Source organism: Emys orbicularis, chromosome 2 (assembly GCF_028017835.1).
Source record: "Emys orbicularis isolate rEmyOrb1 chromosome 2, rEmyOrb1.hap1, whole genome shotgun sequence".
Classification (NCBI taxonomy): Eukaryota; Metazoa; Chordata; order Testudines; family Emydidae; genus Emys; species Emys orbicularis.
The window spans coordinates 6507372-7084087 of NC_088684.1; the positions used below are offsets into that span (position 1 = coordinate 6507372).

The window sequence follows — 576716 nt, forward strand, 5'->3', positions numbered from 1 at the left end:
CTTTTCCTATCACGAGCTGTAGGACTCTGTCTTCCACCTTGTTTTGGATGTTGGACGTACGCGTCAGGTCATTTGAGGTAACTGACATCTCCCTCTTCGATCTACTGAGTTTAAGGGTTTTTCAACAACCCCTTGACAGGGCTTAACTCGGGAATCCACTTCCCCTTCTGCTGAAGAGAAGGTTGTCGCATCCACTCTCCCATCGTAGAAGTCATTCCAGTGCTCCAGGAATCCAGCAGGTGGTGCTGAATGTCACAGTCTCCTTTCTGCACTCTGGCAGGACAGACTTGTCAGGTTGTCAGCGCGGCTCGGTTGACAGCCTCCTGGCTCTTGCATGAGAAGTTCTGTTCGTTCCCTCTGAAGCATCTGGCTGCTGGCGGAAGACAGGATACTGGGCTAGATGGACCCACTGGTTTGACCTAGTACAGCCTTGATAGAAAGGGGCTAGCTCTCAGGTAAGACGCTTTCTGCCTGTCCAGCTGCGCCCACTTGACAGCAGCAGACTGCTCCCACTGCCCTACACCTGACATGGAGAGACCATGTCTAGGGGTGAGAGGAGAGAGTGCTCTCCATAGCCCTTTTATCCTTTGGCCTCTCTGCTAAGATGGCCCATGGGGTGCTGATGGTTTGCTAGCCGTCGCTCGGAGAAATGGACAGGGTGTCAGGCATAAGAAGTCAGTGCTTATTAACAAACCAGACTTTTCTCCCAGTCTCTGTGTGTTTACAGGGCCGGTGCAAGGATGTTTCACGTCCTAGGTGAAATTTCCACCTTGCACCCTCCCCCCTCCCCGAGCCCTGTGGCAGCTCCCCACCCTCCCCTCCGCCCTGAGGGGCCCCCCCACGGCAGCTCCCCACCCTCCCCTCCGCCCTGAGGCGCCCCCCCACCCCCGTGGCAGCTCCCATCCCCGCCCGGGGAGCCATGCGGCAGCTCCCCACCCCACCCCAGCTCACCTCTGCTCTGCCTCCTCCCCGAGCCCTGCGACAGCTCCCCACCCCTCCCTCTCCCTGAGGCACACCCCCCCCCCGCGGCAGCTCCCCACCCCACCCTCTGCCCTGAGGCGCCCTCCCCCCGTGGCAGCTCCCCACCCCCCCGCCCGGGGAGCCGTGCGGCAGCTCCCCACGCCAGCTCACCTCTTCTCCGCCCCCTCCCTGAGCACACCATCGCTGCTCCACTTCTCCCGCCTGGGAGGGAGAGAAGCAGAGCGGGGCGGCATGCCGCCCCCCCCCACTTGCTGCAGGCGGCCCTCCCCGCGCCCCCCTTCCCCAGCTCCCTTCGCCTAAATGCCGCCGACGACTGGGGCGGCCGAAGATCCGTCCGCCACAGTCGCCGCCGAAGAAAATGCCGCCCCCCCAAATGCTAGCACCCTAGGCGACCGCCTAGGTCCCCTAATAGGTTGCACCGGCCCTGTGTGTTTATGGCTCTGAGTCTAGAGCTCTGAGAGAAGGGTGGGTCAGAGCTCCCCTTTTCCCGCAGCGCCATGGGCAGTGGGTATCATGGGCTGGGGGAGGCTGAGCCTCCCCAAACAGCCAAGTATGGTCCTGCCCACACTCCACCCCCAGTTCCCCTCCTGCTTCCTGCTCTGCGGGTGGCTGGCTCGTCCCCTGTGCCATGCCATCATGGCCCCAGCTGGGACTGGTGCTGCACTGCCCTCCCTCCCAGTGCTCTGGGGCTGGGGCAGGGGGGACTGGGGCCATGCTGCCAGGCCTCCCGGCGCTCTGGGGCTGGGGGCACTTGCCTGGGGCAGGGCTTAGTGGCCACAGTGTGTGTGGGGAGGGGCTGGGGGGGCTGGGCAGTGGCCACAGTGTGGGGGGGGAACTGGGGGTGCTGGGCAGGGGCCAGTGACCACGGAAGGGACAGGGCCTTGGGCGGAAGGGGCGGGGCTGGGGGGCTAGCCTCCCCAGGTCAGCAGTTCACCCACCGCCCATGCCCAGCGCTAACCGGATGGGCTAGTCTCTCTTTTTCTGAGAGAGGAAAGACCAAAGAGAAGGGCCTAGGAAGTTATATCTCTACCTAAAGGACGTTCCATAGTAATGAAAGAGGGAGGAACCACGTGAGACTGTCTGAGCCCATCCAGCAACAAGGTGTGGGAAGGGACGGCCGCACAGGCATGCTCTCCTCTTTGCAGAGCGTGCTGGGAAAGGAGAGTCTGGGACCTCTATAATGCTGGTTCCTCTTGCTCTCAGGGGACTCAAAATGAAGGCAGCACTTAGCAGGAAAGTGTTGTCTACAGGACTGTGAATGACCCTTAGGAGGTGAAATCTATGGGTGTGGAGGGGCTCACCTATTTGGCTGAGTGTTTTGGACTTTAGTAACCATTATATTAAAGAAACACTTGGGATTTCTATCACTTTGAGCTTTGGGGATCTAGACTGGGTGTTAGTCTTTGTTATATCGTATGGCGTAACGAACACCATGGTCTCAAGAAATACCTCTCTGTCCTCGTTCATCTCATCCCTTCTGTGGAGCACGGGGACACTCTGTTGAAGGGGATGCTACATTGGCAAGGCTTCTGATTGCAGGTTTTAACTGATAAACACCAAGGAAACACTCTTGCTACCAAACAAATCAGTGTTTATCCAATAAACACCAAAAAACAATGGAAATGGTTACTCAGTTTACGTTGACTTCATCCCTTTCCCAATGCTTTGTTGATATAGGCGGTGGCCCTCCTCCCTGGCTTGTATCCAACGGCTTGTGTACATAGAGCAATAACGCGGACTATAAGGATGTGATTTCTAAAGCATGCTAACATGTTTCACATTAACTGGTCTCTGTAGACCCTACTAAAGGTTCCCTAGTGAGCTTTAATGTGTTTCAAACAGCACTACATTAAAGCACACTAGGGAACAAACACACTAAATGCTAAACCAGGGGTTCAACAACAAGGATGCAAAGCTTAAACTATCATGAGATTCATTTTTAATACAGATCATAAAAATTAAATTAGATTCTATTTAGACAAGAATTTTGGGGAGTACTCCTATAATCTTTACTTTATCAAAGAAAGATCACCCAACCCCTCCGATCTTGGACAGCTACATGGAACTCAAAAAACTGTAACAATAAACCTCCACAATGAAATTGATAACCAATGCATAGGGCTTCTGGGTTTTGGGGGTTTATGTAAGTCATGCCCGCCTGGTGTGGTGCTCTGTCGCCCTCTGGTGGTAGCTAGGCCACCTTAAGATCGATGAGCCTGCATCTAACTTGGCTAAGAGGGCTGTCTTTTAACTCAGGCAGCAGAAGCTCATGTATTAAGATCTAGAGGTCCTAGGGACAATCCATCCAGGGGGGTTGACCTAACAGTTATAGCAGAGTAACTGCTCTGAACACACCATCTCATTTCACTGAGAGCTCTCAGGTGTCAATTGTCAATTACTTCCAGTTAGGTGGGCTAGCTTTGAGCTGGTGACCAGGAAATGCATGACCCTGTAACTCATTAATGGCCTCCTAAGACATCCACTCCTGTATTATTGCAGCTTGTACCTGCATATACTGTACTGCTCACTGACCTCAAAGGCTCTACCAGCAATGCCAGTGAGGCAGGCTGGAGGTCAAGCCAGCCAGTATACAATACAGCAGTGTGGGGATATGAGCCAAGGACATTGTGCCAAAATCTCCCTCTTATAAGATGTGCCAGTGACCTTTTCTGCCCACCCTCAGCTGGGAGGACACCAGCTTTTTAAAGGTTTCTTTGGGATGATCCGGGCATGCCAAGCTGCCTGGAATTCTATTGATCTGCTGTAGAAGGAAGCATAGAAGGCTGTGATGAACGTGAAGGGCTTTAATTTGTGGTTCCTGGGGATCGAGGTATTACCCATTTGATACTGAGCTAGCCTCTGTGGCATTAAAAAGTGATCTACATGTTTCATGTGAATTTCAGTGAAAGATGTCTGTCCTAGCTGATTGCCTTGTATACGTCTCTTTTTGAATGGAGATCTCCCTCCTCTTTATCCAGATACACGCACAAAGGATTCTTCAATTACAAATGGTCAATCCAACAGGGAAGTCTGTAGACCCCCAAGATCCCCAGTCACCGGATCCTTTTTCCCAATCTCACAAGAGCTTTAAAGCCTGCGACTAGCGCAGATCCAATCTGCGGTGACATTTCAAACCCCCTTAAGAGCATTAGACAGCGTGCCAGCATTTATCCACTCAGTGATGACTCTTAACTCCTGTTACATTCAAATCCTCATCTTTCACTGGTGCTTGATTGCAATGGTGATTAATTTTCAAGTCAACATATTTATCCAAAATACAACATCATTAAAAAGACCAGGCATAAAATTGCATATTTACAAATATCTTAACTGGATGTGATTCAAACAAACAGCAGCCCTCTAATTGTACCTTATTTGAGAATATGCATATGAGCTAGACTCCTTTCCAGCTCTATATTTTCCCACCAGTAGATGGCTCTAGCAATTTTTCCATTTTTACCACAATACTATATTTCCATATGAGACCCCCTTCTGATTTTCAAATGGTTGAATTTCAGGATTTAGAGGGGTGATCCTACCCCCCCCCCTTCTCTCTCTAATATCACTCCAACAATTGCTTTCAGCTAGTAAATTTGTGCATTGTTCCTAAAGCCCCAGTGCCACTGGACTGACCTACTGCCATTGTGAAAGCAAAATGAATTTATGGTTTGCATTTCCATACCGATGGGAGAGCACATGACTTATGAGGAGAGACTGAGGGAACTGGAATTGTTTAGTCTCCAGAAGAGAAGAATGAGGGGGGATTCGATAGCTGCTTTCAACTACCTGAAAGGGGGGTTCCAAAGAGGATGGAGCTCGGCTGTTCTCAGTGGTGGCAGATGACAGAACAAGGAGCAATGGTCTCAAGTTGCAGTGGGGGAGGTCTAGGTTGGATATTAGGAAACACTATTTCACTAGGAGGGTGGTGAAGCACTGGAATGCTTTACCTAGGGAGGTGGTGGAATCTCCTTCCTTGGAGGTTTTTAAGGCCCGGCTTGACAAAGCCCTGGCTGGGATGATTTAGTTGGGAATTGGTCCTGCTTTGAGCAGGGGGTTGGACTAGATGACCTCCTTAGGTCCCTTCCAACCCTGATATTCTATGATTCTATGAGAGTTCACTATGAAAAGACCAATGGGTCCCAGTATTAGATGTTTTTAAATTATTTTAGCTGTTATTCTGTCCTCGGTATGGGAATACAAAAAACACACTCCTTTAATTACCATAATTATTATTTTTTTCACCTGCCAAACTGTCAGTCTGATCACATTAGCAGTAGGACTATAAAGTCTGAGGAAGTTTCTTGGTTGATTTTGGGTACCCAGGGACCTTGGGAATGGATTAACCTTCCTTGGGGTATCTCAATACCTGTTCTCCTTTTCTACACAGTCTCCTTCTGGTTCGAAGCACGTGCTAAAAAAGGAAGCCTGTCTCTTAACACAGAGTTGGGCCGGCTTCTCTTTGCATTTGTGAGGATGCCAGCCTCCACAATTAGAGCAAGAAGCTGGCTGATGGACGTTATCCCAAACAAGGTGCGACATGCCCCTACTCTGAGAATGACACATTCTAGGGCAAGTCACTTTGGCTTCTGTTTCTGAAGGGATTTAGAGGTTTAAACAGACAGATAGGCACCATGATATTTTCAAAGCCACAGCTCAGGTGCTGCCTAACCCAGTAGGTGCCCAACTGCCCCCGGCACCTATGTTTCTGCGGCTCAAAGTTCTCAAAGCCCCCTACACGCTGCCGCCACTAGATGGCTAACAAGCTGCTCACGGCCCTGACTCATCCTGAAGCCGGGACGTGGGATTCTCAAACCAGGCTGGAAGATGCCCAGCAGGGCCCAATCCTGTAGGAATGCTCTGAACATGCCGAACACCTGATACCTGTCACCCCCCATAGCAGGAGGGCTGGAAGTGGGGTGTGTGGTGGGGGTAGCACAGCCAGCAGACAAAACAGACCCGCAGGCATAGGGTGAGTATGAAAGAGGTATCCAGTGTGAGCAGGAGATATAAAGAGAGAAAGAGAGACATGATTTTTGCTACCCTAGCAGCAGACCTGGCTTAGATGGCTAACTCCTGAAGAGGGTTTATGGGCACGGGAGGCCAGCCAAGCACACCAGGTCAGCTGTTTAGGCGTCTAAGCCCCTCTCCTCTCCTCAGTATGTCACTCCCATCTAGCTTAGGCAGTTCCCTGCTCAACTGGCCAGCTTCTAACAATCCCTTTCTTCACCACAGAGCTGCCTAACTTGGGGCTTGGAAAATTCCACTAGGCGGAGGGCAACGCTTCAATCTTTCCATCTCTCTGTGACTCAGTTCCTCATGTGTAAAACAGAGAGAGCACTTCTCCACTGGGGGGCGGCATTGCGATGATAAACCCATGCGGCACACTCTGACGCTGGAGTGAAAGGGACCAGAGAGGTGTCTGGGAAGGTGATGGTTTCCTGTTCATTGTCTCCTTACTACTTACTTAAGAAGTAAGTAAGGGATAGCTTGGGGGAGGGATAGCTCAGTGGTTTGAGCATTGGCCTGCTAAACCCAGGGTTGTGAGTTCAATCCTTGAGGGGGCCACTTGGGGATCTGGGGCAAAATCAGTACTTGGTCCTGCTAGTGAAGGCAGGGGGCTGGACTTGATGACCTTTCAAGGTCCCTTCCAGTTCTAGGAGATGGGATATCTCCATTAATAATAATAATAAAGAAGACTCCGTAGCATGTGAGATCAGGTAAGGGCATTACCCTGGAAAAGCCTGGCACAGAACCAATGGATCAAATCAGAGGGGAAGCGATATTTTCTTGCTAATGAGTTGGCAGTGTCTTCTCCATCCATTAGATACAGCTTCAGGTAAACACCGGCAGCTTGCATCAACCACACAGCGGTGAGGGGGCCACTTGCCCCATTGTGAAAAGGGAGACCAGGTCACCTGTAACAAGTAATAATTGAAAACCACAGGAACAAATAAGTTCCAGAGTCTGTGGCAATGATTCAAAACACATCTCAGCATCGTCAGCACGGCTAATTCCAGCCACACAAACATGGCAGCTAATTGAGAGCCAGCTCCAACGGCAGCGTTTTGACTCTGGGGTTGCGTGCCTTTAACAATCCCGGCGTTTCCGCTTGCTAACACAGAGCTAATTAACACGCCGGTGAAAGCACCTGGGCTTTGACATGGGAACTGGCGGAAGGCACAGGAATTAAGCGGCTGCAATTAATTATGTCTGCCTCTCGTAGCCAAGCGCCAGTGCCCTGGGATTTCCTGGCTGTCTCCGTTCCCTTTGTTCATCTCCCTCCCTGGTGATCATGCAACACTTGTAGAAATTAATTTGGTGGCAATTGATTAAAGTTGGACATTTCTTGCTTGTGGAAGTAACTGGTTCCGAGGCCGCAGTGACAGAAAGGAAACCTACACGTACCCCCCTGCCCTCTCCTTCCCGAGCATGGGGTTTTGGGAGGCTGGTTAAAAAGGGAAACGTGGCACATAACCCGGAAGAAAGGAGGAAAACAGAAAGGAAGCAAGCCAAAGTCAAGAGGATGAAAAATGTGTTCCCCTGCAACACTGGCTAAACATAACCCGTTTTTCATGAGATTACCAGGCTGGTCTGACTGAGACTGAAGGCAGTTGAAAGACCCCAGCTGGGCCTTCTGGACCTGATCCAAAGCCAATTAAAGTCAACGGCAGTCTTCTCCATTGGGCTTTGGATCAGGCCCAATGTGAAACGCCTGAGCCATAATGGTGTAAAGGTAACATGCTGTGAGCACGTACATATAGATACTATGGCTGACAGCGGGGGCTGACCTATGACCTTCAGCACCCAAAGCACAAGCCACTCAAACATAAGGAAAGCTCCTGTAGGTGCGAGAGTAGGTGTAGTTGCTGGGGCTGACCACTAGAAGGAGACATGATCAGCCACACTGAGCCAGGGTCTAAACCAGAGGTATTCTGGGTGGGGTGTGAAAAGCTTTATGGGGGGGGGGGTTACTGTGCACATTTTACCCACAGCAATGAAAACCTAGCCAAGCTGATTCCTCCAGACCTAGCAGGTCCTCAGATGGTGCTGTGCATTTGACTCTAGATGGCGCTCTGCAGGTGGATGGATGTCTGTTAACTTGCATAACATTATACAAAGTCGTTGCCATCTGTACGTAAATCCATTTGCTACGATGTGATGCGCACATTTAATTGGAAGGATCGACCGCAATCACAGTTTTGCTTTTGCTCTTATTAAAGTGGATCGTTGGCTCTGTTTGAATCAATGCCTTACTGTTTTTAATATTTAGTGAGAGTCGCTTGTTGATTTTTTTTTATCGGTATATGTACTTGTACAGGGTGTGTGGGCGGGCATAGACTACTACAGACCATGGCCGGCTCCAGCTTTTTTGCAGCCCTAAGCGGCGAAGGAAAAAAACAAACAAAAAACGATTGAGTGGCCGCCGAAGAGGAAGAGGGAGTGAAGGACCCGCCACCAAAGTGCCGCCGCCGACCCGGACGTGCCGCCCCTTTCTATTGGCCGCCCCAGGCACCTGCTTCCTTCGCTGGTGCCTGGAGCCGGCCCTGCTACAGACACAAAGAAGGGGGGTGATCAAATAAGTTTGAGACCCACTGTTCTAAACACTCCCATGTTGATTTCTGGTGTTGCTCTTTCCCCCCTGGCCATTTCCGGTGTTTCAGCCATTTAGAAGAGACCTTAAACATTGAGATCTTGCCTGCTCATTGAAGGACGGAGTGTTAAGAGCTGGCCTCTCCTTTTGCTCCTGCAGTTTATGGGTAGACATAACTGCAGGCGCTCTGCTTTGGTCATCCCTAGGATTCAAATCCTGTTGAAGATGAGAGTGCCTAATTGCGCCTAAAAACCAGGGTCAGCCTTTGCAAAGCTTGGAGCCTATGGTTCGTCTTTTAAATCCATATTTAGACACCCAAGTGGCCTTGTTTCAAGAGGTGCCAGGTACCTGCTTCTTCCAGCAACGTCAGGTCCACCTGTAGGTGTGAGAAGGAAAATCCCCTTCCGTGGCTCGCTCGGTCCTATGTCTCTCCACCGAGACTCCTAACAAGGGTGCCTTTGAGTGTCGGTGGTGGCGGTGGACTTTGTAATGGGGATACATTTTCCATTGCAAACATGGATGAGACCATTGACTCACGTTGCACAGGGTTGAGAGCTCACCTCTATTTCCAGAAAGGACCAACGACCTGAAGCTCCTCTCCAGCCAAAGTAGCACCAGCCAGAGAACTTGGGAATACACTGACCATAGCGCTGGAGTTTAAAGGGGCATCGTTATCGAAATCCAGTAACTCAACACACATGAATAAAAGGAGGCAGTCGCGGCATCCGCAGGCTGAATGCAGCTGCCTGTTCCATGTTTGCAACTCCAGCCGAAATTAATCAGACTGCAGAGATGTAAACGAGAGCCGAATTTGGCTGTGTGTGTCTGAATGGGCCCAGCTACTGCAGTGATGGTGGCTTTATAAAGAGAGACAGATTAGAGTAGCTAAAAAGAGAGGCTTCATATCTGCTGGACCCCAAGGACCAAATCCCATGAAAGCACAAAATGAGTGAAGCTAATACCCCTGGATGCAATGGGAACTAGATTGGCCTGGGTTCTTCAAAACTCCATGCAGGTCCCAGCAGGAAGCTGGTTGAAGCTCCCTGATCTTGGACCTGGCATAACCTGAAACAGCTCTCGGTCATACCACTGGTATAAGAGGGACCTTACACCAGTGGAAGATCAGAGTAGTAGAGCTCTGCTTTTGCCACACCCCTTCCTTGTCATCAGCCCTGCCCAGGGCATGCCCCTCTCTCCTTTGACACGTCCCCTACTTTAAAGGAGACCTCCACTGTGCTTCGGGAATCATCCATCCAGTTTCTCTCCACTTTGTGCCACGTGAGCAGTACAAAATGGATGTAGCAGATTGACGGATCTCTCCTGCCAGTTACATCTGTAAGTAGTAATAATACTTTGTAGTTTTTATATAGTGCCTCTGATCTGCGAATCGCAAGGAGGCTTCACTCAGATGGGTACGTTTTCTCATCCCTGCTTTACAGATGACAGCTTGGGCTGGGTACAGTAAAACTGACAAATGCAGAAGACAATTTATGGAAGGGCACTGATGGGAGGAAACACGTGAAACATTAAAGGCTGAAATTACAGAAGGGAGCCAGTTCTGACTTCAAAGTTCCTTGTAGTCTAATAAAACATTGGAAATTTTTCATTGCAAGTGGTAGTTAAGATCTAAAATGAGAGAGAGCATATCAAAGAGCTGAACGGGGAGGACAGGGAGTGTGGTAGCTCCATGAGGAATTTCTCATCTCTCTTTAACATCATTATATCTCCCTATTCCTTAATATCGGTTCCTTTCATCCTGCAGGCTCACTAATCTAAAGTCTTTTTAGCACTTTCCCAGAGTGCCATCTGTTTGCATAGTAATTTCCTCTAAGTCCTTACAGGACTGCAATAATCCCTTCGTGTTAACATTGATTTCAAACATCCTCATCAACAAAGCAATGACTGTGGAGGGAAAAATATGTATTTTCAAACAGCAGCTACTGGCAATCATGGCAGGAAATAACCACTGAGAAAGGATGAGCATCAAGGATTTCATCAGGGCAGTGGTAGGTGTACTGGTACAATCCCACTAAGCACAGCAATATGGGTTTGATTCATAGCATAGACATACAGGAAAATAGTTTCTCCAACAAAGTTTCTCCAACAAATGTCACCCTGCAGATGAAAAATACAAACAGGAAGGGATTGGAAGCAGAGGCATGTGTGACTCTGAATACCTTGTGCTGGACCCTTGCTCTGAGGAAGAGGTCCTAGGACCCAAAAAGACACTGTTAATGCAAATGCATTTGTGTTGGGAATTTCTAATGCAAACAGCTGGTCATGGTGATGGTTAGAGCTGGGGGGAAATTTTCACATGAAACTTTTTTCAGTGAAAAATTAAGATTTGGCAACACCGAAATGCTTCGCGAATTTGTGTCCATTCCAATGGATGGTTCTGTTTGGGAAAAAAACATTAAAAAATTCTGAACAAAATTTGAAAGGTTTCATGTCAACATTTTTGACATGGAAAGGAGTGGTTACTTACCTGTACGGTAACTGGAGTCCTTCAAGATGTTATGCCCCTATGGGTGCTCCATGTTGTGTGTGGGTGAGCTCACGCACCTTTGATTGGAGATTTTTCTTCAGCAGCATCGGTGGGTCCATGCCTGGGCCCTACACACCTTTGTGCTCCAGGCTCAGGTTACACAAAGAGGGGTGGACCCACCACTGTTCCATTTCCTTCTCAACTCCAACAGCTGAAGGCAAGAACTCCAAAGCAGAGGGGAAAGGTAGCGGAGCAACCCATAGGGATGTAACATCTCTAATAACTCCAGTTACTGTACAGGTGAGTTCCTGCTCCTCCTTCTTTGAGTGTATGTCACTATGGGTGCTCCACATTGGGTGATTACCAAGCCATAACTCAACACGGAGGAAGGTGCTGAGGAGATGAGTCCATACCAGTGCAGAGGACGGCCTCACCAAAGGCTGCATTGGATGTGGAAGCGTAGAGGAGGGCATAGTGCTGAGTGAATATACGCACTGATGACCAGGTAGTGCCTTTGCAAATGTCAGCAGTGGGTGCATTCAGCTGTGGTCTAGGGGCTCTGTTATATTATGGATATGTGGCTGGACATGGCATTGAAGCTGTCCATGGATAGGTATTCCCTGCTGGCTAGAGGGTCCAGTGTGGCCCTGATGAAGTCTAAATGTACTATGTTGGACTTCTCTGTCTTGAAGCGAAGGCCCAGGGAGTGAAACAGAGCTAAGGCCTTGTTAGTGGATGACTTGACCTCAGAGAAGAAGCTGTCCTTGAGGTAGGGGAATACAATTATACCCATCTAATGGATACAGGCATTGACAACTGAGAGGACTTTTGTAAAGACTCCTGGGGCAGTTGAAAGGCTGAAGGGAAGGACCTGCTACTGGTAGTGTTATTCCCAACCCTGAATCGTGTGTGCAGGATGCATAGCTATGTGGACATCCTGAAGGGAGAGGAACACAAACCAGTCCCCTCAATCTAACAATGGTATGTTCCCTGTGAGGGGCACCATCTTGAATCTCTGTGTTGGGATGAAGGTATTCAGTGTCCTGAGGTCCAAGATTGGCCTCCATCCCCCTTTTTAATTTGGAACTAGGAAGTATCTGGAATAAAACTCCTTTCTGGCAAATTCGAAGAGACCTTAAGAGACCCTTTTGAGCACAGGCGCCAAATTTGTTGGCGCCGGTGGGAGCTCACGCCCCGCCCCTGGCCCCGACTCCGCCCCCAGCCCCACCCCTACTCTGCCCCCTCCCTGCCCCATTGGATCCCTCCCCAAATCCCTGCCCTGGCCCCGCCTCTTTCCCAAGCGCGCCGCATTCCTCCTCCTCCCCCCCTCCCTCCCAGGCTTGCGGAAAACAGCTGTTTTGCGGCGCAAGCGCTGGGAGGGAGGGGGGAGAAGCAGGACGCAGCAGCCCACTCAGGGGAAGAGGCGAAGGTAAGCTGGGGTGGGGGGGGCGGGTTGGGGAGTCGCACCCACCAATTTTTCCCCGTGGGTGCTCCAACCCCGGAGCACCCACGGAGTCGGCGCCTATGCTTGTGAGCAGGGTCCCTGAAGAGGGACTGGGTGGGCTGGGGCCAAGGAAACAAAAGGAATGGGGTAGCCTGATGAGACTATTTCCAGAATCCACCTGTCTGATGTGATGAGCTCCCAATAAGGTGTAAATCGGGAGAGGCGGCCCCCATGGAGTAGGTGGATGACATGGTGGTGAAGCGCATGACCCAGTGAGTGCAACAGTTCATGGCCATTGACTAAAAGCATCAAAATGGGTGCTTGGCTGAGGAGAAAAACTGAGTGGTGGCAATAGAGGAAGGTCCCTTCTTGTGAAACCTCGACATCTCTGTTGGTGGCGCCATCAGTTTCCACAAAGTGAAAATGTGACCTAGGAGGATCATTGGGCTGTCAGAGATTTACTAAATTCCTTCTTGGTTGCAAGAACATAAATATCCACAGAGCACAGGGTTGCCCTGGTGTCCTTGAGAGAGTTTAGGCACTTGTGTGTCGTGTTGCCGAAGACCTTAGGCCCTTTTGAGGAAAGGTGACAGGTGTCTGCCAGATGTTATGGCCTGATGACAATATTGCATCATTAATAGGCATGGCTGGCTTGCCTTGCAATTTAGAGTGCAGGATATCCCACAGGGAATGCTGGGATTCCTGCACGGCCCCCGGGGGATCTGAAAACTCTTGGCCACCCTCTTCTCTAAGTCCTGAAAAACTTTAAAGTCATCCATGTAGGATGGTGGTGGGCCCAGAACTGCTTCATCAGGAGGACACAAGAATTTGTTGGAAGGAGATGCTTCCTCCTCAGCTCTTAGCTGCTGTTCCACCTCAAAGTTATCCTGAGGATGAGAGGCTTCCTAGGGAAGAGGCTGTCTGGGGACTGGAGGCTGGTCTTGATGGGTTAGTTCATAGGAAGGCACCCTGTAAAATTGCTCACCACAGGGTCCAGAATGCCCAGTGTGGCAGGGAGTATGGAAAGGGAGTAGGACCTCAAGGGTATTCCTGCCAAAGTTGGTGGGGAGGATGATGTCCAGATCCTGGGGTCTCCTCCTCAGGTACTCTGCAGGGGACAGAGAACAGAAGGGAAAGATGGTGGAGTCCTGGACAGCAATGTCCAATTCAGAAGCTGTGTCATCCCCCGTGCCGTAAGAGTGTTGGTACTGGCAGCCACGTGGGAGCTGGCAGGTGATCCAGTACTGGCAGGCTGGTTTTCGTGGCGGGATACGGTGGCACCGATGGGCAGATCAGTGCTGGTGGGCACGTTGGTATGAGAAAGACACCCCCTCTGCAACTCTCAGTAGGGGGAATCTGCCTCCTCTGTCATGTGGACAGCGTCATGGAGAGGGATGAAGTCAGTGCCAGCGATCCAGGGCAATATTCCTCCAGCTGAGGCAGGTTAAGTGGCATTGGAGACAGTGCATATGGGCAGTCTGCTTGCTCCTTATGTCCATGGTTCACATGGTCCCTATGCCCATGGCCCTTAAAGAGTGCCAAAGTTGAGGCTGGTGGCTTCTTTGAGTCCCTGTGTCCAGAAGGCTCCGCAGATACCGAGGATGGTGTCAAACACAGCTGTTTGCCTAGAGACTTCTCTTCACATGAAATGGTGAAAGATCTCTTCGGTGGTACTGTACCCAGGGCCGACGGGGTGGGGGGGGAAGCTGGTACAAATTACCAGGGCCCGGCGGTCCGGAAGGGGTCCCCGGGCCCAGCTTCCCCGGCTTTCCCCCCCCCCCTTGTCGGCCCTGTTTAGCTGGTCCTCCCCTGGGGGGCCCGAAAAAAATTTTTCACCGGGGCCCGAACCTGCTCTCGGCGGCCCTGACTGTACCCTTGGTGCTGGAAAAAGCAGGAGTCTCAGTTATACCTGGAACAGGATGTGAGGTCTCCTTTGGGGACATCTGTCCTGATGCTTCATGTCCATCTCAGGGGGCTGGAGGTCTCTCTTTTTTGGAGTGTGTGGAGACCTCTGCAAATGTCCTCTTTTCTTTGCTTTCTGGAGTGGGAGCTAAATTCATAGTGGCCACTGGTACACTCTGTGAGACTGAGGCCACCGCACGGGAGGGGAAGGAGGATATCGGCCCCTGCAGGTCTCAGAGATTGCTCCATGAGAAGGAGCTTCAGACTATCTTCCCTCAGCTTGCGAGCTCCGCTTTTAAACCTCGTGCAGACCTTGCCCTCAGGATGTGGACTGTGAGAAGCCACGGAAGTGGTTGGAATGCCTGTTGCTAAGGTCCAAAGACCTGTGGCAAGTTTGATAGGATTTGAAGCCCAGGATTTGGGGGCATAACTCACCAAGGACATACCATGGCTGAGGAAGAAAGGCCAAGAGTTGGAGACCCAAGCCATGGCCAGCAAAGAGTGGGGGTGAGGGAAATGCTCCAAAGACACAAAAACTGAAAACTAGGGCCAAGATGGAAAAAAAAACGAAAATCAAAAGAAGTAAAATAAAGACCAAAGATGGGGGAGGGACAGCTCAGTGGTTTGAGCATTGGCCTGCTAAACCCAGGGTTGTGAATTCAATCCTTGAGGGGGCCACTTAGGGATCTGGGGCAAAATCAGTACTTGGTTCTGCTAGTGAAGGCAGGGGGCTGGACTCGATGACCTTTCAAGGTCCCTTCCAGTTCTAGGAGATAGGATACCTCCATTAATTTAATGGTACAGGTGTCGGGTAAGTAGATGACACCGCAATCTCCGTCTCTAGCTGCAGGAAGTTAAAAAGGAACTGGAGTGCAGTGGGTCCACCCTCCCCCACGGATACCCTTGGTCCAGAACACAAGGTTTGTAGGGTGCAGGCATGGACCCACAGACTCTGCTGAAGAAAAATCTCCTATCAAAGATGCATGGGCGTGTGACATTTTGGGGAGCCACCCAGACCAGTAAGTGGTTCTGTCACCACCTGCCTTGTAACTTGGGGTTCCTAAACACTGTGCTGCTATGGCTCAGTGTCCGGACACCCCTGGCCAGCCCACAAGCATAGAGGTCTCACCCTGGCTTCCACCAGCCCAGTTACTCTTTGCAAGGGGACCCCAACAGTCGTTCCAGTCCTGAGTCTCCCCAAATCCACCTGTCCTGAGTTCTTAACTACCAGACACTCTGACTTTTCCCCTCTGGTTCATCACTCCCGCAGGAGTGAAACCTGCCCCGTTAGTGCACACACGCCACACAGTTTGCACAACAGAGACCTGCTTGGGGTATAAATAAACAAAAAGTTTATTTAATAGAAAAATCACAGACTCAAAGACGAAATAGTGAGGAAAAGCAAACACCTACAAGGTACATAGAAAATAAACACAAAGATGCAACTTCAGACTTTGCACTTCTATACTAGATGAATTCCCTTTTCTAATATATGTCACCCATTGCCTCTGAACAGTGTCCCACCGTGCTTCCTCTCATAGAGCGGATCCAGCATTTCATTGACAGCTGCCTGCTTAGAGGCTGCCCCTCAGTTTATGGATATAGTAAAACCTGCCAAGAGTGACCACTCATGGGCATTAGCAAAAGTGGTTGCTTGTAAGAGGTGGTCTCTCCTCAAAGGTTTGCAAATGGGAGAGCAGCAGCAGCTGCTGGCTGGGCGCCCAGCTCTTAAGGCAGCACCGCGCCCATCAGCAGCAAAGAAGTAAGGGTGGCAATACCATACCAGGCCACCCTGACTTCTGAGCTGCTGTTAGTGGCAATGCTGCCTTCAGAGCAGGGCACCTGGCCAGCAGCCACTGCTTTCTGCTCTGCCTTTAAAGCCAGATGGATGAAGAGCGGCAGCTGTTGGCTGAGCATCCAACTCTGAAGGCAGCGCCGCCGCCAGCAGCAGCACAGAACTAAGGAAGCTTGGTTTCTCCTACAGGTTTGTTTTTATGGATGGGAGTAAGAAAATGTGGTTGCTGGCCGCAGATGACAGGCTGTCGCTCTTCAGTTTTGTCACAAATTATAGGAAAAACTTTTCATGACTTCTGCAAATAGTTGTTTATAACAGGGGGTCTCTCTCCAGAGGTGGTCGCTAAGGCAGGTTTTAGCGTACCTTTCACTTCAAGCCCCCTCCCCTTTTAACAGGTTTTCAGGGTTTTGTTTTATTTCTCTCAGACTATGATAATTCATGGCTATTCGACTTGGTAGCCAGGACATCTCAGTGTCTTCCCGTTAAATGGTCCGTCATTTGTCTTTTGCTGGATTGTACCACAGCTTGTTACTTATGTTGGGCTTTGTGTAAATACCTGGCTGTGAGGTGTGTGTTTGAAATTGTAGTACAGGTGATGAGCATAGTATTCTATATACATACATAGATAGATTCATAACCACAGTCTGTATTCAGATCTCCGAATGACCATCAAGTTCAGAACATTCCAGGCTTTCATAAAAGACCTTACTCAACATATTTTGATACCCAATATCACTGAATATAACTAGTTGATTCAGCTGCTTACTTTTTGGGGTTCAGACTCACTTGTTCTCCCCCTGGGGTGTCTGGATCCTGATTGTCACAGGGCGCACACACAAGGTGGAGCACTCAGAGGGACAGATATTCGAAGAAGAAATTTGTTGTTGTTTTTAATTAAAAAGACTTTTTGTTTCAAAGTTTCCTTTCCTTTTATTTTTAAAAAATCAAAAGTATTTTAAAATCGTCAACATTTAAACAAAATGTTTCGATTTTGTCAAAATAAAACTTTTTGTTCTACTTGCAAAATTTTTCTCTCTTTTTTACTTTTTGATTTGCCAAAAAGTTTCAAAACTTTTGTTGTTGTTGTTTTTGATTTTCTGGGATTGCTAGTGAGACAACAATCAGTTATTGAAACAGCCCTCATGCTGATGGCATACACTAGCACAGTGCCGGTGATTGTCTCCCCCTTGTGGCTGGCCCATGTGGAGGATCATTCTTGATATTACTGATTGTGTGCTAGGTGCTTTTTGAAAACTGAGATGACATCACAGCTGCTGTCTCCTAGAGCTCACAGTCCCAAGGCAGACAGAGACACGGTGGTGGGAAGGAGTACGACCTGTTAACAAAGTGGTGATTATTCTGGTTGGTCACATCCAAGTCAATGTTTGGTTATTTAGATAGGATAGAAATCATTCTTTATTACTCCTCAGACTTGCAAGAGTAAATCAGCTGGATTCCACACCTTCCCTTATAGGCATTATAACAGCAGTGGGTGTCCAGGTGGGATGAGCTCCGTGCAAAGGAGTGGCATGGAGGAAGATGGGGGAAAGTCCTTGCGAGGAGCTGCTGAAAGGGTGGATGAGGCCAATGTCCCTGATAGGGTGGAGGGAGCAGTGGAAAATGAGCCTGGCAGGACGATGTTGAGGCCCACAGGGTTTTGGAGGCAGTGACAAGAAGTTTGAATGTGATGTGTTGGAGGGAGGGGAGCCAATGGAAGGACTTGAAGAGGGAGAAGTTACCGTTAGTATGGCAGGTGAGGCAGGTGGTTCAGTGATCCCGATGGAGTTAACCCTTTAGATCAAGTGGTAAGGGGTTATGCTTTTGGTGCTGGAGACTTGGGTTCTATATCTGCTGACAACCATTGTGTCTGCATGACAGAGAGCATCGGGTCCCTATATGGTGCTTGCCAAGCTAGGCTCACAGGCTCAGCTCTTCAGAGGCCCACATTAATTTTGGCCATGTAGAATTTAGGGCTCCCAACCCCAGACAAAGGCACCTTTGAGCAACTAAACCCTACTGCTCCAAACAGAAAACAGACTAGAGCCTGACTGAAGTCCATGGGACTACTTTTGCAGCAACAGTATCAGATGGGCACCAAAAAATGAGTCACCCAAAGTTGGAGGCACTTCTGAAAATGTAGGCCACAATATTTAGACTTAGAACGAGTAGACTCCACTGTGTCTAGGTCAGGCAATCCCTACTCCTGATTGTGCAGATGGTTAAATGTTGTTACTTGTTCTAGAAACTAGGTAGTACAGTTACATGACCTGGGTTCTAGTTCTGGCTTTGCTAGTAGTTTGCTGCTTGACATTCAGAAACCTCTTCACCCCTTACCTCAGTTTCCCCATCGGTAGAAATGCAGACAGTGTGGCACACACGTGAAGTGTTTTGAGATCTGTGGGGAATAAGGACAAGGCATTGTTTTAGAAATCACTCTCATCATACAGTAGCAGCTGCAACAAAGAGTGTCCAATCTGTTCTGGTTTATTGAACTCTGCCATTCACAGCACTCGAGGATCTTTGTCTCCAGGTCCCAAAAGTTTTCTGCTAGCAGAACTTTTGGTGCTAGCCTTGCAACAATGGGAAAAGACTGCACATTGAGCATGGGTTTTTGGATTCCTTTCGGTCTGCACTGTAAACTGTCTCCCCCGTAGAAAGGTCAGAAACAAGGAACAGATCACCTTACCAAGAACGTGAGACAATGTCAGTAGCTGAGTATGTGTGCTAAGAGTTTAAGACCATATTATTTAGACCTAATTCAATTAAACTTTTGTGCACTTGTTGGCAGTTTTCCACTAAGGTCACTCAGCTGAGCACATATTTTAAAAATAGCTGCATAGAGCCTTAGTACTTAATATATGGGAGTGTGTCAACTGCCAGAATCCAAGGTGAGTCAAAGGAAATGGCTCCTCAGGTAGATAGGGTGGCATGCCAGCAGGCAGCTGTCCCTGAAATAGATTGCTGCACACGAACTCCTCCAAAGAGTCGGACGCCAGTTCTAAACAGTCATAAGAACATAAGAACATAAGAAAGGCCGTACTGGGTCAGACCAAAGGTCCATCTAGCCCAGTATCTGTCTACCGACAGTGGCCAATGCCAGGTGCCCCAGAGGGAGTGAACCTAACAGGCAATGATCAAGTGATCTCTCTCCTGCCATCCATCTCCATCCTCTGACGAACAGAGGCTAGGGACACCATTCTTACCCATCCTGGCTATTAGTCTTATTCCTACAAGTGTGTTGGCTGATTTATATCTTCCATCCACGGTGGCTGTGATGGCCCATGGAGGGGGAAGGTGGGTACAGTGAGGTGAGATAAATCACAAGAGCTTAGTAAGATTGAAAAAGAGATTGGCCGTTTATATGGAGAACAAGATTGTCCAGAGTTAGAAGAATTCGTGCTAAAAACGCTTTGGGGAAGAAGATAGAATTCATGTTTTAGGCTTTAAACCAGCCTCTAACTATGATGGTTTAGGACGAGACGATCGTTGGTACTAGGGATTAGCGATGCAGGCTCAACATCGATCGACTGTTTAGCCATCTATATTGCAGCCTTTTAGACAGGTTATCTGTGGAGATAGAACCCAGGACCTTGGTAACTAAAAGCACAAGTCTTGACTGTTTGTGCTAAATGCCTGCCTCTATTTGTTCAGAGCCAGTAGCACTCATAAGCCTCCATATATGGGATTGCCACAGGACCAAGAGAAAGAGCTACACTCCGTTAGCATGGGTTACAGACAGAACAGGTGCCAGGAAAAAAACCACAGCATTTGCTACTCCACAGTCGCATTTCTTCTGGGCGGCCCTATAACAGCAGGAGATTTCAATCATCTCCATCTCGCATTTTTTGACTCTTTATATGCTACTCATTATTCTTTCTGCCATTTATTGATATAAACAGTTTCATTCACCTGGGCAGGAAGCAGAAACAATACTGCGTGGCCAAGAGCTAATTGTGGATGTTAGCAACTCATGAACAATATGTAGGCTGAAACGGATTTGCAAAACGTATTCAGGGGATGAATCCTTACTAGCAACAAAGACATTACGTGGTCTCAAAGCCTTCCAGTGCATATATCTCAGACCATTACCGGCTAGCTTTGGAATTGGACTTAAGCCAATATGCTAATGGAAAGCTAGGCAAATGGTCAGAGAAGTTATGAAAAGTGATCAACACGAGTTCAGATTCTGCCGTTAGTACAAAGAGATGTATTGCTGTAGGAAACAATACACAGATTCCCTTTCAAGCTCCGTGCCACTGTTCGTCTTCATTTATGTACAGTATACAACTTGCAATGTACTTTGCATATGAACTATTGTCACCATCTGTGCATTATGCTTGTTTGGTATTATTCAAATGTGCTTTTTGGAAAACGAAATAATTCAGAACAGAGCCGGCTGTACAATCACTAAACTAGTCATTAAAAGGAGATTATGAAAAAAGTTGAGATTTATGGCAGAGTAGGATAATCTTTCCAGGAAAATGCTAAGAAACACAATAACTCATTAAAAGGAGATTGGGCGAAGCACTGAAGAATACACTCTACAGAGCAATGCTGGGCTAACCAGTCTGGGGATAAATAACTGAACTATGTGAAAAGAGTGGGAAAATGTTCTCGTGGCTATGATACTGCCCTGGAACATGAGATCTGCGTTCACTTACTGGCTTTCTGTTTGACCTTCAGCATGTTATTTGAACTCTGTCTTTTAACCCCATCTCAATAAAATGGAGATAGTTATCATTCCTTTCTCTATCTCTGTTTAGACTATAAGCTCTTTGGGACGGTTGGACTGTCTTTCACCATATGTTTGTGCAAAGCACAGTCTTGGTTGGGGTTTCTAGTTGTTACTGGCATCATATTTTTGTGGGGTGGGGGGAAATGCAGGACTGTCTGAAATCAGAGGTCTTATCTCCGCATTCTGTGATCAAGAAGCAGACAGAAGTCAAAGGGGATGACCTAGTGTAGCACAGCCACATCCCAATTTGTACTTGGGTGACGCCCCTTAACAGACGAAGGGAATAATTGGGAAATAGGACATTTCGTTTTACATTTCCAAGTTCACCTGTGATATGGTGTTAAACATAGATTGAAGAATTAGGTGCAATTACTTTGGAAGCAGGGGAGGAAAATGGGATGGCTGTACCTGTTTAGACTGTGAGCATGTCTACACTTACCATGGATTGACACTATAGCGATTGATTCACCTGGGGTTGATTTAGCGGGTCTAGTGAAGACCTGATAAATCGACCGCAGATCACTTTCCCATCCACTCCAGTACTCCACCAGAACAAGAAGCGTATGGTAAATCGACCGGAGAGTGTCTCCTGTCGACCCAGGGCAGTGTAGACACCGCAATAAGTGATTCACGTAGCTGGAGTTGTGTAACTTAGGTCAACTTAGCCCCGTAGTGTAGAACAGGCCTCAGAAAGTGGACAGCAGATAAAGACAGGAAGACGCTTAGTTTCCCTATGCTCATCTCAGTGATGAGGAACAAATCATAATAAGTCTAACGGCGGAATCTGCTTTTGTTGGCAGAGGTTACTTGAGGCTTTGCTGGAGAAATGCTATGAGGCAGTGTATTGTAGCCGCAACTGCTAGAATTGGGATGCTGCAGATTCAAATTTCACCAGGAGCTTCTTGAAATGTTGCTTTTTCACACCTCCATAAAGCACTTGGAGATCTCCGAGATGGAAAAACAGTAGGTATTATTAATGATACATTAAAAATTGATCTCCCCGGGCATGCTAACATTTCCCTGAAATTAACCAACATTCTTCTCCTTCTCTCAATGTCCCTGATGCTACATGGAGTGATGGAAAATTGCATGGCAGTGGGGGCTTGGTTGGGCCCTTAAAGGTAGAACTCACTCCAATGGTTGGAAGTTGAAGCTAGACAAATGCAGACCGGAAATAAGGCATAAATATTTAATGGTGAGAGAAATTAAGCATTGGAACAAGTTACCAAGGGTCACGATGGATTCTCCAAGACTTGCAATTTGTAGATCAAGATTGGACTTTTCTAAAAGATCTGCTCTAGGGGACGTTCTCTGACCTGTGTTACGCAGGAGGTCAGACTAGATCATCACAATGTTCCTTTCTGGCATTGGAATTTATGAATCTTTTAAAATTAGAAGATTTCTAACCATCAGAAGAATAAGGTTCTGGAACAGCCACCCAGTAGAGGTACTGGGGGACAAACAACCTATCTAGGCTTAAAATGGAGCCTGAGAAATTTCTGAATGGGATTATTGGATGGGGTAGCCGGTGGTAGCAGGGACGGGACTTGATGACCCAAGAGGCCCCTTCCAGTTCTCTGCGTATATTATGATAATAGGGCCGCCTGGAGCTTCGTAGTGCCATCTCATGGATTTTTATGGAAAAAAAGAGAGGGATTTAGTTTGATGCTTACCAAATAAAACAATGAGCTCTTGGCTGGCAGAATGAGGGCTCCGAGTGGAAGCCGGTGAAATTGCTGCTGAGAGACGCTGAGCTGTTCCTCACGTCGGTCAAGTCGTTTATATTAACTCTCAGGCTGTTATCACGTTTAGAGCCAGGGCTGCGGGTCTCACTTATTATTATTGCTCTGCAATAAAGTGAGAGCAAATGCTCATTTGTCAATAGTGGCTTTTGTTAGTGGAAAAACTTCCGACACCTACCACGTCACTTGCTTCCCACCCACCAGCCCGCGGTTCCATATAAACTCATAGATACAACAGCATGCACCAGAGCTGTCCACGTACAGCAAAAATAGTTCCACAAATATTTATTACAACATTGTTTTAAAAATTGGTTTAGGGCTGTGTTCTTGCTCACGAGAGTTTTCTTTCTGCATGCATTCCTGAGACTGAGTTTTAGTACCGCAAATGTTTCAGAAAGCACATTTTAAGCTCACATGCTCAAACACTTGCAGACAGCACATTTTAAATTCACTTTCCAAGAACATTCACATCAGATGCCTTATAACCAGAGTCACATTCATCCAACTAGAGCAGGGATCAGCAACCTTTGGCACGTGACCCACCAGGGAAAGCCGCTGGCGGGCCAGGCCGGGCCGGTTTGTTTACCTGCAGCATCCGCAGGTTCGGCCGATCGCAGCTCCCACTGGCCGTGGTTCATCATTCCAGGCTAATGGGGGCTGCGGGAAGCAGTGTGGGCCGAGGGATGTGCAGTCCACCCTTCCCGCAGCCCCCATTGGCCTGCAAGGGCGAACCACGGCCAGTGGAAGCTGCGATCAGCCGAACCTGCGGACACTGCAGGTAAACAAACCGGCCCAGCCCGCCAGCGGCTTTCCCTGGAAGGCTGCGTGCCAAAGGTTGCCGATCCCTGAACTAGAGATTAAGAAACAATGCAATGTCCTTCATGTGACCTATCACAGCTAAGCAAAACAGCTCAAATAGCAAGCCACAGAGAAAACAAAATTCACAGAAATTTCAGTAAATAATTTTGAACAACAAATGGATGAAAAAAAAATCAACATTTATTCCCAAGTCTCCCTTGAACAAATAGGGAGGCAGAGTGCATCTACAAAATCATTCATTGTTAATTACTTGTTCAGAGCTCGTTAACATTATTGACAGAGGTGTATTAGGTTTCATTTTCTAAACTGTGTCCAGAACACTGACACTCGTTTGATGCCAGAATGATGGACAAGTGAGAGTATCATATTTCTGTGAGAATCTTTTCTGATCTTTCTGAAGCCCCTGATAAATAAAGATGTCAACACATTTGGGGGGAAATCCTGGCCCCATTGAAGGCAGTGGGAGGTTTGCCACTGACTTCGATGGGACCAGGATTTCACTCATGTTGTGCATGTGAAGTTATGGACTTAGTGCTGCTCATTCTCCCAGTTGGGCATGCTCGCCTAGGACCTGCTTAAAAGGGAGCTCTGCGCATTGGCTGCAAGAAGGCAGCTAGACCGCAGCCCCTGAGGCAGAGCACTCTACAGGGGAAGGACCTGGACACTGTATATAGGACTTGGTCGGGATCCCCCTCCCGCCAAACTAAGGGGGGATAACTGGACTCTGAGGGTGAGATGGGAAGTGTCCTCACCACAGCAGAAGCCCTGAACTACTGAGTCTGTGTAAGCAGAAGGCTGGGGCCACCCCCTGAACTGAAGGGAAAACGGGGAAGGTAGGAAGCAGCCCAGGGGAGGTTGATCTGGAGTGGGGGCCAGAAGGGACTAAGCCACCCCTCGCCTTTCTCCTCTTGGGCTGGGACATGGTGGAGAGGGAGGGCCTGCGTCCCCCTGCCATCCCCCCTTTCCCCATCCTCCTGAGACGTCCTGGAGGGTCATGAACTCTGGCTTGGCTGCCGGGCCCTGGACTACTCAGGAGAGCCACCTCGAGGCTCAGAGAGACTGTTTGGCCATGGCCTGACCACTAGGCCTGCTGGACCCCAAACGAAGCCCACTACACAAACCAAAATGTTTCGAAAACATTAATGTTGGGAGTGTTTCAATGGAATCTAGCATACCTCGCCCCCCCCCCCCCAAATTACATGTCCCTTACAAAATTCTACAGGGCAGATTAAAGTCAGTGACCAGTGGGTGCCCAGTTACCCTTTGTGCCTCTGAAAATCATGCAATCATATAAATATAAGGCTGGAAGGGACTTAGGTAGGTCATCTAGTCCAGAGGTTCTCAACATTTTTCTTTCTGAGGCTCCCCCAACATGCTATAAAAACTCCACGGCCCACCTGTGCCACAATAACTGGTTTTCTGCATATAAAAGTCAGTGTCGGCATTAGGGGGTAGCAAGCAGGGCAATTGCCTGGGGCCCCACGCCACGGGGGCCCCCACAAAGCTACATTGCTCAGGCTTCAGTTTCAGCCGCGAGTGGCAAGGCTCAGGGACCTGGGCTTCATCCCCATGCGGTGGGGCTTCAGCTTTCTGCCCTGGGCCCCATGCTGGCCCTGGTTGGAGGCCCCCTTGAAACCTGCTCGAGGCCCCCTAGGGGGCCCCGGATCCCTGGTTGAGAACCACTGATCTAGTTGATCCCCCCATGATGAGGGACGATTAAGAATACCTAGACCGCCTCTGAAAGGGGTTTGTCCAACCTGTTCTTTAAAAACCCCAATGAAGGGGGTTCCACAACCTGTCTGGGGAGCCTATTTCAGTGGTTACCTGTCCTCATAGTTACAAAACTTTCCTAACAGCTAACCCAAATTTCCCTTGCTGCATACTAAGCCAATTACTTGTCCTATCCTGGGTGGACATGGAGAACATCTGGTCATTGTCCTCTGCGTAACAACCAGACTGTTATCAGGTCCCCATTCAGCCTTCTTTGAAACATGCCCAGGTTTTTCAACCTGTCCCCATAGGTTGTGTTTTCTAATGATCCCCTAAATCTCTTCCTCTATCATTTTAATAACTCAAACTTTAAGAAGTCTAAAAGTGACCAGTGAGGGGAGGGACCCAGCTGGTTCCCTGCTGCTATTTAGAGCCCAATTCAATCAGTGGTCAATGGGAGTGCTTTCATTGACCTCTGTTGGCACTGGATAAATCCAATAATCCCCCATCATTCGGTATTGCCCCAACAGTGCCCCCTCATTTTCCTCTGTAATGGTTTGTTCCCTATGCCAATGGGTGATTCCATGGCTTGTTTATTAAGTGTGTATTACAGACATAGAAGTTGGGATTCCCAGAGCAGTCTAGGAGATTTAGACAGATATCTTCCTCTAATTTAATGTTAATAAATCTCAGCCAAGCTTCATTAAGTCATGTCAGAATTTGATATATTTGCTCAGAGAATGACGCGTTGGTGGCATAGAAGAATATTTTTTAGGGACAGCACTGGAGGGACTGATCCATTTGGTGTCACTGAATGTATTCACTTTTTGGTGTCGCAGAGTGTAGACCTTGCCAGGTTGTATTTTTAATAGTACGATCTAAGAACTGATGCTGGGTTTTCTGTAGTGAGTAACCTTGTAATATTTTTAGTGTTACGGTACACTGTAAGTGGGCCCCTCTAATAGGAAGTGGGGTTTTACAATCTAGAAATCTGTTATTTAGACCAGGGGTTCTCAACCTTTTTTTTCTGAGCCCCTTCCCCTCCCCCCCAACATGCTATAAAACCTCCACGGCCCACCTGTGCCACAATAACTAGTTTTTTGCATATAAAAGCCAGAGCCAGCATTACAGGGTAGCAAGCAGGGCTACTGCCTGGGGCCCCATGCCACAGGGCCCCCCATGAAACTAGGTTGTTCAGGCTTCGCCTTCAGCCCCAGGTGGCGGGGTTTGGGGCCCCAGGCTTCAGCCCCATAAGGAGGGGCTTTGGCTTTCTGCCCTCAGCTCCAGTGAGTCTAACACTGGCCCTGCTTGGTGGACCCCCTAAAGCCTAAAACCTTCTCGCGGCCCCCCCTGGGGGCCCCGGACCCCTGGTTGAGAACCACTGATTTAGACCTTGGGATGTGTTTTAGGGGGCAAAGTTATGGGTAGGTTGTGGAGTGATACTTAGTGATGGAGAACTGCATGGTGGTGGGAGCTTGGCTGGGCCCTTCAGTTCATCATTCTCAAATATTGTATTCTATAGGTGTTTTTTCAATTGCCTTGTATTAGGTTTTACATTTTAATAATATTTCATGCTGGCATACAACACTTTCCATTTGGGGACCTTGGAATCATAGAATATCAGGGTTGGAAGAGACCTCAGGAGGTCATCTAGTCCACCCCCCTGCTCAAAGCAGGACCAATCCCCAGACAGATTTTTGCCCCGATCCCTAAATGGCCCCTTCAAGGATTGAACTCACAACCCTGGGCTTAGCAGGCCAATGCTCAAACATTGATGAACTAAGAAGCTTCCTTTGAGGTAGGTATCATTATCCTTGATGGGGAAACTGAAACACAAGAGGACTAAATGGCTTGTGCACCTGAGCATTGCACAGATCCAAGGACAGCGGGTGATCTTGCACATCACATATGCTACACACAATACTCAAGTACCACTCTGTGATGTGCACAGAGACACTGCCTCCTTACACAGGCTTTACACACTTCTAGTGGCAGCCCTGCTGCATATGATCTACCAGAGTATCCCCCTTGGCTGGCACTTATACACTGCCAGTCGTGCAGAGAGTCTTTTAATGGGTCGAGCCCACTCCAGTATGTATATGCCAGTCACCAGTCAGCAAGCTTTGTCATGACACCTGATTCCCCAGTGGGCGTGGATTTTAGTTCAGAGATTCATCGATTTTTAAGGCTGGAAAGAACCACGATGATCATCTCATCTGACCCCCTGCCTAGCACAGAATCCCAGCCAGTACCATGTGGCTGAAATATTTAACCAGCTACAGAGAGCTGAGCTTCCCAGAGCCATTCAATTTCTCAGCTGTCCTCGACGGGCTTGTTTTTTTTAAAATTCACTGCATGTTCCCGGTAAACAAAATGTTCTCGCTGTGAATTAATCATACCGGGCCCAACCTATATCAAAACAAACAACTGTAGTGTGGAAAACCAGAGTGTCTGGCATGCTTCAGCGGGTTAGCTGGGCTGTCACTAGGGAGACCAGACAGCAAGTGTGAAAAATCGGGATGGGGGTGGGGGGTAATAGGTGCATATATAAGAAAAAGCTCCAAATATCGGGACTGTCCCTATAAAATCGGGACATCTGGTCACCCTAGCTGTCACGCTGCAGTGTGCTCACTCGCCCTAAGATTTTTATTTCAGCAAGGGGAACGTCAAATAATTGACGTTATATAATTGGGTAAAAAGGGAGAACATAGTGTGGACTATTAAAGCAATTAAAAAGGTGCGTGCTGAGAGCCAGCCCAAAAATGTGGCATTACTTTGCCCAAGACCAAGAGAACATCAACAATTCCAGACCATTGGGGTTTTCTGCTTTGGATTAAACAGCCATTGATTCAACTACGAAAGAGTCTGTATAACCCATATCTCATGTATTCGATAACCACCATTGATGGTAATAGGGGTTTTCTGGGGGACCAAGAATCCCACTGGTTCAGTGTGTGTTAGGTGTCATTGATTCCAAGATATATATATATTTTAAGGGGCAGAGCCCTTTGTGGCCATCCAGTCTGACCTTTTTGCCAGAAGCTTGGACTAGGTGACAGGGGACGGATCACTCAATGATGGCCTGTTCTGTTCATACCATCTGGGGCACCTGGCACTGGCCCCTGTTGGAAGACAGGATACCAGGCTAGACGGACCACTGTTCTGTATGTCCAGTATGGCCGTTCTTATGATCTCTGTTGTGATACCTGGGTCTGCAAATTTACCCTGCTTGTGAACTCAACTGAGAAAAGTGAGTGAAAGTTCATTAAGTGTCACAACAACCTATAACACTAAATGTTGATGGGAAAAGGTGCCAAAGGGAGCCAGGCAGACTGAATTAATCCAACACAAAAAGGCCTATTGACATAACTCTGGGACTGCTTTAAGAATATGCCTGGTAAACAAGAGTAGTGTGGGACCAGCAATCATTAGTGGACTAAAATTGGTGTGTCAGAAATTAGGCCTAATTGGTGAACAAAATAATGAGAGGATGGGCTATTCCTCCCATCCCTCCCTTTTGGGATCTTCCAAATGAGACTTGGCGGGCGAGTATAGGGGGGAATTAAAGAATGCTGGCTAGCTAAAAAATGGGAGAACTGGAAGGAGAAAGCTTCAGCATCGTGGATGTAACCCCCACCATCTCCTGGGACCCCAGATCCATCATAACACAGTTGAGTCTCCATGGTCCTAATCCTGACATGTCCTGACCAGACCAGGCAAAACAGAGGGACCCAGACGACATCGCCACCGGCACTGACTCTGACTAATTTCTAACACCATTTGGGACGTGAGACTTTGTCATCACCTGCCCACCTGTGTTCTTTTCCTTCCCCATCTTCTTTCTCCTCTTTCCTATCCCTCTGCTTTTGCTTTCTGTTTAATAAGAGTCTCTCTTGGCCAGCCAAGACTGCTGTGAGCCTGTGACCAAAGAAGCAGATAAAAACAATGCCCTAAACAGGCCCAATGCTGGTACAAGTTTGCCAGGTCTCAGAGTGGCTGATCAGACCAGACCGTGCACTGGGTCTGTCGTTTTCCAGCAGCAGGGTTGCAAGTCAGAGTCAACGCCAGAGTTAGAAACTGCATTGTCTATCTTTGCTATTCTTCTTTCTCCCCTCTTGTGTGTGTTTGTCTGGTATTGTCGTCTAGGAAACGGGATCAGATTTTAACAGCACCAGCCAATTTCAATTAATGGTTTCTCTTTTCCCCAAAAAGGACAGTTATTACCATCTTTCATATGAATTAAAAGACTGTCAAGCCAGGGGATTTTCCTTCTAAAATCTCGCTCCAGCTAAAGGGAAAGGGAAAAAGAGACGTTCTTTAAATGGAAGCCTAATTTAATATGTTACATTTCAAATGTTTGAACTGTTTTTCCTTCTTTTCCAGTATCTTTTTTTGCTTTTTGACACCAACTCCAAAATAGGCTCCTTTCCATAACCAGTTTACTCACAAATCGTAATCTTTCTAGTAGAGAAAGAGGGAGGTTGGAATTTCCTTTCCTCAGTGGATCTGAACCTTAAGAAAGGTTGGTTCAGAGAAAAGGATAAGGTTCAAACTAGGTCTTATAAGCATGTTCCCCCATCCAGCCTCTTCCATAAACATACACTAAGTCAGGGGTATAAGTGATCTTGGTCCTGCTACAAAGATAGGTCATGGTGACTATGCAGTGATACTGGAGCACAGAGAAGCTACTAACAGTCTGGAGTAAAGAACCACCAAGTTCCACATTCTCCTGCCCAATGGAGGGATTAGGGATGGATTCACAGATCTGCTCTGATAGGGTCTTCCATGAGTTTCTGGGAATGGTGGTTCCGCACTGACCCAGCCCCCATACTCCCAAATTTCATTGCACTAATCTACCTTCCAAGGCCTGTTGTAATAATTGGGTCTTCACATTTCCCTAATTGACAGCTCAACCGTGAGAAGTGAGTGAAAGTTCATAAAATATCACAGTAACCTACAACAATTTTTTAAAAAGTGCAAAAGGGAGACAGACTGAATTAATCCAAACAAAAAAGGCCTCCTGATAGAACTCAAGATCATCCTGTGATGTTGCACCCCATAATGCTTTATAGAAATATGCTTATGAATGTAAATATGACATAACTGGAATATGGTTTATGGTACATATGCCATGTAACATATCTCTGCAAAGGTTATGATCTACTGAATATATTCATCCTATTTGTATGCATGTATCATTTTTGTGTTCGGAGTTATGAATATTGGCTATGTATTTGTTTAATTTTAAGTAGCCTCAGTGAAGCATTTGGTCAGCTTCTTGAGAAAAGACTGTTCTCAGTAAGTGCCCAGTCAAGAAACACTTAATATGACAATAGACTTTGATAGACTCCAATCCACATCTGAGCTTTCCTGGGACCATTCCTGTAGAGAACTAAGTCATGCATGGACATGTGACTTGCCCAGGTGACTCCAAAACTCCATCTTGTAGAGGGGATTCTACACGGGGGAGGGAGGCATTTCCACCCACAAGAGAGAAACTATATAAAGTCCTGGGAGACCCCTCCATTTTGTCTTCAGCTGGCTCAAGAGATAGCCTCTCCACCCCCATAGGATACCTGAAAGAAACTGGAACAAAGGACAGTAACCAGAGGGGTGTGAGTGATTGATGGACCCAGACTAGAAGGAGGCTAGTCTGTAAAAGAAGCTTATTGGAACATCTCTGAGGGTGAGATTTCATTTGTAATCACTTTCTTACTGTATCAGGCTAAGACGTGCGTGTTTTATTTTATTTTGCTTGGTAATTCACTGTGTTCTATCTGTTATTACTTGGAACCACTTAAATCCTACTTTTTGTATTTAATAAAATCACTTTTTACTTATTAATTATCCCAAAGTATGTATTAATACCGGGGGGGAGGCAAACAGCTGTGCATATCTCTCTATCAATGTTATAGAGGGCGAACAATTTATGAGTTTACCCTGTATAAGCTTTATACAGGGTAAAATGGATTTATTTGGGGTTTGGACCCCATTGGGAGTTGGGTACCTGAGTGTTGGAGACAGGAACACTTCTTAAGCTGTTTTCAGTTAAGCCTGCAGCTTGTGGGGGACGTGGTTCAGACCTGGGTCTGTGTTGGAGCAGACGGGCGTGTCTGGCACAACCAGGCAGGGTTCTGAAGTCCCAAGTTGTCAGGGAAAATGGGCTCAGAAGTAGTCTCAGCACATCAGTTGGCAGTCCCAAGGGGGTTTCTGTGATCCAACCCGTCACACATCCATTGTAAACAAGAGAAGTGCGGGCCTGGAAATCAATGGACCAAAACTGGTGTGTCGGAAATTAGGCCTAAATGTTGAGCAGAATAATGAGGGGATGGGCCCTTCCACCTACCACTCCCCTTTTGGGATCCTAAAAATAAATGACTTTGAGGAAAGAGATCCAGCTGTCTGGCAACGACCGCTGACTGAGAGACAGGAAAGAAGCAAGCTTGATCATCATGGCTGCAACCTCCACTGTCTCCTGGGACTCCAGGATCCTCCTTCGTTCTCCTACTTCCGAGAGGTGTCCTGGCCAGACGGGCCCCGATGACATCACCACCTCTACCAGCTAACGGCTGAATCAAGATGGGCTTTACCTGAAATCTGAGACTTTCGTACACGTTTGCCAGATCTCAGCATGGCTAATAAGACCGTGTGCCTTGCCTGTGTTTCTCCAGCAGTGAGTCTGCAATTCAGCACCAGAGACAGACGCTGCATTTCCTCTCCTCTCCTGTGTGTGTTTGCCTTGTTTTGTCTTATAGGAAATGGGATCGGACTTTAGCAAGAACAAACAGCTCCAACCCCACTCAACCACCTTCTTCTCTTTCCCTCCAAAAAGGACAGTTGTTAGCACCTTTAAAACCATCTAAGAGCCTGTCAGACAGGGGCGGTTTCCTTCTAAAGACGGTCTACAGATCAAGGGAATAAAGGATACTGTTAAAACAAAAGCCTGACTTAATACTTTACATTTCAAATGCTTTCACTCCCCCCACACACTTATTTTCTGTGTCTTTAATAAAAGGTTAAGAAGATTTTTAATGATGTGTTTGCCATGGGACTAAGCCGGCCCAGGGCTCTGTATTCAGAACCCCAATCCTTGTTTAAAACTGTTGATGCTGTACAGTGGCAGGGTCATGGTAACACCTTTAACTTTCTGGGCCAATTTATTCCATCAAAATTAATACAACAGGCCCCCAAATGCTTCCCGTGCATCCAGCACTGTCCTCTGTGGCTTTCATCACGGCCTTCTCCCCTCTGCCATGAAGCTGTTCCCTTGTTTGGAGCCAGTCCCTGTCACCCTTCCTCCATCAGTGCTCCTCTCTGCACCTCAGCTGGTGAGTCCCTCAGCTTTCTCTGTGGGGGTTCTGGCCCCCCTCCCCACCCTGTGATCGCCACACTGCCCTGTTCCCACGATGCATGCATTTCTCAAGGCTGTTGCATTGCCCTGTCTCCACAGATCATGTTCTGTCTGGACAGCAGAGAGCTCTAGGCTGTGTCATTCGCCAGGCAAGCTAAAACATGAACAGGATCAACTCAGCAGCACCCGTGTTTCTTCACTCTCCTCCGCCATCAGCCGTTTCCCTGGTGGCGACATGGATCCAATTTTATTAATGGGCTCAATTATTTGTCTTACATCTGTAAATCTCTCCCTCCCAGCATGCCCCTCTGAAAAGCACTGCTTTCAAGGCTTGTCAACGCTGCTCAGAGCAGCTATGTGCTACTGCCCTACAGCAGCTGGAGAACTCCAGTTCCGCCTCGTGCTGTCTGCACCCAACACATGGGGACCTGATTGGCGTTTTCTTTTAATTAGCGATATATTGCTGGGGCTAAACTAGCCGAGATGACTGCTGTATCAAGAGGAGTGTTGATGAGCGCAGGGTTCTTTATCTGCTAATTAGAATGCAAGCCTTAATTTTGGGTACGGTGTAAAACACTGCACAGATTCAAGTATCAGGGGGTAGCCGTGTTAGTCTGTATCTACAAAAACAACAAGGACTCTGGTTGCACCTTAAAGACTAACAGATTTATTTGGGCATAAGCTTTCGTGGGTAAAAACCTCACTTCTTCAGATGCATAGAGTGAAAGTTACAGATGCAGGCATTATATACTGACACATGGAGAGCAGGGAGTTACTTCGCAAGTGGAGAACCAGTGTTGACAGGGCCAATTCAATCAGGGTGGATGTAGTCCACTCCCAATAATAGATGAGGAGGTGTCAATTCCAGGAGAGGAAAACCTGCTTCTGTAATGAGCCAGCCACTCCCAGTCCCTATTCAAGCCCAGATTAATGGTGTTAAATTTGCAAATGAATTTTAGTTCTACTGTTTCTCTTTGAAGTCTGTTTCTGAAGTTTTTTTGTTCAATGATAGTGACTTTTAAATCTGTGATAGAATGACCAGGGAGATTGAAGTGTTCACTTACTGGCTTTTGTATGTTACTGTTCCTGATGTCCGATTTGTGTCCATTTATTCTTTTGCGGAGGGACTGTCCAGTTTGGCCAATGTACATGGCAGAGGGGCATTGCTGGCACATGATGGCATATATAACATTAGTAGATGTGCAGGTGAATGAGCCCTTGATGGTGTGGCTGATGTGGTTGGGTCCTCTGATGGTGTCGCCAGAGTAGATATGGGGACAGAGTAGGCAACGAGGTTTGCTACAGGGATTGGTTCCTGGGTTGGTGTTTCTGTGGTGTGGTGTGTAGTTGCTGGTGAGTATTTGCTTCAGGTTGGGGGGTTGTCTGTAAGCGAGGACTGGCCTGCCTCCCAAGGTGATGGCCAGTGGTGTTCTGTTATTGTCCTTGTTGGGCCTGTCTCTCCATGTGTCAGTATATAATGCCTGCATCTGTAACTTTCACTCTATGCATCTGAAGAAGTGGGTTTTTACCCACGAAAGCTTATGCCCAAATAAATCTGTTAGTCTTTAAGGTGCCACCAGACTCCTTGTTGTTACTGCACAGATTGGCACATTAGGAAACCACCGACAGATACGAGAAAGAGAGAGATGCGTACGGGTAGTAGATAGACCCAGATGTAACCCACTGGGAAGTGTGTGGTACAGGTCCCACGCTATGCCCGATCCACCGAAAATATGAGTCTTTTACAAGCTGTATCAGAGAGCCCTAGGCTTTCTGTCCAGTTTTTTGGCTCTGCAGATGCTCAGTTCAATCCCCAGTGCAATGGCCCAAGATGGCAGCCATCTCACATACATAGAGTCGACGCTGTATGGATCAACTGCCTGAGAACTACATTCATCTCATATATCATTCTTGGAATCGCCACTTCTATAGAGGGGGCAGCCCAGGGAAGTTCCCTATCAAGTCGTTGTTAGGTACATTTGCACAGATAATCACATCGTGTCCGTAAAGGTCGGGGTGTATAGATTAGAACGTATCTACCACTGCCCACACTGCCATGGCTACACGTCTATTTTTAGTGCACTAGGTCAACCAGAGCTACTGCGGGTATGTCTACCTGAGCGGTCAGTTCCGTCTCCAGCTTGAAGGGCAGACCTACCCTAAGCGGCTGCAATTTACCCTGCAAAGGAGGGAAGAAGGAGTAAGTTAAAGCAGACCTCACTCTAACACGCCACCGTCAGGCTTCTGAGACTCGCTTGCATGTGGGTAGGGCAGGCACAGGGGCAAATTTAGGTGCTGAGGCTAAACAAATTAAGACTGGGGATAAGATGCAATTGTTTAACAGTGAGGGTAATTAACCATTGGAACTGAACTAGGGCCAGGTGGATTCTCCATCACTGGGAATCTTTACATCCAGATTGGATGGTTTTCTGGGAGATGTGCTTTAGTTCAACCACAGCTATTGGACTTGAAGTAGGAATGAATCCAGGGAAGCCCTGTGGCCTGTGTCATGCAGGAGGTCAGACGAGATGATCACAAATGTCCTTTCTGGCCTTGGAGTCTATGAATGCATCTAGGTTAGCATCAGGGGGTTGCACTTACTTCATCATGTAGCGTCCTATTTCTAGGACGTCTCTCTGCTTGTAGAGGGTACAAGAACCCAACACAATATGCTCCTCTCTAGTCCTATATAATTCCGCCACATGTTTCTCATGCATGATTTCATTCCAAATTGAACCAGGACTTGGTGGGGAGGGATAGCTCAGTGGTTTGAGCATTGGCCTGCTAAACCCAGGGTTGAGTTCAATCCTTGAGGGGGCCATTTAGGGATCTGGGGAAGAAATTAAAAAAAATCTGTCAGGGACGGTACTTGGTCCTGCTGTGAAAGCAGGAGACTGGACTTGATGACCTTTCAAGGTCCCTTCTAGTTCTATGAGATAGGTATATCTCCATATATATACATGCTCAGGAATGAATTTTGTCTGACCATTGTGCCCCATATGGTTCAGGGAACCTTTTCTTTGCTTCTTGCAGATTTGTAGTCCCTGAGACTCACCGACAATGAAACCCCAAAGGTCAAAGTGAAGGGACATCAGCTCCAGTTGCCGGGTGCTTTGTGTTAGCGGGTGGGAAAAGGAGCCACGTGGCTGAGTTTTGCATGGCTTCCCAAGCAACATACCAAGAGGCAGAGTAGTTTTGTGGTGAAGGCTATGGGCAGGAATTCAAGATTTCTGGGTTCCATTCGCAGCTCTGCTACAGACGTCCTGTAAAATTATCTGTAGATTTTAAGGCCCGAAAGGCCCATAATGACAATCTAGTCTGACCTCCCAAATTGTACAGACCATAGAACCACACCCAGTGATTCTAGCATCCAGCCCAACAACTTTTTGTTGCCCTGGCGTCTATCTTTCAGTCTTCATTTAAAGAGTCTGAGTGATGGGTGGATTCAAAGTTAGGTTAATAATATTTTTCTTTCACTCTTTGTCTTGAATGTTTCCATTGTAAGTCCTTGGGGGAAGGGATATCTCTTACTAAGGTGTGTATGTACAGCACCTAGCACAATAGGACCTGGCCGTGGTTCTGGCATTACTGTAATTCAAATAATAAATGCTACTGCTATAGCTCTCTGCAGAAGCCAGAGAGAAATTAACATGCAGCTTAGTGCAAGATTGCTCAAAATTTGTCCCTGATTTCACCAAAGCTCAACCCAGCTTTTACTAAAAGGTTAGCAAATCTCCGTGGAATTTCCATTCAACTTAAGGAAAAGACACTCCCAAAACTCTTTGGATTTCATTATGAACATTTCCCACATCGCCTTTCTCAATATAGTTTCAGCTTGAAACATAAGCACAGCCATACTGGGTCAGACCAATGGCGCATCTAGCCCAGTATCCTGTCTTTCGACAGTGGCCAGTGCCAGATGCCTCAGAGGTAATGAACAGAACAGGCAGTCATTGAGTGATTCTGGTCATCCGCTCCCAGCTTCTGGTAAACAGAGTCTAGGGACACCCAAAGCATGGAGTTGTTTTCCTGACCACCTTGACTAATAGCCATTGATGGATCTATCCTCCATGAACTTATCTAATTCTTTTTTTAACCCTGTTATAGTTTTGGCTTTCACAACATCCCCCGGCAAGGAGTTCCACAGGTTGACTGTGTGTTGTGTGAAGAAATACTTCCTTTTGTTTGTTTTAAACTTGCTGCCTATTAATTTCACTGGGTGACCCCTGGTTCTTGTGTTATGTGAAGTAGTAAATAACACTTCCTTGTTCACTTTCTCCACACCAGTCAAGATTACATAGACCTCTATCTTATCCCCCCCCCCCTTAATCTTTTCCAAGCTGAAAAGTCTTTTTAATCTCACTTCATATGGATGCTGTTCCATATTCTTACTTTTTTTTTTTTGCCCTTCTCTGTACCTTTTTCAATTCTAATATATCATTATTTTTATTTGGGGCATCCAGATCCGCATGCAGTATTGAAAGTGTGGGTGTACCATGAGCTTATATAGTAACATTATGATCTTTTCTATCTTATGATCTATCCCTTTCCTAATAATTCCTAACATTCTGTTCGCTTTTTTGACTGCTGCTGCACATTGAGTGGACGTTTTCAGAGAACTATCCACAATGACTCCAAGATCTCTTTCCTTCCTCTGAAATGGATTCTGGTCCCTGCTGGAGGTAGGATCTGGAAAAAATGGACTTGTGCTTTAATTGAATACAATAAATCCTATATTCCTAAATAAAATCTCATGGTTTTTAGTGTCTCTGTGTCTCTGCAAACCACGTAGAATTTGGTCTAGAGAGCACATTGAAAACAGAAAGCCCTGGGGAAAGTATATATATATTCAACAGAAATGTTGCCACTAAACTACAACCTAGCAATTTTCATTTACAACTTCCCAGTAATTGACCCTTGTAGTTAGCGTCACATGTAACATTATTGCTTGGAATTCCACTGAATGGAAACAGCAAACCATGGGCTTGTTGCTCGGCAAATCAGACCCCAAATTGTGTCCTGGAGATGGATTACCTGAGGGGAAATAACTAATTCTCTTTTGAGATGAGTGTTCTTTAGTGTTGTTAAATTTTAGATGGATCATTATTACCAGGCAGAGGAATCCACAGCACTTGGGGGTTTCTTTCTCCCCACACCCCACATGTGTCCATCATTGTCCATGTTGGATATTTGTAGATAGCTGGAATAGCACATGAGACCTTTAGACTAGCTGACGATGAACGTTAAAAAAAAAAATCAGAAACAAAAACCCCACAAGTAACAACAATACCATTACACAAAGTAAAACTATTTCCCCATGCGTATTTCCCTCCCCCCCTGCCCCCACACACAGTTCTTCATATCTCCTTGTCAATTGCTGGAAATGGGCTATTTTCATTACCACTACAAACAGTTCTTTTTCTCTCCTGCTGATAAAAGCTCACCTTAACTGATCACTCTCCTTATAGTGTGTATAGTAACACCCATTGTTTCATGTTCTCTGTGTATATATATATATCTTCCTACTGTATTTTCCACTACATGCATCCGATGAAGTGGGCTGTAGCCCACAGAAGCTTATGCTCAAATACATTTGTTAGTCTCTAAGGTGCCACAAGTACTCCTGTTCTTTTTGCGGATACAGACTAACACGGCTGCTACTCTGAAACAATACCTGAGGAGAAGAAGAAAATAGCCTTTCAGGGAAAGAAGTTGGCAGTTCTCTTGCCTCTCTGTTCTCTTTCATTAGGATTAAAATACTACTCCATCATGGTGCGAGGAAGGCTATATGCTGTTGGACCTGCTAGCTTTCAGATGAGAACTTATTGCTATTATTTATTCATTATTTATATGCCTATGAGCTCTACTCACAGACCAGGACCCGATGGTGCTAGGCGCTGTACAAACACAGAACAGAAAGACGATCCCTGCCCCTGCAAACTTACCATTTAAATAGAAGATCATAGAATCATAGAATATCAGGGTTGGAAGGGACCTCAGGAGGTCATCTAGTCCAACCCCCTGCTCAAAGCAGGACCAATCCCCAACTAAATCATCCCAGCCAGGGCTTTGTCAAGCCAGGCCTTAAAAACCTCTAAGGATGGAGATTCCACCACCTCCCTAGGGAACCCATTCCAGTGTTTCACCACCCTCCTAGTGAAAAGGTTTTCCTAATATCCAACCTAAACCTCCCCCACTGCAACTTGAGACCATTACTCCTTGTTCTGTCATCTGATACCACTGAGAACAGTCTAGATACATCCTCTTTGGAACCCTCCTTCAGGTAGTTGAAAGCAGCTATCAAATCCCCCCTCATTCTTCTCTTTTGCAGACTAAACAATCCCAGTTCCCTCAGCCTCTCCTCATAAGTCATGTGCTCCAGACCCCTAATCATTTTTGTTGCCCTCCGCTGGACTCTTTCCAATTTTTCCACAGCCTTCTTGTAGTGTGGGGCCCAAAACTAGACACAGTACTCCAGATGAGGCCTCACCAATGTCGAATAGAGGGGAATGATCACGTCCCTCGATCTGCTGGCAATGCCCCTACTTATACAGCCCAAAATGCCGTTAGCCTTCTTGGCAACAAGGGCACACTGTTGACTCATATCCAGCCTCTCCTCCACTGTAACCCCTAGGTCCTTTTCTGCAGAACTGCTTCCTAGCCATTTGGTCCCTAGTCTGTAACAGTGAAGGGGATTCTTCTGTCCTAAGTGCAGGACTCTGCACTTGTCCTTGTTGAACCTCATCAGATTTCTTTTGGCCCAATCCTCTAATTTGTCTAGGTCCCTCTGTATCCTATCCCTACCCTCCAGCGTATCTACCACTCCTCCCAGTTTAGTGTCATCTGCAAACTTGCTGAGAGTGCAGTCCACGCCATCCTCCAGATCATTAATAAAGATATTGAAAAAAACCAGCCCCAGGACCGACCCTTGGGGCACTCCGCTTGAAACCGGCTGCCAACTAGACATGGAGCCATTGATCACCACCCATTGAGCCTGATGATCTAGCCAGCTTTCTATCCACCTTATAGTCCATTCATCCAGCCCATACTTCTTTAACTTGGCGGCAAGAAAACTGTGGGAGACCGTATCAAAAGCTTTGCTAAAGTCAAGGAATAACACATCCACTGCTTTCCCCTCATCCACAGAGCCAGTTATCTCCTCATAGAAGGCAATTAGGTTAGTCAGGCACGACTTGCCCTTGGTGAATCCATGCTGACTGTTCCTGATCACTTTCCTGTCCTCTAAGTGCTTCAGATGAGAAGCAACAGGTGGATACAGATAAACAGAGGGAGGGAACACAATGAGACAATACTGGTCGGCACGATAGGCAATGGTTTCAGCACACCAGCTGCCCAACTCTGTCAAGGTTTTTTTTTGTAGGCATCACTGCACGGAGTGGGATGTGAAAGAGGACAATGAGGTGGCTTTGCAGATGTTTATGGAGAGCTTGTCCCAAGTGTCAGGGGCAGCATGACGCAGCACGAAGGGGCTTGTTAGAAAACGTAACAAGTGGAACATTTAACAACAACTTCCAAATTGACGTCCTTTCTCATCATCCCCATCCCCATGCTCACCTCCTCCCTACGACTGGAAGTGGGGCCTAAGTGGTACATACGCCCTCTACACTGGATTGAATTTCTCCTTACCTGGATCCCAACCCACAGTTCTGTTTATCCTTGATGAACTTTGCCGTTCCCTTTAAGAATATTTTTCTTTTTCCCTTCACTGTAGAGAACCGTCTGCATTGGCCTCCTGGAGTCCTGCCAAGGGACATTATTTTTGCCATCCCGTTTTTTATATAATGCAGCAAAAATACACCCAACTCACCCTGGCTTTTAATTTCTGGCAGGCTTTAAATTCTACTAATGAGTTCCCTGGAAGCTGGGCTGCCCCAAATGAACAGTGTTTACACTCCGGCACCTGGAAAAATCAAGTTAATGAGCCCGAATGACATTTTGGTCGGCCAGGCAGATAGCGGTACCATCACTATCTATCTAGGCTCTTAAATGCACTTGAGCATTTCATGATCCTTCTCAATGGCCCTATGAAGTATGATCCTCATTTTATAGATGGGGAACTAAGACTTGCCCATGGCCACACAGGGCTTGTGGTAGAACCACGAACTGAGCCCCAGTTTCCTGGGTCACAGGTGTTAGGAGTATGTACTGTCCCTTTAAAAGCAGAGCAAATGTTACAGTGAACTGGATTGGGACTAGTGAGAACTAACTGGAGGCAGTCCAGAGTCAGCTCCCCCAGATACACGGCTAGGAGCACATGGCTCTCCTTTGTGTTATGTAACTGTGGTTTAGTTCTAATAAACCCTTACTTCTAAGAGTCCAGACTGGGCCTCCTTCTTATGAATCTACAGCATATGGTACCAGAGTGAGGTAGAAGACAGGATAGAGAAAAGAGGGCTGTGGTAAAGGAGTCATCTTGGAGATGGAGCAACTTAAAAGCCTCTCCAAGGCCTCTCCAAGGAAACTCTCAGGTAATGCATCAGACTTCTGGGAGAGATTCAAACAGATGCAAGCGGCTGGCTATGGGGAGAAAGAAGACCAGCAGAAAATAGCAATCTTCTTAAGCAGTGTAAGATTTGAGGCAGTGGATGTCTTTAATAGCATGCAACTAAGTCAGGCAGAGAGAGCAAGTTATGACATGATTTTGCAGAAATTTGAAGAGTGAAACATTTGAAAGGTAAGTTTCACCTTAGAAGACAAAAGGAAAGAGAGTTCTTTGAAGAATTCCTAACTGAACTGAAACTAATAAGCCAAACCTTCAATTATGGCTAGTGAACAGATTCAGTTACATGGGATCAAACTGTAATTGGAATCAGAGATCCAAATTTGCAAAAAAGACTACTGGAAGATATGACTCTCACTGTGGATAAAGCACTAAGACTGTGTAAGGCAGCAGAAATCCCTCTGAGCAGAATAAAAACAATGGAAAGGAAACAGCGGCATTTCGGCAGATGCTCGTCCGCCGGCCAGTACGTGGGCGCACTTAGATGCCCCGGCAGGCGCCATGGCGCCCGCGTGCACCGAGTTGGGGACCCCTGCTCTGGGTAGAGTGACATGAGAGAAAAAACACTGGCAAGCCATACGTCAGTATAGAACAAAAACCAGAGAAATGTGAAAAAAGCAAAGCACAAACATTTTCAAGGGACAGCTTCAAGGATTGCACAAGATGGGGCCACAAACACTGACCTCAACAATGCACAGCTTTTAGTAAGCGCTGCAATATTTGTAAGAAATACAGTCGTTGTGCCAAAGTCTGCAGCCGGGATCAGCAACTGCAGAAGAGGAAGCAAAGCAGGCATGCGGATGCAATAATCCAGGGGGATTCTTTTAAAAAAAAGTTATATCCATTCCACAGAAAATTTCATATATCAGCTTTTCATTCTGAGTTGGAATGAAAAATAATTTGGAAATGCAAAAAGTTCCCGCAGTTCCGATTACCGCTCAGATCTATAATCAACATTAAAGTGCTTTGATATTTTCAATGGTACGAGCATGCAAAGTGTTACTGCTTTTTAGACTAGTTTCCAATGCCCCCAGAATAGGTGTTAGCAGCACACCTACGTAGCCATTCAATGAAAAGCCACTTCCTTCTGTTCTCCAGCCTACAGAAAAAAATGGAAACGAGAAGGAATGAATCCAAAGGCAGATCAAATCATCCGCTCCACATGTCAGTCCCAATTTGGTTGGAATAATAAATTATAATGGTAATGACAGAGTGCCTTTCATCCCATTGCTCACATATTAAGGGAGAACACTTTGCTCCTACCACACAGGTGCTGCTAACACACAGGTGCTGAAGCCAGCCTTTCAGATGCAGTGGTTGTTTCAAAAAGACCTTTGCCTGAAGTGTCAAGATAATGCCAAATCCCATCAAAAAAAACCTTTTTATGCACAAGCGAGAGCTCATGAGCCGTCTGTGGAGATCAAATAGCTTTACAGTCATATCATGCTGTTGGGAATAGGGAGACCGGAGCAGGGAAGCTAGTGCTCAGATGTATTGTGTAGACGGAAGGATTGGGTTAAAGAGACATGGAGACCCTTTCTGCCCCTTTCTATATCATAGAATCATAGAATATCAGGGTTGGAAGAGACCTCAGGAGGTCATCTAGTCCAACCCCCTGCTCAAAGCAGGACCAATTCCCAACTAAATCATCCCAGCCAGGGCTTTGTCAAGCCTGACCTTAAAAACCTCTAAGGAAGGAGATTCCACTACCTCCCTAGGTAACCCATTCCAGTGTTTCACCACCTTCTTAGTGAAATAGTGTTTCCTAATATCCAACCTAAACCTCCCCTACTGCAGCTTGAGACCATTACTCCTTGTTCTGTCATCTGAGACTCCTTGTTCTGTCATCTGAGAACAGTCTAGATCCATCCTCTTTGGAACCCTCCTTCAGGTAGTTGGAGTCCAGCAGAGGGCAACAAAAATGATTAGGGGTCTGGAGCGCATGATTTATGAGGAGAGGCTGAAGGAACTGGGATTGTTTAGTCTGCAGAAGAGAAGAATGAGGGGGGATTTGATAGCTGCTTTCAACTACCTGAAAGGGGGTTCTAAAGAGGATGGATCTAGACTGTTCTCACTGGTACCTGATGACAGAACAAGGAGTAATGGTCTCAAGTTGCAGTGGGGGAGGTTTAGGTTGGATATTAGGAAAAACTTTTTCACTAGGAGGGTGGTGAAGCACTGGAATGGGTTACCTAGGGAGGTGGTGGAATCTCCTTCCTTAGAGCGTTTTTAAGGTCAGGCTTGACAAAGCCCTGGCAGGGATGATTTAGTTGGGAATTGGTCCTGCTTTGAGCAGGGGGTTGGACTAGATGACCTCCTGAGGTCCCTTCCAACCCTGATATTCTATGATTCTATGATTCTATGATTACTATAGTATCTGAGCACCTCACAATCCTTAATATATTTGTCCTCACAACACCCCTGTTATCTCCAATCTCTCTTCTCTGAAAGCACAGATGCCTAGCACTTGAGCTAAAGGAGAATCCCCATTAGCTGTTTATAGTATATGGCTTCTAGAGCAGGCACTGTGGCACAGATACACACTAGCCTGCTATTCAGTATCGTTTAATAAAGGACCTTACAGGTACCAGCATGTCTAGTTTAACAGAAATGTTGTCCAGGCAAGAAGAAACAGTTTATGCCTGGTGAGCCCAGCACCGATTTGAGTGAGCCAATTAGAGCTAAATGTCAGCTCGATAGCTGCCCTTTCCAGGGATAGGATTGTATGGAAGGGCGCAGGTGTTTGCTCATTTCCCAATCGTTTGGCATCTCTGTTTGTGAGTCAGCGACATGACCCTGTTTCGATCAGATGGGGAAGAATAGAAATATCCCTGTTTAGTGAGCAATGATTGATCAGAGAGAGGTGAGAATCATCAGCTGCTCTCCGAGTCCCTCAGTGGGGTTCATGATGGGACCATGTGATTCAGGTGGCCCGCCTAATGTATCCTGTCTTCCCGCTGAATTCTCTGCTAATTTACTCCCATGGGTGGAAATGCTGGAAATCAAGCAGTTTATGCAAATGCAGGGGCCACATATACCACAAGCCTATGGCAGGGCTGGGGCACATCCCTTCTGTAGCAGCTACTCCTGCCTATGGACTGAAATAATAATACCCACCTGCTATAAACCATGCATAGCTCACATGTGTGTTATGTAAGAGCTTTCACTAGTGAGTAGGAAGAGGAGGTGATTTTACCTCTGTCTGTGGCATTAGTGAGGCCGATACCGGATGCTGCACTCAGGTCTGCTGTCCACATTTTGAAAAGGACGTTGAAAAATTGGAAAGGCTTCAGAAAAGAGCTAGAAGAATAATTTGAGAACTGGGAAAACTGAGTGACAGAGAGAGACTTAAAAGAACCTCAGTCTGTTTCGCTTCCTAAAAAAATGATTGAGAGTTGACCTGATTACGGGATAAAAGTATCCCCAAGGAGAGAAAAGGCTGGGTTTTAAAGGGTGCTTTAACCTGGCAGAGAAAGGCATCCCAAGAACCAGTGGCTGGAAATTAAAACCAGACACACCCAAATTAGAAATAAGGCATTCAGTATCAGAGGGGTAGCCGTGTTAGTCTGGATCTGTAAAAAGTGACAAAGAGTCCTGTGGCAGCTTATAGACTAACAGACGTATTGGAGCATAAGCTTTCGTGGGTGAATACCCACTTCGTCAGATTGGGTATTCACCCATGAAAGCTTATGCTCCAATACGTCTGTTAGTCTATAAGGTGCCACAGGACTCTGTCGCTTTTTACAAATAAGGCATTGTTAAAGGTTTCACAATGAAGGTGATTAACCACTGAAAGTGGTGGATTCTCCATCTCTTGATGTCTTCAAATCAAGATTGGATGCCTTTCTGGAAAAAGAAAATAAAGACAGGGAAGTGTTAGTACAGTTATGCAAGGCACTGATGAGACCTCATCTGGAATAGTGTGTGCAGTTCTGGTCTCCTGTGTTTAAGAAAGATGAATTCAAACTGGAAGAGGTGCAGAGAAGGTCTAAGAGGATGATCAGAGGAATGGAAAACCTACTTTAAGAGAGGATACTCAAAGAGTTCAACTTGTTTAGCTTAACCAAACGAAGGTTGAGGGGAGATGTGACTGCTCTCTATAAGTACATCAGAGGGATAAATACCTGGGAGGGAGAGGAGTTATTTAGGTTAAGCACCAAAGTGGACACAAGAACAAATGGTATAAATTGGCCATCAACAAGTTTAGGTTTGAAATTGGACAAAGGTTTCTAACCATCAGAGGAGTGAAGTTCTGGAACAGCCTTCCAAGGAGAGCAATGGGGCTAAAAAACCTAACTGGCTTCAAGACTGAGCTGGATACGTTTATGGAGGGGATGGTCTGACAAGACTGCCTACAATGGCATGTAGCGGATCTGCGACTGCTAGCAGCAAATATCTCCAAAGGCCGGTGATGAGAAACTAGATGGGGGGGGGGCTCTGAGTTACTACAGAGAATTCTTTCCCAGGGGTCTGTCTAGTGGGTCTTGCCTACATGCTCAGGGTCTAACTGATCACCACATTTGGGGTAGGGAAGGAATTTTCTCCCAGGTCAGATTGGCAGAGACCCGGGGCGGGGGTGGGAGGGGTGTTTCTCATTCCTCTGCAGCATGGGGCACGAGTCACTTGCGGGTTTAAACTAGTGTAAATGGTGGGTTCTCTATAATGTGACGTCTTTAAATCAAGAGTGGAGGCTGTCGGTAACTCAGCCAGAGGTTAGGGGTCTATTCCAGGAGTGGGAGGGTGAGGTTCTGTTGCCTGCGATGTGCCAGAGACTAGATGATCATGACGGCCCCTCCTAGCCTTAACTCTATGAGTCTAAGATGAGCTTTAGCCAAACACACATTATTGGGCTCAATACAGGGTAACTGAGTGAAATTCTATGGCTGGTAATACACAGGAAGTCAAGTTAGATGACGCTTCTGGCCTTAAAATCCATGAGTCTATGAATGAATCTATGGAAATAGGGACACCGATACCTTCCTGCGTAAATCACTTTGCGATCTACTGGTGAAAATCACGGCATCAAAGCTTGGTATTATGTTTATTCTCTGTTACAATTTGTTATTTATTTGTATTGCCGTTGAACCTAGGGACCCAAGTCCCAGGCCAGGCCTCCATTGTTCCGGATGCTGTTCAAACCCAGTACACAAAGACGGTCCCCAAGCAGCTTACAGTTGAAGTATAAATCAAGAGACAACAGGTGGACACAGGCAGAGTGGGGGGAGTTCAAGAGAAGCAATGAGACAATATGGGCCAGCATGACAGGCAGTGGTCTCAGCACTCTCATTTATTCACTGCTAGGAGGTTTAAGTATTTCGAGGTCTCCAGGCAAGGTCACCTTCAAAGGCTCCCCCCTAAATCTATCTGACTCTTGTCCATTATGCCTAGACCACTTTGTATCCATGTGAATAATGACCAAAAAGTCCATGTTTCATTGGACACAGCACAATAATTGCAGAAGTGCAGTCACAAATCACAAACAGAGACAACAAATTCAGGAGCGATCATGCATGTTGTAAAAAGAGTTTAAAAAAACTCCCACTCCAACAACTTCTTTTATGCCCATACAATAAGGCAGCATAAACAATTTTTATCTTGCCAATTATCAGAAAAAAACGAATAAAAATTCCTCCACAACCAAATGAAAGACATAAAAAAGTGGAGGACAGAAAGACCATAAACCGATAAAAAGTAAGTATCCATCCATAAAAAAACAAACTTAGACCCATAAAAAGAAGAGAATGTAAATATAAAGCCCTTTCAATAAAACAATAGAAGCCAAACACCTCATCTAATTATGATCACATCCCTTTCTCGTTTCACGCAGCAGTTACTATCTATCCATCTATCCGTCCATCTATATGTCTATCTATCTAGTAGGCGCCTACATTTCTAGCAACCTCACGTTTCTAAAGAGTGCCACAAATTGGACAGGTGAGATGCCATTTTGAAAATGAATGGATATACAGCCCATGTTCCAACATTTTTTTAAGTTAAACTAAACTCTAACTGCCAGCCCACAAGGGTTAATATATTTATAAAGCTGCTATAGATAACTCACTGGAAAACTAGGCAACATATTGTTCACTCCACCAGACCACTCTCAAACAGTCTCACAGCTCCCTGCTAACTTCTGCTTTTCATTATCAATGACTTCTTCAAAAGCTGTCTGGAGCATTTGTATCCACATGGAATTTACTATGGATGGCTTATTAAACAGTTGTAAGTTGTCAACGCAGTGTTGTTGTAGCTGTATTGATCCCAGAATATTAGAGCGACAAGGTGGGAGAGGCAAAATCTTTTATTGGGCCAATTTCTGTTGGTGAGAGAGGCAAGTATTTGAGCTTAAGCTTGTCTCTCTCGCCAGCAGAAGTTAGTCCAATAAAAGATATTTCCTCCCACACCTTGTCTCACTAATAAGTTGTCAATGTCGGGTCCGTTTATGTCGTCTTCTTTTTTTCAAGTGTTGCTCATTTCATTAGGAGCCAGCAGTTTCTTATCTGGAAGCTGTTTATAATGAAAAGGGCAGCCCTGGGTGTAAGTGAATGCATTAGTGAAGAGTCCCAGATTCTATTACTGTTACAGGCCACAGCTGCATTGTAAATTATGTGTCAGGTATTTATACAACCTTGGCTAAAAGCAGGAAGGACGTCTTTAATGATGTTAAGTGACTGAGCTGGGGGGAAGAGAAGTTAAGAACATAAGAGCGGCCATACTGGGTCAGACCAATGGTCCATCTAGCCCAGTATCCTGTTTTCCGACAGTGGCCAGTGCCAGGTGCCCCAGACAGAATGAACAGAACAGGTAATCCTCAAATGCTCCATCCCCTGTCGCCCATTCCCAGCTTCTGGCAAATAGAGTGTAGGGAGAGCCAGAGCACGGGCTTGCGTCTCTGTCCATCTTGGCTAATAGCTACTGATGGACCTATCCTCCATGAGCTTATCTATTTTTTTTTTTAGCCCAGTTATACTTTTGGCTTCACAACATCCCCTGGCAAGGAGTTCCACAGGCTGACTGTGCATTGTGTGAAGTACTTCCTTTGGTTTGTTTTAAACTTGCTGCCTGGTTTTTTTTTAATGAAGTGACCCCTAGTTCTTGTGTTATGTGAATAGGTAAATAACACGTCCCTATTGACTTTCTCTACACCACTCATGATTTTAGAGACCTATATCAGACCCCTTCTTAGTCATCTCAGCCCCAGTCTTTTTAATCTCTCCTTATACGGAAGCTGCTCCATGCCCCTAATTATTTTTGTTGCCCTTCTCTTTTCCAATTCTAATAGATTGGTTGAGATGGGATGACCAGAACTGCACTTGGTATTCAAGGTGTGAGTGTACCATAGATTTATATAGTGGCATTATGATATTTTCTCTTTTATTATCTAATTCCTAATGGTTCCTAATGTTCTGTTCGCTTTTTTGACTGCCACTGAACATTGAGCAAAAGTTCCCATTGCTTCAGAATCATAGAATATCAGGGTTGGAAGGGACCTTAGGAGGTCATCTAGTCTAACCCCCTGCTCAGAGCAGGACCAATCCCCTGACAGATTTTTGCCCCAGATCCCTAAATGGCCCCCTCAAGGATTGAACTCACAACCCTGGGTTTAGCAGGCTAATGCTCAAACCACTGAGCTATCCCTCATGGTGAAGCTCTGAGTCAGAGATCCCAGGAGTGGCACATGAGGTGGGGAGGGAAATCCAGTACCTTACCCACCCATGAGTCCTCTCTAGAGTCAGTATTAGCAGGGAGCTTGTTGCTAGCACACAGCCGGATGATTCTTAGAAGAGCAAACCGAGGAGAGGAAAGCTCCCAACATTTGTAGGTCCAGCAGCTGGGAGGGCCACGTGGTAAGAGGTACTTTTCGTGCAGAATAAATGGTGACATGGGGTGAAGATAAAAGGGCCTGGCCAATTTGGGACGGGGCCTTGTCTGAAAGAGGCGAGGCGGGGGGTAGCCTCCTCAAAAGGGAAGCTTCACCCGCCACCCATGGGCCTTGGGTTTGGGTGTGGTACTCTCAGCACTATCTAAGCTAAGCGTGGGGCACGGGTCACTTGCAGGAAGATTCTCTGCACCTTGAAGTCTTTAAACCATGATTTGAGGAGTTCAAAGGCTCAGACATAGGTTTGATACAGGAGTGGGTGGGTGAGATTCTGTGGCCTGCGTTGTGCAGTAGGTCAGAACAGATGATCATAATGGTCCCTTCTGACCTTAAGGGCTATGAGTCTATGATTCTATCTAAATTGAACAGATCCTCGGCGGTCTCCAGCCAGAGCCTCTTAGGGGTTCGTCTTGTTAGTGCTAGTGCTTGCAAACTAAACAGCTTTGGGCTTGGCTGCTGCTTAGATTGGAGAAAAGCCAGGTGCCGATGCTTCCGTAGGTAGCTATTACCCGGTCGGTGAGTGTTGGGCTAGGTCTATAGAGGGCGCTGTGCTGCTGACCTAAAGCCATGGCTCTTAGCGATTACTGATGGATGTCAAACAGCCTTCCAACCTTTCACAAACACAGAGGTGTTAGCCTCATTCTGAGGTGGGTAGTAAGTGCAACCTGCTGTTCAGTGTGTGTTGCATACGTCGCCCCCCAGGGAAGTGTCCCCTAGAGTTCTCAATTATAGGTGCCCTTTAGATCCTACTGAGGAGGTGCATGTATTTAGCTCTTGAGATCTATGGTTCAATTCCTAGTCATGACCAAGTTGATAACTGTCACATAAGTACAATCTGCCTTCCCTAAACTTCCCCTGAGATTTCATTAGGAGGCAGCAATCTTCATACCGGGTCTGCAAAGCACCTGGGGAGGGCATCTGCTCTAGGAACAGGTACCTGTGGAATGAGCTGGGCTCCCTCTAGTCCGGTGTCCCGGCCAGCGCCAGCTGGTTCCGAGGAATGTACAAGTAGCCCCCTAGTGGGCAGTTCTAGAATAACCCACCCATAGGGGAAGTTTCCTCCTGACTTAGTTAGTGGGTTTAGCTTCTTGCTAAACAGCTCACGTATGTTTTATTGCCATCCTGATTGATTTGTGGCATCATCAGGAAGGGATCCTGGAACCTCTTCCCACCCTGCTATGATACATAGTTAACTGCCAGGAGGAGAGTTGTAATGCGAACCAAGGCAATCTGGATAAATGACACTCTTTATGGGAGCGCATCTAGTTACAAATACAAAGCGGACAGGGACTCCCGACAATGAGACCCTCACCTAAACATCCCCCAAGTGTCCTTATTAACAGATTTCTGCTGAATCCTAAATCCAGGCATCTTTCCAGGGGGAGAGAAGGGAGCAGAGAAAACTTTCTCCAGTAATGAGACCTGCTGGGAGAGGTTACTTCACTGTTTAAACACGGGTTGCCCATAACTGCTAGCCATCAAATTCATCGGCACCTGTGTCAGTCAGCAGAAAACCCAGCTGCTCACCCTCCTCCCATTGCTTTTATGTTTTTGTCCTCAAAGGGGCCAGAGAATTTCCCCATCCCTCAGAAGGAAAGGAAGCTCTAACCTGTCCAATTATTGCAGTTATAAAATTAGGTATTGGGGTGCAACATGCACTTGTCCCCAATAACAGGTAGTTTATTCAGGTGGCTACGTAGAGTTAATTAAGATGAAATTGGTAAAGCACACACAGAAACTTCGTGAGCCTTAGTTAATTCTGATGATTGAAATCATATACTTATGTAATTAAATTTTGTCTAAGACTAAGAGAAGAACAGTAAAGTGCTTTCCTGCATTGTTCATATTTATAATCTTACATTGTGCTTTCTTCCAACCTTATGGAAACCATTTTAATAAAAGTACAAGAAAAAGTAAGTGATCACCCCCAGAGGAAAAATCTGGGCCAGGCGTCCTACCCAGTTGTCCCATGTCATCGTTCCAGTGTCTCAATAACAGGTTGAATAACCCCATCCTTTATGCATCTTTTCCTATTCCACCCCGTATGTCTGGGACCAAGTTTTCAGCCTCTGCCTATAGGTATTCTGGCTAACCATATGGGGTATTCCAGGTAACCATACTTAAATTTTTGACCGTTAACACCTCACTTGCATCAATTAACGTCCCAATAGTTTCAAAACATCAATGCAATGCTCCATGGTTACCTCCTTGTAAAGGTACCCTAAGAGGCTACCATGTGTTCATTTTTTTAACCTATTTATCACACAATGCATTGCTAAACTATAACAAGGTACATATTGCTAAATTTTATAACCTTAGGCCAAGCAAATAATACACATGCTATCTTATGCCAGCTGCCAACTTCTACTGGGTCTCAACCTAAACTCTTAACACTCAATGATTAAAACTTACAGGCAAGCCTATTTTTAGTTTAATAGTTTTTCTATTTTCTGTTACAGCTTCATTAACTTCCATTATTATTTCTCTGTGGGTGCTTAGCAAATAGATTATATTTTACCCCAAACCATATACCATCCAGGATTGGATCAGGGATCAACAATGGTCAAAAAGGCGGTGGGACATAAATCTACACACTCTCTCTCTCTCTCTCTCTCTCTCTCTCTCTCTGCCTGGAGAGGCAAAGAGTGGTATATGCACCAGGCCAGCTTGAAAATGCTGAATCTGTACTTCCTGAAGGCTTCAAGTGAAACATGTATCTCTGCTGGGCTTCTTACCTTTTATTGCAATTCAGAACTAGATCTCAACCCTCCCAAATTTCAGAGTGGTCGGGATCCGGAGTTCTCTTTTATATCATGATAGTGATGGGGCTAGCCACAAAATTCTGGCCTATGTTTGGATTCTGGTTCCGCTGCCCACAAATTTAAAGGGTGACTGGATGAAGGGTTTTGATTTTGACTCCTATCTGATGTCTACCTCCCTGGGTAGAACCTAATTCACCCACTACTTGCAGTCATAGAATCACAGCTAGAGACTGGGGCCTGAGAAAGGAGGACCAAGGTTTTAAAAAAGTGACGATGTGATTTTTGGGTGCCCACCTTGAGACTCGGTGAAGAAGTCTGATGTCCATCCTGTGATCAGCTCCTTAATCATTAATCAGGAGTGACCACATCCCCATTCTCTGTGGTGTGGTCTCTCCCCAGGCTGCACTCAGTAATGTTGTTTCTGCCACGTCTTATGGTATTTACCCAAAGCCATTAGGCACCATCTGCGGAGTGTCCTGCTGGGAAGGGAAGACAGTTCCACACAGATTGGGAGCTGTAATAAGTTGTTCTCCGTGCAAAGCAAATGCTCAGTAACTGGCTAAAGATGAGAGTCTGACGATCTGTGTTCCAAACTGTCACTTAAGACAAACAGATGCATTTGTGATGGAGGGATCCTGTTGCTACACCGCCAGCCAATCCTCGTTAGCCGGGGCATTGTGCCCTGGGGGAGGCCAGCCTCAGCCGCGCACATCTGGGGTGACTTGCCCGTCCCCAGCCAACACAACACATGTTGCTTCCAGGGCTGTTGGAGAATGTGGAAAATTGTAATTTTTTTTCGTTCCATCTGGGATGGGAGGGTGAACAAAGTGTTAGGCTCCATCCGGAGAATGGGTGAAGCTAAGGCAGGGAGTATTGTTATAGAGTAGATTAAAACCTCGTGTAAACTAATAAGTGTAACAGCTGCCTTCATTCAGGTTTAATGTAAGAAACAATAGTTGTCTCCAAGACATAGGCATATTCAAGGCCACTCAGGAATTCTAGTGACTAGGGCTCAGAGATTTTCTCTGAGGGCATGGCTACACTTGCAGATGTAGAGCGCTGTGAGTTAAACCAGCCTTCAGAGAGCGCAGTAGGGAAAGTGCTGCAGTCTGTCCACACTGCCAGCTGCCAGCGCACTGGCGTGGTCACATTAGCAGCTCTTGCAAGGGCCACAGAGAGCAGTGCATTGTGGTAGCTATCCCAGTGTGCAAGTGGCTGCAATGTGCTTTTCAAATGGGGGGGGGGAGTGTGACAGGGAGTGTGTTGTGTGTACGTGAGGGGGGAGAGAGTGGGTTTTGGGGGGGCTGAGAGCATGTCAGTATGCTGTCTTGTAAATTCAGACAGCAGCAGACCTCCCCCTCCCCCTCCCCACCTCTCCCTCTCACACACACACACAGCATTCCACAGTAATGGTTGCTTTGTCTTGGAGCAGATAAGCAGCCGGCTGTCAGAAACAGAGCTTTCAAAGGGCATATCCAAAACAATGACAAGAGTGGCCACTTGACTTAAGGGGATTATGGGACGTTTCCGGACGCTGATCAGAGCGCAGTAATGCAACACCTCGTTCACACTGACGCTGGGGCGCTCCAGCGGGGGTGCAGCAAACGTTATTCCACTCGCCGAGATGGAGTACCAGGAGCGCTCTAGCCGCGGAGTCAGAGCGCTCTCCGTGCCTTGCCAGTGTGGACGGGGAATGAGCTAGTGCGCCCGGGGCTCCTTTAATGCGCTGTAACTCACAAGTGTAGCCAAGCCATGAGCATTGTTTTGGGGGTCAGAGTGTGGGAAGCAAAAGCAAAGAGACACAGGGACAGAGAGAGAAGGCCAAGCAAACACAGCCGAGAAGCACAGTAATGTGTCCCTGAGACAAAGCAAAGGGAAAAAGCTTTTTGGGCACCGAGGGCTGGGGGGAAGGGCAGGTTTGGAACAGTGAACCTGTTGTTGTTGTTTGATTCCTCCTGTGTTCAGAGAAACAGGCCTTTGTACATTCCTTGTAAATAAGCACGATTGTATCATCAGTTTCCACGCCCAGCTTGAAAACCCCCAGGGCCCTGAACTTTGAAAATCTACTCCCTACCTGTGAGCTGTTGAGAATTATAGGGCGCGGTTCTCCATTTCCCTGCACCATGTGAAGTCATTCAGATGGGTGCAAGGAGTGTCCAGATTAGATTGCATCAGTTTAAACCCACTTTGCACAGGTGGAAATGATGGTCCAAGGTGCAGGACAATAGAGACCCAGGCTCATACCACTGCCACTTAAGGCAAGGGCAAAACTCCCATTCTCTTAGACAGGATCAGAATTGGGCACATAAAGGGCTAGTCTTCACTGGCAAAGGGTGCACCCAACACACAGTTAGAATATTTAGCCAAACAATGTCTTGTAAGGCACTGTATATAAACGTGACATCTTGGTCATGAATATCATTGCCTGATGTATGGGGGTAGCTTGTGTTATATGTGTGCACCGGTAACATGGTGTGATGACGTAGAATTTTTCAGAATATTTTGTATGCATTTTGTGCATGCCTCAGTTTCCCCTATGTGACAGGTTTCAGAGGGGTAGCTGTGTTAGTCTAGATCAGCAAAAAGAACGAGAAGTACTTGTGGCACCTTAGAGACTAACACATTTATTTGGGCATAAGCTTTCATGGGCTAAAACCCACTTCATCGGATGCATGCAGTGGAAAATACAGTAGGAAGATATATATATACACAAACAACATGAAAAAATGGGTGTTGCCATACAAGCTATAACGAGACTAATCAATTAAGGTGGGGCTTAACTAGGGGAGGGGAAAATGCATTTTCTTTGCAGAAGAATTCAGAGATCCAGGTTGGGCCTGGGCCCAGACGATAGCCCGGCGATTTGTTTCCTAGCTACTGATAACCCTGGCCCTATTCAGGAAGCCAGCTGGTTTGACCAGCTGGAGAACAAAGAATGAGTCAGGAGGAGACCAGGTGACCCTGTTTGCCCAGGAAGAGGAAAACAAGACTGAGGAGTGGCCAGGTGGGGTGGCCATGTGTGGGCCGTGTGCTGCTGGACACGCACTGCTGGACTGGAGTCAGGATGGGTCAGGAGAAAGGGTCTCCGGGCTCAGGACTCAGGCAGATGGACTGTGCTGTAACTTCCTGCTTTCTGTGCTAAGAAAGAATTTTCCAGGCTGTGTTCCAGACAAATAATAAACCCTTTTGTTTTTTACAGCACTGGCTGAGAGTCACTGCTGACTGAGGAAGGTGGGGGTGCATTGCTCCCCTTTGGTGGGGGGTGCAAGGCTTCCCCAGGTGTCCTCTTCAGGTGGATTCACTGCAGGGAGCTCACGGCATGAAACAGGGGTCCTGGCTAGTCCCAGGAGGCACCGAAGCCAAGGAGGCTAACCCTATTGAGAGTGTGCCCTGAGGGGGTTGCCATACTGAAGTGGGTCCTGGCAGGGGCTGATTCAGAGCTGTTCAAGAGCACCAAGCCTGTAGACCCATGGCACATGGAGACAGCTGATAAACAAACCTGCCCTGGCCAGAGGATGTAGATTTACCTGTCGGCAGGGGTCCAGCCAACAGGCGGATGAGAAAACAGTGTGGCTTGATTACAGTCCGTTTGCGTGGAAGGTAAAGAAAGTGACCACGCCAATCAAGAAAGCAAGTTGACCTGAGGAGGAAGACGGGGCTTAGTGCCTGCACCCCAAAGAACAAGCAGCAGGGGAGAGGAACTTTGGTTTACTTTTCCAAGAATTCATGTCAATGGCTTTCTGGACTATAGAAGGGCCGGCAGGGGACTCCTTTGTTACCCATCACTCTGGGGACGAAGGGATCTGTGCCCTCGGAGCCTGTGAGCCCTGGGGGCTCCTGCCTGAGGGGCCGGACTTGCTGGTGGCTTGATATACTTGAGACAGCTGCTTACACAAAGACTGTAGCTCGCTACAGTTAAGTGTTAGACTCCAGCCAGTGGGCAGGTTTTGTGTTGTTTGTAGCCAGAACTCCTTTCTTTCTGTCGCTTAGTATCACTTAAATCCCTGTTCTTTAGTAATAAACTTACTCTGAGTTTTCCTATCAGCCATCTCGGGGCTGTATATTAAAATGCAAGTCCTCAGCTAAACGAACAGGCTGGTGTGTGCATTGTCTCTTTGGAGGCAATGGTCATTTCTGTGAGTGTCCAGTGATCGGGGCTGGATACTGCAGAGACACGTCTCTGGAGACCTTAGGAACTGGGGTTCAGTGCGGGTTACCAGGAAGGCAGCACGTTGAAGAGTTTGCTGGAGAGGCGGACAGACTGGTGTGGCAAGGAGCTGGCACACTGCCTCAGCAAGAGAGACCTTTGTCGAAGCTTAAACGAAGAGATGACACAGCAGCTAATGTTTCTGGGCAACCCAAGAGCGCATCAAATTCACCAGCAAATGAGGTAAGCTTAGGCCATGTCTACCCTACAAAATTATGTCGACCTAATTTACGGCAGCATACGGTCTCCGCGGTTATTAAATTGCTCGCGTGTGTGCACACTTGGCTCCTGATGTCGGCGATGCGCGTGCTCAAAGGAGCGCTTGTGGCTTTTGGACTGTCAGCGCAGGGCATTGTGCAGAGGCGACGCATCACTAGGGGGCACAATTGAAAGGTCGGGGGGCACATGACCGCCCCACGTGTCACCTCTGCTGGCGACCCGTCGGCCCTTTACATGCTCCTCGCCTTGCTTCCTCCTCCCTGAGATCCCCCTCTCGCTGTCCTCTCCCCACTTCGCCCCTTCACACTCCCTCCAGCCCCGCTGCTCCCGCACTGTGCACAGAACCAGCCTCTGGTGGAAGCGCCTTCACTTCTGGTGACCTGGGTTCAAATGGCAAGTGAAAATGTGTGTGATCACCTCCGAAAGTGCAATGAGGATCTTTTGCTCAATGACGAAACCTAGAGAGGTCTGGAAGTGGAACATCGAGGGAAGTTGCAGACCACGTTTGAGGCACAATTGCAGAGATCTAAGTGTGTGCCCGAGGAGCTCTGCCGGTCAGAAATAAGGTTCGCAGCAGGTGAAGTATGGAAGCCCAGAGTTGGACAAGCAAAGCGGGCTGATGGTCAGGAGTGAGATGCATCCCCAGAGCTTTATGGGGAGCTCAGAGCTAGTGGGTTCTGTAGGTGAGGAGACAGATGCATTGGGGCAGCATGTGAGAAGGGGGCATGATCACCAAGGAGTAGGAGTGTTGCAGGTCAGAAATGAGGTGCCTTTGCAGAGCTATTGAGTCTATTAATAATACTCTCACTTTCATCAGCACAAAACCTTTCGAAAGGTGTTGCATGAGCTAAAGATCTGGGGGAGGGTGTGGGATGTTGGGTGGGAAGGAATGATGAGATGATTGCCCTGCTCTAGGCATGCAGGCAAAGAGTAATTCTATAGGGTCAGAGGGAGAAATCAACAACCTCGTACCCATCTTTAAAAAGGGGAACAAGGAGGACCAGGGAATTATAGCCCACTCTGTCTGACTTCAATACCTGGAAAGATACTAGAACAAATTGTTAAATGATCAATGTGTAGGGGAAACGAGGGTTATTAGTAATAGCCAACATGGATTTGTCAAGAACAATTCATGCTAAACCAATTCATGCTAAAGTCATTTCCTTTTTTGGCAGGGTTACTGGCCTCGCGGATGGGAGGAAGCGATCAACATGATTTATCTTGATTTTAGTAAAGCTTTTGACACTAGTCCCACATGATATTCCAATAAACAAACTAGGAAAATGTGATCTCAAAGAAATTACCATAAGGTGACCATACTCAGAGAGTAGGTATCAATGGTTCGCTGTCAAACTGGAATGATGAATCTAGTGGGGCCCCACTGTCCTAGGTCTGGCACTAGGCAATATTTTCATTCATGATTTGGATAATGGAGTGGAGAGTGTGCTTATAGAATTTGCAGATGACACCAAACTGGGAAGGGTGGCAAGCACTTTGGAGAACAGGATTAAAATTCAAAATGAGCTTGACAAATTGGAGAATTGGTCTGAAAGCAACAAGATGAAATTCGATTAAGACAAGTGCAAAGGACTTAGGAAAGAAAAAAATGAAATACGCAACTAGCAAATGGGAAATAGCCAGATAGACAGTGGTCCTGCTGAAAAGAATTTGAGGATCATAGTGGATCATGAACTGAATATGAGCCAGTAATGCGATGCAGTTGCAAAAGAGGCTAATACTCTTCTGGGGTGTATTAATGGGATTACTGTCTGTAAGACATGGGAGGTAATTGTCCTACTCTGCTTGGTGCTGGTGAGACCTTAGCTGGAGGACTGTATCTAGTTTTGGGCACCACACTTTAAGATAGGTGTGAACAAATTAGAAAGAGTCCAGTGGAAAGCAACAAAAATGATCAAAACGTTAGAAACCTGACCTGTGAGGAAAGGTTACGAAAACTGGTTATCTTTAGTCTTGGGAAAAGAAGGGGGGGGGGACCAGAAAGCAGCCTTCAGACATGTACAAGATTGTTATAAAAAGAATGGTGCTCAATTGTTCTCCATGTCCACTAAAGCTAGTGACATTGGGTGGTTTTCACCTTCCTCTGCTGTGTGTGGGTGCGGGTCACTTGCCAGGATTATCTGGGTATAATTTATTTAACCATTTCTCTGCTACTGCGAGGATCTCAAGCACAGGTGCACCTCGGTCCCTCCTATTCTCTGCCTGTGGCACATAACAGTCTAGTCTCCTGTGGATCTCATTTCCTTTGGTCTAATTTTGGTGTTGGTGGCCTGTGATCTACAGGCGATCAGACTGGATGATCTATTGGTCCCTTCTGGCCTTAAACTCCATAACTCTTTGCCTAAGAAGTAATGGGCTAAATCGGCAGCAAGGGAGATTCAGGTTAGATGTTAGGAAAAACTTTCTAACTACAAGAGTAGCTAAACTCTGTAATCGGATACCAAGGGAGGCTGTGGAATCCCCGTCATTGGAGGTTTTAAAGAACAGGTTGGACAAACACCTGCCAAGGATGGTCTAGGTTTTCTTGGTCCTGTCTCTGCACAAGGGACTGGACTAGATTATTTCTCAAGGTTCCTTCCAGCCCTATTTTTCTATGACTCTATAACAAACCAACTCATCAGCAAGTACCCAGATGATGAGTCCTGCCTGGGGGCGGACAAGAAGAGCTACATAGAGGAGCCCAAATACAAAATCTATCTTTTAAGCATAACACCATGCATCAGGGAATGTGACCGATGTTGCAAGATGGGCAGTTCGGAAGTGATGTACAGAGGTACGCATGCGGCACGCCAGCAGCGTGGTATAAATGGACATGGCAAATGGACTGATGCAGCCAACTGGTTTGACAGCTTTCTCTCTTCTCTGCTGATTGGCTGTATGCTCCAACTCCCTCCCTCCATCTCCCTCCTGCTGATTGGCTGTATGCTCCAACTCCCTCCCTCCATCTCCCTGCTGCTGATTGGCTGTTTGCTCCAACTCCTTCCTGACCCCTCCTTCCATATTTTCAGCCTTATTCCGCCTGCCCTCCATCTTCCCCCTCTTATCTCCTCCTTTCAGGGCCCCCTCCCTTTGGCTCTCCATTTAGCTAATCCCATCCCAACATGCCCTCCACCACCACCATTTTTTCACAAAGAAACAAACACTTTGATAAGAAATACCGTGACCCTAACATAACACTTGCAAGCCATCGCATCATTCCCTCTCTAGCCACACCTCTTGTCTGTCTGGTCTAGTTAGATTGTAAGCTGTCTGGGGCAGGGACTGTGTCTTAGTCTATGTTTGTATAGAACTTAGCACAGTAGGGTCCTGATCTCACGTAGGCTCCCTAGGCGCTACTGTGAGACATGTAATAAATAACTGAGCATGCCTATCGGCTGGAAAGGGCTGCAGGAAAGACTGGGGCTGCTTAAATAGAAAGAAACACAATACCAAAGTGGTGTAGCAAGAAACATGTCCCGTGTTCTCTGAAGGAGCAGGAAGATTAGAGGGGAAAGGTAAGAGAAAATGACCTTGTGTCTCCTAGCTTTTATGCCAGGGCCTTTCCATAGATTCTGAGCAACTCCGCTATTGGAAGGCCAGACAGATGGAAGGCACTAATGCATCAGCTGTAGCATATTCTAGCAATCTCAGCTACCCCCCTGTGCAATCTGTTGAATACACAGAGACTCAGGAAACCACGGGGAGGGACTGAATGACCTTTATTTCCTGCTGGCCTTGGCTTTTATTCTTCTCAGACTAGGTCTCCTAGAGATCTGCCTCAACAGTGGCTCTAACACTACATCAGCTAGCAAAGCTGTGCTGAGGGTGTTCCCCCAGGGACCATCATGAGGGACTATGAAGGGGCTGGTTGAAGTAGATAGACGAAGCGCTATATTGCCACTGTTTGTGGTGAGGGGGTTCATGCCAAGTGGGCTGATGGTGGTTAGCAAAGATCCAGCTGAATTGTCTGGAAATTCACAAGATGGCGGAACAGAGTTAGGTGCCATGTCGAAGGGGCATGCATCTGTTTTCCAGAGATCTGTGCGTCGAATGGAAGACATCAGTGTAAAACTCACCATGAAGCCAGACACCCAGCCCACATGTTGCCAAGCAAGAATAACACTGTGAACCAGCAAACCGAAGTTCAAAGAGGATCCAGAGCGTTCAGTCAAGGCAGAAGTTGTCTCCTGGCACGCACGGCAAATATGCAAAGTCCATGATGTCAGTGTGGTTAAAAAACAATCCTAGTTCCATGAGTCGGTGTGGATTTACTGGCCCTTTGAGACACCAGTTCTATGTGCAGCATAACCACCACCTCCTCATATTAAAGATCTCTTTTCTTCCTCAGCCAAAGGTCAAAAGGTTAGAGACGTTAACTCCCCGGGATATGTTTCTTTATGTATCGGAGTTGTCTGCAGTGTTTAAGTTCCAGAGGTAACTGCCTCAGCAACCACATCGCTGCATTCCCCTCGATTGTCCCCACTTTCTCTTGCCACCTTGTTTGTGGGGAGTGGGCCTCGGAGATAAAGTAGGATGTGCAACACCATAGCATCCTGACTGTGTTATAGCAGGAGCTTCTCGGATACTTGGATACTAGGAGAAGAGGTTGCGAATCATGAATATTTCATAAGTACCAGGGCTATAGTTTAATCTAGGGTCTCTGAGCCATTTGAAGTTTGCAAAGTGTGAAGCATTGAAGCCCGTTTGCTTTATTTGGTCAATACACATGTTCTACCCATTTGAATACTTGGGTGACCAGTTCTGAAACTCTAATGCCAGATACAGAATGCTGGCGCTGGATACCCTGGCTGTTTGGGAGGTGCAAGTTTTTTGAAGCACCTCCCTCTTCCTGCCTTTCCTCAAGTTGGGCAACCCAGAATTGGACGACGTACTCCAGCTGAGGCCTCACCAGTGCCGAGCAGAGTGGGACAATTACCTCCCATGCCTTATACACGACACTTCTGTTAATGCATCCAATGGGCAATCCAATGCATCCAATGAGCCTTTTTCACAACTGCAGCCCAGACTGAACCTTGTTGGGAGGGGGGTGAGCCTCGAGGGACTCCACAAATGAAGAGGAATAGTTGCCTATGATGACCCTCTGGTTCGTTTTGAGACAGAGGCTCTTAGCCACATCAGGGCATTTCCATTCACTCCCGCAGCTGCTTGGAGGCTGGACAGGAGTATCTGGGGGTCACTGATAACAGATGTCACAGAGAGGCGCCCAGCAGAGAGAATATGGATAGAGTCCTGGTCTACGGACAAAAAGAGTTAGATCCAGCAAAGTAACAAGTGCTCTTTTAGTACCATGCCGAGGCCTGACTGAGAAAGACAGAGAATATTGGCACCAGAGACTGTTCTTTGTTCATTTCTTGATTAGCCTTCTTAGAAAAGAAGCGGCCTGATGTTCAGCAGTGTTGAGCAGCCAACAACTCCCCCTAAAGTCAGCGGGAGCTGCTGGGTGTGGAGCACTTTGGAAACCAGACAACTTTAGGTGTCTAAATATAGACTTAGGAGCCCAATTTTAGGCTCCAATTTTTGAGAATCTTGGCCTGAGTGATGGTTGCTTTGATACCGGTTCACGAATGATTCATGAAGCCCACATTTGCCGAACTTTGTATCTGGTGAGTATTATTTTGCCAGCTGTAGGTGTAACATGCTTTAGCTTTCCCTGTGTGGCATGACTTACTATGTTAAGTAACTCCTCTCGACTAGATTTTCTCTCTTTTAGGCTGCCCACCACCGTATCTGAGCATCTTCCACATAAAACCAGTAGCAACAGCGAAGTCCCTGGTGATTTCATGGAGTCTCTTGCACTGCTGCCTTCCTAGCACAAAAACTCTGATTTGGGGTAAGGGTTTTGGTTTTGATTTCATTTATATTTGGGGAGCAGGGGTTGGTTGGATAGAAGGGAGTGTCAGGGTTGGGAGTATCATTCTTCTGATAGAAAGGCCTTTTTCCAAGAGGAAGGTTTTTCCAGTGTTTCCTAAACACAGCCATAGTCTGGGTCTATCTGATCTCCTCTGGGAGTATGTTCCACATCTGGAACCCCTCAACAAAGAATGCACTCCAACACTTCTTTGTGATCTGCTTTGTCCCAGAGGAGCACCGCCGTTGTGGTGGTTCATGGGGCAAAACGTGGTCTATGATAGAGTTGGAGCTTGATCCACTAGGATTAGGGCATAGTTTCATAACATGTTTGTAAGCATGGTGCTAATATATGGTAAGAGATAATGCAGGCGGGGCCTTCTCCCTATTGAAATCACAAAACTGTTCTCTACCTCTCCTGCATGCCAAACACTCAGACATTTCTTCACTATTTAAAAGAACAGGAGTACTTGTGGCACCTTAGAGACTAACAAATTTATTAGAGCATAAGCTTTCGTGGGCTACAGCCCACTTCTTTTCTCTCAACAGGAGTTTCCTGGTTTTAGGAATTATGAGAATATAATTCCCTACCCAACTTGTATGAGTTGGGTTTTTTCTGGAATATGACTGTTCCCTTGCTCTATCTTAGACTGCAGATTAGCATTGGTCAAATGTATGGGTGTGTATATTCTGAGTGCTGCTTCCTTTCCCTCAACATCTCAGGTTCTGCTCAGTCGTGACCTTGGAACAGAATCACACTCTCCGGGTAGTGTTGATGTTTCTGTGCTAATTTGAGGAGTGTTTATCTCTGTGCCATATAACATGGACCCCTTAATGAAGTGATCTCTTTACCTGTAACTTCATGTATGCAGTCAATTAGCAGGCGGGTTCCCTTCCTGAGATCACTACCCATTAGCAGCTGCTCATTCGAATGATTTGGATCAGCTGGGTTAAAAGGATATTGAAAGCTTTCTCCTCTTGCCTTGTTTTTTGGCATCAGCAACGGTAACGGACGGGAGCCTGGACAGAAGCATATAAATACTAGGCGTAAGAAAAGCTGAGCTTTCTTCCATCAGACACTGCTCTTTTTAATTCCTCATTTCCCAGAGGATGATGTCTAATTGCTTCTTGAGTGACCCAGCTCCTCTCTGCATGACTGACTTGGCCCAGGAGGGCATTTCTGATGACATTTATTTTTCAGATTCTTTATGTCTCTTTGGAGAATCCCTCTTTTTTCATTTCCACTCTGGTGTTCTCATCCTGCATCAGCTCCACTGTGAGACCTGATGGATAGGACCGTGTCTGGCAATGTTTCAAAGCCCTCTTTGCAAACGCCTTCCACACTACAGTGGGAGATATTCAGGTGAATAATGTAATTGCCCCTCTGTTGGAAGCATCTCTGTAATGGGATGTGCTGCTCACCTGCCTGTATTCACAAGCAAAGCAGCTTTCTACTTTGATGGGAAAGTAGTTTGGGTTCAGAAGGTCTTCAGATTGGTGATTTAGTACCCCCCAGATTACTACAGAAATACTATTTTGCTGGACACAGTGTCTTTCCGAGGACATAAGTCCATAGTTTTGTGAGGTTTGGGGAGGGGGAAATAATCGAGGCGTAAGGCCACATTCTTTGTTGTTCACTATGGCATTATGCATTGCCTAATTATTCCAATGGGTCTGGTGCAGAGTTTAGCCTAGATGTAGTAGCCTATTGGATAAAGCACTGATCTATGACTCTGGAGATTTGGGTTTGATTCCCCATGTGACTTTGAGTGAGCCTCTGAACTGACTTTGTGGCTCAGTTCCCCCCTGGGGATAATTCCTTCCTACCTCACAGAGGTGTTGAGAGGATCAAATGCATATTAGATGCTCAGATACCCAGGAACCCATAGAATGGGAGGAGGCTATAAAGGGAGCAAAAGTACAAGTCAGTTAACTTAGAAAGCAGGTTGTAGGCGACCAAGGTATGGAAAAGGGTTTTGGCAGTGAGGACGAAGGAGATTTTACAGTGATAGAAACAACAAGATTTAGAAACAGCAAGAATGTGAGGGGTAAAGGGGACAAAGGAGTTGAGGATGACACCAACTGTGTGATATGTTTACTTCAGTGTGTAATTCAGCTACTAGATGTCTCCATGTGCTGTACAGAGTGCCAGGCAGACTGTGGTCCTTGGTGGTAAATAAATGAGACAGAGCTGGAACTGAAGCTGTGTGGAAACCTGTTTGTTTGTGTCCGTGGTAGGTATTTTCTTTAATAAAGTCCTCCTGTTTAAAGAGAGCTGCGATTCCATGTAGCACAACATGGTGTCAGAAGTAAACCCGCAAGAGCGAACGTTCTTGACTACAAGCAAAAAGCCCAATTTTGCTGCTACAGACAGGTTTGAAATTTCACAGATGTACAAAAGGGCTGGAGCAGGGATGAGCTTGGGAGACAGGGAGGATTCAGAGGAATCTGCCTGAAAGGAGGCTGTGGAGGTGCCATTTGTTCTTGCCTTGCAGATGCGGACTTAACCCTTGCTGTGGTGATATCTGAGTACAGTTGACCCCACCACAGTCCCAATGCTAATTCCTCCTATTTTATCAACTCTCCACAACAAATCCTCTGTAAATTGGCTGATCACAAATTAATGATGCCATAGAACTCAATGAGTCGCTAAGAGGCTCTAATGAATAAAGGAGGATTTTTAAAATAATACCCTCTTGTGTGTTTTTTGTTTTTAATAGCCACTTGTTTCACAATCACTGAAGCTCTCACGGACAGGCCAGTAAATGGGGTCGGTGTGTATGGAGTGTATTTGCTTATTAGTCATAATAATACTTTGCAATTCTATAGCACTGTTGATACCGAATGCTTTGCTAACACCCACTCTCAACCTCATTCCCCTCCCTCTACCCCCAGGAGGCAGGTAAGGGATGTTCAGTGGTCACTACCACCACCACTCGGGTGTGGTGGGGCAGGAAGTGAACCTTAAATCCAGAAAGGCTCCTAGTGTCCCATGATTTCAACTGGACTGGGATTTCAGTGGAGTTCATTGAGTTCAATGGACATACCTTTATGTATCTGGGCCTCAGAGAATCCCCTTCCCAACTGGAACTGCAGGAGGTTGTAGGGGGGTGCAATGGAATTTACTCAACATGGCATTTGTGATTTGTCCCCAACATCATACGAGAAAGCAGGCCGCAGAGCCAAGAACAGCCCCAGGGTGAAATCTCGGTCCCATTGAAGTTGATGTGAATTTTGCTATTTGACTTCAGTGGGACCAGGATTTCACCCCTAGAGTCCTGGCTTGTAGCCCAGTGTCTTAACCACCGTACTATCATTCTTCCTCCAAACAATTCCCCTCTCTTATCGCTTCCAAATCCTGCTTCCAGCGCTGCATCTGCAGCTACTGCTAGATCTGAGGGCAGCATTTGCCTCTTTGGGTTTGTAGACGGCTCATAAATATTGACCTTTTCCCTGCTCTCCGTGGACTCTTTTGTTCAGGGAGCCGGGCAGGCACCTGAGGATCAAGCAGCTGTGTTTCTGACATGGTGAGGCCTCATCTGGAGTACTGTGTCCAGTGTTGGGCCCCACACTACAAGAAGGCTGTGGAAAAATTGGAAAGAGTCCAGCGGAGGGCAACAAAAATGATTAGGGGGCTGGAGCACATGACTTATGAGGAGAGGCTGAGGGAACTGGGATTGTTTAGTCTCCAGAAGAGAAGAATGAGGGGGGATTTGATAGCTGCTTTCAACTACCTGAAAGGGGGTTCCAAAGAGGATGGATCTAGACTGTTCTCAGTGGTAGCAGATGACAGAACAAGGAGCAATGGTCTCAAGTTGCAGTGGGGGAGGTTTAGGTTGGATATTAGGAAAAACGTTTTCACTAGGAGGGTGGTGAAGCACTGAAATGGGTTACCAAGGGAGGTGGTGGAATCTCCTTCCTTAGAGCGTTTTTAAGGTCAGGCTTGACAAAGCCCTGGCTGGGATGATTTAGTTGGGGATTGGTCCTGCTTTGAGCAGGGGGTGGGACTAGATGACCTCCTGAGGTCCCTTCCAACCCTGATATTCTATGATTCTATGGAAGTTGCTGGATGTACGTCTACCCCTACAGGTTTCCCTTGGAATGTTGCCTACTAGTGAATGGACAGCCACGCTTTTCTGTTTCTTGGATCTAACGTTCGCAAAGAACGTACGGCGTTGGGTTAACATGAATCATGATCACTCTCCAGCTTTCCCCTGGGTAATAATTAACGCCACAGAACACTGAGTAATATCTAGAGTCCTCTGTGGAGCGAGAGGAAATCCCTTTGGCACCGACTCACATCTGCACATTTGAACTGCCAGTAGAATGCTGACAGTGCCAGCTGGACATCGGTGGAGGAGGCAGTGGGTGCTTGTTTCAGTCACTGACCCTGTAATGTGCGAACATCGGTATATAACAGGGTGACAGCAACTAGCCCTGGATACTGCACTCACCGGTTTAGACTGCAGCTGCCTCTTTCCTACTTTTCCACCTCTCCACCCACAGGGTTCTGCTCCTGTAGGATTACTCATAATACCTAGCACTTCCATAGCATCTTCTACCTGAGGTTCTTCAAGCATGTCACAAACATTAATGACTTGACTGGCTAAGTTTCAAAACACTCCTGGGAGGTAGGGAAATACTTTTAGCACCAGGTTCCAGACAGGGAAACTGAGGCACAAGGACCCAGATCCTCCAAAGTATTTAGGCACCTGACTTCCATTGCTTTGGGCCAAAGAGTGATTTCCCAGGGTCTGACCGTGAGTCGTTGTCAGACTGGGGATTAGACTCCATATCTTCTCACCCTGTGCAGTAAGCACAAGTCCACGTTGCCTCCCTCCATTATGCCTGCTTTCCCATCACCCCTCCAGGCTCTGCTGCCCCAGCACAGCCCTGCCATGCAGCATAACCCCCACTCCCCCATATCTCCCTCTGCTCCCCCAGCTCAGCCCTGCTCTGAGACGTTACACGTTCCTACAGATCATGTTCCTATAGGGAGTGCCCAGCAGCTGGGCTGGCTCTTCTTGGTCTGAAAGCACCTGTGGTGGATTCTCCATCACTTGAAATTGTTTAAATCCAGACAGATTTATTTTTTTTCTCAAAGAGATGCTCTCATTCAAGCACAGCTCTTGGACTGCAATTAATCCAGGGAAGTCCTGTGGCCCGCGCTCTGCAGGAAGTCAGACTAGGTGACCACAGTGTCCTCTCTGGCCGTAAACGCCTGTGAAGCTGTGAAGCGTGCGGGCACATTAAGGGAAAAGCAGCCCTCGCAAATCTGGCATGCGGAAGCGTGCAGGCGGAGAGCAGCATCTCTGATGTGTGCCCCTATCCACCACCGCTGTGCTTCCTTATATTGAAGAGAGCACATCCTCGCCTCTGCAGACCCAACTGCACAGCAGTCAGAGAGGTTTCATGAATGCTCCAGACACCTTCAATTTCCTCACAATCTGAAACTTAATTCTTCCCAATGGCAACCGGAGAACTCCAGTAGTACACAGTGGCGCGAACGCTGGTTATGGTTTTATGGTCTCATCATATTAAATCCATTTTAGTGCTCCATAAGAGAATCATTTAATCTCCCACACGCACAAACTTTAGCTATAATTGGGATTCAGCTTCTCAGTGGTTGGCTTATTATACAGCCTTCTGGGAGAAGCAGATGCCAAAATGTATGTTTCCTCTAGCCGGCACCCATTTAGCTGTCCCGTGTGGAAAGGAAACACATAGTAAAACATTTACTAGGACACCGAGAGATGGATGGAAAACATACCTGCTCTGAGTTATGCAGACCACAAAGTTGCCACTTTTTTACATCAAAATAGATTTTGATGTAAAAATTGATCTTTGCCAATATGATACATTGACATTTCAGATTTGAAATTTGATGGGATTTGCTTGAAGAAGGGAATATTTGTGTATAAATGAGTCTAAATTAATTTAAAATGTTCATCTCAAGAACATCCCTCATTATAACTCGCTTTAGTTTTCCCATGGGGAGAGAAATGAGAAGAGTTGGTTGAAACATTCTGAAATTTAATTTTTCATCAAAAATATTGAATTAAAACATTTTGGCTATTTTCTTCCCATTTTCAAGACAGCTAAGGCACAGGTCAACATGTTTTTAATTTTGAAATGTGGCTGAAAATGTGTTGAAATTTCAGCTAAAGACAGGGAAGGAAAAATTACAGTTTTGGAGAAACGTTTCCCGTTCATTCTTTGGCCACCTCTAGTTTTCCGATTCCATTGCAAGTGTATTGCCTAGCGTTGATAACACACCCCGAGTGCATAGGGAGGAAATATGTACCAAGGCAATAACTTAGCGCCTGTAGTACGACAGCAACGGTAGCACTCCAGAATGAAAGAGCAGTGAGGGAGATAGGAGGTGATCACTCTTCCTGTTATGAAAGGTTTGTTAAAAGTTGATAGATGGTTTTCACTCTGATGATCAGCTCAGAAGCCAGGGGATATTGCCTAGAATCCAAGAAATGAGCCTTAATCTCAAGAAAATCTAAAGCAATTTTTCACTCAGAGGGGGAGACAGCATGTGGACTAGGTGATTGGGGAAGCTGATTGAAGAAAGACTCTCACTGAGTACACAGGATATTTAAATTTCTTTCTGCCGAAGGAGCCATGCTGCGTTAATTTCAGTGGTCTAAATGAGCCCAGGCAGGGCTGGCTCCAGGCACCAGCCGACCAAGCACGTGCTTGGGGCAGCACCTTAGAAGGGGTGGCCAGTGTTGGGGTGGCGGGGGGGCGCTTGCGGTGTTTTTTTTTTTGTTCGGCGGGGCGGCGCTCGAGGGGTTTTTTGTTTTGTTTTGTTTTGTTTCAGCCGGGCAGTGCGGGGAGTGTTCCGGCGGCGCTCGGGGGGGGGGGCGGGGGATTTGGCGGCGCGGCGCAGCGCTCCGGGGGTTTGGCCGGCCTGGCGAGGCACGGCGCTTGGGGGTTTGGGTGGCGCGGCGCTCTGGGGGTTTGGCCGGCCCGGCGCGGCGCTGGGGGGGGGGGGTGTTACGGCGGGGCGGCGCTCTTCTTTTTTGCCTGGGGCGGCAAAAAAGTTAGAGCCGGCCCTGGGCCCAGAGAGTCCAACGTGTTAGCACAACCCTGTCCACTGCACAACACAAAACCGTTAAAACATGGTTCGGGTCTAGAGTACAGAGACCTTGGCCTGCTTAATCCCAGGGCAAAAACGCCATTCAAAATCTTTCAAATTAAAGATAGCTGGGGGCTGGAGGGGGGAAGGGGAGATGAGGAGGAAAAACAGTTCAACCATTTGAAACGGAAAGAAATATTAAGTCAGGTTTTCATTTGAATAATATTGCTTATTCCCCTTCCCTTTTGAGAACCCCTCTCCTGCCCACCTCGCAAGGTTTTAGTTGGTATTAAGGATGGCGATAACTGGCCTTTCTGGAGCAGAAGAGTGAGTTGAGATGGGCTGGAACTGGGGTTCCAAAATGCTGCTTCTGTCCCTGGTGCTGGCTTTGACTTGCAACCTCGCTGCTGGAGAAACACAGCCCCAGCACCTTCGGGTGGCGGAACCAGGCAGGGCGGGGGGACAGTGTGGGCTAGCACCCCCTGCAATGGAAATGTGGTGAGGGATGATCTATGTTTCCACCCCCACCTGTCATTTTCCTACACACTGGGGGAGAGGCGAGAACAGGACCTGGAGGGGCCGCTGCGGTGCCTAGGATTGGGTGGGGGAGCCAGTAGGATCTGCCGGGACCCTCCCCTTCTAGCCTGGAGCCAGCTGTCCCCCCATTCACTGAGTCTCAGGAGCTCTCCTCAGTTCCCATGCAGAGCACCCCCTCCCTAGCCCTCCACCTCCGCATTCAAAGTGAGCATCCCCCAATGCTGCAGCGTCCTGGTCTGATCAACCACTCTGAGCCTTGGCAAGCTCGTGCCAGGGTCTGGCTGTTTCAGGCATTGCTTTTAGCCGCCTGACTGGTCACAGCGGTGTTGCGAAAGAGACAGTCCTGGCTGGCTGGCTTTCAAACAGAAACAGAAACAGGAATGAGAAAAAAAAAATACGGTGGGGAAGGAAAATAACACACGAGGGAAGGAGGTGAGAGCAGGAACCAAGTTGCGCATCCCAGGTGGTGTCCGGGATGTAAACAGAGCCGGCGGAGGTGGCACTGTCATCTGGGTCCCTCTCTCTGGCCTGGTGTAGTTAGGACATTTCTCAGAATCATTATGACAAAGGCCCAACAGTGTCATGAGGAATCTCAGAGGCCTAGGACACAGTGGGGGTGGCAGCCAGGAAGGCAAAGCTCACTTCTTTCCGTCCCCCCATCTTCCCCCCAGCCAACCCTCTCCCCAAAGTCTGTATTTAAGGATCCCAAAAAGGCAGCAATGGGGGGAATATCCCATCCCCTTATTATTCTGCTCACCAATTAGACCTAATTGCTGACACACAAATCTTGGTCCATGGATTTCTAATCCCACACTTCTCTTATTTACCTGCCATGATCTCAACAGTCCTTGAGTTATATCAGGAGGCCTTTTTGTTTGGACTACACTAGTCTTCTGTCTTCCTTTTCTGCCTTTTCCCATTCGCTATAGGGATTAGAAGATTTTATAAACATTTGTCTGTTTTCCAGCACTTGAGCTCACATTTGCAATAGGCCTAACAGGCCCCAATTATTACCAGAGGCATTCTAGCCCCAACCACCTTGTCCTGTTCCCAAAATGTCTTATCTCTTTAGCCAGGTGCTCATGTTGATAAGCATGATATATTACACACACAGAACCAATGACAAACTGATTTACAGAGGGCGGGATGAAAACCTAACTTTATGATTGGACATGAGTCCCAAGGCAGCGCTAGTCTCTCTGCAAAGGCTAGGGAGCTGTAAATAATGGAAGAAGGGATGGAACAGACAAATGGTCACAGCGCCTGAGATGCATCTTAAGTTTTCCTCTAGGCACACATGCGGCTCAATTGCCTGTTGCTTCAAGATGTGTGTTATCCCTTTAGGCTACGTCTACATAATCAATAAGTTGTGTGTGTTTTTTTCAATCAAGTCACCTCAGTTGAATTACGCTAGTACTGTGAGCCACCCACTCCCTCTCTTTAGCACCCATCTACACACAGGTTAAGACCTCTCGGATACTTGAGCTGGTTGTGATGTATCGTACATAGGACACCTGTAGCTTGCTTGGGAGACTAGGCTACAAAAAGACCAGTACAAGCCACCTACGAGGTGTTAAGCTGTGTCCCAGTATAGTTTTTCATAGGCCCAGATGCTGCTGGCACTGGAAAAGTCCTTGCATCGTCTTACTTTGAGTCTTTGAGTCATCTCCTTCCCCACCTCTACTCCTCTTTAATAGGCCGTGTTCCAAAGCCCACCGAATTCAATGGATTTCACTGAGCTTTGGATGAGGTTCCTAGGGCAGGACTGACCTCTGGAATAAACATCCCAAGTTCTATAGCTAGTCTTCGTTCAGATGCCTCTCATGTCCTGTTTATTCAAAATAGCTACTCATGACATAACCCCAACATGTTCCACTCTGATAGCACTATGAGAGGAGCTCAAAGCATTTTCTCGGCCTTGACTCTCTGTCTCAAGATGAAATTTACTCTTAGCCCAGAAACTGCCCGAGAGCAGCTGAGGTCCCCCACTCACCTGAAATTCTCATTCCTGATAGCAACTCACTGCGTTACTTATAAGATGCTGCAATCAATCATAAATGACTGGTGGGATGGCCCAATCAATAATGCGGCAAACTAGTCAAGCTGGGACTGGGGGAAGACAAGCAATTTGGAAAGGAGGCAACCTAATCTCATTTGCCCCCATGTTCATTTAGCCAATGAAAGACCAGTTTAGCCTGTGCTTACAGGACAAATGTCTACATGAGTCTAGACAAGTGCATTAGAATTACTTGAGAGAGGGATTGAGATAAAGGCAACTTGCAGCTGATGGCTCAACTAGTCTCAAGTGAGCTGTGATATGATCTGGTGCCTATTTATTTGCTCAGAGTAGTCTCTAAAGATCCCACACAAGCATCAGAAGCATGTTGTCCTCGGCGTTGTAGTGACATATAGGCCAAGGCTTCCATGAATAGGAGCCGAAACTCTTCAGGGCAAAGCCCAGCTTTTGTTACATGTTTATATGGCACCTAGAACAGTGGGACCCTGACTGGGGTCCCTAGACGCTGCCACATTACAAATAATAAATATTAAGGCACCTACAGGGCAGGGACTGTCTTTTTGTTCTGGGTTTGTACAGGGCCTAGCACAATGGGGTCCTGTGCCATGACCATGGCGCCTAGACTCTACAGTGACAGAAATAATAAATAACAATATATAAGTGGCCTGATTTTCAAATGTATTGAGCATCAAATGTATTGAGCCTCCCACTGAGGGAGCCAAGTATTATGAAAGAAACAAGAAATTAGACTATTACAGAGCCAGTAGCATTAGGGATCAGAGTTCTGGGCCTCTAATCTTGTCTGAGCTACTGACAATCCTTAACCAACACTAGCAGCAATGTAACTACTACCTAACAGCTACAGTGCAACACCAATCACGTGCACCAAACCAGTCCTTTGGAGCGCCTGCTTACCCATCCACTAACTAGGCCCAACTTGTGCCTCAGTTAAACCAGTCAGGAAATCGGTTTAAAAAGGCACAAAACTCCTCAGTGCTGAATTTTCCTGAGGAAGTTAGTAAATTACCTAAGACAGAAACCTCAGGAGCAGACAGTAAAATCTAGGTAGTTCCACTTATATGACACCCATAAACAGTCTGCTATATTATACCGCAGCTCCAAGCCATATGGGGCCATTTTTAGTACTAGTTTTTATTTACACTTACATGACTATCCCTGTTGGTAAAACTTGGTTAGGATTTAAGACTACTTCTTGTAATGCCATTTCTTATTGCAGAGCTCTTTGCGAAGCAGAATAATCGTCTTCTCCAGCGTAACCCAGCAACAAAAGCTAGAAGTTGAGATAGTGAATCTTAGTAGATCCTGAAAGAAATGGCAAAATAATAAGACAAAAACTTTTAAAAGAAAACCAGAAAAAAGGGAGGGGGAGGGAAGGGTTGTGGGTTTATTTTTTTATGAAGGATATCTAAGCAGAAATTAGGGAAATGTGACACGTTTTGTGACTCTACCAAGCATGCTATCATTGTTTTTAGTAGACGGAGGAAAGGGTAATTCACAAACTGCAAAAGCAGCCTTAATAATGCTTTGCTAACCAGGCCACCTGACGTTGAACTCTGCTCTTGGGCTGGCATGCCAGCTGTAATGGAGTTCTGAGCACACGAGGGGCCAAATTCTGCTCTCACAATGGAATAAATCCAGTATAACCCCACTTGGTGTCTGTGTTGTTCCCGAGAATTCAGAATTAGCAATGCCTTAACACTGCATGATCTGTCCTTTTTAAAAACTGAAAAATTACTTTGGCTTCATGTTTAGCATTTAGATGGTCCTAGTGATGCGGGGAACAAAATGGCGGGGATAGATTTCCATCATGGTTGCTGTTTGACTTACCAGGGCATCAACACAGCTACTTATAGTGGGATGCCTGCCACGTAGAAATAAGGAAAGACACAGGGCTTGGTTCTTCACTACATTACAGGCTATGTCTATACAACAGGTTCTACAGCAGCACAACTACAGCACGGAAGGGTTTTTCCTGTAACTGTACTTAGAGGTGGTAGGTTGACGGATTCCAGGCACTGAATGCCATCTGAGGAGCAGACAGGAAGTGAGGGGAAGGAATGTGTCAATCTTCCAATGTGTCAATCCATCATCTTGACAATTCATAGGTCACTCACTGAAGGCAAAACTAGAAATCTGTGACGCTGCCCAGGGGTACCCAGGGTTGGGAGGCACCTCGCCACCACCTGCCTTTAGTGTGACACAGGCTTGGCTGTGCCTGCTATGAAACCAGCTGCCTCTGCCAACACAGGGACTGCCTTCCAGGCTCTCTCTGTATAGGCAGTGACAGACACATACTGACCACTAAATACTGGGAGTGTTCCCTGCAGTGTCCAGCCCCTTATCCACCAAACACTCAGAATTACCAGGCCTGCTGCTCCCAAAGGACTAGTACACATTCACTCAGCACCCTCACCTTGCTTAACACCACAGTGCAGAGTTACATTTCTAGTAAAAACCAGACTAAGTTTGTAATCAAAGCACAGAAATTCAGATGATAGTGAGTAAGAATGTTGGAAACGAATGGTTCCATGTAAAACACAATCATCCCACACTTTCTAGAGACTAAGCTAACAAGTAACTTTTTTTTTAATCTAGAGAAGTGTGTCTTACCCAAAGTTCCCTGCAGTATTTTTCAAGCATGCCTGGTTTTAGAGCCCTTTTTCATGAAGCAAAAGTGCTGTCCATTTTCTTCCTCAGTGAAGGGTGTCAGGGTGTCTTCTTTGCCTCCAAAATATAGAGGAGGAAACGTTTGATGTATATCTTTGGATAGGGTCCACCCTCCCCCAGGCTTTTTTAATTCCTGTTTAGTTTCTTTTTGAAATTCTTACAATCTTTCATCGCATTCAGTCCAGACTGGTGGTAGGGCAATCTTTCATCGCATTCAGTCCAGACTGGTGGTAGGGGACCCATTGTGAAACATACAGTACTTAATGTACACATACACAGCCGGATAGATTAACATTTCTTGGCTGAGAGACAACCTGTTTTTCAGCTTTGCTGGTGATTAGTTTCTAGATACACTATGCAGCATATTTTTGGTATATATACATGACTGTGTACATAGTAGATATACATACATTTGAGAATAATATTGACGGCCAGTGTAACACCAGCTTTCATGTGAGATCTCATGTGACAGTCTTTGGTGAACCAGAATGTACATATCAGCACCAGGAGATTCCTGTAGTCCCTCCGCACCCCTTCTCAGTTGGCATGAATTGATTCTTGAGTCACAATATCACAGTCCAACCAACCCATCGGCAAGGCCATGCTTACCCACTCCATTGGGATTCGTCAGTGTGAGTTAACTGGTGCCCGTCAAGCGTATGGGGACGTATAGAAGAGGAAGCTATTTCTGGTATTAGCGAAAGGAGCTCTTCAGAACCCAGCCAGTGTGTTTTCAAGGACACACTCATCACTGCCTGCTAGCCCCATGCCTGGCTGACAAAACCATGCATGGCCAGAAAGCACTGAACGCTTTATCAACATCAACCTCGGTCTCTTTGCCGCTTCTTGAGATTACAAGGGAATACTCCACAGTGGTAGCATTGAAAAGCCATTCAGTGCCACTGGAGAGTGCTCATTGATTAGCCACCATTGTATGCACACGTATGCTAAAGAATTGTTTAGGCACCTTTTACCAGAGGGGCTTCTAAACTTAATTGAGAGGGTCGCAGTTGGGAAGCTCCTGCGTGCTGCAATCCAGCCTTGGAGACTACAACTCCCAAGATGCCTTGGGGAAGAGAGAGACTTCCTTTCCCAGGGTATGCAGAGAGAGCACATGGTGGGCTCCAGTTTGGAGAGGAGCCGAGATTACATTTGTGGAGCTCTGTCCAAACCGGAAGCTGCTGCTGGGAAGCCAGAAGCTGCTGCGGCTTTGATCAAGCAGGGAACCTCAGAGGCTGGTGGTGGGTTTCACTGGGGCCGGGGCAGAGGCTGTTGCTGCGCCCACAGTTGACTGAGCTGGGCCTGCAGTGACGGCAGTGTGTGTAACCATCCCTCTGGTTTGGGAAAGTGCTTGCAAGGACACAGGGACAGCGAAGAGACTCTAAGGGGTTGTCTGAGGCAGAGCGGTCTTGTCATTGAACCAGAACCCAGGGCTGCTGGCATCTGGTTAAAGCAACGCCAATCGTCAGAGGGGTGTGCAGCTTGGGGGGATCCCAAATCAGAATGGTTCTGCCCCTTGTTGCCTTAGCCAGACCGACTCACTGGACCAACAGAGCGCCGTCCCCAGCGGCAAGCTCGTCAAGCGCGCCCCCGCAAGCAAGCGTTTAGAACTCTGAAATCCAGAGGCGTGTGCGCGCCGGGATGGGGTAAACGGTGGCAGTGTAAAGGCAAGTTAGACACGTTTCATTGACGGCTGTAACCTGTAGTTGTTAATTGATTTATCGAGCTGATTTAAATTAGTAGTGACATTCAGTCTCAGTCTGTTGTGCCACGTTTCCTTAACTTGTTAAGTAAAGGTGTGTGAGCTCCAAGCTAAGTGTCTATTGGGTGTGTATGGTTTATAAGGGGTATTTCTCAGAGACCCATTGCACAGATTAGTTTAGGTTTGTTCCTGGAGGCTCCCAAGGGACACCAGTGAGTGTGTACATGGCCCAGCCAGAGGGAGGCACCGCCAATTTTAATTTCCTTTACAAGATTGCAGCAGCGGGGTGGATAGAGGATTCCCACCTCTACAACATCACCACTGGGATACTCGAGATCTCCTTGACTGTCAACAACATCAAGCACACAGGTGAGTGTTGCCTGCTCCCAAGTAACCCAGGGAGGAAAGGGGGATACAATAGAAAAGGGTCTGTCTTAAAGGGGGCAAGTCAAATTCTTATGGTCCCCAAACTCTGCATGTATAATGGTATAAATAGGTGAGGACTGTGACAATCAGGGTTCAAACCGCCCTGTTTTCATGGGGTGTCTGGACCCTGATTGTTACACGCCCCTTGTGAGTTTGGTGCTGGTGTTTTGGCAACTGGCCATGACATAAGCTTCCCTTTTGCTCACTCTTGTTTGGGTAGGGCATTGGCTACTTGGTTTTCCAACCCCTCAATGTTTAATTACATCTGAAATGACCACCCCAACCCCCTAGATTAAGGGGCACCTTTCCCCCTCTTTTACATCCATACTTCCACCAGCAGTTGAGTCACACCCATGTGGGTCATCCAGACCAGTAAAGGGTTCTGTCACCCCCCAAAGCATGGAACCAGATCTCTTACTACCCTGAGTCTGCCCTGCTCCCAGTGGAGTTCTGGCCCACAACTCCTCTTCGTTGTGCCATTGTCTCACTACACCCAGTGGTTTTCCCCTGCTCCCAGCAGAGTCCTGGACCACAGCTGTTTCCTAGCTGTACCAATGATTCACTGTACCCAACAGTTTTCAGGCCGCAGTCACGCCCAGCTGTGCCTCAGTTTCCCTGATTTCCGTATCATGCTGGTCCACCATTTTCCTAGGTATGCCAGAGTCTCGCCACTCCCAGCAGTCTCCCTGGCTGTCAGTGACATACTGGCCCACAGCTATTTACCACCTGTGCCAGGGTCCCATCGCTCCTATCAGATCCTTGTCCACAACAGCTTTTAGCTGTGCCACGCTCCTGGTCAGCAAGCTTCTGGCACCAGCCTCCAGCTCCATCCATCTCTCCTCTGCCAGCAGCCATTTCCACTCCAGCCTCCCCAGCTCTGGACCCCATTGCCGGTGGCTCTGCTGAATCGTTTGGGGGACCCGTCTGCTTGGGCTCCTGCATGCCCTGTAGGAGACAAAGGGACACCCCCTGTCCCCTGGTTTGGAGCAGGTGCCCCAGCCTGCCTGCTGGCAGGTGAGTGCTGCATGACCACAAGTTCCGATTGCTTCCAATCCGCTGCTGACAGACCTGACAGGGCATGCCGCTCTGCTACCTGGTTCCTGGAGAGCTCAGCATCTGCTGCTTCGCTCCTCCTGCCTTTTCTGCTTTTCTCTCATCTTTCCACTTTCCTTCGTTTTATTTCCTTTACCTGCAATAAACAGAAAATAAAACCTGTCACTTTTTCCGACTGGTCCCAGCCTTCTCACTCGGAATCACTTGCAAGTCTAGTGTACCACTGCTTGAAGGGTGACCTGTAGCTAGCCAGCAAGCTGTGTGCAAACCCTGCCAACTATGCTACGGTGATGCTCTCCTCAGGGAGTCCAGGGCCATAAGCAGGGCCGGCGCTTCCACTAGGTGACCCTAGGCGGTCGCCTAGGGCGGCAGGATGTGGGGGGCGGCATTTCGCTGCTTTCTGCGGAATTTTGGCGGTGAGGGGTCCTTCCGCTCCGGGTCTTGGGCGGAAATTCGGCGGTGGGTCCCGGAGCGAGTGAAGGACCTGCCGCCGAATTTCCGCCGAAGACCCGCAGCAGAAGGACCCCTCGCCGCCGAGAACGCAGTTTCAGAGGAGGAGCTGCCGCCGATTACTGTGGAGGAGCCCTGCCGCCTAGGGCAGCAAAAACCCTGGCGCCGCTCCTGGCCGTAAGCCACTGTCTTACCTTTCTGCCTCAGCAAGAGCGGTCTTTGTTGGGGCTTAAAGTGCGTGTCAGCCCCCTGCCTCACCAGTCTGTCAGCCTCACCAGCAAATGCCTCGAAGCTCTGACAGTCTAAACCTTCCCTGGCAGGCAACATTGAGTTCCCCAGAGCCATCTCTTTGCAGTATCCTGCCCCTCACTGGACACTCACAGAAATTAACCATGTTCACTGTCTCCAAAGAGACAGAATAAACCCCAGCCTGTTGGGTCATCCGGGGATGCCCATCTTCCTTTAGTGTAACAGCATTCAGATGGTTTATAGTAAAATGAAGCATATGTTTATTAATAAAAAGCAGATTTTAAGTGATGTGAAATGTAAGGCCCCATGTGTCTAGGTCCCAGGCCTGTAGAGCTTCCATTCAGTTAACATCTCCATGCTGCTACCCAGCAGCAGCTGTAACCAATCCCCACTCCACTTCCTGTGATCCGCTGTGGATGTAGACCACGGGAAGTTCCGCCTCAAGGGTTTGACAGGCAGCAGCCCCATCGCTCCTGATTGGCTTCCAGCTCTATATAAACCCAAGGGGAATTCCAGGAAGTGTCCAGGCAACAATGTGGATCTTCTGTAGCTGCCACGACCATTCTGGTTCTATGCACCTGAACTTCAGGCTTGACCTTGGCTTGTTTTGGCCCTTGCCTCCTGACTCGGACCCTGAAATCTGACTTGGACTCTGACCCTTGGTATCAACCCTGGCCATGAATGGAATATGAACTCCTCAGATACTCCTAGCCTCAGGTTTGCCCCTGCTTTGACCCTTGGCCCCGACTGCCTTGGTTGGGATCCTGACACTAAGCGGAGACAATAGAACCTGAAAATGGTTACATACACAACAAAATCTAGCATGCTTTCCAGTGTCCAAGACTTAACTTTAGCAAGCTACAATCTCTGCCTAAATAGCTTTCTCACTTATATCATGCCACCAGCATCTCCAGCACTTCTGGCAGGAGCATCCAACGTTCACAGAGTCAGAGGGTGCTGTCCCCTTTGTTCCCTCAGTGATGGATAACTAATAGGTTCTCGCTCCTCTTTATAGTCCAGTAAGCCTTTGAGACATAAGGCCATGCAGCCTTATAGCCAGCAGGCAAAGGAGAATCAGTAGGCAAAGCTGAGGTTGTTACTATTGTTACTGGCTGCTTCTGTATCGTAGCCCTGCAGCAAGTCTGACCTATCTCAAGGAAGGAAGCTCAAGGCCTAGTGACTAAATCTCACGTATTGACCTTGGCATGATCTTAGTCAGGGGCATTTAGACCTTGCACCATATAAGTACAAACGCCTTGGATTACAGGCTGCAAACTCTGGGTTGACTGCAACCAAGACAAGATGTTTCTGTTCAAGGGGATGATCCTGAGTGGTGCCGAGCACTCTCAACTCCCATCAAGCCCCAAGGTCAAGAGGGCACCTGTACCAAGCAAGGTTCTCCAGCCAGTCCTGCATGTGCTCCGTATTCAGTGCTCTATTGGCCTGCCCAGAGACAGCATCCATTGCATCTTATAATTGCTATGAAAATGCCAGCCGATTTGCTCTGATATTTACAACTCAGTCAAATTTTAATACTCAGCGGTAACATTTCTGATTGTTTTCCTTTCACATCGGTATTTATGCTTCAGTTGATTTGGGCCAAGGAGATGTATTTCAGGATGAGTAATTATCCCGGGGACGATCTACATGGTGAAAAATTAATGAAAGGAGCTACCGGTTCATTTGTTTGATCTTCTCACATAGAGGGGAAAAAATCCCATCCATACTGATAAGGAAAATACTTGGTTTTTTAAATCTTTAATTAAAGTTGTAAGGGGAGAATCACAACTGGATGCAGTTGGATTATATGTGTTGCTTCGTACTGCTAATATTTTGTTTTCTCTAGCCGCTTCCACCTAGGCATCGCCAATAGATTTACAAACATTACCCAACAAAGCCTGACATCTTAGGTAGGGATTGCTCTCTCCATTTTATAAATGTGTAAATCAAGGCAAAAGAAAGGGGAAAGAGCGTGTTAAAAAAACAAAAATCCCACAGGAGGTCAGTAACAGAACACGAGCGCAGCGGCCCTTGCTCCAAACACTAGACTAAATTCCATCTTTAGTTCTGGGTTTTTAAAGAATTCTTTGTGTTTTAACCTTGGTTTTGTGGCTGATGTTTTCCTGCACCAGACTAAAGCCATAGTGTGCGAAGATGGCACACACGCTGCTGTCCTGTGTTTGATTTCGATCTGCTAGGTAAGAGACAGTCTGATTCATTCGTTTTTTTCAGCCTTGCCCTGGTTCGTGCAGCCGGTCAGCAGAAAAGCTGAGGACGCATACACAGATCTCCTGAACCTCACTCAGGCGTTCACCAGCCAGCCATGCTGTCTCTCATCGCCCACGGTGGGGTAGAACAAGGGGTATAATACAACCTGCCTTGGAGGAAAGTTTGAGAGGATGCTCTTTTTGTCCACCCACCTTCCTGATGGCCAGGGTAGCTACTCTCTGCTTCTGGCATTGCCCCAGATTTCCTGGGTGAACTTAAGTGAACCTACTGAGGCCTGATTTTAAGAGGTCCCATTCATCCTTTAACCTCAGCTCTTCCTGGGTCAGTATTTTGGAGACTCAAGCCTCCATCTTTTTGTGCTTTGGAAAGTGTTGTGAAGCAATATAGTACAATTCACTCCCCCCCTGCCCATCCCATTAATTTACCGCCTACCTCGCTTGGGCCTCTTCTCCGCAGAATCAATGGAAGCTAACAGGGAGACAGAGATGGACAGTTCTCCAAGTGGGAGAATAGGCCATGCAGAGTAGGTGTAACCCCAAAACTTGACATTACTGCAGTCAGCCATTTTTGTGCGTCCAGCCACTGCTAGCCGAAAACCAAATGCCACATAGCTAGAAATAACCTTATGCTCTGAGAGGCCAGGACAAACAGCCGCATGTTTGCAGTCCTGCTGATCAGAATGGGAGGATGGGACAGTTAATATACCATGAGAAGGAAAGGAATGTTTGGGCAGCCGTCCTTGGTTAAGTGCCCCTGACATGTAAGTTTTATTGTTGTTATGGTTAGAAGCACTAGAAATGTTTTGAGGCTAAGTGATAATGAGTTGGTTGCTGAAATTAGAAGAATGGGTGACCCCCTTGGGGTTACTAGCGTGACCCACTATGAGTTATGTGCTTTGTTTAAGTTAGCTATAAAAAATTAGGCAAACGGCTACACTTTGGAGCAGTCGGGGGAAGCTTTTCTAAGGCAAGGAGCTGGCACCTAAACTCTCCAGCAGCTGGACAGAAGGCAGATCCCCCGAAGGCTGGTTGTGGATTCCTCAAAACCATCTCAGACTTTGGATAAATAGAAACGTTTGTGATGCTCTGAACTTATTATTGCGATGGCATATCTGTGTGTGTGCGCTTGAGACCTAACAAAAAGTAGTGGTAGGTAACAGCACTCTCGTTTGTACCAATCATTTACCAGGTGGAGGAGCTGTGTCCCTGTGGATTTATTCCTGACACGGCCTGGAGAGAAACAGTTAAGCTACCACGGCTTTGGGTTCTGAAAACCCTGGGTAACATGGGTTACATCCCACTTGCCTCCTGGGGTGTGTTTGGGAGAGCAATGCAATTGACAGGTAGTTTCCTCACTGGACCATACAACCCAAGCTGTAATATTGGCCATCCTTTCCTAGCCCAGGTCTCTCTGGATTGACCTACAGGAGAAGACCGAATCGGGAGGCCCTGAAAAGAGCCCCTCCTTAGTGTTAGCAAGAGCCTGCAGTGAAAGGCTTTGTGCTTTCCACCAGACCCGACGCATGTTAGGAACGGTCACTGCGGGAGTGACGTGGGCTCCAAGCCAGGCTGGAGGCACTGGAGAAAGCTGCTAGCTCTTTGTCTTAGTAGTGAGTCTTGGTATATTAAATCAAGGCTTCCAGTACCACATCAGGTATCCAGCTGGTCCAAGAGCCCTTCTCCAGGCTGCCCTTTAGCTCTCTGCCCCCTGCACTAATGAAGGCGGCTCTGCTGCGGCAGATAACGGGGCATGCTGTGGGAACATTACACATTGAGCAAAAACCATTCCGTTGTGTGATAATGTAACGAGCAGGGCTGCGCTAGCTGAAGATCCCCAGGATGGGAATTATAGAAAGATGAGATCTTCCTACAGATAAATGAGGCCCCTTATTCACCCCTCTCGCTCCCACAAGCGTTAGCAAAAACCATTCGGCCCAATAATTGTGCCACCTTGTGTGATGGGTCCTCAGGGGCCTACTTAGCTTAGGCGGTCCTGACAGGCAGCTCTCTAATCTCAGCCCCCCGCCCCCGTGCAGCAAGTAGCTTCATAAATCTCCCCCCTGAAACGACCCACCGCGGCGGCTCCAGGCTTTCATCTCAAACGCCCTCAGGCAAAATCGTGTGAAGCGCATCAGCCTCCGACAGAATGGCTTCCATCCAATGCAACTCTGTGGGACGGCCGATGCTGGGAGCAACTCCGGTCTCTTTCCTTGGTTTCGATTCTGCTTCTCTTTCTGATTTTAATTAATTGCTTTATCCTCGCTCCTCGCGCCACCCTACAGCTCATGCCGAGTGGGCGTTCCACTTCTTGGTAACCTTTAACCCTCAGCCCAGGTAGCATGAAGTCACTGAGATGGTTGCAAGGGTGCGCCTGTGCTGTTTTGTATCTGTTAGCCTGCTCCCCACCCCCACCTTTCTTTCTCTGCTCTGAAAACAGCTGGTTTAGGGGCACGTCATCCCACACAACATGTTGCAGGGCCACGGTTTGTACACATGGCACCGTCGCTTTCCAAGGCTGATTCTGCTGACTGCATTAGAAGAATTTCAATTTTCCACTGCCCAGTGGAGAATAACTGGGAGAAAATGCACCCTCCATGCTTGCTGAGTTCTTGGCATGTATATAAGGAGGGTAGCTGCTTGTGGCAGGATCACTGCAACCATTCAATGCCCAGAAAGCTGGCGACTATCACATGAGTTTGTTTGCAAGTGCCCTTTGTTGGGATTTGGGGGGGGAAATAAGGACAGTGTGAACCCTTTACCCAGGCCAAATTCCCATTAACTTCAATCCAGCTCTCCCAAGGTCCAGTCCAGAGTCGCCCCCACAAGAAAAATCCCTCCTCTCTTAAGGCAGAGAGAGAGAGTTTTACCTAAATAAGGACTGAGCTTGTGAAATGTTCTCCCGCTCCCCTCCTGTGGGTGGCCCACAAAAGATGGGCAGGATCAGTACCACACAGCTAACAGAGTCCGTATTTTAGCTAAAGTCATAGAGGTCTGTGGCTTGGTAATGAAGGTCCCAGGTTCTGCCCTACTCATGATTCCTGTGGGTTATGTAATGACCCCAGGATTAGACTGATCGATGAATCAGCTGGGCATGTCCTCTAGTAGGGAATGGTGAAGACTCATGATAGCTTTCTATTTATATAGTGCTCTTCACCTTACGGCCTCTGAGAGCTCTCCAAACTCTTTACAGATTAGGGCCCAATTCTCTACTGCTATGCACCCAGGTCTGCAGCCTATGCGTAGACGGGGAAGGTTTGAGAGCCCATTTGGATATGTTTGCTTATAGAAGGTAAGGGTGTTAAACACATCATGGTCAGCAACAGACCTTCTAAGGGCCGGCTTCAAATGCAGAGGCTCCCACACAGGTTTGAGTAATAACACTCTCTGTGGAGACAGTTTTCTTCAGGATCGATACAAGATAGTGGAACAAACTCCCCCCCAGGAACCAAGGACCATGGATCCAAGAGGCAAGCTAGTGAAAGTGGTATGTGCAGAGAGAGGTGGTCTGAGTTGAGTCCGGCTCAGACTGCGTTCGTCAAATAGGCAAGGGATTTTACAGCCCGTTAGCCTATGTAACTACGACGCACAGCAGCCAGCAACACCATTTAAGTCAGGTGAGTTTAGTGTGACCAGACAGCAAGTGTGAAAAATCGGGATAGGGGGTGGAGGGTAACAGGAGCCTATATAAGAAAAAGTCCCAAATATCAGGACTGTCCCTATAAAATCGGGACATCTGGTCAACCTAGGCGAGTTATATAAATTCGCCATCTATCCTCAGTGCGTGCCACCTTGAGTCTTTAATTTCAGGCGCGGCAGAGCTCATGTAGTGCAAGTGACAGGTTTTAATCATGGAGGGACGGGGAGTGTCCCCCGAGAGAAATTGATGAGGACATAAAAACGAGAGAGACACCTGCTCCTCCGGTGGCAGCTCGTCGCAGGAGGGAGAGGTCATTCCCGACACAGAGGAGCTACTAGATCATCTTAGCTTCGGCGCTGGTTATAAATAAAGATCTCCCTCTCTGGCTTCTGCTGCCTTCTTGGGCCACAGTGATTCATTTCTCAGGCCCAGCCCATGCACGGAGTGTTTGTCAGGCAGGTACTTCCTCCCAAAGAAACACAGTTTCCCCTATGTCAGCTAGAGGTTCAGAGCACAAGGCAGCGCTGAACTGGGGGGGGGGGGAGGGGGAGAAGGGATATATCATAATCTGTGAGCAGCAGCTTTGATAAGAAAGTGCTTAAAGTGCCCCCCTCAGCAAGCCAGCTTGATTTATTTGTCAGGTCTGTGACCCCGGCAACATCCCCCACCCCTTTAAGTACTGGAAAGAGGCACCATCCCAGGGGAGTTGTGACCAGTAATTGATTCTGTTTTCAGGGGGAAAGGCCGTTGGCTTCCCAATGAAAGTTGGTGGAGGAGTGAAAAGCTGAGCGCCACAGGGAGGGAGTGCGTGCGTATGGTGGGGGAGGGGGTGGAATGGAACAGTTAAGGGGGGCAAGAGAAAAGGAGAGGGTGACTTCTCGGTGCTGGACAAGCAGGAGGACTTGGGGTGAGTAGAGCCAGTGCAGGACATTTGTACAAAGGGAAGGGACATGGGTGGAGAGTTGGCCAGAGCTAATAACCAACTTCCCCCCTTAAGTTCTGTACTGGGCTGGTATTTGTGTCCCGCTGTTGCTAGAGTCTCTGAGCACCTCCATCTTTCTTCCTCCCCACACCCCTGGGAGGCAGGGGCGCACGTTGATGGGGAAATGAAGCACAGAATGCGCAATTTGCAAGATCTATGAGGGACGCAGGGCACTGAACCAGGCTCTCCGGCCAGCCCCTAACCACTAGGCCATCCTCGTCACTTACCGCTGGCCTGTCTGGTCTATTTAGGACATCAGCTCTTTGGGACAGGGCCCATCCCTTAGAATGTGTCTCCACATCACCCAGTGTGATCCTGACCAGGGATTTGAGGTGCTGCCTTAATACAACTCTATAGTAAGAGGCAGAGAGAGAGGAATGGGGCAAGCAATAGGAACGCGAAAGCTAGAGCAAGGGAGGATCATAGAATCATAGACGATCAGGGTTGGAAGGGACCTCAGGAGGTCATCTAGTCCAACCCCCTGCTCAAAGCAGGACCAATCCCCAACTAAATCATCCCAGCCAGGGCTTTGTCAAGTCTGAACTTAAAAACCTCTAAGGAAGGAGATTCCACCACCTCCCTAGGTAACCCATTCTAGTGCTTAGGTGGAGAACAAGAACTTAGGAGGAGAACAAGAGAAGGGGACATGAGAAAGAGATAAAGGAGGAGGGGAAAGCGGGTAGGGATATAATAAAGAGCCAGAGACACCAGGGAGTACAGTAGGGATTTTGCTATTGCTAATTGCTGCTACATGGAAAGCGCCTAGGGAACTATGGTAAGCCATGGCAGGACAAGACAGTAGGCGAGAGGAAAGCGAAGGGGTTGTGAAAAGGAGGAATGAGAGACTGAGAATTTAAAGCAGGTGAGAGCTAGAAATAAGCAAAAATAAATACAGCTGAAAAAAAAAGACTTTCATTTTCACTCTCCAGCCTTCTAAGGCGAGCGGAGACTGTAATTTGCCTCCTTCCCATGGACTAACCCCTCCTGATTCATTCAGCGCCGCGAGTCTACCTGGCTCGCTAACCTATAGTATCAATTTATATGCTAATGGCCTTCGTTTGTAAATCAAGGCAGCCTTTGCCAATGCCTCCCCTCCACCCACCCTCGCCCCGACAAGATAGTCACTCGGCGCAAAAGGCAGTTCATTTCTGAATACAGGGCAGGGAATAGCAGATGCCGAAAAAGAAAAGAAAAAAAGCATCAAATCTGAAATAATTGGATCATTGATGGAGTTCATCCCTGCAGATTAGGCTGCTGTTTCAGCTCAGGCCTCACCTGCTTGGCGGGAGCCTTTTTAAAGAGTTTTATAATTAGGGGGAAAAAATATCCACCCCACAGGCCAGCTCTCCCTCACTTTCTTCTTTGCAACGCAGCGCTCTCCCGTGGCAGGGCAGGACGGCTGAGGGAACTGGGCTCAGGCACTGGTCCCATTTGTTTCTAGGTCACTGGCTCACTCCTGGGGCAGGGTGAGATGACAGAGAGTTATCATTCGGTGACTTCTGTAGAACGAGTTGGTTGGCATCAGTCCAGTTCCGGGTGAACAGATACCCGTGCTGCTGGGCATGGGGGCACCGAATGGGCATTCTATAGAGCAGTGGTTCTCAGGTACAAGAACATCCATCTATGAGAACACAGTAGCTAAACGCATTTGGCATTCGAAGCCATTATATGCTGTATACAGCAGGGGTCGGCAACCTTTCAGAAGTGGTGTGTCGAGTCTTCATTGATTCACTCTAATTTAAGGTTTCGCGTGCCAGTCATACATTTGAATGTTTTTAGAAGGTCTCTTTCTATAAGTCTATAATATAGAACTAAACTATTGCTGTATGTAAAGTAAATAAGGTTTTTAAAATGTTTAAGAAGTTTCATTTAAAATTAAATTAAAATGCAGAGCTCCCCTGGACTGGTGGCCAGGACCCGGGCAGTGTGAGTGCCACTGAAAATCAGCTCGCGTGCCGCTTTCGGCACGCGTGCCATAGGTTGCCTACCCCTGCAATACAGCCTCACCTGGATATCAGCGCCTACAGACTGCAAGGCCTCAAAGTCAAATCCCTTTTTATTAGCAACAAGGGAAAGAAAGACGAAGCAATCACACACCAAACATACCTCCAGACTGCCGTCTTCCACTGCTTGTAGGCTTTGCTTTCTCACTGCCCGCTCTCTCAGGTTATAGCTTTAAGAGCGTTCCCAGCCTGCCCTGCTTTTAAAGAGACAGCAGCATCCTAGCACCAAAGCTATGGGCCTGACCCACAGCCCAGTCAAGTCAACGGGAGTCTCCCCAGTGCCTCCAGTGGGTTTTGGAGTTGGTCCTACGTACTGTACGTACTCACTGTGGGCGCAGGGATGACGAGGTGAAATTCTGAATGAAGAATGGATGAAAATAACCTCAAGCAACGTGCTGCAGCCACCCCCTAGTAAAGCAAAGGGAGAGAAGAGCTGGGTGTATTCAGTCGCAGGGTGGAGCTACATTACTGCAGAACCCATCACACACACAGTGCGCTCAGCCTTGCATCTCCCTGACACTTCCACTTACAGGAGAGCATGTGCCTGAAACACTCACCTGAACTAGGCAGAGCTCCCCCGAGAAGGAGACTGGGGCAGTACAGGGTCACGTTGGAAGCTTAGGGCTTGTCTACACTACCCGCCGGATCGGCGGGCCGCGATCGATCCAGTGGGGGTTGATTTATCGTGTCTAGTCTAGACGCGATAAATCGACCAGTGAGTGCTCTCCCGTCGACTCCGGTACTCCACCAGAACGAGGAGCGCGAGTGGAGTCGACGGGAGAGCGCCAGCTGTCGACTTACTGCAGTGAAGACACCGCGGTGAGTAGATCTAAGTACGTCGACTTCAGCTACGCCATTCACGTAGCTGAAGTTGCGTATCGTAGATCGACCCCGCGCGGTAGTGTAGACAAGCCCTTAGCTGTATCGTCATGTTGGATGCACTCAAGTGTTGTAGGATGGGCCAGTCCATTTGGTGGGAACCTGTCACCCCCATCCTCCTCCTCCTCATTAGCAGAGTCACTATTGTTTTCCACTGATGGGATGATTTCGCTCTCTATTAAGTCCATGTGCCTGGGAGTTTGTCAGGTTTTTATGTCATGTATTTATCACACTCTAGGCTTCGCCAGGTGATGGGCTCAGGGTTGGAAGGTCAGTCACCAGGTAGGCCAACTGTAGCAGGCAACGTGGGCTCAACACAGCTCACACACAGGCCGGAGCATGTTGGATCTGCTCAGTCCCTCAGGCGAGTTGTCCCCCTCTGCTCATTGCAACTGGTTCTAGCTTCCACTTGGTCCGCCAGCGGGAGCTCGGTGTTCCACCACTCCGAACAGGGCCCCCCATACAGGACTACAGCCACCTAGTAAGAGAGTCCTTGCCCTAAAGAGTGAACAATGTCAATACACATGCCAGCCAATTGAAGGGTCAATAGCCCCCTTTTACCAATGGGGGAGCTGAGGATGTCAGTGAAGCGGTGCTGCTTTACACCAGCTCAGGATTTGGCCCCTAGGATGCAGCTGAGAAGACACTCATGAAACCGAGAGGAGCGAGCACTTTCCCTCACCAGTGACAGGGTCCCGGCGGGTGGCAGCAACTAGCGACTGCAGTAACAGGTGCATAGTCCATGCAGACAGCGCCGACTCGATAGCACAAAGCCAGTCCAGCTATGAGCTAACAGTCATTCCCACCTGACCACTAGTCAGCAGTGGACAGGCATCCCTCCGCATGCATGCTGCCTATGCAGTTGTCAGTGATTGTAGGGTGAAATACACCCAGTGCAGAGGGCAGGATCGAAAATGGGGCAGCACTTGGCTCCTGGGGGCTTGAGTGGAGCTTGAGAGACCCTTCCACACTACATAGAGATGGCTGGGCAGGGTGAGGAAAGCGTGTCAGAGGCGTCACCCCTGGAGGGGCCAGTAGTGATTGAACCCAGAACTTCTACAGGCCGCGTTAAAGGCCGTAGCTTGGTTAGGGCCATGGCTGTGGCAGACTCTTTATGGCTGTCTGTAGCCTCGCCACGACAAGGGGGACGGAGACGTACATGGTGTAAAGGGGGCCAGCACTTGCATCACCGTCGCCTTGGCTGTTCCCTGTTCTATGGACAGAGGACGTCTGTGTCTATCAGCCTTTCACCAACACCCAACTGGCCTTACATATGAGTAGCCCAAATAGCGGAGTCCTGAAGAGATGGGGAAGGTAGGCAAGAGCAGAGAGGCTATGGGGCTGAGAGGCAGCGTGGCTAGTGCAGTGTTTTGTGACAAGCGGTCCATGGATTGGCACCGGTCCCTGAGATCTCCCAGGAAGGCAGCAAGCTGGTCCCTTGTATCAAAAAGGTTGAGAAACACTGGGCTAGTGGATAGGGAACTAGCCAGGGAGTCAGGAGACCGGTGGGCTCTTCCCAGCTCTGATCTGGTGTGGGCCGGTCACGTCGCTTCTGTTCCCCCCTCCTCCCACCCGTCTTGTCAATGGTACGTCCACTGAGGATGGGTCTGCTTCATACGACGGGCACACACCACTCCGAGCATGAGGGGAGCCCTGACGTTGGCACGGGCCTCTAGGCCCTATTAACAACCAGTCATAACATCAGCAAATGGCAAGCAGCTGCCAATTACAGTGGCCAGCAATTGATCAAAGCCAGAGCCCTCGAATGAGCCCTTCGACACAGCTGCTTGGATTGCCCATCCCTAGGACGAAACCTCAGCCCACGCAGCCCCAGAGACGGCGATTTGCTTTTTAATTGCGTTAGTTCCACTGGCTGGGCGCTCCTCTGCATTCCTCTTTTCTACCTCCCTTCCTTCCTGTAGCCTCCTCCTCGCTCAGTTCCTCCCCCCGCCTGTACAGGCAAATCACTGCCTTCATTTGCATCGCTAGCGTGGTCCATTGTTCCCGCTCCGCAGCGCTGGCGTGTCACAAGGGCTCCGCACAGGGCTGTATTTTAATTTACAATTTCCATTGCTTTGAAGCTGACATTTTCCATTACAGAGAAAATGCCTCTGCCCTGATGCGTCTCACACAGAGACCTGAGTCCAGGCACTGAGTAAACAGCCCACTTTGTCTCTCTTTTCATTTGAGCTTCGGGCTGGGTGGGAGAATTCCAACGCAAACGTCCTGCATTACAGGGAGTGGTGGTTTGGAGTCTACTTCTAGGGCACAGCCCCCCTACCTGCCTGCTACAGCCATCTCATAGCCTCTGTGGACCTGAATGACAGTCACACGCCTCCTTAATTCCCAGATGCAGGATGCAGCACAAATTCCCATAGCACTTGTGGAGCTAGGACCGGCCTGAACAGGACACTCACCTGAACAATGTGGGTATGAGTTTAATGCGAGCTTTGCCTGGGTAAGGACTGCAGAATTTGAGAATAACAGTATCTAGAAAGCTTGGCCTGCATGGCAATATCTTCTCTTTCCTTTGTGCAGCGCCTAGCGCATCAGGGCCCTGTGCTTGGTTGGGCCCATAATTCATATAATAACTATTAATAATAATACACAAACACTTAGCAAGAACCGATCCTTGCCCTGATGATACACTCTCGACAGACCGGATGAATAAAAGGTGGAAGACCGAACGTATCAGTCCCAATTTACAGATGGGAGAACTGAGGCCCAGCAGGGTTAAGGGCAAGATCCACTAAGGGATTTAGGCACCTAACTGCCCTTTTTAGGTACCTAAGACCAAAATTTGGAGCCTCAGAACCCACTTCACTGCCTCCTACCCCTGCCTATCTTTCTGCAGATAAAGCCCCCTAATTTCTGCCCGTGGGCACATACACAGCTGCCTCCCTACGCCCAAGCACCTACACGCTGGCAGGATTCACAACCTTGGCATTCCCCAGCAGGGCCAGGGCCAGCCGAGCTCAGGGGCTGCCTTAGAGAACAGCAGCAGGATCAGCAGCTAGAGACCGAACAGCAAGGGACTCTCCCGCCTCAGAGGGCAGAGCTCTGATCCCCAGACTAGAGAGTCAGTCTTACTCTCTCTCTCGCCCAGTGACGATGTAAGTGCTTCATACACCGTGGGACCACTTCAACACAGGCATGCCAGAGAAACCCAACCCCCAGGTACCCCACTCTCCTAGGAAGTCTAGAGTCAGGCTGCTGCTCTGAATCGGGCAGACTGGAGAGTTGAACCTGGATCTCCCACACGCTGGGCAAGTGCGCTAGCCACTGGACTATGGACATGGCTACTGTCTTTTTTTTTTTTTTTTGCAAGAAAGGGCTGACCCAGCCAGTGGCAGGGGGGACAGAAAAGTGGCCCCCAGTGCAGGTTTTCAACTGCCTGAGTGGGTAGGAACACATGGTGTCCCAGCAGTGGCGCTAGCATGGGCTCTCTATCTCTCCCCCATCCCACAGCCCCCTACTGGGCTGGCCTGCTGGGGGCTCATTTCAGCACCGCCAGCCCCTGGATGCCGCTGCCGGTGGCTGGGACCAGCCTCTCCCAGCTGGCTACGGGCAGCCCAGGATAGGACCATGAGCAGCTTCCCTGCCCTACCTAAATGGCAGCCTGGGCCCCTGCCTCCTCCACCGCGTTCCTCACCCACCCCTGCTGGCTCGAGGGTCCCTGGCACCGAGACGAGTCACGACAGATTCCAGCAGGCGGAGCAGGACGTGGGTGCTGGCCATGCTCCCAGCCATGGAAAGTAGTTACTGCTGCGTGGGCGTACAGCGTAAAGGGAATATTGGTGCTGTGATCAGGCACATTTGGCCCAGCCACCGCTCTGTCTGGCATTAGGGAGGGGCAGCCAGGCCAAATTCCAGTGGCATTGTGACCCTGGGCAACAATCGCCGCTCCAGCCTGGATTTCAGGTCCTGGAGCACTGCTCTGGACCAGTCCAGCAGCACTATGCCCCCAGCCTTCTAAGTTGCGTGGGCCCCTGTGCACGAGCCGCTCCTCCATCAGTGGGCCTGGCTTAGGTGCCTGATTCCAGGAGGGAGTTACTGCTGTGAATCCCAAGCAAAGAGAAGCGTTTCCCTCTGGTCTGGAGTTAGGTACCTAACTACTTGAAGCTCCGGCATTTCCTATGGGCTAACTTCAGCAGCTCCCCACTCAGCATGCTGGCTTCTGTCAATCCCATTCTTGGGCACCCAATCATAGAATATCAGGGCTGGAAAGGACCTCAGGAGGTCATCTAGTCCAACCCCCTGCTCAAAGCAGGACCAATCCCCAACTATTTTTTCCCCCCAGATCCCTAAATGCCCCCCCCCCCCTCAAGGACTGAACTCACAACCCTGGGTTTAGCAGGCCAATGCTCAAACCACTGAGCTATCCCTCCCCCCCCCCCAAACTTTCCCCATGCTTTGTAGAGGGAGCCTGGCCACCTAATTCTACCAGGTGGCCTGGCTTCTTAAGGCAGGCATTGAAGCACTGAGCCTAAGTCCCCTTTGTGGAGCTAGCCCTAAGTGGCTGCCTGAGGTCACCCACAGCAGCACTACGGTAGAGCGAAGAACTGAATCCAGATCTCCTGGGTCCCTGCCCAGTGCCTGAGCCATGACATCATCCTTCCCCAAATGGCTCTGGTTTCACTGCAGTGCCTTTATCATGGTCAAATGAGAACCCAAGGTCTTGTTTGCTCTCTCTCTCTCTCTCTCTCTGTGAACGATCTCTGTAATTACAATGCTACTCACACTGTCTGTGTGCTCAGAGCAAGCTGCTGGGTGCTAACAGGTCCTTACACCTGCCCTGGAATGTAAAAGTCAATCTCGGCTGACGGGATAACCTCACACTCACTAATTACCTGATTTTCGGAGCCTCTCCAAAACCAAACCAAACCCCAAGTAGTCAGCCCCATCCGCGGCAGGCGACAACGCCATCAGCTAAGAAGCCCAACCGCCTTTTCTGTCTGTTTGGTTCTCTCAGACCATCCTGGTGCAACTCGAGTCATTCAGGGGGTGGGGGGTTGTCAGGAGCATTGATGCGCAGTGCCACATTGATCGGTTTGGGGTGAAAAATCCACATTCCCATGTCTTTCCTGCTCCGAAATAGAAAAACACTTTATAGTCGTGTGGCTCGAACAAAACCGGTAGTGCAAGCAATTGATTGCTGTGACCTAGTTTACATGAATGCGTCTTCGGCAGCAGAGTTGATTTCTGTTGGCTGTTACTATTACGATTCTATTCCGTAGAGGTTCGTAGTCACACTTAACACTGGGGTAGCTGAGCAGTTCCAGGCGGGCATTAAGCAACACGACTCCACATCTGCCACATGTTTCTTGGTTTGCCTGGGCTTTCTTTTCAAGTCAGTACTGGAGCCCGTTTGGAAAATGAACTTGTCATATTTAAACTTCCTAGGTGTTTCCACTGGGTTGAATGTATGTACTTGAGTATTACCTGATTTTTGGCTCTGATTCTTCATTGCCTTGCCTTGAAGCACCTGGCATTGGCCACTCTTGAAAGACAGGCTACTGGGCTAGATGGACCTTTGGTCTGACCCAGTATGTAGAGCCCTGTGCGGAAACAAATGTATACCCATGGATGTAGATATGTGCGGATATTATTCAGGGCTCTCTTGGAAACCGCAGCGGTGAAAGGAGCAGCACGTGGAGCTGCCGCTCCCAGGAGCCAGCGCCCCACACTGGCAGGTCTTCTGGTGAGGCTATACCGCCCCCAGCCCTGTCCACTGGAGTAGGCACGTGGCTCACTGGTAGCTGTCCGTGGTTGTGTTCTTGCATTCAAGCAGCGCGCACGCCCTCTGACGCTCTATACCTTGGGGGAACCCCCTGCACCCCCATGTTCATCCTTATAATATGATTGTGTGGTATCCAATGCAAACTTTGTCATGTCAGGTGTCTTCGGAAGGTTCATGATGTACTGAGCATAGTTGTTACACTAATGTTAGAGTAATGTTATAGGTTATAATTTCATGTATAAGGCTGAAAATGTATCCTCCACAGCTTAAAGCAAGCCCAGGGAAAAACTCTCCAGGAGCAGAGAGGCAGTTCACACCTCATCAAGGCATGTATGGGACAAACCCAGCCCAGCCTCACAGGAACAAAGGACACTGGCTGGGCAGCAAGAAAAGGATCTGTTGGACTCTGGAGTGAGTCACCCCCTTCCTTTGGACAGTTTGGAACTGCAATGAGGTAATTCTCACCTGACTCTAAGGGGCGGGGGGCAAAGCCAAGAGGAAATAAAGGACAAGATAAAAGGGAGAGACGTTTGCCATGCTCTCTGTCTTCCACCTCCATCTACAGACACCACCACCAAGTGACTGAAGCGCTGATCAAAGGGGAGAGCCTGTCTGAAGGGCAACCAGCCAGCCTGTGGTGAGAAGCATCTAAGTTTGTAAGGACATTGAAAGCGTTAAGATCAGCTTAGAATGCGTTTTGCTTTTATTTCATTTGACCAAATCTGACTTGTTGTGCATTGACTTATAATCACTTAAAATCTATCTTTGTAGTGAATAAATCTGTTTGTTTGTTCTACCTGAAGCAATATGTTTGGTTTGAAGTGTGTCAGAGACTCCCCTTGGGATAACAAGTCTGGTACATATCAATTTCTTTGTTAAATTGACGAACTCATATAAGCTTGCAGCGTCCAGTGGGCATAACTGGGCACTGCAAGATGGAGGTTGCTAGGGTTGTCTCTGGGACCGGAGATATTGACTAGTGTCAGTCGGTTGCACAATCCAAGGAGCAGCTTACATGCCAGACGCTGTGCGTGAACAGCCCAGGAGTGGGGGCTCTCACAGCAGAGCAAGGTAAGGCTGGCTCCCAGAGTTGAGGATTGGAGTGACCTAGCAGATCACCGGTCCAGATAACACCAGAGGGGAACGTCACCCCCCCCCCAGACAGGAGATGCAGACAGCTGTGTGTAAGGGACGGGGACAGGGCTGGGGGCGATACAGACAGGCTGTCTGATCTGGGGATGTAGGCATTCCAGACCTTTGAGGAACCAACCAACCATAGGTGAAAGGCTGAGATAGCAGCGAGGTGAACCCTTATGGAGGATGCTGCAAGGCCTTGCTGTTTCAGGTGCAGAAGGTACTCTAAGATGAGAGGTACAGGTGCCTGGAGAGGGGGTGTATGATGCTGGTCACACCAAGTAAATCTTTTCCACTTTGCCAGATATGTGGCTCTAGTGGAGGGCTTCCTGCTGCCGGGTAGGATCTCCCTTACTTGTTCTGAGCACAGAAACTCCATGGGGCTCATTCATAAAGCTTCCAAGCCATGAGGGTGTGAAGGAGACCATCACAAGTCGGGGTGATGGAGCCCACCGTGGTCCTGAGTGATCAGGTCGGGGGGAGAGGCAACGTCATGGGGCGTCCACTGACAGTTCCAGGGGTGTGGCAGTCTGAACAAAGCTATGGAAACGTGAAGAGCTTGCAAAGCAAGATGCCACAGTTCCAACGCCCGTCACTGGTGGTAAAAAGGAACTGAGAAGGCGCCGGGTTGTCAGGGTCATATATTGAGCGCCATGAAGGTGCCACTCCAGGGGGCTCCACAGCCAACCCAATGGGTGCTGCTAGGGGAGAAACTTTCTGACGACTATGCACGCAGTGCGCACACACCTAACTGGGATCGATATGGGCAATCACTCGAAGAAGAACCTAATTTCAAATCGCTTTGCATAGCTGTTAATAGTGACACAAGGTGCAAAGCAATAGATTTGGGCCCTATTTAGAGAAGTCCTGCGTCTACTGTACGTATGAGACTGTGAAGACTATACCTCTGTTTCGATTCTTCTACTATTTATGTATTTGGGACGTTTCAACAGACTTACAAATCCTTGCCATGCAAATAGCAGCAACAAAACAATGATCACTACAACCGTCAGCTTTTTATAGTAACACAGTGATCAACTCTCGCTATGTAACAAGGTGTTACCATATTACAGAGGGCGCAACCACACAACACCCATGTCATGTCTAGTGATTTTATTAAACGACGTGAAAGTAATCACATCTCAGGCTGTGAGCTTGTTACCCCTCTCCATTCTGAGAATTTACCATTTATTCCTACCCTTTGTTCTCTGTCTTTTAATTAGTTCTCAATTCATGAAAGGACCTTAGCCCACGACAACTTAATTTATGTAAGAGCCTTTGGTGAGGGACCTTGTCAAAGGCTTTCTGGAAATCTAAGTACACTATGTCCACTGGATCCCCTTTGTCCACATGTTTGTTGACCCCTTTCAAAGAACTCTAATAGATTAGTAAGACACGTTCTATAACTGAAAGGGTTGTTGCTTTTGGCTTGCTGCTTCTCTGGTCACATTGCATTTCACTCAAATTTTCCCTTTCTTCTCCAACAACGAGGTCAGGAGAAAAGGAGACAGAGCAAGAACTCCGCCTGGGAAAGTGGAAAGCCTTTAGCGCGCTCTGGTTCTGGATTTTCATACGTCTGAATACACAGAATGCTATGGTGTGCTTCCATTGCACTGGTCTTCTGGAGCGCTCATCCTGAAGCATGTTGTAAAGTAGGCAAGCTAACATTACCAGCCTTTAACAGCTGAGGAAACCAAAACTCAGCATGCAAAGTGACTTGCCCAAGGCTAAGCACAGTGGCAGAGACCGGGACAGCTCCAACTCTCCCAGCTGGAACTCTGGGTAGCAGGGACAGATGAAACCCTAGTCACATTTGAGTGAGAAGTCTGACTTCAATGAGCTGCACCCATTTACACCCCCTGGGGAATTGGCCCTATGACTACTGATGGCTTTGCCCCTACCGTAGATGATGTTGTCAGCACAAGGTAGCGCTCATCGAGTAGAAATCGCAGGGTAGCCGCGCTAACACTGGTAGCGGCAGTGGAGGCACGACTGTGCCATGCCATGTACATACCGATTGGTTTTACGTGGGATTGTCCTCAGTGTGGTTCAGCCACGCCTCCGCTGCTGCCACCAGTGCCACCATGGCTACGTTGCAATTTATACATGTGTGCACACACGCAGGGGAATCCCACCTGTGTAGACAGAACCTTAGTGCACGCTGTCATTGAAAAGCACTTACAGTGAGGAGTAAGGGGGCAAATCCCAACCTGCTGGGACATCACTCATTCCACTGGCCTTACACTAAAGCAGGGGTTTCTTTCAGTGGTGCAGTCGAGGGCTCCATCATTTCAGGTGTGGCTGGCCCAAATCTTTGCTGCTCTTCAGCTTTACTCTGGAATTAAAAAAAAACACCTGAGTTTTTGCTCCCCGGTGAATTTCTTCGTAGTTTGGGGGGACAGGAATCTGGTTCTGCTTCTTTCTGCAATGAAAGTTCTCTCCCAACAGCCACTGGCATTTTTTCTGAGCTGGGACTCTTGCTGTCTTTTATGCATTAATAACGTAATCCTTCTGCCAGGTGGTGTCAGCAGTCACAAGGGCCGGGTTCAGTATCTAGGGGTTCCTCTTCACCATACAAATCAGAACCGGCTCAAGCCCGCAGCCAGTAACTTGGGAAAACTACACACCACCCCTGGGAACCTCTCTGAGGCAATCCTTCCCCATTTGCAAGCAGGGAGTCTGGGTTTAACAAAAGACAACTTTTATTAACAGAGAAAGGGAATCCAGGCTTAATCTAGGAAAATACTACAACCACCACGATTCGAAAGCATATAACCATAAGCAAACACTCACCCCACACACCATCGGGCATTGTCCTTTGCCTCAGTTTCCCACCTTGTGGTGTGAAAGTCCGATGAAAGAATGTCCCTTAGGACACAGCATGCCCATTTCCCTCCACTGCACCCCACTCACACTTGGTTGTCCTTGGTTAGCAGAGACCCAGAGCTCAGAGGTGCCTTCATGTGGGTTGGCCTCACCCCGTCCGCAACTAGCTCACGGCTGCTGCCATCGTTATTATCTCCACCTCTGTGTGCCACTTGCTGCGGCTAGCTCGGCTGCCGCTCACGCCCACGTCTGCAATGCCACATTCGGATGTTCCCCCACTTAGCCCAGCGCTCGGTGATTTCAGCTCCCAGCAATTTTAAGGAACATCTGCACGACTGCCTCTTTGTTTTCTTTTACCACAACACTGCCCCCACACCAGACCTTAAGGCTTACCCTCTAGACTGCATCATCATCAGTGATTGTAGCTCTACCCATCACTGAAGGGAAACAAAGACTCACCGTTGAGTCCAACCAGCTCTTTAAACACTCGGGCAGGGAAGAATTCAATGGCTTCAATTACTCTTTAGGCAAAGGATATGTCTACACTGCCATCAAGCATCTGCGCTGGTCCGTGTCGGTTGATTTGGGCTGGTGGAGATCAGGCCGTAGGGCCAATAAAATTGCAGTGTAGAAGCTTGGGCTGGAGCCCACATGCTGGGCCCCTCACCACTCATGGGGTCCCCGAGCCTGGTTCTAGCCCGCTTCCAAACCTCAACACTGCAGTTTGATAGCCCTGCAGCCCGAGCCCCACAAGCCCGGGCCAGCCGACACCTGCCAGCTGCAGGTGTTTGTTGCAGTGTAGACGTATCCTTAGTGTTCCCCTAGACAAGCCCTAAGACTCCACGGACCACTTTTGGGCTTCACTATGGAGCCTCCTCCCACCCGCCACTGGCTTAACAGGTTTATAAAATCCGAACTGTAGCGATTTGTAACCCAACACTAGCCCAAACTGATCACTTTGGCAAAGCAGCTCTGTCGGCTGAACAACCAGGCAGAGAGGGTGTGTCTATGCAAATACAGTCTGCTCCTTGTGTCACTAGATGTCAGGGGCGAGCTCATTCAGACCCTGCTTATAATAACATTGCTGAATTTGGTGATAGTCAAAAATGCCAGGTTAATTGCCCTAGAGACTATAATCCTCTGTGTACCTACAGGGCAGATTTGCAGTGCAAGCATCCCAACGCCACCCTCTCTGCATTCTCCTCTGGGATTAGAGCAGGCAGTTCCGCCTCCCTGGTCCACTCAGTCCTCAGGCGCTGGGCTGGGGTTAGCACAAGGTGGTTAGGAAATGAGCCAAGCCAACCCAATTCATTGCCCATGGGCCACTGAAGGGCCATCAGATGTTAACAGCTACCCTCCTCGTGATACTTGCCATGCTAATGAGGAGGTTTGGCATTTATCTGCCAAACTGTACAGTCATAGACTGCTCAGTTTTTGTCCCTGAGCATTTTACCCTCGTAAGGATGTGTAGATTTTGAGGCTAAAATGAGTCATTATGATCATGTAGTCTGACCTCCCGTATAGCACGGGCCAGAGAATTACTCCTGAGTATCTTGTCTTTAAACATCACAGCTGTGGTATGAAAAGCTAGGTTAACACAGCAGTGCTTCAGCGTGAGGGAAGCTTGGACCCTTGTAATATGGAGATATACCTATCTCATAGAACTGGAAGGGACCTTGAAAGGTCATGGAGTCCAGTCCTCTGCCTTCACTAGCAGGACCAATTTTTGCCCCAGATCCCTAAATGGGCCCCTCAAGGATTATAAATAAATAAATTATAGGAGATATCCTATTTCCTAGAACTGGAAGGGACCTTGAAAGGTCATCGAGTCCAACCCCCTGCCTTCACTAGTAGGACCAAATACTGATTTTGCCCCAGATCCCTAAGTGGCCTCTTCAAGGATTGAACTCACAACCCTGGGTTTAGCGGGCCAATGCACAGACGTTCCCTGGAAGGCTCTGAACGAAAGCAGGTCTGAGCGCAGTCGGTACCTGGGCTGGAGCTCAGGGTGGAACTCTAAGACCCCTCTCCGGGCTATCTGTTGAGAACCACTTTGAAGGCTTTTCTATTTGTCTAGCCAAGCTGCAAGGTCGGCTTCCTGGGGGAGGGGCTGACTTCTTCCAGGGACGCTCAAAGGAGGGAAAATGAGCCAGGCCAGGATCGGGGCTCTCCTTTCTCCCTCCTCTGATTAGTACTTGCCACAGCCAGGTTCTCCGCAGCATATATTCAAGACTGGAAGCTAAATGCTCAGAAGTTAACGCCTCACTTGCTGAATCCAAAGAGAAATGACCTGGCCAGGAGAGTAAAATGAATGATTGTTAATGAACAGCCTCCCTTATCCACATGATTGAAATCGGTTGGCCCAGCTGCCCTGATTTAACCTTTTGCACCAGCAACCCAGTCTAAAAGGCACTATGGGAGATCCACGGGCCTTTCCCCTGCTTTGGGGCAGGAGTGAGCTGATAAAGTCTGAGGGATCTTGGCCTTGTCAATTTCACAGTGTTACTTACCAGCAAAATGCACAGGGCTAGGGTGACCAGATGTCCCGATTTTATAGGGACAGTCCCGATTTTGGGGTCTTTTTCTTATATAGGCTCCTATTACCCCTCACCCCCATCCCGATTTTTCACATTTGCTGTCTGGTCACCCTACACAGGGCTAACCTGGGCTTTGGCAGTGTCAATCTGGCAGCACTCCAGTGACTCGGGCGGAATTACTCCGGGTTCCCACCAGAGCAGACAAAGTCAGAATTTGGTCCATACCGCACGGTTCGGACTAATGTCGGCAGTTGAAGGGCCGGCCCAAATAGACGAAGCTCTTTACCCAGAGCAAGAACCAGCCCGAGTCGGTTAGCCAGAACCTCCACCTGAACCCAACTCTGATCCTTTGTTGTGGTTTTACAAGGCCAGAGCTTCAGCTGGGAAAAAGAGCAGGGTGCCCTCAAACACACTGATATACAGAGAGACACCCAATGACTTCAGAGAATACTGGCCCAGGCTCTGAGGCTACAGTTCAGATTTTAATTATAAACCTGTTAAGCCAGTGGCGGGTGGGAGGAGGCTCCATAGTGAAGCCCAAAAGTGGTCCATGGAGTCTTAGAGCTTGTCTAGGGGAACGCTAAGGATACGTCTACACTGCAATAAAACACCTGCAGCTGGCGGTGTCGGCTGGCCCGGGCTTGTGGGGCTCGGGCTGCAGGGCTATCAAACTGCAGTGCTGATGTTTAGAAGTGGGCTAGAACCAGGCTCTGGGATCCCATGAGTGGTGAGGGACCCAGAATGTGGGCTCCAGCCCAAACGTCTATACTGCAATTTATTGGCCCCATGGTCTGATCTCCACCAGCCCAAATCAACCGACACGGACCAGCAAGGGTGTTTGATGGCAGTGTAGACATATCCTGGGTTTGCAGCAATCTGGGGTGTAAATCTACGTCACCCTAGCCTGCCATGCACTGTGGACCCTGGTGCCGTTCACTAGAAGTCCCACCATGTGCTTTGAACTACCCCACTTGGAAACAGGAGCAAGGTCCACACAGAGTTAGTGTGTGGCAGGCTGGGGCGGGGTAGATTCACACCCCAGTTTGCAAGCCCTTAATTAAGCCTGCAGCCACCTATGCCTTGAAATGAACTGGAAGAAGAGAATGAAGCGGATCAGTTGCAGGTTTGGTTGCTAATGAACTCGATCAATTACTCACTCCAAATGTGCCTATCAAGAAAAATAGGATAAACAACCATTATACCTTGCAGCATGGTCCAGTGGCCTCCAGGACGCCTGGGTTCTATCTCCAGCTCTGTCACTCACCTGCTATTAGACATTAGGCAAATCCCTTCTCTGGGCCTTAATTTCCCCATCAGTAAAATGAGACTGATATAAAGTGCTCTGAACCCTATTGATGGAATACATTCTGTCATTAAGCATTAGTATGACTGAATACACAGAGTCTGGATCAAAAATACTATGCATATATGCATATTAAGTATGGCCACTGCGAAGTGGATCTCAGTCTCGCAAAGTTCAGGTGGGCCTGGGTTACACAGAGAAGAGTAAATCACATGCCTCTGTTCAACAATCGATCATTTATTTGGTATTGCTTTTTTCCATGACTCCTGCCCAGTTTAACCCAGCCCTGGATACCCCTGTCATGGTGATGCTGGGTTTAGCCCTTCTGCCTGTCGTTTGCCGTTTAAACGTACAACGTTTTCTTCTTATAGCATAACAAAGACATTATTCCAAATGGAGCCAATAGGTCTGCTCTCGTCCGGCGATGAGAGATTTCCCAGAGTTTCCTTTCCAACAGGATACTGTGCTGTTGACTGATCATTCATGTGGCCAGCCAATTATGAAAGCCAGTGCAAAGATGGTCTGTTTTAACTGGGCATTACCTGGACACTGCACCTCCCTTGGAGTTGATGTTCTTCTCAATTTTAGGAAGACACCTTCAAGTTTAAGGTGTTTTCTGGAGCCCGTGTTAGTCTAAAGTGTGTATGTTCACCCGCGCGCACATGAGTTCCTGGCCCCACATTTGAGTGCTTATTTCACAAGTGATTTGCTTTTTCTGTGTTTGACCAGAGAGCAATAGAAAACTCCCACCAATGGAACGTGCTCTTCCATCCCCTCCTCCTTTTGGGGACATGAGGGGCAGTGAGAAACACTCCCAGCCTCCTCCACTCAAAAATAACTGTGATCAGAACTCTCCCCACCTCCGCTATACAGCAAATTGCATAGGGGAGTTTGTAGAAGACAGAAAGAGATGGGCAGTAAAATCCCTGGCCCAAATGCACAAGTGAGTCTAAGCTGTGTAAATTACAGCTTCTTCTGGTCCCTTCAGTATGTACATTTCCCCCATCTCTTCCCCACTTAACCTGACACTCACGTACCAAGCTGCAGCATACACTCCTGCCCTTACATGTCTGGATCTCTAAGATAAAGGGGCTGAGGTAGAGAATTCCCTAGCATTTTGTTCCCATCGTGGTTAACCGTGCCATCAGCCTGGGGTTTAATCAAAGCTATTAAACTGACCTTCTTCTAATGATCCTTGTTTGGCCTCCATTCGCTAGTGGCTGGCCACTTCCAAGACTCAGGCCCTGCAGCGCTCTCTTCATACTTAGCTGTCACCCTCACCATAATCACTCCAGAAAGAGCACTTCTGCCTCTGAAGCATTGCACAGCTAAACAGACAAAAGCCGGAGCTTAGTCTTTACTACAACTCAGGCTGTGGTCCCCCTACCCATTTCCAGTGAGTAATGCTGACCACAAGATTTCGCAGGACCCGAAGAAGTGTTTCCGATTCCTCTTCAGAGTAAGAACCTGCAACAGATCTTCTGAAATTTCATGGCAGTATTTAGGATCATTTGGCCAGAGTCGCAGTGTATGTTCCCTCATTCATCTCCTTAGTGGGAGGCAGCATGTCCTAGTGGATAGGACACTAAATAAGGCCTCAGGAGATCTGCAATCTCTTCCAAGCTCTCCTCTGTACCTCAGGCAAGACTGCCTATGTTTCCCTTTCCCACCTTCTCTTTGTTTAGATTATACAATTGTTGGGGCAAGACCAGCCTCTTCTGATGGGTTTGTACAGCCCTAGCACAATAGGGCCCTCTGTTTAGTTGGGATTCCTATCAAGTGTGTCCCAGTAGCTATCAAGAAAGATGGCCTCTATCTAGAAAATCAATACAGCACAGCTGGCTTCAGTGGAAGGTTTCTTCATGGTGCTAATATGCCTCAACATTGTGCTGGAGGGCAACTGTAGGCACGAGAGACGGTTTTAGTCTCCATGGCCTATTCACCCTCTGTGATGAGAATCCCAGTGAATGGGATAATTAGTGTTAACGGAGAAGGGCTAGTGTCGGCATTGGTTTGTTTGTGGAGGGAGTTGAAGGTGGAAAGTGGTACTAAGAACTGGCCTGAGACTCCAGTTCATCCTGGGCAGGCCCCCAAACAGCCAGCCAACATTATTAGCATTTGTCATTAGCTATTAGCATTTGTCCCATAGGATACAGCGTCACACATCTCTAGGGCTTTGATTCAGACTCGTTCCAGCTTGGCTGCTCCCAATCGCCTGACTCGCCCGTCACCCGTCTCCAAACCTAAACCCTATCAGTTGCCTTCGGACCATGGAGTCAGAGGGGATAGAGCAAGTTTCCCCATTGGAAGAGAATCCCCCAAACTCAAGGAACTAAATCATAGAATCATAGAATATCAGGGTTGGAAGAGACCTCAGGAGGTCATCTAGTCCAATCCCCTGCTCGAAGCAGGACCAACACCAACTAAATCATCCCAGCCAAGACTTTGTCAAGCCGGGGCTTAATAAGCCTGTCCATTTTTGCCTCAGGTGGGTTGGTGTCTTTATCCCCTTCCCTAACTTAAGCCATCATAGTTGGGTCCCTGCATGGCAACTAGTCCCCTTCAAGTGGCGGACGGGACACTCTCCACATTTGTTCGGTGCTGCCCCTTCAGTGACTAGACAGACAGTGGTTCAGTGGTAGGGCTGTGGCAATAAGAAAGGAATCAGCACTAAGCCTTCCCATTGTAGCGCTGCAGTCTTTATACCTTTAAGCATGGACAGTCTCACACTTGAGCCACCTTGGGACCATCATCCTGGCACTCTTCCAACAATCTGCCAATAACGGTGCCATTGGAATACTGATGTTATCAATGGCCAGTACCATTGTGCCACATGCTAACTCCAGCTGGATTGATGTGACCTTAGTTCATAAAGACCCTTGAGGGGACCATACGCTCGGCGTGAAAAAATGGAAATTTCCAATGTCTTTGAAGATGGTAGGATGAGGCACAATGGCTGAAAGTTAAGGAAGGAAAAGTTCAAGCTAAACACTAGGATAATGCTCTTAATGGTAATAGCAACTGGGCAGTGGCTTTTATTCCTAGGAGACATGGTTGAGGCAACATATTGCAAGATATTTAGGAAGAAGCCATCAGTGGGAGAACATGGGACATTGTCCCACAGAGGGTAGGTGCTAGAGGTGGTTAAACTGGTTGAGCAAAGCAAACTCTTTGGCCCTTACTGTCTATAGGTGAAATTCCACAATCCTAAACTACATTGGGAACCCAGCGGGAGTTTTGTCTGTGAAAGAACAGCAGGATTTATCCTTGGGATGACCTCTGCTGGTCATCAGTACATGCCTAACCCTCATCTGCCAGATGCCCTTAGTACAAGATGTGGAAGCGGGCCTTTAAAAAGAAGACATGACTAGAGTTTACACGTTTTTTATTAGAAATAAGACACATTCATTTGTGCTCTGAAAACTGTACAGAAAAAACTGACGAACACAGAAATAAGGGAGGTGAAAATGGGAGGGGCAGAGAAGGGTGAGGAGAAAACAGTATTAACCAGAGAAACTCAGCAGAAAAAGTAGAATATCAACAGTTATTAAACAAACATTTATCTCTGTAATTACATAACACTGTTAATGTCCTGCAGCTTGGCTGGAATGAGAGGAGCAGGTGGGAAAGGTTTGGAAGAAGGAGGGAGGGGAGATTGGTTGGGTAGCGAAGGGGAAAAAAGAATTAAAACACAGTAGAAAGATATTTGTATGCTAAAATTCATTATGTGTAATTATAATAATTACAATATTCTACAACCCGGCATTTATGAGAGGCCTTTGTGCTTTCCTGTTTCATAGAATAATCTAAAATCTGACAATTACATCACAGTTTTTATAAGTAATTTTTTTTTTTTACTATTTGGATTTTCTAATTTTTTTTAAATTTTATTTTATTTTTAATATTATACAGCTAATGACAAGATAAATGCCATTATACTTTAAAAAAACTAAACCGTGTGGCCTGAAATTAAATTTAAAAAATGCTTGCATATCAAGCAACCGCTGTCGGCGGGGGGAGCACAATTTGATTTCATTGATTGTTTTAAATTTTGTTCCCGTCTTTAGCTTTTTCCTAAAAAAAGAAACACACACACACACACACATAAATCAAACCCTGATCTAGATTAGCTGCTGTTTTGGCTCAATGTGATGTTTCACAATTAGGTGCTTAGCGATAGCCATTTCTAGAGCTGGTGGAAATTGATCAAAAGTGAGATGAAAATTTTTGGTGAAACAAATGTTGTGGTGAAAAAGAATTGGTGAAAATTATGTTACGTGAGGACTTCTGATTAAAGTCTTTCATAATAAAACAACAACATTTGATCATGGAAAAATGCTGATGGAAATTATTTTGTTTCAAATGTTCAGATGAAAAAATTTGGACAACTTTCTGGGGGGACAAAAATGTTTTGTGCAAAAACCGTTTGACTTTTTTGTGTGTAAAAATGTTAATGAACTTTTTTCATGAAAAAATTGAGGAACATTTTTCATGAAAAATACATTGATGCACAATTTTTGATGAAAAAATGTCCCCGTTTTGTGTCCAGCTCTACCCATTTCCTTTCCTTCCACTAGCACCAGAAACCTGTTTCCCAGCTCTGTGAAGTAGTGAAGACAGGGTGGAGTGTAAGGAGAACAACCAGCCAGTGACTTGAATACAATAAAACAGAACATTCCAACCTACTGCACACAAGGGCCTAAGTGTTCCTCACCATCCCAATCTTTCCACAGGGGACTCCCACTCAACGTTTGGAAAGTGACATCCTTGCCCCGCATGTGCATGGAACCAAGCTACGGAAAGATATTTGAAATGACAAGAGCCAAAGAAAGGAAAGGTCTCGGGTTTCAAGTTCTGTTTTTATTGAAGAAAAGAAAAGAAGAAGAAAAAATAGATTTTTTTCCAAGTGTATGTTACTCATTTATCAGTTTGTCTCAATGTCCTACGGCAATATTCTCCGTATACTGAACGTCTCCAGGTACATAAGCAGGTCACTGTGGCTTCCAGGGGAGGTGGCTGGAAATAGGTCGAGTCTCAAAACAAAACAAAACAAAAAAAGGAAAAGACAATGAGGCCATGTGAACCTTTAAGCAAGGTTCGCGTTGAGTTTATCTCTTTGTTTTTAACAGTCAATGAAATGATCTACATTCTTTTTGTTGGTTTTTCAACGTCTCTATCTGGAGACGAGATGAATGGGTTTGTTGTTGACTTAAGAGAAGGTCTCTTCCCACTCTGCATGTCCCACTTTTCAGAGAGTTCAGGAAGTCCTCGGCAGAGGGACGTGGGGAAATACCCACCACGCCACTCTTGCTAGCCATATGCTGCAACCACTATATCTGGCCTCTCCCCAACAGCATCCTCTGAGCTGGCTTGTGTAGATTCATGGCTGAGAACCTAATTTTTCAGATTGGAGTGCGGTGGTCTTCTTGATCACAGGATGCAACAGCTTGGTAACTCCAGTTCCCTTTTTCTCCAAAAAGCTGGGCCAGGGGGGACAGAAGTGAGCAGGATATGTCTCTCTCACTCCCACCGCCATGCAATGGGACATCATAGACCAGCCAATGCTGAGCTTTCCCCTGGAGCCTTTGGCCAGCCAGCATCCTGGCTGGGTTCCCGCTGAATTAATCCCTGCTCCTTGTTCCCCCCAAGACAACCCCAATCCTCTTGGCCCTTCTGCCACCATATTTGCTCCCAGTGCCCTTTCGTTGCTCCCAGTTCCAGAGCAGGAAGACTCAACATACTGGCGATGGCTCCTCGTCATCCTCTCGCCACTAAAGTGTCGTGTTGACTTTGTTCCCCACCCTCCCCACCCATTCCCCCTTCTTTTACTTTTACAGGCTCATGTCCTCTTTGGGCCTACCCAGGGAAGATCGCGTTGTTCTGTACCTACTGCTACTAAGTTCTATAAAGTAATATTCCCCCTCTCTGCTGAGAACAATACAAAAGTTACTTCTTTTTACCAAAGGTTTCAAAAGAAACCAAACACTCTTCCTCACTCGCTTTCAATTGAATTTAATCAGCTTTTAAAATTTTGTTTTGTTTGTTTTTCCAGAAAAAAAAGTCCCTTTTTTCCTTTCTGCTCAGACCTCCGTCTGCAGGTCAATAATGTCTTGTCCCACCAGAGGGATGGTGGCACCTGTTTTCTCCCACTCTACAGTTTTTAGTTCTAAGGGAGATTGTGGTAAAGGTTCCATGTCCTTTTTAACCCATGATGGTGGCGAGTGGACCTTCCTGATTCCTTCCCAGGGTCTCTTGTTTGGTGTCTGCTGTTTTTCTTGCTACAAAGCAAAGGAAAGAAAGACAGAGAAAGGGGGAAAAAAAGAAAGTTACTGACAGTCCTGCAAACACTACCCATCACGCACTAGATTCCTTCTTCTGTCTTTTTTAAAGATAGGGTAAGGCGAAGATTTTCTATCACAATTCTTTCTTGAAAGAAAATTAGTTTTTTCAAATAAACAAGAGTTTGTTTTGTGCAAAATGGCTGCTTGCCATGGAAAATTTCAGTTTTTCCACAAAATACTGAACACCAAAATATTTCAGTTTTCAGATGAATATTTTCAGTATTTGAATTTCCACCAAAAAAAATCAAACATTTGCATGGAAAATTTAGAAGAAAATTATTTAGTTTTATTTTTCATAGAATTTTTTGCATAAAAATCATTTTTTCACCAGCTTTATTTAAAGGGCCACAGTCCATCTCTATATATCTAAAACTAAATCCACACCCAATAAACATCTCATAAATGTAATTGCTTCTTTTACTGATGATACCTGTGATGATTAAAGGCTCAATTCTGCAAAACTGAAATCAATAGTAGTTTTTCCACTGACTCGTCTTTTCTTTTTGTCCACATCTCTTCCAGACCAAACCCTTTTCTGTGGCAGGTGGTTTGCAGAGAACTTCATGCTGCTATTGTGTCTGGGAGAACCCATTTTATTCTAATGTTTGGGTGCTTTGTACGGCTCATAAAGCGTGAAAAGCATCCCTGTTAAAAAGGGAAAAGGGGGGAAAGCTTCATGGAACGCCAATTGAAAATATTATCTATGCATGTGTTTTCATTCACACATGAGATAAATGTCTATCAGGGATGGTCTAGACAGTATTTGGTCCTGCCATGAGGGCAGAGGACTGGACTCGATGACCTCTCGAGGTCCCTTCCAGTCCTAGAGTCTATGAATCTATGAGAATGAGAACACACCACAGATTATGAAACCCCTGGCAACCTCTGTAAAATATACTAGAGCATTCCACAATATGTTTGCAGAAACTTCAAAATGCCATTCATGGATTGATTGCAATGGTGTCACACTGGCATAAAGTTGCACTAACATAGTGGTGGAACAAGCCCCAAAAGCATCATTTGGAGTCAGTAGAAAAACTACTATTGATTTTAGTTTTGCAGAATTGAGCCTTTAATCATCACAGAAGAAGAAATCTGTTGTTACGCTTTCCTTGCACTAGTGTAACTGAGATCAGAACCTGGCCCTTAGTATGTAATTGTGCCATGCTCGAACTTATCTCCCATGCACTGCTTCAAACAGCACCTGAACTCAGTGGGAAAGAACTAGGTGAATGTGGCTCAGTGGTGAGCTGATAGGCACCGTGTCAGTGTATAACCAGCAGTCCAAAGACAAGATCTCACAATACATTGTAGTACCACAAGCCACTGATTTCAGTGCAAACCAAGTCCACATCTATGATACTTCACAGAAAGGGGCACAGGTGGTTGGATGGGTACACATCAATGTAGTAGGGAACTCCCCTCCCTTCTTGCAATGGAAAGACCTCCTTTGATTTGGTTATTCTTTAAGGCCACCTTCAGCAGCAGGACCCTGTTATTTTAAACTTGCCCTCCCACACAAGCTCAAGAGCTTTGCCAATGAACCTCAGTCTTGACCTTTAGCACCCCCCAGTACTCCAGGCCTGGCCCCCAACAACTCAGTTCTGCCAATATACTTTAAGCTTGACTTGTAACGGTCCCAGCCATTCCTGTGCTGGGTGTCTTCTGAGCACCGGAACCTGAACAAGCCAATCAGTGTGACGTGCTCTAGGGACATGAAGAACTGGGAACTACCCTGAGACCCAGCCAAGTCATCTGAACAGGTGACGCAAGCCAGCATTTAAAGTGTGGTTTTCAGAGGCCAGGGAGAGGAGCAGCCAGGGGAAGCCTGCCTTTCCTGTCCTGTTTGTGTGGCCAGACAGAGGTAGCCAGCCCGCATGCATGTCAACTCCCCCCAAATCGAAATTGTTTCGATTTCAATGAAAATTTGTTTGAAAGCAATTGAATCCTTTTGAATCAAAGCCTTTTCATTTTTCCTAAATTAATTTTCATTTCTAAATTTACTTTATTTCTTATAAAAATATAAAAAGGGTTGACATCAAAGCTGAATGTTTCAACTTTAGAGAAACAAAATAGGTCAATTGACCCAAAACAGTTTTTTTCCAGATTTTTTTTTTCATCAAACAATGTAAAACGTTGGGTGTTTTCCCCAATTTGGGCTGAAATATTTTTTAAATCTCAAAATGTTTCATGGGACGGAAAGTCCATTTCCCAGCCATCTCTACTGCTGCTTCCTCTTCAACTGCATGTAATATAACCTACCAGGCTCACTGCAGCCCAGATCCCAGGGCTGGGGAGACTGTGCACAACCAAAGAAAGGTAGGCAGCGTTGGTGCTCTTGGCCCATCGTTAAGGAAGGAAAGGGAGTCTAGAATACCAAGCAGCAAACCCTGATGTGCCAGCACTAAGAGGCACACCAGCAATAAGGAGCCAGGGCTCTGACGGAGCAATGGGAACCCTCTCCTCATCGTTTTGGTTAGTATTTCATCTACCTGCCTAGCTTGGTGATGCCGCACCTGTTCCCAGCAAGCTGTCTGGTTTTCACTATGTTGCACAGCTGTGTTTGACAGAAGCACTAACAGCGCAAGGCCCAAATTTTCTAGGGTGCCCTCCGATTTCGGGGGCTTCAGTTTCATGGGTGCCCAACCTCAGACACCCTGGGCCTGAGTTTAAGTGCTGAGAACTTGCAGGCCCCCCTTGACTTCAACTGAAAATATTTGGATCCAGTTTACATGCCCCAATGTTACACAGGAAGTCAATGGCTCAGCCAGAATTAGTACCCAGAATCCTCTGGGCTACTGCACCTTTGCTCCACCTACTTGATAACTCAGCTTCTTCTCTTTAAAAAGGCACCTGCTGTATGATAGGTTGGGGGAGAATAGGCAGGGGGTGCACCCCAAACTTCTGAAAACCATGTAAGGTGCATGATAAGGTCTGTTGTTGATGACAGTCCAGGGATGGTATATGGGTATCAGGGTAGCTGATGGAAGGTATACAGGATGGTGGGTAGCAGATGAGCTACGTGGGGTGCGGGGTTGCTGATGGATGGTATATGGGACATTGGACAGCTTAGAGATATTTTACGACTGAATTAATTAAGTTTCTCTGCAATTTTCATAACAGAATTTATTGTAGCAATTATTACACTTTATGTAGCGTTCCCTGTAAAAGACACTCTAATTTTCCTTTTAACCGTTGCTAATTATCGTTTCATCAAAGCCTTTAAAAAGTGCAGAGAGCATTACACATGTAATGCCGCAGGGACGTCCTGCCTGGGAGTGGGGGGCCCCTGCTGAGGGACTCACAGTGATTAGAACTGGGTTCCTAGGAGCAGAATCTCTATTTTCCAGATTCAACCCAGAGACTGGCCTTGTAGCCCTGAATGCTCAGCCCACAACCGCGCACTCTGTTCTGGCTGAATTTTCCCACCCTGAAGCAACATCTCCAGCTACCAAGCCAGCTAACAAAAAAAAAGGTAGCCAGCAAATGAGTGAATTAGCTCTGACATGCACTGGGATATGCCAGGCAGACACATGGCCTAGACTACTAATTACCTACAACAGTATGTTCTTTGGGAAGATCTGAAAAGCCTTTTGAAAGCTCAGGCTGGCAGTGGGGAGAAGGGAGAGAGGGGAGTTTCTCCAGAAGAGCCTTTGATGAGCCTCGGAACCATATGGTACATTTCTGATGGTGCAAACCTTCAGCTGAGAGCCACATTTCTAGCAGAGGATATAGAGACACAAAGCAGAGCTCCTCAACCTTGTCCATAACAGGATTCCCACATCCAGACCCTTGCCCCGTGCAGCCTGGAGGTGTGATTTACAATCATTTCTTCCTGCCACTCTGGGATATGTCAATGAAAGCACCAGTGAACAGTCTCCTGGTGATTGAGCAGGAGGAACTGGTTGCAAAGTGACTGGATCAAGCCATGTCTGGAGAAGACCACAAGAGGCCAGGGCATAGCCATCTCAGGAACAGCTGAAATTTTTCAGATGAATTATTCACTTGTCATAATACACAGATTCAGGTTAACCAAAACCGCTTGTGAATTTGGGTCAAATTCAGTGAATAGTTTTGGCCAAAAAGAGACAAAATTAACACAAAACATTCTGTTTCAACACTTTCTAAGCTACATAGTTCAACTTTTGGTTTCATAATGATGTTTCATTTCAAAATTTTGCTAGATTATTTGCAAAAGCAACTAAACAAAAAAGGATACCCCTCTCCCCACCCCCACCCAAAAATAAGCCAAATGAAAAATAAATACATAAAAACTCATTTCAGGTTTAACAAAACTTTTCATTCAATCGGAAACAAATTCTTTCCCCCTCCCCCAATTTTTCTGGTTTGGCCACTGAATCAAAAAAATCAATTTTTTACTCAGCTCTACTTAAGAACACCCTCTGTCAAGAACCATAGAAGATGAGGGTTGGAAGGGACCTGAGGAGGTCATCTAGTCCAACCCCCTGCTCAAAGCAGGACCAATCCCCAGACAGCTTTTTACCCCAGACCCCCTGCAGGATTGAACTCACAACCTGGGGTTTAGCAGACCAATGCTCAAACCACTGAGCTATCCCTCCCCCTCAGGGTCCTATTAGGGGTCAAGGCTAGAGCTGGGCAAAGCTTTTATGCCTGGTTTCAGAATTTGTTTCTGTGATGGGGTGCCTGCCCCACACTGGGCTCCAAGGGGTTCGTTCGTAGAGCCTTAGGGAGACTGCGCAAGAGGCATTCAATCAGAGAAGGGCTCAGAGGAACAGCCAATCAGGGCCTGGCAGGCCCATATAAAAAGAGCTGCAGGGCATAGCAGCTCCAGTTGCTTCCTGGAGCTCAAGGAGGGAGGACCAGTTGCCTTGCAGGAGGAGGAGGAAAGCTAGCCCCTTGGAAAGAGCAGTGCTGGGCAGGATCAGGGGAGGGAGCTCCTGGCTGACTGCTAAAACTGGCATGCTGAAGCCCTGAGATAAGGGCAGAGAAGGTGCTGGGTCTGCGGGGAAGCAGCCCAGGGAAAGGTATGGAGAGGTTGGAGAGGATGCAGCACATGGCTGCCATCTACAGGTTCCCTGGGCTGGGACCAGGAGTAGTGTGGGGGGGAGCAGGTCCCCCTCTCACCTCCACTCGCCACTGAGAAAGTGGCTGGAGCGTCGCACTGCGGTACATTCCCCCGGAAGGGGGGAGCACAGAGTGTGGCACAGCCGGAGGGCTGTGTCCTGAAGAGGATGCCGTGGTCCTTAGAACGACACGGGTCCAGGAGCAGAAGTGACGGTGGCGAGACATCACCAGAAGAGGGCGCACGGGCTAGCAGAGCCAATCCCCGGGACAGCCGCAGTGGTGAGTCACGCCCGTCACAGTTACAAACATAAAACTTGACCCAGGCTTGCAGAAAGTTCACAAGCAGTAGATATATGTCTCCGAGAGCCAGACCAGGCTTCAGAATGAGAGTAGGGCTGGGTTTTGAGTGAGCTTGGGGTTGGATATCGGGATAAGCGAAAGGCCAGAAATTGGGGCAAGAGGAGGCCAGGTTTTGGGATGAGCCTGGCGCTGAATTCTGGGCTGAGTCTGGGGCCTCTACATGTATATCTACACAGTGTTTTGAAGCCTGCAGAAGCGAGCCTCCCAGTCCAGGTGGACAGACTCAGCTTACTAGTGGAGCCTGAGCTAGCGTTCTAAAAAGAGCTATGTAGACAGTGCTTTGAAGTTTTGCTTGAGCTGGGCTAGGCTTCATAGCCTGAGCTCCAGTCCGAACTCCACTTCAAAGCACTGTCTATACAGCTATTTTTAGTGCACTAGAGCGAGTCCTGCTAGCTCAAGTCTGTCAACCCAGGCTCGGAGGCTCGCTTCTGCAGGCTCCAACACACCGTGTAGACATACCCTAAGTGACTGTCAGCCCATTTCTGGCTCAAAACATGTCCAGTTTAGACTTTATCATAGAATAGCAGGGTTGGAAGGGACCTGAGGAGATCATCTAGTCCAACCCGCTGCTCAAAGCGGGACCAATCCCCAGGACTTTTTTTTTTTTTTCTTTAACCCCAGTTCCCTAAATGGCCCCCTCAAGGATTGAACTCACAACCCTGGGTTTAGCAGGCCAATGCTCAAACCACTGAGCTATCCCTCCCCTCCATGGTAGACTGGCCCTTTGAACATTGGACTTTGTTCAAATCCAAAACTCCGACCAAGGCCCAGGGGGGCTCACACCCCTTGAGAGCGAAAATAAAAGGTGTGCAAGAACCCCCGGCACAAGGAATCCACGGAATTTTACACAGCTCCTTTTGGAATCGCATTTGCTGGTCTCGACAAAAGTAAAGAACGAGCTGCAAAACTAGACACTGAGAGAGAGGACTTTTGTGTGACTCAAACTCTCCCAATGGTGCCGGATCAAAGAACGCCCAGGGAGCGGAACTGCAGGAGAATCACTTTCATCGCTTTCAAAGCAGGCGCTGAGCAAGGAGACCCTTACCTTGAAACCTGTACAGGCTCATCTTTTATACTATGCTCTTGCAGAGTGCGTCGGCTTCCGACAACACCCAGTAAAAGCCTCACTTAGAACCTCTGACTAAGTTACTAGGAGGAGCAGCTTACAGAGTGGCTCTACATGGCTCTCTACCATCCCTGCTTTAACGTTCCCAGCTCTTGGCTGGAGAGAGACAGAGCTTGGGGGAGGGGTTGTCCTCTATCTGGCCCATAGTCTGTAATCATCAGGTACTGATTAGCATTTGAATAGAGAAATGCGTTAGCAACAAGGTTTCCAGCGGCTTAACTTGGGGTTTTTTTTAGCAGACAGGATCTGGGCAACAATTCGTATCAGCCAAAGAATGACCCAACGGGAGGGACACAGAGTGACGCTGGCTATTCAGTAGGTGGAACTCGATCTTCTGAGCCAGTAATAAACCAACCCCCCAGCATGGTACAGCCAGAGCAGCACAAAGTGATCTTAAATTGCCCTAGAGGGACACTGTAGGATCCCTTTGGCTGGGAGTGAGGGCAAGCTGGCTGAGTCTTCACCCAGATCGGAGGGGGAAGACTGACGCAATTGGGGGAAGGTGATATCAGCTGCCTCTGTCGAGGGAATGTGCCCATTTTTTGCAAGCCAAGGGCCGGTTGGATGCCCAGATGGCAGCAGTGGCCAAGAGTGCTTTTAATCGTTTGTGTTTGCTCGGGAGGCTGCCACCGCTTCCCTTTGCTCGCAGGGAGCGTGTTACACCTTCACTCTGTGACCTGCGCTCTCTTGGTTGCAACCTATGAATCCTTAAATGAGTTGGGTCCTGGTTACTTCAAAGAACACCCTTCCCCACTGCTAGCATGACAGGCAGCATCCTCTCAGGGCCCTGACCTAAAATTCTCCCCAGTTTACTCATGAAGGGATTGAAGGCAGATGCTTTTTGGAGATGAGATTAATAGATTTGAAGGCCAGAAGGGCCATTATGGTCATCTAGTCTGACCTCCTGGATAACACAGGCCAGAGAACCTCATCCAGGGATTCCTGCATCCAGCCCAATAACTTCTGGATCTCTTAGTGACATGTTCAATCTTGATTTGAAGACTCCAAGAGAGGGTGAATTTACCACATCCCTTGGCAAGCTGTTCCAAGAGTTAATTACTCTCTGTGTTAAAAATCTGGATCCTTACTTCAACTTGAACTTTGCTGACTCCAAATTCCAGCCACGACGTCTTGTTATGTCTTTGTCTGCTAGATTTAAGAGCCCTCTAGTAGTATACTTTATCATCTCTTTGGCAGTGAAATTTACATCCCTGACTGGTTCATCAGAGCCCAGACATGTAAGACCCATTTATTTTAGCCGCAGTACTTGGGCGGAAGTAATGGGAAATCCTTGCTTTAAATACAGATGGAGTTTGGAGAGCGTTGTCCTTATGTTTTGAAAATTAGTCCTATTGGGTGATGTAGTTTCTATCATAAACTGCTGGACATGTGCCCACTGCACTGGCTGGGCAGGTTTTCATAAACTGAAATAAACAGATGAAGAGGTACATAGATAATATACCGCAGGGGACGATCCCACCCTGGTCTTGAACTAGGCAATTTAATTGGTCTCTGAGACACAGGATTAATTTAGTATTAGCAATGCTCTGTGGGAGGCATAGAAATAATTGCGGTTAACGCTGCTACTACAAACTGGACTTTCCTATCCCGACTAGTCAGGGTTAGATTATCTATATAAATGCCTTTGGGTTTTGGCCCACATTTGAAGAAGCGCGACAGCTTGTCTCTCTCACCAACAGAAGTGGGTTCAATAAAAGATATTACCCCACCCACCGTGTCATCAGGTTTCAGATACATTCTCCATTTCATGAGCTATTCCTTTGCTCCTCCCCATCCCACAGCAGAGCCTCTGGCACCAAATCTCGTTAACTCCAATGTTCATTAGGAACCTGATCCACAGCCCTTTGAATACAATGGGAATACACTGATTTCAATGGTCTTCGACTCAGGCTCCAGGGCCCAAATTCAGCAAGGTTTTCAGATACATGCCCAGATGTAAGCACCCACTTAAGTACCCATGGGACAACTCACTGAAAGCACTTGGGCCCAGATCCCCACAGGCATCAGTGGAATCAATAGGAATTAGGAGCCTAAACACCTTTGAAGGCCTGGGCCTTTGTGCTCCAGGGCCTGCTGATGTGCTGAAAAGATTCAGTACCCTGCTGAAATCAGGGCTAAGGAGAGCACTTCCTCCTCCTCCTTCAAATTCCTCCTTAAAAGTCTGCTTTGCCATGACGCCTACAAAAAACCCGACTACGGTTAGGCTGCTGGTGTGTGGCTGGGCATAAGTAACTAGACATAAGTCAGACCTCATTTCTTAGTTGGCATGACTGGGAAGGTGCATGGAAGGTTAACAGTATGCTGGTGTCAGGGTATCTGTGCTAGCTACGATAAGTAGGAATGCCCTGGTGCTAGGAACGATGGAGAAGATAAAGCTGAACTGTACAGATCAGGTTCTACACATGAACAGCACATGGATAGAGCATGCTGTACAAGTTCCTGAAAATAACCAAGCCAATCATGAAGCACAATGCAATATAGAGTTAAAAATGCATGTACTAGTGTTACTACACAGGTACATAATTTAAAGTTTTGCTGTGTACCATGGATGTGTGGTACCCCCTATACCCACCGCCTCTAAGCTTGAGTTTGAGCTTTGCTGTGTGCCAAATAAAGGAACCTAAGTGACGAGACTGGAGTTGAACTGAGTCCTTGGGGAACTGAGTGGAAGAGGTCCCGGGGGAAACCCAACAGTGTTCTGAGACCACTGCTGATCATGCTGACCAATACTGTCACACGGTTTCCTTCTACACCCCCGTCAGTCTACCTGGATCCATCTGTTGTCTCTTGTCTTATTCTGAGATTGTAAGCAACTCGGGGCAGGGACTGTCTTTCTGGCCTGTGTTCTCCCAGCACCTCGCACAACGGGGGCCTGGTCCACGACTGCAATCAGAAAATAATTAATAATAACAATAAATAACACTAATTTCCCTCTCCGTCTCTTTACATCTGAATGTTAATAACCTTGTGAGCTCATGGAAAGTAGGGCATAAGAATGCTGACACTTTAGTAGATCATGATGGTGGCATGTGATTTATTGGACAATATCCTCAGCGAGTATAAATTGATTTATACCAACTGAGGATCTGGCCCTTTATTTGTAGCTGAGAAATTGTGTCTAACAGTCAGAAGAGGATACAAGCAGTCAGGACTCTCAAGTCCTATTCCAAGTCACCCCGAGCGACAGACTTCCTCATCTGTGAGAAGAGTGTAGCAATAATACTTATCTTCTCATAGGAACACCATACTGGGAGAGAGCTCCTAAGTCATCATGTCTAGTCCAATGCTATCATGGGCAACTCCGTCATAGAAACCCATTAATAAACTTATCAAGGATGTGTTGAAGGATTAAAGAGTACAAATTGCTTTAAGGGTACCTAGGGAAAAGTATCCCATGAAATGCAGAGGATTCCTGTTACTCAACTGTAGCTCTTTTCTGAAGGTATTTGGAGAAGAGTGTTTTAATACCAAATATGAACAACTTATAAACAGTAACCACTTGTGATGGCTGCATTCCCAGGACACCTTCCCAAGCCCCACCTGTGAGACCCAAAGCCAGTTCCTCCCAGCTCTTTCTGCAGAACGGATAGTGGTTGCAAAATGGTTCATTTGAGAGAATCCAGCCAGATGCGATGACGGACTAATCATTTTCAGACCGGTACGAAGTGGCTCAATGGAACACAAGGGGGACTGTCACTCGAATTCAAAACAACAGAGCAAGCACCAATTCTAGACTTCATCAAAGGCATTTTCTCTCAAGTAGATATTTGCCCTGAATTTCAGCTGCAAGTTTCTGATCTGAGGGAGGGGGAGTGCCGGGAGGAGTCGTGGAAGGATTAGGAGAAGCTTCATAACTAGGAGATGAAACCTGGCAATGAAACATGCTGCCTGGAGGGGTTGGAAAATTGCCATTGCTGGAGATAGTCAAGGCAAGACTAGACAGCCATCAATTGGAGGGGTGCTTAGGGAGAATGAAATCAAAACTTTAGCAATGCAGGTTGATGAGCAAGAAGACCCACTAGCTGTCCCTTCTCCTCCATGGTACTATGGAGGTTACGAGGCATTCCAGGATGCTCGTGATCTCGTTTGTGTCCAAAAGCTGAGGAGTTTTCTACCGGTGAGGGAATGTGTTTGGAGTCATGCGTCATGGCGGGGTTGGGACTTGTCTACAAAGCTCTCTGATGCAAAGCAGAAAGGCAGACTTACGCTAACGTTAGTTTTATCACTTCCACCAGAAGAAACACTCCACCGTTTTATAACCTAAACACACACAGAAAAGAAACGGGGGGGTTTAACAAAGGTATCCGTGGTATCTAAAGGTTGCCTTCTCTGATATGGGGTCCACCTTGTAGGGCAGATGGCAGCCAGTGCAAGGAATGACAGGAAAGGGGTGCAGGAGGGAAGTGATAGTTTTTCTTATTAGCTTAGGACTTTGCATAACCAAACCCCACTATTGACCACTGAATACCAATGCTTAGAAGGCTCCTTATTTAATGCACCTAAGGTAAGAAAGGTCATGGCCAGAAAGTGAATCAGGCTGCTCTGTGTGAATATTTAAATTATACATCTCCTCAGTCTAACTCCAGCACCTGCCTAAAGCTGTTACCATCCGAAAGCCCTTTGGTGCGGTATCTGGAACCAAGTCTCCTAACATTAGGCTACCAAATAAGCTCAGCTACTTCTCTGAAATATCTGAACAACCTGAGTTTGTAAAGCTGGCCTAGGAATGTTACATGGAGAGGCTTTCTTGCCATATTTAGGCTCTTCTGCTCCCAGTCCTGGGCCAAACCCGGGAAATACAGAGGAGCATAGCAAGTGAAGGGTAGTACTGACTGTCCATCTCAAGTAATGATCCATTTGGAGTCTGGGCAAATAATAGGGCTGGTTCTTGTATAAGCTGTTTGCCAGCCTGAGGGTCCTAGTCATTCTGAACAGCCAGTCCCCACAAGCAGACCCCTTGCAGTAAACCACAAGCACAGTAAAACCAGGGATTGCATGGAGAAAAACCCTGACTCCCAACACCATTGACTGCACGATCCCAGCCCAGATCCCAGTGTTACATCTGGGCCCTGTGTTTATAATGGAACCAACCAAAACCTCTCACCCTATCACACTCTGAACCATGGGGCTCTAACTAAATCCTAACAAAAGCCCCAGCAGTCACTCACTGGCTGGTCCTTTTGGCCATGCTACAGATGGCCATGAATGCCAACTCTGCCTTCTCTTGAAGATGGATGGGGGAAATTCCAACCAACAGAGAGAAATCCCACTTTGGGGCAATCCCTAAGAGTCTCACAGAGAACAGCCCTGAGCCAGGCTGCCCACCACTCTGCAGCTGCTACTTATTTTCCCTCTCTGCTGGACTAGATTAAATTCCTTGCCAACCATTTGGCACCAGCCCAGCAGGCATGGAGGGGCTCAGACACCAGAAAGATGGCCCTTTGGCCAGCCTGCTTTTCCTTACTGCTGCAGCAAAAGTTCTTTGCCACTATGGTTCTTTCATGCTGGACCCGATTTGGCCACAGTGCATGCCTCCCCATACTAGTGCAACATGTGCCTTCCCTGTGGTGGACTCACTCCTTGGAGGGGACGTCCCTACAGGGGCCACCTCACAGACTGGATGGCTTAGAACTTTACATCGATACATACGCTGGAGCTAACAGCCACAGTAAAATTCAGTGTCATGCACACAATTGCACAGGGCCAGAAGCAGCCTATGGGCCTTTCTTGTTTCCAGATCCTATTCTTTTCCCCTCCGTGGCGTTCCCCTGTATTCTTCCAACATCGCCTCCCTGCCACTGAAGGTCTCTCAGAAGGTCGCTCAGAAAAAGTTCCTAACTGTGAGAACAGTAGGACAGTGGAACAGATGCCTAATGTGGGCGTGGAAGCTCTTTCATTGGAGGTTTTCAAAAGGAGGCTGGCTAGCCATCTGTCTGGGATGGTTTAAACCAGGGATCAGCAACCTTTGGCACGCAGCCCATCAGGGAACTCTGCTGGGGGGCCGGGATGGTTTGTTTACCTGGAACCTCTGCAGGTTCGGCCGATCGCGGCTCCCACTGGCCGCAGTTCGCTGTTCCAGGCCAATGGGGGCTGCGGGAAGCAGTGTGGGCTGAGGGATGTGCTGGCTACCACTTCCCGCAGCCCCCATTGGCCTGGAACAGCAAACCGCGGCCAGTGAGAGCTGCGATCGGCCAAACCTTCGGACGCTGCAGGTAAACAACCCGTCCCGGCCCGCCAGCGGATTTCCCTGACTGGCCGCATGCCAAAGGTTGCCGATCCCTGGTTTAGACACAACAAATCCTGCATCTTGGCAGGGGGTTAGACTAGATGACCCTTGCGGTCCTTTCTAACCCTATGATTCTAAGCCACCACACAACAGGTCACTGCCACAAGTGCTTTTAATGGAACCCCTGTCCTGAGGTCTGACTCCTTCAGCAGCATCCTTCTCCTTTCCCAGACCATCTGAAGGCGCTGCTGCCTCCACAGCATAAATCCCACCTCCCTGACAGTCCAACCGTCACAACTTATGCTGTCCACTCCTGCCTTGGATTTGAGACCAGCTCCCATAGACAGTAACGGGATCTGACCCATCTCCACTGCACCCCCCTCTGCTCCCCAGTCCACACCGTAAAGGTGTTAAAGTTTCCATTTACTAGGTGTCGAGAAGATGGACACCACAGACACAAGCTGAACCGCACAGCCTCACAAGACACGAGGAATAGAGCTCAGAAGTGTATGTATCAGCACTACAAGCTGTTGCCATGTGAGCTAGAGGAGAGTGAACATGTCACTGGCTGTGCAGTAGCATTATGATTTTACACACACACACACACACACACACACACACACACACACACACACACACACACACACACACACAGATATTGAGAGTGGAGTGACACTGAAGTGCAGGGTTCTGGTAAGAGCCCCTATATTTTCCTCCATCCCCATGCTCATCATGGTTCTTGGAGCGGGAAGCCAGTAGCTCCAAAGGGTGAGTGACTGACCTTGCTCTCCGTTGTCGGAGACTCCTTCTCCTTCTCCGCATGCTGCAGCTTCCTGTTCAGGTCCTGGAACATGTCCTGGTGACGCTTTCTCGTGTGCATGATTTTCTGAAGCAAAGACGTGTGCGACAGGTCAGCAAACCTTTCTCCCCTTAAGATTCATGGCATTAGAGTCTACCCTGCCCTCACCAACTAGGAAACTGCCAAAGTGGGCACCTAGGTTCAAGTTAGGTGCCCAAATCCCTTTGAGGAGCTTGGCCCTAGATACTAGAAATCTAGATCTCGCTACAGGCAGGAAAATTCCAGCCTACACCAAACTAGCTGAGTCTTGGCTAGTTACAGGATTTGTGACAAACCTGAATCTCAGCCTGAAAGCTCTCCAAGGGTTGCAAAGCTTTTGAAGAAGTGTGAGGCCTGAGTTCGAATCTAGTTCAACATGTGAGTTTCAGAATTTGGAGCCACACAGTGTCCCTATTTCATACTGAGCCCAGGGTCCTAAATTTTGGAGCAAACCTAGGAGCCCAGGCTTCAAGCAAACTCCCTTCTTCCCCATGCAATCCCAGGAGTGATGGCTGATTTTGGAATGAAGCAGTAGCTTTGAAGAGGAAAGATGGTTTGATGCCTTCACCACCCAACCATCCTTCCCCTTCAAAGTGACGGCTTCATTGCACTGCAATAGGACTGAGGAGACCTGCGTTCAGTTCCCAGCTCTGCCAGAGATTTCCTGTGTGAAGCCTGGCTTCCTCTTTAAAGCACCTGCTTCCCCCTTCTGTGCCTCAGATCTCCCCATCTGGAAGACGTGGATACTTCCTCATCTCCGAGGGGCGTGGGGAGGCTCCTTAATCTTGTGAGGAGCTCCCATGCCAGGATGATGGGGACCATCTGAGCAGATTTCATGTTTGGGGGCAGTTCTACACATACAGTGCTGCACTGGTGAGCGTCTCCTGTTGGCGTAGTTACTCCACCTCCGCGAGAGCCAGGAAACTCTCCTGCCGACATAACACTGTCTACACCGGGGTGAGGTCGGTATAACTACGCCGCTCAGGGGGTGGATTTTTCACACCCCTCAGCGATGTAGCTATACCGATATAAGTCTGTAGTACAGACCTGGCCTAAGACTCAGGACCTCTGACCCTTCTCACACTGGCTGGAAAGTGGCCCAGACTCCTGATGCTGGTATATTGTAGTACAGCTTTCTATCGGCATCTCACTGACAGATGGAATTGTTTACAGGCCTTGTGCAAACTGACTTAAAATCCTCATTTACAAACATTTACTCAGCAGTTGCTGCTCAATAAATGAAGCCATACCAAATAAGTGTAAATCCCACGTTTGTTTAGATACACAGGAAAAATAACAGGAGTACTTGTGGCACCTTAGAGACTAACAAATTTATTAGAGCATAAGCTTTCGTGGGCTACAACCCACTTCTTCGGATGCATATAGAGTGAACCACTCTATATGCATCCGAAGAAGTGGGTTGTAGCCCACGAAAGCTTATGCTCTAATAAATTTGTTAGTCTCTAAGGTGCCACAAGTACTCCTGTTATTTTTGCGGATACAGACTAACACGGCTGCTACTCTGAAACCTGTCATAGATACACAGGGCGAACCTCCCTGTTCAGCCAGGCTGGCTGAAGCCGCCTGTCCGCTTCTAGCCCTTTCCCTGGTTCTTTGGTGAAGGCAGTAGGGGAGCGCCCGCTGGGAAAAGCAGAGCCTGGTCCTCTCCCCCACCTCACCCCTCCATAAAAGGACTTAAAGGAGGAACTGCTCACCTCAAAATCTAGCTCTGCATACCGGGATTTCCGTCTCTGCAGATTCAAAGGGAAAGAAAGATTGGTAAGTGATGATACGGGTTGATCACACTCCTGCATAGTGGCTAGAGACAGAGAGACAGCCCCTGCCTCCTTCCCCACCCTGCTCTGCCTGCACCATGCAGCTCTGGCTCTGATACAAAGGGTGATAGAAGCAACTTTGGTCACTGCCCCAGGGGAGAGAACCTGTGTGTGAGCTCTGGGAGCACCAGAGACCAAAGCCTGAAGGACGCATAGGAGAGGTTGAGAGACACATCCTATAACAGGGGACAAAGGAGACAGATGCCGCAAGACTGTTAGAACTGGGGCCAAGTATAAGAACCAAGAGGGACTAAACGTCTGCTAAGGCGGAACCCGGCTGGGTGGGAATTCTATACTTGGGAGAGTTGTTACAAGATGAAATGAGCTGCCAAAGGACAGCAGTCAGAAGAAGCAGCAGGAAAAAAAAAAAAGGAAATCCAGCACTCATGTATACCCTCTGCAATGCCACCGACATCAATAGGGTTGCAGGGGATGTCTGTGAGGGAGAATTGCACACATAGAGCTTAACTCTGCAATCACTGGAATTTTCCTGTAGCTTCCCGTACCTGTATTTACCTATCTCTTCCCAGAAGGGTTGAAAGCATCAAAGCCAACCAGAAAGTTTAGCCACATGCCTGCGATTAAAATGAATGGGAGTGGTCTGGCTAACACCTCATGAATAATCTTTGAATACTGTCAATACATCCAGTTTCCATAGGGCTGATGGGAGATAAAGAGAACCTTGCAGCCTGCATCTGCTGGATTTAAAAAAAAGGGGCTAAGAAACTCTTTGGCTCCTTCCCATCCTAAAATCTTTGATCAAAATACCCAGTGCTGGAACTAGGAGGGAGGGAAAGCTTCAAAAACAGATTGGACATTGATATGGAAAAGAGACGGCATCTGCATTGTAACTACCTAGGATGAAAACTATAAGGGTTCTTAATCCTCAAGATTCAAACTGTAACTTGATATCACTAGCGGAGGTCATGAGGAAATTTCCCCTCCCATTAAAGAGGTATTGAAACTGCACAGCTGGGTACATTCAAGGCAGGGTTCTACTCTTGGAACATCTGGCATAGGCCACTGTAGGAGAGAAGGCATCAACATAGAAGGAAAAGCGTGGCATGAACAATGTGACAACTGGGATGTTCTTATGGATGAAAGCGGCCGCAGGTTGCCTGCTTACCTCCAAGGAGCTCATGGAGAGGGTGGAGACTGTCTCGCTCTTGGGCACCATGCCCAAGTTCCCTGAGTCGCCCGGGTCGCACAGGCTGTTGGGGATCTGCGACTCGCTGCAGAGGTTCTGCTGCTGCTGCTGCAGCATGGGGGAGCCCTGCACCTCGGTGCATGTCATAGCCATGGGCTCCCTGGGCGGGCTCTTGACGATGAAGCCCGGGTCAGTTGCCATGCTGAGGTGGATGAGCCGGGTTTGGGGCATCTGGTCTATGTTGATGCTGTATTTGCCATCGTCCTTGGGTGGCTTGGCCCGCAGGGTGGAGGAACTGTTGCTGGGCAAGATGACGTAGCTGGTGTCCAGGGATTGCTCCTGCGCCCGGGAGAGCTCAGAGTCCAGCTTCTTGAAGATGTCCCCATCGCAGATGTAGATAGACTTGGGCGGCTGGTTCTTCTCCTTCTTCAGAGTGAGCGTGTGGTTGCTGAACTCATTCAGGTTGATGGCCCCCAGGTAGTGCGGGGAGCCCTGGAGGTGCATCTTAGAGACGTTGGCTGGAAGACTGTTAAAGTTCGAGGACCCCTTCTGGTGATGGAGCTTCAGCTTCTCCTCATCCTGCAGCGACGGGCGCTTCAGCGTGCCCGTGATGGCCGAGGTCCTGCACGTGGTGATGTCTTTATTCAGCACTGCGGGCGACAGAGAAGCATCCTCAGCACCTCAGACTCACCTCACCTGAGCTCCACACACAACGTCAACCATCTCACCACAGTCAAACCCCCTTGGCATGTTCCCTCCACTCTCTCAGACAGAGGTTAAATGGAGGATCAATGCTTCTGGCTCCTAGACCCCATGTCCGTGACATGCCCACGCTTGCGACTGGGCCAGTGCTTACATTGGGGGGTAATTATACCACAGGTTTTGAAGTTCTCACCCCCTGCCTCGAAGCCAAAGGGAGCTAAATGAGTGCTCATTATTCAAATAGGAAAGAACCTTAATCTGAGGGTGGGGCAATCATGCCAAGTCGGAGATATAAACAGGACACACACACAGAGAAACAAACACAGCTGTTCCTCGTCTCGTTCAAATCTTCTTTGCTGCTCAGCTGGTTCTAGGCTGCAACAGAAATGTTAATAAGCTCGTGACATCAGCCTGGATGTCCTCAGAGGATAACGTCACAGGGTTCTGGGGTGGGCGGGGCTGAATGCTACTTACCCAGCATTTCAGCATGGAAAAGGGGAAACAATTCCAGCCAAAACCAACCAAAAAACCAGGCTCTTTTTACACATTTTTTTTCCAATGCAGCAGACAGGAGAGGAGACAAAGCAGAGGCTTTGCTGTGACCTGGCACCATACAGCCATTCCCATCAAGGTACTATATGGCACAGGTGGATTTCTGGTGCTGCGGTTTCACTGCTCACTTGTGCCAGGCATGGTGAGTGCTAAATGAGCACTCCAATGGGTGCAGGGCAGGCAGGGCAAAATCAAAGGGAAGCCAGGAGAAACAAACCAACCATAAACCATCTTTGAAAGCCAGACCTGCTGCACGGTGACAGTCTCAGTCATTATGGCTTTGCCAGAGAACAACGCTAGGATATAACTTTGCTTTGGCCCCATTCATGGGCCAAATTCTGCCACTGACTCTAAGTGAAAATGCCACATGTTGGCACAGACCCAGCCCATCCTTGTTAAGGTATCAGGATCGGTGCTTTATTAACAACGCCCTTTCAGCAAAAGCCACAGCCAGTGGGTTGTTGCGTGTTTTTTTACACTGTGGCTTGTATTCAAGGAAGCACTTGGGACATGCTTTGTGCATGGGAGCTCGCTGCATGCTTTGGCTTCCCCAGGGGTGGTGTTTAGGTCCTGTCTCGAGGCTCTGGCGCACAACAAATTGGGATTATTTCATTTCTTGTCCGCTGGGGTTTGAAGACTTGTACAGCTGGCTGCTGGCAAAGAAAACCAGGCCAGGTTAGTGAGCAGAGGTGGAGATCAGGGGTCTTCTGTCCTGGAGTCACCTGACACCAAAAGGCTCCCTCCCATTGCTCGGGGAGACCCAATCCAGGAGCCAGAGACTCTACGGCAGCACAAGGAAATCTCCTGCACCGGAGGAGCCTGTCCAGGGCTCAGCACTGATTTTCAGGACCTGATTCACAAAAGCACACTATTGTGCACGCAAACTGGGCATGACCAGTGAGCACATGCCCAAATAGCGAGCTGTATGTGCAAATACCTGCCTTGTGTGCACATCTGAGGCCATCATGTGCGCACCTCGGGCACACTCTTGAGAGCATCAATTTTTGCACTTGCCTTTTTGAAAGTCAGGTCCTCAACATCAGAAAGGAAGGGGAGAGAGAGCAGGAGAGAGCACGCTAGAAATACGGTGTGAGAGAGAGGAGAAAGAGAGAGACCCTGAATAAGGTATAGACAGAAAGAGACTGTGGAATTAATATCATGAGGGTAAGGAGGATAGATAGATAGATAGATAGATAGATAGATAGATAGATAGATAGATAGATAGATAGATAGATAGATAGATAGAAGGGGTGGATGGGGATAGATAGATAGATAGATAGATAGATAGATAGATAGATAGATAGATAGATAGATAGATAGATAGAAGAGGGGTGTATGGGGATAGATAGATAGAAGAGGAGGTGTATGGGGATAGATAGATAGATAGATAGATAGATAGATAGATAGATAGATAGATAGATAGAAGAGGGGTGTATGGGGATAGATAGATAGAAGAGGAGGTGTATGGGGATAGATAGATAGATAGCTACATAGATAGAAGAGGGGGTGTATGGGGATAGATAGAGATGAGGGGGTGTATGGGGATAGATAGATAGATAGATAGATAGATAGATAGATAGATAGATAGATAGATAGATAGATAGATAGAAGAGGGGTGTATGGGGATAGATAGATAGAAGAGGGGTGTATGGGGATAGATAGATAGATAGATAGATAGATAGATAGATAGATAGATAAAAGAGGGGTGTGTGGAGATAGATAGATAGATAGATAGATAGATAGATAGATAGATAGATAGATAGATAGATAGAAGAGGGGGTGTATGGGGATCGATAGATAGATAGATAGATAGATAGATAGATAGATAGATAGATAGATAGATAGAAGGGGTGGATGGGGATAGATAGATAGATAGCGGGGGTGTATGGGGATAGATAGATAGATAGATAGATAGATAGATAGATAGATAGATAGAAGAGGGGTGTATGGAGATAGATAGATAGAAGAGGGGGTGTATGGGGATAGATAGATAGTTAAAAGAGGGGTGTATGGAGATAGATAGAAGAGGGGGTGTATGGGGATAGATAGATAGTTAAAAGAGGGGTGTATGGAGATAGATAGAAGAGGGGGTGTATGGGGATCAATAGATAGATAGATAGATAAAAGAGGGGTGTATGGGGATAGACAGATAGATAGATAGATGTGGTGTATGGGGATAGATAGATAGATAGATAGATAGATAGATAGATAGATAGATAGATAGATAGATAGATAGATAGATAGATAGATAGACTCTTCTGTGATGCCCCCTAAATGAGCACACAGGATGCAAAGTCCATGGCAGCTAGAGGGAGATCCTGGTTTGGAAGATGTGAATTATACACAAGGGCCAAGTGAGCTGGGAAAACTCTTGCTTGGGAAAGGGGAGGCATCTGGGCGAACCAATGAGAGTTGGAAATTCTGCAAAAGGTTTGATTAAAATCAGCCAGCTGGTCAGGCGTGCCAAGGGCAGGAGGGAACAGAACCTGCAAAAAGGAACAGGCAACACAGCAGACTCCGGACAGCACTTTCAGAGACAGCACAGTGGGCATGAGACAAACGGGAGCGACTGAGGAGGGGTTGTGGCAGCAGGGACTGCTGGCCCATGCAGATCTACAGAGCTGCAATGAATGGTTGTGTGTGGGAGGGGGTGGGCCATGTCCCCAAGCACAGTCTGATCTATGACTGCCCAAGTGGTTGCTGGTATGGATGGACCCAGAGGGCAATTGTCCATTCACGGATTTGGGGGAGGATGCTCCAGATTTACACCCATTTCTCAGGACACCTGAGGGGTATGAGGCCAGCCCCAGAGATGACTCTATGAGCAAAGACAAAATCAGGACCCAGTAGTGAGAGATGGAGAAGGTCATGGATCCCACCACCCCTGCCAGGCAGGGCATAGGCTCTGGATAAAAGGTGTTAAATCAAGGTGAGGCTTGACCTTAGCCAAGAGGCCAAGCAAGGCGTGGGTGAGGGAGGGGATAAGCAAAGCGAAGGGGCGGAGTTAGGAATATTCTTGAGGTGGGGGCGGGAGTGAGGACAGCCCATACACATACACACAAGCCACTGAGGGGACGTAGACACAACACAAATAGTAAGGAAAAAAAATGGCCAAGTTCAATCCCCAAACCAGGTCACTTGTTGATTTCTCACCTGTGATGTGCTCACCTGATCTACAAGCCATATCCACATCCTTCTCAAAATCGGTCTGAAAGACAGAGAAAGCAGAGGGCGTGGTCAACGGGGCGGGGGGGGGAGGGGAAGAGGAGAAGGGAAGGCAACCTGGAATCCAATGAACGTTTCTACTCATGGACCACACACAAAGCAATAAAAATCGAGACAGAATGGCGCGAACAAGGGCTCGGCTCAGCGCTTTGGAATCAGACTCTCTGCCTAATGGCCTTGAGATAGAAGACACAGCCCCTCCCAAACAGGAGCAGGGGATGCCTGAGCAGGGGATGCCAAAAGCAGCCACATGCAGCCCTCCTCTCCCCTAAACTAGGCCCTGCCTTGAATCACTTGGTTGCCATCATCCCAGAGAATGGGAGAAATGGAGTCACACCAGAACATGGGCATCCATGTAATCGTGTTAATAGCGATGTGGAAAAGACAGGTGTTGGATAAATATTTCCATTCTAGATGTGCTAAGCAGCAGGATGATGTGCTGGTACCACAGGAGGATGTTGTGGTACTTTCCAGTCCATTAGTAATTAAGGAGGATGTTAAACAGCACCTACCAGGGATAGACATTTTGAAATCAGGAGGCCCAGCTAACCTGCACAACTAAAAGAGTTGTCTGAGGAGATCTCTAACCTGCTGATGTTAATTATTAATAAATTTTGAAATGTTGGGGAAACACCAGAAGACTGGCAAGGTGCTAATGATATTGGCAAGAAGGATGACTTAGGTACCATAGGCTGGTTAGCCCGACATCAATCCCATGCAAAAGAATAGAAAAGCTGATGTGGGATTCGACTGATAACAAATTAAAGGCTAGGATTATAATTAATGCCAATCAACATGCTTTTATGGAAAATAGGTCTTGTCAAACAAACTTGATTTCATTCTTTGATGAGATGACAAGGTTGGTTGATAAAGGCAACCGCATAGATATAATATACACAGACTTCTGTAAGGCATTTGACTTAGTATCTCTCAATGTTCTGATTCAAAAATGACCACTATACAATATCAGTACAGCACACATTAAATGGATTAGGAACTGGCTAACTGACAGCTCTCTAAAATTAGCTGTCAATGGGGAATCATCGTTGAATGGGGGTGTTTCTAGTGGGATGCTGCAGGAATTGCTACTGGGGCCGATGCTATTCAATATTTTTATCAATGATCTGTAAGTAAATATAAAATCACTGCTGGTAAAATTTGCAGGTGATAGAAGATTGGTAGAGTGATAAATAATGACAAGGACACTACAGTCAGGCAGAGTGATCTGAATGGCTTGTGAAGCGGGGCCCCGTGAAACAAAATGTATTTTAATACAGTCAAATGCAAAGTTCTCCATCTAGGAACAAGGACTGCAGGTCATACCTACACAATGGGGGACCTGTATTCTGGAAAGCAAAGACGCTGAAAAGGATCTAGGGGTGAGAGCGGACAAGCAGCTCAGCAGAAGCTCTCAGTGGGATGCTGTCGCAAAGAGGGCTCATGCAATCCTTGGATGTCTAAATAGGGGAACAGTGACTAGGAGCAGGGAGGTGATTTCAGCTCTGTACACGACATTGGCAAGAGCAATACTGGAATACTGCAGCCAGTTCTCATGTCTGTATTTTAAAAAGGGCCCTGAAAAGTTGAAGAGAGCGCAGAAATGAACCACAAAAGTGATCGGAGGGCTGGCGAGGAGGGCTTATAATGAGAGACTTGACAAGCTCCATCTGTTCAACAGATCAAAAAGAAGGTAACTTGATGACAGCGTGCAAGTACCTTCACCAGGACAAAACACCGTGTCGCATGGAGCTCCTTCATCTAGCTGAGAAAGGCACCACAAGGACAAAAGGCTGGAAGCTGAAGCCAGAGAAATTCAAATTAGAAATAAGGCACAAATGTTTAACAGTGAGAGTGATTAACCACTGGGACAAACTACCAAGGGAAGTGGTAGATTCTCTCTCTTGATGTCTTCAACTCAGGACTGGATGCCTTTCTGGAAGATCAGCTTTAGTTATTGGGCTCAATATGGGGCAAGCTGGGTGAAATATTATGGCTTGTGCTATACAGGAGGTCAGACTAGATAATCTAATGGTCCCCTCTAGCCTTGAGCTCTATGAATCTATGAATATGTTGCATCTATGGGCCTGACTGGCTGGACACTCAGGCAGAAGGATAGAGGAAAGCCCCAACCGGCCTGTTTTGGAGCCTGGGAAAAATCTTGTAAACTGTGGGATTGACCTGCTTACCTAAAGGTTAGAAATCAGAGACAAGAAAGACCTCTTAGGTTAGGACATCCAGTCCATCGCGAAGGGGCCAATGCAGGATTGTTCCCTACAGCATCTTCTCCCAGGGCTTTATCTAGTCCAGTTTTAAAGGACTCACGTAACAGGATGACGTTTTCTATCTTTGCACAAAATGAGCTTAAAATGAGCACCCAGAAAGGAACGTTACTGAAATGGGGAAGAAAAGTACTTCGGAGAAAGAAAGTCTCCTCAGAAAGGATGTCTTGAAAATCATGACTACGATGTGACATGCTCTGAGCGAATAGGTATTAAACTGCTGTCTCCTACCACCATGCTGGACAGGACATGCAGCCTGTCAGAGGTAGAAAGGCCTGGGAAATTTCTTTTATGGGAAAGCAGGTGCATGTGGGGTTTGTCATCCTTAGACCGAAAGGATCTGGTTTATCTGAACAACAAAACAGCCCCGGTGCTTGCATAGGCCTGGGCGGGAGAGGGATGGGATCCTGATTGTTATGAAGGGAACTGGAGCTATAAATTGGTGAAACTGAGGCTCACCCAAGCTCCCGCATGATCCAATCATAGATTTAAAAGAAGGAGAGTGATGACAGCTAAGCTTAAGATGTTGAAACAGAGCCCTCTGTTCATTGGATCCAGGCTAAAAGCACCGAGTCCCTTGGCAAGCGAGCGGGTGGCACTTTATCCTACCATTAGCTGAGCATGTCCGTTCTGAAATGACCCTCCCGAGTCTCCGTTGCCCTCTTCTTGACGGTCCACTACTCGGCACTTCACTGCATCCTGGACCTGCCGGGGGAAACGGATTTGCACAAGACTGAGTCAGACAGAGGCACTGTTTAAAGCAAAGGAGCATCCAACCCTGCTGGGGATAGAATGTAATGCTCACATGGGTTTGTTTAGGGCTTACACAATGACTTCAGAGGGGCTGAGAGGACACATATCTGGCACACCAACACAACAACTCCAGGTTCCTACATGCTTACAGGGTTATTACATGGGATAGCTTCCAAAGTAGTTAGTTGCTGGATTTGCCTAGGCAGGAATAACCATGAATTTATTCTGTAACCCATGTTATTTACAAAGGACCCTGTTGCATAAATCATGACATAGGGATATATAATGTCAGATCAAGAGTCTATACTGTGTGCATATTGTGTGTCATCGAAAACTCACTGAAATCAATGGGAAAACTCCTAACGACCGCAATGAGAGGGCCTAAATGGATAATGAAATTAATGAAAAGACTCTGGGCTAGGCCAATCCCTGGTGTAATTCCACTGAATCTATCAGGCCCACTTAATTGAAAGGAATTATATCAAGGTAACATGCACATATATAAATAAAAAAGCTCCTTGTCAATGTTATTAATGACACCTCATTTTATTGCAATGGAAAGAACTTAAAAAAAAAGGAATGTAACTTTTCATCATTGATGGAGTTCACTGGTTTAAAGTAAAAAAAAGTTTCACTTTCTGCTCATAGTCAAGTTTAACTTATGGCTCCCATAAACTGGCACCATATATGCAGTGTTTGGGTTTCCAACATTGCTGGGGACTATTTCAATACAACCCCTAGAAAACAGACTTGTTTTTTGTTGATATTGTCTTTAAACATGGATGAAAACTTTTCTGCAAATCCTAGGTTTTGTAGAACCTTTTTTTTTAAAAAAAACAAAACCTAAATTTTGGACCAATGATAAACTAAACGAGGCTTGTCCCCACAACTCTGCTCCACTGTACGTTTTCAGCGTGACGTCCACCTATCCATCCATTTGTCCAGGCACTTCTGTCACACTCATCACTGTGACGTCTGTGTAGCTGAATGTCATGGCCCACAGCTCAAGGGATCGGTGGAATCCCCAGAGAGAGTGCAAGAAGGCTGCAATTCCCAATCTGGCCTCCGGTAGACGGGTCACCCGCAGCCCTCTGGGCTGCGCAGTAGGAATCACTGGCGGTGCCCACCTCTCGTCTCAGGATGCAATGTACCATCACAATGACAAAGCCCTCCAGGGAGTCAAAGACAGCGAAGAGGATCTGGAAGAGCGCCGACCGCCGATCCGTGATTGCCAGAACCGCAGACATCCAGGTCAGCGCCAGCAGAGGTAGGACCACGCAGGAGCTCCAAAGGGACGCCCTGTCAGGGAAGAGAAAGCAAAGCCGAGTTCAGCTTCATCCCCAGCCAGTTAAACATTGTGATCACGCGTGGGAGCCAATTCAGCCTCCTGATCCCAAAGGGCTGCTGAAGAATTTTCCTCAGTAACAGTGGACTCATTTTGGGTGATTTCTGAGCTCCCTCAGGGACGCAGGAGGCTGCTTTGCTCATCACATTCATGCTCTGAGAGCAGGCGGCAGACACTTCGAGGGGACTATGGCTCAGTGGTGCAAGCATGCACAGAAATTCGGGGTGGGAAGGAAGGAGGCAGGCATATCATGTCCCCCTCATGCCCCTCCCACTCCACACTGTTAATCACACCAGTGGTATTGTCCAAGGAGCGGAGAGAAGATGCGGCCACTGTATGTTGCAAGAGGGGAGTGGAACATCTACAGGAGAAGCCAGGTTGCCTTGATGGCCATCAACACTTAGCTAATGGCTACTGGTGCCTGGACTGTCATGGCACTCAGTAAATCAGTATCACATGGGGTTTTATTTGGAGGGTTCGGGTGGCTAAGCTGACAAGGACAGATTTGAGCCTGGACGGTAAGCTCCTGGAAGCACTTCTTGCCCTCCATCAAATGTTCCTCACATACAAATAGCCAGATAACTAAGGAGGCTGCTGGCACCTGAATCCTGTTATCTGTTAACAAGGGGCTACTGGGTACAGATGGGATCTTGCTAAATAAACACCCTGGAAAACTGGAACCAGTTCTATCTGATGAATCTTAAGCTATTCTTGCAAGTGAAAGTAGTACTGGCTTGATGGCTCGTAGGATTCAAGTCATCTGTTTAGTCGTGGCAGGGATACTGTACATCACAGTCATCTGGAAGGTGAGCATCCCTGCACTATCCCAACTAGGAGCTCCAGGTCTGAACTGGCCAGACCACCTCTAGAAATGAGAAGGCATTTCCGTCTCCATGGACCATGCTTGACCTCTTTGCCACCAAGGGAACCAAATCAGTGCAGACTGTGGCAATACATAGGAAATGGACTCAACTTTAATTCTAAACATTTGGGGACAGCGGTGCACAGAGGGAACCATGGGACTCTATCTACAATAGAAGCGTAGCAAGAGTACACACAGAGACGGAAATAACAAGTGGACCTCAAACTTTTCTGGGTAGAAAATCTTGACCTATACGTAAAGACACATAGATAGGTAACATGGCCTATTATAGGACACAGATATCATGACTCACACTTTGCAGCACTTACATGGGAATCACTGACCATTTAATGACACATGGCCAAGTAAGTTCTAACCCAATTTACACACACTCGTTATCCAGGCACAACGCCCAAGGACTTCCCACTGCAATGATGGTAGATTGCAGTGATGGGTTATTTCTGTAATTAATAATTATACATCAGCATTTCTGCACACCAGTCCAGGCTTGAGTTCATGAATTTAGGAGCTACTGGTGCAATTAACCAGCAACCTGAAAGAGCAGGTCAATTCCTGTGTAATTGCCCTTTCTCCACCAAGTAGAGGGTTTTGTGTTACCATGTAAGGAAAGAGCCGTAACATGATATGCATGCCCTATAACTGCACATAGGACATTGAGTGGAAAGTTTAGGACTGACTCTTGAATGCCCAATTTTTTGCAGACATACTGTAGTTTTTCAGCATAGTCATAAACCAGACAAGTGTTTTTATTCCCCCTCCTGCTTCACCCTCCCACCCACCCCCGCAATTGGCTGAGAGCATCTGATAACAGAAACCTCTCAGAATCACCATTTGCAACATGATGTTAATGAAGCTGACTGGAGAACAAGTGTGGGGAGAACAAAACTGAAGTGGCAGAAAAGCCAAATGGAAAAATGAGATTTGCCTGATGACAGGATTCCACAGGTGTATTCCATGCCAGGATCAGAATGTCCAACACACCAGCTGTCTGGCTGGGCAAAGCAGCTCATTCAAGTTGCTCACCATACTTCTGGTGACAAGAGAGAACAAGGGGAAAGAGAGGGCACTGGATTGGGTGATATCAGACTACTCTGCCCTCTGGAGTTCCCTGGCCTATCACACTCCCGACACATAGGAACGGCTACATTAAGGACATTAGCAGAAAAGCACACAACAGGCTCTGGCTACAGCAACAGGCCTGAACCATAGCTCAGATCTGAACCACAAATCTGGCTTTGGATGAGATTCGGCAGCTTGAAACTGTCTCTGTAACAGGCTGAGTCCAAACATTAAATGCAAAAAAGGTTTGGACTCAGATCCAGAGTTCAGAGTTGGGGCTAGATTAGGGCTTTGGCTCAGGCCTGTTTCTAATACCAGTACCACGGGCCTGGTTCTGATCACATGTACACTAGCATACCTCTCCTGCCTTCAGTGGAGTTGCTTCTGATTCACACTAGTGCCAACACCAGCTCCATAAACAACTCCCGTGATGTGCATGCGTAGACACAAACTGACTCAGCGAGGAGTCAGGGCTGAAGCTGTCCTCCCAAACTCAGACACAACGGCCCAAGACTGCAGTGGGATCGCCTTAAACAATCCCTCTTCTTCCCTGGAGTCTACATCCTTTCCACGTGCGACTGTTCTCCTGTCCCTCTTAGTCAAGACATTCTGTTGGACCTCTCTCCGATTCTCACCACAAACAATCTTTAGAGCTGTTACTACACAGCAGATACAGCCTGCTTCCCCGATCCCCCCATCCCCCCAGACATTAACCAGAAGAATCATGATTAAAATAACCATGGGCTAGATCCACAGCTGGTGTAAATCAGTATAGCTACATTGACTTCAATGGACCTATGCCGACACACCATCTGAGCATCTGGCCCAACTTTCTGATCTTTTTCTGCTTCATCTTCCGGGGGCCTTCTCAGCAATATTCATCCCTTACAAATATTATGGAAATGTTGCTTGACATATAATGCACAATTTTTCTCCCAGGTGGCAGATGGCAATGGGCTATAAATTACTCTGATTTCACTTTCATAGCTCTGCTTAGCTTTTGAAGTATTAAGTGCAAAAGGGTTGTGTTGGTTTTTTTTAAAACACACGTCAAGCCTGGGGCTTAAGGAAAAAAAAAAAAAAAAACAAGGGAAAGAAAAAAAGGAAAGAAAAACAGGCCTGAAAGGAGCGTGCCCTTAATTCCACCTCCTTTGCATTGGCTCTGTACTGCGATTAACACATACTATATCTTTAGGACTGTCCTGTTTCTTATTAGGTGCTTTGGCATCCATGAAGCCTTCAGGGGTCTTGATATAACTCTCAGGGCCTATGCAACATCATAATACTTAGGTGCTATGTCAGCACGTCATGACATTGGATTGCAACGTGACATGACGGTATTGCTAACTAATGGTGCTGTGGAGCAATATGGTTATATAACAGCCCTCTTTCATGGGTTTTCAGAGGGGATTAAACCGAAGACCTTTATGGCTTGAGATGAAGAAATAAGACTTTTGGCTGGCAGCTGAGGTAGGCTTTTATCCTCTTATGTATTCATCCCATGCACTAGAGGGGACAAAGACCCATATTCTCCTCGTGTGGATTGCAGTGACATTATAGCTTGGGTCCTGTGCCATTGGATCATTGAACTAGGATGCTGCTTTAACAAGGCATGATCATGGTCCAACACTGCTACATGACAGCCCAGAGACATTATGTCATGGCATCATGCTGCTGCAGCACCGTATGATCCAGAGCAATGGTATCATGTCAGGATGTGCGGATGCCACAACACAGCACAATGATGTAACCTTATGATGTCGTGTGACAGCACGTCTCTACAATACTGTGGCCCTCACGTTTCTTCAACAGGACATAGAATGAAAAGCTAGCAAAGCCTAGTAGGGCTGCACACGTGGGACCATATTCGGCCTTGTCAAAAGCAGGGACATGTCATGGTCTTTAATCAGAAGATGTTCACCAACACTACACCCCCAGTAGATGCCCTGTTTCATTCTCTATTATCAACAGCTCTAAGAACTCAATTTTTGCCATGGGACAAAGATAAACTAGGAAGAATTCAGAGGAGAGTGCCACAAATGACAAAAAAAGTTTGGGAAACAAAGATCTACAATGATGAAAGTTTAAGAGGACTGGGCCTAGAGAAAAGAAGACTAAGGCAAGAAGACACAATGACTGTCTTCAGGGATGTAACGGCATGTTACAAAGAGGACTGAGATCAATTATTCTCATTGCTTTAGGATGACAGAACAAGCATTAATGGGATAAAGCTGCAGCAGGAAATAAAGTTAATAACTCAAAGAGCAGCTCAGGCTATGGAAAAAGCTGCCAAGGGAGGTGGAACTGCCGAAGCTGGAGACAAGTAAGGCTGGGACCAGACACACATCCATCAGGGAAGATTTAGGGATAGTAATGTCTGTCTTGCCCTGATGCAGAGGGTAGAGATTAGCTGATCTTATGGAAGTCCATCCTAACCCAAATGCTTCTCTAGTTCTATGACTGTCCTGTTGTAGGAAAAGTGGTTCACAGACTACCAGCACCATGCTTCCTCCTGCTCAGCTCAAGTTGGGGACATAACCATTGCCCTAGGGGAATAAGTTGTTGTCTCCGTTTTAGGGACCCTCTTGAGAGAAGTCCATAAGCATCACAATCCCACTCCTCTTTCCAAGCCACCCTCCTGCAGGATGAGTCCCCCAAGAATGTCAGAAAAGAAGCTAACATTTGGGTTTGCAACCAACAAGTTCTAATGGAGCCATCAGGATATGACTGCCCATCTCCACACAATTGCTCCTGAGGGAACTGTACTTCCCTCAATAATTGGATTCTAAACCCTGTGAATGGAAGATCACAAGACCTAACATCTCAAGTACATAGAACAGTTTCTTTGGAGTCACTTGAGTAGATGATAAGTTAGCTGTGGGATGGCTACCATTCCGAGACAGTTTATTAGCGATGGCCATCTTGACAAATCTACCCGAAATCTACAAATCAAAAGATTGCACCACGAGGTCCTGCTAAGTGAGAAAGGACTTTGACACCTAAATATAGAAGCTGTTTTTTGCCAGTCTAAACAGGGGCCTGAAGTGGCAAAGAAGCATCTTCACATTGAGGGTCCAAGTCAGGACTCCGTACTTGTGTTGCATAGCATTTACCCAGGTGAGTAGTCCCATTGATGGTACTAACCAAGCATGGAAGAGGTACTCAGGGTTAGTAAGGGCCACAGAATCAGGCTCTGAAGGCACCTAGAATTTTGTGGAAGTGACCATGAGCCAAGAAAAGACTGAAAACGCTCTGAGATCAAGAAGCAGATAGCGGCATCTCTGGAGGATAGAGAAACACATCCTGATCAATGAAAAATAGAAACGGAATCCCCGGCACCGAGCACCGAGACACTCTTGAAAGGACAGACTCCAAGAAAGGCCTGACAGCTAGAACAAGCTGCCTTAGGGTCTCGGTGGAAGTAGTGGCCGCTAGTTAAATGAAGGAGAGAGGCTAGGAAAGCAGCAGCCATAAAGGACATGGCATGGCACAACTCATAGAATAAGTCATGCCCAAAGGTAACCTGAGACCTCACGATTCGACATCCTGTTCCTAGGGAAATCACATAAACAGGGCGATCTTCAAAGCGTGCAGACACGGAGGCCTGTTGGTTAGGACTGTTTTAATGTTTAGCTCCTCCATCCCTTTGATAGTCCAGCAAGAGCCATCCCGGAGACGGGTGTGTGCAGGGGGGAGCGGTAAGGGGTGGCAGCACTTTTTAATCCTAAACAGCCACTTGCATAATGGGGAAAACTTTCAACTATAGTAGGCTTCGGCTGCGGCTTTCAAATGTCAGTGCCTAGACTTTGGCAACTAAATAAGTAGCCTGATTCTAAGTTGGTAGTGGGAAGGAAGAGACTCTCCCTTGGCGGCAGGTTATCCCTTAATTGCCTACTGCGGGGTTTCTTGCACGTTTCTCTGGAGCAGCTGTGCAATGTTGGAGACAAGATACTGGACTAGATGGGCCATTGGTCTGATCTGCTCTGGCCATTCCGAACTTCTAGGCATCCCCAGCTCCCACTGAAATAAATAGAAGACGCAGGTATTCCTCCATAAGCAAACTGGGAAATAAGGAACTGATCCAAGGACCACTGAAATCCATGGACAGCCTCATGTCAGTGGACTTTGAAATCTCCTGTCAAAGTTTCCAGCACAACGTAAGAACAGCCTCTCCTAAATGAATCCCCCAAATAATCATGTATTTGTTTAACAAAAGTATCGTGAGTTTAAAAAGGCATTTAAATTCCAACTATCCTGAGGAGAAAACGTGCGGTAAAATTTGTTTCTCAATAGGGACACCGACCATGGGCTGGTAAACTACTCCCCCCGAACTGATGTCCCATGTTTCCTATTTGCCTGAGATTCACTGGGGGGGGGGGGGGCAAGGATCCTGGATGAAATCGATTCTGGAGCACCTGAAATCAATGGGAGTTTTGCCATTGACTTCCCTGGGGCCAGTATTTCAGCCCCTGTCTTTGAACATGTCATACAAAGTGGCATGTTTACGGACAGTAATTCTAGCTCAGGGGTTGGCAACCTTTCAGAAGTAGTGTGCCGAGTCTTCATTTATTCACTCTAATTTAAGGTTTCGTGTGCCAGTCATACATTTTAACGTTTTTAGAAGGTCTCTTCCTATAAGTCTATAATATATAACTAAACTATTGTATGTAAAGTAAATTAGGTTTTTAAAATGTTTAAGAAGCTTCATTTAAAATTAAATTAAATTAAAATGCAGAGCCCCCCGGCCGGTGGCCAGGACCCGGGCAGTGTGAGTGCCACTGAAAATCAGCTTGCGTGCCGCCTTCGGCACGCATGCCATAGGTTGCCTACCTCTGTTCTAGCTAGTTAGCTATCTAATCAAAACAACAGTAACTCCAATTTTCTGCAGTGCAGCCCCTTTTTCATAGAAAACATGCAAAGAATTGATATGGCTGAGAAGACCATATATAGCAGTCCCATTTTCAGATCAAACCTCTTCCCAAGGTGGCAAAGGCAAAAGATTTTAGGGTAGCGTTTGCCCAGGGATGAGGGAGCAGGCAGACCGGGCACAAATCAGCTAAAGAGAAGTCCCAGCATGGCGGTAGAGTCCACAACTGGAAGCCAACTTGGTAAAGGACACATCTGGCACGTTTGCCCTACACTTCATGGGTCAAAGAGGTCCAAAGTTTTCCACCTTCTCAACTGTTTCTGTGTTTCCCAAGAAAAGAAACCTGGCAATGTCCAGTACCCCTGACCTTTGCTCTGCTCTCACTTCCCACCTAGCCCTCCCTACCAGTGGTATGGTTTGATTCTACCCAGTCGGGGAACAACTGGTGCTAAATGCCTATTTTTCTGCCTCCTCTTCACTCTGATGCACAGGTGTTTTCATGACCCAGCTGTCAGAAAGTACTGTAACTCCCCAAAGTCAAGCAAATGGAGACCCTGCTGTGTATTTTCATGCACCATCATCCCAGATGCATTCTGCTCTCCAGGGAACCTTCTGGTCTGACAGGTGATGCCTGTGCCAGACAGAAACATGGAAATAACAAGGCACTGCTATTCCTTCTCTGCCTTTCTCCACCAACCACCACAGTCACTGCTATAGTCTGTGTCAGAGAGAAGCCAAGAATCCAGTCTAGATCTGCCCCATGCAATTTTCATCCAAAGGCCGCAATATCAAAGGGCAAAGCTGGCCCCAAACCTGACATTAAAGACTTGAATGCCCAGCATAATGAAATATTGATATCAACAAGAGGCATGGTCAGCTACTCCAGGACTTTGCCTCATTAACAACCTTGTTTGCAAGAGATTTGGAGTGGGCAAAATGATAATAATGAACCGCAGAACCAAGTGGAGGATGGGAGTGATGTCGGGGCCAACTATACAAATTCTTCTTCAGTTGCTCAGATATCCTTTATCAAAGGCAAGATCACAGCAAACAAAATCTTGCACTGAAATTTACTGATGTTGTTATTCTGTTGCCAGGAAAACAAGGCATATATACGTTCTTTTACTGATACTTATCAAATCAATTAAGTAAAACGAGCAGCTCTCAGGCTCAGTAGGAGATGGCGATTTCCAACTGCCCTGTAAAGCCATTTTTTTAAAATTTGAAAATGAATTAGATCATGTATTTGGTAAAGGAACAATGTCAAGTAGAATAGGACAATATATTCGAATTTGTTTAAAAAAAAGGAGTGTGGCTTACAAATCTTAATATGAATTATATTTTTATTCCATGAAATATATCATTTTTATTAATGATCATATTTTTGCTAGATTTAAACATTCCTCCTGAATGGTAGGAAACTGAAATGCCACGATGTGGTGCTAATTCACAGGAACTGGTATGTGAAACTCACTAGAAACACACAAGTGTCACACCCAGTACAGTTTCGCCATCCAAGCTGGTGAACAAAGTAACACAGGATCAACAATGAAAAGTAAATATGATTTTTTTTAATCCTTGCAATTTCAAAAAATCTAAACTGTCAATAGAGTTGATCGAAATTTTTTATTCAAATTATTTTGATGAAATGTGGTCATTTTTCAAAAATGAAAATTTTCAGAAACCCTTTTTGATTTCCTGAAATTTTTCAAAGTTTTTCAACAAAAACCACTTTTTGGGTTCGTTTTTTCCATTGCAAATTTTGCTTGGTTAGTTTAGTCAAATGATGGGGACTTTTTAAAATCAAAACCATTCATTTTTGAAAAAAAAAATCATTTCAAAATCGAAACATTTCATTTTGTCAATTACAATCAAAATGAAAAAAACCCAAAACAAAACCAATGCTGAAAATAGCATTCCACAGATACTTTCAAAAAACCAAACCCTGATCCATTAAAAAAACAGCAGAACAAAAACATCCCTGCGTTCATGCTTTTTTAAATTTTCAACCAGCTCAAAACCAGTTAGTATCAAAATTACGACATTTAACAATATTTTGTTTGGTCACTTGACAGTGTCCCTTGAACCAAAGGCGTCTAAATCCAGTTCAAACAGCTCCCTGCTTCCATAAGACTCTCTGTGCCAAAGAACATGTAGTGAACCAGGGGCTCTGTCCTTCGAGGTGATGAGCACTCTTGCATGATCCAGAAAAACACGTAGTCTTGATTCAACAAAGACTCCAGTACATGCTGAATTTTAAGCAGTCTGAAGTGAATGAGACTGAAGCACATGCTTAAGTGCTTTGCTAAACTGGGGGCTAAGGGCTTGAGCCTGGGAAGTCCTACAGCCTGTGTTAAGCAGCAGACCAGCCTACATGATCACAATGGCCCCTTCTGTCTTTAATTTGTGCATCGATGAGCTATTAAAGTCAATGGGAGTGTTGCCATCAAGAGTCAAGCCCCAAGTGCTATGCTGAATTTAGGGCCGTAGATATATGCTCAACTTTAAGCACATGAATAGTCCCATTGACTTCAGTGGGGTTAGTCACCTGCATTGCTTTAAGCACATATCAAAGTGTTTTGCTGGAGTGCTCAGCACCCAGTAGGGTCCAATCTTCCCTAGGACTTTAACTCTTGCAGGCCTTGTTCCAGGGACATTTCAGGAAGCCTACACTTCTAACTTCTTATGGCCCGAGGGGATGGGAAGGCAGGAGGGTGGGTGGGACATGGGGAGAGAAAACAAACAGGGAATAAAATGAAAGAGGGAAATCAAATAAAGAAAGCGAGAAAGAAAGAAAGAAAAGAAGTTGAAATTAGAGGAACTAACATGGCGTTACTGGTGGCTGTGGCCGAAACTTCAGCAGAAGAAACTACTCCACACTTGGAACATTTGAGCGTCATGCCGTAAAGAGGCACTGCCATCTGACTGCAATTAAAATCAAAAGACTGAAACAAAACAAAATACTTTGCTTGTGAACACAAACGAAGAAAGGAACAGAAAAGAAAAGGAAAAAAAGGAACCAACCAGCCACACCACACCCAGTTTGAGCAAAGAGATCAAAAGACAGGAAGGAAAAAAACTCTCGTCTGTGTCATTCCAGATGCATGAAGTCAAGTCAAGAGCTGCGCTGGTGCCACTGATGTGGGTGGACCCGTGTTGGGAAAGGTTCCGCCGGGCTCAAGGCGACCCTCTGGTGCCTCTATTGGTGGTAACCTTTTACTGCATGTTTTTGTTACCCTCCCAGGCCTGCTTGCATGTTTTTGATCTTGAGCATATTTTCTCTCCCCGTCTGTCCTTTCTCTGGGGTGCTTTTGCTTCTGGCCCGGCTGCAGCGTGTTGCACTTGAAAGGCAAGAAGTAGGACTGGTGGGACCAGCACCGTGTTGGCTAATTTTGTTTGGTGAAGCAGAGTGAGGTGTAGACGACATGCTTATTCCACTGTCCCTTCTGCGCTAGATCAGCCAGCAGGCAAAATACCTTCCTAGCAGCAGACGGTGACAGGAAAGAAACAAATCATCAGTGACTCAGGGCCAGATTTATAAAGGTATGTAGGGACCTAATAATGCCTGGTAGAATTTTCAAAAGCACCTAGGCACCCAATTCCCGTTGAAATCAATGGTGCCTAGGCACTTCTGAAAATTACTCTAGGCACCTATCTGCATTTTTAGATACCTTTAAAAATCTGGCCCTTAGTCCCTGATTCAGCAAAGCAAAGAAGGCCAAGTCACATGCTTAAATCCTATTGACTTCAACGGGTCTTAAGCATGTACTTCCCATGAAGCATGTGTTTAAATGCTTTGCTGAACAGAGATCGGATGACTGATGTGCGTAAGGTTAAGCATGCGTTTAAGAACTTTGCTGATTCAGGGCCTTAATCCGTCCATAAAGGGAGATGGAACTGCAGGTCCCACCAGGTTGTTTCCTTGTCTCCGGCAAGGATCCTCTTTTAGAAGTCAACAACGCTTAACTCCGGGCCTTGCTCACAAAGGATGTGTCTGCACAGAAGCCGGGGGGGTGTAATTCCCAGCAAGGGTAGAGCTCACATCGAGTTAGTGCCCTAAAAAAAAGGCTGTGGAGCCCTGGTGGCCTCGGTGGCACCTGAGTACATAACTAGGATCTCGGATGGGAGTGTACTTGGGCAGCTAACCTGAGACACCAGGCCATGCTGCAATGTTGAGTGTGCCAGCTCAGCGAGAGCTAGTGTGTGAACTTCTACCCAAGCTGGGCTTTAAACCTCCCAGCTGCTGTGCAGACATCCCATACAGTGGAGGCAATTATACATCCCCGCTGCTCTGTCCATGGATCCAGAGAGTGAGCACTCTGATTTCACGATGGCACTAGCCACGGACAGGTATTTGAGGGCGCACACACACGTTTTGGACCCAACGCTTGGCTTTAATCAAGCCAATAAAATAGCTTAACAGCAGAGAGGGCGTTGTCTCACTGGCAAGAGACAGCATGATATTCGCCCCCAGTGGGTGTGCATTGCACCATTGGTGAGAGGCAGTTAGTTAATACCAAATGCAAAGCATTTGCAAACCCACTTTGCCTTGAAGGTGGACTAGACGCATGTCTTTCCTTAGCTTTTATAACTATCTATTCAGTCTAAAATACAAGAAAGCACATCACTGTGAAAACCAGCTTAGTATTTATGGTGTGTCCAATGGTCACATGGGCTTATTACTTAAAGGGCTACTGGACAGTTTTTAATGAGCTGGTATTACATAAGCCATTACTTCCATCAGAAATAATGACTTGTAGCGAAGGTATCTCACAGCTATCATAGCCTTGAGACAGAGAGAAAATTAGCCACTGGCTCCATTGGATGTGGGTGTATAACTGTGGGTGTATAACGTCTTCTAGAAAGTGTGCTCCAAACTCATGGATAGTGTGAATCCAGTGAAATCAATGGAGTCACACCAGGCATAAATTTGGCACTGTGTGTGCCTTGCTGAGACACATCCACTGAATGACCCTTGAAAAGGTGCTTTCTCCCCAGATTTCCATTGTGGGCCACAAGGAACAGGGAACTGTAAGGAGCAAAAAATGCGATCTTACAAGACATTTGATGGGAACCTCTGCTAGGAAGGACATAAACATAAGTAACAGCACATCAGCTAGAGGTGGAAAGAAGTCTGCTGTCATGTGTGCACTCAAAGCTGGGGCAAGTAAAAACAGATATAGGTGGTTCATATTCTGGTGTGTATTTTGTCGGGGGGAGGGGCTGATTGTGTAGTCCACATGTGTCTATTTTTGGGGGAGGGGAGTATGTGCAGTACAGCAAAGGACATAATCATAGTGAATAGTGTATTCAGTGAATTTAGCTTCTTTTTCTGCTTGCTAAAAGACCACAAGCAGATCACAATCTCTACCAAAGTATTCATGAGGGCCTGGATTGTGATACATTTATTGACTAGCACCTGAAGCCGTGAGTAGCATGACTGATTTCAGTGCCACTACTTGTGGGGGAAGGTACTACACAGTGTACAGGGATTAGAATCTGACCCCATTTTAATTTATTTGACATCTTTACAATTGTTTTACTCGATACACTGACAGCAGGTATTCACAATTCAAGCTGTGTTGTGCCTGGACACAGGACCACGCATCAGTAAAACCCAAATGCTGAATGTCTGCAGCAAGTGAACGCAAAAGGGATAAGACTGGGCCATAGGGAACTGATTGACAATGTGGAGTGAGTATTCACTGAAAACGTGATATACTCTTTTCCCCACCTCTAGTGCACAGTGTGTTGATGTACATGTGCAGGTTAATTGTGCGTGTTGATCTAGCTATCTATATATCTGCACTCATCTATAAGGCCCTGATCCTCAAAGGTACACAGGTGCCTAACCCTCATTGAAATCACTGAAATCAGTGGGAGTTAGGTGCTTAAATATCTTTGCAGATCTTGGCTTAAGCGCCAACATGTACAGTATGCGTGTGAGGTCATTACCATTAGAAAGTCAACATTTGCCAAGAATATTGACACAATAATCACAGTTATTTCCTGTTCTAAGTATAGGGAAAAAACTGTTGTATCTCAGATATCACTGTATGGTGACTGTTGACTTGTTAATGAGAACTACTGTAGGTTAGGGATTGTTTTGTGCTTATTATAGTGTCACATAGCTTTCTCTCCTACAGCGAACCATACTTCTTGCCTTGGCTACAAGAGAAACAGAAGACACTGGTTATACCAGTTCCCCTCCAGTGCCTAAACCCAAAGATCTCCAGTGCAGTTATTGTCTTGATGGTCTCCAGAATTATCTTCCAACATGGCTCCCAAGCCCAGACTGTAAGCGGCTGGCTAGATGTGACACAGTTCCCTGAGCATTTCAGGGTTCTCAATGGGTGTGTTTCAAGAGGAGAATGAAATTGGCAAAATCTTTAAACACAGAGAACATTTAAAATCATTGCACGCACACACGCACACATGGAAACGAAAGAGGATAAAAGAAGAGAAGGGGGGGGAACAACAAAGAACATCAGAAAAAAAGGGGTTTCTTTCTTTGTCAGTTTTGTTTTCAAAGTATAACATTCAGTATGATCAATAACCAGCTGGCATCTTTTAAATAAGGACTTTGGGGTGTTTTTGCTCAGAGAGAGGGAGAGAGCACGCAAGACAATAACTCTCTCCTCTGCTAATCCAATCAATGACTTATCTGAACATTCACTTTCAAGTGTAATTATCTGGCCACAGACTCTTGTTCAGGGTTAAAGTATTTTCTCTAGTTCTCTCTTTGTAGAGGAGGCAATAAAGCCCCCTCTTTTAGCAGCAGCAGTGTGTGGCAGTGCACTGAAGGTTGCTCCCCGGGTCCCTCTTTTTCCCCCCAGCAATAAGGGATGGTGCACTTGCACTCTTTCCCTCTGTTATACAGGCGTAAAGCCACTGATGTCAACGATTTGCCCTGGTGCGAGAGAAGAATCAGGGGCCTGATCCTCAGCTGTTACATATCAGCCTAGCTCTGAATAACAATATTTTTAAATAAACACACTGACTCCCCACCCGGAGGAATTATCCTCCAGCAGACAGGGTGACTGGAGGTTTTAAAATCCCCGCTCTTTGCCTCTCTTCTCCGCCACCTCTCTTCCCAAAGTAAAGCCAGAAAAAAAGGTGCTTATGCAAATAATCAACAGGGCTGTCTAACTGGAAAGATTGTCCTTGCAGGCAGGTTGCCAGAGAACGTCTCACCTCGTTTCACCGATGACCTATTCCATTTGGGAGCCTCAATAGCTTGAATCAAAAAGTCAATTTTTTAAAAATCCTCTTATTTCTTAGTGAGGATTAGAAGCCCTCCATTGCACCCGTGTGAGTCAGGCGTAACGCCATTAGCCGCTGACTTCAGCGGAGTTACAGGAGTAGAATCTGTATTCTCGCTGTATTTTTCACACTGCAACGCCACTGGCATGTTAAGGCATCTTCGGGCCCAAGAATCCTGTAAAATCCTTTGATTTAGAAGGGAACTAACTGCACGGTGAATCGATGGTAAAGATCATGGAACTTGGCAGCAATTTCACTGAATTAGCACTTGGTGATCATGGCACCTGGTACCTGCTTACTGGTATAAAATGAATGTCAAGCTGATGGTTTGGAGAGAAAAGGTGGGTGAGGTAATATCTTTTATTGGCCAAACTTCTGTTGGAGAGAGAGGCAGAGCCGAAGAAGAGCTCTGTGTGGCCCGAAAGCTTGTCTCTCTCACTAACAGACATTGGTCCAATAAAAGATATTCCCTCGCTCACCTTGTCTCTCTAATATCCTGGGACTGACATGGCTACAGCAACACTGCTAAGCTGATGGTTTAACAGCCTTCGAGACTAACGTCCTTCCCTGGCAGAAGAAGGACAGCAGCACCTCTTTCCCAATATTGCTCTGTGTCTCTGAGTTCTGGGGAATGGGGGGCAGTGCGCCTGGCGAGATCACACTCCACGGCCCATGGAATTCTTGGCCTCTCTGGTCTTCTGTACTACAACCAGGAGAAAAAGTCAAGACCCTTGACTCTTACAATGGTGCCTAATCCACTAGATCCCAATGGATCCCAGGCAATGCCCATCATTTAGGAGCCCTGGTTTATCCCCCTCTACAATGGATATGTTAATATGGCATCTACTTAATTCCCCAGGGCTGCAGATATAGTCAATCTTGTACCTTTCCCACCCACCCCTTGTGAATCCAGTTGCCGCCTCTCTCAAGTATTTACAATTGGCTCATCGCTGTGGTATTTAGGCACCAACACTCTTGGCCCCCGGCAGCAAGCGACATTTTCAAAACTACAATGGCACTTTGGAAGGTAAATCAGAGACCATCAGCTGACAGCAGTGTACGAATGGGGGCAGGCGTTTGTGCTCCTCACTGGAAACACTGGAGTGATAGGGAGCAGACAGTCTGTACATGGAGTGGCAGAGGTAGGGCTGCAGGGTTTGATGTGTTTACGTGATCAGAGGTGCTGCGCTGCACTGCCTTACTTCTGACCTGGTTTTAAACAGACCCCTGGAGACTATGGGCCATTTTCTGGCCCCTTCCTTGAAGTCTGAGAGGTAGCACAGGCTGCAAGTCTGGCCCGGATGCTGCCTTGCATGTGTGAACTAACTCGTCACAAGGCAAAAAATGGCTCAACTGAAGCCAGTGGGAAAAATCCAATTGTCTTCATGGACGCAGGGCTTGGTTCTAAGCCAGCCAAGCGCTGGCACGGTATTTAGGGCTCTGTCTGGCCGCCCACAGCGATACCCCCTGAAATCAAGTGAGCAAGGGCTGTGGGATCTGGCTCACAAAGAAATCGAGATGCGTTTCAAAAGAAAACCAGGGGGAACTGCAATGTAAACAGACTCTGGGATACCAGAAAGGCCTGGAAGACGAGTCTCGCTCTATCATTCTCTCTGTCTCTCTCTCTCCATCATGGCATCTGCCCAGCCCTACACATATACGCACTCAGAAAGCCAGCAGGGCCCATTTCTGTGAGGCCCTGAGCACCCTCATTTTGGCAGGCAGTGAGGGTGCACCCTCTTTGCCTTTATTCTCTTGGCACCTCTCCCCAGCTTGCGCCACGCTCCACACACTCACGTCCTTCTCCTAGCCAGCTGTTGTCGCAGGGAGTTAGCACTAAGCGAGGCTTTTCCTAATCTTTGCTGGGATACGTTAGCTGGGGCTGATGCCATCTGAACGTCTGATCCCCGTGCATGCTAACACAATGCTGCGTCTCATCTTTTGTCTCCCCTGCACCCAGCGGCAGAGCAAAAAGATTATGCTTCTGTTGCTGTTGTTTTAAATCAGTCTTTTTCTGCATGGTTTTTTTTTTTCCATCTGTCTTTCCGCTCCCTGTCTGGTTATTGATCACGGCATTTTTTATTTTCATTCTTTGCTTAGATGTATTGATAAGGCATACCCTGCCCGTTCCTTCAGTTTCTTATCTGTTATCCCATCTTTGGATACAAGTTTGTTAAAAACCAGAATGCCAATAACCATGTTCACCTGTGGAAAGAAAAATAACAGACAGGTTTGTTTTTAGACGGCTCAGGATAGAATCAATAACACAAAAACGTTTGGTAAGGTTGGCACATGAACATCTACTCCAGCTGACCAGTAGTCATCCCCTCTCTTGCCACCCCACCGCAGCCCTGTTGAATGCAGGCCAGTGGGTTTAGCAACACCCAGGGTAGCTGCTAGCAGATCTGAGAGGTCATTGTGACTCAGGACAAGATTGCAAAGTGGTCAGATCATAGCACAAGCATTTGAAACCTGATGGGCTTTGGGTGATGAACGCTCGGCGTCTAGCAAGGAAAACACAGGCAGCACAACCAAATGATCAGGGCCTTTCTGGAGAATAAACAAAGAAAAAGGCAAATGGGAGAGGAGACAGGGGCTGGGTTTCAAACGCTTTTCAGCATCTCCGACATGAGCTAAAGGAGCTGCGGCAGTCACGGCAAGGTGAGACCAGGCAGTGCTGAAAGTCTGCCATTCTCACTGCCCCGTGGACAGCCACGGTTCTGCTCAGATGCACTCCGAGATGTGTCGAAAGCAGCCACATTCAGGGCAAGTGGGCATGTCAATGATATAGCCTTCTGCTGGCTTTGGGGGATGATGCAGTTGCCAAGGGTGGAGCCTGTGCTAGCCATCTGTTTCCAAGAGGTGTTAGAGCAGTGGTTCTCAACCTGCGGCCCAATCAGCACAGAGCTGCGGCTCATGTGACATCCTCAGGGCCATACAGGTAGTACTGGATGAGGCCCACAATGGTAAATAGGTTGAGAACCACTGTGTTAGAGGATGAGTCCTGCCTTGAGGGCAGGGAACTGGACTAGATGACCTATTGAGGTCTCTTCCAGTCCTACACGTCTATGAGGGGGAACCACATGGTCACTTGGCATGATTGGTCAGGCTCAGATCAGAACTCTGCTGACCATACTCATAGCTGTGTATATACAGCATGGGGATGCATGTGTTTCCACTTCTATAGAACCTTTTCTCTGGAGAGCTCAGACCACTTATAAAAGCATGAATTAATATGTGTGCTGATCAGATGTATGGGGAAACCATGACTGAAGCGACAAGGACCTCCTGGAATTCAGATCTCACAAGGTGAAGCCAACTCCCTTAGCGGTCCTGAATCATAGAATCCTAGAAGATCAGGGTTAGAAGGGACCTCAGGAGGTCATCTAGTCCCACCCCCGGCTCAAAGCAGGACCAATCCCCAACTCCCAATGCACAGCAGGATTCATTGCTGCAAGCTGCATTTCTGCAAACGCCACTGGGCTTTCAGCATGCGCTACGGAGATGTGAATGTGCCATTGCCACGCAGGTATCACTCAGGTCACAAGAAAATGCATTAAGGGGACAGGAAAGGAGGCCGCAACCGTGGTGGAAAAATGACACCATCGAGGTTTTGTTGCCATGATACTATTTGACTCAGGTTAGAAATCCCACATGTGGGGCTTTTCAGGAATGTAGGGCCAAATCCAGAAATGTGCAAGGGGGGCTAGTTGGAGAGCTACCTATCTCATAGAGCTGGAAGGCACCTTGAAAGGTCATCAAGTCCAGCCCGCTGCCTTCACTAGCAGGACCAAGTACTGATTCTTGCCCCAGATCCCTAAGTGGCCCCCTCAAGAATTGAACTCACAACACTGGGTTTAGTAGGCCAATGCTCAAACCACTGAGCTATCCCTCATATCCAGCTTCTCGTCCACTGTGACCCCTAGGTCCTTTTCTGCAGAACTGCTACCTAGCCATTCGGTCCCTAGTCTGTAGCTATGCATGGGATTCTTCCGTCCTAGGTGCAGGACTCTGCACTCGTCCTTGTTGAACCTCATCAGGTTTCTTTTGGCCCAATCCTCTAATTTGTCTAGGTCCCTCTGTATCCGATCCCTACCCTCTAGTGTATCTACCACGCCTCCCAGTTTAGTGTCATCGGCAAACTTGCTGAGAGTGCAGTCCACACCATCCTCCAGATCATTAATAAAGATATTAAACAAAACCGGCCCCAGGACTGACCCTTGGGGCACTCCGCTTGAAACTGGCTGCCAACTAGACATGGAGCCATTGATCACTACCCGTTGAGCCCGACGATCTAGCCAGCTTTCTATCCACCTTACAGTCCATTCATCCAGCCCATACTTCTTTAACTTGGCGGCAAGAATACTGTGGGAGACCGTATCAAAAGCTTTCCTAAAGTCAAGGAATAACACATCCACTGCTTTCCCCTCATCCTCAGAGCCAGTTATCTCATCATAGAAGGCAGTTAGGTTAGTCAGGCACGACTTGCCCTTGGTGAATCTATGCTGACTGTTCCTGATCACTTTCCTCTCCTCTAAGTGTTTCATAATTGATTCCTTGAGGACCTGCTCCATGATTTTTCCAGGGACTGAGGTGAGGCTGACTGGCCTGTAGTTCCCCGGATCCTCCTTCTTCCCTTTTTTAAAGATGGGCACTACATTAGCCTTTTTCCAGTCATCCGGGACCTCCCCCGATCGCCATGAGTTTTCAAAAATAATGGCTAATGGCTCTGCAATCTCATCCGCCAACTCCTTTAGCACCCTCGGATGCAGCGCATCCGGCCCCATGGACTTGTGCACGTCCAGTTTTTCTAAATAGTCCCGAACCACTTCTTTCTCCACGGAGGGCTGGTCACCTTCTCCCCATATTGTGCTGCCCAGTGCAGTCTCCAGCTCTGGGTTATTTCCTAGAGACCCTGCTAGAGACACAGGCATTTGGTGCTTTCTAGGGTAAACAATACAGGGTCATTCAAAAACAGTCCTAAAAGCCAGTCGCCTCAGGGCAGCTTCAACCCAAAGGCACCAAAATCCACAGGCTAAAAGGAAGTCCTGGAGGGTTTTCAGTGAAAAGAAGTAGAAGGTAGAAAAGTCTGTGCGGCCTGAATCCACTTGCCTAAATCCATTAATTTGAAAAGAAAAGAGAGGGCTGGTTTCATTGATTTCCAGTTGATCCAATAGCACCATCCAATGATGTGAGCTAACAGTCCATTAAATAAAAGCCTGCTTTGGTTACTCGGGCAAGCAGTCCCATTCATGCCAGCTGGTCTGCTCGTGTCAGTACAGGAGGCAGAATTTGGACTGGTAGAACCTGATTCTCTCCTACCTGGAGCCTTGCACATAAATGACACAGGCAACCTTGTCCTTGTGTTCTGCCGTGGCAGCCCCTGACAGTCACATGGCACTGGTGTATATGACAGCACCGGGGGCACGGAAGAGGAGAATCAGGCGTTACTTTTTCTGAGTGAGGAAACTACCAAAAAGTCTAGAAAAAGTCGACCTGAGGTGAGTTAGCTGCATCCCAAGAACCTAAACCACACTGGGACTGTGCTACCAAACGTTGCTAAGAATGGGCAATGACATTTGGGCCTGGTTCTTGTTTGGCTAGTATCCACCATGAGCTAGTTTAAACGATGGGGGAAGCCCAAGCCCGGGTAAAGCTACAGCTTTGGCCCTAGTGCAGCAAGCAGGGACCAGTCAATATAAGAACGGGGGTGCACCGCAGTCTGATCTCTTTTGATCTCGGTTATTTACTTTTCCTCCCCTTGAGGAAACTGCTGTTGGGGTTAGGATCAGCTGCTGGGTCACTGGATTCTGCTCCACTGATATTAATAAAATCCAAAACCACTGGGTGTGATTGGCTCTGAGAAAACACTGATGAGGCAGAGCCACTCTGAGCAGTACAGCCAAAGATATCTGCAGGAAATCGATCGCTGGTTGATCACAGCACTGTGGGTGTGTTCTGCTTGGTGTACCTACTTGGTCTACTAGTGTGTGTCCCTAGCATGCCAATAGGTGCGAATTGCCTGGTACACTTACGAGTGTAACAAGTGTGTTCTGCCTGAAGCACAGCTGGTAGGTTCAGAGCTTTATCCCTGCTGGCAGCTGGTAAACACAGCCGCGTAACAGGTACGCTTCACCTGGAAGTCGATGGAATTTTTAGCTGCAACCCACAGGCTCATATGCAATCTCAGGGTAAATCATTTCTAATCATTCATCTCCAGAAACATCCATGTTATGTAGTGTAACTCAGTAATTGAATCAATAAAAGATATTTCAGCAAATAAAAATCATAACCGTGTTTCTTGGCAAACACGCATTGGAGTATGGCAGTGGCCCGCTTACAGAGACATCCACTCTTAATTACATGCCTCATAACTCCCCCTCCTTATCTCTGGGATGATGTCTAGAAATGAATAAGCAAGTCTGAGATCCAGCCACTGAGATAACTAGAGGAAAGAAGCTGATGATTATTCTGTCTCATGTTAGCCAAGCCCTGAGCGTCTCCATGCAGAAATCTGCTACCACAAACCACACTTCCATGCAAGGAAGTGTCATCCTGGGGTTCACCTCAGATCAGGTGAGTGAAACCGACTAACATACTGAATTTAGCTCTGGGAGCTTGGCAGGATTTTAGGCTCAGGGTCATGTCACGCCTTTGTTCTTCCATTGCTGATGTCAATGAGAGGTGCACATGCTGCTGGAGATAACCCTAAGAATAGCAGTGTCTATAAAGACATTTCCAAGCCTGAACATAGAGTTTGATGAAAGGAAGAAGGACAAAGGAGGGATGGTCTTGTGGTCAAAGCACAGATCTGTGACTCAGGTGATTGTGGTTCAACTCCTGGTTTAGTTACGGATTTCCTGTGTGACCCTCAGCAAGTCACTTACTCTGTCTGAGCAGGGCCGGCTCCAGGCACCAGCCCACCAAGCTTGTGCTTGGGGCGGCACCTGGAGGGGGGCGGTGCGGCGCTCCGGCCGCTGGGGAGAGCGGAGCCGCAGCGGGCTCGCCGCCCTCCCCCGGCGCTCCGGCCGCTGGAGCGAGTGGAGCCGCAGCGGGCTCGCCGCCCTCCCCCGGTGCTCTGGCCGCCGGGGAGAGTGGAGCCCCGGCCGGGCTCTCCGTCCTCCTCCCGGCGCTCTGGCCGCCGGGGAGAGCGGCCCGCGGCCGGGCTCGGCGCCCTCCCCTACCGCGCTGGGGGGGGGGGGGGCGGCAGGAGGCTTTTTTGCCTGGGGCGGCAAAAAAGCCAGAGCCGGCCCTGTGTCTGAGCCTCAGTTTCCCCTTTATAAAATAGGGAGAATACTGCTTCCTCTTTCTTCCACCCTTTGTCTGTCTATTTAGCCTGTAAGTTCTTTGAGGAAGAGACTGTCTCTCAGTCATGCGTCTGACGAAGTGGGTATTCACCCACGAAAGCTTATGCTCTAATACGTCTGTTAGTCTATAAGGTGCCACAGGACTCTTTGTCACTTTTTACAGATCCAGACTAACACGGCTACCCCTCTCATAGTCTCTCACTATGAGTGTACAGAACAATGGGTCCTGGTTGGGGCTTCTTGGTGCTACTTTAACACCAATAGTGATAATCGGTATGTCTACATGGGGATAAAAAACCCATGGCTGGCCGAGGTCAGCTGACTGGAGCTCATGGGGCTTGGGCTCCGAGGCTGAAAAATCACTGTGTAGAAGTTCAGGCTTGGGTTGAAACCTGAGATCTGGGACCCTCTGAGGATCCAGCCCAAGCCCATCCGTCTACACAGCAATGTTTAGCCGTGCTGCCCAAGCCTCATGAGCACAAGTCAACTGACTTGGGTCATTTCTCTCTCTGTAGACATACCCAAAAAGAGAAACCACCTTGGGGGGCCGGAAAAGAATAAACAAGGAGAAAGGGAATGTGAAATAATGTAAGATCTATACAGCCAGAGAGAAGCCTGGAGTAATGGTGATAACTGCATTGGGAGCTCTCATGAGCCTTGCAATATTTAGTGCTGTTCTTAAAGCCTCATCTCATGGAGTCATGTGATCACATGAGACCAGCAGCTTTGACTTTCAAGAAAGGAAATTTCTAGCTGTCATGACTGCAGGGGAAAAGACTGAAACCGTGAACCCTAAAGGCTCAAAAACTCCAAGGCAAATAAAAAGAACCCGACTTCTTGTTTCTACAAGAGACTCTCATGATTTCTGAATGCTTTGGGTTGGCAGTGCTGAGGTAAACCAGGGTTGGCAGTGCTGAGGTGAACCAAACAGGGGTTTCTCTACATCATATGGGCAGTGAGGAGGCTGAATTTACAGGCCTGGCTCTTTAAAATTCCTGCTGCCCAGCAGAGAGAATGCACTGAATGCACTGAGCTCAAGAAGACATTCCCTTTCTGGAGGCCAATAAGGACAGGGCTGTAGGTGGTTGGAAAGGGAGAATAATAAAAGAGATGTACGGGGAAGAAGTACCATGCTTCTGTTTTCAAGTCAAAGAGAATCCCGTTCTAAGAAAAACTGGAGGATTAAGTTCCCTTCCTTCCTAGTGTCTTGTTCATCAACACAGCAAAAGCAAAATGGCTGGAGGAGTGACAATGACTCCAGTTTCTCTGGACATTCCCAAAAGTCACTTCCTACCCACCACAGATGTGTGTCAAGTACTGTTTAACTTCTCTTGGCCACCAAACCATATGGAAAATATGGTACAAGGGCAAGTGATTGGCTAATCTGAAAGCACTTCTTCTTCTTCCCTGTATCCCATCAACTGGCATCAGGTCTCTGTGCAAGCATCTGCCATCTTCATCTGCCCATGGGTCATTAAGGTCCACCTGCTTGCCATCTTCTTGAATGGAATCATTCATCACTTCCTCAGCTTTCCTTGGGGCTTCTTTCCTGCCACTCACTCCTACCACGCTATCTTCACCAGCTCCTCTTCATTCATCCTCGGCATGTGTCCAAATCAGCAAAGTCACCGCACTGATACTGTATCATACTATTATTAATTAGGACTGACTATAAGAATAATTTGCTCTATAATAAAAATGACCCCAACTGCAACATTACTAAGTAAAACCCAACTGATCCTGTAACCAATGAGGTATATTGTGCTGGCTAATGTGTATATCGGTATACCACTGCCCTCTACTGAATGTAATCTGAACTGCTCGACTGTGTGCCATTGGCCCTATACTGCTAGCAACTAAAAGAGAGTCAAATTTCCTTTTGCCTAGCTGTTAGAAGCCTGTTCTAGAGCAGGATACCCTGAGTTCTGTCTCCTCCATCATTATGAAATTGCCTAGGGCCAGGGCACGATGCACAGTGATGTCCTAGCAGGCCACAGCTGTGTCATATTTACTCCTGCCTACGTGGGATTGTCACGTAGGCCCATGCAGTGAAAAAAAGCGAAAGCTTGATTTGGAAAGGAACCTCAAACATTGCTAAAATCCCCCTCTCCCAGAGATTCTCCAGCACCCACAGGGCCGTTGCAGCCCCTTTGCCTGAAAGCAGGCAAAGTAACTGGAAAGTAACCACAGATTCTCTTGATGAGCATGGTTTCATTTAGTTGAATGTAGCAGTGGCTCTCCCCCATCCATGCCCTCTGGATCATACTGTGAGCTGAAAGCAAAGGGGGCTGGTCTACTGAGCTGCACAGGACCCACTCAGCATTGTCTGACCACTGATTTCAAGAGCTTCATTTAGCCTCTGAAAAAGAAAATCTCCTGCATGCGCTTCCAGTCTGGAAGAGTGATCACAGACACACTGGCTGCACTGGCTTAGCTCAATGGGGAATGGCAATTTTTAAAAGCGGTTGTGTCGGGATTTCCCACCACTGCCCCGCGATTCCATCCAGTTCCGGCCACAACATGGCAGCGTTGACCAGGTTGGCTCTAAAAGGAGGATCAGAGTTGATCTGTTACATTTCAGAGCCAAATTGGTCAGTTGGTGCATGTGGCATGCTTTGGTGCTAGTGAAATCAGCACATTTCTGGCCTCTGATCTTTTTGCTTTTTCCTACAGGGTTGTTTCTCCTGAAGGGGAGATAAAAAGGAATGGGGGGAGGGAGGAAGAGAGTGAGGAAGGCACATGAGGGAAAAAAGAAATCTCTCAACTGAGAGCAAATACCAAAACGACTACAGCTGCTGGTCCCACGAAGGCGTAGAGAAGGCCTCCTTCTAATGACAGCCAGCAGCTGGAAAACAAGGAGAGAGAAAAGAAGTTACCAAGCAGCACTGTCACCCCAATGCCCAGCACTGCTGCAAAGGGGGCTTACACCTGAGGAAATCACAGCACGTCCCAATTCTACCATACACAGAGGTTCTTCCTTGAGGCTGTTTGTTTGCTTTGTGCATTACACTTAGCGTGGATGGTATAACACCACGGCCTGGGCAGTACTACTGCTGGACAAAGAACTGATTTTTTGGTTGACTGGCCATTCTGAAAAGTCTGAAAAAAATACATTTCAAGTTGACCTGAAAATGAAATTTTTGGCAAATCAATAAGTCTAAAAAAATGTGTTTGGGACGGAACAAATTTTTTGTTTGACCCAGAATGTGACGTTTGCGTTCTTTAATTTTTAAAAGGAAATTTTGAAACAAAAAGTCATTTTGAATTGAAAAATGGAAATGACTTATTTTAAAAATGGCAGAATGAAACATTCTGACATTTTCAGATTCTTTTTGTTTTTCCCAATGCAAACAATTCAGCGAAGCTGACATGAATTGCTAAACATTTTGGTGTTGTTGAATCTGCATTTTTCATGGAAAAATACTTTCAGCCAAAAAATGTCACCCAGCCCTAGTCGGTATCATGTGTTTATATATAGTCAGATTCATTTCTGGCTTCTCAGGGACTAGCACAATGTAATCTAAGCTCTTTGGATTTGTCTGAAAAAAGGTGTTTGTTGAAAAATGCTTGCATTGAAATACAAGAAAATCCATGCCGATTCGTACCACGTTCTGCAAAACCCATTTCAATATTTACAAAACCCCAAGGGGCAAATTGTGCCATTGTTCTACTAAGCCGGGCAGGAGAGCAAAAAGGAGAAAACTGCCTTCACCTCACTTCCTTGCCAGAATAAGATCTGCCTGGATCTTGGGTCCAGGATGGGCACACTGCAGCCCCTCACTCTCCGGATATTCCTGCTATGAACAAGTTGGAGGAGAGAGGCAGAGCAGGTGGGGGGAGTCATGGCAGTATCCCCATTATTGGTCTGTACAGAGACCAGCACAATGGGGCCCAGAGGCTTGATTAGGGTTCCTAGATGTTCCAATACTATAAGTAATGAACAACAACAACTGGAGCGGTACGGGTCCAGAATTAAAGTTCACAGGGAAATTTCATGATTTCAAAATGTCTTTTTATTCTGAATCAGAATGAAACATTGACATCTGGAAGTTCCCAGGAAAGGAAATTTCCAGGAAAATTTCATTTCAAGTCCACCAAAATGTTTTGTTTCAGTTTCGACTTGTTTTTATTTGACGTTATAATTTACAATATGACATAAAAGAAAATTTGCAATGAAAGATCAAAACTTCTGGAGCACTTCAACCGCATCAAAACACTTCACTCTGATGGTTTTTTTAAATGAAATTTTGCTGAAATCGACGCTTTCCCATCAAACGTTTCTATTCCATCAAATTGGCATTTTCCGAGGGGGATGAATGGTCTGTCGGAAAATTTTCAACCAGCTCTAATAACAATGCTAAGGTGCAAAGGGGCAGAAAGCGGCTCTCCATCAAGGGCTGCAGTAACTGACTTCCTTCCTGCGTGCAAGAGGGGGCAGGGGAAGGACTGTGACACTAGGACGCCTGAGTCCTTGTGCCCCCCAGAGCTATACCTTGGACGATGTCGCCTACCCCCTAAGCTCTGCTCAATGCTGTGCCTAGAACTCAATATAGCCCTACCTTTGGGACCGGCTTCCCAGTGCCATCTTTAAACAACGGGGAAAACGGCGATTGAACAGAGCAGCTTGGAGATGGAGGAACGCAGTGATCTGCTAACCCGCCGGCCTGAGCGGCAGACGAGGCGGAATGCCTTTGAGTGATGGAACTGACAGTGTTCAGTCCCGCGCTGCAATTATCTGGGAGGATTCAGACTGACAAGGGCTTTTGTTCCCTTCACATCCCTAGCAGCCCCTCTCCTCCCTTAGAATGTCAGTCTTTCTGAAGGGAAATTCACACATCACCAGGCATTGTCCTTCATCCTTTCTGACTGCCTGGACCACTGGATAACAGTGCCTAATTGAAGCGCTTTCATGCAAAGCTGTCAGAAGTGGTGGCTGATGGCAGAGATGTGAAGAGGGCGAGGCTGGCTTCTACAGCAGTTCCAGGCAAGAAACTCCAGAGAAGGTCGTTAGCTTAGTGCAGCAATTCTCAGCCTCTTCTGTATCAGGAACTTGGGACTCTACAAAGCCCATTAAATTAATGCAAATAGCTAACATTTCCAGAACACCTTTCACTGAAGGATCCCAAAGTGCTTTACAGATGGTGTACAGAGGGGATCTCATCAACACCACTGAAATGCAGCCATATCTGGGGTAGAACAAGCCAGCTGTTTAGCAGCGCACAGCAACGCCATGCAACTATTTAGGACAAGAAGTGAAAAATATCCTTTGGAGTTAGCCGCAGTCAACCACTCACGAGCAGCAGTCAGACTGAGAGCAGCTGTTCCAGGCATTCCCCGAGACCCCTTCGTGACTTGTTATGTGTCCGATCCTTTTCTGAATTCCCCAAGAGCCGAAGCGGGCCTGAAGTGGTGCTGCGACCTTGTGCTGGCCCATTGTACAGAAATGGATTTAACTTGTAAGTCATTTTCAGAGGCACACCTTGTTGGCCAGAATGCAGTGGGTCTCATGCCAGTATCCCACAGCCGACGTATTTATAACAGAAGGGGCGGAGCTGGGAATCTGAGCTCTGCCACAGAGGTTAATGTTGAAGGGCTCCCCACCGACATTATGGCTCCTTGGTCATTTGTGAACTGCACATTTGTGAACTGCGCAGGCACGGAGGCCTGGTACCGTGACACTACATGGCATGAAGCAGGACGTTGCACGACATCAGGCTCTCTCTCCGCACCGAGAGGAGCATTGGGGCGCTAAGAAACCTGGGGGGTTCTCTCTGGGACACTTGGAAAAGTGTCCTCGAAGCCTGGCAATTGTACTTCTCTAAGCCATCTGCATGCATGTGAACACACCGGTGAGAGTGTGTAACTGGTCCTCCCGCAGTGTTATTGCAGCCCACAGCTACAGAATTTGGCTCTTTAGCTCACGCTGTAGCAGCTCCTGCTTCTAGCTCTGGAGGTCTCCAGTTCAATCCCCCAGTGTGGTGGCCAGGAGAGTGGCTGTCACACATGCATTCAACAGAATGTGGCAAATGGTGGCTAAGCCCGCGGAGGGTTTATTGCACGTATGACACCTATGCAGTCCATCGAAAGGATAGCATATGGGTTTTCAGGTAACTGGAGCAGCTTCCATCAAATGTTGTTAAAAGGCAAAGTGGAAGGATTTCCAGCCCTTTAACAGGGACATTGCAAAACTGAGCAATGAAAGCAGTATGTTGGCACTGGGAAAGATGCAACCAAGAAGATGGCCAGTCACTGGGCCTCAGAAACATAAGGACAAACTCTGAAGTTTTTATTCAGGACAAATTCCCCTCGATCTCTGGGATCTCAGGATGATCTCCTAGCTCTGTCCTGCCAGCTAAAAGAGCCCCTCCAAATTATCGCGGGCCTCGCACTGTCACAGCAATATGTTTATTATGTTGGTTCACAATATGGGGATGCGGAGGGGTCATCAATCGATTTAAAGTGCCGACAGGATGATGCAAACTTTGCAGCTCATTCCCACAGCACTGGGATGCAATAATGTTGTCCTGTAAGACATTTACAAATAGAAGCCAGCACTAAGCTGCGCTAATCTTGTCTCCGCTGGATTTTACTTTTTTTCCTTCCCCTGCAGGCAAGATGAGAGGAAAAGCTGCTGCAGAACGAAGAGGAGAGCACCAAAGTCTATACTCAGCTGAGCTGCATCTGCCGTAACTACGCATCTCCAGGAGAAAGCCAGGCTCCCTGATGCTAATGCACTGACTGTTAGGATCACAAAATCGCAGGGGGTTGAAAGAAGCTTAGAGGGACATTGTCGAGTCTCTTACAGTTCATCATGTCAGCTCTTATACCCTTCCACGGTTATTCATTCTAAACTGGCATTTAGAAAAAACCAACAAAGGAAATGCATGGACAGGAGATTTCATGGCATCAGATTAAAGCTGTGATGGGCTGTCAGAACGTGCACAATTTAAACCAACGGATGGCACTTCAGGGAGCGTGGCTAAAGGTGCTGTCCCTTTTCCATTCCTTCAAGATGGCACTGGCTCAAGACGAAACATCAGGCTGGCAAGACTAGAGATGCTCACTGAAGATTCAGAACACATAGCATTTCCAAATGACTCTGCCGTGGTATCTAGAGATGGGTCTGAACGAAAACCACCCATCTAGTCACCAGGTCCAAATCTTGCCGTTGACTCACACATCTCTCTAACGGGCATAAACCAATCCCCCAGGCTGCTCTGTTCAGTTCCAGATCTAAACTCTGAAAATGGCTCTTCCCTCTAAATTGAGCTAAATCAAATCCCCAGGTCTGAACAACCCCAGACCGTGGGGAAGTTTAGATCTGGATCCGAACTTTGAGTCTCAAGGCCAACTCTGATTGTATCAGCTGGATGAAAGGTAAAAGCAAGGGTCTTGCCAACTGTGCTCATAAAGGGACTTGTGCGTTTGTACAAGAATGGGGAGAATTAGCTCGAAGATTCAGACCACATTCCAGTTTAAGTAATGGCATCTTGCTTGCCTAAATCTCCCTTCAGTACATGGTATGCTTCGCGTCCTGACTCTGAGTGGTACAGTGCTGGTGTGCACACTGTCCCATTCCACTCCAGAACTGACAGCATTTCAGCAGTGGGAGAAAAAGGCCCATACAGGGAGAGTTTGTAACATGCTTTAATGTCATTTGGAGTGAAAGGCACCGATTTATCAATGGTTCAGTGTGGAGAACAGGAAGTTAGGAGACCTAGGTTCTGTTCCCAGCTCTGCCACTGACATCGGTGACCTTAGGTCAGTCACTTAACACCTCTGCAGCTCGGTTTCCCTGCCTGTACAACGGAGATGATAATACTTAGCCATTTCAGTGCTTCGAGAAAGGTGATGAAAGGTGTTATGTAGAAATGCAAGCTATTTGCCATTCGTAATAATGATTATTAAATGCAAGGCCTAATTAATCACTAATTACATCAGCCCAGCTCAGTGGAGACTGCAGCACCTGCTGAAACGGCTCTGCCCTTCTCATTGACTGCACCTGCTTTGCCACCTCATGTCCTGTCAATCCCAGTGGACTGACGGCAGCTGGTTAATGGCGCAGTGCAGCACTACAAAAAGCTGGAAGTTGGATAATGGACATTCCTGCTCTGTCGGAGTCAAAGGGAGACAGCTGCAGGGTAAATCCCTGGTAGGGTTTTACCGGGATACAGGTCACTCTTCGAGGCAAGCCGTGCTTCCCAAGAGGGGAATTAACAAGGTGCTAAAATCCCAGGCCCTACAGGGACATACACCAGTTTCCCACCTCTTCCAGATCCAGCCATGGATTGCATGCCCCCGCCTTCATTCAGCAGCTGTTTCTCAGAGCTCCGCTAGCCCTGTGCTGCCCACAGGTACAGTCCTCTCAATTACAGCGAGCTCCGAAAGGGTATTTCCTTTGCCGTGCTCTGGCCTGCCTCAGGAGACCCCAGTGTGTGCTGCAGCGGCTTTGAACTCTTCAGCCACAGCCACTCTACAAGGAGCCGGGCACGCTCGGCTGGATGTGCCTACAGCATTCGAGCATTCAACAGCCACCAAGGGCTTAAACAAAGCCTGCAGCGTGTGTGTGTGTGTGGGGGGGGGGGGGGCGGGGACATGAGTCCCAGGGCACAGTCGCTGTTCAGTTCTCCCTCTTCTAAACCGGCCAGAGCAGATGTTTGCGGGGAATGGGATCTTTCCAAATGATCTCTGTGCATTTTCCTGAGCAACTCACTAACACAGCCGCAGTATGGGTCACCATAAAGGCAGGATCAGAGCAGTGGTGATGGCCGAACACACACACACACACACACACACACACACACACACACACACACACACACACACACAAACTCAACAATCAAGCCAAACCATCCGCTCAGTGGCTTTGTAGAGCTACTATGTTTTTTTAAAAAAAAAACCCTTCTTGGTAGGAAAGGGGGGATTGACGGTTTCCTCCTCCCACAGCCCTCTCCCCACGAGCCTTGGCCATGACGTACACCTCACGCAGGCGCGGTGGGTGCAGTCATCACCCAAGTTGGGCTTAGGGAGCGCTCTGCATCGTGCTGGGGACTTTGATCTCCCCTCACTCAGACAGCAGGAGCTCAACCAAGGCGTGGCAGCAGGACGGCAGCAGTATAAATGGCTGACCAGGTGCTATTTCTGGGGTCGGGGGGCGGGGGGGGCATACGTGTCTCCTAAGCCGCGGTGTTAATGACACAGCACGCCAGGGTTGGGTCGTGCTAAGAGTTTTCAAATGGATTAAGGCTGAGCGCCTCAGTGTGTGTGTGTGAGCTCACCGCGTGCTCCGCACAGGCAGAGATGGCTTGCTCCTGCATACAGCTACTCCCTCGGAGTACAGCGGAGGAGCTCAGCTTTCACGGTCCACTGCTTCTTTTGTGCCTAACCCTGCTCCCCCTGAAGTCACTGGCCAAACTCCTGTGAGCTCCAAGAGGAACAGAACTGGGCCCTTTGACTGCATTGCTGAGGGTCAGTTCCAGGAGGCATCTCTCCCCTCTCCCCTCTGGATTACAGCATTGTAATACACCCCAGTCGAGGAGTTTCGCTGTGATGAGTGCACTGGGCCCCCTGGCTCTATCTGGGAGTTGGGGATTTAGGCACATTGCTGCCTCCCCCCCGAGCACCCAGAAAGGGAGGCAGGAATCAGCTGCCTCATGCTGCACCGTATGTACGTTCACACTGCATTCTTCTATCAGCGGTATGTGGATTACATACCCGCACAGCCCCCCTAGCATGGGTATCCACAGCAGTGTAGGCTTAGGCGAGTAAAGACCTGCCTGAAGGGTGTGAGGGGAGTAGGCAAATGCATACCCCACCCGGCTCTCTGCCAGGCCTCCCTGTCTACGCTGCTGTTTTAGCCACGTAGTGTCCAGCCGTCTCCTCGCTGCTGGAACCTTTCCCCACTGCAGAAAAAGACTCCGGCTCTGGCAAGCAGGAAAGACTTGGGCGGCTCCTCGCTGCTGGAGTCTTTGCCCTGCCAGAGCCTTTCACTGACACGTAGTGCACGCTGCAGTGTGGACGCAGCAGCCTTTCCACAGCAGCGCATAGCTGCATGTGCCCTACACGCTACCACCAGCGGTGTCTAGTGTAGACGTAGCCTTAGAGGGCACTGGTGTAATTCGGGCTGCTGCTCCTGCTAGAGGTGACGGATCCTCCTGCAGTAGTCCGGGCAGCCAGCTCCAGCGATGGCCGGCAGCCAGCCATCCTGCTGGGCCGCACAGCAGCCAACGTCCTGTCCCGGGGTGCGAGGAGTGACAGTGGCTAGCGGCCTAAAAAGAGTCAGGGATTAGCAGCAAAGGGAAGGAGCGGGTCAATCCCATCAGCTTTCCTGGGGAGATTCCAGCTTGGTTCAGGCATAGGCAGCAGGTCTGCCCCTGGGAATGATGGAAAGTCACGGCAGCCTGCAAGCGTGCAGATCTTGAGCCAGTAAGGATTCTCTGTTCACTGGCACCGCTTTGCCTTGGTGTGGGAGGGCAAGGGCAGACGGGCACTGACTGCTCTGGGGTCGAGCTTTGTTTGCACTGAGTGGATCATTGCAGCCTAGATGGAAAATTCTGTTCCGCGTCTCTCCCTTTTACCTTGTTCCTCCCTTGGCTCTATTTCCAGGTGAACCTCTCCCATCTCAAACCTCCACCCCACTGAGTGGGGACCTATGATGTTCTTACAATAACACCGGTCAGGATCTGGGCACTGCACGCCTACTTGCATCTTAGGTCGCTAGTTCGGGCTAAACTCCAGGCAGGGACCGATGCTGAGCGGAGGCAGGTGAGTCAGTACAGTTCCGCTAAAACAACCCTGACGCTGACACAGATGTCAGGAACTGCCTCTTATAACCCCTTAGTTTGCAGTGGCCTGCTTCTCCATGGCCCTGTCCTACACCTTGTGTGGTCAAACACCACCGCCGCGAGTGAGTGAGTACTGTATTACCCTCTCTTTGTACACCCTTTGCTACCCAAGGTGCAGAGCAGTGGAGAACTGGGCAATGGATGTGTGTTGAATTGCAGAATACGGGTCTCAGAGTATGACAGACCAGACTCTGCCTTGCTTTGGCTGCATATTTAAAGGAGTGAGCAAGGATCCTGGTTGGAGAAGAATGGCTTGTCTATATGGGAAAAAGCTCACCGTAGCGGGTGGAAATGCACTGAGCTAGTGCCCATGAGGAGTTAGTACAGAGTAGAGGGCGTGCTTTAAATTCACATCCTAGCTTGCTGCACACTAACTTTCCCAGATCAGAAGGTCTGTCTAACTCTGCTGCTGCTGGCTGGATCTCCAGAATCACTCCAGGGCATAGAATCGCTAGTGCTTTGGGGACCTGGTGGAATTAGGGTGGGGAACAGACTGGCGTATTGCTGCTGAAGTTGCTGTCTTCTGGGTGCAATGTGCCTATATCTCTATGGCTAAACTGCCTTTTTTTTTTCACTCTCTCAGCTACACTTTCTTTAATGCTGCTGCTGCATCTGCTCTATGCTGAGTGATTTCAGCCTGGGCTATATTCCCTTATTCTCCCCTCTCTGTCTCCTTCTGCCGTTTCCACCTCTTCTCCTTGTCACCAACACACATCTCGAAGGCAGGAGCTGTGCTGCTCCCACTCCAGATTTTGTGAGCAGGCGATTTTGCCTGTTTCCAAGTAAATAAACAGCACGTGGCCCAGAACGTGGAAGGAGAAATCATGACATTTCAGGGGTGAAATGAAACGGTGAAAATCTCCAAGAACATTTTGTGAAAAACTATTTTCCACACGCTAGCAGGCATGATTACCGTCACGAGCCAGCCTTGACTCCATCTCCAATTCTCCATCTCCAATTCTCAGACCTGGAAAGCCTCCTGATCAACAACTTTCCCAGAGGCCTGTACTCAAAATCCCTCCACTGATTCTACATTCCCCTACGGCCAGGAGAGCATTGGTGTGAACCAAAACGGATGGATTTACTAAAGAGCCTGGCTCCCATTTAGGCGTATCAATAAAGGCCGTATTTTCCAAAATGCTCCATTCCCAATGTGCTCCCTTTGAAAACCACACCCTTATTTTGGTGCCTACCTGGTAGCTCAGCTCTTTCGAGACTCTGGCCTGGATCATGCAGTTCCCACCAGCGACTGATAAAACAGACCCCAGAGATCAACCCAACAGGCATTCCTCCTACTTCACGTAACTTCAATATTAAAACCACCCCGAAAGGTAAGTCTTGCACACTGGCCTCTTAAAAACTCTCCAAATACCACAGGCCTACATCAAAATGACGTCATAGACGCAGCAGTTAATCTAACCAGCCATCCGGCCTTTTCTATGTCAGGGTTGCAATGCACAAACTGATTACGTATGTGTCTACGCTGCACACTAAGCCCAGATCTACGGGATCCAGGCTCGTGGACTTGGTGTTTCCAAGCCCAGGCTTGAGAGACCGCACTGCATTATAAACCTCGGTTTGCAATTGCCAGATTCGGCTCTCCCAGCCGTGCTAACGCATACATACTGCACTACGCTAGCGTGACCAGCTAGCAATGGTTACCAATTGGGCTGGGGTGGGATAATAGGGTCCTATAGAAGACAAAGCCCCTAATATCGGAACAGTCCTGATAAAATTGGAACATCTGGTCACCCTACATTATGCAGACCTTCTGACTCGGGTCTGCAGCTGGAGCTGTGTCCACGCTGCAAAAAGACAGGGTTTAGACCTCCGTCACAGCAGAACTTGGGCTCTGATCCACACCTTTAGCAGAGTCCTAGAACCCGGGTCCTGGGTGCTTGCTGACCTGAGTCAGGCTGACGTGTGTGTAGGGGTGCTTGGGCTCAAACCTGAGTCAAAGCATGGGCTTAGGGTGCAGGGTGCAGGGTAGACGTACCCTTTGAGTTTAGTGACTGTTGTGACTCTGACAGTAGCCAGAGCTAGATGCTTAGGAAGATGAAGAAAAACAATAATGCACCTGGCCAACTGTGCTACATTATGTTGCCCTGGGGGGAATTGCCTTCCAGCCCCCTAACGGGGGAAGGGAATACAGGAGCTGATCCTACCCCCACTGAAACCAACGACAAACCTCCCACCGGACTGCATGCAGGCCCATCCTCTCTCTCTCAGCCCCTTTCCTTCCTAAAGCCTCACACAGGCGCTCAGGTAAGAACAAAGAAGTCACACAGCCTCCAGACCTGAACAGGCAGCCAATAGGTTGGCGCAACCGAGCAGTGCGAAGGCTGCTTCCTTTCTCATCCTCCTCACGGGAAAGGCGCCTCTGTCGGCGTAGCTGCAACCTGGAGGGCCCCGCTTCCTACAGGTGCCCCAGAGAGTCAATTCATGCGGGGAGAGAAGGACAGAGGGGAGGAAAGGAAGAGTACGGAAGAGGCGGCCTGTTACTCACTAGTTGACGGTGCCGTAGCCCTTGGCTTTCGTAAATCCCACGGAAATGGCAACCACCAAGGCAGGCAGCCCTAAGGGAATGAAACAAAAAGAGTGTCAGTCGTTTTAGCTTCTATGGAGGCTGCAACTCGCTCAGCGAGTCCTTCTCTGCCACAAACCCCTCTCCCCAGCCTGGATCCTCAGCAGCACCTGAACTCTGACTCTTCTGGGCTAAGGACACGAGACTCTGCTCCTTGAGCTAAAGGAGGAACTCCATTGGCTGGTAGTAGCAGTAGGCTCCTATCCTCTGGTGTGGACTTGCCGCTAGAGGTCGACACGTGGCATGTAGAACTGTTTGTTTCAGAGAGACCCACTCTCTTCCAATGTCTCTGAGGGGAAGAGGGGAGGGGAAGGATGACACCCCTCGCTGGAGACATTCTGTAACGACCCTGGCTAGTGGAGGGCAGGTTTCTGGCAGGAAAGCTGTGTTGCTCATGTGACACATGCACCAAGCCATGTAGGACTGGTGAGTGATGCTGCATTGACAGCGCTAGAGGCTGATGATGCCCTCAGCTGATATTCACAGAGCAAGTACAATGCGGGCAGCCACGGTGCACGCATCCCCACGCCAAGGTGCTTCCCTCCTGACCTGGCACCACCTTCTCGCCCTCTCTGCTGAGGCTGCCCCAAGTGTGAGGGCAGATAGAGCAAGCTGGTTATTGTGACGTGCAGGCCTAGTCCCTCAGAACCAGCCTGAGATGCCGATTTGATTTCATAGAGAGCACTGAACAGCTCTGGGGTGGTAACAGGTTACGTCATTACATACCCAGGCACAGATTGAACCAGTAACACAGAGGTGACAGGCTCTGTATCCCATTAACAGCCTCCTGATCCTTCCAGTTCCTCCAGCAATAAGCTACTCAAGGAGCTATGAAGGAGACCAGGGTGACTTTCTGGTTCACTCTGCCCTGCCTGGCCCTCCCTTTCTCCAGCGAAAATGCCTGAATACCAGATAGTAACATCTGCCTGTACAGTTAGAGAGGTCTCCATGCGGCTTTTTATAGCCCTGCTCCTTGTGACATCGTGAAGTAAGCCATCTAAGTGCTAAAGACGGGCAAATCCCATTAGGAATCAGTGGGCTCACTAGCGAACAAGGATTAGCTCTGCTCTGACGAAGCCCCCATACTTGTGCAACAGGGTTCACATCAGGCAATGGAAAAAGTGTTACAGTTTTGGCAGGTATCCACTGACCCTGCTGATGGCTATCCACAGCGGTCACGTGTAGCCTCCAGGGATGCAAATCACTTTAAGACTCATAGACTCATAGACTTTAAGGTCAGAAGGGACCATTATGATCATCTAGTCTGACCTCCTGCATGATGCAGGCCACAAAAGCTGACCCACCCACTCTTGGAATAATTTTCTCCCTTGACTCAGCTGTTGAAGTCCCCAAATCATAATTTAAAGACTTCAAGTCGCAGAGAATCCTCCAGCAAGCGACCCCTGTCCCATGCTGCGGAGGAAGGCGAAAAACCTCCAGGGCCTCTGCCAATCTACCCTGGAGGAAAATTCCTTCCCGACCCCAAATATGGCGATCAGCTGAACCCCGAGCATGCGAGCAAGATTCTCCAGCCAGACCCTCCGAAAAAAAGTTCTCTGTAGTAACTTTTAATATCCCATCATTGATCATTGTTACTAATTACCAGCGATGGCACGTTATTGACCTATTGACTAAAATCACGTTATCCCATCAAACCATCCCCTCCATAAACTTATCAAGCTTAATCTTAACTCATCAGATATCAGGGTGAGCAACCAGTCTGCAGGCCAACCAGTCTGCAGGCCACCCAGTCTGCAGGCCACCCAGTCTGCAGGCCACCCAGTCTGCAGGCCAACCAGTCTGCAGGCCACCCAGTCTGCAGGCATAGTGTCTTAATGTTTGAGATGGGGAGATTCTAGGAGCAGCCACATGATCATGGGTTTCTGTTCCCACCTGACATCTCCAGGTGCATTCCACCAGAATTGCCTGATCCCGTGTAAACATACGAGTGGCTTGGAAAGACTTCCCTACTTTCCCCTCCTTCTTCTCTTGTCTCTTTTTCCCTACAATTCTTGGCCACTAAATCTTAGCTGCCTCCCCCCAACGTAATTCCAAATGTTTATGCCAAAAAATTGACTCTAAGAGCTTTGCTCATCCAATCAGGCCAGATAATCGTAGCCTGTGACCAACACATCCAATTAATAAGCTCAACGTGCATACTGCACTATCAAATACTCAAAGCAATACTTGAAATGAACAGCCCAGAGGCTGAACTATGATAGCATCAAACGTTTGATGGATAACAGTGGAAATTACAATACGGTCACAAACAAGTTGTCAGTATTAAAAAGGGACAAATTTTAAGAAGAAATTGTTTTCTGGGAGCAATTCATCCCTCCATGTCCTAAGTGGTCTTAGCCCTTAGTGGATGCTAAAAGTCCTATGGCTCTTTTTTCTGGATGAGCAGCAGGTGTAAATCCAAGTGAGAAACAACAAGAAAGCAGAGGACCAAACTTACTACTGGTAGAAACTGATGCAGCTTCATTGAAGTCAGGGGAGCTGCACTAGTTGACACCAGCAGAGAATCTGGCAAGGAATTTACAATAGCAATTCAGAAATCCAACGGAAAAAGAAAATGGCTATGAGAAATCAACTGCCCCTGGAGCCAGAAGTGTAAATTATTTGAAATTATGCTTTTAAAGATATGTTTTTGTTTCAGTATAGGTGTTATTTGTCCCAGGGTTGTGACCCAAGTCTACCTACCTTCTACACACCTAAAATTCCCTGCTGCATTAATGGGACATGGCATTCTTCTTCACTTCTTGTCCTAATCTGTTGTGAATTGTTACTATGCACTGTTTGTCAGCTAATGTGATCTAGCCCAGAGGTGGCTGCATGGCAGCAGTAGGTGGAATGACACCTATTGTCATTGTAAATGAATGCAGCTTGTGAAAGTTGTTTGCCCAAAACTCTCTGGTATCTAAAATAGTCAAGTGCCCCAGTGTTTATTAATTACAATGAAACCGCCCCCTGATTACTTAAATTCATTCAATGTCCCTCATCTGGTTTGAGTAATAAAATAGTGTGTGTGTGTGTCTGCATATGTGTGCGCGTGCACACACACACACACACAATATTTATTTTTAAAGGTCCCGTGTTTAACTATTTTAGTTCATCAACTCAGTAACAGATTTAATTGAAAACTCACGCTTTCCGCACTGAAGCTGCTCTCTAAATCTGAGGAAGATGCACCTCAATCCCTCCTTTCAATGACAAGCAGAACCCAGCCTTACTTACAGAGGTGCAGTAGTGTTAATGGATGTACCGAAACACACTGGGAGGGCTATTTAAATATTGTCAAATAGTACAACTGAGATTCTGCTTTTGCACATATGTATGGTTTCCATTCCTGGCCAATGGGTATTGCAAGAGTGCATCCAAGGGCAGAATTTGGCCTTAAATGCTCTGCTTCTAATCTTAACACCTTGACATTGGTAGGTTTAGACTACTCCCTTTAGCTTGTGGGGTATATTCTATTCACAACTATATCATTAGGAAATCCCAGGAGCTAAGGGGATCAGAGCTAAGAGCCCAGGTCACGTTAGCCAGGTCAGACAAAAGGAGGTCAGCTGCAAGATTGATCATGTGGCCGGAGAATCTGCTTGCTCCAGGAGTTGAGATGCTGGCATTAGGCTGCTTCTTAAAACGTCAGTCTGTATCACACCAAGTCCTTTTATAAGCATCAAAAATATCCTGCCTGGGGGAAAGTGTTTGACTTCAGTAGTAAAATGAGTCACTAGTACAGTGCAATGTTTTCTGTGTGTGTGTGTGTGTGTGTATTTCACTCGCTTTTGGACAAACTTTTTGTGATGTTGTCCTTTCCGAATTCCAGCTTGTAACATCTTTGAAAGCCCACGCCACATGATTGCCTTTGATTTCTACGACAAAATGCCTCATTTAAGGCTAATAAATTAAACATACGGGAAAGACAGAGGGAGAAAAATGAGCTGCAAACATCTGCACCAGCCTAATAGTTGATTTGCCTATGGAAAACCCTGCTGCCATGGAGACAGAATTACAGAGCTCGTTTCACTAGGAGGGAGAAAGAGGGTGAGAGAGAATATGAAGGGCCTGGAGGGAGAATGAGACAGAGAGGGAAGACGAGGAAAACGCAGGGAGAAGGGAAGGTGGAGAAAGAGATCCAATCCCCCAGCAAACCCTAGATTCCTGTATGCTGTTGAGTCACAGACCCATAATTCTCACCCCATCCGAGACACAAGAAGCGCTTGCGAATGATGCGGTTCCGTAACCTGCCCGTCACAGCCATGTAGGATTGCCAGGCCTCTGTCAGCACCCAACAGAAAGAGGAGAGGAAGAAGAAATGCAGGAAAGCCGCCACCAGTGTGCATATCACCTGAAGATGGGAGGAAAGGGATACAGGTGAGATTAGCAGCAGGGAAGGGGAACAGTTTCCAAACCGCATTCTAGAGGGAAGCTCGCAGGAGTCAGACAATGAAAAGATACACCTCACCTTCAAGGTCCTGATTCAGCAAACCACTGAAGCATGTGCTTAAACTTTAAGCATCCCATTGAAGTCACTGGGACTTGAGCATATGCTTAAAGTTAGGCACGTGCACAAGAGTTTTGCTGAATTGGAGCCCAAGTGCATCCCAGGGGGGAAAATTCTTGTCCTATCCAAGTCAACGGGATTTTTGTCCTTAACTTCAGTGGGATCAGGATTATGATTTATTTTCTAAGTGGCCAAAAATGCTTGGGGTCAGATTTTAAAAGTATTTATGTATCTATCTTCAGGTATAGGATAGATCCGCTCAGACATTAAAATGGCATGGAACCTTCTCTACCCAAAGAGCCATACATGCCATATTACTGACAGCAAAATCACAGAGGTGAGATCTGGAAAAGGCTATTTAGCCCATATCCCAGCCAGTCCAGGATTGTTACTTACAGACTCAGTGAATGGATCATGTAGAGCTGGGGAGAATGATGACTGTGGAGTGGGACGATAGCTGTCTACAAGGAGGAGAGGAATTGTCCTAAAGGGTATAAAGAGGAGTAATGGGATGGCACTAAGAAAAGGTAATTTTGGAAGGATTATTGGGAGAAATTTCATAATAGTGAGAGCAGTCTCCCAAGGGACCAGGAAGAAGCTAAAGATAGTTAAAGTTAGACTGGGGAAAATACTAGAAAATGTGCTATAGGGAATAACCCCGCACTGGCAGGGAGATGGACTGGATAACTGAAAAGGCCTTCTCCATCTCTCATTCCTCTGGGCTGGAACTTCAGCTGGTATAAATTGGTGTAGCACCATTAACTTTGACAGAGCGATGCTCATTTTGCACCAGCTGAGAATCTGGCCCTACGATTCAAATTCAAGAATGAGATGAAGGCAATATATTTAGTAGTACCAAAGGAGAAGCAGTGGCAGAGACCAGAATCTAGGTGACAAACTTGCTTATAGCATTCAGTGCAGGCACAAGGGTTTTAAAATAGGTGACAAAGAGTTTCTCTTTGTGGAAAAAAGGCGAGAATAGAGCTGGAAACAAATGTATTGCTGTGTGTGATCACCGAACCTTCCTTTTTCTTCACCCACCAATGTCCTTTACACACAGAAGCTATCATGTGTAGTGTAACCATTATCAGGATCTGATCAGATTGATTTCAATGGATAAAGTGGTTTGATCTGAGGCCATCAGAAGCTGCATGCAAGATTTTAAACTTTTTGCAGCAAAGGTCATATTTTTGTTCTTTGTATGTACAGCGCCAAGCACAATGGGGTCCTGGTCCCTGGCTTCTTTTTTTTTTTTTTTCCAAACCAGCTTGTAGATCTGGGTGAAATTTTCAAAAATTCAAAAAGTTGACTAAACATTTTCAAGAAAAAATTTCAAATGATTCCCATAAGAAAGTCACTATTTTCTGGCCAGTTCTACAAATTCTCCATGTTCCTGATTTCATCTTATGCCAGCATGATTTTGCCATCCTGGCCAACAGTTTGTCTGGGCGAGAGAATGGTGTTTTGCTTTCAGATGTTCCAGCATCCCAAAGAGGCGCATTAGATTTTCCAGGCACTTTGACCTTTATCAGAGCTTAATATAAAACTCTGGGGAGTGGAGATAGTAAGGAGCTGAGCAGGTCTGAATTTCATGCTTCCAGTGAGAATGAAATCCTGCATTTATCTACAAAATAGGGAGCTGAAGGGAAATCTTCTCCCACACTGCCTCATGGCTACATCACCCCAGCCTACCATGGAAAGGCCAAGTATAAGGATGAGAAAGTGAATGTGATTCTCTATGGTCAACTCAGCCCTCAGCCTCTTTGGGGAGACTATGGGATCATACTTGGGGCACCTCTCCCGCTGCCCTACAGGGTGACCAGATGTCCTGATTTTATAGGGACAGTCCTGATTTTTGGGTCTTTTTCTTATATAGGCTCCCATTACCCCCCACCCCCGTCCCGATTTTTCACACTTGCTGTCTGGTCACCCTAGCTGCCCATGCCTTGCTAGCTATACTTCTATTTATAGCACGCAAGCTATAAATAGCAGGTAAGTCAACCAAAGCTGGAAATTACACTTTCCAGCTCTGGTGCAGACATACTCATTGTTCATCAAGAAGTCTCGAGATAGCAAGAACTTTTTTCCATTGCTACACCATGCTGGGTTCAAACCAGCAACTTTCACAGGAGAGACTGCTACTCAAGCCAATTTACCAAGCTGTTCTACTCGACCACACAGGGTTCTTACACTTCTCTTTTTGAAGAAAAGATTTTTTTTTTCCTTTGCAACAGATAGATTCATAGACTTTAAGGCCAGAAAGGACCTTTGTGATCATCTAGTCTGACCTTATGTGTAACACAAGCCAGAGAACTGCCCCAAAATAATTCCTAGAGCAGATCTTTTAGAAAAATGCCCAGTCCTGATTTAAAAATTGTCAGTGATGGAGAATCCACCACCACCCGTGGTACATTCTTCCAGTGGTTAATTATCCTCACTGTTAAAAAATGATGCTTTATTTCCAGTCTGAATTTGTCTAGCTTCAAATTCCAGTCATTGGATCGTGTTAGACCTTGCTCTGCTAGATTGAAAAGCCCATTATTAAATATTTGTTCCACATATAGATACTGACAGACTGTGATCATGTCACCCCTTAACCTTCTCTTTGTCAAGCTAAACAGATTGAGCTCTTTGAGACTGTCACTATATAGCATGTTTCCTACTCCTTTAATCATTCTCGTGGCTCTTCTCTGAATCCTCTCCAATTTACCTGCATCCAACGAAGTGGGTATTCACCCACGAAAGCTCATGCTCCAATACATCTGTTAGTCTATAAGGTGCCACAGGACTCTTTGCTGCTTTTCCAATTTACCAACATCCTTCTTGAGCAATGGGCACCAAAACTGGACACAGGATTCCAGCAGTGGTCACACCAGTGCCAAATACAGATGTATTATGAATCAGTGACCTGTCCCCTTCATTATTCACCACTCCCCCAATTTTTGTGTCATCTGCAAACTTTATCAGTGATGATTTGATGTTTTCTTTAAGTGATTTATAAAGATGTTAAATAGCATAGAGCCACGAACCAGTGCTTGAGACACCCCACTGAAAACACACCTGCTCGATGACAATCCCCTGTTTATAATTACATTTTGAGACCTATCAGTTCCTCGGTTTTTAATCCATTTCATGTGTGCCATATTAACTTTGTATCATTCTAGTTTTTTAATCAAAATATCATGCAGTACCAAGTCAAATGCTTAACAGAAATCTAACTATATTATGTCAATACTATTAAATGTATCTACCAAACTTGTAATTCATCAAAAAAGATATCGAGATAGTTTGACAGAATTTATTTTCCATAAACCCATGTCAATTTGCATTAATTACATTACCCTCCTTTCGTTCTTTATTAATGGAGTCCTAATTAATACCACATAATCGTGCCTACAATATATTAATAAACTCACAGACATGAATGTGTGACTGGATAATGCAGGGCTCATGCCTTTTGTCTTACCTAACAATTATTTAGCCCCTATCCAGCACTTTCATCTTCGAAGCGTTTTGCAAATAGAATCAGATTCTGGCCTTTGGGCTTCCACAGGTGGAAATGAACGACGAATTCACAATATTGAAGCTAATCAATGCCAAAGAAACCCTTGGGGGAAAATGGAGCTGCAAATCCTTGCCAAATTTTCAGAAGCTCCATCATCAATAATTCAGCTTTTATAAATTCCTAATTTAGACTCCATGGAGCCCCAACCTTTTCTCTGCATAGTTTCTTTCTCTCTTCCCTACTGGAGACTGTTTACTAGACGGCTGAGCGGAAATCCAAGAATAACCTTTCTATTTATGGGGTTTCATGCATATTTATGTGCAAAGAACTAATCTGCCTCTTGCAATCACAGTCCGACGCACCGAATCCCCCACTAAAGGCTCTGATGAGGGACATCCATAAAATGGGGAGCAAAAGGACAAACTAGACCATAACTTTCCACCGAAGAGGGACAGAAATAAATAAAGGCACAGGAGCGGCCAAAATTGTTGACAATTTTTTTTTCCAGGATGAAGTTGATTGTTTAGCGACCAGAGCCAGAGAGGAGCCACAGCTGTGGTCCTCCAGGTTTATTAAATGGGAAGAACCTTGGAGAGATGCTGTTTTTCATAGCCCTGGCACACACGTCTCTTGGCTTCAGCTAAAGTTCCCAGTGAAAGCCCCTGCAAAGCCATTCTCTCCATCCCTCCCACCCCACTCTACCACTTAACAGACCACGCACGGTGCACATTGCTCTACTTTTGCAGCGCACGTCATACTAGGGAGAGGAGCCAGAGTTGCAGGCCTGGGGACTGAATCCCTCTTTATCCACAGAAAGTATGACCTGGGCAGCAGCAGCAGGCAAATGTCTTCCACCCTGGCCTCCAGACGTGCCCTAGCGCTGACCTGAAAGTCCCTCTTTAGGGACCAAAAGGCTAGTCAGTCACCACTGCTCATTCAGTCCTGGGGCTTCTCTGTAATAAAGCTTCAAGAAGAGGCAGCATAGCTAGCATTGATCTTATGAGACCTGGGTTCTAGTCCTGACTCTGGCACTAGCCTGCTAGGTGACTTTGGAGAAATCCCTTCCCCTCTTTAGGACTTAGTTTCCCGATCTGTAAAATAGGGATAATACAGTACAGTGGCCTCCTCTGTAAAGTGCCTTCAGAGCGATGGATGATAAGAGTTGGTTGGTATTATAAAAGGTGCCAATAGGAGAATTAAAGTGCTTTGGCTGGCAAACAGACTCAGTATGATAGCCTGCTTGATAATACAGAGGAGTGTACTTTAGCGGCCACACCAGGGCAACTGGGTATTCCAACTTTGTCACCGACTCACTCTTTGACCTTGGATAAACCACTTAAGCTCTCAGGCTCATCTCTCCAAGGTATTTAGGTGTCTGACTCCCATTGATTTGAAATCTAAATACCCAGGAGGTGCTGGGCCCCTGGGCCTTAGCTGTACAATGAGTCTCATGACACTTTCCTACGCTAGAGAGGGTGTTGTGAGGCTCTTTTTCTTCACGCTTGCAACATACTTTGAGCTCCGAGGATGAAAGCCAGCCAAGAAGGGCAAAGCATTTACAGTGCTGAGTTGCTGGGGTTCCCCCCTGCCCCCATCTGTCTTTTTGAGTTTTTGGAAGGTAAAATGGCTAAAGTCTTACAAACAACCATGCTCCTTTGCTGCACCATGTGCCCGCTAACTCAAGGCAGATATTCAAAAATATCACATTGGTTTTTCATGAAAGCCCTGAGGATGCTCCCAAATTATCAAGAGAGAAAATTGAAATCTGCCGTTTAGTGGTGTCTCTGACACGTCGCTAATTAACAGAGGGAGGCAAAGAGGGAGGAAAGGGAAAGCTGCCTGAACAGATCATCTCAATGCTAAATGAGAGAACAGGAAATTTGTCTCCTACCTTATTCCGGGTCTGGGTTTGTCCAATCAGAATGAGAGCATTGGAGGAAATGATGGACAGGCAGAAGTTGATGAGAATGACAGAGCGTTCTGAGCGGATGTATCTGCAAAGAGAAAAGAGGAGGGGGGGGGACTACTGTATTTTAATTGGTATTACAGTAGCACCTAAAGGGTGCAACCAGATCAGGGCCCCATTGTGCCAGGCACTGTATATATACCTAGTAAGAGATAGTCCCTGCCCTAAAGATTTTATAATCTCCATAGACAAAGGAGGGGGGAGGGCAAAGAGGTACAGGGACTTGCCCAAAAGGTCACACAGCAGGTCAGTGGCAGAGTCAGGAATAGACCTTAGGCCTCAGCCCAATGCTCTAGCCACTAGACAATGCTATCTTCCTAGATGAGACAGGAATATAAATGTTAGAAGTGTATGAGCTGACAAATTAGTGGCATATTCAGTCTCTGCCAGTGGCAAAAGCTGGATGCTTTAGGAGAAAGCACAGGACCCCAGTTGTACAATACTATACTACATGAGGATGAAGTTTCTTCCTGAGCCCAGGTAGTGATCACTGGCGCCCTGAAGGACAACGATTGAAAGCCCCTGTAATTTTTTTTCCTAGCTACTGTCAGTACAGCTGCTATTCTTATCCATATAAATGTCTAAACCTTTTCTGAAACTTGCTAAGCGCTAAAAGTTCTCTTCAGTTCAAATGATGTGAAAGGGGCCTTGAAAAGCAGCTTTAAACAACAACGCAGACGTGCTAAGATTTCCAAATCAGTCACAGAGCCACAGGCATGCAGGCTATACAAGGAGATTACAAATAAATGCATTTTCGCAACAAACTGCTTGAAAATCAACTTCTCCCCTTTGCTTAACTTGACAAGGCGTCCCTGAAACAGAAAATAATCATTGATTGGTTTCTAAAGGTGCTGCTGATACCCTTTCCACAGGAATCGGGGGGCACGAATGCCCTCAAAAAACAGGCCAGTCATGTAGGTGTCTGAGTAAGGATTTTGGCGCTGGACTCTAGGAATCCACAGTAGCAACTCTGGACTTTAGCTCCCCCCAGCCTCAAGGCGTTACTCCTTTCTGATTATCAATGCACTGCACAGCTATGCCTTGCTCCTGAATTGCGTGCATGCAATCTAATTAAACTCGCTCATTATTTGGGGGAGATTTCTCAGTACATTTTTAATTACTTAATAAAAAGAAAAGAAAAGAAAACAATAGGCACAAAAAAGAAAGTGACTGCATTACTCAGCAACCGACTTAGGGCCCAGTCCCACACTCACACGCATGAGTCACTTTACTCATCCAAGTACTCCCACTGACATTGGTGGGCGTTTGCCTGAGTAGAAACAGGACCTTAGGCCCATGCAAATTAGAGAGTGAGATCTATTAGCATCCCCTGGAGGTTACGGAAGGATTTCTCTCTAAAGTGTGTATTCCAGCATGTTGCCTAGTAATTTAATATCAGTGACTAATTTGGGGCAACAGTAAATATGTTGGGCTTTGTGTACGGAGTTCTGGATTCCTTGCTGGCCCTGCCAAAGCAGCATTCGCTGCTCAGTGCTCCAGGTGCCCGGGCTGTGTTGAGTGGGACCATGTGCTGTTGGTACACAGCCTGCATCCTTCAACTCCACTTTACTTCCCTTTCCGTTTTGCGTTCAGGCAAATATAAAGGCTCAGCGGGAACTCCAGCTGTGCCACTGTGACACTGAGAGTCGCTGGGTTTCTGTTGAAAGCAGCAATCAGCCCAAACTTCTCTGAGACTCAGGTCTCGAGTTCTCACTGAAACTAGGCCCTCAGCCAGCTCGTCCCAAAACTCATCCTCCCCCCGTAAAGCCTCTCTTGGAAATTCCAGCCTGCAGTCAACTTGCTCGGAAATTCAGTTTCCCTTGAAAACCGAGCCCAATCTTTCCCCAATATCCACCTCAAATTCACCTCAGCTCAGTCCCCAGGCTCTCTCTGACTCCCCGTTCCAATCTAGGCCCAATGTTGACACACACTGGTGCTGGGTTCACTGACAGGTGAATCCGGCCTATGTCTCAATGCAAATATTCTGGAAGTCTCTAGTCCCCCTCTTTCAGCACAGATATGCTCCATGCCAAGAAATCACCACCACAAATTCCAGCTCTGAACCACCAACCCTCTGCTGCTTGCACACAGGAAGCAGGAGGCAGTACCTTGCCACAGAGGGTGGTGGAACAAGGAGCCTATATGGGGTGGGGTGGGGGGGGTCCTGGCAAGGGGCGGCAAGCGAGTCTGGCCTGGCTTTGCCTAGAAGCTCCAATCTGGTCCCTCCACTTAGCAGCCACGGTCCTTACTGCTCCCAACACATTGCCCCCTGGAAGCTACTTTTAACCCAGGACACTGGCCAGTCCAGAAGGCATGAGCTGCGGTCTGCCAGGTTAAACATTGTTTGAACAGTCACAAAACCTTCACAGGTTTCAGAGGGGTAGCCGTGTTAGTCTGTATCCGCAAAAAGAACGAGGAGTACTTGTGGCACCTTAGAGACTAACAAATTTATTTGGCCATAAGCTTTCGTGGGCTAAAACCCACTTCGTCGGATGCATGCAGTGGAAAATACAGTAGGAGGATATGTATACACAGAGAACATGAAAAAATGGGTGTTGCCATACCAACTATAATGAGACTAATCAATTAAGGTGGGCTATTATCAGCAGGAGAAAAAAAACTTTTGCAGTGATAATCAGGATGGCCCATTTCCAACAGCTGACAAGAAGGTGTGTGTAATAGTAGGGGAAAAAATTAGCTTTCAATATTATCTCAGCCCTTGCAAAGGCTAAGAGGGAACTGTAGAGCTGGGGGAGACCAGGTAAATTACATGACAGTAGGGATATAGGCATGGGAGAAGGAAGGCGAATAGACTGGGGGATTAGAGGGGAGAATTGGGAACCTCTACTCCACCTGGAAACAGTAGACATCAAGGACCACTGAGGATGCTGCCAATTGTCTTGGCTCCACCATTTCCTACCAGTGTCAAGCACCAATCCTGGAAGAACGCCCAAGTCTCCCTATGTCTGACAAAAATTAGCCATAAGACATAGGGGGCAAACGGGTCAAGCTCTCCACTGGCCAGAAGCCCAGTGGAAGCAGCTCGGTGGCAGCAAAAACAGATGGTAAAACTAAGCACGCACATGCAGACGCAATCTAACACCTGTGCAGTGTGAGATTGGGTGACGCAGATGCTGCAGCAGCAAGCCATGTAATCTGGAAAAGCCTTCCTTTTCCACTTCCCCAAATCCCTGCTGCCCAGCATCCTTTTCCTCTCCTGTCTCCCTGGGACAGGGCAATGTGTTTTCCGAGGGCAGTGGGGGAAGCTATGGCCATCTGGTGGGTTATCTCTGAAATTCCCAGGGGAGGGTGAGAGAGAAAGCACAGAGGGGAAAACTCAGAGCTTTAAGTCACGGTAAAGAGCACACACAGAGCAAATGATAATGCAAACCATGGAGTGGGGACAAATACATGCTCTGGATGGGAAGTTATCTGGATGTTCACAGCCAAGGGAAAGAGGGGTGGGGGTGGGGGTGGGGGGAAGGGGGAACCTCCCTTATTTCTGTGGCATATGCTTAGGAATAAGCATACTCTTTTCTTGGTTTTCCAGCTAGGGAGGCAATGTACAATGATCAGAGCAGGAAGACAGGTCTCCTGGGCTCCATTCCCATTGGTGTGATACTGCGTGAGTTGCTTAATATTGGCAAAGTGCTTTAAATTCCTTGGATCAAAAATTACATGCTGTATGACTGTAATCGACGTCAACTCTCTTTTTTTCCTTGGGCTCAAGACAGGAAATTGTGATCCTGATTCTTGAGTCCCCACAGTCCAGGGCTTTTGGGGATTCAGTCTGTTTGAACAGAAGTCTTCCATTACTATTATTATCATCCTCATAATCATCTTGTCAACTTCACAGCCTGACATTACCCCAGAGAATGACCCTGATTCCCCAAGGCCCCGCAATACCTGCAATCATCTACACTAATGCAAACTGGCTGTAAATGCTCCTGTTCCCATTACACCTATTCTGCACCAATTGTAAGTGACGGCACAAGGTACAGGGCAATGGACAATGAGGCCCAGTTGCCTATGGTAAAGGCAGATTTGTCCTGCATTCCCCAAGGCAGTCAACCAAGTCTTGGCTGACGGTTAGTCATGGGATGAGCAGCTCATCTAGAATGAAGTACTGCCCATTGAGCTCTGCATTAGCAGTGACCATCTCTACCTTACTCCAGTACCCAGGTTACCACAGCTTCATCCTTACAGAAACAAAGCCCCAGTGCCTTCGTCATTGCCCTCGTCCTAGAATAACCCATGAGGCAGTGGTCGTCCCCTCTGGCCCGCACTCCACTTGACTCTCTGTGGACTCTGAAAATACTGAGATGAGGAGACTTTAGGGGCCTGCCCTCTTCTACCTATCCTACGTACACACCACATCCAAAGGGTGCTGCGGCATAGCACCCTCACCACTGCCTGAGGGCCACTGCGCATTCCTCTGCTCGACGTTAAACGCTACTGCATTCACCCACTAACGCGCAGGAGATCACACGTCATGATACTCCAGGGTGTTTCTGATGAGGCAAAGGCCCGTCAGAATTGAGGCAGTTGGGAACCATAGCTCCAGCTTCTCCAAGCTGCAGGGAGAGCCACACAACCATGCTTGCTTGCTTGCTTGCTTGCTTGCTTCCTTCCTTCCTTCCATCATAGCCACACTTTCTATCTATCTCCTATGACCCCCCACCGCAGTATCTGAGCACCTCTAGTGAAGGGAAGACAACTGGATTTAAAGCAGGGTAAGCGTGCAACAGGAGGCAGCAGCACCTTGGCAGTTCACAGACAGCCACAAAAATTAGACTCAGCTGCGAGGAGCAAGAGGTGAGACAAACTCATGCTGATATCTTGCAGAAAGACATGGACGTAGCTTTTACGCAGCCATCAGCGGCAAACCACAGAGGCCTGGGCTTTTCTGCATGTTGACTGGCTGACGAGAGAAGCAGTGGGAGAGCTAATCAATTCAGAGCATTGATCGTGGTGGTATGGAAAGGTCACTCCAGCTCAGTGGGTTGCTGCACGACATTGAGGTCAGGGATGGAAAATACACTAGAACATTCATGAATGCTCCTGAGTGTCAAGAAGCAGAGGAAAAGAAGTCACAACAATCAGTGCTTTGCAAGAGGATTAGATCACCTGGCCCATCCCCAGCCAGGGCAGAATGTTCCCTACAGTCTATTCTCCTTGACTTTGCCCATTAGTGGGGCATTTTTTGAGAGAATTCTGCACAGATATAAGGCTCAGGATGGATTGTTCTGGGCAGAGAAGTCCTCTCTTTACCCACAGAACATGTAGAGCACACGGACCACAAGCAGGCTGCATCTCCAAGCCTGACCAGGAGGAACCACTGCTGGGGACGGGGAAGTACTTCAGTTTCCATGGCCCATTAAGTCACTGGCTGCTCTATCAAGGCTGTGAACAAAGGGAGTGATGCACCCTTTGTGGAGGGTTGAGTGAGGGTTGCCACCATCTGTCCACCAGGAACTGGACTCAGTCCACCAACAGGTCACCAAACGGCCCATCAGACAGTAACAATGTTCAGTTTGGAACCACGTTCTGCCAGTATGACTGTATCTGAACTGGTCACTTGAGCCAAAAAGCTCCCACCCACTCTCATTGATAGCCTGGCACGTATCAGTATGGGGAAACAGCTTCTGAGGATTTGACTGAGAACCCGAGGAGTGCTGCATGTTCTCTCGGGTATCTGGCCCATTCTCCAAAAGTCCTGAACTCCCCCTTCCCTCTTGCTCCCATTCCTGTCCCCTCTCTCTGCCTTCCCATACAGAAGCAAACTCTAGTTGGGCAAAACTCTGGGAATGTTTCCAAATTATCAGCCTCGGTGATTCTATTCATGAGAACAGGTTGGTTTTCAAGCTGAGCCTACACACACATGCTCCAGCTGCCTTTGTCCAAAAGTCTGCATGGGAAATTCTCAGCTAAATCTCCACAAAGCAGCTGAATTCCAGTAAGTGCTCTCCACAGAACACCATGTGGGTAGAACATTGTTGTAACAAGGAGCTACTTTCCCACGCATTGGCAAAAGGCCAGGTTTGCGGAGTTCCTGGACTTGGATAGTAATGACATCGGAATAATGCCGCTGGACTCACTTCTGAGCACTCCCCGTTATCTGTACGAGATAACGTGGCTAAAAGGGCTGACCTGATCCTGGGATTTGTAATAAACAGAGGAATGTTGAGCAGGAGATATTACCTCTGCATATAACACGGGGGAGATGGCTACTGCAAGTGTGTCCTGTTCTGGTGTCCGTATGTTAAAACGGATGTTGAAACAATGGGGCAGGTTCAGAGGTGAGACAGGACAATGATTCAAGATCTGGAAACCTGCCTTACGGTGAGAGACTAAAGAACCTCACAATTCATTTAGCTTATCAGACTTTAAGAGGCAATCTGATCCCAGTTTGTAAGTATAGGGAGAAACTTTCTGATCATAGTGGGCTTCTTAACCTAGACAAACTTGAATCGCAGGCTCACTTGGAAACTCCTGCCTGTAGTTGGCTTGCCTGGAAATTCAGCCTCTGGTTAAGTATAAAACTGAGGCCCAATCTTGCTACAAACTAGCCCCAACATTCACCTCAAACTCACCTCGACTCACTCCCCAGGCATAGGCATACCAAGACCCAGCGGGTGGAATCGGAAGCTAAAAAATTCAGGCTGGAAATAAGGTGTACATTATTAACAGTGAGAGTAGCTGACAATTGGGACAGTTTACCAAGCAATGTGGTGCATTCTCTGTAATTTGGAGTCTTTATAGCAAGGTTGGACTTTCTAAAACATACACTCTAGCTCAAGCACAACTTGTTGGGCTCAATGCAGGAATCCCTGGGTGAGATTCAATGGCTTGTGCTATGCAGGAGGTCAGACTAAGTCCCTTCTGGCCTTAAAATCTACAGAGTTACATGCATCTTATGACCTGGGCTTTGGGTGGGGTCTTAACTCTGGAGACTTTATGCCAGTGCAGGCCTTGGATGAATCAAACTTTGTATGTTAAGGAGTCACAGCCACCACAAAAATGCAGCTACTTCTGGGGTGATACATAGCAGCTGTTTAACAGCAAACAGTAACCCTATTCAACACAAAGTGAAGAAGAATCCCATATTTGAAACTGAAGGGGGAATTTAGGCAGACAGACTGTAGCTAGCTAAATTGCGATTAGGCCAGGATGCTCGGTTTTAATACCCTTAAGTTTATGAAAATTGCTGTGGGATCATTAGGACCTACATTTTCAAAAGTGACTAGTGATTTTGGGTGCTTCAATTTTGCCCATCTCCAACTTGAGACACCTTAAAGGGTCCTGATTTTTAGAAAGTGCTGAGCAACTACCCTTCGAAAATCAGGCCTCTTAAAGTGTCTCAAGGTGGACACCCAAGAACCGAGGTACCCAAAACAGCAAGTTACTTTTGAAAATGTTAATGTCTATGACTCAAGTGTTCAGGGCACTAGCTTCATTGCCTCTCCAGCCAGCACCATACTGGGTTATGTGCCAGAGAAGAGAATGCCACCTACTAAGCCACCAAAACCACTTCCTTCAGCACCTGCTCATCAGAAAATGGTTCTGCCTCAGATACCCAAACATCCACAACAGGAGGGCAGAACCTCCAGAATCCACCCAGACCGAATGACAGCTGCTGTGCCCAGTGAGAAAAGTGGAGAAAGAAATCTGTACCTCCAGACTGAGACGTAAATGATAATCAAGAGCAAAAGCGTCAGCGAAGATACTCCACAGCCTACGATTAATGTGACAGAAGGGACCAGCACTTTTTCCATGTTCTGAAAAAGAGAAAACAAGAGACAAAAAGGACGCTCAGCAAATGCTACCAGCTCGGTTTCATAACAAGATCTTTCCCCCACAATTGCCTGAGCACGTGTCAATTGACCTGGCAATCACATCAAACTGAAACAAAGAAATAGGATGTGAGAAACAGACACATTTTTGGTTGACCCAGCCTCTCATCGGGCCTGATTCTATTCTCACATATACTGGTGTAAACCAGGAGTCACTTCCAGTGAAGTCAATGGAGACAAACAGTCTGAGAGAGGAGAATTGGGCCCTTCATCTTTAACAGGAGGCTCCCGAGAGGGTTAATGAGGCCATAACAGCAGGAGGTCCGCACGCTCGCAGGTTTACAAATCAGCTCTTCTCGGAGCTGCTATCATTGCAGCTCGGAGGATGAGAAGAGGGTGAAAATCTTCCACCAATTAGAAAGCACCATCTGGCAGGCAAGGAGACAAAACAAGCAAAGAGGAAAATAAATAAATAAACTCGGTGATAACATCCAGCTGGAATGGCCATTGTTTCACCACCCTTCCTCAGCTGCACCCGGCGTCTCTTCCTATGCACAGCAAGCCGGTAAACTTGGAGGGAATTCAGCCAAATTACAGGATCCCTCCCGCCCCTGCTCCCTCACCTCCCTCCTGGCCCCTCACCCCCAAAGAAAGGTGTTAACTAGCTACCCATTCACAGCCAACACGCAAATCCTAAGCTGGCATCTGAGACCACAGCAGGGGAAGATGATCATATTATGGTGACTCCCTCCTCCTGAGTTCCTCCATTTGCCCCAAACTTCCTTTCATGCTTATGCTTTGGTTCCTGTATTGTTTTGATTCCTGGATGTTCAGCCTGGGGGATGTCACGGTCTCATCCTTGAAGAAAAGAATTTGCTCTTCTAATTTTTCAGTTCAGCTGTAACTCTTCTCCTGCCACACAGTGGGGAGGGAGGGGGGAAGGAAGGGGGACGAAATTAGTTTCACTCATGGGAGAAAAGGGAGGAGTCTAGTAATTAGTAATTCATACAGGACAGGGATAAGAATGGTATGAACTGATCTCCTGTGTGACCAAGTCCATTTGGTGGACCTACCACTTGGCTAGTCAAAACTGGGCTGTGGCATCAAAGGATTGTCTTAAACTCCGTGAGGCCAAACTCATTGCAGGTGTAACAGCACTGAATGCAAGGGAGGTAGACCAGGGATGAATTTGGCTTGTTATTCATGCAGAGGGAGGTGTGGCGGTCTATTAAACATTAAGGTTGTCCGTGTTTTTGCTTGAGACCTTTATTGGGTCAAATAGCAAGTGGCCTCACTGGTTCCCAGACACTGCCCATGAGCGGGGACTTTGGGGGTAAACACACGGCAAGGCAGTTTTTAAAAGGTTTGGTGGTGGAGGGCGAACCTGTGTGGGTAGTTCATCCTATGCATTAGGCCTCACCAGCCTTTAGCATAGCTGGAGAAGACATGACTGGGGATGGGAGAGAGGAATATCTCTCCCTTGATGTTTGAACCCACCGCTCCTGTCAGCCATGTGCTCTTGAAGTGTCAAGTGCTCCACAGTGGCTTCTCCTAATCTGGTTCTCCAGATCATGGATGGCAAAACTTCCCCTTCTCCAGACTACACTGTGTATTTCTCTGTTGCATGTTCTTTATCCACCATGCTCCATGCTATCCATGTCAATGCTCCCTGCTTGTAATGAATACAGAACAGCTAGCAGAAATCCACAATGCTGATGACAGAGGAGAATGATCCCTTGTGATTGAACTGATTGAGGCAGCTTGTGGGGGTGTGAGGCCACGGACAAGGGCGGTATTAGGTTTTCTGGTATCCGTGTTTATTGCTACAGCTGCTGAAACGAGGTGGTTTCTGACATAAACATCCCCCAGCACTGGGCTCTGCGTGGATCTGGGACAGGAACAGGCAGCCCTCGCAGACAAGTAGTCCGCATGCGGTTAACTCCGCAATACACTCTGCTAACTAGAGACAAGCAAACCAGATTGGACCAAATGAGAACTGAGCTGAACCTTTACCCAGAGGTGAACTGCACCTGCTCTGAACCTTCCTTGCAGTTTGAAAAAGCTGGGTGATGGTTTTTTGCTTGTTTCATTTGGTTGCTGTGGGCCAAGAGCACATTTTGGCTCTCATTAGAGGCATTAATGAAGAGCAAGACCCTTCTTAAAGTGTTTATAAACTGAACCCCACCAGGACATACTAGAGACCCCAGGGGAAATCTTGCAGGATTTCCAGCCCAAAGAGTTTGGGATAAACTTTTAGAGAAGCGTCCAAACCTTTGGATGCTCAACCTACATGAGGTTCTGGATCTGGGGTCTGATTCAAAGGCCACTGCAGTCAATGGGAGCCTTTCCATTAACTTCAACAGGCTTCGGATATGGCCCTTTGAGAAATTCACCAATCACTATACACTGCAGTTTGTTTTAACAGCTGTTTCTTTCATAATTTAGATCTCTCCAGCACCTAGCCCCTAGCTCTAGACACCTCTCACTCATCAAAAACACATAATGATACTCTCACAAGTATCAAAATCAGCAATGCTATATCTCCGTGTCCAGGGCCGGCTCTGGCTTTTTTGCCGCCCCAGGCAAAAAAGCCTCCTGTCGCCCCCGGCCCCCCGGCGGGGAGCGCAGCAGGGGAGGGCGCCGAGCCCGGCCGCAGCCCCGCTCTCCCCGGCCGGCCGGAGCGCCGGGGGGAGGGCGGCAAGCCCGGCCGGAGCGCTGCCCCCCTCCAGGTGCCGCCCCAAGCACCTGCTTGGTCGGCTGGTGCCTGGAGCCGGCCCTATCCGTGTCCCAACTAAACAAGTACCCAATTACCACTAATCACATTGCAGTGAAAAGAAACCTCCTAAAAAACCTAAACATCAAACCCGTCCTATGGTTCCAACCAACGTGACGTCTACATCAACCACCAGCTAGACCTCCCTTCTTCCTGAAATGCCTGTAAGAAAAGACGAGCTTTGCCACATGCTCTAAGGTTAACAAATCAATCTCTCGCTGACCACCATGTGGGGTAGTGAATTCCAGAGTCTAAGGGCCTCATGAAGAATGCCCTGCTTCCAGCTCCTTATTATTATTAATCGTTTATTACTACCACAGCGCCCAGGAGCCCCAACCAGGGACCAAGGCCTCATTGTGCTAGGCACTGTACAAACACAGAACAAGAACAGCAACAACAAAGATGATCTCTGACAATCTAAGGCTACATCTACACTCATAGCAACGTGCAGAGTACGGGCACCATACATGTAGCTACGCGCCAAAGTGAAAGGCAGTCTGCATCCTCGCTTGTCACTGCAGTGTGTATCTCCATGCACAGAGAAAGGCTCTGGCACTGGGGATGCAGCAGGAAAAGACTGGCAGGGGGGAGACAGCAGGGAAAGAAGCTGGCCCAGTGTCCTTCCCCATTGACGGAGCCTTCCTCTGCAGTGGGGAAAGGCTCCAGTAGCGGCCAGACAGTGGGATGCAACTGCTAAAACTAGCAGTGTAGAAGTGGCACTGCTTGGGTATCTAGCAAGCCATGTATGGTATAAACCCTGGGCGCTTAGGCGTGGAAATAACTCTATTCTACTTTATTCGCCTAAGCCATGCCGAGTGTCTACACCGCTATTGATACCTGTGCTAGCTGGGCATGCAGTGTCTGCACTCTACACACAGCTGTAAGTGTAGATGTGCCCTGAGTATAAGGCAAGAGACCGCAGAAAGATAGAGATGGGGCAGTACAACCAATGAGATAATATGGGTCAGCACGATAGGCAGTGGTCTCAGCACACCAGCAGCCTGACTGTGCCTCACGGCAAAGGAAAGTTTTGAGGAGGACAATGAGGTGGCTTTGCAGATGTCTACAGGGAGCTCCTCCCAAGCGTGAGGGGCAGCCTGGGAGACCGCACGAAGGTGCTTGTTTGAAAACATAAGTGGGAGATGTCCTGGAAAGTGAAACCAATTCCAGATCTTTTCAGTGTAGTCCAGGAATCTCCTAACTCACAACCATCACTCACAACTGTGGCAGAATGGTATCTGCTCCAGGGCTTCGCCGTTTCTATTTAGAAATGACTTCAGTGATGGGGCTCCCACTGCTCCTCCTTGGGAGATCCAGCTGCAGTCTGACAGATCTCACCATCGGGAAATATTTATTGGCCTTCAACCTTGCTTTTGCTCAGTTTCATCCCATTATTTCTGCTGCCGTTAGGGACTGATCCCAAGCCCACTGAAATGAGGATGAATCTTCCCATTAACTTCAACGGGGATTTAGCTCAAACCATTGCACTCCCTGGGGCCATCCTAGATAATTCCGCTCCCTCCCTGGGTGTTTACACCCTTCAGCGCCGAAGCTTTGTATACCACTCCCTACAAAAAGAAATCTGGGAAGGGCCCTTCTTTTGATAACAATGTGAAGCCTTCTTTCCAGAGAGGAAGGGTGGTCCAGTGGTTAGGCCATTGCCTTGTGTCTCGCGAAAGCAGCGTTCAATTCACTGGTCTGCCACAGACTTTCTGTGTGTCCTTGGGCAAGTAACTTGGTCTCTCTGTGCCTCACTTCCTCATCTGTAAAACAGGGACAATAGCCCTGCCCTGGAACGCTGTGAGGATAAGCACATGAAAGAGTGTGAGGAGGTAACAAGCACCATATTATTGCCTTAGATAAATGTCCTCCTGGACTGCTTTCTTACTGCCCCTGCAACATTCTCTGTCACAGCGGCCCCCGCTGGCTGCTACACAAACAGAGTAATGATGGCCAGAGATTCGCAGCAAGTCCCACATGATATTTAACCAGTCTCATTTAAGGGAATCTTCATGTGGCCAGGAGAAAAGACAAGTCTAGGAAGTTGTACTAAAAACAACCCTCCCCCTCGCCCCCCCCAGAATGTGCCTCAGAGCTGGCAGTGAACTAATGCAATGTTTGTGTTTTACATTAAGTGAGGGAGAGTGTTTGCTTATGATCCTGGATTCCTCGGTGAGAGAACCAGACTGAAGGTAATTCACACATGTTCAAGCCTTTGTAAACCGGGACATTCCCTCAAGGTGAACTCAGACTTGACTTACTGGCCCTTGTGGGGAAGTGACAGCTTGGCAGGTTGGCCTGCATCCTTGCATGGCTTAGAGGGAATTAGGTCTAAGAGCTGAATCTGCGTCCTGATTTCCATCAGCCAGTCCCAGTTTTGACATGTCTCTTCCATGTCCGTAAAACTTGGGCTTGCAGTACGACAAAGTTGTACAGTTCAGGTGAGGACAGGAGCCTCAAACCAAAGAAACCCCTTCCTAGGGGTACGTCTACACTGAAGCTGAATGTGTGATTTCTAGCTCGGGGAGATGTACAGGTGTACACGCACTAGCTTTGATCTAACTACCGTGCCACAAATAGGCACATACGCAGGTGGCGAGCCTGAGCCGCCACACCTGCCGTCACAGCTACACTGATATTTTTAAAGCATTATTTCAATCAAAACCAGCACACGTTCATCTACCCGAGCTGGAAATTACACCTCCCAGCTGTATCCCTAATGTCCTCCCTTGCCAAAACAAAACTCTGCCAAAACTTCATTCCAACACTACCAAATCTCTGCGTATAAACGACAAAACCTTACCCCCGAAGTTGACAAATCCCCCATCCACATGACAAAACTCTTCCAATTTCACGTCCTAAAACCTTCGGCCACCCATCCACATTTTCATACTGCGTCTCTCCCTGTGGAATGAGTTCCATAAACCGAAGGGTCTGTCATAGCACTAGATGAATGATTTCATTTCTTCCATCCAAAGGATCCCAAAGCACTTTACAGCTATTGTACCCAACCACAGCACCAAAGAAAAGCAGCCACCACCAGGGTGGAAGGGAATAGGATGAGGAGAAATTTTGGCCAAGGACACTGTGGTGAACATCTACTACTACAAAAAATGCCAGGGCTTGGCTTGTTTCCACACCCTGCCAACAGGACCCTTCCCCTCATTTAAAAAAACAAAACAAAACACTTTTTATTCAGGCAAAGTTAAAATAGAAGGTTAACTTACTACATCGTACATTGCTTATTACTTATTCAGGATCACGTTAATAATCAAAGAACCTGGCTAAAAATTTTGGCTTAATGACAGCGGGAGCCCTCCTTCTCTGAGTATGCTAAAAAGGGTGAGCAAATTTCTAAACACCTATCCTCTTTCTGGTGTTTCTCTTATGTACGTACTTGGAGTCAAAGTTTTTCCATTAGTAGGACAGTCCTTATTTTCCTATAACACAATTCAATAGGAGAAGTCACACTTTTCCAATAACGTGCAATACAAAATCTTGCTGATAACAATAAAAAAGAAAGTGAAGAAGTGGTTTTTTTACCCACAAAAGCTTATGCCCAAATAAATCTGTTAGTCTTTAAGGAGCCACCGGACTCCTCGTTGTTTTTTTGTGGATACAGACTAACACGGCTACCCCTCTGATAATAAAAAAAAAGAAAGTAATTTGTCATTCTGTTTAAAAAATAGATATTTTACTGAAGCATTATATAATCAGGCAAAGGCTCTTTAGGATGCCAGTATTTTGTAGTAAGATGAAACCCTTTAATAATTTACTCCCCAAACTGTCTACTTCCTGGACGCACCACACATGCAAGTATGTTCCCCTTTCCCTGCAACCACTCCAATGAAGTGCCTCCTACTAGCAAAAATATGATGGTTTTTAACTGGAGTCAAATGCCATCTAGACAATAATTAATAAAAAATTATTTATTAGCTATACAAATTGAAGATGTAGATCTCCCACATAAAGACCCACTCATCCAGATGAATGTCTTCATCCAAATCTCTCTTCTATCTTTTCATCTGGGTTGTTTTCTTATCAACATCTTTTTCAATAAAAATTGTATGCATCTTAGAAATTAAACCTTTTTATTCCAGCTTGCTCCTGGGTCAACTCCTCAAACATGGTTAAAGGTCTAGATAGAGCCATCTTGATTCCGGATTTCACAATAAAATGTTTGATACTTAAATACTGAAATTACAGGATCTTTGCATTATTTACATTATTACATAGTTTTTGGTATGATTTCAAATCAGGACCCAGGAACAGCTGTCGAAGTTGAGTAATCTCAGTTCTTATCCACAAGGAATAGACACGTTGATATTTCCTAGGGATACATTCCTGATTATTAATGAAGGTCGCTAAGGGAGAGGGTCTCGGTGACAGGAATGTAAAAAAAATGACTAAAGCTGTGAAGGTGGTCTGGATGAATGGGTGATTCCTTTTTATTTTTTATGACCTAAATTTCTTTCTAACCCACCTATTACTATAAATAGCTATACTTGGGCTCCAGTCTTGTTTGAGGTTTACCCAGTGTTTGCATGGTCTTTTGTTAACCCATTTGATCAGTGACCTGGAAAAAAACCATAAATCATCACTCATAAAGTTTGCAGATGACACAAAAATTGAGGGAGTGGTAAAAATGAAAAGGACAGATCACTGATTCAGAGTGATTTCGATTGCTTGGTAAACTGATGCAAGGAAATAATATGTGTTTTAATACAGCTAACTGTAAATGTATACATCTAGGGACAAAGAAGGTAGGCTATAAATGGGGGACTCAATTCTAGGAAGCAGTGACTCTGAAAGAGACTTGGGGGTCATGACAGATAAAACATGAACTTCCAGTGTGACACTGTGACCAAAAGGGCTAATGTGATCCCGGTATGCATAAACAGGGGGCTTTTGAGTAGGAGTAAAGAGGTTATTTTAATAGGCAGCAGGTTTAAAACAAACAAAAGGAAGTCTTTCTTCACACAATGTTCAGTCAACCTGTGGAACTCTTTGCCAGAGGATGTCGTGAAGGCCAAGACTATAACAGGGTTCAAAAAAGCACTAGGTAAGTTCATGGAGGATAGGTCCATAAATAGCTATTAGCCAGGATGGGCAAGGATGCAAAACCATACTCTGAATTATCCCTAGTTTGTAGAAGCTGGGAATGGATGACATAGGATGGATCACTTGATGATTACCTGTTTTGTTCATTCTCTCTGAAGCACCAGGCATTGGCCACTGTCAGAAGACAGGATACTGGGCTAGATGGACCATTGGTCTGACCCAGTATGGCCGTTCTTATGTTCTCTGTATTTGGCACTGGTACAAACACTGCTGGAATACTATGTCCAGTTCTGGTGCCCACAACTCAAGAAAGATGTTGATAAATTGGAGAGGGTTCAGAGAAGAGCCATGAGAATGATTAAAGGAGTAGAAAACCCACCTTATTTATCTTAACAAAGAGAAAGTTAAGAGGTGACTCAATTACCGTCCATAAATACCTATATGGGGAGCAGATATTTGATAATGAGCTCTTCACTCTAGCAGAGAAAGGTCTAGCACAATCCAATGGCTGGAAGTTGAAGCTAGACAATTTCAGACTGGAAATAAGGTGTAAAATTTTAACTGTGAGAATAATTAACCATTGCAACAACTTACCAAGGGTGGTGGTAGATTCTCCATCACTGACAAATTGTAAGTCAAGATTGGCTGTTTTTCTAAAAGACCTGCTCTAGGAATTGTTCTGGGGGAGTTCTATGGCCTGTGATATGCAGCAAGTCAGACCAGATGATCACAATGGTCCCTTCTGGCCTTGGGATCTATGAATCTATCACATCTTTTACTTGTGATGTGTAATAATAATAAGCCAAATTAGGGAAAGCTATTCCACTTCAAAACAAATTACGATAAATCTGAAATTTTAGAAATTGATATTCCCCAAAGGGTCAAAATATATAACATTTAAATGAGTAACAGAATATTTCAAATATTAAGGAATACATATTATGGAGAAATATAAAAAATCTTTTAAAGGCAAATTTACCTTCCACTGTGGAATAAAATCATAAAAGAGGAAGGGAACAAATATGAAGGTAGGGTATCCTTGGTCAGGACCTCATCTGCGAGGACTGAGCTGAAAGACCCCAACTGAGGAAACAGCATACAACTCATTCTCTCTCCCTAGGGAGGAGCAAAGGTTTACCCAACCCTGAAGAGATTTAACCCGGTGCTGTTTGCAGAATGTTTGCAGAATTTGGGAAGATGGTTCGGAATGAAGGGCCTGATCCTGGAAGTCCCACTGACTTCAATGGTAATATTAGGGCCCAGATCCTGAAAGGAATCTATGCACCTAACTTCCAGCGAAATCTATAAGTACTTTCGAGGATCTGTGCCCAAGTGAGGTCCCTAGGAACGGGAAGTCTCACAGGGTCAATCCCAGTCAGCTCAGGATTCTGTATTGTTTCTTTGTTTACGAGGTTGATTTTTTTTCCCCTTTCCCTTTTTCTCTTTAGCAAGAGAGGCAGCCTTTGTTTTATTCCCTCTGACTAATTAAAGCCCCTGACAGACAGCGACCAGCTGCTGTAGGATCTCAGCCTCGCCAGGAAAATTTCCTCGGAGGAGGGGGAAAAAAGGGTTGGATTATTAAAAAAATAAAGAAGTAACGACAAGAAGGTGCTCCATCATAATAAATCAAAGAGACAGGTTAGCCCGCACCGGTGGAGATGCTCATCTGGAGACTTATAAGGCAAGCACTACAACTGGGAAGTAAAGGAGCCACTTTCAGATGTGCAGTCCAGGGACACTGGGTCTCCATCACTTTGAGAGCCGCCAGGGTCTGGAGGAGATCCTCTAAAACTGCAGACATTCTGTTCCATCCCCACCCACCCTGCTGGGTGCCATGTGGAAGCCCCATTTGGCGCCCTGAAATCCATAAGGGACAATGCCCCAGTGATCATAGGAGAGGGGACACTCTTGCTGTAGCAAAAGGGAACAATAGGTCAATCTCAACTCCAATTCCCGCAATTCTGTCACAGAGCAAGGACGAGGAATGGAAGGATTTGCAATCAGCGACATCAACTAGGGTGGAATAATGAATGCTCCTGCCTGAGGCTGTTTGCTCTCCCTGCTACCTAATCTGTCTGCCTGGCAGGGGAGACGGATGCTCTTCCTTTTCTCTTAGACATCTTTTTTCCTTCTTTGCTTTCTGCCTCTCCTGATTACCATCCCGTTTTCTCTTTTCCTTCTTCCTCTCCCTAGCCACTTCTCTCCAGTTTCTTTCTTTCCTCCCCAATTTGGCCCCTTTTGCCCTCTGTTTCACAGCCCTCTTTCCAGATCCTGTTTTTTTTCTTTCTGACCTCAGTACTCCTCTCTTATTTTCCTCTCTTCAGCCCTCCTCTCCGTTCACTTTCTCGCTCCACCTTTCCTTCCTTCCTTCTCTTCTTTGCCAGTAACTCTGTGAAATGTGACTCTGTTAAAGCAGCAGCATTATCCTTGCTCCACTTCCCTGCTCGTGCCCCTGCATCAAGCTAGCTCCATTTAGAACTAAGTCAAAGGATGATATTTCTCAATGCTGCACATGTTGTTCTTTCTGCCTCTCACATCCTCAGTGGTGATCAGGGCTGAGCAAACTCTGTATTTGACATAATCACCCTAATAATGTAACTCAGGCATTTGACTGTTTCTTCTGTTCCCAAATTATTTGCAAACACACTTTTGATTTAAAAAAAAAAAAATGTTTGTAATTCAAAATGGTCTCATGGCTATTTTATGGGTCTGATCCAATACTCATTTGAAAGCAATAAGAATCTTTCCATTAACCTGCATGGGCTTCTGATCAAGCCTCAGGTGAATATATTTCACCCCAGGGATTGTTCATCAACCATTTGCTACTATGCCTTCAACTGGTCAGCATTCATGGCTTGCGCATGGTCGCCTGAGTCACATGGTATTGTTTCTGTTCCCTGAGTGGACAACTGAAACTTTACAAAGAGGAGGGACACCAAAGAGTTTTTAAGATGGCCACAAATATGTTTCCAGTGCACATCTTTGCACAAACGTATCTTTGCACCAGTACTCAGAAGAGCGAACATGTTCATGAACAAAACAACCAACCAACCAACCAGACAAAATGTGCACAAATGTTTGCAGAAAATGATCAAAATGAGTAGAATGCCAATGAACTGAATGTGCTGTTTCCATCTGGCTGACTATCCTCAAATAGATTTTGGCAGCATTCACTCAGGTCTACCAGTATAAAGATCCTGAATCTAATTCTCATTTATGCTAAGGCCTCTTCATGCCATCCTGACAGTGTAAAGGTGACGTAAAAATGGGTGTCGATATAATTTCCTCTCATTTTAAGTCTCCTTTTATTAATTATTATTATTATGTGCATTGCAGTAGTTCCCAGCAGTCCCAGCCATGGACCAAGACCACACTGCGCTAGGTGCTGTACAAACACAGAATAGCTGGTCCCAATGAACTTACGGCCCGAGTTATGCTGCTGGAACGATTTACACTCACTTTAAGGCCCCTTTGCACTTCCAGAGCAAAGCACAGGCGCCCTGTGACAGCGCCTTAGCCAGCAATTCTGCTGCAGCTCCACGGGCTCTGCAGAGCTAATGGGAGATGAACATTGAGGCTTGCCAGCAGAGTGAGCAGATGGGTCTCACCCGCGCCCAGGGAGCAGCGCGGTTGGATAAGCAGGCGCTGTTCTTCCCCAGTCACTTTTCTGAGCATCACTCAGTGTTCAATGTAATTCGCACTGATGCCCAGTCGTCCTGTCACAATTCGTTGTGCCAGTAGCTAGGGCCAGTGCTGACACTCCAGACACAGATGGCCCTTCCAATGGGGGGAGGGAGAGCTCAGTGGTTTGCGTGTTGGCCTGCTAAACCCAGGGTTGTAAGTTCAATCCTTGAGGGGGCCACTTAGGGATCTGGGGTAAAATCAGTACTTGGTCCTGCTAGTGAAGGCAGGGGGTGGGACTCGATGACCTTACGGGGTCCCTTCCAGTTCTAGGAGATAGGTATATCTCCATATTAAAAAATGGGAAGGCTTGGCTTTCACCTCTCGGAAGAGTAATTCCTGGCATGTACTAATAGTGTGGACCTGCTGCTGCCCAACAGACACTGCAACCTGCTCTGCTGCAGGAGAGAAAGCCCTGACACACACACTAGATCGGGGGGGGGAAGAGCAGGACCTGGGCAAGGGGTGGGTCCCCCGTCACTGAAGTCAGCAGGAGTTTCGCCACTGACTTCAGTGAGAGCAGGTAGAGGCTACAATCAAAACGAAGGGAGAGTGTTGGGTTAGACTCCTAAAGGCCAGCATTGCCAGGGGAGCCATAGGCCGCTGGGGGGTGGCGGGGAAGTGTGAACTCTGGAGTTTTCTAAGCAGCACCCCCTCACGGGGAAGGGTTTGGGCCCCATAGTGGGCACAGGGACCCCAAACTGCCCCTATTATACAATGCCAGTATAGACAGTTTCTTCTCTTTAGCTCTTTCTCCCCCACTCCCCCTCATGTTGCTCCAGCCAAATAATTGTAAGAGGGAAAAGGACCAGGGGCTTCCAAGAGGCACCTGCTGAGCCTTCTAAATAAAGTGTGTAATGCTCATTCAGTGGAGAGCAATGAGCTACCCCTGTGGAGCAGGGAGGACCCCGAGGAGGGACTGTCACTCAGTGTGGTCTCTCTCTGTTACAGTGCCTCCCGTATCAATTCCTGGGCTTAATTAGCACCGCTTTGTTCAGGGCTGGGGCCAAACCTACACTCGACGCCTACGCTTCTGGCCATAATAGCACTTCCCGTTCTTTGTGATGTGCTTTGGGATCTCCGCATGAGAAGCGGTAAGTCAAGTTCTTCATTTCTTCCCCGCCTCTCTCTCTCTCTCGCCTCCCTTCATCAGACCAGGGCCTTCCTCAGCTCCACTCGTATCCTTTCAGCCAGACAGATTCAAAGAACCACTACATCCTTTTGTTTCCTTCACGTGGTAACAAGCATCTTATTTAAAAACTGATAGAGAGCTTATTGGAAACGTATTCTTGGAATTTAGGGCCCCTTTTATACAATTTGGCCAGTCTAACAGGCAATTCCACACAATTATAGCAAGTAAAAATCACCCAGAGAGACATCTTAATGTGCTACTATTTATTAACAATTGCTAATTCTTCACTCTGTATCGAGCTCGCTCCCCAGATACCACATGGCAATTTGTGTTTAGTAAACAGCTCTGATAGTGCTCTCAATGCTGACGAGTGATCACACGGTGGATTATTAATAAGCAGCGTCAAGAGAGCTTCCTTCAGTCTACTAGAGAACCACAGAAATTAAGGGAAGAAAAGACTGATTCACTCACCTAGTCTCTCTCCCTAGCCAAGGCAAGATGTTGTCGTACAGTATATTCTCCAGAGCTTAGTTGACTTCACTCACAAATTACCAAAGGGATGAGGCTTCCACTACTTCCCTTTGAAGATTATTCTACATTCTTAAGGTCTGAACTTGCTCCTACCAGCCCCTGACTTGGAAAGGAGCAGGATTGGACCTATACAGACTCTTAGGACTGTTTTCTCACTATCCAGCTAAATGGCCTAGAGCTTAGAACAGTGGTTCTCAACCTGGGGGTCGGGACCCCTTAGGGGGTCGTGAGGTTATTACATGGGGAGTCATGAGCTGTCAGCCTCCACCCCAAACCCCGCTTCATCTCCAGCAATTATAATAGTGCTAAATATAAAAAAAGTGTTTTTAATGTATAAGGGGGGTCGCACTCAAAGGCTTGCTGTGTGAAAGAGGTCACCAGTACAAAAGTTTGAGAACACTGGGTTAACATAAGCGATTGTTGGTGAGGAATCCTGGGGTCTATACCCGGCTGCTCTTCCACTGACCTGCTTGACTAAGTCATTTAAGCCAGACTTTTCAATGGCCCAACTTCAGGCAATTAAATCTGAAAATGTTGGACTTCACCCCCAAGCCGCACCGAGCGTGATACCGACACCCGCGGATGCCTGCTCCCGCCTTCCCGCTGAGGCCGTGACTGCTTGTGTTTCAAGAGGTGACAGCAGTGGCTACTCTGCCTCGCATATAACCGGCCGCCGAGTCGTCTCCCCCACCAACTGCTGCTCTGATATCATGCTGACACACGCCACACCTTGCATGAGAACAGCACGAAGGAAGGCCTACTTCTGCTGTTGGAAAAATCACGGGACTGGGCTAATCTCGCAATTTCCGAGCAGTCTCTGAAACCGCGATTTTTCACAGGGCCCTACTTTGGACAAAGAGCTACTATTATCTGCTCCACCCTTGCACAACATTAAAGTGTGGACAGCACTCAGGTGGCCTGGAGGAGAGGTGAGGGGCCCAGCTATCTTTTGAATCTTGGCACCTTGCCTGAGACAGGAGAGTAGCTCTCTGCCAGCCCTTCCCTTCCAACATAGTCTACATTCCAAAGGGGAAGGAGGGAGTAATTCTGAAGCCTCAGCTACTCCCTCAGAGGAAAGCTGATAATGATCAGGACAATCCATCAGTGCAGCCTCCAGTCCCTTCCATGACTGCTGAGTCCAGACAGGGACTTAGGGAGACCCTGTGTGGTGATGATAGGAAGCATCTGTTCTGAGAGAGGAGGAGAGGGTCACAGGGCCTATCTGAGACCAGCAGCCTCAATAAAGGATCCTATTTCTATTCATTACAGCCCAGCCATGTCTCCTCTCTGCACTGTCCAGCTGATGATCAAGAAAAGCAAATCCTGCCGATCCTGTGCTTATATTAGCCCCCACAGACCTGACCTTGCACCCTCAACTCCCATCAACTTCGCGGCAGGAGCACCCAGTACCTGGCAGGATTGGGCCCTGCTGGAAGCAGTCATGCAACCGCCAAAATAAGGCTGTGGCAGACTGGGAAAGGGAAAGGAAATCCAGATTGTGTTTATCCTGATCTGAGCAGCGTCCTGGGTGGACGCCAGCCGACAGCACTCCACCAAATAATTCCAAAACAACACGCTGTTTGTTTTTCTCTTTAAATGTCGCGTTGGTGAAAGACACCAGATTGACAGCCCTTGGGAGGGGAGGCCTCTCCCCACAGAATGAGCCGGACAAGCTTCCCCCCACTCACCCCACTGGGAGCGAGCCCTGACCTCGCCGAGGGACCAGCCTGTGGGGAGCTCAGCATCCTTGACTCATTCAAGCCTTGGCTTCCTCTAGGAGGATGCCAGCCAGGGGCCAATGTGGCAGTAGTTTTAGGACATTGAACCATTTCTGTTGACACCACCTACTTCCAGACCTTGGGCCTGCTCAGTGCGTAGATGAGGGTTCCTTGTGCCTTAGGAGAGGACAATTCTGAGTTCATACAAAGCACCAACCCTGTTCCCTTTATTCACTTGTACACAGGTGGCACAAGCCACACTGGAAATGACACTCAACCTAACCCGGCAGGACCTGCACTGGCAAGACCTCCATGGCACCATCGGTGGCCCTTCAACAAAGGGTGCTAATTAGTGACATTCACTACGATGATTCTTCTCTACTAGGAACCAGGCAGACACCATGAATTTCAGAGAAGAGCTGTGGCTGGTAATGGCTTTTGGTGATTTCTGACCTGAACTGGATTTGAACCGGTGACTTAGAACAACTCTGTATCCCATCACCAGTCCTGTGAGACATCACCTCCCCCATTGGCTGATACTTGCCCTGCAATTTTCAGCCACAGAACAGATCTGATCTGCTGAACCTCACAGGTGCTTTGTACTGTTATGATGACAGTGACATCTTCATCTAGTAGCCCTCTGAGGTGCTCATATGATCAAACCTGTCTTCGTTCTCAGTCAGTACGATACACAGACATTTGCCAGCATGGCGCATTAGCAGGGAGTCAAGTTGCTAAACCACTCCCTTTCCCCGGGGAACATTTACCTCCACATACCACTCAAACAACAAGGCCCTGGTCTGGATTCTCATCCAGTAACGCAGGGGTAAACACCACCACAGTTAATGGTGTAAAGGGAGTGTACGTCAGATCAGAATCAGCCTCAGTGGTTTACAGATTCATCGATTCCAAGGTCACAAGGGACCACTGTGATCATCTAACTTGATCTCCTGTATAACACAGGCCACAAAAACTTCCCTGAAACAACTGCTGTTTGAACTAGAGCAGCTATTGTAGGGAAAAAAACATCCAATCTTGATTTAGAAATTGCTAGGGATGGAGAATCCACCATGAGCCTTGGTAAGTTGTTTCAATGGTTAATTACCTCACTGTAAAAAAATGTCTCTTTATTTCCAGTCTGAAGTAATCTAGCTTCATCTTCCAGTCATTGGATCTTTAATATTTCTTCTCTTTAAGGTCTTCCCTTTACGGCCTGTTACACTAGCAGCGCTGACACTGCTAACTTACTTAGCAGAGCAGGGAGAGTAATCTCTAATAAATACTGTGCAGCCTCTTTTTGCTTTTTATTAACTTATTCGTCATTTGCCAGTTTGTTCCCAGTTCACAGACTGGCCGCATGTAGCTAACCATGAGTATTCAACACACATTAAAAATGTTAACCCTGTCGGCTACTTTTGATTGGGCAGGTAACACATGTGATATCATTTCTGCTCCCTGATTGGATGATCATAACTCTTAGCATCAGTTTGCGGGCTCAAATATGCATGTTTGAAATCTGCTTTCCATTTGCTTTCTATTCATATTCCCCAGTTCTGCTCAAAGTTTGCCATTTCTGCCAATAAACTCATCCACCAGGCTATTCATGGAAAGCAAAAGTATTAAAGGGCACAAGCACGGCTGAAGCTAATTCATTTTGTTTTAAGTCAGCAGATATTTGAGGGGGGGAAATGATTTATTCTCCTGGCCAAAATACTGCTAATTCAGGGCCAACCCATACCATTACAGAGGGGAAAAGAGGACTCAGGCAAGAGGACTCAGAACGTTTAGTTGAGTGCCCTGACATAAGCTCTTCCTGGAACTCAGATACCACAGAGATGGGTGCTGTATTAGATAGATAGATAGATAGATAGATAGATAGATAGATAGATAGATAGATAGATAGATAGATAGATAGATAGATAGATAGATAGATAGATGCTGTAAATGGATGGATGGATGGATCGGTAGGAAGGTTTGATTGACTAGTTTCTGTGCCATGGCCTCCTAGCACAAAGATCCCAGAGAAAAGCAAATTTCAATCCCACAGGGCCTACACCTCCGTCACTGCTCTGTATAACCCACTGGTAACATGGCTATCTTCAGAGCCAGGCTGCTAGTGGCCATGCCCGTGCCATACCCTCTTCCTTCCCAGGCAGCCATAGGAGCGAATGTTGCTCTAGCAGCACTAACTTCCACGGCCAGCTAAGGGGGAAATGCCACACAGAATGGCTACTTCCCAGCACCAATCTCCCCCACGCTCATATAACCCCTGAGCCTACAGGGTACCAACTGCCCAGTGATCACACAGAGGGGCTTCAGAAGGCTCCCAGGGAGGGCTGGAGTACCTCAGAGTGACGCTGCTCACCCCTCCTGCAGCTTTCAGTGCATTTCTGCCCCCCTCCCAGGAACAGAGCCACATCATCTACCCACCTCTGATGGTTGCTTTCCAGGTGGGAATTAACGGGCATGGTGGGGGAGGGTGGTGTCCTTGTCAGAATCCCCCCCCTCAATAAACAAGGCTCCCATTTGGTGACTTATGACTGGGCACATGGCAGCTGCTCCATTTGCTAGTTGAGCGTCCCTTCCGGGTGATAAGCTCGCCCCCCCCATTCAAACTCGAATGGAGTGTGATCCCTCCCTAACACCTGGAGATACAGCAACCCACCTTAATCACACCAGAAACACTGCCTGAAACAGGTGGTAGACAACCGGCCCATCCAACCCTGGGTGTGAGTGGGCATCAGGCCGCTGGCTCATCCCCGCTTACACCGGATAGTGAATTTGGCTCAGTATTGCTCATGCTGAAGCGATGAATCCCACAAAGCTCCCTTCCATCAGATGAAGAGTGACGGGGTGACACAGCATCTGCCTGCAGAGGAGTAACTGACAGCACTGTGAGGAACTCACAGGGGATGGCTTGGCAGTAGGGCAGGGGAGATGCTGTGCGGTAGTTCACATTCCCCCCCCCCCGAGTTTCACACTGTGAGTTTAGGATTTAACTGAAACCATAATGCCAAAACAGAAGCTCAGCAAAACTTAGCCAGGTTTTGAGTCAAAGCCAGGAACAACTACCAAGCCGTCCACCAGACCACAAACAAGAACCCCTAGCTTTTATCGTTCTTTTCTTCGTAGATCTCAAAGTAAACTGAGGCACAGAGAGGGGAAATGACTTGCCCCAGGTCAGTAGCAGAGCAAGGAACAGAACTAGGTCTCTTGTATCCCTGTCTAATGCGCTAACCACTAGGATACACTGCCCCCCAACAGTTATGGAGCTGGGATGACTGTTTATTACAATGTTCATAACCGGTTCACTGCTACATTGTGCTCCCTTTGTCCGCTTGCTGTATTCACCTGTTGTCTCTCATCATACACTTAGATTGTAAGCACTCTGTGTCAGGGACTGTTCTCTGGTTAAATGCGTGTATAGCACCTATCACAATGGGGTGCCAAGCCCTGATTGCTGCCTCTGGGCACAACAACAACATCCATCCCTGGCATCTGGAATTCAGTCTAGGTTCTCTCCAAACTCAGCTCAGGCTTATCCGACTTTCTCCCCAAACGCAACCCAGCTTCTCTGCAAATTCAGGCCAGGCTCATGTCAAACTCAGACCAGGGTCATCCCAGATTCACCCTCAATTGTACCCAAATTCAATCCAGTGTCACAGAACAACTCACAAGCTTCCAAAAGTCTGCCAAGACCCAAGTCTGTATTTAATCCCACATCTCAGGTTTGCGCAGCTCCAGTCCCTATGCTCTCAGAGACCCAGGCCTTCAGCTGCTGTATATCTATCGGCATAGCTCCATCAGAATCCACTGTCACTTATTCCTCTTTGCAGTGCTTTAGGGATACCAGTGGCCTATAAAGCTCTGTTGAAAACCAGAATCAATCCAGTTTCTATTTCAAAAGTAGCTAAGAGAAAGTTGGCCATTAAAAAAGATAAATACATTTCAGATTGCCTGCTTCCAGGTAAATAAAAGAGCTTCTGAAACAACAGGCAAGCACATTCCACGAAGGCTGAGACCACAAAATAACCCTATGCTCCTTCCAGCCAAGTCCTCAAAGTACTGAGAGGACCGCGCAGAAGGGCTAATCATGCGGACGACCTTCATCTAAACAGCTACAAAATTAACATGTAATAGAGAAATAAGCCCAAGAAGCTTCCTCTTATCACTTAGATTAGATCTGGGGATCCAATACAGAAAGACCCCATAGTATTAGAATTCAGTCCCCTATTAATGGGACGGAAGGGAAATACAATGTTGATCCATTAAGATGCCCCCTCGCTGCTGCTACCCAGATTCTCGGGACAGGAGCTACCATAAAGCTATGTTTCACCACTCCTATAGTTGGGGAGGAGGGGGACCCAGGCTCCACCCCTACCACATGCTGGCTAGTATGGCCATGCCAGAGGAAGTACTCTGTGCCAGGAACAGACGTAGTGCAGGGTACATGCCCTGCCAAGCAGGAGGAAACCACAGACAGATTGTAACTCGGGCTACGTCCTCACTACAGGGGGGGGTCGATTTAAGATACGCAAATTCAGCTACGCGAATAGCGTAGCTGAATTCGACGTATCGCAGCCGCCTTACCCCGCTGTGAAGACGGTGGCAAAATCGACCTCCGCGGCTTCCCGTCGACGGCGCTTACTCCCACCTCCGCTCGTGGAGTAAGAGCGTCGATTCGGGGATCGATTCGATCCCCGAGAGGTCGATTTCTACCCGCCGATTCAGGCGGGTAGTGTAGACGTAGCCTCAGAAACCCAGCCTGCAACAGTGCATTGCCCCTTACGCAGGGGAAAGGCAGGCTGGATTGGACACTGCGGCTACTGCTGTTTTGGAGCAGGGATGGGCAAATCAGCCTCGATAAGAAACTGCAGAAACCTCATTTAAAACTCACACCAAAACCAAGCTGAACCTCAACACAAAACCCTTCTGAGACAAGAAAAAGTTCAGCCAGCTGCCCCCTCCCTTGTCTTATTTTTGCCTCTCCATATCCAGGTTCTGGCTCCAGCAGCAGGGGCAGTGCAATCCCCGAAGCAGGATCTCTTACCAGGAAATCCCATGAGATTTCCAGCCCAAAGACTTAATTTCAGAAATCCTGAGTGGCTCAGAGCCCCCTCTCCTTAGAATCACAGGGTCAGACCCCAGATTTGCAAATTCGGGAGGTTTGCATAAACTGCTGAACGTGTGGGGGCTTGTCTGAACTGAATTTGAATTCCAAAACTTTCTTGGCGCATCAATAGCTAGTGCAGGGAGGCTGTTGGCTTAAAAGGTGTAGCTTCCTCACGCTACAGGGGAAATAGCACGTAGCTCCTTATATAGGATTGTCGTACTCAGGGTGCTTACCAGCCACAAATGAATGCAGATCATCCACATTTCGCAGAGGGGGGAATGAGGCAGAGAGCAGTCAAAGAGGGTTACCTCAAATGGGATTAGGCCAGCTCAGTAAGGCTGGCCCCAGGACGAGCTGGGTTTGACACGTTTCTGAAAGACAAGCATCTCCAGCTCCATAGCATCACCTAGCACCATCTCTGGGCTTTGCTTCAGTGACACCAGAGGGAACAGTCCATCACCTGTTCCTTTAGGTCGCCCATGCAAGCACTACAGCAGGGTCTCCCCTATATAGTGAGCACGTCTGAGAGGCAGCCCAGTGTGGCGTGGCCATAGACACAGACATAACGCTAACTTTGAGTGATGGGGAGAGCATGGTGGTTACTTTGGGCCTAAAGGTCCTTGCCTGGAGGTCCAGCAGAGATGAACCATACCGAGTGAATACAATGCAAATACAGACATGCCTTGGGTCTGATCTCCACCATTTTAACTAAATCCTGGAGCCTTTTATTTTATTTAAAATGAATTTTGCCATGTGGTATTACACCACCGTGGGTTCCGCTCTGGTGGCTACAGTTTTAAGCTTAACAGAGTCACCTTTGCTACAAGCTTCAGATTTAGAGTCTAGTGCGGCTGGAGTTATACCGGCATAAAGGTGTTTATACCAGCGCAGCACAGCTTTCACTATAAACACCCTGAAACCAGTAGAACTGCCTCCACATTCAGGGGCTGCATCAGTTTTTCTACCAATTTAGTTAAATCAGAACAAGACATGACCTTAGTCTTGCTAATAGTCACCTCCCTTTTACTCAGGCTCACTACTCCTTTCCCATGCCATCTTCGGAAGGAAATCTGCAGTGGGTCTTCATCACCAGCCCATGCCTCAGTATCAGTGGGGGCTGGGGGCTGCCACTCAGTGAGTCTCCATACTGGGCCCTGGTGCATCCCTGCGTCCTGCCCCGCAGCGGGGCTTGGGCATGGGTCATGGCAGGAGTAAAGTGAGGGAGGGTACATACACCAACCACCATCATGGGCATCACTAAGATTTGAACCCGGGCCTTCCCAAGCTGGGAGCCTGAGCCTCTGTTGCTCGAGCTAAAAGACTTGTATCCTCTGCAGATCAGGCCCAGGGAGGAAGGTGGCATAACACATACTGAACAGCACTCCACTGAGTGGCAGGCGATGGGCACCGGCTGGCACAGCTGAGCTCAGCCTGGCGCACAAGCCAAGCATCCTCAGGGAAGTTGGGAACGACTCATATAAAACATTGGCCTAGCAGGTCCCCTTCACACAGCCACTGTCTCACACCGATCAAGTCTACATGGCTGGGAGCAAGGCAGTCACTGCCCATGCAGCAAAGGGTGGGGAGCTAGGGTGGCTTGTGCCAATGTTACCATTTCCTTCTGGCCATTTACAGGCCTTGCCAGGATATCTAATTACCCCCACCCTCAAGTTGGAGCTACAATCCCTTTAAATCGCTGCTTTCTGGCAAGAGCAAAAGGGACATCAGGGACTACTCTACGAGTCAGTCACCGCCCTGGTGAAGCCGTTTCAAAGTGGGTTAGCAGCTGGACCTGCCTGGGCCTAAGCAAACACAGCCAACACTGTGTCTTTAAAGCCACTTCAGTGCAGATGTTGTTTCCATGGTAACTAGTGGACCAAATATATTAGTGTTTCTAATAATAAACCAAACCTTCAACTTGGAAAATGTGCTTCCCCCACCCCTTCTTCCTTTCCCCTCCCTTTCCCTAAATTAAACTGGCATTTACTGAGCAAGGTGTAATTAGTAAATGATTGGAAGGGCCTAGTAACTCCTAGTTCCCGAGCAGATGGAAGTGTCACATGAGGCACGGTGTTCATTTGTGAATCGATGTGCGCCTGGCATCTGCGCAGAAATGGCTGAAATATTTTTTTTTAAATCAACCCCAACTAAAGACATTGGGATGACTCTATGAACCCCTGGGAGCAACGCCCCAGCACCGACTTTGCATGCGCTCCGCATTCCCAGAGACCAGGCATGACTCCGCTCTGGAGCTGGGATCGGCTCTAGGAATCCTTTACTTTTTCAAACACTCTCCTTGAGACCCAACGTTTGCTTCCCTTTAAATAAAGAAGCAGAAACTTCACACACAAACACACACACACACACACACACACACACCCCTCAGCCCCCACCCCTACTCCCCACCCCCTTCAAACAACAACCGAGTCAGCAAAGCAGTACAAACCCTTTCAGGGTCTACCAATCAGGGATGATCGGCAACCAGAGATCGCACCAAGGTTGAAAGGGGAAAAGGAAGGGGTGGAGAACGTGCAAAGATTAAGTGCGGGCACTGACAACAGTGCAGATGCCAGTCTGTGCGAGTCCCCTCCCTGGTTCCACCAACATTCATATTCAAATCCACAGTGCAGGAAGAGAGCGGGGCGGGGGTGGGGGGGGAGGCCCCTGAAACCGACAATACAATCACTGCAGCAGCCACAGCAACCCAAATGTATTCCACCCTGCAGGCTCCAGCTCACGCTGCAATTGAGGAAGGGGGAGTAGGGTGACCCGATAGCAAGTGTGAAAAATCGGGACGGGGGTGGAGGGTAATAAGTGCCTACATTAGACAATGCCCTGAATATCAGGACTGTCCCTATAAAATCGGGACATCTGGTCACCCTAAGGGGGAGGGAGGGTGGCAGGAGGGCAATTTGGGGAGACAAGGGGAGGGATCTGCTCTCTGTCTCCCAAGGGCTCGCTGCCCCCGAACATCCTGACTTAAGGAATCGGTGGCACTTCAATGCAGCAGGCTTCCTCGGTCGGGTTTGTTTTTAGGTCACAGCCTGTCAGCGGCACATCTGAGCCGCTTTGCCGTGTTCTCGTCTTTCTATATTGCAATGTCTACACGCACACATGTTCGAAAGCTCATCTCTCTCGCCAACAGAAGTTGGTCCAATAAAAGATATTACCTCCCCCACCTTGTCTCTCTCTCCACACACACACACACCCCTCCAGCAGCATCCTGGTCCCTCCGCCTCCCAGCACCCAGGCTGGTATTGGCGATTGATTGTCATTTAAATGTCACACGCTGGATGCTGTGCCATTCTGGGCTGGGATTTTTTTTCCCCCTCTCCTTTCTTTCTTGGCATTCTTTCATTCTTTCTTCATTGTATGTTATTGGCAGGACTTACCATGTCTGAGCTGAGCTGGGCTAAGATGGCGAAGGTAGAGAGTCTCTCACAGAGGCATTTAGTTCGGAAGGAATCGACTGGGACTGTTCGGCAGCCGCGCCAGGACCAGGCACCAAGCTGGGAGGAGGAGGAGGAGGAGGATCTGTTAAGGGAGGGGGTGGCAAAGTGCAGAGAGGCGAGAGAGAGACAGCAGAGAGGGAGAGAGAGAGAGAGGGAGAGACAGAGTGAGAGGAGGCAGCAAAAAGAAAAACCATCACCAACAAAATGCAAAAGATACAGCCAGAGCACTGACCCCCTCCTCCTCCCCACATGCTGGGAGCATCACCACCCCCCACAAGCTGGACTCCCATCCCGGCACAGAGCTGCCCTCCCCATCCCAGCACACAGGGCTCCCCTCCCCCAGCAATACCCACACCCCAGGACACAGCTCCCCTCCCCCAGCATCACCCCATTCCAGCACACAGCTCCCCTCCCCCAGCAACACCCCCATCCCAGGACACAGCTCCCCTCCCCCAGCATCACCCCATCCCAGCACACAGCTCCCCTCCCCCAGCATCACCCCATCCCAGCACACAGCTCCCCTCCCCCAGCATCACCCCATCCCAGCACACAGTTCCCCTCCCCAGCAATACCCCCACATCAGGACACAACTCCCCTCCCTCAGCATCTTCCCCATCCCAGGACACAGCTCCCCTCCCCCAGCAACACCCCATCCCTGGGCACAGCTCCCTTCCCCCAGCATCACCCCATCCCAGCACACAGCTCCCTTCCCCCAGCAACACCCCATCCCAGCACACAGCTCCCTTCCCCCAGCATCACCCCCATCCCAGGACCCAGCCCCCTCCCCCAGCAATACCCCCACATCAGGACACAACTCCCCTCCCTCAGCATCACCCCCATCCCAGGAAACAACTCCCCTCCCCCAGCATCACCCCCATCCCAGCACACAGCTCCCCTCCCCCAGCATCACCCACACCCCAGGACACAGCTCCCCTCCCCCAGCATCACCCCTATCCCAGGACACAGCTCCCCTCCCCCAGCAACACCCCATCCCAGCACACAGCTCCCCTCCCCCAGCATCACCCCATCCCAGCACACAGCTCCCCTCCCCCAGCATCACCCCCATCCCAGCACACAGCTCCCCTCCTCCAGCATCACCCATACCCCAGGACACAGCTCCCTTCCCCCAGCATCACCCTCATCCCAGGACACAGCTCGCCTCCCCCAGCAATACCCCCACATCAGGACACAACTCCCCTCCCCCAGCATCACACCATCCCAGCACACAGCTCCCCTCCCCCAGCATCACCCCATCCCAGCACACAGCTCCCCTCCCGCATCATCTCCCCCATCCCAGCGCACAGCTCCCCTAATTATCCCAGCACACACAACTACCCTCCTTCAACACAGCACACACAGCTCCCCCCCCACAGCTCCCATCCCACATCCCAGCACACACAGTTCCCCTCCCTTTCTAAACTCGCACAACCCCCCATCCTCCATTCCAGCACAGGACTCCCCGCTCCTTCCCTTCCCCTTCCTATCCCTATGGAAAGCCGCAGAGTAGCTCCTGTCCTGATACCGTTCTGTTCTCGCTCCCATCTGTTCCCCCCACTGCCAAGACAGGCTGTGTGGCCCACCCCAGACCCCACCCCGACCTCCCCAGACTTGGGAGCAGCGGGACTCCGGGAGAGGTGATCAGAGAGGACTACTGAGGCACGAATCTCACCTATCCTGCAAAGGACACAGGAAACAGGGAGTGGGACCCAGGGATCCGGACCCTGTGAGCTGACACAGGTGCAGGGCGGCTGGGGAAGAGAGAGCACAAGAGGACCTGAAGGTGGAGAAACACCCTGGGGCATCCGTGCATGATGCACAGAGGGACAGGCGTAGTGGAGGGTTTTTTTTTAAAGTCATTCTTCCAAGGCAAGTGGCTGGGGCTAATCTCCTTTGGCTTGGGGCTGGCTGAGGGAGCCTGCTGCTGCTCGGGGATGGGGGTGGGAGGAAAGTGACCAGGTGTGGGAGAAGGGGAAAGAAGCTGGGAGAGAGGGCGGAGGCTCTTGGGCATGAAAAAGTGCCTCTTAGGCATCAGTAAAAGTAACCTGGGGTCAGCAACATCTGTCCCAGTGGGGATTAGAGGGAAGGAGAAGTTCCCTGTGTTTGGGGACGCTGCCAAGTAGCCCGGAACATGGGACCCCCTCCACTCTCCCTGGGACTGCTCCATCATGCCCACAGCATGTGCTGCCTCAAGCAAAGTGCCACACCCCCAGCCCCCTGCAGACGCTGAGACAGCAGAACCAGGAGGGAGGGAAAAGACCTGCCGGAGCAGGATTCTCCAGTGCTCTGGTTAGGCTGGTTGTACAGGTCCCAGGCAATGGGATTCACAGCCTAACGTATCTCACTGTCCGAACCTTCTCCGTGGAATACAGTCGGATCCTTCCCTTGCTCAGCTTCCACCAAGTTACTCTAGGGGTATGTCTAGACATGAGCCACCCAACTTGGGCTTGTGGGGCTTGGGCAGCGGGGCTTTTTCATTTGCTGTGTCGATATCTGGGCTCAGGCTGCAGCCTGGGCTGTAGGACACTGCGAGGTGGGAGGGTCCCAGAGTTCGGGCTCCAGCCCCAATCCAGAAGCCTTAGCCAACACAGCAATGAAACAGGCCAGCCACGGGTTTTTCCTTGCTGTGTAGACATAGCCCTAGTCACACACCCCAGAAATATCCTAGATACAGTCTAGCTCTGCCTGGCAACTGAGAGCATGTTGAATTATTGTTCCTCTTAGCACGGAGAAGCCTCGACCGAGATCAGCACCGCATTGTGCTCCGCGCTGTATAAACACATTGCAAGAGACAGTTCCTGACCTGAACTGCTTACAACCTAAATGGACAAGACAGGCAAAGGCTGAGAGGGGAAACTGAGAATTATCCCCCATGTTCATTTACACACTTGTGCACTCTAGCATGACCAGGACGTAAATGTGTGCTGCTGGTCATTTTACTGCAGCCTCAGGTTAAACACCACATTTGTGCCCTGCTCCAAACCTTTGTGTGGCATCATCAGTGCTAGAATTTTCAATCCTGTTTGTTAACACGTGTGAAAGAGTTGCCCAGTGGTCAGTGTGCGTTCCAGGTCCCCCTCTGTGCCAACCCACAGAGGGCAGGCGCCGTTACAGCCCCAGTTACAAAACCTTGGCTCTTCAGCTCAAGTTGCAACAGCTCTTGTTTTTAGCGATCCCCGGTTCCTTCGCAGGCGTGTTGGCCAAGATGGCAGCCATCGCCTACGCACGACTCAAACGTCAAGTAGCCATTCCCCAGAAGGCACGGCTACCAAAAGCCAGGATTAATGAGACCAAACTATATGAGCTGAGAGTTAACCATCCGTCATCTCAATAAACATTCAAGCATTGCCTCACCAGTCTGAAACCAAGCTCAGGAGATGGGAAAAGAGAGGCATTGAGTTAACGAATCATGTCGCTTTTTAATAGTTTTTTGGGTTGGTTTTTTTTAGGTAAATGGAGAAACTCCATGCAAAGCGTCACAGAGTCCCACAGCTCTAATGCGCCCACTGTGAGGGCCAGATCATCCCCTCCTGCTGCTTTCGTGGAAGGGGTAAAAACAATGGGAACTGTTGGAGGCTGGGTGGGATGAGTCTATGTGCAAACTCTCAGGGTTCCATCAGAGCAAAGGGAAGGGCATAGCAGCAGTATCACAGGGAAATAGCTGTGAGAATTAATGCCACACTCCAGCTATGGGATGCTCTCTTTGCACAATCAGCCATCCTCTGAGGAGAGCGCTAGTGAAGAGTGCCAGCAGAACCACAGGCGTTACAGCTCCAGATGGAGCCATGCCGCTATGGAGCCCAGGGCGTATAACAGACGGACTGAGCTTCTGCACAGATGCCCTTGCCTTTGGCAGATGCCCCTTGATCCGTGGGAGCTCCTTGCAGGATTCAGGCTGTCCGTAGCTCAAGAGGTCTGTACCACTCCTACAACACAGCAACTCTCTCCCTGTGTCACAGAGTGTAACCTCCTTCTGCCTGATCTGTGGGCAGGCAAAATCTGGGCCTTGGTTTCAGAGGAAGAGCAGAGAAAAGGGTAACTGAGTTGAAACTGAAATGCAAAGGTCAGAGTATGAACAGAACGAAGCAGAATCAAGGAGCTTAAACAGCCCCCTCTGGTACTGAATCCAAAGGGCAGCTTGGGAGAGGTTAAGAAGTACACCTTCCTCTGTATCGCCTGCAAACCAAAATACCCTTGAAGAAGCAGAATAAAATGGCTTCTTCCAGCCAGATCAAGCGCAGCAGGTGGAGATAGCATGATGGAGACGTAAGAAAGCACAGGAGACTGGAATGCAGGAAGAGCAGCGATGAGGAAGCGATGCCACAGGATGGAGGACAGTAACAGTCACATTTCATAATGCAAATAAGGGCTCAAGGGTCAGGCAAACAGCCAAAGTTCATTGTCACCTGGTTAAAAGAAGATATATATCACAGTGGTGAGTATAGCAGTCGCTGGGCACTTTGTAGCAATGTGGAATTAAGAGTCCATTCCATTCCCAAATGGCCATTGACAGACAGAGAGGGAGTGTACATGATGTTGGTGTAGATAGATTCATAGATTATAAAACCAAAAGGGACCACTCATACAATCATAGAAGATTAGGGTTGGAAGAGACCTCAGGAGGTCATCTAGTCCAACCCCCTGCTCAAAGCAACCCCAACTAAATCATCCCAGCCAGGGCTTTGTCAAGCCGGGCCTTAAAAACCTCTAAGGATGGAGATTCCACCACCTCCCTAGGTAACCCATTCCAGTGCTTCACCACCCTCCTAGTGAAATAATGTTTCCTAATATCCAACCTAGACCTCCCCCACTGCAACTTGAGACCATTGCTCCTTGTTCTGCCACCTGCCACCACTGAGAACAGCCGAGCTCCATTCTCTTTGGAACCCCCCTTCAGGTAGTTGAAGACTGCTATTAAATCCCCCCTCACTCTTCTCTTCTGCAGACTAAATAACCCCAGTTCCCTCAGCCTCTCCTCATAAGTCATGTGCTCCAGCCCCCTGATCATTTTTGTTGCCCTCCGCTGGACTCTCTCCAATTTGTCCACATCCTTTCTGTAGTGGGGGGCCTAACACAGTACTCCAGATGTGGCCTCACCAGTGCTGAATAGAGGGGAATAATCACTTCCCTCGATCTGCTGGCAATGCTCCTACTAATGCAGCCCAATATGCCATTAGCCTTGGCAACAAGGGCACACTGTTGACGCATATCCAGCTTCTCATCCACTGTATTCCCCAGGTCCTTTTCTGCAGATCATCTAGTCTGATCCTCTGCATAACACAGACCAAAGAACTGCCCTAAATTAATTTCTGTTTGAACTAGAGTAGATCTTGTAGAAAAACATCCTATCTTGATTTAAAAATTGCCAGTCCTAGAGAATCCACCATAACCCTTGGTAAGTTATTCAAATAGTTAATTACCCTCTCTGTTAAAAAGAAGTTGCACCTTAGTTCTAATCTGAATTTGACTAGCTTCAGCTTCCAGCCATTAGATCTTGTTATACCTCTTTCTGCTAGAAGAACCCTCTATTATCAAATTGCTGTTCCTTGTGTAGGTGCTTATAAACTGTGATCAAGTCACTCCCTAACCTCTTTGTTAAGATAAACAGATTGAGCTCTTTTAGTCTTTCACTATAAAGGCAAGTTTTCAAATCTTTTAATCATTCTCATGGCTGCTTCCCTTATCAATTTTCTACAATTCCTAGCATCTGATTTATATTCATTTCTATCAACTTCCACTTAAAACTGCTTTCACTTCACCTCTAAACCAGATTGGTTTTTTAACCAATGCAGCCTTTGTTCTCAATTGTGGCATCTAGTAAAATGTTCTTTAAAAATTCCCAATTATCATTCACATTTTTCTGTTTACATTATTTCTCTCAACTGATTTGGTTTGTCACTGTTTTGAGCTTTATGAAATTGGCCATTTTAAAACCCACATATATATTACTGGTTTGGACTTTATTCTGTTTGTACTTAACAACTGAATGGATACATTTGTGTTAGTGATAGACCTGGCCCCAAATCCCAGCTCCAGTTACCTCCAAGCTTCAAAACAAAGTGGGTATGGATCTGGGCTGTTCATCTCTACTGGGTCAAGCTGAAACATCAGATCCAAACACTCCTGCACTGTTCCCATCCCTATTTCTAGACACGGCAAAGCAACTCATACATTTAAAGCACATAGTGGGATGCAGGAAAGGCCACATTTTATAATAACCATGCTTTGCTCTTATAGGACATGATCCAATGTCCACTGAAATCACTGGAGAGAATCCCATTGAGTTCAATGTGCATTGGATCAAAGCCATATAGCTCTTATATTAAAAGCCACTATAAATTACCAAAGGGGCAGTGTGGGATATCCTGGGTCAGATGTTCAGCTGATGTACATCGGCATAGTCCACTGAAGTAAGTGGAGTTATGTCAATTTACAACTACTGAGAATGTGGCCCCCTAATATCAAAGATCACTGATTAAACATCTCAATCCTCTTAAAGTACTGAATTCATCCTACAGGATGCTAGTTCAACCCCTTGGTTTTAAACTCCTCAGCACAAACAATGCCTCTCCTTCCCTTATCCTTTCCCTCATCTCTATTACTCTGGTTTTAATCCTTCAGCATGTCTTTGACATGGCTTGGGGAGAACAGTCGTGCTGTCAAAAGAACATTTGGGGTGATATGAAAAAATGGCCAATTCCCCCAGCAGTAATCACATGCTCCTCTACAGAGCGTTCTGTCTTCAAAGCACTTTGCAAAATGACCCAAAGTCAGATCCAGAGCACAGAACCAGTGCAAGACCACAGCACTTAAACCCAAAGGCTTGGTCAGCACTTTACTCCCATGTGAGCTCAAAGACCCTTGTGCCGAACCTCTGCCTAAGGATGGATTTACCCACAAATGACTCAGTCCACACAACACACACGGCAAGGTAGGATAGGACATATTATTATCCCCATTTTACAGGAGGATAAACTGAAACAAGTGCAGTTCAGTCCAGCATTGCCAATTCTTGCAATTTTTTGGCAATATTTGGTATTTGCATTCAAGCCCCAGCTCCTAGAGTCAAATGATTTATGGGTGAATCTGAGCAATCAGTATTTTTTTTAAAGTTTCTAGCCCTTGTGGTTGCAAAGAAAAGCCTACAAAACATGACCCAAGTGTGACCTAACAGCTCAGAAACCCAGTAGACAAACTAAAACCAAAACGTATTATTTTAATATCTCCTGATTTTTAAGCCAGTCTCATGATTTTGGGGAGCCTGACTCATGACTGTTGAATGCTTGTGGTTGACCATGCTGTGGGGACTCGCCCAGCACCACGGAGCATGTTGATGTTGTAGACTGCAAACAATAGAGGGTGGAAGCCAATAAATGGGCTAGCTTGTGCCATCTCACTCATGCAAAATTCCCATTAGGACTCTGGCTTTGTGACTGCAATGGGACTCTGGACAAGGAGAGTCTCCATCAGAGCCATTCACCCATTGGATCAGTGGGAGTTTTGCCTGAGTCAGAGACTGTAAGATGTAGGGTCTAGCCAATTCATATTAGCAAACTCCACTTAGTTCAGCATAGAATGAAGGTCCCAAATTGTTTGTCCAATGCACGTTGCAGCTCTGTTTAGAATAAGCCTCTGCTCAGGGGGGTATTACTATGAGTAAGGAATGACTTCGTTACGAGCCGGATCCAAAGCACACAGAAGCCCAAGGGAGGCTTCCCATGGACTTCAGTGGGTGTTTGAACAGGGGTGTGATGGGGTGTCCACCCCACACAAGGCAGAGCTGGTAAATTAGGATAGTTAACCGGATAGGCTGCACCTGGGAAGAGCCAGGGATTGAAGGCCTGATTGAAGATGGAGCCCAGCTGGGAAGGAACAGGAGGGGTGGGTATAAAGCCAGTAAGTTGACAGCCAAAAGGGGCTGCAGGAGAAGTGGGCTGCAGTCACCCCCTGGGGGTAAGGAGGGGTGTTTGATGCTACGGAGTTCAGTAGTCTGCAGTTACTCCCTGGGAGGAAGGAGTTTGAGCTGGTACAACCAGAGAGGGGGAGCCAGAAACTATAGGAAGGAGTCCCAGGAAAAAGCAACAGGGTCCGAGGGAAAGCAGACCACAGTTGCCAGGAAGCGGGTCCCTGGACAGGAACCCAGAGTAGTGGGTGGGCCCAGGCTTTCTCCAGCCACTGGGAAAGTGGCACAGACCAGGCAGTGGCGCACAGACTGCCTAGGATGGTTGTCCAGTGGGATTTGGTCCCCTGAAAGGGGAGGACTATAGTGACCTGGCCAGAAGGCTAAGTCACAAAGAAGGAGCGCCCCGAGTCCTAGGGAAAGGGAGGCCACTGGGCAAAGAAAGGGGTGTCGGACCCTTGATGTGGAGCTAATCCCCTGATGCGGCCCCAAGGAGATGCCCGAGCGGCAAGCATACCACGTGACAAGAGCCTATAAGTGATGTGTGCATGTGCAGGTATCATTTACAATCCAATACTGAGTCCTGTACCTCATCAGTAAGGCTCTTCATTTGGGCTATTTATTGACCAGTTGATTTAATTTATTTATTGATAATTTCCCAGGGATGTATTGGGTTTCATTTAACCATTTCAAAACCAGAAGAAAATCGGCCAAAAACGAAAACAAAGGGCATCAGAGGAGGTGGGGTACTCAAGGGGCTGGGGAGGATGAGTCCTCCGTGAAACCTTTGATTCTGCACGTGGGTACCCCTAGGTCCGTGAAAGAAAGCCACGCGCTCATAGCTGTGAGGAACAGGAAGGGGGTTCATGAGCGTTATCTATAAATATTAAAACCTGTGAATCCCAAGGACAAAGAGGAATTAATTAGAGGTGAAATAAGGGAAAATAAGAGGAAATAGATGGGGATATCAGGAAAATTCTTCCTAACAGTGAGATCTAACAGACTGTGGCCTAGCCAAAGCGAAGAGGTGGAAGCTCCAAAACTAAACTTGAGAATACATCAGTGGGTGCTGGAAGCATTAGGACACCTGAGAGGTTTATTCCATCTCTAGTATCCGTGGGTTCAAATTCAGCCCTAGCCCATTCCACGAGAGAAAAGTTTGGCTGTAGGTTTTCATGATGGGTGTAAACACCGAGAATGTGATTCAGGAAAGCAATTAAGGACATAGTCCCATAGACTTCCATGGGAGTTAAGCACATGCTTAAGGACCTTCCTGAACAGTGATTAATAGCAAATTAAGGGCTTTGTTGTAGGAACAGGCATGGAACAGAAAGAAGCTTTAAAACAATGGAGCATATACTTAAGGCTTAAATAATATATAAATACTTCCTGATTCACAGGGGCTTTTTTTCTCCCTCCCTACCAAACTGACAGGTCAGTCAAGTGCTTGGCTGGGATCCATCTAGCGGCTTGATTATTAATTTGGCGAGCTGGAAACCGAGTCACAGTTAATCCCTTTTGCAGGATTCCCAAAGCAATTTTCATTTCCAGCAAAAGGCCATTGCAAAGCTCCTTCTGAACACTCTGGAAGTGCGAACGGGGCTGCCTTTGTACAACTGGCTTGGAATAAACTTCATTTTGTCTTGACGAGTGAGTTCTGGCCACAGTTTCTCCAGGACCTCATAGTTGGCTAGGGAGGTTAAAGAGTCCTGGGGAAAGGTGCAAGGAAAAGCTTTCTCCCTTTCCTACTTTCTTTCAGGAAAAATACAGGATGAAAATACCTAATTAGAATCCTGAACCAGTGACAGAGAATTCTGCATGCTTACAAATGAAAACAAATTACACTTTAAAGTGGAAAGGAGCCAAAGTCAACCTCTAATTTCAAACACTCTGAAAGTACGGAACTTTCTGATCCAAATTCCAGGGTCAACTAAAATTGACACCCATAATATCAAGGGTGGTTTGGGCAATTTTGGCACCTGTCCCCTCAGGAACCAGAACGAGGCCCCCAGGCTAACAAGCTTTATCACACAAGCCACTAAACACCCAACAGACAGTAATGACTTTCAGTGATTGATCCAGTGGTTTGGGGCCAGATTCTGCTCCCAGTAACATTAATTTAAATCCAGAGGGGCTGCACTGAAGTCAGCTTCGATGTAAATTGATGTAACTGAGAGGAGAATTGGGCTCTAGAACTGAAAGATGATTCATCCCGGGACCAGTCCCCAAAAGCCAGCCACTGTCCTGAATCTCTAAATATTCTGCCAGCAGGTGTAATTGGCATAACTCTATTGAAGTCAAGGAAGCGGATTATCCAGCCCAATACCTAGCTTTCACTTGTCATCTATAGATCTCAAAGAGCTTTACAAAAGGAGTAAATATCACTAGCCCCATTTTACAGATGGTAACACTGAGTCACAGAGTCATCTCCGCTGTGAAAGTGTCCAGCCAGGACAACACAGCTACATCCACCCCCACTGTATTATCCTAGGTCCAAGGACCACATTTCACAAAGTCAAATATTCTTTGTGAACCGGGAGGTTCTTCCTCCAATCAGAAATACTCTTCAGCACCAGGGTATTACCCGACACAGGGCTTAAAGTGGGATTTAACTGGGAGGTAAGCTTTGTGCTGGATCCCTGAATTTCATCCAACTGCAGCTGCTTCTACCTATTTTTGGCTTAAAACTCTATTCTCACACCACTCTCTGCAGCACATATTTGGCACTGAAAAAAACAACTCTATGCTGATAGGGAAGAACCTATTATTAGATTAGCACCTATTATTAAATTAACTCTTTTTTAAAAAGACAACTATCGATCCACTTAGTCGGGGCACAGAAAGTGAATCCCGAGGAAAGAGAATATTTTTTCAGAGGCTTATCGTTCGAAATCCACTTGGCTGATTTGCTTCAGATTTGAAACAAATAAAATAAAGGCACAGCTGACCTGAGAATCAACTCAGGAATTATCAGGCATACGGGAAGTTTTTTGTGGGGGGAGGAAGTAGTAAGAAGGTTAAAAGTGAGGCCTTCTCCCAGCTGTGAATCCATAATCATGTCTAACTGAATTGAAGCACTGCGCGAAGGACAAGGTTACTTGCTCTCTGCAAATTAGCCACAGAGAAACGAAAGAGCCCAAATGCAGCTTCCAGTCTGAAACCTTAATTAACATAAACAATGTTAAATGCACAAAGAAACGCATGTTGCCATCAAAAGAAAGCATATGGCTGGCTAAATACCCGTAAGATTATCTGGAGATAATCTTTTCAGACACCATAAATACAGCTGACGCTGAGCCATAATGACTCCCATCAGAAGGCAAGCACATTCCACTTGAGAGGAAACGCAACTTCCCAAGTGGCCTTTTACCCCATCCCAGTTCTGAGTTGAAAATGCCTGCAAAAATCCAGAGCACGGGGCTAATTATTAATCCGTATATATGTGCTCTACATCAATGCTGTGTATATATATTATAAAGCCTGAAATTCAAATCTTGTACAACACCTAGCACAATGGGGTCGTGGTCCGTGTCTTGGGCTCCTAGGGGCTCCCACAATAAAAATAATGAATAATATTAATAAAATAATATCTCTGGTGATTTATTCCACATTTGGAGTCTTGCCAACCCACATGCTCAAAAATCAGGAGTTGAACCTCAACATAATCATGAAGTTGCCTTAAAAATCATGGGATTTAAAAAAAACCCAACATGACGGGAATTCTTTGGATTTGCCTTTTGATTTTTAGCCTTTAAGGATTACACTTTCAAGCTCTTCTCTGCAGCCATGAGGGGTAGAAACTCATGAAAATGGAAATTCTCCCATAAAACACATGACTCCAGGAACTGGGGCTTGAACAAAAAACACCACATACGTTGAGACTCTCAATAAAATCCCCCAAGTTGGCACACTGCACGTCGTCTCCATCATGCCTGTCCACTGGATAATTCCCAGAGGAGACCATTGAGTGTACCACCCATCCTGGACCAGCTGTGAAGCACTCCAGCCTCCTAACCTCTTCTCTGTCTTATGCTGGCTGCCCATGACTGCAAGGAGACAATACGGCAGCTAGGAACCACAAAGGAGTAAGGAAGCCCAGCCACAACCCCATAACTGGCTGCAGGAAGGAGGAAGCGTAGGAGCGGTTATGCCAGCTCTTCACCACTGGGCTGGGAAGATTCTCCTGTGGTTAGCTACAATACTTCTAGGGCCACTGTGAGCCCTAAAGCAGAAAATCTGAGCCATGATGTATTAGGCTGTAGAATAGTTTCCCAAGGGAAGAGGTGGAAGCACCATTGTAAGGGAATTACAGTTATTCCTTGAGACACTGAAAACTAGACTGAGCAAAGCACTGGGGAACGGGCTGTAGGGAACCATTGGCCCTGGCCTCCAGGGAATGGACAAGACGTTCACACAGGTCAGTGGAGCTTCTCCAACTGGGACATCTAGGGCCCCTCTTCAGACAAATGAGAAGATCAGAGTGTGATAGATCTGCCTCCATCCTACTTCAATGTGCCATTCCTGGCTGTTATCTCAACAGAGCAGATCTTCTAGATGCAGGGTCTGTCTATGCCGAGGCAGCTGCTCTGAGGTCCCAAACGATACAGTTTGCACCTGCACATTGCAGTAGGGGCTGCAAAACAAGGACAGCAACAGGACTTCACTGAACAGCCTCCCGACCACTCACTACGCAGCACCGCAGGGCACTCTCAGAAGTGCCCTTAGCACGAACAGAATGAAAGCAAGTCCCAGTGGCAAATTTAACCTAGCACTCCCAGATCTTACAAGGGCTTTTCACCTCTAATTTCTCAGTTAGCATGTGAAGCAGAATATGGCCCACACATGAATCTAGAAAGGATTGTGGGAGGTACTTCACAGACATATCCTAAACACAGCCTCTTTGGTGCTAGGAATAACCAGGATGGATCACTGTTCTCCATAGCTATCCTCTCATTCAGCTGCAGAATAGAGCACATCATTTCCTGACATTCTCCTTAAGACACTTCTCACTCCCGCATCACACAGCTGGTCAACCTGAGAACTTTCCAGAGCTCAGGCTTCTGGAGCTTTAGAAAAGTTTTCTTCATAATGCAAGCTCCAAGACAGGGCGCATCCTAGTTATGAAAACTAGCCCTGAAGCACTTGCATTAAAAGCTTCTAGAGAAAGTGCTCCGTTGGAAAAAATTAAGATATAGTCAGACAAGCAGCATACGCATTACAGACCACATTGATAAGAAGGTCCTGGTGGACGTCCCGAATCTCTGGGGAAATCATGTTTGGGATGAATGGTGAAACTGGCCAACGGCTTCACTTGTGCACCCATGCCCCCCGCCCCCAAAAAGGGACAACATGGCAAAGAGCATTGAACACCTTGGCAACCCAAACTTTGGTTAACAACAACTGCACAAAGGAACTAAATCAATGGGAGTTAGGTACTTAAATGTCTTTGAGGATCTGGGCCTCCGATAATACAGTGATGATGGGCAAATAGCTAGACAGATAGATTAGACCAGAGGTGGGCAAACTATGGCCCGCGGGCCACATCCGGCCCGCGGGACCCTCCTGCCCGGCCCCTGAGCTTCTGGCCCAGGAGGCTAGCCCGCAGCCCCTCCCCTGCTGTTCCCCCTCCCCCGTGGCCTCAGCTCGCTTCACCGCCGGCGCAATGCTCTGGGCAGTGGGGCTGTGAGCTCCTGGGGCAGCACAGCTGCAAAGCCTGGCCTGACCCGGTGCTCTGTGCTGCACGGTGGCATGGCTGGCTCCAGCCAGGCGGTGCGGCTGCTTGTCCTGGTGCTCTGGGCAGCACGGCTGTAGCGCCGCCAGCCACCGGTGCTCCAGGCAGCACGGTACAGTGGCAGGGGGCAGGGAGAAGGGGTGTGTGTGTGGATAGAGGGCAGGGGAGTTTGGGATGATGGACAGGGGGCAGGGGTGTGGATAGGGATCGGGGTGGTCAGAGGGCAGGGAACAGGGGGGTTGAATGGGGGCAGGGGCAGTCAGGAAGGAGAAGGGGGGCTGAATGGGGCAGCAGGGGGCAGTCGGGGCGGGGGGTCTGGGTCTGGGTGGATGTGGCAGGGGTCCCGGGGGGGCCATCAGGGGACAGGGAACAGGGGGGGTTGGATGGGGCAGGAGTCCCAGGAGGGCCGTCAGGGGGCAAGAAGTGGGGGGGGCGGATAGGGGGCAGGGTCTGGGCCACGCCTGGCTGTTTGGGGAGACACAGCCTCCCCAAACTGGCCCTCCATACAATTTCGGAAACCCGATGTGGCCCTCAGACAAAAAAGTTTGCCCGCTCCTGGATTAGACTGACAGATCGATCGATTAAGGTCCTATTCGGAATACATTTGGTGGGCTGGATAATGCCAGCATTCTAAGTATTCATTAGATTGCAGGGAAATCCCGCTCTTCAGCGGGAGCAGTGATACAAGCTGATGGTACCAGTCACTCCCCAATTACAGTAGAGCTCATCATACAAGGACAGTTAGCTGGCACCAGAAAAAGGACACAAGGATCATCACATTGTTGTTAATGCTTAATACGTACAGCTAATCATAGAGGTTAGAGAGAAGGACTCTTCTACAAGTACAGGCCTGCCCCTTTAGAATTATGCCCACCCAGCTGGAAGATTTCAAGTTCTGCATGGTGCATGCCATTGAAAGACATTGAGCTCCTGTCAAAAAACATAATGCCCCCTTCCTGCAGGAGAAGAGGAATTGTTAAAGGGCCAGGAACGTAGGCCATCTCTACTCAAGGGCTTATTGGTTAAGGTACTGGACTGGGACTCAGGAGACCTGGGTTCAGTTCCTGGCTCTGCCACAGAATTGCTGGGTGACCTTTGGCAAGTCACTTAATCACTCTGTGCCTCAGTTCCCCACCTGTAACAAGGGCATAGCAATCTTTCCTTTTCCTCACCCCTTTAGTGTCAAGTCTATTTAAACCATACAGTCATTCAGGCATGGACTGTCTCTTACTAGATGTATGTACAGCACCTACCACAATGGGCCCCGGACCTTAGCTTAGGCCGCTGGGTGCTACTGTAAAACAAATATTAATAAGACCCAGTCCCTGATTCAAAGAGTACACATGACCCAAGGAGTGGGTCAGTAAGAGCACTGGCTCTCTCGGACCAATCAGCACTAGTTCCTCCAGGTAGTACTGTTTCCCAGAAACCTAAATCACAAGCTTTAAACGGCTTAGTGCAAGACTACACAATAAAGAGACGAGATAAAATGAATTAAGCAAATGAGAGCGGGGCCAGTGGGCGGGGGAAGACGGGTAAAGAAATTAAATCAAGAAGCCTACCTAAGGTGCTGCAGGCAAAGATGAAGATGCTGGATTAAAGATTAACCGTAACTGAGAGGGGGATGCAGTTCTTTAAAGGCACAAGTGGCTGAGAGGCACTCAGCAAAATCCATGGAAATCTCCCAAGAATGGAGTCTTCAGAGATGCAACTGGATCGGGGTGCACCCGCGCCTGGTCCCGAGAACTCCTCCATTCATGCTCACTCCATTGTTTGTAGTTTTGGATGAGGATTAAAAGTGGAGCAAGGGGACTCATTATTAAAGGGGAAATTGCTATGGCAGCTGGACCTTGCAGGGAGCAGAGAGCTGTGAAAATGGGAGAACAGGGTGTTATTGCCACTGTAGCTTCAAATCAGTGGCAACTGGATCTAGAGAGCAGAGATGCTCTTCAGCCCTGGATGGTGTAATGGGTCATATACAAACTCTGGGAAATCTGCCTACTTCAGAGTTCCTTGTACCTTCCCTTGAAGCGTCTAGTGCTGGTCAGTGTCAGATTCAGGGCACTGGAGTAGATGGGCCATTGGTCTGATCCAGTCTGGCAAAACCTATGTCCCTCTGTTCCTATGTAAACAACGCAAGTGCACAAAAATGAGCATGTGCAAAATCGCAGAGATACATGCACAGGCCGGGTTGAGTCTGCTTGGAAAATCTAGCCCTACATAGTGCAACAATCTAACTATTATGTACATATTATCCCTGAAATCAGAAAGGTTCAACTGTGTCAGAGGCCCCGTACTGCAAACTGCTAAAGGGGATTCTACTTTCCCCAGAACTGGCACCTCTTTTAGAGCAGCAAAATTGTGTCTTGTAATGGAACGTCCAACAGATACCCTGTCTTACTTTTGGGAAACCTAGGATGGGGCTACGGGGTGGGAGAGCTTTTTTATTTACTGCTTTTGGTTTTTAAAAAAGACAAGCGATCTCACAGTGGCTTTCTAACATATTGATACAGCCTCCCTGGTGATATAAAGTCCTTTCAATCTTTGTTTGGACCATTCCAAGAACTGTTCTCTTCTGGCTGATACAGCCGCTTGCTCGGTATGGTCCAACAGAGCACACAACCAGCATTTTCTGCAGTCAGAGGGAGCATTAGTCCGATTACTGAAAAAGCAATAATCAGAACCTCCTGGGCTCATCCAAACCCTAGTAAAGTAACTGGGTGAACTCCCATGGACCCCAGCAGGACTTGGATGGGGCTATGGGTGAATACGGGCATTGGTGAGGTCTCATCTGGAGTACTGTGTCCAGTTTTGGGCCCCACGCTACAAGAAGGATGTGGAAAAATTGGAAAGAGATCAGCAAAGGGCAACAAAAATGATTAGGGGCTGGAGCACATGATTTATGAGAAGAGACTGAGGGAACTGGGATTATTTAGTCGGCAGAAGAGAAGAATGAGGGGGGATTTGATAGCTGCTTTCAACTACCTGAAGGGGGGTTCCAAAGAGGATGGAGCTCGGCTGTTCTCAGTGGTGGCAGATGACAGAACAAGGAGCAATGGTCTCAAGTTGCAGTGGGGGAGGTCTAGGTTGGATATTAGGAAACACTTTTTCACTAGGAGGGTGGTGAAGCACTGGAATGGGTTACCTAGGGAGGTGGTGGAGTCTCCTTCCTTGGAGGTTTTTAAGGCCCGGCTTGACAAAGCCCTGGCTGGGATGATTTAGTTGGTGTTGGTCCTGCTTTGAGCAGGGGATTGGACTAGATGACTTCCTGAGGTCCTTTCCAACCCTGATATTCTATGATTCTATGATTCTAAGGGGGACATCAAGGAATTGTGAGATAGAAGGACAGGGAAATGCAGCAGCAGCTCTATAGGCAGGGAGGTTCAGATCACGGAGATTCTTCTTCATCGTATGGAGGATATTCCTGTGTTGTCAGTGCCCCTTTCGTTCTCTATGATCCTCAAAACAAACTCCCCACATGGGCTAAGCACAACGTTGCCAGGACGGTCAACTCCGCGTGGCACTTTAAACTGTCTTTTCCAATTTGTGTTTCATAAAGCTTTGGTTTCCGGTTCTGGAAGGTCATTCGAGTCTCGCCTCCGAACTGCTGAATTGCTTCTTGTCCTCATCGTTATTCTGCATTTGTGACTGTGCCTGATGTCTGACACTTGAAATGTAAAGAAAAACCACGGTGGGACTGGAAGGATTCAAAGTGGGGGCTGATTCCAATCTCCCTTACGCCTGGTGTAATGCCAGGGAACTAATGGAGTTTCTCCTGATTTACATCAGCGCAATTGAGAAGAAACCTCTATGAATAACAGCAGATAAAATGATGCACTAGTGATGCAGGGGTAAGCCAGATGCAGTAGTGTTGTGGCGGACTGACTGGTGAACGGGACAGATGCACTAGTGCTGATGCAGCTAGCGCTGGCTTCCGGGGATGCTAATTTTACCCCTCTTCACTTGCCTGGCCCCTGCACCTCAGGGAGAACACCCCTGCAGGAAAGCAGACAGTGTCACCACTGCAGCCAACTCTTGGGGTTTCTGCCGGAGCTTATGTGGGAGAGGCAGCTTTAGTTTATGGCCAGGGCTCCAGTGGACTGAATCAGCTCCCTCACTGACCATGGCCCCTCTCTTCAAAGCGACACCCATCCTTTGGGCTGCACTGGTTTCTTCCTCCCCCACCCCCGATCATCCTCACACTACTGTGCTCTGAACAGGTATTTAGCCACATGACTGGCATGAATGGGATTCCCGTGGGCAGGGTCTGTACCACCCAGCTGCAGCTTTTTAGGCACAGCGAGGACCCCATTGCAGGATATGTCACCCCTGGCAGCACACAGGCAGGAGGCTGAATTCGTTCCCCTTAACTCCAAGCCCCACCCCCAGGAACTGTATTCTGTAATGATTAAACCTGCATGACGGCTTCTCTGGCTGAGTGACATGCTAAACCCCAGGCATCAAAACCCAGGATCGTATTTATCTACATCTTCCACAGCCCTGCCTGGCCTGGAAGGACGGGAGGTGATAGGATCATTCAGTCTCTGGGCCTATCTCTGCTGATGTGAGCAATCAAGGTTGCCAATCAGAGGCAGTTGCAGGGTTGGGCAAACTGAACTGAGACCCACCAAATTCGTTTCGCACGGGCTAGCAAGCTGTCACTGGGTTTACACTGAGGACTCCTCCACAGCTGGGTCCCACTGAACAGAAAGCAGGTGCTCCACAGATGTGCAAGAAAGACATACTTGCACCCGAAATGTTACATCTGATCAGCCACATGGATGGAGCAGAAACTAGGGGCTGCCTAATGCAGTGCCTCGTCTTTCTTCCGTGTCCTCTGACTTGAGATCACGTATGTTTTGCACTACGGTAAAGCAGCTGAATATGGAGCAATCATTTCCCAGCCTTGTAGCTGACAACTTATTTAATTCAAACCAGTCTGGGCCTGATTCTCTGCTCCCCAGCACTTTGTGTAGCCAGCTGTACTCGAGTAAAGGGAGTGTAAGATGCTCTCCATCATTTTAAAACCATTTCCCACTGCAGTAAATGACTACCCAAGGTGTAAGGAAATGGAGAACCAGGCCTTGTGGGCTCGCAGTGGCCTCTAGCCATCCATCCTTTCCTTCTACTTTATCCCTCTATCTAGTTTATAATACACATTGGAAACATGGACTACAAATAATTCTCTAGGTAGCGCGGAATGCTAATTTCATCCCCACCTCCTAGCATGCCTGTCCCTCCAGCCAATCAGCTTGTTCCAAACGGAGACAGATGTTGCAGCATCTGTGCAATCTTCTGCTAAACTGTCAGCTGTGTTTCACACCCTGGCGTTATCTTTGCTGCAGTGATGAATGTTGGAGGGATCGGGAGAGAAGTCACCCAAAGGGGAGCTTCCTACTGTCACTTAGCACAAGGACATCCTTTCACTCATTTAATACCTGCCAATGACGTGGCAGCAGACAAGAGGAGGCTCCTAGTTACACCAACTGCATGGTCCTCAGCTGGAAAGGGCATCTGCTCCCCCATGTATGGGATGCAGCATCATGAACATCCTTTTACACGAATATAGAATCATGCAGCAGAATTCCCCATTGCAGACATGTGCCTAAGTGCCTAAATCCCTATTGAAAATGGGATTTGTCTCCTAAACCAGTTAGGTGTAGTGATGCTGAGCACGGCAACATCTAATCCCTTTAAAAATCTGGGCCTTAATCACTCTGTGCCTCAGTTTCCCCATCTGTACAACAGGGATAATAGCACTGCCTTGCTTCACAGGGATGTTGAGGATGAATACATTAAAGATTCGGGGGGGCTCCGATACTATGGGACATATAAGTACCTTAGATAGACAGATATAGCACAAATCTGCACCCTGTATGTCTCTCAGTCTGAGTAGGGTCCCGACTATGACAGGGGATCAAGCTGCCAAGCTTGAACAAATTTCCAGTCACCTCTGCTCTGGCCCCTCTGTGGGAGGGAAAGAGGAGAGTTATGGCAAGTTACACCAGCTGAGGATTTGGCCCTTCTGCGTATGTTTCATCCCTTCGTATCATCCTGTTGGTGCTTGTTCCCAGATTGCATTAGTGAATAACTCCTTATCTGTAAAGCTTGGCAGAACTATCTTCCCTCCCCCATAAATAGAAAGCTGAGACCACGTCTCTGTTCCCAGCTAGGGCCCTGACCCTGCAGTGAGATCTGCGCAGTTGTTCCCCGGTGATTGTGCAGAGCCCAAGTGACTTCAATGGGCTCCTTGTCTGGGGAAGTGTCTGCCCATGGGGAAGTAAACGGCCTGCTCACAAACCCACAGATCCAAGTGCAGGATCAGGTCCCTTATTTGCAACTCAGAGTCAGAGATTTTCCCATGTATATTTCAGCTGCTCTGTGCCACCCTTGAGCTGCAAATGTCACTCGGCAAAACATCAGCCACATACCTGGCACCAGGAGTTACAGATTAAAATAAATCAATGGGATAAGAATATTACACTATTAATTATTATCATGGGCCAAATCCTTGTCGGTACCAAGCCCCTGCAGTTCCCACTGCCTCCCAGGAATGCTGCATGTGGTCAGCAGATACTCAGGGTTTCTGAGGGTTTGATCTATTATTAAATAATAAAAATTAAATGTAATAAATAAAGCAAAAGCCATGTTTCCCCAGATGCTTTTCCCCTTTAATTTCAGGATGCCCTGTTCTCCCACCAAAGAGTATGAGTAACTTCCATCAAGTCAGCTGGGAGGATCTTGTGTTCATTGGGTGGTTCACTCGAGGTCTACTAGTGTGGTTAGATGCTTGGCTGCGTGTGTGTGTTCTTCCTGCATGCTGCCCCAGCTCTGTGCACACAGACGGCACAGCAGACCTCGAGCGAACCATCCAATGACCACAAGATCCGTTAAGGTACGAAGGCACCAGGGCAGGTTTATTGTTAGCAAAGCATGGTAATAGCACCTGGTAGACTCTACAAGGATACTAAGACATGTATGCCTGTAACAATGGACGCAGCTCAGTAAATGGCAGGACTTTCCATTCCCACCTCAGCTGAACAAAGATACTTCCTCTGAGATACATCTTTATACCCTAATACAAACAAGTTAGTATTGCCTTTGACATAGTTAGTCACTGCCCCCTGACGTGGCTAGTTATCACCTTGTACATGTTGGTTTAATTAAAACGTTTTTATCACATACTGTTATCCTAACCTTATCTTTTAGAAGGGTTCAGTGTGTTCCTGTAATTCCTGGGGAACGTTTTTGTACCATCCTTGATATTGGGGTGTTCTGGTACCACTTAATATTGAAATGTGTTTGCGTAAGTATTTTGTAACTAGCACTTTTTATGTGTGTCTCCAATATTAGCCCTGTTCTTACTACATTCTGTAAGCAGGTCCTGCCTCATACCAGGCCTCTAATACAAGGGCTTATGTCTCAGGCTCTCTTCCTACTACAGGAGGCAGTGGGGCCCAGTGAATAGAGCCCTGGACCAGGACACTTGTGTTCTTCTCTCAGCTCTTTCACCAGCTTTCTGGGTGACAGCGCGTGAATTGGGCTCTGTCCCTGTTTTCCTGTCTAAAAAATAGGGATAATGATATTTTGAAATCTACACATCACAGGAGCTAGGTATTATTGTTATTGTTGATTACTAGCATTGTAACCTGGGCAAATTTGCAGTGAGTCCAACGCACTAAGTTGGTGAGACTGGATAACAGAGAACTGGAATCTTTGCCTGCCAGCCAGCTGCCTCCATTCATAACAACAGCAGAGAACAACTATGTGCAGATGTATCTTAGATTAAATCTAGGCATGCACTGGGCCAAGCTTGTCCCTACTGTAACTCCATTGGCTCCAGCGGCGTTACTGCAGGGATGGGTTTGTTCCATTGCTCTTACCGAGGGACAGGCGGCAGATCCATGCTGCCAGATTTACTGTCATACAAATGTGGAGGGTGTACGTTAAACCACCTTGAGCGGCAGCTTTAGCCTGCAGCAGAGGCCAGCTCAGGAAGATTAATACGCATCATTCAGGTGGTCATTATTGTAATAGGATCAAAGTATTTGCAAAGCATCAGAAAGGGCCTTGACAAGTCTGAAAATCATTACATGCAGCGTTACCTCTCAGAGCCCTTAATGAGGCCTTCTGGCCTGACTGTGCCAGTTATATTTCTTCCTATAGCTACCGACTAAGGGTTAAAGTGAATTCCAATAAATACAGTGACCAGGGCAAAGAGGAACTGTCCTTTCAGCACCAAGCATTCATTCTCTCTGTCTCCAGGCTAAGGGCTTTGTCTACTAGGCTTTCTCCCTTCGAAGAGAACTGGGACGTGCCCACGCTGTACATTTTGATGATCTCGCATTCACATTCCCCAGCAATAGGTCAGCTGCAAGACATCTATTTTCCCTGTGGTAGCAAGAGCCTGCTGGGGCTAGATATTGATCCAGCTGTCAGAACTGGCTCACTGATGCATGTATTCTCTAATCTGCTTTGCCATTCAGCTAAAAAGCCACTTTTAAGCTAATGTAGTCATCAGAATACATGCTCTGGTGTGTTATGTTATGTTGTGTGATGTGTTGTGTTATTTTAGGTTTCAGTTAGTTAATGGATGTATTGGGTTCTGAATCTGTAAAGTCGGACTTGGGTTCTATGAGGATAGAATAGAATAGAATAGAATAGAATAGAATAGAATAGAATAGGGATTGTGTTGCTTGTCACTATTCAAATTGCAAATAAGATGTAATGGGCAAAGCTAACAAGGTTTGAATCATAAAATAAAGTTCAAATCATAAAGTTCACAACTTCAGATCATAAAGTAACAATAATAATAACCGAATAATAATAATTAGCACTTACATAGAGCTTTTCATTGCTAGATCTTAAAGCATTTTGAAAGGGTTGCTCAATTATTAGTATTGCCATATTCTAGACTGGGGAACTGAGACATAGAGCAGTGACACAGGTTGCCTGTGATCACACAGTAAGTTAATGATTGAGAGAAGATTAAATGCCAAGTATCCGCACGTCCACCTCAGATCCCAGAGCACCTTCTCTTGTGTCAGTTTAGCAGGAGATTTTATTTCAGGCTCCTGACCAGAAGTGGGACAAGCAGAAGCAAAAGAAAAATAAGTCATTAAAAAAAGCAATGCACATTTTCCAGTCCTTCCAAAAATTCTGCTCGCAGTTTGTGTGGAAAGGTGGGTCAGATCTCTTTTTATCCACACCGCTTGCCCCCTCTGTACATTCACAACCAAACAGACATGACTTTTACAAACATTTCTCTCTCTCCTTGGACTTTAGCCTGGACTTATCTTCCCTATTATGAAAGATGTATTTAATGCCTATAATGAACGAAAAACTTATTTTGTTGGTTCTGTCTTTTCTTTTCACCTTCATAGAATTGTATTCCAGCATAACGTACTGTAGTGCCGTTGTGCGTATGAATATGTGATATTGCCCCCTAGTGGCTGGACCACAGAGAAGATAAGGGACCTGCTGTTATAAAGGACCTAAGAGCCCTCTTCTTTAGCTCAAGTGGTAGAAGCTTGTGCTTTTAGAGCTAAAGAACAAGAGGTCTAGTCCACTTGTACATGAGTTTTTACAGCAAACCTGGCCCAATCCTAGGTTGATTTGTGGTTCTGGACTGAAACTGTGAAATTCAGGGATTTACTGGAAAACAAGGTGAAATTCAGCAGTTTCAATTGCATTTACCTGAACCCCAAACTGAAGGTGAGGAAATGCAGGGGGAACTAAGACACACAGAGAAGTGACATGTCTAAGCCTTCACATCCAATCGGTGTCAGGAATCAAACTGAGGGCACTATGGCTTTAGGATCTCGGCTCAGGCTCCTAGATTACACTGCCTTTCCCTGTGGTCGATGTGGTCATTCCATTCCTAGGATCTAGCTCATTCCAGTGCTGGCTCCTCTGCCGTGTTCAGCTCATCAGAGAGACAAGGCTAAGCTGCGAAGGATCATATATGGACCAGGTCTTCCCCAAAGCTGGAGGGGGTTCGGATCTGAGGGATTGGTTCAGCCCAGAAAGATGAGGTGAACTGTGAAGCCCTGCTCTGGATCGGAGCTACTCTAAAGTCCAGGGTTGTCGGACCTGGGGATTTAGTTGCAATGTAACAACTGCTGTGTGGCCACTGATGAGACAGGCGGTGACATTTGGCTTGGAAGGAAGGAGGCCCTTGTGCTGCTGCTAGTGGGTGCCGGGGTCTGGATTTCAGAGCCTCCATGTAAATACACGGAAAGAGCTTTGGTCATTAGCAAACAGAGTCTTGGCTCCGTAAGCCCTAAGATCTCTCATCTGCACTCACATGTGTCCCACTGAATCTGACCAGACTCCTGGTGCAAGTCAGGGTTCCTGGCGTGACTACAGGTGGCAGAAGTAGGCTCACAACTAAAATGAAACACATGGAAGTTAAATGAGTTTATGCTTGAGTCTGAGCCCCTGGAGACTTCCGCCTGTACGTGAAATGGAGAGAAAGGTGCTGAGTAGCTCCAGTTCCCCCGAAGCCAATGGCCACTGCATGTGCTCAGCACCTTCCAGAATCGGGGCCCCAGGCTGCCTTAAGTTTGCCTTAGCTATGAATTACATTGGCTATGGAGTGGTTAGAGGTTAAAGCTCATGAGGTCAGGGATGCGGTTTTCTCCGGCTCTGAATGGCTGTGCCTGGCAGCACTTGAGGCTGCGAATCAGCACTGACAACCGACACACAGAGACCATTGACAAGCAGCCTGCAACGGATTACACATTCCCAGCACATACCAGGTAAACCGCACAGGCGACAATGAGCTCCGAGCAAGACGCAAAAGACCCAGGCAGTCTGCACCAGAGCTCGCGAACAGTCAGCGCCTCCCTTTCGCCTCGTTGAACCAACTCCCTCGCACGCTTCTGCCCTGGTCGCCCAGGCTGTGAAAGGCAAGTGACAGCTGGGGCTGCCGCCCTGTGCCACAGAACGTAATCAGCTGGCCTGATTCTTCTGAAACATGATGCCACAGGGGAGTGTGTGACAGCTCAACTGATCCCTCGGAGCCGCCAAGGGGCTGGGAGGAAAAGGACACCGCGCCTTAAGAACACACCATATCAAAGGGACAGGCACGTGTACCCACGCATAATACATGCCTGGATGCTCACCTGTGCACACATACTGCTATCCAAATACCCACACCGGGACATATGCATGCACACGGACCCAGGTGCATGTACCCTCCCACCCACATACACTTGAACTTTCCTGCACACATGGGCCCGTGTAACCCACACACCTCCTGGATGTGGTGTTCTGTCCCAGCTAGTGGCACCGAGACGACTTAGGCCTGGGCTACACTAGCAGGGGCGTTCGAACTAAGATACGCAACTTCAGCTACGCTGTTTGCGTAGCTGAAGTCGAAGTATCTTAGTTCGACTTACCTGGCCGTCCTCATGGCGGTGAGTCGACTGCCATGGCTCCCCCGTCGACTCCACTTACTACTCCTGCCGAGGTGGAGTATGGGCATTGATTTGGGGATCGATTTATCGCGTCCAGACGAAACGCAATAAATCGATCCCCGATACATTAAACACTACCCACCGATCCAGCGGGTAGTATAGACTTACCCTTAGAGATTAATGAGTCTGCTACAGACTTGGCTAAGGGTCCTATGGCTTTTAGCTCACGCAGTAGAGGCTCATGCATTTAGCTCCAGAGGTCCCAGGTTTGATCCTGCCCGCTGATGACCAGGGTCTGTCGGCATTACACATACCCACATATGCATGCAAGCGTGTGTGCACACACACACCTGCATAACCAGGCACTAACACACCAGCATGCATGCACCACATACCTGAGATCCACAAGTGCGCACACACACACACATGCATCCTGGCTTATGCAGCCACCCACAGACATGTACACAGGCCTATGACACACACACACACATATCCATCTGCACACGAAGACACAGGCACATGCCAGTGTGCCCTCAGCCACGCCATAGCCGTGCACTGTCACGGCCTTTAATCATTGGAAACCCACCAGCGAACCTGCCCCATTCACAGGAGATGCCCTCCCCCTCCGTCTTCCCCTTAAGGGGAAGGTTTCCAGGCCTCCTCCCATTGAATTATGGGAGCTAATTTATTCCTTCCGGCAGCCAGTGACTGAGCCCCTCCCAGATGACCCTTGCGGCTCTGTGCAGCAAAAGGGGTGACGTGACCTATAAGCCTGGCAACCCTTAATGAGCCCCATATATCGGGCGCAAATGGAGACCCAAGGCCCAAACGCTGGATGCTTCCCAAGTGCCTCATAAAAATACCCCCCCCCCCGCCCCACCGAAGAGCGAGGCCGAGGGGTGGAGACGCACTCAGCTTCCTGCTGAGACAAAGGCGGCACTGGAGAGAGAAGCTGGGCTCCTTTCCCCTGGCCGCCTGCTTTTGCGTTGTGAGTCCAGCCACCGGGGCCCCGCTCACACCGAACGGAGGGCCTGGCATGGGGCTGTTGAATGGAACGAGCCAGCCAGCTGGCCGCTGCCTTGCTAATCAGCCAAGAATCAACAGGGCTGGCGTGGCCTGCGCAGCCCAGGAAGGGGGCTGAGAGGGGTCAAGCCGGAATGGGGAAGAGAAGAGGAAATTGCCCTCACTCAGTGACTGGGAGGGAAGGACAGGGAACAAGAGTGTTTGATTCAGACCCTTTGAAACCTTCCCCATCTCCGCTTTCCCCTCTGCCTAGTGCCACACGCCATGGTACATTTGGAGGGCAGCAGATGCCCTGTATTACGCAGCACCCGGTTCTCCTACAGCCTGCCCTAGGAAAGGCGATAGAGAAAACCCAGCTTCCTCTTGTAGGCCATTCCCAGCCCCTGGGACAATGCTGGCTAGTGAGGGTTAGCTAAGCAGGGGCTAGTCACTCGTTTCCAGGCTGGAAGGAGGGCCGAGGACGCCGTCCTCCCCCGTATTTGTGAGTGGTGGTTTATACTGTACATCCCAAGTCATGCTAACCAGGCACTGAGGCTCCGCTGACTGGCAGCACCTGCTCTTTGCAGCGTTGGTCTAGCTAGGGTGATCAGATGTCCCAATTTTATGGGGACAGGCCCGATATTCAGGGCTTTTTCTTATAGAATCATAGAATATCAGGGTTGGAAGGGACCTCAGGAGGTCATCTAGTCCAACCCCCTGCTCAAAGCAGGACCAATTCCCAACTAAATCATCCCAGCCAGGGCTTTGTCAAGCCTGACCTTAAAAACCTCTAAGGAAGGAGATTCCACCACCTCCCTAGGGAACCCATTCCAGTGCTTCACCACTGCCTATTCCCCCCTACCCTGATCTTTCACACTTGCTATCAGGCCAGCCTAAGTATAGCTGTGTTGGGCCCATGATATGAGAGAGACAAGGTGGATGAGGCCAGACCTTTTACTGGACCAACTTCTGTTGGTGAGACATGCTTTTGATGAGCTACACAGAGCTGGAGAAGAGCTCTGGGTAAGCTCGAAAGCGTGTCTCTCTCGCCAACAGAAGTTGGTCCAGTAAAAGATCTGACCTCATCCACTTGGTGTCTCTCTGGCAGCATCTGTGTCATTCAGCTAACAAGCCCCTCCCAAGTCCAGGGCGGGTCTTGGCTCCTCCTAGGTCTTTGGGTGCCCAATTTCCACTGAAATAACTAGGAATTAGATGCCAATAAATACCTTTGAGGAACCAGGCCCTACCTTCTCTGTCCCTTAGTTCCTCACCTGTTGTCAGGGCTGGCTCTAGGCACCAGCAAACCAAGCACGTGCTTGGGGCGGCACATTTTCAAAGGTGGCATTCTGGCCATCTTTTTTTTTTGCTTCCGGCGGCAAAAGCCTAGAGCCGGCCCTGGCGGCAGCAGCGCGTCATGCACGGGGGGCGCCCTGGGGCCGCTGCGGTTCGCGCCGTGGGGGAGCAGCACCGCACCTTGTGGCTGGGCCAGGTCAGGGCCGCCCAGAGGATTCAGGGGGCCCTTGGGCAAAGCAATTTGGGGGGGCCCCTTCCATAAAAAAATGTTGCAACACTATAGAATACTATATTCTCGTGGGGGACCCTGCGGGGCCTGGGGCAAATTGCCCCACTTGCCTCCCCCCCACCCCCGGGCGGCCCTGGGCCAGGCAGGCTCCGAGCGGGGGACACTCGGGCTGGCGGCCACCCCACGGGGCACATGGAGCTGCCTGCAGGTGCCGCAGGGCGGCTGCCCCCCAGCTCCACAGCCGGGGCTGGGCGAAGCGGCCCGAGCCACCCAGGGACTGTGGCAGGGCGGCCAGAAGCAGCAGCAGCAGCAGGGCCATAGAGGGCGGGGCACTGCCGTGCGGGGCCCACATCCCACTCTCCAGGGCTCCGCTCCCTCTGGGGCTACCCTGCCGGGGTGGTCCCTCGGCTCTGCCCTCCCGGGTCCCGGCCGGTCCTGGAGGCGGGAGCCCTGGCTGGAGAGTCCCTGGGCTGAGGCGCGGCCCAGGAGCCCCGCTGCTCACCCCAACCCTGCCAGCGCTGGACCAGCTGGAGGGAAGGGGGGAGCGGGCAGAGTCAGCACTGGTGGGGGGGACCCCAGGGCTGGGGCGGCAGAGGATGCGGGGGGGGGGGGGAGAGAGCCCAGGGCTGGGGTGGGGGGCAGCCAAAATCTTTTTTGCTTGGGGCGGCACAAAACCTAGAGCCGGCCCTGCCTGTTGTGAGGGTCAACTTATTAATGCTGTGGAAGGGGCTAGGCAGACGTTCTCTCATGCTCCCCCTTGCCTGAGTTCTGCTTTGACCAGATCACCTCTCGCCTCCAATAGCCCCATGAAATCAGGTCTACCTGCTGCTCCCAGAGCAAGCCATCCGCTGAGCTGACTGGGAGAGCAGCAGCTGCTACCGCTAACGCAGCTGTCCTCCAGCATGCCCAATTCCTTTGCAGAAGGCAGCATTTGCAGCTGGGGCTGAAAGCTAGCGTGCTAACGGCTGGGGCTGAAAGCTAGCGTGCTAATGGCTGGTGTGAGGAGCAGGCTGCTGTAGGTTCCTGCTAGGGGCAAGGTCCCCCCCCCCAATATATAACACAGCCAGGCAGAGTTCAGAGGGAATTTGTGGGGAGGAGCCTTCACTCTGCCCCCTTGGCTTTATCCTTTGCAGTACAGTCTCCTGTTACCTGGTCACCGCCTCTCTCTTCCCTGTGCCCATTACACAGCCCTAGCCTCAGTGACACTGCCCAACCGGCAGCCATGTAATTGAAGAGACCTTCCACTCCACAGCTAGGGTAACCATGCACAGAGAATCCCGCCCCCCATAGCTCCACGCCTGGCAGGCTTAGGGCTGGACTGCAGCCACTGCCAGGGTAATTCAGGAGAGGAATCGTGTCTGTTTCCCGTTGCTCTGGGGTGTAGGGATTTCTTGCTGGCAGTGAATGGCTCCACTCCCCACGCCGGCTCATAGCTGCTGGCTGACGTGCCACAGGAGGTGAAGCAGAGCCTCTGCTCATCCTCACCCACTCCCCATTCACCAATAATGGCAGGGAGAGGGGGAGCAGACTGAGCAGCGAGCTGGTCTTTACAAAAAAACACCTACTGCACGTGCTTAGACAGCTGCGTAAGCATCTATCTGTAAGAGGGGGGGAAAGCTGCAAGATCATGGGGGACTTCAATCTGAGTGACAGATGCTGGAGGTCTCATGCTGCCAGTACTAAAACATCCTCGGAATTTCTAAATATTATAGATGACAATTTCCTAACTCAAAAAGGGTTGCCTCCAACACAGGGGAATTCTACATGAGAGCTTACCTTGTCAGATAAAGAGGAACTGATCACCCGAACTAAAAATGAATGGTACAAGTGGATCATGATTAATAATGTGCAAACAGAATGACATTCGAAAGAGTAATAGATATACTTGGTACTTTAAAAGGGTCAGTTTACAAAGCTGAAAACCCTACTCGGAGCCAGATCAACTGGGAGGAAGAATTTAAACATAAAAATGTGAATGAAAATGGGGAATTATTCAAGAATATTTTACTAGATGCCTCAAAAGCCACAATCCCACAGTCAAGATAGAAACCCTAATGGTTAAATAATTAATCTGTTTTAGAGTGGAAGTGAAGGCAGCTATGGAAAATAAAAACTCAAGATATAACAAATAGAAGACGGGGAAGTCTACAGTAATGACTATAAATCAGAAGGTAAGTATTGTAGAAAATTGATATGGGAAGCAAACGGAGACAAGGAGACCTATATGGCCAGCAGAGTTAAGGACAATCAGGAGTTTTTAAAAGTATATTAGGAACAAAGAGAATCGTAACAATGATACAGGTCCATTACTAGATGGAAATGGTAGAATTATCAATAATAATGCAAAAAAGGTAATTTGCATTAAAGAGTTTTAAAAGAGCTCTGAGGAGCAACCAGGACTGTTAATGTTGATTTTCAATATGTCTTGGGACACCGTTGAAGTTCCAGAAGACTGGAGGAAAGCTAATGTGCCAATATGTTAAAAGGGGAAATGGGATGACCTGGAAAATTTGGGTCCTGTCTGTCTGATATCAAATCAAGGCAAGATAATGGAGTGGCCGATATAGAACTTGATTAATAAGAATTAGAGGGTAATACAATTAACATGGTGTGGTGGGGTAAAGCCCCAGTCGTACGTAAGAAACGGTTAAAGGCCCAGTTAGTCAGATTCACTTCACCTGGTGGTAATTAGGTAGTTACTTGTCAGCCAGAGAGGGCAGGACAAAAAGGCTCAGGTAATAACATGACACCTGGGCCTTATAAACAAGCTGAGAGGGGTCACTCAGGGAGAGAAACCACAGGGAGGAGACAGGAAGGCTGGCTCCTGTGAAGGAGTGGAACCCTGGGTATGTCTACACTGCAGTTAGACACCGGTGGCTGGCCCGTGGCAGCTGACTTGGGCTAAGGGGCTCAGGATAAGTGGCTGTTTAATTGTGGTGTAGACATTCAGGCTTGGGCTGCAGCCCACACTCTGGAACCCTCCCTCCTCACAGGGTCCTAGAGCCTGGGCTCCAGCCCAAGCCTGAACAACTACACTATGGGCCATCTGCAGGTTTTTAATTGCAGTGTAGACACACTCACTGTGGCCAAAAGGGCCATGCGATCATTGGATACACAAACAGGGGAATCTCCAGTAGGAGCAGAGAGGTTATTTTACCTCTGTATTTGGTGCCGGTGCAATCACTGCTGGAATATTGTATCCAGTTCTGGTGCCCACAATTCAAGAAGGATGTTGATAAATTGCAGAGGGTTCAGAGAGGAGCCACATGAATGATTAAAGACCTAGAAATCATGCCTTATAGTGACAGATTTAAGCAGTTAAGGGGTGACTTGGTCATAGTCTATAAGTAGCTACATGGGGAACAATATATGATAATGGGCTCTTCAGTCTAGCAGAGAAAGGTATGACAAGATCCAATGGCTGGAAGTTGAAGCTAGGCAAATACAGACTGGAAACTGGATGTACATTTTTAACAGTGTGGGTAAATAACCACTGGAACAATTTACCAAGGGTGGTGGTGGACTGGCGATTTTTAAACCAAGATTGACTGTTTTTCTATAAAGATCGGCACTAGTCCAAGCAGGAATTATTTGCAGGAAGTTCTCTGGCTTGTGTTAGACAGGAGGTCAAACTAGACAATCACACTGGTCCCTTCTGGCCTTGGAATCTATGAATCTTAGCATATAATTTCAAAGGTCCTAGCCTGATCGACTGCAAAGCAGAGGAAGGTGTCAAAGCTGTTGGCTGACACACCATGGACTGAACGAGGGACCTCCAGAGCTAAAACCAGGAGCTGCTAAAGCTCTGTAGCTGACATCCGTACCAACCCCATACCCTCTGTGCATTGGCACGGGGAGGGGATGTATAACACACCTCACCAGTGAATGCCAAAGGCATTGCCCCTCAATGAGAGCTATTGCCCCCTTCCACCTTCAGCCAATCGGGGCACAGCTGTTCAGAAAAGGCTGCAAGTATTCCCCGGTTTTGGTGGTTTTTTGTTTGGGGTTTGTTTGTTTTTTGGGAAGGAGAAAATGGTTGCTATTGCTGCTTTCTCCCCACTGTCCTCCAACTCAAAAATGGCTGAACGGCCTTAAACTTCAAACACAAAAACCCACCGTCCGAAGTTCAGCCCCAACTGTGCAAGTTTTCGAAAGCTACGACAGGGTGTGAGAATGGAAACAATTGTGTAACCAAGGCCAGCGCAACCCATTAGGCGACCTAGGCGGTCACCTAGGGCGCTACAATTTGGGGGGGTTAAATCCGAGCCCATCGTTACACAGAAGGGAGTTCTGGGGACGGGGATTGATGCTGAAGACAAGGATTGCTTCAGCAGATGACATACATAACACAGGCAATTATGCATTCAGACAGCTTCAAAATATGTATGATTTTCCTTTGGAGACTCCTCAGCCTGTACTTGATAGCTGAAGGGGCTGTTTTGCAACCACGTGCTAATTTCTGAGATCCCAGCAGAACCCTGCCAATGCCTATCATGGCTGACCTGTTGTGCTGTGCCCCTTGCTACGCCGCTCCCAGCCTCCCCTCTGCCAGTGCATCCCAAGCCTCACCTGCTGCATCCCCTGCCGTTCCCAACATGGGGCTCCACTCATTTCTACCAATGTACCCTGCCCCAGAGCTACACTACCTCTGACTATTACACCACACAGGTCTTTCCAAGGCACCTCAATTCTATTTTGTAACACCCGCTCTTATTCCAGCCCTGTGCTCCCACCCTCTGAAAGGATTGGTAACACAAGGCTGCGCTTCAGCTACGTTACTATTTGAAAAGAACCCGTGTCCAAGGCCTCAGTGAGGGGCTCTGAACTCTAGCTCAGAAGATACACATTTCCGAACCAGAACAGACCGATGGTCCATGTCCTCTGGCAGCTGCATAAAACACCTAGTACAATACTGAACCACGGGCTGGATTTGTTCCTGAGCCCAGGTTCTGGAGGACACAGGCTTGACGTTTTTATTCTAGCTAGCCGAGCCGCAGAGCAGCCCTTGTTCCTATAAATGCCTACCCTTAGCCCACTAGAGGGACCTTGGTAAAAGGCAAGATCTGCATTCCAAAAGTTATATAGGTTAAAGGCTTTAAGTACTGGAACAGAGGATCTTTCCCCAGGAAAGATTATAGCGTCCTTGAACTAAAACCATGCACTCCTAGAGCACCTTACCTTCAAAGCACTTTACAAACATTTTTTTAAGCCTGCCAGCTCCCCTGTACAGTCGTTATTATCTTACCACTCACTGGCTGGGAAAACAGAGGCACCGGGAAGTCAGGGCTTCATTCTGCCACCCTTTCTTACACAGAGCAGTGCTTTACTCCTCGAGTAGTTGGACTACCAGTGTAAGGGGGGAAGAATAGATCCCTAGGTGACTTGTCCAGGATCAAAGAATCATTCTGCAGCACAGCCAGGTGTCGTACCCAGGAGTCCTGGCGCCTGGTCCCCAGCGGTACCGTGAAACAACACTGCCAGCCCAATGATCCTTTGGCCATGGGAATGTAAGCACCAAGGGTTTCCTCTTGCTGCCGTTGGGCAGCTGTGGAGGTGAAGGCACTAAAAAGGAGGAGCAAAGGGAGGTGGAAAGTAAATTCCCTGAATGCAGAAGCCAATGAACAGAATCCATGATGACTCCATCCATCAGGTACCTGCATCCCGTCTCGGAAAGCGAGCGAGAGAGAAGAACCTGCCTCAATTTTAACTTGAACAGTGCTGCTAAGCAGCTAATAATTACCTCAGATGAATGCCCCTGGAATAAAGCCAGCCAAGCCCAAATCATTCCGCAACTTCAGCTTTCAATTTACCCAGCTGTTGCCAAGCTCATTAATCATACTCGCTGCACCAAACACAACAAAAATTAGCGTGCGATCTTCTCCCCTCTCATGCTTCAAGTGAAGGATTGGGGCCCCAGTGGGAGCGGGGGGGGGGGGGGGGGAAGTGGGGGTCCGGTGACTAGTGGGCCTAGCAGACAGTCACCCAAATGGGCTAGGATTAATAAATCAAAAATCCATTATTAATAATACAAGCTTAAATATCTATCTAAATGCAAATGAACAAACCCTGGAAATTTTTTTTTTTATATTATTTAAAGTGTCCTGCCTAACAACTCCATCTTGGGGAAGCAGATACACAGATGACAACTGTCTGCTCTAATTGCAATTTTACGGTTCAACCCTTCATGGCCCATGGATTTTAAGTGGCCTTTAAAGGGCCACTGCCTGGCTTTGGCTGTGTTTTAAAGCTCAGCCGGCTGCTGCCTTAGGCAAGGACTCGAGCATGGAGATTGTTTTGATTTTTCAGGCGAGCTGCAGCGGTACCTGTTAAGTCACCATGTCGGCAGGTATCAACCCGAAAGACCGTTGACTGCTGGCTTGCTTGGAATAAAGAGGAGAATAAAGTGAGCTGGATTTCTTTGAACATTGGGCAATGATGTAAGACTAGCGTCTGCCAGAAAGAGATGGTTGTCTATCTACCTATCCATCCCCAAAGAATTCCTCAAGCTAGCTACATATCTATCCGCATACAACCCCCCAATCTATGAACCTACTTACCTATCCCTATACATGCCCGCTTTATCTATCTATGAAAGACCAGGTGGGTGAGGTAATGTCTTTTATTGGGCCAACTTCTGTTGGTGAAAGAGGCAAGCTTTCAAGCGCCACGGAGCTCTTCTTCAGGTCTGAAGAAGGTACTCAAAGCGTCGCCGCTAAATACTGCAATACTGCAAATATCTATCAATTATTTTCGGTTTCTGTCCTTCTCCCTATATTATTGGCCTGATTTTGAGCACCAACAGCTCCCATTGATTCCAGCTGCAGTGCTGGGTGTTCAGCATCAGGCCTTCCCTCTCTCTCTCTCTCTTTCGCTCTGCATTGTTACGTGCCCATGACTAGAGCATCTAGGGTAGGTAGAAGGAGGCTGGAGATCAGTGATATGTGAATGTTTTAACTCCCCTGCCCATGAGCAGTCCCTAGGCTACTGTTCTAGGGGGGCTCATCTAGGGTGACCAGATGTTAAGGGGAAAATATCAGGACCGCCGCGGGGGGGTGGGTGGTTTACACTCACCCGTCCGGGAGTTCGGCGGCAATTTGGCGGAGAGCCCTTCAGTCATGGACGATCTTCGGCGGTATTTCGGCAGGGGTTAATAAACCTTGCCGCCAAAGACAGAAGCACCCACCGCCGAAATACCGCCGAAGACCGTCTGCGACTGAAGGACTCTCCGTCGAATTGCCGCCGAAGACCAGGAAACAAAATATCGGGACAAATGGTGTCCCGACCGTACTCTGGTCGGGACGCGGGACAAACTCCTCAAAATCGGGACAGTCCCAATTTTATCGGGACGTCTGGTCACCCTAGGCTCATCTCATGCCGATTTTGCCCTGAAGCCAGGGGAAGTCCTGTGCACGTGATGGGAAGCAGAAGTGGGCCCAGAGCGTTTACATTTGTCAGGAGCATACCTTTCTTCCCCGGCAAAACACCTCCCAGGGAACCGCTCTCTGCCTTTCCTTTCTTGGCAAATTAAGCACCTGATCCAAAGTCCACTGAAGTCAAGAGGAGTCTTTCCAACGCCTTTCATGGGCTTTCATAGAATCATAGAATATCAGGGTTGGAAGGGACCTCAGGAGGTCATCTAGTCCAACCCCCTGCTCAAAGCAGGACCAATTGATCAGGCCCTCTAGCCCCCTGCTGGAGTACTGGTGTAAGAGGATGTGGATAGACCCCAAGAAATCTCTTCTAACAACAGGGCTGTCAGGGGCACACAATGAGGAGTCAGTCAAAACCACCCTGTACATAGCTCTAGGGTGTTTTGGCAGGCGCAAGGCACATGAGTTTATGTTTAGGAGCGAGGATGGTGCCATGCAGCAGTATGCGACCTGCCAATAGCAGAGAAACCCTCGCAAGTGCCAAGCGAAATAGGAGTGGAAGCTGGCCGTCTCAGGAAGCCAGCCCCCACAGCCTCCTGGAGTTGTCCACTTTCTTAGCCAACGAAAGACCAGCTGCCCCAGTCCTGACGTGTGAGCAAAGCTTGGAAAACACTGTGCAGCCCCATCCTGAGTCAGCCCCCTATCCTTAGGGCATTTTCTGGGGGCACGATACCTGGGGGACTGGGGGTTGACTCATGATTAGACGACGCCATTGAAATGCTGCAAGAGGGGCAGAGCACCGGATGCAGAAAAGCGAAAATGTCTATAGTAGAGAGTCTCGGGGGCCCAGCCATTGATATTGTGCGTACCCTGAAAATCCATATCCCCGGGGTTAGCATAAATGACTGCCTGGCAGCCGTCAATCACACCCTTGGGAGCTGAGCGCCTGTATTTTAAGTTCCAGTGTCAGCCGGCAGAGAAATGAGAATGTCTCAGCCTGTTCACAGGGGTTGGAGAAGCTACTACAGAGAGCTGCGGGGAAGGGAGAAGTGGCTCTTAAGTGACAGCCCAAAGTTCGAGGGACTTTATATTATGAACAGATCCATATCAAGCTTCGGCTAATGGAAAGGCAAGAGAGTCCTCCAAGTTACTCCCAGCTGATCGAAGACATCCGAGAGGAGGAAGACAGGCAGGCAGGCAGCCGAAGAGGTCTGTCCAGCCTGATCACTCAGGCCAGCCAGCACAGTACCCCTGAAACCCCCCCTAGCATGCTGGTCGTGAGCACTAAAAAGGAATTTACACAAGACAAGAGCCGTTGTGGGTCACACTTATTGTTCGCATTCCAATAGCACCTACAGCAGGGGTGGCCAATCTGTGGCTCCGGAACCACATGCGGCTCTTCAGAAGTTAACATGCGGCTCCTCGTACAGGCACCAACTCCGGGGCTGGAGCTACAGGCGCCAACTTTCCAATGTGCCGGGCGGTGCTCACTGCTCAACCCCTGGCTCTGCCACAGGCCCTGCCCCCACTCCACCCCTTCCTGCCCCCTCCCCTGAGCCTGCCATGCCCTCACTCCTCCCCCTCCCCCCCAGTGTCTCCTGCACACCAGGAAACAGCTGATCGGGGGGGGGGGAGGGGAGGCGCTGATCGGCGGGGCTGCCGGTGGGTGGGAGGCGCTGGGAACGGGGTGGGGGAGCTGATTGGGGGCTGCTGATGTATTACTGTGGCTCTTTGGCAATGTACATTGGTAAATTCTGGCTCCTTCTCAGACTCAGGTTGGCCACCCCTGACCTAGAGGCCTTAACTGACATCAGGGCCCCCTGATGCTAGGTGGGGCACAGACATTAACCCATCATCATACATGGGGTCAGGAAGGAATTTTCCATCGGGTCAGACTGGCAGTGACCGTGGGTGTTTTTTGCTATCCTCTGCAGCGTGTGGGTGCGGGTCACTTGGCAGAATTATCTGGGTATATTTCACTTAATCATTCTCCTGCCATTCTGGGGGCCTCAGGTGCACCTCGGTCCCTACTATTCTCTGCAGTGGCACATAACAGTCTAGTCTCCTGTGGGCTGTGATACTTTGGTCTGATTTTGGCTGTTGCATTTAGTGTGTGGGTGCAGGGTGGTGTTGGTGGCCTGCAGACTGGGTGATCTAGTGCTCCCCTCTGGCCTTGAACTCTAGGACACATGCTAAGAGACAGTCCCGATCCCTCACGAGCTTGCAGTCTGAACAGACAAAGGGGGACAGAAAGGAAGTAGTAGTATTATCCCCATTGCACATATGGGAAACTGAGGCACCGACCGATTGAATGACTGGTCCACGGTCACAGAGGGTGTATCTGGCAGAGTTAGGAATCGAACCCAGGTGTCCTAATGCCCAGCCCAGTGCATTTACCACAAAACCCTCCTTATACTTTCAAACTTGCACAGCGCTCCTGTGAGACCCCCCAGTACCATTCTGTTTCACACAGAGGGGGAGCAACTTGTCCCAGCTTACAGTGAGACTCTGTGTCAGAGGTGGGGTTAGAATTCAGGCTTGCCTGGCTCTGAGCTCTGTGCTCACACCAACAGACCATGACTCTACCACACTGAAAGCAACCACCTTTCCCAAAGTATGCGCCTATCCAACTCAAACCACTGGCCACCCATCAACAATCAATTACCAACTGCCTGTAAGAGAAGCAGTCACACCATGTGATTCCTTTAGTCTATGGTGCCTGCTGCAACAATTCTTGGGCTTGATCAAAAATACAATCAAAGTGCTAGACTGCACAGTAGATTGATTAACCTTTTTGGTGCTGCTACATTATCAGAGACCCAGGTCACGCTGCCTCTAACATGAACAGGCACTTAACTTTGGAAGTATTCACTTGAGGTCACACAACTATTGTACTCATTTGCAGAGCCAGGGATAGAATGCAGGAGTCTTTGCTGCAAACAATACCATTGTCAGAAACAGCTGTCCGAACCCTTTGAAGTTCAGGGGTTCAGCTGAAGCTTGGGGTGAAGGGTCAAGCCTCAAGGACAGAAGAGGACATGGGTTACTTGGAGAATACTCCTGCTGCGGAAACTTTCCCAGGCGTCATCAGGGGCAGCAAACCAGCCTGAAAACGTTATGCAAACAGCTTCGCAGCTCCTTCTGCCAGAGCGCACACAAGCAGATCTAGCTCTGGAATTTCCTCCAGTGGAGTCTGGAGCTGCAGTCTTCTTGGAGCTTTGAACCAGTTTGGATTTGAAATGCCGTTGGATGAAAACACAACGCACCAGAGCCTGAGAAACAATCTTCCAGACGGACGGCAACAAATCTGTCTGAGGTTCTGGAATATAGCACTGATAACAGACCCCCCCACGTCAGCACCTAGAGTGCGCCTGCTTAGCTCCGAGCTAACGGCACGTCCTCTGGTGTGGTGGCGCGTTGAGGACTCCGGAGTGAAAACACCGCTAACGTATTGGCTGACAAGAGACAGGATAGGCAATAGAACGAGCTGTTCTGGTCTGATCACTTTGCGGGCAGTGATCTGAAGCACCTGGCTGGACCAGGGAGCCAGACCCCCAAAGGCTGTCTGAGATAACCATACCACCTTGAACGCTGCCCACGTGTCGGCTGCCTTCCGCTGTCCCCGCCCCTTCCGATTTCCAGCTCTGCCCTGGCTCTTTCCCGTTCTATTCCTGGGCCCTGTCACGTGAGCCTCCAGGTTAGTAACGGAACCAACACAATACCTGCCCTGCTGCAGCCCTTTCCAGGATCAGCCGCATGGGGTCGGTCAGGCCTCTCCCATGCCGACAGGTTGTATTGCTAGCCTGCCAGGAGCGTATTCAACTGAAACGCCATCGCAGGCCTCCCCTCTCGTCACATCAGGGCTACACGGTGCACTTGTCTTGCTCAGCTGAGCAAGAGGCTGAAGGGGAACAAGACTCCGCAGTGCACTTGCTCAGCCTGCCTGTGTAACACCAACAGACCCCGGTCGTCAGCAACCAGGATCGAACTCGGGACTTCTAGAGCTAAATGCATGAGCCTCTACTGCACGAGCTAAAAGCCCTATGGCCTTTAGTTAAGGCTGTAACAGACTCATTAATCTCTCTCTCTAAGTGGTCTCGGCGCCATTAGATGGGACAGAGCACCACACCCAGAAGGTGTGTGGGTTACACCTGGATCTTAGCCTCAGGCCTGGCGTGGAGAGCAGCTGCCGCTCTCGGGATATGGTTCACACTCTGAGAGCAAGTGGGGAGAGGCCGAGGGGGCGGAGAGAAGGAGGGGCCTGGGCTCAGCCCCGTCCCTATTTGCTGGCCATGTGAAGAGGGGCAGAAGTGAACAGGGGTGAAGTAACCTCACTCCACAGCAAGAGGGGAGCAGGCAGGAACTGTGGCTCTGAAGTAGGGATCCTTTCTGGAGCTCCTCCTGGCACATCACAACTACGGACAGCCCCTGGCTCAGTCTAGCCCCTAGCGAACAGCGTATACAATCGCACCTTAGCAAGCACCAGGGGCTACCCACATGTATTTGAGCAACCTGTGGTATTAGCCCTGCGGCTCCAGGTTGCCCTGAGGTACACTGGGGTGATTTCACAGACATGCCTGAAGGCATCACTGTGTTCATCGGATTTAGCCTGTGTATTCATTTGTGCTAATCATTGTCCAACAAGAAGTGTATCAGCCAGCTACAAATGTGCCTAAGTATAAGTGACTTAATGGAGCCAAAGGGGGAAGATCAGAACTGTTTTCAAGATGATGATAATAATAATAATAATAAATACAGCGCTTTGTGCATTTGAACCCAAGGAGTGAAACTGACTATAAACAGAAAATAAAACCAACTGACACCCAGACTGAGACACAAAAATAAACCAGAGAGATGGCAAAAAGTGCCGGTAAGTGAGATATTTCTGATCCTTTCTGGGTTTATTCACAATCTAAGGCTAGGTCCACACTACCCGCCTGATTCGGCGGGTAGAGATCGATCTTCTGGGATCGATTTATCGCGTCTCATCTGGACGCGATAAATCGATCCCAGAAGCGCTCCCCCGTCGACTGCGGAACTCCTGCTCGCCGAGAGGAGGAAGCGCTGTCGACGGGGGAGCTTGCCTGCGCCGCATGGACCCGCAGTAAGTAAACTTAATTCGATCTAGGAAACGTCGACTTCAGCTACGCTATTCTCGTAGCTGAAGTTGCGTTTCCTAGATCGATCCCCCGCCCCAGTGTGGACCAAGCCTAAGACATTTTTTCACCAGCTACTTCTTATGATAAAGTTGCTCTGACTGACATCTCCTCTCCCAAACTGTCAGTCCCGATTCCCTGTGGCAACTATCAGATTTTTCACTTAGCTGATCAACAGCACATCAGGAGACCCTAAGAGAGACCCGGACAGGGCTCCAGATAACAGGATTCCTCATAGGAATCATCCCGCCACACCAGACCAATGCACCACCTACTTCCATATATTGAGCCTTATTTTCAAAAGTGGCCTCTAATTTTGGACCTTTCCGGTGCCCAACTTGCACTGACTTTCACAGGGTGCTGAGCACCGACAATTCTGGCTCAACACCTCTGAAAATCCAGGCTCAACATTCTTCATCCTGAGCACCCCAAAAATAGAGGCACCCAAAATCTGAAGCCGCTTTTGCAAAATTATGGCCAGTCCCCAAAGCTCCCATGGTAAATGCAACTGCCTCTCTGGTAGCGGGAAGCTATTCTCATCACCGCTTGGATACGTCACACCGTGGTGACAGACACAGATCGATGGAGAGACTGGAAGCATTCTGCAGAACATCAGTGGGTCAGAACCTGGGTCGCACCCTGGAAACAAGTGATCTGCAGCCTTCAAATATACGACTTATCTCAACGGTGTTTCTGACAAAGAAGGCAACGGCCTAGCGGCAGGTCCTTATTTGGATCCCACTTGCAAGGATGTGAATGGAAATTGCTGAGGGAAGTGGGAGAAAGATCTCGCCTTCCCTTGCCAAGGAAGCTGACAGACAAAGCCAGACGCAGGAAAGAGATGAATGGTGAGAGTGAGGGGCCCGAGACAGTGACACCTCATCAGCTGCCTCCCAAAACAGACCCACCCTGCCAAGTCCCAAAGCTAATGTGCTCCAGAGGTGAGGCGAGCAAATCAAAACCAGCTGGACTTACACATCGGCTTCGTCCCACAGGATGCAGGTCTGGTTGGTGGTTCCCTGGCAGGAGAGGAAGAAGAAAGGGGTGGGAAGGGAAAGAAAAGGAGATTACGGCTGTGCTGCCAACAGGGCATCTACAGAATTGACATGAGCACGGCATTGAACATGGCATTAACACACAGCGGTGTTTCAAACATGCCATCATAGACCTCTGCCTTCTTCATGGCCATCTTCCGCTGTGGCTCAAGGGCCAGGGGAGAAGTGGAACGTACCATGCCCTAGTGATCACACTCACACTCATCAGAGCATCAAGCAGGGAGCTTGGCTCATTGTCTGATAGATCTTCCCCTTCGTCTCCCCACTCAGAATCCCATCGGACCCTCCTTTGTTGGAGCTCTGTTCTCGCTGGGCTCAGTCCTGCTCCCATGGGCTGCAATGGAAGCAGGACCGTGTGTCTGTGGTATGAGTTGATCCTGGGGGAGAACCTCTGGCGAGATGCCACATGCCCTCGATGCCCGCTGACAACAATGGGAGATTTACCATTGGCTGCATCAGGGCTCGAGCCAGGCCAATGCTGAGCGCTTTCGAAACTCCTCCCCATGCGGGGGCTGGAGGAGGACATCCAGACTGGGAGACTGGAGGCACAGATTGGCTCTTAGACATGTAAATACTCTTCCTATGCATCCAAGGACTGACTCAGATATCCTGATCTGGCAATGGACCTGCTTTTAAGGTGCCAATGACAACAGCAATCCACACTTCTCTAGCATTGCCTGAGAATTGCAAAGCACTTTGCAAACATTCATGAACAAAGCCTCTGCCCTCAGACAGTCAGTATCATTAGCCTCATCTTATGAGCAGGGAAACCGCAGCCCAGAGAGGCTGTGACTTGCCATGTCCCATGGTGAATCGGAGTCAAATCCTGGGACGAGACGCCCTGTCTCCCGAGTCCCTGTTACATTGCCTGCCTTCTGGGTTAGGGAAGTGGGTTCCCTGTAGTGAGTTTCACTGTGCAGTCCAAGTTCCCAAGGACAATCTCTGAGGAGGGAGTGACAGCAGGACACCAACGCCAACCTGATTTCACTGTGCCAGACCTGTGACCTGCGAGCCTGGGCTAGGAGACGCGAAAGGGTCTGGCGGTGATGTTCACAGCCCATCCCCCCCAGAGAGACCTGCTTGGCGTCACGCTATTGCTGACACCCAAACCAAGAACGTAACTCCTGACGCCGAGGGCAGGGGACTTACATTGTACAGATGGGAGAACTCGATCTCCAGGGGCGTGAGCAGAGTGCGGGGAGATGGCTTCACAGTCACCGAGATGACTTTGGAGTTCAGTACCGTGGTGTTCCTGGGGAGAGAAGGAAACAGGCACTTTAGAGAGGACGGAGACGGTTACACAGAAAGAGACCCACTGGGCTACCTGGAATAAGCCCAGCTACGACCATAGCAGTACGCTAGGAGTGGAATCGGTCCAATCCATGTAGTCAGCATCCAATGCACTTCCTGCTGACAGACCCCACCCCGCTGCTGTTCTGAAGCCCCTGCCAGCTCCACTGAGCTCCCTCTGGAACAAGAGCACTGGCCCTGCCAGCACGAATGGATAACAAGGGACCCTCTAACCAACCAACTCCCTGGCACGGACTGTGGTGGCTGCATTAGCCCCTCTCCTGGTACTTCAGTAACACCTGCTATCCCCGGATCTCAAAGCCCTTCGCTGAACCCGTTAACCCTCACCACGCTGTAGGTAATGGGTGCGTACAATGTTATCCTCAGATAGATGGGAAATTAGAGAGACCAGGGGGGTGAGGTAATAGCTTTCATTGGACTGGATGAGAAGTCAGAGGCCCAAACTTTCAGCCCGGGGTGTCTAATGTTAGGTGCCTAGACTGACATTTTCACGAGTGGCTAGTGATTTGGGGGTCCCCGCTGGAGATGCCATAAAGGAGCCTGATTCTCAGAGGATGGGTGCTCAGCACTTTCTGAAAATCAGGCCCCTTTAAGGTGTCCTGAGTTGGGCACGTAAAATCAGAGGTGAATCGTGGTCCTCATGTACTAGCCGGGAGCTGTGGGGCTCAGGTGACACATAGGTGCCTACCTGCAGACAGCCACATTTGGTTGCCCAGGGTGGCAGGGCTGGGAATAGATTCTGGGACACTCCCAGTCATCACTGCACTGACCACTAGGGAACACTCCTTCCCTATTCTGATTCTCACTTATCCCAGGCATGTTTTAAATCATTTGCTTTTCATCAGGGTCTTATTTTCTATTTACCCAATCACTATTGGGAAAGGCTTTGGGCAGCTAGTTTCTACTCTGGAGTGACGGGGGGGGGGGGGGGAGAGTCAGACTTTTAACCCTTTGACTCCCTATGTCCTGCCACCCCCTTCAACTCCAGACTGCGGCTTTGATACCAAGGGCCTCCATTTGGAATGTCATTCCTCTCTCAGGGTGGATCTCCTATAAATTAAATTAATGGAGATATCCTATCTCCTAGAACTAGAAAGGACCTTGAAAGGTCATCGAGTCCAGCCCCCTGCCTTCACTAGCAGAAGCAAGTACTGATTTTGCCCCAGATCCCTAAGTGGCCCCCTCAAGGATTGAACTCACAACCCTGGGTTTAACAGCTCAATGCTCAAACCACTGAGCTATCCTTCCCCAGCTCTAAGGCCACAACTATCCAAGAATTGTGGGATCGAAGAAGAAATGTAAAATAGTTAAAAATAAATGTTTGTAATGCTATGTGTGATTAACCTGTGGAACTCACTGCTGCAGGAGATGATCAAGGCAAGTCAATAGAGAGGAGACCCATACATGAATAAGACTAGCCATTGTTATTTACCAGGGTAAATCTGTAGTGACTCCTTTTGTTTAAATGGAGTGACTCTGGATTTAAACCAGTGTTACTGAAAACAAAATCTGATCCTTATTCCTCCTGCTCCCAGGAAATAGACTGATCACCAGTTGGGGTCAGGAAGACAGTTACCCTATAGTACGGTATTGCACGATTAAGTACATTATTGGGGCTACTCCCATCTCCTTGCAACATCCCTGTTGGACAGAGGAATGATGGATTTTTCCTCTGATCCAGCATTTCTTCCGTACAGTCACAGGAGATTCAGGGCTGTGCATTGTTTAAAGAAAACTGGCCTTAATTAAGCAATGCCATAAATCAGGACCCAGGGGAGAATGCCCTGGCAGAAACTCCTGCGGAAGTCGGTTAGCAGCGTCTATTCACCACTCAGCCAGTGCAAGCTGAAATACCTTTGAATCCTTTGCATCCAGGATGTTTATTGCCCTCCCAGTCTCATTCCCAGCGCTGTAATGGAAGATATTACAGAATACAGTCCCTTTGCTCACTAATTCTAATTCACTAGCCACCGGCCATTGCCAGCGCTAAATCTGTAGGTATTGCAATGATTATCAGCGAGGAGAGATGCCCTGGCGTTGATGGTAAATGGGCTCACGCTAATCAGTCCAGAACAGATTTAGAAGGTGCCTTAGGATGCTTAATTTACTGCCTCAGTACCAGCCTCAAAAAAAAAAAAAAAAAAAGAGAGAGAGGAAAAGAAAAGCCATTGCTGAGCACAAAAGCTTCAGCGCCCTGAGGCACTTTGCAGAGGCCTGGAACGCTGCAGACATGTGCAGCCATCCGTGCCACTCTGCTCCGCTCCCCGAGCCCGTCTTGAGCAGTACTGCTCTCGAATGGCACCGTGTGGCAGGCAGCTCCTCTCCCGAGCATGCAGCCCCAGAGCTGTCAGGAACACTGCGACCCGAAATGCCTCACAACGGGGAGGGAGAGTGGGGGTGATTGGGTAAAAATCCGCCGTGGGGAGGGGATTTCGATGCCACAGTTCATATGCCCCGATCCTGCCCAATGCTGAGTGTCCTTAGCACGCTGAGATCCAGGGAGGCGGGACCATTCAGCACCTCCTTGCGAGGAGGAAATAGGGAGCGTGCCAGGGAGAGAGGGGACTATTAACTCCTTGGCCTCCCCTGCAGCTGTCCTGAGTCTGGGCAGCAAGGCAGAGATTTGAGAATTCATTTGATGAGTGGGTTTTGAGGGTTCATTCGCCAGCTCTTTCCACCTGTGACAGGTGCTGCATGATGCCCAGCGCTGGCGCCAGGGATAGTGTCCATGTCACACAGGTGTTGTGTCCCCACTGCTTGTGTCTCTCTGGAGGGAGACCACGGCTATTTCATTTCTCATCCAGACAGATCCCAAGGAATTACGATCCCAGGGAACCTGGCAGCCCATCATGATCTCAGCACCAGAGGAGATGTTCGCTGAGAGGGCAGGGTTCTCGCCTGCCTCTTTGTAGGAGCATAACACCTCAGGAAGTAGCTACTACTTTGTGCTTCAGTGAGCAGAAGGGAAAGCCCTCCCCGGCGCAGCTGGCCACGTGATGTGCAATGCTGCACAAAAATGGAAAAAATCTTCCTGACCACCCTGAAAGTGATCATCTTATGCCCTGAAGCATGAGCTTGGACTGAGCCAACTTCACGTGCAGCACCAGTTATTAGTGGCCCTAAAGTTATCCCTGCAGAACCAAATCCTCTCCCTCTTATGCAAGTAGCTCCACTGACTGCTCAGGTCCTGCCTGGCCCCTTTAATTTCCAGTCGAAGAGGCAGGTTTGGGGCTGTCCGAGTGCTGAGGGGCTCCAGAAAGATAAGGGTGTCCTTACCTCTGGAGCGAGAGGATGCTCCCCAGGTTCCGGTACAGCACGGTGCCCACCACGAAGACGGACGAGTCATCTGTCTCTGCAAAGTGGCAAAGAGAAGGGAGAGAAAGACAACAGCACTGTGACGATCAGGGACAGTGAAAGCATCGTCAGGGCCCGAGGGTAGTTTATGTGGGGCCCATCCTGCAAGCATTAGACTTCAGTGGGAACACATTCAGTGGGGGTAGACGGGAGACAGGGCATGGGAGTAATGAACACAACAGGAAGGGGGTTCTTTGTGGAGGCTGCTGCACTCAGGCAGGGCCAAACACGTCTCCTCGGATCTTCACTTCCCCACAGGCTGAAATTTCCCCCCTGTGCTGAGGGCCCAGGCAAGGCCTAGATGCCATTTATTAGTTTCAGCGGGGCTGCTGCAGTGGGTGCCTAGCCTGGGACAGGCTGAATTTCTCCCTGCCTCCCTCCCACAAGCCGCAGCACCTACTCTCACCACATAGGGGCTCCCTATGGCCTAGCCTGGCTTTCAAAGTCATGGACAAGGCTCCGCTGCCCTCAGCACCCCACAGGCAGCGCTCAGCACCTCACCGGCTCAGACCCTCTATAATCACACAGGCCCGAGGCCCGTGTATAGGCCTTGAGCTTTAACTGGACTGAGCCGGACTGGAGGTTTCCTGTTCAGAACTCCAGCTAATTCCTCTGACAAGGCCAGGACAGGAGGCACAGTGCTGGGAGTCTAATCGGAAGCAGCAGCCGCCCTGGCAGCGGCTGAGTGGACGCAGCGGTTCGTTCACCTCCGGAGATCTCTAGGCGGGCTCCGCGAGCAAATCCGCAGAGCGGCTCGGAGGAGAAGGTTGCTAGCCCTTACAGATCAGTTCCAAAGCCGAGCCGACGACGAGCCGTCAGGGAGCCGAGCTGTACCAGGATGACTCCAGCAGCTGAGCGTGGGAGATTTTCACCCACAGGCTGCAGCGCCCCAGCCTGACCCAGACCCCTCTCCGTCCCCGCACGACTCTGACACTTGACATCAGGCTGTTCTCTTCTCTCTCCGGAGGATGTCGCCGCCGTCAGTGAAAGAGCCACGAACGCCGCATGGCGGGGCCCGGCTCCACTGGGCTGGCTCCCTCACGCTGGCATGATGGACCCTGATGCTATCTGACACCGCACAGCCGGGGCAAAAGGGCCGAGAGGCCACAGGCCCTTCAGTTTTAATCCCAGATGAGCCTCCAACTCATTTGTGTGACCTCTGGGCACGTCACTTGCCCTCGCACAACCCAGCTGGGAAAAGCAACAACCCCCCTGAAAACCAGATGCTACATCTGAGCAGAAGCTTAATGGGTACAAACATTTATTTGTCCTTTGGCCTGGTCCTGCAGATCCCTACACAGACAAGATCCCCCTCCCCTCCTTTGTGGTAGGACCCCCCCACACACATACCCCAGGCTCTCACACTCGCGTGATATCACAGGTGAGCAGAAAACTTTAACCCCACGGGCCTGATTCTCATGTACACCCTTCTGGGCATGCAAAGAGGCTGTCATGTAAATGAGATTCGGGTCTGAATTTCTTGGGTCTTTATCAAGACTTTAGCGACGGAACTGCTCCTTCTTATTTATGTGCAAAGATGACAGAACAAGAAGCAATGGTCTCAAGTTGCAGTGGGGGAGGTCTAGGTTGGATATTAGGAAACACTGTTTCACTAGGAGGGTGGTGAAGCACTGGAATGGGTTCCCTAGGGAGGTGGTAGAATCTCCTTCCTTAGAGGTTTTTAAGGCCTGGCCTAGTTGGGATGATTTAGTTGGGGTTGGTCCTGCTTTGAGCAGGGGGTTGGACTAGATGACCTCCTGAGGTCCCTTCTAACCCTGATGTTCTATGATTCTATGAAATTACACCACCAGGTTACCTGGCCTGGCACAGTGTTTTATCTTGATTATCTATTCTTCAGTAGCCCGGTCACTGGAAGCTGCGCACCTGCACACGGAGCTGCGAAGATTTTTGAGCATTGGCCTGCTAAACCCAGGGTGGTGAGTTCAATCCTTGAGGGGCCCACTTAGGGATCTGGGGCAAAAATCTGTCAGGGACAGTACTTGGTCCTGCTGTGAAGGCAGGGGACTGGACTCGATGACCTTTCAAGGTCCCTTCCAGTCCTACACTTCTATGAAGATTGCATGCCCGGCTCTAGCTGTGTCTTGCAGGCATGACGGATGGCCAGTTTTAAAGCAATATGGTCGGCTCCTCAGCTGGTGTAAATCATAGAATCTTAGAATGTCAGGGTTGGAAGGGACGTCAGGAGGTCACCTAGTCCAACCCCCTGCTCAAAGCAGGACCAACCCCCAACGAAATCAGCATCGCTCCCTTGAAGCCAACCGCTAATTCCCACCCGCTGAAGACCGGGTCTTTATTTTAGCGAGCTGCAAAGTGGTTGTTCTATAAAGCAGGGGTGGCCACACTTACTGACCCTCCGAGCCGCATACGGCAATCTTCAGAAGTTCGAGAGCCGGGGCGCGCCTGCCACGGTTCGGGGCTTCAGCCCCGTGGGAGGTGCCTGCCGGGGCTCGCTCCTGCTGATGTTCCGAGCCCCAGAGAAGCCTCAGAAGCCCTGAGACCTCCATCCCGCTGGGCAGAAACCAGAAGCAATGCATTGTGGGGGCTGCTGAGGGTAAGAGGGGTGTATGATTCAAGCTGTTGGGGGGGGCGAACCTTTAAATTGTGTCCCCCACACACACACACTCTCAGCAGGCACCAGTCATCTCTGGCACAAACCCCTGGTCCCACCACCCCGCCGCAGGGCAAAAGCCCTGAGCTCTCCCCCCAGTTTGGTAGGCGGGGGATGGGGACACAGGCGGATCCACAAGCCGCACTTCCACTGTAAAAGAGCCGCATGCAGCTCACGAGCCACAGTTTGGCCACCCCTGCTATAAAGACAAACTGTGCCCCGGTATTCTCCCTGCCGTATGCATTTGCAAAGAAGAGATGGGCCTTAAAAAGAAGTCAAACGCATCTCCCACACAAGTAAGATATCGAAAAGGACCATCTTTTGCTAATATGATGCTACAGGATAAGACCCAGGAAATGCAGCTCCGGATGGGATGGAAAAGAATAATAATGTAAGTCCTAATTTGGGGTATCTAACCATTTATTGTGCTTGTTGTAAAGGACGTAATGCAGTTTACAAGGCAGTGATCTCTTCCTAGCCTGAGCTGCAGTCCTGGATTTAGTCTTTGCTCTGCTACTGACTCCCTGCTTGACCTTGGGGCAGTCACTTAACTGTGCTGCGCTTCCGTGTCCCCATCAGCAGAATGGTGGTTCTAATGCTGATCTACCCAATGGGACAGACTCTGCAGCTTCATGAATGGCTGTGCTTGGAGATCTTTGGGTGAAAGGTGCACTGGGAAGCCAAGGGATCACATCAACAACTCGGACAGTCTCCTGCCTTTGCCTCAGCAGAGGACGGTGCAGTCTGATGAAGAAAGCGCAAACTGCCTGCTCTCGCTGATGAAGCCAACCCACACTGGGCACAGCTACAGAGAAAGGGACAAGGTGACGGCTAGTCCCCATTGCAGGCACAATGTAGGCTCCTCTTTTTGAAGTACTAGTCTTAAATATTTAGGGCCCAGGCCTGCAAAGAACCGAACACCTTCCACACAAAGAGGAGCCCGGTGAGCTTACTGAGAACCGAGGCTGAGTTCAGTAAGCGGCGTCTACACCCAGTACCCCACAGGATCATGTTTTTGCAGCTGATCCCAACCTCAGAAGACTTGCTGCAGCTAACAGATGGTCCACGGAGTAGCTACAGAATCAGGCCCTGGCTGAGTGCTCTAGGATCTGAGCCCTGCAGTTTTCCTTTAAGATCTGAGATTCAGGATGGCTTGGCTTATGCTCAAGCGAAGGCTGGATTTGCTCGGTTTGCTCCCCCTCTCTCTCCCCATGCTGTTTGGGCCTGATAATAGACTGCCGCGGAGCAAATGATCCCCGAGTGATTAATGCCCCCTTTCCTGCAGCTGATGTGTGGTTACAGAGGATTACACACAAGAGGCACAGACATCACTCCAGCTACATGGCCACTGCTCATCCGGCGGCCAAGTATTGCCTGCCTGCCCGGCTGACAGAGCCAGCCAAGCTAATAACCCGGAACGTTACATATCCGCCGCACGATGAATGGCAACCTTTTCTTCTCCCTCCCTGCCTCCCCCCGAAAAACTCCCTCCATTGCCACTCGGCACTAGGAGCCTATTTTCATGAAAAATACCAATCATTAAATTGGTAACACTGCTCCCAAACCGTTCCAAATGCCAAGACGTTCGCTCCCAGAGAAGCGTCTTTGTGTGCGCTGGTTAACGGCACCGAAATGATGCCGCGGACCAGAGAGAAAACAACACACAACCCCCACCGAGGGCTGGAAGGAACCAGTTCAGGGTCCAGCCTGCACTGGGAGGGGACGTCCTGCCCAGCTGATGGCTCGCCTGGAACCCAGCGCATCAGGTTCCTCTCAGACTAAGTGGAGCGAGTAGGTTATTATTGTCTGCAATGTGCCTCAGGTGCATTGCTGCTCTGGGGTTTGGCTCTGCCTCCAGCTGTTTTCTAAGCAAGAAGCTGTTGTGTCTAGTAATGGATCCGTGCTCGAATCCGGGACATGAACTAATCTCCTGAACTTGCAGGGGAGCTCAGACCTGGATCTAAACTACGCCTCATCTTTAAGGCTCAGTGCTGCGTTCAGGGCCAGTTCCTCTTGGGCAGATACTCGCTAGCTGAGAGCAGAGCTTGTGGACAGAGCGTAAATGATTGACGCCCCCTTGACGCTGAAGAACAGCGATGCTGCAGCGGCACTGCCTTACCTGCTAGCCCCGTAGAGAGGATGCTCTTGGAGATGGTGACCTTGTCCTCGGAGGTCCTGGCCCAGTCCACCATGCCCCTCCAGCCTTTCATGGGGAAGCTGATGTCAGTGGCTGCATTGGCGGGGAGTTTGTGGATGCTGAGGACTTGAGGGGAAACAGAAACAGTGAGTAAACCAAGGCCCAAATGGCCAGCTCAACATTCACACTTCCACCACTGAAAAACCTGTAGGTGCACTAGCAGGACAGGCGCTTGGCAAGAGTCAGTATTTGCTCTCACATACACTGGTGTAAATCCAGAGTAACTCCATTGTCTTCATTTACACTGGTGTAAATCCAGAGTAAACTGACTTCATTTACACCAGTGTGACTCCAGAGTGACTCCAATAACTTCATTCGCATTGGTGCAACTACGAGTAGAAATTCAGTCCCTGATCATTCAGAGACAACGAGCACCCAAAATTTTGGATTTTTCGCTCTTTGAAAATGCGGCCCTCCATGTCATATGTACGGTGCAAGGGGGAGCTCAGACCAGACAGATGGCGTTCCTTTAGCCTGGAGAGAGGTCAAGGCCGTGCGTGAACTGTCTCAGAGAAAGCCCCTCCTTGCCCATTTGGCTAATGGAGCACCTTGGGGCAAACCCCTCTTTAGCTGGTGGGACGGTGCTGGTAAGAACAAGCAGGGCTCTGGGAAATGTCTCTCCCTGCCTACCATGAGTTGAGGCGACTGGGGATTGAGAAGGGATGAGCTGTGAGCATACGGGGCTTTGTGATCTTGGAGTGTGGATGAAAGCAGAGGAAGATCAGAAGCCTCTGGATTAGCCAGATCCTGTCCAGGAGAGCTGGGATCTCTGGCATGGCAGAAGGTATTTGTTCAGCTAACGTCTGTACATAAAGCAAGGTGATAGCACTAGGCAGGTGGAGCTGGAGCTTCTGTTCACTAAGCAGGATCCCCATGCATCCTTCTGTCCCTCCATACTTCCTCAGCCTCCTCCACCCTCGGATTAAACTCAAGACACCTTAACCCAAATGCTGCCCTTGTTCCCAGCCATATGACCCTAGCGATGGCACTGGGCTTGTACTGATGTGAATGGAGCTGTTAGCCTGACCAATGATGTTTTATACCCTGAACCATATGTTCCATCACACCTGGGTGGGACACACAGAGAACATATTTGCCTTCTGGGGAGCATGAATGTAGCACTCAGCCTGAGACGCTTGTACCATCCCTTTGATAAACTCTGGAGGGAGCAGAGAGAAGAAGGGTGGTCTTGGGTTTGAATGAGTGGGCTGCAACTTAGGAGAGCCCCGTTCCATCCCCAGCTCTGCCAGACTCCCTCTGGGACCCCGGGCAAGTTATTTCATCGCTCTGTGAGGAGAACAACCTTTCCCTCAATCTTTGCCCGTCCCATCTACTGAGCTTGTAAACTGATGAGGGCAGAGACTGCCTCTTCCCATGTGTATGTACCAGGGCTAGCACCAGGACCAATCTCAGCTGAGGTCTCTAGGCATTGCCAGAACACTGCTTCTGTTACTGGTGTCGGTCCACTGGCCTGGAGTCCCACCCTTTACAGCGGCTGATTCTTGACGGGAGAGCTGACCTGCCTGCTCCAGCCTCCCTCGGCCTTAGAGAAGCACTAGCTCTGCTGACAGCTGAGGACAGCACTGCTTCACTTCACCTCCCATTACCCCAGAAGCCTTCCAAGTTAGCACATTTGCCACTAAGAGTAGCAGCGGGGAGCCTGAGCCCAAGGACCCGGGCTGCATCTGCTCCCTCCCTCCCTCTTACATGAGAACAAGTCGCTGCTCCCTCCCGGCCCCTGGCCAGCCTTTTCCCCTCCCCAGGCTCACAGCCAGCTCATAAAAACTGCAAAAAGCAAAGGCCTGGTTTGAATCTGCCTGTGGAGCAGGGGAGCGGAGCGGAATCCTAACCGACTCACCTAGATTGTCCGTCACTTGGTAGGAATCCCGGAAATCTTTCATGCGAAATCCAATGACATCAATGAAATCCTCCACAAGCCTGAACAGCTCCTTAGCATTCGGCCCCATCTGCAAACCCAATGAAGAGAGGTCAAATATTTAGTGGCACAGATAGCAGTGAGCTTACCCTGGGCCTCTCCAAGGGCCAGGGTTCAAGCCAGGCTTATCCCACACACAGAGAGCCGGAAGCATTCTCTGCTCATGCTGGAGTACCGCGGAGTAGTGAACAACCGTGAGGGCAGAGAAATGATCCAAGGAGATAGAAACACGGACAGGAAATGACAGTATAAGATTTGGTTTGGGAAAACGCAGCTGATGGCCATGGAGGAGAATAGTCCTGACCACAACGGGAGGGCAAAACCACAACGGGAGGGCGCTGATAGTGAGCTACCAACCTACCCTCCTTCCTCAAGGTTACTTAACCCACCCACCAGTCTGGCCCGGGAAAGCCACAGCAGACATTTACAGTTTCCCAGGACCTGCAGTTAGCTTAATGTGGCCAGCAAATGAGACATGCCAGGCCATACCTTCAGGTGGTGTAAATCAGCAGTGCTCCATTTACATCCGCTGGAGGAGCTGGCCTGATGTGTCCACCAACAAGGCCAATGTGATTTGGCGCTGCACATGCAGAGCCATCACGTGATGGGGCAAAGAGGTAATAGATCTGCTCTATGCAAGCTCTGGAGTGTCTGCGCCCAGAGGCAAACCCTGAGAGCCTCACTCATTCAAAACTCCCCTTCAATTCGTGGACTCGGGGGGATCTGGTTCCTGGAATATTGTGCTCAGCTCTGGGCGTCAACATGACTGGAAATCATTGAGCAAAGAGAGGGAGTCCAGAGAGTCCTTGCCCGCACCACGGTTCCTGGGCTGAGTACAGCTAGGCCGGTCCAGACTCACCAGGCTAAGCAAAGGGAACGTTTTCACACAGCTGTGAAACAGGATGCAATACCACTATTTGAGCACAGCGGTTACAAAAATGGGGGAGCCCATTCCTCAAATCTGGGTACACCAAGAGCATGTCTAAATCCCAGCTGGGAAGCAGACATCGGAATTTAGGCAGGGAAACGCCTCTCTTAGGCCCATATAGTACGTACCCCCTTGAATGCCCGCAACCAGAATATTTAGATGTCCCACAGGGGTGCCAATGTCTGAAAACTGGGGCCACCATGAGCTGTTGTTGGAGGGGATGTTCTGGCTCTTTCCTATGTACCGTTCTCTGTTGAGAGTCTTCATACTGAGGAGTACTGGTCTCTGAACCGCCTGGTCCTATCTCCATGAGAGACTGCTGCTCCCTACCACGCCCCTCCAGTGGGACCCTGGCTTAGACTGTCATGCATACAGCATGGATCATTCCCAGTGGCAGGACCCCAGCTGCTAGAGGTCTCCTTGCCAAAGCCTGGCTGTGTTTAGTGACACAAGGCATGACCCTGGGCCAATGTCTCTAACCTACAACGACTAAACCTAACTCCCCAAACACTCCTAGACTTAAAATTCACACCTGCCTATGCACAGGAGAATGGAGAGAAATAAGGACCATTGTGTTTTGTTTTCTTTATATACCCTGTCACAATTTTGCCTGGTACTTCGATATCAAAGTAATTGCATCTTAGATCTACCATAGGTTGATTGCACAGTTTAGTGATCAAGCAGTTGTACAAGCAGCTACCTGTACAGGGGAATATCCCCAGCCAACCCATAGATCTGCATAGGAAGAGAATACTGTTAAACAGCCAGGGAAAACTCTCCATCTGAGCTGTCACTGAATATGCAGCGAGAACAGGGGAAGGAATAAGACACTAAATGTGTGCTACCATATAAGAGTTGTTGGGTTTGTTTGGTAGGTTGGTTGGGTTTTTTTTGTTTTTTTTTTAATGGAGAGATGGTTGCTAAAGTCCTGTATTAAAATGGCATGGTAGATAGTGTGTGCCTGCACCTATCCCCTCTGCTAGGTGGACTGAGACCAGATCCAATGTATGTTGCCCTCTAGCGGTTGGAGGATTTTAGAGACGCTATTACCAGTGATTCTCCTCTTGGTGCTCATGGGAGAGCAGACTCTGAATTTAGAACTGAAGTTTTAGGCCAAGATCCTATTTCTCATTCAAACATATGGGAACTGGGCATCCATATCCCTTAGGCATGGTCCTCGTGCTGTCTATAATAGTGGCGGTGGTCAAAAGATGAAAGATCCTCTGATTAATATCAAAGCAGCGCAGAAAATAACATCCGCTGTCATGAGAGTGCAGACTGGTCATGCCGCAGGAATGAACATCAGGGGGGTGTCAGAGGCCAGCAAGCCAGGTTTACAACACAGGGAAGCTGATAAGGGAAAACCACTGGGAACTAACTGCAGCCGTGAGAAAACTGCAACTATTTTTATGATGATCAACAGGGTTCCTGTGTTGTCATGACGACTCAGCAGAGTCCACTCCACAGTGACTATTCTGAAAGGTGGATGTAGACACGTATTTGCTAAATTGAGCATTCGGTTCTTCACCTCCTCTGGAACCAGCCAGGGTCATCAATTTCCAACTATGCTGGGGAAACACCAGCTATAGGGGCAAAAGGTGAGCTCAGTCTCCAGGTCTGTTCAATACTTGGTCTGACCCCTTTTACCTAGGTAATGCACCCCTCCCCCTATCTGACTCATTTCAGAGAAGCCTCCGAACAGACGTCAGGTGGTAACATCTTCCCACCATTACTGACCTAGCCCACCTTTGACCTCTTGCAGAGGAGCCAATCCCTTCCAAGCTCAATCAACGTTCAGTGCCTGCTATGCGCCAACAGCACAAACCTTCCCTGGAGCTATTTATTTGCATTTCATTTCCCCTTATGCAACAGTCTTTCACTCACCCCCTTGACATAGGGGGTCTCGGATTAAACCAGCAGCTCCTTAGCTGCCAGAGAAGTACAGTGGCCATTCTGAAGAAAATTGACCTTTAAGGTTTCATGTTTGTGCCAGGCAATCGTCTCTCGCTCCTTTGCTGTTTGCTGCCCCTTCTGAGGGGGTTCACCGGCCAACACGGCAGCTAAAAGAGATGCCATATTGTGACCCAGGGCTCATGATCTCCTCAGTGGAATACACTCCACCTGATGGACGCCTGTCAGAAACCAGACCTGCCTGTGGTGACGTTGGCTTCCGAGACGCAGGCACACGAGGCATTGTGTTCTGAGACGCAGTAAAGTGGAAGAGACAAGGGAGGAACTAGTACCGACAGGGAGCCATCAGTCAGCGTCACCTGTGAACAGGCTTTGCCTTCAAGGCAGTATCATTTCACTCTGATGCGGCTCCCCGGGGCTGCAGAGAGATCAGCGCTGTTGAGCAGTGAGCGCTGCGAGGAAGAATGGCATTTTTCAGTCCAGGTTAGGGACAGTGGGTAAGTCACCTACATGCACAGGCAGAAAATGCAACTGAGGCAGGGTAAGGATTTGGTAAGACATAGACGGGACAAATAGCAGTGCCTATGCCCAGACAGGGTGTGCTTTATCTGCTGAATTACCCATCGTGTTCCCTAACTGCCAGCATCCCTGGGGAGACACCCGGTGACCTTGTGAGGAAAGGGTAGCTAACAAATAAATGAACCCTTGCTCAGCTCGATGGCAGAGCACAATCCTGGCCCTTTAAAATCCTACCTGTCCTGCCTGAGTCTTTTCATACAGGACTCAGACTTGGGAGCAATCTTAAAGGGCCAGGACTGCACTTGGCTCTGAAGTCTAGCAGGATCCATTTTCCTGGTCACCGCTGATTTCTCCAAGCAGGGTAATTCAGCCTACACATCTCTTTCACCGCAAGGCATTGTGTTGGTCATGCCTAGCAGTGGCCGGATGAGTTCTAGCTCTTCTGGGTGAAACGGATGCCCATTGAGTACAACACCTGTCAGGCACACAGAGCGGTGAGATCACCCAACACAAGGGGAAATGCCCATAACCCCTCCCCCCAATGCCACAGGCTGAGCGCCAGCATTATTTGGGTTGTATGTTTACGTAGCAGGTCCATACCATCTGAGCTTCCTCCCACTTGTCCCGGTTTTCCTCTGACAGCAAGTTGCTGATGATCTGGACAAAGTTCTAGAGAGGCGAGATAAAAAAGGAAAAGAAAGTCATGATCAGAATATGACGGAGTGGCAGGACGTGCCCCACAACATGTTAGAGGGCAGAGAACAATAGTATTAGCAAGAAGATGATCTGCTCTCACTCACAGAGCACAGTTCTTCCCAAAGCACTGGACAAACCAAAGCCCTGCTCCCAATGAAATAGGGAAAGTAGCAAAACTCCTACTGCCTCTTCTGGGGAGACGAGTCAGAACCTTGCTCACCACCCGAGTGCAATGGGGCAGCCAGTGAGCACTACACGACTCATTACCCACCAGGCCACAGCAGAAAGCAAAGGATTCTGCATGCCGTGGAGAGCGCAAGGGAAGGGCGTAGGCAGACATGAGGCAATGATAAAATGCCAAGAGGGGTTTTGACTATGAGGGGTATGGAGAGCAGCAGAGTTGCCCACAGTACATCTGGCTCCCGCGGGCTCTCTGAGGCCCTCACTTTCACAGGGGGATGGGCTCAGGCTGCAGACCGCAGGCCCAGATTTTGGAGATCTCAACATCCAGGAGTAGTGGGGAACCGGGGTTTTGGCTCGGCCTATTACAGAGACAGCAAATGCTTGCGGTTTGGGCCCGGTTTCAGAATTCATGGCCAGGTTCAGAATTCGTGGGTGTTCTATCCATCTGGGAAAACTTACCGAGGGACATGATGGATTCTCCATCACTTGTGGTCTTTAAATCAAGACTGGATGTTGTTTTAAAGGATCTGTTCTAGCTCATACTGAAGTTATGGGCTTGATGCTGAAAGTATTGGTTGAGGTTTTCTAGCCTGTGTCATAAAGGAGGTCAGACTAGATTATCATAATGGAAACCCTATCTATCTATCTAGCCAGCCAGCCAGCCAGATATTTCGGTGGCCCCCATCACCAGAGTATCTGACCACTTCTCCATCATTCATGGATTCTCTCCTCACACCACCCGTGGGGTATAGAGCCAGATTATCCCCATTATACAGAAGGGTGGATGGAGGCACAGGGCAGATTAAGTGACTTTCCGAAGATCACACAGGAAAGCCGAGCGAGGAACGGCACCCAGGTTTCTCCAACCCAAGTGCAGCGCTCTATCCCTAACCTTCATTTGGCCCTATCTCAAACAAACAGAGAGGTTAGGTTTCTCCAGCTCAGCCACTCCTGTCCCTCCCCACCTTTGCAAAGGTCTCAGCATGTGAGGCTTTGCACAGCCGTTGTGAGTTAATGGACTTTCTCTGCACACTCTGCTGGGTCCTAGCTTCACTTGACCAAACCTTCACCGCTAAGAGAGCCCCTCAGGGTGAGATATTTCACCCAGTGAGTAACACATGGGAAATATAGAAGCCAAGGTACCAAGCAGACCCCATCTCCAGCAGATCCATCCCCCTTCCACCGAAAAGTCATTGCTGGCACTGGGAGTGCATTCATGCTCTGAAGCCAGCGAACACAGGGGCTGCCAGACTAGATCAGCCACTGCTTCATCCAGCCCAGTCGCCGGGCTTTATGGAAGAAGACAAAACCACTGCCAGTGGTGGGAAAGCTTCTGGTGGCTCCATCTCCATTATAACTGGGAAAGGGGAATAACAGAATGAACTGTCAGAGGAAGAGGGGCTATCCAGGCAAAAGTTCTGCTGTGTGTGTGAGAGATAGAGATGTGAAGGCAGGAGATACAGAGTTCAAAGCCATTGATTTTCCTCTCCACTTTCCCCACCGTTGCAGACACCATGGGGAAGCAGATCCTAGAGGACAAGTTTAATGTTTCAAGTTGTGGGCTGATGACCTCTCCTGAGGACAGATCTGTAGCCAGTCTGCATGTAACTGCTGAAAGTAAAGCCCAGGGCAAGAAACCCTCAGCCTTCTCCCACATCAATATATAGACACCTAATACCCAAGGATCAACTCCCCTCTCGGCCATTAGACTGCAATTCCTTCCAAATAAGGCACCAAAATCAATTAGACTCCACAGAAAGTGCAGCTGGGTTGAATCAGCTCAAAATGACTTTGCTCTTCAAGTTATTAGTTCATGAACCAGTGGGGATTGGGTGGCGGGGAGCTCATTAGCCTGGGAAGTGCACATTGGGAAATGAGGCACATCACGGAGGTAAGCAGAGACATTTCTGGTTTTTCTCGGCTTTCATCAAGTATAAATAGATTCCAGTGCACGTAGTGGTCGCCCAAACCCTGTGTGTATGTGCCCGTGCCTTAGACTTGCCCAGTGGCACCCATCCCATCATGACGTGCATCTCTCTTCCTCAGCTCACCTGTACATCCCCAGCAGCGGGGCTGTAATACGCCCTACGGAAGATCTCGGTCATATTCCTGAGTACGTCGATGGTGGACAGCAAGTCCCCGCTGTAGCTGGTCCCATCCTGGGAGATCTCCACGAGGTTTTGGAGCACTTCAGATACCCCTTCTCCCATCAGCCCCCGCTGGGCTTTGGAGAGATGCTCCCTTGTCTGAGACGAGAGAAGAGCACCATGAGTCAAACAAATGTTATTGGGGATCAGTGACGTTCTCAGGCCTCAGGAGCACAGACCAGATGATCACCATGGTCCCTTCTGGGCATATGTCACCTAATCAATTCCCTGCCATTGCAGGAGCCTCGGGCGTTGATACACGGGTCTCTCCTGTTCTCTACCTCTACATGACAGTTCGGTCGCCTGAGGACTGAAATGCTTTAGTCTAAACCATGTTCTTTGGCTCAGTATAAGGTAGCGGAGTGAAATGTAATGGCCTGTGATATACAGGAGATCGGGCTTGATGGTCTAATGGTCCCTTCTGGCCTTCAGCTCCATGCAATCTGGGAGAGTCTGTGATATCTCTGAAAGGTCTTAGGTGGCTATCGGAGGACAACTGAATTCCCACTTTCTTTGTAACCAGAAAGGGAAGTGTCCCTGAAGATTCAGAAGAGGCTATTCTGCCTCATAATCTTGCTGCTGGCACTGGGAGTGGATGGAAGATTTTGCTCACCACTCAGTCCTGTAGCTGTCTTATAACTGAGTTACAGCCATCTCAGCCCACAGACGGGAACGAGGGTGGTTCTGCTGCAGGCACTGACTTTCCAGACAAGCCACCGGAGAGTGGCAGAGGCAGGCCAAGTATTTACAGTTTTTATTATGATGATAACAGCTAAAGGACCCAACCGAGAATGGAGCCCCATCATGCTAGACACTAAAGTCCCCAGCGGGAGACTATCCTGTCGCCAGGGGGTTACAATCTAACTAGACAAGACAGACAAAGGTGGGACAAGGAAGAATTATCAGCCCCATTTTATAGCTGGGAGCTCTGTGTTTTTCTCTGTGCACAGATCTTATCAGGATAACGGATTGAGGGGACAGTAATGCCTTCCGTTTATAACACCTTCCCTCCCAAAGGATCCCAAAGTGCTTTACAAACTCTCCTTTCATGGCCGCTGAAATGCAGCAACGACACTGCACATGGGCTTAGGGCAGAACGAGATGACATCCTATCTTTTAACACTGCAGGGTGAATGTAAGGAGACTGGAGTTTGGCCAGGATACCGAGGTTAACACCCTCTACTCTTGCAAAAAGTGCTAGGAGCCATTAAATAATCACAAGTGGCCAGGCCTCTGGTGTAGGATTAGTCCAAACGACAGAGCCTTCAGCACCACCGCACCCTCTAACCCAGTAATGGGTCACTGGCTCACTACTGACTCAGAGGGAAGAGTGGGTCACTACTGGATCAGTGGAAGTCCTTTGGGTTTCTCTGGGGAATCTCCCATCTAAGTAAAACGTGACAATGGGGGGAAATGGATCCATTCAGATGAGAAGTGAATCTTCCTTACCATCATCTGTATATTCCTGTAGTCAATGGAAACACACTTGATGTAGGTTGGAGTCTCCCAGTACGCTATCCCCTCTTCATCTAAAGTGCATCTTCGCAGGATCAACCCTAAAGGAGAAAGAAAGGGGCATGGAAGAGAGGACAGATGGATGTGGGCAAAGGTGATCCAGTGGATATATTGTACTTGGACTTTCAGAAAGCCTTTGACAAGGTCCACACCAAAGGCTCTTAAGAAAAGTAAGCAGTCATGGGATTGGAAGGAAGGTCCTCTCACTAACTGGTTGAAAGATAGAAAGGGTAGGAATAAATGGTCAGCTTTCACAGTGGAGAGGGGTAAAAAGTGAGGTCCCTCAAGGATCTGCACTGTGTTGTTCAACATATTCATAAATGAGCTGGAAAAGGGGTGGGAAACAGTGGGGTGACAAAGTTTGAAGGCGATACTAAATTACTCAAGAATAAAGCTGTCTGTGAAGAGTTACAAAGTGATCTCACAAAACTGCGTGACTGGGCAACAAAATGGCAGATGAAATTCAGTGTTGATAAATGAAAAGTAATGCACGTTGGAAGACATCATCCCAACTATACATATAAAATGATGGGGTCTAAATTAGCGGATACCACTCAAGAAAGAGATCTTGGGGTCATCATTGATAGTTCTCTGAAAACATCTGCTCAATGTGCAGTGGCAGTCAAAAAAGCTAAGAGAATGTTAGGAACCATTAGGAAAGGGATAGATAATAAGACAGAAAATATCAAAATACCACAATGTAAATCCATAGTACGCCCACACATTGAATACAGAGTGCAGTTCCGGTTGTCCCGTCTCAAAAAAAGATGTATTAGAATTAGAAAAGGTACAGAGAAGGGCAACAAGAATGATATGGGATATGGAACAGTTTCCACATGTGGAGAGATTAAAAAGACTGGGACTGTTCATTTCAGAAAAGAGACGACTAAGGGGGGATTTGATAGAATCATGAATGGTGTGGAGACAGTGAATAGAGAAGTGATCTTTACCCCTTCACGGAACACAAGAACCAGCAGGCACCCGATGAAATGAATAAGCAGAAGGTTTTAAACAAACATAAGGAAATATTTCTTCACACAATGCACAGTCAAGCTGTGGAACTCGTTGCCAGGGGATGTTGTGAAGGCCAAAAGCATAAGTGGGTTCAAAAAAGAATTAGATAATTTCATGGAGGATAGGTCCATCCGTGGCTATTAGCCAAGATGGTCAGAGACGCAACCCCATGCTCTGGGTGTCCCTAAGCCTCTGACTGCCAGAAGCTGGGATTGGACAATGAGGGATGGATCACTCGGTAAATTGCCCTATTCTGTTCATTCCCTCTGAAGCACCTGGCACAGGCCACTGTCAGAAAACAGGATACTGGCTAGATGGACCATTGGTCTGACCCAGTTTGGCCATTCTTATGTTCCTATGGAAACCCTGAGCATTCTCGTGGAGGGTACCCACAGCAAGCTGACTTAGCTAGAGATGCACACCAAGTGCACACAGACAAGTGCTGAGCACACACCACAGACACTAGCGCTTTGGGTGGGCTTTTTTAATCTCCTTTCTCTGCATCCCCTCGGTGTCAAGGGGCGTGAGAGCCGAAGAAAACCACAGTGGAAGCACTTGGCTGGCAATTTAGACCAGGCTAACTGGAACATGGGAGGCAAACCCACTGAGTCCCAGAGAACCTCGCAAAATTGCCTGATTCTGTATCTCTGAGCTGAGGGACTAAAGCAGCAATGGCCGCTAGGCTTCTCCGGAGATCTCAAAAGAGGCTAAATAACCAACAGCACCGCCTTTGAGCTGAGGTACTCTGAAACCCCGAGCACGGCCATTCGCCTCCTCTGTGAGTCCTGTCCATTGTCCTTCGTTACTCTGGTCACTCCTAATTTAGAGTTATCTGCCACTTTGGCAGCCTTTGCTTTGCTCATACCATCCCTCCTGCCCTGGAGAAAGAGGTGAATCAACGCTGGAGAAGATGAAGGAGGTCATCTTGTCTGACCCTTCCTGCAGGCACAGTGGACACAGTGGACTCTCCCTCTTTGAGAGTCCCCCAGGAGCAGGTGTGGCTAAATTCACAATCAGTCTTTTATTGCTAATCAGTTTAGTAATCTTCCATTGGATGCATTTCCTTTAACCTGATTGCGGTGCAATCTGCAGACCCTCCCATGACTGCTTACTCCAGGCTGGGACCTAGGCAGACACTGTGCCAGTGGATGATCCTAGATAGCACAGGTTGAGCGATCCAAAGAGAACTACAGGGGCTGTCTCTGTCCAGCAACCTCGCTAAAAAAAAACCCTTTACATGTACCACAGATGAATCCTGTGCCTCCCCCACCCCCATCCCTCCATCTCAGCTCCCATCAAGCACCAAGAAAGCCCTTGAGAAGGTCAGTTCAGTCAGTGCCACCTAAGAGCTGCCTCTGAGCCCTCTCACCGCTTTGACTAGGAGCTGCACGTTGCCCAGCAGCACAAGGCTACACCGCCTCCGGAGGACAGCGGTGCCAAGAGAAAACAGATGCAGCCACCGTGTGCTTCTGGAGAAAGCTCCCCAGCGGTCACAGACTGTACTAAGTCCCCTCCTCGTATAACACATCCTGGTCCTCTCTAGGTCAGAGAGGACCGAGAACTCCGTGAGTTTAAGTTGACTCCACAGGCAGAGCGTGTCGTTCTCCTTACCAGTGGCATTGCGAGGACACCGGACAGCCGCAGCGTCTCCGGCAGGCGTTTCCTTCCACACCACGGAAGCAAAGTGCTCTTCATCGCATATTTCATGGGGCTCTGTAAAGGACAAAGGCACTGGCTGCTCAGCATGGGCCGGATGGGAAGAAAGGAAGGGGGGAAGTCGCAGAGAGGGGGAAGAGAAAAGGGAAACGCAGAGAAAGGACCTGGCAGTGTGGAGGAAAGCGCGCCGTGTAGAGAGCCAGCAGCTCCTGAGATTAAATCCTCATCACTTGGCCCTGGGCAAAGCCACCTGACCTCTCTGTAGCTCACGTTGCCTATCCGAAAACTGAGCCTTGATCCCCTGTGCGGGTTAATTAACTCGTGCCCACCTAAGGTGAATGCAAAGTGTGTTACGTGCATCCCCTTCTCTGTGGCAGCTGCGTGTGCTTAGCTCACATTGTAGGGAGCTGGGGTTTCGGTGGCAAAGGACCCATGCCTAGGAGGCATTAGATCCGTCCTAGGCTTTGTATGTTTAAAACACGGCTATGTAGAACTGGAACATCCTAGAGGAGAAGAACAGGAAAGATTGGAAGGGGAAAGGGGAGGAAAGAAAGGGAGAGGAGACACAGCTAGACAGAAACCAATTTGAACCCGGACCACCTAGAGAGCCCCTCCCCCGCCCCAAGCCCTGCATAGGCAGCTATTCTCCTTGGGGCACTGGGTATCAGATGCTTACTTTGCCAGGCAAATGTGGACAAGCAGAGAGTGTAAGTACCACCCCATAATGCCGAGAAGCTAGGTTTCCATCAGCTGCTCATATGAAACGACAGCCGCAGAGCCCAGCAGGCTTCTGCCATGTTTAAATGATGCGGCTGCTCCCGGCACCAGCGGAAAGCACCCCGTGCAGCGGTGACGCCAATATCTGGCCTCAGCTGGGTCTAACGGACGCAGGCTTGGGAGGAAAGGGGCGGCTGCAAAGTGGGGCGAAGCTGGGTCAGCCCACAGAAGGAGTCAAAATGACCAACGCGCTTTCAGCAAGTTGGAAGCACGTCTACTACGTGAGTGATGTTTATGTGGGAAAAGATTCCTTATGGTACATAAAGCTGTGGAAGCTGTGAATCTGGTATTAAAACTATTTATCACTCCTTGGGGTGGGGAGGGAAAACCTTTTATTTAATGGTTTGCAATTACATTTTCTATTTATTGTGCATGTAAAACTACCCATAAACAAGGAGGCTGCTTGCACGGCTGTTCCCAGCCAGGCCTGGCAGTTGCCAAGCCAATGCCAGTCATTGACCGGGCTCGGCAGCTGTTCACCGCGCTCTCCTCCCATGCCGGGAAGCACTGCTGGTGCCAGCGTTCAGTGGCACCAGTAGAGGTGTGCCAAGGACACAATCAGCCAAGCTGCGGGGGAGGGTGGCAGTAGCTGCAGATGACTGAAATAAATAAATTTCCTAGGTCCTGCGTTTTACTGTGAGCTCTGGGGAGTTAGTGGCGCATGCCCGGCCTGCAGCCCCCAAGTGCATCTTCAGCACAGGGAGCGCTCACAAGTCCTACATGGGGCATGATTGGGGTATGGAATGGAATATCTCGGGGCTCCACGTCTGGGTTGTGTGTGTCCATCTCCCCATGTGCTGCTTTGGAACTGACTGCAAGATGCCTCTGGGTGGGAGGCAGGGCTGTGAATTTAAATACGGGGCTGGAGCCAGAATTCTGTATCTGACAAATCTCTGAGCGTGGGGCAGCTTGGATCCAGATCTTGTGGGTAACACCTATGTCTATAAAGGCCCCAGACAGGAAGAGTGATCCACATGTACCCAGTTCAGAATGGAATCTACATCCAAATCCATCTGTATTTGAAACACAGCTCCCCCCTCCCCATGCTTCCTGGAAGACCACGACCAACCACTAGCCATGATATTCGTTCATAAAGAGCTCTCATCCCATTCCTTTTAATTGTCTACTGTTCCTGTCACAGGTATTCCAGTGGCACCTGAAGGCCCCCACTGAGATCAGGCCTGCATTGTGCTAGGCACAACAAGAAACAGAATCTAATGGAAATAGTCTCTGCCCCACAGAATTTATAATCTACATACACAAGACAGATAGCGGGGTGGGTGGGGGGAAGGGTGTATTACTGGCCCTGTTTTACTGAAGAGTGCCTGAAGCACAGAGAGATTAGGTGACTTGCCCACATTACGCTGTGGCAGAGCTGTGAATTTGAACCCAGATCTCCTGAGTCCCAGCCTAGTGCCTTAGCCACAAACCCACCGCGCCGCTCTGCTTCCCTCGGTGTTTCAAAGGAGAATTATGGAGAGCTGCTAGCATTCTTTGTTGCAAAGTGACAGAGCTGCAGGAGCAAGGGGGAAGGGGACAGGGAAGGGTTAAGGAGAATGGCTCCCCCACTCCAACCCCCTCACTCTCTCTCCCTAATGCCAACCCTCCAACCCTTTCTTTTCACTCCCGCTGGTGACTGCCCTTTCCAGGAAGTGCTATGTGATGCCGTGCAACAGGGATGCTCCTTAGAAAGGCCTGGTACTGCCTGGCATTGTCTTGCCTACAAACGCAGGAGTGATTCCCAGGCCAGGAGGGAATCAGCTGATCGCTGTCATTTTTAATATCGCTTTGTAACAAAATCCTTTTTACTCTAGGAAGTGAGCTGCACTGGGAGATTTTAATATCGAATCCAATTAAGCTCAATCTTTCTGTTAAAACCAAATCATGTTGGTGTTTGAGATTTCCTTGAGAACAAATCAAGGAGTTTTATTTGTATCCATTGACTTGTAGAGTCCCCCTTGCCCTCCCTCCTGCCTGCACCACCCCCTCCCTCCAAAAAATAATTACAACAAGCTCCTTTGATGTGAAACACCCGCACTGCTGAGATGTGCCTCCTTTTGTATATGATAGCACAGCTCCAAGCCCCTACCAAAATTAACAAAATGTCTTGGTTTACTCCAGATCCTCACCCAGCATAAATCAAAGGTAAAGTCCGTGAAGCTGAGGATCTGGCCCAAATGTTTCCTATGGTCAGGGAATGCTGTTGGCTGAATTATAAGAGAATCCGGGGGGGCGGGACCAATAGCTGAAGTTAGGTGACACCTTCATGCTACCGTTTGGGTCTTTTCCCCTTCGATTCACAGAGACCTTTGTGGTCATCTGGTCTGACCTCCTGTATAACATAGGCCATCGCACCTCCCCAGTGATCCCTGCATCCAGCCCAATAGCTTTTGGTTCGGCTAGCGTGCGTCTTTTCAAGAGACACCCAGTCTTGAGTTAAAGACTCCAGTGAGGGAGAAATCACCACACCCCTTGGTAATCTGTTCAGATCATCAAATACCTTCACTATTAAAAACTCTGTATCGTATCAAAAACTCCACCAGAGAGGTCCTTTGGGGCCATCTGCCTGTCCCAAGTCAGGATAAAGGAGGAGGGTTGGGCGTGGGGCTAGCAACTCCACCCCGTAAAAAAATCAACCTGCTATAGAAACGCCAACAATAGAGATAACAGAGACTTTTAGCCTGGAAAAAGAAGGGTCTTCGACTCGAAGACGCATGACGCTGGGCGGTGAAAGTCGTGAGGAAGCCACTAAGCCAATTACCCTTCTTGCAACCAGGAGGATTACCATCAGTACATGGAACGTGAGGACCATGTACGAGTCAAGAAAGACGGCGCAGGTCGCAACAGAGATGAGGAGCAACAACTTGACCCTACTAGGCATTAGCGGAAAAGAGGCCGTCCAAGAAACACCTGGCGATGCGACCTTCAGGCTGATAGCATAAAAATGGGCTATACCTGGAACCAGCTAGAGCAAATGGCCCAGGATAAAGGACTCTGGAGATCTGTGGTTGGCGGCCCAGACCCCGACCGGGGTGACGGGCATGAGTGAGTGATCGTATCAAAAGGAACCAACGCGACTCTCTAGTCTGACCTCCTGTATAACACAGGCCAGGGAATTTCAACAAGAGATTTCCCCAGAAGGGGCTCTAAAAGTGGCTTGCAAAGGAAAATAAACCTTGCTTTTGAGCCCTTTAACTATTTGCTTCTGCTTGTGTTTCACATTAGCTTGTGTTTCATGTGTCTGCCCTGCAAAACTCTACAGCCCTGACCTCACTAAGGTTTTTCAGCCCCATCATTTGCAGCAGGTTCTTCTCCCCAGGCAATAGCGCCAGCGGGAGCTATAGGTTAGGCAGGACTCAGAGAGGCTCGGCCAGCACTGTGCTGTCTAACACTGCCCTGCAATGGCCTGTGGGTACTCCAGTGCCTAGTGGCCCAGTGGGGGTAGTGTGAACATGTCAGAGCATCGGGGATGCTCCAGTACTGCTTTTGCTGGGTACTCACACACCAGTTCTTTGCCTCTTTATAAATCATCAGCTGCCTGTCTCCAACCACATACCAGTCAAGAAGCACTGAGCATATCCATCCACCCACGGAAGGCCCAATCGTACCCGTTGAAATCAGGGAGACCCCCACGATTGGCTTGGATAGGTGTTGGACCAAGCCCCACCAGCAGGCCTGTGTTATGCAGAAGGCTGGACCAGAGGTCTCTCCTGGTATTAAACTCTGACTCATACAAGCAGCAGCCCTTCCCCACAGTCTCTGTTACCGGTCTGAACAGAAAGCAGGAAGAGCGTGAGATACGTACCAGGACACTTCTTGTCATTACACTGTTTATACTCCTCCTTGGGCCCCTGACAAGAGTCTCCCCCGAAGAAGGGGCCGTAGCACACACGGTCGCGTCTCTGCGTCCCGCCCCCGCATGAGGTCGTACAGCTCCCCCACGGCCCCCACGCCTGCCACTTTCCGTCCACTGCAAGAGAGCAAACGGGGAAAGAAAAGTTCCTGAGCAACACGAGGCAGCTCGTCCTCAAGGTAAACATTGGACGTACGGTTTGCAGCAACACAGCTGGATGTTAGGTGACGGCTCCCTGCCTGGAAAAGGCTCTAACACTAGTTAAAAGGAGGAGGAGAGGGTGCGTGGGAGTGATCTAACAGTCCATATCTCGATTGCTTTTGCACATTGATGGCCTAACTCTGATCTCACGTGCATGGGGGAATTCAGGAGCAGCTTCCTTGTAGTCAACCGTGTAAGGTGTGCGGGGGATCATAATCACGCCTGGAAACTGTGGATTGCTTTTAAACGATTTTAGTTGTGGCGGAAGACGTTTGAACCCTGCAGACTGGGGGCTTTTCGAAACGGAACGTTAGAATGGAACAAGCCGGAATGTAAATCGACCGTGTACTAGTGCGCTGCGCACTCGCTGGCTGTGCGGACCCGGCTACAGCGCACTTCAAGTTCACTGGTGCACTTTGGCCTATTGCTGTTTGAAGCAGGAGTACGTCAAAGCATCCTGAGGAATTTTTCGTGCATGGTATCAGGGGCCACACTGCCAGTTAATATGCGCCACATTCGTGCACTGTACATTTGCACCCCGGCTTGCTGGGCACGAACTCTCCATCTAGACATACCCTGAAATCGTAGGCTTATGGCCAGAGTAAACAGTACAACATGTTCTGCTCCAGTGCAAGCTTCTCCTTATGTCTCCCCTCCCCACCTCAACCCCAGCCTGGAAGGACCCTAGGACAGTTCAGTCTTCATGGCCCAATCACTCCTTGGATTCTCTCCTAAAACTGCTACTAAGGGTGACATTCAGGTGTCTCCCTACAGACACTTGTCTGGTAGGAACCAGGCTCAGGCCATCAGCTCAGTTCAAATCAACTACCAAAGAGCAGCATTCATTCACTTCTGAACCTGGGCTGCTGACCCCCTAGCCCATTTTTCATCTGTTCAATGTGCAGCGGCAGTCAAAAAAGCTAACAGCATGTTAGGAACCGTTAGGAAAGGGATAGATAATAAGACAGAAAATATCATAATGCCACTATATAAAGCCAAGGTGCGCCCACGTCTTAAATACTGCGGGCAGGCCTGGCTGACCCATCACAAAAAAAAAGATATATGAGAACTGGAAAAAGTACAGAGAAGGGCAACAAAAATGATTTGGGGTATGGAACAGCTTCCGTATGAGGAGAAAGTAAAAAGACTGGGACTATTGAGCTTGGAAAAGAGACGACGAAGAGGGGATATGATAGAAGTCAATAAAATCATGAATGATGTAGAGACAGTGAATAGAGAAGCGTTATTTACTCCTTTAGGTAACACAGGAATCAGGGTCACCCGATGACATTAATAGGCAGCAGGTTTAAAACAAACAGAAGGAAGTATTTCTTCACACAACGCACAGTCAAGCTGTGGAACTCTTTGCCAGGGGATATTGTGAAGGCCAAAAGTATAACTGGGTTCAAAAAAGAATAAGATAAGTTCATGGAGGATAGGTCCATCAGTGGCTATTAGCCAAGATGGTCAGAGACACAACCACATGCTCTGGGTACCCTAAAGCCTCTGACTGCCAGAAGCTGGGACTGAATGACATGGGATGGATCACTTGATAAATTGCTCTGTTCTGTTCATTCTCTCTGAAGCATCTATCACCAGCCACTGTCAGAAGACAGGATACTGGGGTAGATGGACCATTGGTCTGACCCAGTGCGGCTGTCCTTATGTTTTTATTTCCAGTCATCTGAGACATCCAGGCCTCCTGACTCATCTCACTCTGGGCTAAGATTTTGGGGTCTGACTGTGGAAGCTCTGAATATAGACAGGGACCCATATAAATGTCTCGCTAATTTATATTAGAGAGACAAGGTGGGTGAGGTAATATCTTTTATGGAGCCAACTTCTGTTGGCAAAAGAGATCAGCCCATACAAGACCTCTGTGTAAGCTCGAAACCTTGACTCTTCTGTTTTTCACCAACAGAAGTTGGTCCAATAAAACACCTTACCTCATCCCTCTTGTCTCTCTCATACCCTGGGGCCAATACAGCTACCACAGCACTGCATGCACTTATATTAACATTTAATAACCAAAGTCTACCGCTTCAGTGCAGTACAATGAGCATTTCACAAGCAGAAAGGCAAAGATTCCCTTCTTCAGCTTAGGAGGTGAGGAGGTACCAACAAAGCAGATTTAGAGAAGCAGAGAAACCACACAGATACAGCCAAGAAGCCTTCCTATAGATGTTGTGTTATTGCCCACTTTGGGCTTCCTTTTGAGTGAAATTCACTCTTGTGCAAGAAGCTACTTCAAGGCCCACGCACCATGTAAGTGCAGCATAAGCCCCAAGAACTTAAATTGGCCAAACTCCTTCTTGGAACAAGTCACCTGTTTTTACATTCCGGGCCTCATATGTAAGTTTAACTGTCTTTTCTCAATGCGTATGGTTGTTTCATATGCCTTGGAAATGGGATTTGCAAGCGCTCTGAGAAATGAACTGTAAGGTTGTCTAGTTCCATTGTAACTTCTCCAAGTGCCTCTGCACCCTCTATGGGCATGCTGCTTCGTAGCTCACTTCTTACTATTAATAATGGCATTTAACATCTTCAAAGCACTGTACAACTGCTAATTAATCCTCCCAACACGTCTGTGAAATATCCTCTTCATGTCACAGATGGGGAATAGTGCGTTGTCTGCGGCCATGCAGCAGCTCAGTAACAGAACGAGAGCTAGGACCCAGGAGTCCTGATTCCTAATTCTAATCACATTTTAGCAAATCACTTATGATGCCTATTTTAACAGGATCCTGGGAGGCGAGGGATTACTTTTCTTCTTTCCCTAGCTGTGGAAGGACACCATTATCACAAAACATATGGTGTGCCACAACCTCTAGCCCTTTCTACACCGATGTCAACTGCACCTGCACTTTGGGCCATGTCCCCACGACACTCAAAACCATGCTAGCAACAACTATGATAACAGAAGCTCAGTGACTAAAAAAAGATGAGGCCTAAATAGCAGGGCCTATTGGTCTCAGTGTAGGAAAGGCCAATGCCCTGTCTAAGCACTGCTTTGTGAGTGTGGTGTTCTGCTGCTAGAGAAAGTAGTCCCCCATGGGCCTTCTGATATTCTCTGTGGAACAGCACCACTGCAAAGCCCTAAGTTACCCCCACCTATCTAAGGGTGACTTTGAACCTTTAGTGATGTGGAAGCCAGGCAGCTGAATTCTCTTTTGCCAGAAGCTGGGAATGGGTGACCAGGGATGGATCACTCAATGATTACCTGTTCTGTTCATTCCCTCTGGGGCACCTGGCATTGGCCACTGTCAGCAGACAGGATACTGGGCTAGATGGACCTTTGGTCTTACCCAGTATGGCCGCTCTTATGCTCTTATGTTCTCTGCCATCCACAAGCCCTGCTTAGTTGCCTGCACAAAGCCCATTCCCTCAGAGAGCGGTAAAGTGCACCCAGGCTGAAAACAGCTGACTCCAGAGAGCCAGGGTAAGGCAGATGACTGAGACCCACTGGTATCAGGCTTCTCCGACACGTGCTTCCATTCTGGTTTATTTTCCTTTCTGAAATGGCCTGTCCTAGGACCTATCCCCCATGACATAAAGTCAGGGTGGTTATACCTAACCAGGAAGGGCTGGTCACAACGACCTAGGAGCCCAGGAACTTTCTCCCCAACCAGCCTCACAGCCTACTCACGGTGAAGGTTCAAACGTGTAAATACTGTCAGTTTCAACCATAAATTGGATGAGGAAACAACTAACATATAATAAGAGTGTGAAAATACCATAGAGACATGGAAAGAATTCCATAGAAGAGATTTAATGGATAAGAGGGTAATTTTTTCAAAAGCACCTAAGTCACTTTGGAGTCTAAGTACCATTGACTTTCAATGAGATTTCAGTTCCTAAGTCATGTGAGAAATGGGACTTAGGTACTTTTGAAAACGTTACCTGATGACTATATTATTTTGACAGGAGATAAATGAGAAGTTCACAACTCAAAGACAATAATCAGAGTCTCCTTAGCTACCCTTCTTCTTAATGTTAGAATAAGGGGAGACCAGTGAAACTGAAAGGCAATCAATTGGAAATATTGGTTTAAACAGCCCTTAATTAACCTGTGGAACTGCTTGACACAAGATGTTATTGAGGCCAACTGCTTAGCAGTATTCCAAAAAGGATTAGAAAATTATATGAATAATACAGACATCCACAGCTGCATGAGATAAGATCAAACAATTATGAGAGATATACACCATCATTCTTCATGTCATATGGCAACCACTGACTTGAGGTTAGGAAAATGCTTTCCCAGTGCTCAGGTTATTCTACTATTGTCCATTATAGGGTTTCTTGCACCTTCCGCTGGAGTATCTGGTCCTGATAGGGTACTGGAGTAGATGGACCACCGGTAATGATAGATGGACCAATGGGGAAAACTGTGCTGTTTTTCCTCAAAGGAAATAAAGGGGCATTTGTCATAGTCTCTGTGCAACTGTAGAGTGTTGGGGGAGGATCCTCAATACACAGTAACCCATTTGCCACTGACCTGGACACTGCCTTAGGAAGCAATCTCTGGTCTCCACCCAGTGCCCCTGGCACTCTGCTCCCCCATAGGAGGGTCCGTTGCACTCCCGGGTCCGCTGCTGGGTACCGTTGGAGCAGGTCGTAGAACAGGAACTCCAGCTCGACCACTCATTCCAGTTCCCATCCACTGAGTGGCCCAAAGGAAGAAAAAGAGACAGAGAATGTGAAAATCCCTTTCACCAGAAATGAGGCCTGTTCCGCGAGACCAGGCCAGTGAAGCCAAGGTCCTGTTGCGCTGGACACAATACAGTGCGCCAAAGCAGATAGAGCCATCCTGCATGGACTGACAAAGAGATGTAGACAGGCACCCCAGGGAAGGAGAGCTCAACTCTGCCCAACCAAGGGTTGCAATAGCAATTCGTCTGGAACCTTAGGAACATAGACTATTACGGTATCACATGACATGATGTGATATTATAACAGGGCATATAATAATCCAAACTTTTTGACCTTCATAGTAATATTATAAATGATAATATAAATATCACATAACCATCAAAATGATAAAGTAAAAAAACGCACAGATATTTTGACCCAATTGTGTTAAATTGTTCTGATCATTTTTCATCAAAACATTTCATCGAAATCAATATGTTCCCGTGGAAGATTTCAATTTTGCCAAATCAGCATGTTCTAATGGAAAAATGGAAAATTTAGAAAAATTTTGACCAGGTCTAGTTTAAAGTGGCGTGTCTGGAAGGAAAGAAAGATGGATGGATGAACCTTAAAACTCCATCTGTCTTTCAGAGAGAATCTTTTTACAGGAACTCACTATTATTCAATGGAATTCACTCCGTGTATCAGGACATACCCTATAGCATGAGTGGAATTTAATAAAGATCCGTGAGTATGTGTGTATGTATATATCAATGCACTTCTCTTGTTGCTGAATTAACATTGACAGGCTTCGCGTGTCTCTGAACAGAAACATCTTGGATAATTAATTAGCAAAAAAAACAGCAAAGGAAAATTACTAAAAGCACAGGATAGGAATGAAACATGAATGGATTTTATTAGCATGATATATTTTAAAGCATTCTCTAGACTGGCAGGCCCACTCTAATTAGCCCCAATCAACAGATATTTCATCTAACCTTTCTACCATTCCTGATTTACCTCATTAGCAATGGCGGTTGTTATCTCTCTGGATGAGAAGCAAGGCCCAGTGGTATCCCTCTTATTAAGGTTTTTATTCTCTTCTGAACCCCATTTCTTGGAGATTTCAGCTCTCTGACGAATAAAAACTCTTTCTCTTTGGCTCATCAGTCCCAGACGCAAATTGATTTTTTAAAAACTATTTGACATCTGGTTCTTTTTGTAATTTACAAGCTCTCAAAAGGCACCAAATTAGTCTCAGGGTCTCATTGCTTTTTGTTTGTGCACATGAAAGAAAATGTATCATAGCCAAAATGTACAATTTTAAAGTCGATGGGAGTTGCAAGGCGCAGCAGATCGGAACATCAGGCAACTTAGTTCAGTAGCTATTTATGGATTTAGGGGCCCGGCTTTAGCCGCTCCAGAATAAAGGCTTTGACACACCTATAGTCATGGCATTATATAAGTGCATATTAATACCAAAGGGGTGAATGCTAAGAAATGCTCACCATCTGCAAACCCCACTGGAGTCAATGAGGCAATTCTTCCCAGGTGGCCCAATAATAGTAATTGTGGAGCTGTTCCTAACTCAACAGAGCTATGATTCACACCTGCGGAGGATCTGGTCCCATGTCTCTTAGCCCATATAAGAAATATATTGCAGCAGTTACCATAATAGCCTCATGTGCTGTAGTACCACTACTGCACATTGCAAGGCTAGGGGCTATTGTCACAGAGGAATGCAGCATTTTTGGTGTAAGGGATATAAAATGGGAACACATCTATCGGGATCTGCCTTTGGCATCTACCCATGAAATCGGGGGAGAGGGGAAAGGTCATATTACGTAGAGACGGGACGGTCATATGTTTGGATTATTCATGTATTGTATTTTCGGAAGTTTAGGAAATTAAGCCAGCAAAGCTGACTGTGGTTCCAGGTTACATCTCTACTCATAGCTCCAGTCATAAAGGGCCCCAATCCTGTACGGTGCTGAGAAGCCTTCATTCCCATTGACATCACTGGGAGCTGAGGGTGCTCGGTAGCGGGCAGCCTAGACCACAAACAGCAAGAGCTTATGAAAAGCAAATAACAGTGTAGTTCATCAGAAGTTCATCTTCTAGAGTCTATGGAGACAATTTGCTCGTCCTCTCCTCTCCTTCCAAAGTGGCGCCGGGTTCACTCTGTGCCACCGACCCCACAGAATAAAGTGTCATTGTCCCATTAGCGGAGCATTGTAACCATGTGCAGTAATGAATCCTCGGAGTAGGGCAGTAATAACTGATATGACTGTCGAGTGTATAAAGCACTGAATAGCTCCCATTGTTGTGTTTCAACGAGTCCTCCAATGCAGCACTCATTTGGCACAGAAAAGCTGATGATTACCTTTGTGGATTAATTAAAACTGAAAGATTTCAATTGGGTTGCCTTTATTTGCATTGCTATTTTATTTGCAAGAGTATATGTATTTATTTTTGTCAGAGCCATTAATTATGTATCAATGTTAACTAGGGATATGCTTCATCACCCTAGCATTGCCAGCTCTGACCTCCTCAATTTATCTCTTTATGGGAGAGCCAACTTGGTCTCTGCGAAGTTCTAATTCCAAGCAGAGATTTTAGGAGCAAAGGCAGAAATCAAGGGATAGTTACCTGATTTGGGAACTGGGTAGCAAAATGGGTAGAGGTGACAGAAAATGTGAGGAGAAATTTCACAGAATTCTCACACACACACACACACATACATTTCCCTCCCACCCAGGGAAATATTAAATTTTGAAGATAACATCTGTCAAAATTTGAAACATTTCAGCCAGCCCTATTTTGGGAGGGTTGGTTACAGATCGAACATTTGGACCATGTTACTCAAAAGCTTCCTCAGGACTGGCAAACCTCTAAGCTAACATGGGCTACGTTTTGAGACACATGCGGGGATGATTTATGGTTTTGAGAATGGAAGCTGTACCACGTGCAACTGTTTCTATATGAGCAAAAACAAACAAACAGCCACTTCTTTGAGATTCGCTTGGAGGTTTGGGTTCATTCTAACTTTAAACTCAAAGCAAAACTCGGCAGAGTGCAAATCTTTGAGAAGTAACATCTGGAAGGTGATGGGGGGCATTCACATGAGCCACTGTATAGCTGCTAAATTCCTCACAGCTCAAATGCTAACCTGGCAAAGTAGCTCCCAACTTACCATGTGGAATAGCATATTAGAGGATAACAGAATCTCAGCAGTACGACACTAGAACCAACCCTGTTCTATTTCATGTTGTGTGCCCCAGGTTACTTACTGAGAATGGGAGTTCTGACCCTAAGATTGCAGTTGGTGCTGGACACGTTTCCAGATGGACATCTCTGGAAACCAAAGTCCTCTAGATAGCAGGAGAAGCAGCAGCAGTACAAGCTTTCTCTCCACTGCCCTCCACTATCCTTCAGACCTGCCCTAGTAGACCCACTTCTAGGGTAGCTTAATCTGCACGCCCTCTCTGCTGATAGGACCAAGTATGGAGCCAGTTACTGCCAAACGTGTTGGTGGTTTTGGGTGATGTAGAGAGCTGTCCACCAGGAACAGGGCTGAGAGCCGCTGGAGGGAATGCTCTGTTTTTTACCGCCTTACCTGGGCAAAGTGCAATGTTGCAGAACTTAGTTTGTTTTTCAGGTCCCTCGCAGGGGTTTCCACCAAACTGAGGGGGTTTGCAGGTGCGGGTTCGATCCCTGTACCCCCGCCCACACGTTGAGGAGCACAGACTCCACGGAGACCACTCGTCCCAAGTGCCGTGCACTGAAATCAAAGCAGAGGGAATAAACATCCCATCCCAGGGAGTCTTAGATAGCTAGAGAATCATGGAATTACATGGAACATGGTATCTTGCCCATAGTAAGAAACCCATTAGAAACCAGCGTGGGAAGGACCAAAACAAATCAGCCAGGAATGTGCAGAGGAGAAAGGCATGGAACATTTCATGAATTGCCACCAAATGGCTCTTCACTAGTTTCACAAACGTGAAAAATCCTGACACGCTTTTCACTGACCCCCCCCCCCCCTTCACATTTTTGTGCTGGAGGGGAAAGGCCTTTTTGAGCAGCAGAAATACACTTTCAGAAAGAGAAAACCTTCATGAAATCTAGACAGCTCCAATGTCAAAGGCACTAAACGCAACACTTCTGCTAATGCTACTTTACCCAATGCTTTCTCTTTTATCTCCAAACCTCCACAAGGCATCAGCCTTTTAGAAAGTCACAGCAATGTCAGGAGGCAGACATCTAAGTGCTAATGCATCATTCAGCAGTGACACCATCACAGGCAGAGCTAAAGAGATTTGGAATAGCTAGATGGGCTTGCAAAACTCCAATGTTGTTATGGCTGTGCAAGCATTGACTAGTTACTCCTGGTAACTGCTAGAATTAGCCATCACAAGGTGCAGTATAGAGCTGATCAGAAACACTTTGACAAAACCATTTTCCATTGGAAAACGTAGCTCGATGGAAACCAAAACACTTTGCAAAATCAGATCAATTTTGCTTCAGAACAAAAAACAAATTCTGAAAATGTTCAAACAATCCCATTTCAATTTTCTGAATGAAACGTTCCGATTTCTTCACTTTGGAATGACTTTCTGTTTTTGAAAAAACGATAATATAATATACCATTTTTAAAAGTCAAATCAAACCCAATTGTTTTCAGAGATCCCAAACTTTTTTTTTTTTTCAGAATTTTCTTTCATGGACAATTTTTGGGTTCCATTCCAAATAGGAACGACGACGGATTTCAAAATCTCGAAACCCTTTACATAACAGACTTTCCATCCTCCACACAGGTCTAGTACAGCAGTTCTGTTTGGACAGCATCCAGGAATTGGAACGTTTATCCTAGCAGCCGTTTGGGTTATAAATCAGGATAGCACAGTTTTAGGCTTCCCAGGACTGCTCAGTTGTAGAGCAATCTAATCTAATCTAGCCAAGGTGTGTATGGTACACATGTCACCATAGAATCTAGGTTCCAAGTGCCCTAAGAGCAGTCCCAACCTCCTCTGTGGGTTTTTATCCTCTCCAGCTCAAGTTCTGGATCAAATAAGAAAGTTCAGAGGCCACTGCAAACACAATCATACTAAAAAAAGAGGCAAGTGCACTTTTTCAAACCTCAGAATCCTAAGCAAAGATTCTGAGTGGTTCTTAACCGAATGGGGTCACATATCCCTAGCAGTGGGTTATCTCGTATGGGGAAAGAATATGTTAATTTCCAGTGGTGAATAAACCACCATCCCCAGGAAACACGTTAAAGCCTACGGTTCTGTGGCTTTCCACAGAAACCAGCTGTGACCGTGTGATATGAGTAGAAGGCAATGCTGGGAAGCAGGGGAGAGGGGAGCAGGCAGAGTGGGTGAGCACAGGAGAGCGGCGGTTTCTCCATTATAAATTGCTTTCTGAAATCTGACTTGGCTACGTGAGAGCAGCATGGCTGCTTGGGAGACAGAAATTGCATCAGGCTGCAAACTCAGGGTCTTGGATCCTGAGCTGGGGAGCGCTCCTTGCCATTCGGATTTGGACAGCAGAGCAGTTCCTGGTAATGCGGGGAACATCTGGTAAGTGCAGTGTCGGGAGCCCAGATCCCGAGCGCCTCCTCCTTCCCCGCCGTTTGTGCCCGTGGAGTTGGTGGCGCACCTGGGCAGACGGCGGAGTTGTTGCACTGTCTCTGCTCCCGGAGAGGGCCGCTGCACTGCGTGCTGTAGGAAGACGACACGCAGAACCTGGTCCTGGTCTGCCAGCCCTCTCCGCAGGTGGTCGAACACACGCTCCACGGGGACCACTCCTCTGCTGCAGGGTCACCTGTCAGGTTCAGAGCAGAAGGTGAGGCCACGGCGTCAGAACCTGGGCACGGTAACCCCTACGGTTATAGTGAGGGAGAGCAGAGATGGGGGTCTGGTGGGGGTGACGGCATGCTTTGGAAAACAAGAGAAAACCCACCCCAGCTATCCCCTTCCTCACTGGCCTCTGCCAGCCTGCACCAGTGGATGAGCCTGGTGAGGACACTGACTGAAGCTGCCCATCAAGTTGTTCCTTATAATCCCTGCCCACCATCCAAACCTCAAGCAGCCCCTCTGCAGCAAAGGCCGAACATACCAAGAGCGTGGCCCAAATGCCTGCGTCGCCTTTCAATACCTACCCCACGGTAGGTGACATGGGCAGGGAGGGAAGAGGGTATCCCATGGCTTCGATACCCTCCAACACACACGGGAACCTAGCCCCACAGCTAGAAGCCAAACAATAATCATTTAGCGAAACCTCATTTATTTCAGATAGAGTGTTGAAAATGACATCTGGCGCACCTGTAACGTACCCTACAGGACCTATAATATGCAGGGACAATCCATAGAGATGGACATTAGAGAGAGAATGAGCAGCGTTCCCAGCCCCCTTTGACCCAAGAGAGGAGATAAGGAATGACCAACATGTCCCTCTTCGCAGTTCCATACTGTAGGGTCAGGAGATCACCAACCGCCTACCAGTGCGACATGAGATAATTAGCAGAAGCCCCTTGTGGCATCTCCCTTTCAGAGCTAAAAGCTCTGAGTGCTATCTCACCAGACTATGATAGCCACTGACTGCTCAGGGAGAGCTTTGTGTACAAAACACTGGCAGGGTAACTGGGCCATGGGATTTCAAGGGATTGTGACAAACCGTATCGGACCAATCAGAGTTGTTATCTGTATATTTGTCCAGTGGTATTCTAGGAACTATTGATCTCTCTGATTCAGTGCATGTGTTGGCTTATATTTCAACTGCTTCTGAGGATTGAAGCTATTCGGACAGTTGATGTTTAATGATGTCCCACTGTAAGGATGAAGTGAAGGCTGTCAGGGTTCCCTCCCCACTCTGAACTCTGGGGTACAGATGTGGGGACCCGCATGAAAGACCCCCTAAGCTTATTTCTACCAGCTTAGGTTAAAAACTTCCCCAAGGCACAAATTCCTTTCCTTGTCCTTGGACAGTATTGCTGCCACCACCAAGTGATTTAGACAAAGATTTAGGAAAAGGACCACTTGGAGTTCCTATTTCCCCAAAATATCCCCCCAAGCCCCTTCACCCCCTTTCCTGGGGAGGCTGGAGAATAATATACCAACCGAATAGGTTAACAAAGTGAGCACCGGCCAGACCCTTGGGTTTTAGGACACTAAAAACCAATCAGGTTCTTAAAAGCAGAACTTTATTATAAAGAAAAAAGTAAAAGAAGCACCTCTGTAAAATCAGGATGGAAGGTAACTTTACAGGGTAATAAAAAGATTTAAAACACAGAGGATTTCCCCTCTAGGCTCAACTTCAAAGTTACAAAAACAGGAATAAACCTCCCTCTTAGCATAGGGAAAATTCACAAGCTAAAACAAAAGATAATCTAACGCATTTCCTTGCTATTACTTACAATTTCTGTAATCTTAGATGTATTATTTCAGTGGGAGCAGGGTTACCTGCTTGGTGTCTCCCTCTCTATACAGAGGGAACAACAAAGCGAGCACAAACAAAACCTCTCCCCCTCCCAGATTTGAAGGTATCTTCTTTCCTTATTGGTCCTTTTGGTTGGGTGCCAACCAGATTATTTGAGCTTCTTAACCCTTTACAGGTAAAGGAGGGATTTTATGCTACCCTTAGCTGTATGTTTATGACAAAGGCCATTGGTAACTCTGGATTTAAGAGCGACCAGTGGATGAGGACCTGTGGAGGGGAAGGTTTACAGAGAGCCTTAACCACAAAGAGGGTTGGACTTGTCTTGATTTCCTTTGCTTGACGTCTCACTGGCTCCTGCTCTGGCTGATATTGCATGGCAGAATTAAATAGGAGAGAGATTAGGACAAATATTTACCTTCTACAAATTCAGGTCCATCTCTGCTGTAAAACAACCACCGTGGGCTGCCCATTCACAGCACAGATACCCTCCCGCAAGATTAGACGACAAGAAAAGGAGAGGTTTGGTGCTTGCAGTCCTGTCTCCCCTGCTCAGTGTGAATGGGGGACACAGGAAGAATACTAGATGCAACTGACCATGTTCATTAAGCCAAAGATGATCAATACCACTTTGTTCTGTTGATTTGCATCTGGAGATTAACCCATTCAACCAGTGGCTGTTAGACCAACTCTAGGAACTGCTAGTCTCAGTCACTGCTTCTAGAGTAATCAGTCCTTGTCTAGAGACCTTGAGACAGCAGCAAAGCATCTCTCTCCAGCATCTGATTTTGAAGTAGAGGATCTTCTGGGAGATCGGTACAAAAGGACGGGATTGTCATGACAACTGGGCCAGGTCTTTGATAACTGATGGCATTCTGACAGCCCTGTCAGACAGATACACCATTACTGGACTTACAGTTCCCTAGCGGCGAGTTCCACTCCTCATGAGCAGCCTTCTCCATCACCAACACCTTAGCAGCACGCTTGTCTCCTACAAGATGCCCAACAACTGGTGTAATATCCAGGGAAAGCTCTTAGACTGCTGCTTCCAGTCTTCCCTTCAGACTTTCCTCTATAGGTACGTCTACACTGAAAGTGAAGGTGTAACTGTAGCAGGGGTAGTCAGACCCGATCTAGCTTTAATCTAGCTAGCACGGGTAACGATAGCCATATAGATGTGGTGGCCCAGGTTTCAGCGCAGGCTAACAACCAGAGGACCTACCCAGGGTCCCTGGAGGGCCTGTACTCTGGTTGTTAGCCCGTGCAGAAGCCACGCCACCCCATCTGCACTGCTATTATCACCTGTGCTCGCTAGATTTAAACTAGCACAGGTGTGCTTACCCCGGACACAATCACACCTTTCACTCGCCGTGCAGACATACCCTCACATGGCGTTAATTGTGCACTTAATGATTTGCACTGCTCAGGAAACCACCACGGATTTTTTTTAACCCCGCTCCAGCAATTCCCACCTCCGCCGCACCAGTCTTTTAGCAGACAACCAAGCCAAGAGTGTAAAGACAATGACTTTCTTGGCAGGGCTGGGAAAGTTGGGTGTGGGCCATCTGCTTTTGGGGGGGATCACAGCAAAGCTGGCCCCTCAACTGCAGACGGTGATGGGGCTTATCTGCTTCTGCCTCAAACGTGCTGCAGCGGCTCATGCTTTTGGTACATCATCTACGCTGTTACCAAGAGGCAGGCTATCCCTCTTATCTGGCTCTTTAAACACTACCTGTCTAGGCTGGAAAGTCATTTCCAAAGAGAGAGGCGTGGGAAAAGCCCGCAGTGAGACTTACGTGTTCTCTCTGTCAATTGTATGGTGCATGGAGAATGGGAAATTTAATAGTCTGCTCTGCAATCTAATCATATCCCGGCGGCTGTCTCGGATGCACATTTGAAAGTGCCACATTGAAATGAGAGGTAGGACGCTGCCTTCTGTACATCGTGGTACTATTAGAGGAATTCATGTCCTCTGCGGCCCAAGTTTCACCTCCTCCCTCTCTTCCCCCTTCCTTATTCTGGGCATTTTCCCTTTCACAGTATAGAGAGCCATGATTAGGAAGGAAAGGGAATCTGGCGGGACCTTTTGCAATTATCATCACAGCTCTTGCATTTCCCCTGACCCCACTTTCTAATTCAAAAGAGTAGGTTTTTTAAAAATGTTTTATCTCTGCTGCCTGGGGAAATATGCCTGTCCAAGCCTCAAGCCCTGAAAAATGGTAATTCAACAAGTTTCCACTCACTCTGGACCTGTTCCACAGAGCTGCTCAGAACCCCTGGGCATGAGGCCACAGGAAATCTTTATCCACATTCCGAGGGTGCCAATCACAAAAATCTTGCCCGTAGAACGTTTTGTGCTTCTCAGGTCAGATCTTCACCTGGTGTAAATCAGTGTAGCTCCATTGATTTCAGCGGAGCGACTCCAATTTACACCAGTTGCAGATCTGGCCCCTATAGTTTAAATATGTTCATATTTACTAATCGCTGCATTCCGTGTCTCTAATTAGTGCCAGTTAAATGTCACTTATTTAAGGACAAGATTCTGCCCAAAGAAGCCTGTCCCCTAATTGGGGTTTACACCACTTCGCCCATGGACGGTGGGGATCATTTTAGCAGAGACACACTCCGCTACTGTTTTTAGAACAAGAGGTCCCTCTGCCAGGCACCAGTGCTGTATCGAATGCTTTTACTTCACCAGTCACTGCTAACTAGTTTAATCCATGGTAAGCATGATGTGACAGTGGTGTCTTAGCATAGTATGATCCATGTAAGTACACAGGGTCCTGTGTTCCCCTGCTGTTAAAATATAGTTAATCACAGACCTTCTTAGAAGGGAGGCCCTAACCGGGACCCTAGGCCCCTAACCCTAAAGGAAACAGCTACAAGCACAGTCACAAGTAAGCAGACTTACACACAACTTGAGTTCCAGCTTTGTTTCATTTCTTTACCAGGGAACACAGCCTGCCTGGAACTCTATGCAGCACACAGAGCTATCTAGTGGCTGAATAATATAACTGCAGTACATGTCTCATTGCTTCTCCCATGTAAAAAAGGCCAGGACATGCTGCTCCAAGTAGATGCACTAAGATACGGAAGCTGGTTTTCTTCCCGTTGCAGTTTCCACAAGCTCAGGTGAGAGGGCAATGCCATGTTGATGCCTCTCCCCTCCCTCTGACAATCACAGGGCAGTCAGGCGCATTTCCTACTCCTTTTGTGCCCCCTGCATCATGAAGCAGTGGGGATGACACAACCCAATGCAACTACCTGATATAACACCAAGTCAACTGCTACAGTATAAGTAACAAGTACTTATGAGAGGGTGCTGGCATGGAAGAAAGATTAATGCTATCACACAATGACAGACCAGGACGCCTGGTTTAATGCGGGCCAGCCAGACTCCCACATGCTATGCAGGTGCTTAGCACAGTGGGGTCTGCAGCAGACAAGTGGGCTCGGAAAGCATCAGGTGTAAGGCCCTGGAGCTGTGCCTCATGGACCGCCATGCCTGATTGGCTGAGGAAGCTTGCATGCCAGCTCTTAAGCCAAGCAGCAGGTGCAGCTGACTGGCTGTTCCATGCACCTGCTTGCGGATTCTCTGCCTCCTTGTGCCTGTCTCGCTCCAAGCCCTGCACCCAGCCTCAACTCTGCCCTGCACCTGCCCTTGCTCCAGTCCTGCCGTAGCCTCACCGCGGCCTCTGAACCAGCCCTGCTCCTGTCTTCTCTGACTCCGGTTCTGACCCTTGGTTCTGGTATCCTGATCCTGATTCCTGCTCCGACCACTAGATCTGCTGGCCTATGACCTGGGATCCTGACAGAAAGCCCTGTAACTGCACCAGCTCATGGTATGCTGGAAGGCTGCGCCGCTGCTCCTTTCACCACAGTCAAGAGATTCAAAATGTGGTGATGCCTGCTGTTAGTGGTGGTATCTGTCCATGCTAGCGCAACACCCAGGGGATAAACTAGGCTCAATGATTGCTGATGATGAGCAATCCTAGTAATCAGCGATGGGGGCAGACCTCTGGTGTTAGGCTAGCTCCAGGGCCAAATGGTGCCCCAGGCAAGGAGCGTCTTCGGCACACACACACACCCCGCCCGCCACTCCGTTTGTTAAACTTTTGAATACCTTATTTGTATTGCATTTGTAGCTCATTTCACGACTTTGATGCACAATTTGCATGCATGACTTACCCCTGACATGTAAGACTGACTGGCGGCGCCCCGCCCCTTATATACCCACGAAAACATGGCTGACAACATTCTACAAGGTTTGAGGGAAATGTCGTTCTCAAAAAGTCTGGAAGGTTCCACAAGATTCTACAAAGGTCCGGAACATTCGAGGAGGTTAATGAAAAATGAAGCCACATTCGGAATACCTGAAACATTTCACTTCAAATATTCTATTTTCCCTTTTGTCGCTAACAACAAAAACAGCACCCCCCCAACCCTGGCACCCGAGGTGGTCGCCTGAGTTGCCTGCCGCTAAATCCGGTCCTGGTTAGCTCATCCATCATGCATCATCTATGCCAGTGTAGGGCCCTTCCATCCATCCATTTACTTCCAGGATGCCCATCAGTATGGTAGCTGGGCACAGTATACTGTTCCCCATAGTATACTCTCCTCTGTTTCATCCAGCCCAATTTTATAGGAGACGGACAAAGGGAAAGGAAAAAGGTGGGAGGGGGAGAAAAATGGGAAACCCTGCTGACTCCTTCCCCTGGTCCTGTTCTCTGCCCATGGGATAGGAGAGACTCTCATTGACTTCACTGGGAGTTATGTGTATCCTGCAGCGGCAGAATAAACTGGAGTCTAGGACATCACTTTGCTGGGTTTAACAATGAGAAACAGTCACAGCTGCTCAGCTGCGGCCTTAGCCGCGGGTGCTGATTGTGATGGGAATTTTTCTTGGCAAACAAATTAAAAAAAAAAAAAAATCTAATCAATATGTGAGTGCACATGTGTGCCCAGGAAGCTTAATTAATTTCCTACAGGCTGGAAGTAGTTTTGTCAGACTAGCTCCTTGTTTTGCGGAATAAGCGAAAGCTGCAAACGAATCAGCTCCGATCTCCATTGTAGATGGGCAGGGCCCTAGAAACGCCGGTGCAGTCAGCAGACTGCTGACAGCCCCTTTCCCAGATGGTTATGGGGAATTGCTTTCTCTCTTCCTTTTTCGTTCACAGCTGCACATGCTTAGCTGAGGAGGGAGTTAGCAGAGGTGCAGATCAAGAGACTGTCAGCGTCACCACACCGGCAGCTGGCTACAGTGCTCCAAGGAAGAAGAGAAATTAGCAGCCCGCCTCACGAGTTTGACAGTGGAGGAAGGCTGCTGTCAAGGGTTTGCATCCTTAACTTCACACCACGTTCCAACTAGCAGAGCGACCAGGCTCACACTGTGTATCTCATCAGTTAAAGTGGCTCACGTCCTGACTTTTACCCTCCTTGCACTGCAAGATCCGACAGAGCCAGGTCTCCACGTTTCCCACAGGATCACAGAGGTGACCTTGTCCCACCTGCTCCTGCAGGCTTGCTGCTTTCAGCATATTCCCAGCAGGCCTGACAGTTCAGATCCAGATCTGAACGGATGCAAAGTTAAAGGGTGATTGGAGCTGGGATTTTTCCATGGTAACTGCTGAATTCCTCATTTAAAAAAAAATATAAACCATCCTGGGTGATAAGTGAAGGCAAGAACCGAGTGTGCATGAGCACGTGTTACAGGGATGGTGCAGTGAGTGGCAAAGCCAAGGGACTGCTGGGCTCCTGTCTACAGGGAACAATAATTCTCTCCCATTTCACTGTGTCATAGGGGTGCTGCCCTCTGATTACTGGAGAGCCCAGCAGATGCTTGTTATGCATCTTAACAGGCTAATCAAATGTAAAACCGCAGCAGGTGAAGTTGGACGTGAAGGCTGCCTGCTCACCTCTCCCCAGCGCCCGGTGGAAAAGCTTTAGCTCTTGTGTCAGATTAACAAGGGCTGTCGCTGAGATTGCTCTGGCTCGCTAAAACCTGAGAGATCCCACGCTGTGCTGAGCCCTGCTGAATGAATCTCCTACTTAGCTGGACTCTGGTTATGTTCCCCGTAGGTAGGGCTGCTCGAAAATGGTTCATCAGAATTGCTTTCCACCAGAAAACGCTGTTTCAACTAACCTGAACTATTTCAACAACGTTCTCTTTTTAAAAACTGGCAAAAATCATTACAAAAGTTGGGATTTTGGATTCAAAACAATTTTTCGTTTTGACATTCACTTTTTAAAATTTAAATAAAAATGGTTGAAATCAAAACCAACCGTCTCAAATGTCTCACAACAAAATGTTTTGTTTGATTTGAAATGATTTTTTTTTTTATTTTGTTTCACAAAAAGAAAATTGACCCTTGGAAATGTTGGTCCCTCCACCGATCTCTCTCCTTGTTAGAGAGGTAGCTTTCCAAATACAACCTGGGGAACTGAGATCCATTTCAACCGGCCATTTCCTTCACTCTTCAAATGCCGAATCCCCTTGGACTTTGCCTCTGTGGATTTAGTAATCCAGGTTTAGTTTTGCAAGCAGTAATCACTTGGCCATGATATCTGGGTTCAGTGCAACACAAGCAACTGTAACCATCACATCTAATAAGAACGGCTCACCATTTGAGTCACCTGAAATGGTACTGGGCCAGCGCATCGGGGAACATACTGTGGGGAATAATCTTCTACTGGCCGAGGAGGACAAACAAGATGACTGGCCAGGGCCAGGTGTTTCCCATCTCCATAGCTACAAACAACATGATGAATGACTCCTTTCTTACTAATGATGGATTATCTATTACTAGAACCAAGTCAGTGTTCATGCTCAGACTAGGGGGGGGGCTCCCCCCCCACCCCAAGCTCTGGAAGGGGAACTAGCTCTCGGTGCCTGTCTGTGATGGCAGACCCACTTGTTTCAATGAGCCTCTCTCCACTCAGCAGGGTAGGGTGGTGTTAATGACACAGGGCCTGACTCGCGTCTCACTTACACAGGTGCAAATCAGGAGGAATGCCAGGAAAGGCCATGCAATCATAGCTGCAGATGTCAGATCGGAACCAGGCACTAAGAGCCAAATTCATCACGGCTATAAATAAATCCACGGACAGCAGGGACAAATTTAACCCAGGCGATCAGTTCTGTCTTCACTTACACCTGTGTAGATCCAGAGTAGCTCTGCGGAGGTGACGGTGTAAATCCGGAGTAAGTCCATTGACTTGAACAGAGTTAGTCTGGATTTACACGGAGGTAACTGTGATCAGAAACTGGTCCAAGGGGAGCTGCTGGGACAATGTGCACACGGGGAGGGAAAAGGCCCAATGGGGCATTTGCACTTGCTGCCTCTAGGGACTATCTGAGGTGACTCACTGGCACCGTGAGGCCACCTCTCCAGGTGGTGAGGGCATGATGGCAGATGCAGCAGGCGGAGGGAATGAACTGGGCACCGCTCCGCTGTTGATTCACGCTGCTATCCAGGATCAATTCCAGTGACTTGCTGGCTTTGAGAGAAACTGTTCTGGGCCGTGAAGGGAAATTCAACCTGCTGCAGGCTCCTGTTTAGTGCCTTCAGCGTCTCCCTCACCCTCCCGCCTTCTGCAGAATCCAAGCAGCAGATTGCTCTCATTCCTTCCCTACGATCCTACCCGATATCTGAGTGACTCCTGCAGATCTGACATCCTCCCACTTGTCGCCTCTTCCTCATTCATCCACCCGGCCTCTGGCAAAGGCCGCTCGGAAGCAGCACGTGGGCCGCGTCAGGAGGAACAGTGCCAGGTACCTGCTGGAATTTGGTCCTTCCTCTTGTGTAGTGACCAAGGTTTAAACACACCAGCGGCGTGGCCAGATCCTCAGCGAAGCGCCACTGAACTTTCCAGAGCTATGCTGATTTACACCAGTGGAGGATCTGGCCCTCTACTTGCTAGTGCAGCTCCCCGCCCCGTGTTAACGGGGATATATTTATTTGCATACTCATTTTGCCAAGCACTGCTATCGACTCCCCTCCCCATCCATCCCTCTTCTGCACGCATTGCTTCCCTGTCTCCCCTTGTCTGTCACTCTGCTGTACGCTGCGAAGAGAGGCTCATTTCACCTGGCGTCTAGCAACGGATCTGCCATCCAGGCCAGGTGTGAGGTCCGGCGGCACTGCAGAAAGGAGTGACGTGATATTCCTGCTGCCTTAGCTAAGGGTTTGGAGAGAAAAGGTGGTGTTGTCAGATGCTACCGGTGTGGTGCTCTGCTTTCTCCTACGTTAATATCACTCGGCTGCGTGCGTGTGTTCCCTCTGTGTGCTGCCCCAGCTCTGCGCAGATAGCTGACCCAGCAGACCCGAAGAGAACCCCCAATGACCACAGAGTCTAGTAAGATGCAAAGTCACGTCGACCAGGTTTATTGCGACCTCGGACACAGTTGCAGTTCCCTGTAGATTACTTAGTCTACCGGGCATACTACAAGAAAGTGCCTCTTGGCAATGGACCCGGCTCAGTCAGTGGCGGGACTTTCCACTGCCCCCTCGGCCGGACAAAGACACCACCCCAGGGATACATTCTTATACTCAGGTACAAACAAGTTACACATCACTCCTGACGTATTGAGGTGCAACCCATCTACGCAGCAAGGTACAACCCCTCTACGTAGTAAGGTGCCGTCTCTCACCTTTTACAGATCGGTTCGATCAAAACAACTCTATCCATCATTTTACCCTTTTGCCCCTGTCATTGGGATGGGTCGGCCTGTTCCATGTTATCTGTGGAATGTTCCAGTATAGTGTATGTTCTGATATCTGGTGTCCAGTACCTTTTAGGTATGTCTCTTTTTGCAGCATCAGCCCTTTCCTTGCCACCTTCTGTGAGCAGGGCCTGCCTCTGGCTCACAGCTTAACTTTGCTTTATGTTAGCAAAGGCTTGACCATTACTTTAGTTCAGGCCTTAGGCCTCATACCAGGCCTCTGATACCAAGGTTTATATCTCAGGGCCTCCTCTTACTACAGGTGGGTGGACCAATGTCTGTTGGTGAGAGAGACGAGCTTCTGAGCTTCACCGAGCTCTTCCTCAGGTCTAGGAAAGGTACTGAGAGTGTCACAGCTAAATACAAGGTCAATCACTTAGTGCACTGGATGAAGGACACCACATGTTGTGATATCTCCACTGCTACCACGATCAACACTCCCCACGCATGCCTATCACAGGGGTCCCACACATGTCTATCACAACACGCGGCGTACCACATTCAGTGCACGGAATGCCCTAACAACAGTGATGTGGGTGAAACCAGACACTACGCTCTCGAATGAACTTTCACAGGACAATGATAAACGACAAGAACACCGTATCACCTATGGGTGAACACCTCTCACGAAGTTATCACTCTAAATCTGACCTATCACGCCTGGTCCTCGAAGGAAACCTGCACAATGCTTTCCAAAGATGACCCTGGGAGCTTAAATTCAGAACATTGCTAAACGCTAAAAATCCTGGTCTTAATAAAAACACTGGATTTATGGCTTATTACAACCATCTGTAACCCACTAACTCCCTGTTTTGTCCTATAACTACACAGGTGTTAACGAGCCACCTCACCTTGAATGGTCCCTTAGAATATGTGCTAACTACTCATGTTAAACTATCTGTTCGATCTTGTATTTAGCTGTGACACTCTCAGGACCTTTCCTGGACCTGGAGAAGATCTCTGTGTATCTCAAAAGCTCGTCTCTCTCACCAGCAGAAGTTGGTCCAATAAAAGATATTCCCTCACCCACCTTGTCTCTCTAATATCCTGGGCCCGACACAGTTCCAACAACACTGCATTAGCTGAGGCAGTGGTTCTCAAACTTTTGTACTGGTGACCCCTTTCACATAGCAAGCCTCTGAGTGCGACCTCCCTTATAAACTAAAAACACTTTTTTTAATATTTAGCACTATTATAAATGCTGGCGACGAAGCGGGGTTTGGGGTGGAGGCTGACAGCTCGCGACCTCCCATGTAATAACCTCGCGACCCCCTGAGGGATCCCGACCCTCTGTTTGAGAACCACTGAGATAAGGGTTGTTACAGAGCTGCTTTTTCCAGCTGTAGGACACCTGAGACCGTACAGATCAAGTGACTGCAGAAATGGCCAGGGAAGTGAGGTGCCATTTACTACAATTCCCCTCCCTCTCTGCCTCACCCTTTGTCTCTCATTCTCTTTCTTGCGCTTTGAACGAGTGTCCAGAAACTCAGCTTCCGCCCTGAGATTCACCATCATCTCTCTAATGCAAAGCCAGCTCCTTAATCACACGACACTCTCACCAGCAGGCTGTCCAGCCAGCTTGGGTTCCTTTATTCTATCGCTACCCAACTCACCGCCCCTGCGCTGTCGGCCAGTGCAGAGCGGCAGAGAAATGGAGCAGGCAGAGCCACCCCTTTCTACTTTCAAGAAAATTCAGACCACACCCTGCCCCGTGGGGAAAGCCGCCAAACTCTGCCCTAACACCTGGGAACCTTGGAAACGCTTGCACGGTGCTGCCTACCGACATGGGGCTGGATCCTCAGACGGCGTCAATTGGCAGGTTCTACTGACTTCAGTGCAAGTAGGCTAGCTGAGGATTTGGTTCCCTGCAATCTAGTCACAGCTTTGGTGTCTCTTTGAGCCTTTCGAAAGCAAAGACGAGAGTAAAGGCCTCAGGACAATGCTTTTAACCTGCAGCTGGTGTAATCACAGGGCAGGTGGGGTCCAACCATGTGGTGCCGGGAGCTCCTGCAAAACGCTGAAGGCTGAAGTCAGCAGGTGTAGAGGGAGCTCAGAACCTCCCAGGCCCTAAGGCAGAATCGGATGCAGAATCCTTGATCGTCCCTGTCCTGCTACCTGGATCAAACCCAGAGCTGCAGAGAGTGGGATACAAAAGTCCTGAATCCTACAACAACATGGGCAAGAGGCGGGGAGGGGCGAGGGGAAAAGGCATGTGCCAGTGAACTCCTGAGTTCCTAGAGCATGTTATCTGTTGTTGCCCGTATTCTTTCCTGATTGCTGGAAGATATGGGTGGAAAAACCTGTCATCCCAGTGCCACCTAACCTGCCTTCCCACACAGAAGTGAATGCCTAAGGCAATGCCCACACTGATATACTCCTCTCCCCGACCCCTACCCCCACCCGTCCTTGGGGGTCAAGGGGAATGCATGGCATGTATATCACCTGCGCGTTGGGCCCCTTTATATCACTGTCACGCCAGCTTTGGCTTAATGGCCCCGCCGCTGATCAGAATCGTTGCCGAGTGTCAGATCTCTAGCCAGTGATTCGGAAGCAGGCATCACTCCTGCTGACGAGTGGATTGTGAGCAACACGGACTGAGTTTGGTTGATTGCATGTTTCCTGAAATGCCCTGATCCTACGGTAATGGGTGGCAGTACAAACCCCTTAGAAAGAGTGGGATGGGATTATGCTGGGCAATGACCGTTACTCTAATGTCTGGTATCTGTCGCCTGGGAAGAAAATAAGTCAGCTGGCTCTTTAGACCAGGGCAGACCCCAACTCTGCCTGGAAATCCAGGCCCCAGCCCCACCGAAGGATCAGGAGATTGTTGCCTTAGTTCGGAGCTTACCTATTTGAGGTGCGGGGTATCCATACTGCTGCAGTTCATCAGCATCCTCTCGCTTTCTGTTATCTGTGGACCTCAGCGACTGGCTTCTGGAATTATAGCGTCCATTGGCTACGGCAAGGCAATGGGTCACGTAAATAAACCTGGGTTCACGCTGTGAGATCTTTCACTACAAAGTTACATTTGAGAAAACAACAACCAACAGCAAAGCCCAGTTCGGCAGCATGGAGCTCAGAGTCCCAGCGCCGCTGATTTGCATCACAGACGTCCCCCCTCCCCTGTCAGCGTTAGCTCCTGAGCCAGATCATTGGCCTGGGCTGCCGTCAAACCAGGGGCTTTAGCACTTAGAGGCTGGGACCCGTTTCATCCGTCCCCTAAGCTTCATGGAATAGCTTTCAGTGAAGTTGTGCGCCCCCCTCCCCCCCCAGACCCTTCTCTAGGAAACCCCTGGGAGGTATCAACAGATACAGGGCGGTTTAATGCTAGGCACACTAGAAAAGTGTTTGCGAACAACAGGCAACTTCATATTAGGCCCCTAAGACAAGCCAATTTCTGCAGCTTTCCTTGTACACATTAGGGTTCTGCTGACCTTTGAGATGCATTGACAATGAGTCTCACCTTGCTCTGTAAGGCGCTTTGAGCTCTATGATGGAAAGTGTTATATAGGAGCTAGGTATTAGTATTATTAGCATACAACTCCACCTCGCCTGGGTTATTTCCCGAGCTGGTTTTGGTCTGCAGCTATCTACAGGGCATCGTGGAGATGGGAAGGGCAGAGGGGAATTTGCAAAGGAAGGGGATTCCTCAGGATCGGAGAAGGGGAGGACACAACATTGTCAGCCCCCATCACATGATTGGCTAAGGGTAGAGACCACCAGACATCTAGCCCTTGACCCCAGGGACTCCAGAGCTAAGAGCAGGAGTCTCTACTGCTTCAGCTGAAGGACAAAAATCCTGATCCAAAGCACACTGAAACCAGTGACCTCTCCCACTGAGTTCAGTGGGCTCTGGATCAGGCCTTGAGGGCATGTCTACATGGGGACACGCAGGAAAGTTATGCCAAATTAATTAATTTAAAGTGCATTCGTTAAAACGCATTTAACCTGTGTGTGGATGCTCTTATTCAAAAGAAAGTGGCTTTGTTTCACTTTAGCTTAACTCTTTTCTAATTCGGCTTAACTTCCCATGTTAAGCCCTTAGCACGCTAGCTGTCACCTGAAGTAGATTCATACCCTCTGTGGCATCCAGCAGGTTGCACACCCAGAACAGTGGTTTCTACATGCAAATGCCCTTAGAGGGGAACAAACAATGGAAGGGAGAATTGCCAGGATCTAAATTCTGCTCTCAAAAAGAACAAGAGTACTTGTGGCACCTTAGAGACTAACAAATTTATTTGAGCATAAGCTTTCGTGGGCTACAGCCCACTTCTTCGGATCGAAGAAGTGGGCTGTAGCCCCGAAAGCTTATGCTCAAATAAATTTGTTAGTCTCTAAGGTGCCACAAGTACTCTTGTTCTTTTTGCGGATACAGACTAACACGGCTGCTACTCTGAATTCTGCTCTCAGTTACCTGGGTGTAAATCTGAAATAACTCCACTGACTCTATCAGCGTTATATGGTGTAAGGGAGAACAGAATTTGGCCCTAGCAATCTATGATCTGGCAACTGGTTTGTTTCCAAACAGAATATACCGGACAGAGGGTCGTTCTGCCTGATGGAGACACAACAGCCTCTCGCCCTTTCAAAACAGCACGCACGCTGCCGAGGGCTGAAAGTGGTGACAAATCCGGTCCTTGGAACCCTGGGAAAATTAATAAAGGTTAATGAAGCTTCCAGGCATGTGCTGGTGCGAGTCTGTAACGCCATCAAAAAGGGGAATGCAGAGGAGGGGGAGGAAGGATGCAGAGCGTCCCTGCCGGGAGCCAGACTTCGTGTAGAGCAGGTTGGTTTGCGGAGGAGGCCAATATGGGCTGCCTAATTAAAGGCCAGTTTGAAATCCCACCCCCCTGGTCTCCTTCCCCCACAGCATCCATGCAAAGGAGCCCTGGAACCAGTCTGCTATGACTTCTCTTAACCTTCCAGCACTGGCAGTCTGCAGACTGACTGCCAGCAAAATAAATGAGGAGGAGGATGGACAGCGTCTGTCTGTTATCGGAGAGGAGCTCAGGATGCAGTTAGCATCAATAGCTGGATTTTGAACATCCCAGTATTCAAGCGTGTGTGGGGCTGGGGGGTTGGTTATACCCAGATAAGGGTCAACTGGAAAATCTGGATCTGGCCTCAGGTTCATATTTTGAATACCCGGAAAACTCAGGGCTGTTCCAATGTGGGGTTTCGAGCCCCTACCTACATACCTACCCCCAAACCACTCAAGTATAGTCTAGTCTAATCTACTCTAAAGCCACGGTTTTGAAAGGATCAAAACCATGAGACTCTACAGCATCCCTTGGCCACCATAAGCCGCCCCCAGACTCAAAACTCATTCAAATTGGGAGCAGAAGCAGGGATGAGCAGCCATGTTTAGTTAGGGAGCTTTAAATAGGTTTGTTGGGAGCTCAGCAATGGATGTGGTGTAAAAACCCAGGGCCACGATTTTCAAAAGCGACTGGTGATTTTGGAAGGGTGGGAAAACAGATAAAGCAAATTGGCTTTTAAAAATGCAGTCAGTTTCACTAATCTCAGGTTCTATTAGTAAGACTTTCTACCTGCAGATATGGGGAGGGGGAGGGAGTTATCTCAGGTGTGCCTTTTATTTTTTTTTCCAGTCCCCCAGAAGATGCACTGCTGGTGAAATTCACTCCTGAGCAGTAGGACAGAAAGAGGCCTAAGAACCATTTATTCACTTAAAACCAGATTTTCAACAAGGCCCAGCACCCACAATTGGGACCTAATTTTCACAAGAGCTGAAGTCCAATTTCGTCCTGAGTGAGAACAACAGGGGCCAGTGGGTGCTGAGCACTTTTGAAAATCCGGCCCGTGGGACTGACCCGGGCGTTAAGTGGGGCTTAGATCTGGTGCTGGGTGAATCTGTCCTCAGAAGTTGAAGTAGGAGATGCTACCCTGGATGATTATTCATGACAAAGGCATCTCAGACGTGTTCCCTCCACAGCGGTCTATTTACTAATCTATCGACGGGGTCTCATTAGGAACACGTTCCATGCTCTTCCATTGCTTTCCCTGGCTGTCACTAAGGGGTTAGTTCCCTGACAGGACCTGCCATGGAGTGTCTGGGTTCTGTCTGATTAGAGTCTCCTGATGGTTCGTGTTGGTCTCAGCTAAGTTGTGTGATTGCTTTTGTTCCCCTGCTGACAGGATAGGCCTGAGCTGCCGTATCTCACCCAATGACAGCTGATCAGAACCACGGGCTGAAAATGCCAGCCCTTTTGCCCGCTAAGGGTCTGATTCACCACTGGCTTACTCCACTTTTACACCGGAGTCACTCCATTGACATCAAGGGGGTGACTCCAGTGTAAAATGGGTGAATCCAGCCCTGTTTTCACACTAAGCAGGAACATTCCCACTGGGCCTCGTTTGGAATTGCTTGGAATGGTCATCCAAAAAATAGTCAGTGGTGGTGCTGAGTCATTCAGGGCGGCACTCTCTCGCCCTGCATAAAGGGGGCCTGATCCAACTCCCAGTGTAGTCCATGGAAAAACTCTCAATGGGATTTGGATCCAGCCCAAAGTCAGTCTGCAGGAGCTTTGTTAGGGGAGTGACACAAGAGAAATGGGGCACAGACGCGACCCGGGTGCATGGAACTCAGCAGCCCTTCGGCAATGTAGCGAACGGAGGGAGGGTAATACAGGGATCAGTGTTAAGTCCGGTGTTATTTTAGGTCTTATCTACATAAATGATCTGTCATGTACGCTGTAGGCTAAGGAACCATCCAGACAGCAGTGGAGGAGCTGGCACTGAGGACACAGAAATGACACCAGGGAATCCAGAGAAGTTTTAAACATGGGCAGAAAATAACCAAATGAAACTCTCATTAGAAACGATATCTGGGGAAGGCAATAATCCCCAGCACAGATATTCAATGGGAAGGAGAGACCTGTGCAGCAGTGGTGCTGCAAGAGACCTAGGGGTGAGTGTGCAGTAAATGAGACAGGAGCTGGCAGTGCGAGATGAGCAAAAAGAGGCTGCATATGCAGAGGCACTGCCACACAGAGCAAGGAGGTCACAGGCCTTCTCTACATGGTTCCAGGGCATCCACAGCTGGAGTATTGCATTCCACAGCTGGAGGTCTGCATTCCACAGCTGGAGTATTGCATTCCACAGCTGGAGTATTGCATTCCACAGCTGGAGGTCTGCATTCCACAGCGGGAGGTCCGCATTCATTTCTCTGCATCTCATGACCAGAAAAAAATAGAGGGATTCCGAAAAGAGCAACACAAATATTCAAGGGGCTGGAGTGATGGATTTATGAAGAAAGATTAAAAGAGCTCTCTCTGCTGGTTAAGAAACAACTAAAAGAGGGATTGCCACCACAAGAGGCTACAAACACCGGAGTGGTGTAAACACAAAGGAAGGAGGCAGAGCTAGGAGTAATGGGAGAACATTAAGAAAGGGGCCCCTTCAGCAGCTCTTACAAGCTTTAATGAGCTCTGACTGCTTACACCAGCTGAGGAACTGGCCCCAGTTGGCTCAGTTTGGGCGCCCAACACCAGTGAAAATGTTGCCCGGTGTGATCAGTGAGTCCCAGTTACTAAACTTTTGAAGTGCTCTCTGAAGGAGAAATATAATTAAAGTATTGCTGGCAACAGCAGCCGGCTCCTCCGTACAGGACAAGATGCTGTTCTAGCTTGATGAATCCCAGGCTTGCCTGCAGGGAACAGATACGTTCACACACAGAGGACATTTCATCTCTCTTTGTGGTTCCAGCAAATGGGCTATTTTTAATGGCATTTGGGGGCGGTGGTAGAAATCGAGTATGAGCTGCACTCCTTTGAATGGCAGATTGAACATATGCATAGCTAAATGTTATACCTTCGGGGCCAGATCCCACTCTCTGTTACCCCCATGTAAATCCAGAGCGATTCCATTGAAATCAGTGGAGTTGCTCTGGGTTTACACTGGTGTAACCCAGGACAGAATTTGGCCTGGTTGTCTTTAGATTAGGAGCAGAGATGTATGTGCCTGTTCGGCATATTCATAAACGTCAGTGATGGTTTCACACTGCCTCTGCCAGACCGGATGGCTTCATTTCAGCTGGCTCCCTCGTTAGTTTCATTCCCCAGGATTAAATGGGGGCTGCTGACATCTTTGGTCATTCTGGGGGCCCAGGGCACTAGCATCAGGATGTGAGATACCCTGTCTGTATTTTCCCACTCTGCTGTCGTAGTTCTGTCAGCGCCCGGAGTCAGCCTCCTCGCGTGAACAGCAGCTCCACTCAGCACGCCAATTTGTTAGCGATCAGCGCTTCTAGCACCACATGGCAGGGCTGGGCCATTAGAACAAGGGCTGCTGCCCCTTCGATCCAAAGGGGGCAGGGCAAGCTTGCCGGTCCCCAAAGCCTTTTCTATCTTGCTGCACTTTCCCTATGAAATAGCAGCTCTGGGCCAAGTCCAACAGATGGCAGAAATCTCTCTGCCTGAGTTGGGAGGGAGGAGATCACTGGGTTCTTTGCCTCTAGCAAGGAACAATAACAAACACTGAACATTGTCCTTCAGATTAACTGTTTTGAGCTGAATGGCTAAAAAGATCCTGGCTAACCAGGGCGGCTGCTAGCAGATGAAAGTTTGTTTTCAGCCTGTGCTCAGCCTCAAGTCCAGTCATCCCTCGCCATCTCCGGGCACCAAGCGTTGCTCATGGCTTGCACTAAGGCTGAGGGACACCCTGCACTTGCATCCAAGCACATCACTTAGCCATGGGTGCTTCAGGAAATTGGGGAGGAACAGCAGGTGATAAACTTTCCTGTTTGAGATACGCATGGGAGGGCAGGGACAATGGGTCAAGCCAATGGAAATACCTATATTATACGGTCTACAGGCTGTCGTTATCTGGTGGGTCACCTGCTGGTGATTGCATCTGTTCACTAGTTTCAACTCAAAGGGAATGGAATTTGCAGTCAGATTCTTTAAAATTCTTTTTTAAAAATTAACTTCTATTTAACTTTAATGCCTAATGAAAACTTGTGGAAAAGGACATCTTTTGAAGTCAAATTAACTTCTATTTAACTTTAATGCCTAATGAAAACTTGTGGAAAAGGACATCTTTTGAAGTCAAATTAACTTCTATTTAACTTTAATGCCTAATGAAAACTTGTGGAAAAGGACATCTTTTGAAGTCAGCATTCCTTCTGGTAAGGCAACTGTTCCCAAAGTGTGGGTCGGGACATCAAACGGGGTCGCATCATCAGCAGATGGGGTCACAACAATCTGTAGTGGGCAGAAGAGGCCATTTTGCTCTGCACAGCTTGACCTTGCATGCGCGGTACGTGCGAGACCACGATGCATGGAGGACCCCCCGCACAGCGTGACCTCCTATGCACTATACATACGAGGTGATGCTTTGCGGAGAATGGCATTTTGAAGAATAAAATGGCACCCGGCGTGCTGTCTGGGGTCAGGAAAGGAAATAAATCATTAAAATGGGGTCGTGCTGGCAAGAAGTTTGGGAGCTTGCAATATACGTCTCTGTGACCATAGAGAAGCTGGACCAATTCAGCCTGCAAATACGGTGTACATTTTTAACAGAGAGGGTAATGAACAATTAGAACAATTTACCAAGGTTGGGATGGATTCTCCATCACTGGCAATTTTTAAAATCAGATAGAAAGTTTTTAGGAACAGGTTAGACAAACACCTGTCAGGAATGGTCTAGATAATAGTTAGTCCTACCTCAGTCCAGGGGGCTGGATTAGATGACCCACTGAGGTCCCTTCCAGTCCTACATTTGTATGATTGGATTACTTTTTTAAAAACGATATGTTCTAGTTCAAACAGGAATTGTTTTGGGGAAGTTCTCTGGCCTGTATTATACAGGAGCCCAGACTAGATGATTCCAATGGTCCCTTCTAGCCTTTATGAATTTATGACCTCTACAAAGGACTCCAACAAAACCAAGAAAGATCAGAATTGACAATTCCTGGTATTTCCTAAATAAACACAAACAGAATTTAAAAACATCCTTTCAGGCCTGCTTCATGTGCCAAAAAAAGGAGGAAACAGAAGGGGGAGGGCATTCATAGAATTTGTTAAAGTCACTTTGGAGGTCATGGTTCAGTTTTGTAAACAGATCTGAAGAAATACATTAAAATACACTGGAAATGGACAGCCAGGGAAGACAAGGCAGATTCACCAGCAGAGGACTTCAGAGCCCAGTTTACCGGCAGTGGAAGCAGATCCTCTGTTGAAGCGGGATGCGGGGCTGAAAGAGTGGGGCTAAGGGGTCTCCTTTTAATCACAAGACTTTGCAGCAACTCTGTAGCACTGTATAGCCAAAGAGCCCCAAATGCCTTACAGCTCCTGAGTGGAGCCTCACAAAAGCCAGCGGGGGGAGGTTTTTGTTCTGATTCCCATTTTAACGGTTCATAGGGAGGGTAAGGTGAGTTGCCCACATCCATGCACTAAGAACATAAGAACGGCCCTACTAGGTCAGACTAGTGTGAAAAACCAGGGAGAGGGGGTGGGGGGTAATAGGAGCTTATATAAGAAAAAGACCCAAAAATCGGGACTGTCCCCATAAAACCGGGACATCTGGTCACCCTCGGTCAGACCAAAGGTCCATCTAGCCCAGTATCCTGTCTTCCAACAGTGGCCAGTGCCAGGTGCCCCAGAGGGAATGAAGAGAACCGGTCATCATTCCCAGCTTCTGGCAAACAGTGAGTGGTGAAGCTAGAAATGGACCAGACTTCCAAATGCCTAGACCCGTGAATTGGTCAAAAGATCATCCTTCCTCTTTATTCTCCCACTCAGAGTGCTCCTATCTATGGCCCTGTCCGCACTAGGGAAATGAGCACTAACCACAGTTGCTAACCCGGGATAAGCTCCACCAATATGAGCAGCGGCACAAGCCCTGGTGTCAATGGGCTGCCAGCATTTTAGCCACCTTGTTCTTTAACCGCACTCAAAGCGACTTTAATGCAACATGCTGCTTACGTGACTCCAGCTAGCACAGGATATGTCTATATGGCAGCCGGGAGGCGTCATTTGCAGCTTGGGGAGATGTACATGTGCCTAGCACTGCTCAGGCTAGTGCCTATAAATAGCAGTGTGGTCACAGCATTAATTAATGGAGATATCCCATCTCCTAGAACTGGAAGCGACCTTGAAAGGTTATCGAGTCCAGCCCCCTGCCTTCACTAGCAGGACCAAGTACTGATTTTGCCCCAGATCCCCAAGTGGCCCCCTCAAGGATTGAACTCACACCCTGGGTTTAGCAGGCTAATGCTCAAACCACTGAGCTATCCCTCCCCCCAGCAGCAGCTTGGGCTAGCCGCCCGAGTACATAAGAACATAAGAATGGCCCTACTGGGTCAGACCAAAGGTCCATGTAGCCCAATATCCTGTCTGCCGACAGTGGCCAGTGCCAGGTGCCCCAGAGGGAATGAACAGAACAGGGAATCATCAAGTGATCCATCCCCTGTCGCCCATTCCCAGCTCCTGGCAAACAGAGGCTAGGGACACCTTCCCTGCCCATCCTAGTTAATATCCATTGATGGACCTATCCTCCATAATTTATCTAGTTCTTTTTTGAACCCTGTTATGGTGTTGGCCTTCACAACATCCTCTGGCAAAGAGTTCCACTGGTTGACTGTGCGTTGTGTGAAGAAATACTTCCTTTTGTTTGTTTTAAACCTGCTTTCATTTTGGTGACCCCTAGTTCTTGTGTTATGAGAAGGAGTAAACAACACTTCCTTATCTACTTTCTCTACACCAGTCATGATTTTATAGACCTCAATCATATCTCCCCTTAGCCGTCTCTTTTCCAAGCTGAAAAGTCCCAGTCTTATTAATCTCTCCGCATACGGCAGCCGTTCCAGACCCTTCATCATTTTTGTTGCCCTTTTCTGAACTTTTTCCAATTCCAAGTACATACCCAGGGGTTAGGCATGGCTAGCCTGAGTTGCCATGGCCACACGGCTATTTTTAGGTGCCAGCGACTCGAGCATATGTACATCTGACCAAGCTGGGAATCACACCTCCCAACTGCTGTGTAGACGTACCCACAGCGGGTAAAAGACCCGCAGCTGACCGGGATCAGCTGACTCGGGCTCCCCGGGCTCGGGCTGTGGGGTTATAAAATTGCCGTGTACAGGTGTGCTGGCACAGGCTGAAGCCCACGCTCTGAGATCAGAGGGTCCCAGAGAGAGGGCTCCAGCCCCAGCTCAAATATCTACACTGCAACTTGATAGCCCCGAAGGCCTAGCGACATGCTGTTATTGAAGCATAGATCTATCCCGTGTGGCTTTTTGCCTGTATTTTAGGGCAGTGGTTCTCATTCAGGGGTCCGAGCAGGTTTCAGGAGGGCTATCAAGCAGGCTACCAAGCAGGGCCAACAGGGTAGAAAGCAGAAGCCCCATCGCATGGGGCTGAATCCCATGGCCCTGAGCAATGTAGCTTCATGGGAGACCGTGTGGCGTGGGGCCCCAGGTAATTGCCCTGCTTGCTACCCCCTAACACCGGCCCTGGCTTTTATATGTAGAAAACCAATTATTGTGGCACAGGTGGGCCGTTGAGTTTTTATAGCACGTTGGGGGGGGCCTCAGAAAGGAAAGCGTTGAGAACCCCTTGTGCAGGGGCTAGATTCAGGGTGGATAAAAATCAATGATTTTTAAAAAAATAAAATAAAAAAAATCGGATGATTTTTATTTAAAATGGATTTTTTTGATAAAATGCTTTTTGAAGAAAAAACCTATCTAAAGATCGTTTTAATTAAGATACATTATAGATCAAAGATATCTATCTCATCATGGAATAGGGATTATAAATTCTAATTCTATAGTATGAGACAATATATTCATGTAATGTTTAAGAAAAGTTTTGTAAATGAGTTCTACTAGTTCATGGGTTAGGGACCAATTTTATGGGGTTCCAGGGGCTTCTGTATAGATTATTTGGTTAATCTTTCTATCTACCCAATGGGACTCAGTGTTCAGTCTAGAAGATACCATCAGAGATGCTTAGTTTTGCAGTTCTCAGACTTTGGATTTGTGTCTCCAGAGATAACATGCATGTTAACAGCAAAAATGTTTTTAAATAAATAAATATATAGAGAGAGGTGAGAAATAACAGACCTCAACCCTATTGTCCCTCTGCAAATGTGTACACAGAGTCAATCCCTTACCTCTCTCTAAAAGTGCAAAGTTTCAAAAAGTTCAATGAATAGAAGATTGGTGGGGGTGGAATAGCTCTGGACAAGGAGAAGAGGTCTGGAGATAAATGTGAGAAGGGAGGGACAGGCAGTAGAAACAAAAGTGAAACTGTTTGAGCCGCATATTCCAGAATGCACTTTTATGTAGAAATCCATGATTAATTATTAGAAAGAAATAAATTAATGGAGATATCCCATCTCCTAGAACTGGAAGGGACCTTGAAAGGTCATTGAGTCCAGCCCCCTGCCTTCACTAGCAGGACCAAGTACTGATTTTGCCCCAGATCCCCAAGTGGCCCCCTTGAGGATTGAACTCACAACCGTGGGTTTAGCAAGCCAATGCTCAAACCACTGAGCTATCCCTCCCCCCCGACTTGATTTAAATCAAATCCACCCTGGCTAGATTACATACAGCACATGTCTACACTGAAGTCAGAGGTGTGAGTGCAATGTGTGTAGACATACCTGAACTAGCTTTAATCTAGCTAGCAATGAAACCATGGCACCATGGACAGCAGTCCTAAGTCTATACCTGAACAGTTAGCCCGTGCTGCCAGGACGGCACTACGATTGTTATTGGAGTTATTGAAGCTCACTCAGATATGTCTCTACATGCTGCAGTCCAACTTCTGACTACAGAAGAGACATACCTTCAGATGTTCAAGAGAGTCTGCTACTGGCCTTGAGCTAAAATAGTCCTTTAGCTCAAGCAGCCTTGTACTTTTATATCCAGAGGTCCCAGGTTAAATTTCTACAGATAACGCAACCAAAGGGACAATATTAAACTTTAAATGCCAGCCGCCCATGCACACTAGTGCTTCCAACGTTACTAGCAATTGTGGGAAACGTGAACAAAACTTCTCTAGTTTAGACAGAGCCTGAATGACAAATCTGCTGAAGGAACCAGGGAAGATGAAGTTTAATATACTGGAAAGTTTCTTTTAAAAAAAAGGCTAATTGCAACAGGATTTAACTTTATGGAAGTGGTAAAAAATGCATGAAATCATTTTAGCCCTTATTAGAGAAATCCATTCACATCCCTCTATTTTAACTTCGCCTTTGTCAGCTAGTCCACTTCCCTGCCTTCGAAGACAGTTGAACTTTCCCCGGTTATCTGCCTCATCAGAGGACCTAATCAAACATACTTCTCTGCAAATTTGAAACAAAAAAGAAGGGAATAATTATAATCAGAGCCCGCTCACATTAGCCAGGCTCGGATTTCTTTTTTCTTTTTTTTTCCTCTACTTGGCTAATGCAAAAGAAGCATTTGAGATGAAGTTGCCTGAAGACACAGGCTTGAATCATCAACATCTCTCTGCTGGCTGGCACTGGCAGATTGTCCTTGATCCTCTAGAGCAGGGGTGGGCAAACGTTTTGGCCCGATGGCCACATCTGGGTATGGAAATTGTATGATGGGCCATGAATGCTCACAAATTAGGGGTGAGGGCTCCAGCTGGGGGTGCGGGCTCTGGGGTGGGGCCAGAAATGAGGAGTTCTAGGTTCAGGAGGGGGCTTCAGGCTGGGACAGGGGGTTTGGGTGCAGGGGGGGTGAGGGCTCCAGCTGGAGGAGCGGGCTCTGGGGTGGGGCTGGAGATGAGGGGTTGGGGGTGCAGGAGGGAGCTCTGGGCTGGGACCAAGGGGTTCGGAGGACGGGAGGGGGATCAGGGATGGGGCAGGGGTTTGGGGCACGGGAGGGGGTCGGGGTGCAGGCTCTGGGGGGTGTTTACCTCAAGCAGCTCCCAGAAGCAGCGGCACGTCCCCCCTCCAGCTCCTACGCGGAGGCACAGCCAGGAGGGTCTGCACGCTGCCCCGTCCGCAGACGCCGCCCCTGCAGCTCCCATTGGCTGTGGTTCATGGACAATGGGAGCTGCGGGGGCAACGCTTGGAGCAGGGGCAGTGTGCAGGGCCCCCTGGCTTCCCCTATGCGTAGGAGCCGGAGCAGGGACATGCCGCTGCTTCTGGGAGCCGCGTGGAGTGGGGCAAGCCCCGGACCCTGCTCCCCGGCGGGAGCTGGAGGGCAGATTAAAACATCTGGAGGGCCGGATGCAGCCCCCAGGCCGTAGTTTGCCCACCCCTGCTCTAGAGAAAGTGGCAACACTAATATGCCTACACTGCACTGTAAATATGGGTCTGTGGGTCCTGGGCTCCATGCTTGAGCAGCCCCATTGCATTGCATGTCCTGCACAACGCAGACCTTCTGGCTCAGCTCTGCAGCTTGGCTATGTCCACACTGCAAAATGACAAGGTTTAGACCTCAGTCACAGCAGAACTCGGGCTCTGACCCGTCCCCCTAGCAGGACCCTAGGACCCCGGTCCTGCGTGCTTGCTGACTTGAGTCCAACTGATTTGTATGTGGCTGGAAAGGGGGCTTCAGCTCAAACCTGAGTCAAAGCCCAGGCTTTGTGTGCATGTAGACAGACCCTAAGGGACAGTGCGTACAGAGAGGATTCTAGTCCCTACAGAGATCTGCCTTTCTGAAACTCCTGCCCTGTCTATCCACTAGTCTAGTAACCAGGTCTTGCTCTGTTTATCATTATTGCTGGGCATTTCTTATTTGTAAATCTCAATGCGCTTTACAAAGGAGGGGGAACTTTTACAGATGGGGAAACTGAGTCACAGAAAGACAAGATATGTGCAAGGTGGCTGTGTAGGCAACGGCAGGGCTCTGAACATGTGCATTTTGCCCGCCCCGGCATCACATTTCCTTGGCACGTTGGCATGCACTGTTACTCAGATGCAGCCTTTGAACAATTTCACCCTGTGTCTGAAACACCTTCATTACTGACGGCGACAGACTATGATCAGGAGACCGGATGGCTCGCCCCCGTGCATTGGAACATGCCTCACTTACTATTGCATGCTTTTCTATTGCACAGTCTTCCTTCCTCCAGCACTCCTTCGCAGATAAGGCCTTCGTCGGGAATGGGCCGGCAGGTTCGGGTGCGCGTCTGGAGACCACCCCCACAGTCTCGAGTACAGTCTCCCCAAGCGGACCAAGGGTTCCAGCCACCTGAGCAAAACCCAGAAAAAGCACCATCAGCTTCAGCATTCTCGGGTGGTGGAGAAGAAGCAGCAGACGAGGGGGAGAAGTAGGAAATCCTACAGCAGACCCTGAAGGCCACCAAGTAGCATCCATTGCTGAGCCTTCCAATAAAGCAGGATTAGAACCGGAGTAGGGCGCCGGCAGGGGCTATAGTACAGGGGTGGGGTGGAGGGCTGCAGTTCCATTGCCAACAGCTGGGGCAGAGCTCCCCCACCTCCTTGATTTGGATCATGATGAGAGCTCCCCCGCCTGGTGGAGTGCGTCTCCCCTTTCCGGACACTGCGAAAGCATCGCTGCTAACCTTGCCCCATGCCAAGACTCCTCAGGAGCAATTCTTGCCATTGCACCACCTGGGGCGGATTATCCAAAATCTGCCCAGGGGGGTTGACACACTTGGACCCTGCATCAAGGGCTTCATCTCTCTTTACACACACACACAGAGCCCTGACTTCCTCCAGCAGGAGGCAGCGGTGTGCTCTCTCTCTCACACACACACACACACACACACACACACACGCGCACATTTGCCCACCACCCTCGTTCACCGACTCTGTTGTATGCAAGGTGCCGTTCCCTCTGAAACCTGTCAGAAATGCTCCCTCCCAGTCACTGCAACGTGACATGCAAACACCTCTGTACCCACGATCACTTTGGAGAGAAAGGGGCTTGGGGCAGTGGCTGGCCCCCGGCAGGGTTTTACAATCTAGTGGAATGCTGATAAATAAGGAGTGGTTTATACCTGAGCGTGACCCATTTGGAGGTGATCGAGGGAGCTGTTTGACTCTCCCTTAGAAGCATGCTTAGTGCTGGAGTCAGAAGTGCTCCACTTATCCACAGAATATGGCTGGCTATGCTGCCCAAGCCAACGGATGTAAATCTCGTCTCTGCGGGGTTACTCCTTCTAGGGGCGAACAGGCAGTTCAGGCTTCATGACCCACTCGAGCATTAGCCTCACCATTAGGCTGCCCAAGAATCAATGCTGTCTGTGTTACAGTCATCGATTTCAAAAGCCGGAAGGGACCGTTTTGATCGTCTGCTCTGACCTGCTGCATAACACAGCCCAGCGAATTTAACTCACTAATTTCTGCATCAATCCCAGCCGAGCTGGAGTCTCCGTTTGGGAAGACATCCAGGCCTGATTTAGACACTTCAAGGGATGGAGACTCTCCCGCCTCCCCTGGTAATCAGTTTGCTTCCTGTTCAGTGTATTTAACAAGTCAGAGACAGGGCATCTGTGCTTGCTGTTTCAAACCTGGATGCCACTAACAGTTGTGGGCCCCCCTCCGAGTGGTTTCCTCATCCCCCATTGTTCTCCTGGACACACAGCTAAAACAGGGGTCGACCTTCATTAAATCGGTGTCTGTTTCCGTGTGTTTGTCTATTCTGCTGCTCTCTCTCTCTCTAATTATCTGGTAGGCCCACTGCTTAGTGAAGAGGGAGAAACAGTAACAGGAAACTTGGAAATGGCAGAGATGCTTAATGACTTCTTTGTTTCGGTCTTCACCGAGAAGTCTGAAGGAATGCCTAACATAGTGAATGCTAATGGGAAGGGGGAAGGTTTAGCAGATAAAATAAAAAAAGAACAAGTTAAAAATCACTTAGAAAAGTTAGGTGCCTGCAAGTCACCAGGGCCTGATGAAATGCATCCTAGAATACTCAAGGAGCTAATAGAGGAGGTATCTGAGCCTCTAGCTATTATCTTTAGAAAATCATGGGAGACGGGAGAGATTCCAGAAGACTGGAAAAGGGCAAATATAGTGCCCATCTATAAAAAGGGAAATAAAAACAACCCAAGAAACTACAGACCAGTAAGTTTAACTTCTGTGCCAGGGAAGATAATGGAGCAAGTAATTAAGGAAATCATCTGCAAACACTTGGAAGGTGGTAAGGTGATAGGGAACAGCCAGCATGGATTTGTAAAGAACAAATCATGTCAAACCAATCTGATAGCTTTCTTCGATAGGATAACGAGTCTTGTGGATAAGGGAGAAGCTGTGGATGTGGTATACCTAGAATTTAGTAAGGCATTTGATACGGTCTCGCATGATATTCTTATCGATAAACTAGGCAAATACAATTTAGATGGGGCTACTATAAAGTGGGTGCATAACTGGCTGGATAACCGTACTCAGAGAGTTGTTATTAATGGTTCCCAATCCTGCTGGAAAGGCATAACGAGTGGGGTTCCGCAGGGGTCTGTTTTGGGACCGGCTCTGTTCAATATCTTCATTAACGACTTAGATATTGGCATAGAAAGTACGCTTATTAAGTTTGCGGATGATACCAAACTGGGAGGGATTGCAACTGCTTTGGAGGACAGGGTCGTAATTCAAAATGATCTGGACAAATTGGAGAAATGGTCTGAGTTAAACAGGATGAAGTTTAACAAAGACAAATGCAAAGTGCTCCACTTAGGAAGAAAAAATCAGTTTCACACATACAGAATGGGAAGAGACTGTCTAGGAAGGAGTACGGCAGAAAGGGATCTAGGGGTTATAGTGGACCACAAGCTAAATATGAGTCAACAGTGTGATGCTGTTGCAAAAAAAGCAAACATGATTCTGGGATGTATTAACAGGTGTGTTGTGAGCAAGACACAAGAAGTCATTCTTCCGCTCTACTCTGCGCTGGTTAGGCCTCAACTGGAGTATTGTGTCCAGTTCTGGGCACCGCATTTCAAGAAAGATGTGGAGAAATTGGAAAGGGTCCAGAGAAGAGCAACAAGAATGATTAAAGGTCTTGAGAACATGACCTATGAAGGAAGGCTGAAAGAATTGGGTTTGTTTAGTTTGGAAAAGAGAAGACTGAGAGGGGACATGATAGCAGTTTTCAGGTATCTAAAAGGGTGTCATAAGGAGGAGGGAGAAAACTTGTTCACCTTAGCCTCTAAGGATAGAACAAGGAGCAGTGGGCTTAAACTGCAGCAAGGGAGGTCTAGGTTGGACATTAGGAAAAAGTTCCTAACTGTCAGGGTGGTTAAATACTGGAATAAATTGCCTAGGGAGGTTGTGGAATCTCCATCTCTGGAGATATTTAAGAGTAGGTTAGATAAATGTCTATCAGGGATGGTCTAGACAGTATTTGGTCCTGCCATGCGGGCAGGGGACTGGACTCGATGACCTCTTGAGGTCCCTTCCAGTCCTAGAATCTATGAATCTATGAATCTATGAAGCTGGCACAGGTCGGGTTGGCGTCAGCTGGGGAAAAAGCATAGCGACTGGGCGGCACTCAGGCAAAAACAAAGATAATGAGCTTGTTTGCTTAATTTAGATTTTAAAAAAAATCAAATAGAGGAAAAATTGTTTTTAATTCTTTCACGAGCCTATAGAAACCAGAGAAGCAAATGGGCCTCTGATTCATCCAGCCCACTGTCCCACAAGCCACTGCAGGATTCTTCCCTATACATTGCAATAGTGCCTACAGCTCCCAACCGAGATCAGGGCTGCGTTGTGCTCGGTGCTGTACACAGACACAGTCAGACAGTCCCTGAGCTGACAAGCTTACATTCTAAACAGACAAGACAGCAGGCAAAGAGGGAGAGAAAGGGAATATTATTATTACCCTGTTTTACAACTGGGAAAATGCTGCACAGGGAGGTTAAGTGACTGACTCAACATCATACAGTGAGTCTGTGGCAGAGCTAGGAATTGCACCCAGGGTTTCTGGATCCCAGTTCCTATTTTCCTGTGCTTTGTCCAGACTAGCGTTAAGTCTTCAGAGAAGGGGTTTATTCACCTCCTTTGGGAGACTATTCTGCAGGCTGACAGCTCTCACTGTTACTGATATTCAGGAAACATTTTCTTTTCTTTAAACTTCATCCCAATCTCCTTCTACGCTAAATAACCCCCCATCTGCTTCACACGCCTGCATGGGGATTATCATGTCCCTCTTTAACTATCACAAATGCCACACATATTTCATTCTTCTTTCCTAATAAATCATGCCTTCCAGCCCTCGGGCCGTCGTTTCCCATGTTCTCACAGCATGCCTAGAGCTGTACAAAACAGAAAACAGACCATCCCTGCCCCAAGCTGCTCCCCAGCTGAATGAGAGGAATATCTTTTAGATGCTCTCTCCGACCTCCCTCCAGTTTTTCTGCATCCGCGTGTTAAAAAACTGTGTTTAGATTTTTACCAGGAATTCTTTCACTCTGGGCTTGATTGAAATCTATGGGAATCTTTCACTTTGGTTCAATGGGCTTCAAATCAGGCATTCTAACAAAACATAATCACTGTTTTGCTACGCCTCCATAAATATGACCCCCTGGGTCACCTGTGCTCTGAACTGCTGCAATCATGGCAAATAATGCTAGCGGAGAACAAGCACAATGCAGATGTTGGGCCTCGTTGCTTAATGCACTGCAGGAAGGTGCTCAACTACTACTGTGATGAGTGCGGTATAAGAACCTATATAGACTAGGATGAAGCCCCAGGATAATGACCCTGTCTGTCAGACGGTTTGTAATAGTCTCAGCAGTGGGATGGGTAGGTTGCTACTGGCCCATAGCAGATTGTTTGAGTTTGACCTTCAAGGAGATTTTCTTTCCCTTGAAAGTCACTTTCCCTGCCAGTGTCATTCTTAATGGCGTGCGTTAATGGGAAGGCTTGTCTCTTCCGTTTCCTGATGGGAGACGGATTGTGTTTCAAGCACGTCAAAGGCTAGTGACAGACAGGCAGGTACCCTGATGTCTTGCTCAAGCCGATCAATAGGATATCTGTAACCAGACACGTTTAACCAGACAAGGGCTAATAAAGTCTTCTCACACGCTACCGGAAGGATTTTTTCCCCTCCCCTTGTTGAGTTGAAGTGAGGGATGGGGGAGCAGCAAAGGCAGGCACCATGCAGCCAGTGATTTATCCGTCTGAGACACTTTTCGATTCACTGTTAAGCAAAATGCATCATCGCGCGAATGCATCAAAAGGTAATTTCATATCAGTATGTTAAACAAAATACACTTCTGTCATCCAAACCAATTGCCAATCAAAGGGCCCCCTGCTTAACGATGGGTTGTTGAAACAGGCCTGCATTTTATGATGCAATCCATTATGGTAGCATTCAAAACCATAAAAACTATAAAGTGAGGCTGGCTTCAATGCTCCTGCTTACTCTAATTAATTAATAGAATCTCCCCAGGATCTGGCCGGAGGAATGAGATTCCTTCTAACTAGCCTCATCTTTCAGACACTTGGTTTCTTAACCCTTTGTGCACCGCTAAAATGGCTGAGCTGCTTCAGATAAAATAAGAACTGCCATGTTCTCAACCTTCCAACAGGAAGCAAGCCTCTTTTTCAGGGGTGAAAAAAATGAATAACTTTTATTGCACCCAACTCCCCCCACCCCCGTCCTCTATTTCCCAGCTTCCTTTGCACTTCTGGGCTCCAACCAGCAGAGGTGATGGAAGTTCTTAAATATCTAAGTATTTATACCACCTCCACCAAGATATGCACATGCCTGAACTGATTTGCCGTATGATCTTACTGCTGTAAACCGTCTCGCTCGCCACTCATAGCAATAGGTCTAAAATTAGCACCCAGTGCCGCAAAGTGAGCCACATGGCCAGACCCTTTTGGCCATGCAGAATCCGCTTGAAGTCAATGGGACTCCATGCAGATGGTCCCTTTTGCCCGCTGAACCTCATTTCACCAGTTCTCCCAGTGCAAATGTAACCCACTGATCAGTGTGGGTCATGCGTTGCCCTCTGTCCTCAACCCACAGAGAAAAGGAGTCTGTTACGGCTGATTTCAGGCGATTTAGGGTCAGATTTTCAAAGGTATTGACTGCGACGGGGGTTAGGTGACTAACTGTTTAGGCACCTTTGCAAATCTCACTAGGTGGCCTGTCTGCCTCTATAGGCAGCTCACGCTTTTAGCTCTGGAGGTCCCCCGTTCAGCCCCCCCATTCATAACTGGGAAATGGCAGTCATCACACACACAGTTTTGCTCAGAAATGGCTCTGGTTTTCTCCAACAGAATGGCTCCAACCCAGCACGTACATAAGACAAAACGTGAAATGGATGACGACAGGAACGTTCTGAATGCTCTTGTGAATACGACCCACTGCTGGCCTTTAACCACTCTGTAAAGAGCATTTGGATCCTCCTCATTCTATTTCAAACCAGCTGTGATGAGGATCACTTATGACTAGAGCTGGGCAAATCATTCATTTTTTTGGGTCAGTTGCTGAAACAAAAATTCGGGAGGGAAAATAGTTTCAGGTTGAACAAAACATTTTGTTTCATTTGGGGGATTTTTTCCACCTATTTGAGGTGAGTTCTTCTTTTTTTAAAAAAGAGCTAAATTTAACTCATTTTCTAAAGGAAACATCAAAATATTTCAACTTTTTTGGAATTTCCCCCCAATTTTTTTCAGCCAAAACTATTCACTTAATTCGAGCTGAATTTGTAAACCATTTGGTTGACCTGAAACTGCATTTTTCAGTGAATAAATTATTCGCTGAAAAAAATTCACTCAGCTCTACTTATGACACTCAATTGTTTTTAGTACTAGGCTGGCCTACTTCCTCCTGGAACTCTGTCATTAAACTGTAGAGGTCTTTGGGATAGTTACACTGAACTCACAACGCCAGGCATGGCAGTTTCCCCCTGTGTGAAGATGCCGGTGAACTGAAATAAGACGTCAAGTCACTGCTTGAACTTTGAGGCAGTTCACATCAAGATCCGGAGATAAACTTCACAGCTGGCAGCTGTTACATCTCCCAAAATCTAATCAGTCAATCGTGCCTTTTAATTTAATGACAATTATTTTAATTGGATACAGAAAACAACAGCAAGGAATTAAAGAAACCAAAACAATCCAGTCAGCACAGTGAGACAGTCTTTGTTTACAAGCCACATCCAGCCCCACTTCATTTGGGCATTCTGTCTCCCACCAGCTGCAGCTTCTTCCAGTTGATAGGTCTCTTCTGAATGGGGCATCTCAAAATGTTTCATGTTTTAAAGATGCAGTGACCACATACAGTCACTGCAGTGCTTTGAGCTCTATACATTATCTACCTAGGTACCCATGTGGCCCTCATCACCAGAGTATCAGAGCACCTCACAATCATTAATATCTTTTATCATCACAATACCCCTCAGAGATAGGGAAGTGCTATTGTCTCCATTCTACACAGAACCTGAGGCACCGGACAGATGAAGTGACTTGCCCAAGGTCACATGGGAAGTATGTGGTTGAGCCAATCCCTGAACCACAACACCATTCTTCCTTACTAGATTCATAGACTTCAAGGCCAGAGGAGACCATCATGATCATCCAGACTGAGCTCCTGCATCCCATAGGCCACAGAACGTCTTTCAGTAATCCCAGCATCAAGCCCATAACTTCTGTTTGAGCTAGATCAGATCTTTTAGAAAGACATCTAGCCTTGATTTAAAGACCCCACGTGATGGAGACTCCACCACATTCCTAGGGATGTCGTTCCAGTGGTTAATTACCTTCACTGTTAACAATGTGCATCTTATTTCTAATCTGAATTTGTTTTGTTTCCGCCTCCAACCATTGGATGTTATGCTGTTTTGCTTCTAGAATAAAGAGCTATCTAATGTCAGAAATGTCTTTCCCATGTAGCTACTTCTAGACCATGATCAAGTCCCCACTTAAACTTCCCTTTGTCACACACCAGGACATTCGTGATCAGGCCTAGTGGTTGGAGCAGGATTCGGGCACTAGAGCTAATGGTTCAGAGCCGGAATCAGGATCGAAGCCAGGGGTCAGGGCCAAAGTCAGGAAAAATACAGGGAAGTAGAGCTGGAAGTAGAGAGAGAGGGTTGGGAAGAAGGCAGGCACAGAAGAGATCGCAGCTGGGGGCGTACGCACAGAGCAGCCCGAGATCAGTTGCTGCTGTTGGGCTTATGAGCAGATTTGCTGTCGTCCTCCGCCAGTTAGGTGGGGTGGCCAATCAGGCGGCCCTGCTATGGTTTAGCTGTGCTCCTGGGCGGATGCTGCTGCAAGTCATCATTCCAGACCCTGCTGGATGAACTAAATGGATTGAGCTTTTTCAGTCTCTCAGTGTCAGGCATGTTTCCCAGACCTTGAATCACGCTTGTAGCTCTTTTCTGAACCCTTTTCCAATTTGTCGACACCCTTTCTGACATGTGGACACCAGAACTGGACACAGGATCTAGAAAAGGTCTCACTAACCTATCACCTCTCTTCCGGTAAAATCGGTTGCTGTGTGGCTGTAGCCATGTCGGTCCCAAGGTATTAGCGAGACAAGGTGGGCGAGGTGATATCTTAGATTGGACCAACTTTTCTGGGGAACAAGAGAAGCTTTCGAGCTACACAGAGCCCTTCTTCAGGATCTGAACAACAGGAACAGAAGTTGGTCCAGTAAAAGATATTACCTCGCCCACCTTGTTTCCCTATAAAGTGTGGAACATCAGGACCCTTGAGAAAGTTGACATCTGGCTCTGAACTCTGGCGTTCATCCCAGACACACATGAAATGATATGGACATCTCCTCGGTGGTGTCTCCTTCCAGCCAACCTTTCCCCTGGCCCCCGTCGGACCTCAGTCTGTAATGTCTCTATCTCACAACTCATTTCCCACTAATTGCCCTCATTACTCCCTCTCTTCCAAAGCCTTTTGTGATTCCCGAGTATTTAAGCAGAGGTCAGAGGCAGCACGTAGCTTGCATTAACGTTAATCATGCCCGGTTGGCTCTCAATTAGGAAAACTAAACCTTTTTTTTTTTTTTGTTCCCTACCACCACCCATTGCTCTGCGGCTGCTTTCAGATGAATGGCTGCTGTCTATTAGATAGAAGCCTAGAGGTTGAAATAATGAACTGACTCGAACGGCAGATCAAAACCTTGGGATGTGAGGTGATTTCTTTTTGTTTGTTTGATTATTATTATTACTTCCCTTTTTGTGACCTTGGCTCCTGAATGCCCTTTAGAACAAAGCTACAGAAGACAATGACAATGAAGGAGAAAACCATAACCTCGTTTAACTGGCCTACATTGGTTGGAAGGTCAGCACTCTGAACTGGGTGACTAGCAAGGGCATTGTCATGAAAACCACTTGGGGATCGTTTTGTGTCAGCATTTCCTCTGAATGGCGTGCCTTTTTATTATTATTAACATTCAATAGATTTCTTCCGCTGGAGGTATTTATGGAACTGCCTAGTGGAGCATGCCAAGACAGGCTTTTAATGCATGTTTCTAACAGGAATGGAGAGGAGTTGACATCATATAGTCCATGTCTTTTCAACTCACGGCCATCCAAGCAGTGCCACTCAGTGCTAAGTAATTATAGTTTGCATCTTCATTCTGAGGATCTCAAAGCACTTTATGAACATGAATGTTTTACACAACATAAACTTCCCCTGCAAGCCAGGTGAGTGTTGTAATGAACTAGCTCTTATATGTGCGTCACTACTGACTTCTACTGGATAGAATCTACACTGTTCAACTGTGTTGTCATAAGTCCTGTATTGCTAATGGAGATTCTCCTTCAGATCGAGTGTTAGGTCAGGGGTTCTCAAACTGGGGGTCGGGACCCCTCAGGGGGTCGCGAGGTTATTACATGGGGGGTCACGAGCTGTCAGCCTCCACCCTAAACCCCGCTTTGCCTCCAGCATTTCTAATGGTGTTAAATATATAAAAAAGTGTTTTTAATTTATAAGGGGGAGGTCGCACTCAGAGGCTTGCTGCGTGAAAGGGGTCACCAGTACAAACGTTTGAGAACCGCTGTGTTAGGTGTATTTCCGAGCAGGAGGTCTGAGAGCTATCTCTGCTGTCGCTGCGTAGTTCCAACTGGCCACTGCATCTGATAAGTGACAACCGTAAACTCTTCGGTGGTTAACGACTTGTTACTGTATTATCGTTATTACCCCGTTTTACATATGGGATAATGGTGACACAAAGAGGACAAGGCCAGTATTCAGACTTGGGTGCCAAAATACACATTTAGGTACCTGAATAAATAGCCTGATTTTCAAAGCTGCAGAGCAAATGTTGATTCCATCAACTTTATCTAAGGCCACCAGGGTCCAATTCAATGAAACATTTAAAACCATGCTTATGCCCATCTCTACTCTGCAAACCTCTTAATAGGGACAGGCTGCTGAATGGGGGCCATAGAGCTTTGCTTTCAAGGAAACTCAGACCAAGTATAAAGCCATGTTTATTCTGTGGGACCCTGAATCCATGCAAGTGAAACAGCAGGGAAGAAGAGGGATTATTTATGAGCGGAGGGGAGGGATAGCTCAGTGGTTTGAGCATTAGCCTACTAAACTCAGGGATGTGAGCTCAATCCTTGAGGGGGCCATTTAGAGATCTGGGGCAAAAATCTGTCAGGGACAGTACTTGGTCCTGCTGTGAAGGCAGGGGACTGAACTTAATGACCTTTCAAGGTCCCTTCCAGTTCTATGAGATAGGTATAGTTCCATATAATAACTATTGAGTAGGTTTGGCAGCATTTGAATTTTTTAAATAATTTCTATGGATATCGATGGTTTTTTTTCAATTTTTATCTATTTAAATGTTCATGGTTGCACAACATTGTGGGTTGTAAGCATTTTTTCCAATTATTTTCTATTTACATTTTCACAGTTGTCAGTTGTGAGAAATTATGGGGGGGGGGGTCAGGCGCTGGGGGTTTCAGACAATAATTATTTTATGACAGTAGATATTGAGATTTAAAAAGTTAAAGCTTTATAGCCATTAAAACACAAAATTTCAACATCACATGGCAAAATATACAAAGTAAATGTCCTTAAATCAAACCCTAATAAGTTCTCAAGCAGTACTTTTCTTACTTTGCCTATCTATCAGTTTTGATTATCTATGGAAATATTTTTTGTGGGTTTGTGTGTATACAGTGAAATTGATATTTACTGACATTTACCAATACCAATCTAATCCTTCAAGCCTATTTATGAGGCGGTAGGAATAATGGGGGAAAATGAGAAAAGGAACATTAATCTGGAACGTGAGATCAGAGAAGACTGTGGAATAGTCTCCTTAAGAAAGTGGTAGAAGCCTCATTGCTTAAGTTATTTCAAATTAGAGCAGACAAAACATCAAAGGACAGATCTGTAGAGAAAAATCCAGCATTCGTTACAAGGGAAGGACTAGATGATCCAATGTGTCTTTCCACCCTTGACTTCAGTGCATAAGATGTGAGTTTATATAATACCTTGCTTCTTCAAATTATCTCAAAGCTCTGTAGCTCTGAAGTCTTTAAACCACAAGTTGAGGGCTTCAATAGCTCAGACATAGGTCAGGGGTTTGTTACAGGAGTGGGTGGGTGAGATTCTGTGGCCTGCGTTGTGCAGGAGGTCAGACTAGAAGATCATAATGGCCCCTTCTGATTTTAAAGTCTATGAGTCTATAAAGCAGAGGGGTAAATGTTCACACACACACACACACACACACACATACATATATGGAGATAAATAAAGACATACATTAAAATATAGCCACGTAACTTGAGCCGGTCAAAACCTTTCCAAATCTAAAACTTCAACAGCATTTTTAATCAAAATTTGGACCAAAAAAAAAGGACAAAAATGTTACCAAAAATTCATTTTCATTTTCAATCAACTCTATGCTTTGGTGCTTCACTTTCCCCAGTTACAAAACACGAGCAGTAATTCTTATCTTCCTATTTCCAGCACTGTCAGATCATTGGATAAGACAGACTCTTAGATGTGCCAAATATTATTATATACCGTAATACTCGGTCCTTGTAGAGCACCTGTTAATTGCAATTTGCTTCCTAAATGTTAGTTCGCTCTTAGGTAGTTATCTGACTCCCATCATCGTGGTATCTGACCATCTCATAATCTTTAATGTCTTTATCCTGACAATAGCCCTGTATAGGGCGATGCTAGTATTGCCATTGTACAGATGCGGAATTGAGACACAGCGTGTATGTCTACATAGCAGCTGGGAGCAAGCCTCCCACCCCAGGCAGACAGAGTCATGCTAGCAGGGCTCAAGCTACAGTGCTAAAAACACAAGTGTGGATGGGGCTTTCAAGGCCACCTGACCCCTGAGAGCCAAGCTGCAACATCCACCCTGCTCTTTTTAGCAAATCGGTCTACCCAGGTGTCCCCAGCTGCAATGTAGACACCCCTGAAGAGGCTAAGTGACTTGCCTACGGTCACACAGAAAGTCTGTGACAGATCAGTTATTTTAACCCAGGTCTCCCAAATCATAGCTAGTAACTTCACCACTAGACCGTCCATCCTCTTTATTATTGATGCTTCATACCATCCCTCTGACATACGTAGATATTAATCACCCATTTTACAGAGTGGATAAGTAAAGCACAGAAGGGTTAAGTGACCTAGTGTCACACAGTAAAGGAGCTGGGAGGCGAACCCAGGAGTCCTGATTCCCAGGCCCCTGCTCTACTCACCGTTATGCTCAGAGAGACAGAGCTACATAGATCCCGCTTGCTGAGATGACTAAAACTATTAACTTTTCCCCCGGTTTCCATGAAAAACCATGAAGCAGCAGTCTAGATGCATCAGGAACGCTAGCTTCAGAGCAATGTTCAGGGCAGCTGCACCGCAGTTATGAAGCCAAATATTTAATGACATTTTGGTACATGGAGTCAAGGCCACTTCACACAGGGATGTCAGTAATCAGGATTTTGCCTGTAAGGGGAACTAAAGCGGTTGAAAACCACACAAAAACACTCTGTATGGATGCACCTCTGAGGAACATTTGCAAACAAGCAAGCTGTCAGTCAGCATCTCTCCCCTCAGTGTCTTCTCCCTCCTAGACCTGTCAGCTGCATTCCATCATACTGCAGAAACTACTGATCACAGCTGCCTCGAGGGCAAAGGTTGGCGTTACTGGCTCATCCCTTGGCCCATCGCTAGTGTTTTTCCTTGGGGGGGGGTTCAGCTCAATGAACGCAGAGGGATGGGCAGCATCGTTGAATCAGGGACAGTGCAGGCAAAGTCTGTGCCAAGCAGGGCCGGCTCCAGGCACCAGCCCAGCAAGCAGGTGCTTGGGGCGGCCAAGGGGAAGGGGCGGCATGTCGGGCTCTTCGGGGGCGGGTCCCTCACTCCCTCTCAGAGGGAAGGACCTGCCGCCGAAGAAGAAAGCAGCGCGGTGGAGCTGCCGCCGATCGCGATTGCGGCTTGCTTTTTTTTTCGCCGCTTGGGGCGGCAAAAACCCTGGAGCCGGCCCTGGTGCCAAGTTGTGTGGAATTCTACCTGGACATTCTCATCCTGACCAGTTGTGGGCCTCCTTTTCCAGGCAGAAAAGGGCCCATTGGATATAGATTTGGCACCAGACTGTGGGTCAGGAGACCCAGCTCCAGCACTGACTTGCTGTGTGACCTTTGGCAAGTCGCTTCCTCTCTTTGTGCCACTTGATCTCCTCCCACCCTTTGTCTCTCAAAAGGCAAACTGACAGGTAGACTGTCTCTCACTATCTGATCGCACAGTGCCTAGCACATCCGGGCCCTTATCTTGTCTGGGACCTCTATGCATCACTTATCAGGGGGTAGCCGTGTTAGTCTGTATCTACAAAAACAACAAGGAGTCTGGTGGCACCTTAAAGACTAACAGATTTATTTGGGCATAAGCTTTCGTGGGTAAAAACCTCACTTCTTCAGATGCATAGAGTGACAGTTACAGATGCAGGCATTATATACTGACACATGGAGAGCAGGGAGTTACTTCCAATTTGTCTCCCCAAATTTCCCCTGAAGTCTCAACTGGCCACAGTATTCTTCTGCATATCATTTGCCAGATCTTGCACGCTGTTGCTGGGCCCTGTTCAAAAGATGCCGGGTCCCACCCAAGAGGTGGCTGCTCTTCAGTGGGGGTTGAAGTGAAATCTATCATAGACTTAGACTTTAAGACTGGAAGGTACCATCATGATCATCTGTTCTAGTCTGTCCTCCTACACATCACAGGCCCCAGAACATCACCCACTCACTCCTGTAGTATATGGCTTGTAAAGTCTCTGCAGCCATCAATGCATTGGTCACATCTCAGTGAAGCTTTTTGTAGAGTATAATACCCACTTTCTCCCCTATATGTTAGCATGACCTGCAGGGAAATGCATGTCTTCATCTCCATATAGGGAGTGTCACTGCAGCCTAGCAGAAGGATATTAAGTGCTGCTAATCAGCCTCCTTAGCTTCTCAGATCCTTTTGCCAGTTGCTCTCTTAACAGATCCGCTGCAGGGCCGGCTGTGATCTCTCTACTTTCCTGTGATGACTGTTGCAGCAATGCCACCTATTAGGAGACAAGACCCTGGGCACAGGGCTGGCTCCAGCTTTTTTGCCGCCCCAAGCGGCAAAAAAAAAAAAAAAGAAAAAGAAAAACCCGATTGAGCTACCGCCGAAGTGGAAGACAGGGAATGAATGACCCGCCGCCGAATTGCCGCCAAAGACTGAAGCGGACTGATTGAGCTGCCGCCGAAGTGCCGCCCCAAGAACAGACGGACGTGCCGCCCCTTTCTATTGGCCGCCCCAGGCACCTGCTTCCTTCGCTGGTGCCTGGAGCCGGCCCTGCCTGGGCAACCCAAGTCCTGGAGGCATCTGCCCACAGGGCTGTCTTTGATTCTTTGATCTTCTCTGTCCTACCCTGTTTAGCGTCAATTGGTGCAGTCAGCGTTTTGTTTTCTAGACTCAGTCCGTCTGTGCTGTCCTGTGTGTTAATTGCATAGTGTTGGCACATTAAACAAGGTTAAACCCGGTTTAGCAACCTGAACCATCTGCTGATGTGTGTAGGACCGGGCTCCGTGTGCTGTGGCAATAGGTTCATTCATGGTCCTACCAGACACCTGCAGGAATTTGGACTGGGGCAGGGTAGAGGAGGTGAGGGGGCTGAACAGAAATATGCTGGCAATGGTCATGGAAGCTATTTGTGACATGGACACTTGTCCACCAGAAAATGGATTGAGGGCCCACTATCATGTCACACAGGCCACCAAGTTAGAGTGATTAGGGTTACGGGCAGCATGACCCAAAGATAATTATTCTCATTGCCATTACACAGAGTAGCAAAGTAACTCTTACCCCTGCTCTTCATTCAGCTCCAGTATGTCCCTTCCAAATCCCCAAAAGATGATGATCACTGATGTGACTCCAGGTGGTTTCAGGGACTTTGGCCAACCAGCCTATTCATTCGTTCTCACAATGTCAGCTAAACCAGACTCGCTTCTACAGCGCTTGATATACTCTCTTGTTGAGATTACTATTTAACATTAGTATCCCACTTGTACCTAGCAGCCCCCATTGAGATCAGGTGTTATACAGACACAATAGCAAGGCACAGCTCTAACCCCAAGAGCTTACAATAGATGTTATGGCAATGCAGTGCCTAAATGGTACAGGGACTGGCAAATACCAAGGAGAGAGAGAGAGAGATTCAAACCACTTTATAAATGTCTGGCATTGATTAATCATTACGTATCAATTAATTATGTGAAGTAATGGAGATGGGCTGGCAACTAGGGGCAACTCCCTGAGGTCCCAGGAGACTGTTCGCTAAGATGGGAGGGTTCTAAGCCAAGTACCCAGTGGCTTCCCAAACCAACACATTCCCAGGAATTACATGGAAGAAAATGCACAGGCAGAAGATCCACTGGTGCCCTCCTTGTTGCCCTGCCGGTCTCCCCTCCCCTAGGCAGCACAGCAGCAACAGTACAGCCAGGACGTGTCAAGGGTTGAGTTCCCCTGGGCTGCTGGGGATGAGGACTCCTTGGGAGTCAGTGCCACTGGAAGTGGGATTAATGCCCAGCAGGATAACTGCATGGATATAACCACAAATCTAGTCCCCACTTCTGCACCCCCCTCTCCTGTCTCCAGGCCTTAATCCAACAGCCCACTAAACCCCATCCCCAAGGCGCACCCACAGAGTGGCTTCTGATGAGCCCAAGGGAGTTGTGGGTAACGCCAAGAGGCAGCCAGGCCCCTTCACAACCTCTAGAGGGCATTCTGCTGAGCTGGAAGCCCCTCCCCCCACACACACCTCCACTCGTATTAAGCGGCTGGGATGATCTGGGCCCCATCATTTCTCTTTCTGTATAAATAGCTGTCATGCTTTTGTTAAGTAATTTAATAATTCCCTAGAAATATTGATCGATTTCAAGCGCTTCTCATTAAGAAAACAGCAAGTCATTATTTTACCGGGTAATTAGAAATGATGGCACAGGTTGTTTTTCCTTCAGCTTCCAAAATGGACCAAGCTTGGAAGGAGCAGAGTGTGGTATTAGGGGAGACAGCTTGAACGTGGCGAAGCAGGAGCTAGCTTGCTTGTAGCAAAGGATGAGCTTCTCAGCGTTGGATAAAAATCCTGCTAAGTATATCAGGGCAAAGAAGATTGGCATCTACTGTCCACGCGTGTCAATAGGCAGATGCATGTAGCTACTTCATATTGCACATGGCTCCGATCACAGACACTCATGCAATGGGTCAACAAATCTGTGGTTTGTGCTTTGGAGTTAGCACCTGCTCTTCTTGGCAGTAGGGGTAGAGCTAATCCTGAACCCAAGTCTCAGCTCCAAACGGCCTTGAACTTGTTCAGAGTGGGACCGGGCCTACGCGTGCAGTTCAGGGCCGGTTAGGCACAAGAAGCTGACCTGTGGTCACGGTGTATTCTGGAACTGCATCCCCTTGTCCCCATGACTGTGGCAATGGTCCTTGGATTACACATAAATGGCACCTGGAGAGTCCGTCTCTCAGTCCGCTCCCAAGCAATCTAGAGGCAAGCAGCTCTCAGACTATTCCCATCCCGCACCCAGAAACTACCCACAGATTCTCGTCAGGACACGTCCGAACCCCACAAACCTTTGGGGTCAGTATAAGAAACTGAGGCCGGCTTTTGGGTGCTGCGGGGGATTATTGCTGGTGGCTGGGTGCAGGGTAGGGGGTAATGGGAGGGGGTGTGGAGGGCTGACGGGGCGACGGCTGTGGAGCTGGAGGTAATGTTCTATATGCAATCACCTGCCATCGCTGTAACAAGGAGATGAATCTTACACACGTGGTATTGCCTCCCAGATGGGAGCAGAGGTGCTGAAATTCAGACGCCAAACAAACCTCCTCTCCCTATTCTCTCCTCGCTCTCTATTGATTAAAGCTCCTGATTTTAGCAAGAGGAGTACTACATCATCCACTCCCACAGCCTCTGCTTCTCCCTTCCAGTCCCTGACACCTCCCGAACTGTGTTTCTTGACTCCTGGTGCAGTGGCCTGAATTCTAATCCAATTCCTCCACCACCACCCAGAGCTGATCTGACAAGAAAAAGTGTTCAGTGCACCTCTCACAGACATGTCAGTGCAGAAATGACCTGCCTCTGATGAGAGAGATGATTTTGGAAGACGTGGGGCACTCTAAGAGGATGCCTTTGATATTTGAAACAAACACCAATGCAAAGACTACATAGCAATATTGCAGCTGCCTGGCTTATTGGTATTGCAGCAGCGCTGCGCTGCACTCTGCTAGCTGAACGGGAGAGCTGCAGATAAGAAAGATGTGGCATGCCGGTTACAGGGAGGGGAGCTTTAAATTGCACCTTTCTCATGGGACTTCAGAAACTACCCAGCCACTAGTGCAAACGTTAGCCCCAGGCTGACCTTGAATACTAGTTAAGAGGTCTTCTCCTTGCCCTGCATGAGAAGTGACACCGGCATGAGCGTATAAACCTTGGTGCAACTCACAGCATGCCTGGGAATTCCCACGGTGCATTAAAAAATCTGAACTCAGGGTCTTGGAGGCAAAGTGACACCATGGGATATGTTACGATACAAGCTGCAGATAGGGAGCAGGTTCAGAAGTCTGCTGAGAGCTAAGGCACTGGAGTTGCCATTGAACTACAGCCCTCTGAGGAGCTGCAGAAGACAAACCCAGAGTCCCCAAGGGTGACCTGAGGGCACTAGGAAGGGCTGAACACAAGCTCTGCAGACCAATGGTCCATCTACCCAGTACCCTGTCTTCGAACAGTGGGCAATGCCAGGTGCTTCAGAGGGAATCATAGAATCATAGAATATCAGGGTTAGAAGAGACCTCAGGAGGTCATCTAGTCCAACCCCCTGCTCAAAGCAGGACCAATTCCCAACTAAATCATCCCAGCCAGGGCTTTGTCAAGCCGGGCCTTAAAAACCTCCAAGGAAGGAGACTCCACCACCTCCCTAGACAACGAATTCCAGTGCTTCACCACCCTCCTAGTGAAATAGTGTTTCCTAATATCCAACCTAAGCCTCCCCCACTGCAACTTGAGACCATTGCTCCTTGTTCTGTCATCTGCCACCATTGAGAACAGCCGAGTTCCATCCTCTTTGGAACCCCCCTTCAGGTAGTTGAAAGCAGCTACCAAATCCCCCCTCATTCTTCTCTTCTGGAGACTAAACAATCCCAGTTCCCTCAGCCTCTCCTCATAAGTCATGTGCTCCAGACCCCTAATCATTTTCGTTGCCCTCCGCTGGACTCTTTCCAATTTTTCCACATCCTTCTTGTAGTGTGGGGCCCAAAACTGGACACAGTACTCCAGATGAGGCCTCACCAATGTCGAATAAAGGGGAACGATCACGTCCCTCGATCTGTTGGCAATGCCCCTACTTATACAGCCCAAAATGCCGTTAGCCTTCTTGGCAACAAGAGCACACTGTTGACTCATATCCAGCTTCTCGTCTACTGTGACCCCTAGGTCCTTTTCTGCAGAACTGCTACCTAGCCATTCGGTCCCTAGTCTGTAGCCGTGCATGGGATTCTTCCGTCCTAAGTGCAGGACTCTGCACTTGTCCTTGTTGAACCTCATCAGGTTTCTTTTGGCCCAATCCTCTAATTTGTCTAGGTCCCTCTGTATCCGATCCCTACCCTCTAGTGTATCTACCACGCCTCCTAGTTTAGTGTCATCGGCAAACTTGCTGAGAGTGCAGTCCACACCATCCTCCAGATCATTAATAAAGATATTAAACAAAACCGGCCCCAGGACCGACCCTTGGGGCACTCCGCTTGAAACTGGCAGCCAACTAGACATGGAGCCATTGATCACTACCCATTGAGCCCGACGATCTAGCCAGCTTTCTATCCACCTTACAGGCCATTCATCCAGCCCATACTTCTTTAACTTGGCAGCAAGAATACTGTGGGAGACCGTATCAAAAGCTTTGCTAAAGTCAAGGAATAACACATCCACTGCTTTCCCCTCATCCACAGAGCCAGTTATCTCATCATAGAAGGCAATTAGGTTAGTCAGGCACGACTTCCCCTTGGTGAATCCATGCTGACTATTCCTGATCACTTTCCTCTCCTCTAAGTGTTTCATAATTGATTCTTTGAGGACCTGCTCCATGATTTTTCCAGGGACTGAGGTGAGGCTGACTGGCCTATAGTTCCCCGGATCCTCCTTCTTCCCTTTTTTAAAGATGGGCACTACATTAGCCTTTTTCCAGTCATCCGGGACCTCCCCCGATCGCCATGAGTTTTAAAAAATAATGGCTAATGGCTCTGCAATCTCATCCGCCAACTCCTTTAGCACCCTCGGATGCAGCGCATCCGGCCCCATGGACTTGTGCATGTCCAGTTTTTCTAAATAGTCCCAAACCACTTCTTTCTCCACAGAGGGCTGGTCACCTTCTCCCCATATTGTGCTGCCCAGTGCAGCAGTCTGGGAGCTGACCTTGTTTGTGAAGACAGACGCAAAAAAATCATTGAGTACATTAGCTTTTTCCACATCCTCGGTTACTAGGTTGCCTCCCTCATTCAGTAAGGGGCCCACACTTTCCTTGACTTTCTTCTTGTTGCTAACATACCTGAAGAAACCCTTCTTGTTACTCTTAACATCTCTTGCTAGCTGCAACTCCAAGTGTGATTTGGCCTTCCTGATTTCACTCCTGCATGCCTGAGCAATATTTTTATACTCCTCCCTGGTTATTTGTCCAATCTTCCACTTCTTGTAAGCTTCTTTTTTGCGTTTAAGATCAGCAAGGATTTCACTGTTTAGCCAAGCTGGTCGCCTGCCATATTTACTATTCTTTCTACACATCGGGATGGTTTGTTCCTGCAACCGCAATAAGGATTCTTTAAAATACAGCCAGCTCTCCTGGACCCCTTTGCCCTTCATGTTATTCTCCCAGGGGAATGAACAGAACTGGTAATCATTGAGTGATTCAGTCCCTCTCATCCAGCCCCAGCTTCTGGCAATCAGAGGCGTAGGGACCCCCAGAGCCTGGTTACATCCCTGACCATCTTGGCTAATAGCCATGGATGGACCTATCCTTCATGAACTTATCTAATTCTTTTCTGAAGCCAGTTATAGGTCTGGCCTTCACAACATCCTCTGGCAACAGGTTGACTGTGTGTTGTGTGAAGAAGTACTTCCTCATGTTTGTTTTAAACCAGCTGCCTGGGGTTACCCCTAGTTTTTGTGTTCTGAGAAGGAGTAAATAACACTTCTCTATTCACTTTCTTCACACCAGTCATGATTCTATAGACTTCTATCATATCGCCCATTAGTTGTCCCTTTTCCAAGCTGAACAGTCCCAGTCTTGTTAATCTCTCCTCATATGAAAGCTGTTCCATACCCCTAATCATTTTTGTTGCCCTACTATGTACCTTTTCCAATTCTAATAGACGTTTTTTGAGATGGGGTGACCAGAACTGCACACCGTATTCCAGGTGTGGGTGTATCATAGATTTATATAGTGGCAATATGATCTTTTCTGTCTTACTATCTATTCTTTTCCTAATGGTTCTTAACATTCTGTTAGCTTTTTTTGCCTGCCACTGCACATTAAGCAGATGTTTTCAGAGAACTATCCACAATGATCTATTTCTCGAGTGGTAACAGCTAATTTAGTACCCATCATTTTATATGTATAGTTGGGATTATGTTTTCCAATGTGCCTTACTTTGCATTTATCAACCCTGAATTTCATCTGCCATTTTGTTGCCCAGTCACTCAGTTTTATGAGATCCTTTTGTAATTCTTTGCACCCAGCTTTGGACTTAACTATCTTGAATCATTTCATATCGTCCACAAACTTTGCCACCACACTGTTCACCCCCTTTTCTACATCATTTATGAATATGTTGAACAGAACATGCCAAGTACAGATCCCTGGGGGACCCTGCTATTTTTACTGCTTCCCACTGTCAAAACCATCTATTCCTACCCTGTGTTTCCTATCTTTTAACCAGTTACTGATCCATGAGTGGACCAGCCCTCTTTTCCAATGGCTGCTTATTTTGCTTAACATCCTTTGTTGGGGGACCTTGTCAGACTCTTTTTGAAAGTCCAAGTACACTATATCCACTGTGTCTCCCTAGTTCACATGCTTGTTGACTCCTGTAACAGGCTGTACTCTAATGTTCTTCCTTTTTATAAGATTATGATAAACTTTGTACAAAGTATACCTTGTGAGCTATCATTTGAAAACTCATAATTTGCTGGTTATTATTGTCCTTGGTAAAATAGGTGTGGCGACCTTGTAGGTAAAGTTATATGATTCTACTGTATGACTTTACTGAGACATGCTCCAAGTTTAGAAAAGCAGGCAGAAACCAGTTCCTCAGAGACAAAAGGCAAACTGACACCTCAGCCAAGTGTCAACAAAATCCAATGGACCATCCCCTGGTCAAGTGGCTATTCTTTGGCGGGAAGAAGGGTATGAGCGAAAAATCTACATCTTGACAATGGAACAGCTGGAGGTTCCCCTGTATGCAGACTGGCTGTCAGCTGAATCCCAGCCAGAGATGATTCTCAAAGAGGAGGAAAAGATATAAAAATGAGGAACAGAGGCCCCAAATCACCCCTCTCCCCTCATCTCTACTCATCAACAATGTTTGAAAGACAAAGGAAGCAATACTGAGGAGGGAGGGATCCTGGCCGAAAGAATCCAGTGCTGCTGTAAGCATGTGGTCAGAGAAACCTTTTTGCTGTCAATTGTTAAGTTAGGTGTTAGCTGTGTTTTACCTTTTCCTTCTTTGTAACCAATTCTGACTTTTAAGCCTCATTATTTGTAATCGCTTTAAATCTTTTTGTAGCTAATACACTTGTTTTATTGCTTTAGCTAAACCAGTGTGTGTTTGGATGGAAGTGTTTGGGAACTTCCATTTGAGATCAGATTCGTGCATATCATTTTCTATGAATGAAACGACGGACTTTCCATGAGCTTGTGTTGCACGGAAGAGAAGAGCTGGGCAGCACAAGATGCACATTTCGGGAGACGAGTCTGGGACTGGGAATTTGCTGCTCTTGCTCTGCACTACAATTCAAGAGTGGCTGGCTAGAAACACTCATATAACTCAGCTGGAAGTAATTGACATGCTGGAGGCTGGCTGTGTGTGAGCAGAGCCAGGAGTGGGTGCTCTCACAGCAAAGCAGTGTAAAAGGTACCCCCGACTGGAGAATTGAGGGGACACAGCTGTTTAACAGTCTAGATTGTACCCTAGGGAAAGTCATAACTCCCTCAAAAAACTATAATAGATTGGTAGAGGTAGCCTCACTAGATAGATCAGAGCCAGTGCACTAAAAATAGAAATGTAGCTGTAACAGCATGAGCAGTGGGAGGGACTAGATGCCCAACACATACCTAGGATCATGCCCAGGAAGCTAGCCCATCACACATGGTTACACTGCTATTTTTAGCACATTTGCTCATTCAGAGCTAGCATGGGTATGTCCAACCGAGGTGGAAATTACCCCTCCAACTCTACAGTAGATGTACTCTAAGATTCATCAGTTCAGGGCATCCCATTGCCTAGCTTCAGTCCTCCTTCACCTGTATGTCATCCAAGCACCAAAATCAAAGAGACAGATGGACCCTCAAAGATCTCTGTAGATGAAATGTGCTTCTCGATCACCTGGGGAACTGCTCCTTCCCAAAGACTGAGGGAGGAAACAGATAAAAATTTTCGTCTATCCGATTATCCTGCTTCTTAACCAACTGGATGGTTATAGAGAGTCTCCCAGAGAGAGGCCTGTCAGAACCAGAGTGGTTGAGGAGCCGGAGAACTGATGGATGGCATCTGATGTTAACAGTGAAATGGATGTGGTTAAAAATGTAAAGAAGTCACATAGCAAAACCAGATAACATTCAGACAGGAAGGACCAGTTGGTCTGATGAATGGATGATGTGGGGCCTGAAAAGGTTCCTTGCTATGGGCATCTTGTCTGCTAACCAGCAAGCAAAGCCCCCTCTGGGTCTTGCTGTCCATGTACCCCAACCAAGATTTGAACCTGAAGCTTTGTGGTCTACAGGCAGGTATGTGCTAGGTGAGGAAGAATGGTCTTGTAGCTATGACACAAGGGCTGGGAGTCAAAAGGTTTGGGATCTCTCTCCAGTCCTGCTAGAAATAGCCGGTGCGATTCCGAAAAAGTTTTTTTCTTTATGCCTCAGTTTCCTAGCCTAGTCTACAAAATGGGAAGAAGAAGACGACGGGTTTCCCTCACGGGGGGGATATGAGGCTACGTTCATTAATGTCGGCAAAGGGGTTTGAGATCACGGGATGGGCAACAGAAAATGCAAACTATCTCGTTGTTACCACCGCGTGAGTCCAAAGTGCCCTGTGAGCTGGCCAGCAGGAGCTGTGCTAAGCTTAGCCCAGTTGGAGGCAGCTCTGTGTCTACATTGGCAATCTTAACTAATGTCCTCACCCACCCAGGAGCCCTTAAGCATCTCTGTTTCAGGCTCGTCTCCAGCACTTTGAGTAGGAACGAGCCATAACCAGGTTGATCATTTTTGAGAATCCCAGTTTCTTTATGCAGAAGGCAAGTCAGTACACCGTCCCCAGCGGGAGGAGGTATCCCATGTTAAATTGATACCACGCTTGATCCTGGCCCACAAGCTGAGACGAAGCAGTATCCTGTTGGGTACCTTTCATGCTCAGAATGTGTCCTGTTACTGGAAAGGGGGTTTCACACTAGGGGGAGGTGTGATGCACAGAGACAAAACAGACCCTGGCTTCAGCTCTACTTTCACGCTGCCTGGCTGATCCCAAGGGGCCTGTCGTGATGTCATTATTTGCTGTTCCACTGCCTGGCCGGCAGAGTGCCACTGGTGAATAAATTGTGGGTGACGAGGGGGAAGAGAACTCAGTTCAAAGGGAGGGTAGGGAGAGAATAAAAAGTCCCGTGGTTGCCTTGACCGTGGATGATCTCGTTTGGGTCTGTGTTTTAACCGCTCAGGGTGCCTTGCCTTACCCGCTAATGTATGGACCCAATTCTGATCTCACCCTGGGTTTATATGGATGTGACTCTACTGATATCAGTAGAGCTCTATTGCATTTAAACTGAGAGCAGAATCAGGCCCTCCTCTCTCAATCCAGGCTCCCTCTCATTGCTGAAGTCATTGCAGCATGGTTGGGAGGTTTCGGGACGGTGTGTGTGTGTGTGTGTGTGTGTCTGTGTCTGTGTCTGTGAATGCATCGGGGGGAGGGTCCCTTGTGTTTAATAAAAAGTTTAGGGGGGGAATTAAGACTGTGGAAGCATTTGAATCTGGATTCAGCCTCCCACTCCCAAGCTGGTCCCTATTTCTCTAATGGGCCAAACCAACCCTTTGCAGCCAAACAGCATGAAATGTGGGATTTTCCACTCCCCAGCTGCGCACGCAGGTACGTTTGTGCGCAGGTAACACATCGCCCCAGCTAAAGGGATAGGGAGCACAGCCCCAGAGAAGGGAGAGGAGTAAACCTAAAGGGACAGGTTGAGCTCTCGTGTCTGCCTGAATAATGCAAGGAGTGAAATATTCTGTTACCAGCCTAGGGAGCAGACAATTAAAACGCTACTTGAAGCAAATGTCTCCTGACTGGCGCAGAATCTCAATTAGCCCGAAACATCTTATTGCACTTAAGTGCACGTTAGCGACATTGCAGGGAGGAGAGATGGCTTATGCCAGCCAATGAGAATCATGTCTAGGGGCCTGTCCTTAAAACGACGTGTGATCGCTGCGTGACATTTTCCCGGCTTAGCACTTCAAGTCTCCTAGTAGTAACCTCTAGGAGCCAGAAGAGCATATGCTCTATGTCCCTTCATTTAAAACAATCTCTCTCCTCCTCTGTTAATCCCTTCTTTTCTCTCCCTTTTTCTTTACACTCATTCCCTCTCTTACTCCAGTCCCTATTTTCTTTTTTCAACTCACTCGACTAATAACTCCATCCTTCTCTCTCTTTCTCCCCATACCCTCGACACCACTCAAGTTCAAATTCAGATCACTTTACTGACATGGCAAGTTCCACAAGCACTGAGAACATATGGTGGGTGGGGAGGATGGACGCAGAGCAGTCATCGACAGAGAGGCACTGATTGCTGCATTTACAGCGTATTTCTAACCTGGCGGCAAACTGCAGCACAGTTCTGCTGCTTCTCTCCTTTCTCTTAGTCATTAGCTAGTTTTTCTCCTCCACTTTTTAGCACAAAGTCTGTTATTTCCAGAAAATCTCTCCCCATCCTCCTTGCGTTTTGCAGAGCAGCGAGGGTAATGCTGCTCTTTCGTTCTCTCCACGCCTGCGCTGCTGGCAAAGATCTACCCGTTTAATTCGTATGGACCAGGTCCTATCCTTGAGCGGTGGCCACTGGTGAGGTGTTGCGTGTGGCTGGGGTTTGGCCCTGTTGGGAGGTGCAGTGATGGTTTAGGGATCTAGAACAGCGTATCTCAGCACATTGTTTAATCTATTCTCTCTGGTAGTCAATACCCAGATTAGAAACTCTCCAGGGAACTGTCCCGGGGTATACTATTCACCACTGTGGCCCTCTTGCCAGGTCACTAAAGTTTTCCCCTTCTGGGGTATCAAAGTCCCTCTGGACAAATTGTCTCAGGCCATCTTCTGATCCTCTACCCAGACTTGGCCACTTCCCCAGTGGCTGGTCGGTGAACCCAGACCCGCCCTCTACTCCGGATTCCAGCCCAGGGACCCTATGCCCAGCAACTACCATCTGTTCTAGCTCCAACCCCATTGCTGTTTCCCTGGGCTCTTTCCTACCTCTCTTCTCTATCTTCTGGCCCACGTCTGGGTTTACCCTGCAGCCACTCCCCACGGCTGCCCTAGAACTCCTCCTTGTATCTAGCCAAGTCTTCCCCTCTCTAGGGCGTGACTGCAGAACTCCTCCTTGTATCTCACCAAGTCTTCTCCTCTCTAGGGCGTGACTGCAGAACTCCTCCTTGTATCTCACCAAGTCTTCTCCTCTCTAGGGCGTGACTGCAGAACTCCTTCCTGCAGCCCTCGGCTTGCTCTCCGCTTCCTGGGTTTACACCAGCAAAGCCTGTCCCTGCTCAGTAAAGCTCTGATGGACGATGAAGCTCATCAGCCCTGACTCTCCTGTGTTTGAGCAACACCTAGCCCAGTGGGGTCCTGAGCCGTGCTCTCCAGAGTCAATACCCATTGGCCAGATCCTCAGCATAACTCCACTGAAGTCAGAGTGGGCCAATTTACACCATCAAGGGATCCAGCCCCCCGACTTCACTCTCCTTCTTTAAAGTCGCTTCTTCACATCCCTGACCGGCTCATCTCCCTGATGGTTTCTCTCTGTGTCATACACAGAAGGCCACTATTCATCCAGATCTCCTGCACTTGAATTCCCAACTCCATGGGAATTCATCTTAACAGAGGGGCATGCAGCCAGCCAGCAGCCAGCTGATACGTTTACAGACCTGCTCCTTCATCTGCCACAAGCGTACGGTGCATTTCGAGATTAGAGACATTGCAAAATGCCCCTGAAGGACCTTTGTAGTGCACAGTGGACAGCCAGGCCAACAGGTTCCTTCCGGTGCCACATGCTGATGCAAAGGGCAGGAATGGTAGCCATCTACCAAGGATGGAAGACATTTAAAGAACTGACAGCCAGGGAGGTGGGGTTGTCCCCAGGTTACAGATGGTCTGTACAACCCTGTACGTGCTCTTTTGAGAGCCAGGCATTGGGAGGGACATCTCGTTGCAACACTGTTCTTAGAATGAAAAGGTTGAATAACCGCTGCTTTCAGGATCAGATCCCAGCCTTGATGTAAATAACGGGGAGATACTGCAGTGAGCGGGTTTGAAATACAGCAGCTGTCACGCAGCCACTTGAGCCAGTATGAGCCAATGCGCCAACATGGCGGCTGGGGTGAGGTACAGCTGAAGGTGCTATCACTACAGTCTCTGGGCAAAGCACAGAGACTGAAAACATGGTAGCAACGTCTCAGGAGGGCATTCTTTTAAGAGGTAAAAGTGTGTGGTCATTACAGATCCCATAGAGCATTTAATCAAAATGGGGCAAAATTTCAGCACTCCTGGCCAGATTCCAGTTGTAGGTGATATTATTATTATTTATTTGTATAACCAGCCACCTAGGAGCCCTTCATGGACCAGGACCCCAGTGTGCTCAGGGCCGGCGCCGGGGTTTTGGCCGCCCCAAGCAGCCAAACAAAAAAAAAAAGCAATTCGGCGGGAGGTCCTTCGCTCCGAGCAGGAGTGAGGGACCGTCTGCCGAATTGCCGCCGAACAGCTGGACATGCCGCCCCTCTCCGACGTGGCCGCCCCAAGCACCTGCTTGGTAAGCTGGTGCCTGGAGCCGGCCCTGAGTGTGCTAGGGGCTGTACAAACACAGAACAAAAAGACTGTCCCTGATCCAAGGAGCTTACAAGACGAAACAACTGATAGATACAGACAGACCAATGAGGGTACAAGAAACAATGAGACAATATTGGTCAGTATGATGGACAGTGATCTCAGCACACCAGCAGTCTAACTGTTGTCCTTCTATCTCTACCTGTTAATTGCTGCTGGAGTTAGAGTACCAGGCAGCATAGGTTAAACGTCCCTGCCATCCTGTGAAATGTATCAGACACATCGAAATAAAGGGTACCTGCTATGTTGCTCAATGTACCAGGCACACCTGGTAGAATGCCCCTGGACGTACCAGTTAAACTCTAGGCAGACCAGCATTTGCCATTCTGCTATATATTCCCCAGCACATTTCGGTAGAACGGCCTTGAAGTGCTGCAGAAATGGGCAGGTAGGTCTAGGATAAGAACCTCTGCCAGATTGCCCTCTGTGGCCTAGGCCGAGCTTATGTAAGAGATCGCCTTCCACTCTGGGATGACGAGCGTGGGCGACAATGCGGTTGCTCAGAGATCATGGAATTCTCTACCACAAGGATACAGCTCAGCCGTGCAGGAGAGAGTGCAGGGGGTGCAGTTTGAGGCTATGGAATGAACTCACCCAGGAACTAAGGGTCATCCAAAACCTCCCCACCTTTCCCTCTAACTGCAAGACACACTTCTCTGACTTGCTTTCTCTAACATAAACACAGAGCAGTATGCACATTTTAACACCCTCACCCCCCCAAAACCCTACCAAAACAAACCACTCCACTGCACCCACAACTCCTCCCTCCCAGGGAGATATGGGAAAGAACAAACCACGCATGACAATAGTCACGTCACTTAACGGATCAGCGTTCATGTTGCGTTCCCCGTCAGTACCCAGGACGGGCCGGGGAAGCGAATGATCCATCCAGCGGACCAAATTCAGTGATGAATCCTGGTCATGTGTCACCTGAGGCACATTGCGTGTACGCTACGAAGAAGATTCACCACTGGCAAGCGCTCAGAGACTACGGTGATGAAGATGGGATAAGAACCTCGGGGTAGATCCAGGATTGGGAGACAGGCGAAGGTGCAGAGTGTAACACGGCTTATTATTGCTAATTGTATTACAATAGCATGTAAAGGCCCCACCCAAACTCATGAGCCCATTCTGTCAGGTGCTGTACATACACAAAGGGTGAGAGGGGAAACAGAGGTGAAGAGACTTACCCAAGGTCACCCAGCTTATTACTGAATAGTCTAACTGAACTGAGACAACAGTTGTCTGAACTGGTAATAATCTCTGGACTCCCAGTCCAGTACCTATCCACCAGGCCACACTGCCTCTCTCATTGTAATTACTGAAATGGGACATTCAAATGTGACCCAGCCTTCAAGATTGATAGCTGGGATCTATCTGTCTCGGGTATTACATGGCCCCCATGACGACATCCTCTGAGTGCCACACAGTCTTTAGTGCATTTATCCTTCCCCCATGAGTTAGGGAAGTGGTAGTGAGGTACAGAGAGACTTGGTGACTTGCCCAAGGACGTGGGAAATCTGTGGTGGAATAGGAATATTTTATCTGTGTCTTACCTGAAATTTTCCTTTCTTGGAGTGATGAGGTCCACAGATCCATGACACTGAGCAGCGACTCCAATGTCTTGGATCTTTGGACCTCATTATGAATAAGAAGAGAATTAAACTGAGGTCTCCAGAGTTCCAGGCTAATATTCTAACCACTAGGCCATGCTTCCTCATAAGTCCTTACCCGTTAATAATTCAAACTAGACTCAGTCACTAAAGGGCATGCATTCCTGAATGCCTCAGCCCTCTTCCCCTGCTGGGTTTGAAGTACAGGCTCCAAACACCAGTGGTGTCTCAGGTACAAATTGCGACAACTGAATCTTTAAAAAAACATCTTAATTATATCTGTTTCTAAAACCACTGCTGAACCGACAAAGGCGTTTGTTAGATTTGCTGTGGCCGGAGATGGAGGGGTGGCTCAGTGGGGCTAGAGAGTTCTGCATGCACAGGGCTATTAATCTTCCACCAAAAATAACAGGAGTACTTGTGGCACCTTAGAGACTAACAAATTTATTAGAGCATAAGCTTTCGTGGGCTTATGCATCCCAATATATATGCATCCGAAGAAGTGGGTTGTAGCCCACGAAAGCTTATGCTCTAATAAATTTGTTAGTCTCTAAGGTGCCACAAGTACTCCTGTTATTTTTGCGGATACAGACTAACACGGCTGCTACTCTGAAACCAATCTTCCACCAGCAGGTCCTATTACACAGCGAGCCACACGTGATCAATAGCGGCTCTGTTATTTTTCCACACTGTCAATTAATCTTGTCCCCATGGCACCTGAAGATGCTCTTGTGCATGTGTGTGTGTGTGTGTGTGCGCGCGCGTGCGTGGGAGGACACAATCAATGGTGCCAACAGAACAGGCACCACAATGGGGATTTGAGGAGATTCGCAAAAGGTTAGGATGCTATTGACCTAAACAGGGAGAGATGTGAATAAGGTCAAAGATGTCAGTTGATCTTCCCATCCTCCTGCCCCCACATGACCTTCTGCTGCATGGGCAGTTCCCCTTAACTCCCATCACTCAGCAGGCATTCCCCCCTCGCCAAGAAGGCCAGCACCCAATTTGTAATGGTGGAGAAGGCCCATGACACACCATGAATGGGATTTCAGCAAAGCGGGGTCTGGTGAATTCAGCTGTTAAACACTGATGTGCCACAGGGGGCTTCCAGGAGCTCCTCGTTAAACTCAATGGGTCTGATTTCCCTGCCTGTGATAGAGTCACCTGTTCTCTGATGCCGCTAAAGCCTCCCTGATAGAGACGCCTTAGTCCTAAGCCTGAAAGAAACACTTCAGAGGAGCAAATCAAAAAAGCTAACTGAATGTGAGGAACCACTAGGACAGGGATAGATAATAAGACAGAGAATATCATAATGCCACTATCTAAATCCATGGTACGCCCAGACCTTAAATACTGTGTGCAGATCTGGTCACCCCATCTCAAAAAAAGATAGATTAGAACGGAAAAAGGGGCAGAGAAGGGCAACAAAAATGATTAAGGGTATGGAACAGCTTCCAAATGCGGAGAGATTAAGACGAGTGAGAGTGTTCAGCTTAAAAAAGAGACAACTAAGGGGGGATATGACAGAGATCTATAAAATCATGACTGGTGTGGAGAAAGTGACTAAGGAAGTGTTATTTACCCCTTCACATAACATAAGAACCAGGGGTCGCCCAATAAAATTAACAGACAGCAGGTTTAAAACAAACGTAAGGAAGTACTTCTTCACACTGCACACAGGCAACCTGTGGAACTCATTGCCAGGGGATGTTGTGAAGGCTAAAAATATAACTGGGTTCAAAAAAGAAGTAGATAAGTTCCTGGAGGATAAGTGCATCCATGGCTATTAGTGAAGATGGTCAGAGCCACAACACCACGCTCCATGTATGCCTAAACTTGTGACTGCCAGAAGCTGGGAGTGGATGACTGGGGATGGATCACTCAATAATTGCCCCGTTCTGTTCATTCCCTCTGAAGCATCTGGCACTGGCTACCATCAGAAGACAGGATACTAGGCTAGAAGGACCATTGGTCTGACCCAGCATGGCCATTCTTATATTCTTAAACCTTTGGAATTTGGAAGGGACCAGATGCACTGAATGGCAAATATTTCCAGAAGTCACCCTTTTCAGTCACCTGTAAAAGATCTTCACAAGCACATCCCATGCTGGGTTAGTAATATACTCTGTATAGCTTGTAGGAACAACAGATGCCCCTTAATCTAAACTGTCTGCTGAGCCATGATGCCCCCTCACTCGGGCATGGCTATTGAGAAAGGTTTCTGTTCAGAAAGGCAAGTACTAGACAGAGTTCCTACCCAAGCCTTGGCTATACCTGAGCGAATAACAGATTTGTTGGTTTGTTGGTAATTTCGAAAAGTGGGAAAAAATCATTTTGGGTCAAACTGATTTTTATTTTTCAGTTTTTGGCAAATCAAAACATTGAATACGTTTGGTTGCAGGTTGAACACACAATTCATTTTGATAGCATTCTGTTCTACACAGGAGCCTAGATCACCGGAGTATCTGACATTTCATGGCTATTTTGACCATTTTTAAACATTTTTGAATTTTTTAAGACACTTAAAAGACATTTCACTGTGAAGTAATTTCAAACCGTGTTTGATTTGGGAAAGGTCAGAATGAAACTCTGCACTTTTTCCTGTGTGTTTGTTTTAAGCGAACAATTTGGCGGAATCGACACAAATTCGCGAAAGGCTTTGATGTCACCGAATCTGCGTTTTTCGCCAGAAAAAAAACTTTGGCTAAAAACATTCACCCACCTCATGTCACAACACAGCGAGTATCCCGTCCTGACACTGTTGACCTCACACCCTTGGGCTCTGGGCCAGGTTGAATTTCCACTCCCACCAACACCCCTAAAATCCCCCTGAACACGATCCTCATCCTCCCACTGCTCCCTTTGCTGGGGCAAACTCTCCGGGTATCACCTCTCCTCTGTCAAGGCCCTCACTCACATCCCCCTACTGGTAGGAATCATTGAGTCACTTATTGCACCATGTGAGCTGGGCCTTGCTTTAAAACCAGCCCAGGAGAGACTCGCTCTACTGACCTTTCTCAGGGCCACAGCAGTTTTCAAACACATTCCTGATGGGTCCCCCTGTTCCTCTTTGCTCCACTGAGGATGACTGATCCGTGGGGTACTTTTTACCCATCAATTATTTACACCTGCTCGGTAATATTTCATTGTAGAGTGGGCTTGTTGTATGCTTGTAATATTTAATTCTTATAATTCCACCTCTGACAAGCAAAGGCTCCTGCGAGTATGAGATTACATCTCAATGGGTACACTCTTGCATGCATAAATAACACCTCCACTACTGACGGCACACGGGGTTGTTGTTGGGTTTGGTTTGGTTTTTTTTAAAAGGAATCTCTGGGCAGCAATTCTGAAACATGCCTCTGTTGTGTAGCGAAAGCTCCATTTAAATGCAAATGTTGACTTTTTGCCTGGCACTGGAGGGAAAATACTCTTCTAATGACATACATACAGAAGTACAACCAATATTTTTTAAATTGAACTGTATCAAAAGGGGTCAGGCTTTGGGTTCTGGTTGTCATGTAGATTATTACCAAGTTAGAATGTCAACCAAAAGCTCCAATATAGGCAAAGATGGACTCTTAGGGTTTCATCTTACACCGCTGAACTCAACGGAAGTTTTGTCATTGCCTTCAATGGGTGCAGAGACGGGCAATTAATTCCGGTACTACGCAGAGAGCAAGAGACAGAATATGAATGCAAAGGAGGGAGCTGAAAGAGAGTGAGTGAGGGGAAGGGAGGACGTGGGAGAAGGAAGAGTGAGAAAGTCAGACTTAGGAAAGAGAAACAGTGGGGGGCAGTGGACAGATCCCCAGACTGGGCGGCAGGAGATGCCAAATCTATTCCCAGTTCTGCCATTCCCGTGCTGTATGACCTCGGGCAAGTCTCTCTTCCCCCTCCTGTTTGTCTAGTTTGATGGTATTGCCTCCAGAGCAGGGGTTGTCTTTCTACCATGCCTAGCACAGTGCGGTTCTGATCTTGGTTGGCGAGCCCGCTGTGCTAAGACCCACTGCATTAATAGTAATAATAAGCAGGACAGAGAGGAAACAGGGCGACATCAAAACCAGATCCTTAGGGATGAACAGAGTTTGGTCTAGCTGCGGTAGCTAATAATAGAGCTACACGGAGTCCTGAACTGAACGGCACAGCGTGTTCCTTTCTCTGCTCTCTGTTGTAGGGTTGCTGCCAGCCTCTTTTCTGCACCCCAGGCTGAGCTCTGGGTCAGAGGGTGCCAAAGGACAGTGCGTGCACTCCTCCGGAACTGCCTGAGAAAGGGCAGGCGGGTTCCCTGTTCCACTAATCACCCCCCAGCACACCTAGGAATTCTCACGCCCAGAGATGCAGGCAAGGCAACGCATGGAGCCACAAAGAGGCAAACAGAGACTCGCCCAGCTCCTGTTACAGGCCCACAGGTTACACAGGGTCACCCCACAGCCACGAAGAGACACACACACACACTCCCTGCTCTAGTCGCAAACTGATTGTCACTCCCCTGCCTCCCACCCAGGAGCAGGGGCCTGGCAAGTGGGGGTTTACTGTCCATCTGCCACTGCCCCCCGTTTTGGAAAACACTGAAAGCCCAACCACAGTGATGTGCGTACTCCCACGGCAGAAACCTTTCGACAATATCTGCTCCGCGCACCGCTCTGACCATGGGGCTCCCTTGTGAAGGCGCAGACTGCCCATGGGTGGAGATGCTAGCAGCAGGAACAAGGGAGAGGATGTACACATCACTGAGCGGAGACCGGCAAGAGACGCACAGCTGTGGGCTGTTGTCCTCCATGTCCCAGGTTCAAACTAACACAGAGAGACACGGCCAGTCCAGCCCGGGTTCCGCACCGAAATACCATGACCTACATGCACAGAGATGCACGTCCACCCACCAGACCGTTGTTTGAAGCAGATTCTTTCCCTGGTTTTAATGATGAGCCATTTCTGCTGCTGCTGCTTGGACCATTGAGTGTCCACCAGGGCTGGCCACACATAAAGTTAGGATTAAAACCAGTGGGCCACAATTCCCTGCAGCCATGGCTCCATCTGCACCTGGAGCAAAGACACAGGGTTAACCGGGACTCCTAAGGGCTGTGGGTCATTCCCAGTGTGGCAAGAGGAGGATTCTGGGGTTAATTCCTGCCTCTCCAAGGGGAGGTGGGATCTAGTAGGTGGCAGTTCTCTCAGGCACATGGCACCACTTAACCCAACCTGGGTTGCTTTAGTAAAAGGTTCCTCCCACACACCAGGTACAAAATGTGAGTGTGTGTTAGTGTGACACACACTGCACTTCCAGCCATGCATACAGCCATCCAAACACCCATGCAAAACCAAATACAGGGAGCTCCACAGTCCTTCTTAAGCCAGGCAAAACATTAGCCCACATCCTGCCATCACAGACTTCACATCCTCTCTCAGTGTTAAGGATGTGTTGTTTGTTCAAGGTCTCTCCCTGCCTGTTTATATTTAGTGTGCTTTAGTTACGATGGGGACAATGATTTATAAGGGCAAAGCTTAGGGACAGCCACAAGAGCAGAATACAATCAATTTAGACCATTCAGGGATCGAACTGTTCCCTGTTTGATCATCGATCCAGGGCCCGAGCTTGGGAAAGTTTGTTGGTCCTGCGGATGTGTCCCTGGTATGTTGCAATGTACATGACCTAAAAACCATCCTCTCTTTCTGATATCTCCTGAGCAGCTGGGACATAAACGGGATGTCCATGCCGTCCGATGGCTGGGAATCCTGGCTTACGGAAGATAGAAAGCTACTGTTTCTAGCCCCGGTGGCCCATGATTAGATCAGTGACTGGTGGCTGTATGCTATTTTGGCAATAGTTGCAGACTGAATAGAGCTAGGGTGACCAGACAGCAAGTGTGAAAAATCGGGACGGGGGTGGGGGGTAATAGGAGCCTATATAAGAAAAAGCCCCAAATATCAGGACTGTCCCTATAAAATTGGGACATCTGGTCACCCTAAATAGAGCACAGGCGAGAGCCATTTTCAGTCCTTGCAATGGTGGATGAAATAGGCATTTTTCCCCCCACGTGTGTGTAGCGCAGGTGAACGGTGTTTGATTGACAGCCCTGAGAGAACCCAGCCCTCTCTTCATCCACAGGTCTGGCAGCCGTAGTGCAAGTTTCCCCCGCAAAGCTAAGAGTGCCGTCCCATTCTCATGGCCTAGCCAGACTTCGGCCTTTGTGGGGAGGTTGAGGATAAAGGGTTTGTGGTTCTTTGACGGGAGGAGGCCAGGTTCTATTTCCAGTTCTGTTACCGACCTCCTGGGTGACCTCGGGCAAGAAACTTAGGCCCAGATTTTCAGACTTGGTGCTAAGGGGTTCCACTCACCACAGGTGCGCCTCCTTGTGGCTGGTGTGGGAATTAGCTCTCACCCCATCTGGTACCCCCTTCCACTGGTAGCTCACGCTGGGGCCCTCTCTCTCTGCAGAACTCAGGGTGCTCCCTCTTCATGACTCGGCCCTATACAGACCCCCCCGTTCCAGGTTAACAAAGTACCACCAGACAAGCTGTTGGAACGCTGTCTCAGGCAGCCTGCCATGCCAAGTCTTCATGGTCTGTGCTGCTTTCCCAGTGGCTGGGAGGGGAAGCCAGCTCTGGTACTCCAGGTTCCAGCCCAGGGACCCTCTGACTAGCAATCCAGATCTACGCAGTCTCAGAAACTGTTGCTGTTTCCTTGGGCTCCTTCCTACCCATCTTCTCTATCACCTATCTCTGGGTTTGCCTCCAGAGATTCCTCTGCTCCCCAGGGTTACTTCACCCCTCTCAGACTCTTGCTGGACTCCAGAGCTTACTCTACCCTGGACTTCCTCCTTGTCCCTGACCAACTCCCCTTCCCTCTAAAGAATGGCTGCAGATCTCCTCCCTCCAGCCCCTTCTGCTCTCACTTCCTGGCTTTATCATCCTATCCCGGCTCCTCCCCCCGCTGGGCGTCATCTGCCATTAGGCCCTGTCAGTCCCTACTTCCCTTCCAGGTGCAGCATAGAGGGTTAATTGGCCCCTTTTAGCACACATTAAGCCATCCAGGGCTTGTGCGGGGTGGACACCCCATCACATCTGGGCAGCTTAAATTAGGCACTTAAATGCATATTCATGCACCTACATAAGTGGGCTAACTTGCGGAGGTGCTGGGCACTTGCAGTCTGTAAGAATCACTAGTAACATTCAGTGAATGAACGCAGCCCCCAGTTTTAGAAACCCAAATCTGACAAGTGGGTCCTCAGTCCCTATTGGTCTGGTCTAAATCTGAACTAGTAATTTATCAAGTGCTTTGGAATACCATCTATTAAGGGATGGTTACCCTGCCCACATATTTGGTGACACTTAGCTACATTAGACAGGCCAAACCCCAGAGGGGGCACAGTTCCTCTCAGAACAGAAGAGTCTCAAGTCCCCCAAAATGCCCACCTAAATGGTTTTTGGAAAATGAAATGTCCTCAAGCCCCTGTGAGCCACATCACCGACGGTGTCTAGTTGTCTTCAAGAATCACTCTCCATCAGTTGAAGAAAAGCACTGAGCCAACAGAACTCTCTCCTTCTCCCCTGGCATAGCAAACAGTTAAGAAAGACTGGCTGAGAGTGAAAGAGATGGACCGGCTATTTCTTCCTGACCCCCCCATGATGATCAGATGATGGCCCCAAAGATAAGGACTGAAGGCCCTTGTTAACTAGGCAGCGAGAGAACAGAAAGAGAGAGATTGTTTATAAAGCATACAGAAGAGAAGATTAAAAACAATCACCCATTGGTGGGGCCTTCCCCAGGCAGATGGGGAAGAGGGAAAGCATATTTTTGTTCTATTCAGCTGTATATTCCCATTGCCCCAGGAAGGCTCCGTAGTAGCCGAAATGTCAGCTTTAATCTCCTTCCAACATGTATTTTGCAAATAACTCCTTTTCTCCTTTTAAATTCTGCAGCTAATACGTTGGAGCAGTGACGATCCCCAGCAATGATTTAATGGAACAGAAAATGCGCTCCCCTAATGTCACATTTCAGATGCGCTTAATTCAAAGGAGGCAACAAAAATAAACAGCAAAGACGTGGCGAGCGAAAGCAGCTGCAGAGGGTCGTCTCCGCTGTCGCAGTGCCCGCTGCTTGCTCCCTGCACCACTGGGCATGTGCATTGTACACGGGAGTAAAAGGGAGCACAGAAATTGACGGGCTAGAAGAGACCATCAGCCCTTCCAGTCTGGTGCCCTGTCTCTGATTTCAATGCTGGATGCTGCGAAGCAAAATATAAACTGCCATCATGAATCTAATTCTGTAATACTGCACCACAGCTTGTATAACTCACGGGACAGACGCCTGGTTGGGATGAATGGAGGGATGGATTTCTGACCCCCACATCTGGTGATCAAATTATGACCCCAAACATGAGGACAGAGCGATAGGTACTGCATAGCGCTGAAGGATCTCATCCTGGTGCTACAGCAGATGTGTTGGTTGGCCCTGATCTAGCCCTTTTATAGCCATACCAGGATACCTGCCTCAATAATATCCTGTGGCGGTGAGTTTACAAGGTTAATTTATTTCCCCCGCCCAGAGCAGGCAATGCTTCTCTTGCCACGTACATCACTGGTGAACACACACCTTGGGCAGAGATAAGCACACTGCGAAAGCCAGAGGAGAGTGCTACAGATGGACCTGGGAGCTGTTGAGAGACGGTCACTGGGTGTGACAGCCCCAGGGCATAGGGAAGGGGCTGAACTATCCAGGAGCTGTTTCTATACAGCAGCTTCCGTACTCCAGGTCATAGCTTTCCCAAGCCATGCTAATTTTATGCAAACGAGTTCCCAGGCATCTCAGTGCTCAGTATAGGCAAGTCTGGTGCAAGCCTGTAATTCTCCCTGGCTAGCTGGCTCCGAGACTGACTGCCACAGCCTGTGATGCCAGATGCCAAGGACCTGCCCGCCCGCACCCTGGATTAGTAACTGCTGGCCACCCTGCAGTTTCCCCAGTTGTACTAGAAGAATCCACCATGGCAGCATTAAAGGAAAACAATGGGCCAGTGACCTGGACTCCAGGAGTATCTTGGCGTATACGAGGGGTTGTGATTACTAATAAAAAATAGCATGTGGCCCTTTCATAGCTCTCTCCATCTAAAGACCACCCAGCATCAACAGGCAGCCACCTCTGAAGAGGAAGGCAACAGCTGTCTAACCCAGACTGTGCAACAGTTCAGGAGAGATCCTGCCATTCTGTACATCAGCACAGGGATGGAATGATCCCATGGAGCTACTCCTATTTACACCCGCTGAGGACATGGCTCCATGTCTTTGAAACAGCAGGAGGAAATTATGGCGAGTGAATCGCTACCCAATTCATTTAAGCAGGTCATGGAGGCTAACACCCCCTATCCTACAAACAGTGGCCTCCCCAGGATCTTTAATAACCACACACAATCAGGGCTTCTGATGCCTCATCTCCAGCAGTACTTTGCCCTAACGTGTTGGGGCATTGGTGCAGTGCTGACCGAGCAGAACAAGCGCCACCTACTGGATCACAAGCAGCAAATGAGATGCTTCAATATTAGAGCTGGTCCGAATTTTTTTCATCTGAACTTTTTTTTTTTCCCAATAACAGCCAAATATGGCTTTTTGACCAAAGCAATTTGGTTGTAAATTTCCAGTTTTACAATGAAAGAAAAATCAATATTTTTTTAAATGTGTATAAAATTTCAATTTTCAGTCAAAAATTTTGGTACTTGAAAACCTAAAACTGATTTTGTTTAATGACTTTTTTGTGGTTTTAGGAAAACCAAAACATTTTTGCAAGAAATTTCAGGAAAAAATAGTGTGTTTTTTTAAACCATCCCCCCCTCTCCCCCCCCCCACACACACAATTTTCAACCAGCTCTATTCCCTATATAATGAATCTTGCTACAACATGCAAAGGAGAAAACAGATGCCAGATTGGGGGGTCAGAAGGTAATTTTCCCTCCTTTTGTATCAGCTGGGACCCTAAGAAGGTGAAGAAAGCTGAGCTTGTCTTCCTTGGAGACTGGGCAAGCTTATTCCACACCACTAGTTTCCTGAAGTTGCCAGGCTGTGGGTCAATCCTGCCTGTTCTGTTTCTGTGTCTCAAAGCATTCGTAAACATACAATTTTGCCCTGGTCCCTGACTGATGGAGTAGATGTGACCAAATAGGTCTTTTCTATCTTTAATTTGACGGGTTTTATATTAAAGAAAGGAAGAAAGAATATCATCCATAGCACCCTTCATCTGAGGATCTAAATGTGCTTTACAAAATTAACCTCAATCCCCTTTGAGGAAAGCATATTTATACCCTTTTTAAAAATGGGGAAACTGAGGCTCAAAATGGGTTAAATGACTTGCCCAAGTTCACACCAAGAGTCAGTAGCAGAACTGAGACTAGACCCCCCCCCAAGAGTCCCCTGCTCTAACCACTAGTCTTGCTCAATCAAATGGGAGAAGTTGTTGGTGAGGAGCGGAGGGAGAAGAAATCCAGGCTGCAGACTGAAGGAGGCATATGCCAACTCCATCAGTGGTTGACTTGAAAAGGCTGCGTCTGCAGAGCCATGATTCAGCTATTCAGCTACTGGTTGCCTGCCTCTCCCAGACAGAGAGCAGCATCTGCTTTGCGGAGCACTGAACAGCCAAGCAGAAAAAAAGGTCAACCGCTTCTCTAAAGCTCCGCTCCAGGTTGGGAGCAGGGCTCACACCACATGTCAATGCAATGCTTCCGTGGGCTTGTTTGTTTCAGTTTATAAATATTAGATGCAGCCACACGAGGCTGCAAAGGACGGGACCCCTTGAGGCCTGCATCTAGTTAACAAGAGAAAAGGGGCGGGCAGAGAGTGGAAAGAAGCCCACAACCCTCTAGACCTTATCTCACAAAGAAATAGAAATCCAACTGGTCACTTTCTCTTCTTGCCCTGGGTCTGGCTGCATTCAGGACAAGCTTACCCTCCTGATCTCGGGAACGCTTCTGGGGGGGGGTGACAAATTGCTAGGCCTGCAATGAAATATTAAACAGGCCCATTGCGATCACAGGGGTTATTTGTTTCCCCTGTGGCACTTGTTTGTAATAGCAGGTTTGATTTCAGAGCCTGGCTGCATGTGTTTAACTAATGGGATCCTCTCCCGCAAGGTTGGGGGAGTAAAGGGGATGCATGTGATCTTCTCCCATCACACCTGGACTTCAAGGGTTAACCTCATGAGACTCAGCAACCTCCCAAGATCTCACTCTGATTTATGCAGTCAGCCTCTCAGTGTTTTGTAGAGCCAGTTCTCGAGAGGCAACTGGACCAGAGGCTCCAATTGGAAACAGGCTCAAACTTGACAGAATGACAGATGACAGAACAAGGAATAATGGTCTCAAGTTGCAGTGGGGGAAATTTAGGTTGGATATTAGGGGAAAAAAATTCTCTAGGAGGGTGATGAAGCACTGGAATGGGTTACCTAGGGAGGTGGTGGAATCTCCATCCTTAGAGGTTTTTAAGGTCAGGCTTGACAAAGCCCTGGCTGGGATGATTTAGTTGGCGTTGGTCCTGCTTTGAGCAGGGGGTTGGACTAGATGACCTCCTGAGGTCCCTTCCAACCCTGATATTCTATTATTTGGATCTGGGTCTACACTCCCCCAAAGTTCACGGGCCAGCTTCTGAATTCAGATCCAAGCTTCCTTGAGGTCTGGCTCAGGCCACCCTCTGTTCACGTACAATACAAGCTCAACCCTTGCCAAGAACTCCAACCAAAGCCGTCCAAATCCCTGAGCAGCCTCAAGCAGCTGCCACTTTGCAAAACTGATCAACCTACCGGAGAAAATGTTCCCTCTTTCCCACTGAGTGTGGAATTGCCACACACACACACACACAGATTACACTGTTCTAAAGTACACAACAGCAGTGCAATATTCAGACTTGCATCTGTGACATATTGAAGCCCCCGTAGATGGAAACCAGCACTTGAGACAATTGGTTAGGGGAGATTAGCTTTCCAACGGAGCACACCACACTTTCCTCTGTCCCTAGTAGATCCAGTAGCAACGTCCCTGAGGGTACGTCTACACTTACCGGAGGGTCCGACGGCAGGCAATCGATGTTCTGGGATCGATTTATCGCGTCTGGTTTAGACGCGATAAATCGATCCCGGATCGATCCCGGAAGTGCTCGCCGTCGACGCCGGTACTCCAGCTCGGCGAGAGGAGTACGCGGCATCGACGGGGGAGCCTGCCTGCAGCGTCTGGACCCGCGGTAACTTCGGACTAAGGTACTTCGAATTCAGCTACGTTATTAACGTAGCTGAATTTGCGTACCTTAGTCCGAAGTGGGGGGTTAGTGGGGACCAGGCCTTAGCATCACTGCATTGTTATGTATGTTATATTGTGGAGAGGCTTTTACAATGTCTCATTTGTCATTTTCTCCCCTTCAGAGGCCCATGCAGTTGGCGTTATGCTGTTAAAGCAGCGTGGCTTCACAGCAGGGCATTCTGAGACCAGTGTGCCTGATGGGACATGAAAGCCTAGACAGACCCAGGTGGAGGGATGCAAAAATGCTGTCCCAAGAAAAGCTTCGAAATCCTTTTGAAACAGAAGTTCTGTAAAACATTTGGCACATGCAGAATCTCCGATAAGGGTGTGGATCACTCCCACGGGACACCATTTGAGGTTGCAGCTTTGGCTCTGTCTTTGGCTCGCTGATCCTATCTCGTTCCCAGAGCCGCTCCCACCAAAACTTGTCTGAGGTGCCCTAACCACACAACGGGCTGGATCCCGAGCTGGTGGAGATCAGCGTCGCTCCACTGACTGCAACGGGACTGTGCTCATTTATACCAGCAGAGGATTGGGCCTGACAAGCAGCATGTGTGAGAGAATCCACCCCCCACCCCCACCATCCCTCTTCAGCTGCCTGGTAGGCCCTGGCCGGAACCCAGAAAGGAGCTAGGATTCCCCAGCACTGCTTAATGACCCACTGTGCTCTCTCCTCATTTACATCTAATTAGAGGAACGAGCCCATTAATGAGAGCTATGCTAAATGCAAACCCAAGGAAACCACAGTCAGTGGAATGATGCAGCGGTGGGGTCCAGGAGAGAATCCAAGCCCACAGTGTGCTCCTATTCTGCCTAAAAGCCTGGCCCCAGGACAACAGCCATGTGGCTAAGTGGGCCAGTGTCCACACCAAATCAGTGTATCAGAAATAAGAGTCAGTTCCCAGGCCCTGAGCTCCAGCTTCTCCCCCAGTGTACTGGTGCAAAGCGCAGGCACCAAGGACGTCAGCAGGAGCTGCCCCTCTTTTATGCTAGGGCCCCCAGAATAGCCAATCAATACAAGAACTGCTCAGCGTTGCCAACTCTTGTAATTTTATCCTGAGTCCGGCGATATTTGGTGTAATGGCCCAGCGCCTGCAGTCATGTGAATTTGGGAGACTCTCAACTTTCATATATATTTAAAAACCTACGTTTCTAGCCCTTGTAGCGGCAGAGAAAAGCTGGGTAATATGACCACGGTGTAACCAAACATCTGGGCAAACAGAAAGGTCCCACGTTTTTAAGTCTCATGATTTTTAAGCCAATCTCCTGATTTGGAAGGGGCCTGAGCCATGATTTTTGAACGCTTGAGGTGGGCAATGGTGTCCACTTGTCTTGCAAGCACAGTGAACTCTAGGTGGCTTCAAGTTGCGCTACTTTGCCCCTCCCGCCCATTTTCTGACCAGCTGACCCCAGACTTTTTACACTTTGGTTTTAATGCCATTTGCATCACAGCTGAGTTCTGCTCTCCGTTCCACCAGAGTAAAGCTGCAGTAACCCCTTTCACTCAGCAGAGCTACTCCACGTTTACACCAGTCACTGAGATAAGAACTGATCCTTTTCTCCACAAAACATTCCAAGTTCACAGTCCGATCTCTGTTACATCAAGGTAAATCTGGAGTCACTCCACCGATGGCAATGATAACTGAACATGGCTGAGCATCTCAAACTGGTGTTGTACTGTGTTGTGGCTGGTCATCTTTAAGATACGGTGAGCCTGAATGTGCTCTCACTTACACCAGTTTTGCAAGTGTAAATCCACTGGGCCAGATCTCAGCTCTGATGTACCATGTCTGGAGGCCCAAAGGGACTCTAAAGCTGTGCTAACCAGGCATCTGAGAATTCCCCTTACCCAGAGGAACTCTTAGGCCTGGTCCACACTAACCCCCCACTTCGAACTAAGATACGCAACTTCAGCTACGTGAATAATGTAGCTGAAGTCGAAGTATCTTAGTTCGAACTTACCGCAGGTCCAGACGCGGCAGGCAGGCTCCTCCGTCGACTCCGCGTACTCCTCTCGCGGAGCAGGAGTACCGGCGTCGACGGCGAGCACTTCTGGGATCGATCCGGGATCGATTTATCGCGTCTAGAGAAGACGCGATAAATCGATCCCAGAAGATAGATTGCTTACCGCCGGACCAGGAGGTAAGTATAGACGTACCCTTAGGTAACTATACACCACCCTTCCTGACCCAACTCCACACCGGTGGGGTGGGGGGAGATGTTGGAGGTGTGCCCAGAGCAAGGGCAAAAAGCGAGAGCACTGCTGCACTCCGGCAATCCCCAGCTAGCATTGTTGTCTCTTGAGGGCTGTTACCAGCTGAAGGGAGTTAGAACAGCACCAGGCTGCTCTAACTTGCACTGAGGGATGAACTGGAGGATTCAGGAGTTTAAGGATGCTGCGCAGTTATCTTGACCTCCTCACCCCCGTGGAGCGTAGTTTGGCTGGACCTGGACCCATCGACTTCAACTGAGTGACTCCTGATTTGCACTGGCATAAGTGAGAGGCGAGTCCAGCATACCTTTTAAAACTAGGACTTGGAGACAAGGAGATCACAAACCTGCTTCCATCCCAATCCCTCAGGGCCAAACGCAGCCCCACTGGAAGTTTTACTGCCCTGCACTGACCCACCTGGGAAATTCAATGGTTTCCATTAGGGTAAGTACTGGTAACGAGGGCAAAGGAAATGAAAACCTGCCAAGGACAGCGCTCCAGGACGCCCTGGGAGAAGCTGAGACATCCTCGTGGCCAGCAAACCAGCACCTGAGCAAGGGGAAGCCACAGAATGTTTTCCAAGCTGGTCCCTGGCAAGGTTTCAATCAGAAGGCCATGCTGGAAATGAAAAGGACAATCAGCGGAAGGCTGTCTCTTGGCAGGGGAAGAGGCAATCGTCAAGATGGTGGCAGGCAGGAGAATGACATTTCTCAGGCTTAATGGAAGAGGAGGATAGAATAACAGCAGAGCTCAGCGACTGGGAAATGGGAAACCTTCCAAAGAGCCCGGGCTGCAGTTTATACTCACCGGAGGCCTCTCTCGATTTTTTTTTTTAATTTATTTCTACAAGTTAATTTTTTTCGTGCTGGCAAAAGGGACCATGCTGACAGCTCCGCAGAGTTAAACGAACCAGTTCACAGCACAAGCAGAAGGTCCCTATAAGCTTCCCCCACAAGCGTAGAATCATAGAATATCAGGGTTGGAAGGGACCTCAGGAGGTATCTAGTCCAACCCCCTGCTCAAAGCAGGACCAATCCCCAACTAAATCATTCCAGCCAGGGCTTTGTTAAGCCTGACCTTAAAAACCTCTAAGGATGGAGATTCCACCACCTCCCTAGGTAACCCATTCTAGTGCTCTGTTACTCCAAGATAGGGTGACTAGACTGCAAGTGTGAAAAATCGGGACAGGAGGGGGGCTAATAGGGTCCTATACAAGACTAAGCCCTAACATCGGGATGTCCTCCCTGCTCCAAGAGCTCCCTCCCTAGTGACACGAGCAGGGTCATCAAAAAGCTCGTATGCTTTGAGAGTCGAGCTACAGCCTTCTACTTCACTGAGCCAAAGGCATGAGCGCCCCTGAAACAGACAGCTGAACTAAGGCAGGGATTTCGGAGACAGGATTCCAGAGTTCTAGTTCCGGCTTTGTCCCCGGATTGTCTGACACACTTAGGCGTCGTAATAATAACAAATCAAATGGTAGTGGTGATAGGTAATTCATGCTTGTAAAGTGTTTTGAGACCCTTGAACAGAAAGCATTACTGCTATCTAGGTTCAATTGATTTAATAATCACTGGGCTAGATTCCTTTCTCAGGCACTGCTCTCAGCTAAATCAATGGGAGTTTTGCCTGAGCAAGGACTTCAGGATTTGGCCCATTCATATCATTAGACCCTTCTCCTTGTCTATATTTTCTTTGCCCCATTAGAAGAGTGCCATGGAGCATCCATATATCCCACAGTGATAGACTTTGAGACTGGTTCTCAACTGCCTTGCACCTTGTGTTGTAACTTATCAGTGTGCAAAGTCAATGGAGCTACACTGGTTTACACCAGCTGGGGATCTGGCCCTATTGACCTCAATGAAGTGACACTGGTTCACACCAGCTGGGGATCTAGCCCTGTTGACCTCAATGAAGTGACACTGGTTCACACCAGCTGGGGATTTGGCTCTATTGACCTCAATGAAGTGACACTGGTTCACACCAGCTGGGGATCTAGCCCTGCTGACCTCAATGAAGTGACACTGGTTCACACCAGCTGGGGATCTGGCCCTATTGACCTCAATCAGGGCCGGCTCCAGGCACCAGCCCAGCAAGCAGGTGCTTGGGGTGGCCAAGTGGAAGGGGGGGCAAGTCGGGCGGTTCAGCAGCGAGTCCCTCTCGTAGGGAAGCACCTGCCGCCGAATTCCCAAAGAAAGCGGCGTGGTGGAGCTGCCGCCGGAGTGCCGCCAATCGCGATTAAGATCCCGGCTTTTTTTTTTTTTTTTCCGCCGCTTGGGGCGGCAAAAACCCTGGAGCCGGTCCTGACCTCAATGAAGCGACACTGATTCACACCAGCTAGGGATCTGGTCCCACTACTTCAGTGGACTTATATTTCATTAAACCAGTCTAACCGAGAGTAGAATCAACCCCAGTGAAGTTATCTCACATAAAACTGATGGGAGATCTAAATCAGACACTAGAGAGAAAGGAATCACTTACCCTAGCACTGAGATGCAGCCATCTCATATGACAACAAAAGAAAAGCAGGAAGAATTCTAAAAGAGCAGGATGGATTGGTTTATGAAGGAAGGAACAGAACTACGGACCATATTTTTATCTCAATTCATGGTGTAGTTTGAGAGAAATCTCACTCTGTGTTAGGTTACTCCTGATTTCCACTGGTGTAACTATGCTGATTTCACTGGAGTTATTCCTAATTTACACCTGTGTACATGAGATCTGAATCAGGCCTGAATGTGTAGCTTGGTCAACTGATGACTACGTGACTGGGAGCCAGACAGTAATAACCATCGACAAATATTTGAAAATGCCATGAGAGAGGAGTGAGTGGTTCCAGTACATGTAACCAGGAGGAAAGAGATGAAGTTAAACTAAGATAATTTTAGCCTGAATATGATGCAAACCTTTCTAACAGCGAGATTTGGTAGACCATGGTATGATCACCCAAGAGAAGTGGTGGAAGCTCCATCAGTTGAGACATTAAAAACAGGACTGAGGAGCATACTATAGGGAAGAGTCCTGCCTTGGTCCTTGGGGTAGCGACTAGATCTTTCCCATCTTTAGCCTCTATAAACCATTTAATCGTGCACAGCAACACTACACAGAGCATCAGAAGAGAGAGTGAAGAATACTCTCTCCAGGGGCCTTAAGATACTACTGGCCTGACAATGCTCTTCACTCACCCTGGAGTCAATCCAGAGTAACTCCACCTAAGTCGGCAGAGTTGCCCCAGGTTTACACCAATGTAGCTGAGAGAAGACTTTGGCCTTTTATCTCACCCTGTAAAACTAGGGATGGGGGCAGGTCGAGCAATTCAGCTTTAGATGTTTGTCAGAGATACAGCTGAACAAACAGTACGTAAGGATAGTGGTATCCTCAGGGAAGGGTATAAATTTATCATTAAAGCACTGAAATAATGATATGAATGTAATTAACAACACTCTCTCTCTCCTCTCTCTCTCTCTCTCCGCTGTCCCCTGCCCCAGCAGAAGACAGTTCTAGGACGTTAACACTCTCCCTACAATGCAGCCTCCCTTCCAGTAAGAACATAAGAATGGCCATACTGGGTCAGACCAAAGGTCCATCTAGCCCAGTATCCTGTCTTCCGACAGTGGCCAGTGCCAGGTGCCCCAGAGGGAATGAAGAGACAGGTTATCATCAAGTGATCCATGCCCTGTCACCCAATCCCAGCTTCTGGCAAACAGAGGCTAGGGACACCATCCCTGCCCATCCTGGCTAATAACCATTGAATGACCTATCTTCCATGAATTTATCTAGCTCCCTTTTGAACCCCGTTATATTATTGGCCTTCACAACACCCTCTGGCAAGGAGTTCCAGAGGTTGACAGTGCGTTGAGTGAAAAAATACTTTCTTGTGTTTGTTTTAAACCTGCTACCTATTAATTTCATTTGGTGGCCCCTTGTTCTTCTATTACGAGAAGGAGTAAATAACATTTCCTTATTTACTTTCTATATGCCATTCATGATTTTATAGACCTCTATCATATCCCCCCTTAGTCACCAATTTTCCAAGCTAAAAAGTCCCAGTCTTATTAATCTCTCCTCATACGGAAGTCGTTCTATACCCCAGAGCAGCCCAGAGGATTCAGGGGGCCTGGGGCAAAGCAATTTCAGGGGCCCCTTCCATAAAAAAAAGTTGCAATACTATAGAATACTATATTCTCTTAGGGGCCCCTGCGGGGCCCGGGGTAAATTGCCCCACTTGCCACCCCACCCCCCCCGGGTGGCCCTGCTATACCCCTAATCAGTGGATGACTCTGAGTTCCTGTAAGAGACACTCCCTTTCCTGAAGAAATTTTGAAGCTCTGGGGATGTAGCTACAGGGACAGATTGGGATACCAGTTGCACCAACAGATTATTATTATTATTTACATTCCAGTAGCATTAAGAGGCGAGCCTCCTCTTCCTCCGTCCCGGTATCAGGGAATTGTGTACACAGTAAGAGATGGTCCTTGACCCTCAGCGCTTACAGCCTACGCAGACCACTGTGGAAGGGTAAACAGAGGCACAAGGAAGTGAACTGGCTTGCCCAAGGAATAGAACCCAGGTATCTTGACTCACAGTCCAGTGCTCTGACCACTAGATAACACTGCCCCGAGGTGTAACTCCACACACACACAAAAAACCACTGTGGTCTTGGGATCCAATTCTCCACTCAGTTGCACCAGTTCATAAGCCGATGTCACTCCAATGGAGTCAGGGCCCAGTGGATCTACTCCACTGTTACACTGAGATGTGAACGTGGCTCAGGCCTGGTCTACACCTAAAACTCAGGTCAGCCTAGTTCATTGCTAAAGACTATCAAAAATGTCACACCCTGTGCAACGCCCTTAGGACAACCTCCCACAACAGTAGACGCAGCAAGATTGACAGAAGAATTCTTCCATCAACTCAGCTCCCACTTCTCAGAGAGGTGGAAAACTCCCTTTCATAGCTGTAGGAAGCACCTAGGCAATTGCAGTGCCATAGGTGTGCTGCTGGAGCTGCCGGCACGTAGACAGATCCACAGAGTGATCAGGTTTAGGAACGCATCACCTATGGAGGGATCTTTGGCTAAGATCCAGCTTCCCAAAGGTATTTAGGCACCTCCTTTTGAGGAACTTTGAGGACGCACTGTTGCCTTCCCTGTACTTCTGTCTATCTTTCAAATGTTTATGGAGGAAACATATTAGGCCTTTTACTTCCCAGTCCCCTTTCAAGAACAAACAAAAAATACGCTGTGCCGCAGGCAGTCCTTTTATTATCTAACATAGAGTTCATGCAATAAAGTCCGTTAATTAAAACATGAATATTTAAAATGGCTTTCAAGAGCAGCGGCCTCATCTCACCAGAGGGAAGAAGAGCGAGAGAAGAAGGGGAAAAGGGAAAAAAAAAATCACACACACAAAAAGTTGTAACGCACGAGGAAGGCAGGCTAGTTCTTTTTGCCAGAAGAGCATTTCAATTATTTAATTGCTGAATGAGTATATTTTCCCAGCTGACATTAGATGTTCATTTGTGCCCCACGGGGGGGAGGGGGAAAGGTATGGGAGGGGGAGGGAAGGGCGGGGGAATGTGTAGAATTTTAATTAAAATTTGATGAGGGCTAAGTTATCATTTTCGGCAGAGTTGCATTTCAAAGTTGCGGCTGTGTCTATGGGTTGATGCGTGCGGATGCAGTGGGCCCGGTGCTTATTTACACGGAAGCCTCGTTGAGATGGTCTCTCAAAGTGGAAGCAAATTACATTCGCACCCACTTTCAGGCGTATGTGCGTGCACAGGCATGCATATCTGTGCACGATAGAGTGTGTGCATGGCAGTGCACATAAATGAATTTCTATGTCCAGATGCACATGCGTGTGTGGGCACAGTGGGGCCTATCTGTGCACGATAGATTGGGTGTACAAATCTGTGTGTGAGTGTACATAAATGGGTTTCTGTGTGCATTCAGAGTGTGTGCATGTGTACCTGTGTATGGGTACCCGTGTGTGCTCGTATACTGTGTATGAGTGTGGTTGTGTGTTTTCCAAATATCCTCTGGGAGGGTGAAGAAGATAAAGCAGAAAAGTGGAGATGGGAGATGAATTCCCAAAGGGCTCCTCGAGGCAAAATATACTGCACAGGCCAGGGGCAGGAAATTCCAACCTCAGAGACAGAAGCATTGACACCAATGTCCGCAGGGCAGAACTCCGACCAGCCGCAAGCGATCGCAGACCTCCTGGTGTGAACAGATCTCTCACGACAGGGTGGTTCTCAGATTCTGGTCCAGAGTCCCAGCTTTGCTTTCCTCTGTCAGACATTCTGCCTTGCTAGCTCTTGTCTGCCTTTCACAGCTGACCACTGGCAAGAGGCGCGCGTCTCTCTGCTCTGCCCGAGTGCCTGCTGGAAGCCAAATCAATGCCACTGCTGCCCTGGCTTACCCAGAAACCTTTGCTGCTCTTTGCCTCTCCTGTCCCTGTTCTATTCCCAAGAGGGAGTTCTCTTTTTCTCTGACCCAGCCTCACGTCCTGGGCACTGAAGTGGGCTAGGAAGTTTCTAGGGATGGGATACGGGCTTTGGTTTAGTTCCCCAAGTACTCACTTTGAGCTCTGTTTCCACATGGGGTTTCAACAGGAACAGATTCATCTCTGAACAGCAGGGAGTTATCCTGAGCCATCCCTGCCTGGGCCCAGCCAAGTCTTGGGCCTTTAGAAGGTCGAGGGGACATACCTAGAGACATGTCAGACGTCCGCAGCTGTAGGGAAGAAGGCTTTTGCATCAGCAGTAGCAGCATTAAGGAAGACGAGACCGTGTCCATCGCTATTCAGCAAAGCACTTCAGCACAGGCTGAATTAGAAGCATGCTCCTCTGCTGTGCTGACCATGAAGAGATTTAAGCATGTGCATAAACGCTTTGCTGAACTAGGAGGCAGGCGGGAAAGCAGATAGAGATAAGTTCCATCAAGCAGACAGGGATAGGTCCACAGAGGGCTCTGAAAACCAGGCAATTTTAAACGGTGGAAATCCATGCCTAGCACACCTCCACTCTATTCAGTGGAGTCTCAGAAGGAAAGAATTTGGCCAGAAGTCTTTTCCAAACTCTGATTTTTATGAGTACCTGGTATTCCCAGAACAATTTATTCCAGTCTTCCAAGAACACTCAGACACTAACGATTCAGGCTCTTTACTCCCACAGAGTAATCATGTATAAGGGCAGGGATCGGCAACCTTTGGCATGCAGCCCATCAGGGAAATCCGCTGGGGGGCCGGGACAGTTTGTTTACCTGCAGCGTTCGCAGGTTCAGCTGATCGCAGCTCCCACTGGCTGTGGTTCGCCGTTCCAGGCCAATTGGGGCTGCAGGAAGTGGCATGGACCGAGGGATGTGCTGGCCACTGCTTCCCACAACCCCCATTGGCCTGGAACAGCAAACCGCAGCCAGTGGGAGCTGCGATCGGCCGAACCTGCAGACGCTGCAGATAAACAAACCATCCCGGCCCGCCAGCGGATTTCCCTGACGGGCCGCGTGCCAAAGGTTGCCGATCCCTGGTCTAGGGTGACCATTAGCTTCCTACGGCTCTCAGTTAAACTATTCCTGGAATAACCCCACAAGCACAAACCAAAGGAGCATGTTCTGAGATGCCACAAAATGCCTGTTTGGAAAATCAATTCATCAGCTAGCAGAGGACTTCCCCCATCCAACCAGTGACCCCAATCCCCGTGGTCACCTGCCAGCATGGAAAGGATTCACATGAGTCACATCCATACTGGAAAGGAGTTTTTACACACGTCGGGATCTCATGGGTTGATAGCGTCTCGAGTGTGTGTGTCTGTGTGTTAAGGTATCTGTCGGTGTACATGTGTGTGTTTTGTGTATGCATGCCGTGTGTTTGAACCTCTGGCTGTCTCTGTGTGCCGTGAGAATAGAAAGCCAGGTGTTGTGTGTGCCCGCACATGTATGTGTGTACATCTGGGTGTGTACTCCGACAGAGGCGCATGTGTGTACGTATATGTGTGTTTTTTCCAGGGTGCGTGCTCCCACGCCAACAAACACAGCACCACAGCGGCAGAGTTACAAATTGAAAGTGAAAGCAGAGGATGGGCACAGCCTTCCAATAGCCCAGGGATACACTTGCAGTGGAGAAAGGACGGAGCAGCTTTTTCTGTTCTCTAAACAATAGGTAAAGATTGAAGAGAAATGGGGGAGAAAATCTCCTATAGCAAACAACCAACCCAGCCCAAAGCTCTCTCTCTCTCAGACCAGGTCAACGTACAGCCGCTGTGTCACAGCACGGGAAGAGCTGCAGACACGTGGATACCTCTTCATGGAGCGTGTCACATTCTTGGATGCAATCCAGACCAGAGACGGCTTGGGTCATCACCTGCCCGGCTTGGGTCATCACCTGGGGGCCTTAAAATGCTCTGCTGCTGTAGCTCCCAGGTCTGGATGCTCCCAGCCAACACACAAGCATGGACTGAGTGTCTGCGTATAAAGCAGCTCTGGACCTACAGCTCCGACTGCGGCAGCCTGCTTGTTCCACCACAGCCACATTCCGGCCCCCACCAGCCTTGACTACACCTGGCAAGAGGACCTCAACATTGCCCAGATCCAAACGTTCCCAAAGCCGTGTGCTCTGCAATGTCCAGCCTTTTCCTGGGGGGAGGGATAGCTCAGTGGTTTGAGCATTAGCCTGCTAAACCCAGGGTTGTGAGTTCAATCCTTGAGGGGGCCACTTGGGGATCTGGGGCAAAATCAGTACTTGGTCCTGCTAGTGAAGGCAGGGGGCTGGACTCAATGACCTTTCAAGGTCCCTTCCAGTTCTAGGAGATGGGGATATCTCCATTCAGAGGAATAATAAAGATAATTTGTTTGCTCCTGTAAAGAGACCTCCTGGCATATCACTTGAACTGGAGTTAGCTATCACTTCAGTGCAAACACAGCACTGGCTGGGTTAGCGTAAAAGTAAAATGAGTTTATTAACAAGGGAAGACAGGATTTTAAGAGAGCTCAAGGACAGAGGCAGAAGTGATTACCAGCAAATAAACTGAAAAACACTTTCTAAAGCCTAAAACTTAACAAAACAGCAGCTTTGGTTCAAGGTCAGCTTCTTGCCATACTACTTTCCAGCAAGATGGCTGACCACCCCCTTGGTCAGGATAGAATCATAGAATATCAGGGTTAGAAGAGACCTCAGGAGGTCATCTAGTCCAACCTCCTGCTCAAAGCAGGACCAAACCCCAGACAGATTTTTGCTCCAGATGCCTAAATGGCCCCCTCAAGGATTGAGCTCACAACCCTGGGTTTAGCAGGCTAGTGCTCAAACCACTGAGCTATCCCTCCTCCTATAACATTTCTTTTTTCCCAGACCATATACCTCAAAATCCCCTAATAGCTAAGTTACTTCCCCTGCAGCTTCCCACAGAAGGACACAGTCTCTCCTGCTGCTTTCTTCTCCTCTCACAAGGAGCGTGCTACCTCCAGACACCCTCAGCCTCGACCAAACACAGGAAATAGAAACAAGTGTATATTTCATAGTTCCCGTTTCCTGCTCTCCTTACTGTCCTTTCATGGCTTTTGCCTACTAAAGTATTACCTAACCTCTCTCTGGAAGCCCTGGGATGCACAGAACACACCGTATGTGTCCAGCAAAAAGAGAACTCACATGGCTCAAGGCATGAAAATCAGATGCGAGCAAACTACTCCAGATAAAATAAGACCCAAGCCTGTCCTTCCCCAACACGCTAGCCTGTTTTGGACACTGCTAATAAGCACTTCGTTTTGTGTTTCCTTGTTATAACCAGCAAGAGCCTTTGCGATTCACAGTTACCGCAGCTGGGATCAGAAGCCAAATTAAACCATAATAAAATTGTCATCTATTTGTTAGGGTGTATGTACATCACTGCCCTCTCCGAATTTCCAAACTGCGCGTTATATGCTAACTGCCTCCTTACAACTCTTCTTTGCTATGAATGTGATGCCTACAAAAAACTTGACAATGGTTAGGCAGCTGGTGTATTGTGACCCCCTGCTTATCATGCTGATCAGTATTGTAATTGGATATGCCAATACTGCATGCACAGGGTGTGATTGCAGATTGAGTAGACATATACAAGGTAGCATTAATCTAGCTAGTTTGGATACTGGAGCAGAAAAGCCACAGCAACACACGCTTCAGAGCAGGCTAGCCCCGAGAGTAATTATCCAGGGTTCCAGATAATTTAATCTAGGTAGCTAGGTTAACGCTAGCTCAGGTATATCTACTCAAGCGGCAATAATACCCCGTGATTGCAGTGTAGACATACCCTCAGTGTTTCCTTGTGCTCACCTTGCCTGTTTCTTGTAGCCATGTGTTGTTTCTTGTCTTGGATTGTAATCTCTTTGGGGCAGGGACTGTCTCTTTGTTATATGTTTGTACAGCACCAGGCACAACTCTGTCCAGATCCTCTTGGTGCTACTGTAATGCAAACTATTTATATTAATTACAGCTGATCAGGAAAGTTTTCACAAATTGTTATTTCCTCAAAAAGCCGAGTTCTCAACATCAAAATGGTTTGCAAAACGCAGTCAGGTTCTAATGACATTCCCAACTCCAAAGAACGTTGAGGAAAAAAGTTTCAAAACTGTCGAAATGCCTCATTTCAACATTTTTTAAACAAAACATTCTGGTTTGAAACAACTTTTCACTTCAAAATTTGAGCTAATTAGACTGAAAAGAAAGTTAAAAAAGGCAAAATCAAAACAAGTGTTTCGACTGACCCAAAATGGGGGCGGGGGGAAATGTTCTTATTGGGGAATATTTTCAAATTTTTAACTTTTCACCCTGATTTGAGACAGGAAAAAATTTTGAACTCTCAAAAATATAGAATATCAGGGTTGGAAGGGACCTCAGGAGGTCATCTAGTCCAACCTGCTGCTCAAAGCAGGACCACTCCCCAGTCAGATTTTTGCCCTAGATCCCTAAATGGCCCCCTCAAAGATTGAGCTCACAACTGTGGGTTTAGCAAGCCAATGCTCAAACCACTGAGCTAGACAGGAACAGGAGTCCCCCCCAACTCTGATGTTAATATCCTGCTAAAGCAGAGATTTTCCTGTAGCTCTGATGGTAAACACCTATGCTTTTTCATCAGGAAGACCTGAATTCTAGACCTGCAATTGCTATAAAGCTACAAGAAGCCTTAAGAGGCAGCATAGGAACAACAGTGAAGTTCTCCTTAGCTAAAGCTTTGTCACAGATGCTACCTTATATTTCTATAGAGCCTTCATCCCAAAGTGCTTCACAAACCATCTGCGTACAGCACCAGTGAAATACAACCACTTCTGGGGTGGAAAAATGTGATCTTTAATTTCCAGACACAGCAAACATGATCATCGTTGAAGATTGATCCAAAAGATCCTCCTGCCCAGTCAACCATGTGGTCCTCAGTTTACCTACATGAGAATGATCTAGTGCTGACGTGACCTTGCCAAGGTTAGAACTTTTGTAGTTTTAGGAAGTCGAGCTACCATGAGAAAAATCTACTGTCATGTATGGGCTAGTGTGTGTGTCTCACCACTGCCTTCTACTGGAGGGAATCATAACTGCCTGGGACTCTACGGATCATAAGGTTGACTCTGAAAGATAGGGTGCTTTTTTAGAACTCTCTGGCTGTCTCATTCCTCCACCCTGAGCCTAATCCCACTAATATAGCCCTTTTCAGCCATACAGCTCAACGCACTTGACAAAGCAGGTCAGGATCATGGGGAAATTTTACAGATGGGGGAACTGAATTGACTCCCACCAGGCTAGCCAGCAAGCAAATGATAAAGCTGGGACTAGATCACAGATCTCGAGTCCCAGACCACTGCTTCCCATTTTCTTTTTGGAAGCCGAAAGGAACGGCATGACTTCCTGGGTGTTTACTTTTCCTTCTTAACAGGCTGCGGCAACGCCACTGTGGGTTCCAGATTCAGTTTTTTGCCAGGGGAGGCAGGGGAGAAAGTTGTTTGGGGATTTATTTTAAAGAAAAAAGAAACTGCTTGACAAAAACAGGCCTGATGAAGGGCGAGTGCTGCTGCCCACTTGGCCGAGGGCAAGATCACTCTAAAACCTACCTCTGCAGAGAATCATAGAAGTGAAGGACTAGAAGGGACTTCACCAGGTTATCTAATCCAGTCCCCTGCACTCAGAGGTTAACAAGAACAATTTTTCACCCTACTCCTTGTAACAACCTTTTATGTACTTGTCCCCTCTCAGTCTTCTCTTCTCCAGACTAAACAAAAACAATGTTTTCAATCTTTCCTCATAGGTCATGTTTTCTAGACCTTTAATAATTTTTGTTGCTCTTCTCTGGACTTTCTCCAATTTGTCCACATCTTTCATGAAATGTGGCACCCAGAACTGGACACAATACTCCAGTTGAGGCCTTATCAGCTCTGGGGTCTTCGGCGGCGGGGGTCCTTCCGCTCCATATCTTCGGGGCACTTCGGCGGCGGGTCCTGGAGCGAGTGAAGGACCCGCCACCGAATTTTCACCGAAGACCCGGAGTGGAAGGACCCCCCGCCGCCGATTTTCCGCCGAGGGTGGCAAAATGCCGCCCCCCAAATCCTGCCGCCTAGGGTCACCTAGTGGAAGCGCTGGCCCCGCCCATCAGCAGTTGCAGTAACTAAGGGGCTATGCAGGTGCCAGACCTTTTCTGTGGATCAAAATAGGATTTCAACCTCCATGTGTCTTAGCCTTCCCCCTTTTCCCATTCACTGCATTAATTTAAAAACAATCAAATCACTAAACCAGGGGGATTAGACTAGACTGGAGGCTTCTTTTCTTGGCCGGGGCTCTGCCTGCTTACACGTCTACACTAGACGTGGCTCCAAGCTACAAAGGCTGGATTTGGGTCTGAACTACCTCCAAATCTGGAGTCGTTTGTACGGGGATTTGGGGTCAGAGCCATCTCTAGTTTGCAGAATACATGGGGACTGTACAATCAATTAATAAGAACAATCAACACACAATTTGGATAATCAAACTTCAACCTTTTGCCCTAAACTCGGCTCAAGCCGGCACTTCAGACCCCAGGCTGGGGTATAGAAAGGTCTGATTAACCTTTTTTGGAGAGGGGAAAAAGTTGCGGGCTGTGGTTTAATTTTCTTGGCTCTCCGCTAGGACCAGAATGGGAAAACAAAAGCAAACAAAACCAAGGCAGCAGGTATTTGGGATCCACTGGAGCAAGGAATGCTCAGAAGAAAAAGAGCCTTTTGTTACGCCATTATCAGCCTGATTACTTAGATCGTGAGCTCATTGGGGCTGGCCCGGTCTTCTTGTTCTGTGTTTGTATGGTGCCTAGCACCGGGGGGGCCTGGCCCAGGATGGGGCTCGTAGCTGCTGCCACAATAATAACGAATACACAATAATAATACATTATGAGACCAAGGAGGATTCCATAATCTTCGAATCTGAGAGGGGTTCATCGCTGAACCGCACCTCCAAAGCTTTCAAAGCTAGCCCAGTGCCCACAGTTATTTCCCTCAGAGATAAGCCCCATCTGGCGTCTGCCCCTTTGTGACTATTCCTCCACTCCTGGGAGCCCTGGCCAAGCGGTAAACGAGCGACACTGTGGCTGGGCAGGAGGGCTTGTGTAGCGCAGCACAGGACCCACGGTTGCCTGTTGTTTTCCTCAGGCTGTGGCTGATTTCGCTGGAAGGTTAGTGGTGGGCTGACGGTCCACAGAACTGGGTGCTGCGTCCCAGGCCACCAGGGCACAGACTACCAGCTTTCTTGATCGTGCCTGCATTGCATGGGAGACACGGGCGGACACGCTCTAGACTTATGCACCATTTAAGTCCCACTTAAGCCGGTCCCCCCCCCCAGGGCTTACAAGGGGGACTTAAGTGATGCATTGACCTCGAATTGGCCCTCTGCACAGGGCTGACCTTCACCTGAACCCCCCAAGTCCTGCCCCATACAGCCCTGGGCTCAGTGTCAAACCTGGAACAGATTCTCTAGGAGTAGCCTCTTTGCTGCTAGTTCCAAAGACCTGATCAGGAACCTGGAGGCAGAGGACAATACTTCATAGGAGTGCCCTTTAGAAGGACCTACGCTATTAGACAAAGGGGGCTATGAGCAACTCCCTCCATTAAATAACAAAAACCATGTTAGCTCTCTGGTGCTTCAAATGCTCCCACTGAGCACAATTTGCAGAACTTAGCTGCGTACCAATAACTCGGGCAGCTTGGAGAGAGATTCCAAACAAATGTAGAAAAAACACAATAGCCCAGGGAAACACCCGTTTGCTGTCATAAGAAAAAACTACACCGGGGCTCTCCAGTTTACATGTTAGAAGCTGCCAGGGTATCACTTTCCAGCCAGAAACATGTGCCAGGGCATTACCCAAGGCTACAGAGTGAAGGGCACCTGCCAATAACAGCATCATTCCCATATCCTCCCCCCGACACCTCCTTTTCTACACATCACCCCACCCCCATCCAACATGCACAAGCTGTCATTGCATTCTAGCATTTGGAATCAGCTGCGGCAAAAGCCAGCCACTTCTCTTCCCACCAGCACTGGTGTTCATTGGTAGCCAACGCTGCATGTATCGCGCATAAACATCTTGACTGGGGCACGAAGGGGAGCTGACCAGCTGACGCTGCGTAGTTCGTTATAAGGAATGAGGCTGCACATTTCACAGCTCCCAGCTACGCGGACTGAGCCAGGCTCAGCCCTTTATTATTACTTTCTAGCCATTTGGGTATCATGGGTCCGTAATTGTTCATTTGACTGTATACAGCGCTCAGGGTCCAAAGTGAACATTTGGCGTAATGAGCTGTGCTGTAATATAGTGTTATTGCATTGCTGAAACCGGAGCAAAAATTCAAACACAACATATATGTGATTATGACATTGTGTTAAAGGACATCCCATCCTATTAGACTGCATTATAATGCCATCACATTCAGAAAGGCTGATGAGCAGGATATTTAAATAGGTTGCATGGTCTTGTGTAGCTCACTTTGAATCATAGAATAGAATATCAGGGTTAGAAGGGACCTCAGGAGGTCATCTAGTCCCACCCCCTGCTCAAAGCAGGACCAACCCCAACTAAATCATCCCAGCCGGGGCTTTGTCAAGCCTGACCTTAAAAACCTCTAAGGAAGGAGATTTCACCACCTCCCTAGGTAACCCATTCCAGTGCTTCACCACCCTCCTAGTGAAAAAGTTTTTCCTAATATCCAACCTAAACCTCCCCCACTGCAACTTGACACCATTACTCCTTCTTCTGTCATCTGCTACCACTGAGAACAGTCTAGATCCATCCTCTTTAGAACCCCCTTTCAGGTAGTTGAAAGCAGCTATCAAACCCCCCCTCATTCTTCTCTTCTTCAGACTAAATAATCCCAGTTTCCTCAGTCTCTCCTCATAAGTCATGTGCTCCAGTCCCCTAATAATTTTTGTTGCCCTCCGCTGGACTCTTCAATTTTTCCACATCCTTCTTGTAGTCTGGGGCCCAAAACTGGACACAGTACTCCAGATGAGGCCTCACCAATGTCGAATAGAGGGGAACGATCACGTCCCTCGATCTGCTGGCAATGCCCCCACTTATACAGCCCAAAATGCCGTTAGCCTTCTTGGCAACAAGGGCACACTGTTGACTCATATCCAGCTTCTCGTTCACTGTGACCCCTAGGTCCTTTTCTGCAGAACTGCCGCTTAGCCAGTCGGTCCCTAGTCTTTGGCAAATGCAAGGCCAAGGTATGCTGTGTGCATACACAGCACTTTCTGATCTGAGTGACACCGACAGGGTGACCACATGGAGGGAAAAAACACTCAACGAATAACTCATCTAGGGCCAGATCCTCAACTAGTGTCAATTGCCTTAGCTTTGCTGGCCTCAATGGTGCTACAGCAATTTCTATCAACTGGGGTTTGGCTGATAATTTTCAAAATGTGTTCTGCATGGGTTCACCCAAAGCACATATTTAAATCCTAGGACGATGGGTAGAGTCCAGCAAAGCAATGAAAGGCCCGCCCACCCTTTAGATGTGGGAGGAGTCACAGAACCTAGAATTTCACTGATTATGGGGGATTAAAAAAATAAAACAGGGAAGAAGATGCAGGGTCAAGACTGAGATTCCTGAAGAACAATGTCCTGGACTGCTCCACACAGCAGGTACAACATGGGCAACAGAAAGGGGTGAAGGAATCTCACTGTTAAGGCACTGGACTGGGATTCAGGAGAGCTCGGATCAGTTCCTGGTGCTGCTACAAGCTCTCTATGTGACCTGGGGAAAGTCACTCCATCTTTCTGTTCCTTGCTTTCCCACCCGTCGAACGGGGATAGTAACATCTACCTTTCTCCCACCCCTTGTTTGTCTTGTCTATTTAGATGGAAAGCTCTTTAGGGCAGGAGAGACTTTTTCTTACTCTGGGTCTGTACAGCCCCTGGTACAACAGGGCCCTGATCTTTTTGGGTGCCTCTGGACACTGCTGTAATACAAATACATAATTATCATAAAAAGGGAAACTTCTCTGACACTGCCCCTGCCAGTGTGTCTCAGTGGCCCTAGAAGAACAAATCTCTAGTGCTAAGAAGGCATTTCAGATTCCATTTTCCACTCTGCCTACAGTCTCCGTACACCGGGTGAACAGTAAAAAGAGCTGTGAATGGATATGTGCATATTTTTTTCTACTGGAGTAATATCTTCATTTGGATGTGCCGGGGGTTAGGTGTGTAAATCTACATCCCGAATATGTGAGGATTTTGAATCTAGCATTTGGCATCTCTTTGCATCTAAATTCCAGCGTATTCTCATACAAAACACTTTGGGGCATTTGCAATACAGCCTGAATATGAGACGATGTTAAATAATGATGAACTAAAAAAAATGATGCATAACCAAAAGGCTGAGCTTTCACCATGGCTCTGCTCGTTAAATGACACATAAAAGTCCCCTCATAGCAATAATGGGAATAGTTGCCTGTAAAATTCCCTGAACAACTGGATGTAAATTCCACCTTTAGTCTCTTTGGTATAACAGTGGCACTTCCTGAAGGTAACTGCTGATCTTTCTGCATTGTGATCATGTCCACAAGCTGTTGAGCTGAGATTGGAACAGAGCCTGTCATTTTTCTGTCTTTCCTCCCTTATATCTTAAAATGTTCGAGTGACTGTCGCATAGGCACTGACTTGGTGAGTGCTCCGGGGCTGAAGCAGCCACTGAAAAAAAATAGGGGGTGCTCAGAACCTGCAGGGCCGGATGAATCTTTTGTGGGCCCCGACATCCAGAGTGTGGCCCCACCCCCTGCTCTGCCTCGAGGCCCCGCCCCTGCTTGGCCTCTTCCGCCCGCAGCCACACCCAGGCTCCACCCCAAGGCCTTGTCCCCGCTTGGCCTCTTCCTCCCGAGGCCCCGCCCACCACTCGCATGGGGGAGAGGGGGCAGAGAGGAACACCCACCAGCAAAACCAAAAGTCAGCGCCTGTGGACTGTCGTGCTGGCCTGACAGCCAGATCAGTGGAATACTACACAGTGCTTACCCTCAGATCCTGCAAACCCTTACGCAGACGCTTCACTTTAAGAACGTGAGTAGTCCAATTGACTTGGTTTGCAGGATAAGAGCCAAAAGGCAGAGCATGGACGATGGCAGTGATATGTCTCACTAACATGTCTCAGCTGTGAGCATCTCTACTAGTAAAGTTTATACTTCCACGGCCTGCCCTCTGGAAATGCCAGCAATGCATGCCAACGGAGATGGGTCTTTGGGGGCAAACAGGAAATCTGGTCACTAGGTACTGCACTAAGCCCAATTCACTTCACCACACAGACATCAGGTGACGTGAGGTTTTGGTCAGCGCTGACCTGGGTTGGATTTATGGCAGTGATGGGAAACAAAATACCTTGACTCTATTATTATTAGGTAGCACCTGAAAACAGGGCCATACTGTACTAGGCACCATGTCATTAGTGCCTGCCTGAAGCTCCAACAAACTAAATAGTCAAAACAGATAAAGGGACTATTTGCATCTCTGTTTTACAGATGGGGAATTTAGGCCCGGAGAGATTAAATGACTTGCTCAAGGTCACGCAGAGTCTGTGGAAGGGCCAGAACTGAAACCAGATCTCCCAAGGCCTAGCCCAGTGCATTAACCACTAGACCATCCTCTATGCCTTTGTAGGCTCTCCTGCAGAGCTGTTTTAAACGGGCCCTGCAAGATGCGGCGCGCCCTCAACACACGTGGCGGTCAGTAGGAGCCGAGTTTGCACCGCGTCCTCCATCCAGGCCCTTTGCTTTCAAATGCTGAACGCGCAAGAGAGAGACACGCCTGCAGAACCGTACCTCATGCAAAAGACGTGAGCGGGATCTGGCAGACAAAAGCAGGTCAGGTTCCAGCCCTTCTGCTCTGGGCACTCAGCCTGCGGATAATTGCTTGTTTTGTGGAGGCTCTGTGGAACTCTGAGCTGCAGCAACAGCCTTTCGCCATCTGCTTTCAGTTCCTGGGTCCCAGGCTTTGCATCCCAAGCCCCCTGGTTTCTCCACATCACAGTCTAGGCCACAGGGGAGCTGCTGGAACTCCTCTGGGCCCGTGGGGTTCTAGCCGGGATGCAGTCGGCCCACTGTGTGAGGAGGATGAACCGGAGGGGGTGCTGCAGGACATCTAGATGGTACTTTGGCAGTGTCCGTCCAAATTATACTTGTTATTATTGACCCCTCCACTCTCCTGATGGCTGAGCTCACGCACACCAATAATGAGATGTTTTTACGTAAGGAGTGATTTATCCAGATGGGGTTATGTACAAGGCAATAAATGCCTCTGTGACGGGGCGTGACTCACCAGTGCGGCGCCTCCTGCTGGCTGTCCGGGGAATTAGGGCTGCATCCCAGTGCTGGTGGTGACTCGCCCACTGTCACCTCTGTTCCTGGACCCACGTCACTCCCAGGACTGAGGCGTCCTCTTCGTGACACTGCCCTCCGGCTGGGCCACACTCTGTGTCCCCCGCTTCCAGGGGAGCTGCATTCCGCTGTCCAGCCACTTCCTTCAGTGGCAAGCGCAGTCTACTGTTTAGCCACTTCCCCAGTGGTGAGGAGCAGGGGGGAGGGACCCGGGCCCGCCCACTACTCCAGGTCCCGGCCCAGTGACCCTATAGATGGCAGCCACTTACTGCATCCCCTCCGACTCCTCTGTGGATCTCCCTGGGCCACTTCCCCGCGGCCCCAGCACCCTCTTTGCCCTAGCCTCAGGGCCTCAGCCTGCAGCACTGCTCTGCCCAGGGTGCTTGCTGCCCTCCACCTGCAAGGCAGCCAGTCTACCTCCCTCCTCAAGCTCCAGAGAGTGACTGAAACTGCTCTGTACTGCCGCTCTTCTTATATGGGCCTGCCTGGCCCTGATTGGCTGCTCCTATAATCCCGTCTGTGATTGGTTGCTTCCTACACAGCCTCCCTAGGACTCTATTAATCCCTCAGAGCCCAGTGTGGGGTAGGCACCCCATCCAGGCTCTCAGAGATGAACAGTGGGGACACCACAAGCGTTATTTCTGCAGCACAGCGAAGTAGAAGTTTCAACAAACTGTGGCATGAAGGTGGATCACGACTTCATGAGGCCATGACTTCTTCACACCACAGGGGATGGAAGTGGAATGCTGAGGCCATCTCTGATGTTGAACTCAGAGGAGCAGAGCTTAGGTCGAAGGAGGGGCTAAGCTCCAGCCTCTGCATGTAACATTGCAGGAAAGCCTTATGGCAACAGCATTGCATTTCAATCCCATGTTAAGCAAAGGTGGGGTTAGTAACTGACTAACCACTGGAGGGAGGGGCTAGCAACTAAATAACCATTGGAGGGAGGGGCTAGCAACTAAATAACCATTGGAGGGAGCGGCTAGCAGCTAAATAACTGTTGGAGGGAGGGGCTAGCAACTGAATAACCATTGGAGGGAGGGGCTAGCAACTGAATAACCATTGGAAGAAGGGTTTAGCAACTGACTAGCCACTGACAACTGACTAACCATTGGAGGGAGGAGCTAACAACTGTAACCATTGAAGGGAGTGGCTAACAACTGAATAACGATTGGAGGGAGGAGCTAGCAACTAAATAAGTGTTGGAGGGAGGAGCTAAAACTAAATAACCATTGGAAGGAGGGGCTAAGAATTGAATAACTGTTGGAGGGAGGGGCTAAGAATTTAATAACTGTTGGAGGGAGTGGCTAGCCAACTGAATAACCATTGGAGGGAGGGGCTAGCAACTAAATTACCATTGGAGGGAGGAGTTAACAACTGAATAACCATTGGAGGGAGGAGTTAACAACTGAATAACCATTGGAGGGAGGGGCTAAGAACTGAGTAACTGTTGGAGGGAGTGGCTAGCCAACGGAATAACCATTGACAACTGACTAATAGATGTTTGTCTGGGAAACAATTTTACATTTATGCAACCTGCAGGATATCTACAACCCTACGTGGAATGAAACCTACCACTGAAGGAGAGGGAGTCCGAGCGCTGACCCAATCAACATGAGAACAAAGGACACCCATGGACACAGCCTATGTTGACCGTCTGGAGTCTAAGCAGGCTGGAGATTTACAAAGACAAAGAACCCAAGAAGTGTTCTGAGAAAAGTGTTCTGAAACAATAGCCTGGGACTGTATACAAGAAGAATTGGCCCAAGTGGTTATCCATTACAGGATAGAACTGTCAATCAGAAGGGGAGGTCTCGTGAACAGTGGACCCCAGCTTTATGGGCTGGACAAGCCCTGGAAGGACTAACCATTTGGGTAAGAAATACCTTATTAGACAGGAAAGTAACTTGTTAATAAGTATAGGCTATAGACTGTGTTGTATATTTTTTTAACCTGTTACCAAATCCTTTTACTTGCTTTTATTTTAAATTTTCATCTCAAGCTCTATTAAATAAACATTAATTTGGTTTTGCTATACATATGTCTGAGTGCCTTGTGCTAAGGGCAGCATTGAACTGAGGTGAAACTGGTGAACTGGGGAGCGCTGTCTCCACAGAGGCAGCGGATCAGTGAACGCTGCAGATGTCCAGAAGATAAGGGACGGGGCACTCGCGTGTAACAAAGTGGGGTGTGTAAATTGCTAGCTTGCACTGGGACAGAGCAGGGCTCATGGAGCCCAGTATGTTGCCAATCAACCAGCAGCTGGGGAGAGTTTCCCCTGGTGGGCACAGACAGGGCTCCCTCCCACTGCGAGCGGGTGGTAGTGATTAACCCAGCACAAATTGGATAACCCTGAAAAGTGTCACAGCTTCGCACTCTAATGGAAGGGACCCAGACACTTCAGTAGCAGTTTTGTGTGCATGAGGAATGAGGGTTTGCAAGCAGCAAGGATTAAAAAAGGAAATATTTTTGGGGAGTAGGTACTTTTTTTTTTTGCCACTCTTTCTCCTCTATCTTGCAACAGAAGGCAAGAGTTTAGCTCAGAGTTCTGTCAGATGAATAGAGAGTAATAAAGAGGCTTTTATTTGGTGTCCACTTTTACTGCCCATGCTTTAAGAGAAGCGATACAAGAATGATTCAAGGCCCGAAAAACGTGACCTACAAAGAGAGACTTAAGAAGCAAAGTCTATTGACCTTATCCAACAGAAAGTTAAGTGGCAACTTGGTCATGACCTGTAATGCCTAGATGGATAGAAGAGATCAGATACTAGATGGCTCTTGGATCTAGCCGACAAAGGCATAAAAAGGCCCCACAGCTGGAAGTTGAAGGTAGACAACCTCAAAATGGAAATAAGCCATAATTTCTTAGCATTGGGGATAATTAATCATTGGAACAGATTACCAAGGCATGTCATAAATTCTCCTTCACATGGGCGTTTTGAAATCAAGATTCAGTGTCTTTCTAAAAGATATGCTCTGGTTCAGCCACAAGTTATTGGGCTCGATGCAGGACTCATTGGGTGAAATTTTATGGCTTGTGTTAGGCAGCAGCTGAGGCTAGATGATCACAGTGGTCCCTTCTGGCTTTATAACCCATGTATTTTAAAAGCATCTGATGAAGGCGCAAATGCTGGATTTCAAGATCATACAGCAGCTAAACAGGTTTTAGAAATCAGAAGCTCCGAGACAGCATCATGTACACATTGGAGGTAGACTATGCAGACGGTAGGTATTGCTGCTGCTACCAGTCATTTTGGCCTTCCAGGTATTTTAAATGTTCTTTGATTTCTATTCTTCTTTCCTGGTGCAGATAAATTTGGGACAGAATTAGCTATGTACTAATTAAGTGCCCAATTCAGCAAAACACTTAAGCACCCACTTAACCTTATTTTATTACCCTGTCAAACTGGAGTCTTTCTGAAAGTTTCACACCTGCCCTACTGTTTACAGTGAATCCAGTTGACATCTGGGATTTTCAAAGGAGACTTACTGCAGTCAGGCACCCAACTGCACTGGCATTTCACTGAGAGCTGGGCACCTGACTGCCTTTTGTGTCTTTGAAAATCTCCCAACTTGTATGTTTATTTCCTATTGCTGTTCCCCTTCCCCTACACTCTATTTGTGAGTCTGTCTCATAAATTGCAGTTTGTTCATGGAATTACTCCATTCCCCAGGTGCAAATACCTTTTCCACCCACTAATACAGTCTCCACCTACACAGCAGGCCCACAAACACTGTATTTCAGGCACAACTTACGCAGCCACCTGTAAACCTTTGTCCCACATTGCTCATGTCATTCTGGGACGATAACATTTGATTTTTCTTCACTGTGACCTAGTGTAATCCTTCCCCTCCTGACTAATTCTCACTAGTGTTCTCTCCAATCAGTGCAGTCCATCAGCAACAGTATAATCCTGAATAGCTCTCGAGGTACCCACAGCTACAAAATGGGAAATGACAGGCAAGCTGCAACTGCCAACGCACGTCAAAGTGCCGCTGATCACCAGGATAAGCTCCATGGGCAGCAACAAACAGAACTATCTTCATAGCTAATACCATCTCTGGAACCTGCCAGAGGGTTTTTTTTTTCCCCATAGCCCAGTTTAGCCTCTCCAAAGCAGTCTCTTTGATCCAGTAAAAATAATCCTGCATTTGGAAATGTCATAGTAGCCCATTTGCCCAACAGTTGTTGTTGCTGGGAGATGGATGAGGGGGAACGCACCTTCAGTTTGATCCCTTCCTGAATACGAAAGGCAGGTAAAATTTAGTGCCCAGTCCTGAACACCCTGAACCCTCAATGACTTCAGTGGAAGCGCTTTGCAAGAAGGTGGCATTAGCTTTCAACCCACATAGGATCCTGCCTCTAAGCATGATCAGTTCAGCTGTCAGCCCCAAATCATGACATATGAAGATGCAAACATAGGGATGGAAAAGACCCATTAGATGCCTTTTAGTCCGTCCTCTGCACATTCCAGTGCTGCCTTGTTCTCTAAAGAACATTCTCAACCTTGCCCAGTCTAGTTTTAAGGTCTCAAGTGCTGGGTTTCTCACCTCTTCCCACAGGGAGCTAGCCTATCCCAGCAGATCTCACTGTCCGCAGGTTTTACCCAGTGTTCGCTTTGCATCCTACTACTCCTAGTTATCCCCTCGTCCTAAACAGCCTCTCAGTCACCTTGATGTTTGCACTCGATAAACGCAGCAACATCCATACAGATGAGTTTCCTGCCCCCAGAGATACCGCCTGCTGCAGAAGACCTATGGAGCGGAGCAGAGAATATGGTCAAATGACAACCACACTCAAACTTGTCACCCTAGTGTTTATGCTAGGTACCAGGGTGAGCGACAAGCAGGATAGGTACCATGGTCAGAGGCAAGCTTTGCTCCTCACTACTCCCTTCTGTCTGAGGTCTCAAATCACAAACATATTATGAATTAAGCCTCTCATGACCTTAAGAGGTAGGTGTCACTGTGTCAGCTTCATAGATGGGGAAAGCAAAGCTGTGACTGAGGAGTTTAAGTTACTTGCCGAAGGTCTCCAAGGGAATTGGTGGCCGACCTCATGGTGCTTAGTCCTATTCTTCTGCCACAAAGCCATCCTTCAGATGCTTCTAGACAGAGGTAATCCACAAACAGAATGCATCTGGAGCCTTTCCTAACTATTCCTGTTAGAGATTATGAAATGGGGAGAGGGTAACATCTAACCCTGACTGATGGTGAAAGGGATGAGGATCTGGCCCCTTTGAAAACATCTAGTCCAGTGCATTCTTCTGAACCAGCACCAGCTCATATTGGAGGGAATTCTGGAGGCTACCCAATACCTTGGGCTCAGGGATGCCGCACGTCCCCACTTGCTGTATGTCCAAACGAGAGCTGGAGGACACGTCTGTCTGCTTTCTTTGGGGGTGACATCTAGAAACCCATGGAAGAATCCCTGAGACCACTAACGAGCATTTCCTACTTGCCCCAGATCACTCAGCTACATTTATATGGCTCAAACCCTATAGCTTTAAAGTCTCTGCAGTGAGAAGCCATAAAGGAAACATGATTTTGGGAAAGGAAAAAGGTTGCTAATGCAAAACAAGAACCACCACCAATAATTAAGGAGACGGAGTCAAAGGTTCAGCCTGCAAAATACTGGCAGAGATTATTGGTTCAATGTCTGAGGTGGAACCCCTATATTTTCCTCACCTGGCTTTTGCAGCAACCAAAATTGACACAGGGACTCAGGCAGGCCATTGCATGCAGACACAGGATATTTTGCGAGTGCTAATCAGTTTCACATTGGTGGCATTCAGTCAATGAAATTGCTAGTTCTTTATCTTTAATATTGTGCAGATATGAATAAGGGCCCAAAAAAATCCACAAATATTTGACATCCAAAAAGAACTTTGATTCATTCCACATCGGAGACCTGTTCATATTTGTTTTCCAGGAACATTCAAGTGCTCAAACTTTACTAGAGCCTCACAAAAAGCCAATATAAAGCTTTAATGCTCCAGTATTTGCCAAAAAGCTAATTTTGAATTTCACCTTCAATTGTAATAATAAAATAAAGAAAAGGTCATGATATGTTGGTTGAATGCATAAATCATCCTATAAGGGAATGGCGTGATTTATGGAACTAACCAGCGCTACACAAAACCAGTCACATGGAACTCTTTGCAAATTCTTCCTGTAGAGAAAAACATCTCACAAAGAAATCTGTGGAAATTCTTGAATAACAAATTTCACAATCTGCTCATAAACAGGAAAAGAGACAAGTGATTGCCTTGTTAGGATTTATTTGCTCAGCACCAATATTGAGCATATTGATTCAAAACTCACCTGAGATACAAAAGCTCCCACAAAATCAACAGTGAAGCACTTCTAGTGTAATCCTTCTACAATAGCTAGAGACAAGCCAGGACTAAAAAGATACCCTGTGTGAGAATACTAGGCACTACAAGGTTCATCTGTGTCCAGCAGCCTCATTGGAAAATCTCCTTTAAATTCATTATAACCAAGTCCTGTCTCTTTCTCTACCACAAGGGTTAGCCCGGGGCCACTCCTGAGCTGGGTATTATATAGAGCCAGGCATGAACCACAAATTTCAAATCTAGATCCAAACTTCCCCATGATCTGGGAAGCTGTTTGAATCTGGTGTTTTAAAGAGACAGAGTCTAGCTGTGAAATTCAAATGCAGATCAGAACTTCTCCAAAGTGTGGGGGTGTTTGGGTCAGACCCATTTCTAGTATCATGTCTCAGTTTTGAACCATCTCCTTGCTGATAGCTCGGTCAGGAACTGAGAAAGAATAAATAAACCAAAATGGTTTATGCAGACACAAAAATAGATGCAAGAAGCCCTGTTTTGAAGCTGGAGAGTCTGTGACTCCTCATTGCTGTCTAGTTGAAGGAGATTAATGGGATCTATCTTCAGACAGCGCCACTAACACAGGCTGCTTCTGAAAGTACAAAACCATTCCCGTCATGCCAAAAATGCAGAAAGGTTAAGCGACTTTGACACAAGCAGGTATCAGCGTGAGAGCTGAGATTAGGAGCAGGAGTCCCCAGCTTTCAGTCTTATGTTCAGTCCATTACATCCCATCGCCTTCTACCTCACAGGCTTCCTTTTTTATCTCTTGCCATGCACAGCACATGCTGTGGACTCCAGGAATCACTAGAGAAAGAAACACAACAAAGGCCTGGTCTACACTACGACTTTAATTCGGATTTAGCTGCCTTAATTCGAATTAACGCTTGACCCGTCCACACAACGAAGCCATTTAATTCGAATTAAAGAGCCCTTTAATTCGATTTCTGTACTCCTCCTCGACGAGAGGAGTAGCGTCAAAATCGGTATTGTTAATCCGAATTAAGGTTAGTGTGGCCGCAATTCGATGTTATTGGCAATTCAATGTTATTGGCTACCCACAATGCAATGCTCTGGAAATCGATGCTACTACGGTAGCTTGGACGCACACCACCGAATTAATGGTGCCTAGTGTGGCCGAATACATTCGAATTTATAAAATCGGTTTCCTAAATTCGAATTAGATAAATTCGGATTAATCCCGTAGTGTAGACATACCCAAAGAAGGAGGGAGAAAACATTTATCGCCTGCCCCCAGCTACCCACAGAGACAGTATTGAAGAGCTTTTACAGCTATAGATGGGACCGTAATCAAAATCTCCATTCATGTTGTCTTGATTTGGTGTCAGTCCTATTTGGCCCTGGAAGTCACTTCAGCTTACATATTTCCTATGCACTAAATGGGGATGGGGCTGCACGGTGGAACCTGACGTGAGAGGTGACTTGAGTCATGGCCCCTTCAGGCATGGTTTATTGTGGGGCTAGGGGGCTTTTGAAACCTGCTTGTTGATGGGTAAGACTCTCAAATCGTCTCTGAGGCTCCATTAGAAACAAATAAATAAGGCACGAAGCCTGAGAAACAATGAAAGCAACCTGAGCTTGTTCCTGTTAATCTGCTCTGCGTTTCAGTTACATGCTAATCAAATGCCACCGGAATTACTGATCCTGCTTAGGATGGATAATGACTTTAAGATGAGGGAGCAGGAGGCTCAGATACCATGGAGATGGACGCAGTCTCAAGAACAAAATAGGCCAGGAGAGATCTACCGTACATGCCCCCCCTTCCACCCAAAACACAAAGAGCTTTCAGCACTTACCCAGGAACTCCACCTGGCTGCTGTCTTTCGGGCTGCTCATGCAGTTTTCCAAATAAATCCCATCCTTAAAACAATCTTCCTTCTTCTTGGGTAGCCCCAACATCTCGCTGGGCTGATCCAGCACCTCTCCTCCGGAGCAAGAGCAAGGAGTCTGCATGATGCCACAGGGGTGGGAGCTGCTGCTGGTGGTCAGGCAGGTGTCCAGCCACTGGCAGAGCATCTGGCAGGCGGCTTTGCTAGGGCTCCTATTGCCCACCACCAGGTACTCCACTGAGAAGTCCCGCTCCTGAGCCTTGGTGGGCTTCCGTCGCACGTGCCCACCTTCTGCCGGGGACATGGTCTGCTTCATCTGGAGGAACTGCTTGTTGGACTGGAGAAAGGAGTACCTAGTGGAACTGTCACACAGTTTTAGCACATCGTCGAAGCTCTCCATACCCAGGTAAGTGCGGGTGGACTCCAGGAAAGAGTCGAACTGGTAGGTGCGTATTGGCTGGTGGTCACATATGCCAGTGGGTTTCAAGACCTTCATATACAAGGTGTACCTCCTGGGGTCCGGGTTCTGGATAATCCAAGAGCACAGAGAAGAGTTCAATGGGAAGACAGCAAAGGAGGAGAAATACCCAAAGAATTTCCCCTGGACCAGGGTGGTGCAAGGAGTTTGTCCTAGGTCGAGGGCGACCACTGTCCACACTAAGAAGAGTGGGGATATCAAAAGCAGGTTCAGGGCAAAGCCAGTGCTCCTCATCCTAGGTCTCTGGTCCTATGGAACTCAAAGTAATTGTCAGGCAGGTGCCAGATCTTGGACATAACAGGTGCAAGCTTACAGGAAAAGAGAGAGTTTATGAGACTCTATGCGAAATCAATCCGATCTTCCCATGTTCGGACTTGGGCTCCCCCTTGTGGCCATAAGCAACACCTGGGAAAGAAAAAGAGAGAAGAGAGTTTTTTTTATTAACTCTCAGTAAATCTGAGACTCGGGGTAGCATCCGCTCTCTCCCCACGCCCCTGCCCGCCCCCGGCACAGCTGTGTGAGACGCGCCGGCCCCCTCCCAGGGAGGGAGTTGCCCCGGGGACGATGCTGGGCAGCCCCCAGCACAGAATCGAGGTCGATCGCTCGCCCGCCTTCGATGTTCTCAGCTAAGCGGATCTCAGCGGCGCCTCCCCCTCCGCGGTGACCGGGAGCGTGTTACCGGCTCCGCACGCTGACCTCCCGCTCTGCGGGGGAGAGGGGCAGGGAGTTTGGGTTTATTCTCCGGAAGCCCCTGACCCCTGCTGCCCGGACGAAGCCCAGCCGGAGCCCTCGCCTGCCCAGCGGCCATCGGCTCCTGCTCCGCCGCGGATCCCGGGGGAGCGCCCTGGAGCTCCGGCTGCATTGCACGCTGCGGTCAGCTGGGCTCTGCCACGCCAGGCTGGCTGCGGCTTCCCATCTCCTCCCTCCACCCAGGGTTTGCGCCTCTCTCCTTCCTTCCCCTCCCGCTCGCCCGTGGCCCCCGGGGACCCCCCGCGCCTCTCCCCCGCGCCGTGCGGGGCGGCCCAGCGAGGAGCCCGGCAGCGGGGCAGTTTCTGCCAGGGGTGGGTGGTGGGTCCCGTGGCGGAGGCGGCCCCTTAGCCCCGCGCCGAGCTGGGGAGCTCGGTCCCGCGGCGGGGAGCCCCGGCCGGCCGCTGCCCAGCCTGATACCCACGGAGACCGCAGCCCTGCTCCCAGTGGCAGCCAGCGAACTCCTCAGCGCCCCCCACCACCCGCGCCCCGGGCGCTGCGCCCCGCACAGCCCCGCGGCCGCCCACACCCGAGCCGCCCCTGCGCTGCGCTCCCGCAGGATGGAGAGGGGCGCAGCCGGCAACCTGTGCCCTGCGCTGCGCTCCAAGCCCCGCCGGCCAGGGCGCGCTAGCCACCACCCGGGCCCCTTCCCCTCCTCACCCCCACCACTGCCCCGGGATCCCCTCCCCCCCCCGTGCGCCCCCTGCGCTGCCCCGGGATCCCCCCCCGTGCGCCCCCCGCGCTGCCCCGGGATCCTCCCCCCCGTAAATCCCCCCACCACTGCCCCAGGATCCTTCCCCCCGTGCGCCCCCGTCACTGCCCCCAAGGATCCTTCTCCTTCCCTCCATGCATCCCCCACACTACCCTAGGGTCCTAACCCTTCCCGTGGGATCCCCCAATGCCCAAGGGTCCTTTCCCCCGTGTGCCCCACACTGCCTGTCCAAGGGTCATAACCCTCCCCCCTAAGCCCCCCACATAAGACTCCAGCACTGCCCAAGGATTCTAACTCCCCACCCCCCACCTTTCTTCCCCACACAGCCCAATGGGCCCCTTCCCTCCTTTTCACCACTTCCCACAGGGCTCCTCCACTACCCGAGACCCCTGCCCCTATGGCCCCCACTGCCCATAGGACACTTTCCCCTGTGCTCCTTCAGCACCCCATCCCTCACCCCACCCACACACACACCCCACACACAAAGTTCTTGCTGGGGCTAGTTGGGAAAAGGGAGAAAAGGGCAGGGGGTGTCAAGATAAACTGAAGCGTCCTCGCCTGGCTCTGGGATCTGGGTGCAGAGTCCTCCTGGGGCTCCCCACCTGCTGAGGAGTGGCTGCAGCAGGCAGATCAGTGCAGTGTGCTCTGAAGCCTGTTGGAGATACTGGAGCACAGGGGACCCACGGGGAGGTGGAAGAGGGGCACTCCAACATTTTTAGGAGACCCTATCGCCTTAAGGGCAGGGTGGGGAGATACAGGCACTATCCCCCTTGGGGGGAGCTGATTGCATTGCCAGGCCATGCCCTCACTGGGCGAGGGGGGTAGGTGGGATTACATCATCACCAAACCAAAACTCTTCAGCCCCTCTATCTATCTGATGTTCCCCCGGGATGCACCGGGGGTCCCCATGCTCCGGTCAGGGTGACTGTGCAAACTGGAGGCCTGGTCATGAGAGAGGGAATGGTGCCATCCGCTCCCTTGAGAGAGGGCAGATTAAAGCAGGTCACCCCATCTTTAGGGCTAGGAACCTGGCAGATGGCCCGGCAGTGCATGGGGGACCTGCCAGCATCCTCGTCTCATATGCAGATGGTTGCCCATTGTCTGATGGCAGTGATTCTCCCAACGTGGTCCAGACAGCACAGGCTGGTCCCATGGTGCCAGCTCCTCAGATTTTAAAGCCAAAAGGGATTATTATGATCATCTAGCCTGACCCCCTGCATCACACAGGCCGGAGAACCCGACCAGGGATTCCTGCACCTAGCCCTTAACTTCTGGGCAAATTAGAGCAGATCTTTCTGAAAGCTGTCCCTTCTCGATTAAAAGACTACACGCGACGGAAAATCCACCACAGCCCTGGGTGAGCTGTTCCACTGCTTAATCGCGCTCACTGTTAAAAATCTGCATTACAAGAGAGTTTAAAAATACATAAATACTCCCCTACTGTGAATTACCCATGTAAGCACTTGGTGTAGTTCCTACAGGGATGATATGTGATCGCCAAGGGGAGAAGGGATATGCTTTGTACAACACTCTCTCTAACAATGTAGTTCATGCTAGGAAAACGTTTGAGAACGCCTGCCTTAGGCCCGTTCTGGGTATATATGTGCTCAGAGCACAGTTCACAGCAGGACACATCAGTTACTCAAATGTACTCAGTTTCCACTGACCTATGTTCCTGCAGCCAGTCAGTTCATTGCTAGCCTGTAAGAGGGCTCTGTACAGTCAGATTTCTAACACATCAGGAATTTTCCATGTCGAGCCATACACCCAGTTTTCCAGCAGATCTCGAATTCATTCAGTTGAGCTCTATCACCATCAGAGACCATAAAATTAGAGATGGGCCCAATCCCCCTAAACCCTAGTCCAACATCCACACTTTAGCTCCAGAGCCTAATTTTGTGCTTGATTCCCAGCTCTATGACACTGGCAGACCCGGTGTCAGCTCATGCCAAGGTCCCCATGTCTCTGCTGAACGCTGAGAAAGACATGGCTGGAATCAGCCTGGCTCACCTGTGTGTTGGTATTGTTCAAATAGGTATTAGGATGATAAGAATGTGGTTAGTGTTAAGACTTTATTGAATTCTTGTAAATCATTGCATGCGCTAATCTCACAGCATCTGTAACCAGTATTGTAAGGTGCAATTTGAGTGGCTGTATTATGAGGCTCTGTGACTGTGTAAATCACCAGACAAGAGATAGACATTGACTAGTGTGAAGTGCTGATCTCCAGCAAAAGGTGTTACATCCTGCCCAACAGGGAAGGTCCATCAACACTAGATGGACTGTTGTGAGACATTAAAGAAGACAAAAGACATTGTTTTTCTGCTCCCCTTCTCCCCACCTCCGCCCACGATGATGAATTAGGCAAATGGATTCTTCCTGTCAGCTGAGTTCACAGATGAGAGCACATGGGAGGAGGGGGATAAAAACCCCTAACAAGAAGGAGCTGTATCTCTATGCTTCTTGGACTGGGAGGGGGGGAGAGGGGGGAGTTTCCTAGGCATAAGCAAGAGATCCCCAGTGTTCAGCCTGGGTTAACTCTAAAGGATTTATACAGCTTGCTTATTATAGATGCTTCTGTTACTAAAACTGTAAGTGATTTGTGTATATATGTTTACCTACTTTAACCTTGTAAATAACTCTCTTGTTTCCTTTTCTTACTTAATAAATGTTTATATAGTTTATTATAGGATTGGTTACAAGGGTTGTCTTTGGTGTAAGATCTAAAGTGCAATTGACCTGGGGTAAGTGACTGGTCCTTTGGGACTGGGAGTAACCTGAATATAGCTATGATTCTTGGTGTAAGGGACCATCTAGCACAAAGGTAAACTTATCTGGGAGGCGAGATAGATCGGAGTACCCAAGGAACCTGTGACTCCATGTTTAGCCTGTTATAGTGCCTCAGGAGTTTACACATGATAATCAGTTGATGAAATCTAAATATAGAACTCACAATCAATTTGGGGTTGGTACCCTGCTTCCTGTCAGTCTACCCTGTGGTTGGTCCTCATGCTCTTGAGTAACTGCAGGCCATGTTACAGGGCAAACCAAAATCACAGATCTGAACATCTCTGAGCTTTGAGAGGGTTCAAAAGGTAGATCTGACTTCTGCAGCCTGGGTTTATTTCCACTTAAAGTCGCTGTGAAAACTCTATGCAAGCAGAGTGCTAGGTGTCCTAGCATTCTGTTAGATCAGACACTAATTGGCACGGAAATCGAATCCATCTGTACTTTAATCTGTCAGAAATCTGAACCCCAGGCCTGGCACCAGCTGACAGTCTTGCCAAACTTGATAGCCCAGATTTCTCTATGCCAAACTCCACCACTTAACCAGATTTCTAAGATGCTTTAAATCATGCCACGCTCCAGAACCAGATTTCAGGAAACAGACCAGGATGGGGACAGGAAGAGATGTTTAATTATAATGCAACTTGCACGCATCAGCCAGGGACCACGTGAGCACCAAGACAGGTCACCATGGTTAAGGATTGCTAAGGCAAAGGCTTTCTATCATCTTCTCTGCTTCAGTGAGCAGTGGAGGCCCTGCTTAAGTGTCTGATTCCAAAGGAGCAAAGAAGAAGGGACGAACAGCTCCGCCAGCAATTCTCCCTTTTCTCTGACCCTAAGGAGGCCCCTCCATGGGTTCCCTTTGGGAATCAAGTCATGCTGCTTGTGAGAGGGGAAAGCCATAGTCCATGACAGCATGCCATGCTCTATTTCTGTGGAGAACCCCCCAGTGAGGTAATGCTGAAGCAGCTAGGAATATCTGGTCCATCTCACAGTGAAACACTCCCTATACGTGGTTTTGGAAGCGGTGACTGGCAGGGATGCCACATCAACAGGGCAGGGCAAGAGGGCCAGGAACAGGGGTAGGTACAGCGTCAGGTGTCCTGAGATCCAGTAATTTAAAGGCCAAACCCCAAAGAGACTCTACAAGTTGGAACTCTCCGAGTCCCCTGTCCCCTGCAAAGCAGGTTTTCCTGCATAAGGGGCAGCCTGGCCCAGGTCAATAATAAATAACGTTTGCCAGCCTCTAACTGCCTCAGACACTCCAGGATTCATGTTGTAAAAGCCAACAAACTTTAACTAAACAGACCCGTTAATGGGACACTGCGTTACGGCTGTTAGGCCTCCGGATTGATTTCCTCTGCACGTCGTCCCATCTGGAAGGGCTTGCCATAAGAAATATAAACATATTTTTTCTCCTTCAACTCATCCTTGCTCAAGTGGGAAATGTTAAGAGAAAAAATAAATGCACGAACACCTGGATCTCCAGCACAATGCGCTATAAACCCAGCAGTGTGTGGGCAGACCGGCATACTGCAATGTACTGGCGAAGGGCCCGATCCCACAAGCTTTACACAGGCCAAACCTCAAGTGAAGTCAATAGCAGTTTGGCTGAATGTGTCCGGGGAAGTACTGATCCGCCTTCTAATTACACGGAAGGACAGACTGCTCGAGTATTGTGGACAATGGCTGTATCTACAATGCACACTGCATCCGGGCTCTGGCTCAGGTTTCAGTCTAAGCTCCCACTTCCGTCCACACACAAAGCAGTCTGACTCAGATCAGCAGGCACTCAGGACCTGCGTCCTTGGACCCTGCTAGGGGGTTGGGTCAGAGCCTGAGTCCGTCCTGCTGTGACTCGGGTCAAAACCTTGTCGTTTTGCAGTGTGGATACAAGTCAAGCCGCAGACCCGAATCAGACGGTCTGTGTGTATAGTGCAGTATGGACACTTTAGCACAGTTGTGAGACCTGGGTCCAGGTTTACAATGCAGTGTGGACACTCAAGCATAGACTTGGAAACACTGAGTCTCCAAACCCGGATTCCACAAACCCAGGATTAGTATGCAATGTAGACACACCTGACTTCAGCCTACAGCAGACACAACCCATCCAATCATCCATCACAGCGGGGTCTGTCACTGACACCGGCTCCTCTTTAGCTTGAGTGCAACACAAGACCGGAGCTCTACCTCTGCTAGCGACTGAGACAGAAAAGCAACCACAGAACGGTGACAGCTGGCTCCCCCACCTCGGCAAGGATAAACATTTGAAGAGGAACAGATTTTTGCCCCCACACGAGTCAGAATTTATTCCTGACAATCCAAAGGCAAGAAAGAGTCTGGCAAGTTCAGAGTGAAAGTACCCTCCCTGGTTTAACTGTATGTAACAGAGCTAAAGCAGAGAGCTATGCAGAGAGACTTCTAGAAACAGCAAGAAAAGACCGTAGCTCCAATTGCTTATGCAATCAGCCTAGCACAAGGGTACTGTAGGAGCCAGGGCAAAGAAGCCACCCTGAGTTGTTTCTCTCTCCACTTATTAGTCGTCTGTATTCTAGTAGCCCCTAACAGCCCCCACCAGAGTCTGGGCCCCTCTGTGCAAGGTGCTGTACAAACACACAGTACCAAACAGCCCTTGAACAGCTTACAGTCTAACCGGACAAGCACTGGGAGGAAAGGATGTATTCCTCTCCCCATTTTACAGGCGCAGGGAGACTATGTGCCTTGCTCCCTCCCCTAAGGAGTCTGTCACAGCACTGAACTGAACTGAGATCATCCGAGTCTTGCTCCTGAAGTTTAATCATAAGACACTTCCTCTCCAATCTGCCTTCTGGACACAGGTTGCGACAGAGACTGAAAGAGGCTCCCTAACTAAGGAAAATCGCCTTTTGTTCCCCAGAAGCCCCTAGTGCAATGTCTGCAGGGCAAGGGCTATTTCTTACAGACATTCAAATTCTCCCCTTGGGAGAGTCAACTAGTTCTTTTCATCTTTCCTGGGAAATCGAGTCCTTCCAGCCCCGGGATCACTGCTGTTGCTCCTCTAGGAACTCTCTCTGGTTGCGTGCACCTAGCTTCTCTCCCTGTTTGGACTAACATTCTAGCCCTGTGCTCTTGCTATCACTCTCTCTCTCTCTTGCCTTCCCGATGAGATGGGAACACATCCATGTCCACCTAGCACTCCACAGATGTCACCCCACAGACATTCAGCCCTTTAATCCTAATATTAATAACAGTGTCTAAGCAGGGACAGAGCTCGGGTGGTCCTGCCTCGGAAGGACAGGTTATGACCACACAAGCTAATGGGGAATCTTTCTCTGGATGGGCCCGAATCAGGGTTTATGACTCATAGTTTCAGAGTTCTCATTCTGACCAGCGGAGGGCAGTGCTACCTCAGTGTTAGCTACATGGTAGGCTACCATTATCTGTGTTTCTTATAGTTCAATAACTACAGAGAGGCTCTCTTTTTGTATCACATTCCACAGGACCTTCCCATGAAGGAAGAACTCCACTGCTCCCACTTCTCTTCTACCCCCCAGCTCAGATATGTCCTGCAGGACTCCCGGGGCTTCCTGCTTCCCCATTTCCACCCCTTGAGCTCCACTTACCAGCTTAAATGTGTCACATGACAGGATTCTAATTCCTCATATGTCCCTCCCCTCTTGGAGCATGGCTAACATCCTACAGGGATACAACTCAAATCACAGAGTGCTAAATCTTCCTTGGGACCTCCAGTTTCTTTAAAGAAATTCCCCAGTATCAGTCAGCTCTCCTTTCTCATGGCATGGCCCTTAAAGGCTCAGTGTCCTAATGTCTGAGAAACACATTCATGCCCTTATCCATGATAAACCGAGAGCAGAGAAGGCTGTAACCGGCCGGAAATTTTCTTCTTTCTGCTGAAGCAAACAGCCAATGCACAGTGGCATCTGTCACCCGGCAGCACAAGAAGAACGCCATGCATGGAAGGGAACTGAGCGTGAGGGTGGGGTGCATTTGTGCCAGTTTCCTAGACCAGGAACTCCAGCTAGAGAGACACTGAGCCGGAGCACCCCTGCTACTGATCTTGGAGCTACGCCTGAATGGAGTCGTCTTTGTGAAGCCCGTCAACTCACCAGCAATGTCAAGGGTTAGCAGCTATTGTGAGGGGCGGGGGGTTGGGTTCATTTTCTTTGTTATGGTCCTCGTTTCCTTGTTTTTTGCCTTCCCTCTGACTTTCCTTCTGGAGAAGATGAGTTCACCCAGAGGCAGCGCATAATGGAGGCTGGGGGAGCTGTTTAATATCTTTATTAATGATCTGGAGGATGGTGTGGACTGCACTCTCAGCAAGTTTGCAGGTGACACTAAACTGGGAGGCGTGGTAGATACGCTGGAGGGTAGGGATCAGATACAGAGGGACCTAGACAAATTAGAGGATTGGGCCAAAAAAAACCCCTGATGAGATTCAACAAGGACAAGTGCAGAGTCCTGCACTTAGGACGGAAGAATCCTATGCACTGCTACAGGCTACGGACCGAATGGCTAGGCAGCAGTTCTGCAGAAAAGGACCTAGGGGTCACAGTGGACGAGAAGCTGGATATGAGTCAACAGTGTGCTCTTGTTGCCAAGAAGGCTAATGGCATTTTGGGCTGTATAAGTAGGGGCATTGCCAGCAGATCGAGGAACGTGATCGTTCCCCTTTATTGGACATTGGTGAGGCCTCATCTGGAGTACTGTGTCCAGTTTTGGGCCCCATACTACAAGAAGGATGTGGAAATACTGGAAAGAGTCCAGCGGAGGGCAACAAAAATGATTAAGGGTCTGGAGCACATGACTTATGAGGAGAGGCTGAGGGAACTGGGATTGTTTAGTCTCCAGAAGAGAAGAATGAGGGGGGATTTGATAGCTGCTTTCAACTACCTGAGGGGGGGTTCCAAAGAGGATGGAATGGGGCGGGGCCCTAGGCGGAACGGGTAGGGGTGCCAAGCTCCAGCCAGAGCCAAGACAGAGAGCGCCAACGTGCTCCTAGCTGAGGCTGAGAGCTCTCCGCCCCCCACCCTCCACCCCAGCCGAGGCCACAGGGGGGCTGAGAGCAGCAAGTCAGGGTGAGGCCTCGGCTGGAAGAGGCGGGGCAGGGGGCTAGCCTCCCCAAGAGGAAGCGTCACACCATGAGTTCACTCTGACCCTTTCCAGCAACACTTTGTCCCTAAAAAGCCATGGCCGCTTCACTCAGAAACAGGAGTCTGACAAAAGTCAAAGGAAGAGCCGTATCACAACGGGAGGAAGGAGGGATCTCTGGGCAAGGGATGAGGGAAACTCTTCCTGGATGACGGTTCAACTCTTAGATACTATGGGCCAGCTCCTCGGGTGATGTAAATCAGCACAGTCCATTGAGTTCAGTAGAACTACTCCCGTGTAGGCCAGCTGAGGATCTGGCTATGCGGTGATAGGAGCTATTTCAATGCGCTAGATAGACAAGGAGCCACTTGATCTCTTTGGAATGACTCACGAGGTCTAGACTCAGAAAATCAATAGAAGATGGACTGAGTAAGGCACTTGGTGTCTGGTGGGTCCCCTGTCCTACTCCTGAGGTGTAACACGGGGATATTGCTACTCATCTACATATGGGTAACACGTAGGGGCTTGACTTACACTGATAAAGTGCCTAGAGATGCTTGAATGGAAGTTGCCACCGAAGAAGAAACAATCCCATGCTGACAGAACAGTAGATGAGACACTCCGCTTGCCAACATTCTCTAGTCTTCCCCTCGCATTTTGCTGTCTGAATTGCACTTTAAATGCCCTTTGCCATCATGGATAGGCTCCCCCGTGTCTTCCCATCCCAGAGACCCACCTACTGCCTCTAAATTCTATGCATTCAAATTCTCCAGCTGTGTGTATGGGGAGGGGGGGGGGGCAACAGGGGAGTCCCAGGAAAGCTTGTTCCAGATCTGCCGGTTCTAGTAATTACTTGTGTTTATATCCAGCAGCATCTTTCATCCCCGAGTGCTTTGAAACCCACAGCAAAGGGCATCCAGCCTCGGGGATGAATTGCTGCCGCAGCTAAACAGCTCCCAGGAACAGCACGCAACAGCCAAGAAGAGAAAGTGAAGGAGAACGTTAAATACAACGGAACCTGCCGGGGACTTAGGGAAAGCCGAATGTAATTAATCATAGCAGATGATTAGGATTAATACACCCAACTCTTGCAAAAGTGCTGCAGGATCTTTAATGGTTACCAGTGGCCAGTGCTGCAGTTTCTATCATTGACAAGACAGGCTGTCCTGCTAACATTAGGCTGTGTAAAGAGACCCCTGGGCATCGGCTCAGAGGGAAAGGTGCTACCTATCAGCCTTGGATCAGCAACACCACTTCCTACAGCAGTGGACTCTCCATTGAAGTTCTCCCAGCCCCACGTTAAATAGGTTTTGCCCCGCTTAGCTCAGGACACCTGATGGGGTCATAGCCAGATGTGGCACAACAGGCTGAACTTCAGCTGACTCATACCCCTTGTGGATCAACACAGACGGATACAGAGCCTGGATGCAGGAGAGCCAGTTTGTAACACAAAGAGACACACTTTGCACCATGGAGCAAAGGGCACTCTCGGAAGCACAGGGAGACATGAGGGGGCAAACCCACCCGGGGAGAGGGAGCCCTGGGTCAGGAGGTGGGGCAGGGCGGAAGTACGCAAAGGATCATGCACAAAATGAGCCTGGGCCATAGCTGTGCGAGAGATGGTGGAGCTGAATCCACCCCAAGAGCTGGGAAAACAGATCAGAGGCAGAGTCCCAGACTCCAGCTCTTCTACTGCATTTCCCCAAGGCCAAAAAGATGCTTCCAAGCTAACCCAAGCCCCAGGGTCAATCTGAGTCTACAGCTCTGGATTCCAGCTGCCTGTCCGCAGCCTCACTTCAACTTTAGACAGCGGAGAGCAGAGTGGGGAGGGGAGAATGTGCTGCGATGCAGAAGTTAGCCACAGATCAGATCAAAACCCGGCGGGAGGATTGTAACCACACGAGTGGGGACGCGGAGTACCTGCCGAACCTCATTTTTTAAAAAACCCTGTAGGCAGAGTCCTTCATTTAACCTCGACCAGCAGGCAGGGCGTGGGATTGGGAACTCAGGAAACCTGGGGTTTAGTCCCAATTTTGCCACTGACTTGCTGTGTGACCTTGGCTAAGTCACTTCCCCTCTCTGTGCCTCAGTTTCCCATCTGTAAAATGAGGCACCTTTGTGCAATGCTTTATTGTATGGGGATTTAGCCCAGATGAAAGGTGCTGGTTTGACAGACCTGGACACTGAAGTTTCTCCACAGAGAAGGTTAATTACCTGATATCTGGTCTGGGGGTCAAGGCACAGGGCTCTTATCCATCTTAGGTACTTATTTGCCCCCCATATCCATAAGTGCCCCACAATTTTTAATGCATTTACCTTCACAACCATCCTTTGAGATGGGGCAGAGCTGTCATCCCCCTTTACAGATGGGCAGCTGAGCCGCAAAGAGACTAAGGGGCCCACGGTGAATGAGCCACAAGACAATTCCTCTTCTTTCACAGAACCACCTCTGTCTGTTCCCTTGATTTGGAGGGAGCAGGGACTTTCTCGGACTGCAAACCTTTCTGGGCGGAGACTATCTTTTAATCGGTGATTGGGCAATGCCTGGCACATTGGGGCCCTTAGGCGCTACTGCAATGATACACAGGTGGGCCCACACCCAGACACAAGCACAGCACAAGAACAAATGAGTTTGAACGATTTCCTGCATGAATCACACCCCAGCCATCAACTCCGAGAAGCAGCAACACTGGGATTTGCGTAAAGGAGGGTGATGTACGAAGGTCCCCGTTTATTTCAACCCTTTTCTCCTCTGCAGAGCCCTTGAGAGACGGAGTTGGGGTCGGGCGGGACAGGGAGAAAGGGCTAGCTGGGAGGAGAGGCAAAGGTTGCTTTCTGGGGCTTCTTTAATCACAGATAATGTCAGCAGATGTTATTGAGTGATTTGTGCGGCATTAAGAATGTGCTGGAGTGGGATTGGGGTTAGTTAGCTGTCAACACATAACCTTGATGAAGATGAAGGAGCGAAGGAGGGAGGGTTGTATTTATTCTGCGAATGGCTCGGGTGACGTTTCATCATGGAAAGTGACAGCAGAGCTGGTGCTTTCAGACACTCCTTCATTTGTATGGGTTTCCCCTTCTGCCTGGGAGGCAGACAGATGTGAGCTGGAGAGAGGGGCTGCCAGGGCAGGGGGAAATCCATCAAGGCCTGGTCTACACTAACCCCCAAATTCGAACTAAGGTACGCAACTTCAGCTACGTGAATAACGTAGCTGAAGTTGACATACCTTAGTTCGAACTTACCGCGGTTCAGACGCGGTCCACACGCAGCAGGCAGGCTCCCTGTCGACTCCGCGGTACTCCTCTCGCCGAGCTGGAGTACCGCAGTCGACGGCGAGCGCTTCCGGGATCGATTTATCGCGTCCAGACCAGACGCGATAAATCGAACCCGGAAGTTCGATTGCCAGCCGTCGAACTACCGCAGTAGTGTAGACCTGGCCCAAGACAGGGCCGGCTTTAGGCCGATTCAGCGGCTCCCGCGGCGCGGCTCGGGTCCGGCACGGCCCCGGCCCGGCTCCCGCGGCTCGGGTCCGGCCCGGCCCCGGCGGCTCGGGTCCGGCCCGGCCCGGCCCCGGCGCGGCTCCGGGCCGGACCCAAGCCCGGCAACCCCGGCCGGAGCGCGGCTCAATTCCTGGGGGCGGGGCTTGCAGCAAGCCCCGCCCCCAGGAATCAGGCCCCGCTCTTGCTAAGGCCGGCCCTGCATCAAGAGGACTGTAAACTCCAGCCAGGGCTTGGGGTTTGGCCACTAAGTAATACATATGGAGCTGTTAAATGGAATGCTATCTACAGTCGGACCTACTCTTTCCCCTCTTCCCTCGGCTTCCAAAGCACACACACTTTATGATGTTCTTTGTTCCATTCAAAATAAAAGCTTCAGTGATGTTGCCCCTTTCCCTATCCCAATAAAATAACAAGATCTGCCAGTTCAGAGCGACCCAGCCATCACCAATCAGCATGTATAGCCCAAGGGCTTGTGAGCAACCCTACAATAACAAACCAACCCGCTAGCATTCATGAACCACTCCCACAACAAACCAATGGGTGCAGGGGAGAGAGTAGCCCAACTGAGCACATGCCCTGCACAGCATGAAGCACTTCCCCAGTCCCCCTCTTTACTAGGAGCTGTTCTTGGGCAGTTCTGGTCTCTCATGTTTAAGAAAGATGCATTCAAACTGGAACAGGTGCAGAGAAGGGCTCCTAGGATGATCAGAGGAATGGAAAACCTACCTTACGAGAGGAGACTCAAAGAGCTCGGCTTGTTTAGCCTAACCAAAAGAAGGCTGAGGGGAGGGATGACTGCTCTCTATAAATATGTCAGAGGGATAAATACCAGGGAGGGAGAGGAGTTATTTAAGTTAAGCACCACTGATGACACAAGAACAAACGGGTATAAACTGGCCATCAACAAGTTTAGGTTTGAAATTAGATGAAGGTTTCTAACCATCAGAGGAGTAAAGTTCTGGAACAGCCTTTCAAGGGGAGCAGTGGGGGCAAGAAACCTAACTGGCTTCAAGACTGAGCTGGATAAGTTTATGGAGGGGATGGTCTGACAAGACTGCCTACAATGGCATGTAGCGGATCTGCGACTGCTAGCAGCAAATACCTCCAACAGCCAGTGATGGAACACTAGATGGGGAGGGCTCTGATTTACTACAGAGAATTCTTTCCCATGTGTCTGGCTGGTGGGTCTTGCCCACATGTTCAAGGTCTAACTGATTGCCATATTTGGGGTCGGGAAGGAATTTTCCGTGGGTCAGATTGACAGAGACCTCAGATTTTTTCACCTTTCTCTGCAGCGTGGGGCACGGGTCACTTGCTGGTCTGAACTAGTGTAAATGGTGGATTCTCTGTAATTTGAAGTCTTTAAATCATGATCTGAGGACATCAGTAACTCAGCCAGAGCTTAGGGGGTCTATTACAGGAGTGGGTGGGTGAGGTTCTGTGGCTGCGATGTGCAGGAGATCAGACTAGATGACCATAAAGGTCCCTTCTGACCTTAAAGTCTATGAGTCCTCATTCACCCAGTGCCTACCGCAGCTGTGCGCCTCAGGACTGGGTGTGGTGGACTCTCGAGGGCATTGGTAATGGGGTATGAAGTCTCTCACTGCTAGGTCACCAGATCAAATCCAGCGCAGGTTGGTCATGAGTGAAAGCTCCCATTGAGAGCTAGGTACAATGGACAAGTGCTCTCTGCTTTGGTTCCCAACACACAGCAATGCACATGGCTACAAAATGCTAATTTGCCCTCTTGCTGTCCATCTTATCAGAGGCCAGGGACTGAATGGGCCACAGAGACCAAGGGCTTGTCTACACAGGAAAGTGCCGCTGGTAAAGTTAAACCGAAATAGCTAGGTAAGTATGCCTTCCCACTAATTCCAGAATAGGCGCGTCCATACAGGGAGTAGTACCAGTATACACCTTAGCTTATACCAGAATAAGTCTAGACAAACCAGAGAGGAAGGCTGATCTTGTGGTTAAGATACTCGACTAGACGCCAGGAGTTCTGGAGTCGATTCCTACCTCTGCAAATGGCCTTCTATAGAATATCAGGGTTGGAAGGGACCCCAGGAGGTTATCTAGTCCAACCCCCTGCTCAAAGCAGGACCAACCCCAACTAAATCATCCCAGCCAGGGCTTTGTCAAACCAGGCCTTAAAGACCTCTAAGGAAGGAGATTCCACCACCTCCCTAGGTAACCCATTCCAGTGCTTCACCACCCTCCTAGTGAAATTGTTTTTCCTAATATCCAACCTAGACCTCCCCAACTGCAACTTGAGACCATTACTCCTTGTTCTGTCAACTGGTACCACTGAGAACAGTCTAGATCCATCCTCTTTGGAACCCCCTTACAGATAGTTGAAAGCAGCTATCAAATCCCCTCCTCCCCCCCATTCCTCTCTTCTGCAGATTAAACAATCCCAGTTCCCTCAGCCTCTCCTCATAAGTCATGTGCTCCAGACCCCTAATCATTTTTGTTGCCCTCCGCTGGACTCTTTCCAATTTTTCCACATCCTTCTTGTAAGTGTGGGGCCCAAAACTGGACACAGTACTCCAGATGAGGCCTCACCAATGTCGAATAGAGGGGAATGATCACGTCCCTCGATCTGCTGGCAATGCCCCTACTTATACAGCCCAAAAGGCCGTTAGCCTTTTTGGCAACAAGGGCACACTGTTGACTCATATCCAGCTTCTCGTCCACTGTAACCCCTAAGTCCTGTTCTGCAGAACTGCTGCCTAGCCACTCGGTCCCTAGTCTGTAGCAGTGCATGGGATTCTTCCATCCTAAGTGCAGGACTCTGCAATTGTCCTTGTTGAACCTCATCAAATTTCTTTTGGCCCAATCCTCTAATTTGTCTAGGTCCCTCTCTATCCTATCCCAACCCTCCAGCGTATCTACCACTCCTCCCAGTTTAGTCTCATCTGCAAACGTGCTGAGGGTGCAGTCCACGCCATCTTCCAGATCATCAGATATAGGACCCTGGGCAAGTGACTTAATCTCTCTTGGCCTCTGCTCCCTCTCAGTAAAATGGAGATAATGACTCCTACCCTTCATTGGTCTGATCTACAACTGTAAGATCTTTGGGGCCAGGATTCTCTTCTGCCACAGATGGGATTTTTAAAAGCACCCAAGTGAATTAGCACAAGAGCTTTCACAGGGACTTGCGCTCTTAGGTCTTTTGGGTGCTTCTGAGAGTCCTGTGATGTGCATCTGTACAACGCCTAGCACAATGGGGGTCTCAAGGGGCTATTGTAATATGGATAATTAACTGAGCTACTCTTTACCCCCAGCAGGTGGCAGCAGGCCGGGGATGTTTGCCTGTGCTGTTCCCACAAATGGGTACAGAGAACGTTGGCCTCTAGAGACAATAATCCAGTACCAGATGAAAGCTGCCCGTCCCAATGAGGCGGCATACAACAACAGTTCCCCATCGGTCAAAACGCTTGACCCCAGCAACGGTGAGAGAAACAGCATCAGTTCACCGGGGTCTTATTCTAAGGGCTGCCTACCAGCAGTTTACAAAAGGATCGGTAAACCCTGCTCTAATCAGTTGACCCCGGTTTGCCTAAGCAGTGGCATAATGTTAGCTGAAAATGCTTTTCATGAGATTTTTTTCTCCCTTCCTTCTTCCCCTTTGCAAGCCATGTAAAGCAATGCAGCACAGGGATGAATTGCTTGATTGTGTGCTCCTCATATCCCCATGGTGCTGCCTTAACAGAAGGGTTGGGGGATGGAGAGAGAGCCCAGCTGCTCCCTGCGGACTGTTCTCTCTCCGCCCACCAGGCATTTTAAATCAGCTGCAAATTAACACCAACTCCCGGCATTATTCATTTATTTGATTGGCTCAGTGCTAGTTTGCTTTGCTTTTATGTTCTATTTTAATTGTTCATTTTCCCAGCCCATCCTTCATAAGAATACACCTAGCAATTAAAAACTGATCAATAACGCACCTGGAAACAGACATGATTCCATAACATTCCAGGCAGCAATAATCTGTACAGATTCCTGAAGCTTTAAAAGAGTCACCAGGACCCAAAAGTGGATAGCAACCTATCTACTATCTTACATTCATACAGCATTTTTCATCCACAACATGCTTCAAGCGATATACAAGAATCAGTTTCTGAAATGCAGCCACCTCTTGGGTGGAATGCAGCTGCCATTTAACAGCTCACAGCAAAACACTTCAGAATCAATACTTCGTTTCCCCTGCATGAGGAATTTAGATGGATGGAATGTAATTGCCTGAGGAAGATACTGGGGTTAACACCATGCAAAAACCACCATGGGATATTTAACAGCCAGGAGTGGCCGACATCACCGGATGGTGCAGTATAAGGACCTGAACAGATAACAGTGTCTGTTTAACACACCCTGCGAAAGCTGGCACGACCAGTGCCTACTACCCACACCACAGTGGGGCAGTGGTTTAACTCAGACTCTGAAGGAAAGACTATCACTTACTGAAACACCACCCCAACTTCATGGGCTGTCCTTGGAGGTCTCCCCGATGAGTACTGTGCCACCAAGCCCACAGCCCAAGGTGTAACGGCTGCAGGTATCGTAAGGAACCACATTTACTAACCTTCTCTTGCTGCTCCCAGCTCTGGGAAACTGGAACACAGGAATTTGTGTCCTTTAAGCCTTACATCCACTCAGTCTTCACAGCTTCGCGGCTCCTCTGTGTTCTTTGTACGCTCTCCTCCTCTACACCCCCGGGTTATCACTCTCCAGCAGCAATATGGGTTATGGAGAGTAGGATGCAAAGACCCAGCGACAGGCTCTTCTGCAGAATGACCATGCTTACCAGGGAAACAGCCTGCCCCTCTCATCTATCTGTATAGTCATGTTCGCTAAGCCACTCAATCCAGCATGCACTGTTCGGCAACTATCAAACCTTTTGTGGATTTCCGTCTCTGCAATATTCGTTTCTTAGCAACTCTGTTTGCTTTTAGCAAAAACAAAATGTCTCTGCCGGAGGTATGCTATTTTGAGCAGAAACGGTGTTGTTTTGGGTCCATGCTAGTCATAGGGACGCTAGTTAAAACGACTTCCCCCGCCAACTCGCTCTTCACGGCGGTGGGTGGCATTGATTCCTCCAGTTTTGCCATTTCACCCACGGCAGGGAAATCACAGAAATCCTGGACCCAGCTCATGACAGACAAATAATCCTATGTTGCACTTCCCTTCCAATCTGGGGATTTCAAGGTGTGTTACATGCACGAATGAATTAAGCCTCACAACCCGTCTGCAAATTATGTGCATATTATCATCCCCATGTTACAAGGGGGGAAAACCTGAGATCCAGACTTGTCCAAAGCTTCATAGCAGACAGGGAAATAGAACCCAGGTGTCCTGAGTGCAAGTCCAGTGCTCGATCCACTGGATCACACGGCCTCACTTTGGAAACTAAAGAGGAAGTTGGCTAAGACAAGGAATAAGGGTAGTATGATAGAGAAGTGGGCAACTGGGAAAACGACAAGGCCATTGGGCTAAGGACGGGAGCAAACTAAAATGGGAGAGGGGGTATCACCAGAAAGGGAATGATTGAATCATAGAAATTGTACATGGCAGAGATCAGAGATGGGGGCTACATTGTAACCCTCCCTCAAACCAGGGGAACACACGAATATCCATCCAAACATCACAGCTCGGGCCCAGCCATACAAAGGACCGCATGGGAAACGCGTACCTGAACATCTCAGACCAATCTGGATCCCATCTTGGCAGCACAAGCCTGCCGGTGGGAAAAGCCCTCTTAGATCATCTTCTCCATTTCCCCTGGCCAGTGCAGAATAGCTCCCTACACTACGTTCTCCAGCACTCTGTTCCAGTTGGGTTTCAAAAGACTCAAGCAATGACGCTTCCACTGTTTCCTTGAAAAGACTACTCGACAGTCTATTAAAACTTTAGGATGCTTGTCCAAAAGTGACCTATGAACTTTTTTTGAGGTTTACCGATGACAAATCGTTAATGGCCTGACACTACATAGTTCCGAGCACCCTCAGCTCCCATTGAAAACAATGGGATTTGAAGATATTCAGCAACTTTCTGAGTGAAGTCCACATGTTTATCTGCAGTATAGGAGTCAGCCAGTAGATGTCTCCATGTGCTGTACAGAATCCCAGACAGTGTAGTGCCTGATAAACAAGGAAAACAAGAGCTGGAACTCAAGCTGTGTAGAAACCTACTGTAGTTTGTAGATGTTTTCTTTAATAAACGCCTCTTGTCTAAGATGGATTGTGACTCCATAGGTGAAATTCTGGCCTCAATGAAGTCAATGTCAAAACTCCCATTGACTTCATGGGACCAGGATTTCCTTGCATATAGCATGACACTCAGTGACTATATATTGTTCTGAGGTGGATCTAAGGGTGTTCTCTATGTGCTCTCCTGATTTTCTCTCTCCCATTCATACTGACTCATCCTCCTCCGCTTGGAACTCCTTGCCTATGCTGTAAGGATCCCACACACTCAGACAGTATTCTTGTCCAAACCTACATCATAGTACATTTGTCCAATTAATTTTTTTTTATTTTAAAAAAGTTCCTGCTTTGCAAAGCTGCCAAGAGCAATTGTTTTGGTGAATCATAAATAATTCAGAAAGTCAATGTTGGTTCAAGATTTTTATTTCTGCCTTTGGCAGATCAAACCTTCAAAAAATATTCCCCCAGAAAGTGGGTATTTTAGTTCAGATCACAAAGCAGATAACGACAACATCGGCTCATTTGGACACCTCTGTAGTCTGATGTAAGCAAAGCCCATGCAGAAAAAGCTGGCTGCTAGTATAGTTAGGAAAGGCTGTTTTGATCTCCATGCAATTTCTTTGGAGTGAAGATGTTTAGGTATAAAGTACTTTATATTAACTGTAGATCTTAAATTGTCAGCTCTATTTAGCAGGGATTGTGGTTTCTTTTAGGTTAGTATAACTAACCCTGTTTGGGTCACCAACAGGATTTAAAACTAGGAGCTTCAGCTGAACCTCTATTGTTTGAGCTAACAGGCTATGTCTATTCATTAGTAGCAGTAGTAGACTATCCTCTTATGTAACCAGCCACTATAGGATGACAGATACCCACATTCTCTTAGCATAGGTTACATTTGTGCAGTGCCTAGCACTAGGAGATCCTGACTGGGACCTCTGAACATGACTGCAGTACAAACACTACATGATAATAATGAGGTCACACTATAATATGGTGACTGTAATTACATTGTAAGTAAATAGCAATTACAGTGCAATTACAATGTAATTAAATAACAGGTACAGTGCAATTATACCATAAGTGTGTTTTCTGATACATTAATTTGTGGTAATAAAAGGTTACTGAAATATTTACTGTGTGGCTGAGAATAAACACAGTATAAATTCATTCTTGTTAATATACCTGGATTCCAATAGCATCTGCTTGAAGAATCCCAAAGGGTTAATAAAAATTCACTCAGGCAATTAACATCCTTGTTATATCAGTTAGTAGTAATTATGTCCATGAATAAATTTAGGTTGGAAATTAGACATAGGTTTCTAACCTTCAGAGGAATGAGGTTCTGGGATGGCCTCCCAACAGATGGAATGGGGATAGGGGGCAGACGGTAGGGGGCAAAAATCTTAACTGGTTTTAAGATGGAGCTTGATATCTGAATAGGATTATATGATGGGGTTGCCTGCGAGAGCAGGCGACTGGACTCAGTGACCTAGGAGGTGACTTTCAGTCTTATGTTCCTATGTAATTACTTATTGAGAAACAAAACCACAGTGTAACTGCACTGCAATTACACTCTAATTACACTCCCAGCATTATTAAGTGTGGCCGATACTAATCAGATTATAGACACAGATAAACCACTCATGGCTTTAAAAGATTATATTGGTCTGTTAGATTGCAGAACCTCCCAAGAGACTAGACAGAAGCACTACTGATTGATTCACTGGACACAATGTTGGCAAATATACTGCAGGGAAAATCCTGCAGTGCCTCCTAGAACATGACCTTGAGTCCTTTCCATCTCTGATGTTAATGATTCCACAGCACATCAAAGGTGCAGAGTCCAAGTGACACCAGGGGCTTTTCATTGCATGTTATTACAAACCAACCCTGAGTTAGCATGCGCTATTAGCAACATCTCAACAATCAGGGGACAATCATTCACCTATTCTCTGAGCAAACACCTCCAGGCACAAAACTAATTAATTACAAACTGTGATTTTTTAGGAGAAAGACACTTCCCCTATCTTGTTTACCCTGGTCTCCTCCACTAGACCCTCCCCTCCTTCTTTATTTGTGGGGGCTGTGAACATGGCACATAAAGAAGATGAACATGATGTTGTCTAATGGTCATTCCACAATACTGTCCCCAAAAATTAACCTGGCACAAGACAACTACCCACCCCAAACGACGACGACAAAAGGACAAAAATAAACACAAATGGGTGGGTCCTGTGACATGCTGATTGAAGTCAATGGAGGCCGAGGACCAGACTCAAAATGGCGTTCAACCAAAAGCTTCTCTGAACAGACACATCTAGCAGGATGACCTGGAGCTCACCAAACAGGGGTTGAGGAAGAGTCAAGGCGAATGAAATCCCAAAGCAAGGGCCCTCCACTGAAAATGCCCTTCTGCCACCTGGGAAAGATGAGTTCTGGCAGCTGAGATGCTCACTGTGGCCTTCAAAGTCGCAGAGGGATACAGGGAAGGAGACTTGCTATTATGGGGTAGGGTTTCACTCCACCTTGGCTTGCATTGAGAATGGAACCCATCCTAGCATGCAGAACACACATGCCTGGTGCTCATGCAGACCCACCTCACTCAGGATGCAATCACATGAGGCACTGAGCACTCCCAAGTCCTCCTGAGGGCCCTCAGAGAGCAAGATGGAGCTCACGCTGAAGTGGATGACCTAGGCCAATAGGAGAAGCTCTCCCATCAGTGCAGTAGTGTCTTCACTGAAGCATTTTAAGTGTAGACCTGCCCTCAGAAGCAAGAACAGCATGGGTGAGTACATGAGGTCTCACAGCTGAGAGCCAAGCACCCAACCTCTTTAGAGCACAAAGCACTTTGGTGACTAAGGCACAGAGAGGAACCGGGAGGAAAAGATAAGCCTCTTTTATCCTTTCCTCCCCCCTGCCCCTTTGCTACCAGTGAAGAAAATGACTAACCTTGGGAGGAGAATGAAGTTCTCCTTTCCTATTGCGGATGCTAGGACAATATCGTATCCATGACAACCTGCAGTTTAGCTTAACTCCTCAACCCATAAAAGCTTTTATCTTTTATTTCTCCCTTCATATCTTCATGTTTTCATGAAACAATGACATCCCCACCCTCAACACATCCCATGATTCGGCATTTCCCGATACTGAGGTCAGTGACCAACCAGGCATATGGGCCTTGAGTGAAGCAGCTCGTGAGCTGTTCTCCCACATCATTTATTAGAGATTAAGGGTATGATCCTGCAGCCATGGAAATTGGTGGCAAAGCTCCCATTGACTTCAGCATCTGCAGGATTTGAGCCATAGATGCCTAATAATAATGCTCCAAGTACGGAAGAACTGTCCCAATAGCATGAAGAGCAAAACACAAGAGAAATGCCCAAGATACAAAATTCAGAGCTGGTTTCAGATTTTAAACATCCAGTCTGACAAAGTTCAGGAGTATTCCAACCTAGGTTCTGACCCAATATAAAGAGAGAGGTAAGCCATGAAATTTGGACCTTGATTTGGTTTTGGATTCCAAGCACTGCCCTTAATATCAGTGATATTGGATCCAGGGTTTTGGTCTGTCCCCAGGTCTGGGGACAGATTCAGTATGGATTCAGGCCAAAATGAGGCATGAGGAATGAAGTGGTGCAAAATTGTGTCACTCAAGCATGAAAATCGCCTGGTTTCAAGTTTTGTTGCTAACCTGAAACTTGTCTCGGATTCAAGGAAAAGTTCATGAAGTTTTGCAGAACGTTTGGCGAACCTGTGATGAGTGTCAGAGAAAGGGCCACAAGTTACGGGGTGATGCCCAGTGCCTGAAGTGATTTCCACCTAAAATGGAGATAAAGCTGGAGGCTTTGCCTGAATTTCACTTTAAAGTATCTGACTTTGTTTTACCCTGAAATTTGCAGCAAAAACACAAAGGGTGCAAAACCAGACCTACAGGAAGCAAAACCACCACCATGTGCCCCCTGAAAGCACAGAGTTTCATCTATCTCCACAGGGCGACTGGATTGTCACCAACAGACTCCCACTACACTGAACCCAATGCATAATTCATATAGCTAGCTGGACTTCTCTGAACAAGACTCCTGGGCTCACCTGGCCCATAACAGAGTTGCAAAACACCCAGCTATTTCTTAAGGAAAAGTGCTGCTTTCCCTCCTGCTGACCAGTGCAGAAATTAGCCCCCATACATATGCCTTTATACCAGAAGGCCTGCAGCATTTACCATGCCCACTTGGCAACCGAAAGAGCTAAATTTGACATATATCTCACCAGAGCCAGAGGACTGCGGTAGATTCAAATCCTTTGTTAGACTGCAATGTAGCACTAGGGGAAGGGGAGGGGGAGGGAGGAGGCACCCTGTGAATGAAACAGCAGACGGAGGTTCCCTCTATCTGTCTGTGGTGTGTATCCAGGTAGGAAAAGGCTAAGATCCCAGAGCACCTCTCCACAAAAGGACAAGGACAAGGACAGATCCTGACCCACATTCCCTTTCCCAGCCTGTGAGCTTTGTGTGAGCCACACCAAGCTCGCTGATCCGTTTGTTTCTGTGGCCATGACGCTACCAGCGTCCAACTCATTACTTTATGAAGTGTGTTGTGAGACTCCAAGCAAGAGACCGTGTTCTCAAACACCCACTGTCACCCCACACTAAACTCCACTCTTGTTCAACGAAAAGTTATCGCAGAGAGCGGCCCACCAGAGCCAGTGAAGGTCAATGCAGGGTGTTATGCTAAGATGCTGCTCCAATAAATTGTTGGCTAAAATAGTCAGGATCCTTTAATTCTCCAAGGATTTGTTGGGGGGTGGGGGAAGGCACACCTGTGTGTATATAGATAAATGCAGCTAAACAGACATACTGCACCCTGGCTCCCTGTTATATCCAAGGACATTCTAGCTAATAAAGAATGGCACATTTTAAATGATGGGGTGGAATGAATGCTCAGTGGCATAACTCCAAAGCAGAAAAAAATCACATTCTAGGGACAGAACACCTAGAGGGAGGGAGAGAGAGAGAGAGAGAGATGGCAAGTTCTTGGGATCTGGGACTTTGCAGCTGGAGGGAACCTAGATGTAGAAGTGAACAGCATCAGACTCAGACTGAGGAGACACCCACCGTAACCTCTGAGATCGCATCATGCTCTGATGTCATGGCACATGATGAGAGTGTCCGTGGGGATCAGGAGAGGGGTAGATCCCAGGACAATCCAGCTGTCAGCGGGAAGATGACGACAGACCGGGCTGGAGTGTAGCCCACATTGGAGGATGAATCATCAGTGAATCTTTCACACACAGTGGGGTGGGGAGGAGGGGGGAAGATAGGATGAACCCCTTCAGGGAAGGGCTTGAAGGATTGATGGTGGGGACCGGGGGACACTAAGAAACGTTAGTGGATCCTGAACCTCTTTCCCAAAGCACTTAAGCATGTGCTTAACTTTAAGGACCCTAAAGTCATTTAGGACCTGCTCCAAAGCCTACTGAAGTCAAGAAAAATCACCCCTGAGTGAAATGGGCTTTGGATAAGGTCCTTACAGGCGGAGACCTTCTAAAGTGACTGCTGATTGTGGATGCACAGCTTGAGAGGCCATAAGGGGACTGAACTGCACAGGAAAAGTGCTCAGCACTTCCCCAAAACCAGGCCCCTATAAGGCATCTAAAGTTGATCCCCCAAAAGCTGGGATTGTCCGGGAGCCGTAAGCCAAGATCATCAGCACTCAATTGCTTCTGCCCCCGAGACTGCCCAGGAAACATAAGTGGACATAATGTACTTACCCAGGTTGGAATTTGACCAGGACTCACTCCCTTACTTACAGGTACTTACAGCTACCTTGATTTGAGGATCAAAGCAGCCAGGACCTTGGGTTCTACCTCTCACCCACAGTGCCCTGCAACAGGCAGCTCTGGGACTGGCTCAGTACTAACTAGGAGGAAAAACAGCACCACCTTTTGAAACACCAGCCCCACCTAGTCATTCCTTTGGAGCAGTGGTTCTCAACCAGGGGTACACACAGAGGTGAAAGTAAGCCGGTATGGTCCGGTACAGCATGCCAGTAAGAGCCGGTACACAGCCGACCATACCAGCAGGGCCGCTGAAGAGGGGGGCCAAAAGGGGCAACTTCCCCAGGGCCTGGCAATTCAAAAGGGCCCGGGGCTCTCGGCCGCCACTACCACGCCAGCGGCTGGAGCCCCGGGGCCTTTAAATTGCCGCTGGAACCCCCGGGTAGCGGTAGCGGCGGCCAGGAGCCTAGGCCATTTAAATCACAGCCAGAGCCCCAGGGTAGTGCTAGAGGCAGCAGCTGGGAGCCCCGGACCCTTTATATCGCTGCCGGAGCCCCGGGCGGCACAGGCCGGGCAGCGCTGAAGGGCTGGCTGAGGGAGTCTGGCCCCTGCCCCGCCCCTTCCACCCAAAGCCCCACCCCTTCTGGAGGCCCAGAGCCACCCCTGCACCTGGCTCAGGACCCCAGCCACCCTGCATAATGGTAAGTCCCTTAAGTTACTTTCACCCCTGGGTACACGTACCCCAGGGAGTGCACAGAGGGTCCGTCAACTCATCAAGATATTTGCCTGGTTTTACAACAGGCTACATAAAAAGCACTAGCCAAGTCAGTACAAACTAAAATGTCATACAGACAGTGACTTGTTTATACTGCTCTATATACTATACACTGAAATGCAAGTACAATATTTAGATTCCAACTGATTTATTTTATAACTATATGGTAAAAAGGAGAAAGTCAGCAATTTCTCAGTAACAGTGTGCTGTGATACTTTTGCATTTTTATGTCTGATTATGTAAGCAAGTCGGTTTTTAAGGGAGCTGAAACTTGGGGGTACGCAAGACAAATCAGACTCCTAAAAGGGGTACCGTAGTCAGAAAGGTTGAGAACCACTGCTTTGGAGGAGTCCCACTGAGCTACTGGCCAGGCCCTCCTTTCTGCATACTTTATGGACTCTGACAAGAATGCAGCCCAGCCGACATCCTGGGAAGAGTTTACTTGTCTGCACAGATCACAATCAGATGTGAAACCTCTCTGGGATACGACACTTTGCAGAAGGGAATCGTGTTGCTGGATGCAGACATCAAAAATCTCCTTTTCTCGCTAGTGATTATTATTATTATTGTTTCCATAATAATATGACTGGGAGGTTGCAATTTGTCTGCAAGACACAAACTCTAAAAATAATCCCTTCTTCCTTTCTGCATCTCCCTCAGCAGCAGCAGAACTTTGACATGATTGAATTCTAAGGGAGAAAGGAAGGAACAAGAAAGGGAGGGGAAGGAGTCAACCTTAACCTAACATGACCATGGTTGAATTCCTCAAGACCTGAGCAGTAACAGGATTTGCTATCAATAGCATTTGTACAAGGAAACACTGTAGGCACTTTTGTTTAATACTTGATGCTTTCATATATTTGTTTCTTTGTCTGCCTGTTGGTTTCCTTTCCTGCATCTAGCACAATCAGAGATGATGAGAGCTGGTCTTGCAGTGCTAAAAGGTTGGTCATTCCTCTGGGTGTCTCGGCTTTCTGCGAGCGCTGCCTCTCTCAAGAGAACTGAAATGGGAACCGTTCACAATACCCCAGGCTCCGGAGATATACTTTGGTGAGGAATTAGATGGTTTCAGGGAGTTAGGAATGAAATATGAAGGCTTTCACCTCTAGGGATCTGGCTTGAATCCCGCTCAGGTCAATGTGGAAAAAAGTAGGTTACCATTTGACGGTACCCTGGTGGATTTTGTGGGTCCCAGTTTATTTTCTACCGGACTGGTGTTCATGGCACAAAAACTACCACTGATTGACAAGTCCTGATTGTCCCCACTGCTGACAGGCTGATCAAAGCCACCAAGGACTGACTGGGCATGGAGAGGGAACTCCTCTCTGATCTCTACAGGTGATCCTTAAGCTCAAGGTTAGGATATATGGAGCATGGCAGCATGAAGAAAGGTTGAACTTCCTTCTGCCCGTTCTGTGGCTAGACAAAGGGCTCTCCATCCTGCACCTTTCTCCAGCACTCAAATCCCCTTATGGGCCAGCTCCTCTGCTGCCATAAGCCAGCGCAGCTCCATTGAAGTCAAGCAAGCAACATCACTTTATACCAGCTGAGAATCTGCTCCATTTTTAGCCAAGAGCCAAAGATTAGACAGATGGAACCCCTTTCCTTTTTGAAAGCAAGCAGGCACTTTGCTACCTTGGGACGTAGAAAATACTTCCTGGGATGCTGCCGACCCCTGCAAGAACAACAGACCATGCACCGCCAAAGACTCAACAGCAATAGGAAGCAGAGAGTAATACCACTGGGAGCTCTTGCCTCTCTTTACAGGAATCTGGTTATTTGATGCAGTAATCCCAGGAAAAGACTGGTCATTTGCCAACATCTAATGACAAGTTTGTTAGTTAATGGCCCAGAGCAAAGCCGAAGGTGATTAATAATCTAACAAACCGGTCAATACACCTGTGACAAAGACCAATTATAAACCGTAATCAACAGTCCCACAAATAGTTATTTTTACTGACCCTTTCTTTCCTCTCCAGGCTTCAGGGCAGGCAAGAGACTGTTTCAAGGAAATCAGTCACTGCCTGGCAGTCGATAACCAATCAACGCCTGGCATTCACTCTGATAAATGCAGATAGCAAAAATGAAGCCCACTAAGAAACATTTTACCCTAGAAAACAAATGAGCAGGAGAGATAATGGGACCTGCCATGGGCTCAGCTGTTTAACACCATGTTTGAAGGGATTAATTAATTAAAAAAAAACACTCTGAAGAAACTGCAGCGCTGGGAAATACACATTTGAGCAGCAGTCCATTTTCACAGACGTCAGTTTGAAGACAACTTTCAAGAGCAAACAGCACATGGATCCAGCCAGGAAGGAAGGAAAAGAGGAGTGTGTGTATGAGAGAGACAGACAGGCAGAGAGAGAGAGAATGAAATGGACAGTCTGAAGGAAGCATACACGACACAACAAAGTCCATCTTACAGAAGCGCAGCCCATGAGATCAGAATTGACAGCCCCCTATACTGATCAATCATGTGATGTCCAGTATGATATCATCATTGAGCTCACCAACAAATATTAGGGGGCATAAAGCATCTCAGGGAAGTCCAAGTGTCAGGAGGAAGAACATCCCTTCATTCCTCATTACAGACCTGGTTGGTTATGTGCCATCTGCTTAAAGACTCTTTCTCAACATCCTTCCTTTTGAGAGAAGAACACCATTGCAGGGGATGTCAGCCCCTTCTCCCAGAATCCCATGCACAGTGGAAGAAGGTGACGGTCAGTGTAGCGTGATGGGAGCCTGGCTGGTAAGGGAGTCAGGTATGAACAGGTGCTGGATGGAGGATGAGGTATATGATGAGAGGCTGAGATTGAATAGGACAGAGCAGGCTGTACTCATGAGGGAACACTACAGGCAATTCTCACATGTCCTATGAAAATGCACAGATCCAGCTGTAACAATAGATGGATACACTTTCGTTGTGCCATAGTCGATTTGTAACCCATGCTAGGAAAGTCTTTGTCCCTTTGTCCCTCTTAAAAAATAAATAAATAAATTATAAATAAATAAATAAATAAATAAATGGAGATATCCCATCTCCTAGAACTGGAAGGGACCTTGAAAGGTCATCAAGTCCAGCCCCCTGCCTTCACTAGCAGGACCAAGTACTGATTTTGCCCCAGATCCCTAAGTGGCCCCCTCAAGGATTGAACTCACAAGCCTGGGTTTAGCAGGCCAATGCTCAAACCACTGAGCTATCCCTCCCCCCCCCTTCGGTAGCTGGGCAATATAAGAGGTTTAATGAGTCCATGACTGCTTCTGACAGTAATGGGCTTAGTCCTTGAGTTCAAGCAGTAGGGCCTCATGAACTGCTGGGTACCAGTGATGGCCCTTCGAAGTCTGAAGCATTTCGAAGGTCAAAATCTAAGGGGAACTTGAGCACGTCACTCTCAGTGACATGAATAGGATTTGAGGGCTCTTAGGCCCCCCCCAAATCTCCCCCAGATATTTTTTATTCTCCATTATATTTCATTGTCCACTGGGCTTCACATGTTGTGGTTTTGGCCAGAAGCACACGTAGACGTGCTCAAAATAACATGGCGGGATGCAGGGCATCAGTCTCGTCCTGTTTCTGGGCACCACAGGAAGTACCAATAATCTCATGAGAGAACCTAATACCCTGAGATTCCCAACTGCAGTGGCAGGTGTAAGAATCTTGGCACGTTTCTCTGATGGTTCAGAGAAGCACCTGAACTGTGGGGTGCTCCTTCAGATCAAACCTCCAAATCACTGAGGTTCACCCCTCACTCGGGAGAGCACATCTGAAAGGCCTTTCTGGAGAGAGTGGAGTAGAAAAGATGGGAGTCTAGGGGTTGAGAGGACAGGACAGTAGGTCAGAATTAATGGGTTGTACTCCATTCCTGGTTCTGTCACTGACCTGCCATTGTGGGACAAATCGCTTAGGGCCAGATTTTAAAGGTATTTAGGCACCTAACTCCCACTGGAATCTGGCCTTTCAGCTTTGTCTACATTTGACTATTCCACCGGTGCAATAGGCATTGATGGAGTTAATCCATTGTATCTGATTGTTTGCACTGTTATAAGTGCACTGGTGTAAACGGTCATACATTTCTGCCCTGCAACCCCATTGGTACTGTGCTTCGTCAATTTGGCCACATTGCTGCATTGGTAGATATCCCAGAATCCCTTGCATTGCTCCAGGCACACTGCATTCTGGGCAATTTTCACTTCAGATGGTGGGATGCTTCCAGCAGGCGAGGGGAATTGTGGGAGCAGGATTCAACCTCTCAGGTTTTGTCCATCAGTAGAATGCGGCTGGTAACATTTACCCACTTCATAAAGGTTCATTAACATTTGTAAAATGCTTTGAGATCCTAGGGTGGAAGGGATTATGGGAGATCAAAGTTGAGTTATTACTAGTATTTTTAACTTTCCTCACCATGGATATTATTGATCTGTTCACACAGACTTCCTCTCTTTCCTAGCTGAATGTTTTTTTGTCTGAAACAAGTCATGGGAATGGAAAGCCCTATTCACATTCCATGTGCAATTTACAAGGTGAAGCATAAATCCCATTTACCAGCTGATAAAAGCAAGCTGGAGATTTTGTTGGTTTGCTTTCTCTATGAAAGGACAGAGCCATCTTGGTAAGAGTGTCCCTGTTTGTCCCCATCCTTTGTTCCCTGCTAATCAATTTGACTCCATTTTCTTGCTCTTCTTCTGTTGATTCACAAATCCTTTTTGATACAGCACGTTTACAATCTTTGCCAAGCTTTTCAATCCCCCCCGCCTAATCTTTATTAATTAACTGCTAAATAACCTCCAATTATTCTGTAAATAAGTGAATGGCTGAGTCACTTCTGCTCTCTGCTATGCTTTCCTTCTGCCAAGTAGCGTGGCACCAAAATCACCAGACAACAATGCACAATCTTTTTCAGTGATACTTTTAAATGAAGGTCTTTCATAGTGGGAGAAACTTTCAAACCTATTAGGTCTAGTGCAGCCCTGGTGTAACTGCATTGATGCCAGTGGAATTACAGCAAGGGTAAATTTAGTCCTCTAAGACCAAGTCACGTTCCCAGTGGAACTGCCCACATACACCCCAAAAACCCCACAATTCAATGTTTGGATTAGGCCCGTTATAGAGATAAACATGAGCTGTGACCCTCAGATCTGGATCCAAATTTCCTCAAATTTCAGGATGGGATTGGATCTGGCTTTCCATTTTGGGTCCATTTGAACACTAACGGACAAAGTCAGTCTCAGCTCTAGCAGTATAAACCCAGAATAGTCCGGTGAACGAGGAATCTGCAGACCAGGGATCCATTCTTGGCTCGGCTCCTGACCTACTGTGTGCCCTTAGGAAAGTCAATTAACCTCTTTGTGACTCTGTTTCCCCATCTGTAAAATAGGTTTAGGGATACTTACTTTCCTAAGCAACATGTTTTGAAATCAATGCATGAAAAGCTCTATATAAGAGCTAGGTGTTATCATCATTAGTAGAGTCACTCCAGCATCACACAGGTGTGAGCACTGAATCTGGCCTATTACCCCTACCTTTCACTTTTTGCTTCATATTCCCTCTTAATAACAATGCTGCTTTCTCCTTCTACTGCATCCTCCAACCAGCTTATTCAAGGATCCCAAATCCTAATTAATTTAGGTTCACAACACGCCCACTCCTCCCCAGGAGGCAGGGATTATTACAACCCATTTTACAGATGAGACGACTGAGACACAGAGAGGATCATAGACATGCAGGGCTAGAAAGGATTTTGAGAGCTCATCAAGTCCAGCCCCCTACACTAAGGCAGGACCAAGTAAACCTAAACCATCCCTGACAGGGGTTTGTCCAACCTGTTCTTAAAAATCTCCAGTGACTGGGATTCCACAACCTCCCTTGGTAACCTATTCCAGAGTTTAACTACCCTTATAGTAAGAAAGTTCTTCCTAATATCTAACCTAAATCTCCCCAGCTGCAGATCCCATTACTTCTTCTCCTACCCTCGGTGGACCATGGAGAACAATTAATCACCAGCCTGTTTATAAGAGCCTTTAACATATTTGAAGATGTTATCAGGTCCACCCTCTCCCCCCTCCCAGTCGTCTCTTCTCAAGACTAAACATGCTGTGACAAAATGGCCGATGTTAGTATGGTGGGTCCTGCGCTTTTCTTGGCAGGGGGGCTAAGATGCCACCCCTTGCCTCTGCTCTTGGGCCTTAATTAGCCTAGGGCTTATATATTTCCCCTCTACCACTCTACCACTGCTCCCTGGCCCTCCTGTATCACAATGCCTAGGTGTTTTAACTTTTCCTCCTAGGTCTGGTTTCTAAACCTTTGATCATTTTACTTGCTCTCCTCTGGACTTTCTCCAGTTTCTCCACATCTTCCCTAGAGTGTGGTGCCCAGAACTGGACCCAGTACTCCAGCTGAGGCCTCACCAGCGCTGAGTAGAGCGGGATGGTTACGTCCCATGTCTTACATACAACCCTCCCGTTAATAACCCCAGAATGATATTAGCCTTTTTGGCAATTGTATCGCATTGTTGACACATATTCAATAATGGATAAGTGAGTTCACTTCAGGATTAGGCCACCTGAGAAAATGGACATGAGTCTCGCCCTGCAGGCCACGGTTCAGGTCCCATTGAGTTCCTGGACAGTGCATTTCATGTCAGTGAGGCTCTGACTGTGTCCCAATGGGCTCTCCGGCAAAGTTCCCAGTGGCTCCAGGATCATATCCATTCTGCCAGGCCTACTGCCTCCAAGGTTACCAGCATAGCTCCCATTAACTTTCTCAGAGAGTAGGATAAACATTTTTTCCCCTATAGAAAGATCCTCTTTCTCTCCCTACTCTATGGCGTGGCTGAATGAATTTTTCATCACTGCACTGATGGAAGAAATGACTCTGCCTAATAAATGCAGATGAAAAAAATATGAGGTCATTTGGTCGCACATGAAGAACTTGCCTACTATAGTAGTTTAATGCAGACTTCTCCTGGCCCACTACTTGATTAGAATATTACTTATTCACTTATCAAGCTATTTAATCATATCAATGGATCGGGCCCTGCATGACCTCTCTGGGTAATGGCTGATTCCTTTGTTCTTTTATTCTGCTGGTAACTTTTAGATGATTTCCATGCAGGTTCCCTTAATAACGAACAATCAGTTATATTACTTTATCATCCATAAGGCGTTATGTAGTCACTGGTGTATTTCGATCTATCCAGATATTCCTAGAGTACCCCCAGTATATGAGCCCCTCACTAACATCCATCACTCATCGAGTCCTAGATTTTAAGGCCAGAAGGGACTGATCTGATTATCTAGTCTGACCTCGTGCATGGAATTTTACTCTGATTTCACCCACTGAGCCCAATAACTTTTGGGCTGGAAAGTGTTGTTTAAAAAGATTTTGAGTGAAAATCTTCCAAACAATGGAGAATCCACCACACCCCTGGGTGAGTTGTTCCAATGGACAATTTCCATTATTGTTAAAAATGTACACCTTATTTCCAGTCTGCATTTGTCTAGCTTCAACTTCCAGCCGTTGGATACTGATACACTTTTGTCTGGATTAATGAGTGTAGTCTCATTACACCCCTGAGAGGCAGCAATATTACCCCATTTTACAGATATGGAAATGAAGCACTGAGAGATCAAGTGATTTATCATAGAATCATAGAAATGTCAGGCTGGAAGGGACCTTGAGAGGTCATCTAGTCCAGCAACCCTGCACTGAGGCAGGATCAAGTAAACCTAGACAGGTGTCTGTCCCTGACAGGTGTCTGTCCAACCTCCAATGATGGGGATTCCACAACCTCCCTTGGAAGCCTAGTCCAGAGCTTAATCTAATGTAAATCTCCCTTGCTGAAGATTAAGCCCATTACTTCTTCAGTGGACGTGGAGAACAATTCATCACCATCCTCTTTATAACAGCCTTTAACATGTTTGAAGACTGTTATCAGGTCCCCACTCCCCAGTCTTTTCTTCTCAAGACTAAACATGCCCAGATTTTTTAACCTTTCCTCCTAGGTCAGGTTGTCTAAACCTTTGATCATTTTTGTTGCTCTTCTCTGGACTCTCTCCATTTTGTTCACATCTTCCCTAGAGTGTGGTGCCCAGAGTTGGACAAGGTCAGTGCGAGAGCCACAAATGGAACCCAGACGTCCAGTTTCTCCCTCTCATGCTTTAACCACAAGACTATACGCTCCACTTGCCTCCCTTTATTGTAATGTACTTACAGTGTTACAGAAATGGAAACCAATTTAAGAAATACAGTTAGCAAATGACAGGTATGTTATTAAAAAGGAAGCATTTGATTGGCTGATGATGCTTTACCCTACACAGACATACCATGGAAGCACCGGACCTACCATTGGTAGGTCCCACACTGTGACATACACAGACAAAAAGTGATCTCCAGACATGGACACATAAAAATTAATTGTACAGGGAGCTTGGAATGTGCAACATTCGTTCTGCTTCAGTTTCATGGCTCACCATTTCCAATTAAATCAGCTGACTTTAGAAGACAACGCTTGTCACATATGGAAGCACTATCTGTAGATCTCAAAGCATTTTACAAAGGAGATTATACATTATTGCGCCCATTTTGAAGATGGGAAACTGAGGCACAGATCGGTTAAATGTCTGATTTCCAAAGGTGCTGGGGAACCCTTCAATCGACTTGAATTAGAGCTTCAGGTGCTAAAGAACTCTGAAAATGAGGCCTATGGCCCACATCCTCAAGGGCATTTAGGTGCCTAACTCCCATTATTTCAATGGGAGTTAGGCACCTAAATACCTTTGAGAATCTGAGCCCAAGTAACTTGCCTAAGGTTACATAGCAGGTCAGTGGAAGAGCCAGGGTGTGATGTTCCCCTGGTGTTATCCGGACCGGTGATCTGCTAGGCCACTCCAATCCTCAACTCTGGGAGCCAGCCTTACCCTGCTCTCCTGTGAGAACCCCCACTCCTGGGCTGTTCACACACAGCCTCTGACACGTAAACTGCTTGGATTGTGCAACCGAATGACACTAGCCAATGTGTCCGGTCCCAGATACAACCCTAGGAACCTCCGTCTTGCAGTGTCCAGTTATGTCCACTGGATGCTGCAAGCTTAAATGAGTTTGTCAGTTTAACAAAGAAATTGATATGCACCAGGCTTGTTATCCCAAGGGGAGTCTCCAACACGCTTCAAACCAAACGCACTGCTTCAGATAGAATAAACCAACAAATTTATTAACTACAAAGATAGATTTTAAGTGATTATAAGTCAAAACATAACAAGTCAGATTTGGTCAAATGAAATAAAAGCAAAATGCATTCTAAACTGATCTTAACACTTTCAGTGCCCTTACAAACTTCTCACCACAGACTGGCTGGTTACCCTTCAACCAGGCTCTCCCCTTTGATCAGCGCTTCAGTCGCTTGGTGGTGATGTCTGTAGATGGAGGTGGAAGAGAGAGGAAGAACATGGCAAATGTCTCTCCCTTTTATCATGTTCTTTCTTTCCTCTTGGCTTTCCCCCCACCTTCAGAGTCAGGTGGGCATTACCTCATCACAGTCCCAAACTGACCAAAGGAAGGCGGGTGACTCACTCGAGAGTCCAACAGATCCTTTGTTGTTGCCTAGGCCAGTGTCCTATTGTTCATGTGAGCTGGGCTGGATTTGTCCCATCCATGCCCTGATGAGGTGTGAACTGCCCCTCTGCTCTTGGAGAGTTTTTGCCTGGGCTTGTTTTAAGCCATGAGGACATATTTTCAGCCTCATAACTCTATACATGACATTGCAACCTATAACATTACTATAACAATGCTTAGTGCATCATGAGCCTTCTGAAGACACCCGCCATGACAAACTTTGCATTAGATACCACACAATCATATTATAAGGATGAACATGGGGGTGCAGGGTGTTCCCTCGAAGTACAGAACGTCACACAGGGACAGAATCCAGGTCTCTGGAGTCCCAGTCTTAGTGCTCATTCCACTAGAGCACAATGATATAATAGAAGTTATGCATGGGGTGAAACTAAAATTGGATCTAAAACTAAGCAGAAATAGGACAACGGTGCAATATTCTGAACCCCATCCAGAGTCTGAATGACCAAAATCAGCAGTGTTTGTACTTGGGGTGAGTTCAGCCCATAACAGAGAAAGGGATCCACTGCAAAATTTGGATCCAGATCAAAGCTCATATTCTGATAATTTGGGGGATTCTTTGTATCCAGATTTTGGTTCAAGACCATCTCTAAAATTAAAGTCATTCCCTTAAATAAAGGACAGTCGAGACATATGATAATAACAGAAACGAGGACAAAAATACAATCAATGGAATTTCAGAAGAACAGTGAAGCACTTGAAGTTCAGTTATCCTGCCACATCTTATGGGCCAAAGTTACCATCAAGATTTTGTCCAACATTATAGTCTGGTGCATGGAATTTGGAGGGAGGAGCACAGGTTGCAGGCGGGAAGAATTTGGAGAAAGCACCAGGAAGTCAATCTGCAAAGCACATGGCTAGGGGTGGTAAGCTGCAGCTGCAGTGATTCTGTAAATTGTCCCATAAAAAGGCCTGCCTATCTTAATGTGTTATGTTATTACCCAGCATAGAATCATAGAACTGGAAGGGACCTCGAGAGGTCATCTAGTCCAGTCCCCTGCACTCATGGCAGGACTAAGTACTATAGCATGCGGTACGTGAAACAGGGTCCACCACAACATTCATGTGGAAGTATGATGCGATGCCATCACTAGTGAGGCAATGCTAGCACCCACTGTTGGGATGGGCAGATGCTGCACACACAGACCCCCTAACGTTTTGGAAGGCTAACCACAGCATCAAGACATGCACATTTGACAGAACTGCAGAGCTTCTCTGGTACTGCTCCTTGAGGTTTCATACACAAAGGGCATTTGAACAGTGCAGAATGCATGACTGTCTTATTTGGGCATGTTAGACAGAATGGAAATGCAACTAGCAGGTGAGCTTCTGCCAAAGCAGAGAGCAAGATGAATGAAAAATGTACAGCTTTGGCTGGAAGTTCATTAATCAGTGTTTGTTTCACAGTCGGGGAGAATTCTGAGCTGATTAACAAAAAATGATTAAGGAGCTGGAGGGATTGATTCATGAAGAGAAATGATATAAAGCTTGGCCAAATGACAACCCAGGGTGGATGTGACAACTGTCTACGAGGGTATGGATGCCAAGTAGCCAGAGGGACCCTTTGAGATGGTCCATGGAGGAAGATGATGTAACCAGGGGCTCATGTGAAGTTTGTGGTGAATATCAGGACATATGTTCTAACCATAAAGTCCACTAGACTGTGGAATAGTCCCTCAAGGGAAGGGTAAAGCCTGATCATTCTACTCACTGAAGGGGAGCAAACTCCTTCACTCTAGCCACCCAGTAGGGAACCAGACACTATAGCCTGGGGGTGGTTGGTATTGGACAATATGTCCTGTTGGGGTCCTTTCCATCTCTAATTCCTAAAGGTCACTCCCTGGAAGAAATGAATGTGACTCCTTTGTGTTGCTCTAAGACACTGGCAAATATCACAAAGGAACAGAAGTAGAAAAATAATATCATCTGCACCACAATGGTTTTTATGAAAATCCTGCAGCTTTGGGTGCCAGCCAGCAATTCTACAGTATCTGATCTGAAGTCTGAACAGTGATTAAAGTGTGAGTTTATGAAAGCAGGCAGTGGGGAGGGGAGATTATTAGGCAATGTCACAATATGAGACCAAAAAACCCCCAAAACATGAGACACAATTTGTTCTCTAAATAAGTAAGCGGCAACCCATACAGTGGGTTCTGACAGATCACTGCACATTAAATACCATGTGAGAGAAAGTGAAGGGTATTTGGGGGGGGGAAGGAGGAGAGGATCATACATTTCCAGTCTAAAAAACCCCACAACTATAGAATAAATAAGTCCTGTTAAAGGTTTTATTACTTCAACTTCCCGGTAATTTATTGCTGTCTTTTCCGTCTTCCATAAAAGTGCAGGGCAGCATATATTGTGTAAAGTGTCTATTATACAGTGTCAAATATAACTTCCCAAGTGAGATACAATCTGAACTGCAGCGAAGCAGTGAGTCAAATGGGGAAATATTTTTCGCCTGTGGCTGCTGTTGCCAGAAACAATCACACAAAAGTGCCTCGCCGGGAAGCAATGAGATCGGACAGTTCAGAGGGCGGGGAGTAGGGGGAGAAAGGTGTTCTCCTTTGCGCTGATGGCCCACTGATTAACACCGTAGCCACCTTTATAAACAGCCTACTTAGCTCTTCTCCAGCATTGGTATGTAGTAGTGCAGCCTAGGGGCAGAGACATGGGTATGAGAGATAGGAATGCCCATGTTCTCCTCCTGGTTCTCACTCCCGCAGTCGCTTGGGTGGGCTGATGGGCTTGTCATAATTCATGCTCTGGCAGCATAAACAGGTCTCAAAGAGGATGGAAACAGCGCCCTGTGATCACTTCCTGTGCTGGGGGCCTCCCCAGCAAGCATGGAGATGGCGTAAGAACTCTCCACCATCACTGCTCTGTGTTTCCAGCAGAGGCGGTGGGGCTAGAGCAGACTGCATTGTGGGAAGTCTGTGCTGCCCCGGGGCCCATAAGAGGTCTCTGGAAAGCAGAGCATACATTAGAGCAGCCCTCAGGTTGCTCTAACTTACATCAGGGTCCAGATACAGCCTCCATGGCCTCAGAATACAGGGAGGGTGGTTAAAGCTACTGTATCCCACTCCCTCCATTCTTGCCCTGAGCACGGGAAAGGAGTAGCTGAAAATCAGGTCCTTGGCGTTAGATGGCTGCTGAGATTCCAGAACGGGTACTGTCAGAACCCTTAGGGAAGGCACTGATCTCTGTGCATTGGTATTTTTCCCCTCTGGAAAACAGGGATCAGTATACAGACTTCTCAGGACTGGTTAATAAATATCTGGCAATGCCAGAAGATACTCACATGAGATGTACCATTGAAATGCAAAGAAGAATTATTATTTTCCAGTCTGGCTGCCACGAACCACATCTAAGCCGGATTGCTCAGAGCCCATTCAGTCGGGACAAGTCCTGTAACAGGCACCTGTGAAATGGAAGAGGCGATCAAACAGGTCTTTCCCATCTCTGACCCTAAGATCTCATGGCACTGGAGCACCACTAGGGGGCTGATTAGCTCCTGTCTATCTAGTAAGGTACTTACATGTACCAACCTACATCATTGCTCACAACCTCCTTGTGACGTGTGTGAGGAATATGGCAATGTCCCACATGATTCTTTGAAGACCTCAGTGCATTAAGTCTATATATTATTGTAGGCTAGAATTGTAGGTCACCTCTCTAAGGGGGAGATGTGACAGATGTGAGACCTGGGAGTTCAAGAGACTATATTGAAAATGTGCCAGACAAGTATGGACTTTGAGGGTAATAAGCATGCAGTGGATTTCCTGGGGAATCCTTACGGAGATGCAAATTCCCCAACTCTGGTTATGCAAACACCCAGCCTTTAGAAGCTGTGCCCTGGGTACGGGTCATTGTCTGCTGATTACCTGTCACAGAAAACCAAGATCAAAGAAGATAAAGAAATGGCTGATCTGCCCAGTCAGTGTTCTGGTTCAGGGTCTAAGACGGATGGACTTGTAACCATGGGGAAAACCCAGTTATGGGTTTTGAAGGACTGAGACCTACCAGCATCCTAGGTTGACATTGGGGGTGACCTCCTGTAAGTTTTATAGCATGCTTACAGGTTCTTGTATTGTTTTAATGTGCTTTCTCTGTAATGCTTTTTCCTTAAGAATAAATGTGCTTGCTTAGAAAGAACTGTATGGCAACTGGTAACTGCTAGCAATACACTGATCATAGCCCTGGGAGAGAAAGGACAGTGCCAGTGCTGGCCGATAGGGAGCCTGGCTTGCTGAGGATATCACAGTGTAAGGAAGGGAGCTGTGCAATCTTAAAATCTCTGCTCAGGAGAGAGTTAGACACAAATCTCCACCCAAGAGAGGTGAGGGCTGGGAATACCCTCGGTGGACTGCAGAGGGGGAAATACAGGTATAGTTGCCCTGAAACTGTGACAGGGTGGAGAAGTACCATTATCGCCAGGTCACGGATGGGGATCTGAGGCTGAGAGAGTCTATGACAGAACAGGGAACTGAAACCCACTCTTTTGAATTCCCAGCCAATCTCTTACCCTCAAGTGTCTCTGCAAGTTCAAGAAGTGACCTTTCCAGAGAAGCACGGAATGTAAATGGTTGGGAACTCACTAACAAAAACTCCTGCCACTGTAAGATCACCCGGTCGCTGGTTGCGTTTGAACTGAAAACACACACAGCTTTCATCCGCGGGATACAAAATCAATGACTTAAAAAAATTAAACAAACTATCTCAGGTTAAAAGAAAAACAGCTGTGGGCTCCAATGGAAAAACATTTCCAACTAAACCTGACTTCAAGCCCCTACGGCCAACTTTTACAAGAGCTATTCTAGCCATCAAAGAGGGATTTCACCTGCCTGGGGTAGTAAAGGATCATTATCCCTTCAGCTTAACTGTTGCTCCACTTAATGCATGGGGCCTGGACTAGCAGGCAGCTCCATTACCGTTACTTTATAGAACAGAATTCATAGAAGGCAGCTTTCATTCCGGGGCTCTCCCACAGCGCTTGATCAAGCGGTGGGTAAGATATTGATGGCGCAGATATTGAGGGAGCAGCAATCGCTAGCTCTGCAAATTGCTCGCACTCATGCCTGGAAATTAGATGGTGGTGTCTAAGTGACAGAATATAGGCCGGGACACTGGGGTCAACCCTTCGTTACACAAGGAATAATACTTAGCCCATAGATAGACAGCAGTTTGCAACTTCAAAGCATTAGGCAGACATTAACTATATTTTCTGTAGCAGTCCAGAGTCTTGGTAGTTGACATACAGACTAATGATATATTCTAGTTTGGCAAATCCACTCATTATGAGATTTAGAAAAGGCAGAATGTTGTCTCTTTAACCTGTTGAAATGGGAACATTTCAATATCTAACAAGAGATTTTGCTTGATTCTGTTTCCCTAAATTCCTCTCCAGATACCGGTAGAGCCCTTATCCATTTGTAGAGGGAAACATAGCAATGATGAAAGCTGAGAAAGGCAACCCGCAAAGCAAACTTTGTGTGTCCTCCCAGACCATACAAAAAGGCCAGTTAATGTGGGATCAGTTAATCGATCAGTTAACGATCCCCACTTAATGTGGGATCAGACTAAAACTGTGGGGGATCTTGAGTGACACACTGACATTTGTGAGGAGAGAGGGGACATTTATCTGATTAGTGCTTAAATACTAAGACAGACAGACAGTCTCCACCCATCTTGGTATAAATGGATTTCACTAGTCTGTCCTATGTCCATAAGGTCCTTCGTTTTCAGTTTTTATAGAAAAATTACAAAAGATATTAATCAGTTATTTAATGATTTTCACCCAAATTTTGGACCACTCAAGTAAATAAAAATACTGATTATGTTAAGAAAATCCAGTACATGACACTAGGTAGGTAGGTTTAGGTTAATAAGAAGTTAGGCTGAGTGTAACCGTGAGGCTGTCTGTTAAAGCAAGACAATGTAGTGGAAGATACACACCTAGACATGCATGCAGGTGCATATGTCTACGTACCATTAACGTACGTTTCATGAAATAAAGTATAGCATGAAACTGCTTTTACTTTCAATACTTTTACTTTTGTCTCTTTGTTGCTCTTCTTCCTGTCCTCCCGTCACCCCAATATTAACCCGGATATTTACCCAGAAAACCGTGAAGTTAATTTTTGGCACTGATTTTCAGCCATTTTTTAATTTTTTTGTAATAGGCACTGATAAATTCCCAGGACATTTTAAATAAAATGAGAACTGGTAAAGAAGGGCCTTGAGATTTAGCTCACACCACATGGAGAGATGTGCTGAATGCTAAGCCTCACCGCCCACTTCATTACCCTGGAAGTTGAGGGCTCTCCACCAGCACTTCACAGGCTCAGACCCCCTAGGCTGGGATGCTACTGTCACGTTATGGTCACGATACGGTAGTGCCTCATCAAAACGTGGTGCAGCGTCCCTGTGTAGGAGAGGCGCAGCTTTGTCACAGGTTGGTTTAGCACCCGGGCACAAAGATGCAAGCATTGCAGTGCACTGCGGAAACACGTGGCTTGTTGTACTGGATGTATGCGGGCAGGCAGCAAAGCAATGATGCTAACAGGGACTTTCCAAGGATGTCTCGGACTGTCGTCTAAAGCCCTGTTTGCATTATGACCTAGTTTTAACACGAGTGGCACAGTTGTCTCTAAACATGGTTTGTCTTCACGCGCAACATGGCTGATGTACGTGGCTAGTAAAGTGACCAGACAGCAAGTGTGAAAAATCGGGACGGGGCGGGAGGTGTAATAGGAGCCTATATAAGAAAAAGCCCCAAATATCGGGACTGTCCCTATAAAATCGGGACATCTGGTCACCCTAAGTAAAGGTATCAAGCTAACATAGCCAGCCAGTTGCCAAAGGTGGCATATAGTTTCCTTCCTGTAACCGACATGGTATATTTAGACATAAACTCCTAACTGAGCTTCGGTATTTAGTTTGGCCAGTCCTCCTTCCTCCCGGTTGTGTGTGCTAGGGCATCCCAGAGTGCATTGCCCCATGCGCTGCTGGTGTCGCTGTCGCTCTTTATGCCAGTCCTTCAGGCATTCTATCGCCCTGCTGAGGCACTATGGGATAGCTGCCCAGTCCTTCCCACAATGCACCGAGACTTGGTTGCATTGAGAGAAAAGCAGCTGCATGGGCACAACTCCACTTCGTTTTGTTGTGCCTGGGTTAGGTGAGGGTGTTGTGCTATTTACTAAAAGACAGTTGTACTCATGGCACCCTGAATAGCCTGTAGGGACCAAACGCCATAGGAATGGAAATGTGGTGTGGAGAACCATGCAGACCCATTGTCCCTGAGAACCCCCAATGTGCTACGGGGGTGCTCTCCGTCTGCTCCCCACCTGCCATTCTTTCTGAGGGAAGGTCGCGGATCCCTGTGTGCCTGGCGCCATGCCAGATGCAAGCAGTTTGAGCTCTGAACTTTGAGTAGTCCCTGGTCAGCTGCATGGATCTGACAGCATGCCTAATACTAAACTCAGGCCTCGCTAATGCAGTATAAATGTCAGGCTTGTCCGCTTTCGAACAGGTAGAAAAAACAAGGGCAAAGGCTGCCGGGCCCTTTACGTTGATTCCATTTGACTAATAATTGGATCCATGTTCTACCAGACCTGACATTGACAGTGCAATTTAGCATGTGCCCAACATCACTGGCCTTAAACACTTTTTCCCACTGGAAGCACGGCATTGAATTCAATCTGGGGCCTCTATAACTGCAAAGACTTACAAAATGGCATATGAGCTGTCTTGGAGGGAGATGCAGACTGGAGGGTTTATTGAGAGAGAAAGAGAGAAAGAACTTGATTCTGCCTGTGAATGTCATTCTCAGGAATTTAACAAGCTCGATTAAGCAGCTTTAAATCCCACTTCAGTTAACTCAAGTGCACCCAAATGAGTCGTATCCCTTCTGTGTTTTAAACTCTGTCCGTTTTCCAGCCCACCTGGGCAGTATCTCGGTCATCCTCTTCAAAGATTACCATGGATTTTAGCGGGAGGAGATGCTACATTAAAGTGTATTGTCAGAATACTGACACTGTTATTTGTTTACTTTTCAAACCACCTCCCATCATTCGTCTGTGTCAATGGTCATACATACTCAGTTTTCAAGTCAAAATGTGGTATCCCTTTGTGCTAATGCAGCAAACTCCACCGGGGATCTGAAAACCAAGCAGGTTTTTTTTTTTCTGCTTCTTAGTTGATCATAAGGATCCTATCCTCAGAGAATTCAGCTGGCTCTCTCATAAGTGTATGGGTTTTCCCAGTGAGTCAGCAGGAAAGAACAGTTGTTTTAGACAGTTAACAGAGCACATATGCCCCAAAGACACAGAGGTTGAGGAAGAAGGTGTTGTTTCTTTTACAATAGTACATTGTTGTAGATTTTGTGCATTGATTACATCGATTCAAATCTGTAGTTAACCACTGCACTGGTGCAAAATGGGACTTCCCCAGTGTGATAGTCCAGGATAAGTTTTATATTAGTGCAATGCAGGCACTCTGGGGGTTTACCCTACATCAGTGCAGGTCCTTTCCCCCCATAGGCAGGGCCTAAGCTAAACATTTCTCCAGTGAGGCTTGTAGAGGGCAATCTAACAAGAGCTCCTTTAATGTGCATGATGAATGAGTTACCTGAGGGGACAGGCGGCAGCTAGTGACCTTTCAGATGCCAGACCGTCCTCGCCACAGCTTGAGTTACTCTGTGCTGCCTGCAGACAGGACCTGGGAATCTATCATTATAAATCCAATGCAGGAAGCGATTATTAAAAGCTATAGACCCAGAGCCTGGCCTGGTTTGTTTGCTGATCCGGTACCAGTGTAAGCAGGCTGTTGTAGGGATAGGTCCCCTGACTGTTTCTAAACCTGTGGGTCACTGGCACTGCAGTCCCTCTCCTCCACAGTTCTTTCCTCTGCTGGTTTTCTCCTTGACAGCTCCTTCCAGTCAACCTTTCCAAAACACTGACCTAGTGACACCATTCCCTTTCCCCATCCCCCGCCCCCCAGTGAGCCTCCAATTAAAGCCCAATTGCCTCTGTACAAAAGGGGCTCTGTTGGGTTCATTCATGGAAGAACAAGCGGCCTGAATAGGTTCGGGCACAGTGGAAGCCATGAAACAGTGTGGTCTTGTGTTCAGGTTGAATGGCGGCAGGGAGGAGGGAGTGGGGGCAGGGCGTTGATTCAGTTAAAGTAATTTTTGAGTCCTTCTGGGAAGTTGGAGCGGAGGGAGGTGGGAAGGGAAGGGAATGAAGGGGAGTTTCTTCTTAAACGAAACTCTGCAACAGGCAAATAAGACATTTCTCCCTCTAAAGTGACTGCCAGATGGAAAAGGGAAATAAACCAGCTAATTGCAACGTGCATTGTTCAGAGCTATTGTGCTGTTAAGGTCCTCTATAAGGATGAGAGGGGTGTGGACCCCATGACTTCTTGATGCCCCCTCCAGATCCCTGATCAGGACTTCAGAATAACCAAGGAAGAGACCAGTCCCCAGAGGAACCCCCTCCCCCCCCCATTCTTGTTGTGCCACCTTAGTGTGTGCTGGGTAGATACCCACACAGTACAGATGTGGGGCCTGATTCTCCATTGCTTTGCACCTTGTGGAGTCCTTTACTGAGTAAGGATTGGAGAAATATATGGAGATATACCTATCTCATAGAACTGGAAGGGACCCCAAAAGGTCATCAAGTCCAGCCTCCTGCCTTCACTAGCAGGACCAAGTACTGATTTTTGCCCCAGATCCCTAAGTGGCCCCCTCAAGGATTAAATTCACAAGCCTGGGTTTAGCAGGCCAATGCTCAAACCACTGAGCTATCCCTCTTATAAGATACCCAAGAAATTCCTCAGGGATCAGGACATCAGGCCCCTTACTAGCTGTTTTAATTTACCTGCCAGTTAATCCTAATTTGGCAGTCCTCTGAGCAACGGATCATGTAAACAAGAGGACAGGCAGGATTCCAGACACAACCCTGACCCTTAAAAACTACATCTATTCTGTAAGGAGGGTCGTTCTATACAGGTTCTCAGTGTTATTCAATAGAATTCACCCTGCAGTGCAGGAACTATTTAGTAGGAGAAGAAGAATTTAAAAGATCAGAACTGTAACTCTCCAGCGAGCGAGTGGGGGGGGGGGGGGGGGGAGACATATTTACACGTGATAGCTCTGTTTAGGGCAAGCTACTCCCATGTGCTCTTCCTTTGTGCTTAGGGTTACCATTCGTCCGGATTCCCCCGGACATGTCCGGATTTTTGAGCTAAAAATAGCGTCCGTGGAATTTGTAAATGTCCGGACTTCTCCCCCCCCCCCCCCCCCCATGCAGAGCGCGCGCGGCTAACAGGGCAGCCGGCCGGATGGTGCCACTTACATGAGGCTCCGACAGCCAGAGAGAGCCCCTCCTCCTCTCCCCTGCGGCAGAGATCACTCCCTCCCTCCCTCCCTCCCTGCATTCGCAGATCGCCTCCGGCAGTCTGGAGCTCCTCCCCCGCTCCTCCTCCCCTGCCAGCCAGAGTGCCGGGACGAATGGCTCAGGCCGTCCCTGAGCAAGTTCACAGAGACATTAGGCGAAGGCCAACAACAAGGGGGCCAGGGGGTCGGAGAAGGGGCAGGGAGGTTTTGGAGGGGGCAGTCAAGAGACGGGGGGGGGGGTCGGGAGTTCAGGGAGGGCTTTCTGGGGGAGGGTGTGGATAAGGTTTTGGGCAGTCAGGGTACAGGTAGGGGGTAGGGTCCTGGGGGGCAGTTGGGGGGGGTCTTAGGAGGGGGCAGTTAGGGGATAAGGAACAGGGAGGCTTGGGTAGGGGGTGGGGTTCTGGAGGGCAGTTAGGAGCAGGGGTCCCAGGAGGGGGCAGTCAGGGGACAAGGAGCGAGGGGGGGGGTTGGGAGTTCGGGGGGGGCTGTCAGGGGGCAGGAGTGGGGAGAGGGATCGGAGCAGTCAATGGGACAGGGAGCAGAGGGGTTTAGATGGGTCGGGAGTTCTGGGGGGGCTGTCAGGGGGTGGGGAGTGGTTGGATGGGGCGTGGGAGTCCCAGGGGTCTGTCTGGGGGTGGGGGTGTGGATAAGGGTTGGAGCAGTCAGGGTACAGGTAGGGGGTAGGGTCCTAGGGGGCCAGTTAGGATGGGGGGAGGGTCTCAGGAGGTGGCAGTCAGGGGACAAGAGGCAGGGAGGCTTAGGTAGGGGGTGGAGTCCTGGGGGGCAGTTAGGGGCAGGGGTCCCAGGAGGGGGCAGTCAGGGGACAAGGAGCGGGGGGGAGGGTTGGGGGTTCTGAGGGGGGCGGGAAGTAGGAGGGGCAGGGGCGGGGCTAGGGCAGGACAGGGGCGGGGCTCCTCCCGTCCTCTTTTTTGCTTGCTGAAATATGGTAACCCTATTTGTGCTGTCAGGGCTGCAGGCACCAAGCTCCTCTCTCCTGAGTCAGTCTGTGCTGCATGGCTAAGAAACTGGGATAAGCTATTTTACTGAATAATGCTGGACATTGGCCAGTTCCATTAAGGCAAGGCTTTCTCTTGTTTCAATAACTAGTAATAACTAGGGTGATCAGATGTCCAGATTTTATAGGGACAGTCCTGATTTTTGGGTCTTTTTCTTATATAGACTCCTACTACCCCCCACCCCCTGTCCCAATTTTTCACATTTGCTGGCTGGTCACCCTAGTAATAACTGTGCAGAGCATGGGTTGGAGTTGTTGATGTGAGCTGTCCGGCAATGATCTACCACAATGATGCCCTATGTATAGGACTAAAGCCACCATCAGAATTAGAGATTTAAAAGATCTCTAGCCATTGGTTATTTTATCCAGCCAGCTCAACTCTATGCAGGATTGTTCCCCATGGTATATATTCCAGTGCTTGGCCAGTCTAAATTTAAAGTGGAGAAAGCAACAGTTGTGAGGCAGAGATGAATGAATAGTTAGCTACAACTAAATGAGCCAACAAATTTAGCATTTTTTTCACTCCGTGATTAAAATTTCATGGAATTTATTCATTATTTTCATTGATTCAGCGGATTTTTTAATGTTGCATTAATCATAAATAGTTCTCTGTGCTTAGTTATTTATGGCATGCCAGTAAGTTGGCTCGGGTCAAATCAGTCACATGTGGTTGCTACTGTTCCTTGATTGGATAAATGCGAAAGCCCTTCTGGAACAAATACTCATGTGCGCACATGTAAAATTCAGTTCATGCTAATCCTCACACAAGCAAGCTTGCAATTCATGCCCGTGAAACTCAGCCTCATGGAAAACAAATGCAAAAAGGGGTTGCGCACAATCATCATTATTTGTATTGTAGTCAGCCTGAGAAGTCCTATTCAGGAATCGGGGCCCCTTTGTGCTAAGTACTGTACACACACAAATCACAAAGGGGGACCCTGCCACCACGACTTAACAGCAAGTCAAGAGACACACCTGAGCAACCAAATCAATTTCATTTACAAATCGGAGTGAATATTGGCAAAAGATTTTTATTTTATGTTATGCAATATTTACCCATCTCTATGCCTTTGGGAGACTGATCCACGTTCAACAGACTTCTTTATCAGGAAATATTTCTTAATAGTGGAAGAGATTTTCAAAAGAACCTAACTGATTTAGGAGCTCAAATCCCACAGAAACTCAATGTGTTATGTGAGAGTTTCAATAGGATGGGTGTTGCTACGTCACTTTTGAAAACTGCACCCGGTAAGTGTAGCGAGTCCTTTGCTTTTTTGTCCTTTTGCTCCTTGGTATAGCCCCTGGTTCCACCACCCTAAATAATCCCTTTCCCTGCATGACATTTAAACTCTTCAGAACTTATCTCCATTGGCTCAAGTAGATGCGTCACAGCCGTTGCTCGCCCGGACGGTTCTTCTACCACCGCCCAACGTAGTATCATGGGCTGGGCATCAACTGCCCAATGCACCTAGTAACAGTGAGAAAGTGTTTTGCTAATTGAAAGGGGTGTCAGCATGTGTGTTGGAGGGTGGTAGAGTGGATTGTCTTTGCAGATTTCACTCCTTGGGCTCCCATCACGTTGTGTTGCTACTGTTGGACATTATAGAATCATAGACTATAGGGCTTGAAGGGACATCAAGAATCCATCCCCCCTTCCCCGCCCACTGTGTAGAGGCAGGATAATTATTCCATGATCCTTGATTTATCAGGTGCAGAATACACAGAGGCCTGATCACAGACACTAGAACAAACATAACCAGTTAGCAGGATCCCCCGCTCAGGGGCCAGACTTTCAGTGCATATGCAGCCTATGCAATGCAGCGGCTCAATCTCAAACCACGACCCTTGTGGCGCACAGGTCGGTCTCCCGCTAGGCTGAGGAAGTATTGGTAGGAGTTGGGCTGAGCTCATTTCAGATGGAAGATGCTCTCTGTCTATTTTATGGCAGGCAACCAAATAGCATACTGTTAATGAATCGGCTGGTGCATTTGGGAACCACTGGCTTCTGCGAGACTGAATCAGAATGGCTCAAATGTGGGCCATAGACCCTATATTGCTAGAGATTCTCCTTTGTTTGGGTGGTAGGGGGACACCCAAGCAAGAGGATTTGAGTTTGTACCCACTGTTATCCAGTAGCCCTGGAGGTTCCTATATGGCCACATGGTTATGCCTCTGGTCTAGGAGTCAGCAAACCTGGGGTTAATTCCCAACTCTGCCGCAGACTCCCTGTGTGACCGTGGGCAAATCACACTCTGTTCCTCATCGGTAACACAGAGACAATACTTTCTTTGTCTGCCTTGTCAAGCTAGAGCATCAGCTCTTGAGGGACTGTCTCTTGCTATGCGTCTGCACAACGCCTAGCGCAATGGGACCCAACCTCAGCAGGGACCCATAATACAAAAAAGAATAAGTTATAATATTGTAAATTACCTCCTCATTTCCCATAAAAAGAGGAATGACAAGCTCACGACACTCCTCATGATGAACGGAATGGGAGCTTGGCCTTTCACCTGTACCAGCACGGAGGCTGGTACAGGTGAAAACTAATGTAGGAGGTCACCTTCCAGTAGATCACCCAAAGCACATACACAGACAGGCCTTTGAAATTCACCTCCACAGCGCTGGGAATCCATCAGCTCAGGGTTTACCAGGCACCACATCTCTTGCGCACAAGCCCTGGCTTTTCACTTTAAGTGTCAGATGGCATAAAGACCATTTGGCCCAGCAGTATGAAAAAAAGAATGGCTCACCTTTTTTTTCCCTAACAGTATTTCATTACTCCCTCAACAAGTCAAATGTGAGCCATAAAGGGAACCTGCTGAGATGGGAAGCCTTGTCAGTCTGAATGAAGTGAATTATGCCTGAGAAAGGTACAAGTAGCTGTATCATTAACAGCCATTGGTAATAAAAAATGCAGCTCTCTCACCTTTAGGGGATTCAAGTCGCTGACATTTTAATTAACAAGGTTGACTTCTCCCAGCGCCAGATCTGGCTTCCACACATACTCCCTCCTTGCTCTAAAGCATGAGTGACAGCTGTCCTTCGCCCTGCACGACCACCGGGCTATGTAGAGAAGTGCCCCTGTATACCACATTCGGGCTGGCCTCAGAGCAAAGCAAGCAGGGGAGTTGCTTCCTGCAGCTCATAAACCTCCCTCCATAGATGCCAAGGAAAAACCAGATGAAAGGAAACCGTCTGCTGCCAGCCCATCCATGCTGTCAACAAAGAAAGGTCACTGCAACCTATGGGTGAGGCCTGTGATGTACAAACATAGGAATAACTGGGGAGATGTGTAGCTTTTGAGAGAGGGGAAAGGAAGGCTGGGGAGGGGGAGGGTAGAACACTGTACAGAAGGGGGGAGTCACCCCTGGGCGGAAGACCGGCACGAGTCCCTTTTAAGCAGTGCACAGGAGTTGCACTGGCTCTTTGCAAAGGGGTGGAGATTGAATTATATTCAGTGATTTTCATACAGTTTAAGGCCAGAAGGGACCAACAGATCATCCAGTTTGATTTTCTGTACAACACAGGACATTACATTTCTGTACTGTACTCCTGTACTAAACCCAAAGACTTTAGTTAGGCCAAAGCATTTCAGTCCTTAGGAGACTAAACTGTGTGCCACAGGCAGAGAACAGGAGAGACCAAGGTGCCACCAATGCCTGAGGTCCCTGCAGTGGCAGGGGTTTGATTAGGTGAGATATGCCCAGATGACCCCATCAAGCAAACCAGACCTTATGCTGCAGAGGAAGGCAAAAAGAAATCCAATGTCCCTGCCCATCTGACCTGGGGGAAAATTCCTTCCTGACCCCAAATCTGGTGATCAGTAGAACTCCGAGCATGTAAGCAAGACACAGCAGCCAGGCATCTGGGAAGGATTCTCTAGATCACTCCAGTCTACCCTATCCAGTGTCCCATCTCCAGCTGTGGCCAATCACTGATGCTTCAAGGGAAGGCGGGAAAAAGCAACCCCCACTGCCAGAATACTTCCAGCCAATTGTGCATCATGGAAAAAATTCCTTCGGCACTGGCTGGAGCCTTGAAGCAGGAGATTTGATTGTAGCCATTATCTTTATGTACCGCTGCAAGTGTTGTGAGCATGTGCAGGGGGATGCAGGTGATCCTGTTCTCCCCACGATGGAAGGAAATGAACAGGGAGGACCCCTGGATTCCCAGACTCCAAAGCCAGAAGAGAAGACCGTGACCCCAGCCCTGTCTGACCCCACATACCCAGGCCACAGAATTTCTCCCTGAAGCTGGATTAAAGCATAGCCTTTAAAGGTACAGCTAATCTCATTTTAAAAACTCCAAGCGCCACCCTGGTGAGCTGTTCCAAACGTTCAATTACCCACCCTGCTAGGAAATTGTGATTTATTTCAAGATTGAATTGGTCTAACTTCATCTTCCAGCCCTTGGATCTGGTGATGCCTTTGATAGCAAGGCTGCCAATGCCCTCGTTATCAGATCTCTTTTCCACGGGTAAGTTCCTGCACACCCATCACCTCTCAGATGAGCTGAATAAGCTAAGCTCCTTGAGCCTCACCAGGTCAGGCTTGTTCTCCAGCCCTGGATCACATCTCTGGTTAACCGGCTAGAGCTGCCCTAGAGATTTAGCTCATAACTGACTCTTATTTGCTTTTCCCCGATCAGCCCAAGTAGCACTGCGTAAAACCATGGCCATATGCTACATAGGTACCCTGGTTGGCATTGAGGCTTGAATCCAGAACACGCCACTACCACTACAGCCAGAGGAGAACTTCCATAGAGAAAATAACAGGCTGCCATAGTCACTGGGGTTAGGCATCACTGGGAAGCATCATCACAGACACTCAGCTAATGTATTACCATTGGTTCTGTGACCTGCATGGGATCCCTTCTCTAGGGGCTTGTCTACACTTATCGGAGGATCAACGAGTGGTGATCAATGCATCGGCAGTCGATTTAGCGGGTCTAGTGAAGACCCGCTAAATCACGCACAGATCGCTCTCCCATCGATTCCTGTACTCCACCGGATTGAGAAGTGTAGGGGGAGTCAACAAGAGAGTGTGTCTCCCGTCAACATCGCGTAGTGTGGACCCAGCGGTAAGTAGATCTAAGCTACGTCGATTTGAGTTACGCTATTCACGTAACTCAAATTGTGTAGCTTAGATCGAATTTCCCCTGTAGTGTAGACAAGGCCTAGGTATGATGATTTTTATTTTTTTTTAAAAACAGTGAGGGTTATTAGCCATTGGAACAACTTATCTAGGGACATGGTGAATTCTCCATCGCTGGATGTCTTTAAATCAGGACTGGATATCTGTCTAAAAAGAGATGCTATCGTTCAAACAGAAGTTACGGGTGTGATGCAGGAATTGCTGTGTGAGGTTATGCAGGAGGTCAGACAAGATTATCACATTGGTTCCTTCTGGCCTTAAAAGCTATTAATCTAATGTCAGCCTATCTTCCGGTGGTGGTGGAAAGTTCTTCTATCCTTAGCACATACTAGTAGCAAGAACCTGCCTTTAGTTAGGAAAATGTGTTTCGGAAAATTTGATACCCCCTTCGGTGGGAAAAAATATGCAACAATTTTCAAAACCTGGTGTCTAAAATCAGGCTCCTAAAATCATGGAGAGACCTAAATGCTCAGCACCCACAAATTCCATTGAAGTCAGTAAGAGCTGCAGGTGCTCTGCACCTTTGAGCAACAGGCCTTCGATTTAGGTGCAGAAGTGTGGATTTAGGGGCCTAGATTTAGGTACTCAGCTAAGGAAAGTTTGGGCCATGTATTTTAAATAACAAGGGAGATAGTTTGCCAACTCCCACTAGCTTTGTTTGCAAGAAGCATGATTGTCCTTACTATACCCCTCCTTCCAATCACGGAGTCCTTGGTAACAGTAATACACACCTGTCCAGCTCTTCCCTTAATGGTACATTTGCCTACGGGTATTAAATCTTTGTCTCGACATGGTCCATTTTTAAATTCCAAAGCTGCCTGTTAGAGTGGCACTGAATTGGGTGTCTAGAAGCCAAGGGGCAATTTAAAAGTGGAGACAGCTATATTTACAGGAGCAGCCAGAGAATCATCACCATCAAATGCATTTTTAAACTCAGTTTTTTAGATGAACGGGTTTTATTTTCCCACCCACCTTAGTGCAAATGTCACTGCCAAGGTATTTTTAATTTTTTTTTCCCCTTTAAATTCACTGTTCTTTACAATGCCACCTCCTCCCTCTTCTAAAACGTGCACACAACACTGGTTTATTACTGTAGGGTCACTTTTCAGTACTGAACAGAGCATTGGGCTTTGTACGCTAACTTGTTATTGTAAATTGGGCTCCCGAGCAGGGAGTTGTGCAGGTCAATTTGTTATCTTCCTGTTTGCTCCCAGTGTGCTGAGCTGCCGGTATGGCTGGGTGTTCAAAAAAATAAAGAGTAGCGGACCGATTTTCTTTTGAGGTAAGGATCATTGATAAGGACTTACAGAGACTTCCCAGATAGACTGAAAGGGGGAAAACAGGAACTCAAATGGTGATGTTTTGGGCCTCTCGACCTTGATGATGTCCCTTTAATTTGCAAGACACATGAGTGAACGTGCAGCTAGGGAAATGAGAGACCGCACCATGCCAATGACTGGTCTTCCACCTAGTCTCTTGGCTCTACATTGAGATGGGAAAACAGAACTTTGTTGAGTGAAGGGTTCTTATTATAACCGTAGGAAGGAGGGGTGAAGTCAGGCCTGCTGGATAAGGGGCAAGCCTGGGACTTAAAATATGTGGATTCTGCTTCTACCTCCACCACTGACTTCCTGAACTTGGGCCAGTCACTTCGCCTCGCTGGGCCTCCGTTTATCCACCTGTCAAATGATGATCATATTTCTATCTCCTTACAGGCTTAATGAATCCATGTTTGTGAAACGCTTGGAGATCCTCAAATAGGAGGTGGCAAATATTAATGATTATTATTATTTCAGAATTCTCGTGTAGCTAAATTTCAACACACCAGGCTGGATTGTCTGGCTTCTGTCATAAGGCAGAACATTTGCATCCAAATGAAGCCCCCCATCTACTATAAGTCTGATGAGAAAAAACAGGCAGTGGCGATTAACTACAACCTGAGAACGCAACAGCCCCGCACCCTAATGTTTTAATAGGCAGGAGCTGAGAACAGTTGTTGGGGCCCAATAGGACCACTGTGATCATCTAATCTGACCTCCGACATAACATATGCCAGAGAATTTCATCTGGTGACTCCTGCAGCTAGCTGAATAACTGGTGATCGCACTAGAGCACAGCTTTTAGAAAGACATTCAGTCTTCATTTAAAGACGCCTGGTAATGGACAACCCACCACCTCTCTCGGGAAGCTGCTCCAACGGCTCATCACTCTCAGAATGTGTTTGCCTTAGTGCCTGCTTGGATTTGTCTAGATGGGAAAGCAGATTTCATCGGGGCGCTTAACAAGACCGGGCACTTACAGGCCATCTTCATAAGATCGTCTTCAAACACCTTACGAACATTAAATAAGCCTCATTGCATGCCCGTGAGACAGGGGAATATAATTAAACTAGCATTTTATATGTGGGGAAACAAAGGTTATTTTTTCTCCCTATCACTTGCCAAAGGCTAAGCAATGAATGTGTGGCGTTACCAGGAGTAGAACCCAGGCATCCTTAATTCCCCTGCTCTAACCACTACCTAACGCTGCCTCATGAGTTCAATCCTCAAGAGAGGCGTCATGCTCCATTCACAGATGCTCCCACACTGCCTGATCTTGCAAGATGCCGAGTGCCCTTGATAAGAATGGTGCTCAACACCTTGGACCCTCAGGATTTCATTCTCCACTGCTATGCGTCTAGTGCAGTCACTTCCACTGTACCCGGTTTGGTAGCATTTTACACTCAAGAGGCAAGGCCATGGAGAGTCGGGCCATTCATATTCAAATAGCAGGAACCCCATAAGAAGTGTCTTTGGTTAGGCTGGAATTTTCTAAGGGGACTGAGTTGGATGCCATATGCACCTTAGACAATCCTGGCTTTAATCACTGAGCGAGTGACTGATGCTGCAGATAGTCATCGTTCTTTTCCAGTGTGATCATTTCCTCTCGAAAGGGCAGGACTCAATCATCAAAGCAATGGCTCTGCTAATTCAGGATTCTCAGATCTCCGCTCTGTGTGGCCACAAGCAAGATGATAATTTTCTGGCTAGACCTGCCTTATTCTCAAACAACCTCTTCACAGCCTGCCTCTCTTTATACCAAAATAATGTACTGGATTCAGTTTTCTTGATGTGCTTCCTCTTCTTAGGATATAATGATTTCCACCCATCTGACAAGCTACTGACTAGCTCAGATCGTCTCCTCTGTTATAGGTCTGGGAGCATGCAACTCCTGTATGAGGGCATACTTCCCCCCCCCCCCATTTTCTGCTTTTAGACTGGACTCTAAACCAGCCTTTAAACCTGGACATACAGCTGTGGAGTAAGTGCCTGGAGCTATACCTGGGAGGAATTTAGCCTAGTGTAAAGCATTTATCACACATACGCCTCTATTAAGAGAGGGTCAATAGCCATCAAGTGTCTTCTCCCTGCACTCTCGCCATCACAAAGGAGGAACACACATTAACAGTGCAATTAGGAATTGATCCAACACACTGAAGTCAATGGGAGTCTTTCCACTGACTCCAACGGGCTTTGGATCAGATCGTGAATTTATTTGCCTCTTCCCCTTATCTATAATATAATACTGTAGAGGTCTGGACTCACCCCTGCGGCGCCTCCTGCTGGTCGTCCAGGGAATTAGCTCACCAGCCTCTGGAGCGCCCTCTGCAGGCCGGTGATCCGACTCGTTCTCTCCTTCTCGGCCCCCGTATCCCTCCCAGGACCCCGGTGCCCTTTGCTCTGGGTGCTGCCCCCTGGCAGTACCCACACACTAGGTCCCCTCTCCCTGGGGAAACCCCCACCCACTATCCCCACCTTGCCTCAGCACTAGGCCACTGCCAGTCACCAACTAGCCCCCGCTCCCTGGGGCAGACTGCAGTATCGGCCACTCATCACTGGCAAGGGGGGGTTGGACCTGCTGCCTTGGCCTAGCCCTGGGCTGCCCTCTGCAACCCCCAGTACCCCTTGGCCTATTACCAGGCCGCAGCCTGGGGCTATCCAGGCTGGAGCTCCCCAGCTCTTCAGCCTTTCCCCAGCCCTGCTCCACTGTAGGTACCCTGTCTAGCTCCCTGCAGCCAGGCCCTTCTCTCTCTGAAGGCAGAGAGAGACTCCTGAGCTGCCTGGCTCCCAGCCTCTTATATAGGGCCAGCTGGCGCCTGATTGGGGCATGGCCCAGCTGTGGCTACTTCCCCAATCAGCCCAGTAGCTTTTCCCTTTGCCCCAGCCCTCTGCCAGGGCTGTTTTAAACCCCTCAGGCAGGAGCGGGGTAACCACCCTGCTACAAATACCTCATAAAATCTTGGGAACCATGGCAGTACTCTCTCGTGTGACTCCGTATCACAGAGAGGTCTGAAAGTAAAACTATCTGTGAAGTCACAAATTCCACCCTCTTGGTCAATATAACTTGAGTAGCTCTTTCGAACAACACAGGAAATCGGGATGCATCTGATGAAGTGGGCTGTAGCCCACGAAAGCTTATGCTCAAATAAATTTGTTAGTCTCTAAGGTGCCACAAGTACTCCTGTTCTTTTAACACAGGAAATATCTACTGTACCTGTACTGTACCTGCATCTGTAGAAGTGGAGTTTTTACCCACGAAAGCTTATGCCCAAATAAATTTGTTAGTCTTTAAGGTGCCACCGGACTCCTCATTGTTACTGTACCTTTGTTTTTTTACTTCCCCTCCCCTCCCCTCCCCATTCCTATTTATCTAAGTATGCTTAATCCTGCCTCAAAACAGGAGAGATGGATTAGATGACCTCTTGATGTCCACTCTGGACTTACATTTCTAGGATTCTGTTCTTCTACAAATCATTGGGTTCTAGTCCATGACTAGGGCCCAATAAATCATAATGCCAAGACATTTAAAACCAGCCGGAACAAAGCAGTGGAGAATTTTTTGTAGGGCACAATCTGGCCAGAGGGGAGGAGTAGGATGATCTAATCTCTGATCAGCTACCATCTAAAGGGTAAAGAGGGAACACCAAGGCATGGAACAACAGGTATCCCTCTAAGAGACAACCTGCTTATCAAGAGGGAAAAAATCAAGTGCAATATTTTGTTTTAGTGAAACATTTGGCATGTCCTGTAGAGATCAATGCCAGCGTTTCAGAAGGAATGACAGCAGTAGACTATAATTAGCGTCGATAAATCCTTACAATAACAAGTATATTATGTGTTGAATTATTCATGAGCTACAGTGTTATTTCTGGCATCCTCTAGCCTTTTTCCCCCCCAATAATGTTTTTTTGGCCAGACACTGTTTTAACTACTGAGCACACACACACAAAAGTAGCGAACAAGCTTGAGGGCAGGAGATTTCAGTAAGCATTGAGTTTCTGGTTCATGGGAAGGACAACCTTCTACATACTCCATCAATCATACATCCCACTGACTGGATGGAAGTATATGCACAGCTTAATTAAGAACGAGGAGAGATCTCTCCTAGGACAAGATGCAGGGTCCTCAGCTTTCTAAACATGTTTTCTTATAATCGAGATGGAGGGCATCACTCTTTCCCTGAGCTCAAGTGGCCAAGGAAGTACCTGGGAAAGATTCTGTGCTTTACTGTTATCTCTGCTCCCTGTACATTCATCCAATCATTGGGATTTATGCCTGTTTATCTAGACAGCGGTGTATTGTTTAGTTAAGCTCCATCTAGCAAAGACAGTTTACTTTTTATGCATTAAAAATTAATCTGGATTGACAGCCCTGGAAAATGAAGTCCTCTGTTTATTCACAGAAAAAGTGGTAGTGTCAGCTGCCTCTACACATTGCTACCCTGCTTCCTGCAGATGTCTCGAATCCCTGTCCTGAGGAGATCGTGCCTACGGAGATGGGTTCAGTCTCTGCCTTCCTGCAAGAACTGCCAAAAAAAAGACACCAATTACTGCCTATGGAGGTGGGCTTTGAGATATAGATGTGTGTTCACTAGGAACTAAGCCCTAACCTGCAAACACAAGGTACCATGAGTAGTCCCACTAAAAAGAAAAAAAAAATCAATAGAATTAGTTGCAGTAGTGAAGTGAAGCAGGTACGCAAGTGTTTGCAGGATCAGGGCCAAGACCAACCATCCAGAGATAAAAGCTGTCCTCCACTATTGACCAGAGTTAGATTCAAACCACCAACCTAGGGCAAAGACACTTGGTTTCAGAGTCCACTATACACAACTCACAGATTCCACTATACACAACTCACATTTTCTTAATAGGGGATTAATCACAGAGGCTGTACTAAGCCAAAACATTTAGTTTCCAAGACCATGAGTAATTCTCTGCTTGCATGCTAGGTATGAAATTCACTTCTCATCCCATCCTCCCGGAAGAGGAACTACACACTATACCTGACATGTCTATGAGCATGACCTTGTATCCAAACGGCTTTAAAAAGCTTCACTAATAGACTGTGTGAAAATGCACTTATTTTTGTGACTAATGTTGTAACCAGGATATGGAGAGGACCCTGAAGCTAAGTCCTCAACGCATGCAAAAAGTGACATGGGATATTTAATAACCAGACACTAAATACTCATGTAATGCAGTGCCCATGGGTGGGTCATCAGTGGGAATAGAACCAAAGACCCCTGGATCTAGTGCCTGAGCTAAAAAACCCAGCTCCATTAAATGCTGTTTCTTACTCAAACCTCTATATGGTCCAGTCACTAGAAGGAGAGAGTGCACCACATTACACTAATGCAGGGGTTAGATTCACAACTTTGCCTTTATATCTCACTTAAACGTTCAACCCTTCAGCAGCATGGTGCCCTCTATGTGATACTGTGAGTTGATGGCCACACTGGCTGAGGGCACGTCTTCACTACCCGCCGGATCGGCGGGTAGCAATCGGTCTATCGGGGATCGACTTATCGCGTCTAGTGAAGACGCGATAAAATCGATCCCTGATGGCTCTGCCGTCGACTCCGGAAATCCACCGCGGCAAGAGGCGGTAGCGGAGTCGACGGCGGCGCGGCAGCGGTCGACTTGCCGCTGTCCTCACAGCCAGGTAAGTCGACCTAAAATACGCCACTTCAGCTACGCTATTCACGTAGCTGAAGTTGCGTATCTTAGGTCGACCCCCCGCTGTAGTGTAGACCTAGCCTGAGGGAGGAGCATCACCAGAGCTGAGCCAAATTTGGAATTTGTCCCCCACAGAAAATCCCGACCTTTGCAACATTTGTTTTCCTCCCAAAACAGGACGAAAAGTTGAAATTCCAAATTTCTCTGCCAAATGGAAATTCACGAGAATAAATATTTAGTACAGCTCCAGCTACTAACCTTCCGTGCGAGCTGTGAATCACGACTGCTCTGTCTGCTCAACTGCCTGTGCACTCTTCACCCTCACTGCAGTGTATCTCCAACATGAGCAATCAGTGCAGAGGACACATTCAGTTGCTACTGAATATAATTAAGTCTAATTGCAAAGTTAATTGTAGAGGAGGATGCGGGGAAAGATAAACAAACAGCAGGAGATGAAGAAAGGCTACCAGAGTCAAGAGCACCCTGTGCTTGTAACGACATAGTAGGAATTCATTTTCCCTCATATTAGCTGCATTCTCTGTGCACCCACATGTACATTAGTTGTCATCTTTCTTCACTTTGGTTGTTGATGTTGCATGCCAGCTGCCAAACCACCCCAGAGAGAGGGGACAACCCTGCCAGAAGTAGGAACAGCAGGAAGGAAACGTTATCTATCCAAGCGGACAGCATTCACCTGAACATTCGGACAACCTGGGGCAAGGAGGGAAGGGATGTCTCAATGCTAGAAAGAGACTATCGATTCAGGGAAACCTCTGATCATGTAGGGACCAGATCTCCAGCTGGTGTACATCAGGCATAGCTCCACTGACTTTGTTTGAGCTACACTGATGTACAGCAGCTGAGGATCTCCCTTTAGATCCTTCTCTGGGCCAACCTGGATAAGAGATTAGGCTGGAAATCTTAGAAGAACCAGCTCCACTATGAGATTTCAGGGCTTCTGCTTCCAGCCAGGATTCATGGGACCACTGTGATCATCTAGTCTGACCTCCTCTGGAACACAGGCCAGACAACTGCCCCCAAATAACTCCTAGAGCTGATCTTTTAGAAACATCCCATCTTGATTTAAAAATTACCAGTAATGAGGATCCACCACGACCCTTGATAAATTAACCATTGGAACAATTACTCTCACTGTGAAAAATTTACACCTTATTTCCAGTCTGAATTTTTCTAGCTTCAACTTCCAGCCATTGGATCTTGTTATACCTATCTCCGCTAGACTGACGAGCCCATTATTAAATATTTATTCCCCATATACTTATAGACTGTACTCAAGTCACTCCTTAACCTTCTCTTTGTTAAAGTAACTAGATTGAGCTCTTTGAGTTGATCACTGTAAGTCTTATATTCCTGTGTTTTGGGAGCCGGGGGATCTGAATTCTATCCCCCACTGACGCTATGCCATTATGACCGGCCATGACTTGCAGCACAGTGACAACTGCAAAATCTTACGGGACTGCAGATTTGGTACAATCCTTAGACTTCTGCTCCTGGTCTGAAAAGTTCCAAGGATCCTCCCATCTGTGGTTCATGATATTTGGTATCAGCCCAAACAGCCCATAATAGCACTATAGAACTATATATAGAAAGAATCGAGCCACGCCAGGGGCAGTCCTTATAAATATACAGGACACTCTGAATGAAAGGAATGGTATATTACCACACAGGACCTGATGGATTGCCTTTTGCATGAGCACACAAACATCCCCCGGCAACCATTCTTTCTCTCTGCAACATTAAATAACACTCCACTTGTCAAGGCGAGAGGAACCTAATTCCTGTTTAACTGTGGGTGATTCTTCTTGATAGGCTGTTCCAGGCAACTTTGTGGTCTCCTCATACAGAAAGCTACACAGCTATTGATGGGCCTGCCCCTGCTCCCCTGGAAGTCCATAAGAACTTTGTCACTCTACAATCCCAAATCATTAACAAAACACCTGGGTAGGTCTTTAGGAGACAGATTCTCCTCTCACACAGTCTCTGGCCCTGCAGACTCATGCATGAGCTCCATGTTAAGCATGTGAGTGGACCCATTCATTCAGCAGTGCTATTCATATGCTTTAAGTTAGTTAAGCACAAGCATGAGTCTTGGCCAGACTGGAGCCATACACCAGTTTTACAATAGTGAAGCGCCTTTAACTTCAGTGGCGTTTCTTCTGGTTAGCACAGGAGTAAGCAAGAACAGAATCAGGCCCAATGTGAGGAGTGCTGCTCCCTCCTCTGCTTCAGGTGTTAGAGGCCATCACAGAGGCAAGGGACATACTGAGCCATAGACCTACCTAAAAGGCACCCTGCTCTCTCCGTGCAATACAGCATTAGCACAACTGCCAGTCGCAGCAGATTTTGAGCGGGCAATGCCCTCAATTTAATCGGGAGAGAGCAGGAGGCAGCGTATTCTCCAATAGGGGTCTCGGACTCTGGAATTCACTCCCTGGCCAAAGGGGATCTCGCCAAGCCCAGATCTGTTATCCCCCCAAGCACACTGCAAAGCCCAACTTCTCTCAGGCTGCTCATGAGGGGCTGGTTGGGAGTGAATGGTGGCTGATGGGGGTCACAGGTATTAATGGGGCGATCATTCTAAGTTGTACAGTCCTGGGTGAGTAGGTCATTTCTGTTGTACTAGAGTTTGGATTTTGCTTGGGGTTAGGGTGAACTCTGCCCAGCTCCTAGAGCTATGAACAAGAGCCATACCCATGGAAATTGAATACAACCCATGGTGACCATTCTCTTTTAAACAGATTTCGGTTAGGGAATCATTATGTTTCATTTAGAAGGACTTACCTTCCTCTTGTTATAGCCTATCCTTTTTCATTGTTGTTCCCCATTCCACCTGAACTGGTTCCCTCCGCCCCTGGTTTCTGGCCACTCTGCTTCTGAGGTCCAACATTGGGTTTCAAACCCAAGGAGTTGTTGTTCCAGCTGCATCTGTTTGCTATGCTGTTTAGTCCGGACAGGGTCAAACTGGGTGAGAATTATCAAAGGCAAATTTCGGTTCCCAGCCTGGATCGGAGCTGTCTCCCACATGCTGAGCGGTGGGAGCCTGGGTTATGCCCCAACCTGTTCATTATAAAGATAAGGACAGGACAGCCACAAAATTCAAATCTGGATCCAAACTTCACTAAAGTCCGCATTATTTGGCCCTGAGGTTTTGATTGATCTTGAGTTAGAACCTTGCTTAAATTATGTCCTAGGAGCGAGGCTAATCCATGTCTCTAACAAGGCTTGACCTTGTGGTGAATGGAGCTGTGTAACTACGCCACCCTTAATGGTCCATACGTTGCACCTTTCAATTTTTAAATTGCATTGCCTGTGTGCAGACCTCAGAGAATATTCTGGGCCTGATCCCTCGTTGCCCTACACTCTGTGTTTGAAACCAGCACGCAGCATGTGTAGAATATCCCCCTGCCGACGTAGCTGTCACATTGCACGACTGTAAAAGAGCACACAAGGTCTGCGCAGGGCAACGGAGCATCAGACCCAGCTACAGTCTGCTTCCATGGAGAAACACACACTGTGCTCTCTCCTCGAGACTTCCCTTTTGGTCTTTCTTGGACTGTCCCTTAACCTAAAACAAAAGCCAGCCCTTTTCATAGGGAACAAGCCCAACAGGCCCCACCTGCATTGACACACCAAATCATGTCAGAAACCCATTCTGCAAAAAAAACACCTCCAATTCAGTTTAAAATGTGTATAGAGTAGGGGGCCCTTGAGTGCACTTTGTTTCAGAGAAAACCCCTGTCCTTCCCCCAAGGGAAAACAAAACAAACCCTCCTTGATCACTATATAAAAGCAAGGAGACACTAACAGCATAAAAGTGCCTGGGGGGTGGGGGGGGACAACTGTAGTGGGGAGACCCGCTTTGTCTTGTTAGTACATTCTCCATGGGGAAACCCAGCTGTTGCCATGGCAACCTCTTCACACTGGTTAGTGTGCTGCCTTCCTGCGAAAGGCACTGCCAGCTCATGCCTTTACTGGCAGAGGAGATTTCATGGGGGGGGGGGGAAGTGTGGGGAGGGCAGGTACAGGGGTGACAGAGGAGTGGGGGTCAGCGCCAGGCTAAGGGAGAGGGCTGTGGAGGGGAAGGAAAGCAGGCTGTGGAGGGATGGGAATGCGTGTGAATGGGAGGAAAGAAGTGAGGGGAAGGGGAAGGTGCCCGTGGAGGGATGGAGCATGCAGGGGAAGGGGTATTGGCTGGATGAGAGTGCGGGGGGACAGTCATGGGGAGAAAGAGGGTGGGGGAAGGAGATTGTAGCAGGGAATGGATGTGTGGAAGGGGCCAGAGGATGTAGGGGAAAGAGGCTAAGCAGATGGGGTGTCAAAGGGAGCCCTGGGGTGAATGGTGTGGGGTACAGAAAGGGATGGGCAGGGGAGGGAGGGAAAGCAGCATGGGGTGGGTGATCATCATCATCAAGGGATGCAGGGGCGTGCGAGGAGGAGATGGAAGGGCAGGGAAGAGCTATGTGTAGTGGTGGATGCGCACAGGCTGTCGGGATTAAAGGGGGGGGTGGAGGGAGCCAGGAGAAGGGAGTGTGACTGGCATCTGCCCCCATCTGCGGCACACCTCTGAGAGTTCAGGCTGCAACTTCCATCTCCAGCACACTACGATCGTAACGCAGCCCGGACTTTAAAAATTCATCCGCCAGTAGCTCCCGTTTGCGCAACGGCCTGTTCGCTCCAAGCATGCCGGCTCGGCGAGCGCCTCATAAGTTAATCATACACTGTCACTTCTCACTTCTGACGCTGGAACATCTTACAAGTTACAGCGCAGAGTTCACAGCTTCGCTCACACAGGCAGCCTCCCCTTCCGTGGCTAGGATTTAACCAGCTACCTATTCATCCCACGGTATGAGGAGAAGGGAGAGTTAATGGGCAGGTGTTCCCAGGGAAGATAATAAGTCCCCCTTAATGCTAAACAGAAAACCACACTCATTCTGTCAGTCCAACCATAAGAGAGTTCACAGCAAATGGAGCACGGTCACCAATGAATAAACTGTGAAGAGCACAGTAAACCAGCTGGCTTGCTGGTTTTGTGCGCGCATGAGTGCGCCTGCCTCCTCTATTGCAGAGCATCAGCATTACAACTGCAGCATGGATCCTTACCCTGCTAGCATGTAATGGAGGTTCTCCATTCATTCAAGCAACAGGGCCCATGCTTATGGAGAAGGGGGTCTGAGTTCTGTCCTCACTGCATGTGTGAAGTTCCAACCGGTCCAGGGGCCCGCAGCATCGCAACAACTGCGGTGTTCCTGAGTAGCCATGGGTTTGTCACTTTAAAGACCACACGTTTAATCACAATGGAGATTTCTGAGTCTAGTGAGAAAGGCAGCCCTCCTGACAAGTCATTTCTGTTCTATCGTTGGCTGCATGGGACCCCAATGGAAAGAACTGAAAACCAGTTGGCAATTAGTTTAATAGAGATGGAGCTAAACAAACCCAAAGGTCAAGGGAGTTTGGATCCAGTGTCCCAGGCTGGATCCAGCTGAAGAAGTTGGGCTGAGTTGAGAAGTTTGGGTCTGGACACAGATCTGGGCTTCTCTCTGTCTACAAGATGTGTGGATCCAGGGCTGTGGTACAAATCCATCTTTAATTCTATTCATCAGTTTGGCAGTCAAAGAAACTCAGTTCAAACCAAGTGTCATAAATAAAGGAGGCCTCCTCCTAGCAAGTTGGCCAACCTCCTCACCAGGCTCCACAGTGCTAGTTCAGACCACAGACTTGTTTCACAGACACTTCACAGTCAAGAAGAACGCTCAGTTCTTCTCCTGACCACTTTCATAAGCTGAACCATGGCTACAGTTTCCATTTAACTAAGGCTGATGTGGGGTTGTGTGTGTGTAAAATCCTCCAATCAGCAACACATATGCACCACCTAGACTCCTAAAGAACCTTTCACTCAGTGACCTACAGGGTTGGTGGAGGTTCTGCTGCCCAGCGATGGATCTGTCCAGCTCCTAGCAAATGCTGAAAGCCATGGGAGAAATGGTGAGACCTCAGCTTCCAACAGGAATTGAGGGAGCTCATCAACTAGCCAGCTCAACTGGATTGGGCTCTGATGTTGGGCACCACATTGACCTTAGCTCTCTTGCCAGCAGGGAGCACTGCGGAGGCAGTCAGTGAGGAGATGGAATATGGTGGAGGACCCTCAAGATGTTCCGCTCCCAGCCTAAATTCAAACGGATATTGACAACCTACAGAAGAAGGTTTAGCACAGGGGGGCGAGGTATACATAGAGAGCCTTGAAAGATACAAAGCCAGGGAATAATATCTAGCTCCTTGGAGACTCTTAATAATCTCTTTGGTCCATTTTAACTGCACCTAGTCACCTTGTTAAGGGAAATAGCAGCTGTCTCAACAAGGGCACCTTGGGGGCTTTCGGGAAAGAAAAGGAGCATCCTTGATTTGAAGGGAGACACCCCCCCCCCGACTCTATAGACAAGGCAGGAGTCATCATCTGCTCTATTCCTAAAGCAGCCCAGTCAGTGTTTCATCACGATGGAAGATGCTAATTCCCCATGCTGGGCTGAAATGTGCTTGTGGATTAAATACAGCCATGTTTATCCTAGCCTGAGCAGTGAAAATGAATACGGATGTCTAAACCCCGCCCCCCACCACCACCACACTCTGAGATGTGTGTCCAGAGAAAATCATTGACAGACAGAATTTGTCTAGGTCCCTCCCTTTCCCTGCAGAGATGCATTAGTGTCACTGACCAGAGCTCCTAGGTGGAAAAAGTAGCTGATGAAAGTACTGCAAGGTAACAGGAGAGAATCAGGGATATACTGTGGTGGGAAAGGCCTGGTAGGTTCCATCTAGTCCATTATCCCAGGCCAGAGCCGGATAACTCCCTACAGTCTGAGATTTGCCCTGCCTAAAGAAGTCAGGTGATGGGAATTCCCTTGGAAGACTATTTAACAATCCCCTAGATCAGGAATCTAGCTCCTTCCTTCTACTGCTTCTGTGCTGGGGTAACTCATGACTGCATTCAGTTTTAGGACAGGATATTCCCACCCCTTTAACCACTCCTTCCCCTTTTGCCCTTCTCAGCCACAGGTTCCCATTCCTGCTTCCCCAGTGCAACTGGCCTGGTGCTAGGTCTGCCAAGCAGTCAGCAGGCAACAGGTTACTCGAGTTCCCTGGCTCAGGGTCATGCATATGCTATGGTGACCAAGAGGCAAACGGACACAGGCCACTAACAGACATCCTACGCCATGCCGCATCCTCCACATCTGGCTGAGACATCAGAGCTGAGCTCGTCTCAGATGGGAGTTGCTGCCCGCCAGTTCTCCTCAGACAGGACCTTGCCGTTCCATGGTCATCCCTGTGAGCTGGCAGCAAGAGTCTGCTGCTCAATGGGAAACGCACAGTTCAGGAGGCACAGGGCAGCATGCTTCTTGCTGCTGCCATTGGTCAGGGTCACAGGGCTTTTGTCTGCACTGCAGCCGCACTGGTGACTGGACACCCGTGGCTGTAATCAGGACAAATCCCCAGTGAGGAGAAGACCATGGAGTCTTCAGTGAGAGGGTCAGAGAGGTTCATTTTATCCGAGGGCCATTCACCAAAATCATTGATTGAAAATCCATTCCCCGGAGAAGGTCCAATGGGCAGGTACGGTGCGGGTCACAGGAGCTAGAGCAAACCCTACAGGGAGGAAAATGAGCCAGGGAAAGTGGAGGGTAGCAGGAGATGTCTCCTATGCTGAGATCTGTTCAGGAATGGGATAATCTCCCAGGTGCTGAAACTCCCTAGCACTTGCATGATTTAGGAAAGAACCCTGCATTACCTGAAGGGCTAGAAGGCCCAATAGGGCCTTTGAGATAATGACCATGAGTCTGGGCTACTTTATATATCAAATGGTGCGAAAGTCTGACCATATCCTGAGAAGAGTGCCAAGCCTTCCTAAGGGGTTCTGGTGTGGTGCCAAAGGAAGGGTATTTATGCCAGTGATACCTGTCAGCACTGATGAGAGGTAAGTACACTAATCTCATCTTGTGAGAGAACAGACCACAGCATCTTCCTCCTCCCCATCTGCTAAGGATGCCCCTTTTTCCTGCTCAGCTGCAGGCATTAAGGTGCCATGAACCACAATAGCTATGAGTGGCTGGGGCAAGTGACTCACAAAGTCAGTTCCTGTAGTCTCCACTGACTTAGGACTGGGGTGGGCAAGCAGTGGTGGAACACAAAGCACCAAGGAGATAAAGAGGATTCAGCATTTAACATGGGGGGGGGGGCAGGCTAAGCTCCACTGGAGGTTACAGCCATTATAGGATATAACTCTATCTAGGGGTCTTACTGACTTTGGAGAACCCCTATCCTGAAGCAGGGAGTGGGGGGTGAAGGTGCTCTCATTTCAGGCTGCAGTCCTAGAGGCCCTGCCGACGGCAGCAGGGTCACCCCCCACTCCCAAACTACAGCCAGACCTAGCTTGGTATCAGTAGGAACATTGCCCCCAAACAATGTGTATCCTCTCACTGCCCTTTGGTGGCAGGTGCAGTAGCAGAACCTGTCCCCAGAGACAGCTACGTGCCTGCCTCTCAGCCCCGTCAGCCTGCACAGTCTCTGCTATGCCAGAGGAGGTTGGGATCTGTAATTTTCCATTATTGCTGCTTATCAAGTGTCAGCGTTCCAGCGACCTTCAAGAGCGTCCGTTCCCCTCATCACGGCTGGGACCAAAACCCTGCTGCCACTGCAAGTACATCACATTGGTCTGCATCTTGTTCACTCTTCAGCATTTACATGGGGGAATTTGGGGAGCAATGGAACTCTGGGCCTAGAGGGGATCGGATGCCTCCCTCCTCTTCCCTTCATTGCCCCTTGCTCTCCACGCATCTCACTCTAGCCCCTGGCTGGGCCGTCTCTCCTCTCCTTCATTCGGTTTGGTTACTGCTTGAGGCAACTGTCTTTAGAGCCCAAAGGTTTGCCAGAATCCTTTGCAGCAGTCTGTCAATGTTGCTGCTGAAGCAGGAGGATTTGTGGATGTGTCCGAGACCTAGCCAGACATAAGGTAGCCACCTAGTTTTTGCAGGATTGTCCCTTTTTTGGAGGTAGCTGTCCTGGGACATCTGTAAGGGTGCTCAGTGCACACTGACAGCTGTCCAGTTTTATGGGCTCAGGATCATCCTGGATATCCTGATATTTGGACCTCAGAAGCAGAAACCCTAGCTACACATGAACACAAGGGACAGACACCCTTCCGGAGAGGGAATGAGGTGATCAGAATATCCCCTGGTAGTGTGGAACAGACTGAGACTGGCCTATTGATGGGTGACTCCCCTGGAATAGAGAGAGGTGAGAATGCTCCAGTAAAGGCATAGATGGCTGTGTACTCAGGCCTACATATTCAAAAATTATCCGCATAATTTTGGGTGCCCAACTCGGGGCCTGATTTTTCAGAGGCACAGAGGACCTACGACTCCACTTGAAGTCGATGGGAGCTGTGCGTGCTCAGCACTTTCGAGAGTTGGGCTCTACATGGCCACATTTGGGCCCTCAAAACTGGAGGCACTCAAAATTACTGGACAATTTGGAACATTCAGGCTTTAGTCTGGGCCTGAAACTGCCCCTGTCAACCGTGGGGAAAGAATAATCCGGTGAAAGCAGCAACTCCGAGGGCTGTGTAAACGGGCTCTCTCCCCGCAAGCCAATATTTCCTGTGTCCTTCCTACAACATTAGAATTTAAATGCTCCTCGCACTTGACTTTCAACTACTCCCCAATGGCCTGCCTTTAAGCAGAGCCCGGCATATGAGCCAATCGATATTTACACACACACCCCGTATGAAATTACCCTTCTGAGTGACAGATAAGAAGCTATTATAAATGTCCCATTCACCTAGTCCTATCAGCCTCTTAATCAGAAGTCAACACTTTCCAATATTGCTTAGAACAAGAGCAACCCACAGTGCCACCTGGAGATGCCTTCACAGAGTACCTGTGGAGACAACAGGTCCCACCATGAGGTCTTCCACTTTGGGCCACGTGGAATATGGTCTAGTGATCAAATCTCGAAAATTGGACTCCTAGATTGTATGCCCAGCTCCACACCTGGCCAAATATGTGATGTGGAAATTAGTAACCTAGAGCGCTGTACAAAATGTTGGGTTAATTCGCATTTAGAAAACATCTTTGAGATCCTTCGATGAAAAGCACAATGTTATTATTCGATTGAAGATGAGGGTAGCTGTAATCTGCTCCATTTAAATTAACTGCTGGCCTCGGGCTCCTTATAAGTAGCCAATGTGATCCTTGTTTGTGCCAGCTGTTGACATTCCTATCCTAGATGATCAGTTCAGGGATGAGAAGGAAGGATGGGTTATCAACAAAGCCATCAGACACAAATCTACCATGTTTTTATTCTATCCCTCTGGCTTTTCTTCACCTAGCACAGGCAGACCATATGATGCATTAGACTCACCCAGTTATTACAGCTGGGAAGGGACCCATTGAACTTCAACAAGTTCATCTGCTACTCGATAAAATCAGAAGGCAACATGTTGAGGAGTGGTAGAAGAAAACACCAACTATTGGATTTGGCTGTTCCAGAATATTGCTAAGGCAAATGGCAGAATGTGACTCAAAAACGATTTGTCATTATTAATAATAATAAATACCTGGCGCTTATATAGCATTTTTCATCTGTGTAAGAACAGCGTCAGCCATTGCACTCTCCGGGATAAAATGATCCTGGGTTGTAAGTCTCATGGTTTAGGGCATAAGATGACCACTGTACAGATCAGGAATTATTTCCTTCCCCTGTTCCAGCATTGCAGTGGTAGGTGCATTACAGGAAATTTACACGGAGGCATTCAGAATTAGCCACGGTCAGTACCAGGATCCCAGACTAGAGGTACTAGTCATCAGTTTGTGCATGGCAAACCCTATTATTCCTCTGTATTCTCTCCAACTGGTGCTTGTAAAGCCATGACTTGGAAATTCCTGGTGATTTTTAACCCCATCTCCTGCGGAAGCTCGTTCTATCTTTGACTCAATCATATCACTAATTTGCATAGTCTGCATTCCCTCCAAACCCTTTTCATTCTAGTTGCTTGCATTTGACCATTGCAAAGTGTTTCTCTGTAGCAAATTATTTTCAGCAGTGGAAAAATCTCCATATTTCATAAAGGTGATTGAATTATGGTGGGGGGAAAATATTTGCAGATGTATTGATGGTATAGTGGGCTTACTTTCCCCCACTGCTATTAGTGGGCTATATTATTCATTGCTCATGAATATTCAGCTGACCCTTGGAATATTCATGGGAACATTTTCAGTTCCATCCCAAACATTCCACGAAGTTTAGCGCAAACTATTATGTAACCTAGGCAAACAAGGTGGGTCTTTGTCCCGCTCTAGCGACTAGACCATGTATAGAGGTTTATGAATCTGCTACTGCCCCTTTGCTAATAGACCTAACTTTTCCGCTCAGACAATAGAGGGTCATGATTTTAGATCCAGTGGTCACAGGTTCAGATCCACAGTCAGCCTCTCTAAGGACACTGTTACTATGACATACAGGAAAGCTTCCTATTCAGTTTTCACTATTAATCATTTATTATCCTCCAGTCTGAAAAGTTTCAGTTGCCCAATCAGGGAGTAGAAGCAATATATAACAGGATTTATGGGACCAATCAATCCTAATAGTCAAAAAGGAGAGTCTGGCAACAACCCATAGGCTGAGAACAGTTAATCTGGACTCTCAAAGGAATACTTACGAATAGTCAAATGAGTTCACAGAAATTCAGGGTCAGTTCATAAGTGATTTGCAAATGGGGGGGAAAAGGGGAGGGTACATTCCCAATGCATATTGTTTTACAATTCAAGCTGCTCAAATATAAATTGATTAGATAAAATATAAGACACGCATAGCACAGACTCTAAATTCTGTATGAAAACTCACAATGTGGAACAGTTTTTAAGAGTTGCTTTTCTCTCCACTCTCCGGCAGGAGCAGCTCAGAGGCCAGAAGAACAGTCATAAGATGGTAACAATTTGTAGTCCTGGATTTGAACCAGTCACCTTGAGGTAAAAGCTTGCTCCAGCCACTCCCTGTCACCTGAATCAGCCAGCCCTGCTGCCATGCAGTGTTTGACAGAAGTGTGAAGAGTTTCACACTGCTCCGATGTCATGCAAGTGCCCCACCAAGATCAGAATATTTTTTTACAATAGGAAACATCTGATCCTTTTTAAAAGCGGCAGAGCCCATTAAACAATCAGATGCATCAGTCAGGCCCCATAAATCAATGTTGGGTGTCAAGTAACTGATGTGTAAATCAACAAAAGGCAAAGTACAGTTCTGAAGGAGGTTTTCAGGCTGACTTCTTCAGCTCTAGGCAGCAGGCCACCAGCATGGTACTAAGCAAAACAAAGTCATTCTTTGTTAGGCATCCCCACCTCGTCTCTCCTCCTGCAAAGCATAAGCCATTGAATCTCACCCACGATTCCTGCATCAAGCCCCAAAAGTTGTGAAAGTTCTATTATCCCCACTTTTCATCTCTGTGTTTCCCATCTGTAGTGACCCAGGATCACCCAACAGCTCAATGGCAGAATTAGCACCCAGATCTCCTCGCTCCTGCTCCAGTTCCCCATGCACTATGCTACGTTGCCTTCAGTACCAAGAGTTATTGACTGCATAACTTCAGTCTCTCCAACAGCACCAGGGACCATTCAGGGCTGTTGATTCTATCTGCAGCTACAATAACCTGCGTGCTATTTCCCACCCCCTCCCCCTTTAAAAGCACCAGTGAAAGGAGCTGGTGACAGCCCTGGAGAAGGAAGTCTTGCATTGATCCACCAGAAAGGTACAGCATGGCTTGTGCATGTCTCCCATGGCTATCTCTCCCTCCCCACCCCCATGTACCTCAAATCTGGCCTGAAGGCACCATCTATAAGGATGAGACTACGTGAGTTACTTGTGGTCCTTTCAAGCACTTGGCCTCTCTGCTGAGACCAGAAGAAAAAAGGGTGTTAGAAATTAGTTCCAGCTGTAATTGGATGATGAGCAGCACCTCAATGGGCTCAATTGGGACCAAAAATTTTCATAAACTTCTGGTACCTTCTGGCCTGTTTTAGATCAGAGATTCATAACTGTCAAACAGAAGGCAAGTCCTAAATCCTACCATTCAGATCTGTATGAGCAAAATTCACCGTAGGCTAAGCGGGTTGTTCCCATCCACTTAAGCCAAGGCTGAATTTTGTCCTAGGTCATTAGGCAAAGCAGCAGTCTGAGTACAAAGGACTGCACAAGAAACCATGCCACCGAGAAAACATATGGGAAAATATTCACGTTGTGTCTTGTGTGTGTTTCATTTTGACACTGTAATTAGAGACAATGCCACACGGTGAGATTTTCCAATACAGGACTCCAGTTAGATAAATCATGTTCATTCTCTATGGGTAATAGATGGCATTGTCGCCTGGCTGAATAGACTTGGTATGCTGTGGCTTCCTCAAATCTGCAGGCTGTAGGCAGCTGTACCAGTTCACACCAGCTTGGCTTTCCTTTAGGGATAGCACTTCTTTCCCGGCCGCTGTTTTGAGATCAAATCCTGACTTGGGTCAATTAGAATGAGTTTGGGACGTTTCAGCGCAGTCCCTAGCTGACATCTGTCCCGCTCACGTACACACAGAGGTGGATTAAGATTCATTGGGACTCTTTGCCCCCACACACACACTCCCCTTGCCATGGGGCTCTGCCCCTTGCTCCTCCTCTTCTGGCCCTGCCCTGCCCTCCTCCCCAGGCTGCTGTGGGGAGTCCTGGACCCTCCACCTGCCCTGGGCAGTGCACCCCAGGGGGCGGGGATACGGACTGGGGGCTGCTCTCAGATCCCCCAGCCTTCCACCCAGGGCAGGTGGAGGGTCCAAGGCCCCCCACAGCAGCCCGGGCTCCCTGGGCAGCTCTTACCATGATCTGGCTCCAGCTTCTGGCCTGGCCAGGGGGCAGAGCCTCGAAAGCAAAAGGAGGAGCAGGGGCGGGATCACAGTTCTGGCATCAGTGCCCCCCCACACACTTCTACACGGGTTCCGGCACTCCTGGTGGGGCCCCCAAATTGGCTGGGGCCTGTGAGTTAATCTGCCACCGCATGCACGTGGAGTAGCCTGGGACAATTCCACATGACTGGCACTCTCTAGCCTAGAGAGGCTCAGGACTTGGAGTGCAGGAAGTTTTGGAAGAGAGATTAAGGTGCATTGGCAGAGCTGTGTGGTCTCCCATTGTTCTCTCCTGTCCTGTCCTCTCCGACTCGCTGTGGAGTCCCATCTGGCCTGCTTCCCCTCCCCAGTGCCAGGAAACCAGTGCCAGCCTTGAGGCCTCAGACAAGAGACCCAGCCAGCCTGCATTTCCCGACTGGATTTGTCACTACTTGCCCCTTTCACTGCAGTGACACACCAGTTGTGTTTTGGACAAAGGCCACGCCAATTAGATTCTTTCCATTGTGCAGCCAGGGACAGCCAGAGTTAGCTGGTGCCATCCAGCGGATCAAATCTCCCTCTGGCATGTGAGGGAGTTGCCAGTCCAAAGGAATCAAGCAGCACCTTCCTCTCCTGCGCCCTGGATAAATGCAGTTAGCCACCTCCTTCGGCTGTAGGAGAGGAGCATCGAGCAAGTGCAGGGAGGGGGGAAAATCAGGAGTGGGGGTGGCAGTGAGGACAGAGGACTTCTGCTGAAGATACACAAATATTCCCATTGCCCGTCACCTTCACACTAGGCTCTGTGTTTTCTCTGACAGAAAAGCGGGTCAGGACAATTGTCTTTCCCACCTACCCCCTAATGCAAACAAGGCAAAGGGCCCTGTTGTTTCAGACCCTGAGGGCAGAGACCACTGAAGACAACACTGATTACGAAAAGCCCCCACTCTCCGGCTGGCGTGTGACAAACCACAGAGGAGCAGCAGTGCTGCCAACCACGGTGACTGAGGCCAAAGAGAGAGGAGGCCGAGGTACACAAGAGCCTGCTTGTTCGTATTTTGTTTGGGAGTTATTTGAAATTCAGCAGCGACTGGTGCTGGAAAACAGAGTCCACTCACAGCTTCTCTCTTCCCATTCATCCCTGGCCCGGCAAAAGCGCGTGGAGGGTGGGGTGGGGGAAATATAGGCTGGCTAGCAAGAAAAATACCAGTTTCCTCACAATAACGTCTGCCAGATAGCAGACTAGTCTCCCAAGCGGTGGGGTGGGACCCCTGTCACTGGAGACGTTTAAATCTAGACTGGATAAAAGCACTAGGAAATACACTGCAGAAGGCAGCCCTGCCCTGGCCACCAGGAAGGCACAACATGGCCTGGTTCTGTAGGCCATCTCCAGCTCTTTGCTAGGAGACCTCTGCTCAGAACCTGCCAGGCTGGGGTGGGACCCCTGTCACTGGAGACGTTTAAATCTAGACTGGATAAAAACACTAGGAAATACACTGCAGAAGGCAGCCCTGCCCTGGCCACCAGGAAGGCACAACATGGCCTGGTTCTGTAGGCCATCTCCAGCTCTTTGCTAGGAGACCTCTGCTCAGAACCTGCCAGGCTGGGGTGGGACCCCTGTCACTGGAGACGTTTAAATCTAGACTGGATAAAAGCACTAGGAAATACACTGCAGAAGGCAGCCCTGCCCTGGCCACCAGGAAGGCACAACATGGCCTGGTTCTGTAGGCCATCTCCAGCTCTTTGCTAGGAGACCTCTGCTCAGAACCTGCCAGGCTGCCTCCATTCTAAGGTGGAAGCCGATCACCGTTCTCTGCCCTGACTCCAAATACCTGTTACTTACTCAGAGGGGCAGGAGTGGAAGCTTACTAGCTAGGGATAGGAGGAGTCAGAGGCATTGGGTAGGGTGCAAGAAATGCTACACAGAGACATGAATGGTCCATATAGTGCAGTATCCCATCCCAAACTGTGACCGGTGCCCAAATGCTTTATCCCCCATGTTATATCTATACTCAGCTAGTGCAATATGGAGCATGAAGGACCTTGCATTATGCAGTACCATACCAAGATTTGCAGCACAAGGGGTTTACAGTGTGTATAGGCTTGGAAGTACTTGATTTTTGCCAGAAAAACATCTATTTCACCGTCCCCACACAAACCAATGGAAAAAATATTTCTATTGATAACAATCAAAATGTTCAGCTAGACAAAGAAAGAAAAGTGCTTCTTGAGAACTGGGAGCTTTTGATTTAAGGATATTTTCTTTGTATATTTTGTATGTGACATTGACCACCTTTGTTTTAAGTTATAAACTTTTTGAATTTCAACATTTATTGACATTAAATAATTATTTCTGAACTCCACTCTTCTCTGACACCAATACCCCCGATTTTCTGCACCTGTGAAAATTTAAATTGATAAAAATAGAAAAAAATGCTTAAAAATAAACATTTTTTATTTTTAGAATTTTGATGGATAATATCAAATTGAGTTCTGCCAAGCCTAAGTATAAAAGAGGTAGGGGATGGAGCTTTGGGGATGGGGTTTATCAGAACTCCACATTGGCAGCCTGGCATTTATCGAATCCCAGCTTTAACACTAACTTATCACCTCAGGCGAGTCACTTAACTCCTGTGCCTCAGTTTCCTCATCTCTCCCATGAGGAGAACCACCAAGACACAGGAGGCTCCATTACTTCATGACAGCAAAGTGCTACTGAAGTGGGGGAAAAAAAAATCAGTGGAACATGGTCGTGTCCTAAGGGGCAGAACTCCAGAGAGTGAGGCCGGGGGTAAGAACGGGCAGAACGTTATAAAAGATGCTCTAGAGAGTTGTAATGTTGGAGTGCTCTAGCGGGCACCACAGCAGGGTGACACAAGATTAGCTGTTTGATTGAGTAGTGCAGCATCCAGGTATTCCCTCCTCCTATTGGCAAAATCCTGAGGTTCTTACTCAGGCAAAACTTCCCCGGCACCATTGGTTTTATATGATGAATGAGTACAGCTCTCAGAATCTGGTGCATTGTTTGCAGGGTGCCTGGGCCCAACGCTCGCTCCTTAGCTCTGCTGTGTCCTCTTCCCCCTTCAGTTTGGCTAAGGAACTATAAGGACCAGCAGATTCCATCCTCAGATGAAGATAGTTGCATATTGCTTTAAGAAGAGAGGGTCTGTTGGCAAGGAGACGAGTATTTTACCATCAGAGAGACAGACAGACAAACAAGAGGCTCCGTCATGCATCAACTTCTGCTGAAAGACCCAGCAGCCTGCTTCTCCCCGGCCGACAACCTTGCTGCTGCCCCTTTCTGTGGCACTTCTCGCTCTTCCACACAACTCGAGTGGAATGCGGCAGAGCCGTCATTGAAATCTAATTGGGGCAACAGGTGAACGGGTAGCAGCAGGGCTGGAATGACAGAAGCCAGGGCCCCAGCTCCAGAAGCCACTTGAGAGTGAATGCCGAGTGGAAGTCCAGGGATACGGAATTGAGACGACAGGCTCAAATTGTTGCCCTGTGCAAGCCGGAATCCCAGCGACCGTAAGCCCCCCGCTTTGAGGGAATCGTATGTCTAATGGTTCTCTGGCTACAAAAGGGCTGTGCGTTGTATGAAATTGCCCTCCTGGTTTCCAGAACTACTAATGATACTTAAATAGCTCTTTCAAACATCAACTATTTAAACCTCACAACAGCAGGTATGTATTATCCTTGGTGTCAGAGCCAGGAATATAACTCAAGTGTTCTCAGGCTTGTGTGTTAACCATGCTTCTGCCTCAGAACTTCTCCTGGGCTCACTGCCCTGACCTCTCGGACGCATGTCCATCTACTCCCCATAGCTGCTTATTGAAAAGATCAGATCTGTTTGCCTTAGAGATGGAAAGACATTCAAATAACGAATGGTATAGTGAAGGTAAGTGGGGAATTTCTTGTCACCCTGTCGCGTAACACCAGGACCAGGGGACAGTCACTGAAATTGAAAGGCCACAAATTTAAAACCAACAAAAGGAAATAGTTCTGTACCCAGCACACAACTGGCCCGTGGAACTCCCTGCCACAAGATGGCATTAAGGCCCAGAGATTAGTAGGATCCTAACAAGAATACCAGTAGAACAGTAAGGATTAAAAGAACGAATGACAGAATGAACTTTTGGCAAAATTATAAACCCTCATGCTTCAGGAGAGAAGTCAAACTAACTCCTGGAGGCCAGGAAGAAACTTTTTCTGGAGGGCAGGTTATCCCATAACTACCCACCTGCAGGGTTCTTGCTCCTTCCTCTGAGGCTTCTGGTGCTGCCCACTGTCAGAGACAGAGTACTGGACTAGATGGACCCTGTAGGCTGCTGGCCTGTCTCCCCAATCCAGGAAGAGCTAATGCAAGATCCCAAGTCTGTTCAGGCCCTTCCGTCAGGGCACAGTTTTATCCTTCAAGCGTAAGACTCACAAAGTAACAAACCAAGGTAGGTGAGGTGACATCTTTGATTGGACCAACTTTCATTGCCTCCCCTACCTTGTCTCTTCCATATCCTGGGACCAACCCAATTACAGCAAACATGGGACAAAGAAAGCTATTCCACTGACCAACGCTGGCTGCAGCGACCCAGGGGCCTTTCCCCTCGCATCTCTCTCCAGCGCTCCAGGTCCTGCCACCGGAGCCAGCCTCCCTCCAGTAGCTCTCCCCTCAACTGAGCCACTTGCTGATTTTTATAATCACTCGTTCAGTCTCAGCTGGTCAGTCACAAATGAAACAGGGCCCAATTCCTCTTAAAGGGCCAGCCAGCCTGTGACAAATCTCTGGTCTGACCACAATACCTGCGTCCTTGCATTCCCTCTGATCTCATACCCGCCTACACTACCTCCTCCATACATGCCGCTCCTTCAGTTTCCCACTTGCTCTCACATCTCTGCTCACTCTCTCAAGTCAGTCTCCACCTTCCCTCTCTGATGGCATCTCCACCTCCCTGTCCACAGATCTCCGGTGAACCTCTGAGGGTTGGACATAGTATTCAACCCCACAATATCAAGGAGCTGATGCTCATCTTCTATTCACCAACTCCCCCGTCTCCAGTCACCCCACTACTTCAACATTACCCTCCTCAGTGTTTGATCAATGGAATTGGAGCTATCAGAGCAGGTGTTAGACTACCTTTCCCTTCCTCCTTGACACTGCAGGCTTCCCCTTTCAGCATGCTTTCCAATGCTTTGCTTGTTACTGGGTCTTCCACACCTGAGCAGATCTGCCTCTAAAGGAATAGTCATCCTCAATATTCCCTGGTCTTAATTTCATCCCACGACTCCCAGTCATACCCTCTTGTACTCAGGGCCGGCTCCAGGCACCAGCCCACCAAGCTTGTGCTTGGGGCGGCACCTGGAGGGGGGCGGCGCGGCGCTCCGGCCGCTGGGGAGAGCGGGGCCACAGCCGGGCTCGCCACCCTGCCCCCAGCGCTCTGGCCGCCCTCCCCCCCGCGCCCTCCCCCCGGCCGCCGGGGGGAGAGCGGCGAGCCCCTGCCGGGGCTCGCTGCCCTGCCCCCGGCGCTCTGGCCGCCGGGGCTCGCCGCCCTCTCGCCGCCCTGCCCCTGGCGCTCTGGCCACCGGGGGGAGAGCGGAGCCCCCGCCGGGGCTCGCCGCCCTCCCCCCGGGGCTCCGGCCGCCCTCCCCCCCCTCCTCGCAGGGGGGGGGGGGGCGGCCGGAGGCTTTTTTGCCTGGGGCGGCAAAAAAGCCAGAGCCGGCCCTGCTTGTACTCCCCTAAATAATGGTCTCTCCTGGAGTTTTACATCTTCCCAGTATTTGCAGACAGAGGCAGGGCCTGTCAATCTATCCATTACACTTCCCCCATCTAGATGGAATTCTTTGTAGCCACTTCCCCATCTTTAAACCTCACGTTAAAAACCTGCACCAACCTTTTCTAACTTGCTAAAATTAGACACCTAAATCCACATTTAGACACCTAGAAAGACTGATCTTCATAAATGCTGAGCACTCACAGTTCTTATTGATGGGGATGAAGTGCCCTTCCAGCAAAGACACGTATATATGTAGCTACAATACCATGAAGGTTTTTCTTTTCTATGAATTGGCCCTTTACATTTTTAGGAGCCTGCTGTCAGCAGCCATAGAAGAGGCAGAGTTCCCTGCAGACTGTTATATAGGAGAGATGCACAAATACATTCTGCTCTCCCATGGAAATGTTATTGTGGCCTCCTCTTGTTTTCTTGATCATTTTGTGTATGGGAGTGTAATGCTGGTGGCCTAACTTCATTTGGTTCTGCCTTTCCTACAGTAAGCGGCATCACCAACTCTCACAATTTTAAGCCTTGCAATATATGGTGTGTTTTTTTTAAAATGTCCCAGCTTCTGGAGTCATGTGATTGTGTAAGAATTTCAGCTTTCATTTTAAAAAAATGAAAAAATAACCTTTTCTGGGCTTCATGGATGTTGGGAAAGCCTGCAAATGCCCAAGTGTAACCTAAAAAAACAACAAGGAGTCCGGTGGCACCTTAAAGACTAACAGATTTATTTGGGCATAAGCTTTCATGGGTAAAAATCCTCAGTTCTTCAGATGCATGGAGTGAAAATTACAGATGCAGGCATTATATAATGACACATGAAGAGAAGGGAGTTACTTCACAAGTGGAGAACCAATATTGACAGGGCTTTGCCTCTTCTGGAACTGACACCTCCTCATCTATTATTGGGAGTGGACTACATCCACTCTGATCGAATTGGTCCTGTCAACGCTGGTTCTCCACTTGTGAGGTACTCCCTTCTCTTCATGTGTCATTATATAATGCCTGCATCTGTAATTTTCACTCCATGCATCTGAAGAAGTGAGGTTTTTTACCCACTAAAGCTTATGCCCAAATAAATCTGTTAGTCTTTAAGGTGCCACTGGACTCGTTTTTGTGGATACAGACTAACACGGCTACCCCCTGATACTTGACAACAAGTGTAAGCTAAAGGCTCTAAAGGCAGAATGCAAATAAAAAGAACCCAAAGGTTGTTTTTTTTTTAATAATGCTGTGATATTTGGGGCCCTCTTGCTTTGTGAGCACGTGGCCTTAGAAATGCTACCTAACCATGTAGGTTAAAACAGAGGGCATGCAGTGCATCTTCATTCACTGCTATCCAAGGCAAACTGCATTACACCCTACATTCAGACCAGACTATTAGTTTCCTGGAGCCTAGGGCTGAGAGCGGCCAGGAAGCAGGGTTTCAAGGGCATCCTCCCCAGGCAGCTAGAGGCATCTCTGTGCACCACTGAAATGACAACCCACTTTGCCTGTTTTTTACAAAAAGTAGAATCCCTTCTGTTACAAAGATACAGTCCACACGAAAAACACTACAGCAAATAAAACCACACGGCCTCATGTTTCCGCTTCTAACCCCAGTTCTTTCCTCCTGCCCTCTAACTAGGCAGGTTAGCAGGTAGCGTTCCATCTCTAGCCATCCAGCGTCAAGTATGTCATCGTTCCACCAGCATAGACATAACCCAAACAGCCAGTCACGTCCTCCCTGGCATTTAAAAACACCTCAGATCTATCTATGCATTGTTTGGCTGGGTGGGGGGAGGAGGGGAAGGAGGGCGGTGAGAGGGAAAAAAATAAGAATCCCCATGACGCAACAAATCCGGAAAAAAAAAAAAAAACTTTACAACCTGTATTGGGCACTAAATACTAGGCAGAACTCTAAACATAGACTATAAAGTTAGAGAGGCTTATAAATTAAGTCCATTCTGTCCCTTTTAACTAAAAAGTGACCTTACTGTGGAATTAAATGTGTTTTTCATCTTGTGATCTACGGTGCCATAAAAGTGGCTGATTGTTACACTTCCATGGTTTAGAGCAAAGACAACCCCCGGATAAGTATCTCCATGAAACTAGATCACAGCCCAGGCCATGCACCGACGCTTCCTTTACAATTAACTCCATGCCCTCAATTTTTCAGGGGGAACATAAAGAATCTGACTTGTTGTAGTGGGGGGCCCTCCTCTCTAGAGAACCCCCTGGCAGCCTGGTACAGCACCACCAGTGCATCTCTGCCTCAGTTTCCCTGAGTGAGGGTTTTAATAAGTCCAATGAGGCTTGGATATTAAACAGCACCCCTTTCAGGGGTCTAGTTTATTCAACCCCAAAGGCTGAATGTCACACAAACAAGCCTCCCCTCACCCTCTCTGGCACGTACAGGGCTATCTTCCAATTGTCTCTCCTTAAGGCAGGAGTTTTCCACAGTTCTCCTCCGTGGAGCTGGGCTGTGGTTCAGGACAGCTTCAGGGCTTTAGCCAGCTTCTCCTTCCGCTGTCCTCCTACCCTCAGGCTGGGAGGGACCAGCAGGCAGAACTTCCCCTGCTGCTGTCTTCTCCCTGTTAAAGCAAGGCCCTTAGGAACCAGCTTCCTACCTACAGCAGCTATAGGCATATGTCCCGCTAGGCAGGAGGAGGCAGCATTTATGCTGGCCCCTTCTCCCAGCTCTTTCCTTATTGGCTGGGAGATGGGGGAGCCCTGCCCCATCCTCTGCAAGGCTCCACGCCCTTAAAGATACAGTAACAGGATTCCTTTTAACTGCTACTTCTTCCCGGGACCCTTTTCCTCTCTTCCCATATCTCCTCAGGCCCTGTTATCGGATCACTCAAAACTCTTAAAGGTCATGTCATGTGACAGGGAGGACTGACCAGTAGGCAGTATGGGTCAGATGACCCCACCACGCTCACCCCTAAAACATTAATTGTAGCATGTTTTTACAATGAGATAGGATGTTTTCCTTCCCAATTTGATCTTTTACCTTATCAAAGACCATCACCAATATTAACTTACTATTCTAGGCAGTGTGGTCTAATGGGGTAGTGCACTGGATTTAGACTCAGGAGACTTGGGTTCCATTCGCAGCTCTGCCACTGGACGTGGGCAAGTCACTACTTCTCTATGCCTCAGTTTCTCCATCTGTAAAATGGGAATAATGATACTGAGCTCCTTTGTAAAGCCCTTTTTCCATCAGTAGATTTCAAGTCCTACATAAGAGCTAGGTATTATTATTTATAATACTTTGGGCCAGGATCCTCCAGTCCAGCTGAGCTGCACTCTGCACAGAACCAGAAGCAGAAAGGTCCAAAACTTTTTTTTAATAGTCTCTTTGTGGGTCCCTGGTACTGGGACTGGCCTAAGATGTAGCTGGCTGCCCATTGTTCCCTGGGGCCATTCTGGCAGCCAGAAGAGCTAGGATTATCCTTTTCCCTGTGGAAAAAACCCTACTCAGGGGCTAGGGAAGGAGACACCCAGGTAGCTGGATAAACCATTTTAAGGTCCCTTTGCGCTAATAAGCAGCTCAAAGGAGTCATCAAGGACCCAAGGATCTAGCCTCTTATTTTTGCAGACCAACTTTCATCCAGAACAATCAGACTCTTTCTGATGAGAGTGACTCACCAACTGCTGAGAAGGTCACCTCTGGGGTGGCATTCTGTGCCAGTAACACAATGCCAGCGTTTTAAGGAGGGTACGTGAAGAATAACGGTCTCAGTTACTCGGGTCAGCAGAATACAATTATCAGCATCAGCAGCCAGTCAGGACACCACAATCAAGCAGAGGACTCCACTCTGCTCAGATGTACTATAGGCTCAGACTGATGGATTCAAGACCACATGCCTAAAGGAGAATGAAACGCAAGGCTCCAAGTAACCCAGTGGAACATAATAAACACAGGGTCAAATCCAGCCTTTATGTACTCCAGTCAGTACAATGGGGAATAATAAAATCAGCCCCTGCACTATAGATTAAACAGACGCACAGGCAATTCAGTTTCCCTCTTTGCTGCTTAGAAATGGTTAAAAGGCAGGAGCAAGAAGACCCTTTCCAGCCAAAGCAAATCATTCCAAGCTTGGACAAAGGGAGTACTGTCATGCACTGCGTTTTCTCCAAAGCTAGTACCCATATACTTCAGTGGACTTCACCCTGCTAGCCATGTGCCCCATCCACTGGTGAGAATCAATCCAGGCGTACGTGCTCTCTTGGCCAAGACTTGCATCAGAGATGCATTAGAGATTTCACACGCAATAATGCAGCATCCTGTACTAAACTAGCACTGGGGCAAGTTGCCAAATGCACATCCCTTACACTAGATAGATCACTATTTGGCAGATTCCAGCTGGTCTGCCAGGCAGCACCCCACGAGGTGTTCTTGGAATATTACCTCTAGCTCTTGGTACCCAGACCACAGGATATTACAGACTCTCTGTTCTGGTTTGGTCCTTTTCAGCCACACTCACTGTTGATTATTCTTTGTCTAACAGTAGCACTGCTGATATCAGGGCTGCCCTGTAGTAAGCAATATATAACCACAGAGTGAGAGACTTCACCTGTCCCCGAGTTTAAAATCAAAATAGACAAGAGTGGGAGGGGAAACTGAGGCACAGAAAGTGGATGTGACTTGCCCAAGGCCACTCACCAAACATGCCTATTCCAGGCAGAAAAGAGAACTCGGGTCTCCTGACTCTTGGTGGGTTCTACCCACTAGGCCTGACTGCATTGCCTCTTTCTAGCAACCCCTGCTCAGCCCCCAACTCCGATGCACCATATCGGGTGCATCCCAGGCAGGGGAAAGGAGACAGGTGCAAAAACCATATTGTTTGGGAGAAAGACCCTCTGGATTGCCCCTTCCCCACCTCTGGCAGGTTTTTTGTGAGATGGGAAATAAGTAGAGTAGTTAAGACGGTAAGTTAATGGCTCAGGTTGGACATCATGCTGTGCACCCCTAGAGCACAGAGTCAGCTCAGGCCTCTGGTCAGCAGTGCCCCTCATGTGCAATGGGTCATAACTCTCAGGGCAGCTCTCCCCTCACTAACAGCACCACCATCACTGGTTCTAATTGTCCCCAACGTTAGCAGTCTCGGCAGAGAGACGAAGGACTCAATGATCCCTGGAGACTACACTACACTCCCACCAGCAGGGGTGAGTGAGACTTGTATGGGGCAGCTTCCATTACAGTGGTGTGTGCTGTGCGGCTTAGGCTACGTGACACAGGCCAGGTCTCCAGCTGGTGTACATCAGTCCAGTTCCACTGACTTCAACAGAGCGATACGGGTGTACACCAGCCAAAGAGCTGGTCCAGCAAGTCAATGGCAGGGGTTAAGCAGAGTCTCCAGAGACTCTGGAACCTTTCACCAGCAATAGATTCACACCTGGAAAAAAAAGTGAAGATTAAAAAAATTACAAAAATAAGTGATTGTACAGTTCCCTGGATCGGTGCCTCTACGCACCACAGCAGCCCATAGAATCATATGGAATTTGCCCGAACTCATTTGGAGTCATCCAGATTTAAAAAGATTAGATCTTTATTTTTGGCCAGAAGACAATATTTTCAGCGGATGTTTCACCATTTTCACAGCCTCAGATAGGAACTTCTTAAAATAAAGGAAGGGGATGGACTGTGTCTGAACACTGAGCAGCTGGCACAATGTACTGTGGTTATTCTCACGCAATGCAGATTTTCTCCCCTACTCAGCTCCTACTACCTGGCACGTCCAGACAAGAATATCAGTTTGGAGGCTTTTACAAATTTTTGTTTCTTTACATGAGATGTTTCATAACACTCAAATACCACTGCTATACTGTGCTTGTGGTGGACCACATGAATAACATCTGAAAGGCAAAAAAAAAAATTCAAATCTAAGCAAAAGCAGTTTCTTGGTCCGCTCCACGCACTGAAACCACCAGTGGATTTCCACACTTGGGCTACACTGGACTGCCCAGACACTGATCATCATCCAAAGTGGCTCAGAGGCAGATTTTGGCTCTGCCCTCATTATTATTTGTATGACAGTAATGTGGAGAATCCCCAGCTGAGAGCCAGGCCTCTGGGTGCTCTCATATTGCAAGAGAGAGCACCTGCAACAAGACAAGACAAAAGGTGGGAGAAAGCAAGGATCATTAGCATTGTTTTCAGAGGAGGAACTAAGTCACAGTGAGATTAAGTAACTGCCCAAGGTGACACAGAATGAACATAAGAGCGGCCAGACTGGGTCAGACCAAAGGTCCATCTAGCCCAGTATCCTGTCTTCCGACTGGCCAATGCCAGGTGCTCCAGAGGGAATGAACAGAACAGGTAATGATAAGTGATCCATCCCCTGTCATCCATTCCCAGCTTCTGGCAAACAGAGGCTAGGGACACCATCCCTGTCCATCCTGGCTAATAGCCATTGATGGACCTATCCTCCATGAATTTATCTAGTTATTTTTTGAACCTCCTTATAGTCTTGGCCTTCACAACATCCTCTGGCAAAGAGTTCCACAAGTTGACTGTACGTTGTGTGAAAAAATACTTCCTGTTGTTTGTTTTTAAATGCCTGTAGCAAAGCCAAGAATTCAGAGATAAATTCAGAGATTCCAAGTTCAGACCAGACCACTGTGATCATCTAGCCTGACCTCCTGCAAAGGGCAGGACAACTGAATCCAGATCTCCCAGGTCTGAGAGCAGGGGCTTACCTATAATATATTCCTCCTCTCAGATCTCCAGTTTAGGGCAGACTAACAGAACTACACAAGTGACCTAAGCCATGTCTTGCCAATTTTACACCGATTTAAGCCATATAAGCCCCTCCTGCAGTGCCCTCCCAGTCTCTATTACCAAGGAGTTTTAACACAGAGATACACTCTTCTAGAAAGGGTGCCTGACTCGCAGGATGGCCTATGTGTCAAGAAGGATACAAGGCCCCGTTTGGAAAACCTTGCTGAATAGAATCATTAATTCACAACCTCCCACTGCTGCCATTTGCACCAGAAAGACTGATTCCCCCCCCCCCCCCCATCTACAAATAACTTCCAAGGCAGATTATACTGTCTAATCAACAACAACTTCAAAAGGGCTTAGCGCTAAAATAAAGCTATAGGGAGCCTTAATAATCGCCGGCATTAAATGGGAAACAAACAGGGTGTTTGGGTTGTGACTGAAGGTGGGAGATTTGGGTTTTAACAACTCAATCATGCTAGAGTGGTGCATGCACATCATGCTGCTTGCGTTTTGTAAATCTTATGTAGAGCAGGATCTCTTCGCTACAGGTGGAAATTCAGCCACTTCTGGAGTGGAACGTAGCAGCTGTTAAACACTACCCAGGAGTAATTATAAATAATGCTAATTTGCACTCCTGTAGAACCTTCCTACCATGGCTGCTTGAGAACTAGCACAGTCCAACGAACAGGACGCTGGGTTGGGACTCAGGACACCTGGGCTTTATTCCCAGCTCTATCGCTGGGTGACCTGGGGCAACTCACTTTGCCTTAGTTTCTGTGGAACAGAGATAATGATACTGGCCGCCTTTGAAATTGTGAAACTTGTATCTAGTGCTTTTCCTTGGTAGACTTCAGAGCTAGTTATTAATTATTATTACTTGGGCAAGTGTCTTGCCTCTCTGGTTCCCCTCTCATTCTTTGCCTGTCTTGTCAGTTTAGACTGCGAGATCTTTGTGCGTACAGTGCTTAACACAATGGGGTAGCACCTCTATGGATCACCGCGATAGACATAATCCGAATCTTCTAGCTGAGGGTCTGAATGTGCTTTATAGACATTAAAGTCTTACCCCCGTGAGGTAACTGTTGTAACCCCTATTTCACCAATGAGACACAGATAGGTTAAGTGACTTTCCCAAGGTCACACAGGGAAGCCTGTGCCAGAGCTGGGAAGATCACACCAATGTCCCTACTTTTGATTTTGTGCTTTACCACTAGACAATATTTTGACAATATTTTTACCACTAGACAAGCCTTTGACAAGGTCAAGGTCCCTCACCAAAGGCTCTTACGTAAATTAAGCTGTCATGGGATAAAAGGGAAGGTCCTTTCATGGATTGAGAACTGGTTAAAGGACAGGGAACAAAGGGTAGGAATTAATGGTAAATTCTCAGAATGGAGAGGGGTAACTAGTGGTGTTCCCCAAGGGTCAGTCCTAGGACCTATCCTATTCAATTTATTCATAAATGATCTGGAGAAAGGGGTAAACAGTGAGGTGGCAAAGTTTGCAGATGATACTAAACTACTCAAGATAGTTAAGACCAAAGCAGATTGTGAAGAACTTCAAAAAGATCTCACAAAACTAAGTGATTGGGCAACAAAATGGCAAATGAAATTTAATGTGGATAAATGTAAAGTAATGCACATTGGAAAAAATAACCCCAACTATACATACAACATGATGGGGGCTAATTTAGCTACAACGAGTCAGGAAAAAGATCTTGGCGTCATCGTGGATAGTTCTCTAAAGATGTCCACGCAGTGTGCAGAGGCGGTCAAAAAAGCAAACAGGATGTTAGGAATCATTAAAAAGGGGATAGAGAATAAGACTGAGAATATATTATTGCCCTTATATAAATCCATGGTTCGCCCACATCTCGAATACTGTGTACAGATGTGGTCTCCTCACCTCAAAAAAGATATTCTAGCACTAGAAAAGGTTCAGAAAAGAGCAACTAAAATGATTAAGGGTTTAGAGAGGGTCCCATATGAGGAAAGATTAAAGAGGCTAGGACTCTTCAGTTTGGAAAAGAGAAGACTAAGGGGGGACATGATAGAGGTATATAAAATCATGAGTGATGTTGAGAAAGTGGATAAGGAAAAGTTATTTACTTATTCCCATAATACAAGAACTAGGGGTCACCAAAAGAAATTAATAGGCAGCAGGTTTAAAACAAATAAAAGGAAGTTCTTCTTCACGCAGCGCACAGTCAACTTGTGGAACTCCTTACCTGAGGAGGTTGTGAAGGCTAGGACTATAACAATGTTTAAAAGGGGACTGGATAAATTCATGGTGGCTAAGTCCATAAATGGCTATTAGCCAGGATGGGTAAGAATGGTGTCCCTAGCCTCTGTTCGTCAGAGGATGGAGATGGATGGCAGGAGAGAGATCACTTGATCATTGCCTGTTAGGTTCACTCCCTCTGGGGCACCTGGCATTGGCCACTGTCGGTAGACAGATACTGGGCTAGATGGACCTTTGGTCTGACCCAGTACGGCCTTTCTTATGTTCTTATGTTCTTAATATTTCCTTCTGCACAACAGTTTTAGGACAGGACATAAAACAAAATACTGTATCCAACTGAAACTGCTGGGGGAGTTTTAGGTCAGGAGAATGCAATGACCTGAACTGGAATATGGCCTCATGCCATGGCCAATACAGCTGCTCTCTCCCAAAGTATCTTGGGACCTTTGACAAGGGGAGCAGTCCAAAATACAACACCTCTCTAGCAGTGCAATATGCCTGGCCCCACGCTAGGCCATTGGTCAGTGCTGGCTCTGAGATAGAGGAGCTCCAGCTACTGTATCACTCACACAATTTCCTGGGGTACCCTGGAATTGTCCCTGGAAGCCTCATCCCAGATCTAACCAAGCACAGCCTGGTTAGCTTGCGAGCTCCATCAAGCTCAAAATTCAAGGTGGAATGGCTGCAAAGCTCGATAAGCACAGTCCTGGCCCAATGAGTAGAGTCCATGACTGGGCTGTAGGCCGGTATTAGGCACAGGCCACCTGGTCCTGGCACTCCCAAGTTGGTCTTGTAGAAAGAACCACAGTGGAGGCTTGTATGTTGTCAAGTCCCCTGAGCTGGATGCAGGCGTCTCTCGTCTGCTGTGATCTCCACTAAGACCTTAGCTCCAAGGCGTGGCATCCATCAGGACAGCACTACCGGAAGTCAAGCCGAGCTCTAGTGCTCCGGGTGAGGATAGCATCTGTTTGCAAGTGTTTGTGCTTCTAATCAGCCCGAGCCTAGCAAATCACCAACAATAGCGAACGCTGTCTCATTTCCCGCCGACACTTGTTGAATTATCATTCCCCTTATTGTTCTGCATCAGAATGACAGGAAATCACTCGCCTGTCCTTTGCCTCCCACTCCTTCCCTCTCCCTGATTGTCCTGCCTGATGCTCTGGCCCAATGCACAGAGATTGTTACATCCGCTGGTTAGACTGGGGCCATAGTGAGAAACTGCCGAGTGCCCAGTCGTGCCCTCAACGTACAGCCAAGTCCTTCTATAGGGAAGGACCTAGAGATTCTGCAGCCCTCTCCCAGCTAACGGCTGGCATCCCAGGTACTCTTCTGCGGAGGCGGAGGGCACAGTGTCCCTGTGCAATCAGTAACCAGGGTGGAGCTGTTGCACGGGGTGAGGGGCAGGCAGGCGTCTGGATCCAGTGCTGAGTGTCTGAACACCCTGCAAGTGCAGAACCCCAGCTTGCAGCAGCTCCGCCAAATGCACAGGCTGCGGGATCAGAGCTGATGCCGGTGGATCCACCAGCTGTTAACCCCACAGAGCTGGGGAAGAAGGGGCTGCCCCAAGTCTCCACTAGTTAGGGCGCAGCTGATGGGGGTGGAATCTCCCCTCTCACAGCCCCTGGAAAATGCGCCCTGAGCCTAGCCTAGCTATTTAGGCTTGGTATAGCCAAGAAGAGCTCAGCGAAGGAATTCAGGAGAGAGATGTAGGGTGTACAGTGATTGCCAGCCACAGTAGGGAATGGACTCCTCCATCACAGGTGAAACATTACGCAACCAGGCCAGGTGCATTAATACTGTAGAGCAAGGACTCTGAAGCTTGTGGTAATGACCACTGTCGAGGGCAGGGTTAGTCTAAGATGGGGTGGCCAACCTGAGCCTGAGAAGGAGCCAGAATTTACCAATGTACATTGCCAAAGAGCCACAGTAATACGTCAGCAGCCCCCCATCTGCTCCCCAGCCCCCAGTGCCTCCCGCCTGCCGGCAGCCCCCACAAATCAGCGCCTACTCCCCGCTCCCACCACCCACCGCAATCAGCTGTGTCACACGCGCAGGAGGGGAAGGGGAAGGAGTGAGGGCACGGCAGGCTCAGGGGCCTTGGGGGAAGGGGTGGAGTGGGGCAGGGCTTGGGGCAGAGCAGGGGGTTGAGCAGTGAGCACCCCCCAGCACAGTGGAAAGTTATCATCTATAGCTCCAGCCCCGGAATCAGTGCCTAGGTAAGGAGCCGCATATTAACCCCTGAAGAGCTGCATACGGCTCTGGAGCCACAGGTTGGCCACCCCTGGTCTAAGACCTAGATGGAGGGAGAGATATGGCTGGACCCATTGACTTTTTCCCCAAGGCAGGTCTCAAGGAGAAGGTGACGACACATGCCGGCGGTGGAGTTTAGCCCCAATGCAGAGTGAGCAGAATCTATGTTACAGGGACAGGGCTGGGCGGTCTTGTAAGGTCATGTGTCCTTCCTTCTAATAGAACCCTGGTCAATAAGCCTCGCAGATCAAAGCCTGCAGCCGGTGAAAGATGCTCCCAGAACTATAATGGTTACAGACAGAATGGACCTGGTGGCTAGTCAGTCCCACCAGGGTCCATGAAGGATTCTTCCTTACATTGTGTTCCCTAGCCCAGCAGTTTTCAACCTTTTTTCATTTGTGGACCCCTTAAAAACTTTGAATGGAAGTGCAGACCCCTTTGGAAATCTTAGGCACTCCCAGGAGGTCCGCAGACCACAGCTTGAAAACCACTGTCCTAGGGTTGTCTTCAAGTCAGCTTAAATGGCTAACAGACCTCCTGGTCACCATTCATACAGCCCTAATGTGCTTGGACCCAGCTGGGAAGCTCAGCATGGCAGCTGCATCCCAACAGGACACTTAGCCAGCAGAGCCCACATTGCTCCTTGTCAGGACTAGAGATCTCTCAGTGGAGGGCCTGAGGCCATGGAGCAACTCATGCCAGGACTCTGAGCCATCTCCAGGCTGGATACAAAAGCTACCTCTTCACCCAGGTATTCCTCAGCGGGATGAGCTGGGTCACTCAACACGACCCATCCGAGCGTGCAGAACAGAGCTATTTGGAAACATGGGAATAGGTTTCACCACAAATATTCCTTAACATTCTTCTCCTGGTTTTTCCATGTTCAAAGTTTCCAACCCACTCTGGGTGGGAGCCAGAATGGAACCCGGGGCCAGTCCGTGCACTTGTCCAGCTACTGCAGCGAGGGATGCTTTAGAAACATACGCAACAACAATCATCGCCTCGCTGCTACGAAGCCCTTTCTGATATTTTAGCCTTACTTTTAATTTTGCTTAATTGACTCCCAAGGCTAATGGACATTGTACTGGGATTTCCCATAACCCTTTGCAGGGCCTGTCTCCTGCTACACCCTCCCGCCACGTTTCAGATCACAAACATCTGTTCTGCCAACAGCAGAAGTGTCTTGATTTTAAGAATCAGAAATTCTGGACTATCTTGCTAACCAATACCATTTTAAAAAACGCACAAAAGCTGGCAGGAGCCATTGGGTCAGTACAAGGTATACAGGGTTTTTTTTAAAATTGTCTTTAGCTATTAAAATGTTCTGGACACAGATTAACTGTCTGTGCTCAGTATTTATTACCGTTCACCTGCCTTGAAATTGGAACTTCAAGCACTTTGATGAATGGATTGAAAGGTTTGCCTAGTTTCACAGAAGTGCTTCTGCGCCCATCTTCTCTGCTGAGATGCTAGCTTGCAACCTCCTGCAGCAGCCCTTCTCAGGGAGCCCCTGGGGAGATCTTTATGCTGCCTATAGCAACGACACCTGGGAAAGTGGGAGGGTGACGCTCCACAGCTGCATATATATATGATCCCCACAGTCATTAGTGGGGATGAAGCCTGGAACCATCAGCACCCGCCCCTCCCACTGTAGCTAAAGGAGTAATTCCAACAGCTGTAAAGAACAGGTTCTTATCCTGGCAGAGATCAGCCACACAGAGGAGACATGGGCACAGACAATAACCCCATTTGACACAGCTGTATATCAGCACAAGTCCACGCTATGTCGCAGTGCTGGCTCTATCTATGTAAGTTACCAGTTGGCCCAGCACTTCAATTCACAATACCCTAGTAATCACAGGGCTGCATTCGCTCTTCCAAGAAGGCTGCCTAAATTCCTTGTTGCGTCATATCTACTTCCAAAGCATAAAAACAAAGAGATGTCCCTTTAAGGGGGCGATTGCATGTCCCCTGCATACAGATTAGCACTGTGTCTGTTCCATAGGGTTTATTAAATGAGACTATACGTAAATACATAACTGAAACATAAGAAGCTTGGAAGGGCCAAGATCCATCAATTCCATCCTCCACAGAAAGAAACTGATGGTATGGGATATGCCTGCAGTGTTCCTCACATCAAGGAACAGACAGGAGTTGGCTGCAACAAATAGATAGGGGTTTGGGATGGGGTGCTCACCCCACACTCGCCTAGAAAGAGTTAATGAGGCTGAGAAGGGGCCGATTAACCAGAGAGGCTGCCTAACTCCCCTCAGGTGTGGCCTGAGGAATCCGTGATTGAGGATGGAGCTCAGCTGGAAGGAATAATTGCGGCTGCTATAAAGCCAGGAAGTTGGCCGTGAGAAAGGGCTGCCGTGAGGGAAACGATAGCCACTCTCTGGGCATTAGAGAGGGAAAGGAGGAATCCTTGGGGGAGAGTAGAAACCCTGGGGGTCCAGGCTGTGAAGGAAGGTACGGAAGCCTGAGAGTAGCAGAGTAGGAAAAGGCTCAGGGAAACCGCAGCAGCAAGGTGGGACATTGCAGACCTTGGCTGCTGATATGAGGGTCCCTGAGCTGGAACCCAGAGCAGAGGGCAGGCCCAGGTTCCCCTACCAGCCACTGGGGAAGTTGCACACTCAGGGCAGTGGAGTTGAAGACTGCCTGGAACCGTTCATCTTGTGGGACTCTGATACCCCAGAAAGGGAAACACAGAGGGACTGTCCTAGACGGAGGGCCCAGCTGCAAAGAGGGAGCGCTCTGAGTCCCAGAGGGGCTGCGGTGAGGGTAAATGAGCAACGGAAGGGAGGTCAGACCTGGATGGAGCTAATCCCTGGAGCAGCCAGGAGGAGATTACTCGCTGCAGGTGGCGAGCACCCCAAGACAGGGTTCCCCTCTCGAGGTTTTTGGACCGGTGGTTTTCCCTAGCTATCTAGCTCCCGCACTGACCAGCGTAGCCAATAAAGCCCCATGTGACCCAACACGGTCTCCCTCAATCTGACCTGGCCTTCACAGTCCTGGAATGCCTGCTGACTACGCTACAGTGTCCCAATGGACACGCTGTCCCCACTGGTTGCATCAGAGGAACAACTCATGAGCACTCGGCCAAAATTCCCTCCCTCCCAAACCTTAATACCGAGTTCAGTTCCACCCGTTTCACAGGAGCAAGCATCACTGTAATTACACGTCATCCCATATAGGCCCTAAAACAAAACTGGTGTCTAAGTATTTGTCCAATGTGATTATTCTTCCCCCCTGTGAATCTCTGGATCCTGTGCGTGCCCCTTCCTGTCTTACTACACTGGCAAAGGCATGTGTGGGAATCGGGGCCCTCCTACATTCTCCCACGTGTGGTTAGCTTGCAGTGAACTCCACAAGGCTACACACTCCCTCCATTCCCTTCTTCCTGAGCACAGACACAAAGAGTTTTCCATCAGCAATTAACCCCCGGTTCAGCTCAATAGGACTGATTTGATTGTAGAACAATATATGAAAAGTAAAGATTAGCAGGGCAAGCTCTTTAATGCTCTAGGCATCAGTGCAGCTACTTAAAATCAGATTTCTCTTCCCCCTTGGTGCTTGATTAAAGGTTTTTCAGGCTTCCCTTTCCCATTTCCAGATGCTTAAGTGGGGTGACGGAGAAAAAAAAAAGATTGCTGAAATGACAAGAGTGTGCATCTGAGGTATCATTGGGACAATAATGTACGTATGGGTAGCACTCTGTGTGCGCTAATGCAATGGTTCGGTATTGCTAATCAGCGTGGAATGGTGCAATGGACTTAGCAGGGCATTTCAGGAATAAGCAGATATTCTTAAAAGACTCACGCTTGGTACAGAAATAGACTCAAAGGGTCAGCTCAGGTGCATGGCGATTTATTCAAACTTTGCATGGTGGCAAAGTCCGCTACGACAAAATATCTGATTAAAGCAACACAACCATAAATCCCAAGCACCCGAAGGCAACATCTAATGAATAACTGACTTGTATAGCGAACAAACCTGTACAGTAAATCAATCCATCAACAGGGCTTTCGACACAAGCGAGTCCATCAGAACAAATTTCCTTAGGAAGGTATACTGACGTGGTGAGGGAAATGCACATGCCAGGAACCAATGGATGTATGTTTCAAAGAAAGGACACTGTTGCTAAATAAGGGAGCTTGAAACTGACTCCTATCCCTGCCTGAGTCATCTGCAGAGACAAAGGGTATGGGCTATCAGCCAATGTATAGAGTTGGGTCAAATGATTACCCAGTCAGACTGCTTTCACCATGAAAAGGGTTATACAGGGCCAGTCTAGAAGGCAGAGGAGGGGCAGCTAGCACATGCATTAATGTGCCCAGTCCTAGTGCCTTAGCTTTTATAAAAAAGTATCAAGATGATACAGGTTGAGAGAGGGTGACAGAACAGGACTCACGAGGAAAGGCGAAGGGATGCACGTTAATGTAATAAAGTAAATTCATGCTTTGTGTTAGCGTGGTGCCTTTCATCTGAGGATCTCAAACGGGAAAAAGTATCATTTGGACAAATTCATCCCTGGTGTGACTCTAGCAAGGTAAATGGAGTTATACCAAGGAAGAATTTAGCCCACCACCCCCATTTTACGAGTGGAGAAACTGATCCACAAATTGGCCAGAGCCTAAATTAAGTATCCACTGATTTTGGCCACCTCAATTTTTGGACTCCCAATCTGTGCCACCTCATTTTCAGAGGTTCTGCGTACCTACAATGCCATTTGACTTCAATGGGCGCTCAGCATCTCTGACCACCAGGTCCTGTGTGACTCTCAAGATTGGTACCCAAAGCTAGTGGATGCTTTTGAAATGGTAGGCTTAAGTGACCAACCTAACTGCACAGAGAAAGTCAGTAGCATTCCTGGAACTAGAACCTAGCTCTCTCAACTCCCCATCCAGTGCTCTAAACAAGGAGACCACGCTGCCTCCCATAGTGATGACATTTAAAGGAGGACACATGATAATGGTCTCTAAAATATTTAAGGGGTCATACTGTTGGGATGGAAAAGACTCTATCTACAACCACAAGAGCAAAATAAGGAGCCAGGGGCATCAGCCATGGACAATGCCACACAGCCGAGTTGATCTTGAAAATTAGGATGAATTTCCAGTCAGCAAAGGACAATCTGACAGCAGGAGCAAGACCAGATGAGTGCACAGAAGGGAGAAGTGCATGGACAGGAATCGTGTAACGCTTATCATTGGCGTTTGAATTAGATGACAGGAGAGATGCCTTCCAAACTCTAGCTTAACATAGAAACATTTCAGAAAAATCGCTTGGCCACAATATCTACCATTGCATGCATACAGAGTGCAGAGCTGTTGCTCCATAATTCCTGATGCTCACTTGTTCGGGGTCTAACTGATCGCCATAGGTGGGGTCAGGAAGGAATTTCCCCCCAGGTCAAATTGTCAGTGACCTTGGGGATTTATCTCCTGCTTCTGCGGCATCTGGGTGTGGATCGCTTGCCAGGATTACCTAGATATATCTCACTTAATCATTTGCCTGTCATTGCAGGAGTCTGTGGCACATAATCTAGTATCCTATAATACTTTGGTCTTACTTCCGTTGCTTGGCTTAGGGTGTGGGTGCTGGGTGGGATTGGTGGCCTGTGAGATACAGGTGGCCAGACTAGATGACCCAGTGGTCCCTTCTGGCCTTACACTCTATGACTTTATGTTCCTAGAGCTACTGTCAACTTCTTGGGCCAAATCCATCCATGGCATAACTCTAGTGAAGTCAACACCCTGGTTCTGGACCTCTGTCTAGAATAGACTTTCCACTCTAACAGGTTCAGTGTTTTCCTTATGCTGTTAGCGCAGTGCCCATATAGTAAGCACTTTCGTACCACCTACAATGGAATGTTACATCTCACCATGTGGGGGGGGGGTTCCGCCCCCGAGTATGGTCCTATTGGAAATGGTGGAGACTAGTCACACCAAAGTTTCATATTGGTGGGCTGGAGGGAACAGCACAAATTCCTCTCAAGAGCTCGGTATTTAATCCTCCTCCAAACAGTATTTTCATCTTTCATGCCGTGCTGCCCCATAAATCCAGCAGCATGACTTCATACATAACATAGCTCAGGATCTCTATGGCTAATTTCAGGTCAGCTGGCCACTTTCTGATCAAAGCTTCTGAAGGCATTTTACGGAAGGTAGACAGTGAAAAAGAAAAAACCTCCCTCTGGTTTAATTTTGAAAACACAAAGGGGGGGGGGACTCACTCCAACCAAAAAAAAAAAAATCAGCAAATGATCTCTCATGTTCTCCGACAGAGGTAACCAATTTAAATTTCCATAAAGGAGGCAGTGATGTGTGTCTTTGGGAAATGGAGTCACCAATCAAGCAGTCCTCTGATTTAAAATATTATCTTTCTTTTTTAATTTTCTGAGGGCTTCCTGGAGCAACACAAAAGATTATCTCAGCGTAATCAAACTAATACAAAACCCCTTGCCCTCAGACTATCTGTAAGTAATTTGCAAGACCAAGACACAGTGATGAACGGACTGTCTGAAGGGACGTCATTTGTTTCTAATTCTCTTCTATATGTGTTTTATAAAATTCCAAGTATACTTCACACTGTGCTTTTAAGCAGCCAGCTACAACACAGCATACATGCTAGAGAGGAGGAAGAACTGAGTTTGACACAGCCGTCCATTGTCATGTTGCCTCCTTTTTTGATCTGAGCGCCTAATCACATTTCAGGTGCCTGGGGATGTTCAGGTTGGAAGTAGGAACTGATGGAGTCAGGTATTCTCTTTGATACCACCTTGTTTATTTACAAGGACTGTACAGAGTCCTGCTTCTCCCAATGCAGAAGGAACCAAGAACAAAAGGAGCAGTTTCCCAGCTTACAGCCCCAAGCCTCTTTAGCCAACAGCCCCAAAAGCTTCTCTCTCTAGCTTTTCCCAGGGTCACACCATGCTCACAGGCTTTCTTGCCTCTCTCTGATCCCACTTTTTGTGTGTTCTCTCTCACACATACCCACATACGCCTGATCACAATATCCAGTGGACTCCCCACCCCACCCACAGGGTGCTAGTTACTGGGCACACTCTGTTAGATCTTGTTTTAGGTGTAGCCCCTTAGCCATCCCTTTTACCTATCTTAAACAAAGGGCCTGTTCTCAGATCAGTTTGACCAAGGTTTTAACTCAACCCGTAACAAGGTTTTGCTCAGCACAGAACAGTAAAGATTTTTGTTCAAAGGACACGTGAAGAGCATTTGGTGGTCTCAGCCTAGCCCTACATGAATTCTTCTCTGCACCACCGGACCGCCGTGCAATCTTAAGTATGCTGGTACTGTTAGCGTACCCTGTGCAGGAGGAGCTTCATACAGGAATAGCAGGGACTAATGCAAGACAGTTAAGCAGAGCACTGGAAGAGCTGTGTCTGGGACATCCACTACTGGAAGAGTAGAAGATGCTACCAATCAGAATTGTGATGGCTTTGCCAGAGCTGTGTAGTGCCCCAGGACCGGGAGAGCAAGGGGTGCTGCAGACCAGGGTGGTGGTGGCTCAGGATCCTGCTCCCATTGAAGTTGAGGGCAAAAACATGCAATTGACTGCAGTCATGTCGGACTGGCCCAAGAACTGCAAGGGCTATTGCCAATCATACTGGTGGTGCAATGTCCAGGGGCAGCTTGAAAGATACGTTCCCTGGCACACTGTGCTTGTCTTCAGCTAGACTCCACATTCCAGTGTGCATCAACTTATCCCCACATTAACCGCACACACAGTAGAGATTGGCAGTTAACCCACTAACCTGCAATCCCAGTCTCCAGCGCCACCTGTTCTACCCAATGAAACATGCACCCACATGCCAAACACCCCCTGCCAAGATGGATCTCCAGACAAGCATGGAAGGCAACATTTCCACTGGGAGCAGAACGGTTATAAAATGGTCTCACCAGCTGACACAAGCAAAGCTTTATATAGATATATATTTGGCGGGCTTGGTAGCTGATGCATCCTGCTGTCAGATATCACACAGCACTTTGTCTGCAGACATGTTCTGCTAGTTCCATATAATGCAGTACGATCAATAGAGACTGTTTTCTACAGATCACCCGGCCAGATGCCAAAGCTTTTTCTTTGTGTTTGTTTGTTTTTTAAGACCCACATTGGAGTGTGTTTACTTTAGTTTTCCTAAGAGAAGGTATCTTTTAAAAGGGACTAGTCAGACCCCACCCACCCCCCAGTGTGCAAAAACCCTGCACTTCTTTCACACACCCTGGAGATCAAACAGGAGAGGTTTGAGTGCCCAAGAAACACAGGCTCAGACTCAAAAACGAGCTTTGATTCATTTGTTTACCACTGCAGATTTTCTGCAGGTAATTAATTAGCCATTCATATACCTAGCAACAGGTGGGCACAGGCTTGTCGGCAAAAGCTGAGAGGCAGGCAGGTATTTCATAACAGACCCACTTCAGCCTTCATAGACTGGGCTCATTAGAAGGTGAATTCATTTGCACACTAAGGACAAAAAACAACCCTGAAAACACCTGCATTTCTTAGGGAAAAAATACATTTGATTTTAGCTTTGCTCAGGAAGAGCCAGTTAACCCCCTTACCACCATCAGCATCCATCCCCCATGAAGAAAATAAGCGCCCAATTCCTGCAAAACACTCATGCCCATGAGTAACTGGAGTGCTTAGGTGAGTAAAGTTACTCAAATGAGTAAGCCTCTGCAAGAGTGGACTTAAAACATGCTTCCCTCCTTACCCCCCACCATCTGACTGCAGGCTACCCATTTCATAGGTAGCATCTTAATATCAGACATCAGAAAGTGTAAGGAGACAGTAAACACACAACCCATGGCAAAGGGCAGACACGTGCCCACTTAATTGGCTTGGATATGAAATCTATGCACAGCCTGTTATACATACAGAGAGCGATTTCATTCAGACAGCATCGCTTCACCGTGGAGAAGAATCAGAACAGATTCTCTGTTTTACAAGCTGATGTTCAAACCCAGGCAACGCCGGAGGGGGAGAAGCGGTTGATTAAACAGCATCAGGAAAATCTCTGGATTGGGAAGGAAATATTTTATAGACAGAAGGAAAAAAATTAAATCGCCTTTGATATTGTCTCTCTCGCTGGCAGTTTTGAAGACTTACTTATTGCATTTCCAGCTATCATCATCATCTTTCTCTGCTTTTTGAAAGTGCAGGAAAAGAAGCCAATTCTTTCGTGGTATTTAACTTTTAAAAAAATGAGACTTGGACCCCAGGTGGAGTATAACTGAGCAGCTAGCGCCATCTCTCTGTCACTCGGTGTCATAAAAAATAGCTAAATCCAGCCCAAAAGACACCCAGAAGATCCAGGGCCAAATCCATCCGAAGTGTAAACCCACTGAAGGCAGCTCAGTTACATCAAGGACGATTGTGGCACACTGTCCTTTGCAACAAGAAAGAACAAAAAAATGGATCTACACAGCCGTCCCCTCCCCCCTACCTCTCTCTCTCTCTCTCTCTCTCTCTCTATATATATACTCAGTTTATCTGGAGCTGTGCGGTATTAAATGCAGGAGACTGTAATAATCCTTCTCAAGCTAAACCCTGACCATGGTAAACCTCTGATGGGGTTTGCTAAAGTGGGTTAGAAATGGGAGCTATGGCTAGGTTATTAGCATTATTTAAATTAAAAAAAAAAAACCCACCACCCCTCTCCTTTTGCAGAGGTGGGACAAGTAACCATAGGAAGGAGAGGGGAAGGCAGACAAAGCGGCGCCCTGCAGTTCATCTCAAGCTTAGATGATGGACTCCCAGCTGCGTGTCCCTCCTGAGACCAAAGGAAGCCAGTTACAAAGCCGGTGGCTTCTCTCTTTCTCGGGGGTAGCTCCTGGCAAGTGCCTTTAGCTCTGAGAGCGGACTGGGACCCGTCTCTCCCCTCCAATCAGAGGGGCAGACGCGCCTGGGGAACGCAGATCCCTGACGACTCATTTACCCTCTCTGCCTCAGTTTCCCCATGTTTATAAACCAAGAGGGGGGGTAATATTCATCTACCTCACAGCGGCGCTATGAAGATTTGCTACCGCCCTTAATCACGTACAGCCATAAACAGATATATATAACCATGGCACTTCAGCCTTCACTGGTACCTGCTATGCATCCAGCCATCAGTTTTCCTCTAGCCCTGAACATCCATTTGAAGAGTGCAGAGCATTTCAAACCGAATGGTGCTCACAAGCCCAGAGGACTCAAATCTCCTTGTTCAAAACCTGCCAGGGGGCTGGCTGGGGAAGGGAAGGCTCGCAGATCTGTAATTCTGCAAAGGATCATAGATTTCAATTTCCCAGGTAGTGCTCAACTGCGGGTGATTTGCCAAGGGCCAGGCGCCAGGAGTCCCCCACCCCCACCCCCTGCTTGACTTCAGCTCTTTCGACTGCGTCCTCCGCAGTGAAGTAAGTTCGGGAGGCATAATGCGCACTGACCCCGGGATAACTCGGAATGGAAGAGCTCCACAGAGCAGGGGGGAAATAATCCCTGCTCCTTGATTAGAAAGTGAAATGAGATCTCTGCCAGCGCTTCCAGCAGCCCAGCTCCCGGAGCAAAGGACAGCCAGTACAGCCTCTCTCTTTCCATCTGGGAACCTACCACTCAGTGGGAGCGGTCTGGATTTTTAAAGCATTTCACCCATCCTCCTCCCGCCCCCCCCCCCCAAAAAAAGGATTATAAAAAACGTGCCCCCTTCGGATCGACACACCCCTTCCCAGCTGCCCGCATCTACAGCCGCTGCGATTTTCAGCAGCCTCCGAAGCAAAGCAGTTATAGGCATTGGATCAAATAAACTCCCTGGGGCGTCGATGGGGAGTTGGTCCCGAGAAGGGAGATCGAAGGCGTAAGAACGGCAGGACCTAGGTGAATTTGGAATCAATGTAATATACATTTGACGGGGGAGGGGGTTGTTTCCATTACATCCCCAGGCTGCCTCCCACCCCACCAATCCCATATTTATGCAGCTTCCAAGCTCATCTCTCAGCTGATCTATTTTCTGTTCGCAATAGCCAAAGCCTCCGCTCATTATTACTAATATTCCCTCGTTACTCTGTCCTTATTAAAGTCGCTCGAATCAACTCCACCGCCTGCCTGGGGTAATTGAATAACGCTGCAACTGTCGTTTGAGATCAAATAAATAAATAATCAACAGGTAAAGGGAGAGGGAAAGGAAGGGGGAGACCCATTTACCAGGCACGAAGCGCTTCCAAATGTCCGCCTGTTTGTCCAATGACAGCATCCTTCCCAAGGTGTTTCTTCCAGAGATCATTTGCATTTCAGGCGCTGAAAATCGCACAGGCAGGTTTTAGCATCTGGGCAAGGTGGGTTTTGCTCGTCCCTGTCACCAGTCATATCAACTGCGCTGGACCTTTCCAGGTATATATTTCTAGAGAATTTGAACCTGACCATAGCAAGATCCTCGCCAGAGTTGGAGCTGTTCGGTTATTTTTTTTATTCTGCCCTTTGCCTTGATAGTCACATTCCTCGGTGCAATTAATTCATTCGGATTATTTGCATGAACTGGGCAGTGGTACCCTGCATGAGTCATACATTTGCCTCCCTGCGCTCCAGTACATAAAAAAGTACCAGCTACCTTGCTGAGTTTATTGAAAACCCGTGACAGGCTCCTGCCTCTTTGTATCCGGTGCTTGGACAGAATCCGGTTGGACATTGGTGGGAAAATGCATATTAATCCTCAGCCTCCTGTTTCCTAACAGCCTTCTAAAAGCCCTGGCTGAAATATCTATATGTGAAGGCTGGAGTGTACGGTGATCACCTCCATCATATCATCTACATAGAATGGCACGCAGTGAAATATATTTTAAAAAGGAAGAGGTGGACGGGGAGAGGGAAAGACCGACAAATTCTGCTGTCCAGGGCCACACAGGGTGATTTAGAACAAGGTGCCCTGTAATTAAGCATCCCTGAGGGAGTCTTCTTTTTTTCCACAGTGCTGGCTAATTCATGCCTGGGTTTTAAAAATACTGAACGGGCAATATCTCCAGCAGCACTAGGAACTGTGTGTGTGTGGGGGGGGGGTGTTGATCTGCACCTATGTTAAAGGATCGTTTTCTAAGATGTGAGACAAAGTGTTGATGGGGTGGAGCGGGGAGGAAAGAGATGGAGAGAGACAGTAAAGGTTTGCGCCTTTTCAAATGATTGCCTGCAGCGGTGCGCTGGTAATAAACAACACCAAAAAGGAAGGGACGGATGGCTACCAAAACTCCCCTGGAGAGAGAGGACGAGATGGAGGCTGGGGAGGAAAGGCAAGTCACTCCCGCTGTAAGTAAACACAACTGCGATTCCATCACACACTTTGTTTTCCCACCTCGCAGACTAAACACAGTCTAGGGCATGTCCGCCTGAAATCTGCCTCTCAACAACAGTTAGCCCCATGCCACTGTGTAGTTTAGACCACGTTGGCTTTGCAGCAGGGGGGCAATCTTTGGAGGGTGCTAGTTTCCTCTTCTTCCCCCCCCCCCCCGCATCGGTTTGCTTTCATATCCTTCCCCCCTCCTCCCCAAAAGCATCCCTACGGAGGGGTGGTTCGTTTCCCCGGGCTGCGCGTGCATGCATGCGCTTTTTCTAGGCGCACCGGTATTTTCCACGGCGCCGGTTTGTGTTACCGACCGGACCCGCGCCTACAAAAGCTACAAAACTTCAAATCGAAGGTAGGAAGATTTGGTTTGGAACTGAAAGGGAGGAGAAAGTATGTGCCCGAATGAGAGGATGGGTTGACATGATCTCCGGGTCTGGTTCAAAAGGAAACCTCAGATTCTCATTCTCGGGTCCTGCTTTTTTCATTGCCTTCCAATGATGAGAAGCCCCCCACATTCCATCCAAAGCAGGACAGCAAGTGCCCCTCGCTTTCTTCCCACCCGGCCCCCCATCAATAAGAAAGAAGCATCTTACCTGATGGACTTTCTAGATTATATCCCGCTCTCCCTTTCTGGCCAATTCCAAATGGAAACCACCAACAAATCCAGGGGTAACCAAACAAACATTTGGCAGCGTGTGAAGTCCTGGAGAATGAGGCAGCGCTCTGGCTCGCTCGCCCTCTCCCCCCACCCTCACCCCCCCTGCCCCACTCGCTTCTTTATTCAAAATATTTAACTTTGATTTAAAAAAAAACCTAAAAGAAAAATACCTTTGGCGTCTCTGCAGGATGGCGGCTGGGAGAGACAAGCGGAAAGCAATAAATAAAGGAATCCTTAGCAGAGCGGGGAAAATACAATTAAAAACCAACCAATGATTAGATCCACTGAGACAAGCAAGTCTTCTTTTAAAAAAATTAAAGGACGGTTCGGGGTAGCTTTCCCACCAGTGCAGAGAGAGAACGGTCTTCCCGGGAAAGAGACGTTGGTTAAGATCCACTGGGGTCTGTCTGCTTTTTTCTTTTTCTTTCCCTCTTTTTAATCCCCACTTCTGAACCGCTCGCTCGCTCTCCCTCTCTGTGAAACTAGATCCAGTCTGTGTAGCCAGGGGCTGCATTAAGGATTACATCAGGCTTTTATAAGCTTCCCAGATCACACATTAGAGTGAGAGGGGGGCGGGGAGGGCTGGAGGAAGCGCTAGGAGAGAGGGAGGGATAAAACACACACACACCGAGCTCTGGAACAGGCGGCTATAGACCGAGCCCCTCCTCGGGCACATTCTGGCACGGGGCATGCTCCCCCGGCCTGGCTAGAGACGGACAGAGAGCTGCAGGAGCCAAGGGAGCGCTGAGAACCGGGCAGCCAGCTTCTCCGGAGAACTTTGCTCGGGGGAGCAGGGAGGTGAAGGGGGGGGGCAGTGGTGGTTAGTGCTTGTGCTGTTGATTACACATAAATCACCAAATTCAAGTGTCACCGTGGTGAGGAGCCCGGGCAGGTAAACACACACACACACACCCACACACCCACACACACACACACACACCCCCTCCCGGGAAGATTGCAGCCACAGCAAGGCCGGGCTGGACGCGAAGCTGGATCGGCTGGAGCGCAGCGCCCTGGCGGAGAGTGGGGAAGCCCGCGGCCAGGCGCAGGGACCTCGGCGGCTCGCTCGCTCTGGAGAGGCTCTGTCCCGCACGCCGGGGAGCTCCGAGCAGCAGGGGGCTAAGGGAGCGGGGCAGAAGCGCCGCCGGAATGGAGAGAAGCAGAGCGCCAGGGGTAGGGAAGGGGGGGACAGAGAGGCGCACCCAGGAGGGTCAGCCTTGCGCGCGCCTCCACCTCTCCTCTTCCGACCCCGCGTCCCCTCCCTCCTTCCCTCCATCCCTGTGTCTCCTTCCCTCCTCCTCTCCGGCATTTCCCTCCCTAGCTCCATCCCCAGAGACCAGGGGAGTGCAACTCGGGCAGGTCGCCGGAGAGCCAGCCCCGCTCGCCAGGGAGAAGATGCGCCCTGCCTCGGTGCAGGGGCTCGGGCTTGTGATCAAGTGCGAGCCGTCACGCCTTGCCGTGGACCTCTCCCCGGCAGAGAGAGGCTGGAAGTTTCCCTTGGGGGGAGATGCCCAAGCCCTCGGATTCCGGCTCCTTGATTTATTTGCCCCAGGCAGAGGTTTCCCCTGGCAGGAGGAAGGAGCAAAGATTAACCCTCCTTGTGGGCACGGCTGGGTTGCCATCAGGTAATCTGAGCGCAGACCGGGACAGTGTGTGTAAGAGACAGAAAGCGAGGGAGGCCAGGTTATGGGGAAGGCGGCTTGGGTAAAGGACCGAACTGCGTCCCCATCCCATTTTGGATGAAGCAAGCGCTGGCTGGCTGGGATGCAGCCTCATGAAAGAGGGGCGGGGGATGGTTTGAGTTTAACCAGCAAGGAAGCTGGAAAAGCTTGCGTCCTCCTGGCACGGAGCTGCCTGTGGATGAAGGGAGGAGAGGGGGAGACAGAGAGGCAGGGGAAAGGAGAAGGAAGAAGGGGAGAGAAGAGAGGGGAGGGGAAGGAGGAGGGAAAGATAATGAGCAATGGGGAGGGTAAAGAGGCAGTAAGGAGGTGGGGGACTCCAGCCCTCTGAGCATCCTGCCAGGCTCCTAGGACATGCTGCCCCCCCTCTTAGGCTACAGAGCTCAGAACAGGCGGAGGAAAGGGATCCCACCCCCCTTCTGCGGGCAGTCTGAACGGGAACCAAAGCAAAGGGCCTCAGGCCAGGTTGCTGCCCATCCTTGCTCTGGGGCAGGGACCTGTTTCACCTGCCTTCTCGCAACATGAGGCACTTCCCCTGCCACCCATCCCAGGCCTGAGCTACTGGGCAGGACAAGGGCATCTTCCTCCTGAAATGGGAGCGAGGGAGAGAGCGGCAAACAAGCAAGCAGGGCCCTCCCTCCAGGGACAGCCCACCAGGGGCAGCCTGGCCTTGCAGTCCCCAGTGGTGCTGGCTGTCATTGGCAGGGCCTGCCAGGCCAGCTTTGCCCACTCCCTCCCTCCCACCTCCTCAACATGCTCCTTAGACCCCTTTTCTCCCCCCCCCCCACTTTCATTTTACTCTCTGGTCTCATCTGCCCCCCCCCACACCCTTTACTCTCCCTTTTCCTTCCCCCTGGTCTCAACATCTTCCCCCCATTGACTTTCTTTCTCCCGTTGTTTCACCCCCATTCCTTCTGATCTCTCTCTCTCCTCCCTGCTGCCCCCAGTGAGTTTATTAATTACATGGCATGGCTTGCATAGAAGAAAGGGAGGGAGCTGAGCAGCAAACACCAACATGAAAAGTGCTTCCAAGCCCCATTTCCCCTCACTATCAGAGAGACAGTGCTCTGGTGCTCCAAAGGCATCTGTGACACCCCCAGTGTGAGCAGGGGCTGGAGATGTGCAAGGGGGCAGCTGTAGGTGGAAAGGTGTGTGTTTAGCTGACAGGCAGCTTTGCTAGATTAGCACTGGGCCTGCCCAGAATGTGAATGGCATGTCCTCTTTCAAACTTTATTTTTTTTTTAATTTCTTCTCCCCTGCCCCCGCTTCCATAGCCTCTCCCCCAAAGATTTTTCTTCTTCATTAGAAGATGCACATCAGCAAAACAGAGTGTTTTGTGGGGAATGGAATGTCCTTCGGAAAAGGAGCTGGCCCCTGATGCTGCTTCCAAGGGAGAGAGCCCAGAGACCACAAGCCCTAATGGGCACAAAGGGTCTGACTACATTGCATTGTAAACCCATGTCTGTGGGACACGCGCTTGTGAACTTGGTGTTTCCAAGCCCCATTGTAAACCAGGATTTACAGTTGCTAGACCGAGGCCTCACAGCTATGCTAACATGTCCACACTGCACTGCTCAGACCTTCTGACTTGGGTCTGAGATGCATCCACACTGCAAAATGACAGGGCCTGGACCCGAGCCACAGCAGGGCTCAGACTCTGACCCACTCTCCTAGCAGGATCCTAGGACCTAGGTCCTGAGTGCTTGCTGACCTGAGTCAGTCTGATCTGTATGTGGACGGAAGCAGGTCTTGGGCTCAAACCTGAGTCAGAGCCCAGGGTTAGTGTGCAGTTACCCAAAGTGGCAGGAGATGACAAAGGAGGCTAGGGATTCAATGTGCTTCATGGTAGCCTTGAATTGCTTGCTAAGGAAAGAGAAGGTGTAATTAGAACTGTGACACTGCACCCCGTATTCGTCATAGTAATATTATTATGATATGATTATGGCGTAATTATGATGCATTTTGTACAAGATAAGTCATGTGAGGTGTCATTGGAAAAGGTATGATTTGCTGAATATGATTATCCTATTCGTATGCATGTATCATTTTTGTATCTGAAGTTATAAATACTGACTATGTATCTGTACTTCAAATATAATTACACCTGGGTAATGCCCACAATCTAGATAGCTGGTTGGGAAGGGCCTATTCAGGGCAATGAGCCATTAGGGAAAACAACAGGCCTTAAGGGAAGCTTATCTCCCACCTGATGAACCTTCCTGAGAACACTCCAGATAGCCTGTGAGAATGGCTGCTAAGACTCTACAAGGACATGTGATCAGACCACATGTCTCTGGACGCCATCTTGGGATGTCAGTATTTTTCCACAGACTGGTCTGGGAACCAAGTTTTGAAACAAAGAGTTCCCGCCATATGCTAAAGCTGTATAAGGCAGGGAGTGACATCATCAGGTGTTCTTCACTCCCCACACAAGAAGACATTTAAGGAACAAAGACTGAACTGGGGGAAGTGCTGGACCCACACTAATGGGATTTCTAGCCTGTGTATGAAAGACCTGGGGATTCCAAGCTGTAAAGCAAGTGCAGCTTGTCCCATAAGAATCTGCAGCCTGCTTGTATCATCAGCCAGGATGAGAATTTGCTAGTTCATATCCTATCTTTCTAGTATCTTAGACTTAGTTTGTGTTTTGTTTATTTACCAGGTAAATACTATAATGGGGTTCAAAAGGGAACTAGATAGATTCATGGAAGATAGGTCCATCAATGGCTATTAGCCAGGGTGGGCAGGAATGGTGTCCCTAGCCTCTCTTTGCCAGAAGCTGGGATTGGGTGACAGGGCATGGATCACTTGATGATTACCTGTCTGTTCATTCCCTTTGGGGCACCTGCCATTGGCCACTGTCAGAGGACAGGATACTGGGCTTGATGGACCTTTGGTCTGACCCAGCATGGCCATTCTTATGTAATCTGCTTTGATCTGTTTTCTATCACTTATAATCACTTAATATCTATCTTTTGTAGTTAATCAATTTATTTTATGTTTTAATCCAAACCAGTGAGCTTTGACTGGAGAACTTGGGGAAAATCTCTGTGTGGTTACCACAAGTGTGCATTGTTCTCTTCACATTGAGGGAGAGGCAGACAGGGTATTAAACCCATATACTGGCCAGATTTGACATGGGCAGGATGGTACTGCTCTGGGGTCCTAGGCTGGTAAACTGGTGGTTAGAGAGCCTGCATGTAACTGCAACTGGATGTATCCCTACCTGTGTGAAAGTGCAGGCTGGAGAGCTTTGCAGCTTGTCACAGCAGCAGAGTGTGAGAGGGAGTCTATGCTGGTGGGTCAGAGGTATCAGTGGTACCCCAGTTCCAGGTGACATGCCAGGGGGAACCGGTCACAAGAACCCTTTCTGCAAAGTAGCTACCACAGGGCAAAGGCATTTGAAATAATGAGTGGTATGGAGATAATGTTTTTAATTTGTACTGGGGTAGCCCTGGGAGCTCCAGTCATGGACCAGAACTCCACTGCACTGGGCACTGTACAAACACAACACAAAGAAAGTCCCTGCCCCAAAGAGTTTACAATCTATGTATAGCAGATGGATCACACCTATTCATCCTGCGTCATGAGGCAAGAACTAGATGCCATTCAACAGAGACTGAATATTTAAAACTAATAAAAGGAAATATCTTTTCACACAACACACAATTATTCTGTGGAACTCCCTGCCACAAGAAATCATTGATGCCTAAAGCTTAGCAGGATTAAAATAAAGATTGGATATTTAAATGGATACCAAAAATATCATGAATATGTTAGTAAGGATTTTTTTAAAATGAAATGTTTTGGAAGAGTTTTAATCCCTGATGCTTCAGGGAATAAGCAAAACCTGTAACTATATGGGCTTAGGAAGAAACTTGCCCAGTCTGCAGGTAATCTCTTAACTACCTAAATTAAGCATTTGATACTGGCCACTCTCAAAGACAAGATACTGGACTAGACTGACCACTGGTCTGATGACATTTGGCAGTTCCCATTTTCCTCTTGTTACTACTGTTTTTGAAGGGAAGCGGTGAGTAGTTACCACACAGTCAAAAACAGTTTGGTATTACACTACCCATAGGTCATAAAGATCACATTTTGGTCTGGTGTAAGCAGGTGCAACTCCACTAAAAATCAAAGGAATTACGTCAGCAGTCAATTCACAGCACAATTCAGTGAAGACGGTTAATGCACAATCTGGGCCAGTCTGTGCTTCAAGGCCAGGTGTTTAACTGTGTCTGGTGTCACAGTCGGGTTCCCCAATACAGTCTGGCTTAGGTGGTACCTAAGGATAATGGGGCAAAATGAGCAAAGGAAAATGTAAGATGACAATCAGGAGAATCCTCCTACAGGCTGTGGAATAATCTCCCAAGGGAAGTGGTGAAGCTTCATCAAGAAACTAGACTGGCTACAATGCCAGAGAGTATACTTTAAGGAACAACACCTGGAAGAAGAGTGGAGAAGCGACCTATCAGGGCTTTTCCATCTCCAATTTCTAGGGCTCCCACATTCACCTCTGGTGGGAGTCACAGAGTGTGCTGGGCTAGTCAGTGCCGCTCATCTGGGATTTTGATGCAGATGTTACTCTGTGCAGGAGCAGAAGCATGCCGCTTACAGCAGCAGCTCCCTGGATTCTGATCCACACACACACCCCCTCACTCCCTGGGAGCCCCATTGCCCACATGCTTCCTAGGCCATGCTGTATTAGGATATTGTCAGCTATACAGATTTACGGGGTAGATGTCTCAAACCTTTGCCCTCTGTGCTAGCCCCCATTCCTTTTCCTCATCATCTTGCTTCTCGCTGTGCTAGGCGTGCGGGTGGAATATAACCACAACATCTAACCAAAATTCTACACTTCCCTGGCATTTTAGGTCCTATTGATTGGTATTGCAGTACTGCCTAGAGGGCCCCATTGTGCTACACAGTGTGCAAACAAGACAGTCCTTGCCTCCAAGAGCTTACATTTTAAATATAAGATGAGAGACAACCCTAGATACAACAAAGAGATGGCCACAAACAGTGCGACTGCACTGATCAGCTAGTGGTCAGAGAGTCCAACAGCTGCCTAAACATTATAACAAACACCAGAGCTGACTCTGTGCAATAGAGCTACTGCAAAACTTATCAGCAGGGCTCTGTGGAAACCTCAAGCCAGGTAAGTCAAGCCAGAGTACAAGCTTTACTCTGTGTCCTACTACCGAGAGCCTATTCTCCAGGAACTGTGGGCTTCTGTTCTCCCCGTTTCTCAACACAAAGAGAAGGGGAGATTCGATGGAACTGAAAGGAGACAAACGCAAAACAGATAAAAGGAAACACTTTTTCACGCTGCATGATCACCTGTCAAAGTCATTGCCAGCGATGTCGTGGAAGTCAAAAACTTAGCATGATTCAAAACGTGGTTAGACACATATATAGACAACAAGCATATCCAAAGTGATCATAACGAAGGCAAACAAATTATGGAAGAGCAATTAAATCTCCTGCTTCAGAGCTTAAGCCAGTCTCCGACTCCTAGAAGAGTAGGAGGAAACATAATGTGGAGGGCAGGCTATCCCACATCTGTCTAACGTGAGGTTGCTTGCACCTCCCTGTGAGACACCTGGTACTGACCATTGCTGGAGACAAGATACTGGAGTAGATGGACCTCAGGTCTAATGCAGTCTGGCAATTCCTACGTTTCTTACAAAGTGGGTGATTCAGCATTTGTTTGGGATTCATTCACTCTGCAGTCCCACTCTTGCTGTTTATCAAGAGAGAGAGACTTTTGGTCCCACACCTCAATTTGTATGTGTGTGAAATATGCATGGAGCAATTTCCAGCCGAGACAAGCTTTATGGAGATTCCCCCTTCTGGTTCACCTGGTAGAGCCACTGCCTATTCCAGGGGTTCTCAAACTGGGGGTCAGGATCCCTCAGGGGGTCATGAGATTATTATGTGGGGGGTCGCGAGCTGTCAGCCTCCACCCCAAACCCCGCTTTGCCTCCAGAATTTATAATGGTGTTAAATATATAAAAAGGTATTTTGAGTTTATAAGGGGGGTCGCACTCAGAGGCTTGCTATGTGAAAGGGGTCACCAGTACAAACGTTTGAGAATCACTGGTCTATTCATTATGGCCACATCTACACTGGGAGCGAGGGGTGCCATTGCACTGCTCCCGGGCACATATAAACAGCAGGGGAGCCACAGTAGCACAGGTAGTGGCAGCAGAGGTATGGGTGAGCATGCCAAGTACAAACTGTGAAGGTATAAGGCCTATGAAGGTCCTAGTTCAGACTTCAGAACCTGTGTGCACAGATTCCAGCTGCCATGCAAGGCTGGGGATGCAGCTAATGCGTTAACGCCACTGATGCAATAGATTGATAATGAGGGATAGGAGGAAGGAGAATTGCTGGTGTAGGTCCCCGTGACCTTTTGAAAGAGGATTACTGCACAGCATTGCAGCTTATAACTGATCGATTCTATCTTCTCTCCAGCAACAGGCATCACAGCGCTTACACTTGTAATGCCTTGCATCATGTCTGGCTAAAGATTTTGCTCAACAATTTCCAATTACCTATAAGCCAGGTACCTGTGGCTTATCACGCAAGGGTTGGGCTCAGTTGTGTACAGTACCTCAACTGGAATGGCCATTTGCCCAGTTTTTGACAGGGCTAGCTGGTTTTCAAACCCTTCCTCCAGCTGTTGAAGATTTTTGGTTTGCTTTTGTTTTAAACCAACGCTCGCCATTTTTACCAGCTTTGCCTGGTTCTTAACTCCCTGCCCCCATGGCAATTCCATGGCCAAGCAGCCATTCAAAAAAACCATCAGTGTTAACAATGCCGTGAACCTGACTGCACAGTTCCGGCCTCTTCTGATGCTGTCATGTTCCTTTCCAGCCTACTCAAAATGCAGCAGGTAAAATCCTCTCTCCCTTCCCTGGATGACAGTAGTTATTCTAAATACCCATATTTGCACCTACACAGTGCCCTTCACCAGGGATCCAAAAGCACCGTATAAACCATTAATGGGATTATCCATGCAATGAACCCGTGCTATAGTTAAATAGGATTATCCCCATTTTACAGATGAGGAAACTGAGACAGGAAAAAAAAAACCTAAACTATTTATCCAAAGCCACAAGGTGACTACATTGTAGAGTTGTGGAGAAAATCCAGCAATTCTGCCTCGTAGTCCCATTTTAACCTCTCAACAACACTGCCTCCCTATCACACCTCATACACCAACTACATCTATTGCTTTCTGCCTCCCTAGCGGATTAAAATGAGCAAAACTCTAGGGATTGGGATGTTACATGACCCCCTGACAATGGTCCAAAGTTAAAATAATGCGATGGGTCAATGCCAAAAGTGTCAAAGGTCTGACTCCACACCCAGACTCCCCCAGCCCCTGGGATAGCCAAAGCTGGCCTGGTGAGAAAAGGGTTTTCTTTAATGGGATATCAGATGCTTCTTGTTGAGGCAGGAACCCCACGCAGCCAGCCTCTCTCCCCATAGCCCCCTCTCCTTACACAGGGAGCCAGGAAGTGCAAAAAGCAACGAGGGGGGGGGGGAGGTGCAAGAATGAGGCCATTGGCCAGGAGGGAGGTGGGGAAGGAATTATCCAGATGGGATTTTTTTTTTTTTTAATAACTCTACAAGAGCGATGGGCCCGCTGCTGGAGGAAGACTCAGATGCCTGAGCGCAGCAGGCCTGGGGCATTCACGTCTCATGTCCTGCCTTGCTCTGCTCACCTGGCTCTCACGGGAGGCACGTTTCCAACCGCGGCGAGGGTTAACTCCCAGAGCACCGAAGCCCACCGGGAAAACGCCCTTTGACTCCACCGGGCGTGGGAGCTGGCCCAGAGCCCGCGGGGGGACGGACCACCCCTCGCTGCAGCTCGCCCTGCCCAGCCCAGCCCAGCCCCGCCGCCACGGGCCAGGCGCCACCCCTCGGGGGCCGTGGGCACCGTCTCGCGTGGGGCGGCCTCTGCGTGTGCAGAGCTGCGTGTGTGGGGGGGCCCCGCTGGCCCCGCCCAGGGCTTCACACTCATTTTCCCCGGGCGGCCAAGGGGCGCGTAATTGGCGCGTGAATTAATGGCAGGGCGCAAGGAGCGGCGCCCCTGGTCCTGCCCGCCTCAAACGCCCGAGCTGCAGCGTGAGTCAGATCCACCCGCGGCTGCCTCCCCCGGTTCCCACGCCCCCACCCCAGCGCTGATTCATGCGGGCGCCGCGCTCCCAGGGGAGCCCGGCCAGCGGCTTCCGTCACCCAGCTCGGGGGGGCGGACCCGGCGACTCGGCTTACAAATCCCCCCCCTCTGCCCAGCGCCCGCGGCCGGCTGCAGGCGGATCTCTCCCTCCCCAGGCTCGGCTAGATGCCGGCGGAGACGCTGGTTTGGGCCCCAAGGCCCGGGCAGCCCGGATGCCGGGGAACTCCCAGGGCAGAAGGGGGCTTTCTCTCCCCAGCACGGGGGCGCGGGCAATGGAAGAGATTTCCCGGGGGAAGGCAGAGTGGGTGAAGGGGGACGGGGTTTTGTTTGCTTTGGATGAAACGTTTCTGATTTAGGCTGGCAAAGGTTGGCTCCTTCTCAGGGTGACCCTATATCCTGTTTGGGCCAGGGCAGTCCCCTTTTTAAGCCCTGTCCCGGTGTCCTGACTCTTCCCGCAAATCGGGGCATTTGTCCCGTTTGTTCTTGCTAATTGATCATCAGTTGGCAAGAGCAAATGGGACAAAGGCCTAGTTTTGCCAAAAGAAAAGTGGGGCTTGCCCTCTTAGGGGGGACACAGAGGAACGTTTGGGGGGCAAGTGGTGGTGCCAGGTGTTGGGGCTCGGGCAGTCAGCCCCCAGTTGGTGGGGCTCAGGCAAGCAGTGATGCCAGGCGGCTCAGTCCAGCCCTGTATCGGGGGAGGGAGAGGGCCAGTCCTGTGTGGGATGGGAGGGGCTCAGGTGAGCGGCAACACCAGGTGGTTTGGGCGAACCCCATGTGGGAGGAGGGGGAGGTGGGCTCGGGCAAGTCCTGCGGGGTATCCCATTTTTCCCTTTGGGAAATATAGTCACCCTACTTATTCTGCTGTCACCCCACCAGCTTCCAAACCATATTTTGAAAGAGAGAAATCAAGAAGGTCCTGATCACATATGGTCATTGCAGATCTCCGGGCACTTCTGGTAGAACAGGCTTGTTATCTCTCATTGCCTGGCCAAATCCCAACTAGCTAATTACATTTCTCCTCCCTAAATTCCCCATTCTAATAGACTATCCTTCACATCCTGTCCTAGACTGCTGTAGTGCAGTGAGCTGTTAAAAGATGAGTATGTTTCCACCTAGAGAAGGCTGCATTTCAATGGTGGGCAAAGTAGCTGCTACGTTGTGAAATTTTTGGGACAAGCACGTCAGGATTCTGAAAGGTCATATGTAAGGAAGCCTTCTGGCTGCTCATCCATTTAAAAAAAAAAAATCTCTTACTGGCCTGGATGTGCCATGTACCATATGAAATCCCATAATCTGTAGATGTCAAGAGTGGTTTCATTTATTCCGTATTGGTTATTGAGTGCAGTGATCAATGGTTTAGATTTTCACATGTAATTTGTGGTTTTAGCCTCAATTTTGGGGTGCCAACTTGAGATACCTGAAAGGGGTCAGATTCTCAGAGGGGTCAACACTTTCTGAAAATTAGGCCCCTTTCAGGTGTCTCAAGCTGGCCTCCGAAAACCATACGCCAGTTTTGAAAACGTCAACTAATGTGTCAGGTTGCTTCTGTGCTCTCAAATGAACTCCTGCAGAAAAATGATAAAAGACAAGAATGCCATGTCACCTGTGGGCAAACACTTATCTCAAAATGGTCACTCCAGAGTGGACTATTCAGTCCTCATCCTCAAAGGAAACTTGCACAACACCTTCCAAAGGTGAGCCTGAGAGTTTAAATTCAGCCTTTTTCTAGACACTAAAAATCATGGGCTTAATAAATAAACTAGACTTATGGTTTGTTATACCAATCTGTAACCCACTCACCCCCATTCCCTTTTTTTCCCCTCCTATGATTGGAGAGGTATTAAGGGCCACTTCACCTTCAATGATTCCTAGGAATATGTCTTAACTACTTATACTAAACAATCTGTTCCACCTTGTATTTAGTACCTTCCCCAGACCTGAAGAAGAGTTCTGTGTAGCTCAGAACCCAGGGGTGCTGGAACAGTTTTTATAGTGGGGGTGCTGAGAGCCATTGAACCAAACTGTAAACCCCATATATGATGGAAACCACTTCAAGCCAGGGGGTGCAGCAGCACCCCTAGTTTCAGCACCTATCTCAAAAACTTGTCTCTCTCACCCACAGAAGTTGGTCCAGTGAAAGATATTACCTCACCCATCTCCTCTCTCTAATATCCCAGGACCGACTCTGCTACAAGAACACTGCAAACAGAGTTAATCGGTGGTGAATTCAAGAGACCGGTGGAGAGCTGAACAGGCCCGGACAACAAACTCCCCTCCCACCATTTAGAGGGGCTTTCACCAGTTCAGAGGACAAATAGTGCTGTCATTGTTTCTGTTTTGTGGACAAATGCAGGGATTTTGGTCCCCAATCCAGCACCTTTCACCAGCACTAAATTCACTTTTAAAATTAAACACCCCATTAATTTAGAAAGTTAACTGTATTCCTCCTCAACCTTACAGTCTAATAGATCACTCCAGGTTAAACCTCGAGCCATCCGCTGAAGTTTAGCGTGGGGAAACACAATGGCTCAGATTACAGGGTATGAACTGCTCATTTCGCTGCCCTCCCTCTGAGATTTGGAGGCATCTCCCCATCCCTCCTGTAAATTCCTGACCTCAGAAATCCTGATTCATGCAACTAAACTTAAAGAAAACTTTGTAGATGACAAAGAATGCATCCTGCTTGTACATCCCTCATTCCAAACCTTTGGCCATGTGTTGAAATTCCCAGTGACCATCAGACTGATAAAAATCAGAACCTCTTCTCCTCGATCTTGAATCCAGCCAGAAGCCACCACTTGTTGCTTGAGCCAGACCTCTTGGTAATCGGACCCATCGGGCACTAGGGGCTGGATCCTCAGTGCCTGGTGTCAATTGGCATAGATTCACTGAAGTTAGTGTTCCACTGAAGTCAATCAAGCAATGCTGATTGACACCAGCTGAGGATCATGCCCTAGAAGAGCAGAAAATCTTTTCTGAATGCTTATGTTGAGTGAGGTTTCCAGCCCAAGTTTGCAGACTCAAGCAGTTCAGGTCACCTTTCAAAGTCCTGATCCTAGGAGGGACCAAGGGTGTGTCTGCACTGCCGCTGCTACAGTAGAATAGCTATGGTGCTGCATTTGTAACTGAAGAAATATAAATGATGCCTATGTAATGCTGTTGCTGGCAGAATTTGTTTGGCCTTTGATTGCCCTAACCAGGAAGTAAGGGCCACCAGTAGTAGTCAAGATCTGGTTAAAACCAGTTCTGGGTGCTCTGCACAGGGCTAACAATAATAGAATTTTTTTTGCTCAGAAGGTTTGTGGCTAGCCAAGAATACTGAGCACCTGGACATGTGATGGGTTCTACTTTGGCTGCAGTGATTAAGTGGGGATAGCAAATTGTTATGTTTGTGCTATTGGGCTGACCAGCCTTTGAAATAATAAAGGCTTTTTCAGTTAAAGTGTTGACTTCTGAGCCTCTTCCCAGTAGATTGGACATCCCAGGGATAGATCGGAAATTCAAGCAAGCACCATAGTGTAGACACTTGCTATGGGAACAGAAGGGGGTTTTTCATTGCCACCCTTAATCCACCTCCTCAGGATGCAATAGCTAAGTCAACGGAAGAATTCTTCTGTCGACCTAGTACTGTCTATACCAGGGCTTAGACGGATTTAACTACGGGTCTCAGATGTGTTAGTTTTTCACACCCCTGAGTGACGTCAACCTAAGTTTTGGGTGTAGACCAGGCCCAAATGTCTACAACTCCCATGGAAATCAGTGGAGGTTGTGGGTGCTCAGCTAAGTTCCCTCTAAGCAGCATGGCCGCACAGCAGCTTATTAAGCACTGCGCAGGCGCTCAGGGCTGTGGCGGGGAGAGATGCCTGTCCCCCAGCCCTGGACCTGGCACGGCGCTCCTCGCCCAACTCAGCCCGGACAATACTAGATTTATAATGGTGCGGGGCCCACGCTTAGCAGTGACCCCCTCTGGCCCGGCCTAGCGCTCCACTTCACTCGCACTGCGGTCCAGTGGCCACAGCACTGGCTCCTCTCCGGCCCCTCCCCCGGGCTCCTTTAGGCCCACCAGCCCAGGACTTTGCTCGGCCCCCGCCTCACTCCTCTTAGCCTGCTAGCTGAGGGCTCCTCTCTCCACCCCCATCACCAGCAGGCAGCAGCCCTGCCTGCCTGCCTGTGATGGGGAAGGGGCGGGAAGGAGCCCACAGTTGCTGCTGCTCCTCTGGGTGGCCGGTGAGGGACCACCGAAGCAGCGGACCATCACTAGCGGCCCAGACTGCGGACGGACCTGCCGCAGCCCAGGGAGAGGCACCCAGCCCAGCCCAGCCCTCTCTGGGCTTGCCACAGATGGGGGGTGAGGCACCCCTCCACCAGCCCAGCTCCCCCCGGACCTGCCACAGATGGGGGGAGAGATGCCCCTCCACCAGCCCAGCTCCCCCCCTGGACCTGCCACAGACAGGGGAGAGGTGCCCCTCCACCAGCCCAGCTCCCCTCCGGACCTGACGCGATGGGGAAGAGGCATCCCAGCCCAGCCCCGGACCTGCTGGGGTGGGGGGAGAGGCGCCTATCCCGTGGCCTCAGCCCTGGAGCTGTCATGGCGGGGAGAGGCACCTTTCCCCCCAACCCAGGTGCTGCTGTGGGGACAGAGAGCTGGGGGGAGTCCTCTCCCTGGGGCAGCCTGCACCCCCAGCCTGGAGCCCACTCCCACACTCGGAACCCCTCAGTCCCACCTCCGCAGCGGGAATTTTGTTATGTGCACCAATATGGAGGTGATGTCAGGTCCTTTGATGTTTGCCAGAACCAACCCCAAACCCAGGCAACTTGCCCATCACTAACTGTCACAGGCATTTGATCCTGGCTTGGTTCACACACACTCAGTCCGAGGTTGATCCTGTGACAATGATCAGACTTGCCTTGAAAAACTGATGCAGAATTGATAGGACTATCCCTGAATAAGGATGGAAAAGTGATGTGTATAAAAGTAAATAAATGACTCACCCTAGCATAGCCTCACAACATCTGTGGGTTTTCTCAGCGATAATTACAGCGTACACTGGGATGGGGCTGTTTATGTTAATATTGGAGCTGCTCAGCAGACAATCTAACATAGTCTCCTACTATAAATCACTGAAATTGCTTGGAACAAGCCTAGGCTTTAAGCCCTTTGGTTAGTACCAACATTCAGTATATTCCCTGATGCTGTGCGTTGTTGTGAAGCAAAGTGCAAGCTTTCTCCTCCAGCCACAGCCCCGTTGCTAAATGCAATGACTTGCTGGTGCATTCTTGATGGTAATGTGCTATTTGAAGAAGTACCCTAGCAACTGGTAGATTCCTAGTGGGTTTCGATCCAGAGGGAACTCTTTTTGGAACCAACCATAGGTTTGCTACAGTGCTGAATAAGACACGGAGCTGGCCTTACAAGTGTGGGAGGAATCCAAACCGCTCCAGTGGGGTCCCCCATTCAGTTCTGTTTATGGAGCTCACAGCTGGGCCGGTCTGAGTTGTGCCCCTTTCTGTCTACCTGTGTATGTAGCCATAGTTACCATAGTATCTGAGCACCTCATAATCTTAAATGTATTGACTCTCACAACCACCCTGTGAGGTAGCCAAGTGCTGTTCTCCCCATTTTACAGGTCGGGAACAGACACAGAGAGAGGCCAGGTGACTTCCCCGAGGTCACACAGCCAGGTTGTGGTGGAAAAGGGAATTCTTTTTTAAATATGGAGCTATACCTATCTCATAGAACTGGAAGGGACTTTGAAAGGTTATTGAGTCTAGTCCCCTGCCTTCACAGCGGGACCAACAGATCCCTCCCCCCCCCCATCCCTAAATGGCCCTCTCAAGGATTGAGCTCACAAGCCTGGGTTTAGCAGGCCAATGCTCAAACCACTGAGCTATCCCTCACCCCAGGAGGGAATTGAAACCAGGTCTGCCAAATTCCAGGCTAGTGCCCCTGCCTAAACATTATTAATTGTAAGAACCGCAGAATCAGAGAAATGTAGGTCTCGCAGCGACCACAAGAGGACATCATGTCCAGCCCCTTGCACTGAGGCAGCACCAGCTAAACCTAGACTATCCCAGACAGATGTTTGTCTTCAAAACCTCCAGTGACGGGGATTGACTATGAGCCGCCAATGTGATGCGGCTGTGAAAAAGGCGAATACAGTCCTGGGATGCATCAGGTGAGGTATTTCCAGTGGAGACAGGGAAGTGTTAGTGCCATTATAAAAGGCACTGGTGAGACCTCAGCTGGAATAGTGTGTGCAGTTCTGGTCTCCCATGTTTAAGAAAGATGAATTCAAACTGGAACAGGTGCAGAGAAGGGCTACTAGGATGATCCGAGGAAGGGGAAACCTACCTTATCAGAGGAGACTCAAAGAGCTTGGCTTGTTTAGCCTAACCAAAAGAAGGCTGAGGGGAGATATGATTGCTCTCTATAAATACATCAGGGAGATAAATACCAGGGAGGGAGAGGAGTTATTTAAATTAAGCCCCAATGTGGACACAAGAACAAATAGATATTAATTGGCCACCAACAAATTTAGGCTTATAATTAGATGAAGGTTTCTAACCATCAGAGGAGTGAAGTTCTGGAACAGCCTTCCAAGTGGAGCAGTGGGGGCAAAAAATCTAACTGGCTTCAAGACCAAGCTTGATAAGTGTCTAGAAGGGATGGTGTGATGAGACTGCCTACAATGGCATGTAGTTAATCTGCAACTGCTAGTAGCAAATGTCCCCAAAGGCTAGTGATGGGACACTAGACAGGGAGGGCTCTGAGTTACTACAGAGAGTTTTTTTGCTGGTGCCTGGTTCTGGTCTTGCCCATGTGTTCAGGGTCTAACTGGTCACCATATTTGGGTTCGGGAAGGAATTTTCCCCTGGGTCAGACTGGCAAAGACCCTGGGAGGTTTTCAGCTTCCTCTGCAGCATGGGGCACGGGTAACTTGCAGGTTTAAACTAGTGTAAATCGTGGATTCTCTGCAACTTGAAGTCTTTAAACCAGGATTTGAGGACTTCAGTAACTTAGCCAGAGGTTATGGATCTATTACAGAAGTGAGTGGGTGGGTGGGTTACAGGGAGTGGGTTCTGTAACCTGTGATGTGCAGGAGATCAGACTAGATGATCATGATGGGCCCTTCTGGCCTTAAAGTCTATGAGTTCTATCCTTACACATAAGAACCAGAAAGCGAAACTGCTTAAACTCCAGTGAAACTAACTAGTTCAGATTCATTGTGCAAAATTACTTGAAATCAAGCAACCACACTGTCCATATTAGGGATTTATAGAGGCCCCATGGCCATCATAACTAAGCAGCTCACAGTCTTTGATTTATCACCACATCCTTTCTGTCAAGAAGGAAGGTGCTAGTATCTCTGTGTGTCAGTTCCCCATCTGTAATATAGAGAGGTTAAATGACTTGCCCAAGGTCCCACAGAAAGTCTGTGGCAGAGCAAGGTCCCAAGCTAGTACCCCAGCCACCTCTCACATGGCATAGACTGTGGAAAAACAGATCTATTAAAAACAAAACACTTAATAGTCTAAAGTACTATTAGTCAATAAAATGTATTTAAAAATAAAGATGGGGTTCTGAATGCGATATAGTCCCTTTAATGCTGCTCTGCATTGTGCACTTACTTCTAGGAAGCCTAAAAATATTCTAAAACCATTGCGTGTGCTCTTGGGAAACACAGATGACGACCACCTCTTCCTCCCTCTCCCCCAGGATGTGACGAAGACCACACCACCTAAAACCGCTTGTCCTTCCATTTGGATAAGACAGGTTCTTAAGGTCTTAAGCATGTTGCTTAAAGGCTGTTGGAAAATTCAGAGCTAGGTCTGAGAGGAGTGTAAGAACCATTTACATTCCATTTGTTCAGGGAAAAGCTCCTTATCTGCTTTGGAAAACAGGGGCCTAAGGAGATTAATACAGAGAACAATCCTGAACTAGAAGAGTGGGGATACAGCAGATGACCCAGGAGGCCCTTTATAGCCCCATCAGCATGTGTGATTCTATGACCCACCATCGAAAATATGACCTCTTAAAAGCCCTGTATTCTAATGGCATTTGTCCCTTCCTTGGTCCATTAGTGACATTTGTATCCTACAGCAACATTTTCCTAGTTAAGGGGATCATGTCTCTCGCAGGCTGATACAATACAGAATTGATTTTAAACTGGTTTCTTTATAGAGACACAGGGCCGCCCGGGGGGGGGGGGGGGGGGGGGGCAAGTGGGGCAATTTGCCCCAGACCCCCACGAGAATATAGTATTCTCTAGTAGTGCAACTTTTTTTACGGAAGGGGCCCCCGAAATTGCTTTGCCCTGGGCCCCCTGAATCCTCTGGGCAGCCCTGTAGAGACAGGTGTATTTTAAAATCAAGATCAGAATTTACAATCAACCAATAAAAAGCATGAAAACGAATTTCCTCCCCTTTTGCCCCCTCCCCCGACACCACTGCATGGGACACAAAAGCATGTACCTGAATGGTTAAAGATTGTGACCAGATCCTCAGCTGGGGTAAACCAACGTAACTTCACTGAAATCAGAGCTATGCCAGTTTTCACCAGCTGAGGATCTGGCCTGCACATGCATGCAGACACACACTTGATGATGGCTGGGTTCGGTAGATGTGGGCGAGAGCTGATTTTAGGTTATTGATCTAGGTCAGTGGTTCCCAAACTGAGGTTTGCAAAATGTTACAGGGGGTTCTCAGGAAAAAATTCCCTAATGGCGGACAGAGCTGTCCCTAGGACCCCAGGCAGCACAGGGCCAGCAACCCAGAGCCCCTGGACTTCCAAGAGCTAAGCAGATCAAAGCAAGCCTATCAATCACACGGAGGAGATTTAAACTTCAAGACTCCCTTATAAGAAATGGAAAGGGAGGTGGATATTTTTTGCTGTTTTTAAAATTAAATAGGCAGCTAGTATTGATTTTAAAATTATGATGAAGAACAAGTTTAAGCTTTGTTGTAATGTGCGTTGTTTGCCTGGACTGCTCAAGTCCTGAATGCTTGTGTAGGAGGAACTCTTTGAGTTGGCTTCTTAAATACCTTCATGCTGTTTCACATCTGATACTCCTTGATGAAACATAGGAGCCTTGTCTTATAACAGGCTAATTCAAAGCGATACAAGCTACGAAGGTGAGATCTTGGAAGAGTGTTGCCGTTTTGAAAATGTAATAAAAATACTGTAATGATTAATAATAATAATAAATAGTGTGTAATAAGCATGTCATAAAAACAAATTTTATATTTTCAAGATCACTGCTTTTATAATTTATACTCGGTAAAGGAGAAAATCCCTGGAAATATTCATTGTTAGGAGGGGGTTGGTGAGACTTGACATTTTAGTGAAAGGGGTTCACAGGTTGTTAAAGTTTGGGAACCACTGATCTAGATGGATCTGGATCCATCAGGAACCATTAACCAATGCACTAACTAATCCATGGGTTCTCAGCCAGTCTGCGCTTCCCATATTGCTAAACGGGAGGGTAGTCCCTGATAGATGGGAAGGGTGTCCCAGGGGTATCCTGGCCCAGAAAAGGTTGAGAACCCATTAGTCCTGTGACTGTCTTATTGTTACCATCCTTACCAGATCTCTTCCACGTCTGTTCTCCTTTTGTTCATCACCCCCATCGCTTGTTTCAGGTTAGATGGGAAGCTCCTTGCAGAGACAATGTCTTCCTGCACATTGGCACAGCGCCTAGCAGAATAGAGCCCTGATCTCGACTGGGATCTTTGAGTGCTACTGCAGTATAAATACAGGAAATTGACATACCAGCATGTGCTACAAAATGCAGAAGCAAGTAAATGAAATCAAATAAGTCTGCACCTAGTTGTCCCCGTGATACCAGAATTCATTCCATTACACTTGAATTGTAAGCTCTTTGGGGAAGGGGCCATCATTCTGTTGTGTTTGTCCTGCTCCTAGCACAGTGGGGTCCTGGCCCATGAGTTGTGGCTCCTAGGCTTTACTGCAATAGATGTAATACCCACTATGTCACAATATATTATTTATCATGCACATGCATTGCTTGCGCTCCACTGGATGGAATCAGAATCTGTGTGACACAGGCCCTGTAGTGCTAGATACTAATAGAGATTCTCCTCGAGCACAAGTGGGAGCTATCTGTACGTTGGATTTGAGTACTGTCCCCATGGTCACAGTGACATGTCCAATTGTCCAGGACATGCAGCACAGTGAAATCCACGGAAGGCCAAGTGACCGTGGATTTAGGACAATACCATGGTGTTGCTGTGGCTACGCATGCACAGACGAGTGGACTGGTACTGCTATCAGACTGGCCAGATGGCTGATGTACATGCACACTGATTGTGACAACTGTGCTGATATCACTATGCAATTCCCACCTCCCTCCACATTTGGTCTGCTACTACTGCTCAGGCCTGGGTGCTGGAAGGTGGCAAGTCCAATATCTGATGTATTTTTTCCTTTCCACGTTTGGGCGGGTTTCCTCCTTTTGATTTTTGTTCACTTTCAGCTGTATCATTTATTTAAATAAAAATAGGCCTCTCTTCCCAACGTCTCAAACTGGGGAAAATAACCAAAGATGTTTGCCTTAGGCAGGGATTGAACCTGCTATGTAACTCTACAAACTCATCACAACACCAAGCCCTAGAGTGAGACTCACAGGGATCCTGGTAATGCAATGGGTCTCTAGTGCATTGAGTATGGATGGACCGGAACTGCAATGTGCTGCCCAAGCATCATGTCATGCCCAGGCTATGGTAAAGATGGTCCTTTCCACACAGTATTCATTGTACTATACACTGCACAGAGCCTCACTCACAGACTGAAAATAAACCGTTCTTTCCCTCCAGGCTTCCCTCTTAAGGTCCAGCCCTGTTGTTCAAATCATACGGCTGTGAAACAGCCGTAAGAGTCATCAGGGGAAAATAGGGCAACGCTAACCATGGCAGGAAGATGCAATTGTTCAGCTCAGAGATTAACATGTCTCGTGTTAAGCTTTGTTATCATGGCCTGTGTTATACAGGAGGTCAGACTAAGCACTTACCGTTTGCAAACTGCTGAATATTGACCTTTCCCGTAATACAGTCTGTCTGGGGGGAGGGAAGGTTCTCAAAGGGTTTCTGTTTGAAGGAGCTCATAAATTGATTCACTCTCCAATTGCCACTGCAGGTGCTTTGCCTTCACCCAGCGGTGGGCAGCTAGGGAGTGGATAGGTGTTTTAACTCAGGGACCTGTAAGACCAGGCGAAATGGAGATGGGTGAATGCCTGGTAGAAGCTGGTAATGCGGAGAAGAAAACTAGCTCTCTGTGCTTTGGCAGAACTGATATAGAGAGAGGTTCCGACGGAGCTAGTTTTCTAATTCTCTCACTACGCCCAACTCTAGCCCATATGCCCTTGTCTAGCTTACTTAGATTGTAAGCTCTTTGGGGGCAGAGACAGTCTCTGCTCTATGTTTGTACAGTGCTTAGCGCAGCAGGGTCCGGGTTCATGATTGGGGCTGGTAGGCACTACCATAATACTGACAATAAATATACTCTGGCAGAGTAATGGAGAAAAGATTCTTCTGCAGATAGGTTCGTAGGTGTTAAGGCTAGAAGGGATCAGCTGGTCTGACCTGCATAACACAGACCTTAGAATTTCACCCAGTGATTCCTGCAGTGTGGCTTTCTGGCATTTAGCTATCATGGTGGTAAGTGCACTTGAAGTCCATAAACTAGGCAAAATAGAAAATAAATCGACTATGAAATTACAAATACACACGCTGCATCATACAAGAATGATCTATTTATAGAAGGCCCCATTTGGGTGGTGCATCATGGAGATTACTCATTTGAGTAAAAGTTGCTGGACTGGGCCCCTAAAGCCTTTCATAGATTCATAGATTCTAGGACTGGAAGGGACCTCGAGAGGTCATCGAGTCCAGTCCCCTTTCATTCCAAAGAATCTCAAAGCACGTTACAGACATTTACAAACTACACTGTACAAACAGGGATCACTCCACCATCATGGATGGACTAAGCACACTAGCGGGAGGCCTGAACTCTTGAGTTCTAATCCTGGCTCTGACACTGACTTGCTCTGTGACCTTGGGCAAGTCACTTCAGCTGCCCCGTGCCTCAGTTTACCTACTTATGGAATAGGAATAACAACACTTTCCCATCTCAAAAGGAAAGAGGATTAATCAGTGTATGTACAGCGCTTTGAGAATGGATCCCTGGGATGGAATAGGGCAGCCAGCAATCCTACACAACAGTTTGAGACAGGAAGTGAAGTGCAGAATATAATTACCCCAAAACTGGTAATTACAGAGATAACCATTAGGGCCAAATTGATAAGACCAAACTGGTAACTACACTCTAAGTGATTCCCAGTGAGGCCCCAACTAAGAGACCAGAGTGAACACTACTAACTGTTACAAAAAGGGCCGGGTGGGGTCATTAGTGGGCACAACTTGCCAGGACCTCGTTGTTATATTTCATCCAAAACAAGAGCACCCACAGCAGCACAGGGACCCTGAAGCCCATGATGGGTCACTGGATCAGCACTGACAGCGAGAAGAGCACCAGCTAGTGAGCTGCTAACACCGCTCCCTGCAAGACACGGCTTTCCTTGGGGCACTCCCTTCCCTAGCCTTTGAGATTAAATAGGATCACAGCACAAGGCAATATGGCTGCATCAAGAGAAAGCCAGACACCTCTATGTTTTCACTTGCTGTAGCAAAGGGTATTTAACGACACCGACCAACCTTTAAAGTATATAATACTACCATATTTTTCCTGTGTGCCCTGGAGATTTGCTATTGCCTGGTCCTTGAGAGGATCTGAACCATGATCAAAAGTGAATGCTGATATTTAAGCAGAGATGGGGCCACACCACAAAATGCAGATTCAAAGTTTTACTAACGTTCAGAGGAGTTTGGATCCAGGGTTTTGGTTCTGGTTCTCAGTGTCGGCCTCCCCTGGTTGAAATGGGATGAGTGGTGGGGTGGGGGTCTATTACATGTTATTGAATTAAAGGACTTCCCGTTTTGATGCAGACAGATAGTTTTGTATGCTACATCATCCCAGGGGAGATAGTTGTAATTACATCTCACCTCTACTTCAGGGAGGGAAAGAAAGATACCGACAAATTTACTAGCTGGAAAGCAGCCGGGAGATACAAACTGCAGCAATCAAATTAAAATGGGCTACTTTACAGCTGCAGCTGGCTGTCTCTCCCAGATTTGAAGGGCCAGCAATCAGTGCAAAGAATGCTGGGAGAGGGCTCTATAAAAGGGTGAAACAACAGTAGAGTGCTCTGGGTTAACCAGTGAGCCAAAGAATTAATATGACAGTGAACTACACTAAATGCCTAAGTGTTTGGGGGCTAAGTGCTTGGGTTAAGGATGCCCTCAGGTTTTCACAGTATTTCTTCACACATACAAAGCGGCTACTTATTCAAACCAAACAACCCATAAACAAGCAACAACCCAAAACCTCATCAGTTAATCAAGCTACTTCTCCTACTGGTTGGAAAGGAAGAGAGAAATAGTTACTGGGTCGGAGAAAGGGTAGCTGTGCTACTGTGATGGAGGCCATACATGTACCAAGGCAGAGGAAATCCTGTTTTATGTGCTTGGGATATTTATTTCCACTTCTTGTTCTGCTCAGCTATGATCCCATCATTATACAATGACAAACGAGCAATTTCTCTCTGACACCATTCATGGTCGGTGTTTGCACCACCAGAGCTTCACAGCCCCTGTCTGAATAACAGGTGCATTCCAAATATCTAATTGTTATGCCACTGGGTCAAATCCAAGATCTTCCTGCAATTCCAAGGAAACATATGTTTACACTGACAAACAGTATGGTACAACCTTCAACACTTAATAAAGCAGGAGGGGTTCAGGACTGGCCATTGGAGATTGTTCAAATTCAAGAGGGCACAGGTAAAATCTGAGACTTTATTGCAAATTTAGAAAAACAATTCCCGTTCCAAGAGAGAGAGATGGGTTTCTGACAACTTGTCCTAGTTTGTATCCAGTGCAGATCTACAGAGACCCAAATGCTAAGATGTCCAAAATAAATTATATATGTAGATATACCTATCTCATAGAACTTGACAGGTTATTGAGTCCAGTCCCCTGCCTTCATAGCAGGACCAAGTGCTGCCCCTGACAGATTGAAGCCCCAAATGGCCCTCTGAAGGACTGAGCTTATAACCCTGGGTTTAGCAGGCCAATGCTCAAACCACTGAGCTATCCCTCCCCCCTGATTATTTATAAAATGTCTCACAAATTTAGAATATCTCCCCACTCTCCTCTCATGTCCTTTAGAAATGCCTCCGCTAGACTGACTTCAGGGGAAGTTGGCAGATTCACAACAGCTGTGGATCTGGCCCTATAGTTCTATCTAGGAGGAAAAAGGTTGGTCTGCTGTTCCCTCTTGCTAAACTCCAGAAGTCCAACACAGACCAACAGTCGTGTGACTGTCATGGCCACGATGCGTCTGGTGCCATGCAGGAGTGGACTAGAGGTGTTTTGGGACCATGTGTTTTATGCTAGTAATGACCTGGTATAACGGGGTGTGTCTGTGTGTTATGTGTGTGGATCAGGACCATGTCTGCTCTATGCTAGCAATGAACTGGCACGTCTAAATAACCCATCAGGGTCTGCGCAGTTGAGCTTGGCGTTTGGCTCTAATTATCAAACTCTGTATAAAACTCACAGCCTCTGCCATGTCGCCCTACATGGAGCAGGTCTCAGCTGAGGCAAGCTCTGCATGGCTGCACCTTGCTCCACTGGGGCACAGGTCCCTTTTGGCTTAGTGTGTGCATCAGTGAGACAGAGCAAGGGGCACGGCTGCTGCCCACAACTAATTGCTACGGATTAGGACAGACGTGGGCTGCTGGAAGAATCAGGGATCAGCCGCAGCAGAAATACAAGACTTTGCCTGAAGTGTAGAGCTTGGAGGAAGAGTCTGCCTATGCGGCCTCAAAGCGGTGATGGATTTTAGCTCACTGCATCCCTGGGGGACGCACACTGAGTCTGACCATGGTAGGAGACCGCTGATTGCTTGTCTGTTTGATTATTATTGTTAACATTTATTTTATATTGGCATAGAAAGTACGCTTATTAAGTTTGCGGATGATACCAAACTGGGAGGGATTGCAACTGCTTTGGAGCACAGGGTCATAATTCAAAATGATCTGGACAAATTGGAGAAATGGTCTGAGGTAAACAGGATGAAGTTTAACAAAGACAAATGCAAAGTGCTCCACTTAGGAAGGAACAATCAGTTTCACACATACAGAATGGGAAGAGACTGTCTAGGAAGGAGTATGGCAGAAAGGGATCTAGGGGTTATAGTTGACCACAAGCTAAATATGAGTCAACAGTGTGATGCTGTTGCAAAAAAAGCAAACATGATTCTGGGATGTATTAACAGGTGTGTTGTGAGCAAGACACGAGAAGTCATTCTTCCGCTCTACTCTGCGCTGGTTAGGCCTCAGCTGGAGTATTGTGTCCAGTTCTGGGCACCGCATTTCGAGAAAGATGTGGAGAAATTGGAGAGGGTCCAGAGAAGAGCAACAAGAATGATTAAAGGTCTTGAGAACATGACCTATGAAGGAAGGCTGAAAGAATTGGGTTTGTTTAGTTTGGAAAAGAGAAGACTGAGAGGGGACATGATAGCAGTTTTCAGGTATCTAAAAATGTGTCATAAGGAGGACGGAGAAAACTTGTTCACCTTAGCCTCTAAGGATAGAACAAGAAGCAATGGGCTTAAACTGCAGTGAGGGAGGTTTAGGTTGGACATTAGGAAAAAGTTCCTAACTGTCAGGGTGGTTAAACACTGGAATAAACTGCCTAGGGAGGTTGTGGAATCTCCATCTCTGGAGATATTTAAGAGTAGGTTAGATAAATGTCTATCAGGGATGATCTAGACAGTATTTGGTCCTGCCATGAGGGCCGGGGACTGGACTCGATGACCTCTTGAGGTCCCTTCCAGTCCTAGAATCTATGAATCTATGAATTTACAACAGGGTCTAAAGCCCTCAAGCAAGTCATGGTCCCGTTGTGCTAGACACTACAGTATAGACACATAGTGTGGACACCCAGTCATTTCTGGCCACCTTTTGGCAGATACAGTAACATACTGTATGCCAAGCCAAGTTCCCCCACACTTGCACTTGGGCAACTCCACAAGCTTTGTGGACTTGGGACTTCAGCTCTGGACTTTAACAATCACAATTCCCCTTCCCCCTTTCAAATCTGTCCCAACACCCACCTGTCAGAACTCACAGCACAGGCCAACCCGTTCTGAAGAAATGTGACCACTTGTTCTGAAACTGCAGAAAAGCATCTAGAAAATTAACTTCCTGGCAGGTTGCAAAAATGCATCCAATTAATAATTTAGCACTAGTTCCTATGCTTTAATTAATACTGTACATTTCTGTAATTGTCAGGTACATTATAACACTATGAATTTGCATTATTGCAATGTGAAGCCTTGCATCCAGTAGCATTAATTAATAATACAGATTATTAATGAATTATCAGATCATTTTTAATAAAGGCGTCACTGTTTGAGGTGCAAATCCATCTTGTTAGCACTTTTATTTTGTAACTTTCTTTCCATCAAAAGACATCGGTATGCATATCTCATACACTTCTGTTCGGTGCTGGGCACTAGAGGATGGAAAACTTTCATAGACAAGAGCTGGAGGCAATCAATTATGATGGAGGAAAGCTTTTTTGTGTGATGAGCAGAAGACGTGGAGTCAGGGGGTGAGTTTTAGACCCAGCTCTGCTATTTATATTTGCGGTGTGACTTTGGGCAAGTCACTTAGGCTGTGTCTACACTGCAGTCAGAAACCCACGGCTGGTCTGTGCCAGCTGACTCGGGCTCCGGGGTATTTAATAGCAATGTAGACTTTTGGGCTCAGGCTGGGGTTTGGGCTCTAGGACCCTGCAAGGTGGGAGGGCCCCAGAGCTCGGGCTGCAGTCTGAGCTTCTGTACCACAATTAAACAGCCCCTTTGCCTGAGCCCTGGAAGCCTGAGTCAGCTAGCACAGGCCAGCTGCGGGTGTCTTGCTGTGGTGTAGACATACCATTAGCCTTACTCTTGTTAACTCCGTTTTTGGTTTGTTCTGTGGCTGGTTCATTTCTTTTTGAAAGTGCAGGTAGGGTCAGAAAAGTGACCTTAAAAATGGGATCATCCTCGTCAATAGCTCTGCAGCCTGCTTGAGTCTTTGAGTCAGAGCCGCTCACTTCACTAACAAAAAGAAGTTAACACTCCTGTTATAACTGCTGAGTCGTTACATTTATGAACTGGCTGAAGACTAGAACCTGTTCAGAGCAAATGTCCGGTGATTTTCTTTTTGGCGGAAAAGATCAAAGGGACCTGAACAGTAGCTACACTCCTTGGGAGAACTCAAGGAGGCAAGAAATAGGGAACTATGAGTTGAGCGCAAGTGGAGAAAAAAGACTGAGACTGCAGAGATCCAGTCCATGTATGCAGTGGTGGTGAGGAGGAGAAGGGGTAACAGATTCACAGAGCATTGGAGTAACTTCTGCAGTGGGAGGCTGGCTAGAGGAGATGATCTTCAGTAAACCTGCAGGTGATCAGCCTTCTAAAACCGGCAGAACTTGTTAGGGAGGCTTCAAACTAGGTAGCAAAGAGGACAAAAAGTGATACTGATTTTCAGAAACAGGAGGAAGAACCCACTTCTACTGTGATGCCTATGATCAATTGCTAACTGATAATAACTCTGCAGCTGGCCAGCTGGGATTGCTGATATCGTTAAAACCTCTGGTTTATTTATATCTTAAAAAACAAAACAAAATACCCTTCAGTGCTGCAAATTGCCACGTGTAACTACTCAACCTCATGAGCCCGTCACTGTTACCCACATCCTCCCTCCTCTTCTTGTCTTACTATGCTCCCAGATCCTGAAAAAAATGTACTCACGTGCTTTACTTTCCCATTTTTCCCACTGAATTCAGCTAAACCTGGGACTAGAGGTGGACAAGAAGTAGCTGACCAAATAGAAGGACTCAAAAGCTAATGCCCCAGAAACTTTTCTTATTGTTAATTTGGGTTACTGTTGCACCTACAGTCTCCGATCAGGGCCCTGATGTGCTAAGTGATGTACAGACAATTAGTCATAAAGACAGTCCCTTTCCCAAACAGCTGCCAATCTTATGTCAAGATACAGTGGGGTCTTTACCCATCACTTCAGAGGGTTGCCCATCACCAATGCCGGCTGCACCCAGGTATGAGCAGCTAGCACCATTGCAGCGGCAATAAAATAATAACCCGCCACAGAACTTCTGCTGCTCGGGATTTCATGTTCTCCAGGCAATAATAACGCACAGAATTCCATTGGAATTAAGGGTTGACTGACCGAGGGGAGAGGATCAACCTTTCCTGAGCACTAATTGAAACTAGTCGGGTTACTGCAGCTATCAGAGCCGTGCTGCTACTGATTTTCTAATGGGAACTCTTGTCTCCTGAGCAGGGTTCTCGTAGAGATAATAAGGTTGCTTTAAAAAAAAATAATAATAATTGGCTCTCCAAGCTCTCATTTTACTTTACATTCAAAATGCAGTTGCAGATCTTTCTGATATCTAATAATTTAACGGCCGTTTATGTACAGTTTAAGGCCCATTGTGAGCAACTCCTGAGTGAATTAGCCAATTAGATTAGCTGGATTTTGCACTCATGTAAAACAAATATATATCTAAGGCAATTAAATGTGCAGTTTAATCGTACCAACCAATGAAGGATACAGTTACCTTGAGGTACATTGCTCATTCTGCTTATCCCCCATGCCCAGCTTCTAACACAGCATCTCAATATGCTTTTGGACTTATTTTCTTCACACGACGCACAGTCAACCTGTGGAACTCTCTGCCAGAGGATGTTGTGAAGGCCAAGGCTATAACAGAGCTCAAAAAAGAACTAGATGAGTGCCTGGAGCAGAGGAGGAATATATTATAGGTAAGCCCCTGCTCTCAGACCTGGGAGATCTGGATTCAGTTGTCCTGCCCTTTACAGGAGGTCAGGCTAGATGATCACAGTGGTCCCATCTGACCTTGGAATCTCTGAATTTATCTCTGAATTCTTGGCTTTGCTACAGGCATTTAAAAACAAACAACAGGAAGTATTTTTTCACACAACGTACAGTCAACCTGTGGAACTCTTTGCCAGAGGATGTTGTGAAGGCCAAGACTATAAGAGGGTTCAAAAAGAACTAGATAAGTCCATGGAGGATAGGTCCATCAATGGCTATTAGCCAGGATGGGCAGGGATGGTGTCCCTAGCCTCTGTTTGCCAGAAGCTGGGAATGGGCAAAAGAGGATGGATCACTCAATGATTACCTGTTCTGTTCATTCCCTCTGGGGCACCTGGCATTGGCCACTGTCAGAAGACAGGATACTGAGCTAGATGGACCTTTGGTCTGACCCAGTATGACCATTCTTATTTATCTGATTCACAAAACTGCTGGTGTCAAATCAAGCAGTCATATGGTTTGGGAGTAGGTCATCTTGCTCAGTGTTTCTCAACTTGTGGGTCATGATCCTCAGGGAGGGGTCACAAAATTAAGGCAATCAAGTGAGTTGCAAGGCATTGAAATGTTATTTCAGTCTAACGCAAAAAAACCCTTCTGGTTTCCCCACTCCCTACCCATCCTTCTCCTTTTGGGTCTAGGACACTCTGAGAACCTCTCAAAACATACACATAAATCAATTGTACATTATTGCTAATACATTTTTATACTCTTAAATTTACAGTAAATGTCAGGGACTTGAGAAAATGTTTGACTTCGAATAAGGGATTACCAACCTCAAAAGGTTAAGAAACATTGATTTAGTCCATCCACCACCACTGGGCCAGGATTTGGCTACTGGAGACCCAGCACTGATGCAGGGGCATGGAGTCTCCTTATGGATGGTAGCTGTTGCTTCCCGCTGATGCACCATGATCTGCATGGATTCTGGGTTCCTGAAGTGGGAGGCCAGCCCCCTGTTTGACAGGAGAGCAAAACCTGCCCTCAAAGGAACCACTGGGAAGAAATTTCTGGCATGAGATTTCTTCCTGGTTAGCCCCTACCCATGGGTTTTCCTGCAGGAGCTGGAGACGTGGCCTTGCATTGAATGATTATGAAGTCTTCCTTAATATTTAACCATTCTTGTCTTACTATGTCCCCTGCTGCATCCCCAGCCTGTTACTTCTTGTTCCATCCTCCTTAACTAATCAGAGTAACTGATCCATGACCTCTTTAGAACATCCCTTTCTGCATTGGTAGACAATTAACCTATCTCCCTTCGTTTCCTGCATCCAGGCTGAACGTGCTCGGGCCTCTGAGATCCTATTCTCCAGCCCTTCTTACCTTTGTGGTGCCCCTCCTCCCCCAACTCACCCCAGTCTGTCCTTGTCTCCCTTTCAAAGCCATGCAATGAGTTAGCAGCATCTGAGGAGCAGTTTGGAAGGTACCTATCCAAATCTTTTCTAAGGTTGCCGCAGCAACCGCTTCCCCACTCCCAGCATAGGCATTTCAGGTTCACGCACCCCCTTTCCTCACCTTCAGAAGCTGGCAGGCAGGAGGCCTGCAGGGAAGCTCTTCAGCCCGCAAACTCTCAGGTCTGAGAGAGGCAGTCATGGGAGGATTGTCACTTCTCTCCCAGGCTTGGGTGGGAGGGCATGTCACTTTAAGCCAGAAGAAGAGCTACAGAGCATCCCAGCTGGCTCTGAGAGCTCCAAGGATGTACCAGTCATTTAACATGGGGAAGCATCACCCAGCTGCTACCAGGGTGTCCCTCAACTCATGCAGCAGCTGTGACTGGCTGTCCTTCCCCAAGATGCGGAGGAATAAGGAAAGCAGCCAATCAAATGGTGATTTTCTTATCAGCTTGGGGCTGTCCCTGGAGACCTATAGGAGGGTCTGAGAACCCACAAGGGGAAATTCCACTTTAGTTGGAAGGTCTGGAGTTCGCTACTCGACATTCAAAATTCAGGCTGTGTTGGTTAATTGTGATTGGTCATTTAGTCACATGGTATTATTTCTCTTTCTGGATTGGATGAGAGCAATTCTTATAATCAGAAGGAGTCCCTGGGGTTTTGAAAGGAGCAGTTCAAGGAGAAAGTGCAGAGAAACTGGAATAGGGAATCTTAGAAAATAATATTCAATGTTTCTTCTGAGGGCCAAACAAAATCAGGCTGCTGCAAAATGTACAGGCTGGGAGCAGAGTTCACATTCCGTTTTCTCTCCCTATAGTCACTGAAAGTAGTTCTCTGTGAGTGCGTCAAGTTTTATCTGCAAATGATGCCATCAGATCCTTGCCTGGCTCCTTTAATTGCCTCTGTTCCAGGATTGTGGTGTGGGGTTTGGAGAATTCTGCCTCCCCATTGGGTGACACAGCATCCCATCCCACTCCCGGTGCAAACGAGTTTAAAATGTGCTACCCACGTGTGAGCTTAAGAGTCACCAAATGCAAAAGGGGCCAAACAAACAAATTCCTTTTTAAACTGGAGTTAAATGCTTGTGGAAAGTTTTGTCTAAGATGCCCCGAAACAAACACAGGACTCCGTCTTTTTCTGCAAAGTTCGCTAGTGCTTGCCAGACAGAGCTATGAAAATCAAGTCTGTGTGAACAATCTTGGAATGGGATGGCCACATACTCATTCCACGTACCACCCCTTTTATGAAGTTTTTATGAGTTGGTCAGCTTGCTTTCTTCAGTTTCGTTCTCACAACCCTCCGACCAGCTTTATTTCAGCTGGGGCAGGAAGCACAAAAATGCCATGTGAAATGCAGCTGCCACTCCAATAATAATCATTATTATTAGAATGAATCGTTTTCACTTTGATAACACCTTTCAGCTGAGGAGCTCAAAGCACTTTACAAACATGAAGGAATTCCTTCTCACAATGCTTCTGTGAGGCGGGGAAGTATCACCCCCAAGGTTAAGAGAACTGAGAAGGTCACAAAGTATGTCAGTGGCAGACCCAAGAACAGGACCCAGGTCTCCAGACCAGCTCCCAGGCCTGTGATCTAACCACTAAAAAATCTGTCTTGGAGGAAGATAGTTATACCTTCCTCCAGCAGAGCATATGTTTAAATTTAAGCATGTGAGTATCTCACTAAAGCCAATTGAAGCTAGATTGGGTCTATAGACAGCCTGTTCTTGAAGTGAAACCATAGCAGTCTCGGCTAATGTTTAGCGAACCAGCTGAACCAAATGCAAGCCATGACACCTTGGAAATTTCCCCATCGCCACTCTGAAACAGAGGCCATCTTTTCCTATACTTGCTTCCACATCGGAATAGTGTAATACAGGTCTGCACCAGTTGGTGGAGCTAATACATACATACACTCACACACACAAATACAGAGCTCATATTTCAGTCTTAATGTCCCTGCCGCTTGTCCTACTTACACTCACTGACACTACCAATTATCTCTCCTATGTGAAAAGGGCTCAGAGGGATGAGTATCAGCTCAAGTTGCACATATTAAAGCTTTGCACTTTGCTGCAGATTCCAATAACCTGCTTGTATTTAATGTATTTATCGCCTGAGGTTCTGTTATGTTGCATGAGAAGAATAGGTGATGGGTGTGGATGCATGGAGGACATAGAATGTGTGTGGGGTACAGGCTATTAAGTATTTACTGCTACAAGTTTTGGGGGGCCACATAACCCATACTCTAGAGCGAATGATTTTTGTGGGTCATCCTCCAAAAGTAGCAATAAAACCTCTATAGTATGTCCTGATCAATACATCTTGTTCCTTGCCATTGATTGTGTTCATTTTTGGTTATTGGTCCTTGGTTTAGTCTCCCACTCAATTCTGAAGTATATTATCAGTTACAGCAATGTCATTGATAGGGATGAAAGTTAGTGGCATCTGCACGTGGCAGATAAAATCAATGTAATTAGTGGTTTGAAATGTACCATGAATTTTCTAATACAGGAATTTATGGGATGGCATTCATGACTATATGCTTGGTGTGCATGTGTACCTATATGTATAGAAAACATGTATCTAGGGATGGGCAAAGTCTAAGGTAATGGTTCTCCAATATTTGTATTCTGCGGAACAAGCAGGTGTTGAAAAAAATACGTGGGTGAGGTGAGCAGCGTTCAGTACTCATTGCAGCAAAGTATGGTGGACCCCAGGCCAGGTCTTCAACTGGTGGAGATAAGTTTAACTCCACTGAATTCAACAGAGCTCTGCTGATTTGTTCCTGTCGAGCAGCTGGCCCCGTGTGTTCAGTGCCCGGGGTCTCTCCTGGTACACAGCATCCCTATGCCATCTTCTCTTTTTACTAGAGAAGAATCAGAGAGCAGCTTAGGGAGCATCCTCATACATGCCCCCTGGAGACTGATGAAGAGCTGGCGCATTGTTCCCACACCTTGCCATGCTAGGCTTTTATGGGAGCAGATCAGTGAATGAACTCAGGGATGTCTCCTTCAGTTGGTGGAGGTGGGTACATTGCATTAACACTGCCAACCTGTTACCCAAGAGCTGCTGCTTGGCAAGACACTTCTGACTTGTACATACAAGGAAAATAACCAAGGGAGGGATGTGTGGCTTCGGGATTGCAAATGGACTGTACAGCCTTTTAATTTGAGGTCTCCAATTCAAACCAGCTATAGGTTGATTGTGTCTTGTCGTTATAGGAGGCCTCTGTGAAAGAAATTTAGTGGGGCCAATCAATACCCAAGACACAACAAAGATCGCACACACAGACACACAGACACAGATAGACACACACACATCTTGTTGGCAGTCTCAGCTGAGAAACCAAGGATTGAATGGGCCTGGGGACTGAAATACCTTGGAAACCGTCCCTCTGAGCCAGAGGAGAGACCCACCAATAGTCAGTTTCTGGAGAAAGCTTGCCCTGGGGCCGCCCTTGGTATGTGGATCAGTAGAGGACTTCATTCCCTAGAGCTGTCAATGCAGCACTTTTCACTAGCATTACATTCACAAACACGAACAAGACCGTGTCCCAAACTGAGATGGGCAAATAAGAGGCAAAGATAACCCCAGAAACGTACCGTGGTCTTATTCTCCTTCACCTCTACAGTCTGCTCCATTTGAGAACCGAGACTTGACACAACAGGGCTGATCCAGAACATCCCCGCAATTCAAAAACAAAACACATTGCTGAAGTTCCTGAACATTTTTTTCCCTTCTTCTCAGAACTTTCATGGATAGAAATCAGGGGCAGGGTAGTAGTTTCACACTATTCTCAGCTGCCGTTTTCACAGTGCTCAGTATTAGGAAACAGTGTTACCCATGGGTTTTCCTAACAGAAAGAATCATGTAACAAGTAGAAGTACAGGTCAGCTAAAAGAGATGTGAATCTTGCTAAGCAGTTTATTAACTGCTACTCTTGGGCTGTTGGATGACTCAGGGATTTAGTAAAAAGGATGAGGAGTTTTCACATCTAGGTCAATGATTTGAAACTAGTGCAAGATGATAGTGACCAAAAGTCATTATTATATGCAAGTGCTTGCTGGCCTTTGTGAAGCTGGTGTGTTTGGAGGAAGTCTGTTCCCAAGTACCAGTTCCTACTGACGAAGTATGAACATCACAAATAAACCCCATAAGAATTGGCCCCTTTTTGAAGGTCAAAGCAGACAGGCTAATGACTGAATGGATGTGGAATGAACCCTATTGGATAAGTCATCTGACTTTAGATTAGAAAATTGTGGGTCCATGTACCCTCTTAGTGTTACCATATTTCAGGTTCCCCAAAAGAGAAGGGAAGGCATGCTGGGGGGAAAGGAGGGGAGTACTCACTGGAGGTGGGTGGCAGTGTCGCTCCTTGTCACGGTGGCAGGGCAGCTGGCACAAGCCAAGGATGTCAGTGCCTCCTTGCTGGACCCCCTCCCCAGGGCTGAAAGCTGGTGCCTGGGAGGGGGGGGATCCGGCAGCAGTGGCTAGCAGAGGAATGGACCAATCTGCTGTGGATGCAGGAGAATGGACCAATCAGCTGCAGATGCAGGGGCGGGACCAATTGGGAAGAGGACCAATCGGGGCTCTTTCTTTTTAAAGCAGGCTTAAAAAAGAGGCTATGGCCTCAGAAACCCCACGAGTCATGGTCACAGTTGTCGCCGTCATGAGCAGTCTCTGGGGTGCAATCAGTTAGCGTGTGTGGCTGCTGGCTGAGAGGTTGGTGGGTTGAGCCCACGCAGGGATGTGTCTTTCGTTGGCTTGCCCTATGCAGGTCAGACTAGATGATCACTAAGGTTCTGGCCTTAAAATCCATTCATCTCTTCTGTCCAGGGGAGGGCTCAGTGGCAGGGCTTTGGAGGGAGGATGGGAAACTGACCTTGCTGCCAATAATAAATCTCTTTTGTGGACGAATCACATGTGCTAGTCTCCATGACACATTTCCCCATGACCTGCACTGGCTGCCTGTTGGTTGAATTTAAGGTGTTGGGTTTGACCTATAAAATCCCAAATGGCTTGAGGCTGCCCTACTTGAGAGACCACCTCTCTTCTTGTGCCCCCATTGTGGTGGGCAAAGGCACTTGATCCAAATCCCCTTCAGTTTGAAAGAGAGGGAGGCTGGTGTTAGAACATTCCCTGTGAGGGGCCTTCAGCCTGGGAAGAGATTTTCTGCAGGTCCAGAGTAGCCGGGCTCTGTTGACCCTCCAAACATGCTGCAAAGCACATCTATTTGCATGGGCTGCTGCTGAGGACGGAGTTGGTATGTTGGAGGGACTGGTTTTCTTGTGATGTGCTGGCTGTTTAATTTATTCCTGTCATTTACAGCAGGGTTGCCGAGAGCACTGGTGAGGTGCCCCATTTCATTTTTATATGTGAATCTAAATAAATAAATATTCATGGCAGCCAGGCCCATCAAGAGAAATTTGGGGCCCTGGTACATCATGTTCGCTGGGTCCCCCCATTTCACCCCAGTTACAGATGTTTGGGGGGGAGCTTGAGGACCCGGTATATTTGTTTGCCTTTCCCCCCATCTTTAGTCAGCCCTGATCACAGTTTTTCAGGCCTAAGAAATGACTCCCTTTATGAAGAAAAAAAAATCTCCACCAGAGATGAATTCTTGGCTTGTATCTGCAGATGGAGATTCTGAACGCAGCTCTGCATTAGCATTGTTCATTGACATGCGACTAGTTGGAGAGGAAGAGACCCCCACAGGCATTGCTGCCAACAATATGCTGATGATACTCAGCTGTGCTGATCTTCAGAGATGCAGCTACCCCTACTGGGACTCTGTAAGGATGCCAACTAGAGATCAGCTCCTGGAGGAAGAGCAGACTCAGCCTGGGCAAGACTGCACTGATGCTGGCTGGAAGGGGAAAATAATTTGAATAACTACTCGGGACACCGTCCTCCCCTTCCATGAAAGACAAATGGCCTCCATTGGTCAACGTGTTACCAGGTGCTTCTTTGCATTCCCTGTTTACCTCAAACTCCTATTAACTTCAAAACTCCTGGAGCTGACAACACTTAATCCAGAAAATCACTTGGAGAACTCCCTCAATAAACAAAAAAGCCTAGGGAAAAAAGGAAAGGGGAAATGATTGAAATGGCTTAATAAGGAGGAAATGGAAATTAAAAGACAGGAAAGGAAAATGGTGCAAAATGTAGTAATAATATAATCAACCCAAGAAAATTATCTAGTTGAAAAATATCAAAAATTGTAATGGGAAATAGTTCCAGACAGGTTAAATATTTAAGATCATGTCAGATGTGCAGCCAATACACTGCAGGAGACAGAAATTCAGTTTTTTTCTCTTCTTTTTTTCTTTTTTATAGAACAATAGTTCAACAATAGTAAGAGTGGATAAGCGTAACTAGCAGGCATTAAGTAGCTGGACAGGTAGTGAAACTATAAGCTCCAGAGCTCTGTGTTGCACTGGGGGTGGCGCTTTTTACTTGTATTCAAATACTTAATCCACATGAGCATATTCTTCATTATTATTATTATTACTCAGTTACAATAACACATTGTGTGTATCCATTACTTTCCTCCCTAAAACCCCTGTTGTATTGCATTCCTGCCTTGACCCACACCAGAAGTGGCTGCATTTCAGCAGTGGGGATGTAATCCCAATATATAGGAGCTCATTATAAAGGTTTCCAGCAAGCCTTGGGGTCAGTCCTGTGTTCCTCACCCACTCATATCTTCCATTGACTTTAACGGATGTGCAAACAATGCAGATCTGAATGTTAGAACCAAGCAACCATCTAAATGCTACATAAAGTGACGGGACCTTACACCATGCTCTCCATTCTCATGAAGCTGTCAAAATCCTTGCTCTAACTCCTCCACAACACTACATCACTGTCTCCTTTATTAAATCATTTAGGGCCAGATTTTCAAAAGATACATAGGTACCTAGTGGGGTTTTCAAAAGTGCTGAAGTAGGTTAATTCCTAACTCCCATTGACTTTCAACAGGACTTAGGGTATGTCTACACTGAAAAAAAAAAAGTGTTCTCTTAAATCAGGTTAGCTAATAGCAGTGAAGATGGGGCAACTCAGCTTTTAACTCAGATTAGCAGCTCAACTGAAAGCCTATAGTTAGCTAAACTCCTTTTTTTGCAGCGTACGCATACCCTAAGTCCTGTTAAAAGTGCCGGCAATACAAAAATTGGGGGAGTGGTAAATAATGAGGGACTCTCACTGCTACAGAGCAATCTGCATCACTTGGTAAGCTGGGTGCAAGCAAACAATATGCATTTTAATATGGCCAAATGTAAATGTATACATGTAGGGACAAAGAATGTAGGCCATGCTTACAGGACGAGGGACTCTATCCTGGGAAGCAGTGACTCTGAAAAAGGCTTGGGGGTCATGGTGGATAATCAGCTACACATGAGCTCCCAGTGCAACGCTATGGGCAAAAAGGATAATGTGATTCTTGGATGCATAAACGGGAATCTTGATTAGGAGCAGAGAAGTTATTTTACCTCTGTATATGGCACTGGTGCAACCGCTGCTGGAAAACCGTGTCCAGTTCTGATGTCCACGATTCAAGAAGGATGTTGATAAATTGGAGAAGGTTCAGAAAAGAGCCTAGAGAATGATCAAAGGATTGTAAAGCATGCCTTATAATGGTAGACTCCGGGAGCTCAATCTGTTTATTTTAACGAAGACAAGTTTAGGGGGTAAATTGATCACAGCCTATAAGTACCTACATGGTGAACAAAAATTTAGTAATGGGTTCTTCAACCTAGCAGACAAATATATAACAAGATCCAATGGTTGGAAGTTGAAGCTAGACAAATTCAGACTGGAAAGAAGACTGGAACCAAATTCAGACTGCAAATTTTAAACAGTGAGGGCAATAAATCATTGGAACAATTTACCAAAAAATCTGGTGAATTTTGCATCACTGGCAATTTTGAAATCAAGATTGGATTTTTTTTTTAAAGGAATTCTCTAGTTCAAACAGGGCTTATTTTCGAGCTATTTGTGTTATAAAGGAGGTCAGACTAGGTGATCATAATGGCCTCTTCTGGCCTTGGGATCTATGAATATACCCTTAGGTGCCTCACCTGTGTAGGCTTTTGTGTAAATCCCACAAGGTGCTTTATCTGCATCTTTAGGCCCCTAAATACCTTTGAAAATCTGGCCTTCAGTGTCTGTGTTTTTCACTTTTTCTATTAAAGGAGTTTAAGTAATTTACATGGCGTGTTGGTTTCAAAAGCAGGTTCTGTTTAAAGCACCCAATATGGGTTTCATTTCATTGGTGGCTGAATTGTTTTCACATATTTCCATGGCGTGACAGAGAGAGTATGCTGAATTTGTACAAACAAACCCTATATCTATTTAGTGACTCTAATGCTTGGGGAAGGCTGTTGGCATGACAGCTAAGATGGCTGAAATCCTCTGTTTTTCGACACCACCGGTAGAGGATGGACAGCAGTGAGTTCAGCTTGGGGGCATGAGAAAGAGTCCACCCTCCATAACTATTTCAGTTCTTGTTTCTTCTGCTCAGACTATCAACAAGGAACTCAGATGCTAACGTGATGCTCATAGGTAGAACAAGGGCAGCAACGGGGGCCATTTTGGGGGAGTTGTGATGTTTTAGACAATTGTCTGCTATGAGCTCATGTCACATAGGTTGCCCTCAGTTAGGAATGACTTTTTGGTTGCTACTAATCAAGAGTGGGTTTGAACCGGTAACCTAAAGATTTTGATTAGTTATTTTAGTTGACAAGGCAGAGGGGGATCGTCATCAGCTGATACCTGGATCAATGAGCTACTTTCCCTGATGGTATTCACAGCTCTGGAGTCGCCACCCACTAGTACTGTCAGTTCTTAACACATTGAGACTTCTATGGCATTACCACAGAGATTAATTTACCCCATTGAGCCTAAGTTCTCCATGTATTGTCTCCTGGAAACAATAAATTACAAGTGAAGGATCAGATAAAGTTAAAACATTCTCGGACTCATTATACCTGTATGTCTAAAACCCATTATCATTACAGCTACCAGGGAGTATTATATAGAGAGGAATATAAATCAACGTTATTAATATCATCAATCAGTCTTCATCACCATTACTATAATACAACCATACTCACCTGCTTAAAGATAAGCACAGGCTTAAATGCTTTACTGGATCAGGGACATAAAGAAGTCAGATGAATCCATAAATTAAAAGATAGCCCCTCATTATATGATTATGACTATTCAGATACTCGCCTGTTATTTCATTACCACCGAAGAGAAAGAGCACAAGACATTGATTAGACAGTCACCAGAAGCATTTGGCTGAGAAATTTTAAGCATGTATTGATCAAGAGAGTACAAATGAATGAAGACGATAAGACCGGGGGAGGAGGGAAATGTCAACGCAGTCTAGAAAGTTTATTCCAGGCTGCATACGTGAGAACACTAAACACATGCCCATTGCACATGCCCTGCTAATGCTGCTCAGTGGCAGATGTCCTCATTAATGTGGAGTCCCAGAGTGGGCATCGTTACAGTCTTTGGGTAAAATTCCGGGGCCATCAACTTCTAAGGCCAAGATTTTCATCCCTGGATTTTAATGCACCAAAGTATTATGTATTATTATGATTATTTGCGGTAATTCCTAGGTGCCCTTGTCATAGACCCCATGGTGCTAGGCACTGTACAGACACAGAACAAAAAGACCATCCCTGAACCAAAGAGTTTACAATCTAAGTAGGAGACAAAGGACAACAGGTGGTTATGGACAGATGGGTGAGTACCAGGAAACAATCAGACAGTTCCCATCAGCATGATGGGTAGTGGTCCCAGCACACCAGCTGCTTAACCATTGTCAAGTTTTTTTGTAGGCATCATGGCCTACGTTTGCCTCACCCCTGGTTTTGTGATATTCAGAATGGGGAAAACCACAGTAAATTCAATATCCCAACGATGCCCACTCTGTTTCTGGTGTACTGTAGGGAACAATCATGTACTGATAGTGGGAAAGGACTGGAAGAACTGATAGGCCTTTGCCATTTTTACCTTCTATGACTCTGCAAAGTTCTATGTCACATCACTGCTATCGGCTGACTGCCCATTGATGGTGGAGTTCAATGATAAACAATCTTCTACTTTGGGTTTGGTTTGGATAAGTGCCCCTATGCTGAGATCCTTTCCCTATCTCTCTGAACCCCACGACTCTGAAAGATTAGGCCGGGACCTCACAAAGCCAGTCTTACTCTCAAGATGTCTAATATACCCCGTTTCTGGTGGGGATAAAAATTCTGTGAGAACAGCTTTCTCCATGGCATGTCGGCATTTCTATTCTCGGTCAGAATCAAAGGGCAGCAGGACATTGCTAGACGGGGAGAGTCAGGTTTCAGGGAGTGCCAGGACATGGACGGATTGTGAGATGAAAAGGCTGTGAAGGGTGATGATTTTTTCCAAGATGGTGCAGGTGTTATGCTGGAGGCTGTTGGTAACTGTCAGCAAATGTGTCTTTGACCAGTGAGCAGTCACAGACCTCAGATGATGCTGATGAGGCATGCTAGCTAGCTGCTTTTCATCCTGCCTAAATGAGGCAGCATTTAAATGCCCCTTTGTTTAGTGATGGCTGAAACAATAGAAGCCCCTGCCCAAATTACAGACTAGCGTGGCAAGACTAAGGTAGAAAGTGAGCAATGGGGGGTGGGAGGTTTGCCAGGAAACTGATTAAAAAACACAGGGGCTGGGGAATTGATAGGACTGCAGATGTGTATGGGGGTGGGAGGGTGGGTGTCTGTGTGCACTGGAAGCAGAAAGCCAGTGGTAGCAGCCAGAAAAGCCAGGTGAAAGTCAGAGAAGCACAAATGCCTGGCCCTATCAGGAAATGTGTCGCCATATGTCCTATGCTTTTCCAGGAATACCTGGGCAGGAGGATCGCAAAAGAAGAAGAAAAAAAAGGGGAGGGGGGGCGGGGGTGGAGTGTTAGGATATAGATATTCGAGCCTGTCTGCAAAGGCCTATACTTTAAGAATTTAGGTGTATTCTTATCACTTAGCTAGTTATAGAGGTACAAAACAAGAATCAAAATCACAGTCTGCCTGTTTATAGGCCTTCTCTCACAATTATAGTCTAAGGCCTTGTTCTTAGGCTAAGGCCTTTAGCTAAACAGCAGGGGCAGCCATAAACTAGGAAGCGTATGGTCACGTCCTCACCAGTCACACTGAAATAAGGCAGTTTTGGGCTGTTAAAAAGGTGATCCAATCTATCACCTCCAGAGAAAGGGAAGAGCCTAGAAGATCTGGGGAAAAAAATTAATTTAATAGCATCCTGTCTGGCAAGAACACACTTATCAATAGCTGGGGTGTAAAATTCTCATTTCTTTGTTGTTCTATCACTGTAGTCCCCATTTCCCTATTGTTTGTCTGTATAATCTCTAACTGATTCTGTGATTGTTTCTGTCTGCAATATAATTAATTTTGTTGGGTGTAAACCAATTAAGGTGGTGGGATATAATTGGTTAGATAATCATGTTACAATATGTTAGAATTGGTTAGTTAAATGTCAGTAAAATGATTGGTTAAGGTATAGCTAAGCAGAACTCAAGTTTTAGTATATAGTCCACAGTCAATCAGGAAGTAAGGGTGGCGGGGATTGGAATCATGTTTTGCTAAGGGGGGGAATGGGAACAGGGACACAGGCAAGGCTCTGTGGTGTCAGAGCTGGGAATGGGGACACTAAGGAAGGAAATTGGAATCATTGCTTGCTGAAAGTCCACCCCAATAAACATTGAATTGTTTGCACCTTTGGACTTCGGGTATTGCTGCTCTCTGTTCATGCGAGAAGGACCAGGGAAGTGAGAGGGTGAAGGAATAAGCCCTCTAACAGTGTGGCCCTGAGAGGAAGCTAAGAGAGAGTGCTTCTTTTGGGCAGAGTACTGGCTGAAAGTAGGGTTGGATTTCTGAACAAGGAAAATGCCCCCTGATATTTGATTCCTGCTAAGTTCCAGGAACTAGGAAATTATGTACATTTTTTGTAAATAAACATGATTGCACTAAGAAATACCTGACTCTATAATCAGTGTCTCCTAATGGAAACAACCTGGAAAGGCCCCTGTAGTAGGAAGAGGGCCTGAAACATTAGCCCATGTATCTGAGGCCTGGGCTAAAGTAGTCAAAACCTTGCTGACAAAAAGCAAAGTTAGGTTGTGAGCAAGAGGCAGGTCATCCTCACAGAATTTGTCAAGCATAGGGTTGATATTGTAAAAACACATATTCCTAAGAGGTGCTAGGCATAAAACACTCACTCAAGCACATTCCAGAACAGGTACCAGAACACCCTGATAAACACATTCCCCAAAGATAACAGGAACACGCTGATCCAGCTTAAGGATAAGATTAGGATGGCAGCATGATGAATATAGATGTTTTGATTGAACCTACAGGTACAAGGCAATGGCACCTTAATATGTCAGAGGGTGGCACCCTGATACGTCAAGGGTGATACGTAACTTGTTTGTATTAGTGTATAAAGATGGATCTCAGAGGGAGTGTCTTTGTCCAGCTGAGGGGGCAGTGGAAAGTCCTGCCACTGACTGAGCTGCGTCCATTGTCATGGGCATACATGTGCTAGTATAACTGTAGCCATTGATCTGGGGAGCTAGGGCCGTGCTTTGCTGACAATAAACCTGACCAAGCGCCTTCACACCTTAACAAATCTTGTGGTCATTGGGCAGTTCGCTCGAGATCTGCTGTGCCAGCTATCTGCACAGAGCTGGGACAACACACAGGGAGAACACACACACACACACACACACACACACACTCGAACATCTGATGACAGCCCCAAATATTGGCTAATGTGTCAGGCCAAAAGGGGCAACACAGGCAATCCAGGGGGAGCAGGAGAAGGGGAGGTCCTTCATTTAAAGGGTTAGCCGAGTCTGCTTTACAGCAAGAGGCAGCGCTGTTACAGTCTCATGCGTTTTCCACCTGACTTACACCCATTGAGAAAACTTCTGTGAATGTGTGTAGTGCCTTGAGTGTGCAATGCCAGGTATCTGATTCTGATGCCACAGAACCCGAGTGGTTGCAGCTCAGTGCATTCTTGCCTCCCCTCCCCCCCGAATCTCAAATCCAGGAAAGGGAAGATGTGCATCTGCACTGGAACTTGTTTCATTTTTAATAGAAAGCTGGCTTTATGTTTCATGCATTGAAAGCATATTTGGGGGGGAGGTGTTACAGGGGAATAGGCTATTTAAGGTATTTAATGCTCAGGGGACTGCCAGAGACTAGATCAATAGGAAATATTTTGCAAATATTCATGGGAAATCTATCTTCCAGCACCTGTCAGTCTGTTAATGACAACCTGCTCAGATTACAACATAGGGGGGTGTCCTCCAAGAGCAAACTATTGTTTCATGAAGGCTGGTTTCCTGCCTCCAGCAGTGGCCAGTGCCTAAAGATTGAGAGGAATAAGACATCTTCGTTTTCTCACCACTGTGAGAAAACCCCAGATCCAAACTTCCCTGACATTTGGGCATCAGGTCCTTGATTTTGCAGCTGACCCTTTCTCTATACTGGGCAAAAAACAACACCCCCCCAGACCAGCTACCCCTGAAATGTGCCTATATTCATTTCCAGCTTCAACGCTTGACGTTCCAGCCCCTTCCTAACAAATTATAAAGCACTTGGGGCTGGTCCATGTCTACTCAGAGATGCTGCTGGAAAGGCCAGCAGGAACGAGGTATTTGTAGTGGAACTTTTTCTGGTTTCATAACCTAACGCCTTTGTGAGAGCTGTGAAACCCTGGAGGGTGTCAGAATTCTTTCGAAACACCTTTTGAAGGGGAGAGTGAAATGGCACAGAAATGGTGGGTCGCAGAGCTGCTTGTGTGAGGGCTGTCTTGCTAAATTGTGCCAAGTACTGTACTTTACATTTTCGTCTTTCATAATCACCTCTTCTTACAAAAGAGTCGAACCTCTTGGTTTCAGACAAGTCAGTGGCAAGTCTGAAGTTTAAAAACTAACCGGTTTTTGAGTTCTAAGGGTAGCGATGTCTGCAGCAGGTTGAAGGTGAACCCAGGCGAGACCATGTGATGCTGGTTGGAACTAGCGGAGATGCTGTGCAGATCATCCACTGGGGGCATTCAGCCCCCATTTCTCAAAGTGGTGTGAAGCCTCACGGTCCTGTTTGGATGAACAGGTACTGTCAGGCTCTGAAAATCTCTTCATTCACCATCAGCTCACTGGGAAACTTCATCCCTTCCTCCCATGGGGGAACCTGGCCACAGTGATGCATGCATTTGTCACCTCCAGGCTGGATTACTGTAAATCACTGTATCTGGACCTGAATGTGAAGATGATCATGGAATCATAGAACCTTAAGGTTAGAAGCAGCCGCAAGGGCCATCTAGTCTAACCCCTGCCAAGATGCAGGATTTGTTGTGTCTAAACTATCCAAGACAGATGGCTCCAGCCTCCTTTTGAAAGGAGCTTCCATGACTTCCCTAGGCATCTGTTCCACTGTCCAACTGTTCTTACAGTTTGGTAGTATTTCCTGAGATTTAATCTAAATCTGCTCTGCTGCAGTTTGAACCCACTGCCCCTTGTCCTGCCCTCTGTGGAAAGAGAGAACAATTTTTCTCCATCTTTTTTATGTCAGCCTTTCAAATATTTGAAAACCACTATCATGTCCTCCCTTAGTCTCCTCTTTTCCAAACTAAACATACCCAGTTCCTTCAGCCTTTGCTCATCTGGCTTGCATTCCATCCCTTTGATCATCTTTGTCGCTAACCTCTGGATCCTTTCCAGTTTCTCTACAACCTTTCTAAACATTGGTGACCAAAATTGGACACAATACCCCAGCTGAGGCCTAACCAGCCCTGAGTAGAGCATTACTATCACCTCCTGTGGTTTGCATGCTATGCCTCTGTTAATGCCACCCAAAATTGCATTTGCTTTTTTTGCAACAGCATTGTGCATTGTTGACTCCTGTTGAGGTTGTGATCCACCACAACTCCCAGATCCTTCTCAGCAGTACTGCTGCCAAACCAGTTATCCGCCAGTCTGTATTTGTGCATTTGGTTTTATTTCCCTAAGTGTAGCACCTTACATTTGTCTTTGTTGAATTTCATTTTGTTGTCTATAGCCCACTTCTCCAATTTATCAAGATCCGTTTGAATTTTAGTTTTATCCTCCGAAGTGTTTGCCACCACCAGCTTTGTGTCATCTGCAAATCTGATCAATATGCTCTCTATTCCTACATCCAGGTCATTAATAAAGATGTTAAATAACACAGACCCAGAACAGATCCCTGTGGAACCCCACTTGAGACCTCCTTCCAATCCAATATCATTCCATTAATAGTTACTCTTTGTTTGCGGTTGTTTAACCAATTTTGTATCCACTCAATGGTTGTTCTACCGAGCCTGCATTTCTCTAGCTTACTTATGAAAATGTCATGTGGGACTGTGTCAAAAGCCTTGCTAAAGTCCAGGTATATTATGTCCACGCGACTCCCCCTCTCCACCAAACCAGTTACCCTACTAAAGAAGGAAATCAAGCTGGTTTGGCATGATTTGTTCTTAGTAAATCCATGCTGGCTGCTAGTGATCACCCCTTCATCCTCCAGGTATTTGTAAGAGGAACATTTTATACATTGCTCTAGTAGCTTCCCAGGTATCGAAGTCAGGCTGACTAGTCTATGGTTCCTCAGCTCCTCCTTTTTAAAGATGGGTGTCATCAGACGTCACCGGTGTGGTGCTCTGCTCTATCCAATGCTGATAACAGTCGGCTGCATGCATGCGTTCCCTCACTGACACAGCTGACCCCGAGAGAACCCCCAATGACTACAGACTCCGATAAGGTATGAAGGCACCCGGCCAGGTTTATTGTCCAACGAAGCACAGTAATAGTTTCTCAATGGACCAGCTCAGTCTGTGGCGGGATTCTCCATGTCCCCCTAGGCCAGACAAAGACAACTCTTCAGGGGTACATTTTTATACACAGGTACAAACAAGTTACACATCACTTTAGATGTATAGAGATGCAACCCCTCTACGTATTAGGGTGCCACCTCTCACCTTGTACATGTTGGTTCGAACAAAATAACTCTATCCATCATATTACCCTCCTGCCCCTGTCTTTAGGATGGGTCGGCATGTTCCTTGTTATCTATATGGAATGTGCTAGTACCGGAATGTTCTGGTACCATCCTGGCATATGTTTATATTACTAGTGCTTAGTACCTTTTAGGTATGTGTATAATTGCAACATCAGCTTTCTTCTTGCCAGCTTCTGTGAGCAGGGCCTGCCTCTGGCTCACAGCCTAACTTTGCTTTATGTTAGCAAAGTCTTGACCATTACTTTATTTCAGGCCTTAGGTCTCATACCGGGCCCCTAATACAAGGGTTTATGTTTCAAGGCCTCATCTTACCACATGGGGCACTATGTTAGCCCTTCTCCACTCTTCTGCGACCTCTCCTGTCATCCATCAGTGTGCAAATATTATTGCCAATGGCTCCAAGATTTCTTCAGCTAATTCCTTCAGTACTCTGGGGTGAAATAGCATCAGGCCCTGCTGACTTGAATTCATTCAAATTAGTCAGCAGACCTCTGACGTGTCCTTTACTTATCCTGATCTGCATCCCTTCCCCTTTGTTAAAATAACAGGAGTACTTGTGGCACCTTAGAGACTAACAAATTTATTAGAGCATAAGCTTTCGTGGGCTACAACCCACTTCTTCGGATGCATATAGCCATGAAGTTGATGGATTTCCACTCCATACGGCTAAATGCAGTGCCTTGCATAATGACAGGTTTCAGAGTAGCAGCCGTGTTAGTCTGTATCCGCAAAAATAACAGGAGTACTTGTGGCACCTTAGAGACTAACAAATTTATTAGAGCATAAGCTTTCGTGGGCTACAACCCACTTCTTCGGATGCATCCGAAGAAGTGGGTTGTAGCCCACGAAAGCTTATGCTCTAATAAATTTGTTAGTCTCTAAGGTGCCACAAGTACTCCTGTTATTTTTGCGGATACAGACTAACACGGCTGCTACTCTGAAACCTTCCCCTTTGTTGTCTATGATAAATTTTCTAGTTGTCCGATCACATGTTATTTTTTGTGTGAAGACGAAAGCAAAGTAGGCACTGAGCAGCTCCGCCTTCTTATCATCTTCTGTTACCAGCTCATCTGCTTCATTGAGCAGCGGATCACACTGTCCTAGATCTTTCTTTTTTGTCTGACATATTTGTAAAACCCCTTCTTGTTGTCCCTAACATTTCTTGCCAGTTGTAACTCATTCCTTGCCTTGGCTTTCCTGATATTGTCCCTACACACTCATGCTATTCTCATGTATGTATGCTTCCTTAGTGACATGCTCCTCTATATCCATTTCCTGTATGTATCCCTTTTGGTTTTTATATAACTAAAAAGCTCCTTATGCGGCCATATTGGTCCCTTGTGGCTCTTCTTATCTTTCCTCTGCATCAGAATGGCTTGATGTTGAGCCTCTAGTATTACATCTTTTAGGAACTGCCAGCCCCCTTCGACTTTTCTTCCTAATTGGTCTGTCCATGGGACCTTGCCTGCTATTTCTCTGAGTTGGTCGACATCTGCCTTTTTGAAGTCCAGTGTCCTTCTCTTGCTGTTCTCATGTCCTCCTTTCCTTAGGAGCTTGAATTCTATCGGATCATGATCACTTCTTCCCAAGTTCCTGAACACCTTCACATTCGCAACCAAATTCATCCCTGCTGGTCAAAAGCAGATCCAAAATGGATGAGCCCCTAGTTGTTTCCTCAACTTTCTGAATCAGAAAGTTGTCCCCTACATATGCTAAGAACTTGCAGGACATATTGTGTTTTGCTGTTTTAGTCTTCCAACAGATACCAGGGAAGTTAAAATCCCCCATTAATACTAGCTCATGTCTGTTAGCTAATCTTGTTACCTGCTTGAAGAATGCCTCATCCACTTCCTCTTCTTGATTTGGTGATCTATAATAGATCCCCACCATAACATCACCACTATCTTTTCCTTTTTAATCCTCACCCAGAGACTCTCAGTAGGTCTGCTGGTCATTTCCTCTTGGACCTTGGAACAAGTGGATACATTCTTGATGTACAGCACACCGCCTCCTTTTTTCCATACCTATCCTTCCAGAACAAGCTATATCCCACAATGCTGGTACTCCAATCATGATGTATAGGCTCCAGCTGGTACAGACTGTGGCTGCCTGCCTTCTCCTTGGCTTAGGTCTTTGAGAACACATCAAGCCTATGCTCAAGTCCCTCCACTGGTTCCCAAAATTTCAGGTGCCAGTTGAAGGCTTTGGTCCTCATCTTGAAAGCGATGAATGTATCAAACCCCAGTTCTATTAAAGACTGAATTTCAATCTATGAACCACCGAGACAGTTGGCACAAGAGAGCTGGGCACAAAGCGTTCTTGGTCAAGAGGCACCAGCTATGGAACAAACTCCCAGAATAGATCAGGCGATTTGCAGGGTCTGACTGTCTTTAGGAACCAATGCAAACCTTCCTCTTCAAAAAGCCTTTCCACTATAGCAAGAATAACACAGCCATCTATCCAAACAACCTCCCAAATCCCCCAAGGATGTGGCTCCATAACTACACTGGCAAGGCTCAGATACTGATATTAGAGATAGTGCTCATGTCAATGCTCTGTGGCATCCCATATTAATGTGACTTGTGCTCATGTAATTTACAATATATATCTTGGCCCCATATTTAGTTACCATCACAAATGGAACATGCTTGTTGCGGCACAATCGTAATCCAAGAGCTAAATGGCACATCTATCCTTTCATGCTTGCAGAACAGTTGGCTTGGCTTGATTTGCCTTTTTAGGCATCTAGACACCGTTGTGATGAAAAAACCAAGATGAGATACTCAAAAGCAGCTCAACATTTTGTTGAAACTTTTCAAACACGTTCCCCTTTGGGCTGAGTGAAAACAGGAGAAATTTCAATGTAAATAAAGTTATGGAAGCAACGAACTGTGCTGAATAAGGTGCATCATGAATGGACAGAGATCCTGAATCTCGCATCACAAAAGAAGGTCCCAAGCAAAGGCTGTGGAACAGCATTAAAGAAGTGAATTATTGGATAAAGATCAGAATCTTGGATATTGAGCAGAATCTAGAGAGCTTTTGAACAGTCCTACAATAGAGGAGGATTCTGCCCATTGCCACCACTGACTATGATAACAAGCCATGATTCCACAGAATCTGAAAGAGGGAGAATGCTGACACGTATAGTTAAAGAAGATGCAGGTTTTCCATTGCTCTACAATTTTTGGATGGAACCAGTTGGCTTTAAATTTTGCTACCCAGAATGCACTTCCAGCTAACAACTCTGTTGGGGTTGATGGTGCTGGGAAGACAGTGAGCCTACTTGTGGATACAGCAAAAAAGTTTTCCTTATATGCTGGTCAGGGAGCGGGGTTGTTTAAAAGGACTTGCCGCTAGATTCTAAGTGCAATGCAAATGCAGAATGTAACATCGGTGCGACCTCACATGTTAGGAACTCTTCATAATTGATGTGTTTCTTCTGCTGCGATGTGTACCCTTATCCAATCCAGCTGTTACTTCATTAGACCAAATGGTGGTACAAATCTCTGTGGATAGGATACATCTGGTGTATGAATACGTAATGATATTTCTCTGAAGGCATTGTATGAATGCCCAGGTAATTGTGGCATTTGGGAACAAGGAAGAAGATGCTTTATCTAGGTCAAATAAAAAAAAACCCAAAGCTTCCAAGTCTGCTGGGACTAAAAGTAGGACATGTTCAGGCCACTAGCTCCTCTGAGGTATATATTTTCAGGGACTAACTTTTCTCTATTTCCTGTCTAGAAAAAGGAAGAACAACCAAAAAGTATAAATGCACCAAGGCGTTATAGAGGCTGCTCCATGCAGGGACACTTTTCAGGGGCTCCATGGGATCATTTACTTTTCATTTGTGTCCCTCTAAGTTCCATTTTGTGATTCAGGTTCAAATGAATCCACTTCAGAGCAAAGCGGAGTTGGAACTGCTGAGTTTCACCCACATTTGCACAGATGAAACCTATATATGTCATGTGGTTTTGACACCAAATCATGCAGTTCACTCTACGTTTCCCTCCTCCACCCATAATTTTTTTTCATTTGCATGGTTTTCTGTGCTTCCAAGATTTGGAGCAATATTGGATGAGCTGAAATGGCACAAGTAAAGCCTACACTTTCTTATACTCCAATAGGGTATGTTCATGTCCACAGCATCTACATGAAGACTCACTTTGGTGTGCATTGCTATTCCTATCCCTGTAGTCTGAACTGTGAGGCACGACAGACAAGCCCTTAGTACCTGCTTCAAAGCCCCCTATTTGCTTGCTTGCTCTCTCGCTCTCTCTCGGAGAGGTAGGGATAAGCAAAACTGATTCTGGAAGTGAAAGTACGGTCTTGTGGTTAACACACTGGACTGGGAGTGAGGAGATTTGCATTCATTTCCTGACTGTCACAAAACTCCTGTGTGACTTTGGACAAGTCACTTAGGGCCAGATTTTTAAAGGTAGTTAAGCACCTAAGTATACCTTTGAGGATCTGGGCCTTAGTCTTTCTGTGCCTCAGTTTCCCATTTGTAAAATGAGGCTAGCAATACTTCCTTTCTTCTTCTCACTCCCCTACCCCTCCCCGCCCCCATCTTGTCTACTTAGATTGAAAGCTCTTTGGCACAGGGACTGCCTGTTAATATGTGTTTGTACAGCACTCAGAACAATCAGAGCCTTATCTCAGATAAGGTCTGCTGGAGATACTGTAATATTAATAAGCAAACAATAACAGCACCCAACTTTGGGGAAATTTGGATCCAAACTTCACAGCTGATCCCTCTACCTATAATGGGCTGAACCAGAAATCTGGATCTGAACTTTAGGGAAGCTTGGATACACATAGGATCTAAACTTTGCTATTTAGTCCTGTCCCTACTAAAACTAGCCACCTCCGTGGCATGGCATCTCTTGATTTGTTGCAAAACACTAGCAAAGCACAATCTCTCATAATAAAATACAAGAAACAATAATCAGACAGGTGGCTATGTGGGAGAGGGAAGAGTGGCTATAAACATATAACGGGATAGTGAATGGGACAATGGTTTGTTGGCATTGTAAATTCTTATTGCAGGGACAGAATGAAAAGAAGCCCAGATTCTGGACCACCACTGGACTAGGCATGAAGGCCTTCAAGGATAAGATTCTGATATCTTTACTCACCTAACTCCAGGTTTGGTCCCATTGATGCTTCCTGGAGTAACATACTAGTCTGTGTAAGTAAGAATCTTGCCCTAAGCAAGAAGGATTAGGTGAACCACGTGTACGAACAGTTTTACTGATGGGGGGGGGGAAAGCTTCACTTCAGAAATACATGGTCATACACAGTGAATTTCCTTTTAGACACCTCTTCCTGCCTTGGACAATTGAGCATTCACAGAGGTTAGTAAATTAATCAAGCCACCAGTTCTACATTAATCTCTACTATGGCATACAATGCCATCACTATCCAATTAACATATACTTGAATAAAATACCCTTTTTTTCTGCAGTTCAGCAAAACAAAGCTTAAACCACCCCATGAACTGAACTGACCCCCCTCCCCCCGCCCCGCAAAATGCAAGGGGTCTGTGATGGGGTGTATAAACCCCACAGTGGGATAGAAGGGGTTAAGGAGCAGTTCTGGGCCCAGGTTCCTCCGCCCCATTGCACCTGCAGAGCCTGCTCCAGCTGGTGGAGGAGCTTAAAAGAGAGCCAGATGGCTCAGAAGTGGGCAGACAGGTAAGGAGAACAAGTCTGTGTTGGGAGCTCCTGAGTCAAGGCCTCGCTGGAACCCTGGCTGCAGGGGAGAGGTCTGCAAGTGGCAGCTACCCCAGACCAAGTACCAGCCTTTCCTAGGATTAGGGAACCCTTCACTCTGACTTCTAGTGGAGCATTTGCAAGGCTTTTGACCATGCACTGGACTGGGAGGGTCAGTGGTAAGAAATGTCCCAACCACTCTGGGGTATTTGCTACCACAAGCTGTTGTAGGGTGCTAGGTCAGAACCCAGTGGAGAGGGAGGGCCCAGGCTCCCCTACAACCACCCTCTTCTTCTGTGGGGACATTGAACTATATATATTTTGTTGGACTCTGTTACCCCTTAAGGGGATGGACTTGATTGGTGACCTGGCTGGAAGGCCGAGTCACTACCTACCGAAAGGGGGACTGCCACAGTGTCTGAGTGATTGCTGGCAAAGGATGCCAGAGGCAGGGGAGAGCCGCACCCAGTGACTTAACTACTAGGCAACACCACTGGTAAGCCCAGCCTCCATCACGGGGTCACAGTGTACCACTTGGGGCTACTCCACAGAGGGTCATGCATCTGCTCAAACAGAAGCAAAGAGGTAAAAGGGCATGCTATAGCCAAGCAGAGCAATAATCAAGAATTACACAAAAAGCCCATTCCGGTACCTGGAAGGCTGTTGCCCATGTCCATGGGGGACCAAGTCGCAATGAAATCCTGGTCTTTGTCTTGTAAACCCAGCAAGATCTCATCAATGATCAGCATGAACCAGCTCCCATCTACCCATGCAGTTTCGAAGGTGGCACAAGGTTCTCTTCCATAGTGTGCAATTATTTGGGGGGTATGTAAGGGTTAAATAAAGACTTGGGTAACCGCTATCATGGTAATAGGGTGTAAAGGCACAGGCAGGCACTGTCTCTTCGCTTGATAAAGTTGCCACCCTTTTCCCTTCCCTTCTGCTTCTTAAGGATAGATAAGCGTTGCTGCTGCATGAGAAATATGGTTGTCTGAAGGATCTCCTCTGTGTGAAGAAGTGTTATCTCCCCCTCCCTTCCTCTCCCAGCTACATAAACGAGCTCAGGGTCATAGCCCCCTCCTCCCCCCTTGTGAACTGCTGATTAAGGGAACTTGTGGCTACAATTACTGCAAAGAAATGTATCTTCAAGGTAAAAATGTCTGTATAATATGCTTAATGCTGTAAACAGTAAACAGGGGCGGGTATCATTATATTCAGTATATAGCCATTAATATTCATTAGATGGGTGTTCCTATTACTAAATAAGGGTTGTGGGGGTGTTGTAGTAAATGTGGGTATTACATATTAACTTAGATAAAAGGAGTGTGATGTGACTAATTCGGGGCTTACTTGACAATTGGGTCAAGAGGAACAAATACCACAATAAAGAAGCCCATTTACTCAATCCGCCTCTGGGTCCTCCTGCTCTTTCTTTCCATCTCTAACCATTATGTTCTTTGCTATAACAATCAAAGGTCAGTGCAGATGAGATGCAGGAGTGGAGACAAAGAGAAGTTCTGTAAGGAAGATCAAGTCTGGCTGCAGGCTGCATTTAGGTTTTGTTGCATATTAGTCTCAAGAATAAAGTTCTAGATGGTCATTAACCAGACTCCTGGGTCACTGATCGCGTTCTTTCCAGCTGTTTTGTCCCCTCACACCTGTACCACATATACTCCCCTGCTACCATAGGCACCGACTCCGTGGGTGCTCCAGGGCTGGAGCACCCACGGGGAAAAATTGGTGGGTGCTCTGCACCCCCCCGCCCCAGCTCACCTCCACCTCCGCTCTACCTCCGCCTCCTCCCCTGAGCGCGCTGCCGCGTCCTGCTTCTCCCCCTTCCCTCCCAGCGCTTGCACCGCGAAACAGCTGATTTGCGCGGTAAGCCTGGGAGGGAGGGGGGAGGAGGGGGAACGCAGCACGCTTGGGGGAGGAGGTGGGGCCGGGGCGGGGATTTGAGGAGAGGTACAATAGGGGCAGGGAGGGGCAGAGTTAGGGTGGGGACTTTGGGGCAGGGGTGGAGTTGGGGTGGGGCCGGGGGCAGGAGCCCCCACCGGCACAGAAAAAAGTTGGCACCTGTGCCTGCTACCCTTTTCTTTCCACTGTACCTAATCCTATCTACATGCCCTTCCTTCGTTCTATAGTAATCTATGCATACTGTACTACGCTACAATCCCTATCCTCTTTCTGTAGCATCCTATGCAATCTATACCCCACTGCAATCCCTCCAATACTTCTGTAGCACCCTATGCAATTTGTACCACAGTGCTCTCTCTTCTTCCCCAGTCCCCGCCTTGGCATCTGCATTTTTTTTACCATCTCTATCTCCAGTATTTCTATGCCACCCACCGCCGTAGTTTCTTAGCCTTAAGGTGCTGTACTGGCAGCTGTGGAAAAGTGGAGGTTGTTACATATACACACGCACACACAGGCTTGATGGTGGCTGCAGCCATGGCTGGCAGAGCGAGTGCTTTTAAAATGCCTCTTCCAGAGACAGAGAAAATATTTGAACTTTTCTCTCTCATATGAAGTCACATAATTTCTTGTGCCTCCTACTGCTGTTCCTTCTGTTGTGCCTACCCACACAATCTCCACGATGCACAGCTCTTCATCCTAGCACTGTGCTGCAAGCCACAGACAGTCTCTGAGCAGCGACAGTCCTCCTCCCCTGTTCCTTCTTCACACTTCTCACCACCACCCCACCCGATTGGTCAGAGATTCCGCTGCATCCTTTCACCTCCCTCCTCATCACCAGTTCTCCTGTCTGAGGTACCAACAATCCATTCCCTTAGATTCCATTGAGTCTTTACAACCCCAGCTGGTCCCTGTCAGCTGATCCCTGCAATGTCCCAGCTAAGCGCTACCATCCCATCCCTGTGATTCCATCCAATGCCTACAAATCCATCTGACCTCTGCAATCCCACTGGGTCCCTGTCACGCCATCCGGTCCCTGCCATCTCAGTTGATCTTTGCAATCCCGTCTGATCCCTGAAATACCATCCAATCCCCACTATCCCATCTCATTCCATCCAATCCCTAAATGTCTATCCCTGTGGAATCAACCCATCCCAATGCTTTCATCTCATCTCCGTGGCACAACCAGATCCTTTCAGGCCCACCAGGCCCCTGTGATCCTATCCAGTCCTACCTGATCCCTGCAAGCAGCGGCGGCTCCAGGCACCAAGCCACGGGGGGCGCCCTGCCGGTCCCTGCGAGGGAGGCAGTCAGGCAGCCTTCAGCGGCATGCCTGCAGGAGGTCCGCCGGTCTCATGGATTCGGCGGCAATTCGGCGGCGGGTACCCCGAAGCCGCGGGACCGGTGGACCTCCCGCAGGCATGCCACCGAATCCGCGGGACCGTGGACCTCCTGCAGGCATGCCGCCAAAGGCAGCCTGCCTGCCGTGCTTGGGGCGGCAATAAAGGTAGAGCCGCCCCTGCCTGCAAGCCCCTCCCTGTGATCTCATCTAATCCTCATGGCACTCTCTGACCCTCTGTGACTCCTGCAGCCTCTCCTCCAGCACCTCCTGAAGTCACTGACATTCACTAGCTGAAGATTTGTGGGTTTGAACCTGGACAAAATGTGGCCAAAAAAATGAGATTCACACTAAAAATGCAGCCCCTGAGGAGAACCTCTCAATGACTTCCTTCTCCTTTCTGCTGCTCCTCCCTCCTAGTGCAGTTAACCCCGCCCACTTCCTCCTCTAAATCCCACCGCATCCACCCCATGAGCTGCTCCCTGGCCCTTTGCAGAACTCCTGGCTCCCTTCCCTTCCCTCTGCCACTGTTCTCTCTCTTCCTTGACCTCCCCTCTCCCCTTCTCTTTTCCTCTGCTCCCTTCCCTCTCCAGCTCCTCCCCTGCTAGTGTATCCTTTACCTCAGTGTGCAGCCCACCTCGGCAAAAAGACAGTAAACAAGGAGGCTGATGTTATAAATAAAAAATATAAAAATAAATTAATGGAGATATCCTATCTCCTAGAATTGGAAGGGACCTTGAAAGGTCATCGAGTCCAGCTCCCTGCCTTCACTAGCAGGACCAAGTACTGATTTTGCCCCAGATCCCTAAGTGGCCCCCTCAAGGATTGAACTCACAACCCTGGGTTTAGCAGGCCAATGCTCAAACCACTGAGCTATCCCTCCCCCTATGTTATGTTTGTGGCCAACGCCAGCCACGTACTCTGGCACCCAATTCACCCAGGGCTTTGCTAAGACACCTGCTCATGGGTTTTTTCCCCCCAGGCCTTTGTTGAATACTTATCATTCATGTGGAAGGGGCTTTCCCCCTATCAGAATACCCTGAGCACCAGCAAGGAGAGCCTGAGAATCCACAGAGTGGAGGGGTTAAAAAAACAACAACCCTGTGTTGTGTATTTTCTGTCCATTGCAACAGGTGGGGCTTTCTCAAGGCAGGAAGGAATTGAAATACCTCTGTTTGGATCTAGCTAATCGGCTGGATGTCACAGTCCCCACCCCCTCCCCCTCCCCAGAACTGCCACCCTATGTAATAACAAAGAAGCCTTGATTACTGACTCACTGTGCCAGGCGAAAAATATACATCCCTCTATAATGGTGGGCTTTTCATTTGAGTCCAGCGAGCGGATTGGCTGGCATTTCAGCAGCTGAGGGGGCTGCCCATGCCTGTGCTGTCAGACTGACTCACCTGCTGCAGCAGCAAGGAACAGCGCCGGAGGGGAGTGGGAGAGGGAGATGGGGACCGGGTCTAAGCACGTCCGAGGCAGCCAGGAAAGCAGGACAGCTCCACCCCCCCCCCCCACGCTACCATGGGAATGTCTTGCATTTGTCTAGGCTTCTTTTCCCTCACGGTCCTCAGGCCACCCTCCCTGCCCCCTTCCTCATTTGGAAGTGGTGCCCACGGAGGCGGATCAATTTCAGATGACTTCTGCTGCCTTCATAAATGCCAGGCTACCATCTGGAGGGGTTACAGGCTGGCGTTTCCACTGCATATTACAGAGAAGATGGCAGGCGACTGCACCAGTCAGCCAGTGCCAGGGTGACCCATGGAAGAGGCCAGGGGTTATTAATTATATATTAATAATTGGTTATTAATTATTATTATTCATTTGCATGACCATAGCACCTAAGAGCCCTAGCCATGGACCGTTGCTACCACCAAGCACTGGGAGGGAAGAGAAGAAATCCCCCAGATGATCAGCGCTGTGCAAGGACTTGCCCGCTCCTTGCTCTGTGACCTGCAGTGTCAGGGGAATGCCTCACCCCAAAGGTGGAGGCGTTAGGCAAACCATGAGGAAGTCTCTCCCCGCACCTAGCAGTTCCAGCCAAACAACTGACTCCAACCATGCATGTGGAGGAATTGATGGACATCATGTCAGTAGGCTGGGGTGGAAATGTATCTTGCATTAGCCATCTGTGCACTAACTGTCCCTGTGGACCCTGCTAGTGCATGCTATAAGTTCTGCAGTGCACTTTGATCTGCACTGCTTTCAAACAGGGGTAGATCATAGTGCACTAGGGACCCTTTTGTGCACGGCCGCAGAGTCCGAATGGTTAGTGTGTGGCAGGCTAGTGCAAGGTGGATTTGCTCCTCAGCTTGTCATGCACTAACTGTTCATCTAGGCAAGCCTTAAGACATCTCAGACTATGTCTCACTTTTCCCAGGGGTCCCCTTCACTGCTCCCCTTCCTTCTTGTGTGGGTGCCCCCATCTAGTGCTTCTTGCCCCCACTGCTTTCCGTCCAATCCCTCTCCCCGCAGCCCATCCCACCCCATCCCCTTTGTCCCACTGCACTTAGAATCATAGAATCATAGAATATCAGGGTTGGAAGGGACCTCAGGAGGTCATCTAGTCCAACCCCCTGCTCAAAGCAGGACCAACACCAACTAAATCATCCCAGCCAGGGCTTTGTCAAGCCTGACCTTAAAAAACTCTAAGGAAGGAGATTCCACCACCTCCCTAGGTAACCCATTCCAGTGCTTCACCACCCTCCTAGTGAAAAAGTATTTCCTAATATCCACCCTAAACCTCCCCCACTGCAACTTGACAACATTACTCCTTGTTCTATCATCTGCTACCACTGAGAATAGTCTAGATCCATCCTCTTTGGAACCCCCTTTCAGGTAGTTGAAAGCAGCTATCAAATCCCCCCTCGTTCTTCTCTTCTGCAGACTAAAGTGCCTTTGAGTGCTCTGCTGGGCAATTCAGTTAAATCATAGACAGATGGCCAGACAAATAGATAGATTACTCTGATTTGATTGTCCTGTCTTTCTGAGTGGGGCAGTGACCCTTATATCCCATAGGCTGGGCCTTCACTGCTCAGAACCTCCTGAGGGTCCCTCATCACTAGCAGAGTCTTACTGGAATATGGGCCCTGTGTGATCTGAAGGTGTTTGGATCCAGAAGTGAGCTTGTGAGAACACAAGAGCATTTTGATAAGGGGATGTCAAGGAGACCCTGAGGAAGGATTAGGTAGAAGAGACCGGGAAAAAGGATCAACATGTCTGTGGAAGGGAGGTTGGAAATGGATGGACGCAGCCTAACAACGGATCAAATTAATGCAGCAATATCAGAATATCCAGCTGATTGTGGCAATAATTGATTCAAAAGGATCCTGCCATGATTCTGCTGAACACAAAAAGGCACTTCATACTGTCAGTCAGAATTACTGTTATTTTAGAATAAGAAAAACAAGAAAGTGCAAAAGCGACGTCGCCACGAGAGAGCACTGTGTGCATGCTTCCTCTGTGACAGTCAGCCCCGAAACTAACACAAAATGGCAGCTGCCCTTGAAGAGAGAAGAGGCCGTTGAGATTTAAAGGCTTGGCACACAGTATCACAGTTAGTAGACCACAGCTGCGAGGTGGAAGAACATTTCTCCAAACACTCCCCCCCCCCCCCCGAGGCCACTCCTTTCACCCTGCTACTTGTTCACATTCAAAACCAAAAGGCAAATCCCCTTTGCCATGTTGTCTACACAAATCTTGACAACAGTTAAGCCAGTGGAGAGCTGAGACCACTATTGTCTCACTGTTTCCTTGTGCTCCCCTCTCTATTTGTATCCATCCATTGTCTTAAATTTAGATTGGAAGCTCTTGGGGGCATGGACCAGCTTTTCGTTCTGTCTGTACAGCAGCTAGCACATTGGAGACCTGGCCCAGTGACTGCGGTTCCTAAGTGCTACCACAATCATTAATAACGCTCTTTATAGAATTTTAAAATTAACTTCATCTAGTTTTCCCAGGCTTAGCTTCATGGCTATTGCCAGAAAATGTCTGACCCACAAAAATATTCTTAGGGCCTGTCAGCAGGGCCGTTGCTTCTCCCCGGCCCCAAAGACTGGACTGCCACTCCCAGTCTTTTCAAGAAGGTTTATTTCTTTACACAGAGGTTATCAAACAAAACAGAAAATAGTCTTAATTCAGTTCTTAGCCTCAGGCTTCAGGGCGATCCCTCCCAGGGAGCTCTGGCTCCACTCAGCTCTGCTCCCCTCCTGGATCAGCAGCCTCAGGGCTGCTTCCCTGACGGAGGCATAGCGAGCGCCCGCCGTACCCTCTGACTGGAGGGGGCCCCGCAAGGAAGGGGGCCCCTAAAAGTGGCAAAATAAATACCGCATTCCAGTTTCTGCATTGTAAGGGGCCCCGCCCGGACATATGTTCGGAGGGGGCCACCGTTCGGAGGGGGCCACGTTCTTTGTTGCTACGGCCCTGTTCCCTGAGCCCCTGAGCCCTTGTTCCAGGAACCCACCACAGGAGTTAGCTCCACTCCAGTGAGGCTTTTTGTTCCCAGAGTTCAGTCTGTCTCAACCCTCCCTTTCCAGCTGCCTGCTAGCAGCCCTTTATAGGCCCCAGGGTAGCCCAGCCCTCTTTAATTAGCTGGATTGGGCTCACCTGCTCTGGTCTTAGTCTCGCCCCAGGGACCAGCTACCTTGTGACAGGGATTATGAATCCCAGGAGGCCCAATATAACTGTGCGATGGGACGTAACCCCCATCTCCGTAAGGTAAAGGGAAGCACATAATTAGTTATGCTCCATACCCGGGAGGTGATTGATTAATTGCCTCCTGGCCAGAGGAGGTGGAGGTAGGCTGTATAAGGAGCTGAGGGAGCTCCTTTGGGCGGGAGACCCAGGAGAGAGGAGGTCGGGAGAGTCCCCTATTCCTGGGAAGTGGCAGGAGGAAGGCCTGGTAATTTTTGGGAGCGGAGCTGCACGAGCAGGGTCAGCTCCTGTGGTGGGGCCCTAGAGTGGTGTGAAGCCTCGAGCGAGGGTCTGTGAGGACCAGGGAATGAGGAAGAAGCCCAGGAGGGGCAAAGGCCCCTTTTTGTTCAGAGCTGAGTCCCGGAAGGGGATTGAACTGCTAGTGACTTGGCTGGAGGGCCAAGCGACAGAACACCCAGTAAGGTCATCCCAAGAAGGGGCCCAGCTGGGACTGACCATTGCAGCCAAGGAAGTAGCTACCAGAGGGAGTACGAGGCAAAGTCCCCTGCGTTCGGCCATGAGGGGCTGCCCTAGAGGTAAGGGCAGGCGCTTACACACTGTAAACAAGGCGCTGACCGCAGGACACCAGCCCCAGGAAAACAACAGAAGCAAAACGAGAGGGAAATGAAACAAACTAATTCTGAGGCATGTTCTTCTTCTTCCAATAGCCCATGCTCCTTAGGCGAGTGTTGGAAGCTGTTTGCCATCCCCCCACATGGAAGGCTGCTGTGTTTAACTTATACCCTAAGGCCTTGTTTACTGGCTTGCCTCTGAATCGCTCTTGAATGGCAGAAGAATTATCGGTGAGATCTTGCAGTTATTTCTCCCCAGGCAAGAGAGAAGGGGGGGGAAAAAGACTGAAGTACCTTCTCACGTGGGTTTAAAAGTGCTGAGATGTGTTGGGAGCCTATGGGTTATTTTTCAGGGATTGCCACCTTTATTGCTGATCAATAGTTAGCTGGGACTAAATCTATGGAACTGACGTATCTGCTCTGCTGAGTCATTTTACTTGTCCTGCAGCAGAAAATCATTTCAACCGTGTTTTTGTGTGGCTGTTGCTATTCTCTCTTCTTCCGACCTCCGCCGAAGTGAGGGGAAGCTCTACACACAAAGGAAAGAAAAACACCCACGTGGGTAGGAGAGAGGACAAAAGAAAGGGCAGCTGGGAAGATTGTGGAGAAGAAGCCATGGGAGGAAGATGGGACAGCCACATGGCAAAGAGAGAAATGGAAGATGGAGTTCACATAAGAAAGTGTGGTCTAGCAGCTCCAGCAGCCAGTTGGCTGTCACTTGGGGTCGATTTCTGTCGAACGGTGGTATTTCTAAGGCACTTATCAACAGGGTGTGCAATGCACGTGTGTGTGTTTCACTGACCTGCTGTGGGACCTCGCTTCTCCACCTACAGGATTTCCCTTCTTCACAAGGGTGCTGTGAGGACTCCTTAATGTGCACAAGGAGCTATGGGATGCCTGGCTATATTCTTGCTGTTTGAATGTAATCACTGAACAGCAATAGATACCAAAGTGCAGTATCCACTTCTCATTGTCTGACCTTGTCTCTTCAGCGTCCCTGCAATCCATTCCGGGCCTGGGCCTTGTCTCCTTTGCAGCCTTGAGCCTGCAAGTCCACTGCTGTGCAAACCGCCTCTTGCACTCCAGTGTAAACATGATGGGAGGATCCATGTGGTGTCAGCGGGGTGAGGTAATACACATAGTCACTAGGAAGTCCCAAGCATGTCAGAAGCATGCTCCAAAGCACGCTGGAATCAATGGAAAGACTCTCATTGACTTAAATGAGCTTTAGGTCAGGCCCCAGCTTCCTTATTTGCAACAGCACAGGGTAAAATGGGGGTGGTGAGCTGTGGGTGGAGAACCGGCATGTCTTAGAAGACACAGGCTTAGGTGTGATTCTCATCACACCAGTGAGTCACACAGCTACACACTGCGGTATCAGACCTCAGTCCTGGCAGTAGGCAGAGTTATCCGGTGGCTGTGCAGTAGCATGTTCATGAATGCAGGACCTTGCTCTCCCATCCCTGCTCAGCGCTCCGTACCTTGTGTTCACACATGCAACACTTTGCACCTGCGCTGGGTGGGATCAAGCCTGTTATGGCTGTAAAGCATTGGGGGGGGGTATAAATAACACTGAAAGCTGGAAGCAGCAGGACATCGGGGGCATGGAGATGAACTGGGAGGCTTTTACACCTCCCTGCGCCGAGACGTAATGCCTCTGCTCAAGCAGCCCAAAATTGCTCTGGCCACTCTGGCAGCCACGTCGTGTGGCTTTGCTGTCCCCCCTCGCCTGTAGGTCTCTTTCAACAACATTGCTTCTTAATCACTCCCTTCCCATGCATAGCTGCATTGAGACGATTTATCCCCAGCTATATTAGCTGACAGCTTTCCAAGCAAAATCACCTTTTATTATTTTCTGCCCTTATTTCAAAACTCTCTAGCACCCTTTATATGATTTTTCTATCTTTGTGGGTATGCACAGCTCCTCCCCATTTAGCATAAGCTAGAAGTGCCATTAACATGTTGACTCCCTTTTGTGCATCACTAATGAAGATGTTAATTAAAATCACCTCCGGCACCAATTCCTATGGCACCCCATGACCTCCCCCAACTCCAAACATGGCCCTTTGCTAACAGCCCTTCGCTTCCAAACCGTATGTCAGTAACGAGACACAGAGCTTTGCCTAAAACTGAAATAGGACGTCTCTGGCATTCCCTGTGCCTGGATTAACTCTTTGGATTACAGGAAGAGTCCGGAACATGTCAGGTTCTTAGGGTTTAAGGAGAAGGGAGAGGAACTGAACGTGATTTCTGGTTCTTCCTTGGAAACAGCCGCTGCGTAAGTTCCTGCTGTGCCCTGGCCTCAGAGGCATGGTCAAAGGCAGCCAAAATCTCTGCTGTAAAGAGCAGCTCAGGGCCACCCAGTGAGCTGGATTCTAGGATGGTCAAGGCTTTAGCTGTGCACAAGTGACTCTCTTTGAGGAAGATTTCTAAGGCAAGAGTGTCAGGGGGGTAACCCAAGGGCCTCTCCCCTCGCACTCCCCGTCCAAGCCTAGCACGGTGAGCCCCAGGGGTCAGTAATTCTTAGGGCAGCAGCCGCAGCAGAAGCATTGCACAGGAAAGCAAGAGGCTGACCTTTCTGCCTCCGCTGTCAGAAGCAGCATGAGAAGTTTCTCACCCACACACATGGTATATGACTCTCCAATTCCTATCCCACTGGGAGTGCAGGAACAGCGCACGCCCCCACAGGCATGGAAGTAAGTAAGACACTCGGTGGCACTCCGAGCGAGATGCTGTTACCTAGGAAATTGTTACTGCCAGTCATTGGGGGGAGGTTTTTTGGAAGGAGAAAAATCAAGCCACCATAACAGTCTTTGAGATCAAACACAGCAATCTGAGGGGTCAGGCCTGCAATGCTCAGACAGCGGCTACAGCAGGCACTCAAAGAATGGGTGTCTAGATTTGCGGGTGCTAAACCTACTGGACAGACAGCCAGGGAGACTTAAATCCTTTGTGCACAAAACAGGCAAGAGCAATGCAAGCCTCTTTTCTACTGCCCCCTGCCAATGTGCTTCAAGCCTGACCCATGCTGATCCCCTCTGGGCTGAAAGGGTAGCCTCCAGGTTAGTTCAGTCCTTGGCTTCGCCACTGGAGGATTCTGTTTAGCGCCAAGGTTGGTTGTGGCTTTATGAGTTAGACTTGTCCGCTGTAGAGAGGGGCCTGAGCCACGTAGGTCGGAGCCAGATCTCGATCTGATGTTCTCCCATAGTTCCAGGGGTGTTCAGTTGGTGCGGGGAAGGGGTGTCTAGTCTACTGGGACCACCCACTCATTTGACCAAGCACCTATCAGATGGCAATGACTTGGTCTGTAGCACAATCAACCTGTACTGATGATCCGGTGGGGGATGGGGTGGGGAGAGTTTCCATGTAGTTAAGATGGAAGGAAAACTAGTTCCTCATGACCCAGTGTGGCTGCCTGCCATCTCAGAGACTCCTAAATTTGATTAACATCAGCCCATCCCTCCTCTGTCTCCTACTAAGCCACTTTTGTAGGACTCGCTGCTTGCTGGCCTTTACCTCAGATTCCCTTCAGTTAGGAGCCTGTGCCATTGACCCAGTCCAAGTACCTGGGACAGATCCTCAGATGGTGGACATGAGGGTAGCTTCACTGACTTCAGTGCCAGTTTACATCAGCTGAGGATCAGACCCCCTGTCTGCCAGATCCTCTGCCTACTGTCACCTGGAATAACACCAAGTTTGTGTGCGGAGGAAGAGCAGCTTAGGTCCAGTGCCTGCTACCATGCTTGGGTAGTTGCTGTCTTGAGGGGGAGCACAGCTGAGTCTCTGTGGGACATTTTGATGCTCCACCGTCATCCCCAGTCCCATATACTGGCCCCGGGGCAAGAAAGTGTGAATCCGGACCTCAGTGTATGCATTACTGGGGATAAATTGAACTGAATGGCCGAATGCTGTGCCAATGACTCTATCTGCTGAGCCAAAAAGACATCCTGTGACAAGGTCTTACCACAGCGAAACACCTTGTGACAAGTCCTCGCCACGCGAGATCACCTGCTGCACTGAAACACCCCGTTGACATGACGAACCATGCCTGCAACAAGACAAAATGCCCCATCATGAGATCTTGCTGCAACACCATGCCCACAATATGATCGTACCGTTACAGCAAGTTCTCCCCACAGCTACGTGCCCCGAAACAGGATCTCACCACAATAAGACACCCCACAATAATCTCTCTCTGCAACAAAAGGCCTACTGCTTGCAGTATGCACCACAATCAGATCTCACCATAGTGAAAACAGGCAACCAAAGGTGCGCAGGGGGTGGTGACACACTGCGTCCAACTGGAGGGGCCCCATGACCGCTCTGGAAGGAGGATTTCAGTCCCAGAAATGCTCCTTGAATGCACTGCATCAAGGGGCTGCTGTGTGGGTGACGTGGGAGTGTGAGACGCAGAGAGATGAAATCCTTCACCTTGCTTTTCAGACATTTCAATAGGGGCAGCCAATGCTAGCGGAGGTGGGGAGGGGGGAGAAAGAATGCTGCTGACAGGTTTCATTGTCGGAGCCCTGCAGTCAGTCGCTCTCATGCAGCAGTACGTTAGGAAAACAAATAAAACAGACATTTAAAAAAAAATCTTTAACCACACAACACACAAATATCCCTTCTTTAGCCGCTGAAGTGCTGCAGGGAAGGGACGAGTGCTGATCACCGGCACATTTCCTGTGTCCGCCTCCCCACCGGGCCTTTGTGGTTCCTTGAAAGAAAAAGGATGTTGTGGACAAAAAGGACCGAACTGCCGGGGCGGAGAGGCAGTGGGGGAGGGGGAGAGGAAGGAGGAGGAAATAATAAGGGACACACAAATGGCTGCAAACAGTAAAGGGGATTGAAATGTTCAAGCCCCTGGTTTGATTGCTTTTCTCCTTTCCTGAGCAAGTTGTTGACGAGCCGCCAAAAGGAAATTTCAATGGTAACTGAGGTGGGGGAGGCGGTGAATGAATGACGCGGGTACTAATGTGCGCTGCTCCAGGGGAGACCAAGCAAGGGGGAAAACAGGGAGGCCTTGTTAACGGGGCTGTGGGGTGGCCCCGTGACAGAAAATCTGGACAAGATGCATTGGCATTGGCGTCGCTGGTGCAAACTGGCTACCTCACGCTTTCCGCAGCGTAGCGAGTGACTGATCCCTGAGGAGCGCGTTGGGAGCCCTCCTGGAGCTCTATGAGCACAGTATGGCCATCTCAGGGAGCCTCGAAAACCTTCCAAGACTTGTGAGGGAGACGGCTCAAATGACGTAGGAAGCCAGACCTGTAAATTTTAGTCCTGATTCTCCACTCACACCAGCATAAGGCCTCTACTCAGCAAAGCCCTTAAGCATCTGCTTCATTCCCATTGGCATTATGTGGCAAAACGGTTGTAACTATCAGCAGAGAGGCCATAGAGGCCGAATTCTTCTCCCTGATATTCTATGATTTTATGATTCTATGAGGCAGTCTCTCCAGATCCCAGCTGAGGCACAGGAGCAGGGCAGTGTTGGGGAAGGCTGCTGTATCTATTCTATTTCATCTCTCTTTTGGGGCTGGATGTAGGGCTTCAATCCTCAAATCTCTTAGCCAAGCACAAAACTATGGGATGCAGAAGCAGGGGACAGCTCTGTGCACCTGCCAAAGCGCAATTGTGTTTGATTGGGTTGTTTTGTTTACCTTTAGTTACTTTTATCTGTTTATCCCTCTTTTGGGGAATGATTTGTTCTACACAAATGGATTGGCTCAGTGGCACCATGGCTACTATAGATAATCTAGAGGCAAATATGTACACAGAGTAACTCAAATGGACCAGGAACCAAAAATGGCCAGTATCCATAAACTCCTGTTCAGTTGTAGAGTGTCACTCATTGCTGGGACAAAGAAAGGTTTGCTATAACTTTCAAAGTCATGAAAAAGATTTCTTTGCCATGCCATTTAGATGTTGATTCAGTAGGTTCGATCTTCCTGCTGAGTCACTGTTGAACCAATACTTGGTATTACATTAAGGAATGCAGTGCTACCGGCCTTCTAATGACAAGACTCAAACCAAGGCCCTGGGCACTTCTAGTCGTTAAAGATCTCTTGGTATGAGGTCTCTAATTTGCCATGGGAGAAGCTGGGCACTGATTTGTTTGAATATCTCTCTCCCCAATTCATGGAAGATGGGAGAGATTCCAGAAGACTAGAAAAGGGCAAATATAGTGCCAATCTATAAAAAGGAAAATAAGGACAACCTGGGGAATTACAGACCAGTCAGCTTAACTTCTGTACCCGGAAAGATATGATGGAGCTAATAATTAAGCAACCAATTTGCAAATATCTAGAAGATAATAAGGTGATAAGTAACAGTCAGCATGGATTTGTCAGGAACAAATCATGTCAAACCAACCTGATAGCTTTCTTTGAAAGGGTAACAAGCCTTGTGGGTATGGGGGAAGTGGTAGACGTGATATATCTTGACTTTAGCAAAGCTTTTGATACTGTCTCGCATGATCTTCTCATAAACAAACTAGGGAAATGCAACCTACATGGAGCTACTATAAGGTGGGTGCAAAACTGGTTGGAAAACCGTTCCCAGAGAGTAGTTATCCGTGGTTCACAGTCATGCTGGAAGGGCATAACGAGTGGGGTCCCGCAGGGATCAGTTCTAGGTCCAGTTCTTTTCAATATCTTCATCAATGATTTAGATAATGGCATAGAGAGTACACTTATAAAGTTAAGTATCAGAGGTATAGCCTGTAAAAAGCGACAAAGAGTCCTGTGGCACCTTATAGACTAACAGACGTATTGGAGCATAAGCTTTCGTGGGTGACGAAGTGGGTATTCACCCACGAAAGCTTATGCTCCGATACGTCTGTTAGTCTATAAGGTGCCACAGGACTCTTTGTCACTTATAAAGTTGTGGAGGATACCAAGCGGGAAGGTTTGCAAGTGGAGGATAGGATTATAATTCAAAATGAGCTGGACAAACTTGAGAAATGGTCTGAAGTAAATAGGATGAAATTCAATAAGGAAAAATGCAAAGTACTCCACTTAGGAAAGAACAATCAGTTTCACACATACAAAATGGGAAATGACTTCCTAGGAAGGAATACTGCGGAAAGGGATCTGGGGGTCATAGTGGACCACAAGCTAAATATGAGTCAACAGTGCAACACTGTTGCAAAAAAAATGAACATCATTCTGGGATGTATTAGCAGGAGTGTTGTAAACAAGACACGAGAAGTAATTCTTCTGCTCTACTCCACACTGATTAGGCCTCAACTGGAGTATTGTGTCCAGTTCTGGGCACCACATTTCAGGAAGGATGTGAACAAATTGGAGAAAGTCCAGAGAAGAGTAACAAAATTGATTAAAGGTCTAGAAAACATGACCTATGAGGGATGATTGGAAAAAATGGGTTTGTTTAGTCTGGAAAAGAGAAGACTGAGAGGGGACGTGATAACAGTTTTCAAGTCATAAAAGGTTGTTACAAGGAGGATGGAGAAAATTGTTCTTCTTAACTTCTGAGGATAGGACAAGAAGCAATGGGCTTAAATTGCAGCAAGGGAGGTTTAGGTTGGACATCAGGAAAAACTTCCTAACTGTCAGGGTGGTTAAGCACTGGAATAAATTGCCTAGGGAGGTTGTGGAATCTCCATCTCTGGAGATATTTAAGAGCAGGTTGGACAAACACCTGTCAGGGATGGTCTAGATAATATTTAGTCCTGCCATGAGTGCAGGGGACTGGACTAGATGACCTCTCGAGGTCCCTTCCAGTTCTATGATTCTATGATTCAGTAACCCAGAAAACATCCCCTGAGATATAGCTGTGTTTTTAGAAGTATGACTGTAGGAGTAAGTGCTATGAGAGGGCAATGGAAAAGCCTGCTCTCTGCAGTGGGGAATAAACTGGGGACCTCTAACCCCATCCTGAATCATTTGTTGCTGTTTATAAAAAGGATAGTTAATACTTTTCTAGACTACAGTCATACTGTTAATCAGCCTAAAAGGAGGGACGTAGGGGACTGTGCCTTTAAGTGTGAACATAGCGGTACATACCAGGAAGTGTAACCAGTTGGATCTGGGATTGGTACATGTACCTTGGTCTGTGAATGAACTGCACTAAAGATCAGGCTAGGGAACTTCTTGGGCTGTGTCTCTTTGTTGGCTTCCTCTGTGTCTGATAAAGTGCTAGATTAGAGCTGGGTGAAGTTTTTTGGACGAATAGTTTATTCGCTGAAATATGCAGCTGCAGATTGACCAAAACGATTCACCAATTTGCCATGAATTTGCTGAATACTTTTGGCCAAAAAAATATTTTTTTAGGCTAGATTCACAAGGGGACTTGGACACCATTTACGGAGAAGGTGGTCATGCTGCCCCAGAATAGCAATTAGTCTGGTGGCTATGGCACTCAGCTGGAATAGAGGAAACCTATGTTTGAATCTGCGCCAGTGGGGCAGGCAGGATCCGTGCCTGGCTGCGTACGGCTCCCGGGAAGCAGCCGGCATGACCCTCCGGCTCCTAGGGCGAGGGGTGACCAAGGAGGCTCCGCGCACTGCCACTGCCCACAGGCATCGCCCTGAGTTCTGGCTCCGCAGCTCCCATTGGCCAGAAACCACGGCCAATGGGAGCTGCGGGGGCGGCGCTTGCAGGCAGGGGCAGCGCGCGGAGCCTTCCTGGCCATCCCTCCACCTAGGAGCTGGAGAGACATGACATTGCTTCTCAGGAGCAGCCTAAGGTCAGTGCCACCCAGAGCCTACACCCCACACCCCGTCCTGCACTCCAACCCCCTGCCCCATCCCTGAGTCCCCTCCCACATTCCAAACCCCTCAGCTCCAGCCCAGAACCCCCTCCTTCACCCTAAAGCTCTCATCCCCGGCCACACTCTGGAGCCCACACCCCCAGCCCAGAGCCCATACCCCCTCCAACACCCCAACACCCTGCCCCAGCCCAGAACTCCCTCCTGCACCACAAACCCCTCATCCACGGCCCCACCCCAGAGCCTGCACCCCCAGCCGGAGCCCTCACCCCTGCCCGGTGAAAAGGAGTGAGTGAGCGAGGGTGGGGTAGAGCGAGCAATGGAGGGAGGGGGCGGGGCCTCAGGGAAGGGATGGGGCATCATGGAAGGGATAGGGCGGGGTAAGGGTGTTCAGTTTTCTGCAATTAGAAAGTTGGCAGCCCTATTCTACCTCCTTCAGTGGTCTTGTGAATCTACCCTTCATTTCCTTCACTTTTATTTTAAAAAGGTTTAAAATGCCAGAACAAAACCTTTCATTTCGGGTTCTGTAGTGGTCCCTTGGGCTCAGGCTCAGGCTCGGAGGGAGGCCACTCTGTCTCACTGCGTCAGGCAACAAACAGTCAATTAGCAGTGTATGGCTCTGGCCCTCTGGCGGGCAGAGCAGGGAGCAGGCTCTTGCCTATGCCTCCTGGCTAAGGCAGCCAACAAACACAAAGTCTGGGCCTACAGTCTCCTGGCTGGGGCAAGCGACAAGCAACACACAGGCCTTCTGGCCTGGGGTGAATAGACTGCCACCCCAGGGGTCGAGTTGGTGGCAGTCTATTCCTCCCTCAGCCCTTGTGCCCCCTTTACATTGCCCCCCACTGTTCACTCCCCCCCGCCCCCCGGATGATATTGTATTTCCCCACCTTCCCGGTGCAGCCGGAGGAGCCAGTATCCCCACCCCGCACCAGTACTCGTGCCCCACTTTCCCTTCCTCGTTCGGCCCCCCCAACCCCCACCCCAGTGGTACTCTCCTCCCCTGCCTGCAGGCTAGCGGGGAGGAGTGGTTGGCCTTTTCACTTCCCCCCACTCCTTCCATTGGCACCCTCCTCCCCAGCCCGCAGTCTAGTGGGGAGGAGTGGCTGGCCCTCTCCCTGCCCTCTTTTCGCTTCCCTCCGGCGTTCCCTCTTCAGAATATGGCAGGGGAGAGCATGGGTGGGGCCCCTATGTAGACCCTGCGCCCCCTCCCCCAACTCCCCCGTCTCTCCCAGCGGCTGACCTGTTGACCACCGGTCCGGACTCCACCGCTGCCATGGCCACTACCCCTCCACTCCCGGTTTGGGGGGAGCTCCGTTGGCTGGTAAGAAGGGCCAGGGGAATAAAAAGGGCAGTGGTCCCATCTGGAAGGAACAGCCCCCCACGGTTGGGGCCGCCCTCCTCGCCGTGGCCCCATCATCTGCCACGGCTCCCCCATCCCCTCTTGTCCCCTCCACCAGCCCTAGGGGCATTCCACCCTTGGCCCTCAAAGCATATGCCCAGGCAGCTGCAGGCCCTCCACGCGCCACCACGTCATCTGCCCCGACCGCCGCCTCCAGCTCCATCCCTGGCGGTCGGAGCACCTTCCCCACCCTGACCAGGAAGCATGGCATCCGTTGCCTTCTAGTGCCCACCTCGCCCCACATGGAGACCTACGTGTGGGCGTGGGTGTGGGTGGTGGGGCCCACGGCCATGGTGGCAACCTCCAAGCTGTACGGGAAGATTGTCTTCTTCTTGGCATCGGAGGCCGCCACCCAGAAGGCGGTGGAGAAGGGCCTGGCAGTGGTGGGAGTATTTATCCCAATCGAGCCCCTGGAGGACCTGGACATACGGTGGTGTTCACCGCTGTCCCGCCCTTCCTCTCCACCCTGAGGAAACCAATATCTGTAATTAGCCCTTTCCCACTGGGCTCCCACCCCGCCCTCCTTCACGTCCTGTCCTTCCGCTGGCAGGTCCAAATCTAACTGCCGCCGCCAGCGCATGATGGGTGGCGTTCGAGAGGTCCCTTTTGGTGCCCTACCGGGGGCCCACTACCAGGTGCACTACTCCTTGGGGGAAGCCTGGTGTTACCTCTGCCAGGCGATGGGGCATGTCTGGAGGGACTTCCCCTTCACCCAGCACGGTGGAGCGCCTGGGACCCCCGAGAGAGCACCGGCCCTGCCATCGTCGGTGACCCTGGTGGTCCAGCTCCCATAGTCGCCCCTCCTCCTGCCATCGTTCCTGCTCAGACCCCCAGGGCAGCCCCCCCATCGCGCCCAGATGAGTGGGTGGGCCCCGCCTCTATTGAGTGTAACTCGGCGGGGCCCATGGAGGAGAGGGCGGCAAGGTCATTACAGGATGAGGGAGAGGGCCTGCCCCAGGGGGGAGGTTTTCTTTCCCCCCGCTGTCCCCTCCTTGACTCCCCGACCCATGGAACCATGGCTCTTGCCCCCTGGCCCCGCCCCTGCTGGCCAGCCCTCTGCCTCCACCTTGGAGGGCTGGGTGCTCGTTCAGGGGAAGCACGGTGCCCATAAAACACGGGATTGGCACCTCTCCCTCAATGTGGAAGGGGAAGAGGCCCCCCACAAGATAATGAAGGGGGCCGCCACTGCTGAGCCTTCTGCCACGCCCCCCGATAGAGCCCAGCGGGTGGGGCTGGCCGAAGATGCCATGGCAGCAGAGGGGAGTGGTACCGTCCCCCTCTTGGAGTCCCTCCAGTGGTCCTGGGAACCAGTGGTCCTTCCCGCAAGGCTGCGGGAGGGGCCTTTAGGGGCCTCCCAGATTTCCAATAAGGCCTCACTACAGGTGGAACAAAATGTTTCATTCAACCAGAAGCAAATTTTTTCCAACTTCTTCAATTCACTTAAAATTCTGGAAAAAAAATTGGTTTTGGTTTGATGTGAACCACATTTTTTTCCCAATTTTTCAGAACTGCTTGTGAATCAGAAAAGTCAGTTAATCGCACAGCCCTAACCCAGCTATCAAGCCAGGGGCAATCCGGGTCAGAAATGGGCTAAGCTTGTCTCAACTTGACGTATGCCAACACTCCGGAGAAATTCACATGGCTGTTACTCATATTGAGGCAGCTTTGCTACTGTTGTCATCCCACTTCCTAGACATTAGGCTCCTTGTTGATTTCCCCCCACTCCAGTTTCAGGGTCTTTGAAGAATAAAAAGATGCTTCACATAATTAAATATCTCTAACAAGGGCTCTGAATAAGCATCCCTTGTTCCCTGCAAAGGATGCTAAGTAGTACATTTTAGAAAGACTGGGTTATGGAGACAGGGCTGTGTCATCACACTCCAGCACAATTATATTTGCTCCCCATTCAAACACCTGCTAGGAGACACAGTGAGAATGGAGACAGACAAACAATCCAGGAAGAATGGGGGCTAATGTATAGCATATACAAATGGAGAGAGAGCCTTTTAACATACAGGTTTTTTATTTTATGTTGGTGTGGAGGATGAATTTAATGCTCACGACAGTGAGAAACTAAAATCACAGACCAATAGAAATCACCCTGGCACCTCCACACACAAAATCTCATGGGAAGTCTGTACAAAGGACATTCTGTCACAATAGCACACATCACACTAGTGTGAGGTCAGAACTCTTAAGCAGAATCCACAGTGCCCATCTGGAGTTAGAAAATTATAAAAACAAAGCCCAAAATGTCCTATTCTGACCAGTCATAAAAGCTGCCATTGAAGATAAGGGGCTTGATTCTAGAGTGCCTTGCACCTTGGGTAGTAACTTTCACCTGTGCAAAATGTACCTAATCTACTACCATATCAGAATGGCAGTGTTTTACACCCACTATGCACAAGTGTGACTAAGCAAGGTGCAAATCAACAGGGAATCAGGCCCAAGATATCCAAGTGTGAAATCTGCAATAAATTCAAGAAATAGAATGCAAAAGTACCACTGACGCCACATGAGATTTCCAGGCACCTTTGGTCCAAGGGTGGCGCTGATCTAGGTGAATTTACAGGAAAGATCATCACCTATTAGCGGCTCACTACCTAAACTGAACTACTGTAGAGCACGTTGAGTAGCAGTGTAATTACACATCGGAAAATGCAGCGTGCTCATCGTGAGATATCAGGTGAGTTGATATGATTTAGTTGGGAATTGGTCCTGCTTTGAGCAAGGGGTAGGACTAGATGACCTCCTGAGGTCCCTTCCAGCCCTGATATTCTATGATTCTATGATATCAGGTAATGGCTCGATAACCAGTTCAAGCCCACCATAGCAAATCTTTACTATGCACAGTCAAATAGGTTAGCTGAAAAGTCAGTACAAATAGCACAAAACTTAATATAAAAAAGCCGGACAGATTTAAGGGATCCATAGTTAGCAGTTAGAATATCACAACACACCTATTAATTCCTTATTAGAATCATCATTTCAAAGATTATAGGCAGAAGAACAAGCACATGTTGGTGTCAACATCTGGCAGGCTTTTTGAGACAAAGATAATTAACCCTAAAGTAGTTACAAAAACAGGAAACAAGAGTGCCAAACAGTTATTGAAAGTGGAAGATAATGTTAGATTTCAAACAGAAAGTGGCTGACAACCTGCCAACATAACAGCTGTAACATCTGCATCAAGGTAATTTGTCATAATCATCCCCAGCGAGTCAGTAGTCCTCCATGAAGACACACAAACAAAACCAAGAAGGACTGCCTGTTTCTTGAGGACATCCAAAATGCTACGGAAGTGCTTGTGTACTTAAAGAAGTAACACATGCCTGCTCAGTCACTGACAGCAGGAAACACCAGAGCAGCTAACAGAGGTTCTAAACAGCTGTTCCACCTCAGTGGCTGAACAGGCCCTCACAGAAGGAACTGTTTTGAGAACAAGAAGCAGCTGTGTGATCAGAAACCTTGCACAGTTTGGAAATGGTAGTTACTGACAAATGTCCAGCACTGTGACATCTAGTTCTTTTTATTTGAGTGTGTTATTAGTTGGCTCTCTTAGTCTGTGGTTGTTATTTTAGGATGACTGTGACAGGGTGCTGACCAGGAACTGCTGAGCCAGCCCTGTCACTCCAGCTCCAATTAAGGGAAGTGAATTGGAGCTGACTAGAGGAACCTGACCCTGATTGGCAGAGGCGGAACAGCTGCCACCCTGATTAGCCTGGGGCTATATACAGGCTCAGAGGAAAGCAGGAAGAAAGCAAAGGGGGTGGGGGAGAAGCCAGAGAGTGGAAGGAGAGGGGTAGCTCTTCCCTCCTGGATGCAAGGGGGGGGCCTGGACTCAATGGAGACTGACCCCTGCGATGTAACAGGGTATTCACCTTTTGTACCTCAGACCCAGGTCATGTAAGTGGGCCCAACAAATAAAGATCTGTTTTTCAGAAGTACTCCTGTGTGTCACACCCTTGTTAGAAATAAAATACCCCTTGTATCATCCCTGGAACACACCTCTAACGCTTCTACACCAGTGCCATCAGCCAAAATCTCTCATCGCTAAAAGGATTGAATCAGTGTACACCTATTTGTGTGCTAAAGTTGTTTTATCCCTTGTCTCCAGTGGGAATGCATTATCTTTATCGCCTCTCAGAGCACTTGACATGAGGGGAAAGCTGTTGAAAATAAATTGAATAAAGTCTGATTGGAAATGCTAAGTACTGCATGTTCCTGCCTTAGTAAGATGAAATAGCTAACTCGCATTACTGAAACAGGACCGGGGATAGTTTCAAGTGCTGTGATCCTTCTGGAATCCTCCAAAAATAGCAAGTGGGTGTTGTAAATTAAATTTTTAAGCTAAGGAATATGTCCAGCATTGGCATATAGTGAAGTTTTGCTCTCAAATGAGTTGCTTAAACAGATTGTGTTTTATTCAGCTGATTTGCCCACACATTACACTACATTTTTAGCAAGCACATTGTCTTGTGGGCTACCTGACTACCTGCATTCATCCTAAGAATACTTTGCATTTGTATAGCGCCTTCCATCTAACAATCTCAAAGCACTTTCCAAACATTCAGAGTCAAATTCTGCTGTCTGTTATACTGCTGAGAATTTGACCCTAAATCATTAATATTAACACCACCCCTGTATTTTAAGGGAAGGAAAGCGAGGAAGAGGGAGTCAGTAACTTGCCCAAGGCTACAAAACTAGAGCCTGGAATACATGCCAAAATTCTTCACTCCCCAATCCTATATTTTAACCACTTGACATCAGGAGAAGCATTAGACTTGACTAGAAATAAGGTGCACATTTTAACTGAGTGTAATTAACCATTGGAACAACTTACCATAGGCCATGGTGGATTCTTCATCACTGGACATTTTTATATCAATATGGGATGTTTTTTGAAAAGATCTGCTCTAGTTCAAACAGGAATTAATTCAGAGAAGTCCTATGATTTGTGTTATATAGGAGGTCAGACTACATTATCACAATGCTCCCTCCTGGCTTTATAATCTATGAATCTATTTACCACTAGTAGGCCCGGTAGCCAGATAGTGAGATATATAACGGTGACCTGCATTCATCATGTCTGCGTTGTATTCGTATAAACACAGCACTGACTAAACTCCCAGGTTCCTGTCTGATCTTGCGCTGTGTAAAATATTAGACAGATTCTTTGGGAACAGGCTCTACAGTAGTTCCAGAGTCAGGGTTCTGCAGGGGATGTTCCCGGGATGTCACGTCTGAGGCACTGAGGGAAGGGTGGCGAGGCTGCACTGTAGACCTCCGCTATGAAGCAGATCTTGCATATACTCAGTTGGCGGTCTAGTTTATTTTGTTTTTAAATGGAGGCTCCCTGCCAAGAGAGTCCCATAGAGCAGCAGGGTCTCCAACTATTCGTGCCCAGGCCCCACTTGCATCAAAGTGAGAGAGCTCAGGACCCACCTTCCAGTGTGCTGCAGGCAATATTCATACAGAGCAGGGGTTAACGAACCACGAGGGTGCTAGAGTACTCATAGGGCGATAGCCTCTCCCTGGAGATGTTTCAGTGGGATGGAGGGGTGGGTTTCTGTGTGCAGAGCCTCAGAGTGACCCAGCCCTGCCAGCCCCCCAGGGAGCAGGGGAGCGGTGGAAGAAGCTGAGGTTAACAGAATAGCAGGGACAAGATCTCAAAGGGGAACACAGGTTCAAGGGGAGCCCCCAACCGCTTACTCTGTTCCTCCCAGAACTCCCTGCGTCCCCACCAGAGCCCTAGTCCCTCCAGTCTGTTTCCCCTCTAGAGCTCCCAGTTCCCCATACCCAGTCTGTCCCCAGAGTCCCTATAGCCCCAATCCGTCTCAATCCATTCCTCCCTGGAGTACCTGTCCCCCCAGTCTGTTCCCCTGCATGCTTCCCCTAGAACAGATGTGGGCCCATCCTGCCCGGCCCCTGAGCTCCCGTCCGGGGAGCCTTGTCCCCGGCCCCTCCCCTGCTGTCCCCCTTCCCCCGCAGCCACGCGGGTAGCGCTCTGGCCTGCCGCTCCCACTGGGCAATGTGGGGAGCGCAGCTGGCTCTGGCCGGGTGTCGTGGCTGCGAGCTCCTGCTGCTGGTAAGGGGGCGGGGAGCCGGGGGGTTGGTTAAGGGAGCGGGGGGTCCTGGGGGGCAGTCAGGGAGGAGGGGGTGGTTGGATGGGGTGGAGGTTCTGGGGGGGCAGTCAGGGGATGGGGAACAGGGAGGTTTGGGAGTGGGAGTCCCGGGGGGCCTGTCAGGGGGCGGGGATGTGGATAGGGGTCGGGAGGGCACACAGGGAGCAGGGGGGGTTGGATAAGGGGGTGGGATCCTGGGGGCAGTTAGGGGCAGGGGATCCTGGGAGGGGGTGGTCAGGGGACGAGGAGCAGAGGGCGGTTGGATAGGGGGTGGGAGTCCCAGGGGGGTCTGTCACGGGGCAGGGGTGTGGATAGGGGTCGGGGCAGTCAGGGGACAGGGAGCAGGGGGGTTGGATGGGGGCTGGGGTCCCAGGAGGGGGCAATCAGGGGACAAGAAGCAGGGGGGGTTGGATGGGTCGGGGGTTCTGTGGGGGGCAGTCGGGGGCGGGAAGTTGGAGGGGGCGGATAGGGGGCGGGAGCCAGGCTGTTTGGGGAGGCATAGCCTTGTTGCGCAACCCCAATGTGGCCCTCAGGCCAAAAAGTTTGCCCACCCCTGCCCTAGAACATCTGCCCCCTCATTCTGTCCTTCTCCTCTCCTTGCCTGTAATGCCATGAGGCAGCAAACTGTTGCCGCCTCTTCCTCTTTCCCCAGAGCAGCTCCAGTTTGGCTGGGCACCTGGCTTGCATCGAGGAGGAGCATTGAAAATGGAGCAGAGAGAGTCTACAAAGGCCCAACAAAGAAAGTAACAGAACGCCACTAGCCATCACCTTCAGCCCCCAACTAAAACCTCTCCAGCGCATCATCAAGGATCTACAACCTATCGTGAAGGACGATCCATCACTCTCACAGATCTTGGGAGACAGGCCAGTCCTTGCTTACAGACAGCCCCCAAACCTGAAGCAAATACTCACCAGCAACCACACACCACACAACAAAAACCCTAACCCAGGAACCTATCCTTGCAACAAAGCCCGTTGCCAACTCTGTCCACATATTTATTCAGGGGACACCATCATAGTACCTAATCACATCAGCCACACCATCAGGGGCTCATTCACCTGCACATCTACCAATGTGATATATGCCATCATGTGCCAGCAATGCCCCTCTGCCATGTACATTGGCCAAACCAGACAGTCTCTACATAAAAGAATAAATGGACACAAATCAGACGTCAAGAATTATAACATTCAAAAACCAGTTGGCGAACACTTCAATCTCCCTGGCCACTCGATTACAGACCTAAAAGTCGCAATATTACAACAAAAAAACTTCAAAAACAGACTCTAACGAGAGACTGCTGAATTGGAATTAATTTGCAAACTGGACACCATTAAATTAGGCTTGAATAAAGACTGGGAGTGGAGGGGTCATTACACAAAGTAAAATTATTTCCCCATGCTTATTCCCCCCCCCCCACAGTTCCTCGTATCTCCTTGTCAATTGCTGGAAATGGGCCATTTTCATTACCACTACAAACAGTTCTTTTTCTCTCCTGCTGATAAAAGCTCACCTTAACTGATCACTCTCCTTATAGTGTGTATGGTAACACCCATTGTTTCATGTTCTCTGTGTATATATATATATATCTTCCTACTGTATTTTCCACTCCATGCATCCGATGAAGTGCGCTGTAGCCCACGAAAGCTTATGCTCAAATACATTTGTTAGTCTCTAAGGTGCCACAAGTACTCCTGTTCTTTTTACTCTCGATGTCAGCACTGTCGAGGTCCAGGAGGAGTCAATGCAGGAGAATCCGGCTCGCTCCCTGCAATCCTGTTGGGTGCACGTGACAGACTTTTGCTGGAGCTTAAAACGTCCATGGTGGAATCTCCTTGGAAATCCTTGATTTGCGGTCGCTTATTTTCAGGATGGTCAATAAAAAGGAGAAGAGAAGGGTTTTCTGCTCTGCCCAGACTCAGTCTAGCCCCACTGTTTAAACAAGTCTGATGCAGGACCAGGTTTACCTAGCAGTCCTGAAAAGCAATGCAGCCCGTAGGCAAAAATAATCAACCAAGCGGAGAGACTCTCACTTTTTAAATTACATTCAGCACACTTAAGTAGACTCATAATTACAGTTCTGAAACCCACTGGATGATTAAATCAAATCAAATAATACTAAGAAAAGCAAATTTGTGTTTTGGTTTGCATGGGTTGCATAGGAATTAAATTGCAGGCATGTGATTATATTTTTTAATAATTTTAAAACATTAATTTAGATTACAATAAAAATCCCGGCTGACAGCAATACTTAGCTCTCACATAGGGCTTTTCATCCAGAGACCTCAAAGTGGGTGGGTGAACTGAGGCTCATTGTTCCGAGCATAGAGAGAAGTTAAGTGATTTAGCCGAGATCACCCACCACTTCCTTCAAATCCCTCCTTAACAGCTTCCTCTGCCATGGTGGCTATACGTCGCTCCCATCTGGCATTTTTTAGGGAAGTGACAAGCTGCGACTTACGATTTTCTGGTCAACTCCATTTGTTTTATTTCAGAGTAGCAGCCGTGTTAGTCTGTATCCGCAAAAATAACAGGAGTACTTGTGGCACCTTAGAGACTAACAAATTTATTAGAGCATAAGCTTTCGTGGGCTACAACCCACTTCTTCGGATGCATATAGAGTGAACCATATATTGAGGAGATATATATACACACACATACAGAGAGCATGAACAGGTGGGAGTTGTCTTACCAACTCTGAGAGGCCAATTAAGTAAGAGAAAAAAAACTTTTGAAGTGATAATCAAGATGGCTCAGTACAGACAGTTTGATAAGAAGCAAGTGTGAAAATACTTACAAGGGGAGATAGATTCAATGTTTGTAATGGCTCAGCCATTCCCAATCCCTATTTAGCCCTGAGTTGATTGTTTTATTGTTACCCATTCCGTCCTTAACCAAAAGTCCTTAACCCACACGACATTCGTCTCCCCACCAAATTGAAGATCTACAGTGCAGTGGCTCTAACATTTCTCCTGTACGGATCTGAGACGTGGACTCTTTATAGACGTCACATTAAACAGCTTGAGCAATTTCACATGCGCTCCCTCCGCTCAATAAAGAGCATTCGGTGACAGGACTAAGTAACCAATATTATGGTCCTTGAGAGAGAAACACAACCAGTGTTGAGGAAATGTTACTGAGAGCACAATTTAGGTGGACCGGACATGTCATTAGAATGGAAGACCACCATCTCCCAAAACAGATCTTGTATGGGGAGCTGAGTCAGGGCAAAAGAAAGAAGGGTTGTCTGTACAAGCGCTTCCAAGATAATCTGAAGAGCAGTCTCCAGTGAGCTGGCATCAATCCCAAGGAACTTGAGCAAATGGCTCAGAACAGGACTCCCTGGTGATCTCTGACAAGATCAGTGTGTAACAAGTTTGAGCAGGATCGACCAAATCATCTCCAATCTGCATGTGAAAGACCGCATCATCAAACATCAAAGATACGGACTTCCCATGTGTCAGTGCGGCTGACGCTGTGCATCAGGGTTCGGACATCGGAAGCATATGTATAGCCATAGATGAGAACTGCGACAATATCATCGTCATCGTCAGCAATGGACTACCAACACCCATTCCTTCCATTCCACACAACCCCATTGGTCTGTTCTGACCACCTGGTGCGTCCTGTCGAACCTGCAGACTGAACAATCTAGGTTAGGGACTGTCTTCTTTGTTACTTGTCTGTTCAGTACTTAGTATAATGAGGCCTTAATCTTTGATTGGAGTTCCTTAGCACTACACTAATATAAATAATAATAAAGTCAATGGCAGAGCTGGAATACAACCTACAATTCCTAACGCTGAATGCTGTGCTCTAACCACTAGACCACATTGCCTCCTCTTTGTGTAACCCACACACCTCCTGGGTGTGGTGCTCTGTCCCCTTCTAGTGGCACTGAGACCACTTAGAGCTTAATGAGTCTACTACAGCCTTAGCTAAAAGCCATGTTGGTGTTTAGCCCATGCAGTAGTGGCTCATGTATTGAGCTTCAGAGAGCCTGGGTTCACTTCCACCCACCGGTGTTACCTTTGTATGCTGATTTGTAACAGGGACTCGATGGATTAGGTCGTTGGTACAGTGTAGCTCTCATATAGAGGCAAATCGTGAGGTCCTTAATTCATTTCTACTGAGTCATTACTTTTAAAAAATGGATTGTCTACTTTAAAAAAAGGCTCATAAACCAAATATTATACAGCTCATTAGGAACAGTGCAAACCATGTAAAAGAATATCTGATCACACAAGAGGGTACAGGATATGTGCTTGTGAACTATGCTCAGCACACTTAAACAGATTCATAATGACAGCTCTGACAACACAGGGATGATTAAATTAAATCGAATTGAATAAACAAAACAAAGCAAAAGCACATCTATGTTTTCCGTTGTGTGATTTGTAGTATTAAAAATGCAGTTAATTTAGATACAAATGAAAAATGCTGCTTGTTTTTATAGACCTATTTGCACAGGTGCATTTTATCAGCAATGGACAGACGTAGGGTATGTCTACACCGGGGTTCTCACCACACATGTTTTGGTGGCCTCAGAGTGCAGCCACCATCTCTTGCTGGTGGCCGCTCTGACAATTTTTCCGAGCCTGAGCCCTGCCACCCTCGGGGTTTAAGCCAAAGTCGGAGCCCCGCCACCCCGGGGAAGGTGGGTCAGGAACTCACCAGCCGCCTGCGAAGTACCCAGGTTCCGCATGCCTCAGCTGGGTAGGAGTGGGGGAGCACCCCAACAACTGAACGCAGAAGCCACCTCCACTGACAAAAGCCACCTCTGGCGCCACGTCTCCAGAGGCCATAGGCACTGACTCCATGGGTGCTCTAGGGCAGGAGCACCCATGGAAAAAAATTAGCGGGTGCTAAACACCCACCAGCAGCCAGCTCCCGTCCCTACCCTCAGCACCGCCTGCCAGCGGCCCTGCTGATCAACTCCTCCCCCTCCCTCCAAGTGCCTCCCACCCGCCGTGATCAGCTGTCCCGCGGAGTGCAGGAGGCTCTGGGGGGCGGAGGGGAGGAGTGGGGATGGGACACACTTGGGGGAAGGAGCGGACTGGGGTGGGAAGGGTCGGGGGTGAGGCCTTGGGAGAAGGGTGGAGTGGGGGCGGGGCCTGGGGTGGAGCAGAGACAGGAAGAGTTGGGGTGGGGGGTTGGGGGAAGGGGTGGAGTGGGGGCGGGGCCTGGGGCTGAACAGGGATTGAGCACCCCGGGGAAAGGAGGAAGCCTGCACCTGGGCCAGAGGCACTTCCCGGAGCTCCCGAGGAGGCTGTGCGGTGAAGGGTGCAAATCCTGCTGGCAGCGCCCGTCCAAACACCAAGGCAGCGCATCCAGGAGCCACAGCTGGGCGCTGCAGAGAGAGGCCACTGCTTTGGCCCTCCCAGTCTCGGCCCATGCTGTGGAGGCTGTCGTGGCCACACAAAAAAACCACTGGTGGCCGCATACGACCACGGTGGCTGCATTTGAGAAACGCGGGTCTTCACTGCGAGGGAAGCTGTAATTTTAGCATGTGTAGGCACATCTGGAGGGAGGTGCAGAACAAGGAGCAATGGTCTCAAGTTGCACTGGGGGAGGTCTAGGTTGGATATCAGGAAACACTATTTCCCTAGGAGGGTGGTGAAGCACTGGAATGGGTTACCTAGGAAGGTGGTGGAATCTCCATCCTTAGAGGTTTTTAAGGCCCAGCTTGACAAAGCCCTGGCTGGGATGATTTAGTTGGGGATGGTCCTGCTTTGAGCAGGGGATTGGACTAGATGACCTCCTGAGGTCCCTTCCAACCCTAATCTTCTATGATTCTATGATCTGCATTCGTTTTAATTGAGCTAGCATGGGTAATGGTAGTAGTGTAGATACTGCAGCACATGCTAGCAACCAGAGCACATACCCAGGGGCCCTAGCACTAAAGCCAATACAAAGACTCCGATTGACTGCAATGGGCTTTGGGGTGGGCTGAATATCTTCAACGCTCCTCACAATCATTAACTAATTAGTTCCCACCGTACCCTTGTCAAGTAGGTAAATAGCTGTTGTTAGGCCCTAATCTGAGCATGGGTCCGGTCTATCAAACGCAATCCTGTCTCGCCATTGACTTCGACAGGAGGAGGGCTGGGGCTCTGAGGGTACGCTGCAGGTGAAGGTGTCATTGTAGTATGGGAAGGCGTGTCCGTTCTCCCTTTAATGTAGCAGGGACAGGTAACAATAGTAGTATAGACGTGGTGGTACCGGCACGGCCATCCCTAGAGAGGTGTGGGGCCCAGGACAAATCAGTCTCTCTGCTAGTCTCCTCGCCATCTGTCCGGGGCCCGCCCCTGTCCACCCGACCACCGCTCTCCTTCTCACCATCCGCCTGCCCGCCTGCCTCCTCACCCCGCTCCCGCCTGCCCACCTGCCGCTCGCCTCCCTGTTCGCCTCCTCACCCCGCTCGCCCGCCCGCCTCCTGCCTCACCTCCCCGCCCGCTTCCTCACCTGAATATCGGGACAAATGGCGTCCCGATTGTACATTGGTTGGGACAAAGGACTAAATATTGGGACAGTCCCAATTTTATCAAAGCGCGGGGCCCCCCAAAGTCTGGGCCCAAGGTGGTCGCCCCGATTCGCCCTACCCAAAGGATGGCTCTGGGTACCAGCTTCAGCACGGGCTAGAAACCACAGTACAAGCCCCAGTGTTGCCAATTTAGTCATTTTCCAACCCCCCTGTAAATTCGAACACCTCCACTAACTTCAGTTCCTGGGGAAGATTCAGGGACACTGAACTGGAGAGTGTGACGAGTCTACTGGGCAGCAGGTTCATCACTTTCTCCCTCCCCAGCTGCATGGTCATAGATCAGCAGACAGGGAACTGCAGCCCCAACCCCTCTCCATGCCAATGGGGAGAGGGAAGGTGGCAAACCATGACCAGGGTCTGTCCCAAGAAGGGAGCTGGTTCTTGGAAGATGCAACAACAGCCTGCCAGCTGGGAGGCTGGGCAAGGAGCAAGGGAGTTGGATACAAACCTGCAGAGAGCCTGAGGGAAAGCAAAAAGGCTAGGGCAGCTCAGGGCCCTGCAGCCAGACAGCAATAGGCAGGGCCCTGACGGGGTCTCTTGGGAGCCCAGATCCAGCAGCCGCTCCAGGCCATTAAATGTGCCCCAGAGTCAGAGGATTAGCCTGGGGAAGGAGACACTGTGATCTGACCGGGTGTTACGCTCAAGGGGAAGGGCCTTTGGTTCTCATGAAGGGCACAAAAAACAGATGCTGTGGGGTGAGGCCTGTAGTGGAATTCTTGCCCCACAGGTGGAGCACCCAAAGAGCGGGGGCCGGCAGGGGAACCACGGCATCACCAGGACAACACACTCTGGCCCTCAGTGAAGCAACAGACTGTGCGATTGAAAACCTGTGCTGGAGGGTCGTGCCAGCTGATAAATCATTTCCTCTGCTAGGGAAATGGAGGGAAAGGGGCATCCCAGGCCCTAGGCCTGAGAAGCCCTAACCCAAGTGTGAACTGCCCCCGAAGGCCAAGTGAGAGTTGTGGCGTTTCTCTTTTGTTGTCACTAAGACGTTGCACCCGGGTAGCTTGGTGGGGGGAGTATTCACAACCTTTCCTCCAGGTTTAGTTAATCTTTGTTTAGTTTAGCCAGTGTGTCTGAGTGATTATTGGGATCCCAGACAATGCTAAAGCCTAAAGGCTGAAACACCTGCAGTGCTGGCCGCTGCTTCCGGTGCACGGGGCTGTCAAAGAGTGCATTGCCCAGGCTGGCATGTCCTCTGGTAGCTGGGCATGGTGTAGCAGCTGCTTTCCATTGGGTGCCTCCACCTGACAGCTGCTCCGAGTCTGCGGTGGTCTCTCTTCCCATAACTCAGCCCTCCGGCCAGGTCACAGTTGAGTCCCACCTCTTTCGGGGTAACAGTGCACAAACTCAAAACTCAAAGGAACAAAAACTCTTCCACCCTTCCCATAATCAATGCTCAGCATGCTCTTTGCCCCTCTCCCGGGCTCTGCAGAGTACCTCCTCACGCTGTCACACAATGCTGCCTCCCACGGCTTTATCCCTGGATGCCAAGTACCTCCCCCACTGAACGGGGACCATTACAATGATCAGAAACATGGGTTCTCATCCTATGGATGGTGAACAGGTTCCTGGGGCATCATGTCCAGCCTCCCTTTTTTGATGGCTAAACGAGAGGGACAATTCCCATTGTCTTATCATGGAGTCACAGTATGGGAAAGATTGAGAACATTGGGGTAAAACATTGTGGGCCAAATTCTCCCCCTGGGGTGCATTAACCAGTCAGGGAATGAATTTATCTTCTTGTGCTCCTAGTACAGTCACATGTCAGTCAGCGTTACCACAGCCAGGACTGATAGTAGCAACAAATACTTGGCTCCCAGGATGGAAGAAGCACAGAGCACACCATGCTCCAGGGCTCATATACTTTTGTCTGGCTTTATGATACACGGTTTCTTCATAAGATGCAAAGAAGCTTTCAGTGTAGTTTCTCCTTCCCTACATGATGACCATGGCATGTCCTCCTCATTCCTAAATGGAGCCAGGACTCTCTATGATACTTTCTTCCTGTCATCACTTTTTGCCCTAAACACTTGTGTTGTACATACCAGGCCTTTTCACTCAAACAAGCCAACTGCAAGGAGAGCATCGTGAGCCAGGCAGCTACTCTCCCTCCATCTTATCAATATTAATTAAAGAGAAATCCACCAGTATTGATTAGGAAAATCACTCGCACTGTCCGCATAAGTGACCACAAACCAAAAATCAAAGTGGACAGCCCGGAGGCACAGAAGCACAACTCTCCCATTGCACTCCGAGATTTTCCCAGCAGTCACTAAGCACCAGACAGAGTATGAAAAAATAAATGAGTTCCATGAGTAACCAAGATTCATTGCTAAAATCTACTCAAGCCCTGTATCTATAGCTGTCTCTAAATACCTATGTAAGTGATGGATACAGGCAGATATTGATGGATATATCAGTCAGATGGCCTGACTTCAAGTCCATATAATTAGAAGAAGCAAAAAGTCTTTGAATCAAATTCTGCCCTCAGTTGCACTGTTGCAGCCCTATTAATAGCATGCCCGGGTGGAACTGAGGGAAGTGCCTCTGATCTTTCAGTGTAGCAAGTGGCCCTGGCTTTAGTTACTCAGAGGCCCAGATCCTCAAAGGTATTTAAACTCCCAAAGTCCAGTAAAATCAATGGAAGTTAGGCGCCTAAATTCCTTTGAAGATCTGAACCTCAGAATTTAGTGTTTTCCACCCCCTTTGTGAGTCTCGACTCAGTTCACCATATTATATAAAAGAGGTCAGCCAGAGAGTGCGTTCTCTATGTCACATGGAGCCATCCATTCCCTTCTAGACTGCAAGCTCTTTGGGGCACTTATTATAATATCTACCTGGGAGTTTGTAGAGCATCAAGGGAATTAGCAGCCAAATTCTGCTTTGCGGTGGTAGGTAGGGTGGGTCCCTGTGCACTATGGAAATTGCCCCCGTCCTTCTGTGGGGTGGGTGAACCTGGGGGGGCTTCGGGTCCAGTCCCCAGGGGGTGGGAGGAAGTTGGAGAGTGATCTCACCCCACACTCACTCAACAGTGATGGCTCCTATCCCACAGGACTACTCTGACTCTTCACTCTGGCCCATTGGCTCTCAGCACAGCCAGAAAGCAGCCCTCCCCCCATGACACCCAGCCCCCTTTCTGGCCTGGTGCCCCGAGCTGGGTTGTGGGGTGTATTGTTGAGTTGGGCTGGCAGAGGTAAGTATTGGTTTGTTGCTGGGGGGGTCTTTTGTTTTTGCCAGGGGCACTCCTGAGATGCATTAAGCCTGTTATTATATCCTGATGAGATTATTAAATGCATAATTGGCATCTGTTCTTATTCCACTTTATTCCTATGGAGGCCTTTTAAAAGAAAGAAAGAAAGAAAGAAAGAAAGAAAGAAAGAATCTCCATCAGTCTCAGATGTGCCCAAACTGGTGCAAATAGACATGCCTACCTTTCTCAACATGACTAGTTAAATGTCCAAAGATGTGTCTGAAAATACCTTTTCACACCTCCTCCGCAGTGCGCAGCAGTAAATGCTGTCTCAAGGTAAGGTTTCATCTGTACTGATAAGATGGGCATGAAGAAGCCGGCATGGTGCATGGCAAATCATGTTGATAAGACCAGAGGAGTTCTCCAGGAACTGCCACTTCTCAGAATTGTTAGAGTATATCTCTCTGTATATGGGTACTGGGAAATGAAAAAATAAAGCACAACAAAAAAAAAAAAGATAAACTCTCTGTCTCAGGACCCTTTTCTTAAACCCCAGCCTCAAGCCCAGGCCACTGGGAAGCCACTTTGGCGGTCGCATCATACCAACTCATCCAATTATCTGGGATTTCACAGATTTGGGTGGGCCAGCTTCCAGGATTTTGTGACCTCACTTCCTGATTGTGCCACCTGATCCTGCCCCTGATTGGCTGGTGACCATATATAAACTTCCAGCTTCCTTTCTCACCTTGTCTGAGCAACAAGCCATTGCCTGCTAGCTGTTACTCAGATGCTGCTTGGCCCTGCCTAGTTCCTCACCTGACCGCACCACTTGCCTAGCTGTACATTCCCCTTGATTGGATCTCCTGTCTATAGGACCTCTTGCATGACCTCTGACCACTGCTGTGGATTGCCCTTTGACCCTCCTGATCCCTAGGCATTACACTCTGGGTAGCTGGACCATTGCACCAAAGCTGTCTTTCACCTGCTGCAAAAATACATTATCAAAGCTCAAAGGCTCAACAAGGACCGTGTAATAGAACCAGCACGGGCTTCCTACATCAATGGTGGCTGCTTAAGGAACTGTCTATTTGTGTCTCCTTTCTAATGTCTTTTCCCACTTTCAGTAGTGCTTTCCAAAGCTGTCTAACACACGGTTTCTGATTGCAGAGCCAAGCCCACTTTTCATGCCAGCTGCACCTCATTTCTTCTGGAAACACCGGAGATGCCTTATCAGAACAAACCAGTGGGTGTCTGGCATGCTGTCTGTGACAGTGACCGATGCTAAATTCTTCAGGGAAATGTGTAGAGCCCTCAAAGTGCACCCAATTGTGTATTAATGTGTGAGGACTATTCCTTCCTGACCTAAGCTAGTGTCGTGGAAAAAGTCACCCACGCATTGATTTTAGTTCACAGACTCAAGCCTGAGGCCAGTTTATTGCAATACATACCAACGCGTTGGGGTAGCAGTCCGAAAACTACCAAACCCAGTACAGCACGCAGGCTGCTTTTATTCTTACAAACCGCAAGCATAGTACAAATAATACGTCATTTGCAAGAAATAAGAGTTGGGGTCTGTCCCCCTTTCCCGATACCTTCCTTATCAATTTACGAGAATTGGGTGCATATTGGGTGGGGGGGGTTCTTGGTGGTTTTCCGCTATGGGTGGTACTTGGCACCAGTTGGGATGCTTTTCTCGGCAAGGTACATATTATTTTCCGGGGGTTTTACCGTTAAGTGCATAGGGGTTTATTACAGGACGCCCGAAGAAGATATATGATTGGCTAGTTTGGCAGTTAGCTGGAACTACAGAAGTTGGCCTTTACTAGAAGCAATTTTTTCATGTAAGCGGTTATTATATTTCATAAACAAGCGGTTATTATGTTGCTGAGGCCTTCCGCATTGCTCCCTCCCCCCTCCCTCCTCTGGTCATAACCCTTGACCGAATTTGGCAGGGAATTGTACAGCTCAGTCTTGTTCAGGCCCTGGCCTGTACTGGC

At 48.0% G+C, this 576716-nt stretch overlaps 1 protein-coding gene across 1 annotated transcript; it reads right to left on the reverse strand.

Moving 5' to 3' along the window:
- Nucleotides 1-107566: 107566 nt before the first annotated feature.
- On the reverse strand, nt 107567-385686 carry ADGRB1 (adhesion G protein-coupled receptor B1). The gene is made up of 32 exons (XM_065398580.1): nt 384942-385686; nt 314105-314263; nt 300944-301051; nt 287598-287762; nt 285553-285717; nt 281803-281967; nt 277056-277220; nt 272429-272530; nt 269738-269844; nt 268193-268387; nt 265863-265931; nt 261827-261935; nt 259891-260034; nt 255065-255140; nt 251627-251729; nt 250398-250441; nt 209265-209406; nt 185745-185848; nt 184664-184732; nt 177996-178098; nt 172293-172443; nt 168012-168081; nt 157440-157506; nt 149474-149559; nt 142918-143016; nt 133065-133236; nt 131794-131889; nt 128834-128888; nt 124406-125076; nt 123160-123195; nt 121388-121492; nt 107567-107764 (listed from the first exon to the last, which is right to left on the reverse strand). Exons 1-32 carry the CDS (start codon nt 385684-385686, stop codon nt 107567-107569), a joined length of 4845 nt encoding a protein of 1614 aa, XP_065254652.1.
- Nucleotides 385687-576716: the final 191030 nt, after the last annotated feature.

Coding starts and splice junctions, on each gene's coding strand:
- ADGRB1 (XM_065398580.1), bottom strand. CDS start 385,686: ATGAGGAGCACTGGCTTTGCCCTGAACCTGCTTTTGATATCCCCACTC. Junction 268,388..269,737: donor ACAGGAATATACAGATGATG/GTAAGGAAGATT, acceptor CTCTCGTCTCAG/ACAAGGGAGCATCTCTCCAA. Junction 149,560..157,439: donor CAGCAGCTGTAGTCGTTTTG/GTATTTGCTCTC, acceptor TTCTTTCCACAG/GTGAACATGGTTATTGGCAT.